General features: G+C 43.7%; 6 protein-coding genes, 1 long non-coding RNA gene and 1 pseudogene across 20 annotated transcripts in view; 3 read left to right on the top strand and 5 right to left on the bottom strand.

Annotated features, from left to right (window-relative positions):
• The first annotated feature begins 3500 nt into the window (after positions 1–3500).
• Positions 3501–48448, top strand: SENP2 (SUMO specific peptidase 2). Of its 4 annotated transcripts, none has more exons than XM_074189559.1 (17): positions 3501–3908; positions 5505–5548; positions 8745–8878; positions 9171–9237; positions 10133–10214; positions 11174–11348; positions 15795–15898; positions 21336–21430; positions 22005–22056; positions 25457–25520; positions 27051–27224; positions 29075–29206; positions 31832–32035; positions 32364–32443; positions 37956–38040; positions 38266–38361; positions 39480–48446. In XM_074189559.1, exons 1-17 carry the CDS (start codon positions 3526–3528, stop codon positions 39534–39536), a joined length of 2028 nt encoding a protein of 675 aa, XP_074045660.1. In that variant the 5' UTR covers positions 3501–3525; the 3' UTR covers positions 39537–48446. The 4 variants fall into 4 exon arrangements, with proteins under 4 accessions (XP_074045660.1, XP_074045659.1, XP_074045658.1 ...); XM_074189558.1 differs by having other exon boundaries at positions 39675–48445; XM_074189557.1 differs by having other exon boundaries at positions 38266–48447.
• On the bottom strand, positions 47950–184534 carry IGF2BP2 (insulin like growth factor 2 mRNA binding protein 2). The gene is made up of 16 exons (XM_074189561.1): positions 184265–184534; positions 183405–183465; positions 95900–95948; positions 78975–79026; positions 76755–76818; positions 66489–66752; positions 65304–65438; positions 64680–64802; positions 63693–63828; positions 62241–62366; positions 58694–58762; positions 56268–56384; positions 53184–53258; positions 52792–52923; positions 51069–51182; positions 47950–49400 (listed from the first exon to the last, which is right to left on the bottom strand). The coding sequence occupies exons 1-16, from the start codon at positions 184437–184439 to the stop codon at positions 49290–49292; spliced, it is 1803 nt and encodes a 600-aa protein (XP_074045662.1). The 5' UTR covers positions 184440–184534; the 3' UTR covers positions 47950–49289.
• Positions 184535–185037: 503 nt separating this feature from the next.
• On the top strand, positions 185038–196582 carry LOC141490187 (uncharacterized). Its single transcript, XR_012469088.1, has 5 exons — positions 185038–186977; positions 188050–188133; positions 190990–191328; positions 195108–195211; positions 195437–196582. It is a non-coding gene; the product is annotated as an uncharacterized LOC141490187 (long non-coding RNA).
• Positions 196583–214682: 18100 nt separating this feature from the next.
• Positions 214683–215286, bottom strand: LOC141489536 (RAD9, HUS1, RAD1-interacting nuclear orphan protein 1-like; annotated as a pseudogene).
• A 16805-nt stretch (positions 215287–232091) lies between these two features.
• On the bottom strand, positions 232092–255186 carry TRA2B (transformer 2 beta homolog). 3 transcript variants are annotated; one of them, XM_074189556.1, is made up of 11 exons: positions 254845–254931; positions 247372–247946; positions 241236–241345; positions 240267–240400; positions 239212–239374; positions 238036–238224; positions 237184–237299; positions 236254–236337; positions 234478–234537; positions 233467–233540; positions 232092–232861 (listed from the first exon to the last, which is right to left on the bottom strand). In XM_074189556.1, exons 3-11 carry the CDS (start codon positions 241332–241334, stop codon positions 232851–232853), a joined length of 930 nt encoding a protein of 309 aa, XP_074045657.1. In that variant the 5' UTR covers positions 241335–241345; positions 247372–247946; positions 254845–254931; the 3' UTR covers positions 232092–232850. The 3 variants fall into 3 exon arrangements, with proteins under 3 accessions (XP_074045657.1, XP_074045656.1, XP_074045655.1); XM_074189555.1 differs by lacking the exon at positions 254845–254931 and having other exon boundaries at positions 241236–254465; XM_074189554.1 differs by lacking the exons at positions 232092–232861; positions 241236–241345; positions 247372–247946 and having other exon boundaries at positions 233459–233540; positions 254845–255186.
• Positions 255187–273906: 18720 nt separating this feature from the next.
• On the top strand, positions 273907–292540 carry LOC141488996 (nmrA-like family domain-containing protein 1). Its single transcript, XM_074189553.1, has 5 exons — positions 273907–274026; positions 276489–276727; positions 282835–283084; positions 284963–285153; positions 291472–292540. Exons 1-5 carry the CDS (start codon positions 273987–273989, stop codon positions 291649–291651), a joined length of 900 nt encoding a protein of 299 aa, XP_074045654.1. The 5' UTR covers positions 273907–273986; the 3' UTR covers positions 291652–292540.
• Positions 292541–350281: 57741 nt separating this feature from the next.
• Positions 350282–412607, bottom strand: ETV5 (ETS variant transcription factor 5). Of its 2 annotated transcripts, none has more exons than XM_074189551.1 (13): positions 412523–412607; positions 409864–410009; positions 409641–409728; positions 409476–409523; positions 409325–409375; positions 384510–384639; positions 383307–383651; positions 371612–371856; positions 368780–368839; positions 360564–360632; positions 360279–360451; positions 355111–355212; positions 350282–352837 (listed from the first exon to the last, which is right to left on the bottom strand). In XM_074189551.1, the coding sequence occupies exons 2-13, from the start codon at positions 409906–409908 to the stop codon at positions 352616–352618; spliced, it is 1578 nt and encodes a 525-aa protein (XP_074045652.1). In that variant the 5' UTR covers positions 409909–410009; positions 412523–412607; the 3' UTR covers positions 350282–352615. The 2 variants fall into 2 exon arrangements, with proteins under 2 accessions (XP_074045652.1, XP_074045653.1); XM_074189552.1 differs by having other exon boundaries at positions 360279–360448.
• A 57100-nt stretch (positions 412608–469707) lies between these two features.
• The window catches only part of DGKG (diacylglycerol kinase gamma), a 281695-nt gene continuing 263815 nt past the window's right edge, over positions 469708–487587 (bottom strand). For 7 of the 8 annotated variants that reach the window (XM_074189542.1, XM_074189543.1, XM_074189550.1 and 4 more), the window contains 3 exons: positions 476619–476739; positions 474988–475048; positions 469708–471132 (listed from right to left, as the gene is read on the bottom strand). In XM_074189542.1, coding sequence (XP_074045643.1) covers positions 471034–471132; positions 474988–475048; positions 476619–476739 — 281 coding nt within the window. In that variant the 3' untranslated portion in view covers positions 469708–471033. Of the gene's footprint in view, positions 471133–474987; positions 475049–476618; positions 476740–485053; positions 486895–487587 lie in introns of those variants that run through there. The other variant, XM_074189547.1, reaches the window with a different exon arrangement.

Raw genomic sequence — 487587 nt, 5'->3', positions numbered from 1 at the left:
CCTTTCAATGGCTTTTGATAATGCTGAAGTTTCTCTTCTAGATGATGCCATAGGACTAACTCTAGGCCTTTCCTGATATTTCTTTTTCCTCAGTACTTTCAGTTTCTTCCATACTTTCTTGCTCCCACTCCCTTTTAAAATATCCTTAATATCTGCCCCATGATAACAATTACCATTACCTTCTCTGAAGTCTTCGGCTCTGGGATGTTGCCTGGAAGCTTTTTCCTCACTTGTATGACAGTTCAAAGCTTCCGTCCTTTGGAGCTTTTTCCTTGACAGCCCAAAGCCTCAGTCCTTTGATGCATGGTTCTGCTTCTCTTCCTAGAATCCAATCAGATGGCCCCAACTTGCTTATTTCTTGCCTTTGTGCCCCACGTTTGAGTGCCATATGTTAGGTGCCTGCTGGCTAAATTATAGTTTATTCCTTGCCTATTATTTTATTCAGGCGAAAACTGAAGAGCCAAGAGACAAAGATGGCAAGTTCTCCATTTCACAGAAAACAAGTGCTAAAATACCCCTCCTTGTCCCTGGTTTTCTCCGCAAACTCTTTAAGTAGCCAATCAAGCAGGTGTTTACTCCCTCGGGCTGCACTGTCATACAATGTTGCAACAGTCTCTTACATTCAAGGTTTTAAAAGTTAATGTTGAAACTTCTTTTTGCATGAAAGCAGGGAAAAAAATTAAAAAAATAAAATTGACCTGCTCATCATTTCTTACAGCACTATAGTATTTCATCACAAATGCTCTGACACATCCCTGCTGTGAAGGCTTGCTGAGCCCTTTTCAGGGCTGCTCACCATCTATCGTGTCCATCTGTCACCCATTCCACACCTCAACAAATTCCACACCTTGGCAGATAGGCTAAACCAGAGGTAAACCCAGGGGTCTCAAACCTGTCAGTAAGGTAGGGATGGGGTCTATCCCTAGTGGAATGGAAGAATGAGAACAGTTTTGTTCCAAGCTGTGTTCTGTGGAGTGCTTAAAACTTGATCAGACATCAAAGATGCCAAGGTCATCCTGGGCCATTGTCTTGCCATTGGATAGCAATGACTCTAGAAAACTGAGGATTTGTGCAGATGTGTTTTACTTAATCTAATTCATGTGCAAGTCAAGGCATTACCCCATGATGTCATTGGTCCTCTTTGAAAATGAAGGATGAACAGTGTCCCCTCCCATTTCCATTCAGTGACATTGGCAAACTTGCTCATTGAATGATATATTCTTTTCTTCCAATAATGGGAATTTTCATTCACTGTCCTCCACATTCTTCTTGAATAATTTTTTTTTTGAGAAGATAACATTTTATTGAAAGTTTGCCTGGGCAGGTTCAAGGACACTGGCATTTGAACCATTTACACAAACACACACACACACACAAATTCCTTCTAACAAAGTAAAGCAAAACCCCTCCCATTGACTTTAGGAAGGAGGGGAGAAAACTGAACTATGAAAACTGAGTCACACAAAATCCTTCCAAAAACTGAAATCTAAGAGAACACAACATTTAGAAACCAGTCTATAGGCCCAAGTGAAAATGGTTGCTGCTGGGGCAAATAAGGAAGCACACCTTTCTCCTCCTGGTTGTCTTGAAGTCCCAATTAATTTGACACAAGAAACCTTTCCTTCTCTCAATTCTAGTGTCTTCTGTTGATTATTTCCTATTTTCCCTGTATATAGCTCCTTTATAGTTGCTTGTGGATTCCATTAGGTACTGAGCTTCTTCAGGAAAGGGACTGTTTTTTTGGTTTGTATCGTCAGAGTTTGGGCTTAATGATGATTGACTAATTTAGGAACATTAGAAAGATGTGACATCATTGATAGGTGGGGACAGAGGAGTTGAGGATGACAGTTTCATACATTTCTGTGTTCTATGTGCTCAGAAGTGCTCCCTTTAATGATATGAGAATAAAATTTTTTTTAAAGAAGTGACTCACTCTAATGAGGACATAGTTCATGTAATATAAATTTGTAGCCAATCACCGGTCTGCATGGATTCCTTGGAAGATCTAGCACTAGAAATAACCCTGTTCAATGACACTCTGATATTAACCATCTAATGGCATCTAACAGGGAGATATGAGCTGAGTAAAGCTATGTCTCCATAACTGAGGGGATTCAGTGAATCCAGGATAAGGAAAGGTGGTGAGGTGCAGACCTCCAAACACCCTGTTTGCTGATGACATTATGCTGATGGTATCGGATCCCAAGAAGGCAGAATCTCTGCTAGAGATCTGTAATCCCTTGAAGGAGTCTGGCCTGATCATCCACCAACTGGATGAATGTTGTATCTGAAGGGAATCCCTCTAGGCCTTGTCTGACAGTGTCCATCCAGGCATTTCAGAGGGGCAGTGGCCTGGGCCCAAGTTGAAGAGGAGGAAGAGAGTGGGCTGGCCTGCCTTCCAGATACAGCAGAGACCCATCTTTTCAAATACGAGGGTTTTGCTGGTGTTACTCCATGGTAGAGCGCCTCGGAACAGAGGCCGCAGGGTCTGGAGAACTAAAGATAAGACTCACACAGGGGGAAACGGAGAAGTAAGGTGGGTACAAGCAGGCTGCAACAGGCAACCAAGGAGGGGCAGCAGTGAAGGCAGCTCGGGCCCTGGGGTCCGGACCCGAGTTCAAATTCGGCCTCAGACAACGACTGGCTAGCTGTGTGGCCTCGGGCATGCCACCTAACCCCCTGCCTCGCCAACACCCCAAAACACATGCAGCCAATTAGGATGGTGGCAGGGAACGAAGGGGGCCCATCACCGGGCGCCTTCACATGGGGCGGGCGGCTCCGGCCCCTGTCGGGCCCTAGCGGGGCCCCTCCCTGCCCGCCTCGGTGTCCTCATCTGGAAAACACGCATTGCGGGGCCGGGAAGCCCCCGGGGGGCTCGGCAGGGTCCCCCTCGGGGCGAGCCCCACTTCGCGGGGTCCCCTTAGCCGAGGGGGGCGTCCCGGGGGGTCGGGGGCGCCCGGCGGCCTCCTCCCCGGCGCGGCCTCACTTATGCGTCAGCTCCGTGTCCTGGGGACCCCCCCTCCCGCGGCTTCCCGAGGGCCCAGGGGCCCGGCCGGCGCCCCGCCGGGAGGGCCCGGGGTCGGGGGGTCGCCGTCCCGGGGGCGGCCGCGGCGGGGCCCGCCTCCCGGCCCCCTGGGAGGCGACGACGCATGCGCAGGCGCAGCCCGCCCCAGACGCCTCTGCGAGGGGAGCCGGGCCCCAACGGTCACGGGCCTCGCGCCCAACGGCAGCGCGCACGAGCCGTCCCGGCCCAACCGCCGCCCGCAGCCGCGGCCGCCCGGAGGCCCCGCGGCCTTCTCTCCGAAAGGAACGCTGGGGGGGTGGGGGGGCGCGGGGGGCGGAGCCGCCTGCCGTGTCCCGCGCACCCGGATTGGCGGAAGGGCTCCGGCAGCTCCGCCCCCCGAACCGGCTCGGCCCGTCCGGGGCTCGGTGGCGCTGGGGCGGGGCGGGGCGAGAGCCTCCGCGCATGCGCCGGCGGCCCCCGGGCCCGGGCGGTGAGACTCGGGGCGGGGCCCGGTGACGTCAATGACCGGCGCCCACGCCGTGGGGACGTGCATCCGGGGGGCGCCGGGGCGGCGTCACAAGTCTGCGACGTTGCCGAGGTGGGGCCGCTGGCGTCTGAGGCTGAGGCAGAGGCAGCAGCTGCGGCGAGAGCGGGAGCGGCGGCGGCGGAGCCGGCTGCGGGGCCTTCGGGGGCTGTGGAAGAGGCGGGGCCCGTGGCCGTGGCAGGGACAGCTGCGGCTGCGGTTCCGGGCTCCGGCTCGAGGCCTGTGGCGGCCTCCGCGGTTTCCGCGCCGGCCTGGTATGTACAGATGGCTGCTTAGTGTCCTCCACTCCGTCTTCCGGAGGCCGCGCGGCCCCCCAGAGCCCGCAGCCCGGCCCTTGCTCAAGCGGCGGCACTCGGACAGGTGAGCGGGGCGCCGGGGGTCTCCGCTGCCCCTCTGCCCGGCCGGGCCCTTCCCACTCGGAAACGGGGACCCGCCCGCCCAGCCCGGAGGCCTTGGGAGGCGGGGCGGGGCGGGGCGCGCCGGGCTGCTGTACCCCAGCGCCGGCCGAGCGGGCCCGAGACGTGCGGGGTGCCGCAGCGGGGGCGATGTCCGGGCCGGAGCAGCCGGGGCTACGGCGCTTGCGCAGAGAAGCAGCTACGAAGTGACCCCGGAAAGCCGGCACCCCGCCGCGGGGGAGGGGCGGGGGCGAGGCGGGCCGCGGATTTGCCCCCTTGTTGCTTCTGATACTTTGTAACGAGACGCGTCAGTCTCCGGCGGGGCCGGGCCCAGCCCAGGCCGGGCCAAGCCCAGGCCGGACCAAGCCCAGGCCCCGCCGGCTTCTCCGCCTCCAGCGCTGAGGCTGCTGACGGCCCTCGGAGGGGCTCGGACCCTCGCTCAGCCCTGTCTGGCCTGCCCACACGAGCAAATCCTCTTCTTAGAACCCCCTTTTAGTTTACACTTAGGGCGCAAAGGGGTCTCAGGGCCTGCTTCCCATCCCGTCTGTCCTGACCTTAGAATTCAGCAAAGACTCTTTGTGGCTTGTAGCATCTTTATGCCCTTGTGTGAGACCTTCTGGAGTAAGTAGCTGGCATCTGCAGCTTTAGAGCAGAGGTTCTGCTATTGAGGGCTGGTCGTGGCTGTGCTGGTGTCATTTTGTTGTAGTTTGTCGGTTGTTTGGCTGAGGTAGTTCGGTATAGTGGGTTTCCTGTGTTTGGTGCATTTAAACTTCCGAAGAGGATTCCAAGGCTTCACTTGACCACTGCCAGTGGTCTCTGAACACACACACACACACACACACACACACACACACGTTAGGATTTCTGCTCTAGAGACTCTTGCAAGATTGTGAGCTCTATCGTGACCACGAGACAGTCTTTCATAAGCTTTGTTAACCTAAAGTCATCGGACAGTGTGGGATGTTTCTTGTGTGTCCAAAGTCCCTATGTTTTTAAAGATGACATCTTAAGATTGATATGGGGAGAGTGGAAGTTTGCAGGTGCTGAACTCGCAGGGTGTTCGTGATAGCTCATTTATGTCCAGAAGCCAAAGAGAGTATTCAGATTGCCCTTCTAAAATCTCAAAAAAAAAATCTGCTGTTGAGGCTTTCATAGATACTCGAATGGGTGAGATTGTAACACAGTTTGGTAAGCACTATTCAATAAAATCTTTGGTGTATTTTAAGTACTGTGGTTTTGAGAATAAATGAGCCTTTTTCAATCTAAGTTTTTAACAATCAAAAAGCTGGTTGTTCAGTTAATTTTTTGTTGCATGTGATTATTCTCAGTGTTACTGGCATTTAAAAATAAGATCTTTAGGTGACTCAAATATCTAAATTATGATTCAGTTTCTTCTATATGAACAGAAGTGATTGTTAGTTTGTTGTTCTATCTCAGAGCGTGTTTTGGAGCCCATTTGGTAATATAGGGATGAAGAAATGATTTGGTATATTTATGCATAATGGAGCATTTCTGAATACCAGATAAGGTAATGATGTTGATTTTCTATTTTTCTCCTCAGAACACCAGCCACTGATGAAATACAAGCCAAAAGACCACGATTAGGTATCAAATATTCATTTTCATTTCTCTGTGTGTTGTCATAGTAGTAGTTGTAGTAGTTGTTCTTCTCCTAGTGGAAATAGTAATAACGGTGTCAGTAATGGATACAGTCATAGAGGAGGAGGAGGAGGAGACGGTGAAATGGAAGGGAAGAAGAAAGTAAAGAAACACGGGGAAAGCATCCACTCATGTTGTGGAGCATGTGGAGGCTCCTTTCCTCTATGTATGGGAGCACTTCAGCAGCTCTCACAAGCTGGTCCAACAGTTAGGTGCTCTTCACCAGTGGGTGGCTTGTTATTTCTTTGGCCACCGATGTCCATGAAGCCAATCTGTGTAATAGGAAGGGATGAGAGGCCCCTTTGATAAAGAGAGCACCTATATGGTGTGTGCATTTTTAGTTTGCTTTCCCCATCTCTCTGCCTCCAATAGAGCATGACACACAGAGATCTTTAAATGGAAAGTGTCAATGCATAATCTTCCCTGAGTTCAGCAGCTTGGTATAGAAATGACCTCAGAATCAAGCAGATCTGGGTTCAAATCCTGCTTCTGATCCTTGCTGGCCTACCAAGGAGCCTCAAGACATTAGACAGTTACATGATAGTTGCTGCCAGGCTTCCTTGGGAGTTTCCAAGTTATAGACCAAGTAGACCCACCTATTCACTCATCTTTAAGTGGCTTTTGGTACCTTCTGTGGTGGAGATGCCCTCACTCCCAGATTGCTCTATTTCTCATCCTGTGCAGTTCTTGGCATGGCCTTTGATAAATCCTCCCAAGAAGTCTGCCCACATCACCAGGAGAGGCATCTCAGACGCATTATTTCCAGTAAAGAATTCATTTTCCCCTCTAGACCTATCCCTCTTTCAGACTTCCCTGAGGCAGCAGCTACGCTGTTCTTTCTCTCCCTCCCCTCAGCTCTCAGACCTTGTGCAATCTGACTCCAAATTTTGTGCATCTGTTCTGCCTTTGAACTGAACACAACCACCACTGAGGTTCATGTTCCTTCTCAGTAGGATAAAGGGGAAAGGAACTGGAGAAAAGAGGAAAGAAGAGGAGATAGTAGGCAATTCACTAACAGGCCTGGAGGGAGAGGTGATTGAAGAATCTGGCAGGACCTAAGACAGGGAGGAGGAGGAGGAGGGAAGGGCAAGCCGATGGGGGAAGGATGGTCATTGGGTTCATAGAACAGTCTCCCTCATTTTTTTTGGCATTTATGGTGTTGTCATTGTATTGTTTTTCTAGTTCTGCTGACTTTTTACTGCAGTAGTTCATGTTTGTCTTTTCTGATTATTCATATTCTTTGCTGCTTAATTCACAATAACATCTCGTTACATTCACGTGCCACGATTTGTTTAGCCATGTCTCAGCCAATGGGCATCTGCTTAGTTCTTTACTATTAGGGTAAAATTACTGCTTTCAGTATTTTGGTGTATGTGAATCCTTTTGAAATCTCCATCCTTGGTCTCCTTCTGGTATTTATGATCTTTGGAACAAAAGATTTGGATATTTCATCCCCTTTTTTCTTTTCTTTTTTTTAATGTTATTTCAAATCAGCTTTCAGGGTGATCAGCTCAATCTAGAGCTTCAGCAGCAGCATGTTTTTCCACCTTTTGTCATTTTGAAGAATTTGCTGGATTGAGATGAAAGACCAGGATTATTTTGATTTGGTGATTTGAAGCTATCTTTCATATAGCTGTTAATTATTTGCAAGCCTTCTTTTGAGAACTGTTTGTTAATGTCCTTTGAACACTTAACTGTGTGTGTGTGTGTGTGTGTGTGTGTGTGTGTGTGTAATTCACCATATAACTTAGGTTTCAGATCTTTCACAGAAATATTTGGAGGAGAGTTTTTTCTCTCTATTTAAAACCTTTCCTTCTTACCCTAGCCTCATTAGTTTTATTCAAGCAAAACCTTTTCAATTTCATGTAAAGAAAATGGTCTGTTTCATAGTTTTTGATTGCCATTCTCCCTTGTTGGGTTAAGGGCTCTTCACAATACCTTAGTTGTTTATTATTATTATTATTATTATTATTATTATTACTATTTTTTGCAAGGCAAATGGGGTTAAGTGGCTTGCCCAAGGCCACACAGCTAGGTCATTATTAAGCATCTGAGACTGGATTTGAACTCGGGGGCTCTATGTCCACTGCCCCACCTAGCTGCCTCACACTCCCTTAGTTGTGAAAGGTTATGTGTTGTGATTCCCTTCTGACTTTTTTTTATGGTGTGACCTCAGATATTCAGGTTGAGTATCCATTTGGAGCTTAATGTGGTATGTTGGTCTAAACTATTTTCCTATTAAATTGCTTTGGGAAGAGATTTTTTTTTTATAAAACTCTTTGCTACTCTAAAGTTGCCCTCTTAGGCTAGATTTTATTGGGCACATGAACCATTTTCGGCATGTGTTGCCTATAAGGAGAGCAAAAGTCTAGGGGCTTTCCTCTTTACACCCTTGGGTGATGATAGCTCAGAGCCAAGTCAGGATTCATCAGGAAGATGGGATGAGAGTGAAACCAGTGCAGGCTGGGCAGCCATAGGGCCCAAGCTTCACAGGGTCTTCTTGCTCGCTTCTTACATATCCTACAGGACCCAAGCATTGCTAACTGAGTATCCAGAATTTGTTCAGTGAGGCCAGGGACCTTTGATCTGCTATTGTGTCAAAGCCCTGTTGGAGAAAGGTGCTGAGATGATGCCTAAAACAGGCTTTCACTGGGACCTTGGGGCCTCATTTTCTGTTTCTGAAGGTTGGTGAGGGAGAAGAATTGCTTGTTTCTACAGCAGTGCTTGTTTGTCCAAAGCTGCTGTCATTTGATGAAGAAAACAGGAAGAAATTTCTGGAAAAGAACCTTTTCTAGTTTATTTTCTAACATTCAACAGACCTGTGAAGGACTATCTAAAATGTGCCTCTGTGTTCTGTAAGTTAGGGTTTTGATTACAGGTCCTAGATTTAGAGTTCAGAGGGAGTCTTGTCAGAGACTGTTAAAGCTAACCTCACACCACTGCCCATTTTACAGAGGAGAAAACTGAGGCCCATGGAAGTGAAGTGACTTGTAGTGTATCAGAGGTGGGTTTTGAATCTAGACTCTTGGTCTCTGGAGTCCTAGCTTGTGTAAAAATACTTAAAAGAACTGTAGAGGACCCTTCTGAAAGAAGAATTCCTTTTGTTTTAAAATTTTTCCTTTTGTGCTCCCTGGAATTGTAGATTGCTTGATTCACCGAGTCAAGAAGAGCATCTGGGATATTACCAACTTATTTGGCACTCCGGCCCACCTCAGCCCGAGGTGTCCGGAGGCTAGTGACTGCAATGGCGCGCACACTGGAGGCTCTCCCAGAGAGGTCAGTGGGAATGAAAGTCAGATTATGTTTGTTGGTTCCTGTCAGTTGTTCTTGTCTTCGAAATTATGAAAAACAGGAAAATTTTAAGAGCTGTATAACTGGGATGATTAGTAACATTTTAATGGGAGAAACTAATATATATTCAGCATATTTTCACAATTCAGTATATTTTAAGAGTTTTTAAGATTTTAAATTTGGATATTCTTGGAGTTTTTATGCACAAGGATTTTGATTTGAAGTTGTTTTTTTTTTTTAAATGAATTGTCTGACCATATAATGGTTCTTTTTTAAGGTGTTTCCCAAACATCCGTCTTGTAGACTGACGAAATCTGGATCCTGGAGAGATGTGCTTACATCGGGTGAGAGAAATATCAGATGTTTTTTTTTATTCCCCTTAATTAGCACTTCTCTTCAGTGGAACTACTTGCTCATCACTGGCTTTGCTTGTAGTCAATTTTTTCTCAGGGCTAAGGATGGGAATGGTAGCCTCTCTCATTTGTTCCATGTCATTCTGGGGCCAGGGACCTTGAAAGCTAATGGCCTCTCCCCCAGGAGATGGGACAGTTTGGGGAGAGATGAGATGCAGGGTATAGAGGGCTGGACTTTGAACTCAAGATTATCTACTCGCCAAAGTGAAGCAAGTTTGCTGCTTCTCTTCCTTCAGCTAGTTCTTGGTCCATTCCTCTAGGCCTTTGATGAAGTCTGTGGCAGAGAACGCGGAGCTGGGTGTGTTTTAGGACCTTTGGATACCCACTTTGGACTAAACCTGTGTCAGTGACTTAGAATTGTCCTTCTTGGCTAATTGGCCGATTTTGATGACATTTAAAAGAATTCTCTAAGAATTGATTAATGTTCCAAGCATCACAAGGTGACAGCCCCAGAAAGGTGGCTTTCACAGTATCGAGTGTTCAGAATCCCCTTCTAGATGCTCTACTATAGGAGAAGAGAAACTGGAGGTCCTTAGGGACAGCTCATGATGGTCCTTTTTGCATTTATTAATTCCTATGTTTCACAGAAGCTTATTGGATGTGTCAGATTGGAGAAGAAGAACTAGTTGCTTTTGCCTCTCAGCAAGTTTGAGTTTGAACTAAGGTCTGTCATGTTTTCCTCTTTGAAGAGGTGGAGGAAAGGTGCTGGAAAAGTGCTGGGTGCCATGATTGAATTGAGCAAGCCAAAATACTTAGTTCTGCCAAATTCAAATCAGTCCAACGGAAATTCCCCCACACACACTTACTAACACACTTTTATTTGTAGGTAAAAAAACACGAAATGGAGCAAGTAAACATTCAAATAAAGTGAGTCGAGATCACCCACGCCACGTTATGCCTTCCTTTAGGTAATTGTTACTCTCTGATAATTCTGCTTTTCTGTGTATAGAAATTGACTGACTATGTAACAATACATGATGAAGATATCTTGAATTGCTTTCATTTTCTTTTTTTCTATTTCTTAATTATTGAGGATGCTTAAAGCCAGTCACTGATAAAGACTTTAAAAAAGACAACAAAAAGATCTTTACTTTCCTTGGAGTCTCAGCAGATAGATGAAAGACAAGTGCTAGGGATGAAAAGGTGAACCCTCCATTGTGGCCCCATTGCACTGTACCACCAATCCTGGAGAGTCTCAGTATGTTTCTCAGAGACAGACAGTGCTTCCAGGAAAGAGGGGCAATGGGCTGGCTCTTGGCTAACTAGAAGTTCTTTATTTAGGATCAGGTTGAATCTTTAAGTTAACTTTCTAAAAAATACACATTCTGAGTGTTGTTTTAACTGCTGACGAGGATCCCAACTGTCCTCCAAAAGTCATCTTTGTTTTAGCTAAAATAGTTGTAACAGTGTATTTAGATGAACACATTTGAGCCTTGAAAATTCTGAATCCTTCCAAGCTCTGGTCCAGTGGAATGGGTGAGGAAACACTTCATATAGGCTCTTGTACCTGGTCAGCTCCCTTGAAGGAAGTAGGAGTGCATAGCTCCAGTGGCAAAGATGTGGAGACTATGGCTTTGGAAAAAGTTGTTGCTGGTGGGGTTGGGGTGGAGGGGTGAGTGGGGCATTCAATGAGGCTGTGGCAGGACTTGGAAAACCAGGAAGGACTAGGTTGGAACCCAGCTCTGCCACACTCTATCTGTGATATGGACCTCTGCTTGTGAAAATCTACAAATCGGCATGCTGTGATGATTGTGCGAAGGGCTAGTGTCTCTCCCCAGTCTATAAATGGGGCCTGGAGGTCTTGGAGCTTTAATGCAAAGTCATCAGGTTTTTGAGTCTTGTTGATCATGTCTGTTCTATCCAATAGTTTTCCTCGTAACCAGGAAGTTTATAACAAAAGAATGAGTGGTCGTCACTATGTCAAGTCTCCCCCAGACAGTTCTCTAGCCCGGAAACAGCACTGTCAGGACCGGAACCTTACAGAGGGACCCCCTGCAGAAACCAGCAGGGCTTTGAGGAGGCCGCGCTCTTCTGTGGAAGAGGCAAGTCCCAAGGGATCATTTTGGTAAACTGTGCCTGCCTTCCTGGATGCCCGGACTCTTCTGATTGGTCGTGTTTGCATTTGACAGGGGTGCTTGTTATGTAGCCCATGTCACTTCCCTTTGACCTTTCTATGCCAAATTTCCTTCCCACTGAGGAAATCAGCTCCTGCCCTCCCCCACCCCACCTCCACCCTCCTCAACACATTCACACCTTGGAAATTGGCAGGTCCAAGTGACCAGCCTTGCCCTTAGTCTGCACTGTGGTTGCTCCTGTCCTCAAGTCTCCACTGGCCTTTCTTCTTTGGAAGTCACAGAATCACAGGATTTTAGAGCTGGGGAGGGGCCTTAGGAATCATCCAGGCTAATCCTCTCAGCTCAGGCAAGGTTCGGAGGGCAATGAATTGCATAGGCAGGAAGGAGCAGAGCTGGCATTTGAACCTAGGCCCTTCAGTTCTTCCCAGTTCTTGGGACTGCAAGCACATTCATGCTGCTTTCTCCCCATCGTGATTATTCTCCTCTCCTGACCTCATGTTCACTCACCCTGTTTTCTTAGGGACATCAGCGTCATACTTGTTCTCTTTTCCTCTCTGCTGTCCCGCCATCATCTTTAGGGGCTGCAAGATGAATATCGGGAACCCTTCTGACACTTGAACCACACAATATTCTCTATTCCCAAAAACCTCCTTAAAATACTCCATCCATTTACTTAGCGTCTCTACTTGCTGATTACTGCCTCTTGCCCATTCCCATGTTCACTTCCTTCATTCCTGCTTTTTGATCTTTCTGTCTCTTGGACTTTTCCAAGGGTTTTGCTCCATGACTTTGTACTCAAACCTTGACTCTGTGCATTCCAGCTCCACAGTAGGTCCTTTGACTTTTGCTACTTCATAGGAGCCACCTTTCTCCCAGGTTCTGAGAACCAATGGGGAAATCAAGCTGACCTCATCTCTGTAAAGTGTCATATAATAAGATTGACTTTGCTGCGCTGCAGCAATCCATTCTTTTTTTTTCCTCTTTAGGTTTTAGCAAGGCAATGGGGTTAAGTGCCTTGCCCAAGGCCACATGGCTAGGTAATTAAGTGTCTGAGGCTGGATTTGAACTCAGGTTCCTCCTGACTCCAGGGCCGGTGCTCTATCCATTGTGCCACCTAACCTCCCAGCAGTTCATTCTTTAAAGAGGAAGGAAAAAGAACTTGAATCAAGTTTATCAGCATTTTGAAAGAACTCTGGTGTTACATGCAGTAACCTCCCCTCTGAGGGGGAGCGAAAAAATGTTTGATCCTTGTTTTGAAGCATTGTGCTTGGTTGCTGCTGCTGTTCTTTCCTTGCAGATGAAGGTGGTTCTGTTTCCGTTCCCCTGGATGTATGCCATTTGCATTGACTCCTACAAGTCTTCCCAAGATTCTCTGCACTCCTCATTTCTTACACCGTGATAAATAGTTCCCATTACAGTCATGTACTACAGCTTACTTAGCTATTGAATTTTTTTTTGTCACTGACTTGTCTGGGACACAGACCTAGCAGAGGAATCTTAGGGGCTGCCCAGAAGTTCTTGTAATTTGTGTTTCTCACAGTGTGAGTGTCACACAACACTTCAGAGAGATGACTTCATCTCTCCCTTTCCCGAGAACTTATTTCCAAGTTCCTCTCTTCTATTCATCAACACTTAACAGTCTTGCCCACTCTCTGTCTTCATTTCCTTCCTGAATTCTTGCCTTCACCTCATTACTCTTGACTTTGGCTTACGTCATCATCACTTTGCTTAGCCTTGCCTTTCCTAGGACACTGTAGAGTCCCTAATTTCTAAATGCATTGATAATTCATGTCCTCTACAGCACTTGAGACTTGACCATTTCCTTTCTGGATTGCCGCCTTCTTTGACTTGTGAGAGATCACACACTTCTTGTTTTCTTCTTTACTCTACAGTTTCTTCTTTTTTGCTGGTTGTCATCCCCTTCCCACCCCTTTGTGGGGGGTGCTTCCTGAGGTTTTGCCTCTGACCTAATAATGACTCCCAGACCTCAAGTCTTTGGACCAGAATGCTCTTCTGAATCCAGCTGCCTCTGGGCTCTAGGCACCCAATGGGGATGACCCTCAACACCATCATTTCTTCAGTACTGGTGCTGATTCTGTTCCACTGGTTGGTGGGGGTAGTCCATTGCTCTTACAAAAGCTGACTGAAATTTTATGAGTTATATGGCAAGAGGAGGTTATACCCCAGGAGCTTAAGGATGTTTCCATAGTTCATTTCTGTAAAGGTAAAGAAAATGGTTTCTCCTATGACTATCATGGGGCAGAGGTCTCTGTGCTAGTTAGTCACTGCTGGCAAGATCCCTCACCAGAATAGCTTCAGAAAGGACCAAGGAATGGTCAATAGGGAGCAGAACAGAGGTCTGTGCATAACGTTACATTTGTCCTGTAATATTGTAGTCGTGACGGCTTATGGAAATTTAGGTCAAAACTTGGTCCCCCAGAAAAGTTCACTTTTGTCCCTCAATTTCACGATAGCATCTTTGCCTGGGTTCTGGATTTTCAACACGCTCCCACTTTGTTAGTCACCAATGGGTAAAGCGAGGCTGCAACCTTGTTCCCATGCTGTTTAGCCTGATGCTTTCAGCATGTGGTTGTCAAATGCCTTCAACAAGGATGGACCCGGTCTCAAGGTAAACCATCGCAGAGGGTAAATTCTTCAACTTGAAAAAGCTCCTAACCGACACCAAAGTGGAAGGAGGGTCGATGCATGGATTATCGTTTGCTGATGATTGTGCCCTCAATGCAGCCTCTGCCCCTGAGATCCAGCATATAGGGATTGATTTTGACCTAACAACACCAGGAAAACCCAGGGCCTCCATTAGCCCTCATTACACCATCCATATGTGGACCCATCGCTTACAGCAAATGGAGAAGTTTTGAGTCCTGTGTAAAAGTGAGTTTACCTTGATAGTGTATTTTTCAGGGATGTACACGTTGATAATGTGGGTGATGCACAATTGCCAGAGATCGGTCGATGTTTGAGAGGCTTTGAAAGGAAATGTGGGAGAGAAGAGGTCCCCAGGGCCGTTGTGCTGCCCTCATCGATATGTGCCATGCCAGGAAACTGAATTGCTCTCATTGAAATGGTCCTAGTAAGATTCTGAAGATTGATTACCTGGTGGGATGAGATACTGGATGCTGAGGTTCTTTCTTGAACTCAACTCTGCTGCAGAGAGCAGAGGTCTGATGGACCTGCCATGTTTTCTGAGTGCATATATGTTTGCCTCAAGGATGATTTTATGGAGAATTCACACAAGGCAAACACTCACCCAGAGGTCAGAAGTAGTGGTATAAGGACGCTGAAGAACTTTGACATTGACTGCCCTACCACGGGAGACACTGGCCCAGGATCACCCAACGTGTTGTGTTCTCATCAAAGAAGGTGCTGTGTTCTATGAGCAAGGCAGAATTCTAGTAGCTCAAAAGAAATGTGAGAAATTTAGACAATTCACCCCAAATGCTCTAGTGTTGGTCTGATCCTAGTCAGGTGCACTGTAAATTGACTCTAACATAGTGCTGTCATTTTGGTTCTCTTCAATTATGCAGAACTACCAACCTTACGTACCCTCTCCCAAATCAAGTGCATTGTATTTCTAAAATCTGGTTTCTTTTCTGCCAGCTGTATCACAGTTCTCGTTGTGTTCAACATGTTAATATTATCTCTCCTTCACCTTTTCTATTCATTTTATTTCCAAATCTTGTCAGTTCTGTCTCTGCTCTACTTCTCTCACCCGGCCCATTTTCTTTTCTTCCCATTGATGCCCATCCCCAAGGTCAGACTTCTATTAGTGCCTACTTTGATTGTCTGAATCTTCCTTGAGTATCGATCTGGTTATCTTCATTCTTCTGTTTCCTTCTGTGCACCTTCAGACTGGGGCCAAACCAGGCTTCTCTGCCTTTCTTTGTTCCTCTTGTTGTCTAAGTTGGCCTTCCTTCCCCTTCTTCATCTGTTGAATTACCAGTCTTTAGAGTTCCTGCCACTTCTGTACTCTCTCCCATTCCTCCTTCAAACCTCACAACTCTGTAGCTCTCCAGAGCACAAATCTTATGTTATTTTGATTTTAGTTCATTTGTTTGTCATCTTCCTGTTAAACTTCATATTGGCCAATCAATAGGCATTTATTAAGCATCTGTTATATGAGGAAGAAAGGACCCGAATAAAACTCCTTGCTTTTGTGCAGCTTATGGTTATGGCCATGTCTCAGGCCCTAGCCCAGTTGATTTTAAGTCTTCCTTGGTGCTAAGGAAAGGTTCATTTCCATTTAAAGCTAGAAGGAGGAGGATAGCCCTTACCTGTGGTCCAGCACCCTTGACCCAGCTGCTGCCTGGAGGGTCCTCGCCATGGATCGATTCTCTGGGTGTGGTTTGGTCATTTCTATATTGGCTTTTGTCAGTGTTTCCTTCCTTTCCCCAGGGTTTTCAGAGAGAGGAGAGAGAGAAGTATCAAAGGCTGTTGCAGCGACTTAAAGAAGGATGCCATGGAAACTGTCTCCCTCCTGTCACTGCAAACCATCACGGGTAATGACAGGCGTGGGTTGAGGGGCCTCTTGTAAAGGGTGACAGCCTCCCAGGGTTGGGTGGGGGATTGCCTGAGGAGCCACTGTGGGACTGCGGCTGCATCTAAGGGCTATGCTGATATCTCTGTTCAGGGCTCTTTGAGAGTCTGCTTCTTTGTTCGGCTCGGTGGTCAGGATTCTTTGTTCCTCCTGGACCCTGGGTTCATTTTCTGCTGTTTTGGTTCCGATGCTGTGAGTGCTGGTCAGGAAAACCTGAGCTCCAAACCTGCCTCTGACAGTTACAAAGCTTTGTGATCAGGGGCAAATCACTTAGCCTCCTTGAGACTCAAGTTTCCTTAGCAATAAAATGCAGAGAATATAACAGTGTTAGCGTCCATCTCACAAAGCTGTGCTAAGAATCAAATGGACTAACATACAGAAAGTTCTTCATAAACGTGGGCTGGTGTTCACTTCAGCATCGCCAGTGATAAAGTCTGAAAACAGTTTTGGATCAGAGGTTGGTTATGATAGAACTTGCCAAGATAATGAATAACAGACATAGGAGTTTTAGAATCTGTTAAATTTCAAAATATTTTGAGGATTTGGGTAAAATGATTTAATTTCTTTAAATTGGAGAACCTGAAATTTATTGGAGTATCCAGAGAAATCTAGTAGTTTCCCAGATTCCAGCCTTCCTTTCCCTCTGGTTTCTTTTGCTTATTTCCCCCTTCTGTTTGGGGTCAGTTAACAGGCACTCCTTGAGGACACCTAGCCCAGGCATCTATCTAGTGCCTGTTAAACCAGTCTGTACGAAGATCTGAGGGGGAGACAGTGTCTGAACCGAGCCCTGAAATAAGTGGGCTTTCTAGGAGGGATGACAGGACAAGGCTGGGGAGAAGGAATGTCCTGTGGGACCAATAGCAAGGTCAGTTAGGCTGGAAGGTAGGGCTGTGGGGGTTAATTGGAGCTCAGTACGTGAAGTGTAAGAGTAAAGTGTAGGCACATTAGCTTTGTGCTTTAGGAATATCACTTGGGGGGAGGAGCAAGGTGGAGCCTTGGAGTCAGGAGGACCCAAGTTCAAATCCAGCCTCTTTGATATTAACCATATGACCCAGGACATGTCACTTTAGCCTGATTGCCTTGCCATTTAAAAAGAAAAGGAAATATTTTGTAAGCTGAAGAGAGCATGAATTGGAGAGGCAGGGAGACCAATTAAAGGGTAGTTGCAATGGTCCAGGAGAGGTTTGGTGAGGACCTGATTTGAGTATAGAGAAGAGAATGGATATATAAGAAGGTTTAGAGAGAGCGCCACCTGACCAAGTGTGGACAGAGTGAGAGAAGGTTGTAAACTCATGTGATTGAAAGGTTGACTGAGGTCTTGGAGAAATAGGAAGCATAGGCAGAGTTTGGAGAAAAGTAGTATGGCATTCTGATTTGAACATTTGGATCAAAATGTCCATTCACAAGTTGGCAATGAGTTGTAACTTGCTGTGTGGAAATCTTGGAAAAGTGGGAGTATGGTCATTGAACCCCTGGAAGTTGGTGAGGTCTTTGAGAGAGAAAAAAAAAACTTGAGCAGAGCCTGGGGTACAACCAACATTAGATGGCAGCCTATGGCTAATAATTGTTCTACAAAGGAGACTTGAGAGATAGTAGTCACACCATGATGATAGCGTTTCAAAACCCAATGATGATCTAGGAAGAGAAGGGCCAGTGGTGTCATTCAAAAAGAATGAGGATTGGGAAAAGATCATCAGATTTGGTCATTGAAAAGGAGTGATTAATAAGTTCTTTTAAGTAATACCTTTGGAAGTCTGATTACAAGAGTTTGATTGTGAAAGGGAGAAGATAAGTGGAGAGGATGGTAGGGGCAAGGCAAGATTTTTTGAGAATGGAGAAAAGACCTAAGATTCAAGGACTAGGCTGGTAGGGAAGAAGTAAAGATTTTAAGATAAGAGAAGGGGATGGTGGGAGGCAACATGGCGGTATGACACTGAGAATTTGGATCAAGGGTATAAGTAGGAGTGCGGGGATGAGATGAGAAGTTAATAGATTATGAGACATCAAGTAAATGGAGAAGGAGGAGCTCATGGGGAATGGCCGCTTTTTCTCAAAGTATGGGACCTTGTTTTATGAGAAGCAGAAAAGTTGAGAAAGAAGATTTGGGACTGTTGTGGGGAGTGATAGAATGCTTTGAGGAGTTAAAGGACTGCCTTGCTGCAATGCGGGCCCAGTAGAGATTATAAAGTATACATTTGTGGTTGTGGTGGACCTAGTTAGTATGGCTGCTTGACTTCCTCCAGCTTTGTTCAGCCATGTATGTATGGAAAAGATTGAGTTTGGCCAGGTGGCAGAAGTGGACAGTGTTTGTTTGGAAAGGAGGAAAGTAAAGCCTTAGCAGAAGGGAATATTGGTCTGGAAGTCCTGGGGCTGAAGGGATGTGGGGGGAATATCAGTATTGGAAAGAAAGACTGGGCCTGGGACACAAAGTCTTGATAAAAGATGAAAAGGGCAGTGAGGTGGTGCAGTGGATTGGATAGAGGACAGACCCTGGAGTCAGGTGAACCTGTGTTCAAATCCTTCCTCAGACACTTAATAAATTTCCTTACTGATTGACCTTGGGCAAGTCACTTAACACCCCCCCCCCCCATTACCTTGCAAAAACAAAACAAATGGAGAAAAGAGGGGAAAGGATCCTGGGTCCTGGAGGGTAACTGCCACCAAGACCTTCATTAGATAAAGAAGCTCCAAAAGAGCAATGAGGAGGAGGGGGCCAATGTATCAGAGGGAAGTGAAGCCAGATCTGGAAAAAGGAGTCAGGAGGACATTGGGGAGTGCTAGAAGATGGATGGGAAGCTTAGAAATTAGCCACCCCAAACCTGGGGAGACCAGGGCAGAGGTAGATGACTGAGGCCCAGATTGATGGTGGGGAGGGGCAGGGATGTAGGAGTTTATAAAATCACTAGTTGAACTAGTCAATCTAAAAGGTGACCATTTGGCCATGCTGGGTGTAATAAGTTATTTTTTTAATTTAATTTAAGTTTTTAATTTTTAAGTTTTTTCCTCCAGTTACATGCAAGAGCAAGTTTCAGCATTTACTTCCAAAAACTCAAGTTCCAAATTCTTTCCTCCCTCCCACCCCACTTCCCCCATCATTGAGAAAGCCAGTTACTTGGTGTAAAAATATATTGCCATGAAAAAGATTACTACAATAATCATGTAAAAGTAAACAAAACCTCCTCTCCCCCCCCCACCCCCCCCCAAAGAAAGAGAAACCTCAAGAAAAATAAAGTAAAAGGGGGAAAAAAGAATCTTCAGTCTGTATTTAGATACCATGAGCTCTGTCTTTGGGATGGATAGCATTCTTTATCTTTATCTTTATCTTATTTTTTTTTTGCCAGGCAGTGGGGTTCAGTGGCTTGCCCAAGGCCACACAGCTAGGTCATTAATAAGTGTCTGAGGTTAGATTTGAACTCAGGTCCTCCTGACTCCAGGTCCAGTGCTCCATTCACTGCACCACCTAGCTGCCCACTGCACCACCTAACTGCCTGATAGCATTCTTTATAAGTCCATCCAAAAAATTATTTCAATATTCTTTTTCCACAGTTGCTATTGGTAGCTGTATTTTTGTCCATCGTATTCCTCCCAATCCTATCTATTCTGTTCTGTCTCCTTTCACCTTGTCCTTCCTCACAAGTCTGTGTTTTGTTTTGTTTTTTGCAAGGCAGATGGGGTTAAGTGGCTTGCCCAAGGCCACACAGCTAGGTGATTATTAACTGTCTGAGACCAGATTTGAACCCAGTTACTCCTGACTCCAGGGCCGGTGCCTTGTCCACTGCGCCACGTTAGCTGCCCCCTCAAGTCTGTTATCTGACGACTCTTTGCCACTGATTTTCCCTCTTTGCTATCACCTGTACCCCCCCCCCCCATTCCCTTTCTCCCATCCCTTTTCTCTATTCTCTAGGGTAAGATAGTTACCTATTCCCAGTAGAATATGTAATGTTATTCCCTCTCTGAGCCATTTCTGATGAGAGCAAGGCTCATTCACTTCCCCTCACATTCCCCCTCTTCCATTCCACTGCAAAAGCTTTTTCTTACCTCTGTAAAAAATTATTATTAAAGGAGACATTCATTTCCAGTCGATCTGATGATGGTTAACCATGAGAGTTGAGAGATTAATAAATATGGAAATGACACTTTTCAGCAAATAGGGAATGAGCTCTCCAGTAAATTAGGTACCAACAGGCAACTATATATTTTGGGCACCCCCTTTGCATTTTGTTATTTTGAATTCTGAGGGTTGGGGATAAGAATGTTTCCCCCAAGATTCTATTCCAGGAATTTGCAGCTTCCCTCTATGGAGTGAGCAAGTGAGAGAAAGGATATCTTGCCTTTCCTAGTGATGATAGGAAACAGCCCTTCTCTGGACCTTTTCTCTCAGTCAGCAAGAGAAAGAGAAAGTTTATAACCTTTGTTTAAGAAGTGGAGGGATGAATGTTGGAGAGTAGTTCATGCAGAAAAGCAGTGCATGGTGTGTGTGTGGGGGGGCGGGGACAGTTCAGAAATGTGTTTGGAGCAATGGATGTCTTAGTTGTGGCCTGAGAATTGACCCTGGATTTGACTCTACAGCTTCCACAAAAGGGAAAAGCTACAAAAAACAAAAAGGGGAGATTGTATACATTGATCTGCATTCAGACTCCATAGTTTTTTTCCTTTTTTTTGGTAAAAGTTTTCATCTTCAAACAATAGTTTTCAATGTTAGTTTTTTTGTGAAACAGAAGCCCATTTCATTTTTTCATATGGAGATTATACCTGTGACTTGTGTAGTCAGCAGAAGTGTTTTCTGCAGCTCCATTTTTGATGCTTCTAGAATATTTAGTAGTCTAGCCAGAAAGTTGGAGAGCTACATAGATATTTTGATAAATTTTCACCACTTGGGCTAGGTACTGTTAGGAAAAGAAGAGTAAACTTAATGAGTAATGGAGTTTGTTAAATTAAAAAAGTCTATTTAACAAGAATGCTTTTGGTACCTAAAAACACTTAACCCAAATTTCTCAACTATGTCTGTCCATAGGTAAAAATGATAGTAAGGGTATCACTGAAATTTTCTTCTAACCTACTGAGTTCTTTCTGTTAAAATTTTAAGTTTTTAAAATTTTAGGTTTTTAATAAAAGGACTTTTAAAATAATATTTATTTTTCATTATTTTCTAATGTTGACCAATATTATCCAGGTTTTAAGATTGAGAGTTTGATTTGCCCACAGTCACTCAGGGTCAAAACTAGGATTTAAAATTGGTCCTTCTCTCACCCTCCATGTGCTCTGGGCTATGTGACTTCTTTCTACGTTCCTGGGGGATTTGGTAATACCTGTTTAGAGAACTTTGCTGAGCAGGAAATGAATGAGTATCCTGGTTCCTTCTTATGTTTCTGATCTTGTGAAATTTTGCTGTTCCTAAGTTCTCAACGATGTCATGTGGAAGCAGTAAGGAATGGTGGCTGGGGGGAAGACCATCACCTCGGGATGAGAGCAGGTCAGCTTGTTCCAAAGCAATGTGAGTTCCCTTTTGTGGCCCGGTTTTACAGTCTTCTACTTAGTTCATATTAGGAGTTGACATTTTATATTTTGTAGTCTTAATTTGAAAAATTCTGTATTGTGTAGGGCAAAGAGCAATGATTTGAAATCTCCAGGTGTTTAGAGACAGTTGAGCAGGGGGAAAGGTGCCTCTTTGTTATCATTCCCCAAATAATGTAATAGTTTTTGAGATTTTCAAATTATCCATCTTTTACCAAATGGCAGCTCTGAATATATGGGATCTGTTCAGCATGAAGACCTTGGGTACAAAATAAAAGCCTTTAGTCATTAGGCACCTTGTTTTGTGAGAGAATTGATTGACATTATTTGAATTGTTGGTCTCGGCCTTTCCTGGGAACCAGTAGATTGATATTTTAGCATCCTTCTCAACAGAAAAGAGAGGGAGGAAGGGAGAGATGGGGAGAAAGGAGGAGAAAGATGTGTGTCATTTGTACATGCACCACCTGTGTGTTCACACTTGCACACTATCATGGTTATGCATGTATTTCAGTTTTGATCAAGTTTAATCTTTCTGTCATCTTTGTTTCTTGCAGACAGAGTTAATGAATCGTGGGGGCCTGTTCGTGTTATGAGAAGTGAGAAAAGGTAACTAGCTGATAGTTTCTTTTTTTTTCCCCAAGAAATGTTTTGGTAATGGTTTTATGTAAGAATGTGACTTTCTCTAGAAATCTCAGGATTTCCTTGGGTAGAAAGGGTCTCAAAAGATCTCTCTCTCTCTCTCTTTGAAATATGATTTAAAAAAATTCTATATGTAGACTTTTTGTAAATAATTTTATTTTTTTTAATTACATGTAAAGATAGTTTTCAACATTCTTTTTTAATGAGATTTTGAGTTCCAAATTTTTCTTCCTTCCCTTCCCCCATCTCAACCCCAAGACAGCAAAAAATTTGATAGAGGTTATACATGTGCAATAATGTAAACATATTTCTACATTATCACATTGTGAAAGAAGAAATGGAACAAAACAGAAACAAAATGAAAAACAAAAAAAGTGAAAATTGAATACTTTAATGCACATTCAGACTCTGTAGATTTTTTCTTTTTTTTAATAAAGTTTTTAACATTCATTTTTTGGGTAAGATTTTGAGCTCCACATTTTTCTGCCATCCCTCCCTCTTCCCAAGTGTAGCAGCTGATTTGATATAGGTTGCACATGTATGGTTATATTAAACACATATTAGGTTGTAAAAGAAGAGTCAAAACAAGGGGGGGGGGGAATCATGAAAAATAAAAAAAAAATTAAAAACGAACCTAGAATATGCTTTGGTCTACATTCAGATTCCATCGTTTTTCTCTGGATGTGGATGGCATTTTCCATTTATGGTCTCTTTGGGACACAAAACTAGTAATGCTGAAACAAAGGATATGCACAGTTTTATAGCCCTTTGCATACAGTTCCAAATTGTTTTCCAGAATGGTCAGATCTATTTGCAACTCCACCAATAGTGCATAAGTGTTCGAGTTTTCCCGCATCCCCTCCATCACTGATGTTTTCTTTTTCTGTCATAGTAGTTTGGCAATCTCGATTAAGCCATCTTGTCCTCTCTGCAGAAAGACTAAGCTCATCATTCAGTGTCATAGTTTGCTAGGAACTGGAACATATCATTTCCTTGAACTTACCTTGTCTCGACCATCTCCATTTTGAGTGCTGGGCTGTTCTGCTCTTTCCTTTGTTTGGGATTGCAGCAGGATCTCAGCATTCCCCCAGTAAAGGTATGCATTCGTCAGATCCAGCTCCTCCTTGAGGCCTTCGTCCAGATTGCCCAAGCAGGCTGTTGGTCCCATTTTGCCTGTGTGTCATCTCTTTGATCCCAGAGCAGACCACTTTCTAGTCAGGCTTTCCTGATTAGAGACTCTTTGGGGAACCTCCCATAGGAAGGCTTTGAAGGTTGCCTCTTGGTTCTTCGTTTTGTGAAGGCTTTAGCCTCTCTGTTATTTTTCCTATGAGACTGGCTACCCTCCTTTTTTCAGTCTTCTTGCTGAGATGCCACTTGTAATATTTTGGTGATTGTGACATGCTATAGTTTCCTCATATGCATGATGTCCCTGTTGCCCATTTGATCACCTGCCATTTTGGTTTTTCTGATACTTTGATGTTCCAATTTTTTTTTAAGGTTTTTTTACAAGGCAAATGGGGTTAAATGGCTTGCCCAAGGCCACACAGCTAGGGAATTATTAAGTGTCTGAGGCTAAATTTGAACTCAGGTCATCCTGACTCCGGTGCTTTATCCACTATGCCACCTAGCTGTCCCTTGATGTTCCTTTTTGTAGCACATGGCATCACGGGGAAAAGGATGCTATTCATATATGATGAATTTTATATATGGGATCATTAAAAGTGTTCTGTTAATTTTCCAAACAAATCTACCCTTGCTCTCTTCTTTGTTTTGGTCCTGGCTAATTGTGTCTCAGGACTGTTGTGAGTTATCCTTGGATTTTTCATTTGTTTATGTGGCATAATCTGGACAAAAGATATCCTTTGTCCCCTTGCCTTTTTTTCCTCTGGATTGTAACTGATCTCTAGAATGACTGAATTCCCTTGAGGAGGAGGCCCTGTAGCTGGTGTTCTAGGGCAGTCCATTCACCCACAAACCCAGGAACCTTAAGGACGATGTACTGTCAGTAGCCCAGAAAGCCTTCCTCTAGTTACACTTGGTTTGTGCTGGACTTCTCTGGCATTTTGCTAGCAAATGTTAAATTACTTCTTCTTTTGATGTTCATATTCAGAATTTTAAAGGTGCTAGGAAAAGTAAGGCAGAACATAGGGATTTTTGTTTTGTTCCTCTTTTTTGGAGGGAAATGTCCTGTTCTCTCTGGTGAGGACTAGGACCCTAAGGCAGATTCTGGCAGGTTCTCTTTGTCATCCAATCATCTAAGAACTGGTCTGGTCAAGTCTGGAGAGCCTTGTCGTCACAAGTGAGGTGCAGGGCCCCAGGGTTTCCCATCATAGTCCTATTTATTATCAGGGTTCTACCCATCCTTCTATAAGATAGCCTTGAAATCAGGGAATTGATGAACAAGACTATGCAAATCCAAGCTATTCTGAGCACCTGGGATGGTAGATTGGCAGTTGGGAGGAACTGTAGAGATTAACAACTTCCTTTTCATGGAAAGGAAACAGTCTCTCAGAGACTTCACTGTGTGCCAAAGGTCCCAAAATGGAAGGGTCACGTCACCAGACCTTTGGACTCCCAAGTGCCATGTTTGTTTTGCTGCACCAGGCTTTCATTTTTAAAAACGGTTTCTTTTTCTTTTTCACACCAAGTCATTTGCCAGTCTCCTCACTTCCCTCTTCTTGATTTGAATTTATCATGACAAAAAAAAAAACAGTCAACAAAATGGCATACTCTAGAAGGGTCTGTGACACCTGTCCCTAGGGTCTGTTGGTGCAGTGTCCAGAGAAGGGAAATGCTCCATCATTTGTTCTTTCACTGTTCATCTGTGTTCATCTGCTTTCTTGAAAGTTTTCATTTGTATTATGATAACCAATGTTATGTATTATTCTCCTTGTTCTACCTGAACAGAGGAGTGAGTGCTGGGCTTAGTCAGGAGGTCCAATCTAGACTTAAGATACTTCACTAGCTGTGTACCCTAGGCAATTCACTTAACCCTCTTTGCTTTAGTTTCCTCAGCTGTAAAATGGGGTATATGCCTAGGAGTAGGCTTGCTTGGTTAAAAGGTATAGACATGTTAGTCTTTTTAAAAAAAATATTTTCCTCCAAACTGTCATCCAAAACAATAGGATCAAAGAACAGTTTGCCCAACAGTGTATTAATATACCTATCTTTTTCTTTTTTTTGCAAGACAGTGGGGTTAAATGATTTGCCCAAGGTCACACAGCTAGATAATCAAATCTCTACTTGTTTGGCTAGAAATTCCCCTTTCATCCTTCTTCATGATTTTAATTCTTCTAAAGAGTTAAGAATTGTACAAGGTTATATTTATCAACAACTTACTTTCCTATTTCTGTTTCTCCCTTTTCAGGTATTCTAAAGCAAAAATTCCAGAACCTGAAAAGACAGTTGCAAATAGAGCAGAAAATGAAAGTGTAAGTTTGGGACTTTTATTTTAACATATTTTTGGTCTTTCATTTGAATAATGTTAACTTTTTGGATGCTGTTCAAAAAAAATCAGACAATTGATATGTGACTTTGTAAATACTTCAAAGCAGGTTCTCTGCATTCAAGGTTTACCTTTTAATTTTACCCATAATTCCCTTGTTCTCATGTTCTTTTGATCATGGAGGAGAGAAACCCCTCTCCATCTTGCTATCTTTCTTGCTTTGGTATCCTCCTCTGCTGCTTTGGTTGTCTTGAAATTCAAGGAGGCAGAAGGCTATGTCTCCCCTGTCCCTTCCCCAGTATTATTGGTATTACTGACTGGGGTTGTTTCACTTCTGAGGAAGGCGTTGAGTTGTGCAGACCACCTGAGCAGATGGGGGATGAACTCCTAGATTCTGATCTGCCTCAGGATGTTAATAGTTGGGTTTGTAAACGAAGTCCTAAGTAATAATTAGGAGGAGGGAATTCTTTGGGATCAAAGAGATCAAGAGACTTGGCAACACTAATGATTTTAGCAAAATATTTTGCAAAGGTAAGGAGGCATTAAGATGACCTTTAAGTACTGGGCCGGGGGAGGAAAAGTTCCTAAATCTGTCTTTTAAAATATATGCTCCCGGGGCAGCTAGGTGGCGCAGTGGATAAAGCACCAGCCCTGGAGTCGGGAGTACCTGGGTTCAAATCTGGTCCCAGACACTTAATAATTACCTAGCTGTGTGGCCTTGGGCAAGCCACTTAACCCCATTGCCTTGCAAAAACCTAAAAAACAAACAAACAAAAAATAAATAAATAAAATATATGCTGCTGAGGAAAGGAACCATCCAACCTCTCTGCTCCTACCTACTAGTACTCTGCAAAATGCTTTTGTTTCTTAAAAATTCACTTTCCTGGGATCAGGGGACCTTGACTCCAATTGGTCAGAATTATAACTCTAACTCTGGACACTGTCTTCAACCTTTGCCCCTAGACCTTGCTGAGGTCTCTCCTGCCTCCCCAGAGTGGACCCCTGCACACATCCTTGGGAAGTCCATTTGCGATTAGCTATTAATGATTTGATGAGTAAAACTCCACAATGCAGATAAAAGACAAATTTGTGTGGCCAAAGCTCAGTACCTTCCTGCAGTTGTCATACATCGTTTAACATTGGAATGGGAGCAGGTCATCACCCCTCTTTGAAGCTGAGGTGGCTGTGTAGGAGATGGCAGCTGAATACCCAAGAGGCCTGGTGGAAGGTGGAACTGCTGACCACTAACTTACCTGGATTCCTTGCAGTAGAAGTAGGCATTGGCATGGTTGGCAGGGGCATGTGGGCCTCATGTCCCCTTCTTCCGACCCACATAGTGATAGGCCAGCACATGAGTGGAGGAAGGCCCAAGTTACAGGATGGCTTGCTTTGGCTTCTTTTCCTGCTTCTGGGTTGCTCTATGTTTCATAGAAATCCCATGTGTTTTATGTGAACTAGAGAGCTGTAAGTCTAGCATTGAAAGTAGTAAAACTATCAAGCAATTTTCTTTTTATAGAGATCACAGCAGCCGGAACCTGATCTCTCTGAGGAAGTGTCATCCAGACTTCGCTTGGGCAATGGAAATTCCACTGTGTTCAAGCGGAGACACTCTGGACTCGAGATGAAAGAACAACAGCCCTCCAGCAAAGAGAAGGAAAAGGGCCCGGAGGAGCTCTCTGAACTCACCGAGGTACACACAGCCAGCTCAGTTGTCCTCTGCAAGTCCCTCTGGTTGGTCAGGCTTTGGGGGCAATTCTGCTTTGAATGTTTTTTGGCTGGTAAGGTAGATGAGATGTATGTATGAGAATCAGAGGGAAATCCTGGGCAGTCACTGGGACCATGGAAATTCATGAGGGTTCAGGGGAATGACACCACCACCTTATTTGTGATAGCAGCTGTTAACAGTGGGGTGAACCCCAGTGTTAGAAGCTAACTCCTGATGGTTGCCCTCTCAGTGATTTCAGTATTGAGCCATTGAGCTTTTTTGATGAGTGTAGCTCAGAGATGTATCTTATTCCAAAAACACGTTGAAATTAAAGAAATGAGCTTAATTAGAAAACAATAGGAAATTTCCCAAGGAAGATTTTTATCAGTATTGCCTTCTGTCCTTAGAAATCTGATGCCCACTTGAGTTTCTTTCCCATCATCACTTCAAACTCAAAAAGTGTGCCATGTGGGGGCATCATTGATCCCTGTTTTCCGCTCCCTGGGCTTAATCCATCCCTGATTCCTTTTGTTTCTTACTTAGAAACATCTCTCAGTTTCACTCTTCTCTATTTGCACAACCTTCTCACCTGAGCTGCTCAGCTGGGATGGTGTCTCTGTTTTCTGCCTTCTCAGTCCCTCCTGAATACAGTACTGTCAGATGGGTTTGTTTTTTCCCTGAATCATCATTTTCTTCACATATCCCAATCACTCCCCATTTTCTACTGCATTGAGGTTCGTTTCCTTTTCCACCCTTGTGGTCTGTACTCAGGGTTGCCTTGATACCTTTGCTTGTGATGATCCCTTGTCTGGAATCCCTGCTCTCCTTCATTTCCAAATCCTGCCCATCCTTCAAGGATCAACTCCATAGAGGGTTCCCCAGCCAGCCTAGCCCAGCCCTGTCTGTCCTTTGTCTGCATTCCTCAAGCACTTGGGGCTCCCAGCAATCCCCCCCCCCCCCGGCCATCTACACCTCAGTGACAGTTGAAGCTCCAACAGGCAGGGAAACATAGTCCAAGTCCCATAGGCAGACTCCCCCTCCCTCCATCTCATAAGATAGGCCATTATGTGACTGGGAGGAGGACTTGGTGCTTGAAGAGTCCCAGGTGGTCACTTTGTGGTGAGATGCCCATCTGAGCCTTGGGTACTATAAATCGGACTAGACAGCAGTGAATACTCGTAGAACTGCTTCATCATGTCATCACAGAAGGGGTAAAAGAAAAAATAGACTGGGGGAAGGATCAACTTTGAAGTTGTTGGTTATTGGGTGAGCAGCATTGACACGGAGGAGGCCCCAGCAGAGAAAGTCAGAGGTGTTCCTCCTGGGCTTTCCTCTGTGCTGTAAGTGGCCAACACAGGACCTCCATAAAGAGTTCTTTTCCCATTGGGGAAGGCAGGGAGATCATAAAGGGCACTTATACAGTACTGAGTCTTACTGAAGACAGAAAACCCCAAATCTTTGTCCCTTTCAGTTCCTAAAGGGCTTCTTGTAAAGAGTGAGTAAATATAAAAACTATTGGTTTGTCAGTAAATTAGTGGAGTTTCCTGAGGGGTAGTTGAACAGAGACTATATGCATGTATCATACTGACTTATATAGCCAGAAGCCAAATAAGTGAACAAATTTCTCATCCAATGGTAATAGTACATAATATGGCCTGGATAAAAAAAATTCAGATCTTAATTTTTTTTTCTATGTAAGTCAATAATCAATATACATATTTTATTAAAATTGTGTTCTTGACTGATAACTACAATGAATTCACCTAATTTAATGGATAATTCAGTATTATGTGGTTCTAAAATTAACATTGTAAACTATGGATTTTCTATTTCAGGATATGGAAAAAGAGATTAATAGTGCCCTAGGCTGTGGCCCCCAAGATGAAATCCTAAGCAGTGCTTTCAAATTAAGAATCACCCGTGGGGATATACAGACTTTGAAGAATTGTCACTGGCTCAATGATGAGGTCAGGTTCTTCCCCTACCCCCACCCCCACCCCCACCCCCTTTATCTATACTTGAATCATGGTTTTGAAATAAACTTTTAAAATTTTATTAAGGAAAAAAATCAACCCAAACCAGAGCATCCTCTCATTGTATCTGAATGAATATAAACACAATCCCCCCCCCACACACACACACACATGCACAGCTATCACTTTGGGATAGACCATTCAGGAAGGGTGCCTGGTGCTGGTGCAATGGTGAGTACTACAGGTGAAATGGGGGTAGGGAGCTGACTCTTCATCAGTCAACCCCCTCCTCAGCCCCAGGCTGCCTATCTTCTTTCTTCACCCAGCTGTGCTTTTCTTTTCTGGCTTCCCCTCTCCGTTCACTTGGCCTCAACTGCTAGACTACTCAGATTTTCAGGGGTCATGAAGCAATAGTGGACCCTCAGGGCCCTTGCAGACCAAGCTCTCCCTTTGTAGATGAGGACATGGTGAGGGCCAGGTGCACAATCAGTGCATCGTGCTGCCCCTTTCTAGGCTCCTTTGCTGAGTCACTGTCCTGTGTCTGTCGGCATGAGTGAGGCTGGTTCATACTTAGGAGCCCCAGGTGCTTCTCTTTGGGGTGCAATTTCTAGATGTGCAGCTCTTAACTTAGATCTTTAGCTGTAATCTCACTCCTGAATCCCAGACCTACAGAAAGGAATGATCAAGAATAACACTGGTAGTGTGCTAAGCTCTGGAGTTACTGATAGGAAAGGAAAATAGTTCCTGCTGTCAGGGAACCTCCCTTCGTTTTTTTTATTTTAAATTTATTTTTTATTAAAGATATTATTTGAGTTTTACAATTTTCCCCCCAGTCTTACTTCCCTTCCCCCCACGGAAAGCAATTGTTTCCATGTTGTACCTTGATCCAAATTGGGTGTGATGAGAGAGAAATCATATCCTTAAAGAAGAGACGAAAAGTCTAAGAGATAACAAGATCAGACAATAAGATATCTGTTTTTTTCCCCTAAATTAAAGGGAATAGTCCTTGGACTTTGTTCAAACTCCACAGCTCCTTATCTGGATACAGATGGCACTCTCCTCTGCAGACAGCCTAAAATTGTTCCCAATTGTTGCACTGATGGAATGAGTGAGTCCATCAAGGTTGATCCTCACCCCCATGTTGCTGTTAGGGTGTACAGTGTTTTTCTGGTTCTGCTCATCTCACTCAGCATCAGTTCATACAGATCCCTCCAGGCTTCCCTGAAATTCTGTCCCTTCTGGTTTGTAATAGAACCTCCCTTCTTAATGGGGGAGACCATCCTGGAAGAGGTTTCATCTGGAAGTCATGGCAAGTTCCCTATGACTTTTGGGGACAGCAGCAAAGCAGATAAGTCATCCCCATTGATGTGATCCCCATTTCTTTTCTTTTTTTTTTTTTTAATTTTTAAGACAATGGGATTAAGTGGCTTGCCCAAGATCACACAGCTAGGTAATTATTAAATGTCCGAGACCGGATTTGAACTCGGGTCCTTCTGACTCCAGGGCCAGTGCTCTATCCATTGTCCCCTAGCTGTTCTCAGTGATCCCCATTTCTGATTTCAAACTATTTCTAAGTGCCAAAGACTTTGTTGGCATCTTCTGCTTATTGCTCCCTGTGTCTCAAAGGCACAATTCTTTATCTCTGACCCTGACCCCTTTCCACACTTACCTATGTATTGAGGGAGCCAGAATTCCTTCTGTGGTGGGAAAGAGCATTTCTCCACAAAAGTCAGTGTCATCTTCAACTCTTGTCCCCTTCTTGTCCACAGCATCTTAAACCCTTTCCCACTCACACAGCCACCCCGGTCCTGGCCTGGCCACTTCTCCAAACTGCAGTGACCTCCTGGTGGTCTCCTGGCCTCCAGTCTTGTCCTTTTGAGGCGATCCAACACAGAGCTACCAGAGAAATGTGGCTGACTAGAGGTCTTTCCTTTTACTCAGTGGCCTCTAGCTATTGTCTGCCTGGTTGATCGCCTTGTTGGATCTCATACTCCCCTCACTGCTCACCCTGTTCTCTTTCCAGTTTTGTGCCCAAAGGTTCTGTGTTGTGTTGTCGTCCCCTCCCCACCCCCTGCAGCTAAGCTGACTCTTTCCTTCTACTTCAGATTTGTTTGGTTTTATTGTATCTGGCTGTGTCTCCCCCCCCCCCCCCCCCATCTATGTGGGCATCTTGGCTTCTGGCTCCTGGCTCTCTTCCCTTTCTAATCCTTCTGCCCAGCACTAGAGGCATTGACTTTATTCCAACACACTTTTTTATGTAACTTCACATTCTAGAAAATTCAGATGAGTTCAAAGAGCACAAAGGAACAAGTCATGATTTTTTCCTACTCTTGTCCTTTTCTATTATACTTTCCTCCTCCTTCCCCATTTCCCTTTCATATTTTGTCTCCCTTCTGATCTTTATTTTGTATGCATTCTGTCCCTCTTCTGTGCTATCACTTCCCTATTACCTATCATTTACTTCCATTTCTGATTGTCTTACCTTTTTGGATCCCCATTCCTAACCACCCTCCTCCCTGAGTGGGCCTTTGGGTCACCTTTGGGGGCCTTCCATGGTGGTGGGAAAGAGCATTTCTCCAGGTGAATCTTCTTCTGATCTCCCTTTTTGGTGTTTTATAGATTATCAATTTTTACATGAATCTACTGGTGGAGAGAAATAAAAAGCAAGGATTGCCAGTGCTTCATGCCTTTAGCACATTCTTCTATCCCAAACTGAGTGCCGGTGGCTACCAGGCAGTGAAAAGATGGACTAAAGGGCTGGACCTCTTTGAACAAGAGCTCGTCTTGGTGCCCATTCACCGCAGGGTGCACTGGAGCTTGGTGGTGAGTCGGGTTTATTTTTAAAATACCTAGGTCTTAGTAGACTGTGGAGAATGTGAGGTCGAAGCTGTGACTTTAGCTCCTCTGTGACCTGCAGAAGAGATCATTTTCTGTGATAAGTAAATAGGGCCAACTGTCCCTGCCAGATCCTTTGTTGAAGGCTTCAGTTTTGACTTAAGTATAAGATGTCATCCTTGTCTGTGAGTTTTCAGTATCCTGGGTCACTTTGCAGTTCTCTTCATGTCTTCAGAAGTGAATGGAGTTTTCCACTTCTGGTCCAAGTAGGACCTGGTGGTTTCTGGCTTTTGATATCCGTGTTTTTCTATTTCAGGTGATAGATGTGAGGAAAAAGACTATTAGGTACCTGGATTCTATGGGACAAAAAGGCCACCGAATCTGTAACCTGATGCTGTAAGTAAAAAACAGGCTGCCTGCCTTCTGGACCGGGTGATTGCCAGGTGGGCCATTGGGGCAAGGATGCCTGCCAACAAAGGCCTCTTCAGGCCTCACAGATAACAAATGACTGAGTATTTGGTTTCAACATCAATCTCAGAAACATTACAAAATCCTGGTTTGACTTGCATTGTGTATGAACCCTTAACCCATCATCAAAACTGAGCAGACCTGAACTAAATGTCTTTGTGATTAGAAAGTACCAAGTTCTGACTGTGGAGGAACTCCTGCCGAGGTCTGAGCCAGACGTGGTCATGCCTTTGCTTTTTGTAGCTTCTGACAAATGGCGGCATGTCACTTGGGCTTCTCACTGCTTAGGGAAGCTTTTTGTTTCTCAGACTTGAATTATTTCTTAGTTGAAACTAGGGAGGAGGAAGGCAAATTTTCCCATTCCCCCATAGTTGTGTATGGCCACCAGGGCCTGGTGGCCTTGATTTGAACAAAGGAAAGGAATGTAGTCTTTCCCATTTTTGGATGGTGCTAACTCTTCTTTGGAGCCAAAATCTACTTTGCTCCAATATCCACTTGTTTGTCCCAGGTCTGCCCTGACCAGAACAAGTTGGATCCCCTTCCTTCATCACAATCCTTCAGATGATCACTTTACTTGCCTCTGTCTGTTAGACTTAAACGCAGTTCATTTCAGCTTATGCTGATTGTAGCATCCTAGATCTGGACATGGAAGGTGCCAAGATCATCCAGGTAGTAATTATCAGGTGTGGATTTGAACCCAGGTTTCCAACTGTTGATTTGCAGTCTCTGCAACATTAGCCTGTCAGTGTCTCTTAAAATGGGGTCCTCAGAGATGCTAAATACTGTCTAGCTGGCACTTTTGGCCAGTCATAGCCCCCAGGGAGGCAAACCAGGTAAATCCACCTCAGAGAAGACCAAGAGGCCTCACTCCGGGATGTGGTCTTTCTGGGTCCTCTCCCTCCAAATCTCACAATATGCCTCTTGTTCTGGGCACTCTTCCTTGCAGAGCCCAAGATCCAGTGAAGGTTTTTGATTTCCTCATGTTAAACCTTTCAGTTAATTAACAGCCTTAATACTTTTATAAATGAAGATTAAATGTATACCAACAGTTGACTTTGTCTCTTCCAAAGAGGAGAATTTACATTTATCCCTGTGTTTGTTTTGTGCTGTCACTTCAGTCTGTCTTTTGGGATCCCAAGTCTCTTGTCCAGTGGGTAAGCTCTTCCCCCTAGTCTTGCGTCAGCCACACATCTGATAGACATCATTTATGGATTTCGAACAAGGTGTTTTTACATTTATTTTTATTAAAGATATTATTTGAGTTTTACAATTTTCCCCTCAATCTTGCTTCCCCCCCCCCCAGAAAGCACTCAGTCTTTACTTTGTTTCCATGTTGTACCTTGATCCAAATTGGATGTGATGAGAGAGAAATCATATCCTTAAAGAAGAGAAGTCTAAGAGGTAACAAGCTCAGACAATAAGATACCTGTTTTTTCCCTAAATTAAAGGGAATAGTCCTTGCACTTTGTTCAAACTCCACAGTTGTTTCTCTGGATACAGATGGTATTCTCCTTTGCAGACAGCCCAAAATTGTTCCCGATTGTTGCACTGATGGAATGAGCAAGTCCTTCAAGGCTGAACATCACTCCCATGTTGCTGTTAGGGTGTACAGTGTTTTTCTGGTTCTGCTCATCTCACTTAGCATCAGTTCATGCAAATCCCTCCAGGCTTCCCTGAAATCCTGTCCCTCCTGGTTTCTAATAGAACAATAGTGTTCCATGACATACATATACCACAGTTTGCTAAGCCGTTCCCCAATTGAAGGACATTTACTTGATTTCCAATTCTTTGCCACCACAAACAGGGCTGCTATAAATATTTTTGTACAAGTAATGTCGAACAAGGTTTTTATAAAAATGTCAGAACAGAGCTGAGGACTGGAGACCTTTGATTTGTTAATGATACTATTTAGGTCCAAATGTGTACTCAGCAAATTCTGTGTTTTCCCACTAGAGGGCTCTAACTTGACTCCAAGTTTAGCCTGAGCTTCACTTTCCTCATCTGTAAAATGGGGATATTGCCTGTAATCCATCCTTCCTTTCATAAAGCTGCTTGTGAGGCTCAAGTGAGATCATAGTGAATGGTGCATGGTTGTTGAGGTGCTCTGTCACTTACCTTAGACTGAAATCCAGACCTGTCCAGTTGGCGGCGTTGCTCTGATTGAGCAAACCAGTAATCTTGTCAGTAACCAGAGAGCTTGGACTGGCTTGGCTTGTTCTTGGCATGGTAGAGTCCTGAGGCCCTGGACTTGGGGACCTCGGATCCCAGAATGGTAGAATTAGAAAGGACCCTAGAGATCTTCTGCTCTCGCCAGAAACTCTCAGAAAAGAAATGCAGCTTACCTCAGGCCCCATCCCTGGTAGGACTGTTTGACCTGAGGATGTTTATCCGGGCTGCCCCACTGATCTTTATTTGATATGCCATCGTTCAGAGGTATCACGTCCTGGGCTAGGCCTACATTGGGCTCCCCAGGCTCCCCTGTTGTGTGGTTAACAGACTGTCCTTCATGTTAGGCTTCCTCCAGAGGTCATTTTGTATGATTTTGTCTTTGGTAGATAAATATATTGGAGTCACCCCTCTTCCCCAGCTTTCCCTTCACATATCAGTGGTCTGGAGAGGACTTTAGAGAGAATACAAGTCTAGGTCCTGTCATTCACTTGTAATATTCAATGAACATTTATTAAACATCCACGCTGCTCAGCACAGATGGAGCCTGAAATAAAAGCAATGCTCTAATATTTTCCATAAGAGATAGATAGGAGGTCATGGATTCATGACCCGTCCATCAACGGGCATTTATCAAGCTTCTGTTCTCCACCTGCCATTGGATGAAGTCACTAAGTGTGACCATAAAAAAAAAAGAATTGAAAAATGCTTTACCCTCTAACAAACTTCCCTTGAGTTGGCTTACAGATGAAGTAACTGGGGCTTAGGGAGGTTGAGGGTCAGAGGTAGGGGTCAGAAAGCTGATTTGAATCCAGCTGTTTCACATTGGCTTTTTCAGTGATTGTTGGCCTTGAGAGAGCAGTTTGGGCAAATGGCAGTATTGGATGATTCCATCTGAGTAAATGAGTTGGGGCTTATTCATTTAAGAAGTTTGCTAAACTAGATGAACCAAGGTTTCATCTGATGATTTAGTCCTCTGCCATTGGATTACCCATGGCATAAATAAGAATTGTATTGGGGTTTGAAATGTAACATTTGAGATTGGATTTTTGGAGGATCTGGGGGGGATTCTGACAGATGACTGAACAAATAGTAATTGTGGGGTCCCACTGTGAGGTAACTTATTGATGAGTAAGATGTATTTATCAGTTACATGATATTCTTTATAACTATAAAGAGGTTATATTTACAATTTAAAAAAAGTTTGCTAGCAAAAGAGCTTTTCTTAAAAGGATAAGAGAGAGGTGGGCAGCTAGGTGGAGCAGTGGATAGAGCACCAACCCTGGAGTCAGGAAGACCTGAGTTAAAATCTGGCCTCAGACACTTCATAATTGCCTAGCTGCAAGTCACTCAAACCTCATTGCCTTTTTTTTTTTTTAGGTTTTTGCAAGGCAATAGGGTTAAGTGGCTTGCCCAAGGCCACACAGCTAGGTAATTATTAAGTATCTGAGACAGGATTTGAACCCAGGTACTCCTGACTCCAGGGCCGGTGTTCTATCCACTGCACCACCTAGCTGCCCCTTAAATAAATTTTAAAAAGGATAAGAGAAGTTTGAGCTTGTTTGTAAGTAGTGAGAAAAATTTGTGAAGAGAGAAGAGACCTCCCAAAAAGGAAGGCTGGCTACTGGACCTTAGGGTGGGGCTTATTTTGGACCATTTGTCTTGAAGAGTAATGATCTTAACATGAGATTGTGGACATTCATTTTACTTGCTGTATTTGTGATAGGCCCGAGGTTTCTAGAGATGCCATTGATTGCTAGTCAGTATTTCCTCTTAGAATACCCATCTAGGTGTAGAACACAGTGTATGGTCCCTTCCTGGCTACCTTTGGCAGTGAATGGACTGTTCAAAGCCCACTTGGCTATGTAACTACAGGAATGACCTTGTAAGTCATTTCCCATCCCAGCTTCCAGATGGGTAAAATGATGGCAGTGGAGTAGCTCTTATGTGTCATATAAGATTAAAAGACTTGAACTGTCTACTCAGGGTGACCTCTGCAGCTAATGCAGAGTGCTAGAGTTGGAAGTAGAAAGATGTGGGTTCAAATCCCATTTCTGATGCTCTGGCTAACAACTTAACCCTTTGAGCCTCATCTCTGAAACTGAGAAGAACAATTCTCTGAGCACAGTTTTCATGATGCTCCCAGGTGTAAGTCACCAGCTAGCCCAAGTGCCTGTGTTTGATAGGTCCTTGAAAAATCCTTGTTGGAGTGGATCATTATATATTTTGGTTCATCTGTTCATGTGCAATATATCTCTAGCAGACTGTAAGCTCCGTGAAGATAGAAACTGTATTTTATTTCAGCTTTGTTTCTCTCCTTTTAGCTTTCATTCAGCCCCACTGGATTTTGTACACTGTAGGATTATAATGGAGCAGTGTAATTTGAACTTAATACAGTTGACTCAGATTGACATGAGATCCAAAGAAGGAAATGACATATATTTTAACTCTTTAATCTGTGTTGGAAGAAAGTGTATCCTGAGACACCAAGGGGATCCTTAAACCATAATTGTCAGTATTTTTGATTTCCCATTTTTTCAGGTCATGTCCTGATCTCTTTCCAGGCTTGAGGCGGGGGAAATGAACTATTTAAGGATGTCCTTTTTCTCCCTGCTTAATAGACTGAATTTCAGAGGGCAATAGGTATATCTTCTATAGTTGTCATCAGTATCCACAGGCTAGCAGTATTTTATCCAGAGGATCCTATTAAAAGAGGGAAGCATCTGCTGGTTTGTTTCCAGTTCTTTGCTGATCTTTCATTGGCATTGTTGCTCTTCTCAGGATTTCTCCAAGATACCTGTAAATGTGAATTACTTTAGGGTTGGCATGGTCCACATATCAGCCCGCTGGAAGTGTTAGATAAGACCATTAGTTTGAAATCAGTTCATTATCTTGACTGTCTTTATTAGCTTTCGCTCTGTGCCTTAGGTCTCTCTTCAGTCTCTTCTTCCCTCAGTGTCCTCTAGCATCTTAGCTTTAGGACAGGATAAGGACTAAGTGACAACAGCTAAGTTAGGGTTGACTTGGTTTTCCTTCTGTAACTAAATCAGTGACAGAAAAGCCATTTTTAATAGGATGTGTACTGGATCATGTTGTCTTTTTCCCTTCAGGATGTTTTGTATTGTATGAGGTTTTTCTTTCTGGTGTCACAGTTCCTTGTAGAATTCATTTTAAAAGTTTGTGATAAGGAATTGGCTTGGGAAAGATGGATTCATGCAGATGATTGGACCCAGAAGTGCTGTTGGGATTGATCAGTGTTTCTTCTTGTTTTCAGCCAATATCTCCAAGATGAAAGCAAGACCAAAAGAAACAGAGAGCTGAATCCTGCAGAATGGACTCTGGAAAGTGCGAAACCCTATGTAAGTGACCAAACTGTGCCCTAGAAGGTACCAACCTCCCCTGGTTTTCTTCTCTGTGAATTGGGGAGTTTGATCAGAAAGTAATAACCACCATCCTCTGAAAAGGGTCTCTTCTATTTCAGAATATGGAGCAGATTTAATCCTGACCTTACTACATTACAAATCCACATTAATGAAAGGGGGCTTTCTGATTTGGATAATGTTGTTTTATCCCTTTGTTTTTAGGAGATTCCTCAGCAGTCAAATGGAAGTGATTGTGGAATGTTTGCTTGTAAATATGCAGATTTTCTCTCTCAGGACAAGCCCATCACCTTTACACAGGTTTGTGAAGTCTCTGGCCATTCTCCACTAGGTTGCCATTCACTTCTCAGTTCTGTTTCCTTGTCAGTATATGTAGGTCACTGGGTCTGTCTTTCCTCAGATAATTCCTAGGCTTGGTAACTAGGAGAAAATTTTGTAGAGCCTAGATGTACACAGGAGCCACTTCTTTCCTATTGCTGTTAGTTTTTTTTGTTTGTTTGTTTTTAGGTTTTTGCAAGGCAAATGGGGTTAAGTGGCTTTCCCAAGCCCACACAGCTAGGTAATTATTAAGTGTCTTAGACTGGATTTGAACCCAGGTACTCCTGACTCAAAGGCCGGTGCTTTATCCACTACACCACCTAGCCGCCCCTGCTGTTAGTTTTTTAAAAATTTTATTAATGCTTTGTTTCTTGCATCACTATAGTATCCCATGTCTTCTTTCCTTTCCCCTAGAGCTATCCCATAGGATAAATATTATTTTTTAAAGAGGAATTTAAAAGATAGGCACATAGAGTAAGTCCCACTGATGTCTGGGAAGCGTTTTCTGCTGGGTCTGAGAATTGGACAACAGACCCAAAGTACTGCCTGAAATTCACTCTTTCTCCTTTAATTGGTTTAGAATTTAGAACCGGGAGGGACTTTAGAAACAATTTCATTCAGCTCCCTCATTTTATAGATCAGGAGACTGAGGCAGAGAAGCAAATATAGACTTGAAGGAAGGATGAGCAGAAAGAGGATGTGTTGCCTTGGGAAGTGGGGGCTTCCCCTCACTAGCCAACCACTTGTCAGGCATGAGCAGAGAGAGGACTCCAGAAGTCCAATGGTTCTCAGGCCCAGAGAGAAGTGGCTCTCCCAGAAACCCCAGTGGCAAGAGTTGGTATCTCCATTCATGTCTTGGGACACTCAGTCCAGTTCTCTCTTCCTTCCTCCATGGAGTTATGAAGCACTTTGTAGATCTGAAGGGGACCTTGGGATGGGTTGCTGACAGTTGCGGCAGAGACAGTTCACGAACTGTTGGTCTCGGTGGTCTTCAGCCAGTTAATGACATGCTGGCTGTCAGTTAAACCATATTTTGGATGAACAGGAACACTTCAACACCCCAGCTCTTCCAGATAACACAAAACTTAAATCTTCTCCAGGCCTGGGGAGTTTGTGATGGATCAACAGGTAGTACCACCTCCAGTGGAAGAGTATAGCGCTGGATGATGCCGTTGTCTTAGAATGGTCTCCAGAGTGACCTAGAGGAGCCAAGTATCTTCTCGAGGAAGTGACAGTGGTATTTCTCCCCTTGTGTAAGATCCTGTGTAAGTAGCCTCTCGGGTGATTCCTTTCAGAATCAGATGCCGCACTTCCGGAAGAGGATGGTGTGGGAAATCCTTCATCAGCAGCTGCTCTGAGAAGGCCACTCTTGTTCCTGTAGCTTCTTGAGATGTCTCCAGATGGTCCCATTTAACTTCTGCCTCATGAGTTAGGAAGCCCCAGCGTCGCTTCTGCTGCTTTGCAGGTACCAAGTTGCAAGGCCTGCATGGAGGCACCTGGAGCCTCAGCCTGGGGGGACAGAAGACTGAGCTCCCACCTATCACGCAGTGCCCTTTGGCAGAATTTTCTGCTGGGCAATCCCTAGGAAAACAAACACTCATTTAATGTGTCGTTAAAGGACATTTTGTTTCTTCAAGAATGTAGGAAATGCAGGGTTTACTCTGTGTGTGTGTGTCTATGTGTGTGTATATCTAGCTATCTATCGAGAGTGTGTTTGCGTGTGGGTGTGTGTGTATTGGTGTTCAAGAACTGGGCAGGGATGCTGCCTGCCCACTCAAATGAAACTCTATATTTACTTCTATGAATATTTATTTCTGAAAGGACTATTCATTGAGCCACTCCCTCTGGCTGGGTCCTGGGGTTCCTAACCACAGGAGAGGGGAGGGGTGGGAGGTTTTTAACTTATCCAACAATGGCTGCTACCTTGGAGCTGGAGGGAGCTCTGTTGGGGTGGACTAAAAGAGACAGGTAAACAGGCATACAGACAGCTGAGCTTTGGTTCCAGCCTCTGCCTCTGGCTTGAACCCCAGGGGCAGGCAGGGAGGTGGCTCATTCCCACTAGAGCCACCCACGATGGCAGCCGCTCCTCTCGGTCCATCCCATCCCATCCCCGAAGTCCTGCCTGCATAGTCACTCACCTTCAGAACACTGACTTGATTTTATTATGGAGACTGTTTCCCTTTTCTGAAAAGGAAGAAACTTGGCTTAGCTCCTGTAACTGGATTTGTAATTACTGTGAACCCAAGATTGTTCCTGCTGTCTTTCAGCTGAATGGGGGGCAAAGTCCCCAAGTTAGAAGAGATGGCAAGAATTGTTTATTTCAAGAGATACTATCCAAGGTAAAGCTATTTTTCTCAAAGTTTCTTTTTTTCTATAGAAAACTAAAATTAAGTTTTGTACTTATTTGGATCTTTTTTTTTCCCTGAGCTGAAATCTGTGAACGAGCCTATTCCAAGGCTAAGGTTGTTGCTGAATAATCTATTTTACATATGAAAGTTTGTATTTAACTTGTTTTTTTAAATTTAAAAGCATCCAGTTCGGCTGCTTCTACTTTCTGAAGATTTGAAGGAATATTTGTTGGTATAAGGAAAGATCAAAACCCATATTGCAGTATCTAGTGCCTGGTATGTGTCTTTCCCCTATGTAATAAAAGGTTGCCTGGCCAAGAGCCCTGGTAAATCTATGCTGAAACGGGTTTTTTTTTTTTTTTTTTTTTTTAAATTTCCAGAACAGCTTGCTTTGGTGCCTAGAGATAGAAAGGAGGTACCTAGTGTGACAATCTGGTGTCTGGTGTGAACCAGTGAGAAGGTCATTGGCCACATACTGGTGTGGCCTCTCTTTCCTGTGCCCTCCATCGTGAGTACAGGCACACGGACTTTTCTAAGAAAGGAAGAGAAGCCCAGCTGCAGTGGCCAATCGACCCTCTGGTAACTGGCGCCTTCCCAGTCCATGCACATTCTAGTTGGATCCTGCTTTCTGGATCTCCCATTTCTCTAGGCATTGATTGGGGCTGTTCCCCAGTTTAGTTGTCCTTAAGTATTGGGCCTGTGGGGTAGTTGAGTAGGTCTCAACTACTCAATCTTTTTAGCCTCATTCTAAGTTCAGAGGGGCTTTTAAAAATTCCTTTCTCCAAAATATATTTTTAAATACTATATTTTATTAATGGCATTTGTTCTATCACAGCCGTTTCTGGAAATAGCCTCCCTACCCCCTATGAACACAAAACACAAACAGCTCTAAACAAAGCCAATTCAGTGCCTGTATTTGATAGTGTGTATACCATTGTGTACCTGTATTCCCCCACCTCCACAAAAAGGGCAGGAGGTGGATCTCTTCACATGTTCTCTGGAACAGAATGGAACACAGAGTTGAGTTACAGTTGCTCAGCTTTGAACTTTGTGTATTCTTTCACTTATTGTCGTAGTGTCCGTGGTTTGGTTTCTGCTTACGTTGTGATGTATCGGTTCACATTGAATTCTTCAGCATCCACTGTTTCTAGGGGCATAATAGTATCCATCTGTTGAACTATTTGCTCCCAGTTGGCACACATTTTGTTTTCAGGTTTTGCTACTAAAAAGTATTGCTGTGAGACTTTTGTTTGGGCCTGTTTTTACTGTTCTTGCCCTACAGAGATCTCCGTGCTGGCCTCCCTGAGTCAGTGGGTATCAACAGTAGAGTGATACTATAGAATTCCATTAGTTCATGGAATTCCAAATTGTTTCCCAGAAACATTGGACCAGTTCACAGTATACCTGTCTCCCTAGAGCTCTTTGTATCATCTCCGATGTGGTTTTGTATCTCTGATAATTTCCTGCATTTGAGATGAAACTTCAAGTAGTTTTTATTTTGCATTTCTTTTATTAGTGATTTGATTAGTTTTTTCCTTAGGTTTTCCCAGCCCTTGTGGATGTTTTAATTCTTTTAATCACCTCAAGCTTCTCCAGAGTTTTATTATTGATGTCCTTCTCACACATGCAACCAGCCTCCTTTGTAACAAAGGGTTTACTGATAGACAGCATGTGCACCACTCCACACCTGTAGGCACCCCCCACTTCTGGGGGGTGGGGGGAGTGGTTCTCATTCTGGGGTCATCACGTTTACAGTGTTCCGCTTAATTTTAATGTTCTTCCCATTTATGTTGTCATAGATGAGTGAATTCTGTTCATTTTCTTCTCCATCAGCTCACAGAAACCTTTCCTTGTTTGCTTATGATACAGTGATAGTCCCTTGCATTTATGCATCACAGTTTAGCCATTGCCCAACTGATACTCTTCATTCCTGAACATCACAGAATATGCTGCTATGAGACCATTCTTTTTGTCTTTTGTCTTCCTTGGAGTAGTTGCCTAGCACTTTTTCCCCCATGTAGTTAGAAGTTGTTTTCTGTAATGGTTGGACCGGTTCTCATAGCATCTGAAGAGAGACTGTTGATAACCCCCTGAAAGATCTCTTTCTGCCATCCTAGGAGACCCTGCCTCCTGCCTCCTTCCTCCCCTTTGCTAGCTTTGGTTCCTTTCTCCAATGTGATTCTGCCTCTTTGCCTCAGAGCCCCTCTCTGTAGGGAACCAGTTAGAGATGATCACTGGTGGAGGAGAGCTTTTGTTATTGGGGTAGCAAATTCAGCCAAGCCAGAAAGCAGCTTCCCTCCCCTGTGGGTTTCTGTTGCTCTGAGTTTCAAACAACTGGCTGTCCAATGAGCTTCTGGGAAACAAACCAGCTGTCATTTGTTGACACCCACCCCCACCCTGGTTCCTCATTTAAGACCAATGAGGAAAGTAGTAATGATTTGGGGGCCCTTTGAACATCTTGCAGAATGAGAAAATGTAAATCCATTTTCTAAAACAAATTGGAAAGACCACAAAAGTATCTGGGCAATAACAGGAGTTTCTATTTTCAAACCTCTGATTTCAAATGACCTTCATTTCTCAATGCGTCTTTCCCTTCCTTGCCCCTCAGCCATCCTGTAAAGCTGGGGGGGGGGGGGGGGGAAGCTCAGAAAAATGTGTATTCTCTAGAAAGGAAGCTGGTAGGAGAGGCATGTGAGCAAGCTGGGAAAAGATGCTCTGCCTCTACCCTTTGTAAAGTTCCCACCACCCCTCCAAATTAGTTTCACACAACACTAATGTTCAGCAGCCAATCTTGACTGTTCTGCAGATGCCTTTCAAAATCTGTCATCTTTACCCTTGCCTCGGTTTTACACCTGCTCTGACCCTGGGTGACCAACCCGCCAGGCTCCTCATCTGTCAGTGTCAATCCTCATGCCTACCTCAGGGTTACCGGGAGGCTCGGATGCCCTTGTGCCACAATGAGAGCCACACCCAGCATGGAGGGGTGAAAGCCTCTCTGGTGACTCTCAGTGGTGCCCTTGCCCATTCTTTGACTAGCATGGCGGTACAGTAGAATTATGGCCAGAACTGAAGTCTGGATCTGCTTCTGCATCCCTGCTTCACTGCTTCCTCTTTCAGTGACTTTAATGAAGTTCCCTCCTGTATACAGTGGAGCAATCAGACTTGACAGCTCTCTCCCTACTCATGGTTGTAGCGGAGAGAGGGCCAGACCAGACAGGCGACTTGGACCAAATTCACAGGGCTGTTAGGAGGAAAGAAGAGCCATGCTCATGGCCTCTCCACATGTCCATCTCCAGTCTAGCTCCACCAGCTGTGAGAAATGAGTGAGCTCATCCCAACCACCTGCCCTTTGTGGCCATCCAGTAGCCTTTCCCACAGTGTGCCCCCATGCCCTCTGTTCCCTGGATTTTGCGCCCTGCAGGCCCTTCATGCAGCCAGTTTGCTGCTTTGCTTTTTCTCTTACCTTGCTGCCTTGGGAGCCTTTTCTTCCTTCCAGATTCACCTTTTAAGCTTCTTACAGAGCTCCCAGCCCCATCTCCAAGTCTTCCACTTGTTTCCTGACAGGTGTAGACCCTCCTTGCCTCCCTCCTGCACTATTTATTACTGGTGGGTCCGCTTGCCTGTCCCCACTCTAGTCTAGTCTACGTAAGTTGTGAAAGTGTCAGGTGTGCCCCTCCCTCTTGTCTTCTGGAGCCTTTGAGTGGCTTTTGGTAACCTCACTTCCTCCCACCTTTCCAGTCATCTTACACCCTATTCCCCTCCCTGCCTGGGTGGTCCATGAACAAGGCCCTCCATCTCTGGTTGGTTCTGGGCATTGTCTTTATCCCCACCCATTAGTTTCTCTGGCTTCCTTGAAGTCCCAGTGAAAGTCTCCTCTTCAGGAAGCCCTCTGTTCCAGTGCCTTCTCATGTGTTCCATATAGAACTTGTGTGTTTGCCTGTGTCTTCCCATTCTGCCACCCCCTGAATGGAAGCTTCTGGAGGACAGGGATTGTCTTTGGCTTCTTTTGGTATCCCTAGTGTTTAGCATAGGATCTGCTGCATAATAAATAGGTTTAAAAGTGGACTCCCCTGCTCCTTGGCAGCATTTTTGTTAGCTATTTACCTCCTTTCTTCTCCTTTTCCACTTAGAACAGGATTGGGCTTACCCTTACTGGGTGCAAGAGATGCATCTTCTCAGGGATTTTGACCATTCCACTGCTAAATGTTCATCTTTTTCTCTGTGCTCAGGTCTCTGCCACCCCAAGGGGAGTAAAAACCCAACCCTAACCTTTCCGGTGACCCTGTTATGTTATGTTCAGCTGTTATGTGCTCTCTTTAGAAAAGTTGTTTTCAACAGTATTTGTGGCTTCTACTTCCTCGGCACTAATTTCCCAACTTTGTTTCAGAGCCACGATAGAGCCACGATTACGTTGGGTCTCAGTCTCCACCTTCACCCCCCCCCCCATTATTTCCCCTTGCATTTGTAACTTGCCCATCCCTTTCCTGTTCTTCTCAGTTACCGAGATCAAACTGAATCCACTCAGCCTTGGGCTGGGCTGCAGATTCTCTTAGGAGTTTCACAAATTCTCTGCTATCCATATGGTTCCACTCAGCATCTCTGTCACTTCCCGGACTCCAGCCCCCTTCCCTAACCTCCTCTGTGCTCTGTGTTGTCTCTCTTGAAGCTCCCTGAGGGCAGAGACTTTCTTTCTTTTGGGAAATGCAATAATAACCAGAAAGAGGGTCCTTTTCCCCAACTTTTTGTTCATGGCACCTCTGTCTTTGAGCAAGTCTCCAAGTTTAAAACTTCAGTCATCTTTTGACTCTTTCCCCCTCTTTTCCTCTCCAATGGGGTGCTTAAATGCTCCATGCAGCCTTTCTTGCCCTCCCAGCGCTGCCACCACTCTCACCTAGACAATTGTAATCGCCTAGACAAGTCTTCCTGCTTCTAGTTTTCACTTGCCTATGCAGACTTCACACAGTTGCCAAAAGTTTTTCTATTGCACAGGTCTGATGTGATCAGACCTCTTTAAGTGCCTTTACGCTGTCTCTGGGATTAATACACAACATTCTTAGCCGGACAGTGACCATAGCCCACATTGTCTGGCTCCAATCTACCTCTCATTTTGCTTTGCCCCATCTCCCTCAAATCCCACCCCTGCTCCTGCCACCCAGACCCAGAACTATGCTGATTGGCTCCACCATAATGTTCTCCGGTCTCTCTGCCACTGGTCTCAGTCTCTGTGCTGTAGTTGGCTAACAGTATTGAAGCCATTCCCTGACAGTTTTCCCTTCTCTTTAAGACAATGTCCTCCACTGTCTTCTCTCCTCCAGTCTATGCCCTAAATTCCCCACCCCCATCCTCACCATCTAATCTTCAGTCTTTCTGCCAGCTAGTGCCCTTCTTGGAGAAACTGCTGCTCTTGGTGGCTCCACTGTTTCCTCGCCTGTCTTAAATAACCCTGCCGTCAGTAGTGATCTCTTAGTTGCCTCTTCTACAGCCTTAAATCTCCCTGGATTTTGAGGATTGGGTCTCTGTGTTCTCTTCCTTTTTGACTCCTTTATCATTTTGGCTGGCTCTTCATCCCAGCTCATGCCCACCAGTCATGGCTCTGTCCTGGGCCCTCACCCTTTCTCTAGTCTCTCCTCCAATCTCATCAGTTCCCAAGGGTGACTCCCAGCTCTGGCTGGTTGGGCATCACCACCTGCTGACACCTCGACTTCTCAACGTGTCCAAGATGCCCTTTTCTCGTCACCTTTATCCTTCATCCCCCTTGCTTGCTCTTATCCCTCCGTGTGTCTTAACAGTTGTCACCAGCCTCAGAGACCCTGATTACATCTCAGCCTAGGAGGTCTGACCAGGTCATTCCCTGCTCTCAGTGACTTCCATTCTGACTGACCCTCTGGACATGGGTCATTTTCCTTGTCCATTGGATCCAAGAGATCCTTCTGTCAGGGAACCAGAGGTTAAATGACTCCCAGCTTCAGATACTCCTCTGAGCCTGGATTTGAACTTGGTCTCCCTGACTGGAGGCTCTGCTGAGCTACCAGCTGCCTAGTTCCTCTAGGTTCAAAGGCTTCTTAGTTTTCTGTTGTTACTAAGCCTCTGCGCTCCCATTCCCCAGGACTAGTGTGGGCTAGTGGGCCAATCACATTGCTAGGATTCCTGGTGCCCTTGAGGATGAACTCAAGTACCGCCACTCCTGGAGGCCTGGGCTTTGTGTCCCCTGTTGTTTAGCTTGTTCTCCCTTAACATGTATGTCTTCCCCATCAGAATGTAAGCTCCTGGAGGGCAAGGATGATGGTTTTCTTTGTCATCACCAGCACCTCATGAGAGCCTGACCCGTGATGAGCACTTAATAAAGAAATGATTGTTGACTGATTGACTGGTTTTTCCTTTCAGCCCCACCCTGCTCATTCCCTGTGTGTCACACTGGGAGCCCGTGAGGAGGGCCCGGCCCAGCCCTCCCCCATCCCTGGCTACTCTCCTCTATTTTGGAAGTCTGCACTAGAGGGGTAGTAATATTTGGGGGGGGAATGGATGGAGAAAGGCTCATCAGCCCAGAGATGGTTATGAAGTCCAGGGAGCTGCCGAGATTCTCCCCAGGGGAAAATGAGGAAGACTGCATTTTTTTTTTTTCACGTGCCTGTTATGGTCACAGTGTTGCCACAGAAGAGCCTAGGCCCTCAGCTAGATTGTTGTTAATTGAGATCCTCCTCTCGTGTCCCAGCCTGCCATCCCTCCACATCGTCCACCTCAACCCCCCACCCCCCTCAGCCTCCCAAGGGTCTCTGGGACTCAGACACCTGGACTCCATCCTGGGATCCTCTGGGAAGTGGCTGAAAACAAACGAGATCATGACTAAGTCAGGCTCTTGTTAGCGGGATATATTTCTTTTTTTTTTTTTTTTTTGTTATTTGTGTGTGTGTGTGTTTGTGTGTGTTTTCACAGAATATTATTTGCAATAGAGGAAACTGGCATTGCAGTCTGTTGGCACATTGGCAATTTCACACAAACCCATAAGACGGCCATCCTTCGGTGCATAAACCCTAAAGGCACCTTACTCAAAACATTGCCGATCCTTTCCTTCCCTGCTTTTCCTTTTAACTTTTCCAATAAACTTTTTTAAGGCCATCAGCTCTCAGCTAGCCAAGGTCAGCAGAGAATGGTTGGCGCACACCTGGATGTCACCTCCTAGATGGTGGCTGATTTTTATTTTTTTTCCAACTTGATTTTATTAAAAAAATAAAAAAAAATGCTCCAACTCTCAGTTTACAAGGCGTACAAAATCTCTTAAAAGGGAAACATGAGATCAAGGTGCTGAGGTACAAAAACACCTGAGGTAGTTGTTTTGTTGTTGTTTTTGCAATTTCTATGACCTGGGCAACAACCTTTGGCCAACAACCTCTGGTAATTTTCTTTTGTTGGTTTTTTCCCCACTTGTTTTTGATTGGTTTGTAAGAAAGAAAAATGACTTCCCCTCACACCGATGACTTTGTCCTAAAGAAACAGATGTAAAGAAGACAAAAATCGTTCTTTTGTCCGAGTGGGATTTTTTTTTCTTGACTTTTTGAAGATTGCTGGGACAAGTACCATGGAGATGGTTTCCTTTCCTATTCTAATCCATCACCTAAATGGAAGTTGTGGTTGCTTGATTTGATTTTCTTTCCTCTGTTTTTCTGTGAGCTCTGCTTTGCCTGGGGGTGTGGAGAGAAGGAGAGAAGGAAGAGAGACTGAAGGGGGGAGGGCAAGCAAGAAAAACTAGGGCAGAGGGAGGGGAAGCGACACAATGAGAAGGCTGGATGCAAAACCAGTTTAGAACCTGTGAAGCAAACCAAGGAAAGGATATGTGAGCTTTATACAGATGAAGGGAGACAGATTCCTCTTCTCAAAGATGGTATCCCTTCGGTTGGCACACATGGGCGATCCCCAACTGCGTGGTGTGGTGCTGTTAGTACCTTCCTAAGCCCCCCTCCCCCCTCCCACTGCTTACCCCTATAAGCTGTCCCAGTGGTGGCTTCTAGGAAAGCCTTTCTCTTGCAAAGGAAATAGAAAAATTAATCATTTGTTTTTAAATTGGAGTTAGTCGAGTTATTGATGTATAACATTTCTACAGTATAGTCTTGCTGTAGGCACGCCTGGTAGCCCACGGAATGAACCTGAACCCTCGTGCATGGACAGACGTGGACCTACAGAAACCAATTTTGTTTTCCTTCCAAAATGGGCGGGGGGGAGAATTTAGCTTTGTTTTCAACACATCCACCTGTGTTAGTCCAACTTAAGGGAAAGAGTCATGGGAGTTAAGAGCATATGACTAATGGGATGTTGTCAGCAGGGAGCCTGCAGAAACCCTGGCGCCAGGTGAGCCCTGGGGCCTTCCTGGGGTGGGTGTGGGTGCATGTGTGGGTGCCCCCAACTTATCCCTGGAGCCACCTAGCAGGGGATGCAAGCTTTATCAAGGTTTCTGCAGAGTCCCGGCTCGGATGGTCTTTGGTTTGCTCCCCGCTCTTTCTCTGTCTGGTCTTGTTCTGTCCGGCATGGGAAGGCCTACATTCATCTGTGGTGGCTTCGCTGCCCAGGTCACTTGGTGCGCTGTGGCTGCGACTGCGATGAAGGCCCGGCTCCCTGAGGATGCTTCTGCTCCTGCTGCTTCACCTGCTGGACGATCTCCCTGATCTTGCGCTGGGCTGTCTGCAGCCAGGGAGAGACACAGGGAGGGGCCAGGGGTGGAGAGGAGAGGCAGACCAGAACGGTGGGCAGCAGGGGAAGAAACAAGAGATGGGATGGGGAGAGAGAGGGAGTGAAGGATAAAGGAGGTGAGAAAAGGGAGTGACAGAAGAGAAAGGGAACAAGGAAGGGAGAGGGTTAACAGAGGGGTAGTAGAGGCAGAGACGGAAGAGGTAGGTAAGAGCAAGAAACAGATTGGAGGAAATGGGGTCAAGGACAAAGGGAAGTAGGAGATGGAGGGGGAGAGAAAGAACCAGAAAGGGAGAGGGGAACAGGTGAGTCCATGTGCAGCTGGGGCCTGGACAGCACCAGGTCGGGGACAGGCAAGGCTCGGGGCAGGGGGGAGTTGACACCAGTTGGAAGAAGCCAACTCCCCAGGCTGCCAAGCCTCCTCTTTGAACCCTCTAGATAGTGCATCTGACAGGAAGGGGGGGCAACCAAGGTGGGGTTCTCCCCAAGGCAGACAGGCCAAGCAGCAGCTTGGGGGTCCCCACAGGGGTTCAGGGCTGGGGAGGCTGGAGAGCAGCAGAGTCCCTTGGGAACAGGATGGATGAATGAGGCCTGTGGTCATTTCATACTTGATTTAGGGTTGTGTTCAGGAGATGGAGAGGACCGGCAAAGGGAAGTAGTTTTCTCAGGGACCACGGGAGTCTAGATTGGGACTTGAGGGACCTTGGCAAGGCCATCCAGAATAGGTATGTAGCAGAAGCAGGAGGGAGGAAATGGGGAGTTTGGAGAGCTGAGTCCCGTCTCTGTGCAGATTGAGGCTGCCTCTGATTTGTCTGCCCAGTGGAATCTGGGAGAGCTTGGTGGGTCAGCAGCCCAGAGAGGAACTAAGCCCTAAGCTTAGAGGAAGATGGAACCGGGGTCGGGGGCAAGTACCAGGAAAGCACATGAAACCATAGAATATGTCTAGGGTGGAAGTGACTTTGGACTCCATCTTACAGATGGGGAAACCGAGGCTCAGAGATGGTAAACTTGACTGAGGTCTCACATAATCGGAGGCAGGTTCGACGACCACACATCCATTAAGCACCTACTTCAAGTAAGGAAATCCCTGAGGAGAGAAAGCCAAGGATTCCTCCTGCCCTCTGGCTGCTTTACTAGTGACGCAATCAGTGTCCTGGTTTGGGATCTGGATAGACCCTCGGAGGTCCTCCCTCCACCAGAGACAAACTGAGGTCCAAGAGGGGGTGTTGATCCCCCTCCAATTCAGGCTGTTGTGTTAAGTGGGATGGGAACTGGGGTCTCCTGACTCCACATCTAGCTGAGCTTGCTCTCGCCCTGACTTGGGGGCAGTAGTGTGGGTGCCCCCCCCCCCCCAGCTTCCACAGAAGAGGAGAGTACAGACGTTTCCAGGGAGCTTAGAACACGCATGGGCCTGAACTATTGACTAAGAGCAACTCCCCAGGGGCCCTGGAAATGACGCAAGGGGAAGCTGCCATGCCAGGGACAAAGGAAGCGCAAAACAGGTGGGAAAACCTTGACAGATCAATCAAGCCAACGGAGAGAGCGCATCCTTCAGACCATGGCCATGAGCCCACGGAATCTGGAGGCAAGAGGCTGCCACGATTCGAGCGCTCAGGGCTTGGACAGAGGGGTCAAGGAAACAAGGACACCAAACACAGGTACCTGGCTGGCAAAGAAGTGGCCAATGATCTTGACGATCACTTCTTCATTCTCATCGGGCGTCTGATCACGGGGCACGATGACTTCTGCGCTGGTTAAGTTCTGCAGTTCATTCACCTGCGGAGTTGGGAACATAAGAGAGGGAAGTACATAAAGGTTTCCTTAATGAGAAGAGACTTGGAGCTGTAGAGAAAGTGGTTGGAGTGTAGACAGATGAGGAGGTGACAGGGACTGACGGGCAAAGAGAGCCCCCCCCCCCACTGCCTCCTCCCACCCAGCCCATCCTGAGCCATGGCAGTGAAGAAGGCAGCCTGTTGGTTGTAGACCTGAACAAGCCTCTCCACTTTACAGACCAGCACCTTGAGGCTTAGAAATGAAGAGATAATCACCGGCAGGGCCAGGACTAAAATCGAGGTCTTTCCTCCAATCAGATGATTTCAAAAACGTATTTATTTAAGGCAATCGGGTTGAGTGACTTGCCCAAAGTCACACAGCTAAGTGGTTATTGTCTGAGGCTGAATTTGAATTCATGTCCTGTGACTTCAGTGCTGGTGCTGTATCCACTGTGCCCCCTAGCTACCCCAATAATACTTTTTTTAATACGGGTTTTTTTTTTTTATGTTACTTCCTTGAAGGATCTGGCTGGGTGCCAGGTGCCTAGGAGAAGAGATGGCATTCTGGGTGACAGCCCTGAGCCTGGGGGTTGGGATAGGAAGAGGGGCTCTTGCCTCTCCATCAAATTTCACTTAAGGGGTGGCTAGGTGGTGCAGTGGATAGAGCACTGGCCCTGGAGTCAGGAGTACCTGGGTTCAAATCCGGTCTCAGACACTTAATAATTACCTAGCTGTGTGGCCTTGGGCAAGTCATTTAACCCCATTGCCTTGCAAAAACCTAAAAAAAAACCCTTCACTTAGCTGCCTCTGGGAGTGGCCCAGTCTTGTGCCCATATTCAAGCTTACTGATCTGTGATTTTATGATCCCAATTCATTTCCCTTCTCTGGACCTCAACTTCCTCTTCCGTAAAGTGTAGGGACTGAACAAGAAGCCTTCCAGCGACAAAGCAACGACTTGGAGACCCCCTGAACTGCTTTTAAATAGCCATCCCTCCCACCAGTCCCATTCTGGGCTCCACCACACTTCCGCCTGGAGGCTGCTTCTTCCACTGTGGAGGACCAGAGCTACAAGATGGGCCCCGTTACCAGGATGGCAGTTAAATTTCCAGCCCCAAAGGGTTTGCAAGTTTGGGATGGAACTTGTGTGGCCAGGCTCTGACACCCTCAATGCCCCTGGGAAGAGAGCCCTCTGCTAGGGCCAATCTGGAAAAGTCAACTGAAAACACCAACATTTGTTCAGATCCCCAAGACTTGCCAACTTGGGGTCATCCCTGAGTCCTCCCCATCTCTCATCCTCAGGCAGTCCACTGATAGCATCTCATAAACACATCATCTTCTCATCTCGCCCCTGGACTATTGTCATAGCTATGAGGCAGGGGCGTCCTACCTGCCCCTCCTCCTCCAATTTATGCTGCACTGAGCTGTCAAATGCAGATCCAACCCTGTGGCCCCGCCTTGCGCAGAATTGCTGCTTGCATCTCAGCTGCCCCCAGTAGGAAATGGACCTTAACTCCCAGAGTCCCCCTGTCCCTTCTAGGGGCCACGGGCAGCTAAAGAACAGCAGACCCCAAACATGGGATTCAGGAATAGGGCCCCAGCCGAGGCAGACTCACCGTTTTGCCGCCTTTTCCAATCACTCGGCCGGCTGCCGAGGAGGGCACTCGAATGTGAGCCTTGAGTTTTACTTCTTCTTTGGGGTTGAAGAAATTCTCTTCTTTCAGTTTTCCAAAGATCCGCCCCTGGGCCTGAGAAAGGAAGGGCCAAGTTAGTCCAGCCCCTGAGCCCAGCTGGAGGGAGGAGATGGATGGTGGGGCCAGGGCAGGAGGCCAGGCAGTCTGGACAACTGCTTGGAGAGGTTTGCCCATCTCTCAGGAGCATCCTTGGCTTCTCCACCAAAATTCGGGGAGGGCAGCGTCCCCCACTAGACAAACTAGGCTCAGTCCCGACAGAGTGTATACTCTGGCCAGGCCCAGGGCTTGGATGTGGCTGGGGTCCAGGCATTGACCTTGAACTGGGCTTCGGGTGGGCCGGTGATGATGACCATCCTCTCACTGACATCTGGACCTTCCGCAGGAGCAATCTGCAGATACACATGAGGGGCAAGTGGTCAGTTGACCCAGAAGATCAAGGAAATTTCTCTCCCACTCACAAGGAGAAGAGATGTGAGCAGAGCAACTGGGGGCCCAGGAAAAGGACCCCCCCTGCATGGTGCCTTGGCACTGTCTGGAAGGTGCCAATGACTTCTGGCTATGCCACCCTCACCTAAATTACTTCTCTGGGAAATGAGACAGGCCTGTGCATTCAACTATCTTCTTTCTGACCAGAAATAACCATCAATGAAAGATTGAGTGCAAATTGGCCACATAATACCTAGCAGCATGACCTTAGACAAGTTACTTAATTCCATTGCTTTGCAAAAAAAAAATTAAGGTGGCACAGGGGATCGAGCACTGGCCCTGGAGTTCAACAATATTTACTTTTTCAATTAAAAAAAATCAAATCAAAATAAAAAAAACTCATGTTGCCATGTAATAGATTTAATATTTTTCTTTTTAAATATTCAAAAATTATCCATCTCACTTGCTTAAATACTGATAAATATAACCCACATAAACTCTTTGGATCCTCCATTTTTAAGAGTGTAAAAAGGGTTGTCCTGTAGGATCCACTCCCTGCTGCTCCTCCTCTTCCCAAGGATGAGCTACGACCTACACCCTGCCCCTTCCCCCATGTTCTTCACATCCTCCCTTGCTTGACAGATGGGGCAACCTTCTACTGAGCCAGACAAGCAGAGAAGAGCTAAGGGGGGAGGAAACTGGATTATTTTACAGGATGGAGAGAATTTCCAATTATAGTCTCCATGCCCTTCTTAGACCGTTAGCCTCCTAACCAGCCTCCCTTTCCACTGTTTCTCTCTTCTCCAATCCGCCCTCTACACGGCTGCCAAGCTGACCTTCCTAAAATGTCCCCTGATCATCACTGCCCTCCTGCCTCTGAGTCAAGGGCCCACTTCTCTGCCAGGCGTTTCCAAGCCTCTTGCCATCTGACCGAGGTCCAGCCACACTGGCCGCCCGCCTCGAGTCGACCTGGTTGAGTCCCCATCTACCATCTTACTGGAACTTTCACAATGACTGTATCAACTCTTTGGAAGGGAGAGGGCTGTCTTTTTTCCCCTGGGATTTCCAACATCTAATGTTTGGCATCAGGTCTAGGAGATATGCTGCCTGGTGTGTTTGAGATAGAAGACCCAGGTTCAAGTTCCGACACGTTCTAGCAGGCACAATTAGGAAGACCTGAGTTCATAGCCTCCCTGGGCTGGTCCCCTGCCTGCTCTCTCTCTCCTTTGCTCAGACCCCTGGAATCCCCAGCTTCCCACAAGTCTCAGCTCAAGGGCCACTCCTTTCAGGAGGCTTTTCTTTATCTCTCTTTATCTCCCTTCCTTCTTTCCTCCCTTTTCCCCCTCCCTTCCATCCTGTTTGCATACTGAATTCTCTCCCAACAGAATCTCTCTCTCCCCCTCCCTCTCCCTCCCTTGTGGCTGTCCATAGAGGGGACAAGCCAAGGCCCAATCACCACATGCTTCATTCTTTTTTTTTTTTGCAAGGCAAACGAGGTTAAGTGGCTTGCCTAAGGCCACAGGTAATTATTGTCTGAGGCCAGATTTGAACCAGGTCCTCCTGACTCCAGGATCGGTGCTTTATCCACTGCGCCACCTAGCTTCCCCATCATATGCTTCATTCTTGCTGACAAAAATGACCACTCCTGCCTGAGATCCCATTCTAGTCCTGATGCACGATTCACAGCTTCATTAGCCCAAGCTGGGAAGATGTCCCCATGCCAGCCTCAACTGGCCAGGCCACTGGGCACAGGCTCTCTCATCTAGCCATCTGCCAACCAGCTGCCAGAGACTTTCCTAGAGCCCAAGTCTGATCGCAGCAGTCCTCAAGAAATTTCGATGGCTCCCTATCTCTTTGGATCAAATTTAAACATCTTTCTGGCATTTCGAACCCACCACTTCCCATCACTTACTCCCTTTTACCCACTCTCTGGCCCACTTGGAATAGAGCTCCCCATTTTAGAAAAATGGGGCTGAGGGTCATTTTGCCCCAGGTCAGAGTTGGAACTTGGGTCTTTGGATGCCACACCCAGCTCCCTTTCTGATGCCCCCACTGGCATTACTCCTGGTTCTGCCACTAATTTTCTCAGGTTCATCTTCTCTAAGATTGGGGGGGGGAAGAAGGGGTAGATTGGGCATTGCCTTCATGCCTGGCCCCAGATGCCACCCCTGCACTGTTCAGAACATGCTCTCCCCTCTGGCATGCTTGGATCTTCCCTGCTCTGCCCTCCTCTGGAAGCGCTGGCCTTCTCCCCCCCCCCCCAGTCATGAGACACCCCCTTGTCCGAACTGCCATGCTGTACGAAGGAAGGCTGTGCATTCTGTAACACCTGAAGCTCTGTCTGTCAGGGTGTCGAAGGCGGCTGTGGGGGACATGCCAGGAGGCCAGGGGCGAGGCCAGGGGCCTGGCCAGCGGCCAAGAACCTTCCCTTTCAGCCTTATTGAGGACTGCCCGGTTTGAGGGATGAATAAGCTGGATGTGGGCAACAGTCCACCCAGACGCTCACCTCCTTGGCCTCCAAGGGGCCTCCTTTCCCAAGGAGGAGTGGGGGTCCCACTCCTCATTTAAAATGCTCATTCTTTTCAAAGGGACCTTTGTTCAAAAGGCTTTTCAGAGAGCAGAGGATTCTGGATTCTCTCCTCAGAAGGAGGGATCTTGCCCAGGCCTAGTAGCCCAGGCAGATCAGACATGCGGAGTCGAGTTGATGGCTTCACCCATCCCTCCCCCTTCCAATCCGTACTAACTTATTTGTGTGCATGTTGGGACCCTCCCCAACCTCTGGGGAACATGGATATTCCTCCTTGAAGGCAGGGAACATGTCATGGCTGAACCTGCGTTTCTGCAGCGCCAAACACAGAGGCGGCATTAAAAAGACATGGTCAAAGAATCCAGAAGCTTTCTTGAGGGCAGGGACTTTGCTTTTGCCTTGGGACTCGAATCCTAGCCCAGCATCCGGCCCACACCATACTCACCTTGATGGAGGCTCCAGCAAATCGGGCCAGTTGCTTGATGTGGTGGCCCTTCTTGCCGATGATGGCTCCCACAGCCTGGCTGGGGATGAAGAGGAACACTACTTCCTGCTCGGGCACCTGAGGGGGTGAAGAGGACAACGTCAGCTCAAAGGAAGGCTGGACATTTGGCCAGCGAGGGCTGAGGCCCCCGAGGCCCTCAGGGCCTGCACCTGCCCCAGAGACCCCCAGCTTAAAGATAAGGACCCTGATGCTCGTGGAGGTAACGTGGGACCACCCGGAGGAGATGGAGAAGCCCCAGAAAGGACTTCTGAGACCATCGAGGTCAACCACCTCTACTGATGCTTGGAGAAGTTTCGTGAAGCCCACCCTCCGGGAGGGGTGTCAGAAGGGGCCAGAGGCCGTCGTGTTTGGCCATTCCGCTCCCCTGGCCCCTTTTAGAGAAGAGGAAACCGAGGTCCAGGGAGGGGGAAATGGACTGAGGGTCACGCAGACAATTATGACGGGGAGGGGGTGGGGGGCTTTGAAGCCAGGCGCCTGACCCCACAGCCAGTGCGCTGTCCTCCAGACCATGTGCTCGTAGAATGGGACACCCCAGAGGATTAGTCTTCAGGACTAGGAGTGAACTAGAAGTCTAGAGTGCTGTTTAAGAAGCCGCCAGACCGGTCCCTGCAGAATCCGGTGGCCGCAGCGAGCCCCTGCCCTGCTCGTACCCGGGGATGCCGGCTAGGTAGCTGTCAGGAGGACGGCCGCCGTCCGGCTGAAGGAGAGAGAAGAAAGGAAGGAGGAAAGGAAAGGGGAGGAGGGGTGGGCTCCCAAGAGCAGAAGAGCTCCAGAGTGAGATGGGAAAAGGGGGAAGGGGGCTGGAATCAGTAGGCAGGCCTCCCCCGAGGGAAGGCTTGGCCAGTGTGTCCTCCTAACAGCTGAGAGAAGGGAGATCCCTGGTGAGCTCAGACCAGCCCGGAACAGTCCCTCAGCGAGATCCTGGGCTAGGGAGCAAAAGGCATCGGCAGTGAGGCAGAGATATCAAGGAGCCAGCCCCAGCTGGCCGGCCTGGTGCCGCACCACTGCAAGACACCTTGCTTAGACCTGGGATCTCGTCGTTACGGAGAAGCCCCAGACGAGGAGATTCCCACTCCCACAGAAGGTCTCGGAACCTTGCCTAGACATGACAAGAGTTTGAGTTTCCTGTCTGAGACCACACAGCCACAGCATGCCAGGGGTGAGCCTGGGTCCCGGCTCCCCATCACAGATGGCACCGGCGGAGGGCCTCAAGCCTGAGGGCTGACAGCGGCCTCTCCCCGGGCCTTGGGGATGGTCGCCGTCCACTGCCATGTGGCTTGCTTCGCACCGTGTCCCCACTGGGAAGGCGACTTGGAACACAGATGAAGTAAAGCCCAAATGTGAACTAAATGTCCAGCCATCTGTCTGACCAGGGAGCATCACCAAAAATGCGGGGGCCCCGAGGGTGCCAACCGTCTTGGAGTCAAAGCAATTAGCCTTAGAACTAGCCTCAGTTTCCTCATGCATCAGATGGGGATGAGTCGGTGTGCTTGCCAAAGAACCAAAGAAGAAAAGATCTCCAAAAAGCTTTGTAGCCCGAAAAATGCCATTTGATCGTGAGTTATTACCATCATTGTTGGTGTTAACAAAGAAAACCTCAGGGGCGGCTAGGTGGCACAGTGGATAGAGCGCTGGCATGGGAGTCACGAGGACCCCAAGTTCAAATCTGACCTCAGACACTGAATAATTGCCTAGCTGTGTGACTTTGGGCAAGTCACTTAACCTCATTGCCGGAAATAATTTTTTTTTAAAAAAAAAAACCAAAAAACAAAGAAAACCTTGCTTTTGACACTAGCTGTGTGACCCTGGGGCCTCATTTCTACCCTCGCACCTAAGACACCCTCCACACAACTGGTCCAGGAGGATGCTTCACCCTGGAGGGGCCTGGCGAGGTGCAGCTCTCTCGTTTTAGAGAGGAGGGAAAGTCATTCACCCAAGGTGACCTTGCCCCTTCAGCAAAAGAGCCAGGATTTGAATCTGAGTCCTGGGACTCCGCAGCCAGTGCTTCTTCTATGTGCTCTGTCGACTCTTATAAGGCTTAGTGAGATCTTGGGGGTCCACAGATCTGGAGCCAGAAATCCATCAAAACCCTTCATTTTACAGATGAGGAAACTCAGGCTCAGAGAGAGAGGGTGAAGTGACTTGCCCAAGATCTCCCAGCTTGTAAGCACTCTAAGCATCAGGATTTGAACCTGGGACTTCCTGGGCTGAAGCCTGGTGCTCTACCCGGCACCCCACGCCGCCTCTCAATAATAAGTGATACATAGTTCTTTGCAACATGAAAATCATTAGAAAGACCCGCGCCTCTACAGTCAGAGAAAGAAGGAAAAAGGCCGAGAGCAGCGCAGGGAGGGGGAGTCACTCACAGGGTGCTGATGTGGGAATACGCCGATCTGGGGGGCTGCATACAGGCCCGAGAGGTGTGCGGAGCGACTCTGGCGGGAGAGAACAGAACCGTTACTGGAGGTGCCTGGGAAGGGGAGCCCGCTGCAGGATGCACACCAGCCCGCGTGCGTGCCCGCTGGAGCCCTCCTCCGCCACCAGCACGCCTTCTCGCTGCCAGCCTGTCCGGAGCACGTCCTCTTGTCCTGCCGGGCGATGCCCGCCTGAAGCAGGCCGGGCCTTGGCCAGAGCATCCGCAGAGAGTATTCTGAGTACAGCAGGTGGACGGAAAAAACTGTTTGGGGGGGTGCATCATTGATAAGCCAGCGCCCACGCCCTGACAGATTTCTCTGCCCACAGCTGCCTGGAGGTCTCTGACCCTCTGCCGCTTCCCTCGCTCCCAAGTCTTCGGCCCTGTGGGTCTCAAAGCTGCTCTCCGTGATGGCGGCGCCCCCTCCCCCCCAATACTGGCCCACACTTGGCCATTTGCCAAGCTCAAACAAGAACAATTCCCATGGTCCGGAGGAAGGCCCCCTCCCCCGCCCCAGCCTCCTGATGGGCACAGGTGCCCCCAAACTGGGATAGGAGTTTCTTTTCCATTAGTTGGGGAGGGAGGTGCCCCCCTTTGCCCCCCCAATGGAAAAGAAATAAAAGCAGGTCCTTGAAAGGCTTTTACATGTACAGAAGAGAAAGAAGCACAGACGAGCAGGACAGCGTAGAAATGACACGAGGAGCCCATCACAGAGCGAGTCGTACAGAATCAGAGACATGGTTTCACATGGAACCCTCCTCTTGGTTCTGCTTGGCAGGTGGCAATGTTGCCCTTTTTGGGGTGTTTGTTAAATACAGAATTAAAAAGAAAACAAGGCCCCATTACAATATTCCCCAGGCCCCTGGGGTGGTTTGGTCAGCCTGCGATTCTGCTGTGGGACGCCCCCGGTAGGGAGGTGGCATTCTAGCCAAGGACAAGGGATCTCTGGGTCAAGTACGCAACAGAGGGCAGGACGAGGATGCCAAGGTTTGGCCTGGAGGCTCCCACAGCAGGGGAGACCGTGGGTAGGCTTCCAGCTCCCCCCCCACAATGGTTCTCAAGCAGGGTCTCCCCCCATGATGTCACTAAGGTTCCAGCGACTCCTGACCAAAGAATGGCCAACATCTACTGGCCAGACTAAGCCTCCTCCTCCCTGCCTCGGGGGGAGGGATTATCAGTTTTTCTAATTGGGGCATGATGAGGAAGGAGGGAGGATCTCTTTCCCTGGAGTCAGAGACCTTGGGCCACCAGGTCCTGCTCTCTATTTTTACTTGACCCCTGCAGGCTACAGGCTACAGTAGGAAAGAAACCTGAATTTGGGGTCCTCCTAGACTCAAGGCTCAAGTGCTCTGTGTTCACTTGACCCAGGGATGTCCCAGCCCCCCATGCCTCCCTGTGACCAAATCCAGGGCCTGGCTTTCCCAGATTATTACATATTATTTCTACAATTCAGCCGAAATCTCCTGCCCCAGGGGGCTCCTCTCAGACTGGCCCTTCAGGGCTCAGCTCAGGGGCTCCTGCTGCCCCTTCACCCCTTCCTGACATGACTCTGCCTCCTTTGTGGAGGTCCCCTTCTCTTCCCTCTGGGCAGAATGGCAGCTCCCTGAGGCTGGGGAGGTTCCATTTCTGCCCCGGCAGCTGCAGCTGCCCACCCTGAAGCGGGTGCTGAGCAGATGACTGTGAAGTGACCCAATGGCCTTCAGCCAGGCTAGCCCTGCCAACCTGACGTCCCATGGCCAGCTATGCTCGGCAGGTACCTCGTCTCCAGAGGGAGCTGGGGAGGCCTGCTGGGGCTAGCCAGGGAGTGCTACATCTGGTTAGCTGGTGCCTGTCGTGCCCAGGCACACGTGGAATGTTTCTTCCTTTCAAATTCATAGGTAAGAGACTTCAAGCTAGAAGTTCTGATATGACCCCTTTGTTTTATAAATGGAACCGGAGGCCCAAGGTCACAAGGAACCTGGCTCCTTGACCCCAAAGTCAGGGCTCTTCCCACTGTCCTGTGGGGATGTTGAGAGCATTAAGGAAGATCATCAACAAGGAATAACAAGTGCCTCCTGGGCATCAGGGAAACAGTTCAGTGAACTAGGCCCTGCTTTCAAGCTTACATTCTAAGACAGAGCAGACACAAAGAAATAGAGGAAATCCCAAACAGTTTAGCAGAGGCACCTGCAGAGAGAGGAGCAGAGAAGGACGGAAACCCAACGGGTTCGAAGAGGAGCCGTGGCCCCTTGAACCGAGGCAGGAAGTACCCAGAACCTGAGGTGGAGAAACACGCCCAATTCGCCCAATTCTAGGAAATTGCCTTCGTCCTTCACCAGTGTCAGTGGCCCAAGGCTTGACAAAGGCAGGGGCAACCTGGGCCGATGATCCCAGGGCCCCTGGGGGGACCATCGGTCTTCATCCAGCCACCCACCTGCCCGCCCATCCATCCACCCACTCCCAAGGGAAGCCTGGCACCCCACACTCTATTCCAAATATTTTTGTTTGATTAAAGCCGAGGAAGGGCAACGTCACAGATGGCAGCAGCGGCGTTCTTAGTTAATTACAGAGGAAACTCAAGGCATCAGACTAGAGTAGGTCAAACCAAGACAGAGAGGCAGTGGCGGAGGGCCCAGAGGGCCAGGCTGGAGGAAATACAAGGCAGAGCAAAGATCAGACCAAGCAGCCAGGGAGGGAATGGGGAGCAGGGAGGGCTGCCCAGGAGAGGCGGCCCGGGAGAGGCAGAGATCCAGAGAAAACAGAGGCAAACGGAGGGGAAGTGACTTGTCCAAGGGCACGCTTGTACCCTGCTAGGCCATGCAGTAGTGAGAGGGTCAGGCCTGAAGTCAGAAGACCCGAGTTCAAATCTAGCTGTGTGACCATTGGCAAGTCAATTTTTTTCCTTAAATTTATTTACTTCTGTAAACTTCTTTATTTTCTTATTTATTTCTTAAATTTTTTTAAACTTTCTTAAATTTCTTGAATTTCATTATGATATGGGGTTAAGTGACTTGCACAACGTCACACAACACCGGTCTATGGAAAAGTCATTTAACCTCAGTTTATCTGTTTCCTCAACCGCAAAACAGGAATAACAAGAAAACCTCCCTCCCAGGATTGTGAGGATCAAATGAGATCCTTTCCATAGAGTGTTTGGCATATAGCTAGTGCTATCTAAATGCTTCCTTCACCCATCTGGAATAGGAGACAGATCATTTAAGTGACTTGCCCAGGGTCACCCAGCCCCTCGTACCCAAGCCAGGAGTCCAAGCCTGGCCCTGCAGCCACAGTCTCTCCACTGCCACGCATACCAAGCCTATCCTAAGATCTATCCTAGGGAATTTTCCGAGTATCTCTTCGAGGTCTGTCCATAGGTGGGGAGAACTCCCCGGGCAGCTCGAGTTGGCTTGTTGAGTATCCTCGGGTATCCTCCGTAACGGGGCAGCCGGGTGCCCCCCACCCTAACACACACAAGCACACCCGCCCAGACAAAAGTGGGTTCTGGCCTCTGGGTCACTTACAGCAAATGGGTTGTAGGAGGCAGCGGCGGCTCCCCGGGGCCCGGCCGAGGACGGGAGCATGGACAGACCCGTTGAAAAGATGCCGAGAGCACTGAGGTTCAGTCCAGGGATCAGATTGCCTTGGTGCTGGGAGCCGGGCCGGAGCGGGAAGGAAGGAAAGAGAGGGAGACCACACAGCTCAGTGTCTGCCCTGCCACGAGGGGACGGCGCCCCCCACCCCCACCCCAGGGTCCCTGGGCTGGGGACCCAGGAAGGATGGATGAGGCTCCAGAGGGCTTTCCATCCAACCCCCTTCTTGCCTAAGGCCACCCTGGTTCTCAGGCCCCCAGATTGGATCAAATGAGATAATGTTTGTAAAGAAGGGCATACCCCAATGCTCTGCCTACAGTAGGCACTGTACAAGTGCTGATTCCCTCTTTAGTTGTGGGGGGCAGGTCAGGAAGCCAGTAATCTGACCCCCCCCAAGGGGTGGAACAAGGTTGCCAGAGCCTGCCTTCCACCTTGGGAGTCTCATTTAGTCTTTCTCTAAGGGGCTAGGAATTGACTGGGCAGACACCTCTCAGAGTCTCAAGAGGAGGGAGGGTCTCAAAGGCAGCCTGGAGGCCTGGGGCCTGGAGGGGCTGCTGAGGCCTGGAGGGGCTGCTGAGGCCTGGAGGGGCTGCTGAGGCCTGCATACTGCTGGGGGAAAGGATTTTTACAGTTGGATTTAAATAGATTTGGATGTCTTTGAAATCCTATGTATTTTGTGGAATGGATTTAAAAATATGTTGAGAAGGGAGGAAGGAAGGGAAGAGAGGGAGGGAGGAAGGGAAGGTGGGAGTGAGAGGAGGAAGGGAGAGAGAGGAAGGAAAAAGAGGAAAGAGGAGAGAGGAGAGAGAAAGGAAGGAAGGGAGGTGAGAGGAGGGAGGGAAGGGGCTTGGGACCCAGAGACTTCAGCGTACTGACTGCCCAAGGCCCAGGACCCAGAAGAGGTTAAGAAGCTGTGATTTCAGTCACCCAGATTCTTCCTGGGGATGCTGTTCCCTCAGGAGCTAACTCAAACTTGATGACGATGACATGTTTCCCTGCCCAGCTTCTCCCCATTTCTGGGACTAGGGAGCCCACGTCCATCTCTCCCTTCTTGGTCAGCCAGCCCCTCAGGATGCTGCCTCCCCCTCCCCTCGGTGGCACAGCCTTCAGTCCAGGCCACCCTCCTCCGAGGGCCCTTCTCTGGACGTCCCTCCCAAACCTCAGAGTTCAAAGCTGAATCCAGTCCTACCACAGTGGCCAGGGTGGGACCAAGGACAGAGCAGCTGGGCCCCCCTCCTTCAGGAGACCATCCATCTCTTCAAAGCGCCAGAGGCACCTTTGGCCACCATGTCTGAGCCAAGCGGCTCACCTGTCCTTGGGCCAGAGTCCCACCCTGGACCCCCTGGAGAGCTGGGGCAGGCGCGGGCCTGTGGGGGAACTTACGTTTGCGGTCAGCATGTCATTCTCATAGGCCTCGCGGAGCTTCCTCATGATCTCCACCTCTGCATGGGAGCAAGCCTCAATGGTACCCTTGACTGTGATGGTTCTCTCCGGGTTGTAAAAGGTCAAGTCCTGCAACCTGGAAGATCACGAAGGAAAGAATGACCTCAGGCTTCCCCAAGCCTCCCAGTCGAGCCCCTCCAAGGTGGGACAAAAGCCCTTGGTCGCCCCTCCCTGCCAATGGTGGCCTGGAACAAACGACACACTTCGGGCTGGCTCCCTTCTACCTCCAGCAGCAAGTGGTTCAAGTCCTCTAGATCTGGGCCTCCACCTCCCTTTCTTGCCTAATCCATATTGTCCTCTTTCATGTATTTGCAGTTGCTGCTGATGTTTCAATTGTGTCTGGCTCTTTGTGCCCTCATTGGGGGTTTTCTTGTCAAAGATACCAGGGTAGCTTTCCATTTCCTTCTCCAGCTCATTTTACAGATGAGGAAACCGAGGCAAACAGGGTGAGGTGACTTGCCCAAGGTTACAACATAATGAAGAAGTGTCTGGGGCTGGATTTGAATTCAGAAAGAGGATGACCTACTGCCCTTCTAGGTTCCTGCCCAACTGGCCTTTTCCAAAACTTGATAGGCCATCTCCCACCACCATGTCTTTGCATTAGCTATCCCCCATGCTTGGAATACCTTCTTGCCTCACCTCCACCTCTTAGACTCCTCTGCTCTCTGTGAGATTGAGCTCTGCTGTGACTCCCCTTCTCAGGGAAGGTATTTTCCCCTGATTCAACACATCACCCCCCCCCCAAATCCTTTCCCACTAGGGAGCGTTTGCTCCCTCCCTGGATGATCTCATACCCATAGATCCTAGCACCTGGAGCATCCTCCCAACAGCCCCTCCCCCACAGTACAGGGATTGGCTTATTGGGGCCTTTGGATCCCCAGGGCCCACCCCAGTAGGAGGTGCCCCAAGAGCCCTAGGGCAACTTACGGGGAGATGGTGATCTTGGTCCCCGTGTCCTGCTCAATTTTCTTTAGGTTTCGCCCTTCTTTTCCAATCAGTCTCCCGACCAAACTATTATAGGCCAGAATCTTCAGAGGAATTTCCTCCACTCTGAAAGAAACAAAGGTCCTTCAGTGCCATGACCCTGAGACAGAACAGGGTCCTCATGGAAACAGCGGGTGGGGTCTGAGGGGAACGGGGCCCTTGGACTGATTCTGTGAGATCTGTCTCTTAAAAGAGAAGTTGTCCTATGAGCTCTGGGTAAATCTGAGCTGCTGAGCCTCAGGCCCAGGGGACAGCCCTGGCTGCCAGTCCTTGAACCTCCTGGGCCCTACTTTCCTCATCTAGGAGATGAAGGGGACTGGGTTTGGGAGTCCTTTCAAGCTCTCGTCCCATGAGCCTGGCACTCTGTGTGCTCTCAAATTCTTGTACAATCAAAGGCTCCTTGTTCTAGACAGGACCTCAGAGGTCATCTAGTCCAACTCCCTCATTTTATAGATGGGGAAACTGAGGCCCAGGCAGAGTGCTTTGAAAGAGTCAGGATTTGAACCCAGATTGACATCTTAGGGCTTTACTATGACAAAGTCAAGATATTCCAGGATGCCAACTTACGACTTGGTCTCATCTGCTTCCTTCTGCATGATCTCGAGGATCATTCGACAAGCTTCACTGGCCCCCTCAGGGCTGGCATGGATGGTCACAGGCTTCTCGGAAGCCCCTGCATTCTCCTTCCTGTGGATGTCCACCCTGCAAGGGGAGAGGGAGAAAACAGATACGTGCCCCCGACCCTGTCATCAGCTGCAGCAGCAGGAGGAGGGCAGGAGGGAAGGAGGAAAAGGGACAAGGATGAATGGGGGGGATGGGGGAAGAAAGAAGGAAGTTTTCTCCTCCACCCACTTCCCACTGCTTCATCTACCTTAACTGCACTCTGCAGATGATGGTTATCTGACCTGAGGAGGGACCCTTCTCATGGTCAGTGTCCCCCCCCCCACCCCTCAATCAGGCAGAAGGCTTAAGCTCTTCTTGGGCCACCAAGTCAGGAGGGGAGGAGCCCGCAGGGAATCTTTGTTAATGAATCAATAAACGAGGGGGATCCTGGCATTTGTGGGACCACCACACTGGAAGACCCTTCAGGTAATCTGTTCCCACTTCCTCCTTTTACAAAGCAGGAAACTGAGGTTTCCAGAGGAGTGTGATGTGGTTCCAGATGAGGCACAGCTCTAAGGCAGCCCATATTCTGGTACACAGCAGTACTTTAATAGATGCTCACTGACTGACCAGAAGATTGACTTAGTAAAGTCCTCAGGAGACTTGGCAAAATCCCATAAAGAGTCAGGATTCAAACTCAGGTCCTGTCACTTCAAGTCTAGAGCTCTTTCCAAATCCAGCGCTCACATTTGGTTTCAGACAAGGAGGGAATGACTGAGGAATCCCATTGGCTCCAATGCTGTGCCTACAAAGGCTTCAGCCCCTCAGCACGAGGGTGGACTCAGAGAGCATTGAGTAAAATTAGATCTGTCAACTCAGGAGGCCAAGTTCATGGCCAGGACATCACTGGTATCTCCTCAATTCTGTCCTCCACCCAGTTTTCTGCCCTTGACTGGATGATAGAGGGAGAGCTGGGAAGCCCATCTGAGGCAGTCATTTGGCCATGGTCCATCATTTTACAGAGCCAGACCTTGAGGGCTCTTCTGGTACCATGAAACATGGACCTTCATCTACACCCTCCTCCCTCCACCCAGATGGAAAAACTAGCATGGCGTTTCCATGGAAGACCGGGGGGTCAGAGGTACTTACTTAGACTGGGTTTGCTTCGTGAGGTTCTTAATAGTCAAGCCCTCCTTTCCTATGATGGCGCCAACAAACTGGGTAGGCACCAGAATCCGCAGCGGGAAGTCCAGCTGCTTGGACTGGGCTGAGCGCCCTGGGGAATGGCCATGCTCCCTGGAAGAGTAGTCCCCCCGGCGGGATCTCGGAGGGGCAGTCCCTTCTTCATCTGGGATGTAGGAAATCCTGAAGGAGTAGTTCTCAAACTGATGACCACTGAGCTTCTCAATGGCACTGCAAGGCAGGAGATGGGACCACAAGTTATAATGGTATGCGGCTGTTCAGGGTGCCCTGGGGACCATGAGCCCAGGAAGCCCAGCCCTCACCCTGGCATCAGACCTCAGGTAGTTTTATCATTTTATTTTGTAAAAAAAAATTTTTTTTCAGTTTCTTATATACTTTTTATACATCATTCGTGTAAATTATAATTTGGGAGCACCATATCCCTTGCCCTCCCAGAGAACCAATAAGAAAAACTAGTTCACTAAAACTAATCAAGATTCTGACAAAGTCCGACATTAAATGACCCACTTCACACCCATAGCCCCCATCTCTGCAAGGAAGCAGGGAGAGGGAATGTTCCTTCTGGTATCTCTTCTTTAAAGTGGGGCAGGGGACACGTTTGGGCACTTGAAGTATGCACCGTTCAGCACACATCACTTCTTGGTTGTGTCTCATGTACATTGCTGTAGTCTCCTTGGCTGCCTGCTTCCCCTGAATCCATTCAGAGATCTCACCTACTTCTCTGCATTCATCACTTGTCTTTTTTTTATGCAACAGGGAAATCCATTAGATCTGAGCACCAATCTTTTTCTTTTTTCTTTTTTAGGTTTTTGCAAGGCAAATGGGGTTAATTGACTTGCACAAGGCCACACAGCTAGGTCATTATTAAGTGTCTGAGGCCGGGTTTGAACTCAGATACTCCTGAGTCCAGGGCTGGTGCTCTCTCCACTGTGCCCCCTAGCTGCCCCCAATCTATTTCTAATCATTATTTTGCAAGGCAATGGGATGAAGTGAGTTGCCCAAAGTCACACAACTAAACAAGTATTAAGTGTCTGAAGTCAGATTTGAACTTAGGTCCTCCTGAGTTTGGGGCTGGTGCTTTATCCACTGTGACCCCTAGCTGCCCCTCTCTAGCCATTCATGAATCACTGGGCATCTGGTCTAGTTCTATCACAAAAGGTGCTCCTGTGAATGCTTTGGCATGTGGAGACTTTCAAAAACACCAGTGCCCTTTGGTAAACTGGCTGGGGTCACCCAACCTGAAGCAGGATCTGAACTCAAGTCCAATGATCTACTGGGCCTGTTCCATTCTGGCACTTCATGGACTCAAAGCACTTAGAGGGAGGGAAAGATCCTTAGAAAGAGGTCATCTGTATAGAAACTATGAGACCCAGAAGGGCCAGAGCATCCTCCCTCCTGGACAATGTCTCTCTGGGTTCAGAGTCTATGAAACAGGGCTGACCAACATTAGCCCTCTGCTCCAGAGCCAGGGTCACTCAGCTCGTATGCCCCCATGGGCAAGGGGAAGCCAGGTCTCCATGATCCAAGCCATCACACATGGCACCCACAGGGTGATGATGCTCAACATACAGAGCTTGATCTCCAAACAAGACAAATTCTAGTCTCATAGGCTGGGGAAATTAGTCTGCCTGGGTTCTCTCTGTTGGGTCCTCAAGGAGCTTAAGTTCCATCAGTCACCTCCCTTGTGCTTGGATGACTCTGGGGACACCCAGCACGGCAAAGAACCAAACTGTCCCTGCCCTCACCAAGCCTTCAGAGTCCAAGCAAACTGGGAATATGGTGAACTAATTGTCTAGAGGAGGAAAACAATTCCACTGGATTGACTGGGGACCTCAGCATGTGGCCCATGGAGGGCTGGATTTGGTGAAAAAGGGGTTCTGGGTTGGAGTCTCGTAAGTCACTTAGTACTCCAGGCAGGCAGCTCTTTAAGCTGAGTGGCCTCACCAGAAGCCCCTCCAGAGGGGGCTGGTAAGATTCAGTTTCTTCATCTGTAGAGTGGAGATAATGATATGACAATAATATCTACTTCACCCTCAAACTCCCTTGTTTTCCCAAGGGACATCTCTAAAAGTGCATCAGAAGTTATGAAATATCCTGTGCGTAGTCCTGAGCAAACTGCTTGAAAGCCTGAGCCTCAGTTTCCCTATGAGGGGGCTGGTCTAGAAGGCTTCCAAAAGCCTGTGCTACTCAAGATCTAGGTTCCTAAAGTGATCTCCTGCAGGCCTTGGAGTCATTTGAAGCTAAGTTCTTGGGGAAAGGCACCCAACTGAGTCCCCAGGGTGTGCTCCTGTCCAGGGCCCAGCCCCTGTCCACAGGGTTAAGTCTTGTTGCCAAGCTCTGCCATGTCTGCAGGCTACAAGGCAGCACCTTGGGGGTGACCAGATCTGAATCCTTCCCCTTCACCACAGCCACTTCCAGGGTGGATTATTTTCTACCAGAGGCAAGTGAGCCAGTCTTGGAAGCACACTGACCTTGGAACAGCCTCAGAACCTCAGGGAATTCCACAGATGTCAGGGACCCAGCTCTGGACCTTGGTCACCTATGGGCTAGGAGACATCTGGGAGTGTGAACCCGCCCACATGGGTGCTGGGAACACCCCAGTAACAGGAGTGGCACCGCCCATGAGGGAGGAACAGGGGAGGAGCTCGGGGAAGGAGCTGAGGACTATAAAAGGGATGGGGCTGGGGAAGAAGAGAGCCATTTTTTGCTGCTATGTAAGCAATAAAGACCTGCTTGTTAGACTGCTACCGGGTGCTCTGTCTAGTTATTGCCCTCTGACCCCAAGGAGGGTCCGTGCGTCCGAAGACCAACGGGTCCATGACGTCCAAAGACCTGGGAAAGGTATGTATCCAGGCGAAGGCTTGGGATAGGTCCCAAATCAGTTGGCGCCCAAACAGGGACCAAGAGAATTTCTACCTGGCCTCCCTTAATAGGGGGAAGAGCTGGACAGCCTCAGATTAATTTGAAATTAATCTGGGACAAAGTTATGGGGCAGGGGCTGGGTTTCCCCCTGATTAGACCCAAAGAAAAGGCAGTTCTAACTTGTTAGTTATATAAATTAGGCAAGCGGCATCAATTTAAGCCACATATTAAACAGTGCCTCGAATTTGTAAATAAGGTGTGGGAGTTCTCCCTCATGGTTAGAACATTCAGGGATTACAAAAGAGAATTGGGCAACAGTTAGCTTCTTTTGATGAGTCACGTCCTGGAATCCTAACTGACCAGGACTTTTCCTTTTATTCTCTCATAAATACAACATTACAGGGGGTTTCTCATCCCTGTGGGAGAGAAACAATTGGCACACAAGTGGGAGAATCATTAAGAGAATCTTCTGAGGATGAGAATTGTAATTCCCCTCCTCCTCCGATTAATCCTTGGGCAGAACTTAGAGAAACTTATAAGAAACCTAATAAATATGGAGTCAGGGAAGAAGAAGGAGGAAGTAGCCATTCGGAGGGCTGAGCAAGAGCAGGGAAGGGTAGGGAGGAAGTCAGAATCAGGGTTGTGGCGCAGCAGAAATAAAGACCCAGGGCTGTGGCGAAGCAGACATTAAGAAAGGAGGAAGTGTTTATGCCACATCCACAGGCGGAGAGCGCTGAGGAAGAGGTCTCCACCTCTCTGTCCACCAGGACTCTGAACCACTGAGCCAGTTTCCCTTTGGGCTCTTCCAGGGGTCCTGCTCCAGAAAATCTTAGAGCACGCAGTCTTAAAGCAGCTGCTGAAGGAGGGGAGATTGTAGATTGGGAAGATTGGGGTATTACTCCAACTCTTTGTCCTGTTTTTGATGATGGCCAGGGTGGCAATCACCGTCATGAGCCAGTTCCCTTTAAAGTATTGAAAGAGCTCAAGGAAGCTGTTGCAAAGTATAGCCCCTCTTCGCCATATGTGAAGCTTTTATTAACTAACACCACTGCTGCATGGCCTTGGATCCCTTATGATCGGCAAGAGGTTGTGGGTGCAGTGCTCACCCTGGGACAAGCAGTCACTTTTACTGTCCTTGTAAAGCGAGAGGTAGAACAGTACATAGACGAGAGGGGTATCACCAACCCCGATGAGGCTTTTGAGATGATTACAGGGACAGGAAGATGGAAAAGACCTACAGACCAAATACATTTGCAACCTATGGTATTTGCAGCTATTCAACTTTGCCATGTCAGATCCTTTGGGAAGCTAGAAGCCCAAGGGGCAGAAAGGGAGAAACTTATTGGTCTTAAACAATGAGCCAACAAAACCCCTAAAGATTTTATCAGCAGGGTACAAGAGACAGTCATACGTATTTTAGGACACGCCACTGGTTCCAAACTATTTATTCCACAGTTGGTGAAAGAGGGTCTTCACCCTGAGTACCAACAGCTCTTGGCTGGTTTGGGCACCAATTCCTCAATAAATGATATAATTGAGCACCTCCTAGAGGCCCCCCCTAAAAGTAGAGAACACCAAGCCATGGCAATGGCGATAGCTCAGGGGATTAGTGAAGGCCTTAAACAACAAAAGGGCATTTGTTTTAATTGCAGAAAAGAAGGGCATTTTAAGGCACAGTGCCGTGCAGGTCAAAAGAGGGGCAGTAAACAGCCCACCTGCTATTCCTGTGGAAAAATTGGACATATGGCAAGGTTCTGTAGATCTAAAAAAACATTGGTTCTGGGAAACGGGAAGAGGGGCCCTCCCCATGGGGCCTCGACACACCAGAGCCTATCCGATCACAGTAGCTTCAGAGATGCCCATGGGGCCAGACCCTGAACCAAAAGGGTTGCAGGAGCACTATCAGAGAGAACTACAAAACAGAAGGATTTAGGTGAAACTATTCTAACAGTTGCCGAGCAGGGAAAGGAAGAGGATTCATTAATAATCACCCCCTGGAGTAATGCCTCTATAGAGGTGGTCCCGGCCACATTTCCCCGACTAGTAGTGGGTGCTACAGGATACTCCCCTGTACTTGTCCACACCCAACTACTGCCATCTGGTGACACTACTGTGTATCTTACCAACTCACACTGCTACCCAGTAACCCTTCCCCCTGGCCAAGCATACGTTGCAGCTATCGTTCATCCACTGTGCAGTATGTATCCCAAGGCTATCATAATCCATTATATGGATAATATTCTCATGGCTACTAAGCAATCCTCAGAGCTAGAAGAGTTAACAAAAGAAATGCTACTTTCTTTGAGTAAATATGGGCTTCAAGTAGCTCCTCATAAGATACAAGAAACTAGCCCTTATCAATACCTTGGTCATACCCTTAGTGAAGGAAGGGCATCTAAAATACCCCCAAAGGTGAATTTAGAGAAGTGTAGGACCCTTAATGATTTCCAGAAACTGATTGGTTCCATACAATGGATACATTCTATAGTTCCTATTCCTGATGATTTGATGTATCCTCTTTATGATATCCTGAAAGGAGAATTCACATTGACCTCCCCCTGATATTGGACCTCACAAGCAAAGGAGGCAATGGCACAGATCCTTTCCAGGTGTCATGAGTCCATAGTTCAATTTGATCCTGAGCAACCTATATTTGCCACCATTTTAAATCAAAGGTCACATATTGGTAGTCTCTATCAAAAGCAAGGTGTCATAGAATGGCAATATTTCCAGAGAAGTAAAAAAAGCATCCCTTGTAAATTTATGATGCTGGCAAAATTATTCCTAGCTTTGTCTAATTGTTGTCTTTGCATGTTTGGAAGATATGCTGTTTAAATATTTGTGCTTCTGAAGGTACTCTTCGTTATTTTACTGACTCTGTCCCTGAATGGGCTGCCCTACTCACTTCATGTGATGTCCTTAATCTTCCATTACCCCTGACACTGCGTGGATGGGACAGTCTTCCATTACACCCCCCCACCACGAATTATTTCCCCTACCCCTATTGATGAACCAAATGTGTTCACAGATGCCACCAAAAATAAACGAGCAGCCTTTTACGTCCCACAAAAGCAAGTATTACGAGTTTTTACCACTAAGTATACCTCAGCCCAGAAAAAAACATGCTCTTGCTTATCTTGCCAACGTGCCTGTTAATCTTATCACCGACAGTCTCTATTGTGCTACAGTCTCTATTGTGCTACAGCTCTTCGAGAACTCCCTACTGCTTTTATCAATCCTCGAGTTAGTACTATTGCTTCTTTGTTGGCAAACCTTCAAAATCTTCTCCTCTCCCGTCACTGTCCTGTGTTTGTGTTGCATGTCCGTTCCCATGTCTTTGTTGTTGGGCCCATCTACAGTGGCAATGATACGGTAGATCGAGCATTGCTATGCCCTTTACTCTCAGAAGCCCATCAGGCACATGATAAGTACCATCTCTCAACTTATTCTCTTTGTCATCTGTATGGCATCACTAAAGATCAAGCCAGGGACATAGTGAAACGATGCCTTGGCTGTGCTCCATTTCATCCCCCACCTATTGATTGTGCCATTAATCCCCAAGGAGACCATCCTAACGCTTTATGGCAGATGGATGTTACCCACTATGGGAAAACCCTTACTCATGTCTCCATAGACACTTTTTCCAATTTTGTCATGGCATCAATTCAACCTGGTGAGGCAGCCTGCCATGTTATAGCACATGTTTTGTCCTGTTTTTCCACTTGTGGAGTTCCTACAGCTATAAAAACAGATAATGGCCCTGCATATTCTTCCAAGACGTTTGCAAATTTTTGTCAAAAATTTTCCATTTTACATAGTACTGGAATTCCATACAATCCCACCATCCAGGCCATAGTTGAACATGCTAACCACACCCTTAAGACTCTCCTCATTAAACTAAAAGGGGGAGTCAGTGGTCATGGCCACTTTATATATATATACACAATTAGCACAGGATGTATACACCATGAATTTTCTTCAATTGAGAGATGATGGTACCTCCCCAGCTTTTCGCTTTTTCGCAGGAACTTCATGAACACTACACACACACACACACACACACACACACACACACACAAACAACTAGCCATTCCTCTCCCTGCCCAATAGGAAACTGAGTACTTTGGAAAAGCCCAGATGGCCAATGGCATGGCCCAGGCTCGGTAATTATAAGTGGACAAGGGTATCTTTGTATTCAACCAGATCCGAGTCCGGATGGCAAGGAGAAGGAGGAACCAGTCTGGGCACCAACCAAATGGGTCAGAAACTTTGGAAAAGAAGGAAAAGAAGATGAGGATGGAGAGGACAGCACCACCCAAAGAGAGAAAAGGGAATGAAGACCTTGACTCTTGCCCTCCTTGCCCTGAGTGCTACGCAGGATACAAGCTCTCAACAATAGATGGTACAACCTTACTGAGTCACACAGAGTGCAGGAAGACCAACAAGGCGCATGGGTTCTGGGGGCTGGTGGTGGACCTGCCAGCTCTTAAAGCTTTAGGATGGCATGACACGACACCTCCATTTAAGATAAAAGGGAATGCCACCAAGTTAGTAGGGGAAACTGAACACCGAGATACGCAGAGCGTACAGGAAACTGACATAACTAAGTACAACTTTACAGTATATGCCTCCAATCCGCCGATATGTCTTTATACAGACACCACACTCCTGGGTGATACAAGCTTGGATAAGACATGTATCAAATTAGAAAGCAAACTTTTTTCATCATACATAAGAACTAAAGAATCATATCACCCACCTAAACATAACTATGTTATCCATCCCACATTCCCTGAATTGCACCCAAGAAACATCATAGATGTACACACAGCTTGCCTCTTATCATAACAGTACAGTATACTTCTCTGCCTGCCCCAAAAGAGATGGAGATAACTGGGTTCTGGTACATGCTTGCTCTACCAGGGTTCCAACATGTGGCCCTACAATGTACGATTCCTCTGTGCACCTACGATTTTGGGATTATATCTCCTCTATGAAAAAATACAAACAAATAGCAGCTCCTGCACTAGTTGCCTTTCCCCTGGGAACTGCTCATCCACATTTGTGGCGATTGGGTCTACCATTTGCACCAATAAATGCTTCCATCCATATATTCCCCTGTAATCAAGGTACATCCTGCTCAGATTTTACATTTGCGACATGGCAAGCTATTTTTGGCAATTTCAATTCGACCTGCCATGATACTCAAGGACATACTGATAAGTTGTGTTATCGATTCGTAGCTGAACCTCGTGCACCTCTCGACTATGCTTTCCTCCTCTGTCGTACAAAAAACACATCTATTGAAAAACATGATCAACAACATGGGGGCCTTCAACCTTACTGCATTTCTTGTCCTAATGCCACACTCACTGACACTTTGACTTCTCGGCCTCATGGTCGCACCATATTTATCCTGAAACGCCAAAAATATCAACTTGTACCAGTAAAAGCTAAACAACCATGGGCACAACATCCTATAGACGAGTTGTGGAATGAACTTCGTGGGAATCTTCCTCTACTACCATTGCAAAAGCGTGAGGTGGTTGATCTTGCTTTCAATATCATAAACTTTGCTTTCTCAATTTATGAAGAATTCCAAATTCAGGATCTTTACCAGTGACAAGGACATCTGGCATCTGTATTGCAAAACTTTTTGGCCCAGAAGTCATCCATGTGGACCACCCAAAATCACATAAACTGGGCACTTCAAAAGGAAATAGATGCTTTGGACCCTGTAGTAGTTTACATCGGGGATGAGCTTGCTTGCCCTGAGTTAATAACCCAAATTCCTTGTCATTATAGATATAAACCATTACGTGTCACTCCATTACAGGTAAATATTACCAATTCTCCTCCTTTGTTGGTTCATGGCTTCAGATACGGGCTGCATTACAAGGTGCATTATTATCTCATAATGCTTCATCAGACATTCATCAGTTAGTTTTACTGCTTCAAGAACTGAGAAATATTTCAACCGATTTTTCGAATCATCAGACTTCTGCCTTTATTGTTGCTAATTATCTCAAGCATTTATAATTCTTACAATGGTTATTCAGCTGGCTAGGTCCTATTGCCATATTATTTCTTCTTTGTATTTTTGGCTACGGTTTTGATATCCCTAATGAAGACCACCTTGACCAACATCAAGGTGGATATCATGTCTCTTGTGCATTGCACCCCTCGTTCAGTGCCAATATAAATATCTACCAATCTGTGTTTTGTCTTTCCCGGTGAATGCGACTGCAGGCAGCACTTTCTCCAGGGATTGAGGCCCTTCTGCCATAACTGTCCAATGTCACTGCGAAATATGAAGAATGCACCTCACCAGTGCTTGTGCTTATGACTACATCTCTGTACTAGAATAGTTAAAATTGTATTTTATAGAGTTACTTAAGAATGCATTCAAATTTTGATGTTAATTGGCTATTTAAAAATCTTAATAAATTATACAAGAGGTTCCTCAAGACATTCTAACTGATTCTAAAAGTTATTTTCTCTTAATCTATCTTAATTGGTTCATTCAAAAACATAATATGTGTATATGTGTAATTAAACTTCTGTGTAATTAAACTTCAATGGGACATTTTCACATCTCTCTACTGGCCTGGAGGGATTAGGAAAATGTTCCTATATTTTGGGAGTTGATGCCAGCCAGGGCATCAATCTCAGCTTGGTAAATTTTACACAAAAAGGTTGTTTCTGTGTGTTTGTACCTGTGTCTGTGTGTGTCTAATTCAGATCTGAAATAATTTCATTTCTGTAGGTTATTAAGACTATGACTATTTCTACCTCGCCTCCTTTGCTACATATGTTTGTTTCTAAAGTGTGCTATTGGAGGCAAAGGCTGATCTTCATGCTCTTCTCCAGAATGCCAAAGAATGACCAAAGATGGACACTACCCCTGTCTAAACAAAAAGGGGGAATTGTCAGGGACCCAGCTCTGGACCTTGGTCACCTATCGGCTAGGAGATGCCTGGGGATCTGAACCTGCCCACATGGGTGCTGGGAATGCCCCAGTAACAGAAGTGGCTCTGCCCATGAGGGAGGAATAGGGGAGGAGCTCAGGGGAGGAGCTGAGGACTATAAAAGGGATGGGGTTGGGGAAGAAGAGAGCCAATTTTTGCTGCTATGCAAGCCATAAAGACCTGCTTGTTAGACTGCTACCGGGTGCTCTGTCCAGTTATTGCCCTCCATCCCCAAGGTGGGTCCATGCATCCGAAGACCTGGGAAAGGTATGTATCCAGGTGAAGGCTTGGGATAGGTCCCTGAGCACACAGATTTCCAATGTGCATTTCAAACATGACACCCAGAAAAAGTACAATTAAAATTGAGTTCCAAAGCACATACCCTCGAGCCTCTTCACGGGTGGCGTAGGTGACGTTGACCACGGCAGCCTCTGTGTCTGTGTTGACTATGGAGAAAACAAGAAGAACCCATAAGCTTCAATGGCAGTGGAGAGGCCACCCTCTTCCTCTCCAGGTAATGGGAAAGAGGTCTGGGCTCTAGGAGAAGCAGTGGCTTTTTTTTTTTTAAGTTTTTGCCAGGCAATGGGGCTAAGTAACTTGCCCAAGGTCACACAGTTAGGCAATTACTATGTGGTTGAGACTGGATTTGAACTCAGGTCCAGGGTTTATCAGTGCCACCTAGCTGCCCCAGAAGCAGTGACTCTTAATAAGCATTCAAGAGACCAGGTAGCTCTGGCCACCTGAGTCTGGGAGGGGGGTCACCAGCCCTCAATGGCCAGCTCATCACCCTCTGACCAAGTCCAGAACCTGAGGGGGCTCATCCCACTTTGGAATCCCTCTCAGGGCTCAGGAAGTTTCTCCTGCTTGGTCTCCTTGCACCATCCACTCAATGTTTCTGGTTTCGTTCCCCAGGGTCTGGTGCAAAGAGCCAACTCCTCCTTCCCATGTTTACAAACAGGTATGAAGGCCTGCCCAAGTCATCTCCTAAATATGCCTGGTGCCTCCCACGTCCCTCCCGGACAATGTCTGTCTGGGTTCAGATGCCCATCAATTGAGACCTGGCCAAGCAAGCTGTGGTATACTATTGTGCCATAAGAAATGACAAAGCGGGGTGGCTAGGTGGCACAGTGCATAGAACACCAGCCCTGGAGTCAGGAGTACCTGGGTTCAAATCCAACCTCAGACACTTAATAATTATCTAGCCATGTGGCCTTGGGCAAGCCACTTAACCCCATTGCCTTGCAAAATCTAAAAAAAAAAATGACAAAGGGAAGAAGCTTAGAAAAACCCAGGAAACCTCAGATGACCTGATGCAAAGTGAACTGAGTGGAATGAGAAGAAAACTGCACACAATACCAGCAAGTCACAGTGATGAGCCGCAAAAGACTTAAAACAAAGATCCAAGACAATTCCAAAGGCTTCCTGATGAAAAATGCTATGCCCTTCCAGAGAGAGAATAAACTCTGAGTACAGATTGATAGATAATTTTCTCATTTTCTTTACATTCCTTGCTTTTTTTTCAACACGGATAATATGGAAAGGTTATTGCATGTCTTCACATGTATTGATATGTTGTTTTCCCTCTCAAGGGGTTGGGGAGGCTGGGTGGGAAAGAATTGGGAGCTCAAAAATTTGGGGGAATGAATTGTTAAAAACTATTTCATCAAAAAATCTTATTGCTGCTCTTTAAAAAAAAAAGCCCCATCCCTTCCCAATATAACCCCCTGCCCAAAGAAGCCTCTCATAACAAACACAAGGAATCAACATGTTAGATGGACCCCCCCCCCCCAGCTGCCTCAATTTGATGGAAGGGGTTCCTGAGCCAGGGGCCTTGCAGCCCACCCACACTTGATCCTGGAGGTTGCCATCATGGCTCTGGACACTTGCCCCTGTGGGTAGTTAACAGGATCATCACGCATGGAACTGGGAATTTGGAAGGGAATGAGGAGGCCAGGGTTCTTAATCTGGAGTCTGGGCACCTTTTTTTCATTTTAAAAGACTGCCATGCCTATATTGGCTTCCTTTGGAATTAGTTTGTGTATTTAAAAACCCACTTCTAAGAAGGCTTTTGCAGACTGCCAAAGGGCTCCATCATCTTTCAAGGGCTTCCCTGGACAATGTGATTCACAAGAGGCTCCCTCTCAGGCAACATAATTCACAGCAGACACAAGGCAGGAATCAAACCTGAGCTGCTGGGACTTCCCGCAGGAGAAAATGTCCTCCATGAATGCAGGTTGACACTTTCTGTCTAACTAAAAAGCCATCAAGACTTTTTTGGAGCACTGGGAGGGACCTGGGGTCCAGGCCTTCCTGCCCATCATTAACCCTGGAGACAATACCCTATTGGGTCTTTCAAGATCCTTATATTAGTAGAACCCAATTCATTTGGGGGTGGGGTGAGAGCTAGAGAGTAGCTGCCCCCAACCCCACCAAGGACACACTCATCCATTAGACTTAGCTTAAGCAAAGAGACTGTTAACTCACTTTTCAGTGATTTGGGGCAACACCACCACTTCTCCCTGGTATAGACTCAGCCTAGGCAAAAAGAGTGACTGTTAAATCCCCTCTAACTCTGATGAGTGTGTGTGCCTCAGCTGATTACCTTGTTCCACATTCTCCACTGTCCCATACTGAGCCAAGAGTCCATCCAACACCTGAAAGACAAAGTCCAGAAATGTTAGGGGGAGAGCAGAGAAGGGACACAGGGCCAAAAAGGAGGGCAAGGAGCCCTGGACGGCCCCACCCCTACCCCCACCCCAGGAATCAGGGGATTAAAGGCACTTAAATCCTAATACTCCAGTGGAGCTGGGATCTTATCCATTTGAAAGTTCCCTCCAACAGTGCAGATGGCAGCCCATCCTGGGCCATTTTTTCCCTCTCCTAAATTGTGCCCCCCCCCCCCCAGGGGCCACCCACTGTCCTGATGTCCTTCTTCTAAATTAACGGCAGAAATAAGGTAATTAAATGAAAATGTTAAATCTGTTTCCAATGGAAATCAGCCAGACCTGGGCAAAGAAAGAAGCTTGACTGTCCATTTTTATTGGGCCCTAATTAAGAGGGCTCTGGGTCTGACTCTGCTCCCCAAGAACACACAAGGCTGGTTACATAGTTGGAGGACCCTCCGTAGCTGTATCCCAGAGTTCCGAGGCAAGGAGCACAACGGCTTCCATCTCCCACATCAGAAAGAAGAGTGAGGATTTCTATAGTGCTTTACCCAGATTATCACATTGGATTCTCATCTGGCAACTATTATCCTCATTTTGCAGATGAGGAAACTAAGGCAAATGGGGCCAAGTGACTTGCCAAAGGTTGGATTTGAACCCAGGTCTTCCTGCTCCAGCCCCAAACACAACGTCCTGACCATTCACATGTTCTTTTCTGCTGTTATGACAGCAAAGGGCCTACAGGGATCATTTGTCTACCCTCCTTTTAATGAACACAAAACCACAGATCTGGGAATCAGCATCTAGTTGAACTCCCATATTTTACAAATAAGGAGAGTGAAGGAGCAGAAAGGTCATAGGATCACAGAGTGAAATTTGGCAGAGGTCATTTATGAATTTTGCAGATGAGGAAACTGAGGCCCCCAGAGAAAAAATAATTTGTCCAAGGTTACCCAACAAGGTAACAAGTGGCAATAGTAGAATGTGGACCCCCCATCTACAATACCTTCAATAGAGGCTCTGATCATACCTTGGACTAGAGACTTGACACGATCAACCCCACAGGCATAGGGAGTTCCTAGAAGAGGAAATTCCCTCCACTAGTACAGGTCACTACCTCTTCTGGGGGTGCCTGGAGCCCTAAAGAGGGGAGTTATATTGATCATTCACAATGTCTAGGAGGGAGTCAGAGCCTTGAACTCAGAGTCCAAGCCATACAGTCTCAGGGATAGTGAAGGCATGTGCCCCATCTTGTTCCTGTATTGGAGGCCGATTTCCAGGTCTCCATGAAAACCCTTCAAAGAGCATGAGAAGGAGAGCCAGAGACCTCAACACTTGGGGGTTGGCCCTTCTTGATTCCTTCTGGATCAGGGCAGGGGGGATGTCACCAGCATCTGAACCTGGCAAATTTTGTACAAATATCTAATATGATTAGGACAAGAGAAATGGGGAGCAATGGTCAGAGCACAGGGCTCAGAGTGAGGAAAAGTGGGGATCAAATTCTGCCTCAGATATTTATTAGGCATGACACTTTAGAAACCCCTGGGCTTCAATTTGCTCACCTTGAAAACAAGAGGGTCAAACCCAGGGACCTCTGAGGACCTGGCTCTAGACTGATGAGCCAACAGTGAACCACAGAATTGGGGAGTGAACCACACAACCATTCCTACTGCTACTTACCTGAGCAGGAGGCAGTGAGGGCCCCCAACCCATGAGCTCCCAAGGGAGCCAGGTCTATTCTGGGACAGTGCTGCTTACAAGGAACCATTTCCTATTAGCAAGCTGATGGTGACCTACTGCAACTTCTAAGAGAAGAGACAGTCAGAGAGAGTCAGGGGAGAGATAAAAATGGAGAGAGAGTCAGAGAGAGAGGAAGAAACAGGTACACATAGAGCAGAGAAAGAGAGAGAGAGAGAGAGAGAGAGAGAGAGAGAGAGAGACAGACAGACAGACAGACAGACAAAAAAAGAGGCAAAGACAGAGAGAGACAGAGACACAGAAACACAAACCTAAGAGAAAAAGAGTCAGAGAGACAGAGAGGAGGGACAAAGAGAGATATAGACAGAGAAAGAGAGAGAAGAAAGAAGAGGAAGAGGAAGGAGGGAGAGGAAGAGGGGAGAGAGAGAGGGAGAGAGGGAGAGAGGGAGAGAGGGAGGGAGGGAGGGAGAGAGAGAGAGAGAGGGAGAGAGGGAGGGAGGGAGGGAGGGAGGGAGAGAGAGAGAGAGAGAGAGAGAGAGAGAGAGAGAGAGAGAGAGAGAACAGAAACAGAAAGATGGAAGACAGGGATTTGGGGACAGAGAAGAGGAAAGACAAAAAAGGGATGGAAAGAGTGGGCCACAGAGAGGGAGGAAGAGAGAATATAGAATAAGGGAAGAATGGGGAGTGAGAAAGAAAAAGAAGGGAAAAGAAAAGGATGGATAAAAAGAAATGGAATAGAGAAAAGTTGGGATGGAGAGAAAAAGAGAGAGAAAAAGAAGGGGGAAGAGAAAGGGATAAAGAGAAAACAAAGGATGGAGAGAGAAGAAAGGGAAAGAGTAGAAAAGGAGAAGAGAGAAAGAGACAGAGCTAGAGAGAGGGACAGAGGAGGAGGGGAGAGAAGGAAGAAGAAAGAATAGGGAAGGAGGGGGAAAAGAAGGTGAAAAGGAAGAAAGAGGAAGTGAGAGTAAGGGAAGGACAGAGAAAGAGGATGACAGAGGAAGAAAGACAGACATGAGAAGAGAAGAGGAGGGAGAGAGAGACAAAAAATAGAAAGGAGAGACATGGAAGAAGGGAAAGAGGTAAAGAAAAGGAAGGAGGAAGAGTGAGGAAAGAAACAGTGAAAGAAAGGAAATGAGGAACAGAGATGAGAGATAAATATGGAGTGAGGAAGAAAGGGTAGGAAGAAGAGAAAAAAGGTAGAGAGGGGAAGTGACAGAGGGAAAAGAAAAGTGAAAAAGAAAAATAGAGAGAATAAGGGAGAGATAAAAGAGAAAGGAGGGGGAGAGAGTGGAAAAAAGAGGAGAGGAAAAAGAAGAGGGAAAGAAAGGAAGGGAAGAAACAGACAGGGAAAGAGAGAGACAAAGGAGGGAGGAAGACAGAGAGAAGACAGAAGGGAGAGAGAGGGGAGGGAAAGAGACACAGGGAGGGAGCAAGAGTGAGGAGGGGAAAGAGAGGAAAGGAAAGAGAGGGAAGGAGCAAGGGAGAAGAGGGAAAGAAAGAGAAGAAGAGAGGGAGAGACAGAGACTCACAGAGATTGAGGGGGAGGGAGAGGACAGAGAGAATCAAAAAAGAAAGAGGAGAGGTACAAAGAGAAAAAGGAAAAAGAAATAAGGGAGGGCCAGAGAGAAAGAAATGAGAGAACAGAAAAAGGAAAAAGGAGCAAGAAGGAGAGAGCAAGGGAGGGGGAAAGAGAGGGAGAGTAGGACAAAGGGGGGAGAGAAAAGAAAGGATAGAGAGGTCATATGATGGAGGAGTGGCAGAGAAAGAGATGAGACAGTGAGAAAAGGTGAGGAGAGAGAGAGAGGAAGAAATGTAGAGAAATGAGAGGAGGAAGAGAAAAGAGGGAAGGGGAAGAGAGGGAAGGGAAGAATGGACAAAAAGAAACAGAGAAAGAGAGGATAAGGAAGAGGGATGGAGAATGAGGGAGGAAAGCATAGAAAGGATGCAATGGAAAAAGAGAGAAAGAGAGTGGAAGAAGGAGATAGGAATGAGAGGGAAGAAGGGATGAAAGGAGAAAGAAAAAGAAAGAAGGAAGTAAAAGAGAAAGATGAAAAAGCAGAGGGGAAAGAGGAGGAGGGGAGAGCAAATGAGAAGGGATAGAGACAATGACAGAAGGAGAAAGGGAGAAAGAGGAGGGAGAGGGAGAAAAAGAAGGAAGGGGAGAAGAGGGAAGGGAGAGAAAGAGAAGAGAAAGGGAGGGAAAGGGAGGAGAGAAAAGTAGGGGAAGATGGGAGAGGGAGAAAGAGGCAGGGGGAGAATAAAAGAGGAAGGAGAGAAGAGGGAGAGATGAATGGAGAGAGAGAGGCAAAGAGAGTGAGGGCAAGAAAGGAGGAGGAAGAAAGGGATGAAGACTGAGAGGCAGAGAGGAGAGAGACAGAAGGAGAAAGGAAGGGGAAGGAGGGAGGGGAAAGAAAAAAGTGGAAGAGAGGGAGATTAAGGGAGCATAAAGGAGTAAGGGCAGAGGGAAAGAGAAAAGGAGGACAGACAGAGAGGTCAGGAGAGAAAGGAAAGGGAAAGAGAGAAGAGGGAGAGAGAAAGGGAATGAAAGGAGGGAGGTAGCGCAGGGAAGGAGGAAGCAAGTGAGAGAGAAAAGGAAAAGAAGGAGGAGGGAGAGGAGAGAAGAGAGAAAATGGATAGGAAAGAGAAAGAAGGAGAAGAGAGGAAGGAATTGAGAGAGAGGGCAAAAGCATCAGATGGAGAGCAAGAAGGAGAGGGAGGGAGATTGGGGAAAGTTTGAGAGGGAGAGATAGTTGAAGAGGAGAGAGAAAGAAGAAGGAGGGTAGAGAAGGAGCAGAGATGGAGGGAAGGGAGGGGGGAAATGAAAGGAGGGAGGGGGATAAAGAGAGAGAAAAGGGAGATGGTGAAGAAAGAAGGAAAAGAAGAGGAAGGAGAGAGAAGAATGAAGGGAGACAATGAGGGACAGAAAAAAGCAGGGAGGGAGAGAGTTTGAGGGAGGAAGAGGAGGGAAATGGAGAGTCAAGAGAATGGAAGGAAAGGAGAGAGGACAGAAGATAAGGGAGAAGTAAGGAGGTAGGGAGATGAAGGCAAGACTGAGATAAGGCAATGAAGGAAGAGAAAGAGAGTGAGAGTGAGGTAGGAAGACAAGGAAAGGGAAACAGAAAACAAGGAAGAGAAAGGAGAAAAGGAGAATGGAGGAGGAGAATAAGAGGGAGAGGGACAGGAAAGGAGGTAGAGATGGAAAGAGTGGGGGAGGTAGAGTGAGAGAAGGAAGGAGGGAGAGAGAAAGAGAGGGGAGTTGGAGGCGGGGGAAAGAGAAATATAAGGATGGGAGAAAGGAGAGGGAAAGAAGTAGAGGGAGGGAGAGAGGAGAGGGAGGGGAAAAGGAGGAAGGTAGAAGAAAGTAAAGATGGGAATAGAGAGATAGGGAGGAGAGAGAAGGATGAAAGGAAAAAGAAAAAGAGGGACAGAGGGGGACTGAGAGAAACAGGGAGAGAAATGGAATAAAGGGGAAGAGAGAAAAAAGGAAAAGAGGGAAGAGAAAGAAAGGAACTGGGAGGGCAGAATAGGAGAGAGGGAAAGGGATAGAAGGGCATGGGGGGAGAGAGGAAAGCGAGAAAGAGAAGTAGGAGAGAATCAGAGGGAAGAAGGGAGGAAAAGAGAAAGACAAGGAGTACACAAGGGACAGAAAAGATGGGAGAAATGGGCAGAGGGAAAGAAAAAGAGGAGAAAGGGAAGGGAAACAGGCAGAAGAGAGAAGAAAGAGGGCAGATTCAAGAGAGGAAGAGTTGGGCGGGTAGAGAGAGGGAGGCATAGAAGAAAAGGAAAGAGAGAGGGATGAAAGGAGGTGAAGAAAGTGAGAAAGTTACAGATAGAGGGAGGGTGAAAGGGGGAGATAGAGAAGAAGGAATGGAAGGAAGGAGAAGAATAGAGAGGTAGGCCAGAAAGATGAGAGAAGAGGAAGAGGAAAAATCATTAAGTCATTAAGAAATAGAGAGAGGAAGTAAGGGGAGGGGAAAGGAGAGGAGAGAGGTTGGAAGAGACAGAGAAAGACAAAAATCGGGAGGGGGAGGGGGGAAGGAGGGAGGAGAGAGAGGAGAGGGAGAGAGAGAAAAAGGAAAGGAAAGAAGAGGAAGGAGAAAAAAGGAGAAGGGAGCGAAGAGAGGGGAAGATAGAGATAGCAAGATGGAGGGAGAGAGTAAGAGAGTACAAGAGGGAGAACAGAGAAAGAGAAGGAGAAGGAGTGGGGAGAATAAGGGAGAGAAAGAGGAAAGCCAGAGATGTGTATAGGGAGAAAGAGAAGGCGGGAGAGAGGAGAAGGAGAAGGGAAAAAAGGGGAGGGAGATGAAAGAGAAAAAGGAATGGAGAGAGAAGGAAAGGAGAAGGGAGGAGAGAGATGGAGAGAGAAAGGGAGGGAGCAGGAGACAGAGATAAGAGAAAATGGAATGGAGAAGAGGGAGAGAGAAAGCAGAAGGGGAAAGGTGATAAACTGAGGAAAGAAAAATGAGGGAGTGAGGGAGAAGGAAAAAGAAAGTGAGGGAAAGAGAAAGGAGGGGGAGAGAGATAAAGAAAGAAGAGATGAGATAAAGAGAAAGCAAGGGAGTTGGGAAAGAAAAAGAGAGATGGGGAGGAGGATAGCACAAGAGAGGAGTGAAAGACAGGGAGGGAAGGAAAGAGAGGGAGAAAGAGGAAGAGGAAGAAAATTGGTGACAGTTTGAGAAGGATGATAGAGAAATGAAGATGGAAATGAAGGGAGAGAACAGAGAGAAAGGGAGGGAAGGGAGAGAAAGAGAATTAGACTGGGAGGGAGAGCAAAAAGAAGGAAGGAGGGAGAAAGCAAAAGAATGAAGGAGGGAGGGAAAAGAAGAAGAGGGGAAAGAGTAATGGAGAGAGCAGAAAGACTGGGAAAGGAAAGACAAAGAGAGAATGGGGTAGAAAGAGGGAGAGAGGGAGAAAAAGAGAGATAGGAAAGAGGAGAAAAGAGGAGAAAAAACGAGAGGCAGTGGGTAGGGGAGAGGGAGAAAGAGGGGAAGAGGGAAAAAGGAGGGAGGAAAGGATGGAGAATAAAAGAGACAGTGAAAGAAAGAGGAAGAAAGTTTGAGAGAGAATGAGAGGGAAAGAGATGGAGGAAGAAAGGGAAAGAGAAACAAGGAAGAAGAGAGAGAGGGAGAGATGGAGGAAAGGAAGGAGAATGAGGGAGGGAGAGGAAGAGGGAAGAAAGGTGGAGAGAGAAGGATAAAGGGAGAGAAAGAGGGGAAGCAAGAAAGAGGAAGAGAGATAAGGAGGGAAGGGAAGGAAAGAGAGAATAAAGAAGAGAGAAGAAATGAGGGGTAGAGAAGGGAAGGAGAGAGTTAGAGAGATAGAAACAGGAGGAAAATGAGAGAGTGAGAGAAGGAGAAAGAGAAAAAGTGAGATGGAGTGAAGGATGAAGAGAGGGAGGAGAGAAAGAGGAAGAATAAGAGACAATGAGATGGAAAAAGGGAGAGAGGGAGGGAAGGAAAAAGGAAGGAGGGAGAGAGGGGGAGGGAGAAGAGAGATGAATGGTGGAGAAATAGAGAAGAAGAGAAATGGAGGTGCGGAGAGAAGAGTACAGGTGGGGAATGCTGGGAGTGAGTCAAAGACAGAAAGACAGGGGGTGAGAAAGAAAGAGAAGGGGAGAAGAGAAAGGGTGGGGGCAGGAGTGAGGGAGGAAGAGGAAGAAAGGGAGCTAGAAGCTGGAGAGAAGAGAGAAAAGGAAGGGGGAGGAGAGAAGGAGAAAAGAGGGAGGGAGGGGGAAGAAGGAGAGGGGGATTGAGGCAGAGTGAGGGAAAGAAGAAAAAGGAAATGAGGAAGGAAATATAGAGAGAAAAGAAGGACGGAGTGAGGGGAGAAAAAGAGAGGAAGTGAAGGAGGAAATAAGGAGTAAGGGATGGAGGGGGAGATGGGGCAGAGGGACCAAAAGGGAGAGAAGGAGTGTATGGCGGGAAGGAGGGAGGGAGAGAGGGAGAGACAGAGGCAGAGAAAGAATATCAGAGGGGAGGGAAGAAGGAGAAAAGGAGAGGGGAGCTAGAGACAGGGATGGGGAGGGAGACACAAAGATGGAGTAAGGAGGAAAGGAAAGAGGACAAAAGGGAGAGGGAGAGGGAGGGAGAGATAGTATGAGGGAGAGGGAGAAAAGGATGGAGAGAGACTGAGGAGAGGGAGAGTTAAAGGGAGGGAGTGACAGTAAGAGGAATGTATGGCTGGAGAGAGGCGGTGACAAAAGGAGAGGGAGGGAGAGAAAGAGGGAGAAAAATAGAAAGGGGCAAAACAAGGAAAGCAAGAGAGGGGGGAGAGAGAGGTAAGAGATTGAAACTGAAAGGGGAGAGAGATGAAAGATAAGAAAGAGGGAGGGAAGGAATGAGGGGGAGAAAAAAGGTAAAGTGAGAGAGGGAGAAGAGGAAGGAAAAAGAGGGAAGAATAAAAGTCAGAGAGAAGGAGGGAAAGAAGACGAGAGGGGAAGAGGGTGAAAAGGAGAGGGGAAGAAATATTGAGGGAGGGAATGCGGGAAAGAAAGGAGAAGCAGAGAGGGAGATAGAGATAGAGAGGGAGAGAGAAGATAGAGTAAGGAGATAAGTGAGGCACAGAAGAAGAGAGCAAAGGGAAAGAAGGAGAGGAGAGAGAGAAAGGGAAAGGAGAGAAGAAAGAAAAGGGAAGAGGAGTGAAGAGAATGGGAGAGATGGAGAAGAGATAGGGAGGGAGACAGAGAGGGAAAGAGAGAAGGGGAGAGGGAGAGAGCAGGAGGAAGAAAAGGGAGAGAAAGAAATTAAGTAAAGGGGGGGGAAGGGTCAGAGATAGAAACCATGCAAGAGAGGAAAGGGAAAGGGGAAAAAGAGAATCAGAGGGAGAGAGTCAGAAAGGGGAGGAAGGGAATGAGGGAGCCAGAGCAGAGAGGAAGAGAGAGGAAAGGAAGAAAATAGGAATGAGTGAGGGAGGAAGGGGAGAGACACAGAAAGGGAGAGAGAGGGGCAAAAGAGAAAGAAGAATGGAGGGAAAAGGGGGGGAGAAGAAGGAGATAGGGAAAGAAAATAAGGAGAGTCGGAAATGAAGAGGAAAGAGGAAGAAAAGGAGAGATGGGGAAGAGAAAACAGAAAATGGGTTAGCAAGAAGAGAGAAAGAGAAGCAAGGGAAGGAAAGAGAGAAATGGATAGAGAAAGAGAGGGGAAGAGGGGAGGAGAGAGACAGAGAAGAGGGCAGGAAGAAAGGGGATAGAAGAGGGGTAAGAGGGAAAGAAGGAAGGAAGGAAGGAAAGATGGAAGGAGGGGAAGAGGGGAGAGGGAGGAAGAGAGAAGAGAGGGAGATGGAGGAAAGACCAGAGAGGGGGAAAAGAGGAAAGAGGAAAAAGGGGAGTCAAAGACAGCGAGGGAAGAAGAGAAAAGGAAGGAAGAAGAGAAATGGAGATTAGAAACAGAGAAGGAGAGGGAGGAGGGAGGGGAGAGAGAGGAAAGAGGAGAGAGAAAAAGAAAATGAAGGGGGGAAAAGATGGAGATAGGAAGGAAGAAAACATAGAGAGGGAGAGGTAGAGGGAAAGAGGGAAAAAGAAGGGAGAGAGTGGGGAATGAAAAAAAGGAAGGCAAAGAGAGAATGAGATAGGAGGAAGCAGTAAGAGAGAGGAAGGGAGAAAGAGAAAGTGAGGGAAGAGAAAAATGGAAAGAGGGAAGGGAAGGAATAAGAGGGAGGGATGAATGGAGAAAGAAAAAGAGACAGAAAGGGAGGAAGTGATACAGGGAGAGGGGGGAGCAAATGGATAGAGGAAAGAGGGAGGTAGGGAGAAAGGGAGGAAGGAAAGGAAGAGAAGGGGAGAGAAAGAGCAAAAAGAGACTGAGAGGAGGAGAAACAGAGAGAGGGATGGGGAGAGATAGAGAATGAAAGAAAAGGTCAAAGAGACAGAAACATGGAAGGAGAGAAGGAAGAGAAAGAAAAAAGAGAGGGGAGGGGGAAATGGAGGGAGTGAGGAAAGGAGGAAAGAAAGAAAGATTAAGGGAAGGAAGAAGAAAGGGATGGAGGTGGGGAAGTAAGATGAGAGAGGTAAGTAGGGAAAGGGATTCAGTACTGGAGAAAGGGAGAGATGGAAGAGGAGGGAAGGAGAGATGGGGAAAGAAAAGTAGAGAAGGAGGAAAAAAGAAAGAGGGAGGGAGAAAAAGAAAAAGGAAGATAGAGAAGGAAGGAGAGAGTGAGGAAAGAAGAGAGCTAAAGAGACAAATGGGGATAGGAATGGAAGTGAGTAAAGGAAGAAGGGGAACAGAAAAAGAGAATAGAGTGAGGGAAGGTGGAAGAAAGAGAAACTGAAGGAAGAATGGACTGAAAGAGAGATGCGGAGAAACAGAGAGAGATATGTAAAAGAGTAGGGGAAGGAGAGAGAGAGGAGGGAAGGGAGAAGGGAGAGAGAGAGAGAGAGGGTGGAGAGAGAGACAGAAAAGGGAAGTAGGGAGAACAAGGGAGGGAGGGAAGAAAGAAAAAGAAAAAGGAGACAGAAGGAAGGAGTGAGAGATAGAGAAAGAGAAAAAAGCAATGTAGGGAGAGAAAAAAGCCAGAGGTAGAGAGGGGAGATGGGGAGAAAAGCTCAGGATATACTGAGGAAAAAGTATGGAAAAGACATAGAGTCAGAGAGACAAAGATGGTGATTGAGAGAAGTAAAATGGGAAAGGGAGAAGGGAGAGCCAAAGAGACAAGGAGGGAGAGAAGGAAGAGGGCTGGAGAGAAAGAGACAAAGATCCAGATAAAAGGAGACAGTGAGGGAGGGAGACAAGGGAAGAGTAGGGAGAGGAGAGAGATGGAGAGTTCAAGACAGGGAGGGAGAGAGTCAGTGAGGGAGGAAGAGAGATAAAGAGAGGGAGAAGGAAGACTGAAGAGACAAACAGGGGGAAGGAGGAAGGAGGAAGACTGGGGAGGGAAAGACAATGAGGGAGGAGGGAGAAGAACAGAAGGGAGGGAGGGAGAAAAGGAGAAAACAGAGGGAGGGGGGAAGGGAGGGAAGAAAAGAGAAAGTTGGCGGGGTAGAAGGGAAAAGAGAGAGGAAGAAAACGAGGACTAACTGGGGAAGACAGGAGGGAAAGGGGGAAAGTGGAAGGAGAAAGAAAGGGGGAGGAAGAGAGGGAAAGGAAAAGGGGGAGAAACCAAGGGGGAAGGTGAGAGAGAGAAAAAGGAGACTGAGTGTTGAAGGGAAGAAGGGGGAAAGAGAAATAGAGGAAGAGGGAGAAAGAGTGGGAAGAGAGAAAAGAGAAAGAAGAGACAGGGAAGAGAGCATGAAGAAAGAGTGGAGGGAAGGGGAGAGGAGAGAAAGGAAGATGAAGTGAGATTGAGAAAGAAAGGAGAGGGAATGGGAGAAAAGAGGAAGGGAGGGACTAGAAGGAAGACAAGAGACATGGAGAAGAGGGAGGAGAGGTGAGTGGGATAGAAAATGAGAGGGAGAAAGAAGGGGGGTGGAGAAGGAAGAGAGAAGAGAGATGGGAGATAGTTGGGGGAGAGAGAGAGACAGAGGGAAGGGAGGAGGAAGTGAGGGGAGGAAACAGAAGAGAGAAGGAGGGAAAAGAATAGGGGAAGGGGAGGGGGAAGAGAGTGAGGGTAAAACATGGGAGAAAAGGTAGAGAGAAAGAGAGAGGAAGGAGGGATTGAAATAGGGAGATAGAGAATGGAGGTCCTGATGGAGAGAAGACAGAAAGAGAAGGGAGAATGATGTGGTAGAGAGACATGGGGAGAGAAAAAGAGAGAGAAGGAAATAGATGGGGAAGAGGAAGAGAGAAAAAGGAGAGAGGAAGGGTAGAGAGAAGAGAGAGGAAAGGGAAGGAGGGAAGGAGAAAAAGAAAGAAAGGGAATGAAAGAGAGAGTGGAGGGGCAGAGAGAGGGAGGACAGAGGAAGTAGGAAGGAAGGAAAGATTCAGGGAGCACAAAAAGAGTGAGAGATAAAAGGAGAGGCAGAGGGGAAGAAAGAGAGGAGAGAAAAAAGGAAGAGGGAGGCAGGGAGAGAGACAAAGTAAGAGATAGAGGGATAAAGATAACAGAATAGGGAAGGGGAGGGGAAGAATGAGAAGGGCAGAGGGAGAGGAGACAGAATAGGGTAGAGAATGAGAGGGAGGAAGGACTAGAAGGAGAGAGGGAAAGAGAGAAACAGGAGTGGGAAGGAATCATGAGGGGAGAAATTGAGAGGAGGAGAGGGAGATAGAGATAGAGATAGATGAGAGAGAGAGAGAGAGAGAGAGAGAGAGAGAGAGAGAGAGAGAGAGAGAGAGAGAGAGAGAGGAAAGAGGAATGTAAAGAGAGGGGGGGTAGAGAGGCGATAGAGAAAAAGAATGGAGCAGGAGAAAGTGAGAAGGAAAGGGAAAGGGGAGAAGGAAAGGGAAAGGGGATGGAGACAGAGGGGAGAGAAAGAGGAGAGAGAGAGAGGAGAATGAGGGAACAAGTGAGAAGAACCAAGGGGTGATGAAGAAGGAGAGGGAAAGAAGAAAAGGAGAGATAGAGAGAGGAGTAGGGAAAGAAGAAAGAAAGAGGAGAAAGGCTTAGAAGGACAGGCAGCGAAGAAAAGGGAGAAAAGAAAGAGAGGGGATGGGAGGAGAAAAAGAGGAAAGGGAAGAAAGACAGATGTAGAGACAGAAAAACAGACAGACAGTGAGGGAGGGAGGGAAAGAGGAGATAATTAAGGAGAGGGGGGGTAGAAGGGGAAGAGATAGGAGATAGAAGGAAAGAAAGAGAGAGGGGAAAGAAGGAAAGAGGAAAAGGAAGAGAGATAGAAAAGGGAAGAGAAAGAGGAGAGAGACAGATAAGATAGGAGTAGAGAAATGGAGTGATAGTGAGGGAAGGAAGAAAGAAGATGGAGATGGGGGGGGACTTGGAGAAGCAGAGAGAGAACCCTATTGCTAGTATCATAAATAAAAAAGGGGAACTCGCCACCAATGAGGAGGAAATTAAAGTAATAATTCAGAATTATTTTGCCCAACTCTATGCCAATAAATTTGACAATCTAAGCGAAATGGATGAATATTTATAAAAATAAGTTACTCAGGTTAAGTAAAGAGGAAATTAAAAACCTAAGCAACCCTATCTCAGAAAATGAAGTGGGGGGGGAGAGCAAAGTAGGGAAGAAGAGGAAGAATAGAGGAGTCAGAGGGAGGGGATGAGAGAAGGGGAAAGGAAGAGGATGAAAAGAGAAAAAGAAATGGGGGGGTGGGGACTGGAAAGAGAGAGAAAAGGTGAAGGAGAGAGGCAGAAAGGGTCAGAGAGTTGGGGAGAGAGGGAGAGAAGGGCAAAAGAAAAAGAGATGAGGAACAAAAGTAGGGATGGAGAAACAGTGAGGGAGGATAAAGAGAGATAAAGAGGGGCAGAGAGGGAGAGAAAGAATGATGTGGGAGAGAGAAGGATGGAGGGAGAGTGATGAGAGAGGGAAAGAAAGATAAAAGGAAGGGAAAAGGAAAAGGGGAAAGGAGGGAGGGAGAGAGAGGGAGAGGAAGGGAGACAAAAAATACAGAGGAAGTGAGGGAGTGAGGAAAAAGAGCTGAGTGAAGATTAAAAGGAAAGACAGGGAAAGGGGAAAAAGAAAAGGAAGAAAGAAGGATGAAGGAAAAGAAGAGAGGGGGGAAAAGGAAGAAAAATGTAAATAGGGGAAGGGGAAAGGGAAAGAGAGAGATGGGGAGGAAGAGAGGGAAGGAAGGATAAGGGAGCAAGGGAGCAGCTGTGAGGGAGAACAAAAAAGAGAGAATGAGGGAGAGGAAGTGAGAGAGAAATGGAAGTGAAAGGGAGGGGATAGATGGAGAAAGATAGAATCAAAGAGAAGGAGGGAGAGAAGAGAGGAACAGGGGAAAGGGTCACTGAAGGAGAGAGAAAGGGAGAGATGGAAGAGGAAATGAGAAGGAAGAAGGGATGGAGAAATAGAGATAGAGGGAGAGAGAAAGAGAAAGAGGAGAGTGGGTAGAGAGGGAAGAGAATGAGAAGGGGAGAGAAAGAAGAGAGGAAGTAGAGAGGAGTGAAAAAAGGAAGGAAGTGAGAGAGGGAGAGAGCAGGAGGGTGGGAGAGCTGGAGCAAAAGGGAGGGATGGAGAAAGATAAAAAGAAAGGAGGGTTAAAGAGAAGACAAAAGAAAGAAGGGAGAGAGGAAAGAGAGCAGATGGAGGGAGGGAAGGAGAGATGAGAAAAGTATTGAAGAAAGAAGAAAGGAAAGAAGGAGAGAGATCATGGAATAAGGAAAGGGAAAGAGAGAGGGCAGAGAGTGCGTGAGAGAAAGAGAGGGAGACAGGAAGGAAGTAAATGAGAGTAAGAGGTAGAGAAAGAAGGATGGAGTAAAAGAGAGACGTAGAAAGAGTGGAGGGGAGGAGAAGAAAGAGAAGGAAGAAGGGAAAGCAGAGATGAGAAACAACAAGGGAGTGAGAAGGAGTAAGGGAGAAAGAAGATTGGGGTGGAGAGAGAGAGGGAGGAAGAGACAATGTTAGAAGGAGAAAGGAGAGAGGAAGAGAGGGAGAGGGGGAAGAGGGAGAGATGGATAGAAAGAGAGGTGGAGAGGGAGAGTAAGGGGAGAGACTGAAAAGGAAGGAAGGAGGAGAGAAGGGATGGACAAAGTGGGGAAAGAAAAAGGAAAGAAAAAGAGAATGATAGGAGGGAGTAAATGAGAGGGAGGGAGAGAGAGAGGGGAGAGGAAAGAGAAGTAGTAAGGGAGAGAGAGAGGAGAGGAGAGAAGGAGGGAGGAAGGGAGTGAGAGACAGGTAATAAAAGAGAAGGAAGGAAGGAAGAAGGAGGAAAGACTTGCACTTTATTTTTCTTCCTTAAGGATACTCTCATCACATTCAACTGAGATCAGTGTAGACCATGGAAACAATGGAAAGACTGACAGACTGCCTTCTGTGGGGGGTGGGGGGAGGGAAGCGAGATTTAGGGAAAATTGAAAAATTCAAAAAAAAAGAAGAGAGGGAAGGAAGAGAGAGGAAGGGAGAGAAGAGAAAAGGGGAGAAAGGAAGGAGGGAAATAAAGGCAGAGAGGAGAAAAGAGAGGGAGAGAGCACTAGTGAGATAGAAAATGATAGTGAAAGAGAAAAAGAAAGGGAGAAAGTAATGCATTGAAAAGGAGGGATAAATAGAGAAAGAGGCAGAAAGGGAGTGAAGGGGGAAGACACTGAGGGAGAGGGAAGGAAGGAAGGAGGGGTAATAGGGAAAGCAAGAAGGAGAGGGAGGGAGAAAATAGAGGAAGAGATGGAGGAAGAAGGGAGAGAGGGAAGAGAGATCAAGAGGAAAGGAAAGGAGAAAAATGGAGAGAGGAAAAGTGATATAGAAGGAGGAGGGAGGGTTGGAAGGGAGGGATGGTTGCAGAGAAAGAAAAGGAGGGAATGAAGGAGAGAAGAGAGATAGAAAGGAGAGGAGAGGCGAGAAGGGAAAGGAAGGAAGAAGGGGAGATGGATTGAATTAGGAAAACAGAAGGTGGGAAGAAAGGAAGGAAAGAAGTAGAGGATGTTGAAAAGTGAGAGGGAGAAAGGGGGAGAGAGACAGAGAGGGAAGGAGAAAGAAAGGAGGAAGTGAGGGAGAGAACAGAGAAGGAATGGAGAATAAGGGGAAAGGGAGGAATAGAGGAAGAGGCAGAGGGGAGAGGAATGGAGGGAGGGAGAGAGAGATGGGGAGGGAGAGAGCAGAGAAAAGAGAAAGAGAAGGGAGAGAGGGGAAAGAGAAGAAAAGGGAGAAAATGGGGAGAGGAGAGAGGGAAGATTAGAAAGGCAAAGAGGGAGGGGGAAAGGGGAAGGAGAGAAGGTAGAAGGAACAGAGAAGAGAGGGGGAAAAGAGAGGGAGAGGATAAGTGAGAGAAAGAGAAGGGAGAACTGAGAAACAAAGAGAGGGAGAGAAGAATGGGGAGAGAGAAGGGGAGAAAGAGGAGGGAAGGGGAGAAAGAAGAGGGGGAGAGGTGGGGAGAAGGAAAGGGAGAAACAGAGAGGGAGGAAGGAGAAGGGAGAGAAAAATGAGGGGGAGAGAGTCAAAGACAGAGGAAGGGGGAGATAGACCCAGAAAGAGGGAGGGGAGGAGACAGCTGGAGTGAGAGAGAGAAGAGAGCTAGAGAAGAAGACAAAGAGCCAGAGAGGAGGAGGGAGGGTGAAGGGACAGAAAGAGAAGCCAGTCTGGAGGCAAAGAGAAAGGCTGGGGTAGCTGGCTCAGGTGGAGGTTCCTAGTGGTCCACGGAGCTCATGGAGGGAAAGTGCTCAGGCTGGAGACCAGGGCAAGAGATGGAGGTTTGGGAGTCAAAACCAGAGGCTCCTACATCTTAAAGCTTCAAGAGACTTAAGAAACCAATGAGCTCCTCCCCCTTCCCCCCCCATATTTTACAGGAAAAGAAACCGAGGCGCAGGGTGTTGAAAGCTGCTTTTGGCAGGCTGACAGGGAAGCCCTGGAGGGGTGGGGCGCTCTACCCATTGGAATCTTCTCTATGGAAATGATGAACAATCCCCTAATGCCAAGCACGTTCGATGCACAAGTGGGGAGGCCCAGGGAGGGTGGAGGCCAGAGTTGTTCGGCCTCCTTCTTGAGTCAGAGCTCCCAGCAGCTTCTGGGGCCCCCAGGGGCAGAGTTCCCCTCCCTTTAAAGCCTCTCCCAGTCTAGAAAGCCTCTAAGAGGAAGAAGCTGGTGGAGCAGGGCAGTAAGAACAGCCCCAAGGGAAGCGCTCCTGCCACTAGAATCTCAGGCTTCCTAAATGCAAACTGGAGAGAGAATTTCTTCCACACTGGGCCTGTCCCATCATGGGTCACTATCAGAAATTCAATGAGAATTTTGGGGGCAGTTGTGTGGACGCCACAGATGACCCAGACTCTGTGGCCAAATACTCAGCTCAAATTTTATACCAAGGTTCTGTGAACAACCCATTAAAAAAAGAAAAAAATGCAGACGTTGACACAGATTTTCCAGATCCCCCTCTCCCCTGCTCCAGTGTGGAAGGGCTAACTGGAAGACGACAAATGACTTGGGTGGGGGGGGAGCACAGCAGTGGCATAGAATCCTTAAATGACAAAAGGATGAAAGGCATGGGGATCATGGGGCCTTTACAAGTTACCCAAGACAACCCGGTCATTTTTCCAGACAAAGAAACTGAGACCTATGGAGGTTAAATCACTTAGCCTTGGTCACAGGGTAATAAGTGGCTACCTCTAAGGCCAATACTCTCCCCGTGGAGCTCTGCTGCTTTGACTGAGGGGGTGGGGGACATGGGGGGGCATGCAAGCAGAATGGCCTTACCTCCCACTGTAGGTGAGGGGGAATGTTCCGAATCTGCAGTTTCCTGCTCCTGTAGAGAAAAAAAACCAAGACTGTAACATCATCTCTGGGCCCCCAGGAGCTTCCATGCCCCCCCCACTTTGGAGAGGGCCTGGCCCCTAGCAGTCTACTGCTCTGGTGGATGTGCTGTGGAAGCAGCTGCTTATGTCTTCCAGCTTCTTTTCTTTTCACTTAACACTTAACACCCATTTCCTTCGACCTTCTGGACCAGGAGAAGCCGGCCCACTAAGCAGCACCTCTCTGCTGACGGCTTTTCAAATATACTCTGAACTCAGCACCTCACTTTCAAAGCTGTCCTATGGGACTATGACTCCTTCAACCCTCACTTCTGTTCTTGGTTCATTTTTGTAGGGTTAGAGAAATCCTAGGTTCCCCCTTCCCCTCCCCCACTGCCCTTTCAAGAACTGAACAAGTTTCACAATTGATCCCCCCCAAAAGAAAGAGAAACAGAGTTTTGAGCATTATTCTCCCCCCCCCCCCCCAATTTACAGGTAAAGGAATGGAAGATCTGAGAGATTAATTAACCTGTCCATAGATCTAAGACGGGTACATGTGAGGCAAGATTTGAACCCAGGTCTACCTGACCCTCAAGTTCAAGTTCACCTCTTTCCAATTGTTCCCCCCCCCCCACATTAACCATCAGGCACACCCTTCCATGTGTTCACCCAATAAGTCACCGGCCCCTTGGCGTTCACTGCAAGTATCCCATTGCAAACCCATGAGACAACACAGAAGATCATTTCCTGGAAGTGAGGTCTAAAAGAAGGCCCAGCCTGGACCCACACAAGCTTCTCCTCGGCTGCCAAAGCCTGGCTGGGGACTGAAACTGCCCATCAGTTCGGTCGCCATCGCCCGCCTACCCTGGGTCAGCAGCCACACTTTCCCAAATCCACTGGGGAGGCCTCACTCCAGGAGAGATGCCTGCACTGCAGACGAGAGAGACAGAGACAGAGACAGACAGAGACAGAGAGGAGAAGAGAGACAGAAGGAGAGGTGAGAAGAGAAAGATGGCAGGAGCGAGGGAGGGGAAGAGGAAAAGAGAAGAGAAAGGAAGAGAGAATGGGAAGGAAAACGGGAGGAGAGAGATGTCAAAAGGGAGATGGATGTTTTGAGCCAAATAATAAATGAATGAATGACTTCATTACCTGGATGGAGGACAGACCCCAAATCAATTTACTTCCAGAAGTCTGACTTTTCAAAAGCAGTGATGGGTCTTATTGCCTTGATTTGGCCTTGCTTCTTTCTAAGACACCAAACTGGTTTGGAAAAGAGCAGAGCTGGTAGGAAAGTAGCTGAAGCCAAGTTTCTCTGCTTCCAGCCCCTCCAGCTGAGGGATGTGGCCGCTCAGCAGCTCCCTTCTCTCCGCTTTCTGGCGACTGGGACCCCAAGCAGTCTCTTCTCCTGCATGTATTTAAGAAACCCCAGGATGGAGCCCCCCAATCCTTCATCTCCAGAGACCACATTCTGTCCACTAACCAAAGCATGTCAGGTAGAAGAGGCATAAACAAAGCTCATTTCCCCAAACAGCACAGACCTTTTATAACAATTCCATCATCAGTTCAGAAAATGAAGGACGCAAGGAGAGAAAGAAAGAACAATGACCTTGACAGTGACAAACAAATCCTGAAAGCAAATCCCAGCTCTGCCACGGTGGTACCTTAGGCTAGTCACTTAATTTCTGTGGGACTCAGTTTACCCCTTTACAAGGTCCCTTCCAGCCCAACATCTTCTGATCCTTCAAGGTAATTACACTTGATTTCAACATGTCAGAGGATTAAAGGGTCCCCCAGATCAGGGCTGGGGGGGCCATGAAGCCCTCTGGCCCAGCCCCTCTGGAAACCACCACCACAACATCTATCTGGATGGACAATGTTTGAGTAAGGCCCAGTGTGGCCATACCATCCCCAAAACCCCAATGAGGAAAAGGAAACAGCTTGATCTTGGGGGAAGCTATTGGGGCTTTTCTGGATCTGTGGGGATGATGAGACAAAAGAAAATAAAATTCGAGTCTCTCTCAACTTCTTTTTTGCCAAAAGGAGGAGAAAACAGTGAGAGAGAAAACTCTCTGCCAAGCATAGAAATGACCCACTGTTGAGCCTGGCCCAGCCCAGAGACTCTGGGCCGAATCATGGGTAGCCCAGGGCATGTCTTGGTAAGAAACAGGATTTTTTTTGCTGTACAGAACTTCCTTGGAAGCTTTTTTGTTAAATGAATTGTATTGATGAAATAATTCATTATTAATTACAGCATGCCAATTCCATGATTCAATAAGTCTCACTTGTGATCCATCCTGGCTGTAATGATCCCGGGTCAGTCACTTCCCTTCCTCAGGGACCTGGCCAGTGTGTTCTTCTAAGGTTCTAACTTGCCAAGATGGGGCTCACCCACTGTCACCCATGAGGAAAGGAAATTTGTTCACACAGAGTTCCTTCTCCCAATGAAACAACAGATTTAGGCTCATTTCATTCCAAGCTTCTGATGAGAAGAAGCCCCATGAAGGCTGGGATAGAGGGGTGGTTTCAGAGCTAGAAAAATCCTGTCTCCAGGCTTGACCCCTCAAAGCCTGCCCAAATTGTTGCAGAGAAGACCCTGATTCTCATTAGTGAAAGGAAACTCCTCACTGGAAGTGCTCCAGACTGATGAAATCCTGGGTCCAGGTCCCTAGGCTCTTCCTCAAACTCTCCCCACAGATTTAAAGCTGACAAAGGGAGGGGGGGGTCACAGAGTCTAAGCCCCTTTGAATTTGGGCTTTCAATCTAGTGCAGAATATTCCCGGAGGCCCAGCTCCCTCCACTAATACAGGTTAGCCCCTTCTCTGTCCTGTGAATTTCTAGAGAAGTGACTCAGCCAGGGTCCCACAGCCAGCAGGAGGCAGAGGCAGGCCAGCTCTCTCTCCCAGACCCCAGGATGCTCCCTTCTCCTTTATTTTCAAGATGACCACTCTGAGTTCAGGGAGTGAGCTGGTCACTAACTGCCTAAGGTGCCCACATTCTGTGTGGCAAAGCTGGAATGTCCACTTGGATCCTAGTCCCACACTCTTTCTATCATCCCAGCCCCCCCGGGGCACTCGGGCTAGGCCCTCAGACCCCTCGCTGATCCTCTTCCTTTCCTCTTCGCTCTGGCGGGTGAGCATGGGGAACGAGGCGCCAAGCTCCGGGACTTCGTCGAATAATGTTGGCCTTGGTTGGGGAACTGTGCGGTCCAATACTCCGTCATCTATGAGCAAATGCACACACCACAGCTCCCAATCCATCGGTCAGTATTTATCAAGCAGCTACTGGATGCGGAGTCCTTGTCCGGCGCTGGGGATGCAAAGAGAAGCGTGAAGCAGCGCCTGCACCTGCCCGCGGGAAGCTTACAGTGTTAGGGAAACAGCGTTGATAGACAGAGATACAAGACACATACATAGTAGACAGGAGGGAAGTGGGGTTGGAAGGAGGCGCTAGCTGCCGGGGCCTCAGGAGATGGCAGGCGAGCTGAGTTTTGCCAGAAACCAGAAAGAGAGGAAGAGCGAGGGTACTCTGGACGCAGAGACCACTCATAGGGCAGACTCTGGGGCTACAAACGGGCCCTGCCCTCAAGGAGCTTACATTCTGGGAGGAGCGCCTGGGCCAAGTCCTAAGAGGGGAGGCAAAGCAGGCTTCAGACACAGTCTGTGCAAAGGCGTGGAGGCGGGAGATGACATCATGCATAACATGATTCACTCTGGCCCGAGAGTCACAAGGTCTAGGTTCGAGACCCATCTCAGCCCTCTACCAGCTGTGTGACCGTGGCCAAGTCACTTGCCCTTCTCCGCGGGGAAAAGGAGGGGGTTGGGCCAGATGACCTCTGGAGTTCCTGCCAGCTCTGATATTCTAGTAGGCACCAAGAACCTCAGGATCTGGCAAGTGCCCCAGGGCGCCATCCCTGCTGGCTCCCTTGGCTCCCGCCTGGCCCGGGTGCACCTCGCCAGCGAGTGTTGCCTCCGGGGGCCACCAGCTGGCGCCACTTTAAAAAAAATTGGAAATGAATTCTAAGACAGAAAATGAAAACATTTTATAAATGTAGAGCTCAGAGGGAGCATTTCTAAATGCTTATCTGCCCCAATTTAAAAACAAAATTGTCAACAAGATAATGTAGTTGGGGGAAACCAAAGGGCTTGGCAGGAATACATGTGATTAAAAGGAGCCTTGCCTCTCTTGGTTGCCGTTCTCCTGGGAGAGTTCCCTCATTGACTTTCTCCGGTAGTTGCTTCAAGGAGGTTCTAACTAGTTAATGGTCGGGTTATCTGGGTACCAATGGACCCGACTCTACCCAGTCACTCAGCCAAGAGTGGCTATTGATTTAAGGTTGGGAAATAATGTTCTGCTGAGATTTGTCCTTAAAGTTATCAGCAACGACATCATACTAGTAAGAGGACCCCCTTCCTCAACTACCATGAACCAAACAAACCACCCAGTGCTCTCTAGATGGAGGAGACCCAAAACAGACAACTGTGTAGTGTAGCACCCAACTAAATAGTCACACGTGTACCCATGGGGCTACCCAGCCTGAAAGACTATGCTGGGGCAAGGCTCAAGAGCTATCCTGGGAGTCCATTCTGAATTCTCAGCAGATTATAGGGTCTAGAGGGCCCTCACAATGCCTGCTACCCGGGCACCCAGTGGGGAAACAAATCTCTGAGCAAATGGGAGTCCCTGAGGGATTCCATCCAATGGAGCCCAATGTGTTTCCCCCAGTAGTTGGCTCCCAGGTTCCACAGTCCCTAGCCAGAAGGGCATTTCATTAACTCAGAGGTGGAAGCATTTATCTATGCCCTTAATTAATTTTGAAATCCACCTCCTTCTGGACATAATAGGAGGTTGGAGGTACCACCCCAAGTGAGGACATGGACTGCTCAGGTGAACCTCTTGGCATCATCAAGGATATCTAAGGTCAATTCCTTACCCAAACCTTTCTTAAAATTCACAGAGACCAAGAGGCACAGGGATGATTAAGAGCAACACAACAAAACACAACAAAACACAACAATACAACACAACACATCTTTGTGGGGATGCAAAACAAAGGTATTAGAAAAGCTGGGATGACCAAGTCACTCCCTAAAGCTGCAGAACTCTGGGAAAATCCAAGTTTCTATGTGGAGGGAACTCATTCCCAGGATATAGGGATCATTTTGGACCAAGAACTGATTTCCTGTTGCCACTTTTATCCAGGTAGCACCATAATGTTAAAAAAAAAGGGGGGGGGGAGGGACTACAACTCAAGCAACAAAAAGACTTTAATCCCCCCCCAAATTAAGGGGCCACTGAGGCCAACTAGTCTAGTTCCCTCTTTTTTTAAAATAGGGAAACTGAGTTCCAGAGAACTTATTAAATGCTTGGGCCAAGGTCACACAAGTAATAAGGCTCAGAGGAGGGATTCGAACCCAGATACTCTTACTCCAAATCTCTTAACAAGAGGTACCAACTCAAGAGAGAAGGTTTCCAACACCATCTGCCCAGATGGCATAAGAAACATCTTCATACTGTAGCAATTTACAGGTCATTGTCTAAGGGAACTGCTGTTTAGGAAAAGTTGGTCTGTTTCACCACCCATAAGTCCCTTCCAGCTCTAGCCTTCTAAGAGCTTTTCTCAACACTCCCAGATAATCAAGAAAGTTGAGAAAGAGCTCAAATAAGCCCCAAAACAGTGAAGAATCATGCCCAAGACCATCAGCTGACCCAACCGAAGCCTCTGGGGAGATATAAAAATAACTGTCCACATCTGAATTCCCCCACTAGAAGTCGTTTACTGATCTCTCAACTTCCTTCCTTTGGTGACATTACCACCAAAGCATTATGGGCAAGGGGGAGAGAAGCCACAGAGACAGACAGAAGCAAAAACAGATAGGCATAGAGCAACAGAGAAAGAAATTAAATCCCTTGGCAAATTTCTCTACCTGGAGAAATAAATGGTCAGCAGGATTATCTAGGCAGACAACCCTCCATGGAGGCCTGTTGTCCTTCATTTCTAATCTCTGGGCCCTTTAAACCTACCAACAAATTTAAAATATCCCCTCTCTTCATATTAAAATTAATGGTCAAGCCAATATTGGGCAGACAATCAGAGACAATCATCAACAATCAGCAAGAGGAGAAAAAACAAACCAAACCAAACCAATCATTAGAAGCTCAGCAGAGAGACTTGTCCAAAAACTTAGCCATACATTATTAACAGAGTACAAAGCAATACAAGAAATTTCCACAGCTGTGAGTTTGTGTTTTTTTTTTTCCATACATTTCAAAACATACATAGAAAATGAAGTCCTTCAAAACTGTCACTGGCAGAGGCTAAACAGAGTATGCTAACAGCAGTGGTCTCTTCTATGAACAGATAACAAATCACAATACAACAAGAGGATATGGCACAGAAGATAAAGGGGGACCTGAGTTGAAGTCCCCACCCAACTACACACAGATCATATGACCCTGGACCAAGCATTTCATCTCCCCTCAGCCCCTAGACAACTCTCAGCAACAGTCAGGTTCAAAGCAGGTGTCCCTCTACATTAGCATAGCAAGTTTCCTCCTTGGGAATTGCCTTTATCCATAAAATCACAAGACCCATCCAAAAAATGACAATGCAGTAAGAGCTGACAGGCAGGTTTTTCAAGTTTACAAAGCACTTTACAAACAGTTCATTTCGTCCTCACAACACCCCTGTGAGGTAGGTGCTGTTGTGACTATCCCCATTTTACAGATGAGGAAAACTGAGGCTCAGAGAGGTTAAGTGACTTGCCCAGAGTTACAGAGCTCATAAGTGGCCAGAGGTGGGATTTGAACCCAGGTCCTCCTGATTCCAAGTCCAGTACTCTTCTCCTTAGGCAGTCAGGTAAAACCATGTTACCAGGAGCAGTCGGTTTTCTGGCGAGCTCAGCTGGCATCAAACAATGGATGTAACATTGTTACAGCTGGGAGGGCGGATGGAATTAGGGGGAGTTGGCTTAGGTTATCTTGATGAGACTACTGTTCAAGCACCGGGCAACATGGCAGAGGTAGTGAGGGTGGTGGGCGGTGTTGCCACCGCCAGCCAGAAAGACTTGGGTCCAAATCCTGCCTCGGCCACGTACCTGCCGTGTGACCCTGGACAAGTCACTTGACCTCTCGGTGCCCTGACTGTGTGACCCTGGACAAGTCACTTGACCTCTCAGTGCCCCAGCAGCTCTCCTAAGCCTGGTGGATGCAGAGCAGGGTGGCGATCTGCATTGGTAGAGGGAGTTTCCTTATTGGGAGTTCCCTATCCCAAAGAAATCACAGGAACAGTCCAAAAAGAAAATCCCCAGCACCCAGCACAGGACCTGGCGCATGGGCGGCGCTTACCTCGGTACGCTGGTCGCGCCGGCATCTCCTTCATCATAGAGCAGCTTCTTTCATCTGAAAAGGAAGAGAAGCCCACCTCCCCAAGAATGGGCTCATTCCTGAGTAGAAAAGGCTTTGAAACCCACAGACGCAAGAGAGATTTTAGGTCGTACGGTACAGATATCCCTTGGCATGTTGAGCTCACTACCAGCCATTGACTAAGAGCCCCCCATTTACAAGACTGAGCAGCTGTCTCCTCCCCACACCCCCCACACCCAGCCCAGACCCCTCCCTTGATTCTGGACAGGTAGGGCATCAGCACTGCCTACCTGTGGCCAAGGGAGCATCTGAGCTGCCCTAAGCCCCAAATAGACCAGAAAGATCAAGAGATTCACATCCCTGAGCTTCGGAGGGGTGCAACATGGCTCCTGGAAAGGTTCTTGGCAGGAGAAACACCACTCTAAGGGCCCCTGAAGCAGCAGTAGAGTTGAAGAGGCTGCTGGCTTCCCCGTGGGCTCAACCACTTCAAAGCCAAGGGAGTGATCATCTGACAAGAAGGCGGCATCAATACTTTGAATTGTAAGCAGTAAGTGACAAAAGCATAGCCAAAGGAAAAAGTCTTTTATGAATGAGAAATAACTTTTTTTAAGTCACTAGAGAAAAACAATCATCAGTGAGTTCCAAAGAGCCCAGAAACAAATCCTAATGTTGCCATTTTTTAAACCATTTTTTAAACTTAGGACAAATCACTTGACATCCCTAGGTTTCTATTTCCTCAACTGTAAAACGAAAAGGTAGGATTATAAGACTGCTAAGTTGCCTTCTTACTCTCAATATATGATTCTAAATCAATTTTTTTCCTTTTTCACATTAATATCAATGTAGGAAAAAACTCTCTATTTCCAATGAATTACAGAGTTACCAAAAAAAAGAGGCAAGAGACAGTCCTCACCCTCAAAGGAGCTTACAATCTAATGAAGGAGACAACACAGAAACATAAATATATAGATTTAGATATATAGATATACAAAGCAAGCTCTCTACAAGATAAATAGAAAATCATGAACAAAGAGAAAGCACCAGAGTGAAGAGAGCTGGTTCCAGTAAAAGAGGAAATTTGAAATGGGATTTAGGAAGCCAGCAGGTGTCAGCAGATTGAGCATAAGAGAAGAGCATCCTGGTCGGGGTAACTTAAGTGACAGTGCTGGCATTGGAACTCAGATCCTGCAACTTCCAACTCATTGCTCTTTCCACAATGTCCAGGATTACTGGTCCCATTTTATTGCTGCAGAGGTGAAAAGTTTGCCCAAGGTTCCAGGACTAGGAAGGGGAGAAGCCAGGATCAAATTTCATGTGTCTGGACTCCCAGTCCCACCCTGGGTTTATTTAGAAATGGCACAATTACTGTTTGTGGGCAAATCAAACCACTTTGGTGCTTAAAAACCCCCCACTAAGGGTTAAACATTGACCAAAATCTTGGGCCCAGGGCCCTGTGTTCCTAGGAAGTACCAAGGTCACTTCCAATTGGGCCTGCACCTTCACCAAGCTGGGCTTCACCATTAGGAATCGAAGGCCCCAACACCCACAGGACACCTCAGGAGAAGCACTGAGGGTCAGAGGGTGCCAGGCTCAGGCAGCGTTCCCCGCCCGCCCTCTCGCTGGCTTGCTGACCCACTCGCTCGCTCGTTGGCTCGCGGCCCATCGGTAGAAGCTCCTCACCAGGAAGGTCCAGGAAAACTGAGAAAGCCCTTCCTCACCACACCAAGTGAGGAGGCCCAGGAGCATCAACGCTGAGCGGAGTATACAGCACCTGGCACATAGTAAGCGCTTAATAAATCAATCAATAAACACTTATTAAGTGTCTACTACGTGCCAGCCACTGTGCTAAGAGCTGAGGATATAAAAGACAGGCCCTGCCCTCAGCAAGCTTACAATCTAACAAAGAGACAACAGGCAACAAACAGATATGTACAAAGCGAGTCAGATACAGGAAAGTAGCCAAGAAGTCCGTGGAAGAGGCCAGTCGGGCTAGGAGGAGGCCAGCAAGGTTCCTGTGGAGAAAGAGCTTTAGTTGGAAGGGCAAGGAAAGCAGGGAAGGCAGCAGGCGGAGCAGAGGAGGGAGACCAGGGAGGGCAGGCAGATGGAGCAGTGGGGTGATATGCCAGGGAAACCACTCTGATGGCTTAAGGGAGTTCATTGCTATTTTATTTTTTCTTACCATGTGAATGGGGATGAAAGATGGATTGGGGGGGATGCTGGAAGAAGCAATGCCTGCACCCTACAGACTTGGGGCAGTGGTAGAGGGACAAGGGGGAGTACTGGGAAGGTGTTGCAGAGGTGAAGTCAGCAGATATTGGAGGGGGGGGGGAGAGATATACTTAAGGGAGCTAAGATGAACCTGAGGGATTGGGAGGAGGGTAGTGCCCTCTACAGTAATAAGGAAGGTAGGAGAAAGGGTTAGGGAGAAAGAGAATGATTCTGTTTTAAACATGCTGATTTGGAGATGTGAGTCTGGAAGTTAGCCAATTAGGTGGGGCAGAACAATCAGCACAGAAATCCTAGTGACTTATCCCCACTGAATTAAGAAACTGAGGCTCCTGCCAAATTGCCTTACTTCAGCCAGGGTTTCATGGCTATCCTCAGTTTCCCCTTCTGTTAAATGGGTACCAAATGGGCTGGATGAGCTTTGAGTTCTGATTCAGTGCTGGTTTTGTTCTAGAATAATCTGATTAAGTGATTCAGAGGCAAGGTTTGAAATCAGAAAAATGGAGGGATTTTCCCATTGTGGCACAGTACTAAGTGGGGAAGAAAGCCTATTGCAACATCAGACAGCTTGGTTAAAATAACTTCTACAATAGAGAACAAGTTGCAAGGAAAGAATAAAGGAAATATGAAAGAGAAACTGGGAAAACCCCAAACTCCAAGATGCCAAGCCCAAGTTAGGGAGTTTGCTCTTTTGCCACAAGAGGGTGCACATGTCCCAAAAAATATGGCAGAAGCATAGAAAATTAGCCAAGTGCGAACTGCTCCTCACAGTGGATTCCTATCACTGGGGCAGAAGGGAGCTCAGAGTTCATCGAGTCCAGGTCCATTACTTTAGAGGTAAGGAAAATGAGGCACCCAGGGGGAGTCAGATCTATTTTTTTTTAGACCCAGAGCTGGAAGGGTTAGCTGAGATCATCTTTTCCAACCCTTTCATTTTGTCTCGAGGTCCAATGGAACAGGAATGATTTGCCCAACATCACCCAGGTAAAAAGTGACACAAGCAGGATTTGAAACCAGGTGCTGTGCCCTCTAAGCCAACATTCATTCCCCTGTGCCACATTTCCTTCCCCAAGAGGACATTCAGATCCAAAACTGAACAGGACTAAAAAGGTCATTGTCTTCCAGGTGAGGAAACTGAGGCACAAGAAGACTAAAGGAATTTATGTGGTGTGGTACTTTCCGTACCGTAATGAATTAGAATCCTGTTTTAGACACTAGCTAGCTATGTGACTTTGAGCAAGTCCTTTAATCTCTCTGGGCCTCAAAGTGAAGGCATTGCAATAGGTGCTCTTGAAGGTCCTTTCCAGCTCTAGATCTACAAACCCATGAGTAACCTGACTGAGGTCACGCAATCCCCTGATGCTTCTCCATTTCCCGAGTGGGTTCATCTCTGCCTCATTAACTCCTGCATGGCAATATTCATTCTCTTCTCAGTTCTCCATTCGCTGACTCTCTACCTGGTCCCACATTTACCTATGTACCTCTAGGAGCTTCCTTTACCTTTCCACTTCCCAATTCCCCAGAAATGAAGAATGAAGCACGGGCCTATGGCCTATGACAATTCTGAATTCCCACACTCAGCATGTCACTTTATACACAAAAGATACTTAAGAAACTTTTCTGAACAAATAAACTCTCTTGGGCTCCAACCAACCAATCCCTCAAAAAGCATTAAAAATATATATTGGTATTTTGGGGTTTTTGTTATCTTCATATAACCCTCTCCCCTTCCTTTACACACACAAAACAAAAATTTTAAGGGGGGGGAGTTCAACAAAGCTGAACAACAAGTTAACTAAGGCTGATAGTATCTCTCTCTCTCTCTCTCTCTCTCTCTCTCTCTCTCTCTCTCTCTTTTTAGTTTTTGCAAGGCAATGGGGTTAAGTGGCTTGCCCAAGGCCACATAGCTAGGTAATTATTAAGTGTCCAAGGCCGGATTTGAACCCGGGTACTCTTGACTCCAAGGCCAGTGCTTTATCCACTACACACCTAGCCGCCCCGATAGTATCTCTTATCCATTATTTAAAGAAAGTCTAGTCATTACGATCACACTGAATTGTTTCCTTTTGGGGAAGAAGGGACTTTTCGAATTTACTCAGTAGGACTATCGTGTCTTTGGTTTGTCTGGGTCTTCACATGTATTTTCCCCAATTCTTCCAGCATTAAAGAATGTCGTCACATTGGTACATGCAATATTTAGCCCCTTCCAAATCAATGGCTACCTACTGTATTTCCAGTCTTTAAATGAGCTACCTTTAGAGTACATTTGACTCAGAGGGGGGAAATCACAGGCCCCTGAAATATGGCAGGGCTAAGCTTCTGCATATTATTCCCTTTCTCTGTCAACCTTACCCCCAAAATTCCAACTTGTCCATGCCTAGATATACTCACTTCTCATCCTCACTTACTGGAATCCCATTTTCTTCAAGACTCAGGACAACCCCCCCCCCTACTGTTGCCAGACAATGTGCTAGGGATTGGAGGCCCCTCTCCTAGCCAGTGTTTGCCTGACAAATTACCTTGAATTCACCCTGTCTATGATACTCTGTGTCCAAGTCACTTCTAAAAAAATATCAAGTTTTTGAAGAAGGCTGGTTTTTTCTTGGGATGCCCAACACTCTTTTTCATTTTTTTTTACCAAACTTATGATTTCTCTGGCATATGGGACACCCAAGACCGATCCCCTCTGCTACCTATCACATACAATTTAATAACCGATCAATCACTCAACACTTACTGCGCACAAGCTCAGGTGCATCGGCAACACTCCCTCCTCTCAAGGAACTGACATTCGAAGTCAGGAGATAATCAAAGTCTTAGAAAGTTTTCTGGGCATCCTGAGGTATCCCAGGGCCCCACAGTGAGCATGGGTCAGAGGCAAGAATCATACTCTGCTTGCCTGGGCTTAGTTCCATGTTGGCTCACCTTTCCAAAGTCACAAAAATGCTTGTTGAGTTACTGATGGATCAAAGCTCAGGTCAGGTCCTCTTGGAGGGTATGAAGAACAAATGCCATACCTGGTCCCATAAGCAACTTTTCTGGGATGCAGCTAGGTGGCTGTCCCCAGATTCTAGGCTTCATAATGAAGCTATTCATGTATTTAGAGCAAGCCTCCAATACTTTCCAGAAATCAACAGATCAAGCATACGAGCTATGGATGGTTCCTAGAAAATGTGTGGCTAGGACTTTGAAGTTTCCTTGTATTCCTAAAAAAATATTCCAAAAGACTCCTCACAGGGATCTGAGGTTGACAGTAACAAACACATTTGTTCAGTTGCATCATCTCCCTTGACCATATGTGCACCAAACCAGGGTTCACCAACTAGTAATCATCGCTCAACCATTTGGAGGAGACCATCCAGTGGGGGTCACCACAGCAAAAGCAAAACAAGTCAAGGGCAGCATTCTTGGAAACTACAGAGCAGGGCAGATTTTTCTATAAGAAGAAAGTTCTATTTAGGGCTTGTTCCTGGCAAGAATTTGGCATCAAATAAAGAGAATGAGTAATAATTAGTCATTAGAGCCAAGATACAGAAATTACAAGCCTCTGGGATAAGTTAAAGTAGATAATTCATGTTCCAAAACCTGGGAAATGGACACAAGTGGGCTGTTCACAATTATCTCTCAAGAAGCACTTATTTTGTGGTAGGTCTCCAAAGAATGGAAGCTCCTGAGGGTAGACAGTTTGTCAAGATATCTCCAGGGAGGGCAACTAGGTGGCATAGTAGATAGGGCACTGACCCTGGAGTCAGGAGTACCTGAGTTCAAATCTGGCCTCAGACACTTATTAATTACCTAGCTGTGTGGCCTTGGGCAAGCCACTTAACCCCACTGTCTTGCAAAAAAATTAAAAAAAAAATATCTCCAGGGGTTAACAGTGTCTGGCCCATAGGAAGCACTTCAAGATACTCATTGACTTGACTAGGCCTGACCCACCATCTTCAGTGGGGCACAGCGAACTGACCATGGGACTCTTGGAGCCAGCTAAACCTGGGTTTGAGTCTCACCCCCTAGCACCAGCTAGGTATGTGACTCTGCTTATGTCACTTATAGCTCACCAGGAAAATGAGGAGTTTGGGCTCAGTGACCTCCAAGGTCTCATCTAGCTCTAAATCAATGACCCTATGATGAAATCATAGTAGAACATGCTTGCACTAGTGCAAAAGTGTTTAATACAACCCTTGCTGATTTTAATACAGCCCTTGCTGATTAATCACCTGTCAAAGGACCGATTTCAGAACTGCATTGGCTAAGCATGAAGCTGGAAATGATGGATACTACAGTTGCTATTCAGAAATGGAGTTAAGCCAGGGAACAAACTGGAAGCAGAGATTTACATTAGTTATTCAGAGATAAGCTAATCTGGCTGATATGTTGCACTCAGTCTAGTATGAAACCGGTTTAGCAATGGAAGTATCTGTTCAAAACCAAAGTTATATTCATTAAAACGTCTTTATGAATAGTTCCTGGTGGGGGGGGGGGTCACCATGTGGCAGATGTGAGGTACTATACTGAGTGACTGTTCCACATGCTGTGCCTTACAATCAAAACATCTTATCTTCTTCCTTAGTTGAAATACTCATCCTCAGACCTCACTAGCCCTGAGACCCTGGGCAAGTCACTTCACCCTGCATGCCTCAATTTTCTCATCTGTAAAATGAGCTAGAGAAGGAAATGACAAATCATTCCTGTATCTTTGCCAAGAAAATCCCAAGTGGATCACAGAGAACTGGACATTACTAAAAATGACTGACCAGCAACATCTTCCTCTGCCCCATAAAACATCCGGGTTTTTTTTGCCAGTAGAGTGCCTCGTTTTTGTCCACGTACCCCCAATTCCTAGAACATTGCCTGGCAACAGCAAACAATGTTTGCTGAAGGGCAATGGATTCGAAAACTCGGATCTTCCCAGGCCCTCTCCCTAACCCAAACAGATGACTTTGCTTTCTAGAACCTTCTCTTTCACTAAAGATCTGAGTCAAAACTACTAACTTACACAGAAAATGACAACTGCTAAAGAATGGATAAGGAAACTCACTGCCTAGCAACAAAATGACCATTTCTAACTGCATTCTGAAGCCAAAGTTTAATTTTAATTTCCCCCTGCATGTGGCCAAAAGTCTGCCCCCAAAGACTCCATAATATGATTAATTGAGGTGTTCTTTTGTATTCTGGAATTCCAATCCCAGATTCCATAACTGGGAGTGGATCAATCAGAGCCAGGAATCAGGGAGGTTTATCAGCCCAACTAGGGAGTCTGATGCAGGGAAACCATTTGAAAAGGATTATTTTCAAATGCCTGTCACAGACTGTAGGAGGTCAAAGCACAAGGGGGTTGTCTTCAGGTAATCTTTCTAGATGAAATGGACTTCCAAAGTATGAACAGCAAGTTTGGAGGTGTGGGAAGGGGGCTGGGATCCAATAGGACTGCCACTTAACCATCTCTGTAACTTTGATCAAGTCCCCTCAATTCAGCTCCTGAATTTCTTCTTCTTTAAAATGAGTTAGCATGGTAAAGTGAGGAAAGGGGTGGGCTTGGAAGTCAAGAGGACAAAGGTTGCCTGTTGCTTACTACCTATGTGACCCTGGGCAAATCCATTCACCTCTCCCACTCTCAGTTTCCCTATCTGTAAGATAATGGGTTGGATCCATTGGCTAGTTCTCAGGTCCCTTCCAACTCTTAAAGTGATTCTATCACTACTTCCCTGGGTATCAACAGTAACATAGATGAGACCATATGGCTTCTGAGGTCCCCTCTGGGCTGATTTAGTGAGAAAGACATGATTTCCATCAATGAGAATTTTCTTTTCAAAACTACCTCAAAACCGTATTGCACATGAGATGTCAGGCCATAAACCGTTTCACTAAAATTTCATCATCTAGGTCAGGGTTTTTTTTTGGGGGGGGGGGGAGATTCATCACATTTTCACTTTTATTTGGCAACTATCTTCAAAAAGAATTTTGGAAAATATCTTGGGTCAGGTTGTCCCCTGAAGCTGGAATATTCCCTTAGAATCAACAGCATCCTCCAAGATCAAACTCCATATCTTAAATGAAGTCCTTCCTCAACTTTCCAGCTATTAGGGACCTAACAAATTACTCTGAAATATTCAGACTCTTTAGAGCTAGGGCTGTATTTTTGTCTTTGAGTCCCCCACAATTAGTATAGAGCTTAGCACAGAGTAGGAGATACTTACTGAGTTAAGTGAACAAATACAGATTGTTTCTTTATCTGTGTATATGTGTTTGGTTTTTCTGTGGGAATGGAGTTAAGTGACTTGCCCAAGGTCATACAGCTAGTAAGTATCAAATGTCTGAAGTAAATTATAACTCAGGGCTTCCTGACTCCAGGACCAGAACATTGTTGCTGTTTACAATGGTGAGCATGACCTCAGTCCAACAGGCAAGAGCAAGAATGGCTAAGGAATCCCCTCACTCACAGGAACCATACTGGATGGTATACTTGGTTTTTTTTTATTGCCACAGATAATCTGCCCATTCCTCTGATGCAGCCTGGCTAGACAGACCAACCTTGGGTGGACTCTATGACCAGCCTGCCATCGTGGAGGCTCTGATTTCTGCTAAGTCACTGAAGCTCTCTGGGCCTCAGTATCCTCATTTAAAGTAAAAGTAAAAGGATCTTCTGAGGTAGCAGCTCTCCCAACTCTAGATCTAGGATCTTCTTGTCATTCCCTGCCCCCCCACTCCTGGGTCTAAATCTAGCAAGTCACTGAAGTCTTGAATCTGCTTCCTTGTGTCTCAAAGAAAGGTTCTGAAAGGGTCTAGTTCTGTGATCTGAGCCAGGGCTTTGACTTCTAAATTGCCTCTGCTATAAACGCCTCCTTCATCTATCACAAGTTTGTGCTGGTCCAAGCGGGAGCTCATCCACAGGACACACGTGCAGAAGCATGTTCCATAGGAAGAATGGTCAAGGAGCCCCATCCCGGGCAGCATCGTACATGCTGGCCAGTGCCCTCTGCCTTTTGCCGACATCACTGAGAATCAGGATTATTTGGGATACAGATCTGGCAAAGAGATGAGGACAGAAAATGCCAATGTCCCTGGTTAAAAATATGCAGCAGGGATTTCAAAACCTCAACTGGCCTCCTGATTCACCACCACCGGGGGGTGGTGACGCCCCTGTGGGCACATCTGCCAGAGGATATCTAGCCCTTGCCAAGCCATTACGCAATGCCCTGAAAAGCACTTGGTCACTTTCTGCTTCATTTTAAATCACACAGATCACACCCTTCAGCACATTTGTCTTCTGACCTTCAGTTCTTTAGAAGGTAAATAGAAATTTCTCAGAGAGTGAAGGTCAGGAGAATGGGAAACTTCATGTGGAAAGGGAGCTGACACTTGGGGGGCTGTCATGCTTAATGGCCTTCTGCCAAGTCAAGTGGGCTCTGAGGCCACTGGGGTGGGGATGAGGGGCCTGGGAGGTAGGAGAAGATACTCTGAAGACAGAGTCGGGGCCTAAAGTTGGGCTGAACCCAGGTTTGCTAGCATCTTCCCCAGGGCCCCACCCATTACGACTCATAGAATTCAGCCACAGGGAGGTTCAGTGCTCTGGTTTAGGAAAAAGAAATTTGGGGATCCCTGTTGATTTTTTCAAAAGTCAGTACACTAGTTAGGTTTCCTTTCAACTGTAAACTAGGCAAAAAATGGGGGAAAAAACTCCAATTTTCTAAAAAAGTGGTTTTGCCTCTATCAGATGTCTTGATTAGGATCTCATAGATGCTCATGGAGTGAGAAAGTGGCTTCAGGGGTCATCAGGACACAGGAACTTTAGGACAGGGATTATTTTTTTCTCTTGAAGTCAGCTAAGTGGCCACCTAAGTCTCCTCTCCACTTTCTGTAACCTATTCATAGTTTCCCACTGCTTCAGCAGCCTATCATCCCTGCATTGGATGGGTTCCAGTTTGCCCATGTCTTCTGCCAGAGGAGGAGTGTCCAGGCAGTCTAATTAGACTGGACAGTGCTGGCTTGGGAGTCAGGATGACCTGGGTTTAAAACCCCATCACCCTCATCTACTGGCTGGCTGATTCTAAACAAGTCGCTCATCTCTTGGGGCCCCAGAGAACTTTCCAAGTCTGAATTACAGCATCATGCAGCCAATCTACATGAGTAGAGGGAGTATTCTCATTGGAGAGATCTCAACACTAATAAAATCCCAAGTCTCAACATTAAAAAAAAAAACTTAAAAATGAATTAAGCCTAGGATGGTTTTCACTCTCTTCCCTGCCACCTAACTGAACTTAGAAACTGTTAAAACTTTGAAGTACTGGGGCAGCTAGGTGGAGCAGTGGATAGAGCACCGTCCCTGAAGTCAGGAGTACCTGAGTTCAAATGCAGCCTCAGTCACGTAATAATTACCTAGCTGTGTGGCCTTGACAAACCCCTTAACCCTAGCAAAACAAAAAACTTTGAAGTACCAAGGGTCAAGCTATGAGATGGGTGATAAGGAGAATGACGAGGATAGCCATTCTATGCTTGTTAAAGTTTACAAAACCTTGTCCATATCTTAACTCATTCAAACCTCACAAAAATGCGGAGGAAGGTGCCATAATTCTTCAAATTAAAAAAACAACAACACAAAAACCTGAGATATAGAGAGCTTAAATGACTTACTCAGTCCCCCAGCTGCTAAACATGTGAGGCTGAACCGAACTTAGCTCTTCCTAACTATGCTCCAAAATGTACCATTTACCAAAAATGATCATCCTGCGGGATGCCTTCATCTTAAATCATATACCTTCTGCTCTTCCTAAAATTCCCCCCAAAGCCTCCATCCCATGAGGATTTCCAGCCAAATTCTTCATTTCCCATAATCTAGGCTCCTTAGGTATCCCTTAGGTTTTTCCTGAGACCCCTCCCCTATTTCTCAGCTTCTTTTCGAATTACTATCCACTTAGTAAGGTCCAGAGCCATGGGGAGCTCCTTGCACCTTCATATCTCTTCCTGATTTGTTGAGGAGAAGGGTCCAAGTGGGCAAACAAGCTATCCAAGATCAAACCAGGCAGTAAGAAACTGAGTTCTCCCTTTGACAGCTTCTCTCTCACTGTCCCCCCAATTACTCTTGAATTTTTGCTTAATTTTGTTTTGGCTTAATTGAATTACATAAAATAGTCCACTGGTGTTCTGATTAGTACTGAAGTCAATCTAAAAATTAATTTTGGAATTCATTTGTGCATAAGGGATTAGTGTTTAATAAATCCACTGACCGAACATTGGCAGAGGAATACTTTCCAGCTATTCTTTTTCCCATTCATTTCTGTCCAGTTAATTTAAATCTCTGTGTTATGTTGAGTTAATACCCTGGGGTTATTGAAAATGGTATTATCAGTTTTATTTGCTGCTAAGGTGTAGAAATAGCTTAGTAGGAAGGAATGTGGATTATTTTTGAAGGATTTATTTATGATTTTTTTTCAAAGTCACATTAACTAGCTTTTGCTCATAATCCCTTTAACAAAAGTATAATACTTTTATTGACATATATATTTAGTAGGAATGGATTAGCTAGGCATGGTTCCCTCACAATGAGCTTGGGAAGTGGGGTTTTTTCCCAAATGAAATATGAGGTTTCACCTTTGATCCCTTAAAATCTCATTAGGCTTCATTCTACAGAAAGCAAAAGCAAAAACTTGCCATTTACCCCCATCTCACATTCAATTCAATTCAAAACAGAACTATTCACTCTACCCTAGCATGTTGTTACTTTTAGGACATTTTAAAAGTTCTTTAATTTTCCGATTTTGATGCTTTATTGATACATCTACCATTTCTAAGAGCATGGCTAATAGAAGGGGTGATAGTTGATACCCCTATTTACATCTGTTTGTTTTTGCAAGGCAATGGGGTTAAGTGACTTGCCCAAAGCCACACAGCTAGGTCATTATTAAGTGTCTAAGGCAGGATTTGAACTCAGGGACTCTTGACTCCAGGGACGGTGCTCCAATCCACTGTGCCACCTAGCTACCCCTTAACATCTGTTTTTAATGGGAATGTTTCTAATAGTTCTCTAATTTACATGACATTAATGTTTTGTTTCATAAAGATATTTACTACTGTATTATAGGAAAAATTTCGATGGTCTGTTGCAAATCCATTGATATAATTTTTAAAATCAATTTGATATTGAAATGGTTGATGTGTATTATTTTTCTTATATTAAAAAAAATTCTTGCTTTCCAAGTACAAATCTAAGATAACATGGAATCTATAGCCACATACCACTTACCAGTGTTTTTGCACTGACATACTACTAAATTTCTCCCTCAAAAAAGCTTGGATGAGTTTTGTATTTAACGACGTGCCAATTGTTTCCATTACCCATTCTCCCCAGTAGAATGTAGGCTACTGAGTGCTGTTCATCGTTAGCTCTTTAATCCTAGCTAGGAGTCACAACTACATATAACACTTATCTTTATTCAAGGCCCCCAGAGTCTTAGTGCACTTCAATCTCCTTTGCTGGATCCTCCTCCAGATCACACCTCTAACCACGGGCATTCTTCAGGGTTCTATCCTGGACCCTCTTTCTCATTGTTTCTTACTTCACTAAGTGATCTCATTAGCTCCTCTGGATAACTACCATCTCTATACTAAAGATTCTCAAATCTACCTCTCCTGCCTCAACCTCTCTACTTTCCTCCAATCCCGCATCTCCAACTGGCTTTCAGATATCTCAAACAGGATGTCCAGTAGCCAGCTTAAGCAAAACATGTCTAAAACAGAACTCATTACCATCTCCCCCCTAAACACTGCTCTCCTGCCTTTCCTATGACTGTAGAAGACAACACCATCCTCCTGGTCTCTTGGGCTGTCAACCCAGGAATCAACCTGGATTCCTCATCTCTCCCACAACTGCCCTCCATGTCCAATATAGCGCCAAGGCCTTTTTACTTCTGCAGAATCTCTGGACCATGTCCCCTTCTCTCTGACCCTGCTACACCCCTGGGACATGACCTCATGTACCCTCATGACCTCATCCCTGGACTACTGCAATAGAGGCTGCTGCAGCTGACTGTCTCAAGTCTCTCCCCACTCCAAGTTATCCTCCGTTTAATCGCCAAAGAGATTTTCCTTATTTGCAGGTCCAACCACGTAACTCCTTCACTCTACAACCTCCAGGGGCTCCCTAATGCTTCCAGGAACAGAACATAGACATAGAACTGTCCTTGTCTTCAAGGAGGGAGCCTAAATATGTTCTAATGAACCGAATGAAAGACATGAGGGGGAAAAAAGGCCAACTCCATCTGCTGTTCCCTCCTCTCAATTTCCCCCCATCCAAGGTGATCAATCCTGCCAACTTGGGCCAAGGGCAACTTCGGAATGTGATGCCCTGCCCTGCACAGTGACCACACCCTAGGCTGACAAATAAAACAATCCATTCCTACCTCTCTCTGCTGTCAGTCTAGAACCTGATTTCTGGCACAGATATGTATTACAAAGAGTAGAGAAGGGAACAGAGAGAAGTTAAGGCATAAGACGGCAAGGGACAGGGTTAGCTGGGAGGATCCCCAAATATATGTCCAAAAATCCACCCTGTGCCCACAGAGAGTCACATCTGCTTCTCCCTTTCCTCTTCCCACAAGGGTAACAAGTGAGTGGGAAAATGCTCCCAAATGAGATGGGCTAAACATTCAGGAAGAATGCTGGGAAGACACTCAAAAATAAACAAATAAAAAGAATTTGAGCCTCTAGCAGCTGACCACAACTGTTTTCAACTCAGCCTACTTTGGCTATGATTTCTCAACAGGTGAAACCGTTACCAGCCCACATGAAGCTTAGAAATGCCTGGGAGGGTGGAGAAAGGAGGTGGCAATGCCCTCTGGTGCTAGAGCTCCTAGCTGCTGCAAGATTCTACTTAGCAAAATCATTTCCTACAGCTTGTTTATCTTTTCCTGTGACTCGATGACTTAATTTTCTCATCTTAGCTTCCATTCTTCTTTCAAGACTTGGCTTCAATCCCACATTCTACAGGAGGCCTTCCCTGATCCCCCCACACACAAACACACACAGACATGCATTACTCATCCCTTCCCCATGAAGATTCCCTTCTACTTTTCATCCCATAAGTTTCATCCCCTATTTGTGTGGTCTCCTCTGATTAATTAATAGCTATTATTTATTGAGAACTTTAAGGTTTGTATTCAAATATAAGTTCCTTAAAAGTTATTCTTTCTTTGCCTTTTTCTAGCAAAGAGCCATATCCAATTCATGGGTCTGAAAAGATAAGGCCCCAATAAAAGCAAGTCACCACTTTGGGATCCTTTATTCCTTCTCCATCCAAGCCACACCTCTCTTAATGGGGCATCTTTACCAGAAGTTTTGTTACTAGAGGCTGGCATAAAATAGGAGAATGGGTATCTACTCTGCAATTTAGCACTAAAAGGTTCAGTGACTCACCAGGGTCACACAGTCAGCACGTGTTTAGGGTATGCACCACACTATACAACACTGCCTTTCATTAAAAGCACAAGGTTTCATGAAAACCATTCTTTTGTTGGTTTTGGTTTCAGATTTACCAAATACCCCAAGGGGGTCCAGGGAAGCTTCTCTGCTATAACCCCAGGGCCCCCAAGCTGCTACCACCTGCAGGAGAACCAGCCAGAGGAAGGAAGGAAAGGGATGAATTAGTCTGTGTGGGAGGGGGTGGGGGGAGAGAGAAAAATCCTAATGGAGGTCCCATTAGGTATATAATTTCTATCTGGGAAGCATTAACCAAATAACCTAGGGTGGGAGGGCAGGGAGGAGCCAGAGAAAACTGGTGAGAACAATCTGCCACCATGCTACAGTAACTCAGCCAACAACATTTCCCCATAACCAAGGACTGTCCGTTTTTTCTGAATGGGGGGGGGGGGGATACTCCTGGACATTTGGGTTCAGCTGAATTAGTCAATTATTATTAGCAAACTGTTACCAGGGTCAGCCTCAACCAATGGAAGAATGGAGACTGGACAGGGAACGCAGCTAAGTATGGGGGGAAGGAGGGAGAGGAGCAGAGGGGAGACACCTCAGGGATGTCAGTCCCACAAGGCTGTCAGAACAAGAAGAATAACAAGCAACAGCCAACAAGAAAAAGCATTAGAAACTAGGAGGTTCTTAAATGGACTATTTCAGTTAATAGCCATTTCTCAAAGGGGTTGATCAGAGGAATCACAGACTCAGTGGGCCTAAAGTATCTCAAGCAAGTAAAACTATCTTGAATGAAATCTGAGTCAGCCCAGGCTGCAGGAGGTGACGCCACCCTGGAAATCCCTCAGACTCAAGCCCTTCCCCTCTCCTTCCTTCTGAGGGGCTAAACTGGCTGGACATTTGACTGGGGGGTGGCTCAGCTTTAGTCCCATTCCTAAAAGAAGCATCTTCTCCACCATTACCGGAGTACTGGGATCCTCAGGAAATACACAACTCTTGAACCCTTAGTCTGAATTTACAGCCAGGAACAAACCAAGCTGTTATAATGGTCATTGTCCAAAACTCTGAATCTGGGGACTTTCCCTGGCCAAGGAAAGCTCCCTTCCCTCCCATAGGAATCCTTTGCTCCTGACAATCATTCAGCTGAACCACCAGAGCAGAATGCTTCATTTCATTACCAAGAGCCTGACCCCTCAGTCACTGCAACCACAATACGCTCCCATCTATAGATCTGCCACAGTGAGGGTCAATTTAGAACAAGCCACTTTCCCCCACATCATTCCCAGTTCTTTTTATCTTAGGTTGCTCTTTTTGCCTCTATCTGGGTTTGATGGTCCCTAAGGTTGCTTCCATCTCTGTGCCCATAAGCCAAGCAAAACCCATCCCAAGCTCAAGACTGATGAGAATTCCATCCCATCCCTTTCCGAGACCCCACCCAGAGTGTCTTCTGCTTAAAGAGCAAGAACAACTTCAATTACCTCTCTCCAAAACAATCAGATATCAAGCCTCCTTGAGGAAAAATACTTTTCTGAATAAGGGGAAAAGGCCAAGACCATCCTCACCAGCCAAGCCCAGGCCAACCTAGTACAAAACTGATCTTTTATATGACAGTGCATAAAAAAGAACAGGAGGAAGAAATGGAAAGGCTCACAGATCTTTTACAAATGAAAAAATGAGCACCCCAGAGGGAAATGAATTTTCTCCAGGTCACTGAAAGGAGTAGAGCCAGGTTCTCAACTCCAAATCACCATGCAAAGCACCATCAATCACAAACTGCACTAGAATCAAAGACCTTCACAAGGTCTTCAAAATTTATGCTATGCTTCCGAGCCTTAAACACTCTTCCAAGTTAGTCTTTAGGCAGTCATGGCCTTTCCCAAGAGTAAAAATCGAGCCAGTCCTGAAAGCCTGCCCAGACTGAGCATGCAAGGACTATGCTTATGCTGTCCCCTTACACCCACTGCCTTCCACAGCCAAGACTAAATGGCTGGGCCCCAGGTGAATCTGAAAATCACCCTAGTGCCTATGGGTTGATTGTCCCCTCTCTTTTGGAGAACTGATCATTAGGAAAGAAACTCCAAATTCCTTCTTTCTGAGTTTTATCACTCCTTTTCTTTTTGCAAGGCAATGGGGGGGGGGGGTTAAGTGACTTGCCCAAGGTCACATAGCTAGGTAATTACTAAGTGTCTGAGGCAGGATTTGAATTCAGATCCTCCTGACTCCAGAGCTGGTGCTCTATCCACTGAGCCACCAAGCTGCCCCTCTATGAGTCAAAAAGGAATCCAATGATCATGAAGTATAACCTTTCCTCCTCTAAGTAGAAACCCTTTTGACCATATCCCTGGTAAGCCTTCTGCCTCTACTTAAATAATTTTAGTGAAAGGAAACTCCTAGCTCAAAAGGATCCCTCCCCTTCCACTCCTAGCTCTAATTGCTAAGACTTCCTTTCTGTTGAGGTGAAGTCTGTATTCTAGTGAGTTCCAGCAGTCACCTGCTACCACAGCTCCCCTATGACGCCATTCCTGATTTCCTACCAGCCATCCCCAGTCAGTAAACTCCCCCCCTCAGATCTCAGCGAGAACTCTCTTCCCATTTTCTGATACACTTATAATCTTTGTAATACAACGTATCACAGATGCATTGATACCTTACCCCAAAGTAACTCCCCAGCTTGGTCCTGAAAGCCCTTCTCCCAGGCTTCTCTTTATATCTGAGCCTAGACTACGCCTTGGATGCACTCCCTCCTTAGGATTCCTAGTCTCCTGCAGAGTTCAGCTCAAGCACCATCACCTGTATACAGTCTTTCCTGATCCTCCCAGACTATAATGTCACCAAATAACCTTGCACACTTCCCTTTCTCCAAATAATTCAGTAAGGTGGGTCTACCGTCCAAGGAGTCAGGGGAGTAGCTATTGAGTTCCAAATCAACTATACTAAATTCACTATGTGATTCAGGGTGGTCTCAGTTTCCTCATTTGGAAAATCAGAGAATTGAACTGAGTCCCTCCCAGCCCTGAAACTTTGTGACTCTATGATGCCATTCAAAGATCAGGTGGAGAGCAGGGGCAGGGGCAGGGCCAGACCAGCTGCCACTCATAAAGAGACCATATTCCCAGAGACAAACTACAGGAAACCTCAAGGAGGCTCTAGTGGTTGTCTGTTCACATGAAACAGCCCCAGCTGAACAGACTAAACACAAGGACTTACCATCCACTGATATAGCAAACTGTTGTCTGGGAGGGAGGGTCTAAACAACCAAGATTATCATGTATACAGAAACAGAGCACTAAATTTGTACCTCAGTCTAGAAAACAAGTCTTACCATTAATTTTTTTAATATAAACCAAAGAAATAAATTTCATTCCCCGGGTGATGATACAGAAATCCCTGAATTCCCTCATCTGGACCACATGACTAAGTCTGAAATCAGCACCAAAGACAGTAAAGGACAAAGAGTCCAAGGTCTGGTGTCTGAGGCCCCAGGTTCAAATCCAGGCTCTGTTGTATTACTACTACCTGTGTATGACTTTGGGGGAAGTCACTTCTTTTCTCTGGATTTCAGAGACCACTGAGTTCAATCCCCTCATTTTACAGTTGAGGAAACTGAGACCCAGGGAAATGGAAGTGGATTGCCCAAGAGGACACAGGGAGTGGCTGAGCCAAGATTTGAGCCCAGGTTCTCTGGTTCAAGATCTGGCTCCTCACCATACCTGGATTGCTTTTGTGTTGTTCAGAACACACTGCAGAAAGAGCCTGCAGCTGCCCACTAGTGCCTGCAATTGCAGATACAGGAGTGGAAAGATGAGGCTCCTATGCTGCGGCCTCCTTATACCCACCATGCATCATTCACCTAACAATTAAACCACCTGCCTTTTGTGGATGGTAACCTGGAGCCACAGATCACCTTGGGAATGATGGTGCTCCAGGGAGGTAGTCTGGGGGTCCAGGACAGCCCAGGAGTCTAAAAAGCAAGATTTTTATGGCTTCCTAAATAGCAGCAGCCTGCTCTCTTCCCTTATTCAATTCTGAGTCAAACTCATTTGCCTTCTCTTTGGCAACAGGAAAAAAATACCTTATAGAGGAAAACCTTTAAACCCTAAAGCCAAGCCTCCACAAGGCAGGAATTCTGAGTATCTGCATTTTTCAACATTCAGTACCAAATCTGAAGGGTATCTTTACCATGAGACATGATTTCAGTGCAGTTCAGAGAGGTGGACAATAATCAATCAACAAGCATTTGGAAGCCTCCTGCTAGGCACCAGACAAAGTCGGAAAGGAAACCATCAACGGCGCGGAAATTTGATTACCAGTGACAGCAGTAAAAATATAAACACAAACAATGTAATGGCAGAGGAGGAGAGGTCAGGAAAAATCTCAACTAGAAAGTGGAGTTTAAGATCAGAGTATCCAGGAGGTAAAGGAGGGAAGGGTGTCATTTCATACCATACTAAGCAAAGGGGACATATAAAGATATGTAAAAGACAGATCTTGGCCTCAAGGTTACAGCCTAGGTATGGAGATGGGAGATGCATGTTAGAGGTGAGGAAACAGCGAGTCAGTTTGCCTGGACTAATCAGGGCCATAGGTCTGACCCAGATGAAACCTATGAATGGCCTACAGCTCTGCATGAGAAGATCTCATTCAGAAGAAACAAGACAGGTGGAAAGGGGGGGGTGAGGTGTTTTAAGATAGACTCATAGAAGGAAATCTAAGAAGTATGAAAGAAAGCATTTGGGTGGAGATCAATGGAGGGCAAATTAGAAGTCCTTTTGTCCATGGAGTCTACTACAGACCACCTAGGAAAAAGGGACTATGGAAGAGGAGTCTGGGAAACAACAGATGCCTAGAACAGAGACATGATAAAGTAGTAATGAGGGACTTCAATTATCCAGAAAAAAAAATTTGTTCAAAGGGCAGAGAACACTCTGAGGTAAGGGTAAACAATGAATGGAAGAAAAGGGGGAGATGGGAAGAAAGAAGTGAGGGGGACAAAGGAGGAAGAAAAAAGGGAAAGGGGAGGGAATGGGGGAGGGGAAGGGGAAGGAAGAGGGGAGAGGAAAAAAGGAGGTAGAAAAAGGAAAAGAGAAGAAAGGGAAAGAAAGGGGGATAAAGGAGAGAAGGAGAGGGGTAAGAAGGAAAAGGGAGAGAGTAAAAGGAGAAGAGGGAGGAATAGAAGGTGGGCGAGAGAAGTAGAGAAGTAGGGAGAGGAAGGGAGGGAGAGACAAAAGAGGAAGGAGGGGGAATGAAGTGAAGAGAGGGAGGAGTAATGGGGAGAAAGGAGAGAGAGAGAAGAGTTGGATAACAAAGATGCAGGAGAGATATGAAGAATGAGAGATGAAGAATGAGGGGAAAAAAGAAAGAGAGAGGAAAGGGAGAAAGGGAAGGAAGGGAGGGAAGGGGAGTGGAAGAGAAAGAAAGGAAGAGAAGATAGAGGAAGAGAAGATAGGGGAACAGAGATGGAAACAGGAGAAGAGAAGGAAGGGGAATGGAGGGAGAGAAGGAAAGAGGGGGCAGGGAGGGGAAGAAGAAAAAGAGAAAAAGAGAAGAAAGAGGAGAAGAGTAAATAGAGTGGGAGAGGGAGAATGAAGGGGGGAGAGAGAAAGAAGGGAGAAAAGAAGGGGAGAGGGAGGAGAGAGGAGAGAAAGGGAGAAGAAAGAGAGGAAGACAAGTAAAGAAGAGAGAGAAGAATACATAGGGAGGAAGAGAGGAGAGAGAGGGGAGAAGTAGAGAGGAGGGGAAGAGGTAGGGAGAGGATAGAGAACAGAAAGAGGGGAACAAAGAGAGGCAGAAAGAGAAAGAGGAGGAGAGAGAGAGGGAGGGAGACAAGAAGAAAAAGAGAACAAAGAGGCAAACGAGGTAAAAGAAGGAGAGAGGAAAGAAGAGGGACAGAGGGGATAGAGGAGGAGGGAGAGACAAGGAGGCAGAAAGAAAGAAAAGAGGAGAGAGAATAACAAAACAAAAGAGAGGGGAGAGGAAAGAGGAGGGAGAGGGGATGGGGAGAAAGGAAAGAAGCAAGAGGAGAGAGAAAAGGGGGAGAGAAAGATGGAGGAGAGGGAGGGAGAAAGAAGTAGTGAGAGAAGAAGGGAGAAGAGAGAAAAGAGAGAGGGAATGAAGAGAGATGACAGGGTTGAAAGGGGAGGGGAAGGGAGGAGGAAGAGAGGGGAAGAAGGAGGGAGACAGGGAGAGAGAAAGGAGGAAAGAGAGGAAAGGAACAAGAGACAGGGGAGAGAAAAGGGGGAGGGAGGGGTTTGATGAATTGAGAGAGAAGAAAATGAGAAGAGATGCAAGGGGTGGAGAGGAGGGAAAGAGAAAAGGTGGACAAAGACAGTAGGAGAAAGAAAGGAAAGAGAAGAGAGGATGAGAAAGGGGAGTGGGAGGAAGATGAGATGAAAGGGGGAGGAAAAAGGAAGAACAAGAGGGAGGAAAGAAAAACAGTGGGAGGAGGGATAAAGAGTAGAGAGGAGAGCTGGGATGGAAAGAGGGGAGGGGAAGAGAGGGAGAGGAAAGAAAGGTAGACAGAAAAGAGAGAGACAAAAGAGGGGGTGATAAAGGGGAAGAGAGGAGGAAGAGAAGGAAGCAGAGGGAGGGGAAAAGAAAAGGGGAAGAGAAGAAAAAGTAAAGGAAAAGAAAAAGGAGAGAGAGAGGGAGAGAGAGAGGGAGAGAAAGAAGAACAGGGATGGAGAGCATAGAGATGGAGAAAAAGGGGGACAGGAGAGGAAGAGCAAAGAAAAAGGAGATGAAGAGAAGGAGGGTAGAAAGTGATAGCAGGAGGGAGGAGAGAGGTGAGAGAGAGGAGAGAGGGAGAGAAAAGGGGAGGGGAGGCAGAGGAAGGAAGGGGGAAAGGAAGCAGAGTGGAGAGAGTAGAGGAGGTAGAAAGAGGAAGGAGAGAAGGGACAGAGGAAGGGGAAAGGGGGGGGAGAGAGAGAGAGAGAGAGAGAGAGAGAGAGAGAGAGAGAGAGAGAGAAAGAATGAGAGGAGGAGGAAGAAGGGAAAGGGAGAGAAAAGAGAAAAGCAAAGGGGAGAAAGGGAAGAGAATAAAGAAAGGAGGAGAGAAGGGGAAGGGGAGAGAGAAAGGAGGAAAGAAGGGGAAGGGGAGAGAGAAAGGGGAGGGGGAGAGAGAAAGGGGAGGAGGAGAGAGAAAGGGGAGGAGGGGGAGAGAGAAAGGGGAGGGGGAGAGAGAAAGGGGAGGGGGAGAGAGAAAGGGGAGGAGGAGAGAGAAAGGGGAGGGAAGAGACAAAGGGGAGGGAGAGAGACAAAGGGGAGGGGAAAGACAAAGGGGAGGGGAGAGACAAAGGGGAGGGGAGAGACAAAGGGGAGGGGAGAGACAAAGGGGAGGGGAAGAGAAGGGAGAGAAGAAAGAAAGGGGAGAAGGAGAAGGAAGGGAGAGAGGAGATGAGAGAGAGAAAGGAAAGAAGAAGAGGGAAAGAGGAGGGGGAGATGGCAGAGTGAGGGGGAGAGAGAACAGAGAAGAAAAGACTAGAGGAGAGAAGAGAGGGAAAAGGGTAAAGAGTGGGGAAGAGGGAGAAGAAAAAAGGTGACAGGGTAAAAGGAGAGGGAGGTAGAAAAAAGGAAAGAGTAGAGGGAGGGGAGAAAGAAAAAGAAAGAGATAAAAGAGAGGGGGAGAAGGGAGAGAGGGACAGAAAGAGATGAGAGAAGATAGGGGAGTAGGGATGGTGGGGGGAAGGAAGGAGAAAAAAGAAGAGAAGAGGGAGATGAAAGAGAGGGGGAGAGAAGGAGAAAATTGAAAGGGAGGGGAAGGGGGTAAAGAGAGAGAAGAGAGAAGTGAGTGCCAGGAAGGAGGGGGAGAAGATAAGAGAAACAGGAATGGAGAGATGGAGGGGGGGCAAGGGAGGGAGAGAGAGAAAAAAAGAGGAGAGATGAAAAAGAGGGTGGAAGACAGGGAAGAGAAGAGGGAGGAAAAGGGAAAATGGGAAGGGGTGGAGGAAGGAATAGAGAGTTGAGAAAGGGTAGAGGGGGAGGGGAAGAGAACATGAGGGTGATAGGAAGAGAATAAAAAGGAAAGGAGGAGAGAGGGATAGGACAGGAAGGGGAAAGGGGGAAGAGGAAAAGGGGAAAAAGGGGTAGAAAGAAAAGGGGAGAGAGGGGAAGGGAGGGGGAGGGGGGAGGGGAAGAGATAAAAGAGAGGGAGTAGGGGGTGGGGAGAGGAAACACAGTGGGGCAGGAATAGGAAGAAGGAGCAAAGAAGAAAAAGAGAGAGAAGAGAAGAGGGAAAGGAGAATAAGGAGGCAGAGGTGGATAGGAAGAGGAGGGGATAGGAAAGAGGCTGAAGGAAAGGGAGAGAGTAGAGAAGGTGGAAAAGAGAAACAAAAGGGACAGGGGAAAGAAGGGGAGAGAGAGAGAGAGAGAGAGAGAGAGAGAGAGAGAGAGAGAGAGAGAGAGAAGAGGGGTAAGGAGGAGAAAAGAAAGCAAAGAGGAAGAGAGGGGAAAAGGAGGGAAGAAGGGGAAGAGAAGGAAGAGGGGAGAGGAGGGAAAGGGAGGAGAGAAAAGAGAGGAAAGAAGGGGGAAAGAAGGGAGGAGGGGGAAAAGGAGGGAGGGAGAAAAAAGGAGAAGAAAAAAGGGATAGAGAGAGAAAAACAGAGAGTAATATAGGAAAAGAAAAGAAAGAGGTAGCGAAGGGGAGAAGGAAAAAGGAAAGTGATAAAAAAAAACAGGGAGTGGAGAGGAAGAGAAGTCAGGAGTCAGGAGGATCTGAGTTCAAATCCAAACTCAGACACTTAATAATCACTCAGCTGTGTGACTTTAGGCAAGTCATTTAACACCATTGCCTTGCAAAAACTAAAGAGGGGGGGGGAGGGAAGGGGAAGAGAGAAAATTGGGAAAGGGGGAGAAAGGAGAGAGGGAGAGAGAAAAAGGCAAAGATGAAAGAGAGAGAGAGGAGTGGAGTGGATGGGGAGAAAGAACATCAGGGAGCAGTAATGGAGAAAGGGGAGAAGGAATAGGGAGAGAAAGGAAGAAGAAAAAGAGGAGAGAGGAGATGAAAGAGAAGGAGAGAAGGAGGGGAGAGGGAGGAAGGAGGAGAGAATAAGGAAGGAGGAAAGGAAGGGAGAAAAAGGAAACAGGTGGAAGGGAAGAAGGGTAGGAAAAAAGGCTGAAAGAGGAAGAAAGAAGAGAGAAAAGGAGAGAAGGGACTGAGGAAAATGGGAAGGGGTAGGAAGATAGGCAGGATGGCAGATGAGGAAGGGGAGAAGGGAGAGAAAAGAAAATAGTCAAAGCAAAGAGGAAAGGGGGGAGAGAAGGGAGGAAAGAAAGAAGGAGTAGAAAGAAGGAGGGGAAGGAAAAGGGGAGGGGAAGAGAAAAAGAAGGAAGGGGAGAGAGGAAAGAAAGAAGGAAGGAGAGAGGAGAGGGGGGAGGTGGCATAGTGAGGGGGAGAGACAACAGAAGAAAAGACTAGAGGAGAGAAAGGGAAGAAGAGAGGAAAAGAGATGGGAAGAGTGGGTAGAAAAAGAAGAAAAGGGGACAGAGAAGGGGAAAGGGAGGAGGAGGTAGGAAAAAAGCAAAGAGGGAGAGAGGGGAGAGGGAAAAAAGGAAACAAAAGAGAAAGGGAGGGAGAGATGAGAAAAGATGGAAATAGGAAGGGAGAGGGGAGAGAAGGGGCAAGAGGGAGGAAGAGAGAAAGGGGTAAAAAGAGGAGGGACGGGGAGTTAAGAAAGAAGATGGAAGAGAAGCAGAAATGGAGAAATGGGAGAAGAAAGGGGAAATGAAGAGAGAGAAAGAAGAAAAAGAGAAAAGAGAGAGGGGGACAGAGGGAGGGGGAAGGAGGGAGAGAGGGTACAGAGGGAGGGGGAAAGGAGGGAGAGAGGGAGGGAGGGGAAAAGGAGAGAGAGAGAAGAGAAGGAGAAGAAAGGGGGGAGGAAGAAAGAAAAGGGAAAAGGTAGAGGAAGGGATAGAGAGTGAGAGGATAGAGAGAGGTACGAAAGAGGGGAGATGGGGAGAAAGAAAGGGGAGAGGGAGGAAGCGGGAAAGAAAAAAAAGAGGAGGAAAAGAAGGGGAAAGAGGAAATGGAGGGTGTAAAGGGAGAGAGGAGGAGAGATGAAGAGAGGTGTGGGAAAAGAGGGAAAGCGGGGAGAGAGGGAGAGAAGGATAAGAAAAGGGGAATGGAGGACAGAAGGTAAGAAAGAAAAGGAGAGAGGGAGGGGAAGAGAGGGAGGGGAAGAGAGGGAGGGGAAGGGAGGGAGGGGAAGGGAGGGAGGGGGAGAGAAGGAGAGAGAGAGAGAGAGAAAAGGGAGGGAGGAGGGGATGGGGAGAGAGACCATAGGGGAGCAGGAAGAGAGAGAGGAGGCAAGATGGAGGGAGAGAAAAAAAAGAAAAGATGAAAGAAAAGGGGAGAGAAGGGGAGGGGAGGGAGAAAAAGGAAATAGAGGTGGAGAGAAGAGGGAGTGAGAAAGAGGTTGAAAAAGATAGAGAAAGAAGAGGCAGAAGGGGGGAAGGAGAGAAGGGATTGAAGAAGAGGAAAGGGGGTAGGATGACAGGAAGGATGGGAAAGAAGGAGGAAGGGAAGAAGAGAGAGAAAAGATAATAGACAGTAAAGTGGAGAGAGGGAAAAGAATAAAGAAAGGGGAGGGGAGGGAGAGAGAGGGAAGAAAGAGGGGGGTAGAAGGAGTCAAAGAAAAGAGGGAGGGGACGAGAAAGGGCAGAAGGAAGAGGGAGAGGGAGAGGGAGAGGGAGAGGGAGTGTGGCAGGATGAGGGGGAGAACAGAGAGGAAAAGACCAGAGGAAAGAAAAGAGATGGGGAAAAAAGAGAAGAGAAGAAAAGGGGACAGAGGAGGGAAATGGAAAGGGAGGTAGGAAAAAGGAAAGAGGGAGAGGGAGGAAGGGGAGAGGGAAAAAAGGAAACAAAAAAAAGGGGGAGAGAGGGGGACAGAAAGAGGTGAGAAGATGGGGAGTAGGATGGAGAGAGACAACCGAGCAGAGAGAGGAAAAAGGAGAAGAGGGAAATGAACGGGGGGGAGAAAAGGGGAAGAGGGAGAGAGAGGGGATAAAGGGAGAGGAGGGAGTGAGGAGAGAAGATATGGAATGAAGAGTTGGGAGAAGGAAGGGGGTAAAGGAGAGAGACAAAAGAGAAGAGAGACGAAAGTGAGAGGAGAGAGACAAAAGAGAAGAGAGATGAAAGGGAGGGGAGAGAGAAAAAAGAGAAGGGGAAAGAGAAAATGGAGGGTAGAGAGGAAGAGAGGAGAGATGGAGAGAGGGGGAGGACAGGAAGGGGAAAGAGGAGAGGGGAAGAGAGAAAAGGAAAAGGGAGAGGAAAGGGGAATGGGGAGAGAGCAGTAGAAAGAAAAGGAGAGAGGGAGGGAGAAGAAGGGAGGGAGAGAGGGAAAGAGACAAAAGAGGGAGGAGGAGATCACGAGAGAGATTATGGGGAGCAGGAATTGAGGGGAAGGGAAGGAAGAGGGAGAGAAAAGAAGAGAAGAAATGAAAGAGAGGGAGATGAGAAGGGGAGGGGAGGGAGAAAAAGGAAACAGGTTCAGAGGAAGTGGAAGGGGAGGAGAGGAGGGACTGAGAAAGAGGGGAAGGAATAGAAAGGGGAAGACGGGAGACATAAGGAGGGAGAGAGGGAAAGGAGAGAAAAGAGAATAAAGCAAAGGAGAGGGGGAAAGAGGAGGAAGGAGGGGAGAGGGAAGGGGGAAGAAAAGGAAAGGTACAAAGAAGGAAAGTGAAAGAGGGAGAGAAGATTGGGGAAGATGGCAGAGGGAGGGGGAGAAAGAAAAGACTGGAGGAGAGATTAAGGGGAAGGGGCAAAGAGGGAGGAGAAAAGGAGGAAAAAAGGGGACAGGGAAAAAGGAAAGAGGTAAAAAGAGGAAGGGAAGAAGAAAAAGGCAAAGAGATGAACGGAAGGGGAGAAGGGGAATGGGAAGAGATGAGAGAAGATAGGGGAGCAGGGATGGAGAGAGGGGACAAGGAGGGGAGGGGGAAGAGGGAGGCAGAAAGGTAGCAAAGAGAGAGAAGAGAGGGGGAGGGACAGGGGGGATAGAAGAGAGAAGAGAGGGGAGAGAAGCAGAGATGGCGAGATGGAAGAAGAAAGGGGGCAAAAGAGGTACAGAAGAAAGAGAAGAGAGATAAAGGAGAGGGAAGAGGAAGGGAGGGAGGGAGGGGAAAAGGGAAGAGAGGGAGGAGGAGTGAAAAAAGAAAAAGGAAGGGGGGAGAGGGAAGGGAAAGAAGGGAGAGAGGAGTGAAGGGGAGAGAGAAAAAAGAAGAGGAAGGAAGAGGAGAGAGAAAAGTAGGAAAGGAATAGGGAAGAAAGAGAAAAGGAGAATGGGGAGGGGTAGAAAGAAAAGGAAAGAGGAAAGAAAAGACAAAAAAGAGGGAGGAGGGGATGGGAAGAGAGAGCATAGTGGAGCAGGAAAGGAGAGGGAAGGAGAAGGAAGAGGGAGAGGAGGGAGGAGGGGTAAGAGGAAAGATGAGAAGAAGAAAGAAAAAGAAACAGAGGTAAAAAGGAAGGAGGTGGGAAGAGGCTGAAAGAGGGAGAGAGAGAAGAAGAGGTGGAAGGTGGAAGGTGGAAGGAGAGAAGGGACAGAGGAGAGGGAAAGGGATGGGAGGCAAGGGGACAGAAAAGAGAACAGACAAAGCCAAGGGGAGAGAGGGAAAAGAATAAAAAGGAGGGAGGAGAGAGAAGGGGAAGGAAGATGGGGGGGAGTGGGAGGCGAGAGAGAAGGGAGGAAAGAAAAGAGGGGATGGAAGGAGGAGAAGAAAAGGGGGAGGAGGAGAGAAGGAAGAGGGGAAGATGGGTAGAGAGAACATTGGGAGAGAAGATGAGAAGCAGGAATGAAGAGATGGGGAAAGGAAGGGGGCAAGGGAGAGAGAAGAAAAAGAAGAGATGAAAATGAGGGGAGAGAGGGAAGAAAAGGGGAAAAGAAGGAGGAGGGAGGAGAATGAAAAAGGAAGGGGTAGAGGGAGGGATAGAGATGAGAGAAGGTGGAGAGATGTGGGAAAGAAGAGAGGGGAGAAAGAAAGGGGAGAGGAAGTGGGAGAATAAATTGAAGGTGGGGGAAGAGGAGGGGAGAAAGAAAATGTAGAGTGGAGAGAAAGAAAAGAGAGGAGAGGGGAAGAACAGGAAGGGGAAGGGGAAGAAGAGAGAAAAGAGGAAAAGGAGAGAGAGGAAGGAAAGAAGAAAAAGAAAGGGGGACTGAGGGAAGGGTTGGGGAAAAATAGGAAGGGAGGGGGGAGGGAAAGAGACAAAAAGAGGATGGAGGGGATAGGGAAAAAGAACAGAGGGGAGCAGGAAAGGAGAAGAAAGAGGGAAGAGGAAACAGGAAAGATGAAAGAGAAGGAGGAGATAAGGGTGAGAGACTGAGGGAGGGAGAGAAAGGGAGTAAAAGAGAGGGAGAAGGGACAGAGGAGAGAAGACAGAGGAGCAAGGATGAAGATGAGAGAAGGAAGAGTGCAGGGGAGCAAAAGCAAAGAGAAGGGGAAGATAGGGGAAAATGGAGTGGGGAGCAAGAAAGAGGAGAAGGGAAGGAAAGGAGGATGGAGGGAGAGGGAGAGAGGTGAAAGAAAATGGAGAGAGGTGGGGGAAAAGGGGGAGAGAAGGGAGGAGAAGAGGAAGAAATGGAATACAGAAAAGATGAGGGGGAGGAGGAGGGCTGAAGAGGAAGAAAAAGAAAGAAGAGAGAGGAGGGGAGGGAAAGGAAAGGGAAAGAGGAGGAAAGAAAGAAGGATGGAAAAGAAGGAGGGGGAGAGAGGGAGAGACTAGAGAAGAAACGGAGGAGAAAGAGGGAGAAAGGAAGGTTAGTAGAAGGTGGCAAGATGGGGAGGGAAAGGGAACAGAGGGAAGTTAAGGGTTGGAGAGGAAGAGAAAGGAGTGGGGAAGGAGAAAGAAGGGAGGAGAGAGGGAAGGGGAGGTCGAAGATGGGGAGAAAGGAGAGGGAGCAGGTTTAGAGAGAGGAGGCGAAGGAAGGGGAGGGGGAAGAGGGGGGAAGAGGAGAAAGGGGAAAGAGAAAAGAAAGGGGGAGAGGGAGAGAGAAGATAAAAGGAAAGAGCAAGAAGAAGAAAGGGAAATGGAAGAGAGAAGACAATGGAGCAGGGATGGAGAGAGGGGAGGGGAAGGAAGGAGGGAAGAGAGGGAGATGGAGGAGAAAGAGGAGAGAGATGGGGGAAGGGGGAGAGATGAGGCAATGGTGGGACCTGAGAGATCACACTGACTCCATCTTGTGACTCATTTCTGGATCTCTCTCAGTTCCCTTTCTCTTCAATTATGCATCTAGTTCATTTCTAATTTGTGATTAAATTATGAAAATTGTGAGAAAACTTGATTGCACTGTTCGACCCTAAGTAGCCCTGTGTGGCTGGGCAGCTGGCCCACCTCTCCCTGCTCCCTAGGTTTTGTTGACCAGAAATCCAGTCAGATCCAATGACTGATACATGGTGGGTGGAAGAGAGGGCAAGAGAGGGAAGAGGAGGGTAGAGGGAAGGCAGAAAGAGGGGAGACAGGAGGGGAGAGAGGGGGTAAGAGGAGGAAGGAGGAGTCGGGAGGGAGGGGAGGGACAGGATGGGGTGGAGAGTGAGAAGAGCAGGAAGGGGAAGAAGAAAGAAGGGGAAGGGGAGAGGGAGAGTGAGGAAAGAGAGAAAAAGGGGGGCAGAGAAAAGGGGTGATGATGAAAAGAGTGAGAGCATCTCAAGAGAGGGAGGAGAGAAAGAGAGGGGTGAAGGAGGAGAAAAGTATGAGGGGGAGGGGAAAAGAGTATGGGAGAGGGAAAGAGGGGGATGGTAAAAGAAGAGAAAAGGAGAAAGGGAGGGCAAGAAGGGAGATATGGGGTGCATAGGGAGAATAGGGAAAGAGAAAAAGAAAGAAAGGGAGGGGGAAAGAGCGAAAGGAGAGGGGAGAGAGAAGGGGAGAAGGGTTGGGGAGAGGGAGAAAATGAGGAAAGAGGAGGAAGAGGGGGGAGAAGAGGAGAGAGGATAACAGAGTAGTAGGGAGAGAAAGAGAGAGGAAAAAGAAGAAAGAGAGAAGACAAAAGGAGAGGCAAAGGGGGAGGAGAAGGGAGAGAGGGAAGGAAAAGAAAGAGGGGAAGGGGAGGAAGAGAAAAGAGAGGGAGAAGAGAAGGGGAGAGAAAAAGAGGGGGCAGAAGTAGGGAAGGAATAAAGGGAAGGGAGAGGGAAAAAGCAGGAAAAGAGAGGATAGGAGAGAGGAGAAAGAAAAGGAAGAGGGGAAGAGGGGAGAAAGGGGAATGTCCTAAGCTCTCTGTGTATAGGGAATATTTTGAATTTCAAGACCTGATTATATGAACTCTGCTATCTTCACAACACCCAAGGCAGTTAACTCTTGGGTGCTTACTAAACCAAACTATATTTCAATATTCCCTCCCCAAGATATTTTTCTATTTTGGTAACAGGGGTTAAGTGACTTGCCCAAGGTCACAAAGCTAGTAAGTATCAAGGGTCTACAGTCAAATTTGAACTCAGATCTTCCTAACTCCAATCCACTGCACCACCTAGATGCCCCCCCAATACTTCTTGATTTTGAAATTTCCTAAATATAGCTCATCCTAATTTGTAGAAGGCTGAGGGGCAAAGCAGGGAACACAAGTTCCAACCCCAAAGCAACAGTCATTGTGCCTTCTGGATCTGACCAACCAGAAATAAGATTTATTCCTTGAAAAATATTGTTTTGAAATTAACTTTCAATTAGAGAAGGGGGGGTAGACCCTAAGGGTCCAGACCCATGCATCCACTATAAGATTTATAAATTTTATTTTTCTTTTTAAAATTCTGATGCAAGGGATGGGTCTCTGGGATGTATTAGGATGTACTGGTGATCTAGAACCCAAATCCTCCAATAAGATGGATTTCTAAGTGTGCACTTTGTTGTACATTGGGTTTTTTTAAGCATTTGATCCTAGCATAGTGAGTCCAGTGTTCTTTCCTATCTCTGAAACTCTCTTCCTAGGCAGTTAGCTAAATGGACCTCATTTTCCTCATTTATCAAATGAGGAGCTTTGGTCTGAGGTTCCAGTTTTCAATTAGGATCATCTATGAGCCTACAAATGACAGATCCCAAGTATTCGGCCTTTTCCAAGCTCCTGACTGCCTGGGAAAGCTGAGAACAGGGCTGAAGCCCCGAGCAGCTTTGACTTACCAAATCAGAGCAGGACTAAATGGTCTCTACCATCAAGGGTTGCTTTTTTTTGTTTTAAGGGCTAGAGAGCCTAGAGTGTGTTTCTAAGTTGAAGGAAGGGAGTCAAGGGAAAGGGAAAGACTGAAGATGCATGGGAGGGGAGATGACTACTAGAAGGAATGTTAGGAGGAGCAGGGCTATGGAGGCAAGGCTAGATTCAGACTGAGAGGAAAGATATTCAGCTTACCTATGGCCAACAGAGGAACAAGCAATGGAAATATAAACACAAAAGTAGGGTCAACTGCTGCCCATCAGGAGTTGACGTTTTAATGGGGGGAGGGATAAATGTTCTAGTCTAAGAAAGTTCAACCAGTGTGACCTTTCCAGAAGCAATGGTAGTCTTTGGTAAGATGGCAGTGTGGGGGGATGACAAGATGTCTGGGCTGGATGCTAAGATGGCTGGAACATAAGTCACAGCCATGATACAATGGGCCACTTACCAATCTACGGAGCTCTGCCTGGGGGGGGGGGGCGGGGCGCCTAGGTGGTCTTTTGAGATGGGATGGGAGAGGATGGAAGAAGATGAGGTCAAGAGCTGAGGATGAGATGACATCATCCTTCTGAGGCTCGTGTTTCATATTATAACCTTATGATATGTGAGTTTGTGGGAGCATATTTAGGTGTTAAATGAGAAAAGGAGAGGTTTGAAGCAGTCACCACTGAGACTAAGACAGGGAGGAGAGAGGGTTAACCCAGGATTGCCTGAACCCATCAAGGATCCTTTCCAAGTTACATCTCAGAGCATTCTAGTGGGGGGACCTCAATGAGAGGATCACCCAAGTCCCCTGCTCCAGTTGGGTTGCCTGCCCAGGCAAGGGCTTTGTAAAGAAGACAACACCTATTGTCTGCACTGACTTCTTCCTTGGTGGTTCTTACTCTCAGTCTCATCCCTTTCAGATATCTATTTACCTTCCTACTTTTTTAAAGAACTCGTGTCCACCATAGGAATGGCACCTTTTTTTTTTCTTTTTTTGTTTTTTTCAAGGCATTGAAGTTAAGTGACTTGCCCAGGGTCACACAGCTAAGTTAGTATTAAGCAACTGACTCCAGGGCTGGTGCATTATCCACTGTGTCACCTAACTGCCCCAAATGGCACCCTCTTAAAGGCCTCTATCTGGCAGGAGAACAGGGATCCTGAGATGGTTGTTAGGAAGCTCTTCCCCATAGCTACAAAGAGCTAATGAGATTAATCCAAGAGAGCCTCAGATAAGAAGTATTAACCGGGTCTCTTAAGACCTGGCACTGCTTGGTAGGTACAATTGAGGCCAGGGAGAAGAGAAATTACCCCAAAGTTTGGGACAGTGATTTCAAGCTCTTCCTCAGTCTAAAGCAAAGGTTCCTCCCATTTTTCTGGGTTCTGGAACCCTCTAGCAGGCAGGCTGGTAAAGCCTGGGGGACTCCTCAGAACCAGGTTTTGAAAAACCTCACTGTGGGCAGTACCATGACCCAGGCATCTTGTTGCCAGGTGGTATAACATTTGAGACAACATCCAAAGGTCTAGGCTTCATGTAAGAGAAGGGTTTTTTTTTTTTTAGGAATTTTTTTCAAAGGATTCAGAGCCTTAGAAGTCAACTGCTTCAATCTCTCCATTTCACAGATAAAGAATCGAGGCTCAGAAGAGGCAACTTACCTAGTCACATGGCTTATAAGTGACTGAGCCAAGATTTGAACCCAGGTTCATACAATGTCTGTGGTGTACTATGGAAAGCTGAGCTCTGACCCGGATAGCCATTCACAGAAAAGGCCAGGAAAGAGAGCAACTGTGGCCCCCAAATGGAAATTATAAGAAAAGACTGATGGAAGCTTTAGAAGCTTTGGGAGCAGGAGACCTCTGGCAATGAAGAGATTCTTTTTTTTTTAATTGTTTGCAAGGCAATAGGGTTAAGTGACTTGCTCAAGGTCTCAGAGCTAAGTATTAAGTATCTGAGGCTGGATTTGAACTCAGGTCCTCCTGACTTCAGGGCTGGTGCTCTATCCACAGAGTCACCTAGCTACAGGATTTTGAGCTGGAAGGGCTTCAGAGGTCAGAGGTCAGCCTTATGTGTTTGTGTTTGTTCTGTTTTGAGATAAGGAACCTGAGTGGACTTACCCAAGGTCACACGAAGAAGGAGTACATAGCAGAGCCCGGGGTTCAGCCCAACTCCTCCATCACCCAACGAAGGCAGAGCTCTGTCCTCCACTGCACAGGGTCTCTTTGCTGAAGTGGGAGCAGTACCATGTGACCTTCTAGAGTTCCCCCCTCCCCCATGTCTATGTATTAGGTCAAATTCAATCCCAGATACTCAGAACCAGAGGGGAGGAACAAAAGCTATTCAGGTTCCTGTTTGAAAGGATTAGGCTTGTTCTAATTGGTGGAGTAGAGAAATTAGGGTTAGGGTTTAAAGTGGGTTAGAGTCAAGAGCCTTCTTTTATTCAGTCAATATGCATTTCATCAAAGCCTGCCAGGTATCAGAATTGGAGGGACAGAAGCCTGAAATTTTACTGGCTCTGCCCCTGAGGTGCTTCCATATCTCTGAGGATACAAGGAAATACAAAAATGGGACCTGAATTCAAATCTCCCACTTAACTACTCTAGGTGTGACCCTGGAGATGTCACTTAACCCAACTCATCTTTAAAGTGAGAGGATTGGGCTTGATGGTCCCTGAGGTCCCTTTCTGTTTTGTATCTACAATCCTAAGAAATAAATGGAAAATAAACCCCAAATCAGCTGGGGAATAGTAATGGCACTAAGATCTGGGGCTCCTGAGCTGGCCCTGGGGTGGGGGAGAGCAATCTAGGCTCTCCCTGAGATGAGAACAGCAAGCAAGGCAATTTGGCTGGGATAGAAAGGAACCTGAAGGGGAAGTTGAGTTCTGTGGGGCTCAACCTGAAGCATTTTAAATGCCAGTTACTGCTGGAAGATGCAGAGGGATAATAAGCTTCATGTAAGGAAAGATTTTTTTTTTGGAATTTTTTAATGAGGAATTTTGAGCTGCCTGGGATGTTAGAAGAAATCATGAGACTCAATTCTCCATTTCACAGATGAATAACTGAGGCCCAGAAAAAGTAACTTACCTAAGTCACACAGTTTATAAGTGACTGAGCCAAGATTTGAACCCAGGACCTTGGCAAGCTTGCCTTATGGAAGGTCTTGCTTCATGGCCAAAAACAGATATATCTGAAATTCTGAAATCCTGTGAACTTGCTGAGAGTTCCTACATATGGCCATGGAATCCAATTTTGTCCTGTGTCTACCCCGGCTGGGTGGCTACCACTCATGGGGCCTGGGGGACACTGTCTAGTTGAGAAAATATGGTCTTAACACTGGGAAATTAAAGGCAAGATCTTAAATGAAGATCTCATAGAGGCCCCAGAGTGAGTAGTACTAAAGGAATGTTCCATTTTGGCACCTGTATAGAACAGACGACAAAAAAAAAAAAAAAAAAAGAAATTCTAAGCTGGGGGGGGGTTGGGGTGTTCTGATGCATCACTTTCAGTCCCCAGTAATGAACTAAGGATTATCCTTTGTGGATGAGGTATCCATGGATGCTCCTGTTCTCATAAAGAAGGGGAGCCATCGGGCAGCACCCTGGGAGCAGTTGGCCACCAGGGGCACCCCTCAATCTTAATGCATCGGCATTAGAAAATCTTCCAAAGTGGTGGAGGGGCCAGGCCACCTAAGACGGCCTTGTTATCTTTTGCAGAACATTTGGCTCTTCCCCTCCTTGTAGCCTTTATTCAGAGGCATGACGAAAGCAGGAGATGTAGGTGTTTGGAAAATATAGCCACTGATTAAATTTGTCTAATTCCAAAAAAAAAGGCAGCTAGGGTAGTGTGGTGCAGTGAGAAGAGCCCCTGGCGTTGCAGCCAGAGGACTTGAGTTCAAATCCTAACTTGGCTACTTACTATCTGTGTGACCTGGGGGCAAATCCCCAATCTCCTTGGAGAAGCAGAAGGAATTGGGCCTCAGCTTCCTCTTCTGTAAAATGCAGAAGGTGGATTGGCGGTGGGCTTCGAGGTCAATCCTAGCTTGAAAAGAAGAATCCTAGGTGAGGCGGGTGAGCTTGCGCAACTCGGTCCTTTTCCCGCTGTCCCCGCCCCTGGCTCCACCCCCTCCCTCTTAGCTCCTCCCTCCCCTCCCCCTCCCCCTCTTCCCTCCTCCCCCTCCCATCAGGGAAGCAGTCCCCATGCCCGCTGGGTGCGGACCCTTCCCAGGCGGATCTCCACCTTGCGGGCAGGGGGCTCTACTGCCCTTCTCAGCGCCCATGATGGGAAGGGACGGGAGGGACGGGAGGGGGCGGGCCCCCCCATCAGGTCCTAGGGAGGACTTCAACGTTTGTTGATTGATTCCCTGATTGGTACCCGAGTCACGTAGGCTGGCTGCAGCTTTCCCTCCTCCTTGCAGATAGCACAGGGTTAAGGAGGCGCCCCCCCCAGGTTGGCAGAGCTGGCAGGGGCTGGCTGGCAGAGCCCAGCCGGGGGGAGGGGCTTGCTCAAGGTCGTCCTGTCAGTCAAAGACAGCAGCCAGGCTACACCCAGGGGTCTGCGCCTCCATTTTTTCCCAGCGCATCCCTCTCTATTGTCCAGCCTCCCTAGCGCTGGGGGGGGGAGCATTTTTTTTGGGGGGGAGCCCCTAGAGGGTCAGCAAAAGAAAGGAGGAATCTCATCCCCCCACCTGGCACCTTGAGGAAGACCCCCTCCTCTTTCCAAATCCCCCAACCACACCCTTCCCCCTAGCAACCGTATCCAACAACATCCTCCCTCCTCTGCGCAGACAGCACTCCCCCCACTCCGCCTCCGCAGTCTCCCTCCCTCCCCCCCAAAATGCGCCTCTTTTCCTCTCACGCATCCATTTCTCTCCCTCGCCCCTCAAACAAAATCCATCTCCCCAATAAAGCCCCCTTTTTCCTCTTACGAATTTCTCGCCCTTCCTCGCCCCCCATGACGTACCTGCCTCCAAAAACCCCATCTCCCCCCAAAATGCGTCTCCAGCTCCTTCTCCCGCATCCGTCTCCGTGCCCAGCCCTCCCGCGACCTGTCTGTCTCCCCCGAGAAGAAAAGGCGCCTCTCTCCCCATTTTCCCCCTCACGACATCCCCCCTCAAAACTACCTTTCACGGACACCCCCTTCCTGCCCCCTAACCTCTGCGCCCCGTCTCCTTCTCTGCCCCTCGTCTCTGGCAGGACCCCATCTGCCCCGCCACGGACAGCCGCCCCCCCACGGGGCACCCCCTCTGTCTCACCCACAGCGCGACCCCAGCACTGGGCACGGCACGGGCAGGCGCCCGGGGTCCGGCGGCGGCGGCGGCGGGGCTGGGCACGCGTGTCCGCGGGGTCCGCGGCGGTGCGGGGTCCGCGGTTCTCCCTCAGCGCGGGGTCCGCGGTCCTCCGTCAGCGCGGGGTCCTCAGCGCTGATCCGCCCGGCTCGGGTCCGCCCGGCTCGGGTCCGCCCGGCTCGGGTCCGCCCGGCTCGGAGCGCGGAGCGCCCGGACGAGCTGCTGCTCCTGCGCTGGCGGCTGCCGCAGTGGCCGGGCTGCGGCTCGGGAGGCTCCGGGAGCCCGCCCGGCCCCGCCCCCGGCCCCGCCCCCGCCGCGCCGCGCCCCGCCCCCTGCGGCAGCCGCCGGGCCTGGAACAGCGGCGGGGGGCGGGGCCTGGGCCGGGGGCGGGGCCGGGGGCGGGGCCTCCGCTGCAGCAGCCGCAGCCGCCCCGCCGCAGCCTCCTCTGCCGCAGCCCCCCGCCCCCGCCGCGCCGCAGCCCCCCGCCCCCCGCCGCGCCCCCTCCCCGCTCCTGCGGACCGCCCCCGCCCCTCGGCGCCGGCGGGGGGCTGCGGAGGAGGGGGCGCCCCGGCTTTACAAAGGAGGGAGCCTAGACCCCCCCCCGGGTCCCCCCACGCCCCCCCATCTCCGGGGGCCGCAGGGGCCCGGGGGCTCGAGACCCCCGCGGATGGAGGAGCTGGGGAGGGGGAGGGGAGCGCCCACGCCGGCCCCTCCCCCGGAGTTGCGGGGAGACGGAACATTCTGGAAGCGGCTCGAGTTTGCCGCAGCAGCAGCCGCAGTTGACGTCACCGGCCTCTGCTCCCCATGAAGTCACTCCAAGGGGCCCCCACCGAACCTTCCAGAAACCGGGGTGCCAAAAGCGGAGGGGGCCGCCCCCCCGGGGAGAGGGGGGACCCGGGGAGCCAACAAAGCCCTTACTGAGTGCCTAGTGGGGGGGGAGACCTCGTCCCAGATTTGGGGGGCGCCTTATCCCGGGGGAGAGCGACCTCTGTTCTTGGGGTCGGGGAGAGGGGTCCACGGAAAAGCCAGCGCAGACCCCCCCCACCAAATAACGGAGCCTGGGATTTGAGGAAGGGGCTTAACGATGGGGGAGGGGCGGGAGCTGGGCTGCCAGAGCCGCAGTGCGGGCCCGGGCTGGGTGGGGCGCTGCCGCAGAGCTCAAGGCTGGCAAGTCCTCTGCCCCTTCCCCCAGCTGGCACTGACTCGGGGCGGAAGGGAGGGAAAGCTCCTGGAGATAGCCCAGAGACCACCACAAGCCCCCCAAGGGATGAGCCAGGATCAAGTGGGGGTCTCCCCTGCGGCCAAGCCCAGAGCACTAGCCACTGCCCCTCATTTCATCCGGAGGCAGCACAGCCATCCGAGGCCCTACCACCCCGATTTCTAGAAGGACGGGGGGGGGGGCGATTTGGGATGAATTCATTCCTTGTCGCCATTATTCACCATTATTCGCCATTATTTGCTATGGCTCAGTTGTTTTTCCAAGGTGTCTGCCTCTGTCTGCCCCCTTGGGGGGGGGGTTGGCAAAGATACTGGACTGGTTCGCCCCTTCCCTCTCCAGTTCGTTTTACAGAGGGGAGCACTGAGGCTGAAGGGGTTCAGTGACCCGTCCGGGGGCACGATTCCCATTTTATAGATAAAGAAGGGGAGAGCCGAGGTGAAGTGACGCAGCATGGGTCACACCCCAGTAGGTGGCAAAGCAGACCTTGGACCCCTGCCTTTCTGCCTCGGAGCACCTCATTTAGCTACCTTTTTTAATTGGTCAATGTTCCCTGCCCGGCTGTCGGGGGACATGAACAGAAACCCATCTTTTGTTACTGCAGACCTCTTCCCCATCCCTGCAGCAGTCTGAGTGACTAGGGAGGGGATTTCCATCCAATTCTGAATCCGTTAGTGTGGTACCCTCACCTGCCAGGAGGGGGCTGCCCCCCATGACCCAAGGGATGTGGCCCGGGAGCATGGCAGCCTACTCCAACAGGGAGGAGATGGCAAAGGTCACTGGGAGCTCTAGTCTGGGAAGGATCCTAGTGGGGTGATGGTCTCTAATAGGGATGGGGCCCCCTCCTTCATCTGTCAGATGCTGATGGGTGGGGGCCCCACCTCAGTGGGGTTTGAAGGGGAGGGGCGACGTGTGCTAGACATATTGAGAGGTTTAATGGGAAAGAACAAGAGAAGGTTTGGACAGGAGAGTGGGCGGCTCAGCAGACCTTGCTGAAGGATTTCAGTGTGCCATACTGGGGCATACCGTGGGCCAAGTACCAGCATACAAAGGCCAAAACAAACAAACAAAGTTCAAAGCTCAGAACTCATCCAAAGGGTTATCCAGAGCTCCAAAGCAAAGATCCCAGTCTGAGGGTCAGGATGAAGGGCATGGGAAGGAATGCCACACTGGGAGCAAGGGCAAGCCCCAATGTGGTAGCTGCCTATCATTACGCCAGTGGACCTCTCTGCCACCCCAGTACCCAGGAAGGCCAAACCAGTCCCTAAAGGAATAACCCTCCCAGATCATCCTCAAGGACAGAGACATAATTTTTGACTTTGTATGTTCACCATGTGACATATATAGGCACAGCCTTGGTGAGCAGAGCTCTGGGCTTGGCTGCCACAATTTGGGAAGAGCCCAAAGTAGAACAGATTCCCCCCACATGTATGTCATACACAGCATGTCATACATGTAATCATTGTGTGTTACATGCAGTCTTACATATATGATATGCAATATAGTTCTATACTACATGTGAGGCCTTATAGTTGTGTTATATTATAACACATCATATCATCTTCTATTTCCTTCTCCAAAAATTTCCAGCAACTTCCATTTTTGCTTCAATTGCAGAGAAGCTGGTGGCAGCTAGGTGGCACAGTGGATAGATAGGAAAGTCGGGCCTGGAGTTAGGAAGAATCCTCTACTTGAGTTAAAATCTGGTCTCAGACATTAAGTCACCACATCCCCCTTTGCCTTAATTTCTTCATCTGTCAAATAAGCCAGAAAAGGAAATGGCAAAGCATTCCAACATCTTTGCCAAATAATCCCCAAACGAGGCCACAAAGCCTCAAACACAACTGAGATGACTCAGCAATAACAAAACTTAATTATGTTAAATGCAACGTAGTGTGTTGTAAAAGGTTGTATAAGCTGCATGTAAAATAAAATGTTATATTACGTTTTATCATATCAACATATCCTATTAGAAACCATCTGCTATTTCCTTACTCAAACATTTCTAGCAACTTCCATTTTTGCTCCAATCATAGAGAGGTCAGGGGTTAACAAGAGATAGCCATAAAGGTTAAGACTTTTTCCTAAGGCGGGTCTTGGAACAGCTATGAATGAAATCCTAATTTTTGCTGCAATAAACTCCTTAGGGCAGCTAGGTGGTACAGTGGATAGAGCACCGGCCCTGGAGTCCGGAGGACCTGAGTTCAAATGTGGTCTCAGACACTTAACAATTACCTAGCTGTGTGGCCTTGGGCAAGCCACTTAACCCCATTGCCTTGCAAAAAATAAAATAAAATAAACTTAAAGTCAAAGAGGAAGATGCCATTATTTGGTCCCTAGGAGTACAGTGAGCTCATTATTGTAAACAAATGTTTATACCAGATGTCTACACCAGAATCTTGACGAACAGAGAGTCTGAAGTAAGCAAATGAGACCTCTTTAATTAACCAACCCATGCCAGGGATTCTCTAAGGCTGACATAGTGAAAAGGCAGCTAGCAGGTCACTAAGATAAACCATCAGGAGTGTTTTGATTGGAGAAAGTGTGAAGATTTGCAAATGCCCCCCCCCCCCCCAAAGGGTTTTTGACTCCAAGGATAAGTTGGTAACAGAAAAGTGGGAGGGGCAGCTAGATCAAATGTGGCCTCAGACACTTAATAATTATCTAACTATGTGGCCTTGGGCAAGTCACTTCACCCCATTGTCTTGCCGAAAAGAAAAAAAGCATGGGAAAGGGATGTTAGGCCTCTTTTTAAAAAATGCCTTAAAATATTTTTTCCTGTTCAACAGGCGTACCTGTTTTACTTCAGGGGGAATGGGAAAGGGTTGGGTGGCATCTCATCCCAGGCAAGGTATTCACCTCATAGTTCAGACCCCAAAACTAAGACTCCGCTGCCACATGGGGAGACCTTGTTACAATGTTTGGCTTAGGTTTCTGGGAAATAAATGTTTCTTCCAAAAGTTGAAGGTATAAACCCAAAGTTACAAGGTGACTACAGATATCTTATTGATACAAATACAGCTCTCAGGTACTCAAGCCCATGACTAAGACCAAGACCTCGATGACTTCCCTTTAAACCCTCTTTACAGCTGGCAGACACTGTTATAACTAGTTATCACTAGACGGCAGAAACCATACAGTGAAGACAGACATGATAAAGGAGAGAATTTCTCTTAGACGTTCACCAAATAAGAAGCAACATTATTGCTCCCAGGGAATAATGCAAGGTCAGCAGGACTGTGAGCTACCCTCTAATTGCTTCTTTGGACAGAGGTTATCTCTGAGTGAAAGACCATTCATCAGAGACTCTGCCTGGCACTGAATGCCATCCTTTGGTGGCTCCATGATCTCATGGCCTCTTGCAGGGACCTATCCATGCTAGATGGCACAGTGGATGGAGAATTGGCCTTGGAATCAGAAGGATGGGAGTTTGAATTCAGTCTCTGATTCTTACTAGCTATGTCACCTTGGGCAAGTTACTTAACCCTGATTGTCTCCCATCCAGGGCCATCTCCAGTCATCCTGATTCAAATCTGGTCACAGATGGCTCTGGAGGAGAAAGTGAGGCTGGTGACAGCACAGCATCCCCCCTCATTCAAATCTAATTCACATGGTTGTGATAGCATCACCACCCTGATGTCATGATCTTCTTCCAGAACAAAGGACAAAACATTATCATTAATATTGTTACATTAAAATTAGAAAGATGGGTAACAAAATTAATTTATAAGAACCAAGGGATCAGACCTCAATGGAATGACAAAAAGTAGGACCAATCCAGAGCATTAGCCAGACTCTGAATGTACTGTAAAGAAGTAACCATGAGGGGCGGCTAGGTGGTATAGTGGATAAAGAACTGGCCTTGGAGTCAGGAGTGCCTGGGTTCAAATCCGGTCTCAGACACTTAATAATAATTACCTTGCTGTGTGGCCTTGGGCAAGCCACTTAACCATATTTGCCTTGCAAAAAAAAAAAAAAAACAACCTAAAAAAAAAAAAAAGAAGTAACCATGACTGAAAACAGAAGACAAGATTGGAGGAACAGAGGAGATCAGCAGAAAACAAAAGCTGATCCTGTGCTGCAAAATTCCAAAATAGATCCCACTAAAGGAGGCAGCCGCCTCACCACCTCTGTTTTGTTTTATATTAAATAATAAGAATGGCTCAAAAAACTAGAAATCAGCTTGGCAAAAATAAGATTTGGACCAAAATCTTATACCATCTGCCAAAAAAATAAAGTTCAAAATCGGTGAGTTGAATATAATGTCACACTAGTAAAAAAAAATAAGAGAATGAGCTCGGAAGCCTTTTACAATACTCAGGGGAAGTTTTTAACTAAATAGGAGCTAAAGAGACAGAAGACTCCTATGTAATATTCGAAAGCTTATTCCTGACTAAAGGTGGAACCAGAAAACTGGTGGCTGAGGAAAAGACAGGTCTTTATCACTTTTTTCAATCTGATGTCCAAAATCTTTCGAGATTAACAGAAATGTACAATACAAAGAGCTATTCCCCACAAGATATGTGGAGAATAAATTGCCATATGATCAAATAAATCCAAACAACTCTAAAAATTTCATCTCACACCCAGAAAATTGGTCAAGAGGACAGAAAAAAAAAGAAATAATCAATGCTGGCTAGGTTGTATAAAGATAAATACAATAACATACCATGGGGGGGGGGGTGAATTGGTCTGGATATAAAGCTAGAATTAGGTAAAAAAAAAAAAAAAGAAAAAAGTCATTGACTTGATGGTTTCTCTTGGCCCAGTGATCCCACTAGTGAACATATATAATCCAAGGAAGTCAAAGATTTAGTCTTATAGTTACATAAACATTCATTGCACCACTGTTTGGGGTAGCGAAAAGTGGAAACTTAGAGAGTATCACTGGTGAATGACAAATGAAAGGATATTGCGCCATGAGAGAAAAACGAATAAGAAGAATGAAGAAACCTGGAAAGAAGTGCATGACCTCATGTAAAACAAACAGAGCCAAGAGATGCAACATTGAAAGAATTCTAAGGACAGAAGTCGGAAGTGAGTGACTGAAAGCCCTGTGTCCTTGCAGACAAAAAACTCAAAGCAAAGAAGCGGGGGGCAACTGGGACGGAACAGCTTTTACATTGTCAGATCACTGGATCAAGCTCTGATCTCTGTTTAATTGGTTTTTGTCATAAAGGAGGGTTCTTTATCACAACAGAAGGAGCTGTTGAGATAAGCATGAAGTTAAAAACAAAAAGGAATCAATAATTCTTATTTTGCTTAAGAAAAAGTCAGGAAAACTGGGTTCCATTCAGGCCTGAGTCTTTTAACAGCCTGTTAACTTCCAGGTAAATCAATTAACCACAAAGGCCCTGGGTTTCTTTTTCTGTAAAATAAGGAGACCAGGCTAGAAGGTCTATAATTCTTATGAGAGGGACTCTTTTTCCTGTCTCTGTAGTTCCAGGGTCCTGAACATAATTGATAGTTAATTAGAGCTTTTTTGAATTAAATTGATATTTAATCTATATACCAGCCAATAATGATAAAAATAATAGCTTTTATGTCATAGTTTGAAAAGTGCTTTTCAGGTACCTCTAGGTGGCAGCAGATAGCAAGCTGGGCCTGGATTCAGGAAGACCTGAGTTCAAATATGACCTTGAATATTTATTAGCAGTGAGACCTTGGGCAAGTCACTTCACCCAGTTTGCCTCAGTTTCCTCATCTGTAAAACAAACCAGAGAAGGAAATGGCAAACCACTCCAGTATCTCTGCCACTAAGAGATAGTCTTGAAACAACACAACATCAAAGCACTTTATAAATATCTCATTTTATTCTCACTACAATCCTGAGAGGCTTGGCACCATTACGATGTCCATTTTACAGATGAGAAACTGAGGTAAAGGGCGGTTAAGTGACTTGCACATGGTCACATAGCTAGTCAGCATCTGAGAATGGAGTCGAACTCAGGTCTTACTGATCCCAGGCCATTGCTCTATCCACTGTGGTGCCCCACTGCCTCCAATAAATGAAAAGTGGAATGGCTGAAGGGGGACTGGGCAGCAGGGTCCCCCTCCTTAAAGGTTGTCAAGCAGAGATGAGGTCTATCCTCAAGTCCCTGATAGCTGGGATTCTTGACTAGGAAAGTGCTAGAACATATAGCTTTTGTGGTCCTTCCAACTCCATCTTCTGATTCCATGGGGGGCGGGGGAGTATCTCATCCCTGCACCTGATACCTGAATTACTAATTTTCCTTCGTCTTCCCAGAACAAAGAACATCAGCAATAAATAGCCAGCTTATCAGAGGGCGGCCTGATGAAATGGTCAGAGAGCTGGCACCCAAGCCAAGAACACCTGGCTCAAGTCTAGTCCATGCTATGGCTAAATTGCATTGCTGAGCGGGTCTCTTCAATCTATGGCCAGAGAAGGGGCTGGCCTGCATTGGTGGAGGCAAATTTTTCAGCTGGGTTCCTATCACTGAGAGCAGATTTAACCTTCTTGGGTCCAACCCTGGCCCCCCTCACTCTACTCCAGCTCCCATTTCAATGGTGCTAAACTACAGGGAGAAATCAGGGAGGAGAGAAGCCTTAAGTCAAGCTAGGCCAAAGTATATGTATGTACTCTTGCTAGTTGTTTTCAGACATATTCAACCCTCCAGGAGCCCGTTTGGGGTTTTCTTGGCAAAGATACTTGAGTGATTTGCCATTTCCTTCTCCAACTCATTTTACAGATGAGAAAACTGAGGCAAACAGGGTGAAGTGACTTGCCCAGGATCACATGGCTAGGGAAGGTCTGAGATTGAATTTGAACTCTTGAAATGAGTCTTCCTGACTTCTAGCCTGGGGCTCTCTGCACTATGGCACCACCTAGTTGCCCTAAGTACGTCCATGGTCCTGGGCAAAGTCTCCATATTGCATTGTCTCCTAGAGGTTTGAGCCACCTGATCACTCCAAAGACATCTCCTTCATAGACCTTCAGAGACCATCTAGTCCCTACTTGAAAGAAGAGGGATCTGAGAGATCAAAGACCTCAAAATCCCAGAGGTTAAGGGTCAGACTTAGGAGAGGATTCCAGGCCTTCCAGGCCCAGAGTCACTCTTTTAGACCTCACCATCTCCTGGGAGGGCAGACTTCTAGCCACTTGTATTAACAGCAGAAGATCCAACAAAATGGCACCAGACCGCCCAGCTGGCCTGCACTAGTCTTCTCTATGGGATTTTAGGACCAGTCTGGGGGGGGGGGGGGTTGGATGATCAAAGACTTCAGGAAATCTCAAACCTACTAGTGCCCCATGGCAAACAAACTCAAAAGGCACCCGGAGAAAGGGAGGAACCCAAGTTTTTAAAAGCACTTAACAAATTCAACATGGAAGTTTCAATGCAGCTCTACTCAGTGGTGTCTCCATTTGAAATGCTGTCTGTGTATTTAAAAAAACAATACTTCAAGAAAACTCATTTTCTTTTTAACATATTATTACTAGCCCGCCTCTCCGTCCCTCTACCTGCTTCACTCTGTTGCCCCTCAAAAAAGACTAGATTGAAGGGCAAATAATCCCCAAGATTAAGGACTCCATTTGGGGAGTTTGAGAGACAAAGGACAAAAACATTTTAATAAGAGATACTGAGGCACCTCAGCAAGCTATGCTAGAGGCAGCTAGAAGATACAATGGGTGAAGCCATTGGCTTTGGAGTCAGGAAGAACTGAGTTCAAATTATTTACTAGTTGGGTGACACTGGGTGAGTCACTTCAACTCGTCATGCCTCAGTTTCCTCATTTGTCAAATGGGGATAAAATAACAGCCAGGAAATGTTGTGAGGATCAAATGCAAAGTATCTGATACAGAGTAGGTGCTATATAAATAGAAACCATTATTAATGGGGTTTTTTGTCCTTCATTTTTTTTTTAGGTTTTTTTGCAAGGCAAATGGGGTTAAGTAGCTTGCCCAAGGCCATACAGCTAGGTCATTGTTAAGTGTCTGAGACCGGATTTGAACCCAGGTACTCCTGACTCTAGGGCCAGTGCTTTATCCACTGTGCCACCTAGCTGCCCCTGTTCTTCATTTTCATGCCATGCCAAGCACATGAACAGGATTTGAGTAAGGGGTGGTGCTAAGTCCCCAAGTCTCACTTTCTCCTCCAGAGCCATCTGGGTCCTGTGGCCAGATATGAATCAAGACAACTGGGGATGACCCTGGATGCAAGGCAGTCAGAGTTAAATGCTTTGCCTAAGGTCACACAGCTTCTGAGGTTGGATTCAAACTTCTGACCTCCTGACTCCAAGGCTACTGCCCTATTCAGTGTGCCACCTACCTGCCCAGGAACTGTTATTATTATTAACTTATGGGCTAAGTTCCATGTAAATGGAACTATTATCCTTATTTCCTGGGCACATTTTCACGTCTTTAGTTCAGTGAGTGTGCTCCACTCTTCCTATCTCCAGGACCGACCACTTGTGTAGACATGACAAAGAGCATCGTTGGTACAGAATATTTCAGGTAAAAATCACATCATCGCTGGGTGATGCCAGGTTGGTTTCCAAAGGGCTCCTCCAGCTCGATTTGGGTATTCTGGATCAAGCTGCTGCAAAATGGGTACATTCTATCCACTGTGAAGAGTAAAAGCAAGTAGTCAGTGGAGAGGATTGCAAAGTCCAAATCTCTTGGTTTTAGTTCAATTCCCAGCTTTTTCTCTGAATCATTGACAATTAAGAAAGCCAATTAAAACAATTTGGAGGTGGGCAGGCGTATGACTGCATCATCAGGGAAGTGATGATTTGGTCCAAGTCATTCTGGAAAGGAATTTGGAACTCTACCTCCCAAAGTCACCAAATTGTCTACATTTCAACCAATGAAAGGAAGAGATTCATAAGAACAAAAATATTCAGAGCATCATCACTTTTTCTTCTAGGAAAGTACTAGAAACAAAGAGAGTGGGGGCCCTACATCGGGGCTGGCTGAACCAATTAGAGGTATATGATTGGAATGGAAAATGACTGCACTGTAAGAAATCCCGAGAGGAACAAACTTCGAGAATCCTGACAAGATTTCTATGAACTGGTGCCGAAGGAAGAGAGCAGAAGCAGGAGAACCACTGACACCATCCCTGTACTTCCAAATACCTGCAGAGAAAGGGTGATGAGGCAGGCTGCCCACCTCCTGCCCCAGGTGATCATGTCCTCTACAGAATGAGTTCCATTTGCAGACAGGACCAACCATGAGGATTTTTTTGGCTCACCTCTGCTTATTTGTTCCAAGGGAGTTGTTTTAAGGGGGAGTGGAGGGAAGAGGGTAGAGGGAAGGAGAGGAAGGCCAGGAATAATGATGTGAAAAAAAGAATGAAGAGGTTTTTCAATAAAGCATTTTTTAAAAATACATTTCAAATGGAGTCCCAGATGAGTAAGGCAATGTTGAATTTGTTGTGTATTTTTAAAAAGATCAAGTTGTAGTCAACAAGGGATTCAAATTTCCCATATGATTCTTTTTCTGCCCTATGTGTATGGAAATGTTCATGTCTGTGGATGCTTGTCTCGTCCATGTGATGAAGTTATATCTTTTAAAAATTCCAGAGTGGAAAGAGCCCTCTCCCCCACCTTCTCTGCAGAGGTGGGGGCCTGGGTGTGTGAAACAGAACATATACGAAGTTTGATTTTTTTTTGATATGTTGTTAAGTTTTCCTAAAGTTTTCTTTTTAATCAATATGAAAGCTGGGCTCTCTGCAAGAAGACAGAACGATCCTGTGGGAAGCAGAATTGATATAAAAACAAAAACATAGGTAAAGCAACATCAATAACAATGCTCCTGAGCAGGGGCAAAATGAACCAGAATCACCTACGCCCATGCTCAAGTGGACAGAGGATTTGCCAGCATTTTCCAGTCCAGTTAAAAAAGACCATAGTTCTAAGAGATCTATTCTAATTTGATTTCTAATTTGGACTCTGCCTCATTTTGTAGGGTTAGATTTGGGGGGGGGGGGGGAAGGAGTTACTAGTCAAGTGAAATCTCTTCACAGTTTTGTCCTTATAAGGCAAATGGTTCTACCTACTGCCTGGATTCAGTTTCTTAAGGCCCACAGATACAGCCTGGGGGGCCTGCCTCCAAACAGCTGCCAACATACCCTGTCAATACTGGTTGGGCTTTCCTTGGGGAGGTCCCAAGGTTCACAGGGGGCCCTGATCATGGAGCCCTAAGCCAGAGGAGACTTTAGAGATCATCAAAGTCAGTCCTACTCCTTTCCTCTGACAGAAAATGAGGCTCACTGAGGATCAAGTCAAATCTGTAAAATGGGGATAATAATGTCTCTAGGAGAAATATAGAGAGGTGATAATTGGAAAGCGCTTAGCATGAGACCTGGCCCATAGTAAGTGCTGCCATTATTAGTACAGTGGCTCACCTGAAATCACACACTAGTAAGGAGCTGAGATAGGATTTGTACCCAGGACCACTGGCTCTCAATCCAACACTCTTTCCAGTACAGCAGACTATTGGGCCAGGAGTCAAATCAAGCTTCAACCACACAAGTGAGCAAGTCACTTGACTTCTGCCTGCCTCAGTTTCCTCTATGCTAGAGAGATCTGTAAGTGGCTTTGCCAACCATAAAGTTCCACAGAAATGCCAGCTAAAAACAGTCAGTTAACACTGTGTCTCCAGTGCCCAGGCCAAAGGGTCCCAAGTCCAAGAGGTCCTTGGTGTCTCTCCCTGCCTGACAGCTGCAGGAGGTTGGAAGGGCAGCCCTGCCAAGCTGCTCCAGGAGCCCCAGAAACCAAGTGGGCTCTCCTCAGTGTTAGGGAACCTTTCTGGGGAGAGCTCCAGCTGCTCCCCAGGAGAGGGCCCTGACCACGACTGGGAGCGTGACTGACAGTTTGTCAGCCATGAACTGTCCTTGAAAACTCAGCTGGTGGCATTCCAGAGAGGAAGAACTTCAAGCTCAGATGAGAAGTTCTGTGTTGTGTGACCCTAGGCAAGTCCTTTCCCTTTTCTCATCTATAAAAGGAGGGGGTCAGGCCAGATGGTCTCCCCTCCTCTAGTATCTGATATCACTCATACACCTGACCTCTCTTTCTCTTGCAATCTGAGATCCACTGCATGAAAGGGTTAAACCCATCTCTTGAGGCCTGAGCACAGTTTCCAGCCACAAGCCACCACCTCAGTCCACACCTGGCCCTGACCACCTAGACTCTGGGAACAAAAGAAACTCTTGGAATCACCCGCTTGCCTCCTCCCCATATTCTGCCACATCAGACACCCATTTTTCAGGGTTCCCCCAATTTCTAAGGGGTCCATTAATTATAAGAAAGATAGAGCACTTATATGTGTGGGCTTTCTCTGTCTCTGTGCCTTTTTCCAATTCTGCATCAAGTACAATGCCAGTCACTATTGATACAGAACCAAAAATGGGATCTCCCTGTAGATTCAGGCAAAATAATGTGCAGTTGTATGTCCCTAGGTGAGTTATTTAACATCTCTAAATCTCAGTTTCTTCATCTGTAAAATGAGGGGGTTGGTTGCTCCTGACCTCTGAGGTCTTTCCTCCTCTACAAACTCTGATCTTGCATAGGAGGTGTTCACTAGCGAGAGGGAATGGGACACTTTCTCAAATCGAGGAAGCCTTGATTTTTGGCTTAGCTGTGTGACCACCCTAAGCTATTCTCTGAGACTTCCAGAGAGCATAGAGGGCTTAGCAGAGGGCAATGGTAGGGTTAGAGCAGAGCCTTAAAGGGTTCAAGCCAGAAGGAGAACAGCCCAGACCCAAGGACCATTGGTGCAAAGCCTTTGACTGCATCATCACAAAGCCTAAAACTGGAGGATTGAAATACAATCAAAATAAACTCCTGGACTAGCCACTAGCATGTCTGAATATGAGACAGAAATGCAAAGTTTCAACATGTAGCAATAGCACGGTACATGTATGATTCATATGATACATGTATGATTCACATGTTGACAGTCAGCACTTTCAGATTCACAAAACTCTTAGAACCATTATCTTCTGTGAGCCCCACAACAAGCCAGGGAAGGAGGTGTTAATACTGTTCCCAAGGTCACATGGATACTAAGCATCTGATGACCTGAATTCAGGTCTTCCATGTCACCTCTAATATCAGAGCAGATGTGATAATTAACGTAGTTATTTCAATGAACTAATGCAAGAATAATAAACCCAAGCTGGGGGGTCCTGAAGGCAGTTCCTGGCCCCACTGAATGATAGTTACCAACAACAGTCCCACTTCACAGTCCCCTTCACACTATTCCTCAGCTGATTCAACATAAAAGTATAATATGGCCCCAGGCTGGGAAGGGAACCAAGACATGATTTTTGTCGCTAACTCAAGTTGATGCCAAACTCAATCTTTTTGTTCTCTCTAACCAGGACAAAAGGCACTCCTCCCCACCCCCCCGGAAAGGGAGCAAGGCCAAGGGAAAACAATACTGCTGCCGTTTGATTCCATTTGACAGAAATTGGACCCAAGAGAGTTTCTCTGCAGGGACTGGTCAGCTCACTATGCCGCACCCCAACTGCATGTTCTCCCAGCTCACTCCTGGACCAGTCTGCCAAAGCTTAGCATCCTTCGGGAACTCGGACATACTCTGGCCTAAGAGTCAAAACAAAGACCAAACAACACCACTATCACCACTCCCCAAAGACCCTGGCCTCAGAGACCTTGCACTCACATTGAGAAGGACCCCTCTAAAGCTTCGGCTCATGGGTACAGATGCCTTCCTGTTTATTAGAAGTCTTCAGGAGACAACATCCCAACTGTCCCCTCAAGTGTGGAGGGACAGTGGCTCCACATAGGTCTGGGGAGGCCTCATGGCTCCCATTAGTCCACACAGTGCTGAAGAGGCTGCCCACATTAGAACTACTTTCTGGAGACCCACCAGGGGCCTGAAGATTATCAGGATCCTCTACCATAAGTTTTTTGGGGGGTTTTTAGGTTTTTGCAAGGCAAATGGGGTTAAGTGGGTTGGCCAAGACCACACAGCTAGGCAATTATTAAGTGTTTGAGACCGGATTTGAACCCAGGTACTCCTGACTCCAGGGCCGGTGCTCTATCCACTGGACCACCTAGCCGCCCTGACCATAGGTTTTCAAAGCCTCTACTGTGTGTAGTACAAAGAGCGTAATTAGAGCCTAAGGTTCGAGGTTCAAATCCTTGGCCCTGCTTCCCTGGGCTCTCTGAGCTTCAGAATCTTCCTTTGGAACAAGCTGCTGTTGGGATTACATCTGGGTTCTTCACCTGCATCCCGTGAACTTTAAAAAAAACAACTTCTTTTGGGAATTCTTCTCCCTAACCCTGTCCTTTGCAATCTGGTTCATTTTCTTTTAAGCATCTCAAGACAGTTGGTAGGCGGTGGAAGGGATCAGGGCCCAGAAAAGGTCAGGAGCCCCTGGTCCTGGGGGATCCCAAAGGTCCTTTACGTGTGGACATCAAGGATGGAAGGTTGCAATCTGCTTCATTCTCTCTGACTGAGGCAAGAATGGAAGGAGAGTCCAAGGAAAGAAGCAGTTTGTCCCCCTCCCATCTTAAAACCTGGGAAATTAGGGAACAAGAGCATAGTAGAAGGAACCTTAATAGAAACCCAGAACCCAGATAAGTCAATTAAGGATCTAGTTTGGCTCTCCTAGAAACTTAGAAACTCTTAGCAAGTTAATTATTTTCTTGTTAAAGTTAACATATAGTTTTTAAATGTAAAAATGTTCAGTTTCCTAGCTACTCCTCTCCTGCTCTTTGTTTATTAAAGTGTTAGCGTTGGCTAATGATTGCTGAAGTCATGAGGAAAAAAAAAAAAGAAAAAAATCTTTAAGGAAACTCCATGTTCTAAGCTCCCAAGCACTTTGCATCCAGGGCCCCATAATCCCCTCAACCCTGCATCCAGGCTTGGCAACCTTAGGGTCATCTTCTCCATTCTTCAAACCAACCCCACTGGCCCACCTGGTGCCAAGCCCTCCCCTCAACTCTGCATCCAGGCTTGGCAACCTTAGGGTCATCTTCTCCATTCTTCAAACCAACCCCACTGGCCCACGTGGTGCCAAGCCTAATTTGTCTCCTCTGCACACAGGTCCTCATTACAAGAACCAGCTGGTTGGTCTTTTTGACTCAGTTCTACTCTCCTCAATCCAATCCATTCTCCAGTCAGCTAGAGGGCTCTTCCTAAAACACAACTCCGACCTTATCACTCTCCTACTCCATAAACTTCAATGGTTCCTTATTACATTATGGATCAAATATAAAAGTCCTTCATCCCTTGACCCCTTTCATACCCATATTTATTCTGCATGTGGCTTCCAGTGCCCCATAACCCTCTATCACCAACTCAGAACATTTTCATTGGTTCTCTTCTCAGGTCTCAGGTCATTTGCTCCTTATCTCCAAATCCTGGCTTCCCTAGCTTCAACACAGGCTAAGTTTTACCCCCCATTTCCAGACAGCCTCTCCTTCTCTGCTGATCCTCACATTAACACATAAATGTGTGTTGATCTTTCAAACAACATGGTAAATCTGGTACTACAGGTTCTAACACCTCCATTCTGAAGATGAGGATGGAGGTAAAGGGACTGGCCTTGGAGCTGGTCACTAAGTGCTGGGAGGCAGCACTTGAATACAGCTCTCTACCTACTCCACTAGTCTGTACAAAGCCCACAAGTCCCATCCTACAGTTTCCTTAAGTGATGACTTCTTCAGGAAAGCTCCCACGAAGCAATCCAGATGCTTTCCATTTTGCCCAAGCCCTGCTCAAAGGAACAAGAATTTGGAAGTTCTGGGTAATGGGTGATCAGTTAAAAATGAAAACATAAACAAAAATCTCCTGCACGTCTGGAAGGAGCCTGAGAGAACTTCTCGGGTTGGTGTTAGACCCTCCTTAAAGTAAAAGTCTACCCGTTTGGTTATGGGGCAAGGATTTTCCCAAGTGATTCACCTAATGAGAATGTTCCGATTAGGGAAGACACTCACTTCCTCACTGTGGGCCTGCATCCATCACTGCAATGCTGAATGGAGCCCCCAAGGACAATGGGTTGGGGCCTGGGCATTGAGGGAGGTTATTCGGAAAGAAAAGGAAAAAAGAAAAGAAAACAGAGTCACAGAAACCTCCTTGAAAAACCCGAGGGGAGGCTTGCAGGGATGGCAGAAGAACAAGCACAGTACAGCTCCCAGAGGCCTTTGCTCTTTTGCTCACATATTTAAAAAAGAAAAGAAAACTCTACAGAAGAGAAATTCATCACTTTGTCTGTTCAGTCACAAAGATGGAAATGCCTATTTACTTGGTGATAAATTCAGAATAAAAAGAAATGATTTTTTAAAAAGATTATTTTGCCCAGTTGGATAAAAGAATTTTGAAAACACAAACAACTAATAACAGCTCAGATTTTGATAGTGCTTTACATATATCATCTTATTTGATCCTCTCTTCAACTGTGAGAGGCAAGGGCTATTATTTTCTCTATTTGACAGATGAGGAAACTGAGGCAGATAGAAGCTGACTTGTTACGGATCCCCCAGTTGGAAAGTAGCTTAGGTCACATTGGAACTTGGGTCTTCCTGACTCCAGATCTAATGTTCTGTCCTGTACCATCCAGGGCAAGACTAGAGGCAGGGATGTTAGGTAGGGGCTATTACTATTGTCCAGGTAAGAGGTCACAGGCTCTGGTCCAAAGGGCTCATTTCAGAAATGAAAAAAAAGGAGGGCCAGAGAGATTAAGTGACTTATTTGCCCAGGTCACTTGGCCAGAATCTGGTAGACATCCCCCCTCACCCTCTTCCAGCAGGTGATACAAGGGTCTTAAAAGGCACAGGGATGCTGAATGTCCACTAATAAACTTGAATGGGGGGATGCTGGAAAATCCCCCCCCCCAGGGAATTCAGGGAAGCCTGAAAGGATTTGCATGAACAGATGCTGAACAAGATGAGCACAACCAGGAGAACATTGTCCACCCTAACAGCAACATGGGGGTGATGGCCAACCTTGATGGACTTGCTCATTCCGTCAGTGCAATAATCAGGGACAATTTGGGGCTGTCTGTAATGGAGAAAGAACTGTGGAGTTTGAACAAAGACCAAAGACTATTATCTTTAATTTTTAAAAATTCATTATCTTTTTATGTAATTTTGCTATTTCTTATACTTTATTTTTCTTTCTTAAGGATATGATTTCTCTTATCACATTCAACTGAGATCAACATATACCATGGAAACAATGAAAGATGAACAGACTGCCTGGGGGGGAGGGAAGCAAGATTTGGGGAAAATTTGTAAAATTCAAAATAAATAAAATCTTTCATTAAAAAAAGAAAAAAATACCCCCCCTTCCCCAGGAATGGCATTGGGGCCATTCAGATGGGGCTACCAGGCCACCTGAGTTCCTGGAAGCTTCCAGACTTCCAAAGAATGATTAGAGGTTGTTTTCCAATTTCTGACGGCCTTCCTTGGGCTTAAGGTGGGAAGTTCCCAACATCCTGCTCAGGGATGGACCCTACCTCTCAGGTTTGTTATAGCAAAAAATGAGATCCGTAAAGTGGTTAGCACACAGTAGGTTCTTAACAAACACTTCCTTCTTCATAATCAAAATGATAGTCATCCTTTTAAGAGGTTGCTTTCCAATGGGTGACTTAAAAGAAGAGTACAAAAAGAATCACAACATTGGAAAAAATCTGCAATGTTCTGGCCCCTCAGACCTCTCATAGGTTCAAAGGAATTGGGTGGGGGGAGTCTGCTCCTATCTCTTCTAGGGGGCCTGGCCTGTTCTTAGGAATTTGGCAGCTTCACTTTCGCTTCTTTTCCTGTGACTGCTCCTTTTACTTTGTTACAGTCATTGTATGTGTTGTTTTCTTGGCATGGCTTACATTACCCAGCATGCCTCATCTTTGACATATCTGGGTATATAAATATTTAAGTATGTGTTGTCTCCCCCCAAAGAGGAGAAGCTCGCTGAGAGGGCTGCCTTGATTTCTATTTGTTTACGACAGCATGTAGCAGTGTTTTGGATAGGATAAGCCTTAATAAAGGTTCCTCCCTCCCTCCCTCCCACTCAAGTTGAGTAGTGGAACCAACAGACCTTTGGCCAGCACGTAGCAGACACCCCTGGCTTTCTGACTAGGAGGGAGATCAGCTCTTTTCCCCCTCCCCCAAGACTGCCTCCCAACCCCCCCCACCTGATTCTCAATTTACCTATTTCTGTGCTATCCCCCAAAAAAAGTTTTTAATTAAAAAAAAAGTTTGTGAAGCAGAGATCTGAAGGGGAATGCTCCAACCATAAGAATAAGCTCTTCGGGGGTGGTGGGGGTGGTGGAGTCTCTCTTTTGCTATCTGCTATCTAAGCAGGCCAAACAGGAAAGACTTGGAACTCCCAGTGTGAGAAATTCCCTCTACTGAACCAGGGAGGAAGTACTTCCCAGAAGTACTTAGTGTGTCAGTGTCAGAGATGGGATCTGAACCCAAGTCTTCCTTACTCCAAGCCTATCATTTTATCCAGTACATCATTTGGTCCATTCACTGAAGCTCTTGGGGGCAGGAAAAGCACCTCTTTCTACAATTAAAGGGTCCTCAGCCATGCAGGAAAGCACCCTCCAAACTAAAGTGGGGCTCGTGGGGGGGGGGGAACGGTACAAGAAAGGTAAAGAATCTTTGCTCTAAATGGAGACTCCACTCCCCCTCAAGTGTTGATGTTCTCTCTCTCTTTCCAATAAAACTTGCCATTTGCTTCCTAAATCTATGATTTCGCTCTACTTCTGTGCGTGTGGTTTGGCCCCCAGTTCCTTGAGGGCAGTCCCTGTCCTTCTTGTCCCCTCTCACCCACGCAATGATGTCCAGAGCCAAGTTGGTCTGTTAAGCACTGAATCTGCTCCCAAAACTCCGATGACAAGCGTCCCCCTAACAGCTGGCACTCTGTCCACAGATGTCCGGAACCACGGACAGTTCTCCTAAGACCTGATGCAAGGAAATGGTCTCGAAGGAGGTTTCAACCCAACTTACTGCTCACTTCCTAAAAGCCACTGGCCAATGGAGGTCTGGCCACCCAGGCCTGGGAGCCCAATGGGCAGCATGCTCAGATCATGGCAAGTACAGCCCTGAGACCCAAACAAACACTCCCTGGCTCAGCTTCCAAAAAACACTTCACTGGCCTGAAGTCATCAAACCTCCCGGCGTGCTCCCGTGGGTCCCAGCGCCAACACACAACTGACAGGTCTGTGAGAGTCTGGCCAAACCCTCCCCTGGAACAAACCCATTCTCCCCTTCTCCCCACTCCATTAAAATTTCCCCCTCTTGAGGAAGCCTTCCCCCAACACTCTTAAGTCCAGTGCCTTCCCTCATTTATTTCCTATTTAGCTTGTCTGGAGCTTTTGTATAGACTGTGAAGGGTTGTTAGGGGGCATCATGGAGCACAGAGCACTGGGTTTGGAATCTGGAAGACTCATTTTCACGAGTTCAAATCCAGTCTCAGACACCTATAAGCTGTGTGACCCCGGGCAAATCATTTTACTCTGTTTACCACAGTTTCCTCATCTGTAAAGTGAGTTGGAGAAAGGAATAACATTATCTTTGCTAAGAAAACCCCAAATGGGGTCCAGAAGAGTCAGACACAACCAACTGGACTGAAATGACTGGACAAAAGGATTGTGAGGTCCTCAAGGGCCGAGACTTACTTGTCTTTTGCCTTTCTTAGAGGTCCCTGGGTGACATGATCTCTAGAATGTGCATTTAACAGTTGACCCTGGAGTCAGGAAAAGGTGAGTTCAAATTCAGCCTCAGAGATTTACTAGCTGTGTAACATTTAACCTCAGTCTGCTTCAGTTTCTTCATCTCTAAAATAGGAATCACAACAACCCCTATGTTAGAGGAGAGTAAGGCTCAAATGAGATAATCTTTGTACAATGCTGTCATAGTGACAGGTCAACAGTATGTGTCTGTTCATACACTCCCACACATACACATTATGCATGTGTACATTCATACATATATTTATATGTATTTTCCCCATATGTCATGGCCAACCACAGCACTGTGGGGGTGGGGGTGGGGACAGGATGTCTCCCAGTGACAAAGAAAGATTTTCAACAGAAATATCAGTATCTGAAGAGCTGGTTTTCTGGCCCATCAGCCAGCAGGCCCAAATCACTTTCCACAGGTATCCCAACAACATGGGTTCTTTGCATTTATTTCCATGCAGTTTCATATTACATTCAAGCCAATGGTTCTGACTCATCAGAATCTCTGATGGAGGTAAGGGTTGTTATCCTCCCTTTACAAATGAGGAACAAGGTAGACAGATTTTGAATCTGTCATCCAGTGTAAAAGTAATCTTAATCATTATTATAAGAAAGATGTTAACAAAATTCTATTGAGGGAGAGGTAAAACTGAATGAGGGAACATTGGATCTTATGTTCATATGATTCTCCAATCCCCTGGTCAATTATGACCTCCCTCAGTTCTGCCCCCACCCACACCCAACCACTCAATAAAGCATTTTGTTTACAACCCTCTTAGAAGGCAGTAAAGTCCCTACCTATGTTTTGGTTTCTGTTTTTACTTTTTAAGTAAAAATCTTTTACTAGGATTTTTGTTAAGACCTATTTATTAGCTCTTGCGATCACTTTCAACACCTCTAGATGATGCTGTAGGATTAGAAATGGGCTTAGGTTGGAGGAGCCAGAAAGAATTTTCCAAGTTACTGTAAAAGATTTTTCTTATCTCAGAATGTATCCCAACAGACTAGCCTAGCCAGATATCCAAATAGAGAATAAACCAATAACTAAAAATGGTCTGGAAAAAGAATAAAGGTGGGGCAGCTAGGTGGCACAGTGGACAGAGAGCACTGGTTCTGGAGTCAGGAGTACCTGAGTTCAAATCCAGCCTCAGACACTTAATAATTACCTAGCAAATACCTAGCTGTGTGGCCTTGGGCAAGCTACTTAACCCCATGGCCTTGCCAAAACCTAAAAAAAAAAAAAAAAAAAAAAAGAATAAAGGAATCAGTAACAACATCACTAGTGAAGGAGGTCCCAGACGCCATTGGCCATTGAGTCTAACTGGGACCTGACCCACAAACTGTCATCCAACTTCTGCCTGAAGATCTCAGAAAGAAGCAGCCCATTCAGCCCTGGGGTAGGCCTAATTGTGAAGATGTTTTTATTTTGTTCTAGGACGGGAGAACTTGGCAACACCACATTATTTCTGCAATTTTCCTACAATTCCATTATGAATTACCAAAGATGTATATATCTATTCGTAAACTTTCTTCCCAGCCACCATTTTCTTTCCAAATGGCTGAATGACTAATCTAATTTAAGGTTTATCTTTTACAGACTTTGACAATGGTCAAAATTTGGTCAAAATCTGTCACCAGCTTCTACAGTGCTCATGGAATACATCAAAAAAGCTTCAAAAATGAAATCTGGCCCAGTTGGGAGATTTCTACTCTCCAAACAAGGGGAAAGACAAGTCACCAAGCATCTTTGCTATGGTGTGCCAATGTCTATGCTATGTGACCATCTCCAAGCTCAGTAATCCACTATTTGTTCAGCCAAAGGGAAAATGTCCAACATTCTTCTGAAGGAATGGTTAAGGTTGACTCTCCAACCATACAGGGAAGAGGAGTTCATTAGACTGCAAGCTCCTTGAGGAGCAGGGATTGTCTTTGGCCTCTTTTTGCATCCCCAGGGTTTAAGGCACTGGTACTCCCAGGAGGAGCTTAATGAATGTTTATTGATAGATTCCTCTGCCAGTCTTTCATTGGCTCCTCCATTCCCTCCCCACCCCCACCCCCATTCCCTCTAAAAACCACTTTCTATTTGTTTTGTACACAGCATCATTTGCCTTTTGGTGTTCATCTCATTTTCCCCCAGTAGAGGTTCAGTAAGTCAACAAGAGGGGAGGGAGCAAGTATTTATTAAGGGCCTTCTCTGTTAGGTCCCTTGAACTTTACAAATAGCACTTCATTTGATTCTCCCAACAACCCTGTGAGGGAGGTACTCCTGTTCTCTCCATTTTACAAATGAGGAAACTGAAGTCAACAGAGATTACCACAACAAAACTTGCAATGAGGGGTCTGTTATTCCCATTTTGTGGAATGAGGAAACTGAGGCAGACAGGGCTATCACCACAAACCTTGGAGTTAAGTGTTGTTATCCTCCCTTTACAAATGAGGAATAAGGTAGACAGGGATTATCACAACAAACTTTAGCGGTAGGGGCTGTTATCCCTACTTTACAAATGAGGAAACTGAGGCAGATAGACATTATCTCAACAACCCTGTTGTTATTACTGTTGTCGTTATTGCTATCATTTACAGTGGAGTAACTAAACTAAAGCAAAACAATCGGACATTCAGGTTAGACCATAGAGCGTATGGGCTTCATCAGGAAGACTCATCTTTGTGAATTCAAATCCTGCCTCAGACACGCACTAGCTGTGTGACCCTGGGTAAGTCACTTCACCCTGTTTGCCTCTGTTTCTCATCTGTAAAATGAGTTGGAGAAAGAAATGGCAAATGACTAGTTGGGCTAGAGTCTCCAGAATCTCTGCCAAGAAGGGAGTTGGACACAACTGAAATGACTGAACAACAATAAAAAAGCCAAGCAAGGTTAAGTAATCTCCCGGGCTCATACACCATCACCAAATGTCTAAAGTCAATTCTGAACTCAGGTCTTCCTGACTCCAGGGTCAGGACTCTGTCCAATGCACCACCTAACAAGGGAAGTCTTATCTCGTCCCTGTCTTGAGCACTGGGCAAGACAGGTACCTGCCCTCCAAAAGCTTACCTCTACTAGAATAGCACCAGGGTTGGTACAGCCAAGACCCACCCAGCTGTGGCCTCACAACTCAAGGGGGTTTTGTTGTTCCTGTTGCTCTTTGTATAATCCTAAGCATTAATCAGTCGCAGCTCCTCAGGCTGATGGTTATGATCAGTCCAGTCCGAGACGCAAGACTGGAATCAGAGAGATGGACTAGTCAGGGTCAGGCCTTGAGATAACTTTACAAACTGGATCTCTGTTTCATAGCTCCACATCATTATTATTTTCAGTTGGACTTCTCAAAGAGAGAAGTTTTAAGTCAACAAAGGAGGCCAGGCCCTAAAATCAAAGAAGCTGGATTTAAATCTTGCCTTGGACATTTCCCATTTGTATGACCTTAAAGAAATTACTCCTCTCTCTGGGTCTCAGTTTCCCCAGGTGCATAAAGCATGAGGCTGAATTAGATCCTTTCCTAAATCAAGAGTTATAACTCTACTAGGGAAGGGGAGGCACCAGGGAGGAAAAGAAAGAATGTTTTGTTATGTTTTTGATATCAGGGCAGACTTATTCAAATGTCAGGTCTGCTTAATAGCAAGTTTCCGGGTTTTGAAAGGATGAATGTCTACCATATATATCTGTTGTCTCTGTTACAAAAAGTTGGCACCCCGAAGAAGAGAAAATGCACCTCATCTCCCTTCTTTGCAGAAGTGAGGCACTATGGGTGGGGAGCTAAATGTCATATTGGTTTGAATTTTACTAAACTATCATTTCCCCCTTTATTTCCCCTTTGTTGTTACAAAGCATAATTCTCTGGGCAATGCTTTGGAAATGTGATATAAAAATAATATCAATAATTTTTTAAAAATTTTATTTAAGGCAATGAGGTTAAGTGACTTGTCCAAGGTCACATAGCTAAGCAATTATTAAGTGTCTGAGGCCAGGTTTGAACTCAGGTCCTCCTGACTCTAGGGTCAATGCTCCATTCACTGCATCACCAAGCTGCCCCCTATCTATAATTTTTATCAACAATGTATTTCTACCATAATTTGCATTCATGAGGTGCTTTGAAGCTGACCCAAAGCTTCACTTTTCATCTTCATGTTGCTGTTTTCCTTCTTTATGTGAAGAAGCTGAGTCCAAAAGAGGCATTTGTCCAGGCTGGCTCACAAGCTACCCTGGAACATTGGGAACTTTCCTCAGGAGCCACTTCCCTGTGTGCTGTTGCCTCCTGGGGGGGCGGAGATGGATGGATGCATGGGTGGGTGGACAGCTGGGCACAGCTCGCCCTCCCTAAGCCATCTAAGTAACTGAACAAGTTGGATCAGAGGCACTCCAACTTCCCAGTCTATTCCTTGCCCCAGCCTCGTTGTGCCTCCCTAAGGAAAGGACCCATTCATCATTTCTTCTGTGGCCCCTGTTACTCCTTACTGATTCCTGCCCCAAGCTCTGGCCCTGAATAATGGCTAAGGGCTAGCCTGGTAATTCAAAAACTGACAAGGCCCTAAAAAGAGGTCCCCTCCGGGCCCCCCAAACTTTTCATTATTCACACTTATTCTTGGAAGCACAAGGGACTCAGAATCCAAAGGACACCATGGGGGCTTTCATTTTCTCATATGAAAACTGAGTAGATGAAATGTTCACAGGAAACTCTGGTGTCATCAAACTGTTGGGTTTCCCAGGCTTCCCCTGGGCCAACCTTCCCATTGTGTGAATTCTCCACCATGGTCTTTCTAGGGGAAGTCCAACAAGCAGAAGTGTTCTGCTTCCTCAAAAGAAAACCCATCTTGACCTTCCAATGTTCTTGTCTTCCTTGCAAAAGAAAGGGTTTAAAGTTGTCTAGGCTGTGTTTGACTGTGTTCCCTCAGTTGTTGTGGCAGGTTCCCTTGAGCAGGTCATGAATGTAGCACCAAGCCAGGGTGGGGAACCTTTTATCTGCCAAGGGTCATTTAGATATCTATAAGCTCTTTTGTGGGTCAAACAAAATTATCAACTTAAAACTTAGCTTGCTACTTTTGGTCAAACATTTAATTGATTCACCCCATAAAGCTCCTAGATTTATTGAATTCCAAGTCCAACTTGCGGTTGCCTCGGCAGCACCAGACCAATGCTTTCGAGGGCCTTATGTGGCCTCTTGGCTGGTCCTTACTACTGGGCCCTGCACTAAGCCACTTCTTCTCACTAAAATTCAGTCTGTGTGAATATTCTGAAAATGAGGGCAATATCAATTTTTAGTGCTCAGATTTGCCAAGATATGCCTCCCCACTCCAAATTAAGTCAATCTGTTCTAGCAGATAATTAAATCAATATTAATTAGCAACAATAAACAACAAATTGGAGAAGAGCTTGGAAGGATACAGGAAAAGATACCAAGTTAATGATAGGCCTCTCTCCCAGAGGTGCCACTCCAGGGACTGTTCCTCTGGGAGAACGACAATTCATCTGTGTGAAAACATCGTCAGAAGCACTGGGTGGAAAAACAGAAAGTTGAAAACAAAGAATGTAGCCATTAATTTAGGGTATGACTGATCAGTGTTCTAGGAATGGAATCGAATACTGATGTATCATAAGGAATGAGGAATTTGGACAAACTTGGGAAGGAAATTACTTTGTAAACAGGCATCTAGGTGGTGTAATGAGTGGATAGAACACAGGACCTGGAGTCGGGAAGACCTGAGTTCAAATCCTACCTCAGACACTTACTAGTTGTGTCACCCTGTACAAGTCACATAGCCCTATTTGTGTCAGTCTCCTCATCTGTAAAATGAACTGGAGAAAGAAAGTAGAATGGCAAACCACTCCACTATCTTGTCAATAAAACCCCAAAAGGGGTCACAAAGAGTCAGACAGAAACAAATCTGTGAACATGTCCATCATGCACACACATACACACACCAGTCAAAACATAAACTCCCTTGTGGGTACAGGGCCTGGTTTATTTCTGACTTTGCCTTTGATTCCCCAGAGCCCAGACACAGGGTAGGTGCTTACTAACTTGTCTGTTGAATCCAATCAAAGCCTTTACAAACAGAGAGTCAAGAAAACAGAGCCAAAGGAACAAATCACACGAGGCCTGGGAGTCTCCGTGAAGACAACGTGGTGAGGTCAAATGATAGCGGTCAGTCAATGGTGCCCAGTGGCCTTTGGCCTTCCTTCCATGTGGAGGCAGGCTGAGTGAATTTGCTCCATTTCCTAATAATGACTGAATAACGCAAATTTAAAAATAATTTTCATAGGTTACTTGAGGAAATAACTTGTAAAAGGGAGTTTCTTTGATTATTTGGGGGGGGGCATCTGTTATGTCAAAACAGAAATTTTCAACAAATTGAAAAAATAATAAAAATAAATGATGATGATGGTTGTCCTTCTTTCTCAAGGAGGACAATGACATCAGGAAGGTGATGCCATGATGTGCATGGGAATTAGATTTGAGTGAGATGGGGCTGTGCTCAGTCACCAGCCTTACTATCTCCTGCAGAGCTGTCTGGCTCCAGTAGTCAGATAGAAATCAGAAAGACTGGAGGTGGCTCTGGTATGTGGCCATCAGGGGCAAGTGGCTTGCTCAAGGTCACACAGCTAGTAAGTGTCTGAGGTTGGATTTGAACTCAAATCCTCCTGACTTCACGGCCAGCCCTCTTATCTACTACATCTTCTAGCTGCAATAAAAATAAAACAAAGAGATGTCTTCTTTTCTTTTTTTTCTTTTTTAGGTTTTTTTGCAAGGCAATGGGGTTAAGTGGCTTGTCCAAGGCCACACAGCTAGCTAATTATTAAGTGTCTGAGGCCGGATTTGAACTCAGGGACTCCTGACTCCAGGGCTGGTGCTCTATCCACTGAGCCACCTAGCTGCCCTGAGATGTCTTCTTTTGATTGATAAGACTTAAGGAGAGAAAGTATTGCCATTTTCCCAATACTTTGTTTATAAAGTATTTTCCATCATTTGCTTGGGTCCCTTGTGAGATTAACACAACAGATAGGGTTATCCCCCTTTAACATATGGGGAAACATTGGGTCAAATAGTTAAATGACTCTTTTAGAGTCTCACAGACAGTAAGAATAGAGGTAGATTCAAACCCAGACCTCTCCTCCCTTCAGTTCTAGCCATCTTCCACCCCATCATGCTCAGTTTCATTATAAGAACCAGCCTTTCTTCCCTACCTATGTCTGGTTTGCCACAGCCAAATTCAAACCACTGCCCTCAGACTACAGGATATATCAACTATTTGAGGGCAGTTATAAGTTACTAATGTTTAAATAGAAAAAAACCCCATAAATAGGAGCCATAAACATGTGAGCTCCTTAATCTTTCTTCCAAAGGAGAGGGATTTTTTTCTTTAAAAATTATCTGTGACTCAGTTTCCTCATCTGCAAAATGAGAAGGCTGGTCGAGATAACCTCTAAGGTTCTTTATTTATGAAGTGATGAGGTTTACACTCAAGCAGTAAATATTTAAGAAAGCTCTACCATGTACAAGTCCTAGGGCCACACAAGTGAAAGGTTGAAAGGTGGGGTCAGAAAGCCCAAGGTTTAAGGAAGACAGCAATGGCAGCAAATGGAATGTAAAGTTGTTTATTTTTATTTCATTTATCTAAGGCAATGGGGCTAAGTGGCTTGCCCAAGGTCACACAGCTAGGTAATTATTAAGTATCTGAGGTCAGATTTGAACTCAGGTCCTCCTAAGCCACTGCACCACCTCTCTGTCCCCTAAAGCTGTTTATTGAAGGAAGGAGTAGAACACAGGGTCAGAACAGACTGAAGCGGTGGTTGTTGGGGAGCACACTTTTTTAGAGTAGGAGGGATTGGGAGTCATTTGGGGTCTCCACAGAGGATGCTAGGAGGTCTCCCTGGAGATTGAGAATTGTGTGAAGTTGCTCTGGAGGTTAGGATTCATTTTCTCAGGAAACGAGACTCCACCGGACAAGAGTGAAACTGGGTCTGGATCGAATTAAAAAGCCAATGAGAAGGAACCATCTCTGCCTCCGAGGAGGTGCCACGATGGGACAAGGCTTTGGGGTGTGGGGAGGGAGGGGAGAGGCCAGCAGAGGGCGCTCTCAGGCCAATCCGTTTCCTTTGAAATGACTGGAATTCAATTTCCCTCCAGATGCAGGGAAGGTGTAGACTAGGTCCTTCCATCACCCAAGTCACACGTCCTTGACTTTGGCTTTTTAAAACTATTTTGCTGTCTAGATTCCCAAAGCATTGGTTTCCTTTGTAATCTTCTGTACTTTATACATTCCAAAACAAAACTGTGGGAAGGGTGACTTGGGGTTTTCCAGACTATCCGAAGGGCCCACTGCCCTCAAAAGGTGAACTTTTGGCCAAAATCGACCTCTGCTGCCCCCAGACAGCCCATGATCTGGGTATGACCAAAGATCACACTGAGGGAGGGCATTGCCATAGGGAGGGAAAAAACCAGTCTAGCTGCATCTATCCAAGTTCAATGACTCAAGCACCCACCCACCCATGCATCCGTCCATTCCCTGCCCCCCCCCAGGAGGCAACAGCACACAGGGAAATGGCTCCTGAGGAAAGTTCCCAATGTTCCAGAGTGGGATATTCCTGGGTCTACTGTCCAGCCAAGAGCCCACCTCCTCTGACCCTTGACCCAAACCCAGACAGAGCCTCTGGTGTCCACTGCACATTCCAGAGGGGGCCTCTCTAGAAAATCCATACATTCCAAGCCATTGAGCAAGCTCACACAGGCCTCCCCAGCTTCAGGATGGGGCGGTCTCCCAGGGCAGAAGAGGGCCTCCCTCAAATCCCTCATTCCCCTGGGGCTGCCCAAAGAGAAAAGCTGGGGGATGATGGGGGTTAGGAGGGAGGGTAAGCAGCCAGGGAGGAGAGGAAGAAGAACAGGAAGGAAGAGGCAGCAGCTGAACATGGGCGCACAGGCCACAGGCTCCCCGGAGTTTTAGAAATCAGAGACATGTGGTACCTTCTTGCAATCAGGTTTTTTTTTTTAATATGTCAGCCCCACCTGTGGATTCCTGGTCTGTCTGTTGCGGCTCTGATCCATGAGGTCGGGGTACACTGACACACTGAAGCTGAGTTCAATGTCAGAGGAAAGGGGGACACTTTGACACAAAGGTCAATAGAACATGGGTGTCCCCTCCTCCCAAACTACCCCAGAGATGTAGCTGTTTCTGGACCTATACCCCAAGTACCTAACACAATGATTGGTGGAAAGTAGATGCTTAATAAATGCAAATCGGTTAATTCTTCCATCAGACTAGTGTCAATAAGTCTGGAGCCATGAGAAGTTAGGTGACTTGTCCAGCCTCACTCTCAAGGCCAGCATTCTCCAAATGGGAAGCCAGGATTTTCAGACTTTTAGGTCTCTCTGCTGTTATTCCTATTACTATCATTATTAGAAAAATGCCCTCAAGTAACTAAACCAACAGGCATATAGAGCTTTATATCACGCCCCCCTCTTTTTTTTGGTTTTTGCAAGGCAATAGAGTTAAGTAACTTTCTGAATTTGAACTCAGAGCCTCCTGACTCCAAGGCTGGTGCTCTGTCCACTGTGCCACCTAGCTGCCCCTCACCCTTATCTTAAAAAAAAGGTCCCTTAATCCCATGGACTCTTTTGTGGGCCTTCTCTTGGACATGGATAAAAGTCTTGGTCTTGAAGGCCCTTCCAGCTCTCCACCCAGGAACCCAAAAGTTCTGGGAGTCATCTCTTACTGACAGCAACACAACCTGGAAAAGCACAATACACACCTATTGGTCATTTCTAGGACTGCACATGGTGCATTTCAACCTTGGATTGGGGAAGCCTTGAGACACCTTCTCAGGATGGCAGTTAGTTGCCTAAATTCTTCCACATGGTCTCCAGATTAAGAAGACCCAAGCTGTCTGCTGTTTGACTCCGTGACTCCCCCCAGTCTGGCAGAAGCCCTGGCCACCTCTGAGGGAAGCCCAGAATGAACTAGGGCTAAAACAGCCCGAGGGCAAAATGACCCAGGATGAATCTTTTGGTAAACAAACTTGAAAACTCTGCAGAAATAGGTCTGCTCTGGAGGGAAGAAGGAGCAGTTTTGTTTGCTTGTCTTAGGGCCCCCAGCCCAGCCCCTGCCCCCCCGGCAGGCACTGCTGGTGGATGTTTGTAGGGCAGAGTTAGAATAATAACAATAACCATCTCAGCTCCCATTTCTATGGCACTTTTCATACCCGATCCCCACCCCCCTTAATGCCTTTCCTCTGTTGATTATCCTCGGTTTATCCAGGATGTAGTTTGTACAGAGCTGGGGCATGTTGTCTCCCTGAGACCTTGCATATCCCTAGTGAGGCCTAGAGCCTGGCCCAGCGCAGATGCTTAATAAAGGTTTGCTGACGAGTCTGAAATGGGGGGGGGGGGGCTAGGTTTTGCTGTACTTCTTCAACTTGGTTTTTTGAGACCTTTTCATAGCTGGATTTCAATATTCTTAGATTCTCTTGTAATTTTAGATTTTATTCCAGGCATTTTAAAAACATGAATCTGATGAGGGCTCCCTCAACCTCACCAGGTTGGTGCCACCCAAGGGCTCCAGGACAGCGACAAGGTGAGGAAGTCCCATCGGAAAACCTGGAACCAGGCCCCAGCCTCATATGGGGGGGGGTGCTCTCTGCTTGTGGGTATTTCAGGCAGAGACTGCGTTAAAACATCCCTTCTTTTGCTCATTCCCCCTTGCTCCTCTCTCTCCCTCTCCCTCTCCCTCTCCCTCTCTCTCTCCCTCTCCCTCACTCCCAAAAGATGGAGACATACATTTCATATTGAACTGACCTTTCCATTTATTTAGAATTTTTATGGATCTACACCTTTTTCCCTGTCTTCATTTCCTAGCCTAGACCTCATCTCTTTCCCTCCCCCCAAAACATGCCTTGAAAAGAGAGGGAAGGGTCTCAGCAGCAGGGCCACTGAGACTGACAACTCTACGGCGTCCCCCATTCACAGCACCCCACCTCTGTCTTCACCATAGAGGAGGTGACTTCAGCCATCGGCTCTTCTTCCAGGCCAAACATGGACACTGACTTTTAATAAGCAAACAGAAACACTGGCAACCACTTTGGAAGTGCTCTGAGGGGGCCTCTCCCCATCCCTGCCCAATTCCTTCTGGTGGTGTGGAGAGAAGCCCTGGGTTCTTTGCCAGGAGAACACAAGTTTCAGCAGGCCCTCTACCAAGCCAGAACAACTGCAAGTGCAGGTGCCCCCCCCCCAAGAGCCTTTTCTTGATCTGTTATCAAGACCAACTGAAGTCTGGGAGGCTCACCACCAGACTGGTCACCTGGGGCTGAATATGAGTACCTCCAGCTCCCAAGCAAGGAAAGTACCTGGCCACCCACAAGTTAGATGAGGGAGACAGAACAAAACGAGGGAAGGGGTGAAACAAGGGACTAGGGGCCAGACCCAATCAAGTCTGGCAGAGACAAATACAAACAAAAAAGAACAAGATCTCTTCCCTCAGGTGGCTTCATTTCTAAAGAGGCAAGACAAAACAGCAAAGGTGATCAGTGATAATTACCAAAGTAGGCTGGCTCTGCAGGATCTGGATTCAGATTCCATCAGTGACCCCTATTACTTTGTGACCTTAGTTAAGTCCTATCTATTTCCCCCTCTGAAAAATGAGAGGGTTGGCCTGGAAGGCCCAATGAGGTACCTTTCAGTTGTGGATGATTATCTGGATGAGGCCCTCCCCTCTCTGGGACTCAGTTTCTATAAAATGAAGAACTTGGACCAGCAACAGCTCTCAAGCCCGGAATCAATGATAACTTGAAACATCTTAAAGTTTCCTTCATTGAAAAATGCTGCTGGTACATCAGAGAAATTCCTTCTAAAACTTGGCTCTTCTTGGTGGATGTTTATCAAGTTCTCTCTGGAGGCATCCATGATGGGGTAGAGGTCACCAGGGGATGGCCAAGCTGTGGCAACTGTGACCTTCCTTTCCAAGGCCCAATCTAGCGAGGTCTACAGCCTCAACATGATGAGCATCCCCTTAGGGTTTGCCACCAAGAGATAAACCAGTTACAAAAACCCATGTGAGTTCCCATCTCTGGCAGTGTACCAGTGAAACCTCTTTGGCTGTTGGGGAAGCAACAAAAGATGGAGACTGACATTTGAAGTTGTTGTTAATTAGGAGGTCTACTTTGATCTCCTAATCACATCTTTACAGTAACTGAGCTACCATCTCTCCTCTCTGGGTGTGTGTGACGGTGGATGTGAGTATGTGTCTTCCCCACCAAGATCAATTTGTCTCTCTGACCCAGATTGTGTTCACACTGTATTACTCTTCCATCTTATTTACCCGTTTGAGACATAGTTACAGGCCTTGAACTGAATTTCCCGATAACTACAAGTTGGTCTGTCTCTTCCCTTTGGCCTGGGGGCCTTCCAAGTTAGGGAGGAGGAGGAGGAGGAGAAACATTTCTCTGAGGGGTTTCTTCCCAGTCATTTTTATTCCCCACCCTCTCCCAAAAAAAGAGCCAGTTCGAATAAAAATTCCAAGAAACTCCAGAACATTGACAGTTTCACGTGATCCGCATGGGAGGAAACCCAAACTGAAAGAGGTAGAATGGGGCTTGCATTCAATGTTGGCAAAATCCCCATTATTCTATGCATTTATTTCAAACACTGGATGTTTCTTGCTACAGCAGATAGAGCAGACTCTTTCTAACTGGCAGACCCTGGGCAAGACAGTTCCCATCGGTCTGCCTCAATTTCCCCATCTGTAAAATGAGGGGAATTAACAGCACCTATCTTCCAGAGTTGTTGCAAAGCCCAAACAAGATAATATTTATACAGAGCTTTACAAACTTTAAAATACTTTAGAAATGAGAGCTAGCATGAGTCCATTTTGTCTTCTTCCTTTTTTTTAATGTATTCAGGCTACATCAGGAAATGAGAGGGATGTAAATATGAATTGTTTTTTAAAAGGTGGTCATCCAACACTATCCATGTCCAGATAAAAAAACCACCCAAACCAAAAAACCACAGAATCTGAATGAACCCTAATGTTCACTTTTTAAAAATTTCTTTTGTTTTTGTTTTCCCTTCCTATCCCACGGTTTTCTCTCTTTCCCCTTAGTTCTAATTCCTCATATACAAAATGACTAGAATGTAAACATGCTAAACACAAATGTACATGTAAAATGTTCACTAGACTACTTGCCGCTGAGGGGAGGGGAGGGGAAGGGGGGGAAAAATTGTGTAACTTAGAAATATGCAAGTGGATGAATGTTGAAAAACTTTCATAACATGGAATTGGAAAAATAAAATAAAATATCAATCAAAAATAAATAAATAAGGTTGTCAACCAGCCTTAAGGTCTGGGCCAAAGCCATGGAATTTCAGCTTATAAACAAATGATTTGTGTGCTTTCAATAAAAAAAAACTTTATCTTTTTAAGATCTTACTGTCAGGAGTTTGTTGCTTATTGAAAATCTATTGGTTAGGGCAGCTAGGTGGCGCAGTGGATAGAGAGTCAGAAGGACCTGAGTTCAAATCTAAACTCAGTCACTTAATAATTACCTAGTTATGTGATCTTGGGCAAGTCATTTAACCCCATTGCCTTATAAAAACAACAACAAAGAAAGAAAATCTATTGGTGAGGGAGAACGAATACTTGGTCAAGTGGAGAGAGGACTAGCTTTGAGGTCAAGAAAGTCTGGCTTCAAGTCCTGCCTGTGTGGCCAAGAAGGGCCTTTTGCCATTTTACATCTCACTGTGCGGAAACACTTCTCTCAAGACTATACGTGACAGAGGAGCTCCTGACTGGCAACAGTGGTGGAGGCTCCAGCTGGGGAGCCCCCCACACCTGTGAAACTACAAGCCTGGAATCGAAAGAGGTAACTGAATTATGCAAAAATATTAAATGAATTAGTAGACTGGGATCAGCTTTAACTGAGAATGGAAAAGATGACGCATGATCAGTGCCCATAGCCTCCTTTGGGGCAGGTAAAAGACCAAGTTCTATTCAAGAGAAAAGGCAGAAAAGAGAGATGTTGGTCATCAGTGTCAGAAAGAGTTCCTCAACCTTTCACAAGGGGAGCCCTGAGCCCAACACCCCACGCAGACAACAGTTGTTGCAGGAGAAAACACACAGAATTTCCACAACTTATGAACGTACTTCATGGGTCAGTGGGGGGAAGAGTTGAGATCTTAAGACTGGAGATTTTTTTCATCCAATGCTTTCATTTTACAGATGGGGAAACTGAGACCCAGAGAGAAGTCAGGTGACTTGCAGGAATCGGCTGAAGCTGAGATGCCAACACAGATCCTTTGCCTCCAGAGCCCTCACTTTTACATTCCAGGAAAATTTATCTTTTAAGAACAAAAGTGGGTTCATTCAGGTTGAGACCAGAACAGAGTAGCTGAAAGCTTTGCATTTTATAAACAAATCAAACCAAAATGGGCAAGGGTGTCTAAAAACAGGGCCAAGGCATCCAACTGCCCTCCCTGCGTCAGGCAACCTGTGGCCCCCTGGCTTCTCTCTCTCCCTCTTTCACCAAAGGGCTGACATTACTTTGTATTTCCTTTGTATATTTTGTATTTCAGAGGAACCTAGTAGCAGGATAGAAAGTGCCCCCCCCCATCTGGATACAAAGTAGCTAAGTGAGCCTAGGCCAGTCTTCTAACCTGCAGCCTCGAGCCGGACCCCAGCTGCAGAGGGCTGGGCCCAGGCCATGAGAGAAGAGTTACCCCCCTGAAATCAGATGCTTTTCTTTATCAGCCTGCTCTTGTTTTCCTCTTTCCTCCCCCTCTCTGTGTCATCTCCAGCCTCATCAGTCCCAAGGTCCCAAGGCCCCAACTACTGTGGATCCTGAGGCTGACCCTGAACTTTCTCCTGTTCCCCCAGTTCCAAAGGCCTGGGAGCTGCCCCAGCTGTCCCCACCTGAGTGTCTCATCTACAGTTGGAATTCCTCACTCTTCTTATCCTTGGGGTATGACCTTCATTCTCGAAGAAGGGAGGTAATGCCATGACAAGCCCAGGAATTGGATATGAATGGGGGGGGGGGGGCTGTGCTAAGTCCCCTGCCTCCCTTTCTCTCCTGGACCATCTGCATCCAGTGGCCAGATAGGAACAGATAGGAACCAGGACAATTGGAGATGGTCCTGGATGTGAGGCAGTCAGGGTGAAGTGACTTGCCCAAGGTCACACAGCTAGTGAGTAAGAGGCAAGGGGCTGAGGCAGAATTTGAATTCTCAACCTCGTGATTCCCTGGCGCAGTGGACAGTGGGTGGAACACTTTTGTCATAGTGAGGATGATAATAGCAAGAACTAGCAAATAGCACTCAGAATTTCCCCCAAATGAAGATGGGGGCCTCTATGAATTTCTATTCCAAAAGACTCCCAAGGGCTCATTTTCCAGGGCTGTCTGGGGGGGGGGCAGCTGAATCTCAGCCAAATATAGACAGCCCTCTAAGGCCACCTCACCAAACAAGTGGCAGCTTCCTCCTACCTGCTTGGGGGGGGGGGGGAACCAGGCTTTTTCAGGTTCAAGAACATAAATGTCTGAAAGCTTTTCTGCCCTTAGTGACAATTAGAGGTGAGGCTTTTGGGATTCATGCATTGTGTCTGTCCTCTGATTAGTCATTTGGCAAGCAGTTTCTATTTATGGGCATTTCCCTCTCATCCAAAGGTGCCCACGTGGATATTTACAAATACCTAATTATAATTTATATTATCATTTAAGTATTAATAGCAATCATATTATTTATTTATATTTAATCAGATTATTAGTTTATGATGTAATATATCCATCGTGTGCGCTCTGGCTGTCATCTTAACTGAGGTTTATTTTAGGGGTAGGGCTTATATTATGACTGGAAAAAAAAGTCATGCTAAGGCTTATTTGGGTATTATCAAAACAGTCCAGAGAGATGGATGTGCTATCATGTTGCCATTTTACAGATGAGGAAACTGAGGTGGATAAAGAGTCACTTGGCTAGGGGTGGACAGCTGATAAGTGCCTAAGGCGGGATCTGACTTCAGGCCTTCCAGATTTCATATCCTGGGCTCTCTGCACACAGGGGGCCAGTGCCTTCCTAGCCCACTCCTTCTCAGTCTCTGCCCAAGCATTATCCTTCAGTGAGGCTCCTACCACATCTGTAACCCTGGGACCATAAAGAAGTCCTTGAAGGGCAGCTAGGTGGTGCAGTGGATAAAGCACCGGCCCTGGAGTCAGGAGGACCTGGGTTCAAATCCGGTGTCAGACACTTAATAATTACCTAGCTGTGTGGCCTTGGGCAAGCCACTTAACCCCATTTGCCTTGCAAAAAAAAACCCCTAAAAAAAAAAGAAGTCCTTGAAATAAAGTCAGCCTGCTTCATTGCTCCCAATGTCTTGGGGGGGGGGGGGAGGGACTGCTTCATGGATCAGTCCAGAACCCAAATTCTAATTCTACTGCTAGCTCCAACCTCTGGTCATATCTGTCCCCCAAGGCTTTAGAAAGAGCTCAGGATTTAGAGTGAGAGGGGTTCAAATCCCAGCTCTGCCACTTAGGACCCATGTGATCGTGGCAAGTCCCTTCCCCTAGCTAGGCCTCAGTTTCCTCATCTGTAAAAAAGGAGAGGGTTGGGCTCAATGGCTCTGAGGTCAGTATGGGTCAGCATAATGATAAGAGGTAGCAATAGTTCACATTTATATGTGCCTCTAAACTTTGCCAAGTCTTTACAAACATTATTATTCCCATAATAATCCTGGAAGGTTGGTTGCTATCAATATCCCCATTTGCAGAAAACAAAGAGGTGAAGAGACTTTGTTGAGGGTCACACAGTTAGTATCTGAGGCTGAATTTGAACCCAAGTTCTTCCTGATTCCAGGCCCAGGGTTCTATCCACTGAGCTACCTAACAGCCTTTCATACCTACATGAATTAGGGGTGGCTAGGTGGAGCACTGGATAGAACACGGGCCCTGGGATCAGGAGGACCTGGGTTCAAATCCGGTCTCAGACACTTAATAATGACCTAGCTGTGTGGCCTTGGGCCAGCCACTTAACCCCATTTGCCTTGCAAAAACCTAAAAAAAAAAACCCCATACCTACACGAATTTGCTCAGGTTATAATCTGTGCCTCATAAATGATCTTCATCTCCCCCCCACTCCCCACCCCCACTCCCCACCCCCGCTCACCTCCGCAATATCTTACCAATCTTTAAAGCTCAGCTCAAATGTGAGCCTTCCAAAAAGTCTCCCCTGAGCCCTCTAGGTTAGTCAGACAGAAGAGGAGAACTAAGAAGACACCAAACCAACCCCCTCATTTGGCACACAGAAACTGAGGCCCAGAAAGGCCAAAGGACCAGCCCAAGGTCACAGAACCCTGAAGTGTCTGAGGCAGGATTTGAACCCAGCTCTCTCTGACTGCAAGTCCAGGATCCCACCTGCTATATAGCATGACAGCCCTGTTCCTTCAGCCCTCCCATGCCATTCTGATTTGGACAGGTCTCATTATAGACCCATGATGCACCTTCCATTGTCTCAGACTGCAGGGAGCCATGAAAAGAGGTTAACATCTTATTAAATCTGAGCCAAGGGAACAGGCTGGGGAAGCCCAAGGAGGCTGAGCAGCTGAGTGGCCTGGGGAGGGGAGCCACCCCTCTCCATCTCAATCCAGCATATCATTTCAATGACCATGACCAAAACCCCAACAAGGTCCTGGTCCAGGGATGATACTCAGCCTCCCCCTCAGAGGCCACAGCCTTAGAAATTTTTTTAAATGGAACAAAGACATTTTCCCTTCTTACTTTGTGGAGAGAGCAGCCTCGAGTTTTACTATCAAAACAGGAAAAGTAAAACCTTCAAAATCTCATTGATGGCAGACTGCAATTTGGCTGCTCCAGAGAGAACACGTAGAGTTCTTGCTCTAATGTGGAAACGACCAGTTTAGAAGTACAGAGTCAAATTAGAAAGTAAGAGATTTGTATCCACCCTCTCCCCCTAAAAAGTTTTAATGATCCCAGAATCTCTAGAGTATGAAGGGCCTTTGAGATTAGCTCAGTCAGTCTGGTGCTTACTTGGAGGTGACTTCATCACACTCTCTGCAAGTATTCCTCCAGATTCCAAATGGCCACCTTCATGGATGAGAAACTCACTACCTGTGGGAGCAGCTCCTTTCACTTTGGGGGATAGGGGGCAGAGGAAGTTGTTTCCCTGTAATGGACCAAAAATTCTCTCTCTCAGCCCAACTATTACTGCTCTGCTGCTGTCTCCAGGGAACATCTCTCCTATTGACAGAGTCCTTCAAAAAGCTGGAGGCTATTCTTAAGACACCCCCCTAAGTCTTTTCTGCTCCAAATGACATGACAACATAGAGCCAGCTCTGATCAATCTTGATTGCCCTTCTCTAGAAAGGCTCCTGTTTGACAAGATCATCCTTCCTAAACTCTGGAGGCCAGAACTGACCATGACGCTCTGGATAGGCTCTGCCAGGGGCCCAAGGCAACAGGATCCAATGACCTCCCTCATCTGCTGAATTTAGCCACACAATGCCTGGGGATTCTCGACTGTTCTAAGTCACACTGGTGGGTCAAGACCCTCTGTCTCCTTTCTATATGAATTGTTCTACAGATGGCCTTCTCTACAGGCGCCTTCTCTGAGCTACACTCAGAGGAACTGATTTTTTTTTTGGACCCAAATGGAAAAGTTTGTTTGTATAAAACTATAGCATGGTTCAGAGAAAAGAAGATTTCCTGGACCTGGGTTCAAATCGTGTCTTTGTCACTTGCTACATATGTGACCCATGGCTGAGTTACTTCAATTCTCCAGTCTCTTCATCTGTAAAATGAGAGTGGATCAGAGGACCCGGAAGGTCCCCTTCCACCTCTAAATGGGTGATCTGTTGACATTTCATCTTGTCAGATCTAGCCTCTCATTCTCACCTGGATCCTGACTTTATTGTCCAACAGGTTTGACATTGCCTAGCTCTGTGCATCTGCAAACTCAACAGTTATGCCTTCATTTCATCATAAAAGGGGGGGCACTCTTCTATGAACCCACAGGGAATGCTACAGAATAGGGAGCTGGCTTAGACAAGTCCACCAGTGTTCTTCAGATCTGCTTTTCTTCACTCTTTTTTTTTTAAGGTTATTGCAAGGCAAATGGAGTTAAGTGGCTTCCCCAAGGCCACACAGCTAGGCAAGCCTTAAGTGTCAGATTTGAACCCAGGTCCTCCTGACTCCAGGGCCAGTGCTCTATCCACTGCACCACCTAATCGCCCCAGATCTGCTTTTCTTAAGCCTTCCTCTGTTGAGCAACCAAAAAAAGCCTCCATCTAGGTTACTTATTTTTTAATTGGAGATATGAGATATTATTTTCAAAGTTCAGACCTCAACTTCAATCATAATAAGATCTGAGTGATTCATGATACTCCATTATTCTGGATCACTCAGGATGCATCTGTAAAGGACAACAGCAAATGACCCTTTCTAAGATCCAATTTCTGAATGGAAATCGAATTCAAAAACTCAAACAATGTGGTTTTTACAAAACTGACTTTTTTAATAATTAAGATCTCCTAAATTTCTCCAATCCTGTTTCAAAATAATCACTTAGAAAGCCATGTGTCTGGTGTATTTCTAATGATCATTTATGTTTTGTTCTATAGACAAGCACAGTGCCTGGCAGAGTCTTATGTGGAATGAATAGTTAAAGAAAAAAAAAATAGGGAAGATAGAAAAAAAAATCTGTCTTGGATGGCTCTTTTGCTAGCCCTCATTTATTCAAAGACTGAAGGACCTGAAGGCTTAATCAAACCAATCACTAAGAATTTGGCCAAGCACCAACACAGTGCACCAGACCCTGCCCTCAAGGAGCTTCTAATTTTCTACCAATACCAATCAATTTATGCTACTCTAAAATCTGAGTTCTGAGTCCCAATCTGATCTTCATTGGGTGAAGCCTCGGGAAGTTGGCCATTTTGCAGCTTACTACTTTCTCTGCCTATCCTGAAATAATCACGACTTCCTACTCAGTTGAGCCCCTCAACTTAGCTTTTTTTTTTTTTTTTAAATACTTTGATCTCCCCCCTCAAGTGACTGCCAAAAACCTAAATCCGAGAAATGCCATTCTGGGCTCTAGCAATGTCCTCTCCCACCCTTGGCTAGTGGCTCATCTCCTTGGGAAAGACATGTCTGCACAGTTGGAGCCATGAGTCCATGTCTCATGGCAAATATTTAGAAATTTACAAAACAAAATCTATTTAAGATGCACCAATAGGCTCCTTTTCAAAACCCTCCTGCTCACGATTGCTCAGTTAATGGGTGGATATTTTCAGGGCTAGGGTTAATGTAGTCCCAGCTTTCCATTTCAAAGTTCAGTGGACATTCTGTGAGTAAAACACAGTGGCTTACCAAAAAAAACCTGAGTGCCGTTCTCATTTGGGGATGGCCTCGGCTTCCAAAGCATCTGGAGTTTGATGTTTAAAAATTATTTCAACATATTCCCTCAACTTCGGAAATCAAACGGAAATTCATAAAAAAAGGTTCTGTGGACGTTTTCATGGTAAATAGTCAGAATAAGTTTGATTCTGCAATGGCAACAGAACAAGTCCGGATCTTTCCCCCTTTTCAGCATGGTCCTCTGAACTGAACCAAATCAAAAAAAGATCCCCCCCCACCATGGACCTTTGGGCTCCTCCTCCAGAACCAACCACTGCAAGGAGGTCCTAGGGAGTCACCATTTCAAAAGAATAGAATTCTAGCTAATCCTGGCAGGTGGAGAAATTTAGAAGTGCCCCGAAGCTAGCACTTTCCCAGACGGAATGGGCCTGGGGGAAATGGGGAAGGCAGGAAAAAACCCCTTCAGAAGTGGATTGCAAGAACCTGCTTCTTTCTAGGAGAAAGCTGTTTGTTTAGGACAATTCTTTTCTTTGTCTTCCAGTAAATCCCATAACAGATCACCCGAGAAGGCCGTTTTCTTTTTTCTTTTCCCAATCCACTGATATTGCAAAGTCCCATTTTCAGGGGCCACAAATAAGCAGATCTTTTCTTTTTTGAGTTTGGAATACTTTGAAAGCAATTTCCAGAGCTGACAAAGCCATTTCCGAATTCCCTACTGCAGGAAGTCGAGGCAGAGGAGCCTCCTCTTTCGAGCTGCGCTAAGGCCAGACTCCAATGCAAACACCCCAGGGCCCCAGATCATATAGCCCTGGCTTGGAAGATGGAGACAATCCCATCAGCCCCCTCCCTGGGGAGTTGACAATTCCTCATTCTAGAATGCCAGGAAAAGAGGGGCCCAGCTCAAGGAACCCAGGAGGTTTTCTCTGCTCTGCAAAAAAGGTTTGGAGAAACAAACAAACTAAAAAACTAAAAAGGTTTGGGGAGTTTTGTTTGTTTGTTTGGGGGCAGGGCTGGGGGGGGGGGTCTTTTTGGTATCTCATTCCACCATACACAATGTAGTACATACAAGAAAAACACAATTGGGACACTGTTTGCTTTAACATTCCTATAGGAGACCAAGGCCATTTGCATGGGAGAGAACACAATTACTGGTTTTGAAAAAATCATGAAAGACAAATTCATGGCTTTTTCCTCCAACACCTCCCAGGAGTCACATCCTCCCTCCCCCCGTTGGGACATGTCTGTCCCTGACTCCTAGGGGGAGGGAATGTGGAAGGAAACATTGGCTCCTCCTGCCCCCCTGACAATGGTTACAGAGACACTCTAACCAGAATATCTTCTCGAAAACCCATTAGAACACCAGATTTGAACAAAACTATTAGGCAAAGTGAAACTTGGAGTAGAAGGAGGCCCAGCCCCAAAGGAGCTTATCAGCCCTCTCCCTTTCGGGTACCTTTGATCTACACATGCCCCATGGCAAAAACGGAGCCAACCAAATACTGGGTGGGGGGGAGGAGAAGACTCAAAGGTTGTTTTATTTTGGTTTCAACTCGGTCTGCCACCCAGGGCAGACAACAAAGGAAAGGGATGCTTGTTTCTCCATTATTTTGATAGAGTTAGAGTTCTATATGAAATGATGGGGGGGGGGATGCAAAGTAATGACAACAACGAAACTCTGAGAAAATACAAAACTATGACAACAGAAACACAAATAGCTGTTCATTTATTGAATCTAAAATTTCCAATTCCCCCAGGGATTTTCTGTTGAGATGGATAGATAGATAGGTGGACAGATAGACAGATAATAAGCACATACACAAACATAGGGTGGGTGGGTGCTGGGGAGGGGGGGAATAAGTCAACCACAGTCTCAACAGCAGGACACAAAGAAGAGGCACAATTTAAATTTGAGAAACTAAAGAAAGAGAACGAGAAAGATTAAGAAGGGGCTATCTCACTGGCTGAATGATTAAAAAAAAATCAAACCCTCCATGTCCCACCATGCCCTGGTGTCGTAGGCCAGCAACAAGAAGGCTAACTTTGTCCACGATCAACTCAACTGTCACACGCACATACGCAATTTTTAAAAAGTCCATAAAATAAATCCGAATAGAATGGATTCAACATCAGAAAAACTGTGTTCTAACTTGCTCATATTTCATAGAGATCCAGAAAGGACGATCACCATCCCTCCCACCCCCAGAAAAGAAAGGCAAGCTTGAAAGTTGCCTCCTCAGGCATCCAAGGCCACTAGTGTTTGGGAGAAGGTCCAAGAGCCCAGCTCCCACCCAAGAACATATCCACATCTGGGCAGCCACCAACCACTCCCACCCCCCAAATCCTCCCTCCCCAACTAATCATGAAGTCTAAAGGAAATTCAAATCAACTAATAAAAAAAAAAAACTCCAGGAAAACCACCAGGCTCCACGAGGCTTATGCATTCAAATGGTATGTTCAAAAGTGAATCACACCCAGAGCTTAGTCCCATAGCCCACATCCACAAAGAAATTCAGTCCAAGTCGAGAGCTATGGAAAACTTTTCTGCATATACCATGACCTGGGCCATGGCCAGAGCGGCTGGCCCCTGGGTCACCTGATGGAATGCTTGCCTTCAAGGCCACTGCTCCAAAAACAACACGTCTATGTGTTGGGCGGTGGGATGGGGGACATGACACAAGAGACAAAAGTAAGTCTAGAACACAAACAAAAGGGCTATTTTAGGGTAAGGCCGTATATCCTTTGGACAAATTGGTTTTAGTTTCATTGACTATCTAACAACCACCCCGCATTCCAAATTAAAAATGCAACCGACCTTTGTTTTTAACTTTGGCTAATTAAAAACACACTGTTAAGAGCCATGAAGCCATTAATATCTAATCTTCTAAAAAAAAGTGGATGGGGGTGGGGAGGGAGATCCCTCCACCTTGGGGGTGTCGATTTTGAGTTTTCTGCAGCCCCACCTTAGAGGGTAAAGATCCTGGATCTCCCCAACCCTGACCAAACCAGCCTTCACTTCTTGGGAGGGCCCAGAAGCCAGAAAGACTACAGGAGTGTGTCTATGGCAAACCAATCACTTGCCTAAAGGCCGCTTCAAGCCTCAGCGCCTAGTAGGCAGGCAAAGAGCTTTTTCTACTCTTTTTTTTGGGGGGGGGGCACTTGCCATTCTTACACTAAATTCATTACAAATCATTACCTTTTCCCTTTCACCAGTCTTTGGGTGCTTTGTTGGTTTTTTAATATAGTCACTGCCAGTCAACGGGCAGCGCTGGCTTAAAAAGCAACCTCTCCAAAAGGGGAGGGGAGGAGGGCCCCTCAGCAGCCCAGCTGTCCGATTTGGTTCTGAGTCTCTCTAGGCAAAATCAAGAAAGTTCCTCCCCTCAAGGTACCATGGCTGCCAGGGGGAAAGCTCCCGGATGCACCTTTTGTCCAGGTGGGGACCCCGAGTCCCCGGAAGGTTTAGGTGCCAGGTCCTGAGAAGGAAGAGGAGGGAGGGCTACAGCAAGGGACGAGCCCGACTTGCCCTGGCCTCTCTCTCCCCCCTCTCCACTGACTTCACAAGGCCATTTCCTTGAGGCCGGGGCTGGGCCACTGCAGCCCTGGGCCGCCCCCTCGACACACACCTGGTGAAGGCCGCGGACGGCCCGGGCGCTCCTGTGAGCTGGGCCCCCGCCTCCAAAGCCTGCCGAGGCTCACAAGCAGGCCTCCGCCTCACCCCGGGGCGCCCCCGAGGTGAAGCTTCTCTTCCTCTCCCCAGCACTTGGCCCCCCCCGGCCCCCCGAGCTCCCCAGGCCGCCGCTCAGGGGGCAGGCCCAGCCCCCGAAGTCCACACCAACAGCCCGAGCGCCGCCCGCTTTACCTCAGCTTTTTGGGGACGGAATAATCCACTTCCATGACCTTCCCGTGTAATTCCACTTTACCTTGAAGGGAGAAGGAAAACGACTGTCAGAGCGCGGCTCGGGGCGCCCTCGGATCCGGGGGGGCGGCCCGGGCCCGGGGGGGGCGGAGGGACCCGCGAGCGAACTTCTACATTGCGTCTCGGAAGCCGCCAAATTGGAAGGCTGAGCTCCCGGGAGGGCCGCCAGGGCCGGGCTGGGGCGGCCATGCTGGCCTGGGGGCCGGGGGGGGGGGCTGGGGAAGGGCTTGGGGGGCCCCGCCGGGCTTCTCCCCTCTTGGGCGGGTTCGGAGTGGGGGGGGTGGGGGGGGTGGCCGGGCGCCCCGGGGGAGGGGGGGGGGAGCGCGTCCCGGGGTCCGAGCGCGGGGGGCAGCCCGGGGGAGGGGGCGCCCGGCCGGGTCGGAGTGCCGGCGGGGCCGGGCCCACGGGGGGGAAGCGCCCGCGGGGCCCCACGCGTGCCCGGGGGGGCGGCCCGAGGCGGGAGCGCCCCGGCGGGGCCGCGGAAAGCCGGCGGCGGGAGCCCCCTCTTCGCGCGCCTTAGCTCGGCGCCCCCGCCGAGTTCCGAGCGCGCACCTCGTAAAAAGGTGCTCCGAGGGGCGCGGGAGGCGGGGGGCCCGTCGCCGGGACGCCCCGGGCCCGAGGCGCTCCTCAATAAAATCGGAGAAAAAAATCCGGAAAAAATCCGAGCGCCCAGGGAGCGCGGCGGCGGCGGCGGCGGGGGCGGGGGCGGGGGCGCCCGGGGGCCCCGGGGGGCGGGGGCCGGGGGCGCCCCGTCGGGGGGCCGTCGGGGGGCGCCCCGCGGGCGGGGCCGGGGGGCCGCTCACCCGACAGCGTCTCGATGGCGCGGATGGCCCAGTTCTGGTCCGGGCAGTCGACGAAGGCGTAGCCGGCCTTGAGCAGCACCGGGCCGCAGAGGCGCAGCTGGCGCGCCCCGAAGAGCTGGCGCAGCTCGGCCGCCGTGGCCGCGCGGCTCAGGTTGCCGATGTACAGCTTGCTCATGCTGCGCCCCCGGCCCGAGGGCTCCCACGGGCGGCGGCGGCGGCGGCGGCGGCGCGGGGACAAAGCGCTCCCCTCCCCGCGGGGCGGCCGGACGGGGGCGGGGAGGGGCGGCCGCGGGGGAGGGGCCGGGGGCGGGGGCCGGGCGCGCCCGGGGCCCGCGGGGCCGGGGGAGGGCGCCGGGGAGGGGCGGCCCCGGGGGGCGCGTGGGGCCCGGCCCGAGGGCGCCCACGTGCTGGCGGGCCGCGCGGGGGTGCGGGGTGCCGCGGGCCGCCGCGTGTTGACGTCCGGGGGGGCCCCAGGGGCGGGGGCGTGGCGGCGGGGGGCGTGGCCCTCGGGGGCTCGTGGGGGGGCCGTGGGGCGGGCGCGCCCCCTCCTCCCCCGCCCGTCCCGAGCGCAGCCTCCGAGTCGGGCCGCGCGGAGCGGCCGCCGGGCCGGGCCGGGCCGGGCCGGGCCGGGCCCCCTCTCCCTCCCTCGGGCTCCCCTCCGCGGGCCGGGCTCGCCCCTGGCTGGCCGCTGGGGGGCCGCCGCTCCGTCCCGGGCCCCGCGCGCCCCGCCAGCAGCCGGCGCCTCGGCCGAGGAGCGCGCGGGGGGGCGCCGACGGCGCGGGGCGCCCCGGGAAGCCCCCAAAGCTCGGCCACCCACCCCCCTCGAGGAAGGGATAGACGGGCCGGGAAGGACGCAGGAGCGCCGTGGGGCAAAGCCGTCCTGGCTCCGGCCGGAAAGGAACGCGGTGGCGCTTGGGGAGCCGCCCGGGTCCCCGCTGGGACTCGCGCCCCGAGGCAGGTGTTCTCCATCGGGAGCTTCACACTCGCCCCGTGGCTTTCCCCGCCGTCCTGGCCACGGGAATTGCGCACACTTACTAAAGCCGTTCTCCTGCGAAGGACTGAGGCCATTCCCGGCTGGGCGTCTCGGCCCCTCTCTGCTCTGGAATCTTCCATCCCCAGGTCCCTGTTCTGGGAACCCCTCTCCTCTCCTACAGAATTCTTTAGCTCGGACCTTGGAACCCGTGCGCCACCCCGGTTCTGACCTTGTGCTTCCAGCAGCTCTCTCAGCCGCCAGTGCCTTCCTTCGGGGTCCCGCCCCTGTCGGCTTTAGGGTCCTTTCCAGCCCACGTCCGAATGCTCAGCTCTGACACTGGAGTCAGTCATTTCCAGCTCCCGCAGTCTGGTTCAAGCTTTCTAGAACCTTCTCTACTTCGCCTGAAAGAGAGCCCGGTGGACTTCAGGAGCAAGATCCAAGCGTGCTTTTTGTTTGTTTATAAAATTAAACTGCTTAAAAATTAATTTCTCCCTTTTTTATTTTCTTCCACGCCCCTCCTCCCCACCAAGCAAAACAAAGCACCCCCCAAAACTTCTTACAAACATGTATAGACAGTCAAGGAAGACAAATTGCCACATTAGAGCCACAGCCCCTCCCCCCAAATTTCTCAGTCTAGACTGAGTCCATTAATTCTATCTGTAAGCAGATCTCATCTCCAGACCAAATTAATTTTAATTGCTCTTTAGGTTAATCGGAGTTGCTAAGTTCTGGAAAGTTAATTACTGAGAAGGAGTTTTTGAGGGAGGAAAAGAAGATCCCTTGCCGGGCAGCCAGGTAAAGGAAAGTCACTCAAATGTAAGAAAGGAACCCATCCACTAGTGGAAGCAGAGTTGCCGGGGAGGGGAGCTCAAGCTCAAGCTTGGGAAGACGCCGTTTCAGGTGAGAGTGGGCAGAAGTCATGAAAAGCTGAATCTGAACGGGTTGAGGGCAGGATCCAGACAGAAAAGGGAAAGGATTCTTGCAGTTGAATACAGAAGTCACCTTGGAGGCTGTAGGTCCTTCCTGTTGGTTGGTGGTCAGTGGCTGACCCAAGCCCATAGCGATGAGAATGAAAACGCAATAGAAGAAAAATGATCCAGGATCTCTTGTATTGCCAACACTGGGTTCATTTGCCTTGGAGATGTCTGGCAGGAGAAAAGAAGAGCTCCAAATGAAGATTAGAACCCTTCCAAATCAAAGGACTTGACTTGGTTTTGTGGAAAGACTAACCTACGGGAGAATCCCATGACCGAGGGCTTCCATCTTGAGGACCCATCTGGTCCTCAGCCCTCAAATGCAAAAATCGAGGAGTTGGACTGTATCTCATGACCTCAGACCTCATCCACTTCTGTCTTTGACCATAAAGCTGGAGGGCAAAGGTCAATGAAGGAACCTTGGGATTGGGCATTAAAGGATGGAAAGTCCACCCCCCAGTGGAGAGGGAGGGTAGTGCAGATATAGGGAATTGGACTCCAGCATGCCCCTGGGTAGAGTGCTTGCTGTCCTTGGAGTCAAGAAGACATATTTTCCAGCCTCAGACATTTACTGACTGTGTGATCTTGGGTAAGTCATTTAACTCTCTCTGCTTCAGTTTCCTGATTTATAAAATAAGCTGAAGAAGAAAATGGCAAACCACTCCAGTACCTCAGTACCTTTGCCAAGAGAACCCTAAAAGGGGTTGTCACATCGACTAAGAAATGAGTGATCGACAGCCCAGGGATTGGAAGGAAGTGAAATAAGGTGAGTGTGGAAGGGAGGGTGATGTAGAAGGTTTTTTTTTAAATGGAAATGAGACTTCAAGAAAGATTATCCTGGGAGAGGTGAAGAAAGGAGACAGGAAGACCTACAAAGGGGCTATCAGGACTAATCTCAGTAAGTATCTGGCACATAGTAGGAGCTTAATAAATGACCACAGGCCAATTACTGAACCTTTTTTTCACAGCTTGCAAATGAGACTAACAGGAAGAACTTGCTCCAGCATGGGGTGGGCAGTCCATAGGGAACACACATTGTACGTGTTTTTCTGACTTCTTAAAAAACATATCTTTTTTTGATACATTTTTTCCATCTCTTAGAGATATTCATTGTCATAAGCAATGACTTTCAGGGAGGGATAGGATTACTTGGGATAATTGTGGTAAAAAACAGAAAATAATAATAAAACTGAATTTTAAAATATAATCAGAGGGCAGCTAGGTGGCACAGTAGATAGAGCACTGGCCCTGGAGTCAGGAGGACCTGAGTTCATATATGACCTAGACACTTAATAATTACTTATCTGTGTGACCTTGGCCAAGTCACTTAACCTCATTGTCTTGCCAAAATCAAAATATGTTTGTGTGTGTGTGTGTATAAAATTGGGAAATAACAAAATAAAAATACAACAAAATATTTTTTCAAAATTCCTGGAGGAGGACAGCTAGGTGGCATAGTGGATAAAGCACCAGCCCTGGAGTCAGGAGTACCTGGGTTCAAATCCGGTTTCAGACACTTAATAATTACCTAGCTGTGTGGCCTTGGGCAAGCCACTTAACTCCATTTGCCTAAAACCTAAAAAAAAAAAAAAGAAAAAAAATTCCTGGAGGACCTACCTTATAAGGTTGCACTGAGGAAGCAAATGAAGTAAGGTATGTAAATGCTATGTTAATCTGCCAGCACCCCATAAAATGCCAGTTATTATGATTTTTTCAAGCATGACCCCCCCATTTTTAAAGTCTGTGTTGTCCTTCCCTCGAAGCCTAAAGGTCTGTTCCTTCTGGTTCTATCATCTATGTTCTCATTCTTTTTGTTTTGATTTTCTTTTGCATTAAAGAAGAGGAGGGAAAGGAAGAAACCAAGGAATTAGGGAGGAAGATGCCATGGAGATGGAAAATGCAGATGGAAGGTGATTCATCAGGTACTACCTGGCTGTTGTCTTTATCATTGTTGTCTTCATTTGTCATTCTTTCCTTCCTTCTTGTAGAGGACCATGAGCTTAGGGAGGTGATATTGTGACATGCAAATGAATTGGATTAATAAACTGGCTGGGTGGGTGGGGCATTGTGTCAACGAAGTGGCCTCAATGAAATCAATGACCCAAAGACATTTCAAGTTAAATCTATAGATGATTTTAAAAAAAGTCTAAAAACCTTGCACAATTAAATATCTAAAGGATTTTTCCAAAGGAAAGTTAGGAAAGTCAAGAAGTTGTGGTGACAAGCAAAATGAATATTTAAACTATTCAAAATGTCAGAAATAGAGCACAATATTAATGACCCTTGAAGGCTATAATAGCCCTTGAAGATCTATGAAGCCCTTTATATAGATGATTTTAACTGATCCTCAATCCTGTGATATAAATGCCATTATTAGCTAGCCTCATTTGGTAGACAAGGGAAATGGGGTTCAGAAAAAGCGATTTGCCCAAGATCATCGAGTTAACATGTTCCTGAAGAGACATTTAAACCCAAGTCTTTGTGATTACAATCCCAGCATTCCCATCCGTGGTAGCATGATACATCTTTGTGCTCCCTGAGGAGCATTTTGCCCCCCTCCAGATAGCACAAGGAATAGCATTTTGGAGCTTGAAGTTAAGAAAACCTATGTTTAAATCTTGCCTCAGATACTGTGTGACCTCTGGACAAGTCATTTACCCTCTCAGCCTCAATTTCCTCTTCTGTGAAATGGGAATCATAAATAGTCTATCAACTGTCCAGCACCATATAAAAACTAAGTAATATTATTTGCAACAGCAGATCATAGTATGACAGTTGACATCTACTTAGCACTCTAGAGTTTAAGTAACTCAACTCTCATTTTATAGGTGAGGAAACTGAGCCCCAACATGTTTAAGACCTGCCCAAGATCAATCACAGGCAATCTTAGAGCAGGTCTTCTGATTCCAGCACCAATCAATACTCTGCTCACTGAACCATATGACCTTCTTTAAATTTAAGTCTCCACCTTGGAGGTAGATACTCTCAGTATTTTTTCCATTTTACAGATGAGGAGACTGATGAGCAGAAAATTCAAATAACTTGCCAAGTAAACTATGAAAGAAAGAGTTTAAACCCAGATATTTCTGATTTCAAGTCCAGAGTGTTGTTCAGAATACCATGCTACATTTCCATATCATAAGGCTCCTTCTTCATACTGTCTCTTTAGGGTAGGTACTGGACATACAAGAAACCTTCCTGGGGGGGGGGGGTGGCTAGGTGGCGCAGAGGATAAAGCACTAGCCCTGGACTCAGGAGTACCTGGGTTCAAATCTGGTCTCAGACACTTAATAATTATCTAGCTGTGTGGCCTTGGACAAGCCACTTAACCCCATTTGCCTTACAAAAACCTAAAAAAAAAGAAACCTTCCTTGGTTCCCCTTTAATGCTAATGACTTCCTTTTGAGGTTATCCCCAACTTATCTGGTATATATCATATTTGGACCTCGTGGTTTGCAAATCATCTCTCCCCGTTAGACCTCAAGCTCTTTGAGGGCAGGAAATGTCTTTTGCCTCTTTTTCATATCTTTTAATATAGTACTTAGCATATATTAGGTGCTTAATAAATGTTTATTGACTGAAAAATTACAGGTAAAGAAATTGAATCTGAGGGAGGCAACAAAACTTGGCTTGGATCTATCCCTCAGCTAAGGAGGCTCAGAGGCAGCCCTGAACCCCAGGTCTAACTCCATATTCTTCCTTCTGTAGGTCAGGGTTCCTTGGAAGCCCAAGTCAATGCAGGCCAAGCCCAGTTCTCTTTTTCTACTCTCCACAACCCACCAGCAGCAACCTTTCAGGGTTTTCCTTTCTTTTGGGGAAATCAGTCCCTAGGAAATCATGCTTAAATGGGCAAAAAAGACATTGTACAGAGGATGTAATCAAAGCTAATAAAAACAAAACTAGAAGGCCTAAATGCTCAGTGATTGGATGAAGGCTATGAATGGGAGACACAGATTGGGGGTCAGGAAGACCTGAGTTCAAAATCTGTTTCAAATATTTCCTATCTGTGTCCTAGGACTATTCACTGGATATCTTTGAACCTTGACCTGCAAAACCAATAAAAATAATACCTTTAGCACTTACCTTGCTATAAGGCTCAAATAAACCACTGAATTATCAAGGTCTATGCAAACTCTACAGACTGTGATAAATGTCAGTTATTATGGTTGTTTTGATCATGCTAATAGATAATGTTAAACCATGTCTGAGCTAGGTAGCTCAATGGATAGAGCACTGAGCCTGGAGTCAGGAAGACTTGAGTTCAAATGTGGCCTTAGATACTTACTAGCTATGTGACCTTGAGTAAATCACTTAACCTCAGTTTCCTTAGGAGGCAACTAGGTGGCTCAGTAGATAGAGGACTGAGCCTAGAGTCAGGAAGACCTGAAGTCAAATGTAGTCTTAGGTACTTCCTGGACCTATATTTGCCTTAATCCACTGGAAAAGGAAATGGCAAACTCCTCCACTATCTTTGAATGGAGGCAGCTAGGTGGCATAACTGGGGCAGCTAGGTGGTGCAATGGATAGGGCATTAGTCCTGGAATCAGGAGGACCTGATTTCAAATCTCACCTCAGACACTTAATAATTACCACTGCCTTGCAAAATAAGTAAGTAAATAAATAAAGCACTAGACATAAAAAAACACCATAATCAGTATGGTCCATGGTATGGGGAACAACCAAAACCAGTGACGGCTTGTGCCACCCATCACACCTTGAGGGAATTGCATTGATTTTACTTTGTCATTTTCAATTAACAATGTTTCCTCTGTGCAAAGCTCTGAGGATACAAAGAGAAACAAAAACAGCTCTTCCTCTCGAGGACCTCACATTCGAATAGGGGAACAACATGGAAACAATTGTATAAAAGCCAGAGGGATACAGGATTCATTGCTATGTCTCAGAGGGAAGGCACCAAAGTGAAAGAAGACTGGAGAACGTTTCTTGCAGAAAGTGGAACTTTAGCTTGAAGGATGACAAGGAAAGCCAAGCCTCGAAGATTAGGAGGGATCTCAGCATGGACCAACCATGAAAACCACCTGCGGGATGAAGGAGCAGCCAAGAAGCCGGTATACCTGAGGATACAGAAGGAGGCAAGGCATAAGAAGACTGCAAAGGTAGGAAGGGGGGGGGGGTCAGAGTATGAAGGATTTTGGACATCAAGCCAAAAAACGAGATTCTAGAGAGCATAGGGAGCCACGAGGGTTTCTGGAATGAGGGATGGTGGTAGGAAAGGTGAGATGGTAGGATATAATCTTGAGGAAAATCAGCTTGACAGGTCTTTGAGGATGATGGGGGGGGAGAAAGCTTAAGGCTAGGAGATCACGCAGCAGTTATTAACAATAGTCCAGGCATGAGTTGATGAGGGAGGGATTTAACAGATTGGTGGCAGTGTCAAAGGGGAAGAAGGGAGTATATACAAAGCTCAACTCTTTCAAGTGGAAATAGCCACACGCATTATAATGGAATATTATCGTGCCCTAAGAAATGACAAAACGGACAATTTCAGATGCATGTGATCTGATGCCAGACTCAAACAAGATAACCTATGTAAAGCACTGAGAAAAACTTAAAACTTCATATAAATGCTAGATAATATTATCATCTATTTTTATTATTGGAACAAAGCAGAGATGGGCAAACAAATTATCCAATGATAACATTATGGAGAAAAATAACCTGGAAAGATTTTAAAACTCTGTTCAATGCAGTGATAAAATGGGAGTCCAAAAGAATGGGATGAACCATGGCACTCACCTCCAGTCAGACAGAGGAGGGGGGACTTAACATGCAGGAAGAGGCATCAATGTTCAGACTAACATGGGAATCTGTTTTCCTGGACTCCATAGATATATATTAAGAGAATTGCTTGATGGGGAGGAAGGTGATTAAATTTTGCTTTTGGGGGGGAATGCATTAGTGAAGGGACTGGTAAAATTTTAAAATAACTGGTATTTGAAAAAGAAAACAATTTTAAAAGGAAATTAAAAACAAATCCTTTCTTGTCCCCCACCCTAACTAAGCCCAAGGAAGACCTGGCCAGATTTTGTTTTGGTTTTTTAAATTGATAGTTTATTTTATTTTTCCAGTTACATGTTAGGAAAGTTTTTCAACACACATCCATATTCATTTGCATATTTTAAAGTTACATAATTTCTTTAAACGCTCCCATCCTACCCCCCTCCCCTCAGCAATGAAAACTCAGGTGAATATTATACAAACACATTTGTGTTAAACATATTTACAGATTAGTCATTTTTGGTATGAGGAATTAGGATTAAGGGGAAAGAAAGAAAACCATGAGACAGGAAATACTTAAGAGAAATTTTTATTTTGTTTTGTTTTGATTTTTCTGATTTTGATTTTTTTCCCTCTGAATGGGGCTAGCACTGGCTGTAGCCATTCTGATAGGGTTGTCCTAGCTCACTGAACAGCTGAGAGGAGCTGCTCCCATCAATGATGAGCATCTCACAATATTGTGATTAAAATGTACAAATGTTCTCTTGGTTTTGCTCCCTTTGCTCAGGATCAGATCCTGCAATTCCTTTCATGCTTCTCTGGAGCCTGACCATTTATGGTTTCTTATTGAAAAACAATATTTCATACCATTCATATTCCATAACTTGTTCAACCATTTCCCGCTGTATGGGCATCCCCTCAATTTCCAATCCTTTGCTGCTACAAAAAAGAGTTCCTATGAATATTTTGGAACATGTGGAACTTTTCCCATTTTTTATGATTTTTTTCTAGATATAGGTCTAGTATGGGAAGTGCTGGGTCAAAGGGTATGATCAGTTTTATTCTGGCCAAGTTTCAAAGTGAAGCACTCAAGAAGAGACTTTGGAAGCAGCCTGGTTCAGTGGTCCAATGTTTCTGATGCTAATCCAGTCTTGAGAAACAAGGAACCAATCAAAAGTTGTTGGTTTTGCGTGGCCTTTAACAACAGGCCAAAAGATTCTTGCCCTTTTTGGGGGTCTTCCCCCCCCAGACAGGGACGGGTGAAGTCCTTGGACCCATTCTCAGAATGCTATTTTTAAACACATAAAATAAAACACCGGCTTAGCAAGGAGATTAAATATATTGAAATTTCATGATCAAAATATTATTGCTGTTGCTGTTGTACAATAACAACAACCAAAACATTATAAAAATCAGTTCACAGATGGCAAATTGGGAACCATCACAATATGGAGGTCAGAGACTGTGTCCAGCTCCCGGGGGAATTCTGGCTAAGCCCTCTCTCCTCTGAAATATTTGCTTTTCTCAGCAAAGAAGCTGGGATGCTTATGGCACATTTGTCCACGTCCTCAGTTCTGAATAGTCCCTGATGATCTGAGAGAGCCCAAGCATTATTTTTTCAAGTGTGTCCTACGGAGCCTTTCATGAAAGCTTCTCAATAAAGTCCCCACGGTATAGCAATACAGAGTGCTATACAGAGTCCCAGGAGTGTGTTGAACACTGTTCTTCGATAATCCCCAAATTAACTCTTTTGCAAAGGGCTAGACTTATTGGAGCTGGTGAGTGTGGAGATTCCAATCATCCCCAAATACAAAGCTATAAGAGGAATTCAACAAGCACGCAACATTTTACAAAATTCTCAAGTTTCTGGATCCCTTGGTGTTATAAAGAGCTTGTTCCAACCCAAAATAATTAGGAAAAGAACAAAAAAATAAAATGAACAAGTAACAAATATTGGGAGAGGGAAGGTAAGAAAAAACTGCATCTAAAAAAATAAAGGAAGGGAAGGAAGGAAGGAAAGAAGGAAGGAAAATAGAAAAAAAAGTCCATCTCAAATATAAAGTCTAGTCTAGTCCTAAATAATATCCCAGAGTATATGAAACTGCTAACAGGAAGAGAGAATTGGGACAGCCTGGAAGTTACCCCTTCAAGTTATGACCTTGCAGGTTACAAATCAAACTGTTCAGGGGGAATATTCAATTTTCAACCATGGAGACCAAAGGACTAATGAGGCTCCTGTGTTATACATATGCTTTAGAACCCATGTTCTATAGCAAGAAGCCAATGGTTTGTCTTCACTCAATGTAGTTTGCCCCAAACCAATAGCTCAGGGAATAACTCTTATCACTGCCATTACAAGGGATAATGATAACAAAAATCATAATAACAATAATAGTATCTGTCTCACATGAGGCTCAAATGAGATAATGTTATGTGTAGAGCTTGCAATCTTAAAGCATTGTGCATCAATAATTATTAAAAAGTTGGAATCCCCTGCAAGGGTTCAGCAAAATATGTTCAAAAAAACATGGGACTTCTTTGGGGAAACATCTTCCTACAGCAGCCTTTTCCTATCCAATTGTTTGGTTTTTTTTCCTCTAAGACTATCTTCCATTATTATTATTTAATTATTTTGTATTTACTGATTTGTGTCTCCATTAGAATGTAAGTTCCTTTAGGGTAGGAATTCTTTTGATGTATTTGTTTTTTTTTGTTTTAACTTTTTCTGGCATATATAGACACTTAAATGCTATTCATTCATTCATTCATTCATTCATCCATCCATCTTCCAGTTGATTTTTTACCTTCAGTATCTCTTTGTTTAATATTTTATGGAATCACTAATCAGACATGTTAAATACTGTTTCTTCATTTGTGAATGGGATAATAGAGAACCCCCACCTTTACCTCCCCCCCCCCCAAATTACCTTACAAAATACTGGCTTCAAAGGAGAAAAAAATTCTAGGGAAAAAACCAACAACATAGTAAGTCAATCTATGACTGATGTTGAAACCATTTTCTTACCATCTCCTTGTATTAAACTTGATCCCTCCATCTTTTGTCCTTATCATACTGATACCAGGGTGTGGCTCTCTAAGGGCCAAAGGGATGTCTCCTATATCGTAAGGGGATTTCCTGGCTCTTGTTTTTCTTTAGGTAATGGATCATAATCATACACATTTTTTTAACTGAAAAACAATTTTTCAAGAATCAGTGAAGCTAATATCAAAGAGAGACATGTTTGTGCGTCCTCAAATAAGGTAAGTGGTAAAAAAAGGAACATTGTAGAAATTACTTAGAAGAAGTTGATGGGGTTGCATGGGAATCATCTTTAAAAGTGATCAAAATCTTTTGGGAAAAATGAAGCAGAATGTTAGCAATAATTGTCATTGGTGATCTCAAAACTTAAGAAGCCAGGAGATGGAAACTGTCCCTTGAGAGTAATTTCTGGAATTCATATTGGTTTCTTTTCCCTGGAAACATAGGTGTGGTCAATGGTGAGCATAGATACATTTCCATTCTAAACCCCCCATGAGGAGAAGCTATACCAGGATAAGGGAAATATAAGCTTTCCTGCAGTTGGATGCTGAGGATGAGCAAAATACAACAGGAAGTCATCAGTTAAATTTTGGGTGAGCTGAATGAGAACAATTTTGCTTAATAAAACATGATTTTTTTGAAATACGAAACTGTGATTCCTGAGAAAATGGTGGATGATAGACAAAATTAGAAATCCCTATTTTATTAAAAGTAATATCCCAAAGTAATATAATTTAATATTAAAAGTAATATTAAAAGCACTTTCATATACTTCTCCCCCTCTTACCAAATAATTAATAAACATTTATTAAGCACCTTCTGTGTGCTAGGAAATGGTTTAAAAAATGCTGGTGCCAAGAACTACCATTGAGCATTTCTTACATCAATGAATGGAAAAAAAAAAGATGGGGAAAAATGCCAATCATCAGAACTCACCATATCTGAGAGTGCATATAATGTTCCATACTCTCCCACCTCTGAAAAGAAAGGTGAGAGGTACATTTTCTCAATTTGGAAGCTGTATTCACATATTTTTATTGGTATGATGGGGGAAAACCACCATCTTTTGAGAGGGCTGCCTTGAAATGTAAACATTTGTGTATCTGTCTTTTTTTTAAAAAATGCTTGATAAATTTTGTTTCAGTTCACTACATGAAGTACCCACCCCCCCCACTCCCCCCACAAACTCCCAATTAAACTTCCCAGATGTACATGCTGAAAACAGTTAAGTAAAATGACATTTGGATAATTTCAATTGAGAGTACATGCAGAATCTTAAATTCTTTTCATGCTGGATGTCTATACTCGGCAAGAAGGAGATGGGGAAGGGAGGGGCGGAGAGTGGATACACTTCATAATCAGAACCACTTTTGTCCAATGTTTTTGATCTGATTTTTGTTGTAATCTAAAATTCTTTCCATTTACATAATTGTAGTAGTTGTATGTATTTTTTAGGATCTCTTCTTTCCTTCTCTGCATCCATTTTCCCTTGAAAAAAAATTAACTCAAATAAAAAATGAACGAGATGAAGTCACAGTAGAAGACATTAAAAAAAAGATCACCACCTGTCCCATGCAATTATATGTCAGAAAACTGATAATAGGATGACATATCTTTTTAAAAGGGAGATTAAAAATAGATTTTTAATTGATGTCAGAATGCCAGTCATTTCTGTGGATTTATTTTGTATCCTCTATTGTATTATTTGTATCTATACTAATTGTTTCAATTTTTTGATTGATTCTCTAGGGTTTTCTAAATAAATTATCATATTATTGAAAAATTGACATTATTTTGGCTTTTTCTTTGCCATTGCTTAATTTAATAATTTATTTTTCTCACTTTACTATTTTAGTTTCACTTGAAGTATATCAAATACACTTCTAGTTTAATGTCAATTAGAAGTTAGGCATAAAACAGTGTGCACTCATTCCAAATAATGCTATATCTTGATTTTTAAAGTAATGCTTTTAATCATTTGCTATGTTGTGGTCTTAAATGCATGCTTTTAATCATATAATAAGAAGAAGTATTTTCCTATGTTTTTATGTTTAGTATTATTTTTTTAAGTTTTTTTGCAAGGCAAATGGGGTTAAGTGGCTTGCCCAAGGCCACACAGCTAAGTAATTATTAAGTGTCTGAGACCGTATGTTTAGTATTATTAAAAAAAAACATGTTAATTGCACAAAACTTGGGTGGGAGTGGAGTTAAAAGCAAAATATTTTATTTAAGGTTTTTTCTATATCTTTTGATATAGTGTTATTATAACATCATAGAATAAACTCAGGTATATAGAGGTTAAGGTTAACTGACCTGTTCTGGGGGGCACACAACTAGTGGCTGGGTCAGAATTTGAACTGAGGACTAATCTAATACCTTTATCCACTTTTCCAAGATGTCTTTTCCATATTAATTTAATTTATTATACTAATTATTTTCCTCATGTTGAATGATTCCTGCATGCCTGGAAAGAATCTGGTGACAAAATTACAATACTTTTTGATGCTTTTGTGATCTTTTACCAGCGTTAAATTTTATTATTTAGGCATTAATGTCCACTATTGATTTTAGTCTTGGCTTTATCCTTCCTAGGTTTCAGAATCAATTTTTCTCAAACAAAGTTTTTGGTTCTTTCACTATTTTTTGAAAGTTTACATTAAAAAAATTCATTCTGCATATGTTTAATAGAAGTCACTTATAAATCAAATCAGACCTGGACTTTGCTCCTCATTTTCTCACCCCGCCTTCCCAAAGTTTCTTTATGCTTTTAAAAATTGTTTTCCTCTAAGTATGGATAATTGAGCTTATCCATGTTTTTGGACATTCAAGCATTTCATTCACACTTTTGGTTTCATTCTCTTATTATATAATTTTGAAGTTTCTGATAATTTTTTATTTCCTCTATATTTATTATGAATAGCTTCCATTTTTGATTTTGCTAACTTACTTTTGCTTTATCTTTTTAAAAGAATCAGTTTTTATAATAACTTGTCAAATTTGTTAGTTTTTAAAAAGAAAAACAGTTGTTTTGTTTAATTCATTTTGAAATTTTTAATTCTTGCCTTTAATTTTCGAATTTTCATTTATTATTGTTATGGGACCATTAGTTTGTTGTTTATATTACATGCTGTTTAATATTATTCTCATTTCCTTTCTCGACTTTCTCCTTTCTGGGTCTGAGAAGCAGGATCATATTTTTCTCATAGAAAGTTTCTTTTGCTTTGTTTTACTGTTTTATGTAAACTTTTGTTTATATACATAGGGAATTACATGTTTAATTTATCAATCCTCTTTTGTTTCCTTTAGTTTAATGTAAACATTTAGGGTTATTATTTGTTCTCTAGTCTGGTTTAGCTATATCCGAAACATTTTAACATGCTTTCTCATTGTTCTTTTTAAAATTTATATAAATCTTTTGTATGATTTATTTGGGGCTTGACCCCTTCATTATTTAGGTTTTTATTTAGATTTATTATTTAGATTTTTATCTCTTTTTCATATTTTTTATTGAATGCGCTTTTCATTACTGAAGTGATCAGTAAATGAAATATCTAATGTATGCCTTTCTTCATAAGCTTTTAGCCCAAATATGTGATAATTTTTTATGAATTACATGACCCTCAAAATGGACACATTCTTTATTGTTCTCACTCAGAATTGTTCATAGATGTCAGATCCAGTTTTCCATATTTTATTCAAGCTTCTAATTTCCTTTTTGCTTATTTTTCAGTTCTATTTGTCAAATTCTAAATGAGAAAAATCTCAAATTATGGGAAAGAAAAACTTAGTATCTCCTTTGATTCAAATGTTCCAGAAAATAATTTGGAATTATGAAAGAAAATTAACAAATTTAAAATTAAAGAAGGAAAATACTAAAATTACTAAATTGATCATACCATTTGACCCAGAGATCTTACTACTCATCCTAAGCCTTCCCAAGGAGATTATGAAAAGCAACCAAAAACCAAACAAGCAAACCAATACATGTTCACCAATATTCATAGCAGCATTGTTGGTGATAAAATCTGGAAACAAAATGTATGCCTATTGATTGGAGAATAGATGAACAAATTGTGATATGTAAAGAAATGCCATGTGCAGTAAAGAATTAGGAGTATGAAAAGTCAGAGAACTAAGACCTACATGAAGTGACACATTAAAACAGAGATGAAAAAAATAGGTAAACAATCACTGTAATAAGCAGACCACTGGTTCAGGGCAGTGTTTAGCATGAATACCATTTCTGCTGAAATGAATGGTTGCATTTCTTTCCATCCTATATTCCTAACCTGACAGGTTTTCTTCAGGGAATATCTTTTTCAGAAAACTTTTTTTTCTGGAAAAAACTGTAAAAGAATTTTGGCAGCAACATGGGGGTGATGGCCAACCTTGATGGACTTGCTCATTCCATCAGTGCAACAATCAGGGACAGTTTGGGGCTCCCTGCAATAGAAAATACTATCTGTATCCAGAGAGAGAACTGTGGAGTTTGAACAAAGACCAAGGACTATTCCCTTTAATTTAGGGGAAAAAACCTGCTATCTTATTGTCTGATCTGGCTATCTCTTATACTTTATGTTTCTTCGTTAAGGATTTGATTTCTCTCTCATCACATTCAGTTTGGATCAAGGTATACCATGGAAACAATGTAAAGACTGGCAAATTGCCTTCTGTGCAGGGTGGGGGGAGGGAAGTAAGATTAGGGGAAAAATTGTAAAACTCAAAATAAATAAAATCTTTTTAAAAAAAGGAAAATAAAATAAAATATATTACAATAAAATTTTAAAGATATTTTGGGGAAATATTTGTTTTGTCAAAATGAAATGCATTTGTTAATTTTAAAAAATGGAAGGATATCCACAACTTAAGAAAATTAATCAAATTAATTTAGTATCTTATTATGTGAATATCTACATTTCAGTTGGTTTTTCCTTTAAGAACATCCTTCTGTATCTTCCTTAATGCTGTTTCCTTTTACTCTATTCAAAAATCATATTTGCAGTGACTGCTTCTTTAGACTTAACTGATGTACAATTCATATTATTTCAGCCCTTCATTTTTAAGTTTCAATTTGAATGGAAATTTCTATCTCTAGTTCTGGTTTTTTTTTTGTCATTCTTTTTTCATTATTAAACACCTAATAAATTTGGAAAACTGTGCTAGGAATTAATCTAGATACAGTGGAAAGGACTCATAGGATCTAATGTCAAATACTGGCTCAGCCACTTTTTAACTCTTTGACAAACACTTATCTCTCCAGGCATCAGTTTCTTCATTTGTAATGCTGGGGGACTGAACGAAGTCCATTCCAGCCCTGGATTCATTATGCTATTAGCAAGGCACTACTCTGAAGGACTGTTTTCTAGGAAAGAAATGCAGCCAGTCAGTAAACCTTTATTAAGTGCTTGCTTTTTATGAGGTGCTAAATGCTGAGGATACAAAGAAAGGCAAATGGCAATCCCTGATCTCAAGGAGTTCATAGTCTAATGGGGGGAGACATCATGCAAACAACCAAATCTAAACAAAATTAATTGTTAGGTGTTCCTTCCTAATCTATTCTATAATTTTATTCTTTTTCATTGGCAAATTCAGCCCATTGCTATTCAAGGCTATAAGGGTTCAGTTTGGTTTTTCCTCCATTTGTTACTGCTATGTTCATTTTTGACCCGGTTCAACCTGGGATTTCATCCATCCTTTGCAATGATCTTTCCAGGTAAGGAGATTCTATCTACAAATATGTATCTTTATCTGTCCTGTACCTTATATATGTCTGTGCAATGGGAAGTTAAATGACTTGCCTGGCATTGGAGGCAGGATTTGGACCTAGAGTGTCCTCCTACTGAAGCTGGTCCTCAGTTCTACTGCTCTTTCTATCACTTTACTAGCTTCCCTTGTATATCCGTACAAGATACTGTACTGTTTAATTTTTTTTTTAAATAGACCAGTCTCATTTCCTGTATTTATATCTAGCCACTCCCGCCACCACCCAAACCAATCACAAACAAAACTTATCTTACTTTGTAACAGTCCTAGTTTAATCATACCACAGTGCCCCCGTCTTGTCCACATCAAGATTCTACTTTTACTAATATAACTTTTAAAACTTTTTGTTTTTATTGTTCACATTTCCCTGTATATACAAGATATAAGTGTTTTAGGAATGACAGTCTCTTCTTTCAGTTATGTTGCCTAATTTTAAGAAATACTATTTCTCTTCTATTTCCCCACCCCATCTGATCCCTTCCTTTCAGTGCCCCAGATGACAAGGTCCTTTCTGTTCTCTTTCCAAGGAGTTCTTAGCTCAAGCTTCTAGCCTTTGTCTTTTCAATGACTCTTAGACCAATTATGAGTTAAAAACTATAATACTTTTTCCTTTCAACACATGAATTTTGAATCATCCTTTACTCTTTCTTTGCTTTTCCCAGGGACTAGTCCAGTGTCAAGCACATATTAGGAACTTAATATTTAATTGGTTGATGTTCAATGTGTTGAGAAAAGTGAAGGTGTTGTTTTACAGCCTTGTTTTTCCTTCTGAAAATTTTTTGCCCCTTTTACCCTATTATAGTCACTGTTTACTTTGGGACCTCATTTTTGTTTTATAAGCTTTTCCCTACAGGGATTCTTTTTCTCCCATTCCATTTACTCCTTCCTTGTGGTCCTTTTATTTACTGAATTAGTTATTGCTTTGAGGTGAAGTCAAAAGTCAGGTTTAGCCACAATCATTCACTTTTCCATTTTATTGGAAATCAATACAGACATGCCTTATTACCCTAACTGAACAGCTGGCTTCTTACAGACAGGAACCTGGGCTTATTTCCTTTTGTAGAAAACACAGAATAATGTTTTAGATGTAATAGGATCTCAATAAATATTTTTGTGGAATGAATGAATATTTCAATTAGCCCTTTCTTCCTTACCTGACAATGACATCAGAAACATTTTTGCCCAGGAAAAGAAAAAAAAATGGACATGACATGTCCACAAGTCAAATCAAGTCAACAAGTGCCTACTATATGGCAGGCACCTTGCAAGTCCTAGGAAATGAAAGGCAAAAGATAGGACATACTCTCAAGAATCTCTTAGTCTAGGTGCAATAGCAGGAAATGATTATAGTAATCTGTTTGATAAACCCAAAGAGTCCAGCTATTGGAATTAAAAACTCTCTCCAATAAAAAACTGTTGGGGGGAAAATTGGAAGTTAGTATGGCAGAAACTTGGATTAGACCAACACCTCACACCCTATACCAAGATAAGATCCAAATGGATATAGGATTTAGACATAAAAAAATATTATAAGCAAATTAGAAGATCAATGACTAGTTTACCTGTCAGATCTATGGAAAGGGAAGCAGTTTATGACTAAGAGTTGGAGAACATTACTAAAAACAAACTGGATGATTTCAATTACATTAAATTAAAAAGCTTTTGCACAGACAGAACCACTGCAACCAAGATCAAAAGAAATGTAGTAAACTGGGAAACAATCTTTACAACTAATGTTACTGACCAAGGACTCATTTCTAAAATATGCAGAGAACTGACTCATATTTTTAAAAACAAGCAATTCCCCAATTGACAAATGGTCAAAGGCCATGCAAAGGCAATTTACAGATGTGGAGATCAAAGCAATCCATAGTCATGTGAAAAAATTGCTCTAAATCATTACTTATTAAAGAAATGCAAATTAAAGCTTCTCTGAGGTACCACCTCACACCTCTCAGACTAGCCAATATGACCAGAAAGAATAATAATCATTGTTGGAAGGGTTGTGGGAAATCTGGGACACTATTACTTTGGTGTTGCTGTGAACTCATCCAGCCTTTCTGGAGAGCAATGTGCAACCAAAATGTGCATACCTTTTAAACCAGCAATACCACTACTGGGTCTATACCCTGAAGAGATCATGAAAAAGGGTAAAAACATCACTTGCACAAAAATATTCATAGCAGCCCTGTTTATGGTAGCAAAAAATTGGAAATCAAGTAAATGTCCTTTATTTGGGAAATGGCTTAACAAACTGTGGTATATGCATGTCATGGAACACTATTCTTCTATTAGAAACCAGGAGGGACGGGATTTCAGGGAAGCCTGGAGGGATTTGTATGAAGTGATGCTGAGTGAGATGAGGAGAACCAGAAAAACACTGTAAACCCTAACAGCAACATGGGGGTGATGATCAACCTTGATGGACTTGCTCATTCCATCAGTGCAACAACCAGGGACAATTTGGGGCTGTCTGCAATGGAGAATACCATCTGTATCCAAAGAAAGAACTGTGGAGTTTGATCAAAGACCAAAGACTATTACCTTTAATTTAGAAAACAAAACCTGATATCTTGTTGTCTAATCTTGCTATCTCTTATACTTTATGTTTCTTCCTTAAGGATATGATTTCTTTCTCATCATATTCAATTTGGATCAATGTATACCATGGAAACAATGTAAAGACTGGCAAATTGCCTTCTATGGGAGGTGCAGGGGAGGGAAGTAAGATTAGAGGGAAAAATTGTAAAACTCAAAATAAATAAAATCTTTAAGCAAAAAAAAGGAAAAAAAGAATCTCTTAGTCTAATGGGGAAGATGACACAAAAACAATTATGTACAAACAGGGTATATGCAGGATAAATTTGAAACAATCTCAGAGGTAAGGCACTATTATTAGTGAAAATTAGGGAAAGGCTTCTTTTTTAAATCTAAAGAGTATTTTTTTCCCAATTACATGTAAGAATAATTTCAAGAAAGTTGTAAGTAAATTTATATAGAGAAATAAAAAGTCAAGAATTTCCAGGGATTCAATGGGAAAAAAGTACAAAAGAAAGTGGTTTAGCCCTACCAGATCTAAAATTATATTATAAAGCATCAGACATCAAAACTGTCTGGTATTGGCTAAGAAATAGAGTGGTGGACCAGTGGAACAGACTAGGTGCAATAGCAGGAAACGATTATAGTAATCTGCTGTTTGATAAAACCAAAGAGTCCAGCTATTGGAATAAAAACTCTCTCGTTGATTAAAACTGTGGGGAAAATTGGAAGTTAGTATGGCAGAAACTTGGATTAGACCAACACCTCACACCCTATACCAAGATAAGATTCAAATGGATACAGGATTTAGACATAAAAAAAAAATATTATAAGCAAACTAGAAGATCAAGGACTAGTTTACCTGTCAGATCTATGGAAAGGAAAACAGTCTATAACTGAGGAAGAGATGGAGACCATCCCTAAAAACAAACTAGATGATTTCAATTACATCAAATTAAAAAGCTTTTGCACAGACAAAGCCACTGTAACCAAGATCAAAAGAAATGTTGTAAACTGGGAAGCAATCTTTACAACTATTATTTCTGACCGAGGACTCACATCTAAAATATACAGAGAAGTGAGTCAAATTTTCAAAAAAACAAGCCATTCCCCAATTGACAAATGGTCAAAGCATATGCAAAGGCAATTTACAGATGAGGAGATCAAAGCCACCCATGGTCATATGAAAAATTACTCTAAATCATTACTTATTAGAGAAATGCAAATTAAAGCATCTCTGAGATACCGTCTCACACCTCTCAGACTGACCAATATGACCAGAAAGGATAATAATTAATGTTGGAAGGGATGTGGGAATTCTGGGACACTAATACATTGTTGGTAGAGCTGTGAACTCATCCAACCTTTCTGGAGAGCAATTTGCAACCAAAATGTGCATACTGTTTGAACCAGCAATACCACTACTGGGTCTATACCCTGAAGAGATCATGAAAAAGGGTAAAAACATCACCCTGTTTATGGTGGCAAAGAATTGGAAACTAAGTGAATGTCCTTCAACTGGGGAATGGCTTAACAAACTGTGGTATATGTATGTCATGGAACACTACTGTTCTATTAGAAACCAGGAGGGATGGGAATTTAGAGAAGTCTGGAAGGATTTGCATGAACTAATGCTGAGAGAGATGAGCAGAACCAGAAAAACATTGTATACCCTAACAGCAACATGGGGGTGATGATCAAACTTGATGGACTTGCTCATTCCATCAGTGCAACAATAAGGCACAATTTTGGGGTATCTGCGATGGAGAATACCATCTATATCCAGAGAAAGGATTGTGGAGTTTGAACAAAGACCAAAGACTATTACCTTCAATTTAGGAAAGAAAAAACCATTACCTTATTATGTAATTTTGCTATCTCTTATACTTTATTTCTCTTCCTTAAGGATATAATTTCTCTCTCATCACATTCAACTGAGATCAATGTATAACATGGAAACAATGTAAAGACTAACAGACTGCCTTCTGTGAGGGATGGGGGAGGAAAGTGAGATTGGGGGGAAATTGTAAAATTCAAAATAAATAAAATCTTTCTAAAAAAAGAATAGTTTTAATTTTTTTTTGGTTTTTATAACATTCTTTTCTGTAAAATTTTCTCCCTCAGAAAGGCTAACAATTAAATATGAGTCATACATGCATAATCATGTTATACATATTTCTGTATTAGTCATGTTGTGAAAAAAGAATCAGAACAAAAGGGGAAAGCCACGAGAAAGAATAAACAAAAGAAAAATTTTTAAAATGAAAATTTTATGCTTCAATCTGCAGACAGACTCTATAGTTCTTTCCCTGGACACTGATGACATTTTTAATCACAAGAATCATCTTTAAAAAAAAAAGGAATTGTCTTTGATCACTGTATTGGTGAGAAGAGTTAAGTCTATTATAGTTGATCCTTATACAATGTTGCTGTTCTAATGAATAGTATTCTCCAGGTTCTGCTCACTTCACTCAGCATTAGTTCATGTAAGTCTTTCCAGGTTTTTCTAATCCACATTCTTTTATTTTTATAACATTTTAAATTTCAAAATTTTTTCCTCCCCCCCACTCCCTAAGAAGACAGGCAATCTAATATAGATTATACATGTGCAATCATGTTAAATATATTTCCACGTTAGTCATGTTGTAAAAGAACAGAACAAAAGGGGAAAAAAACATGGGTAAAAAAACAAAGAATGAAAATAGTCCGCCTTAATCTACATTCAGATTCTGTCAATTCTTTCTCTGAATGTGAATAGCATTTTCTATCATGAGTCTTTTGGAATAGTCTTAGATCATTTTATAGATGAGAAGAGCTAGATCTATCATTGTTGACTATGTTGAATGTTACTGTTTACTGCAGTGTTCTGGTTCTGCTCACTTCAATCAGCATCAGATCATGTAAGTCTTTCTGGGTTTTTCTGAAATCCCTCCTGCTCATCATTTCTTTTAAAAAAAATAAAAGAAAGATTTTATTTATTTTGAGTTTTACAAATTTTCCCTTAATTTTGCTTCCTCCCCCCCCCAGAAGGCAGTCTGTTAGTCTTTACATTGTTTCCATGGTATACATTGATCTAAATCAAATGTGATGAGAGAGAAATCATATCCTTAAGGAAGAAACATAAAGTATAAGAGACAGCAAGATCAGACAATAAGATATCTTTTTTTTTCTAAAATAAAGGTAATAGTCCTTGGTCTTTGTTCAAACTCCACAGTTCTTTCTCTGGATACAGATGGTATTCTCCATTGCAGATAGCCCCAAATTGTCCCTGATTATCTGCTCATCATTTCTTAAAACATAATAGTTCAAGGAAAAGCTTCCTTGGGACTTGAAGGAAATCAGAGAATACAGGTAGCAGAGACAAGGAGGGGAGAAATTTTAGACATGGATGAAAGTTGGTGAAAATAAATTATTGGGAGATTGTCATATTGGAAGAACAGTGAGGAGGCCAGTGTCACAGAATTATAGAGTTTAATGAGGAGAGAAAGAGTAGTAAGGTATGTTAAGTTTAGAAAGATAGGAAGTGGCCAGAACATAAAGGGATTTAAAAGCCAGAAGATTTTATATTTGATCCTAAAGAGCCACTGGAGATTCCTGGATATGCCTGTGCTTTAGGAAGATCACTTTAATAGCTCGGAGAGTATAGACTGGAGTATGGAAGGAATTAAGGCAGAGACTAACCAAAGAGCTATTTCTTTTTTTCTTCTTTTGGTTTTTGCATGGCAATGGGATTAAGTGAGTTGCCCAAGATCACATAACTAAGTATTAAATATCTGATGTAGGATTTGAACTCAGGTCCTCCTGACTCCAGGGCTGCACCACCTAGCTGCCCCCCAAAGAGCTATTTCAACAGTTCAAGCAAGGGATGGTGGGGGATTGTACCAGAGTGGCAGACAGTGTCAGAGGACAGAAAGAGATTGAATAGAGTGAAGGATATGATGGGGTCTGATAGGCTGAGACAGTATATAGGGTTACAATTAAGGGGCCCACTCAGATCCCCAACTGTCATGCTGACAATCTCTGTCTAACCCATTAGTCTAACTCCAACTCCATGCCTAACCCCATCAGAACTAAATCTTATTTGTCTTTGTAGGAACCATAGAATAGGATCCCATATGCAATGGGATCTCAATATATGGTTATTAAATTATTGATTGTTAGTAAATTTAAATTTGAATCTTTTCCTTTTATCCTCTCTCCAATAATGACAATTAAAACATATTTCCCTAGGTAAAGGAGACTGACTGTATATTCCAGTAATATGTAGCCACAGTTGAGACCTCAAATTTTTTTTAATGCTGTGCTGGTGTATTTTGTGTGTGTGTGGGGGGGGGGTGTATTTATCACATCAGTTTTTAGAGAGGCAGGACACTGATATCCCTGGAACTGTGAACTGATGGTAAATTCTTCAACTTGAAAAGGCTATAAGCCAGAACCAAAGTAAAGGGAGGGTTGGCGCCTGATCTTCTATTTGCAGATAATTGTGCCTCAATGCAACCACTGAAGCTGAGATGCAATAAACTATGGATCGTTTGTCTGCTGTTTGGGCTCATTTTGGTCTAACAATGAACACCAAGAAAACCCAGGTTCTCCATCGGTCAGCATCACACTATCCAGATGGGGAACCATCAGTTACAGCAAATGGAGAAGTTTCGAGTACTGTGGACAAGTTCACTTCCCTTGGCAGTGTCCTTTCCAAGAGGGTACACAATGAGGTTGACACTTGCACTGCCAGAGCTAACTCAGTATTTAGGAGGCTCTGAAAGAAAGTGTAGGAGAGAAGAGGTATTAGACTACTACTAAACTGAAACTCTACAGAGTTGATCTCATTGCGGGATGCCTGGGAAACCTGGATAATCTACCAATGCTACATCAAGAAACTGAATGACTTCCATTTAAATAGTCTTAGGAAGATTCTGGAGATCATCTGGCAGAAGATACAAGACACTGAGGTCCTTTCTTGGGCTAAACTGCCTAGCATTCCAACATTACTACAGAGAGAGCAACCATGATGGGCTGGCCACATTGTTAAAATGCTAAACATACACTTGGAGAACCCACACAGGGCAAGTGCTCACAAGAGGAGCCAAAGAAGTGATCCTAAGAGAACCTTGAAGGTCTCTAGAACTTTAGAATTGATTGTACATCAATGGGAGACACTAGCACAGGATCACCCAGCATGGCATGCCCTCATCCATGAGGGGGCTGCACTCTATGAGCCAGGCTGAATTGATGCAGTTCAAAGGAAACATGACATGTATAAGTTTAGAGTACCCACCCCAAGTATTCACATGGACTATCTGTGCTCAACCTGTGGTATCGATCTGATCAGCTACAGTCTGACACACCATCATGTATCTCAAATATAGTGTTGACATTTTGGTCTTCTTTGATAACTAAGGGCAAGTATCAACCACCAACATTCCTGGAACTATGGACTAGCCAACATTTCCTGGGAATACTCATCAACATGGATAATAAAGAATTGAATGGTTCAGAATAGAAAGAATGAGTGACCTCAAAGTCCTTCAGAGAAATTGCATCTCTCACTCTCAGCATTTTCTAGAAGTGGAAGAAGTTGGATAAAGACATTACATTCAATTTGCTGACTACATTAAATGATAGATCTGGAAACAATGGCTTTTCTTCAAAGGATCAAAGATTTAGAACAGAAGATATTTGAGAGAGACCATCATCTCACTCCCTCATCTTACAGATAAGGAAACAGGACCAAAGTAACTCGGTGACTTTCTCAGGACAAGGTTTGAACTCTATCTTGTAAATCCAATCCAATCCTCTTTCCTCTTAGACCCTATTTGTCCAGGAAGCATTTTTCTCAATCCATTTTTATTCACTTAGTGTTTATTAAGTGCCTACTATGTTCCAGACCCTTTGGTAAGGATACAAAGACAAAATGAAACATAGAAACTTCAATTTTTAAATACAGAATAGCTCCAAGGCAATACCAGGAGGAGGTGAGGTATTCTCATATGGAAAAAGGGGAAAGGGGGGAAGGAGTGAGGGAGAGGGAAAGAAGGAGAGCAAGAGATGTCCTGACAGAATTCTCTCCAGGGGGGGGGAAGAGAATTCTCTGGGAGGAAGGCACATTTGAAAGGGATTTAGGGGTTTTAAGAAGTAGGGATGAGGGGCAGCTAGGTGGCACAGTGGATAGAGCACCGGCCCTGGAGTCAGGAGGACCTGGGTTCAAATCTGGCCTCAGACACTTAATAATGACCTAACTGTGTGGCCTTGAGCAAGCCACTTAACCCCATTTTCCTTGCAAAAAAAAAAAGAAGTAGGGATGAGGAGAGAGAGCATTCTAGACATGAGAGCCCAGGCAAAGACATGGTGACTGGAGTTAGAGTATTAAAATTATGAATCTAGCTAATTGGAATATAGAATTCTTGAGGGAGAATACTGTAAAATCATTCCAGAAAGTGAAAATCACTCTAAAAAGTATCAAATGGTAAAATACTTGGAATGTCAAGCAGAGGAGAACTTTTATCTTAGCAACAACTGGAAGTCACTGAAGTTTCTCAGGCAAAGAAGGATAGGGTCAGATGGATACACAAAGGTCTCCTTTGGCAGTCACTGCAGAGAGAATGGTTAGAGGTGAGGAGAGGTGTCTGGTGTGGGATTGTTGCTGTGGGAGTAGAGAGAGGGCCTGGGGGGTAGAAACAAGACTTGGCAAAAGATTGACTGGAATTTAGGTGTGAAGAGTAGAGAAGAACCCCAGCTTGTGAAGCTGTGCCAGGGGAAGAATGGGAATGCCCTCCATAGAAACTAGGAAGTTAGGAGGAAGGGGGACATTAAGGTAGAGCTTCTTAACATTTTGTGGTGTAATTGAGCCCTTGGGTATCAGGCTGGCAAGCCTTAGAAGCCCTTTTCAGAAACAGGCTATTAAATGCATAAAAATAAAATACCTAGGATCATTTACAAAGGAAAGTATTTTGAATTATAATTATCAAAATATTTTTTAAACTTTCTGGATCCCAAATTAATTAATTAAAACATTAATATTGACTTCCCCAACTTAAATTCATCTGCCAGAAATAATTTAATTTAATTTTTTTTGCAAGGCAATGGGGTTAAGTGGCTTGCCCAAGGCCACAACAGCGAGGTCATTATTAAGTGTCTGAGACAGGATTTGAACCCAGGTCCTCCTGACTCCAGGGCCAGTGCTCTATCCACTGCACCACCTAGCCGCCCCTAATTTAATATAAAATCTAACAGTCAAGCATTCCTTTCTTGGAGAGAAAAGAGGAGAGACAAAAGGAGAAGATGAAAGGGAAAGGGGGGAGGAGTGAGGGAGAGGAAAAGAAGGAGGGCAAGAGATGTCCTGACAATTCTCCATGCCCTCTGATATGACTCTATGTCTTAAGACAATGTTAGACAACATTTATAGTAGTATTGAACATGGAAAAGATATGTTAAAAATAAAGTTAATAATTAGGTTAATAGGGGCAGCTAGGTGGCCCTGGAGTCAGGAGGACCTGGGTTCAAATCCTGTCTCAGACACTTAATAATGACCTAGCTGTTGTGGCCTTGGGCAAGACATTTAACCCCATTGCCTTAAATAAAAAAAAAAATTAGGTTAAAAATTGAGAATATTTGAGTAACCAAATTATTATTCCATTCTTCTGGGTTCATTCAACCCCTTTTTCCCCAATAAGGGGGAACATATTTTAATCCTTTCTCAGTGGAGGAAGGGTAGGTTCTAGCACTAAACATTTCAAGTGGGTGGGGAGGTGATGGACTAAACTGGGAATTAAACCAGAGCTAAATTTCAGTATAACCCTTAATTCATTATCTTAAGAAAAGACTTTTTGGGACATACTTGAACTAATATATAGAGAAATGAGTAGAAACAGGAGAATGTTGTACCTGGTAATAGCAATAGTGTATGATGATCATCTTGGAATGACTCAGTAATGTAATGATCCAAGGCAATCCTAAAGAACTCATGATGAAAAATGTTCTATGCCTACAGAGAAAGAACTGATGCCATCTGAATACAGACTAAAGCATATTAGTTTCCCTTTTGCACTTCCTTCATTTGTTGGTTCCTTCCTTCTTTTTGTTGTCTGAGTCTTCATGTACATAATGACTAATATGGAAATGTTTTACATGATTTCACATGTATAACCTATATCACATTGTTTGCCATCTCAGGAAGGGGGAAGGAGGAAGGAAGAATAGATAGAACTTGGAATTCCAACCAAAAAAAATGAAAGTTAAATATTGTTTTTCCATGTAATTGGGTGGGGGTATAAAATATATTTTTTTTTTTAAAAAGCATTTTTTCCTAGACTGATGATCCCTAGCTTCCCAAGGGAAACTCTTTGAAACAGAAATAGCCTTTCTTTATATTAGAATTGGCCGCTAGGTGGCGCAGTTGCTTGGCCATGGAGTCAGACTTTAAAAGACTTTTTTCCTCAAAGTAAACTTAGGAAGACATTACTAACTTTGTGACCCTGGGCAAGTTGCTTAACTCTGTTTGCCTCAGTTTCTTGAAGCTGGAGAAGGAAGTGGCAAATCACTGCAGTTATCTTTGCCAAGGAGAGAATACCACCAATATTAGAATTCCTTAATATTTCAAGAGCAATTGAAAAAAATGTAAATGCTTCTACAATTACTTTAGGGGAAAAGATCATAAGTTTTGTATGAACTTGTTAAATCTGAGGCAACAACTGGATCTTTATTTTTTTCCTTTTTGCAAGGCAATGGGGTGAAGTGACTTGCCCAAGGCCACAGCTAGGTCATTATTGTCTGAGGTCAAATTTGAACCCAGGTCCTCCTGACTCCAGGGCCGGTGCTCTATCTACTGCGCCACCTAGCTGCTCAACAGTGGGATCTTTAGGGAGAGCCTCCTGTAACCGGTTGGAGATAGCTTTGGGACTGGGGTTCAGGAGGAAAACAGGCTTGGAGATGTAAATCCTGTCTCTCTTTTGATGTTTGCCATATCTGGCTGTTTACTGTCTAAAGGAATTAATTTTAAAAGTCTCTGTAGGTGATGCACTATTTAATCCTTCTCAAGTTTATAATGCTGACAAAATACCAAATTTTCATTGTTTTCAACATCCTCTCTCTCCTTCTCTACCATTATTATATTAGGTATAAATAATAAATTACCAAAGTGAACATTTTTTTTTTATTTTTGGAGAATGAATCTTCCTATCTTGCCTAAGTTGTAAGTTCAGCTGACTAATCCTAGTGCTGATTGCCAAGGAAGTTTTGACCTGGTGAATTTGCTCCTTTTCAAACAGCCTCCCTTTCTTCTTCATAAACTGAGGTTGGGTTTGATGGTACCTCAGGTCCTTCCAACTCTATAATAATATGAACCTCCCTGGACCTCAAATTGGTTTTAAATATTTAAAATGATGGGATTGGATGACTTCTGGGATCCCTAGCTACTGTAGGTCTGTAACCCCAAGATTCTTTTCTCATGATCTCACTAGGAACAAGAAGAGTAGACATCGAACAAGTCCATCAATTGTGGTTTTCATTAGAACTAGGTAATAAGTAAGAATGAGTTAAATGGTGTCTAGCCTTTGAGTCCATGACTGACTTCCTGGACATCTGATCCAGGAAGTTCAATGGTCTCAGAAGCCAAGGTCTGATAAATTACCAAATTCCTCAAAGCAACCCTCTTTATGGTACCAAGGAATTGAACATGAAGTGGGCACTCCATCATTTGGGGCATGCCAGGAAAAACTGTGGACAATGTGTATACTGGAATATTCTGGTACAATTATAAGTGGCAACTATGAAACATTGAAAGAAACATGGGAAGTTTTGTAGGAACCAATTCAGAGGAAGTGAGCAGATCCAGGGAACAATAAATGCCATCACTACAACGTTAACAAAAAGATCATGAAAAGGAAAACATGTTCAGAATCATGGAAAAACCAATGTAAGGGACTAGCAATAGAAAGTCAAATATATCTCCCCCCTTGTATCAGAGAAGTAGGTGGGGGATTCCTGGGGCAGAGTATAGTATACATTGTTACATACTTTTTTTTTTGCTTAATTGTTTATTCTTGTTGCAAGAAACAGTTCAGTCTGAAGTGACTGTAATGGAAAGACAGAAAAGGAAGTGAAACAATGTATTTTAAAAATTGGGGGGTGTCTAGGTGTGCAGTGGATAGAGCACTGGCCCCGGAGTCAGGAGTACCCGAGTTCAAATCCAGCCTCAGACACTTAATAATTACCTGGCCATGTGGCCTTGGGCAAGCCACTTAACCCCATTGCCTTGCAAAAACCTAAAAACTAAAAACTAACTAAATAAATAATAATAAAATTGGACAACTATTAGAATACCCCCCAAAAAAATCCTTTAGAGTAAATGGCACAAGGTTTAAAGTTTTATAATGGACTTTTTCTCCCCTCTTGGAATAGGACTAAGGCAGGAGAACAAAAATTAATGACCCAGACAACAAGAGAAGCCTATTTCCTCCCATGCTTCTAGTTTATTAGAAACATGGTTTCTGGTCCAGAACTTTGTTTCAGTTTATTTCTTCAATTCCTCAATGGATCCACGATATCAACAGCATGGGTGACCCCTCCAATAGGATAGAGCAGAATGCTTCCATACCTCTTCATTTAGTTTTCTCATTATTGCAGGTGCTTTGCCCCCCAAAAATATAAATTTGAATTGCTCAAACCTCACAGGATAGCTTGGAATTTACAGGCTAGATTTCTTTCTCAAGGACCATGCCTTAAACCCAAATCCTACCTCGAAACTTTGCTAACTGTGTGAACATGAGCAAATCACTAACCCTCTTTCTGAGTCTCCAGAAAATGGAATCCTCGTAAGACCCATTTTATGAGGGCAGTTGGCTACTTTAGAAGCCTTTAGGCGCTATCTAGATATCAGCTGTTATTAACTCAATGCATACCTTAATTTTCTGATTATTGCTTTCCCATAGAAGTCATTTTTTGAGCTTTCTGCATTTATTTGTAAACATTTTTAATATTTTCTAAAAGTTATCTTCCCACCCTCAAATGCATTATTTATAATTTGTTGAAAATATTGTATGACCATTTTCCCTCTAACTGCTATGAATTACCATTAAGCTGTTTAATAGCAGGAAGAAAACTATAAAAACAATGGTCTGTGTATGCTATGCCACCAACTGGCAATACCAAAAACCATATTAGGGAACTTTAGCTTTCGTTCACATAATGATTCTGGGGCTTATGACTCCCTATTAAATCACCAGGGAGGACTACAGGGGTCCTAAATGATACTTGAGTCTGTTGATTTGATCTCTTTGAGGGCCAGAAATGGGATTTCACAGCACTATAAAAACCATCCATGGAACAATGTCAATTTCTACTCTTCCAGAGCTGAGTTATTGGTAAAAAGAGACCAGTGTTTCCAGCCTCCACTCATGTCTTCACAAGAAATGTGTTTCTGTTTCATTTCCCCTTCTTCCTGAGCAAGTAAGAACTTGATGTCATCATCTCCAAATTATCTTCTGCCCATCTTTCTCCTCTGGTGCATCAGTTATCAGTACAGGTCCAGAAGCTAGACTCTCAGAAGGCTCCACAAGAGGGAACAGCATCTTCTCCCTTGCTGCCTATGGTCTGTGGGAATATACCCACTGTCCCTCACAGGGGATTTTCCTGAGGTCTGGATATCAGGTGGGATAAATATGGAACCTAAATTTTGAAGGTCAGAAGAGGACAATTCCCACAGTTTTTGAGGACTAAATACAGGGATCAAGAGTCTGTTCTTTGGATACTGGATAGAAAACTCCATAATTGAGAAATTGTTCATAACAGTCTCATGGGAAGAAGACAGTCTCAAAGGACCGAGGTGGATATCTAATCTTGGTTACTTTTTGACTTTTGCCAGATTCCAAAGATTATTAGGTGCCTGCTGTTGTTTCTGGTAGACTGAGACTGCCTTCTGTATTCTGGAGATAGACTGGGTGAGGGTAATTCCTCCAAGGAAGCATCCAGAATAAAAACTTGGGAAGAGCTTGGACATCATCTCTTTGCCAAAGTCTTTTTACATCACCTTAATGTCCAAATATATTTCTATTTCTTGAAAAAAGAGCAAGAAAAAATAATTTTGTTTTATTATAGCTATTTTTTTGTGGTAAAGCCATGGCTTGCCCAAGGCCACACAGCTAGATAATTATTTTAAAAATAATTTTTTTTTGGAAAGAGGAAAGATGGGGACAGCTAGGTGGCACAGGGGATAGAGCACAAGCCCTGGAGTAAGGAGTACCAGCCTCAGACACTTAATAATTACCTAGTTGTATGACCTTCGGCAAGTCACAACCCCATTGCCTTACAAAAACTTTTTAAAAAAGGGGAAGGATAGTGGTTCAATAAAACTAGGCAACACTTGAAATGAGATTGATAGGGTATGCATATCACTAGCTTTCCCCTAGCAAAGAAAGGAATGGAATGACCATGTATTTCTTCTGCTCTCTCCTAGAGACAACCTTGGTCATTATAATAACATAGTTTTAGTAATGTTTTATTTTATTTTTCCCATTTATGTTATTGTAGTTATTGTATATGTTATTTTCCTGGTTCTGCCTACTTCACCCATCATTCAGACAAGTTTTCCCAAACTTCTTTGAGTCCTTCAAGGGTTATTTCTTATGGTACAGTCATGTCCCATTATATTTTTGCATGTGTAACCAGTATGGGATGCCCCAGATATCATCTATGTGTTCTTAGATGTCTAGCTGCTTCTCTAAATTATAATCTAGATTCATTGTTTTGATTTTGAAAAAAATAATTAATATCCATTAGGTTGATATCCCCTTCAGTTTCAGATTTATCCCCCCCCCCTTTGCCAACAAAGAATAAAAAAGAAGAGCAAGTGCTGCTCAATGAAATCTGCCAATGCCTCAGTGTTTTTTGGTTGATATTTGGTCTTCAATGCTTTAAGAAATGTGTTGAAGTTTAATTTGAGGATTTTCCTTAAAATAATGCCACCCCCTTTAAAAACTATATTAACTTTGTTCTTAAATATGATTTCTTGTTTGTCTTACAAAAGCAAAAAGTCCCAAACCTCTTTAAGTCATTTTTAAATTATCAAGTTGTTTAAATAGGGACAATTACATCTTTGTTTTTGTATTCCCAGTGGATCATACAGTGCCTGGTCCATGGTAGATGTTTAATAAATGCTTGATGATGGATTGAAGACCCACAAATGCTCTGTAACTTACAGGTTTTAAGAGCTCAGTGAAATCTTTTTTTTTAATGTAACTAGTTTAATATAATTGCCCTCCTTTGTAATCCTGCGCATATGCATTTAAAGATATGATTCTGATGGCTTCCACAGAGGTCAGGACACAGGAAAAAAAGGTTAAGAATCCCTGCCCTCAGGGGCAGCTAGGTGGCATAGTAGATAGAGCACCAATCCTGGAGTCAGGAGGACCGGAGTTCAAATCTGACCTCAGACATGTAATACTTAGCTATGTGACCTTGGACAAGTCACTTAACCCCACTGCCTTGCAAAAAACAAAAAGAAAAAAAGAAAAAATAATCTCTTCCTTAAATTCTTGGGATTAAGTCATTTGTCCAGAGACACCCAACCAGGGTGTGTCAGAGGGAAGATTTGAAATCAGGTCTTTTCTGCCTCTGAGGTAAGCTTCCCATCTACAGTGCTACCCTATTTCTATGCTTCAGTTGCCTGAGCTGTAAAGTGGAACACTGATTAAATATCATTAACATTTATATACCACTTATTGTACAACAAGCATTATGCTAACTGCTTTACGATCTTACTTGATTTTTTATATAAAAAAAAACAAAACCTGATGCTAGGTGCTATTTCCCCAGATTCTGATGACAGATTCAAGTATTCTCTCACAGTATCCTCTACATTGTAAAAACTCTCAGCATCATGCCTCTTTTTTTCCCGTTTCATTTCATTTTATTTCCAATTATATGCAAAGATAGTTTTCAACATTCATTCATTTGTAAGCTTTTGAGTTCTACATTTTCTCCCACCCTTCCTTCCCTCCTCCCTCCCCATGATGGCGAACAATCTGATAGAGGTTAGACATGTACAATCATGTTTAACTTATTTTCATATTAGTCATGTGGTGAAAGAGAAATAGAATTAAGGGGGGGGGAATCATAAGAAAAGAAAAACATAAAATAAGTTTAAAAAGTAAACAGAGGATGCTTTGCTCTGCATTCAGAATCCATAGTCCCCCCCCCCCCATGTAGATAACAGTTTCCATAATAGGTCTTAGGATTGTCCTTGATCACTGAACTGCTGAAAGAAGTTGTACATGCTTCTTTTATGTGGGAAATTTTTTTTCATTCTATCTCTCCATTTCCCTTTCTCCCCATGTGGTTCTTCCTTCTCCGTCTTCTTCTTCCTCTTCCCCTTTTTCTCCTCCTCCTCCTCCTCCTCCTCCTCTTCCTCCTCCTCCTCCTTCTTCTTCCTTTTCTTTTTGGAGCTACAGCTTCAAAATTTGGCTTGAGGTGTTACTTCTAGATGTCTATACCCCATTGAGTATGCTGTTTCCTCTCCAATCCACCTCTGATGAGAGTGAAGGTTCCCTCATTCTGCCCTTCCATATCATTGCAATAGCTCATTGTAATAAAAAATCTTATTATATGAAATATCTTAGCCTATTCAACCTCTCCTTTCTCTTACTCCCATTACATTTCCCTTTTTGCCATTGACTCCATTTTTACAATATATTATATCTTCAAATTCAACTCTCTCCTGTGCTTCATCTATAAAAGCTCCTTCTACCTGTTCTATTAAATGAGAAGTTTCTTATGAGTATTATCAATATCATTTTTCTATGCAGGAATACATGTAGTTCATCATCATTAAGTCCCTCATATTTTCCCCTTCTTCTCCACTCTCTATGCTTCATCTGAGTCCAATTTGAATATTAAACTTTCTGTTCAGTTCTTGCCATTTTAACAGGAACATTTGAAATTCCCCTGGTTCATTGAAAGTCCATCTTTTTTCCCTGGAAAAGGATATGCAGTTTTTCTGGGTAGTTGATTCTCAGTTGCATTCTAAGCTCTTTTGCCTTCTGGAATATTATATTCCAAGCTCCATGAGCCTTTAACATAGTTGCTGCTAAGTCCTGTTAGATCCTGACTGCAGCTCCATGATATCTGAATTGTGTCCTTCTGGCTGCTTGTAATATTTTCTCTTTGACTTGGGAGTTCTGGGACTTGGCTACAATATTCCTGGGGGGTGTTTTTTGGATCTATTTCTGGGGGAGATCAGTGGATTCTCTCAGCTTCTATTTTGCCCTCAGCTTCTAGAATATCTGGGCAATTTTCCTGTAGGAATTCTTTAAAAATGAGGTCAAGGCTCTTTTTCTAATCATGACTTTCAGATATCCCAATAATTTTTAAAATTTCTTTCCTGAATCTGTTTTCCAGATCAGTTGCTTTTTCAATGAGATGTTTCACATTTTCTTCTAATTTTTCATTCTTTTGGTTTTGAAGTATTGTGTCTTGACTTCTTGTAAAGGCAGCCACTTCCTTTAGTTCCTTTCTATATCTGAAGGATTTGTTTTACTCAGAGAGTTTTCTTATCTCTTTTTCCATCTAGCCAATCCTGCTTTTTAAAGCATTCTTCTTCTCAATAACTTTTTGAACTGCTTTATCCATTTGAGCTATGTTGGTTTTTGCCATGTTATTTTCTTCAGCATTCTTTTGGATCTCCTTGACTAAGCTGCTGACTTCTTTTTCATGTTTTTCCTGCATCTCTCATTTCTTTTCCCAATTTTTCCTTCTATCTCCCTTACTTGATTTTCAATATCTTTTTTGAGCTCTGTCATAGCCTGTTGGGAGCCAGGGTCTCTAAGCTGTTTGACACAGTCACGGGAAGAAGACTCAAGGCAGTCACACTGCTTGATGGAATAACATTTCCTTCTTCAACATATATATATATATATATATATATATATATATATACATATATATGTATATATATATATGGATTCCATGTATACCCATATTTATAGGTCTATTATTGATTGCAAAATTTACTCATTCTAATAGTGGAATGACTATAAAGGAAGGATTTCAGAGAAATTCCTTTAATAAAACAGATTGTGAACTCTGTCCAAATTTAACAGGACTGCCTCTCCCTGAGACATACAAAAGGCTTCAACATTATGAAATCTTTGGAAGATACAGCACTGGGAGCTCCAGGGAGATGTCAGAATATATACAGGGAAATCAGATACAAGATGGGTCAGATAGAATTCCAGGGAAATTAACAGTTTTGCCCCCCTTATCATACAGATGAATATATGATAAAGATGGTGAGAGAATAGTTAGTATAGGTAACCAATATGTGAACTCTAACAGCCTTAGTTTATTGGGAAAGGATAAAAAGTCATAGAAACTGTAGCGTCTACCAACAAGGGCTGAAAGGAAAATTGGTTATTGAAGGAGTCAATGGACGGGTAGACAAACATAACTACCCTCACTATAGGTTGTCAAGGGAGCATATCGAAAAACATTACATATGCAGTAAAAACATAGAAGCATTCCATTAAACAAATTATATCAAAGATTATTATAAGGAAAGTACTGTTTAATTAATAACTTTACTATGCAGCAACAAACTAGGCAACAGGCAGGTTGAGGTCATCATGGTCTGAGCAGGGACAAGAAAATTAATTACATGATTGATAATCACACTTGTAACCACTACATGATCAAACTTGTAACCATATGAACTATATGATTAATGATGAAAATTGTACACTTCTGTAACCTAGGAAATGATTCTAGTTTGCTTGTTTCATATGATTCTGAGACTATAAAAATAAATCTAAGCAGCTGACAGTCAGTCAACCTGCTCCTGCCTATACTCACTTGTTGACTCAATTCATTTCGCTGACTCTATCCCTCCTGTCAGGTTCCAAGGACCCTGCATAGGCTGGACCCCCACAATAGCCTGAGCCCAATTTTTGTTTTTCTTGGAGTCTTTAGATGCAGGAGCTTCTACTTCCTCATCTTCAGATTGAGTATTTTGATCCTTCTTAGGATCATAGACAATGTATTTCTCAATGGTGTTCCTCTTTTTCCCCCCTCTGTTTACTCATTTCTACAGCCTGTGCTTGGTTTGGGGGGTGCTTCCTGAGCTTTTGAGTATTATTGGGACACCCCCCCCCCAGGATCTCAGTGTGTGAAGTTCTGACTTCCCTCCTGGTCTGTGAATGACCACAAGCTGCCACAGGGCTGAGGTGGGGGGGGGGCTGCTGCTCTATGGGGGTCCTAGACTGCAATTAGGATCTGAATGTGGTCAGAGCCCAAGAATCCTGTTCCAGGTACAGAGGACAGATCTTGGAAGTCTCTCTCCACTCCCCTACCTTCCATGGGCTGAGCACTCAAGGCTCAGTTGCCTGCTTACCAGCTCCACCTGCTTCCAATTCCTGGATCTGGGCTGCCACAGCCATGCTGCTAGCTGAGTGCCCTGAGAGCTGGGCTTAGTGAGCTTGCTCCAGCAGAGGTCCCCCCACTGATCTTCCAAGTTGTGCCTGGTGCTCCCCAGGGTGTAGGTCAGGAAAATGCCCCCCCCCCCCCCCCCCCCCCGTCATGAGCCAGGGCTCCCAGGAGTCCTGGGGCTGCCTCCGGGAGGTTGAAGTTCCTTCACTATGGCAGGCCATCCCTCTAACTCTGTGAAGCCAAGCCTTTCCATTGTCTTCCAGGTTACCTTGGGCTGGAGAATTGCCTCATTGGATCCCTCTGTGAGTTCTGTCTCTTGAAAATTTAGTTAGAGCCCTTATTTTATAAATCTTGAAATGTTATAGAGAGAGAACACCTAAGAGAGGCTCTTTTCCTGTCACCATCTTGGCTCTGCTCCCCCCCCAATTTAAAAATATATTCTATTTCTTGTTTGATCATAAATTTCTTCCCTTTCCATAGATCTGTGTATTTCTTGATCTATTCATTGGTCTATAGTATTAACATTCAACTTTTAAAAAAAATTTTGAATTCCAAAATTTCTCCCTTCTTCCCTCACTTCCCCCTTCCTTAAGATCATAAGCAATTTGATATAGGTTATAGATGTGCAATTATGCAGAACATATTCCCACATTAGTCATTTTCGGAAAGAAAACAAACCAAAAGAAAAAAAATACATAAAAAAGTGAAAATTATGTGCTTCCTTCTGCATCCAGACTTCTTTAGTTCTTCCTTTGGGGGGGGTAGCATTCTCTATTAGGGGTCCTTTGGAATTTCAATGACATTTATTTTAAATAAATTTGGGGAGGTGAAGGAACATTTGGAGAAGGGCATTGGGGAAACAGAAGAAGCTAGTATCCAAGGCACAAGTCAAGATACATAGCTCATAAGGACATCTCTGTTTATATTAAATAACCTTGAAGGTGAACTAGCATGGTTCGAGATCTGGGATTTCATCAGTGTGTGGTCCCCTCCACAGGTACAGATCACCATTCCCTCAGTTACCTGGAATCTTAGAACTCTTAAGGGACTTGGCTAGGATAGCAGAAACAAGATGTGTCAGAAACAGGACTCCATCTTCTGTGCCTCACCCTCCTTCCCCCCAAGGCACAGTGTGTGTGGGTGTGGGGCCCTCAGTCTTTTCTGTCTGAAGATATTTTGATGAATATTGATATCTTTGCTTGTAGACAGTAACTAAAGTGTCTTCAGTAAAGAAGGCCTCTTCTGTGTGTGAGGAGCCAAACAAGGCCGGAAGGGGGGAGGGGAGAGGAGGAGGAGGAGAAGGAGAGTTACAATGTGGCCCCCACCCCCACCCACATGCTTTGAATAGTGTACACACACACACACACACACACACACACACACACATACTCACATGCACACAGATACACATGCACATGCACACAGACATAGCCACACACAAACACACACATATAAACACAGATATGCACATGCACACACTCTCACAACACATATACATTCACACATGCACCCCCCACTCTTTCAAACCTACCTTCAGAAACAGATACCCTTACACACACACACACACACACACACACGCTCACATACAGACACCCCCACTCTTACAAACCCACCTTCACATATGGACATCCTTATACATACATGTTCACATGCATACTCATGCTTTCACACACATGCATATGTTCACACATGCACACCCTTATGGCACAAGTACACATGGTTACTCCTCATGCACACAAGTACACACAATGCATTCACACATGTGTACCTTTACAAGCCCAACACACACACATACCCTACACACTCACCCATGCACACATGTCTACACTGAAACACACAAGCCTCTACATACGCATTCCACTCTCACATGCACACTCATACACATTTTCACACACTCACCCAGGCTCACACATTCACACACCCACTGTGCTAATATTATATTCATTAAAGTTTAAGAAAACCAAAGCTTGTGTTACAGTCAAAAATGTCTGCAATCTTCCAAGGTCCTTCTGCTAACTAGGAAGGAAGGAAGGAAGGAAGGAAGGAAGGAAGGAAGGAAGGAAGGAAGGAAGGAAGGAATTAGGGAACAGTCTGTGTTTCTAAGACATTTCTGGAAAGGAGACAGGATATGGAAATAGGCTGAGAAAGGTCATTTTCTAACAAGGAATTTTATATGGGACCCCTAAATATTCTCTTTTCAAAAAAACATGGAAGTAGGATTTTGAAGATGGAGGCATAAGTCCCCTCATGGAGTCCCTTTGCCTAAATTAGCCCATCTCTTCGATAACCAGTCTGATCTCCTCTTCCCCCCAAGTCCCCACAACAGGAAAGGAATATGAGTAACAGAGAAATGACAATACAAATAAGGAGGAAGATGGGAATAATAATGATTAGGTCAATTAGTCAATCAACAAACCTTTATTAAATGTCAATTTGTGCCAGATACAGAAAATCAAAGATAAAACTGAAATGGTAAAGTTGGGATTTATATAATGCTTTGGGCTATTAGGTGGTGCTGCAGTGGATAGAGCTCCAAGTGTGGAGTCAGGAAGATCTGAGTTCCAGTCCAGTCCCAGATACTTCCTAGCTGTGTGACTCTGGACAAGTCACTTTACCTTGTTTGTCTCAGTTTCTTCATCTATAAAATCAGCTAAAGAAGAAAATGGCAAACTGCTCCCATATCTGACTGAAATGACTCAGCAACATAGATCTCATTTGTTTCCTACAACAAGCCTCAGAGGTAGATGCTCTTATCTTGTCTCTTTGGAGAAACTGAGGCTGAAAGGTGAAGTGACTTGGCCAGATACATAGCCAGTAATTATCTGAAGTCAGATTTGAACTTTGGTCTTCCAGACCCAAGGCCCAGGGCTCACTTCACTGCTTTTGAAATGTTAGACAGCTTATGGAGCACTCAAAGGTCTTATTTAATAATGGTGATGAATAGCTAGGCAATTTAAATTTAATGATTAAATCTAAAGAAGAAAAAAGAAAGGTGAAAGAGGAGGAGAAAAAAGAAGAAAAAGGGAGGCAGGAGAAGGGGAGGAAAAGCAAATCTCATTAAAAAATAATAAAAACCAAAAGTAACAACAAAAAAGGAACATGGAGACAAAAAAGAACATTTTTTGATACTATCTTGTTAATAATAATCTTAACCACCTCCTTTCCCCAAACTATTATACATAATAGTGGCCACAAAAAAAAAATTTAATATGGTTAAAGAGAAAGTTCTCCCTACCACTCCCTTTGGTTATCTGTCCCAACTCCATTCTCACAGGTTTACAATTTGGGTCCCATGGGGCCACTACTTTCAGGTTCAAAGGTGTATCCTGTGGGGATACCCTTCCCAAACTTAAAGCTCCCTTGCCCTCTTGGTGTGTTGGCTATGAACAATTAGCCAAAAGACATGATAAATTTAGTTCTTAGCAAAAATACTTAGAAACATAGTATGAACAATAGACACAGACTCTGATTTATGTAAAAAAATATTTCTTAACAATGAGAGCTCTTCCCAATAGAAGGGTTGACATTGGCAGTCAAGAAGTCTTTGAACAGAGTGGGATGACCACTCACCAGGAATGTTAAAGAGAAGTTTTGATTTGGGAGTGTAAGCTCGCCTTTGGCTACTCCCCCAGTTTGTGCTCCCATTTATAGGTTGGCTGGTTACTGCATTAGCTTCAGGGTTAACCACGTGAGGCTGTACTTAGATACCATAAGCTCATAATTCCTCACTTGGCATGCTTTAACCACCAGTCAGGAGACACATTTAGCACTTAGAAAAAAGTATCTACTATGATAGAATAATTGTTTAAAGTTAATACAAGACATTTCTTCCTTAAAACTGGAGGGAGGGTACTCTCCCATAAAACTATGTAATCCATGATAAGAATGTGTTGAGATTTGGAGACAATGATACACTTACAATCCTGGATACTCTCTTCTCTGCTTCCAAGAGTCCTGCTTTCTCTCTCCGTGACTGTCTCTGTTTCTATGTCTGTTTCCATGTCTGGAGTTTGTGTCTTGGCTCCTTCAATTGTGCCAGTAATTCTCTCTAATGAATGAATCCTCACACTACTAGATGCATTAACCAGTGGGGTTAACCCCACCCTAGATAGCTCTCAATTTTGACCTATTTAACTTCATCCAGGGCTTATCTGTTTAAAGCCTCTTGGAGCATGGCTAATTTGTTTGCTCAGCCATTCCTTAATCTTTTTGTCTCAAGCAGAAAGATGTTCATACCTCATAAATGGATCTTAGGGTGTCAGCACCTTGTTAACACATTCAGATTTCTTCCCCTATGACTTTATCAACTGAGCTGAGAATGCAAGGGAATCATTTTTTCTCCTTTCTTTTTGTACATATTAGATTCAGTGACTTCCTTCTAAATGTAAAATTCTATGATTTTATAATAAATACTTTACTGAGACTCCTCAAAAAATTCACTTAGTGATAACAAAAAAGGCCAAAGTTTTTGTTACACTCTCAAGCCAAAACACAATTCAAAATAAATTAGAAAGAGCAGCTAACTGGAGAGAGCACTGGCCCTGGAGTCCAGAGTATCTTGAGTTTAAATGTGGCCACAGGCACTTACTAGTTATATGACCCTGGGAAAGTCACTTAACCTCAAATGACTCTCCATCCAAAATAAAAAGAACCACATCAGTTAGAAAATATAATTAAAAGTGACTACTCCTGGACGGCTAGGTGGTGCAGTGGATAGAGCACAGGCCCTGGAGTCAGGAGGACCTGAGTTCAAATCCAACCTCAGACCCTTAATAATGACCTAGCTGTGTGGCCTTGGGCAAGCCACTTAACCCCATTGCCTTGCAAAAACCTAAAAAAAAAAAAGTGACTATTCCCATGAAAATTTTATTACCTTCCTCCATAAGACAGAGGGGCCTAAGTCAGAGAGATGTGAGTTCAAATCAGTCCTTTGATGGGCATTTATCAAAGTTGAACAATTCACAATGTTGTTAATGTATACAATGTTCTCTCCGTTCTGCTCCCCTGCTCAGCATCATGCTTCTCTAGAGTCCAACCATTCATGGTTTCTTCTTTTTTTATAATTTTTTTTTTTATTTAAGGCAGTGGGGTTAAATGATATACCCAAGGTCACACAGCTAGGCAATTATTAAGGATCTGAGGTTAGATTTGAACTCAGGTCCTCCTTACTCCAGGGCTGTATGCTATCCACTGTGCCACCTAGTTGCCCCCATTCATGGTTTCTTATAGAACAAGAGTATTCCATAACATTCATATACTATAACTTGTTCAGCCATTCCCCAATCAATGGGCTTCCACTCAATTTCCAATTCTTTGCCACTACAAAAATAGCTACTAAGAATATTTTGGAACTTGTGGAATTTTTTCCATTTTTTATGATTTCTTCTGGATATAGATCTAGTATTGGTATTACTGGGTCAAAGGGTAGATCAGTTTTATTGCTCTTTGGGCATCGTTCCATATTGCTATCCAGAATGGTTAGATTACTTCGCATCTGTTTTCTTTCACAACATGACTAATTTGCACCATCTCACATTTATAGTCTATATCAAATTGGTTGCTTTCTCAATGGGGGTGGTGGTGGGGAGGGAAGGGAAAGAATTTAGACTCAAAGTTTTAAAAATGAATGTTAAAAATTGTTCTTTCATATAATTGGGGAAAAATAAAATAATTTTTTTTTGCAAGGCAATGGGGTTAAGGGGCTTGCCCAAGGTCACACAGCTAGGTAATTATTAAGTGTCTGAGGCTGGATTTGAACTCAGGTCCTCCTGATTCCAAGGCTGGTGCTCTATCCACACTTTTTAAAAAGATAATGAGAAAATGAATACTACAATGAGACCTGGGTTATATTCCAATGATGGTCATGGTGAACATGACTTTAGTATTATAGCTTACTGACTAAAGGAAGGACCTTTGTTTCCTTAGACCTGTAAAGACAATGAGCAGGAATGCTCCTATTAGCTCAAACTTAGAATTTTTTTCTTTTTTTTTAATCCTATGTAAAAAGTTTTATTTAATAGATACTTTGTGATTATAATGTATTAAGTCCTATACAGGATAGTAAACATCACTAAAGAAATGTGTATTAACACACTTTAGGGTATCCCAAAAGTGTCTTTTTTTTCTTTTGCAAGTGAACTTTAATTTATTATTACTATTATTATAATAATTTTGTTATAGGAGCAAACATAATCCCCTCCCAAGAAGATGAGAAACCTCGAGAATAGTGAGAGGGAGAGAAAAAAATATACTTCAGTCTGTGTTCAGATTCCAATGGCTCTGTCTCTGAGCTGAGTTGCCCTCTTTATCATAAGTCCAGCAGAGAAGCTGCTTCAATATTTTTCCCACAGTTGCTATTACTAGCTGTATTTCCCTCCACTCTATTCCTCCCCCACTCTCATTTATTCTCTCCTTTTATCCTGTCCCTGTCCAAAAGTGTGTTGTATGGGATTACCCTGTCCCACACAATTTTCTCTTGTGTCTTCTATTCCCCACTTCCCTCCCCCCCATTCCCCCTTATCCCATCCCTTTCTTCTCATTTTTCTCTAGGATAAGATAAATTTCCTCACTCTATTAAGTGTGTATGTTATTTCCTTTCTGAGCCATTTCTGATGAGAATGAAGGCTCACTCATTCCCCCTTGCCTTCCCCCTTTCCACTCCATTGAAAAAGCTTTTTCTTGACTCATGTGAAATCCACCCATCCATTCATCCACCCATCCACCCATCTGATCTTTGTGTTGCCAGTTGTGATTTCTAAGGCTATATTTGTGTTGATTGTATGCTAAGTGAAAATTCTTGAGGGAGGACTTTTCTATGTTCATGTTTAGCACAATGTCTGGTGTATATAGCAGGGACTATCAATGTTTATTGATTGAGCAACTGACTTCAGGTCTTGATGTTCTTAACTCTTCTCAGGGATCAGTTTAGACCATGTTTTGACTGCCCAGTCGAACCCATTTCTCTACCAATCTCAGGTCATGAATTAAATGTAAAAGATCTAGTCATTTATCTATTTATTAATGTGGAGTATGAGCTCATTTGGGTATAACCATTTTCAGACTTTTGAAAGTTGTGACTGAGAAATTATAAGCCACATAATTTCAGAACCTGGGATAATTATATAAGGGCTCCTGGAGGGTCATTTTTGACAGAAAATTAGATTTTTTTTGAGCTTCCATGAGCAGGTGGAAATGAATCAATTCAACTACCGAGGCTCCATAGTCAGGATTATGCAGGATCTGGCAGCATCTACATTAAGGGCTCATAGGGATTGAAATATGATATTCTGGAAGGCAAAAGTTGTTGGTTTTATCATCATTAAAAATAAAGAGACCCTGATTCAAAGCTTTAGAAGTCAAGGAGGAGGGAGATGATCAGGTGAAGGTAGAAGAAAGGAGGAAAGGAGCAGCTGGGGAAGGAAAGTAAGGGAAGACAGTCGCTGACGGGACCTGGGTCAAAGCTTGGTGGCTGAGGTGGAGAAATGGAAGAGGAACTGCAGAAATTGAACTGAAGGAAAGTGGAATCGCGAGATGTTTGAGAACCATCAGGGCTTAGTGATTCCTAGCACTAAGACTGCACATACTTTGGTTTTTTTTTTTTTTTTGCAAGGCAAATGGGGTTAAGTGGCTTGCCCAAGGCCACACAGCTAGGTCATTATTAAGTGTCTGAGACCAGATTTGAACTCAAATCCTCCTGACTCCAAGGCCGGTGCTTTATCCACTGTGCCACCTAGCTGCCCCTTGCACATACTCTTTGATCCAGCAAGACCACTACTGGGTCTATATGCCAGAGACCATAAAAGGGGGGGGGGGGGAAAGACTCATAAAAAATATTTACAGCAGCTCTTTTTGGTTAGCAAAGAATTAGAAATTGAGGGGATAAATTAGAAATTGGGGAATGAACAAGTTGCATGTGAATGTTATGGAACATTATGGTTCTATAAGAAATACTGGGAAGATCCGACCTCAGACACTTACTAATGACCTGGCCTTGAGCAAGGTACCTAATCCCATTTACCTCGCAAAAACCTAAAAACTAAAAATAAGATAAATACTGGGAAGACTTACATGAACTGATGCTGAGGGAAGTGAGCAGAACCAGAACACCGAACGCACCAATATTATGTGCTGATCAACTAGGATAATGAGCTCTTAATTACCAATAAAATGATCTAAGACAATTCCGTAAGACTCACGATGGATAATTCCGCTCACATCCAGAGAATTATGGAATCTGAATGCGGATCAAGTAGATGATTTTTCACCTTTTAAAATGTTTATTCTTTCTTGTGGTTTTCCATTTAGTTTTATTCTTCTTTCACAGCACAAAGTGGAAATATGTATATCATTTTATGTACGGACACATTGCATGTATAACCTGACCTAGGGAGTGGGGAAGGGAGTAAGGAGGGAAGAGGGTGTGAGGGGAAATTTTTCATAAAAATGAATGTTGAAAACTATCTTTATGTGTAATTGGGACATCAAAAGTAACCCAAGTTTCTAGATGGATTGTGATGTCTTGATCAGTCCTGTCTTTGCCTTACTATTCACTTTCCAGTTGTGTCACTCTCTCCAGGACTCCATTTGTGGTTTTCTTGGCAAGGATACTGGGGTGTTTTGTCATTTCCTCAGTGCCATGAGGAACTCGGGCAAAACAGGATAAAATGACTAGCCCAGCACTTTATTCACTGGGCCACCTAGCTGCCTTCTATCAATTAGCTAAAGTTTCATTTAAGAGGTGTTGTTTGTCCTTTGTTCTCAGAAGAGAACCAGGACATCAGGAAGGTGATGCTGTGACAAGCACATGAATTGGATCTGAGTGGGAGGGGGGCTGTGCTAATTCCCTTCTCCAGAACCAGCTGGGGCTAGTGGTAGAGGTGAGTTAGGCCGATTGGAGATGGCCCTCTGACTTGCCCAGTCACACAGCTACTAAGATGAACGAATGGCAGGTACAGCAGTGGAGGCTCAGGATAATTGGCAGTATTTGTCCCGCACTGGGTTACACTGAAATGGAATCAGCTGTCCCTCTGGGGCACTATCTTGATGTTCAGGTGGGGAGGCCTGGCAAGCCCTTGCCATCCAATCAGTCCCAGGCCAAGGACCAAAATTAAGAGTGGGAAATACGGTGCAGCCCCCTTTCCATGGTACATACTTCTGTGAGATGATCTCTATAGGACAGGTGTCCTTTACAATTGTTTTATCAAATACAATAAGATACCCAGATCATATTCATCCAGATTGGAAGGGACAAATTGTGCTCCCTTTTCCAAGCCAGACTTTTGAATGTCAGTGTAAGGACTCACTTGACCCGTGTGGATCAACACTTGTTGTGAACTTTGGTCTTGAGAGCTCCTCGAGAGGGGTAGGTAGTCTGTTTCTTGTTGGCTACCCCCATTGGAATCTAAGATATCCTTGGAGGCCTAGAGCATCATAACCTGGGAATTATGGGAAAATAAAAAAAAACCTGGCAGTATGCGACCCTGAACCAGAATCCAACAAGCTAGATCTGCATAGGAGGGGGCAAACCAGCTATTGGGACTTGAGCCAATCAGAAGAAACCTCAGTGGCCAGATTTCAACTCAATGAAACATCAAGCCTCAATGGGCCCAAGGACAGCTCTCATTGAGGCCATCCAAGTTAGTTTAAAGCTCTCAACCATTGTTTTCTAACTCCACTCCTGGTGGAAGCCAGCCTTTTCGTAGCCTTGGGAGGGCTCTTCGTTGTGGCTTCCCTCAGTCACCTCTCCCTGCTTGCCTTTTAAAGTCATTTGGATTCATCCCCTTCCTCAAGATGCCCAAGAGGCTTCCATTTTTTTTTTGGCTCCTTGTGCACACTCCACCCCACCCCCCACCTTTCACATCTCTTGGATTAGTTCACACCCTTCAGTTATTACCCTAGCTTCTTTTAGGGGACACCATAGCCTTCAACTGGAGATCACCCGGAAGGAGGGACAGAAATGCTAATCATTTTCTTACTCCACCTTCTACAGGTTTAATCACCCAAACACCCTAGGTCCAATCTTCATATTTAGGATTGGAAAGTGGGACAAGTCCCAGTACCTCCAGCTATTGTTTAAAGTGATGACCTAGGATCATAGCTTTAGAGATCAAGTCCAATTTCTTAAAAGGAGTAAAGTGAAGGCATTGGAAACCTGGGGTCATGTCAGATTTGGTGGGAGGGGGCACCAAACTCCTCACTTCTCTTCCTCTGTGGATTTCAAACACCCTCCCCCAGTAATGCTTTGTTTTCTCCATAATCACAGTCCCCAAAATTTGCCCCTTTTCTTCCCAGATCCATCCTCAGTTTACCTATCTAGCCCTGCCCTGTATGCTGGGTCAGCTTAGTTGCTTGCCTTAGAACAGTTAACTATCCTCTAAATCTGTAAACATTTGGACTAGCAGTTTAAAATCATTGGGCAGTCTGGTCCCAGACAAACTTGGATACTTGTGGACTTGCACTAGTCCACCAGCCACTTCCATTCCCAAAGCAGCCCCAGAATCCTTGGGAAGGGACTACTATGTTTATAACATCCTGGGAGATGACATCTTTCTCATTTAAAAAATGTTGCTAGGCTATCTTTGACCTGGACAGTTTCAATACCACTCTTTTCAGCCCTCCTAATCTTCTAGGGAGTAAACAATCTTTTCTTCAACTAATTTCTTTTACTCTCAAGTTTTTATTTCTACCAGCCAAAGTGCACATTAGATCAAATGTAGACTTGAGAATAGGAAAAGAGGCTAAATGTTTTATTCCTCTGCCTGGGACATGCAAATAGTTACTATCCACTCTGCCTTGAAATATAATTATCAAAGTCAAGTTACTGCTGCCAGATGCTCCATTAAAAAAACCCACAAAAACAATTTTTGAGAAAGACCCACATTTAGAGAAGTTTAAACAGATTACACATTAGATCCTGGGAGCTCATATGGAATTCTTTCTATAGCATTCTGAAAGATTCACAGTATCATCCCAACTCTTAATTCTTGCTAAAACAGACCCTTTCCACCCACCCACCCCCACTCCCTGGAACATAGACTGGTGTAAGAAAGCAAAGAATCTTTTAGATCAGGGACTTGTGTCTGGGTCTGTGAACTTGAAATGCAACAAGTAAGCATTTTTTTCTCTTTTAAACATCATATAGTATATTATATTCTTTTAGGCAAACTGAAATGTCACCAACTTTTTCTCTTTTTAATTAACAGTTTATTTAAACACAGTTCTCAAAACAGTCGAGTGAATCAGGCCTCCTTTGGTAAGCAAAAGGATCTCAAAATAGTTTTTTTGCAATTTAACAGGCAAAGTCTTCAGTTCACTCATCAACCTGCTGAAGTGTTCCTTTCTGCCCTCTTTTATGAAGCACCCATTTTTCTTTGTAATCTAAAGTCAGAAAATGAAGATTACCATTTGTGGTGGAATCAAGGTCCCTTCACTCAATCAATGACTGGAAGCCCAGCCTCACCACTTCCAAGACAGTTTGGTGAGGAAGGCGGCCCTTCCTTGAGGCCTCAAACTCTATCTAGTGGCCTCACCTGATGTGCACAGATACATAAAGGCTTGACAAACAACATTCAGACAAAGCAGGAAGCAGTTGCTGGATAGAAATACCTTTAGTTCTAATACTAGTAATACAGAGTTACACAGTATCATAATCGTAACACTCAGTTGTAGATATATTAAGTATGGTGCTCTCTAAATGGCAAGGGTGAAGGGCATCTGACTTATTTTCCACAGACTCATTTTCCTAAGCATTGATGTGGTGAAAAGAAAAGTAGAAATCAAACTGTTTATTGTTGGTTTACCATTTGGAGGCATTTTACATAAATGTCAAATCTTCAGGTTACCCTGGATTCAGTAGAAAAACCTTTTAAATGAAGTTTTTGTACAATAGAAACTTCTCAGCAGTCAAAATTTAGACTGTAAAAAAATACATGCAAAACATACTTCTCTGAAAACACTTAACTTTGAACAAAGCACCAAACTACACAAATGCAGAATGAAAACAGCATTTCAACTCCACCAAAAGTAGTCTTCATAAAAGGTGTAAAAGTCACCTATTCACTAGGCACTGTTCACTTTTAAACAGGAGACAATAAAAAAATATTGTCGACAAAACAAAATCCCATTTCAGAAATCCACCATCTTCATGCTTTAATAGCGACCTGCCCCAAACACACACATACACAAAAAGGAAAGAAAAGTAAAAAATATTAATTATTTATCTTATTAAAAATAAATCTCAATCTAGAAACCCAGACCCCTCTCCTGATAGTTATGAGTGACACCCTATAACTTGGTAAATTAGTCAGTTTATATCAGATTTTCAAAAAATTACATCACATCTGAGATTATACTAACTTTTCAGAGATAGTCCAGGAAAGACAAATATTTTCAATAACTGTCACCTGCCCCATGAAGGGCCTGGTACAAACCCCTGCCATCTCCCCAACAATCACGTAACATCTTAAAGACAGAAATTGTATGTTCCTGTGCTGAAAAACAATAGATATTTATCAATTATCAAGTCACGAGGTTTGGGATATAATGGTACCTGGAAAGAACACTTGATACTCCAGCACTTGCTAGGATGGGGAGAAATATTAAAATTGGCAAGAGGTAAATAACAAAACCCTTTCTGATTTGGAAAGGACAAATCATCACCCTATGTGTATGGGGGGATCCCCTAAGCTAAAACATCCCGAGACTCGTGTGCAAGGCCCACCAGTCTTTCTTTGGTACTCAAGTAAATCAAATATTCTTTACTTACGAGGTGAATAAGACCGAGATCGAGACCGAGACCTGTAACCCCCACGACTATAATATGGGGATGGTGATCGCCTCCTGGAAACAAATAAGAAATGATTCAATCCTCAACACAAAACAATGTTGCCTAAATGAGCTTGTTTGTGGGTATGCTGCTTATGTGGGCAATGGCAGCTTATGAAAACAATCCAACTATGGAGTGCTTCCAGTAACCTGAATTAGCTCTCATGAATCCTGGGACTCAGTTTTCAGAGCAATGTGGCCCCCACCCCTTGGGGATATACAATTACTTACCAGAAGGGCTCACTGTATTGTCTTTAAGCACAGTCCCAATGGTAATAAAAAGTTTGGTCTAAACCTCAAATAAGCAAGCTGGAGGACCCTGGCAAGCAGCACTGACACCCTCATTTCATTAACTCAGCAGCACATTCAATTCTCCAAACAAAATTAAGGTCCAAGGGTGGTGTGGAGAACCATCTTACCCCTTTTCCTCTTTTCCCAAAGCAAAGTTTTTGGCCTAATAAGAGGTGTATTTATATGGGAAGTGGGGGTGTGGCACAGTGACTTAGAGTAACTGGAAGAATCACACCCTGCTTGAATTTCAAAGATTGTGTTTATATAATGTGTGTAGGGCAAGTGGAGATCAAGGCTCTGAATCATTAGGCTCTAAACAAAAACAAAAACTAGTCAAACTTTTAAGGTAAACTTTGAGGTTGCCCTGGAGTGCCACTTTTTCTAGTCAATTAGCAAGCACCTTGTGATTTCACACAGAATTTTAAAAAACTTTTTCAACATCTAGTTAACTCCTTGGCAAAGGCTGAAAAATGTCTGATAACCCTAATATGACATGTTTTTTTCTTCATTCAGCCTCGATACATATTCTTGCAATGCATTTTCTGGCTTATAATTTGGTGAGATCAACATTGCATGGAGAACCCCTTGGTCTGACCAAGCTTGGCGTGAACCCTGTTTTAATTCAGACCTTTCCCAACACTAAAGACCTCGCCTAGCATACCTGTAAATCTGATCCCTGTCTTGGGCAGCTCTCCACCCTCCTCCTCCTCCACCTCCTCCTCTGTGAAGACACAAGCAAAAGACTTTTTTGCAGTTTTGATTTATTGCATTATAGGAGTATTAGATGACATTAAACAACACAGTACCAGAATCACAGCAGCGGACCTCAGTGGCCATCTAGTTCAACCAGGAGCCAACCAAGCACCTCATCTACCATCACTGGTTACACCAGCCTGGGGTGGACCTCCCCGGCACCCCACTCCCTCCACTTTAGGGAAGGCCTCATTGTTTCAGGAATTCCTCAATGGGCTTCCGCAACCACCCACTGCTCCTAGACCAGGGCCAACAGGACAGTCTAATAACTTTTCCACATGACAAGCCCTCTAAAAATACTGGAAGATAGCAATCATACCACTACTCCTAAGTCATATCTTTTCCATACTAGTTATGGCAAGGCATAAATTAAAGAAGCTGATCCATCTTGCAAAATAATTACAAATGCTGAAAAGCAAAAGAGGGCTCCTTGGTGGCTACAAGTATAATCCCTTACATTCCCAAACTAAATCATATTAAACTCTAACAATGCTCTCTGCAGATATTCAACAATGTCTTAAGTTGTTTATATGAATTGCTATACATACATCCCTAACCAAGCCTCAAGTCAAGATTTGTCAATGATATTAATGGCAACATTTGGAAGATTCAGCCAGCTTCAGAAGCTCCAAACTTTGCATGTATAAAATAAGAGCCGTGTGTGTATGCATAAACGCACCCCAAACTACCTAATCTTGACAATATGGGGCTCTTGGATTCTTCAAGGCTAAAGTCAGGACCAGTTCACCCCATTCCCCTGTTCAATCTGTCTTTTCCCCAACTCAATCCCTGTTTTCCAATCTTTTGTCTTCAAAGAATTCTTTCCACCTGGACTCTTCCAAGATCCCCACTTAAGGAAGGTTCCTTAATCATACTGAACAAACGTATTTATTACAAGATAGGATAGCCCTCCCAAAGATCCCCTTCAGTGAAAGGCACACTAGAAAGAATACTGTAGTCTTAGAGGCCATTTTGTGGCTACCCTTCCTTCAATATTGGGGTTCTTTAGTCAATCAGAATCACTCTGGTCCTAGAGGACAGGCAGGCTTAGGGATACTCGACATCGGATCAGACTAGTGTATGGTCCATGCTGTTTCAAGGGTGTCTGCCCTATTCTACTGGCTAATGGACTTAAAATAGTTCCAACATTCAACCTGCATATCTGTATATTCTGGTTGAGAATACTTTAAAATTATTGTTCCTTGGCAGAGTTCAATTTTTCTGGCATTTAAACAGATTTAAACAACTGTGCCACAACAGATGGACTTATTCATTATGTGATCACATAACAGGAAATCCAAATTCCTGTGCCAAATGGTTAATCAATGGATGGATATGCTGCCTTGAAAACTAGAAGAAATCTTTGTGGTTCTAGATTTCTTAAAACAGAATAGAACTTATCTAATAATGGCAGCACAGTTTAACCTGAGTGCAAGCAAATTAAATGATTACAAAATTCTGAAAGCTCCTGGAACATGGAAAAAGTCCAGTTAAGATTAAAAATACTATTTATTATGCCCCAAAACTGTTTATCACAAAATTATTTTGCTAGAAAAGTTTTTAAAATGAGCAAGACAAGTCTGCCCAAGAATCATTATACATAAATTACAAAATCCAGAAGCTGCAACTTCCCTGGTTACCACAGACTTGGAATAGCCTAAATAACCTGAACAAGACTTCTTACCTGTAGGATCTACTGTAATAGTCACGATCATCATAGCCTCTATCGTAGCCTCGATCATAGTAATCACGACGGCGGGAACTACCACTATATACAGAAAACAAAGTTAAGTATGTTCTCTTCAGACTCTCGGTTTATCACTTGGTTCAGTTGTTTTCAGTTCTGCCTGACTGAAATTAGTGATTTGACCTCAAACCTAGCCAATTTTAAAGTCAGTGCTTATCCATAATGTTTTAGTCCAACTTGCTAAAAATCTAACCACTGCCATCTCAGCTTAAGTTTCCCTAGAACTTCATTCCAAATGATTTTTATTTCCTAAATGGATTGTATTTAAATAACTTCTACCTTGGTTGGAATATAGGCCATGAAGAAAAAAAATCTAAAAAACCCCCAAACCCAACAAAATATCCTGAATAAAAAGCAGAATCTATAACCTATAATAAAGACATTATAACCTAAACTTCAACTCATAATAACTATTCTTCAGCTTTTAACTACAGATTTAAAAAATAAACATTTTAGGAGTGCTATGGGACCCCTTGGAACCTGGGCTGCCCAGTCCTACCCTTAATCCCTCCTGATTCCAAGCGAGAGCCAGGGAGGCACTTAATAGGGAAGAGGTACATGATCAACATGACTCATTTCATTTCTCACTAAAAAGAGGAATCCAATTAAGATGCCATTTTCCTGGAAGACATCCTTTGGCCATCTAAGCACAGACCAAAATATAGATAAAAATTTGGCATATTAAAGGAGAGCCTCTAGACTAATTTCTAACAACCTGAGAACAAGAGCAGGAGATACATTAGAAGGCTTTAGATTTAGATGTGGTGGTTGTTGCTTCACACACTGACAGGTCCTAGTGGTAGCACACAAGAATTCATTTTTCCTTCCCCAGTAAAATTTCTGGATAGTATGCCAGGAATCACTTACTAAGTAGGTCTCCCCATGTAGATTCCAGGGGTTGGGGTGTGGGGTCTTTTTGTTATGGAAAAATCCACTCGGATCCTGCGGCCATCCAGCTCCATTCCATTGGCGCGCTCTTTAGCCTTCAAACACAAATAAGGGAACTGACTTGTTAGAAGAAGGGAATCTGAACCCAGGTTCTGTCATCCCAAGCAGCATCCTGACTCAAGCCTGAAGATCAAAGAGACTACATGTAGAGAACGACTTTTAAAGGCAAAGCACTAGTGAAATATGAGCAATTAGGATTCTTTCTTTGTTTTTGATCTGGACCTGTGATTTCAGCAAAGTAGGCAAGCCTCAGTGTGGAAAACTATCCAAAAAAGCCAATGCAATAGAATTGTTCAAGGAGTATCTTCAAAATTAGACTGACTTTACCAAAGCTCTTGATACGGTTAAAAAAATTAAGCTGGCCCTTTAAATACAATCCCCAAATTGTCCTGAAGCCCAGACTTTTTTTTAAAGAATCTGATTGTTATGGTTAGCTTTAGGTACTTTTTAATATTTGCTGCATTAGATTTCTCACATGCAGTTATAGGCAACTTGTGACTGACAAATGGGGTTGTTTTACCAAATTATACTGAGCTTGTCTCAAAATGTTACAGATCAAAGATGGTCTGTAAAAGCCAACTTCCTAAGCTTTCTTTCTCATTCCTTGATCAAATTTTGGTTTAATTTTTTAGACAGTTTTATTTTTGAAACTGTGATTAGTTTCAGCAATTCCCAATTATTGTCAACACTCCCCAATCCAGGAAAGTCCTACTGTGACCAGGAAGCAGCCAAAGATCTCCCACCCCATTCTAGGTACATGTTTCCACTTACTTCCTTGGCATCATCCACATTCTCAAAGTACACAAAGGCAAACCCCCGGGAGCGTCGGGACTGCTGGTCATACACAATGGATACATCTGCAATCGGGCCGTATTTGGAAAATACTTCTCTGAGATCCCTCTCTGTGGTGTACAGACTCAATCCAAACACGCCAAGACAACAGTTGGGATCAGGATTGGCCTGTAATTAAAAATAAAAGGACTTTTAAAAACCAGTCTTGAAAAGATTCAATTACTAAGATCAGAATAGTTCTTAAAATACTTAGGTGGTTCAAGATTATACAATTAAGATGGAGATGCTTATGATCTCAAAGGACAAGAACTATCAAAATGTAGCATTTCTATCTATTTCATATTCCAAACTAGCTTGCTACTTTAGTGATCACAAAATTAGTCAACCCTCCCATGCAGTAAAATTAGCATGCACTGATTATTTTTTGCTTTTGCAAGGTATTGGGGTTAAGTAACTTGCTCAAGGTCACAGGCAAATCAAGTGCCTGAGGGCACATTTCAACTTGGGTCCTCCTGACTCCAGGGCTGGTGGCTCTATCCACTATGCCACCTTAGCACACTGAACACTGAGGCTTTACCAAGGTATACTTATATGTCCAATATTTACTGAGCAATCCAAAAAATTGCAATCTGATCATATCCTAAACTAAAACAATTAGAAAAGTGGTTCTGAATGATTTCTCTCTCATCACATTCAATGTATACCATGGAAACAACATAAAGACTAACAGACTGCCTTCTGTTGGGGGAGTAGGGAAGCCAGATTAGAGGGGAAATTTTAAAATACAAAATAAATAACATCTTTCTTTAAAAACCAGTTCATAAGGGGCAGCTAGGTGGCACAGTGGATACAGACCTGGAGTCAGGAGTACCTCAGTTCTAATCTGGCCTTAGACACTTAATAATTACCTAGCTGTGTGGCCTTGGGCAAGCCACTTAACCACAATGCCTTGCAAAAAAACCTTAAAACCAGTTCATAATTCTCCAAACATGCAATACTTTCTACTTTTGCTGCTAATTCATTATTCTATAGATCAATGTCAAATAACTGCTTATAAATACAAATTAGTGGGGGAAAATAATCCACTAAGAACAGGTGCTGAATCTGATTTAAGCAGACTAAACCTGAACAATGGAACTGAGGAATTTTACTCACTCTATTCCCCACGTGACGCCTGCGGGTAGACATCGGAGAATGACTGTGGCTATGCCGTCTTCGGTAATCTCGACTGTATGACCTGCTCCGGGATCGTCTGTGGGAGCGGGAGCGAGAACGTGATCGAGTATAATGCCTTCGAGAACTTCTTCTGGATCTCGATCTACAGGACAAAGTATTCACGGTTATGATTATTCAGATCCATGTCCACACTTGACATCTCCTTGCCCCACCAATGAGGCCCTGTTGGTCTTTGTGGAGGTAGAGTAGGAAAAGACAGAAGAATTTAAAAAGTTCACAAAAGTAAAACAGACGGATCATTGAGAGTAGTAACCCTAGGAAGGATAGTCAGGAGGCACTTTTAATGAACGTCTTGTAGCCATGGCCTGGTGAAGTATTAACAGAACACTGAGGAAGTAGTGCAAACACAGGAGAAATCAAAAATGGTAGGTAAGATTAGCAGTGCACCATCAAAAAATATTGGGAGACCTTAAGGGATCAGTAGAGTCAAATGATAGTGAGGCAAAAGTAGTCACCAGTAGCTAGTGAATAGTTTTGGTAGTTTAGGAGGGAAGAGCAGATTCCAAGGGAGTGAGAAAACAAACACTGAATGATACATGACAGCAGAAGAAAGGAAAGCTTAGAGGCTCCTGAATCAGTCCCCCCCCCCATTTTAGGAAGAGGAGACTGAGGCTCAGAGGGACTTGATTTAGGTTACAGGTAGTAACAGGTTACTTGATTTAGGCAGCTGAGACCAAAGAAACAGAAGAGATGACTGACTAGGCTCAGGAAGGAACATGGCTGCTTAGAGGAAAGGAGAACAAACTCAAAAAGTTTTTTCACTAGTGATACAGAAGCTGAGGCAAAAAATTGTAGGATCCAAAGAGCAAGGTTATGCTTGAAAGCCATTGTGGAGAAAGCCAGTTTTTTGAAGTGTTTAGTACCCAATGAAATTTTAAAAGCACAAAAATCATCATTTTCTTTCTCTCATAAGACTCAACAGTCTACCCCAGTTCCCATTCTAAAAAACCCTTCTAAACATAGCATTCACTTACCGAGATTCAGACCTGGACCTCGACTTGGATCTGGAGCGTCGGGAATCCTCCTTGGAACGTGACCGTGCTGGAGTGTGTCTTGCAGATTTTCCAGATCCATGGGCACTTCCACTTCTGGAAGCGGAACGGGATTCCTAAGTGCAGATTTGTCAAGTTTAATTTGTGTTCTTTTTCGGCCTTCACAATCTAAACAACCTGCGTGAAACAGTGTGGCAGACTGCTGACCCCCTTGCCCTTCCAAAGAGGTTACACAAACACCTGTTCAGTGGATAACTAGAGATTGTTTTGAAGTCATCTAAATAACGTTAATGTTTTCCATCTAGGGGTGAGTATATTATCCCATCAACCCCGTTCTGTTTCACCTGGTTGCAACTGTGACCAGAGCTTATCTAAACCTTCCACTGGAAGGGGTACTGAATGGGTGGAGGGAAAAGAATTGAAGCAAGAGAGTAATATGCAAAATCAAATGATTAAAAAAAAAAAAGAAAAGAAAGAAAGGAAAAAAGTATTTTGGGCAGAGTTCTCCAGATAGGGGCTAGTTTGAATATAGGAAAGGGAAGGAGGACTTGTATGCCCCATAAACTCTGCGATTCAAAACAATCTGTGGATAGAGTAGTTTGGGTAAGAAAATCTCACAGATAATCTAGGAAACTTTCAATTTTTTTGCTCTCCTGTACTTCTAAGAGAAAACTGTGAGAAACTCCAACCACTTCTAAGAAACTAAAGGGAACAATACAACCTGATCCACCTCCCTCAGTGGCAGACTGTAATGGCTCCAAGAGAGAAGCCCATTCTGAGTTGGTCAGGGTTGGCTATATAGTCCTGGCCTACAAATGGTGACATAAGGATCCAAATGAATGAGATAAATAACGGGCACATCTGTTACCAAAGGCAGCAGACAACCCAAAGGCACTGTAGATGGAATTTTAATTTGAGAGGAAATGCTAACAGCCTAAAGAAACAACAAACCCCTCTGCCATCATGGAGATGACCAAGGAAGAAGAGAAACAGGAGTGCAGTCATGGCCAGATGAAGTTGTGGCTGATGAACGGGAATAAGCCAGCCCATCCAATCAGAACCTGGAGTGGAGCAAAAAGACAAAGATGAAATGAAGGACCAATGGATTCTATAACCAACTAGGAAAAAGCAGTTTAATGAGTCACAGTATCAACGAGCAAGACTAACAGTTCAGTGAAGGAGATCTACTTGCTAAAATCAAGCTCTAAGAGTGATTCCTAATAGGGTGAGAGACCAGAGGAAGCTAAGGGGGGGGGGGGGGGGGGGGGGAAGAAGAAGAAGAAGAGAAATCTAGTACACTAATATCTTCTATGGTGTCAAGAGTTTTTCCTACCAAAGCTGGAAGAAATTTAGGAATCATGGTTCACTACCCACTGAAAAAGCAAGAAAATTCAAGAAGTGAATCCAGATCATAAAAGCAGGAAGCAGTAGATTCAAATCTAGGTTTTCTACCTTCCAATCTAGTCTATTCTCAAGGAGGGAAGAGATGCTTAGTTGGCATTTTGACAGTAAAGAAACCTGACTCGAGTCTTATAACAAGGGCAAAACATAGCAGGAACTTTAGATGCTATAAGGCACAATAGAAGCATCACAGAACAGCCTTCTCTAACAATGCTGGGAGAGAAACCTTGACTACTCCTAGTCATTTTGGGATTCCCAGAAGTAGAAGATATTTTAAGAAGTTAAAAGATGTGAGGGCACAACTGAAAAGAGGAACAACTTTATGAACTTTAGACTAAAGCTCTAGAGTTTGTTTGTTTCCTACCCTATGGGAGGCTAAAATTTATATAACAAAAAGTAGAACCTGAGATATGGAAGATTTTCCCTAAAAGCAATGTAGACTTTCATTTATGTTTTCAAAATGCTTTCCTCACAATTATGGTGCAGATCTAAATATTATTAATTCCATTTTACAGATATATGCTTTTGAGTTTTGCCCACGGTCACACCAAGAATCTATGACATAGCCTTTAAAAAGTCATGTTTGGTACATGTTTGATAATAATATCAAGTTAACAGAAAATTATAGAACTATTCAACTCCTATTTTGCTTTCAATTTTTTTTTTTAAGGAAAATGGACCTTCATTTTGGAAATGTTGACCAGAAGGGAAAAGTTCAACCACCACCCACACTATCAAAAGTCCACCTGAAATGTGTTCAACCACCACCCACACTATCAAAAGTCCACCTGAAATGTGCCATGGCTGCCTTTCTTCCTACACAGAGCTAGAAGGGAGGACCTTGGAGATAACTGATTAATTTGAATCCCTGGGTTTCATCTCCTTTTTGGTGTTTTCTAAACTCCTTTGGTGATCAGTCTGGTGAATCCTATAGGGTGTGGATTCATAAAATACATAGGATTAAAAAGGAAGCCAATTAAAATACAATTGTTGCACAAACAACTACAAATTCGCAGTCTCTCTCTTAGCTCAACCTCAGTGTTTCATAAGAACAAAACCAAGAGACTTGTTTCTTAAAATTGATCAAAATGATCCCTAGTAAAACTTAGAATGTAATCAGAACTCTTAAGAGATTCCAATTATGTCCTTGCTCCCCAGAGCCATTTTTAGTTTGAGAAATGAGGGTATAGACTGAATGACATTTCTAAATAGCATTCCATGGGGCTAGTTGAACCAAACTCATTTTCCTTTTTGGCTAGATATGGCTATGGATAAAGAGTATTTGATTTTGGCAAGGTTTCTGGAAACAAAACAAAACAAAACCCAAAACTCAAACCAAAACACCACAACTCTTGTGGCACTACAAATACAGGCAGAGGAAAGGAAGCTGTAGTTGAATAATTACAGCAAAAAAAAAAAAAAAAACACACAAAAAAAGCCAAACCCCTCAAACGAAAAAAAAAAAAAAACCCCAAACCCCCACACCTAATGGGGTGGTGGTTGTTGTTACCTAGATTGCTCAAAGTGTGTGTAAACTTGAAATGGGAAGAAATTATACATTTTTCACTTGCTGCTAAGTTAAACTCAACACTTCATTTAAAACTATAATTCTTAGAGAATTCTATAGGCTTCACCAGATTGTCAAAGATACCCCAATCCTATGGAGCCAACATTCAGAAGTTAGTCTATTGACTTTTATCTTTGGCCCTGTTAAATATTTCTATCAATTCCTTGGATAGACATAAACAGACCTGGGGCCCCATTGTAGGCTATGCTGAACCACTGAATCCCACCTGAAGCTCTCTTTTGGTGTACTATTGTAAGAGATGATAACCAAGCAAGTTAGGGAAGGCCTTTGCCTTTTGCAAAATTTCTTGCCACAGCAGGAGTCAATTGATAAGTACTGATTGACCTGGTATATATAACCTGGAAAGATATTTCAAAGAGACCTAAGAGTACCAAAGGCAAAATTAGGGCTGGAAGAGTTGTCCAAAAAAAAAAAAGGGGTAAGGCAATGACATAGTCACTAACTAAGTTATCTTTGAGAGATGCTATAAAGAAGTTTTTTAAATTGGATATGAAGGTGAATTCAACATTTTGTCAGTGTTAAAAGAGGATTGATTTTCTCACTGGAGTCATTTTATGAGACAAGAGTCTGCCAAGTAAGACAGAAGAAGCTTTAAGGGAATCAAAATATTCTGTCAGGTCAATTTATTTTCTACAGGGCCAAGAGAAATTTTTTTCTGGGGGGATGGGTGCATAAAGAGAGATTCAGGGTTGGAATTAGAAGCAAAAAGAAAGTTAAGTGACCATCTATGGAAATGTCTAGGTTAAGTTTCCCATTAAGTCACCTGCTCCCTCCAAAAAGAAACTGTCCCTGAGTGAGGAGTAAGCAAAGCCTGCCATAGGCAGACTATTGCAGCCTTGAAAGAAAATTGAACCTGAGATTATTTGGGGGGGGGGGGGGGGGGGAGAAGAAGACTAGTGTTTAAAGAATTGGTATTTGAAAGAAGTTTATTGTGCCAAAGGAAGTCATTAGAAAGCTAAACAGAATGATGGAACTGGATAGTTCCTGCTAGTTTCCTATTTGTTGCCTTTTATACCGGAGAGGAAATAGGAACCTGGATACTGAAATAAAGTGCCAGTGATCTCTCTATTAAGGATGGAAGCTATACAGAAGTAGATAATCAGAGACCAAAAAGTTTACATCACAGGTTTGGACTTTGGGGCAACAAATTATGATGTAAACTCCTCTCCACTAACATTTGAGAATAAATGATCCAACTGAGGAGATAAGGAGAAAGAGAAGAAGTTTCTGATATAGACTCAACATATGATGTGAAGAAGTGCTGTTAAGTCACCCAGCATTTTCAGAGTCTCAAAGATGCCGATATGAATGATTTATCTGACAAAAACCATTGAGATTAAACATCGGATGCAAGGCAAGAAATTTAACAAGGGAAGAATGGAAAGAGGCATAGATTTCCTTACTGGAAAAATCTAACAGGTTGGGATGTACTTGGTCAGCTGTAAACCTACTTACTCAAAATAAAAAAGGGGCAAGGGGAAAAAAAGGGCAAGAATGAAGAGAAAGATTTTGATCAAGTCATACTAAGCAACAAAACAGCAGAGGTCTTAATGAAGCATTTTAAACTCAGAGTTTCCTCGTGATAATGAGTCTAATTTCTGTTTGGGTAAAAGGGTACCCAGTGGTACATTCTCCTAAGGGAGCTATTAATACCAAGAGGCATTCTCAAAATTAAACATGAGTAGAAAGTTTATGATGTCTTTGCTCAGAAGAAACAAAAAGGCATGGAATGTTAAAGTGATAGGCTTCAGGGACACCAAGAAAAGACAATGTTACGTCTCCCTCTAAGTGAAAAAGTTCTTGGAATAGTTTCTAATTAATGGAAAAATGAGAACCAAGATACATAATTATGTTCTAGCTAAGGTCACACAGAAGTGTCCTGGGAAAAACTGCATGTTGTCATTTTAAAACCCTAGAGGGAAAAATATTAGTACCATTCCACCCCCAAGGAGGGGTAAAGTACAAGGAATATGAAAACTGATACAAGGTTTAAATTCTAAGCCTAGCAAGCTTGGCCAGAGAGCCTGACTCCAACACCTAGAGACAGGAATATACTTCTACTAAAAATACCATTTGAAATAGCTTTTTTCCTGGGGAAATCAGGAACAACCCCGGCCAAGTTCACAATAAGGATGCCAGGCACCACACTGCCCCTGCCAAATCCACATAAGCCAATGCTAAATAAGTGGCAAAATTCTAGAAACAAAAATATCCCCAGTACAAGAGATGTTGGATGGGATAACTACTCCCAGCTTCCAGCAACCCCTGGACTTTTTCTATTAGTTCTGTAATTAATGATGATCGATTAGACTGTGTGGATTATAGATGAATCCCCATGACTAAGTCAGAAACATAGCTAATGAACTAGGTGGCTCTTTTCAAGTTGTTGCCTAATGTCACATAATGGAGGCCTGGCCCGGACTAAGTCCCAGTGGCTAGGACCCCAATTTTTCAATATCCACACAGAGGCCTGTACAAACATTCTCCAACCTCTTAAGTACTAAGCAAATTTACTGAATGGAATGAGAGGATTGGTGATGATGCATATGGCTAACAATCATTTTAAAACTAGATAGAGACATTTTGGGGACATGTTAATGTATAGTCTACTTTAGAAGGTACAGATCACAGAACAAGCTAAGAGTCACACAGCAAAGAGAAGAAAATAGCACCAATCCGGGAGAAAGGCCACACAGATGATTATTAGTCCCCTAAACAAAATGTGTGTTCTTGGGACAGTATTCTATTACTGTACATTACCTCCTTTGCTTCATCCTAAAGAGATCTAACTAAAAATAAACCATATAAAAGATAGTCAAGGACTCCTGAATGACAGATCTTTGAGCAACTGAAATCCTAGCTTTCATGGAGTAGCCTTAATGGTCCCAGATTATGAGAATTTACATCGTCAAAATAGATATGAACTAGATTGATTATCAGGGCCTGTGTGAGTGTGTACACATAATGCATACATACATATATATATATATAGATATATATACATACATAAATTTAAAAAAAATTACAGGGAGAAGCCCTCCAATGCTTTACTACTCAAGATTTATGACCCCTAAGAAGAAAATATCCCAAAAGCAATCTCTGACACTAGGTCAGAGAGAATGCTTGGGGAACAAGTGCCTGGCCGGAGTCCTAATGTCCAGGGAGATTTTTATTTTATTCAGAATTAATAAATGGCTCTACAATACCAAAAATTTCAACCCCCTAGGCAATCTGTCATGCAGTGAAATGTTAAGAGCTGATTCAATTTTTTTTTGGTGGGGGCAAAGGAAGGGAAAGTAAAAGTTAAAATGGACAGCTACCCAAATTTTTCTTAAAGAAAATGATTCCCTTCCCAAAAGGCTAGGAAAGCACCTGTTGGGTAAGCACCCAAATAAAGTTATATAGTGGCTACAACCTCCAATGGAGACATGTTAACCTAAGTTTTAACCTTCTGATAAATGCAAACCACATTTGAAAATAAAAAACAGGGTTTTCAGGCAGAGTTCCCCAGATGGTCTGGAGTAAAGTGGAGGAACAAGGAAGGTCTGGGGAAGTCATAGGCTGCACCAGCTAAACAGTCTGTGACTGGATCCTGGATCCTAGATCAGATCAGACACCTATCCTCAATCAAAACCAAATGAGTTTGGACACTGAGGATGTATTAATGCCTCAGGACTAAATTCCTCTCTACTTGTGTATCTCCAATCCCTTCCTCACTCAGGGTTGATTAGAGAATTTAAGGAGATTAAATTTGGTTGCTCAGGTGTGGTGACTATAAACAGGAGTCAGTCTTAAAAGAAATTTTCAAGAGAACTGCATGACATTCAGAAATCAGGTCTATAAAGGGTGATGCTATTATTGTTTGGTTGATAAGATAAAAGTAATTTGGAAAGACAAGAAAGTAATGAGACCAAAATACTGATGCAAAGAAATATAACAGATCATAAGGAGCAAAAGGGTGCTTTTTCTTTTCTTAAGTTTATGAAAATTTTGGTGGTTTTTCCTACAACTCAACTTTGGCTAAAACTAAAAAGAAAAATAAGCTCCACACATAGTTTGGCTTTAAAAGTGCCCGCGTGTGGTGGTAGCAGCAATTACCTTCCCCACTCCTGAAGTCCCAGAGCTCGGTTCTTCATAGGTCTGGGGGAAGGAAATTGTGGGGTCAATGGCAGAAGGGGGAAAACAAAACCCCTTCTTGATCTGGGTATTCCTCCAGGAGCAGTACCAGAGCTCACACCTCCATCACTGGTCAGGGCAGTTGGCATTAAAGTTGCCCAATCAAAAATGCTCCCCCTGGTGGAGGCAGGCTAGGCCCTGCTCAGCCTCTCCCTGGGCCGCAGACCACGCATGCACGCTTAGCAAAATATACACAGGGACACAGAAACAGACTAGTGAGTACTTAGCGTAGTGCTTTCTCATTCCAGATTACTTCTTAGCTTAACTTCACTTTTATTTCTTTTCTTCATTCTTCCGTTTCAAATTCTGACTTCTTTCATCTTCCCCACTTCACACAAACTGCTCAATATTCTATAAGTGGGACTTCTGGTCTGATAATTAGCATGCATTCTTTTTTTTTTCAAATTTCAGCTTCACTTATTCCTGAGCTTCAAATAATTCTCATTTATAAAACTTGTCAAATGACGACTTCCGCATTTTCCTTCTTCAACATTAACCTTAATAGAAAAAGAACAGGATGAAGAATATTTTAAAACTCCAGGATAAAATCTAGTGCCAAAACTGAAACTAGAAAAAAAAGCCTTTTTTTTGGTTTGGACTTTTAAGACTAGAATATGCAGTTCAAAAAACTGAAACATCAGGTTTTCAGCTGCTTCTATAATTGTCCACTCTCAGTCTGTACTGCTTAAATAGTTACTTATCCCTGTATTGAACATTAAGTACACAACTGAACATTTGCTGTTCATTAACATTTAAAACCCTATTAAGTTGACCATGTGTGAAATTTATTTAGATATCAATAAAGAAAATGCTCAGATGTCAAAAGGCCATATTAAGCAGTCTCTAGTCAAAGTGACATTCTGAAAACAAAAATGCAGGAACAAAAAGTCTAATTCATTTGTACATTTGACAACCATTCAGGGCTTAAGTAGTTCACATTTCTTGTGATCTGAACTATTTAACTCATTTAAAATTCATGCATTTTTGCACTACATATTTAAGGATTTCAGTTAGAGGAATCAAATTATATCACTGCATCTAAAAAATTGGGATATTACTGTTGAACCACCTCTGAAAAGTTCTATTTTTAATTTTGTTAACTAACTTCTTCATTAAAAAAAAATCTTTCCCCAAGACAAAAATATTAAATGGTCTGATCAATAGAACTGATAGTAATTACAGCACTTAAAAATAGCCAAGGGCTGGGGGGGGGGGGGGTAGGGATGGGGGAAGAGAAGAGAATTTAAAGATTGTTTTACATTTACCATCTATGCGAACAGCCATAAAGTGCAAAGCAAAACTGAATCAAACAATAGTTAGTATTTCAAAAAATTCATTCCAAAGATTAAAACAACAAACCCTCCCCCAATGAACAGTTTCAAGAAACCTAATCAGTCAATTCCCCGTATGCATCTAAGATATTTTTATAAGGCACCAATATGCAAGAGTGAACATTACTCAAACTAAATTGGCAACCATGGGGAAAAATGTTATTTCTCAGATTTAGGTGAATCAATTATGACTTACTATAAATAGCATCACCAAATGATGCCAACATCATGAAAACAATACGTCAGCACTGAGTTAAAAGACTTATTAGAAAGCTCTTATTAATGTTCCAAGTCACCTAAGTTTATCTGAAAAAAGATTTTCTACACTATTTTCAGAAAAAAAAAACTATTTTTGCGCCAAGGCAAAGAAAATCATACCATCTTATTTCAAAATTTCTTCAACTCAAGTTTAGTTGTAGTCTAGGATAACTTAAAATGCATTTTATTTATGGGACAGCTTCAACTATTTTAGAGGAGTGAGCTGACAGAAGACTGGGGAAGATGGAGAATTTTATTTGCAGAATCCCAACTGGAATTATGGAATCAGAAGATCCAAGTGTGTTTCCTCTCTGGCACATGACAGAGTTGGCACAGAAGTGGTTTTTTTTAAAGATTGGAAATGCCAAATCTTCACCCATCTCTAACTACAGGACTGATACCTGTTCAAACTATGGTACCTCAAACCTTAGCGTTTATGGTCTCTTATCAATTGCTTAAAAATTCAGTTCCACACAACCAAGTTGATTGTAGGCTCATAGTCTAGTCTGTTCACTGTTTTATTTGCTTAATGACTATAAGAAACACATCTAGCAAGATCAGTAGTTAAATCCATGCCATTAATTTATTTTAAAAGAATAATTTGTTGCCACCCATGACTTTTTTTTTCAACCCACTGGCATGCTCAAGTCCACAAAGTTAAATATTCATTAGTAAATTAAAACTGATTTTCGAGTGGGTAAAGAAGGAAAAATGAATGGCTATACTAAAGTCAAGTTAACCTAAAATTGAAATCTTTAAACAATCAATTCTCTGTAAATGGCATTAATATTCTTGTGGAGGTTCCCACACAGAAGCCAAGACCCTAAAAAACTAAGCTCTCTCTTCCACTCAAGTCCTTCTGTACGTCCCATTGTGCATGGCAGTCCTGGTGGCTACTTTAGCAGAGCAATAGCTCTGACAAGGTCCTACCCAAGCTGGAAAGGTTCCTGATGATGGGAAGAGTTTAACTAGACTTGCCACCAATTGATCAATTGTTGGGCCATAGGAACTCTTTAAAGATCCTTTGCTCAATAGTTGAATGCTTTCAATTAGTCAATGGAGGGAGCACCCCCTTCAACTATATTCCCAGATCCTTAGAAATATGGAAGTAAATAAACACTGAGCCAACAAACTAAACCAATGGTCACAAGCAGAGATGCTGTTTTGGTGACCCTGCTTACCAACCCCCCCCATTAGATTGGCACAGTACAACAAACTTTAAATATATATTCTTAAAGCATTCAACATTTCCCACAAAGAGCAACCACCCCTTACATAAATCTACTAGAGAATTAATGCCAAAATTACGGGAACCTTGCACTACAGATACACTGAAGCTAAATTGCTAAAGTTGAAATCATCTGAAAATGCTATACATATATATATATATATATATACACATATATATATTCTGAATTTAAAATAACATGAGGAACCAAATTTGCCACAGTAAAGAGGTTAATCAAAGAATTTCATTTGAAAACTGCAAAGACCAAACTATGACAAAATAAATGCCAAACCCACATTAAGATCATCTATAAACAGAGCAAATAAAAATTTCCTAAATACCACAATTTTGACACCAAAATAAAAGGGTAAGCATCAAAGTTTTCATGGAAAAAGTCTATTCTCTTCATTCAGCAATATCCTAACTCAAACTGAGAAACTCTGGTCTCTCCCTCTCTGTTCAGATGGGCAAGTGAGACATGTGAGGAGTAGGCACCCCAGGTGAGTGCCACAAACCACACCCACTCTAAGATCTTCCCTTCCATCTTGGACAAAGACAGCAGATGGTTACTTACCTCATCTTTTGTCATTTCCCCTTATTTCAGTTAAACTGTCAGACTTCATTTCCAGACTGAGCGACCAGAAGAATTATCACTGGTTGTCCAGGTTCTTTATGGAGGTTTGTTTTAAAAAAGAAATTCAACCAGGAAGCTTCTTCAACACTACAGTACTTATAATTATTTAATAATCTAACCTGATTATTATCCAGAAAAATACAACACCATTTCCTATCTGGCTGACATTAAAAAAAAAATCTTTAAATACAACATCCTTAAAAACAGGAGTGAAGTGCTAGGCTTTGAGACTAGATACTGCTGGAACTAGAGAAGTGTTAGTGTGGGAAAAGAAGCTACAAGCAAGATACAAGTTTAACATTAATTAAGCCTGGAGAGAAGAGAATAGTGAAATGTAATTGAAGGGTTATTATAATAGGATAACTTCTTCATTAGGAATAAAGCAAGAAAAAAATGAGCATTCAATTTTCCTCCTACATTTGATTCACCATAAGAAAGAATCACAAGGCTAGAAATCCTGATGAAGGCTTTAGTTTCATCTGATTTACATGCCAAGTCTCCTCCTGGAAGTTTGAGGCAGAGAAAAGGAGAGGAGCTGTGGCCTTAGCTGCCTAAACTGTTGGACTTTATCCACATTGACCCTCTGCTGCCAAGTATTCCTGGGTAACTCGCATTTCCCATAGTTTCTGGATTCTTTAGGTTTCATATTTATCTGCAGCTACAGCTACATACTTATCTGCAAGTACAGAAACTAGAGTGGTAATCAATTGAGCAATGCTAAGAAGGTAAGCAGTGACCCAATCTGTATCTTTATTCCAATTTTCTTATTTCCCAACTTTCTATTATATAGCTTAACATAGGCACTTCTTTTCTCTCTAGAAATCTTGCTAAGCTTTTCAGTGTCAGAGCCAAACTGTAGTTTGACTGATTCAGCTCCTAAAAAGTGAATCCAAACTTACATGCCTTGTCAAGTTCAATAAAGAAAAGCAACACTAAGTAAAGAATAATAGTGGGTCAGTAATATGAGCTATTAAAGGAGGGGGAAATTTTAGGAAGATATCAATAAGCAAAAGGTTTTAATAAAAGGACCACAAACCATTCAATTAACAGAGATCTAAAAAAACAAAGCAACTATCCCCCAAACTGACTAATCTGACTCACCAAAAATATTCAGAGAATATTCAAGAGAAAGAATTTAATGAAGAAATAATGAGAAACAAAAGCTTTTTTCCCTTCCTCCAAGGAAGAAACATTTTAAAGTACATGCACAACCAGCTTAATATTGTTAACTGAAGGTTTAAAAGTGAAGGTTTAAAAGGCAGAGGCTCATCCATAATAGTGGACATTTCACTAGCTTCAGCATAGTAAAAGTGTGTACCTGTCCTAAGTTGCAGCAAGATTTGCTCATTAGACATAAATTATATTGTTTGGGGCCACCTGAGAAGCAATGTTCCATCCTAAACCATGATATGAATATACTGCATGGGAGGATTCTATGGGAGTGAGGTTAGAAGTGGTAGGTCCTGCCCTTCCTTTACATCCTTCAAGACCCCAATTTTACACTTTTCTCTTATTAGACAGGTAGCATCAAATTCAATCACTTTTCTGCAGTCTGCACTTACAGAGCTTCCTTTGGGAATCCAAAGCCCTAGGCCAATCTATTTGTGTTTAACACTCTCCACCCATTTCTGGGTTTGCCAAATTCACAGGAAGACTGAATGAGGAGAGTGGGGTAGAACTAAAACTTCAGCTATCTAGAGGGGAAAAGCACTCTTTTTTGGGGAGTGGAGAAGTATTAAGTGTTCACAGGCTAGATTTGAACTCAGGTCTGCCTGACTCCAGGGCTGGTGCTCTATCCACTGTGCCACCTAGCTGACCCAAGAAAGCTCTCTCAATGTCTTTACAGATCCTTGGGATTGATTATAGACTCAAATTAGAGCTGCTCAAGAGACAGATCTTTCTTAAGGTGTTTCCTAGTCTAAACTAGTCCCATTTTCCAGTTGAATACACAGACTCAAAAGGGAGAATTCTATTCCACTTCAGACTCCAGCAAAGAACTTAATTTCACACTAGAAGGGACAGAATTTAAGAGCCAAAAGGCATCGAGTGATACAGTGCGCTTTTATCCTTAAGAACACAGGATGAAAATTTCCTTAAGAAAAATAATATGAAAATGCAATGCTTCAATTGTCATGACCAGTCTTTTTAGTGTAAGCACACACTATGTGATTACCTGTATTTAAATTCTATTAAATTCACTTTGCTTAGATTTCTGTGTGTAGTTTTCTACTCACCAGGCCTTTGTTAACATAAAAAGGTATTTGCAAGTCTTATGTGTGTGAAGGTTAACTTCACACAAATCATATGTGAAGCAAAAAGAAATCTTGGCCCTGGAGCAGGAGTACCTGAGTTAAAATCCGAACTCAGACACTTCATAATTACCTAGTGTGGCCTGGGGCAAGTCACTTAACCCCACTTGCTCACTCAATTCAACTAAAACCCTTTTTTTCCCCTGAGCAATTTTTTTTTAAGTAGGATTAATTTAAAGGTCACTAGTGTACGGGTTGAGTTCTATTAACCTCAAAGATGACTGCCACATTTCACTATGGTATAATCAAGGGAAAAAGACAATGGGTTTGGAGCCAGAAGACCTCAAGTCAAACTAACACTCATTGTCTCAGTTTCTCTTATTTATAAAATGTGGAGGTTTGACTACAATGACTCTTAAGGTCTCTTCCAAGAGCTTGGGATTTAAAAAAAAAATTTTTGGGGGGGGTATATATTTGCATACAGGGTCTGGTAATATACTAACTGCAAGTTGAGGGAGCAGCTTAGGTGGCACAGTGGATAGTGCACCAAGCCTGGAGTCAGGAGGACCAGAGAGTTCAAATTCAACCTCACTTAATGATTGCCTAGCTGTGTGACTTGGGCAAATCACTTAACCCCAATGCCTTACATAAAATCTTAAAAATTCAAGCTGATTGAAATTAAGGTCCCAGGATTCACAATCAGCCTAAAATAATCAGTTCTTTCAAACAATAAACTCACCATTCAGTGCGATTATGCCAATTAGGGAATTATATTTAAACCATACCCCAAATGAAAAGGCTAAGAGCATTAAAAACAATGTTTGCCTTTGAAAATTACCTTTTAAAACCCTAACTCCCAAAGGTCTATTATTTTAACTAAAAATCTCGAAAGAAATCAAAGTAAGGTTACTCTACCCATGCAATGGGTCTGGGTTACTGTCTAAAGTCTAAACAATCTCCCACCCAGGCTGGGAAGCTTTAGACTAAAACTTTCCCAAACACGGTGTACATAGTTTTAATATCTTTGCTTGCAAAGTGCGTGGGGGGGGACACGATTCTAAATATTAACAATCCGTGCCCCTGAAATGGTCTACTCTGGAGGTGGCTGCCTTGGTGTCTCAGGGCGCTTGCCCTTGCTACGGTGGCACTCCGGGCGGGCTGTGGCCTTCCACTACCCGCCGAGCTCCTCCGAACAAGGGGGCAGAAAGGGGTCACAGCCCCGATGGCGAGGGGCCGAGGGCCGTGTTCAGAAGCAGTTCTGCTCCGATTCGGGCTCGGAGAGGGAGAAGTTTCCACAAAGTCCGTCACGGGGCGTCCGAGTCCACGGAGGGGGCGCCCGCCCCGCCGGGCACACAAAGCCGGGCGAAGCCCCCGGGAGCGCCCAGTCTAGGCCGCCCTCGCGCCCTCCCGCCGCGGCCCGCACATCCGGGGCCTCGCTCGGCCCCTCTTCCGGGATCGGTCCTCCGCCAGCCCCCCCCCCCCCAGCCCGGCCGCCATTTTGTGCCCTTGGCGGCGACGGCGGCGGCGGAGACGGCGGCGGTGGCGGCGGCGCGGGGCCCAAGATGGCTGCGGGCAGACGGCAGGCAACGCCCCCCCCCGCGGCGGCCCCGGCCCCGGCCCGCGCCCGCCGCCATCTTTAACGGCCTCCCCCAACGGCTGCGCCCGCCCGCCCTCCCTCCCGCCGCCTCCACCTACCCGTTCGCCGTAGTTCTGCTCCCCGCTGTCGCTCATGCTGCCGCCGGGCCGCCTCGCTGGCCTGTCGCCGCCGCCGGATCCGCCGCCTGCTCCGCCGCCCGCGCCCGCCGCCGCCTGCTCCGCCGCCGCCCGACTCCCGCCACCGCCTCCGCCTCCCGTCTGCTGGGTCGGAAGTGACGGAGCCTTTTCTACGCCGCCGGACGCGGCCGTGGCCCCGCCCCCGGCGCTGCGCCGCCGGCCGGACGTGACGTCAGGCCCCGCCCCCGCCGCTTCCCGCCAGAGCGCGCGCCTTTGTCGTTGGCGGAATGGGGAGCCGGCCGGCGCCATGTTGCCGGGGCCCGCCGCCCTGCCCCCACCCCGGCGTGTCCCCACCCCGGCGGGCCGCCGCGAGACGAGCCTCACACGCGCAATAACGACCTGCGTGGCCGTGGCCGAGTCACGTCACCCTCCCCAAACCGAAGCCAAAGAGCCCACAGAGGGCAAGAGGCCAGGAAGAGCCCCCGGCCCCGCCCCGCCCATGCCCCCCACTGCATTTCCCTGAAAGAGGGGAGACTTTGGGGCGTCCCGGGGGGCCCATAGCATCAACCCGAGTGCCGGATTGTAAGTGTGAAAGAACGTTTTGCCGCGCAAGGCCATCCTGCCGGAAGCCTCCTCTTTGCTCAGGTTTAGCTTTCTCCCTCAACTCGTGCTTCGGCATAAAACGTTTCTCTAGAAATTCTAGTATTTCAGCGTGGCGGTCAACGCGTGTGGAGACCTGCAGCACCCCAAAGGGGGAGACAGGGTCCTGGCGGGGCCGCCCTTCTGCCTCCCCTGCAGTCGGGGGGACGGAAGCCTCCCCCGCCGTGTGACCTTGGCCGAGTCACAGCCTCGATCCCGGGCATCCAGAGCCCGCCCCAGCTGTCCCAACCCGCATCTGCACCCAGACGGCTCCGGAGGAGAGAGTGGGGCTGGCGACTTGGCACAGCGACCCCCCCAAACCCAGGTCGTTTGCTTGGCACGGCATCACCTCCCTCATGTCCTCCTCCCTGGCTCTTTGAAGATCTTGCTAATGTCCCTTCCCACCCTTGGCCCCCCGGCACCCAAACCTCCCTCCTCCGGGGAGCCTGTATTTGATGTGTCAGCCCCTCCCTGCTTCACCCTGGGAGAGTTCTAAAGAAAATCTTGGACTTGGGCTCTTTTCTGATCAAGAAGCTTCTGTGTGTTGGTGGAGCTGTGAACTCATCCAACCCTTCTGGAGAGCTATTTGGAACTGTGCCCAAAGGGCAACAAAAATGTGCATCCCCTTTGACCCAGCCATACCACTACTGGGACTATACCCTGAAGAGATGAGGAAAAAGGGTAAAAACATCACTTGTACAAAAATATTCATAGCAGCCCTCTTTGTGGTGGCAAAGAATTGGAAATCAAGTAAATGTCCTTCAACTGGGGAATGGCTTAGCAAACTGTGGTCTATGTATGTCATGGAACACTATTGTTCTATTAGAAACCAGGAGGGACAGAATTTCAGGAAAGCCTGGAGGGATTTGCATGAACTGATGCTGAGTGAGATGAGCAGAACCAGAAAAACACTGTACACCCTAACAGCAACATGGGGGTGATGGTCAACCTTGAAGGACCCGTTCATTCCATCAGTGCAACAATCGGGAACAATTTTGGGCCGTCTGCAAAGGAGAGTGCCATCTGTATCCAGATAAGGAGCTGTGGAGTTTGAACAAAGTGCAAGGACTATTCCCTTTAATTTAGAAAAAAACAGATAACTTATTGTCTGATCTTGTTCTCTTCTTTAAGGATATGATTTCTCTCTCATCACACCCAATTTGGATCAATGTACAACATGGAAACAAAGTAAAGACTGACAGAGTGCTTTCTTTGTGGGGAGGGAAGCAAGATTGGGGGGGGAATTGTAAAACTCAAATAATATCTTTAATAAATATAAATTTAAAGGAAAAAAAAGCTTCTGTGCTTCTCTTTAGCCATCAGAACATGAAGGCAACCCCCAACAAGGCTGTGGCCTCTCTTTCTTGGCTGATGGCCCAACATTCCGCTTTATCTGTTCTCTGAGATCCCTCCTCTGGAACTGCCAGCTCCCTCAAGGTCTAGCATCTCCCAGTTCCCACAGTCTTAGCATATCTCCTGTAAGCCATCATTTTGCAGATAACTGTATTCACTTATCTGGGAACAAGTTGTCCCCTCACTCCCCAATAGGAATGTAAACTCGGAGAGCAGGGATTGTCTTTTGTCTCCAGAGCTAACAGTTCCCTGCCACATCTTAGGTAGCCTCTTAATAAATGGTTAGCTGTTGATTCTTGAAAATTAGTGAAACCAATATAAAGTCAGTTGAGATGACCAGGCAAAGGAAATAAGAGCAGAGTGTGGGAGGAAGCATTCTAAAGGAACAAGGAACCCAAGCTCCCCAGTTACTGAGCCAGCACGAGGCTAATGTTCTCATGTAACCTCTAGGAACTTGCTTGGACTAGATGGACTTGGCAGTTCTGCCCCACCCACCTTGTAGTGTAGATATAGATCTATTGGGGGGCTCAGCAGAGTCTCTTGTAACTGTAAACTCTGAGACCCTTCCCCCCAGAGTGTGGGCAGTGTAAGCAGGTTGGCATTAGGAAATCAACTTGCTGCATAATAATTCAATATTTCTTTATCGTACTATTATGTACCTGAAGGCTGGATTGTCAAATTGTGACTTAAGTGGACTGGATCTGATCTCAAGGAGTCACCCTGAATGTTGACTTTGAGAAAATGTTTTAACTATACCTCATAGCTCTGCCTCCACAAAGGTGGTTTGACAAGGTTCTTTCTGGTACCCATACAAGTGCTCAAGGACAAATTCTATTTTTGTGCCCAGAAAAGGCACAAAAACTCCTAGATGAACGTATAAGACACAGAAAGGGATTCCAGTCAATATACAATGGGTTCAGTTCTTTTCCATGAGATTCCTAAAGTCCTCAGTAACATTTTGGGTTTGTGCCCCCCAAAAGGAGAACACATTATGGCTGAATGACCTATTTATGGGACCTGTACTGTCCAACTAAAAGCAAAAGGGAATATCTAATGGGGCATTTACTGCCCAATGCATTAGCTTTAGTCCAATACTGATTTCCTAACTGCAGGGTAAGGGGAAGTTCTGGAGATGGGGAAAGAAAAATCTTTTCAAGAAAAAATTTCAAAATGCATAAAACACATATGGGGGGGGGTCTAATCTATTATATAGACTTAAGCTCCCTAAGAAATAAAGAATAAACTTAGAGAAATAGTGCTTCTGGTTGGACTCTGCTAATACAATAAAATAACAGTACTTAATTTGTAGATCTAATGCTGTACTGATCAGCCTACCAAAAAGATATTTTTACAGAGTCAGATAAAATAATAACAAAAATCATTTTAAAAATAAAAGAGCAACATTTTTATTAAGCACCAACTATGGGGAGGCACAGTGATGGAATCTGGGAATGCAAGGACAAAGAATGAAACAATATTCTCAAGGACCTTAGCAGCGGAGTAAACAAGAACAAAAATATATAAAGCACATAAAATGCATAAATACAAGTATATGCAACAAAGTAAATACAAGGTCTTTGATTGGGAGGGCATTAGCTGTTGGGAGAGAAGAGAGGTCTTCAGGCAGAAGACTCCTCCAAAGAGCCATCCCTTATACAATTTTGAAGAAGAAAACCAGATCAATATATATTGAATATATTGAATCAATATTGAAACAATACTGAAGTAAAATTTACAATAAATTGACAAAGGAGCTAAGGAACCATCAGACAGATGGGGAGAGAAGCAGAGAGAATTGTCATTGAAACCCAGAGAATATCCCTAAGAAGGACCTTCCTCCATCCCACCCTTCAATCAATGCAGTCCTTTGTCCTCAAGAAGCTTCTATTTTTCTAGCTTAATTTAGTAAAAGATTCAAGTTAGTCCAGTTTTCTTGGCTTTATAGAAAGGGAAACCGAGGTTCAAAGTCACTCAGTAATCATCAAAGTTTTGGAACATCATTCTGACTTCTAAAAATCAGTGTTTTTTCCACTGTACCACACTTTAGGTCAAGTCATGCTATGTCTTTTGAGTCAAAAGGGCAGTTCAGGTTTCTCCATTAGTTAAATATTTACCAGAGATGTGGAAGATCATCCAGTCTTTAGTTCTGCTTGCTTATCTTTGCAGGTTTTCAAGAAAAAATAAAAATAAAAAAGGTTCCTTTCAAGGCTCTTTGGTCCAAGACTGCAAGTATTTGTGATCTCATGTTCAGATACTGGACTACCAAATTCTTGGTGGTGGTTCTCCAGAAGTAGGTAGATGGAGTCACTTTAAATATTTTATTGAACATGTATTCATTATTGGCCCTTCCTCCTGGGGAAAATATTCCCCAATTCACCAACTACAACAAAAATGAAAAAGCTTTCATCATAAACATGGATAGATAACAAAAACAAATCCCTACCTTGGTCAAGCCTGAAAATGTGTGTGTCCCTATGCATTTTAATCCTATCACTTCTCTGACACATAGTTCATCACTGCATTGAACAGTTTTCTAAAGTCTTTCAAAGTTCTTTTTCTCTTCTATTGTGTAATTGGGATAAGTGAATTTAGTTCTGCTTACCTCATCAATCCAGTGAGGTCTTCCTAGCTTCTGCCATCATTTTTTTTAAAGGTATGAAATGAGATCTTTATTAGAGAAATTTGATACAAAGATTTCCCTCTAGTTAATCATTTTTTCTTCTCTAGTTGCGTTTTTTTTTGGAAATTAAGAAAAATTATGCAATCAGAATTCTTTCTACTCTTTCTTCTGTGATCCTCTCTATCCTTTTTTTGGTCTTGTTCTCTTCTGCTATCCATGGATGTGTGAGATAATTTCTTCCTTGATTTTTTTTTAAATTTCTATTTTATTTTTCCAGTTACACATTTTGAAAGTTTTTCAACCTTCATCTACACGATAAGTTACACAATTTTCTTTCACTTTCCCTTCCCATCCCCTTTCCCTCAGATGTGAATGGCCTAGTGAACATTGTACATTTGTGTTTAACACGTTTACATATTAGTCATTTTCTGTAGGAGGAATTAAGATGAAGGGAAAAGAAACAAAACCAAGAAATAGAAAGATACAACATAAGAGAAAATTTTAAAAAATGAACATAGTGTTCATTAAGCTTCTGTTGTTTGTTTCTGTTTGTTTTGTTTTTGTTTTTCTTCATCTACATGTGAGTGGAGTTATTTACAGGTCTCTCTGGGTTGTCCCGGCTCTCTGAACTTCTGAAAGCATCCTCCTTCCTCTTCATCCAAGTTGGTCAACTCACAATATTGTTGTCTTTGTGCACAATGTTCTCTGGGTTCGGCTCCCTTTGCTCAGCGTCAGTTGCTGTGCTTCTGTAGAGTTTTCCCATTCGTAGCTTCTTACCATAACCTGTTCAGCCATTCCTCAACTGTTGGACATCCCCTCAATTTTCAATTCTTTGCCACTATAAAAAGTGCTGCTGCGAATACTTTGGAACATGTGGAACTTTTTTCCATTTTTCATGATTTCTTCTGGATATAGGCCTATTATTGGTATTGCTAGGTCAAAGAGTGTGATCAGTTTTATTCTTCTTTTTTCATAGTTGCATCTTGCTCTCCAGAATGGTTGGATTAGTTCACAACTCCACTAGCAATGTATTACTGTCCCAATTCTCTCACAACCTTTCCACCATTGATTGCTTTCCCTTTTTGTCATCTTAGCCAATCTGATAGGTGTGAGGTAATATCTTATAGTTTTAATTTGCATTTCTCTAATCAATGATCATTTGGAGCATTTTTTTCATTTGATTATATATAGCTTTAATTTCTTCATTTGAAAACTGCTTGTTCATATCCTTTGGCCATTTATCAATAGGGGAATGACTTGTAACCTTATACATTTGAATCAATTCTCTATATATTTTAGAAATGAGACCTTTATTAGAACTCTTAGCTGTAAAAATTGTTTCCTAGCTTTCTGTTTTCCTTCTAGTCTTGGTAGTATTGGTTTTATTAGTGCCAAACCTTTTTTTAATGTCATATAGTCAAAATCATTCATTTTGTAATTTATAATATTCTCTATTTCTTGTTTGGTCATAAATTTCTCCTCTTTCCAGAGATCTGACAGAGTATTTCTTGATCTGTGAATTAGCCTATGGTATCATCTTTTCTGTCTAAATTCTGTATCCATTTTGACCTTATTTTAGTGTAGGGTGTGAGGTGTGGGTCTATGCCTAGGTTTTGCCATCTATTTTCCAGTTTTTCCCAACAATTTTTGTTGAATAGTGAGTTTTTATCCCAGAAGCTAATGTTTTTGGGTTTGTCAAACAATATATTACTAGAGTCACTTACTAGTCTTTCTTTTGTACTTGTTCTAATCCACTATTAATAATAATCCATTATTCTGTTTCTTAACCAGTACCAGGAAGTTTTGATGACTGCAGCTTTATAGTCTAGATTTAGATCTGTGTTAGGCCACCTTTACATTTTTTTTTACCAGTTCCCTTGATATTCTTCATCTTTTGTTGCTCCAGATGAATTTTTGTTATGATTTTTTCTAGGGCAGTAAAATAGTTATTTGGTGGTTTGATATGGTACTAAATAAGCAATTTAATTTGTGTAGAATTATCATTTTTATTCTATTAGCTTGGCTTAACCATAAGTAATGGACATTTTTCCAATTGTTTAGATCTGCCTTTATTTGTATGAAAAGTGTTTTGTCATTGTATTCATACATTCCGGGGTTTGCCTTGGAAAGTAGATTCCTATGTATTTTATGTTGTCTGCAGTTACTTTGCTGAAGCATAATATATTTTGCTCCAGCCTTTTACCTTTATCCTGTGCATATCTCTGCTTCAAATGTGTTACTTGTAAACAACATATTGTAGGATTTTGGTTTTTAATCAATTTTTCTATCTCCTTCCATTTTATGGGAGAGTTCATGCCATTCATATTTTCAGTCAAGATTCTAATTCTGTACCCCCCCCCCGTATCTTTCTCCATTTGTACTTTTCTCTTTCCTTTCCTCTTATTCTCCTCACTAGTTTTCCTCTCCTTCCCCTTTAACTTTTCTTTTAAATTTTAACTTTAAGTTTACTTTCATTTATATTTCGCCTTCCCTTTTCTTTTCTTTCCCTTCCCTCCTCCCCCACCCCCCACTTCCCAGTAGGGTAGGATAATTTTTAAACTTAATTGGGAATGTATATTATTCCCTCTGTGGGCCAAATTTATTGAGTAGGATTTACTTAGAGTTCACACCCTAAAATATTCACCTGGTGTTAGACACTAATGCCTAACTTTCTCCTAGTATAGTCATTTTTATTATTTTAACACTGTCTTACATTCCCTTCTCAAAATATATTCCTTTTATATGATCTGAGAACTCTTCTTAAAGGTTGATTACTTGGCATTGCCTCTTAGTCTCTTAGTCACTAAGTACTCTACCCTTGTCTGTCTCATTAGAAATAATCTTGAGAGTCAAGAATCACATCAAATTATAATCACTTTATACTTTACCCCCTTTTCAACTACACTCCATGGACATACAATGGTCATGAACCAAAGCATCATGCAAAGCCAAATCATTTCATGAACCATTTATATACTCCCTCCCCCAAGCATGTTCCCTCTAATTTTTGCCAAAGTAGCAAACAAAGCATAATCTTTTGATAATATTGTTTTCACGGCCAGTCTCTCTAAGTATATTCCATTTCTATAGGACTCCAACCCTAACCCTACAGCCCTCTGCAACCAAAGTATTGGATACACTTTGTTCCACTTTTCCTTTAGCATCCCAACCATGGTATGGATTAAGATAAAATCATTTCCTAATCTCTTTATATCCAACCCTTCAAAGTGGGTTCTCACCCTCTGTTCCTATGGTACTACAAACTTTTAAGTGTCTAGTAAAGTCACTTCTGATTTAATTAAATGTAACTTTTAAGTATTCTAGGTGCTAAGTACTTAATACAATCAATTCTAATTTATTTATTTATTTAGGATTTTTGCAAGGCAAATGGAGTTAAGTGGTTTGCCCAAGGCCACACAACTAGGTAATTACTAAGTGTCTCAGGTTGGATTTGAACTCAGGTCCTCCTGACTCCAGGGCGGGTGCTCTATCCACTGCACCACCTAGCTGCTCCATGGTTTTTACTTTTAAAGGAGTTAATTTAGTCAGTGTTTCAAAATTTTCCTGTATGGCTCTCATTTCTTTTTTCCATTTTTCTTCTTCTTCTTTTCTTTGATTTTTAAATTTTTTTAAGCTCTTATATGAGGTTTTGAATTTTGAGTCCAGCTCATAGACTCCTTTGAAACTTTCAGTGTAGATAATTTCTCTCTGCTTTCTTCTTCTGAGATGGCATTTTCCTCATCTCTATCAGCATAGTAGCTTTCTATGATTAGTGCTCTTTTAGTTTAGTTTTTTTTCTTTTTTGCTCATTTTGATTGGTAAACTCTGCTTCTGGGGTATAGGGAGTATAGTCCTGAGCTTTCTGAGCTGGGACTGGTCTCTGATCTCTAGCTTATTGCTGATCAAGATGTTGCCCCTGCAGCACTGGCATTGCCCATGCAGATGTTTGTTTTCTCCTTTATGTCCAGGCTCTGCCTATTCTGTGGTGTGTTACCAACCCCTTCTGTCTTTTGCCTCAGTGTTCCCAGGGTTCAGACTTTGTCTGGGGTTGGAACCCTCCCTACTGCCTTGCTATCTAGTTGCCGGATCTGGGTTGCACTGAGGCTAAAAGCTTCCTCCTGGCTTTCCAGCTCTCTTGCCTTGTTGGGCTTTATTTCCCTTTACCCCCCAAAGAGACAGACCTTTACTGAAGAACCTCCATGATGTCTACAGATGAAAACAATTTTCGATCTTTTTTTTTTTGAATGGGATCTTTAGCTTTAATATCTGGGTAGAGGCTTCATTTAATGTTGTGTAGGAAAAAGCTCTGGGAGCATGCTAGCTTCATGTTGCCATCTTGACTCTGCCCCAGACACCTCCAGCAACAGTTTTAAGAACAACTTTCCTGCCATTATTTCTTATGGTGCAATAATATTCTATTATATTCATATATGATCAATTGTTTTAACTCTTCTCCAATAGGAGGTTAGTCCTTTAGTTTCCAATTTTTGACTACAACGAAAAGAACTGAGATTTATTATCCATGCATCCATCTAGCCATAGATCCATCCATTTGTCCATTCGAATAGCTATCTATCTATCTATCTATCTATCTATCTATCTATCTATCTATCTATCTATCACCTATTTAACTATTTAACTATCCATTTATCTCTGTGTTTATAGGTATACTGTACATATGAATTCATTCCTTTTTCTTTTGTTCTTTAGGGTATAGGCCTAATAATGGATTAGTTGGGTCAAACGGGTAACTTTGGGGCATAATTCCAAATGGCTTAACCAGTTTACAGAACCAGCCAAGGTAAATCATTGTTCCTGTGGTTTCAGAACCCTGCTAACACTTGTTATTTTTTAGTCACTTTGAAAGGAACTTCCAGATAAGGGTAGTTCCCAGAGCCCTACTAACATTTGTCATTTTTTTTATCACCTTGAAAGGAACTTTCAGATAATGGAGAGAAACATTCTGTCTTCAAAAATGTGGGTCTGGCAGTATAGGGCTGTAACAGTCAAAGAGATAGAATTATCTTACTTCAACAAAATATCATAGGAACATATTATTGTTTACTTGTTTCAGTTGTATCTGACTCTACATGACCCTATTTGGGGTTTTCTTGGCAAAAATACTAGAGTGGTTTGTCATTTCCTTCTCCAGCTTATTTTACAAATGAGGAACTGAGGCAAACTATTAAGTGATTTGTTTAAGGTCACATAGAACATGTCTGAAGTCAGATTTGGACTCAAGATGATGAGTCTTCCTGACTCCTGGCCTGGTACTTTATACACAATTGTGCCACTTAGCTGCCCAGTAGGAATGTGTCAAACCAATGAAGTTGGCCACCACCAAGTCTTTACCCAATCCCTTCTGATTGTTGGTCTGGAGTCAGTCTTCAAGTATTAGGGTGAATTCAGTAACTAGTCTTAGGTGCCCCTTTTGTACACAGTTCAATGGAGCCTTGTTGTGGGTATCAGCTCTTCTTGAGCTTTTATAGGTAGTCTGTGGACCAAAAAGAAAGCCAACCTCTTTCCTTGGTGATGGAGGAGGATGCTAACTTTTTTTTTTTTATAAAAACTGTAAATGCCTTTACCCATTGGCTAATGGAAGCAGGAAAGCTTATAAACCATGAGGGATCAATTTGACATATGACAGACCTAGACCCATGAGAACCTAAACCTTAAAGAACACTCTCTCCTGGAGCCAGAAGAACCTTGAGTTCAAATCTTCTGTCTGCCACTAATTTTTGGCTAAGTCAGTTAAACTTGGAGCTTCAGTTTCCTCAGGTTTAAAATTACTTTTGGTTACAACCTTAAAAGAATTGGAGGAGATGTCATCTTTCTCTGAGCTCAAGTCCCCCAGTTATATTGGTGGGTTGGGACTCCAAAGGATAGTTTACTATTACTTCCCTCTGTATTCTAGGCATAATAGTGACCTCCTAGATGCAAGACTGCATCTGTATGGAGGTCAGGACAGAAACAGTCCAAGTCAGATGGCCTACACATCTGTCTCAAAGAAAGTGGAATTATGGTTGTGGTCCCTGCAGTTCACTTACTTGGTCCTTCTGCCAGGGGAGCCTGGGTGACAGGTAGGGTCACTAGATTGTCTGGCATAAAGGCAGGACATTTTTTTATTAAACATTTTTCTTATTCTTATCAATATCTTTTGTTTTTATATCACCCTTGTTTCCAAATATATCCCTTCTAAGTCATCCCTTGTAACAAAAATTTTTTTTAAAAAAGGGAGGAAAAAGCCGTTCAGCAACAAATAAACAAAAAATAACCCAATACACTGACATTGTCTGATAGTGAATGATATTCTTCATAGATAGATCTTTGCCTCTGCAGGGAAAAGAAAGATTCACATTTTCTCAGATCTTCTCCAGAGTCAATCTTGCTCATTCTAATTGCAGTATTCAGTCATTGTGGTCATTGTATTGATTGTTTTCCTGGTTCCATTTACTCTGCATCCGTTCATGTAAATTATCCCAATTTTCTCTGAATTTTTTGGTTTGTTTCTTACAATGCAGTAATAGTTTATTTCATTTATGTACCAGTGCATTTAGCTAAATCCCCAAATGATGGGCATTTACTTTGTTTCTAATTCTTTTCTACCACAAAAAGTAATGCTAGAAAAGTTGTTTTGATTTGCATTACTTTTTATTATTAGTGATTTGGAATAATTATTCAGAGTTCCTAATAGTTTGTAGTTCTTCTTGTGACGATGGATTATGCATATCTTTTGTGATCAGTTATCCATTGGAGAATGGTTTTTTTCTTAAAAATTTGTATATTCTTAGAGATATTTAATGCAATTTTCCCTTCTTATTCTATCTACATTGATTTTTATTTATAACATCTTCAATTTCATATATTCAAAAATGATCTATTTTATCTTTTGCGATCTAGTTCATTCCTTGTTTGGCTAGAAATTCTCCCTGTAATCTTTGCTTTGAAAGATAATTGAGCTCATTCTCTTCTACTGTTTTTATATCACCTTAATTTTCACATTTCATATTTTTTTTGGCATAGCCATGGGAATAAGTGACTTGCCCAAGATCACCCAGTTAAGTAAGTTTTAAATGTTTGAGGCTGAATTTGAACTCAGGTCCTTCTGACTCCAGACTGGTGCTATATCTACTCTTCCACCTATCTGCCCTTTCACATTCATTTTAAATTTGTTGTGATATATAGTATAAATTCTTGGGCCAAACCTGATTTTTGCTCAACTTCTTTTAGTTTTTTTTAGCACTATTGAAAGGAGGGCCATACCCCAAACAATGTATGCTTTTCAATAATTTCTAATTCTTGCTTATTTAGGTTTTATCATTGATTAATCTTTTTTTTAAAAAGTCAATACTAGTTTTGATAATTACAATATAATATAAAATTTGAGGCCTGGGTATACTATTTCTTAGTTCCTAGTTTTTTCATTATTTCCCTTGAAATTGGTTTTTACGTCACCCTTTTGGGTACCAGACTATTGTGTAGTTACTAGTTTGTTCTTGTGTTTTTCATTATCCCCCTTGAAATTCTAGACCTTTTGCTCCTTCAGATGAATTGCATCATCATCATCATCATCATCATCATCATCATCATTATCATGATTATTATCATTTTGATCTGGCTTCATAAAGTGGGACCAACAGTTTTGTTAAGGATCTGGCCTGTATTAAGAGGAGTATAACAAAGCCTTTTTCTATTTTTGTTTAGGCCTATAGTTGCTATTCTTCCTAGCTCTGTTATCACCTGACCTTACCTTTCAATATTTGGAAATTTTGAAGTTCCTTGATCCTAAATCCAGGGTTGAGTTAATGGATAATAAATACCTAAGAATTTCTTAATCAACAGTGGATTCGTGATCATAGGATTATACATTTCATCCAATCCACTAAATTTATAGATGAGGAAAAAGGGGGAATTGGATTTGATGAAGTCACAAGGTAATCAATATTAGACCTGGGATTCAAACCTAGATCTTCTGACTCTAAAATCCTTTTCACTCTGTTGTCACCAACCTCATTCTTGAGCCTTTTGTACTTCTCAAATGAAATAGGTGAATTGAGGGTTATTTGATTGAAATGGACATTAATTCATTTAAATTTATTTAAGTCATCTGTGGATGCTCAGAGACCAAGAGCACCACCATGTGGGAACTACGTACACTACAATTCCGCAGTCCATCAAGGAAATTGATGGACAAATGAATCTTCTCTCCAGGTGTTCATAGATACTTGCACCTGATGTGTGAAGGATAGGGCTTTGAGGGAAGGAAACGTCCCAACCACAGCTCAAGTCTTGATCAAGATGCTCTGCTATTGGCTATGTTCACTTGTCTGTCATGACTGAATCTAATGAAAGACAAACTTTTGTAGATTTATAGCAGCAATCTAAGAACTGGAAGAGATCTTAGACATTGTCTTGTTCTCTCACTATAGAGTTGAGTAAGTTTAGGATCACACAGGGAGTTTTCATTGGTGGTCATGCAAGCAACTGGTCATTTGGCAGTTGCCTATCTTGTATCACCCATGGTTGTTTGGGTTCTATCAAGGAAATAAATAGGGGTTTTCTGAGCCTCAGTCCCTCACCAACCCTGAGAAGTTGAATTGAATGACTTTTAGTGTCCCTTCTAGTTTGAAATCCATAGTCTTTTGGGATTTGTGGGGTCACACAGGGAATATGTCTTGCGGGGGTCTTTTAGGTTCTCATGCTAGCTGCTCTTGGGAAGCTAATTCTGAATAAACTCATTGAGCTTCAGCTGGAAGGGATTTTTCACATTATCACATCCAATCTCCTCTTGTCACAAGTAGGGAAATTGAAGTTGTCAATCCTGAATCAAAATCTATTGACTCAGACTGCAATGACACAGTTCTATCCACAGATAACGTGAAGTCTTGGCAGTGTTTAGTAGAGGTCTTAACCTGAGGTTTGTGAACTTGTTTGTTTTAATTTTGTGATCATTTCATTTTCATAGAATTAGCTTCCTTTGTAACCCTATATATTTTATTTTATGCATTTAAAAGTGACATTCTGGAAAAGACTCCAAATGTTTCTCCAAGTGCCAGAGAGGTTCATGACACAAAAAAAGATCAACAGTCTTCAGTTGTCTGGAGTTAGGATGGATAGATAGTTTCAGAGAGGGAGCTTCTTTCATGAGTTTCCCCTGATTTTTAGCATTATGGATGATGTTCTATTTACCTCCATGCAAACAGGTCTATTAGGGATTCAAATAAATGTCCATTTTTGGGTTGATCTCTCAGGAAGGCATGCGGTATCTATACAAAACTTTCTAGGCACCAGCCTTTCTAACTGCTATCTGTCTTGTTGCCATGGTACTCTAGGCAGATACTATCTCTGGGAAGGGGATCTACTCCTCATTTACCTTCTCTGCACATCAATACAACAAATGTTGTTCCTTGGAGCACCTTAGTAGTGGTTCTTTTGATAGTGATAGGAGATTAGCATCTGCTTCTTTTTTTTTTTTTTAGGTTTTTGCAAGGCAAATGGGGTTAAGTGGCTTGCCCAAGGCCACACAGCTAGGTCATTATTAAGTGTCTGAGACCGGATTTGAACCCAGTTACTCCTGACTCCAGGGCCGGTGCTTTATCCACCATGCCACCTAGTGGCCCCTAGTATCTGCTTCTTACAAAGGACAGAATATCTTCTTTCCCATCCTATGGAATCAGTATTTTCAGGTTTCCTGAACTTTTACAGATTTGGGGGATCAACTAGCCTTCATTTCCAAAATGAAGAGGAAAATAAATGATCTGGGACCAGGGGTCAAAGTGATCTCTTAAGTTCTTGTCAAGGAAGAAGACAAAGGAGGATATAGCCATCAGACAAGATTACAGAATTTACACTCTGCAACTAGTGACCCTGGACATCCGTTTCTTCCTCTTTCAAATGAGAGAGATAGACAAGATGACCTCTGAAGTACCTGTCAGCAACAGATTTATGATCCTCTAACTCATTCTGTGGGTAGAACCCCAAATCACCTAGGGATGGGAAAAAGGGGTGAAAGGGGTGAATAAACATTAGGCACCTACGATGTGTCAAACATTGTACTAATACAAAATGAAAGGAAAGACATTCCCTGCCCTCAAGGAATTCACAATTTCATGTGGGTGACAATAATACAACAACAGAAAAGCCAGGTATAAAGGAGCTATTTATGGAATAAATAGGCAGTAAATAAAAGAAGGAAAGTACTAGAATGTTGTGATTATAGTGACTAGAATCATTTATTGGTCTCTCAATGCATCTTTCCACAGGGACAGTAAAATCGAGAGAAATTAAAGCAAACTGAGAAAGTAATAATGGTACTTTGTTGGGACTTCAGAAAGAGATGACCTGTGACATGAATTGCTCAAGCAAACTTATCAGCAGACATTTCTTGATTATCTCCTATTTACCAGATCCTTTGTTAGGCACTGGACACTGGGAAAGGAAACAAAGATAGAATTGAAACAATTTCTACCTTCAAGGAATTTACATTCTACCCATGAAAACAATCCGAACACATATAAACATGCACAAAATATCTAAAAAGAAAATTCAAGGGATGTACATGCTGAGAATTTCAAGGTATGGCAAGCATAGTCCTTGCCCTCAAGAAGTTTTCAATGCAATGTGAGAGAAAACATATGCATTATTATGTATCTATAAGATACATAGAGAGTTGATGGGAAGATGGAAATAAAACTTTATTAAGCACCTATTCTGAGCCAGACTGGGCTAAGCACTTTACAAATGTTGTTGCATTTGATTTTCACAACAATCCTTTGAGAGAGGCACTATCCTTATTTCCATTTTACGGATGAGGAAACTTGATTTGCTCAGTTAGCCAGTATCTGAGGCCAAATTTGAACCCAGACCTTCCTGACTTCTCTAATATGTCACTTAGCTGACTGTGATGGTTATATGGAAATATAGCCTTAGAGGGGAAGGTATCAGCTGGGGTGGACCCCTCTGGAAGCCAAGGAAGAGAGTTGCACAGGATAGGCTGGCATGGATGGTTTGCAATTTGCTGGAAAAAATTCCCTGAACTTCCAGTATCATTTGGATATTTTTAGAGTAATTACAGAGGAGAATGGAAAAGTCAATGGAAATGTGACTTTTGTTTTTCATCGCCTTACTTTTCTTTCTCCCTTCCCCCTCTGAAATTATTGCTTAGCATAGTGCCTGCCATGCAGTAGAGTATGTGCTTAATAAATATTTGTTGCTTGCTTGATATTGAAAAGAAAGTTAATCAAAGAGAATATATTTTTTTTTGCAAGGCAAGGTGGTTAAAAGGCTTGGCCAAAGTCACACAGTTAGGAATTTAAGTGTCTGAGGTCAGATTGAACTCCAGGCTCTACCCACTGTACCACCTACCTGTCCTGGTAATATGTTAAACAAAATCAATGTCATAAGTCATTTTCAGTACCCATAGTCACCCACCTCTGCAAAAAAGGAAGTGATCAATATGCTTATACCTCTTCTTTGGATCAAGCTTGGTCATTATCATTAACCAGCATTATGTTTTGATTCTTTTGTTCTTTCCATTTATGTTGTAGTCATTTTGTGTATTATTTTCTTGGTTCTGCTCACTTCACTTTGCATCAATTCATATAACTCTTTCATTGTTCCTCTATATTCTCTTATATAATATATATATATATATATATAATATATATATTCTCTTATGTATAATTCTTAGAAGTCAGTAAAAGGTCATTTTGTAATCTCCCAAAGTCTCAGACAGAGGTTCTGATTTGGTATGAAGCATAACTGCTCAGGTATAGGGGAAAGAAAGAGATGAATGGAACCATTTGGTGGTAAATCATCTGGGAGTGAGAAACCAAGACTTTGGATTCCTGGGGAAGCTCTTTATGTGGAGAATTGGGGTGTGGGATCGGATTAAGAACCAAAGACTGTACTCCTGGGAGGGGAAAAGTTGGGAAGCTTCAGATACCAAGACAATCTGGCACTGACTGTTTCATTCTGAAAGGATTGTAATTCTCAAAACTGAGAGCCATTTTCTGGGACAAAGTGAGGGAAACTCAATGAGCTGTGATTAGGTGAAGAGGACCTCAAAAGCAATGAGAAAGACCTAAAGGTTATATACCTTGAAGGAAGAGCCATGATGGGAAGCATTTGCAAAAAGTGATGAGGAGAACATGAGGCCCCTACCAGGGAGAGTGTCAGAAAATGGCAGTTGGGTGACTTGGTTGGCAAAAGCAAAAGTAAAACACCCCGGGAACTGGAGCAGAGAAGAAACTGGCAGAGCCAGAAATGGAAAGTTGGATCACTGACAAGCTGGAGTCCATCAGCAAAGCAATGAGGCAAGGAGCCAAAGTGGAAGAGAGGTTAAAGAAAAAGGAACCACAGGGAACAGCAAGCAGAGGAAGTTTATCAAGGGTCAAGGAAGAATAGTCTTAGTGTAGAGTAGGAAACTCCAATTATGTGGGCAGGTCTATCCAGGATAGAACTCAAAGTTCTAGGGACTACTCAGATTTGGGGGAGGTTCATCAGTTATAAAGGGTCATGTGACTCTTTAGCAAACCTGAATTATTTCCCCTTCTTGGGAGGTACCACCTGGTCAGCATTGTAAGTCTAAAGAACTGTACAAGTTCTTTAGAGGCATCAAGGGCTCACTGGGAAGAGAAGGAGGGTTTCTTGACTCTTTAGGGAACCCCAGATTATTATTTCTCCTACCTGTAGCATCTTCAATTAAGTTTTGGGGTTGTATGATTAAAGGGATAGGTAGAGGTAGACACCCAATGGAAAAGGAAAGTGGTCTTGGTCTTTTATAGGGTTTGGACTCAAAGAAATGAAATCCCTTCCAACTCTCAAATTTTTCATTTCTCTGAACCTGATTAGATCTCATTACTGAACCATTGCTGAACAGTTACTGATAATAATAGTTGCATTTTAAGAGTAGTACGTAAAGATTTGGGAAATACTTTATAAACATGACCTCATTCCTTCCTTGCAACTTGTAAATGTGGTGGATGCACTAAGATCTCCATTAATTTATGAAGACTGAAGGCCAGAGAGGTTGAATGGCTTGGACAGAGTCACCTAGATGGTATCAAAGGTGGGATGGATAGATATCTAGATCTTAGTGACTTCCATTCTAGCATTCTTTCCACTACTCTATGAAATTTCTTAATTAAATCCAAAGGATTCTTTCAAGAAGCGCTCAATGCTATTTTTTTTGTTGTTGTTGTTGTAGGAACCTTAAATGGGACCTTCCAGAGCAGCATGGTTGCTTCTGGAACAGGAAGACCTGGTCCTAATGAGTTCTACCTCTGGACCCTTGGGCTACCCAGGCCCCAGTTTTCACATCAGTAAATTGAGAGGTTTGTACTAGATGATCCCTGGTCAACCTTCCACTCCAGATCTGGGGTCTTTGGAGTATATTACCACCACAGAGATTAAATGACTGGTCCAGAGTCACACAGAAAGGAAGTAGCTGAACTGGGATTTACAGCCAATGCTTTGATTCTGCTGGATACTGAAGCACAACATAGCAATTGTATCATGGTGACTATTGGTTCAACAAATTCTAGAAACTCTAATATTCCCCAGGTTTTCCCAACACATACTCATTCTTTTTTTTCTTTTATTTTAGATTTCAGGTGTTAATGGAATTTTTACTGAGCCTGTCTTTAATCTGAGAATGATGAAACAGGGCAGACCAGAGACACAGTGCTAGTAATCAAGTAGTGGTTTAAACAATTTCATTGTGAGAGATGCAAGAACTCTCTTGAAAACTCCAAGAATTCCCTGCTTTGCTTCAGTGAAGGCAGAGATTACATCCATAAATCACAAACGGGAGGGGAGGGGGAAGGTGGATCACAGGACAATCATTTCTAAGGCTTGAACAAGAGTTCAGGACAATACAGGTGTTCTCAAGTCTGATGGGAAGAGTTTGGGGGCACTTTGCTGGGGGTGTAGGAGATGTATATGTCTGGGTCTCTGTGTGTATGTGGAGTGCGGTTCAGGAAATACAAAGGGTGTGCTTCTTGATTAATTAAAAAACAACAAAACAATGACATTTACACAGTACTTGAAGTATCATGAAACACATTTTTTAGTGAGTTAAATATAGCTGGGCAAAATATATCTGTGCCCTCCAGATTTGGGGACCCTAACAAAAAGCCCCAATCACCTGGCCTTAGTTATATCTACAAATATCCTCATGCTTACAGGAGAGGAAACTGAGACCCATGAGATTAATTGACTTGCCTGGTATCATACAGATAAATATCAGTGGTGGGGTTCAAACCCAGGTCTCTCCTGATTCTCGTTCAACCTTTCCATTATTAATCATTTGAAAAACTGCAATATCATGGTGAGATAGCAAATACACTTAATCTCTACTACTTTGCTTTGTTTAAGAACAGGGCAAGACAAGGTGGGGCAATTTGAAGATTTGACTTGCACTGACTTGAAAGGAAACGCTCTCCAGTTTGGTGCAGAACCTGGATAAGAGGACCTCACAGATTATTCTTCCATTGATTCTAAGCCCAGGAACATGGCAAGCAAGAAAGTCATCGTTGTGTTCGGGGCAACAGGTAAAAAGAATTCCTTTTTCCAATGGGAGGATGGTTGGTTGAAGATTTTGTTCATGGTTTTGACTGTCCACACTTTCCTCTATTATGGCAGGCTTCAGCTGTCTATTACAGAACAACCATAGGAGCATGGAATGTCAAAGAACAGAGGCAGATGAGGCACAGGAGGCATAGGAACTAGGTTTAAATCTCTCCTCTGCTACTTAATACCTGTATGACCTTGGACAAGATTCAACCCCTACATGTCATGTCCCTGTTCAACCTTGGACAAGAGTTTAAATCTTTTTGGTCCTCAGTTTCCTCATCTATCAAGGAAGGGGGTTTAGACTTAATGATCTTTAAATTCTCTTTCAGTTTTCAATCTGTGGTCCTTCTGGGGACCTTAAAAAGAATCCCTTTGAGATCTTTATGTTGGCAATCAGAAGGAGAATTTGATTTAATTTGATTTCAGGAAATGTTCTTCAAAAGAGTTCTCTGTTTTACTTCTTCCCCCCTTTGCTTATTATTTTTTTGGAGTGATGCTTGGCTTGTTTAAACCTTTGCTTTATTTAACAAGGTATGCTCTGTTTTTTTTTAACTGGAAGAAGAATAAGAAAATGCATCTGTTGAAGTTTGTGGTGAATGGGAAGAGTTAGGAAATGTATTCTGCTGACAAGAAGCTACAAGAAACAGTGTGGAGTAGAGGGTTGAGTACTGGGTTCAGAATCAGAAAGATCTGGGTTGAAATCTCACCTTAGATATTAATTATTATTATCAAATAATAATTGCTAATTAATTATTTGGAAAGTTACAACATCTCCAAGTCTGTTTTCTCATCTATAAAACAGAAATGATGATGGTAGCACCTTCCTCAAGAGATTGGTCGTAGATTTAGAATAGAAAGGGAACTTAGCATTTGTCTTACAGTTGAGGAAACTACGGTAAAGAAAGACCAAATGACATGCCCAGGGTCACCCAGGTCAGTTCAGACATGGGTCTTCTTGATGATGGACCCAGCTGGATGGAGTCCATAAATGATAAGCCCAGTGAACTTGATTTTCATTCCTGGTGAAATTCTTGAATCTGGTTATAAGGAACTGGTCTGTGAGCATTTGGCAAAGGAAACAGTGATCCCTAAGAGCCAGCAATGCTGCTTCTGTGAGTCCAGGAAGATGGCAAGAAGCCTCTGCTCTGGCTGGCAAAACTCTTGGATTTTAGACAGGGAAGCAGTGTCCAGGGTGTCAGAACTGCACGAGAAAAGAGAAGACTAGGAGGGGCCCTTTCACCAAGTCACAACTTCAACAATTCAGTTTTTTGGATGCTTTAGATTGATTCTGTTGGGTGGCCAAGCTTTTAATTTTCCAGTCTCCAATTTAAGTTCAACCCCAGCTTCCCACCTCCCAGGTGTCCTACCTCATCAACTAACTAACACCTTATGGCTTAACTCAGCAGGATATAATAGCATTACTAGCTTCATTCTGAAGCAAAAGAGATTGTTAAATTTTCAGTGTCAATGATCAGACCTCAGTGGAAAAGGTATGAACAAGGAAGATTAATCTGCAAGTGTGGGGCGTACCCACTCCCTGCCCCACCCTACATAGCCTGTAGCCAGCACACTCCTATATTGTTCCATAAATATTCCTGGACTTTGCCAGGAGAGTTGTAGAAGGTCAACTAAATGACACAGTGGGTAGAGTGCTGGATCCAATTTCAGAAACTTGCTAGCTGTGTGACCTTGGGCAAGTCACAGGGCTCTCTCCAATTGTCCTGATTCCTATCTGGCCACTGGATCCAGATGGCTCTGGAGGAGAAAGTGAGGCTGGGGACTTACTTAGCACAGCAGCCCCTCACTCAAATCCAATTCATGTGCTTGTCATGGAATCACTTTGCTCTGATGTCATGGTCTTTGAGAACGAAGGACAAACATTATTATTAGAAGATCCAGGGGATGAAGTCATTACTAGCTGGGATTAGTTACAGCTAATAATAGGCATAAGAATAACTAGCATTTGTCTAATACTTTGCATCTATGATCTCATTTGAGCCTCTTGACCCCTGGGAACTTTTCCCTGTAGGAAGACTAGAGCAGAATGGGGAGGAGGAGGGACCTACAAAGGAGCTATGGACCAAATACAGATTATTTCTGTTACATATTGTTGGTTCTTTCCTAGCAATCTTTTCTGCTGAGGGAGTCTTAAGATCATAATGCTCCAATCCATCCCTCAGTGGTGTCTGTATTATTAGTTCCATCTTATAGATAAGGAAATGGAGGACCAGAAAAGTGGAATAATTGAACACAACTAGTAATTATTGGTACAAACACATTAATCCAAGGATTCCTGACCTTAAACCAAGGGTTCTGAGACCATTTCTTTCTAATCTTTCCTATATAGATAAACATACGCTCATACATGTATACACATTTGTTCCTTTATTTATTTATCAAGGTACTTATTACTTTTAAAATTTATTTTCTTCCTCCTCAGGTTCTCAAGGTGGTTCTGTTGCCAGGGCCCTTTTGGAGGGCAAAGACTTTTTTGTAAGAGCACTGACTCGGGATGTGACCAGACCTGCTGCCCTGGCCCTCCGAGACCTGGGAGCTGAGGTGGTGAAGTGTGACCTGAATGACCAAGAGGCTGTGAAGGAAGTGTTAAAAGGAGCCTATGGTGCCTTCCTAGTGACCAACTTCTGGGATACCTTTAGCAAAGAGAAGGAAGTGCAGCAGGTAGGGAACTAGAAGGGGTTCTAGAGTTTGGGCAGCTCCTGTTGGGTGCTGAAGAGTAGATGGTTTTGTATCCCCAGTAGGAGCACAGTTAACTAGTAAATTCTCAGGACTTCATTGTCTAGTGCCCAAATTTGATGGTTCTCATCCTAATCAGTACAAAGAAATGTTGATGATGCAGGGTCCCCCCATCCAGTTGAGCATAATTCTCCCCCATAGAGTATATATGTGCACTGGCACATTTTTAAACTTTTTAACTCCTGATTGGTTCCAAATGACTGGGACTGTTCCCAAAATTGTTGACTGACTGGAACACGAAGATGGTCTTTGTAAGACCTTTTCTTTTGTACCAATCTGTAAGTGAGAGTGATGGAAAGATTCCTCTTGTCCCTTTTACCTTTTTCCTTGGATTGCAGACAGTGAGGGATTTTTCTTCCCTACCCTGCCAGGAACATTGATGGGGACTTTCAGTCTAATCACATGTTTGGAAACCATATATGCTTAGTGTAACCCAAGAGGAAAATGTTTACAAATAGATTTCAGATGGTACATGGTGGAAGCAGCCATGTACCTGCTTGCTTGACCTGAGAAGGGAGCTAGCTCATTCTTTTTTTTTTTTTTTAGTTTTTTTTGTTTTTGCAAGGCAATGGGGTGAAGTGACTTGCCTAGGTAATTATTAAGTGTCTGAGATGGGATTTGAACTCAGGCACTCTTGACTCCAGGGCCGGTACTCTATCCACTGAGCCACCTAGCCGCCCTTGAGCTAGTACATTCTTGAACAACCCAATATCCTGTGTAGAAGAAGAGAGATTGGGGCAGCTAGGTGGTGTAGTGGATAAAGCACCAGCCCTGGAGTCAGGAGTACCTGGGTTCAAATCCGGTCTCAGACACTTAATAATTACCTAGCTGTGTGGCCTTGGGCAAGCCACTTCACCCCATTTGCCTTGCAAAAACCTAAAAAAAAAATCTCCAAAAAAAAAGGAGAGGAGAGATTTCAAATTTTCTAGGCATCATTGCTCCAGAATTTAGCCTTCCACCCAGGGAGGGAAGATTTTTTGGCACTACCAGCCACGAGTCTTGCCTCTTGGGTGAGCCCAAGTTTAAATGTTGAGAGGACTGATTTTTTCAAGAAGGGAAGATAATTCCTGGGCAACTTTGCCTTTGGGAAAAAAGAAGAATCAGTTTATCCAGGAGATCTCTGTGGCTGGAGGATCAATGAAGAAGGCTCATGATTTGGAGAAACAAGAGAAACCATCCTATTATATATATTATATATTATTATCACCCTCCTCCTCATTATATATATTGCAAGTCCAGGGGGAGGGGGGAATTGCCCTGTAGAAGGTCCAAAAAGTATTTCCCTTTTAGTTCATTCTTGAAGTGTGTGGCAGCACAAGATTCATCTGTGTGTGTGTGTGTGTGTGTGTGTGTGTGTGTGTGTGTGTGTGTGTGTGTGTGTGTGTCACTTGGAGTTAGATAAAGGCTTGATGTGAATTTATTACCTTGCATTCTCATGTGGGAAACATTGATGCTATTATCTACATTTAGGAAAAGTTGGATCCTAGCTATGTCTAAGTAATATTTAAGTTTCTTGGAGCAAACTCCAGGTAGAGGCATAAGAAATAAGAAATAAGAAAAAAAATGCCCAGGTCAGGCCCTCAGCCTGGTGTATAAACCTGGAGAGCTTTAGGGGACCCTGGGCCAAGAATTAGATGAATGATTAGAAACATCCCATAGATTTTTTAAACATGGGCATGTGAGATTTTGTTTTGCTTGACTATTCATATTTGTTTATATATATTTTTCCTCTTTAATGAAATGGGTGGGAGGGAGAGAAAATAACTGTTGATTAAAAATTTTAAAAGGTTTTAAAACTTAAAAGAAAAAAAAAGAAAAATCCCATTGGAACTTGCTAGACTCTTCCCTGGATTCAGCACCTCTCTAAATTTTCTATCATTTGTGTTTACTGGAAGAGAGAAAGCTACCAAAGGTGTAGTCAGTTTCTATTTATCTACAGTCTGGAAGTGCAAGTTTAGGCTTGAGTGAAGGGATCCGAAAATGGAATAATATCTCATTAATACATAGCAGGGGTGGGGGGGGTGGGGGGAGGGAATGATATTTTTATTTTCATTAGCCTCTAGCTGAAATGTAGCATACATATCCTTCCATTATTTTAAACAAGATTCTGAGAAGGGACACCTAGGCTTCACTAGCCTTTCCAAGGGGGCTGAGGACACACAAAAAGAGAACATCTGCTCTAGAGTCATTGATCTGGCAATCTTAGTTATATTGAATAGTTTTTTATTTCATGTTTTAGAAAGATTTTATTTATTTTGAGTTTTACAATTTTTCTCCTATTCTTGCTTCCCTCCCTCACCCCCCCACAGCATTCTGTTCGTCTTTACATTGTTTCCATGGTATTATATTGAATAGTTTTAAAATAGCTTTTAAGTAGCTGATGGTCATCCTGGCCTAGTGGATGGAGAGCCAGCCTTGATGCTAGGAAGATCTTGACCTCTCAGTGCTCCAGGAAACTGCCTAAGTTGATAAATCGCAGAGGAAGTTGCAATGTGTTGCAATGCAACTTGCCTGAGTTGAGGGCATTCCCTGTTATCTATGTCTTCACAAGTTTGGTCCCTATTTTTAATATAAGAAGTAAATAAAGGGAATTTGAGGGATCCAGACAATCAAGTCTGTGCATTTACTCAAAGAAAAATTTTGCTCAAAGGCTACAGACTAGAAAGTGTGATCCCCTCTGAAGACAAGGAGTTGCCTTAGAAGCCCTAGAAAAAGAAGAGCATCTAGGATCCTGGGCTGCGATGTTCTAGATCAGGAAGGGACCTCAAAAGCCATCAAGTCCACCCTCCACACTTTACAATCAAAGAAACTGAGGCCTACGGAAATGAAGTTACTTGCCCAAGGTGAAATACGGTGCAAACATCACCCTGAGAATTCGCAGTCGAGTGATCTTAGTCATTTAATTTCTCAGATTCAGTTTCTCATCTGTAAAATGGAGCTAATAATCCCCATATTTGAGCTGGAAGGAACCTTGGAAGTGGTTTAGTCCAGTCTGTATCTTAACAAGAATTTCATTGATTCTTCACTTCATATTTGCCCCAAAGTCTCATGTGGTAATACATTAGGGCCTGAGAGGAAGTTAGCCCCTCACATTTTACAGATAAGGAAACTGAAGGAGAGAGAAGTCTACTCCCAGGCAGACATGACTGAGTGAGAATTTGAATAGTGTAATAATGAGAGTGATAGTTAGCATTTCTATTTATGTTAAGGCTTCCAAAATCCTCCTTGTATTATCTCATTTAATCCTTACAACAATCCTACCAGGTAGAGTAGGAGCTAACTAGTTAGTATTACTCTCCCCATTTTACAAATAAGTAAACAGTCTGAGAAAAGTCAGATCGACTTGCCCAGAAATACATCATTAGGGATTGAAGCAAGTTTTGAACTTGGGTCTTTCTGATTCCAAGTCAGGCACTCTACTCACTTTGCCATTATATATTCTGGTACTATGTAGAATTTTTAGTCCATGAGATCTTACCAGTCCTTTAGTCCATGAGATCTTAGCACTCCTTTCTCTAAATCCTATGAAATCCTCTCTCTTCAAATCTGGGTTGTATGACAAACGATGCTTTTCTCCATCTCCATCACAACTTCTTAGAGTATTTCCTTCTCTCCAAGGTTCCCATCATGCTCACCCTAACAACCAGTTCCTTCTTATGAATAAATGTCAGAGGCTCACAGGGTGGTGGTTGTAGTAAGGAAACTGGTAAGCCTTAATGGACAAGTTGCAGGAATCAGGTTGATTTCATCAGTATCAAGATGGTCCAGATGAGGAAAACTTCCTGGACCACTTCAGGTTGGCAGCTTCTCTGCCACTTATAGTGTGTAAGAGTTCCTTAGGACACTCAGAGGTTAAAGTGATGAAAATCAAGGATTTGTAACCTGGATATATCAGAAGTGGGACTCAAACTCAGGTCTTCCTGGTTCCAAGGAGAGTTGGGTTGACACTTAAAAACCTACAGTGCTATAGAAAAATGGATTATTTTGTAACTGATGCTGTCATATATCCATCAGACCATTTTCTTTTTTTTCCAATTGATATATTACTTTTTTTCCAATTACATTCTATGAGGGTTTTCAATATTCATCTACAATGCATATATATATTTATCAATTACATCATTTCCTTCCACCCTCTTCCCACCCCATTCTCCTCAGTGGTGAACAGTCTGGTATACTATACATACACATTTGTGTTTAACATGTTTAGAGATTAGTCATTTTCTGTATGAGGAATTAAGAGTAAGGGAAAAGAAAGAAGGAAATAGGAAGGAAAAAAGAAGAGAAATTTTTAAAAAGCGAACTTCATTCAGATTCTGGAAGCTTTTTGTTTTGTTTTATTTTGTTTTTCTTCTTGTGGATATAGATAACATTGTCCATAACATGTCTCCTAGGGTTGTCCTAGCTCTCCGAATTGCTGAGAGCATATGCATCCATCAACTTGTTGCTAATGTGTACAATGTTCTCTTGGTTCTGCTTCCTTTGCTCAGCATCAGTTCTGGTAATTCTTTCCATGCTTCTTTAGACTCTGATCATTCATGGTTTCTTTCTTTCTTTCTTTCTTTCTTTCTTTCTTTCTTTCTTTCTTTCTTTCTTTCTTTCTTTCTTTCTTTCTTTCTTTTTTTAGGTTTTTTGCAAGGCAAACAGGGTTAAGTGGCTTGCCCAAGGCCACACAGCTAGGTAATTATTAAATGTCTGAGGCCGGATTTGAACTCAGGTACTCCTGACTCCAGGGGCTGTGCTTTATCCACTGTGTCACCTAGCCACTCCTCATTCATGGTTTCTTATAGAACAATAGTACTCCATAACATTCATATACCATTACATGTTCAATCATTCCCTAATTGACAGGTATCCCCTCACTACAAAAAGAGTTGCTAAAAATATTTTGGAACATGTAGGATTTTTCCCATTTTCTTTTATGATTTCTTCTGGATATAGACCTAGAATTGGTATTGCTGGTCAGACCATTTTCATTAACACATATTAAATCTTTGTCCCCTTCTCTCCCTCCTCTATTTCCTTTAGCAAGCTCCTCTGGTAGAGGACAGTCCCTAGGTCTCTGAATTACTAAAGTGAAAGCTCTTTCAAGGCTGGGACTAAGTCTTACAATTCCTTATTTCCTTTTATTCCCTGTCTTATGATTCTTTATTTCATTTTATTCCTTGTTTTATGATTCTTTATTCCCACCCAACCTAGAACTCTTCTCTAGGTGACAAATTGAGAGGTCTCAATTAGTTTGAATAATGAATTGAAAAGTAATTGCAAGTATCCAAATTTATAGTATCCAACAAACTCAGAAAATCTACTCCAAATGTTCACGTGGTCTATTTGTGCCTGACCTGTGATAAAACATTCCAATCTGGTATTGATCTGATCAGCTTCAATTGGATATACTCAATTTGACTCTAACATAATGATGTCATTTTGGTTTGTTCTGAGAATGATGGACATCAACCAACCAATCTGAAGCTATACTTATGCAAACCATAGTCATTGGTTCCAATCAGATGGAATTAAGTGAGACAAATTCGAATAATGCACTTCATTGTCAATTTGTTGACTTGAACTTTTTCTTAGGTTTTCAATTTTCTGCTCTGTCATCTTTTTCTGTTGTGTTTCTTATGGCACCTTTGAGATAGGGTTTGGACTTCCCATTTCATCAGCTCAGAGAATAGCTTGGAAGAGAAACTTGCTCCACCAAGGAAGATCACTACCTGCTCTCAAGTTTCTAGTCTTCTGGGGATAGCTGCCTGGGCCAGTGAGAAGTGAATGCCTGCCCAGGGCCCTCCAGTCAGGATGTCTTTGAGGGAACTTGAACTGTTTCTAAGGCCAACTAACTCCAATTCCTATATCATTGGTGGTTTTATTAAGTTTTTACCATTACCCTCTCTTATTTGATGGGATTTCATGAGGATGATAATAATTTTCAGGGAATAGATGTAAAAGCAATGACTTTTAAAAAATGAAAAAAGAAATTAAAATAAAAGCAATTTTATGTTTATTTATTTATTTTTATTTTTCATGCACAGGGGAAGCTAGTAGCTGATGCCAGTAAACAGCTGGGCTTGAAGCATGTAGTATACAGTGGCCTGGAGAATGTCAAAAAGTTGACCAATGGGAAACTGGAGGTGCTACACTTTGATGGGAAGGGTGAAGTGGAAGAATACTTCTGGAATCTTGGGATTCCCATGACCAGCATCAGGATAGCTGCGTACTTTGAAAACTTTCTAAACATGTGGAAGCCGGTGAAGGCATCTGATGGCGACTACTACAACTTAAGTAAGTTAGAAAATGACTGCGGGGAATTAGCAGGGATTGAGAGTATGCATTCATCCATTCATTTGTTCATATATTCATTCACTCTTCATTTAAATATTTACTGAGAGGCAATGTGATTGTTAGTAGATAAAGGTTTGGATTTGGACTCAGAAAGACTTGCTTTCCAATTCTGCCTAGGACACTTGCTAGCTATGTGACCTTGAGCAAATCTCATCACTTGTTTCAACCTCAGTTTCTTCATCTATAAAATAGGGAGGAGTTGAACTATATATTCCCTGGGTCTCTTGTAGATGCCTTCTGGTCTGTGATCCCATGCAATGCCTTGTTGGAGTGAGGGAGGGAAATGCAAAGATGAATAAGCCACATGAGGATGCAATATTGGATAGTTAAAAGAACTCTGGATTTGGGGAATCAAATTCTGCCTCTGGGGCTTATTACTTATGTGACCTTAGCAGGTCACTGAACCTCCTGAACCTTGGTTTCTTCATCTGTAAAATGAGGGAACTGGCCTCCAAAGTCTCTGAGGTGCTTTCCAAGCTCTAGAGCTGTGATTGTCTAGTTCCCTGTGCCTCTATTTATTCTTCTGTAAAATGAGAGGGGTTGTTCTTTGAGATCCCTTTCAGGTCTAGATCTGGGATCCTGAGATTGATGACCAGCATCTGGTCTCAGCCTGAGAACAATCAAAGCAAAAGGGAGTCAGAACAGGTCACTTTGTTTACGAAATATTTTTGAATGAATGATCAAATGAATGACCTACTACAGTTTCTTGGACAACCCAAAGTTTCACCCAGACTGTGGAGATTCCAAAGCAGTCTCTGATCAACCAATCAATAAGACCTTTTTAAGTGAACGCTATATCAATCGACTTATAATTGCTAATCTACAAATATATTGAGCTGAAAATAATAAACTGGCATCTGTAAAGCCCCTTGTATTAGTTAGGCCACTGTTTAAAGTCCTGTGGCCACAAAGACAAAAATGTTCTAACAATCACTGCTCTTTCGTGGTTGATGTTCTAATGGAAGAGACAACATAAACAACAGACTGGAGCCACAAATGTGGAAGTGATGCAGGGATCTGAAAGAGTCTCACTCAAGATTATGTAATGAGTTTCCCATCTCTGATGTCAAAGGTGGGGCAGGGTGGGGGGCACCAAGGAGCAAAGCTGTGAGAAAGATTCTCATCATGGGAGTTTCAAAGAAAGGAATGGTTGGTGGGGGGAACTCGAGTCTCATTTTACATAGAAGGAAATTAAGGTCCAAGAACTTAATGCTAAAAGGACTTGTCCAAGGTCATACAAAAGTTAAATGTCAGAGGCAGAGTTGAATCGTGTTTCTCTGTACCTAGGGGCAGTATTCTCTCCCCTTTACCACACTGCCTTCTGGAGGCCAGCTCTAGAGTAAAGCAGTCTGTGGCCAAAGAGGTTGGAGCCAGAAAAGTTTGAGGTTTCTCCAGGGACCTTTGAATGGGCTCTCCCTCCCCCATGCCAGAATGCATTCCTTTCTTCCCTCTGTCTCTAAGACTTTCTGGTTGGGTTTAAAGCCTAGCTCAGGGACCACTTCCTCCGGTTCTCCCCAGATGCTTGTGAGCTTTGCATTTATTTTGTGCTTATGTTGTCTTTCCCAATAGAGGACAAGGTCTGCAGGCAGAAACTACCAGGCTTTTGTCCATGCAGCCTCAGGGTCTAACACAGCACCTGGCCCAGAAGAGTGATTACAAAAGCCTAGTAATGGACTGTGGTCTCCCTGTCTGTGACTTTTAGCCATTTATTGCAATTGCAGCCAACTCGGGCTGCATTTGAATTGCAATGGATTCTGGGAGGAACTTGTTGTGTGTGTGGGGATCTATTGTAGCTGACTGTTCTGCACTGTTGGCCAGTGTTGCCCATGAAGGACATTCCCATGGATGGCATCTCTGTTGCTGACATTGGACCAGTGGTCGCTAGCATCTTCCGGACCCCAGAGGAGTTCCTGGGCAAGGCGGTGGGTCTTAGTGCTGAAGCCCTGACGGTTCAGCAGTATGCAGACATCCTCTCTAAGACCCTGGGGAAAGTGGTTAAAGACTCCAAGGTAAGCCTTGGTGGAGCAGAAACAACTGGGAAGGAAATTCTGGGAAAATCCTTTGGGTAGAGACAAGCTAGTCATTGTCAGTTGGTGGTTGATCCTGGGATTTCATAGGTTATAGGGAAGAAACCTTGCACTTCAAAAAATTACTAATTGCTAACATTTATATCACAATTTAAGATTCACCAAGTGTTTTTACATTTATGATTTCATTTCAACCTGACAATGACCTTGTGAGTCAGATGTTAATATAGTCCTCATTTTATAGATGAGGAAAATGAAGGAGGTTGAGTAACTTGACCCACCCTTCATAACCCCATCCACCTCTCATCTTTTCAGTCTTCTTATGCCTTCTAACCTTTGATCAACCTCATGGGCATTTTGGCTGTTACAGCTCAGCTCCAGCCATTTTCTCTGGCTACTAGATTTCTTGTCATCTCCACCTACCAGCCTCTTTTAAGGCTCATCTAAAGTCCATCTTCTGTAGGAAGCCTGCCCCAACTCCTCTTACTTCTGCTGCTTTCTCTCTCTGATTTACTTCTTAATTTATCCTACACATAGCTTGTATTTATTGGTTTGCTCATGGTCTCCCCTACTGGTTTGGGAGTTTTACCCATTCTTTATATTTTCAGAGCTTAGACTAGCTCCTGGCACCAGTGGGCATCCAATCACATCTTTTTAATTTTTTTTTAGATTTTTCAAGGCATTGGGGTTAAGTGGCTTGCTCAAGGCCACATGGCTAGGTAATTATTAAGTGTCTGAGGTCAGATTTGAACCCAGGTACTCCTGACTCCAAGGCTCTATTCACTGCGCCACCTAGCCTCCCTAATTTATTCAATCTTACCTTCGCTCATAATTCCTTCCTTTACCCACTCCATTCATTCATGTATCCATTGGTCCCTGCTTTTATGCATGCATTCATTCATTCCAGCCCTGGGTGGCAGCATCTAAATAGGAGCTGGAATGTTTGGAAAGGGTAGCCCATTTTGCCTAGAGTATAGAAAGGGAGAAGTGCACTATAAACTTGGATTAAGTTTAGGGGCCCTGGGGGAAGTTTCAGTATTTGGACTACATCATGAGCAGAAGGGACTTATGGGAAAAAACCGTGTTGTTGAGAAAGATTGAAAGCAAAAAAAAAGGGGATGAAAGAGGATGAGATAGATGGTGTCATGGAAACAATGAGCATGAGTTTGAACAGACTTTAGGAGATCCTGGAGTATAGAAGGGCCTGGGGACTGTGGTCCCATGGGGTCATGAAAAGTTGGCTAGGACTGAAGGACAGAATAACAAGATAGCAACTGAGGCTTTTTGAGTGAAAGGTTAAAATTGTCAGATTACTTGTAGCTTTGAGCGTCTCCCAGGTTGTAATTACCTGATGCAGGCCTTTGGGAAGACATGGTTTGTGGGACTGGATTTCATCATCTACAAATCCCTTCCATTTCTATGATCTTATAAGGAACCTAAAGGCTGAATTGTCAGTGTCTGTTTTAAATAATGAATAGAATATTAATTTTAAAAGACTTGGGAGACTGGATCTGACCACATGGTGGCACCCCAACCTCGGCAGTGACTCAGCTTCTGATCTGCCATTTAATGCTCCTTATGATGTGTGGGCTATTCTACTGGCCTAGAAATGGCGTGGAAAGATATGACTCCTTTTAGCTTTTCTGCTGAACCCTTCCAGAAGGTTAGTCTTGACACAGCAGACCTAAGAGCAGGTCAGGAAAAGTGAGGCAAGAAATTTAGCTCTTACAAAACCATTAGTAAATGCATGGTGGTTTTCTCCAAATTGCAGATGAAGGAATTAAAGAATAGAGAAGACCAGTGGTCACAGAGATAGCTAATGGAAAGGAAACATGACACAGTAGTGAGAATAAAGATTTTGGAGTCATAGCCCCCGAGTTCAAATCTCTCTTCTGCCTCTTAACTCTCTGTGAGATCTGGGGAAAGGACCTTTGGGGCCTCAGTTTGTAAAATATAAAATGAGGGGGTTGGACTAGATGGCAACTGGGTGGCACAGTGGATAGAATACAGGGTCTGGAGTCAGGAAGACTCATCTTTCTAAGTTCAAATCTGGTCTCAGACATTTACCCCAGGCAAATCATTTAACCCTGTTCGCCTCAGTTTCTTCATAAAATGAGCTGAAGAAGAAAATGGCAAACTACTTTAGTAACTCTGCCAAGAAAAGCCAAATGGGGTCATGGAGAGCTGGAACATGACTAGATAACAAAAATAAAGATCTCTTCCAGTTCTGGGTTTATGACATGTGAACCATCTCTGGGGCTCAGTTTCCCTTTTTCTAAAACGAGGGGGTTGAAGTAAGTCTCTAAAGACCCTGAGAGCTCAAGCTTGCAAATTCCAATATTCTGTGTTATTTAACTTTCTGGGTCATAAAATAGGGAAGGGGGAGGTTAGACATAGATATGAGGTTTCTTGCATCTCCAGATCTGGGATCCTAAGTATTAGGGTGAAATTCAAACCCAGGTCTCCTGCTGCCAAAGGAAGATTCTTTCCTCTTCAAGGCACAAACCTATAAAGAGAAGCTTACATTTTGAGGGGAAATTTGGATGTTTAACTCCTTGACTAGCTCCAGGGCTTGACCCAGACTGCCAAAACCAAGGCTATCATCTAATTTTTGGCTTCCCATGACCCTGTTCTCCCTTTCATCCTCCAGGGTTCTCCAACAGCCTGTCTTTAACCCACAGCTCTCCTTTCTTACCCTGCCCAGCTCTCTTTTTCCTGAAGGCTCAATTTCCTATCATCTTTTCTCTTTAGTCTTTATATAGTATCTTCCCTAATGTTCTTTCCCTTGTCCTGGGTACCCCCAAACCACTCAGACAATTGATTAATTTGGTTGTGATCTGGAAAGGAGACCCATGGAAGCAGTATTTTATCATTAATTAGCCCTTGTAGCCATTACATACTCAGATTTTTCTGGACAGGCAAATCAATGTCATTTGAACCCTTTGCCATTTTTTTTTTTGCATTACAGAACAATTATTTGCTTTAAGGATTCATAGGAGTGTAACTATAGTTCTCAAAAGGAATCTCAAAGACCATCTAGTTCAACCCCCTAGTTTCACAGATGGGAAACTGAAGCCTTTGAAGGAGAAAAGACTTGAATCATGGATGTAGAGCTGGAAGAGTCCTTAGAGTCTATATAGTCATTTTACAGAAGAGAAAACTGAGGCCCATGGTATTTAAGCCTGAGGCTACAGGAGGTGTCAAAGGAAAGAACAGAGCCTTCCTAGCCCTCAGTTTCCAAATTTGCAAAATGGGGGAGGGTTATTAGATGACCTCTAAGCTTCCTTCTGACTTTAGCTCTAGGCTCCTAAACGGAATCAACAAGCAATAGAAGACATTGGATTAGGACACTAGGGTGACCCCCGAAAGAACAGTTCACATGATATGGTAAAATCAGAGGCCAGATTACAAGTGGGTGGTGAGGAAGTGGAGGAATCTTGTGAGGCAACTTTTGCCAGAAGTTTATCAGTAAGGACAGGAGCTGGAAGAGGTAGAGAAAGGTAGAGGATTGGAGAGCATGTCTGAGCATATTGGCAGCTTGCTGGAAAGGAGCCTGGAGAGAGAGAGAGAGAGAGAGAGAGAGAGAGAGAGAGAGAGAGAGAGAGAAACTGAAGATGGGTGAGGAAGGAGAGGAATGTATTCTAGGAAAGATTCTAGAGGAAGCAGGAGGGAGGAGGAAGAGGGGGCCGAGGCAGAAAGAGCAGCTCTATAGAGGAGTAGCTACTATCTGTTCCTGCTTCTCATTATATATTATCCCTGTAATCTCTTTGAGGGTAGGGATTGTCTTGTTGGCTTGTTATTGTATCCTTAGTTATGCCTATAACTACATATGTTAAGTGTTTTCTGTCTCTATGTTCCCTTCTCTCTCTCTTCTTTCCTCCTTTCTCTCTCTCTCTCTCTTTCTCTCTCTCTCATTTCCTCCTCTCTGTCTCCATTTTTCTCTTTCTTTTTTTAATTTTTATTTATTTTTTTTTCATTTTTCTCTTTCTATGCATTCATTCTTGTAAATAGTATTTTATTTTTTTTCCAGTAACATCTAAAGATGGTTTTCATCATTCATTTTTATGAGATTTTGGGTTCTAATTTTTTCTCCCTCTGTTTCCCCTCCCCAAGATGGCAATAAATCTGACATAGGTCATACATGTGCAATCATGTTAAATATACTCTTCTTTCAGTTTCCATCTTTCTCTTTCCTTTCTGCCTCTCTCTTTCTCTCTCTCTCTTTCTCTCCTTCCCTTCTTTCTCTCTCCAACTCTCTTCTTCCATTTTCTCTTTGTCTCTGTCTCTTCTTCTTCTTCTTACATTTCTCTTTGTCTCTGCTGGTCTGCCTCTCATCTATCTCTCTAATTTATTTCCATGACTAGAGAGAAAGAGTCTGACCCTGCTGAGAAGAGAGCTAGGGGACAGATTCCAGGGAAAAAGAACAGAGTCACCATAGGCACAAGCAATCATTAATCCAGAACTGGGAAGACCCTTGAAGGTCATTGAATCCAATCTCCTCATTTTAAAGATGGGGAAATTGAGGCCCACAGAGATGACATGATTTGTTCAAAGTCACATAGTTAGTACTATCAGAGGCAGAATTGGTTCAAATGTGGGTTCTCAGACTCCAGGACCAATGCCAAGATGTCAGATGTAGAGTTTGACTGGGTCATGGGGAAGCAAGAGGAGATGAGACTCAGAAAGATGGTGGAGGCCTTTGAATTCTGGGTAAAGGACTTTAAGCTTTACTCAGCGGAAAATAAGAGGCCATTGAAGGGTTTTGATTAGAATAATGACATAGTTAGATCTATGTCTGAAATCAGACCAAAGAGTGAATTGCAAGAAGAGAGGAAGGGCAAGAGCCAGATGAATGGACCTAGGGAATTCTACCAAAGCAGTGGGACTAGAGAAGGGTCATATAACAGGAACACTGTGGAGGGACTACCAAGAGTGCTTGTTACTAGTACTACGTGAACATGGAGGGAGCATTGGAAAAGATAATAAGGTCTTGAAAATGTGAATTTGGATGAAGGAATGGTAGCTCCCTAGATAGAAAAGAAAATTTAAAAAAAGGCTAAGGTTTAATAAGACATGTAATGGGGTCAATCTTCAACCTGTGGAGTTTAAGCACTGGTGGGAAATCTAAGAGGTGATGATTGTGTATGTGGGGTGGGGGTGGAAAGATTGGAGGTGGAAGTAAAGATGAAAGCAGAGCTAAGGAGAGGGCAGGGCTGGAAAGACAGATCTGTGTCTTCTGGGGATAGCTGCTAGATGATGAGACTGGAAATAGAGAGAGTGGAGAAAAGACCCCAGAGTCTTCAAGGGGAGGTCAGATGACTATTTTTCCGGTTGTCTATGGAGGGAATTCTTGTCTTGGGGAGGAGTTGGGTCAGATGCCCCTCTGAGGTCCCCTTCCAAAGCTGAGATTCAAGTGAGAATTTGACTTTACAACAATCCTGTGGGTGAATCTTTAATTGATACACTATTTGGAACTTGGCCAATAACATTTCTTTCTAAAATTTTATTTTTATAAAAAATATGTTTTCTCTGATCCAGCCTTTCTGGAGAGCAATTTGGAATTCTGCTTAAAGGGCAATAAAACTGTGCCTACCCTTTGATCTAGCAATACTACTATAACATCTATATCCCAAAGAGATCACAAAAAAGCATACAAAACTTATTTGTACAAAAATGGTCGTAGGGGCTCTTTTTGTGGTGGCAAAGAACTGGAAATTGAGGAGATGCCCATTCATTGGGATAAGGCTGAGCAAACTGTGGTAAATGAATGTGATGGAACACTACTGGTCTATAAGAAATCATGAGGGACAGGACTTAGAAAAGCTTGGAAAGACTTACTTAACCTGATGTTGAGTGAAATGAGCAGAACCAGAAAAATATTATATACACCAACAATAAAATTGGGTGATGACCAAGTATAATGGATTTGATCATTTCACCAGTACAGTAATCAAAGACTATTCTAAGACTTCTGATGGAAAATGCCATCCATATCCAGAGAAGAAACTATAGAGTTTAAATGCAGACCAAAGTTTACTATCTTTCATTTTTTTTTCAAATTTTATTTAAGGCAATGGGGTTAAGTGACTTGCCCAAGGCCACACAGGTAGGTCATTATTAAGTGTCTGAGGCTGGATTTGAACTCAGGTCCTCCTGACTCCAGGGCTGGTGCTCTATCCATTACACCACCTATGTGCCCTATATATAGCTTATTTTTTAAAAAATGTGTATCCTAAATTTCACATGATAGTAGGGCAATAACATTTTCTGCTTTGTGCTCTTCTCTTTTTTCCTTGAAAGATCACTCCAGAAGCTTTTGAGAAGCTGGGATTCCCTGGAGCCAAGGAAATGGCAGACATGATGCGTTTCTATCACATGAAGCCGGACAGAGATGTGAAGCTCACACACAAGCTCAACCCTAAGGTCAAGAGTTTCTCCCAGTTTATCTTGGAGAACAAAGAGGCCTTCAAGGACTTATAGGAAGCATTCAAGCTCCTTGGTCTGGCCAGTGTTTGACAACTTCCTCCATGAAAGTCAAGTCATTTGTGTGGTGGTATGGCCCTGTTGTAACAGAATTACATTTTCAAGGAGGAGATCTGGGTTCAAATCTTGGCTGTGCCACTTACAACTTCTGTGGCCTTAGGTAGTTACTTGACCTCTATGGGCCTCAGTTTCTGTAAAATGAGGGGATGGACTAAATGGTCCTTTCCAGCTCCAAATTACTTGATCCTCTTATGAGCAAAAAAGGTGAACTGACTCAAACCAATCCAGTGGAAAGTGATTTGTTTACATTATGAAAAGATAGGTGCAGCTGGGTAGCAAAGTGGATAGAGCACCACCCTGGAGTCAGGAGAACCTGAGTTCCAATTTGTCCTCAAACACTTAATAATTATCTAGCTGTGAACATTGGACAAGTCACTTAACCCCATTGCCTTACCAAAAAATAAAAACCCAAATAAAATAAAAATACATTAAGGAAAGATTCCTGGAAGCCTTCTCATCAATGGCGAGCATTATCATAATATACATTTATTTACACAATTCACCCAGGAGCAGCCAGGCATGAGAGATGGATAAAGGGCTATAACATCAGGGGATCGTTGATTTAGATCTGGAAAGGGTCTTAGCAGCCTGAGGCTCAGAGATGTGGAGTGACTGGTCCAAGGTCATACAGATAATAAATAGTAGAGCTGGGACTTGAACCCAGGTGTGATTCCTAATCAGGCACATACCACTATGCCATGCCAGGAGGACTAAGGTTCAAATCCTGCCCCTGAGATCATAATTGACTTCACCTTTTTTGAGCATCAATTGCTCCTATGTAAAATGGGAATAAACAGATTTGAATGAAGTTCATGTCTGTAGAGTTCTTTACAAACATTAAAGAGCATATTATCTGTTATTCTTCCTCATCCTCCCCCTCCTTTTCTTCTCCTCTTCCCCTTCCTTTCTCCTCCCTCCTTCTCCTTGCTCCACACTCCTTTTCCCTCCTCCTCCCTTCTCCTTCTCCCTCTCCCCTCTTCTCCTCTTCCTCTCCCTCCTCCTCTTTCTCTTCCTCCCCTCCTCCTCAGCCAGGGCTCCTGATAGCTTCTGCCTCACCTTTCAGCTGCAGCATGGTTTAGCCTTGAAGATCATCTGATCTTAATTTTGAGAAAGGTAAACCAGGCCATGTTGGCAAAAAGGCCGCCACATCCTTCCCACCAGGACTCTGACCTGCCAGAAAAGGTCTGCTAATCGATCAATTTGCCCCTCCATCCATTCATTGAACAACTGTTCCACAAGCCTGGTAGGTACTTATTAAAGGCTTTTCCATTCATTTATTAAATACCCACCCTGTCCTGGATCCTTGGGAAAGACACTGGAGAGATGTTTCTCTAACATTATGGGCAAAGTCTCCCTAATCCTGCAATTCTTTCTTTCCCACTTGTGATATTATGAAGTATAAACCCATGGAAGGGTAATTTTCAAGGATGCTCCTCTATTTCCTGATATTCTGATCTCAGGAGTACTGGCTTGAGAGTCAGGAGACCTCATTCTTACAGGCTGTCTGATGGCTGGGCGTGTCAACTCTCTTTTTTGAGCCTCAGTTTCCCCATCTATTAAATGGAAATAATATTGTCACCAGAACATGGTTGCTATGAGCATCATACTTGAAAAATGAATGTGAAAGGGTTTTCTTTGGCTTTGGGTCCCCAGGGCTTAGCAGGTTGTTAGGCATATATAGTCAGTATGTCTTCCTGGGCTGTCCCTGAATCTTCACTGCTCCCCATTTAGGGACTCATTTGTGTCCCCCCACTGACTCTCACCCCATTTTTTCTACCTTCTCCCTCAGCAGGGTGAGAGGTATCCCCAGCTCCATTCCCCTGGTCTACCTGGCTTTGGGGCTCACCTGCCAGTCTCCCTCTCCAGTTGCACCTGGCTCTCTGCTCTAGCTCTCTGCTGCTCTCTTTTGTCAATGGTAGGATCCAGCATGTCCCAACTTGACTTGCCCTTCCCCCAATGACAAGGCAAGGAATGAAAGAACCAGAAGCCATCTGGAAAGTGAATGCTAGTATCAGAATGTGAATCCTGAGACCCCTCCCCCCCAAAGGGGAAAAGCAGAAAGTACTCTCCCTCTCCCATACACAGCCAATGGCCAAATGACCCACTATTGCCCTATGGTCCTCCTGAATGCAGGGCTATCAGAACCCTAGACATCTCTCCAGGCCCTTTGGATTGACCCAGGGGGATTTCTGGGGGTAATTACCCCAGGATGACCGTTTTTGCAGTTTTTCCTTAGAGACCTGAAAAGTGTCTTGAGCCTGGGACCAAATCAGGAAGGAGTGTTCTTCTCCACCATGACAGGCTCTCTCAGATTCCTGGAGAGGCTCCCAGGTCTAGAGCTGAAGGGACCTCAAAACCCTTGGCTCCAGCTCAGTGATTTTACACAGGAGGAAACTGAGGTCTCAGGGGATTTTACACAGGAGATAGGTTAAATGACTTTGGATTACAGAGTCACAAAATGAGTGGGAAGTGACCTCAGAGGTCTGAATTTGAATCCTGCCCTACCAGTTGTGCTACTCTGGGGAAGTCACTCATTTCCCCATTAGTAAAATGGAGATAAAACTGTAATAATAGCACTTATCTCTCAGGGCTGTTGAGGGGATCAAATAAGTCATATATGTAAAGTACATTGTAAATCCAGTGAGATATATATTTATATTTACACCCTCAGAAAAAATCCAGAAAGGCTAACTTATTATGTTATGTTATGCTATAGTAGGTTATGCCATGTCATCTCATGTCACGTTATGGTGTGTTGTATTGTGCTATGTTGTATGTTATATTATTCTATGCTGTCATATGTCATATCATATTATATTTTATTTCTGAGATCCAGGGAAGTTGAGGCAAGGGATCATAGTTCCAGGCTAGAAGAGACCTCCTAAATCCTCCCTGTCAGCTCCTTCATTTTACACTTGAGGAAACTGAGACTTTGACAGCTCATAAAATTATCAATCTGGAGCTGGAAAAGAAAGGAGACCATCTCGTATAATTCCCTAATTTTACAGATGCAGAAACTGAAGCTCAGGGAGGTCATCAAATCATAGCTCTAGAGCTGCAAGGGGCTTTTGAGATGATCTAAGTCAGTTCTTTCATCTTATAGAAAGGCAACTGAGGCTGACAGAAGTGAAATGACTTGCCCAGGGTTCCATCTCTGGAAGAAAGCAAATTTTGAATCCTGGTATTTTGCATGTACTGAGACCAATAACACCATGTTCTAGTCTCCTGTTTTGTGCCTCCAGCCTCTTCAGGTCAGGGATCAGAGCTGCATTGGTAATGGATTGATAATAACTTCTGCATATCAGCTCTGTCTACTAAGGGGGATATTCCATAAAATAGCAAGTATTAAAACTGGAAGGGAAACTGAGATCATCTGTTGCAGCCGCCTCATTTGACCCCTTCCTCATCTTTATCATGTATATTTATCCACTGCTCAAACACTTACAAAGGGATTTCTGCAACTTTGTGACATAGCCAGAGCAAACAGATCAAGTAACTCACCTGTGGTCCCCAGTGTGTTGTGAGCCCAGGCCTAGTTCCTCCAAGTCTGGTACTCTGCAATATTATACTAGCCTTTCCCATGGGGCAACATAGACCCCAAGACCCCAAGATAGGGTTATATAGGAGTCATTGTAACACCTGGAAAATTCATCGTTACATTTTCAAAGTGAGCATTTACACCTCAGAAACTGGCAGATACTAGATTTGATTTGTTGTTTTATTGATTGTCTAGAACTTAGGTGATGGAAAAAGAGATGAATAATTCAGATTAATCTTTTTTATTGTTTTTACAAGGCAATGGGATTCAGTGACTTGCCCAAGGTCACACAGCTAGGTCATTATTAAGTGTCTGAGGCTAGATTTGAACTCAGGTCCTCCTGACTCCAAGGCCGGTGCTCTATCCACTGCACCACCTAGCTGCCCAGATTAATCTTAAAAGTGTGTTATGTATGCATTTTTTTTTTCTGGAGAGTCTGTTGTTAAACATTTACCAGTATTCCTCTAGGTGAGCAGCAGAGACCCTAGGACTCAGGTCTCCCTGCTACCAGTTACGTGATCCTATGTTGCCTTTGACATAATTTGTGACAGAGACACATGGAGTAAACAAGACCCTGTCCTTGGGATGGGGAGCTCTGGTTAAAGAAACTACCCTACCAGAACTTTGCCAGCCATTTAGAGAGCTGCCTGAGGCAATGAGAAGTTGAATGACTTGCCCAAGGTCACATCTAAAAATGTACCAGGTCTTTCTGAATCCTCAGCCAGCTCTTTCCCTTTCCCATGTTGTCTTTCAGTTCCACTATTATTATTATTATTTTGTTTTTGCAAGGCAATAGGGTTAAGTGACTTGTCCAAGGGTAATTATTAAGTGTCTGAGGTCACATTGGAACTCAGATTCCCCCTGACTCTATACACTGTGCCACCTAGCTGCCCCTCCACTATTATTTTTAACATAAATTTTTATTCATATCTCCTACATTTCCCAAAGCTTCCCTCCTAGAGAGCCTCCATGAGATCTTAGGAATCTGTCATTTATAAATAATGAAGAAGAAAAAAGAGGAAAAAGAAAAAAGATTCAGTAAAATTAACAAATATATTGAAAAAATTGATGCCATATGTTTTGCATTAATAGTTTATCATCTCTGCAAAGAAGCCTTTGGGTGGGGAAGCTTTCATATCTCTCCTGAAAGTCTCATTATTTTTTATGGATCCTTCACTTCTTTTGGCTTCAGCCCCAGATAGAAACCTGGGAAACACATCCTACTAGATAGCCTAGTGCTTCCCTACTTGCAAGAAAGTACTCTGATCAGAGAGTTTAAAAAAAAAAACCCAATACAAAACCCAACCCTTTTTCTTATTATGGGTGGATTTTAGCTGTTATCACTTGCTGTCTGTTTGAAGTATTCTTGATATTATAAAATTGCAGCCATAACATTCTGGGAAGAATCCCTCTCTGGAGGATAAATGAGTCATCAAAGAGAAGTGGGTGAGTCTGATAACCCCAACTGGGAAAGAGCTCAGGGTCAGTCAGTCATTTCATTATCTCAGCTCCAGGAGTGAGCTCCCTTGATTGCACCTCCCTCTCTCTGCCCTCCCCCCGTCCAGAGGAAACTCAGAAAGGGGTAAGGGTTTGGAAACAGAAGGATGTAGTCCCTCCTCAGACATGAGAAGGGGGTCAAGCAGAATATCTATAGGATCCTTCCACTGAGGCTACAAGACTTGCAGAGAGATTCTGCACAGTTCTCATTTGGATCATGCCATTAGTTTTACAAAGTTACCTGCCTCAAAATAGAGGGTACAAACTGCACCATCCTCTTTTAGAGATGTAGCCAATGTCGAGGCTAGATTTGAACTCAGGTTCTCCCTATCTACTCTGCCATCTAACTGTCCCTCTCTTTCCAATTAGTTTCCTTGCCTACAGTTTACCAAACTGTCCTCTAGTGAGTCAACGATCATTTGTAAAGCAGTTCCTATGTGCCAGAAACTGTGATTTCCTGGAAATAAAAGGACGGGCAAAAGGCAGCATCTCTTGTCCAGGAGCTCAGAGTCTAGTGGGGAGACGACATGCCAACAACTGTCCCAACAAGCTGTCATGGGATACTCTGGGGGTCAAATAAGCCGGAAGCAATGAAGATTAAGGACTAGAAAAAATTTCTTTTGTCTTTTCGGTTTGACTCCCCCCTTTATATTAATATTTTATGTATTTTCCAATGATATACAGTAGTAGTTTCTACCCATCATTTTTTGTAAGGTTTTGAATCCTACAGTTTTTTCCCCACCCTCCCTTTCCTCCACCCACCACAGAAGGCAGTCTGATAATCTTTACATGGTTTCCATGCTGTGCATTGATCCAAATTGAATGTGTTGACAGAGAAGTCATATTCTTGAGGAGAAAATAAAATATTAGAGACAGAAAAATTTCGTAGTACATAAGACAACTTTTAAAAAAAAACCAATTGAAGGTCTTTGGTCTTTGTTTAAACTCCACAGCTCTTTCTCTGGGTACAGATGGTATCCTCTGACACAGGTACCCTAAAATTGTCCCTGATTATTGCACTAATGGAATGAGCAAGTCCATTAAGGTTGATCATCACCCCCATAAAGGTTTCTTTTAGAAGATGAGACTTTAGTTTCCTGGAACTTGAAGGGAGACAGGGAAGCTGGGGGCAGAGATGAGGAGGAAGAGAATTAAAGGACAATGAGTGAGTGAGAAGTTAGGAGATGGAGTATCATTATTCCTAAAGCATGAGTTGGACCATATTGGAACTCTGCTCAAGAAGTTTCAGTGGCTCCCAATTGCCCTGAGGGAAAAAATACAGATTCTTCAGTTAATCATTTAAAGACCTTCACAATCTGGATCCAAATTATATTTCTGGATGGATTTCACCTGATTTTTCTTTGCATAGTCAGCTGATGTGGTTTCCTTGCTCTTCCTCCACCATATTTCATATCCTAATTCTTTGCCTATAGTGTTTTCCATGCCTAGAATCTGCTCCCTTCTCACTTCTGCCCCCTCAAAGGACAGCTCTAATTCCACCTCCTACTGTCCAAAATCTCTTCCAAATGCCCCTAAGGATTATGATTTCTCTGAGCCCTCCTCCATTACTCTATGCAAATTTTAATATATAAAACAATATTTTTACGTATATATATATATACATATATATATATATATACACACACACACACACACAGTTTCTCCTTTGTAGCATGTAAGCCTCTTGAGGGCAAGAATTTGTTTTGTATTTGTCTTTGTAACCACAGAGCCTTGATAAAAACTTATGGAATTAGAATTCAGAGCCCTTTTGGTATTCTGGGTTTTTCAAATAATTGCAAATGCCTATTTAACCTTATTCTTTTCTCTTTTTTTTTGCAAGGCAGTGTGAATAAGTGACTTGCCCAAGGTCACACAGCTAAATAATTTACTAAGTATCTGGGGTTGGATTTGAACTGAGGTCCTCCTGACTCCAGGATCAGTGTTCTATTCACTGTACCACCTAGCTGTCCCTTAACCTTATTTTAGAATAATAACTCTTCCCTCTCTCCTATTATATTGTCATGACAAAAAAAGGATTAAATAGGCTCCACTCAGGACATGCTACATATTAAGAATAATCACAATAGTTAAGTATTTATCCTGCACCTTAAGGTTTGTCAAGCACTCTACAAATATTGTGTCATTGGATCCTCACAACAAATCTGGAAGGGAGTGCTGTTATCCCCATATGACACATGAGGAAACTAAGGCCAACAGGATAAGTGAGTTGGCTAGGGTCATACAGTTAGTAAGTTTATGAAGCTGGTTTTGAATTAGGGTCTCCTTGGCTTCAGCTCCAGGTTTAGTGGGTACCTTACTGTAGGATTAAAAAAAAATGATGATATATCTAGGAGTCATTAGAGTTTATTGGAAGGGGAAGGAGAGGATAACAAGATTAAATCTGTGCTTTAGGAAAATCACTTTGGTTACTGAATGGAATATGGATTGGAGAGGAGAGAGGCTTGTTGCAGACAGACCCACTAATATTGCAATAATCCAAGCATGAGGTGAAGATGGACTGCACAAGGGTTGGGACAGTGTCAGAGGAGAGAAGGGGGGAGCTTTCAAGAGAAGTTTCAAAGGTGAAACCAATAAACCTTGGACACAGACTGGACAATGGGTTCTATGTAAACATGATGAGTCTAGATGCCTACTGAATATCGAGGTTGGAATTTTTGAAATATAGTTGAATATATGAGATTGGAGGTCAGTTGAAAGGTAGATTTGAGAATCTGGATAATAGAACTATTTCTGAAAGGGAATTTTGAGGTTATTTGATTCAAATTCTTATTTTACAGAAGAGAAAACTGAGGCCCAGAGAAGCAAATGCCTTGCCCTAGATCACTTAGGTAGCAAATACCAGAGGCAAGATTTCAAAATGGCATCAATATTTAATTATTTTTCATTCACCTTTACTATACTATACACAATACTTACACTTGGGTTATTTGAGGGAAGGAAGAGGAGGAGGGTGTTTGGGGCTAAATAGGAAAGTGCCATCCTTATCTAGAGTTGAGATAATAAAGAATAACATAGAGGGTGACCCTCTTACAGCTGTGTTGGCAAGCCAGGCCAAGCCAAATCAAGTTTAGTTGTGTCTTGAATGCATTCCAAATAAGGCAAAATCATTGTGTGCTGCAAACTCACTGGTATCTACTATGTCTCTCTATTTTGTTTTGTTTTACTTTGTCTTTGGTCACCAGTAAATCTCTTTTCCAAGACCCCCCCCCCCCAAGTCTTGTTTGGTCCACCTAAGGGAAGTGACTTAGTCTCCATGATTAACCCAAGAAAGCTGGGAGATCAGACTTTCTCCTGGAAATTAGGAGTCTGAAGTAGGCACAAGGACACGGTCCATTTGTTTGGAATCTGACCAAGAAGTCTTCCAACTAAAAAAAAGTGGAAGGGAAAGAAGTGGGAAAAACTGCCAACAAATCTGTTACCATGGAGAGGAGCAGGTACAATGTAGAAAGAATAGCAACAGACAAGAAGAAACTGGGCCTATTTAGCCTGGAGAAGAGAAGACTTATGGGTATTCTGAGAGAGCTGTCCTCAAATATTTGAGGAGCTGTCATGGAAGGAAGTGATTAGACTTGTTACACTTGGCCTCAGAACTGGGAGCAATGGAGGGAAGTGGTTGGAAGGGCAAGTTTTAGCCTGATGAAAGGAAGCTCTTTGCAACAATTTATTAAAACTATTCCAAAGCAAAATAGGCTGCCTCGGGAGGTAGTGTGTTCCAGTAAGCAGGGTATGCAGCAACAAGTTTGGGCTGTTGTTGAGGGAATTCTTATTCAGGAAGATTGAGCTGCTGTAGCTGTCAACGAGGGATGTGTGTCCTTCTTCGATCAACCACAGACTGAATGTGCTCCGCAGGCAGGACCTGTCCTAGGTCCTGGTGGTGATACACCGATGAGTCAGCGCATCTAGTGCTAGTCCTGGAAGGGTCAGCTAATATCTATGCATGGACGTAGAGAAAATAAGCACAATGGTTGTTAGATGAAAATGAAGCATGCTTCCTGCCTCCCAAAAGAGGGCTAGGTGACAAAAGAGGCTAAGAAGTATGTAAGGTGGGATTTGAAGTCAGGGTTTCCTATTGCCAGGTCCAATACCCTATTTCCACACCGTGCTGCCTGCATAGATAAGACATTACATAACATATCCAAATTTTTTGGAGTGTGAAGGGGCCATAGAAAGGTGACAAGAGGTTAGAGAATCTTGAGAGTTACAAAACTTGCAAGACTTGCTGGAATGATTGGGGCTACGACTCTTTATCTGTCCCAAAGGAAGTAATGGGTTCCACCTCTTTGGATGACCAGAGGTTGGATAGCCACTTTTTTTTTTTTTTTTTTAGCATTTTTGTAAGGCAAATGGGGTTAAGTGGCTTGCCCAAGGCCACACAGCCAGGTAATTTTTAAGTGACTGAGCCTGGCTTTGAAGTCAGGTCCTCCTGACTCAGGGCCGGTGCTCTATCCACTGCGCCACCTAGCCGCCCCTATAATACGAAGTTTTAGTTGCTCAGGACTGCCTGTAATTTACTTCCTTGCCTCAGTCTCTCTGCTCTAAGTAAGGATTTTCCACTATCTCAGTGGAAACAGAGACAGAAAGTTGGACTTGGAATCATGAGAATTTGAGTTCAAATTGAATCTCCAGAGATTTAGTAGCTGTGTGACCTTGGGAAAGTCACTGAACTTCTGTTTCTCAATCATCTCATCAGTGGTCTCTAAAAATCCTTTAAGCTATGATCTTATCACTTTGAGGACCTGTTGATGCCAAACTTGGTGCAGTTTTTCATTTTACAAATGCTTCCTTCCCAATTGTCTCACTTTCCTCTGCTCCAGGCAAGAATTTCCTTTTTCCTGTACAGAATTTTGGCAAATCCATAAGGTTTAACTTAAGAAGAACATAATAGTTCGTTTTCTCTTTATCTCCCCCTCCTCCATACTCCAGGTATGTTTGGTCCCTATGGCCTGCAGTCTATTAACAGACTTAATCACACCCTGGATGGAGTTTTAATATTCCCTGTGGTGCTCCCTACTGTCCTCTTGTTCAGGAACATCTCTGGTCTCTCCAATTAGTGCTTTGGCTTGAACTCTGTAAATCACTTTTTAAAAAGCTCCTTCCTTCCACCTCCCCCCCCCCCCAACCTCTTTTTTGTTTTTGTTCAAACAAACAATGGATTTTGTAACAAAAGAGAAAATGAGATGCAGGTGAAAGTTTATTTTTAACACTAGGACCAAACTGGTATTTAAAATGAAAATCAGAGTGCCTGTAAAGCATTGGTCCAGACTAGTCTCACTTGGGCTCCTTCCAAAAGCAGACAGAATTTGATTTGGAGGGAAGACTTCAAAGCCTTCCTGTCTTGAGGGATTTAACTCTTCCTTTTGGCAGGAAACAAGTTCTGACATTGCTGGTTGGAGGTGGGGTCCCATGGGTCAGGTTGATGGAGTAGCGGAATTGGGAAGTAGGGAAAAGCTGATCTCCTGGTGACTCAGCTCACTATCCAAACTTAACCTTAGGTTAGACTGTTTCACTTTTTATTCCAGCAGAATCTCATCTAGCTAAGAAAGTACTGAAGGAATAATTATAATAATTATTATTATTATATATAAACCATCAATAGATGGTTAGCTTTGGGGGCAGGGAGAGGTGGTACTATGGACAGAGCACTGGACATGGAGTCAGATCCAGATTGAAATCCTGATTTAGCTTTTTGCTAGCTGTGTGACCCCCTAACCCTCTACCTTCCTCAGTTTCTTCATTTGTCAGATGGATGTGATAACAATATGGTAGCAACCCAACTTCACATAGTTATGAGGATCAAGAAAAAGATAGGTGAAATGCTTTGGAAACCTTAAAACACTGGCTATTGTTTTTCTTGGGCTTCCTTTGAACTTTTCCATTGGCTCTTGGACCATTTGTGCCTAATCTGAAGTAAGCTTCCAAACCGAGATTGGTCTGATCAGACTCAGTCAGATAAACTAACTGGACCCCAATGTAGTGATATCCTTTCGGTCCTCTCTGAGAATGAAGGACAGCAACTGTCCTACAACTCATGAAACACAATCAAGGGGGTCGCGGTGAGGTTTCTTCCTTTCCACCATCCTTTTCCCTACATCACTGATGAAACAAGAAGACACAGCATTGGTTCACTACCCAGCTCCATGCAACAGGCAGCAGGGAGTCAAGGTGATCACAAAATGGGCTAACATTTGTTCATGTGAACCTGCAAGAGGCTCCCAGAGTCCAGTAACCTTGACTGAGGCAAACCAGAGAGAACAAGGAAGGGAGCAGAAATATTTCAAGACCATAGAGCAGCTAGCAAGAAAGGAACTTCACAGTCATCTAATCCAGCTCCCTCATTTTACAGATGAGAAAACTGAGGCCCAGAATGAAGTGGAGTGCCTTGCTCAATAGGATAAGACAAGTATTAATCATAAATAGGATTCATATTCTGGATTACTGATTCCCCCAGTGCTCTTTCAGCTGATCCATGATGTCCAGGGTATACTCCCCTTGTGATTAAGACTAGTTATCGTCAAGCCATTTAATGCTAAGAAGAATCAGAACAAAAGGGGAAAAAAAACCACATGAAAGAAAAAACAAAGAACAAATTTTAAAAAGTGAAAATAGTCTGCTTTGGTCTGCCTTTAGATTCCATAGTTCATTCTCTGAATGTAGATGGCATTTTCCATCACAAGTCTTTTAGAACCGTTTTGTGTCACTGTATTGCTGAGAAGAGCTAAGTCTATTTTAGTTGATCATCACACAATGCTGCTGTTACTGTGCACAGTGTTATCCTGGTTCTGCTCACTCACTCAGCATCAGTTCATGTAAGTCTTTCCAGGTTTTTCTGAAATATGCCTTCTCATGATTTCTTTTTTTAAAAATAAATTTATTTATTTATTTTTAAATTTTACAATTTTTGCCCCAAATTTTGCTTCCCTCCCCCCAGCCCCACAGAAGGCAGGCTGTTGGTCTTGACATTGGTTCCATGATATACATTGATCTAAGTTGAATGTGATGAGACACAAATCCTATCTTTAAGAGAAAAATGTATAATATAAGATAGCAAGATTACATAATAAGATAATGCTTTTTTTAAAATTAAAGGCAATAGTTTTTAATCTTTGTTCAAACTCCACATTTCTTTCTCTGGATACAGATGATATTCTCCATTGCAGACAACCCCAAATTGTCCCTGACTGCTGCACTGATAGAATGAGCGAGTCCATCAAGGTTGATCATTACCCCCATGTTGCTGTTAGGGTGTACAATGCTGCTCATGATTCCTTTTTTTTTTTAGGTTTGTTGCAAGGCAAAGAGGTTAAGTGGCTTGCCCGAGGCCACACAACTAGGTAATTATTAAGTGTCTGAGGCCAGATTTGAACTCAGGTACTCCTGACTCCCAGGCGGTGCTGAATCCACTGCACTATCTAGCAGCCCTTCCTCATGATTTCTTATAGAACAATAGTACTCCATCACATTCATATACCGTAACTTGTTCAGTCATTCCCCAATTATTGGGCATCCCCTCAGTTTCCAATTCTTTGCCACCACAAAAAAGAGCTACTGTAAATATTTTTGCATATGTACATCTTTTCTCTCCTTTTTTATGATCTGTTTAGGATACGGACCTAGTAGTGGTATTTCCCAATCAAAAGGTATGTGCAATTTTATAACTCTTTGGGCATAGTTTTGAACTGTCCTTTAGAATGGTTGGATCAGTTCACAACTCCAGGATGGTGCTCTTTTGACTGTAAGTGAGACAATGATCATTAAGTAATTTGCTCAGTGTCACATTGCAGGAAGTGGCAGAGGTTGGATTTGAACTCAGACCCTCCTGGTTCCAAGTTCCATGGTCTTTCCACTAGGCCACATTTAACTCTGCACAGGAGTTGGTAGGATGCCACTGTCCTAGACTTTCTTCAGGGATACATATAACATAAGGAAATGCATAGGCATGGAAATTTATTTACATTAACTGAGTTACTCAGAACCACATTGTTCTGCCTCTCAGAGATCTAACCCATTGTTTCCCTTCTATTAATAGTTAATTCTGCAGTATTAGAGTCAAGAAAGAATCAGTGGACCAGAAGTTGCAAGCCTTGCTTTTGTACAACAGCTAGGTAGATTCCCCTACCCAGAATCAGAGAGAGAGAGACAGAGAGAGAGAGAGAGAGAGAGAGACAGACAGACACAAGACAGACAGACAGACAGACAGAGAGAGACAGACAGACAGACAGACAGACAGAGAGAGACAGAGACAGAGAGACAGAAAGAGAGAGACAGACAGACAGAGGGGGGGCGGGGAGTGAGAGGAAAGAGACAGACAGAGAGAAGAGGAAGAGAAGTACAGAGGGAGAGGGAGAAAGGTTCATTCCTTTATCAAGGTTATCTGAAACAGCTGCTGCCTTTCTGTTCTCCAGATTAATTGCCCTGCATTTTGGACTATGGTTTCACTGCTTGGGTTTGAGAATAGGAAATGGTTTGGCAAAAATAAAGATGAAAAGAAAAAAAAAGGCTTTGCTTTGCCTTCAGTTAACTTTAAGCTAACCTCCTTTTGGGGTTAACCTAACTTCCTTTTCTGTTTTGGTTCTTCAGTTCTTAGAAAGTGAGATTTTGCTGAATTCTGAAAAACTGTGGTAACAGGGCTGAATTTCAGTCTAAGAGCTTCCTTATATGATCATTTCAATCTTTTAACTTTTCATTATAGTCAGAAGAGCAAAAGTAAGGGACCATGAAGAAATTGGACTAAATGTGTTGGAAAGAAGGGGGTAAAATAGTAGTATAGAGGGGTCAATTGACCCCATCAAACTTATATTTTGGGGCGGCTAGGTGGCACAGTGGATAAAGCACCGGCCTTGCAGTCAAGAGTACCTGGGTTCAAATCCGGCCTTGGACACTTAATAATGACCTAGCTGTGTGGCCTTGGGCAAACCACTTAACCCCATTTACCTTGCAAAAACCTAAAAAAAACCCCCTTACATATTAATTATCTTAATCAGGGCAGCTAGGTGGCACAGTGGATAGAGCACCAGCCCTGAGTCAGGAGTACCTGAGTTCAAATCCAGCCTCAGACACTTAATAATTACCCAGCTGTGTGACCTTAGATAAGCCACATGGGTTAAAATGGGGTTAACCCCATTTGCCTTGCAAAATCCTATAAAAAAATTATCTTAATCAGGGGAGAATACCTTTAGTCAATCATCTAGAATAAGTCCTAAACCAAGTGTGAAAAATCCCTAATCAATTTGAAAGGAATGAAATAGATGGTAGGCTCTGAAGATAGATAGTTCTTGATAAGTCAAGCACTGGTCATGGAAAATTGTAAACAAGCATCCCTCCTATGCATCCTTATACCTCTCATCCTCCTGGCTGCCTTCATGTGCCCCTTCTTTCTTTCTAGCTCTTCCTTGCCAAGGCTTGGCTTTTCCTATATGACTGTCTCTGCTTTTTCTTGAGTTTTGCCCCATCAATGATTCCTTTTCCACTTTATTCTAATAAAATTCACTTTGATCCCTTTGTCCCCTAAACCATCTTCTCTATCTCCTTCCCTTCACCATCAAGAATAGGTTAACCAAAAAAAAAAAACAAAAAAACCAGGGGAGGGCTAGGTAGTGCAGTGGATAGAACACTGGCCTTGGAGTCAGGAGGACCTGAGTTCAAATTCGACACTTAATAATTACCCAGCTGTGTGGCTTTGGGCAAGCCACTTAAGCCCATTTGCCTTGCAAAAAAAAAAACCCTAAAAAAATAACTAAAAGAAAAATGAAAGACTATGAAAATATGCAAATAGGATGGAAAACTAAAATATATAAGGTATACTGTTAAACACTTATAGAGATGATTCTCAGATTATAGTGGATGAATGGTCCAAAGAATATGAATAAGTAATATTGAAGAGAAGAGAAAGAAATGGTTAACAGTCACTTAAAGCTTAATCTCAATATTAAAAAGATGCAAAGTAAAGGTTATGCCTATCTCACACCCATCAAATTGGCAAAAAATAATTAAGACCATTGAAACAAATCTGGTGGGACTATTGCTAACAATAAATTAGTCTTTTTTTGGAGAACAATCTGGCAATATAGAGTAAAAATTATAAGAATAATCGTACCCTGAGCAATACCACTATTGGGAATATGCCCTATTAAGAGTTTTCAAAATGAAAAAAGGGCTATGAGGAGAAAGTTCAGAGGAGAACCACCAGAATAAGGAAAAACTTTGCATGTATACCAAAGGAAGATCAAATGAAAGAAGTATAATGTTAGACTGGAGAAGAGAAGACTGCCGGTTGCATTGGGAGACAAAATAGCTATCTGCAGATACCTGAACTGCCATATGAAAGAAGGGAGGGGAAGAATGGGTAATGATGGACAGAAATGACAAAAAGGCTAATTTTGGCTCGATGTCAGCTCAAGCTTCCTCACAATCAGAGCTGTCTCTCAATGCAATGACCTGTCAGTAGGTATCGGATTCCCTTTCACTGGAGGTATTTCAGTAGAGGCAGGATGGGCACTGATCAGATATATCGAAGTGGGGTTTCTTGACCTGAATTGGCTCTGACAGCTACTGAAATCCCTTCCAACCCAGATACTCATTCATTCTCTTCCAAGAACGGTAATGTAGGACTGTTTGTAATCTCCAATAAACCAGCGGGGGAAGCAATCTCACTGTCCAACAATAGAGGAATGGTTAAAAATAATGCCATGACCTATTAAGGTAATGGGATACTATAATGCAATGAAAGTTAGTAAGCAATTAAGGAAAGGAAAAATATGAAGAAATCTGGAGAGATCTTTAGGGAATTATGCAAGATGAAAGAAAAGCACGATGAGAATGGAATACATGTCATGACCAGAGGAAAAAATGAATGGCATGAAGAATCCTGATGGAGTTGGAGTTGCTGAACATTTAGGATTGTTTGTTTCCCACATTGTCCCATATTTATTTGCCCTCTCCACTGATCAGACAAGATTGATGTTAAAGAGAGGAGCTAGGAGGCAAAGAACTGAAAATTTCCGGGATTCCCATCCGTTGGGAAATGTAGTATGTGGTCATGATGGAATATTACTGTGCTATAAGAAATTATGAGTTTATCTAAAGACCTGTATGAAGTGAGGAAATAACAGAAATGAGAACGTTACATACAATAATATTGTATTAAGAACAACTTTGAGTAACTAAGTCATTTTGAGTATTATGAATACTCAAATCAACCACAAAGGACCTTTGAAGGAACCTCAGGAAAAGAATTGATTTAGAAGTTTGTATTCTAGGATTTTAATACACACACACACACACACATACACACATACATCAAAATCAAAGAGTCAAAGTGGTAGAGGTAAATTGAATTTGATGTCAAGAGAAAACTTTCTAACATATTTATATCTAAAGGCAGCCATCTCTAGTATGGAGTGAGGAGGGAGGAAAAATTTTATAAAAAGTACACAGCAGAGAATAAAAAACAATTTAGAAGGAAGCATAGAAAGCAGAATAGCTTTGAAAATGATGCATAGTACTTCTATTTAGAGAAAGTGAAAGTATGAAATGTAAATTCATTTTCTCGTTGGTTTTTTTTTTTGCAAGGTCATGGGGTTAAGTGGCTTGCCCAGGGCCACACAACTAGGTAATTATTAAGTGTCTGAGGCTGGATTTGAACTCAGGTACTTCTGACTCCAGGGCTGGTGCTCTATCCACTGGGCCACCTAGTTGCTCCATGTAAATTCATTTTTAAAAGTGAATCCTCTAAGTTGTGCTGTGTACATGAAAATGTTCTTTCTTTTTTGTTTTTATGTATCTATGTTTAAATGAATATATAAAGTTTTTTAATTAAAAAAATGAGTGTAAGTACAATGGTCAAAGACTAGAATGGAGGGTGACTAGGTGGCACAGTGGATAGAGCACGGGCCCTGGACTCAGGAGGACCTGAGTTCAAACCCAACCTCAGACACTTAATAACGACCTAGCTGTGTGGCCCTGGGCAAGCTACTTAACCCCATTGCCTTGCAAAAAAAAATCCAAAAAACAAACCTAAAATAAAAAAATAAAAATAAAATAAACAAAGACTAGAGTGGATCAAAGAGAATGGAGCCAAATGGATCAATACAATATAACAAACATTTATTAAACCCCTACTATGTGTCAGAATAAGAAAAGGCAGTGTCTGCCCTCCAGGAACTTACAATCTAATGGAGCAAGGCAACACACAAAAGGGAACTGAATGGAAGGTGGGGGCTAGGTGGGAAGGTACTCAACAGGAGAAGTCAAATCCAAGCCTTATAGCTTGGTGAGAAAGGAAAAGTTGTGAGACTAGGATAAATCTAGATTTAACAGCCATGGGTGTAGCATGAAATAAGATTCTGGGAGGGTTGAAGATGTTCCAAAAGTCTAGGCAACTTATACCCAAGGTTGGAGGACTCTGGTGAGGCAGGCTGGGCAAACTCACATTCTTTCAGGCCAGGGGTAAAAAAATGACTCTGCCAGGCCACACTTCCTCCTAGTCCTTCCCAGAAAAGCACAGAAAGTATAGGTTATTGGAGTCCTATGACAGGACACTGGGCAAATAGTCCCTATCCTTTGGGATGGCCCCACTTCCTTAATGTCCTTCTGGAAAAGGCTGCATTCTTGGTCCTAGAGGGGAGAACCAAAAGCAAAGAGTCAAAGTGGTAGAGGTAAATTGAATTTGATGTCAAAAGAAAACTTTCTAACAAAATGAGTTGTTCTGACAGAAAGTAGGCTGCATGGGAAGGCAGGGGCAGTTCTCTTTCTTTGGAGGTCTCTTTGGAAAAAGGTTGGAGGGAAGAGGGAACAGAAGTTCTACTGGAGCCATGAGTTGGGCCAGATGACTGCTGAGGTCTCTGAATTTCCAAGTTCTGGGATTTTATGATTTCTGAATCACAAAAGAAAATTCTTTAGGGGGAATTCTTCCACTCCATTTTAGGGACTCAACCATTCTCCAAGGCTGCTTGGAATAGGAGCTTATAGTTATAAGCAAAAAAACCCCCTCAAAACCCCCAAAGTCCCTTATCCCTAAATAACTAGCTTTCCAATGGAGGGGAGGCCCTTTTTCAAGCAGAGCTGGTGGAATTATCTGTCTAGTCCTTCTGGACAGCTAGGAGGCACAGTGGATAGTGCATTGGAGTCAGGAGGACAGGGGTTTGAATCCAGTCTCAGATCCTTGCCACACAGCTGTGTGACCTTAACCTGACTGCCTCACATCCAGGCCCATCTCCAGTTACCCTGATTCCTATCTGACCACTGACCCAGATGGCTCTGGAGGAGAAAGTGAGGCTGGTGACTTAGCACAAACCCCCTCACTGAAATCCAATCATATGCTTGTCAGGGATGTCATGGTCTTCTTTGGGACTGAAGGACAAACACCACCTAGACTACCATCCAAGGCCCCTTCTAGCTGAAAAGTTCTAGGATTCTGTGAGGATTTTCTAGGTAGAATCACCATAGAGGTTGGTTGAGGAAGACATTGATTTAGTGCCTGCTGTGTTCAAGTCATCATGCTAAGGGCTGGGGACACAATAAAGACAAAACTGTTCCCGGGCCCCCGCAGCACAGTCTGATGCCTCTGTTGTGCAGGTGGGGAGGGGGAGGAAAAATTATGATAACTGACTAGAAAACAGGTTCACATCCTTGGGACCAGCCAGCTTGGGGTGAGCTCCTTAGGGTAGGGCTGCTTGGCTTTTTATCTTTATTCTCCATCCTCATATCTAGCACAGTGTCTTACACAGAGTAGGTGCTTTAAAAATAAAAATGCTCTAATTTGAAATGAACCCTATCCCTGATGGGAAGTTCTCTTTAGTTGGGTCTTCCTCGCCACCCCTGACCCCACCTGTTCCACACTCAGTCTTTATCACCTCTATCTGGATTATTTTGACACTCTCTTGGATGATCTCCCTGCCCCATTTCTCTCTTTTCTCTACTCTATCTTCTGGATATTCTGCCAGAGGGATTGTCCTAAATGCAGCTCTGATCCTGCCACTCGATTATTCAATAAATCCCAAAGATTCCCTATTATGGTTAGGAGAGAATGAGGCTGGTGATTTTGCACAGCTCTATGTCATTTAAATCCAATTCACTTGCAAGTCATGGCATCACCTTTCTGATAATATGGCCCTCTTGGAGAATAAAGGACCACCAACAACATCGGCATCAACATCAACAACCACCTCCATCACCACAACAAGATGTATTAAATAAACTTCTCTTTGGCATTTAAAGTCTTTCCCAAGCTGTCTTTTCAGGCTTCTTACAGAATATGCCTCTGCATTCTTTCTTCCTGTGTGATGCTCAATTTCCCATCTCTGTGTCTTTGCTACCCCTCTGGGAGACCTCTTCAGTATAATGCCTGGGGCTTATGGGATCCAATGTATAAAAGGAAGCTTTAGCAACAGGCAGGCATTCTGCTATAGAGATGAATTTTGATCTGTAAATACACTTTCCTCAGACTTAGTCTCTAACATACCTTTTTTCTCCTGTTAGAGGATTTGTCCCTTGGGCAAAGGAATGATCTCCATTTGATGGAAGATGAAGTAGAATCATAGGGCGACAAGACATAAAAGGGGGGGGGATCTGCCAGTCATTGGCGGTTGAGGAAAGCCTGGTGAAGCTCAGTTTATGGAACACCACAAGATGGCTAGAGATTGACTAGGACAGAGAGTAACAAATAAAGACCTCAATCAAAGGAGCTAGAGGGATTATGTACAAGAGAAGGAAGAACAACCTTTTGCTGGAGCCCTTCTCTGGGCAGTTCTAAAGGAGATTTATTAAATGCAGGTTACCTGGGAGGAAGGAGAAGTGAGGTGGCACTATGGTGTATAAAACACTGGGCCTGAGTTCAAATATGACTTCAGACACTTACTAGCTGTGTGCCCTTGGGCAAGTCATGTTGCCTCCATTTCCTTAGCCATAAATTATCTAGAGAAGGAAATGGCAAACCATTCCAGTATCTTTGTCAAGGAAGTCTCCACAGAGAGTCAGACACAACTGCAATGACTGAATAACACCAGGGAAGATGCTGTTTCCTATGGGCTCTGACAGAGTTCTACTCATTTCTATTAAACCCTACATTAACTTGTTCACATTTTGAGGCTCGTGTGACTGTAAGGAGACTTAGTGAGCATACCCTGAAGTGGGATCATTGTTAGATACTGAAACTTTTAGGCTAATTAGAGTGGAGGCAAATAGCCGGAGAAGTAAGAAGTCCCTTAAAATGAACTCAGGCTATTTTGATCAAAAAGGATGTGTGTGTGTGTGTGTGTGTGTGTGTGTGTGTGTGTGTGTGTGAGAGAGAGAGAGAGAGAGACAGAGAGACAGAGAGACAGAGAGACAGAGAGACAGAGAGAGACAGAGAAAGGGTCAGAAGGAAAGAGTAAGAAGAGAGTTAACTCCGGAAGAAGGAATATTTTAACTCAAATTTGAGGTTGTCAATCTTCCCATTAGATCACTGTGAAGAAACCACTTGTAACAGCCTCTACAGGAGCTGTAGCAGCAGGGAGTCAGGTTTGGGTGTGGGGAAATGTGAGATGTGAACCATCCACAGGCACAACCCAGGAAACATCAGATGCTGGGTTGATTGTGGGCTCTTTAAAGTAGGATTTCAACAGCGTAAGCCTCTGGTGCTATCTCAACTAATTGATATCATTCTTTGCCATCAGAAGGAAGAGCAGGGCAAATATGACGAAAAAGGGAGAGGGTGGCTCCCACACAGGTGTGCTGATATGGTCAGGGTGGGTCTTGGAAGTCCTCAGCTCCAGCCCTTCTGTCTAAGCTGTTTATAGCTCATTGTAGTAGTCCTCAACAACTGCAGTGAGTGTGTGTGTGTGTGTGTGTCACAGCAGACAGATAGAGACAATAACAGAGAGAAAGGGGTCAGGAGAACCACTTGGCCCATCTGGCTATGTCTTGAAGTAAGCAGCTTGGGAGTCCAGCTAGGTGGCTTAGTGGATAGATCACTGGCCCTGGAATCAGGAGGATGAAAGTTTGAATCCAGCCTCAGATACTTGACACTAGCTATGTGACACTTAAACCCTGATTGCCTTGCATCCAGGGTCATCTCCAGTTGCCCTGATTCCCATCTGGTACTGGACCCAGATGGCTCAGGAAGAGAAAGTGAGGCTGGTGACTTAGTACAATTCTTCCCCCATCCCACTCTAATCCAATTGACGTGCTTTGTTGGGCCTTCATCTCCCGTGACATCATGGTCCTCTTCAAGAATGAAGGGCAGGGAGGCTAGGTGGTGCAGTGGATAGAGCACCAGTCCTGGAGTCAGGAGGACCTAAGTTCAAATCTGGCCTCAGACACTTAATAATGACCTAGCTGTGTGGCCTTGGGCAAGCCACTTAACTCCATTTGCCTTGCAAAAACCTTAAAAAAAAGAATGAAGGGCAAACATCATCATTATTATCATTATCAATCAACCAACAAATGTCAGTGAAGCATCTGGGCTTAGTTGTTGTTCAGTTGTTTCAGTCCTGCATACTTTCCATTATTTGGGGTTTTCTTATCAAGATCCTGGAGTGGTTTTGCCATTTTCTTCTCAAGCTCATTTTATAGATGAGGAAACCAAGGCAAGCAAAGTGAAGTGACTTGCCCAGAGTCACACAACTAGGAAGAGCCTGAGACTAAATTTGAACTCAGGAAGATGAGTCTTCCTAATTCCAGGGAACCTGTCTGTGCCATTGTCCTTAGAACTGGGGAATAAAAAGATAAAAAATACAAAAGACCCTGTCTTGAAGGGCCTTATATTTCCTAGGGAGCTACCACATCCATCTGGGAGTGGTGGCCAGGGAAAGAAGCTTTGGACTGAACAATCACAGGGATGGTGTTTGGAACCGTAGGGTAATAGATTGCCAAGCCCTTTCCAGGAACAAAGATAATATTGATTTCATTATTGTTTCCTTAAAAATGGGAGAAGTCAAGGAGGAGAGAGTAGGGGTGAAATAGCTGGGGAGATAGCAAGATTCTCAAACTAGTCCTTTTGTCTTTGTTTCTACAAGTCTGTAAAAGCCAAAGCGCTATAATAAATGTCAGTAAGGTCAGTGGGAAAAAATAGAAAAGAAAATACAAGAATGAGCAGAACTGTGACTTCAGGCAGTTGAGGTTAAAGAAAGTACCAATTTGTGCTGAAGTGATATATATATATATACATATATATATATATATATATACTTATAGATATATGTATACACATGAATTCAAATATAGCATTTGAATCACCATTTAAAGAATATATTTCTTTAAATTTTGCTTCAAATGCTATTCCCTCTTAAAGTCAGCACATATAAGTAGGAAAAAGTAGGAAAACTCATACTTGGTCAGTGGTTGTGCTATCATTAAAATGAAGTGTTGTGGTTTAAAGAGAAAGTATACTTGGCTAAATCATTTGCTTTTTATTGGGCAAAGTCTTAGCTTCTGGTCTGGGCACTTAAGGACAAGCAGACCTCAGAAGAAACCATGGCCCAGGCCATATATTGCTTTATGGCCTTTGGAAGCAGGAAGTAATGGTGTAGATTCTGAAAGAGTCTGTAAAACCGCCGCAACACTCATTCTGAACAGTGCAGGTGTTCTGCAGGGGCAGCCAGCCTATACACTGTAGTAACAAACAGCTGACGATTATGTTGAGTTTCACCATATGGATAGCACTTCAGAGACATTATCTCATCTTAGCCCAGTAACAATCCTTGTTTCGTTTTAAGTTGCCTTATAGGAGATCCAGTTCAAAATATCCAATTGGCCATTGGGAGATATGACTCTGAAGGTTAGGGGAGAAGTTAGGGCTAGAGAAACAGATCTGAGAATTATCTGCATAGAGTAGAGGTAGGGACTATGTGAATTATTATTCCTATTGCACAGATGAGGAAACTGAGGCCTGGAGGGGCAGGGACTTCCTTAGTCACACAGTTGCTTCAACCCAGATTTTCATGATTCCCAGACCAACATAACATGACTTCCATGCCAAACTTCCTCTCAACATCCCATGACACGATCCAGTCCAGAAATAAAAGAATCAATAATTGTTCTCAGCTCATGGGATCCTGGATCTAGAACTATAAAGGTATCTAGAGGTCATCTTGGAGTTCAAACTCCTCATGTTCAAACCCCTCATTTCACAGATGAGGAAACTGAGGCCTGGAGAAGTGAAATGATCTGTCCAAGGTCAAGCCACTGTTGGTAAGTTTTTGAGGCAGGATTTAAACTCATGTCTTCTTCTGACTTCCATTCTAGCTGGGGTTCTTGTTAATTGGTAGTGGACACTCCCTTACTGCCCGTCTCTGGCTTTCCCGAGCACCTACTGATTGGTGTTGCTTTTCTTATTTCGTGTCTCCTTCCTCTTTACGTTCTCTCAATTTTTCCTCTATAACCACTGAAGGATTCTCCCCCATGCATTTCCTCTCTCTCTTTCTCTTTCAGCTGACTCAGTCCTGTGGCCACAAACCCTAATTCTCAGTCCACACCCCTTTCTTCACCACTCCCAGGTCTGGCTGTAACCGCTCCTGGACCAGATGCCAGCCCTGAGGTTACTCATGTCCTGATGCTCTTAAATAGACCTGAGGAATAGCAAGTACCTGCTTCCTCTGGTGGACCTCCTCCTTCCCTGTATCCTGACCGCTGATCCTGCTCCCCTGCTCTCTCTGAACCTCTTGTGTGTACACACACACACACACACACACACACACACACACACACAGCTTCTTTTTCTGTCCCCCCCCACCCCCAGAGCCTCCTCAGCTCTTCCACAAACCCTCCATGCTAAGGTGGAGAAGGCAGACTTAAGAGCACTTCTTACCTATTTTCCAAATCTCTCAGAAGTCATTTTTCTAAGACACTGCACCACATTCTCATTTAACACAACACAGGTGGGAAACAATCATCAGTTTAATTGCTGACTCCAACAGAGAAATTCAGTGACTGGGTTTATATTCCTTTCTCAAGAAACATCAGGGGAAAAAAAAGCAACATCAGTGGTTGATTCTGCCTCTTGGAATTTCTGACCTAAACCAAATGAAGTCAACAAACATTTATTGAGTGCCTTCTGTATGCTAGGTTAAGGAGCTAAAGAATACAAAGAAAGGCATGAAATAGTTCCTGCCCTCATGGACTCATATTCCAGGGGAGACCACATGCAAACAACTATATCAAAACAATATGTACAGAAGATAAGTTGGGGGTGATCTCAGAAGGAAGGCACTAAAAGTAAGGGAACCTGCAGAACATGGGATTTTAGCTGAGACTTGAAGGAGGCCAAGAGGTGGAGGTGAGAGGAAAGAGAACTCTAGGCCTAAGGACAGTGGTAGTATCTGAGGAGAGAAGGGGGTACATAAATGAAGTATTAAAAAAGTAAAACTGACAGGATCTGACAATGGATTGGATATTGGGCACAGGAGAGAGAGTAAGGGGTCAAGACAGGTACCTGGGTGGACTGCTGAGGGAGCTCTTGACAATAACTCCACAAGGAGGGGAGGATTTGGGGAAAAGATCATTCAGTTCAGTTTCAGTTGCTTTATAGGAGATTTACTTCGAAATGTCCAATAGCAGTTGGAGATACAGTCCTGTAGTCTGGGAGAGAGATTAGCCCAAGAATATAAAAGATGGCACAGTTTCTATTTCTTCCCCTTCTTTTTGCCATGGCTGCTTTTCCCCGGCAGTGGGCACATGCTGCCTGCATGAGTTTGAGCTCAGATCTCAGCACCCTGGCTACCTCTTCTGCTCTGTGTTTCTTTCCCTGAGCATAGGTGACTAAATAATGCCTTGGCAGCAGTATCATGAGTCCAGGAGGGCAGGATCTTCTAGTTCTCTTCGGTAAAATTAACCAAGAGTAAGAGAACTTTTCTGTAAGAAACCTAATGGAAGGGTAAGCTCAAGACCTCACCTGAGAATCATCAGCATATTTAACTAGATGGGAGTTGATGAGATCACTAAGTGATGAAGAGAAAAGAGGACCCAGGATAGACCCTTGGAGGATGCCCATGATTCCAAGAAACAATTCGTAAAAAATTCAACAAAGAATCATAGGAGAAGCAGTTAGACAGGTTGGAGAGTCAGCCAGAGCAAGATTCAAGACGAAGGGAGTGATTAAGGACCAAAGGCTGCAGAAGAGGTCAAGAGGGATGGGATGGTGAAAAGAGCACAAAAATATGTCTGTATATTTTTGCTAGTTAGGAGAAGGGTCTACCCAGAGGTATCCAGTCACCCCTAAGCTAGCCATCTAGCTTATTTGGTGACTAGTAGGGTGACAACATTCTGCTTTTGTTTTGTTCAGTCATTGAGTTGTATCCAATTCTTCATGGCCCCCTGGACCATAGTACTCCAGGCCCTTCTATCCATTATCTTTTGTAGTGTGTCCAGGGTCATGTTGATTGTTTCCATGACACTCTCTATCCATCTCATGCTCTGCTGCCTCCTCTTTTTGCCTTCCATGTTTCCTCACTTCAGGGACTTTACTGATGAAATCCATTTTCTCATTATGTGACCAAAGTATTTAAGCTTCAACTTCAGTGTTTGACCTTCTTGTGAAGAGTTCCCATTTATTTCTTTAAGCATTGACTTATTTGATCTCCTTGCTATCCAAGGGATTCTCAAAAGTCCAGCCGCATGGTTTAAGAGCATCCACTTTGCAACACTTCATTTTCCTTACACAGCCATACATTTGCTACTGGAAAAACCATAGCTTTGAATAAATGGACCTTTGTCAGCAAGGTGATGTCTCTGGTTTTTAGTATGCTGTCCAGATTTGTCATAGTTTCCCTTCCAATGCGCAAGTGTCTTTTAACTTCATGGCTGCAGCCATCGTTTGCAGTGATCTTTGAGTCCAAGAATACAAAAAATAACACAGTTTCCATTTCTTTCCCCTCTAGTTGCTAGGTAGTGATGAGACCAGTTGCCAAGATCTTAGTGTATTGGGTGTTAAGCTTCATATTCATCTTTTACAACCTCCCCCAATCTGTTCTTGGGACCTGAGTAGAAATGAACTGAGTCTCCCGGGACACATGCGGTAAGCCCCATCAACTTTGGCTCAGTGCTGAAGTCCATTGGGTTGAGGTAGTTATTTCTTAGCTCTCATGAAAGCAGAAGCAGGAAGGGAAAGCATCAAAAGAAGCTACTGAGCCCCAGACTGCACAAGTGAGAAATGGGGAGGGGGTGCTTCTAACTCATGATGGTTATGATGGCTGGCTCTCAGCTGGCAGTGGGCACATATGTGAGTTTGAGCTCAGATCTCAGCTCCCTGGCTGCCCCTTCTGCTCTGTGTTTCTTTCCCTGAGCATAGGTGACTAAATAATGCCTTGGCAGCAGTATCATGAGTCCAGGAGGGCAGGATCTTCTAGTTCTCTTCGGTAAAACTAACCAATAGTAGGAGGACTTTTCTGCCAAATGCCTAATAGGAGGGTAAGCTCAAGATCTTATTTGGTACACTAGAGGATAATTGACCTTAAGAGAGTTTTTCGGGCCAATGCAGAGTTCAGGTGAAGGAGAAATTCTGTTGCCGAGTCCAAAACAATGTTTCCTGTTTTAATAGATTAGTTATTATCCTAATATATTTTAGAGATGATTCAAGTAAATTTAATAAAAATAGATTGAGGTACAGACACTTAGTTTATTAGCAGTGGTGCCATGACTGTCAACAGAGTGGACGAACTCCAGTTAGCTTGCTCATTCAGTTGACTTGGTTGACTTAGCCAAAGTCTATTCAGCGATTAAAGCTAAAATGCAGAAGAGAAGTAGTATACAGCCAAGGTTAGTGAATTTATTCACAACATTCTTTTAAAGCTAGTTGTGTCCTCTTTATGACTGACCTGAAAGTAAATCATTTGTTCCTCTCCTGACGAAAGTAAGACAGTTCTTAGATTGTGGACTTTTTTGGTAGGTAACTTGGTGGATAGGGTGCTGGGCCTGCAGTCAGGAAGACCTGAGATCATATCTGACTTCAGACATTTAATAGCTATGTGACCCTGGGCAAATCACTTAAACCTTTTTGCCTCAGTTTCCTCATCTGTGAAATGAGTTGAAGAAGGAAATGGCAAACCATTCCAGTATTTATGCCAAGAAAAACCTCAAATGGGTTCAGGAAGAGTTGGGTATGACTGAAAGTGACTACAGTGAAGAAATCAAATAGTTTTGATTCTTTGAAAAATGCAGATTTGGAAAGAAAGGAAGGAAGGAAGGGAGGAAAAAGGAAGGAAGGAAGGAAGGAAGGAAGGAAGTGGGTCAGCATAGGTTGTTGTTGGACCAAGACATCAGGGATGTGATATTATGACATACAAGTGAGCTGGAGTTAAATGAGGGAAGGCAGTGCAAAGTCATCAGCCTCACTTTCTCCTCTGGAACCTTGTAGGTCCAGTGACCAGATATGAATTAGGGTGACTGGAGATGTTCATGGATGCAAGGCAATTAGGATTCAATGACTTGCCCAAGGTCACACTGAGTCTAGTGGCCAGATAAGAATCCAGTTGGCTGGGGGCCTGGGGTCATTTTAAGTTAAAATCTTTAATGGGTCTCAGTTGGACTTAGCCAAAGTCCATTCAGTGATTAAGGCTAAAATGCAGAAGAGAAGTAGGTAGACAGCCAAGGTAAGTGAACTTGTTCACAACATTCAAAATTAGCCTGCAGACATGGGTGTAGTCTGCACTGGTCTTAATTAAATCAACTTGAATCTAAATTAAATTGAATTAGTGGTGGGGTGAGGTTATAAAGGTAGAAAATATAGGGTTGGATATTCAATTTAGAAGAGGATTGAGACCTAAGTGGAGGTAATTAGAAGACAAAAAAGCTTAGTCTGTAGGGCAGTTTCTCCTATGTAGAGGGTGAAGTCCCTGAGAAAGGGTTTAAACTCATCAAGATTGGGAGAGTATATTAAAAACAGAATTAAAATCAGTTTTCAGTTTCTCAGAAAGCAGTTGTGGAGTTGTTTCATGTTTTCAGTTTTTATCGAAGCAAACTTATAAAGAATGTTCATTCAATGTTTTAAGCATTTGTATGTGGGAAAGAAATAACTGTCCTGTCCATGAGACGCATTGGACGTTGAGAGCCTTTTTCCTGCCTTTTGGGGGAGGGCCTAGGCATGATCCAACCCTAAGCTAAGTGATTTTCACTGTGGCTAAAAACCTCTGGTAAAAAGTCTGACCTCTTTTTAGAGATCAGGTTTCCCTGGAACTGATCCTGGTCCATGAGATCCCAGGACTAGGACTTCATAATGGGGGAGGGAGGGAGAGAGAGAGAGAGAGAGAGAGAGAGAGAGAGAGAGAGAGCCCTAGGTCCCTAGATTCAGGCCCCTGGGGGAGCAAAAATCCGTTATTGAACCAATAATACACAGACACATTGGAATTATTTATGATGATAATGATATTTGCTCTTCATTCTGGAAGATGACCATGACATTAAGGGAGCTGATGCCATCGCAAGCACTTGAATTGGATTTGAGTGCAGGGATGCTGAAACAAGTCACTAGCCTCACTTTCTCCTCCGGAGTCATCTGGGTCCAGTGATCAGATATGAATCAGTACAACTGGAGATGACTCTGGATGCCAGGCAATCAGGCTTAAGTGACTTGCCCAAGGTCACACAGTTAGTTGGTGTCAGTTGTTTGAGGCCAGATTTGAACTCTGGTCCTTTTGACTCCAAGACTGGTGCTCTATGCACGGTACCACCTAACTTCCCTTTAGCTGAAAATGACTGAACAAATGAATGATTACTCAGGTAGTCAGGGGCAAAAAGGGAGTTCAGTACCACTGTTCACAGGCTCCTAGATCCAGATCTGGATTCCAGATGGAGCCATCTGGTTCAATTCCTTCATTTTTACAGATGAAGAAAGTGAGGTCAAGTGTAAGAGATAGTGTTTGAATCTGGGTCTTTTAGCTTTAGAAAACAGAGCTATTTCTATGATGCACTCTGTAATCTTCAAGCAGCTAGAATTCTTCAAAGAAGAAAATGAGAGTTAAGATGTTTTCAACATTTGAATATTCAGTTTTGGATTCTTCCTAATGAAGTGTATATAATAAACACAGATCTATGGTATAGCAAAATGGGACAACAAGAAAAAAAAAACCAAATGGATGGATGGTCCTTATACCTTATTTTTAAATCTTCTATCAAGCAATGAGTCAGATGCAATTAGGCCAGATGATTCAGAAGGCAACTGTAGATGAAACTGGAAATAAGATACACATTGAGTGGAAATTACAGATAGACCATTTTCGACTTGATGTCAGGAGACATTTCCTAACAACGAATGCTGTCCAAGAAGGGAATGATTTTCTTGGGCTGGGCTGGGGTACCTTCCCCGAAGATCTTGGAGCAGAGGACAACATCTGTTGGGTATGTGATGCTGTGGCTACTCATCCGAGTTATTGGTTGGACTCTTGAGATCCTGTGATTCATTGAAACAGAGGTACCACTGAACAGTTCTGCTCAAGTTCCCAAGGGTGATGCATCCTTACCGACAACCTCAGAAACAACCACTGAGTCTGGCCCCAAATGCCTCAGTTCCTGCTGAGCTATAGGAAGAAGTGAAAAGAAGAGCAGCAATTAACTTTCACCCTATGTATCCAGAAGGAAAAAAAAAATGTGTGATGGACAGGTTCCTCAAGTTTAAAGGTGCCTAGGAATAACTTTTCATTAGATCTCAAAGAGAGAAAAGATTACAAGATTTTAGACTTTTAAAAGACAGTCGACTATACATATAGCCTATTTTATATCTATTTAAAAACAATCTCCTTAAAGTATTTCTGGAAATGGTCTATGTATGTATTAAGGGTAGCCTTGATGAAAATATGACAAGTGAACAAGTAGACTTTTAGAGACATTCTGTAGAACAGATCATATCTTCCTGGTCACACATGTGACTGAAGAGTATAAAGAGTACGAGATTATACTGGTTTATTTATTTTTTGACTTCGAAGAGGAAAAAAATACCTTGGCAGAGATAATATAGCCGCAAAAGCTTTATTCCAATAATACTTGTATATTTCAATAACCATACAAAATTTCTTGGTAGATATGACTTTGTTAGAGAATGCCATGTCCTATAATACTCTGATCATTATTATCAAAATAGGAGATATATGTTCACCAAAAGTATTCATCATTCTTTTGGGAAATGTTTTGCACAAAGTTCAAAAGGACATTGGTGTCCATGGATGGGGAAGTTCTGCAGATGCTTCTACTTGTGAAGAACACTGTATTGTTTGCATTCAATCACAGGACACTATTGTCTCTGTGTGTGTGTGTGTGTGTGTGTGTGTGTGTGTGTGTGTGTGTGTTATAAATATATATTCCTTTTTTTCACATATACTTCTTTTTTTTTTTTTTTAGATTTTTCAGGGCAATGGGGTTAAGTGGCTTGCCCAAGGCCATACGGCTAGGTAATAAGTGTCTGAGGTCGGATTTGAACCCAGGTACTCCTGACTCCTGGGCCAGTGCTTTATCCACTGCGCCACCTAGCCGCCCCTAAATTTTTTTTTAGGTTTTTTGCAAGGCAAATGGGGTTAAGTGGCGTGCCCAAGGCCACACAGCTAGATAATTATCAAGTGTCTGAGACCAGATTTGAACCCAGGTACTCCTGACTCCTGGGCCAGTGCTTTATCCACTACGCCACCTAGCTGCCCCCCACATATACTTCTTAATGGTTTCCATGGTCACTCAAAATAGATCAGCTTAACCATCCATATAGGGAAAACCAAGAGAATGAAAAATATATATTGTCCAAATGAGAGTATGCATTTGGAAAGCACAATTCATTGAGTTAGTTTATTGGTACATCTATCTTGGATAGACATAGCAGATCAATAATTATGTAGGCCTGGCATTGAACAGGGCAGTTGGGTGGTGTAGTGGATAGAGTGCTGGATCTGAAGTCAGGAAGACTCATTCTCTTGAGTTCAAATCTAGTATCAGACACTTACTATCTATGTGACTCTGGGCAAGTCACTTCACCCAGTTGGCCTCAGTTTACTCTCTGTAAGATAAACTGGAGAAAGAAATGGTAATATACTTCAGTATCTTTGCCAAGAAAACCTCAAATGAGATCATGAAGAATCAGACGTGATTTGAAAAGAAAAAAACCACAGCAACAGAATTGAACAAGAGGACAGTAGGGTGGATAGAATTAAAAAAATACAAATTTTAAATTAAAAAAAATATTTCAAGCTGCTCCCTGGTGTTAAAGCACATTCATTTAATATCAGCATTTCTCCATTGGTGCTCTATGGTGGTGATTCATGAATTATCAGGATCTCCGAGGAATCAAAATTATTCTAGGTATCCCCAAGACCAATGCTATGGTAGGTGAGAAGAATTTTCAGCTTGAATTCTACAATGACTTGCATAATACTTGTGGCCAATGCTTCTTGGTGAGCAGAAGACATCTCTGTATTCTCTATATCTTTATATGACAAAGAGGAAGAAGTACAGATCCAAGTAGTCCCAGGTTTACTATAAAGGGAAATGACAGAGATAACATTTTATTCAGTAGCTGAACTTTTAAAAGGGAAGAGGTGGTGCCTTGCCCCTCTGTCACATTTTCTCTCTCCCTCTGTCTCAATCTTTGTCTCTCTCCTTCCCCCTTTCTCTGTCTCTTGTCAGGTCTGTGTTTTAATCTGACCAGCTGCAACACCAGAAGATGCTGAGAAGGCATCAGACTGCATGTCTTAGGCTTCCTAAGACCATCACATGAAGGCCAAGATCAACAAATTCTGGTGAATGGCCAAGAGTTCAAGTGACAATTGCTAGCAGATTCCTTAGACAGTGGGAGCTAGTGATGGTGAGGTAGTTTCCTCTTTCTACTTGTGATTTAAAGACCAAGTAGTAATGGGCAAAAAAAGGGTTTGGGGGGCAGCTGGGTGGCGCAGTGGATGGAGCACCAGCCCTGGAGTCAGGAGGACCTGAGTTCAAATCCAGCCTCAGACAAATAATAATTACCTAGCTGTGTGATCTTGGATAAGTCACTTAACCCCATTGCCTTGCAAAAACCCAAAACAAACAAAGGACAAAAAAGGCCTTTGAATGTGTCTATAAAAGGATATAAGGGTAGGAGGAGTTGAAACCCAGACATTACCGGGAGTGGCTATTGACAGCCCACAAAGATATGTTGTAGTTCCCTTTTCCTTCCCTGATCCACATCAATCGCTGACTAAAATCCTTAAGGATTCCTCTCCTAAAGTCTTCAATTTACATAAACAAATCTGCATGATCCATATCCAGGCATTTGTTCTTTGTTGACATCATGGAGATGTCTCCCATGGAGAGAAGCCAACAACACGAACTCAGCCACAAGCCCCACACTCGGCTAATCCAAGATGCTCCTTCAGAATCACAGGCTACTTTGGGAAGGACCTCATTCTAAGGCTTAAAAGAGTAACAAGAGTCTCAGCTGAGACCCTTCTGTCTTGGCTGCATTTTATCCCCAAACCATCTGTTCTCACAGAAAGTCAGATCCTGGTCCCCACAGGGGCTGGTGGGACTGAGCTGTATATACACCTGCTTTATTGTTGGCTCCAGGAGAGATTTTGACACTCCAAGGGCCCAGAAAATTATGTTACTGAGGAAGAAAGGTTTCTAGACTGATAGAGAAGCTCACTTTGGGGGCTGTTTCGTAATGTAGAAGATTTATGATTTTCAAGTAGACAACAGATCATAAATGTTATTATAATTAGGCACAAATAAAGTCAAAGTTTCCACTGAAGCCCTGGCTGGGAAAGTTACATTTCACTAGCAGCATGTTCACAATAGTTCACCCAATTTTTGTATTTCCTTATACAAATTTCCTTTGTATTTCCTTTCTCCTTTCCTAATGGGAGAAAAAATCAAAATTCTTCTGGAATTTAAGGTCCTTTACCATCTGGCTCCAATTACTGGTGGTACATTACAATTACTGGTGGTACATTAGGTGATACTCCTAATTCCTTATCCCCTCCATCAATATGGACCTCTATGGCCCTACCCTGAAGATCTAGGGACTCAAAAAATGAAAAAAAGAGTAGAAACATGTGTGTGTGTGTGTGTGTGTGTGTGAATCAGGTAAAGAATAGCTATTTATTTCTGTCACACAAAAGAAATGCTAAATATCTAAAAAGATTCCCAAGTCTATACAAATAAAAACTTAAACAGTCAGCAGCTGCTGGGTGGCACCATAATGTAGAGAGCACCAGATTTAGAGTCAGGAAGACTCTTCTTCCCGAGTTCCAATCTGACCTCAAAGACTTCCTAGTTGAGTGACCCTAGCCAAGTCACTGCATTCTATTTGCCTCAGTTTCCTCATCTGTCAAATAAGTTGAAGAAGGAAATGGCAAACTGCTCCAGTATCTTTGTCGAGAAAATCCCAACAAGGGACTAAACTGACTGAACAACAAAACAGTTAACATTTATAACTACTGTTAGACTTTTCATATGGGTTATGATAGACATTACAACCTGAAATAGTGAGCAGGGTGGATTGCTGGAGAGGCATTTCCCATTTCACCTCAGCCCTGCATTGTCCAAACTCCTCCCTGTCTGCTGGCAGGCCTGGTCAGGGTATGGTCATGCTCTACAAGGAGAACTGATGCAGATGCTGAGATAGTCTCTGGAAGCATTATTGGAGACTGAGGACTCGGAATATCTTGGCCAACTGAACTCACTAGGCTTCCTGTCTGGCTAGGAATACCTATCTCAGGATCATTGTTTAATCAGTCACCTGTACTCAGGAAAGAAGCAAAACAGAAAAAAGAAAGGCCCAAATCCAGGCTCAGAGACAGAGAGAGACAGGTTGCCAAGGTAGGACATGGGCTTTTGTTGTTATGTGCTCTAAAGTTACCATGATATTTAGGTGGGAAAAGGAGATCCATCGTCTTGCCCACTCCAGGGAGAGGTTCAAGAAGACAAGGGGCGGGGCAGAGAGAGAAGACAGAGGCAGAGAGATAGACAGGAGAAGAAGAAAGGGAGAAAGGAGGAGAAGGAGGTAGAGAGATAGAGATAGATACAAAGACAGACAGACAAGACAGGGAGGGACACAGGGAGAGAGGAGGAGAAGGGAAAGAGACAGACACAGAGAGAAGATAGAGTAGGAGAGGGAGAAAGGGAGAGAGGAGGAGAAGGAGAAAGAAAGAGAGACAGACGTGCAGACAGGAGAGACAGAAAGGGAGAGAGGAGAAGGAGGAAGAGAGAGACAGAGATGAAGACAAAGAGAGACAAAGAAAAACACAAAGAGACCAAGACAGAGAAGGAAGACAGAGGGGAAGAAAGAGAAAGAAGAGGAGAAGGAGGGAGGGAGGGAGGGAGGGAGGGAGAGAGAGAGAGAGAGAGAGAGAGAGAGAGAGAGAGAGAGAGAGAGAGAGAGAGAGAGAGAGAGAGATAGTGACAGAGACATAGAGAGAAGGCAAACAGGAGAGAGAGAAAGGGAGAGAGGAGGAGGAGGAAGAGAGAAACAGAGACAGAGACTGAGCTGCTATACCTTCTGAATGTGAAGAATCATGGGATTGAGAGAGGAGAATCTGGATGAGAACAAGGACTAGAACAATAGATTTTTTCTTTTTAATATTTTGAGCAATATTTCATATCATCTCCTACTTTCCATTCCAAACCCATCCAGTCCCACTGCTTGAAGAGAGACAGAGATAGAGACAGAGATGCTCTATTTTTTTTAAGTTCCACTGAATTAGCAGTTCTTCTTACATATCTTCAAGTGAAAGGCCTCAGTTGCGGTCCACACATTTCCTCGAGGTTGCCAGGGCAACTTAGAGCTCACTTTGAGGGGTCTGCTGGCCACTTAACTATGTGAAAGTTGTATCTTATACTCAACCCAGGTAAGTTCCTTGAGGACAGGACCTGTTGCACTTTGTATCCCTAGTGTCTGACCCAGAAAAGCCATCTGCTAAGTGCTGAGTATTTACTCTATGATATATCATTGTGAGGTCCCAAAGTTGAAGTTTCAATGAAGGAATTCTTAATTTCTGGAATTCATGGTTCAAAATGTTAGTGACTATAGACTAATATAATTTTACTTATGAAACTGTAAAAATCTGTGAGGGAAGTAATTCTTTTTTAGCTTTTTACTCAGTTCGGATGAGGCAGACCAGAACTGCATCATGACAAATTCAGAATGAGTGGGATTCAAATGAGTCAGATTGTATTATAATTCACCATTTTGGAAACAAAAATGGCCTGAGAAGGTTTGCCTGAAAAAAATCCAGAAGAAAAACACTGTTTTGCCAGCTCAGAAAAATCTCACTTTCTTGGGCAGAACTGGAAAAGCAGAGATGGTTCCAGTTTTCAGAATCAATGATTCCCAGAAATTATATTTTGAGAGCAGCTCTCCAGCCCCATCACAGCCTAGAGGCTGCAAGCTTTGTCTACTTAGTCATCATTTAATAGAGAGTTTTTCTTCAGCACTGCTTTATCTCTATCGGGAGTGAGAGGCCCTTGATAAGAGGAAATAGGATTGTGAGACACTGAGAAAAAAGACAGTCATAATTCTCTCAAGGAGGCAGAGAAGGTATGGAAGAGATGAACTCTGAATGGAGGTAGAGATCTAGGTTTCTCTTCTCCTTCCATTGCTCTTAACAGAAATTTCCTGGTTGCCATACAGAGCACAGGGAGATTGTGATCAGTGAGATTTGGGACTTTCTACTTGACGTGTAGAGAACAGAGACCCTTGGTAGTTGCCAAATTACTCATCTTAAAGTAGAAGGTTTTCAACCTTGACCTACACCTCATCCACTTGGTGAAAATGATCCACATCTATCTGTAGTCCTGGATCATCTTGTGGGTGGACAGTGACTTGGGGATTGGGGTTACTGGACTATGATAGCCACAAGCTATCCTGGTCAGAGTCTTCCTGTACAGGGTTGGGATCAGTAGAGGATGTACCATAGACAACTAGTAATGCTCAGATCTCAGAGATCTGATCAGAAATGGAAAGCTCCTGAAAATTCCATTGATTGTTAATGAGATGGCAGGGAAGGCAATTCTTTCCCCCTATGTTTCCCTTGCTTTCCCTTTTATATGGTTCCTGAATCCAAGAGAAGTCCCAGACACTCAACTCTTTTCTTCATCTCTAATATGACCTATAGAGTGTATGAGGTGTTCCAGAAGGACTGGCACCTTTGCTATGAGGGTTTGCTGAGTTGTTTCCAGGGCTACTCATCTACCTTTGATTCTCACCAGTATCTCCCAAAGGTCATAGCATACACAACCTAGTAAATCATCTCAGCAGATGGGCTAACCTGGGTTGAAGCTGATGGGTCTCAAACCCATTGATGAGTTAGGGGATTGTCTACCTCAAGCAAATGAAGACTTTCCCAATGGAATTGGTTAGATGAGAACAATTTATTCCCACAACCATGAAGGTGGTTGAAACAGGCAATGTAGAGCATTTAGAGGTTGGTCAGACATTGAAGATGCCGAGATCCCAGGCCATTTCTAGTCATCTTGACTTTTGTCCTGTCATTGGACTTTGGAAGAGTGAGACTGATGATTTTGTATAATTCTGCCTCACAACTCCAATTCACTGACAAAACAAAACATCACCCATGATGTCATTGGTCTTGTTTTGAACAAACAACAACCCGACCTTTAGAAATAGGTAGTTTAGACAGTTTCCCAGTACCACAAAGATATTGGAAAGTACGTGGGATGAGTTTCAGGAGATGGTTGGGGTGGACTCTATTTTCCCTTTCATTTTCACTATAGTTAATAAACTATGTCTCATTGTATTGAGCTGCTATACCTTCTGAATGTGAAGAATCATGGGATTGAGAGAGGAGGATCTGGATGAGAACAAGGACTAGAACAATAGATTTTTTTTCTTTTTAATATTTTGAGCAATATTTCATATCATCTCCTACTTTACATTCCAAACCCATCCAGTCCCACTGCTTGAAACCATTTGTCTTGGTTGTGGTGGGTTAGCTACCAAATTGGCAGGCTGAGAGCACTCTTTGGCAACCATTGAGAATACTAAGTAGCCTTTTGGGAAGTTTTCCTGTGCTTCTTCCAGGGAGGAAGTGAGGTAGCTCCTGGGTTGGCATTTGGAAGCGAGGTTCATTTGCCTGATGACTCAGATACCATTTGCACACAGTGACCTGGGTCATCCACAAATATTGGTTGAGAAAATTTTCATTGTCAGATAAACAGGAAAAGGCAGTGTGAAAAATGAAACAGAATCTTCCTGCTGCAATATTCAAAGACCAGAGGAGTGACATTCATTCATTCATTCATCTCTCACCCAATGGGCATCTCTTAAAAAATCATGTGCAAACATGGTCGATATGGAAATGTTTTGTCTGACTACACATGGTTAATCTATATTAAATTACTTGCCTCCTCTAGGAAGGGACAGAGGAGGGAAGCAGAGAATTTGGTACTTAAAAAATTTAAAAAAATGTTGAAAAACATTTTTTACATGTAAGTGAGAAAAAAAATTAAGTGCAAGACTTTGGGTAGGTATGGAGGAAGATACAAAGTTAAATGAGGCAGTATATTTTTCTTCCAGTTCTCAGAATCTATGATCTGTCCTCATGTAACTTACCATTTAGATATGGGGGTGACATGGATAGCAAGCAATAGGGACTATATATACACTCCACCGCAAGCACAGCTATATATGTTCCAAGCCAAAAGTGAGGACCCAGTAACTGACAAAAGTTTTTTTTTTCTGATTTGTGAAATTACTTTTGTGAATTTTTTGCTTGGATCTCGGAAAGATCTATAATTTTGCCAGCACTGAGAACTTCTGGTGTGAGAACTCCCTTTACCCACACAGACAGCAACCCAATTTGAACAGCTAGGTCCAAATGAATGACCTGAGATACACAAAAACTAAATGATTGGTCATAGTCACAGAGTTTAGTTTCAAAGGTAGGATTTGAACCCAGGGATTAATGACTCTATCCCTTATACCAGACTGCCTATAAAAAGATTTCCAAAAGTTATATCCCAATTAATTACTCATTTAATAGATCTTTTCTTTCAATTTTTTTTTAAATTTTTAAATCTTTTTAATCAAAAAAGTATAATTACAGGAAAAGAAACGCCCTTTATCAAAAAAAAGTATCTATTAGTGAATCCAATACTTGAGTTGTCATCTTTATTCATGGTTGAAGTCAATGATGGTCTGTTCCACTCTTGTTTGAATAACAGTGCTTCCTTGCTCAATAATTGATTATTCTTTGTAAGTTTTTAAAATGTCTCCTGGCAAGTCTCTGAGTAATCCATTTGTATTGTCAAGAGCAATTTTACAGTTTCTGCAACTCTCAATGATTTTTTCTGATACCTGAAATCAGCCAAGTGATTGCCTTGGTCAGAGAGTTCATACTGGGCAATGAGAAGATGAATGGGACCCTTTTCCTTGCTTTTCAGTAGAATGCAAATTCCCTGAGGGCAGGGACTGTTTCATTTTATCACTGAGCCCTCCAGTGTCTTGCACAAAGGAGACAGAAAATATATTTGTTGAACTGAAATAAATTTGGAGTAATTGTCCTTCCCTGACGAGCACCTTTAAATGCATTCACATCTGCACATACTTTCATCTCATTTGACTTTTAAATTCTCAGATCTTAGGATACATTTCTAAGAATCCATAAATCATTGTGTGAATACTCAGTTTGGGGAACAGTGACTGGAGAAATCATCTATCCCCTTCCACTCCAGAAGAGAAGTGGTGGACTACAGATGCTGAGAAAAACATGTGGGGTCAGACACAGTTGCTTCATTGTATATACAGTTTTTTAAAATTTTTCTTATATAGAGGTGGGGGGTGTGTGGGGGGTGTATGTGAGGAAGTGAATATGATATAAAGGAAAAATTAAAGATATCAACAAAGTAAGAGAGTTTTAAAAATAGGAAAAGCACTTTTGGAAAGGGCCCAGAGTCACAGAATTTGAGAGTAGGAAGGGACTTCCATGACTCATATATGAAAGAAACTGGCACTCTAATATACTGCAACAAATTGTCATCCAGTTTCTGCTGGAAGGTTCCATGGCAGGGGAGCCAAGCACCTCCTAGGGCGATTCATGTCACTTTGACATCAAGCCTAAATCTACCTCTTGGTGACTTCCTCTTTGGACCCATATGGAACAAGTGTAACTCCTCTTTCACATAATGTTCTTCAAATAATTCAACCTTTCCATTCAAGGTCATTTCCAACTTGGCTGAATATGAAGTATTTGATAGAAACCATCAAAGATTTGTCTTCCAAATGTCTAGGTCAGGGCTTTTTTTTTTTTGCAAGGCAATGGAGTTAAATGACTTGCCCAAGGTCACAGCCAGGTAATTATTAAATATCTGAGGTTGGATTTGAACCCATGTCCTCCTGACTCCACGGCCAGTGCTCTTTCTACTGCCCCTTAAATCAAGAGTTCTTAACCTTGTTTGTGTTTTGGTGTCCTTTGACAACTGTTTGCTGAAGACTGTGGATCCTCTATCAGAATCATGTTTTTTAAATGTATAAAATACAAGGAAACTCAATTATATTGAACTAAAGATGCAATTTTCCCCTTATCCAAGTTCACAAATCCCTGGAAATCTAACTACAGACTCCTCCAAGTTTATGGATCCTAAGTTAAGAACCTGATGTAAATCATCTTCATGTCTCACCCTCTTCTTTCCTTTCTCTGGTGCTGCTAGCACTTATATATCCTACCTCTCCTTTGTGAAAAGAGCATCATGGAAAGCAGTGGAGACACTGTGTGAGACCCAGGGCCAGGATCCTTTGAAAAAGTTTTTCTTTGCCTAAGGGGGACATTTTTAGCGGATAAGATAGACACATTGTTGGTATTTTTTTTTTCCAGAATGGGTGTCAGTGTCACGATTCTTAGATTGAGACATGAAGGCTTCTCTGGGTCCCACACTTTGGCAAAATCACAAAAATAGGAATATTTACAGTGCCAGTTGACATGTCAAATAGTTCATCAGATGAGTTATGAATATAACTGTTGCAAATGTGGACCACAAATGTTGCAACTATTTGACCTTTTTCCAGAAAAAAAGTTCTTAGAAGCCGAACACTTTGTCCCTCTGATGTTTTTGCCAGTTTTCTTGAAGGCTCTGTGACTCAATGGGAAAAGGCTTGAGTCTGGGATCAAAAGACTGGCTCGGCCATTTAGAACTTGGACAAATCACTTCCCATCCCTAGTGCCTTATCTGAAAATGAGGAGATTGGATGAGATAGATTTGAAAGTTCCTTCTTAGAATAGAGAAATAATAATTATTTCATCGTCCATTTGTCTTAAAGGATGTTAAGTTTAAGTTCATTTACATTTACTCTACTTTGACTCTTGATGTTTCTTGGATCCCTTTGGCAGGCTGCTGAAGTCTGTGACCTTTTTCCAGAATCATTTTTTTTGACGTTTTATGATCAGGATGAGCCAGAAAGACTAGAGGAAAATGTCTGCATATAGCTCTCTACTCCTTTTTTTTTTTTAATAATTAAAGATTTTATTTGAGTTTGGAGTTTTACAATTTTTCCCCCAATCTTACTTCCCTCCCCCCCGAAAGCAATCTGTCAGTCTTTGTTTCCATGTTGTACCTTGATCCAAATTGGGTGTGATGAGAGAGAAATCACATCCTTAAGGAAGAAACAAAAAGTATAAGAGAAAACAGGATCAGACAATAAGATATCTGTTTTTTTCCCCCCTAAATTAAAGGGAATAGTCCTTGAAATCCAGAATCATTTTTAAACACTTAAAGGAAACACTGAATTTCACTTGGAAGTTAATGAGAATAAAGATATAACTTTTTCCTAGCCAAAGTCACTGATCTCCTGAAATCTATTCATGAACCCCTTAGTGGAGAGTGGGGTATCTGTGGACCCCAGGTTAAGATCTCTACTCTGGTCCTTTCATGAAATGTCTTATTAAGATCAGAATACTCTTCTGATCCTTGGGGTGGCTAGGTAGCACTGTGGATAGAGCATGGGCCCTGGAATCAGGAGTACCTGAGTTCAAATCCCGCTTCAGACACTTAATAATTCCCTAGCTGTGTGGCCTTGGGCAAGCCACTTAACCCCATTGCCTAAACTAAAACTAAAAAAATAAAATAAAATAAAAATCTTCTGATCCTTGTGGCATGAAGATTCTGTCAACAGTGAGGAAACCAAGACCCAGAGAGAGTCAATGAGTTGACTGAGGTCACCCAATATATAAGAGATAGAGCCAGGATTGGAATCCAAGGTCTGGCTCCAACAACAGCATTCTTTCCAAGCGTCATATTGCCTCTCCATAAAAATAACTCAAATTTCTATAGTGACTTACTAAGAATAGCTTTCATGTCTTCAGTGCCTAGGAACTCCATCTATGACTCCAAGTTGCTAAGGCAGTATCATCCTGCCTGGTTAGAGGAGTTTCCTATCTTTGTGAACCCAAAAGTTCAGTCCCTATCTGTATATTTCTATGGCAAAATGCTTAGCACATAGTAGGTGCTTAATAAATACAGGCCTGGAAAAGATGAAGCAGAAGTAGCATTATCCTTACTTTAGAGCAAGGAAACTGAGGTACAGAGAGGTTCAGTGACTTGCCCATGATAGTACAGATAGAATTCCAAGCAGATCTCCTGATTAATCCCCAGAACCCAGTGGAAAAGCAAAATTCGCCTGAAATATAATGAGCAGATTGTAAGAAATCAAAAGCAAACTCTATTATATTTATGAATTCTTCTTTACTAGAAAAATATATAGAGAAAATCCATCCAAAATGCAATCCTAAGAACCCAGAACGGTTCTTATCAAGGAGATAAGCTCAAATGGATAGCCAGACCTTAAGGGAAGCAAAAGAAGATTTTAATTCAGATAAACAATCTCAGAAGGGATGATAAAATTTATGAAAATGGAAATGAACAAAGAAGGACATGATTGAATCAGCAAAAACAAACCAGAAGTCATGTAGATCTACAGACAGTATGGATCAAACTAAAGAACAGACCCAGACTATGCAGGAATTGAAAAGATGCACAGGACCAAGGAGAGGCAATCCAGGGAAACATGACTGACTCAGATGCCATATTTATCAGATCACATCTTAGAATTACTGTTGGGCCTCAGGGCAAGGAAATGAAAAGGAGGGGAATGTAACACTTCAAGAAATTATTCAAGGTGGTTTTCCAGAATGACCGAGAACAAACCACACTCTACAAATAATGGCTTCCTAGGTTTCTGAGGAGAAATCCACATTCAAGACTGCCAAGTTCATGAGCATCCCATTTCAAAATGTAGCAGATTAAGTAGGTAAATCCTTGAAGCCACAGGAAAGGAGGGGGAAAATTCCCTTTCAAAATGTACCAATCAGATTGTTCAGTTGAAGCCAAAGAAACAAAGATGTTGGACTAGAATGCAGGCAAGCCTAAAGGACGTGAGCTTTAGTCATAAATAAATTCCGCGGTCAACCCAAGAATTCTGTCTGAAGGCATAGGATGGTCATTTCAAAGCCAATGAGCTTTCAGAGAATTTGAAGATAAAAATCCTCCTCCAAAAAACAGAGGAGCTGACAGAAAAGTACTGAAAATGGTGGGTATTTAAAGTTTTTTAGTTGTCACAGCTGAGCGAACAAAGTAAAGATCTACAGACCTCTAAATGAGATGTCAATAGAAATATTTTCCTGTAATAATGGTTAAATCAACACAATATGGTTTTGTAGCTTTTTTTGGGGGGGGCAACCTTTGAAGGATGTGTGGGATTGGGCCTGTCCCAGCTCTTTCCAGGGGGCTATATGTGCTTGCATCCCTAGCAATCAAGGTTTCCTTGTAAGTTCATTGGTCTCTCTGTGACAGGAGCCAGGAATTTAGCCTATATCAAATTGAATTGAAGACTAAGCCAGGAAGAGTTGCCTCCTATGAGAAAAAAGGAGCTTGAGTTTCTACCCATTTTAAAGATGATCTCTGACAAGAATCACAGAAGATGAGTTGAGATGACTGAATTACGTGTCGGTACTTTTGGAGGGAATAGACAAATTGATCACAGAACCATTGGAGTGTTGGCTGCTCTCATGAGAAATAGGTTGAGATGAGCTTTAGTTGACCCTATGAGGATGCAATGAGTCACTGGATATTATTTATGCTATATAATATTGTGATGTAGCTACTGAAAAAAGTGATGCAATGCTTCATTGAAAAGCATTTTGCTTATTCCTCCATTTTCATTATGGCTCAAAGACTCTTTAGATTCCAATTATTGCTTGGCTTGGCCTTGTGGTTTTTTCATAAACCCCCTTGCCTCTGATTTCCATAAAAATGATTTTAATGACTATATATTATCCTCCCTGGATTATTTCTCCTACTTACTACTCACTCCTTGGATGGATTCTTAGCAGCTGGCTGAAACCTTCTGTTCTAGGAGAAACCCTCTGGGACTACATTCTTAACCCTAGAGTTTATGGTATTCTTCCCATCAATGATTAACCATTAGACTCAGTTACTTTTTTGCAAAGACATTACTAAGAGAGCATAATAAATAGTTCCTATAAAACATTGCCTTCCATAAACCTAGAGCGTGCTTGCCCACAAATATGCACTATATCTATTGGAAGAGTGGGCTCAAATTTAGAGAATGGAGTGATGCAAAAGCAACTCACAACACCTGGGACTCAAAGATCTTTCTCTCTACAGAGAGTCCTTATACCTCCTCCCATAGGTACAGTTTCTCTGCCAGGTCTACTCTTATTCATAATCTTGACTCTCTTCTCTGCTTCCAGAGGTCAAGATCCATGTCTTCTGTATTGTGTCTGTCTTTACTCCTCGAAGAATACATCTTTTACAGTTCCAATAGTCCACGTTAAAGAAAGCAAGGGGAAATATGTCTAGTTTTATGAAGTAGCCCATGGCTTTTTGTTAAATTGCTAAATTATCTTGGGTAGTTGTATACAATTTTCCACTGACTTGATGGGCCCTTTTTTACATTGGACATATTTTGTATTCATTTTTGGATATCCATGTTCGTGGCAGCTAGGTGGCAGTGGATAAAGTGCCTGTCATGGAGTCAGGAAATCTGAATTCAAATCCAGCCTCAGATACTCGTTAGTTTTCTTATATGTAAAATGAGCCAAAGAAATGGCAAATTATTCCAGTATCTTCCCCAAGAAAACTCTAACTGGAGTCATTAAGAGTTGAACACAATTGAAAAATGGCTTAACAACAACAACAAATGTACACGTTATCTCCCCAATGGAATGTAAGTCCCTTTAGGGTAGGAACTCTTTTATTTTTACCTTTATATTACCTGTTCCTATGCCTGGATCATAGTAGATACTAAATAAACGTGGGTTAATTGATTGGTATTGTTTCCTCAACAGGGATTTTTTACATGCATGAAATCATATTTTTCCCTTGCCCCAAATTTCTCTCAATCCTTTTAATGTGAAGTCACCTTTTTCAGATATCAATACAATTCCAGATTTTCTTAGGCATATTAGAGCATGATAGAATTTATCCCACCTTATAATATCGTCTATGCATATCCTTTGGCATCAGATATATTTTCTATTGGCAACATATTTTACTTTATTTTAGGTTTTCACAAGGCAAATGAGGTTAAGTGACTTGCCCAAGGCCACACAGCTAGGTCATTATTAAGTGTCTGAGGCCGGATTTGAACTCAGGTACTCCTGACTCCAGGGCCGGTGCTTTATCCACTGCTCCACCTAGCCACCCCTGGCAACATATTTTAAATAATTATTCGATCCTTTTTCTTTTTCACAGAAAATTTTGTCCATTTGCATTCAAATTAATAATTATTTAATTTGAATTAATCCTTTGCTACTGTTAATTTATTTACTTTGTCCAAAATGAATAAAGCTTTTTTATTATAGTAATCCTGATCCATCACCAAATTGATCAAAAGCATCATAAAAAATTCTCATATTTCATTTTACTTTCACAGTTTTACCAAAACCCAATTTCTTTTGTTAAAGTTAGAATTTTCCCTCCCTTTTTCTTTAAAATTGATGTCTTTTACTTATTTACTTCTTTTCATTATTTTTAGCTTCATAGTCATCTCTTCTCTCTCTTTTTTTTTTTTGCAAGGCAATGGGGTTAAGTGGGTTGCCCAACACCACACAGCTAGGTCATTATGAAGTGTCTGAGGCCAGATTTGAACTCAGGTCCTCCTGACTCCAGGGCCGGTGCTCTATTCACAGTGCCACCTCGCCACCCCGTCATTTCTTCTTAAAAATAGCTCGGTAGTCCCATTCATTAATTAATCTCAACAATACAACTTTGCTGTGTTTTTCTTTTCCTGATACTATATGGAGCAAGCATTTAGTTAATTATAATTATAAAATGGCCAATGTTCAAAGTACTTGGTTTAGGGTGTGTCTCAGGTCTTTTCCAAGAGTTCTTTTATTTGTTCTCTTAAACTTATAAACTATTCAAATCTTTATTATTTACTTCTACTATTTCTCTAAGTCATAGAGCTATTCTGAGGCTGCAATTTTTTTTCTTCAGGATTTACTCAAAGTCATCTCAGCTTTGCATACTCATTTTTCTTTTTTTTAATGAATGTTATTTTTTCCAATTACCTTTTTGTATTGGATGGAATGGAATGGATAGAATGAAAACTATATTCCCAATTACATGTAAAGATAGTTTTCAACATTTATTTTTTTTTGTTAAATTTTTTCTACCTCCCTCTCCCAATGTTAGTGATGCATTGTATGTACAATCATGTTTAACATATTTTCATATTAAATAATATGGCAAAAACTAGGTATAGACTCACATCTCACACCCTACACCAAAATAAGGTCAAAATAGGTACAGTATTTGGACATAAAGGATAATACCATAGACCAATTAAGAGAACAAGAAATACTCTGTTAGGTTCATGGAAAGGGGAAAAACTTATGACCAACAAGAAATAGAGTACATTATTCATTGCAAAGTGGATATTTTGACTATATTAAATTTAAAAAGTTTTTGCACTAATAAAACCAATGCAATTAAGATTAGAAGGAAAATAGAAATCTGGGAAATAATTTTCATAAATTGTGTTGCTGATAAAGGACTTATTTTTAAAATATATGGAAAACCAAATCAAATTCATAAGATTACAAGTCATTCCTAATTGATAAATCGTCAGAGTATATGAACAGGCAATTTTCAGATGATGAAATTAAATCTATATATAGTCATTTGAAAAATATTCCAAATCATTATTGATGAGAGAAATGCAAATGAAAATAACTATGAGGTACTACCTCACACCTAACAGATTGATTAAGATGATAAAAAGGAAACATGAATAATGTTGGAGAGGGTATGGGAAAATAGGGACATTAATGCATTGTGGTGGAGCTCTGAACTGACCCAGCCATTCTGAAACTATGCCCAAAGAATAATAAAACTGATCATACCCTTTGACCCAGCAATACCAATACTAGGTCTATATCCAAAAGAAATCCTAAAAAAGTGGCAAAGGATTAGAAATTGAAGGGATGCCCATCAATTGGGGAATGGCATATGAATGTTATGGAATACTATTGTTCTGTAAGAAATCACAAGTGATTAGACTTTAGAGAAGCATGGAAAGAATTACATGAACTGATGCTGGTCAGTGAAGGGAGCAGAACCAAGAGAACATTGAGAGATGATCAGTTATGATGGATGCCACTCCTCTCAGCAGTTCAAAGACCAAGGACATCCCTAAGAGACCGGCTATGGCCAATGCCATCCACATTCTGAGAAAAACCACAGAATCTGAATGAGTACTTTGTTAACTTTTAAAAAACTTCTCTTATGTTTTTCCTTCCTTTCTCATGATTTTTTTCCTTTCCCCTTAGTTCTAATTCCTCTTTCACAAAATGACTAATATGTAAATATGTTAAATACAAATGTATGTGTACAATTTTTACCAGACTGTTTGCTACCATGGGGAGTGGGGAGGGAAGGGAAGGTGGTAGAACAATGTGGATCTCATAAATTTCCAAATGGATGAATGCTGAAAAACTGCCATTGCATGTAACTGGAAAAATAAAATAATATTTCAATCAAAAAACATTTCCATATTAGTCATGTTGTGAAAGAAGAATCAGAACTAAAGGGTAAAAAAGCCATGTGGAAGGAAAAAAAGACACCATAAAACAAATTTTAAAAGGTGAAAATAGTATGCTTTGGTCTGCATTCAGACTCCTTTGTTTTTTCTCTGGATGTAGAAGGCATTTTTTATCATCAGTCTCTTAGAATTGTCCTTGATCTCTTAACTGCTGCGAAGAGCTAAGTCCATCATAGTAGATCATCATGCAATATTGCAGTTAATGTGTCTGATTACACATTAATCTTTGTCATATCTTCTGGTTCTTAGCCTCATTTCCTATAAGTCTCTCCAGGCTTTCCTGAAGTCTGGTTCCTCATGATTTCTTTCTTTTTTAAATTTTTAAAATTTTTAACTTTTTTTTGCAAGGCAAATGGGGTTAAGTGACTTGCCCAAGGCCACACAGCTAGGTAATTATTAAGTGTCTGAGGCTGGATTTGAACTCAGGGACTCCTGACTCCAGGGTTGGTGCTCTATCCACTGCACCACCTAGCTGTCCCAATTCATGATTTCTTACAAAAAAATAATACTCCATCACATTCATATACCATCATTTATTGAACCATTCCCCAATTAATGAACATCCCCTCAATTTCCAATCCTTAGACTCTACAATAAGAGCTGCTATAAGTATTTTTATTCAGTGGGTCTTTCCCCTCTTTTTTATTGTCTCTTTGGAATACAGTTTACCATGCTTATTTTTTTTTAAATTCTTAATGTTTCTCAAAAGCCAAACCAGATTCATTTCTAAACTCTGATCTATAGATCCTATTTCAGCTTCTTCTGATATTCCTCATTCTTGAGCAGTTACCTTTCTTCCTAGCTTCTCTGTTCCTCTATCAGACATTATCATTCTTGTACTTAATCAGGCTCATGATCCTAGATTTATTCTGGCTTCTTCCTTTGACACTGAACTGTGAAATTTTGTGAATTTTTCCACATCATTTAAAAATTATTTTTAATTTTTTAAAATTTAAGGTAATGGGTTAAGTGACTTGCCCAAGGTCACACAGCTAGGCAATTATTTTTTTTAGTTTTTTTTTGCAAGGCAAATGTAGTTCAGTGGCTTGCCCAAGGCCACACAACTAGGTAATTATTAAGTGTCTGAGGTCATATTTGAACTCAGGTCCTCCTGACTCCAGGGCCAGTGCTCTATCTACTGTGCCACCTAGCTGCCCAGCTAGGCAATTATTAAGTGTCTGAGGACAGATTTGAACTCCAGGGCCAGTGCTCTATCCACTGCACCACCCAGCTGCCCCATTTTTCCACCCTCATATCCTTCAATCTTCCACCTTCTCTCTATTCTCACAGCAATCACCCTATAAGAGTCTCTGATTAGTGTCTAGGAGATAAGCTCCCTGAGGGACCTGAGGGCAGGGGCTGTTTTGATTTTTTGTCTTTTTACCTCCAGGGCTAATATAGTTCCTGAAACCCAGAAGGAGCTTAATTGCTTGAGATGAATTGAATCTGGATTGGTATTATTTTTGGAGATTATATCATTCTTCCTGGAGATTTGCAGGGTTTTTTCTTTTCTTTTTTTTTTAAATCATTTTCAAGTTTGATGACAAAGCTAGATGGTGAGTGGGACAGAGTACTGGATCTGAAGTCAAATTCAATCTCAGACATTTGCTGTCTGTGTGACCTTGAGCAAGTCATTTAACCTACCTGCTTTAGTTTGGTCAACTCTAAAATGGGAATCAAAGCTCCTATTTTTCTGGATTGTTGTGAGAATTGAATGAGCTGTTTGTAAAGCATTTAGTATGATGCCCAATATGTAGCTTATTAAATGCTAGCTCTCTTTTCCCTAAATTTTGATCCTTTCCCTGTTCATGGCCTTTGAACTTTCCCTACTGTCACATCTCTCTTGTTTTTGAAATGTCTTTGTTTTGGTTTGTTTTTGTTTTTGCAAGGCAATGGGATTGAGTTGCCCAAGGTCACACAGATAAGTATTAAATGTCTGAGGCTGGATTTGAACTCAGGTCCTCTTAACTCCAGGGCTGTGCTTTCTCCACTGCACCACCTAGCTACCCCTGAAATATCTTTTTTTTTAAAACTTAATTTAATTTTTGTTACATTCTAAGCTCCCTTCCTCCCCAGTCTGCAAAAAAGAAGGGATGGTGAGGTTGGTAACTTGGCACAGCATCCCCTTCACTGAAATTCAATTCAAGTGTCTGTTAAGGTATCACCTCCCTGATGTCATAGTCTTCTTCCAGAATGAAGGACAAACAGAGTAAGTGTGTATTTATGTATATATATGTCTATATCTATCTATATCTATATGTCTATATCTATCTATATCTATATGTCTATATCTGTAAAACTATACTAGGTGTATTTATATTTAATCAATTCTTTCTCTGGTGGTAGATAGCTTCTTCCTTCATAGGTCCTTTGCAGTTGATTTGAATATTTTTAATGCTCAAAATAACTTAGCTGTTCACAGTTATTCTTTGAACAATATTGCTGTTACCATGTACAATGTTCTCTTGGTTCTGCTCATTTCACCCTTCATTATTTTATGTGTCTTTCCATGTTTTTCTAAAGTCAACTAATTTACCATTTCTTTTAACATAGTAGTATTTTATCACAATCATATTCCGCAACTTTTTTACCCATTCCTCAACTGATGGGCCTCCCCTCAATTTTCAGTTCTTTGCTACCAAAAACAGAACTACTGTAAATATTTTAGAACATATAGTTTCTTTTCCTTTCTCTGATCACTTTAGGAAACAGACCAACTAATGATGTTGCTGGGTCAAAGGGAATATCAGAGTTTTTATAGCATTTTGGGCATAGTTTTAGATTACTTTCCAAAATGGTTGGATCAGTTCACAGTTCTGTCAACAATGTATCACTAGAAACTGTGTTAACCTATTCTATTCACCATTCTTGCAATTTTCTAAACCAAAATATGGCAGCTTATCACTCCCCCTGTACATTTGTCTCCCTTCAATAGATACTAATGCTGATGCTAATATTTTTCCTTCATTCTGGAAGAAGACCATGACATCAGGGAGGTGATGCCATGCCAAGTATGTGAATTGGATTTGGGGGGGTGGCACTAGTGTTAAGGCCTCATTCTGTCCTCCAGTGCTGTCTGGGTCCAATAATCAGACACGAAGCAGGACGACTGGAGATAGTCCTAGATTCAAGGCAATCAGGGTTAAGTAATTTGCCCGAGGTCACATAGCTAGTAGGTGTCTGAGGCTGGATTTGAACTCAGGTCCTCTATTCTCTGCACTACTTAGCTGCCCTCCTAACAAAAAGTGACAGCATGGATACTTAGAAAGTTGGAGGTCTTGGGTTTGAGTCTAACCTAACCCATCCTTCATAGACCCTTGGCATTTCATTTAACCTCCTAGTGCTCTAGGTAGTTCTCTAAAATTACAAAACTGTCAAGCTGCAATGTTCAAGGGACTAAATAGAATGACTTTTTCACCTGATACATTGGCCACTGCCATGGAGAAGTCCTCTCCAGTGTTTATATGGAAAATGAATTCCTAATAGCTAATGAATGAGAAAGTGTTCTGGATGTTGCTCCATTTGGGTGATGGTGCCAAATGGCCACTAGGTTGTGCAGTGGATAGTGGGGTAGGTAAAAAAGATGGTTGAGAGACAAAGGTTCAAGCCTCTGAGCATATTTATTTGTTAAGCAACACAAGTCAATTATATAACAAATCAGACTAGAATCCTTCATTTTGGCACAGGATCTCAAATGGGGGGAAGATTTTTATGCATTAAAAGCAATTATTCAACTAAGACAAATTAATTAAAGGAAAACAATTAACCAGGATACAAAATTATATAATCTCATTGCTAAACTGGGAGGGGGGAAGAGTTTTCAGGTATAATTCTCTGAAATAAGGAACAGAGATGTCCCACTCCCCACAAGTATGTAAACAATCAAAGGAACATAGAAACAATAATATTGACCAGTATGGGACCAGTTTTCAGATAAGAAATGTGGGATACTTGTGATGCATAACTGAGGAAATTCCTTGCATCAATCTTTGGATCTGATTGAATTTCTAGTCAGCATAACTTAGGTCTTTAGTTAAGGGTCTCTAAGCAACGGGTAGAGGTAGTCCAGCTTCCCAATCATACAGGGCTAGGTTCAACAATTCAATAAAGTTTTCTCATAATTCCCACAATTGAACACATTTTTGCCACAAGAAAGAAATTGAATTAGACCCCTAATAGAATAGAAAGGGAACTGAGCTAGCTTTCAGAATTGAGTCATAAGAAGGAGTCAATGTGGTGAACTCAATTCCCACAATTCCCCTTTTAATTTATGGGGGAGGGGCCAGCCCACTCCCTACCATGAATCCTTTATCTATAAGCCAAATCTGTAAGATTTTTCATATATATATATATATATATATATATATATATATATATTCATAATCAGAATTACTTAAGTCAGGCAACAAATCAAACTACTTAGAGGGCTCACAATGGACTAATTTTGAGAAAGGAGATTTACATGTCACCAAGGTAACCAAGAATACTCATCAAACATAAACACCATGAAACAAAAGGCCTAAGTAATACAATGATGGTCATCAATATTAAATAACATCAAATCTCCTTGTATCCTAGTAACCCACCCCCAACATCCATTTAATCATCACATTTTGTCTTGAGTCCCAGATGTTCCATATATTCATGTTGTCCCCGGAGAGATCTTCTCTGGGATATTCTAGAATAGGCCTTATTCTCAGGATAGCTCTGAAGGGGGCTCTGTTTCACTAGTTCCATATCACTTATAGAGATTACTAGATAAATCTACTAAAATCTGCCAGTAACAAGACTTAAGACAATTTGATACAACCTCTTACAACCTTTCACCCACAATAATAGAATTCTGACCTTAGAATCTCAAGACCAGAGTATAAATCTAGCCTCTGGTTCTTAGTAGCTCTATGAACCTGGGCAAATCAATTAACCTTTATCTGTCTGTTTCCTTATCTATAAAAGGGACAACTTATCTTCTCAGCCTTTCTTCATTGGGTACTTCTTTCCTAAGGATATTGTAAATAAGATCGTATTTATCAAGAATTTTGCAAAGCGAAGTGCCACAGAAATACTAATAATTATTACTATTAAACATGAGAATGCTATGGGACCTTCTTAAGGAAATACACTCAAAAGAGACTGGTTTAATAGTCCATGAAGGAAAAAACAAATGCATGAGAATGCCCACTATTCGGATTATGCATGCCCTTTAATGAAAAAAGCATTTATTAAGTGCCTACTGAATGTCAGATATTATGTGAGATGCTTTACAAAAATTATCTCATTTGATCCTCACAACAACCCCGGGAGGGAGGTTCTAGTATTATCCTCATTTTATAGTTAAGGAGAGTGAGGCATACAAAGGTTAGGTGACTAATGTCTGGAGCTAGATTTGAACTCAGGTCTTCCTGACTCCAAGCCCACTATTCTATCCACTGGAATATTCTATCCTTGGAGATGGGGAAAGCCTATCTGCAGGGCACTGTAAAGTCCCCCATTACCTGAAAACACTTATTCTAAGCAGAGTGAGCGTATTTGAATGAGAGTAGAATGACATGATCAGATACTGTCATAGTTCCAACCCTAATTGATCCTGATTAGCAATCTGGTGGTATTATTCCCATGACCAGTTGGGTAGTTTCTGGGAAACTTTGGGTGCCTGGGGAAGTAGGGTTGCAAGAACTGAATGGAACAATTCAATCATTATACTGATGATTAGACCAGGTTAGTTATTCCATTGTTGCTAAGGTGTCTCCAAGTAACATCATAATGATGTTAGGCCCAGTATTAGTGGAGGATTGTAATACCTTGCTGATATGGGAGGGGAAACAGTATCCACAAAGCCAAGGATTCCTACAGCATCCAGACATTAGCAGAAGTTCCATTTTCTATCAAATCAGACCAAAGCATGAAACAATTCTTGAAAAGACAGTGAGAAGGATGTCATTGTATAGCACTCCCCTCACTAGAATAGACACAATGTGCAGATCATGTCATCATGTGTATGAAGACATAGTCCTCTGACAACTACCTTGGAATGAATGACAACAGAGATCAGGAAAGTATTGTCATAAGTTAGTAATAATTAACAGACAATTTCTATTTTGATTCCTAAAATCATACCCCAAAGCACCTTATAAAACAAGTTTACTAGGCTGGTAGATCAGAGGAATGCCTGATCTACTCCTGACTTTTGGCAGCAAAGATATCTCAGGGAGATGTCTTCAGGGACAAGATGGAGATAGGAGATTGATGCCAGGTTAGGTAGGTGGATTCCCATCTGCTGGATTACTTGATCTAAGCTGCCAGTTGGGATTGTTAACTTGGAGGGAAGTCTCAGGATAAGGGTCACAGGACTCTCCTTATTTCTATACCATTCAATATTTTTTATGCATGATTAGGATGAAGGCAAAGATAACATTCTTATCATATTTGCAGTTGATATGAAGCCAAGAAGAAAAAAAATGTATAAATCTTATGGCAGAATTGGAATCCAAAAAGATCTCAAGAAATTTGAATGATGGCTCAAATGCAACAAAATTTCATAGAGATAAATGCAAAAATTCTATGTGTAGAGTAAAAATCAATTGCATTTAAGTAAGCAGAAGAGATTTAACTTGAAAAGACTAGCACATGTTAATGGGCTGTAAGATCCATATGAGTCAATAGTATAACTGGGAAGTCAAAAAAGTTCATATGCTATGAGAAATGTTGTTCATCCTTTATCGTGAAGAGCACCAAAGACACTAGGAGTGATGTCATGACTTGTAGGTGAATTGAATTTAAGTGAGGCAGAATTGCACAAAATCTCATTCTTTTCTCCAGTTATTGAAGTCCAGTGACAAGACAAAAATCAAGACCAACTGGGGATGACCCAGGAAGCAATGGATAACCTTGACATTTTTTTTAGGTTTTTGCAGGGCAAATGGAGTTAAGTGGCTTGCCCAAGGCTACACAGCTAGGATATTATTGTTTGAGGTCAGATTTGAACTCAGGTCCTCCTGACTCCAGGGCCGGTGCTCTATCCACTGTGCCACCTAGCCGCCTAACCTTGACATTTTTGATATTTACAGTGACTGCTCCAACTGCCTTCATGGCCATTGAAACAAACTGCTCTCATCTGCCCACTCTATTGGGGAAAGTCTCCACGTGTTTGAGGTAGACACTTCCCTAATTCACAAACAGAATTGAGACTTGTCACTTACTCTCTACCTGGTTTAGCCCATCTTGAGGTCCTTGTGTATGCTATAGCTTCTTGGAGCAACAGGTGAGAGTTGAGGGCCCAGTAAACACCAAAAGTGGATGAATAGCTCTTGGAAAGAGTTCAGCAAGCCCTCATACCAAAGGTGCTAGTTCTCTTGGAACACAGCACACAAACAGGGAAACACTGTAAGCAAAAAATAAAGGTGTTTTTTTTTTTTTAAGTATTGGGCAGTCCTATGAGAAAGGCATTATTTACACAGGTCAAAGTAGAAATATCTCAAAAAGACTTGAAGTGGAAGGGCATGTGGAAAGAAAAACAGCTGAGAAATTTCATCAGAGCAATTAGAGGCAATTCCCAAAGAACAATTAGGTTTTATTCCATGCCAAGCCCAGATTATTCTCAACAGTGTATTTTCCAGGACTCTTTTTTTCCAGTCCTGTTTTAAATGATTCATCATTTCCCTTGAAAAGTTTCATTTGACAAGTCTTACTCGGTACAACTGATTAAGATAAACCGTCTCCCAATTGCCTTTATCTTCATGGCTGCCTAAGATCCTATACTACCTCACCTGAGTCTGTTACAGATCCTCCAAGGAGATGGTATGGATCTTTGGGTATTAGGTGGAACATATCTTTGGAAGGTTTTTTTTCAGCTGAATTGTTTCCATTGACAAGAAGGGATGACTTGAATTAAACAAGGCTTTTAGCCAGCAAAGACCTCCCCTCTCCCCGAGTAGGCTATGACCTCTCTGAGGGTAGAGACTATTTAATGTTTATCTTGGTATCTTCAACACTTAGCCCAGTGACTTCCAGAGGGTAGGTGTGGAATGTTTGTTGAATTAATTGAACAGCTGTTAAACTCAGCCATATAGCCAAAGGACTTGATTCCCTTTTCTTCTCTAGCTATGGTAATGACTTTCCTTCTGCCAGTTCTGCTTGGGAGCTTAATTCAAATGTTTATGCATGCCAGCAATACACCAGACAATCCAATCAAATAAGCATTTATTATGTGCAAGGCACTGTTCATACAAAGACAAAACAACAACAAAAGTTCCTATCCTGTGCTTACAATCCTCTGGTAGGAGCAGATACTGCACAGGAAAACAGAATCATTTGAGTGGGGAGTAAACTTTAAGGACAAAATTCCCATTGGAAATGGCACAGGAACTGAGCCTTGAATGAAGGGAGGGAGGGCACAGGAGACTGGCTATGAAAAACAGAGACAGGAGGTCGAGTACCTCCTGGGAAATAGTGAAACACAAGTAAGCCAATTTGGCTGGTACACAGAGGGTATGAAGAGCAGTGATGTGCAATGAGACTGGAAGATAGGCCAGATTATGAAGCATTTAAACAAGGGACAGAGAATGAAAATGACCATTTTTGTGTTGGTTCTGCCAAGCTCTCTTATTGTGACTGACCTGGGGAAAGGTCAGAATTCATTTGTGTAATTGAAAAAGATGCATTGCATTGTCTTCCTCTAGATTCTAAACACCCAATTTCTCCGTGCCAATAGACCCCACAAATATTGAAATAATCAACCTTGGATTCTGTGAGTTTGGAGGCAATTCATTTTCTTCCTTTTTGTTTCAAGTGCTCCTTGCAAAGTCCTTAAAAGCCCTAACGCAAGCATTGTTGGCCATATTAAATTTCTGCTGCTGCCTATGATCAGTTATTCTTCTATATGAGAACCATTTTGATTTTCTTTCTGCCAGTTAGTAGGGCATAATTCCTGTGTCATTCTGTCACTTCCTCATTTCGATATTAAAAAACTGAATATTATTATACCCCAGTTGGCTCATGGAGAAGAGGCAGTCAGGTATAAGATGATGGTCTCCAGAGTGGGGACCCTGCCTGTGGTAAAACTCAAGATTAACCAGAGAATGGGAAGATGGATTGCATAACATCAACTCTGGAGCCACTCCCTGGGTTTATTTCCAATATACTTACCTATACTACTTCATTATACCTCAAAAGCCCCCCATTCCACCCCCCCTGCCTCCCTCTTCTCAGTGAGTTGATCTCTCAGGACAATTATAGCCCAACCCTAACTTAGTTACCACGGTAGCAACTTTGCAAGTACCACTGGGGAAAAAAAATCTGCTTCGTTCCTCCCCTCCTATCAAGGAAAAAAGTTTTAAATAGATTTGGGTACATGATCAAAAAGGTTTGGAGACCTATGGTGTAGCTAGTTTAGACTTGAATTTCAGTCCTATTTTAGACAATACTGCTTTGCCTGTATGACCCTGGACAAGTCATTCAACTTTAGTGTTTTAAGCAGCTCTCTAAGACTAAATTGAAGAAAAATACTGGTCTGCATTGATGGGAGCTTGCTCATCTAGGAATTCCCTAGATCAGTGAAATCACAGGTCAGAGCATATCCCTAGGCTCATGAAAGGAGAAACCAATTAGGACTCCACAGCACATTCTCTGTATTGTCCTTGTCATAGTTCAAAACCTTAAAAGGGAGGCAATATGTTGGGAGACATCATTAGATTAAACCTTGATACAGAAAATGCGCTGTAGCATCAGCCCTTGAATAATGAAAGTAGTTGGACAAACCTTATCATGTGCAGAGCCAAGAAAACCAAGTGCTGGCAATGGCCAGCCAATCTCCCCAGCTCCCTCTTCCCTTCCCTTCATTAAATGAAGCCATTAGATTTATCTGACAAGGACACACATTCATTCCCCAAGGAGCCTTTATTCTAGAGGCCCATCCGCCAGCTCCAGGTTCCTATGGTCACACACTTTCTCACATTGCTCTCTAAGTCCGTCAGATAGCTGGGAGGTACACAACAGCCCTCTCTTCTGTGCCATAGAGAAGGTCATGGTGTTGTTTCCACTGTAACAAGAGCTCTGAAAGCCCAAATTCATTTAAAACCATGAGGCCAGGATAAGGAGTAGGCACCGAAAGGGAAAAACATCCCAGACAAGTCCCTCAGTCTCTGGAGGTCTAGGTCTTTTGGAAACAGTGGAAAAGGACAGGTTGATGTTGAGGCAAAGAATTTCTTTTACATGGTTAGGGAAAATAAAAAGGCCCCATAAACTTTTGGGATAGGTTAGAAAGAACCAATTGTTCAAAAAAAAAATGGAAACAGAACTTTTTAAAAATTATTTTTGCAAGGCAATGAGGTTAAGTGACTTGCTCAGGGTCACACAGCTAGGTAATTAAGTGGCTGAGGCTGAATTTGAACTCAGGTCTTCCTGACTCCAGGGCCAAAGCTCTATCCACTGTGCAACCTAGCTGCTCCTACAGAAACTTTTGAAAGGGTAATAAGAAAATACAATCATCATGGTGGTCCTTTCTCCACTGGGTCTCACATAGACCTTATCATGCCTATTTTTGGTTATTTGCTTGCATCCCTTATTGGGAAATTCCACAAAGGTGGGTATCGGTGTGCCTTCTCTGGAGAGGGTATGGTGGAGAGCACTGAAGGTTGGGCTTTGGGTCTTGCTAATTAGTTACATTAGAATGGGCAAATCTGGGACTCTTCTAGGCCTTGGCTTCTTCCTCTACCACAAAAATACGTTCTCATGCTTAAAATACATAGCAAGTTGAGTTGTCCTCATTTTGTCCATCATGGAGGCCTAGAACTAGAAAGTGAAGAGACCACCCTGAGGATCACCACGGGGAGGGATTAAGGAGCCCAGGTCCAGAGTTCTAAGGGACTTAGTCATTCAGTCCAATTGTCTAGCATGAGAGATAAGAAAAAAGGCCAATGGTATTAGAAATGACTTGCCTAGGGTCACAGAGCCTATGAGTTGCAGAGCTGGGATTTAAACCCAGGGACTCATCACAAATTCCATGCCCTTTCCATTGGATCATGCTGCTTCCCAAAGGAAGATCCTAAAACTCATTTTCAACATGTCCCCAAGTCCCACAGCTGGTAAACATCCAGATCTGAGCTTGAACTCCCACCTCCAGGGCCAGTGATCTGGCTGCTATGGACATTCTAGAAATGATTGACTCAGCTGCAGGACTGCTTTTCTCTGGCTGGGATTGTGGAATGGGGCAAGGCTCAGCTGGATCTAGGCTCTTCTCTAATGCTTTGGAGACAAGGAGAAAACAGTCTCTACACAGTCCTTGTGGCCTCACCGATAACCAAGTCCATTCCTAAAGCAAGCATGAAGAGGAAGGGGCCCCAATTGACCAGTATCCAAATGGGCACGACCTGTTTGACTCCTTCCAAGATTCCCTCTGACCACGCCCCTGGTGAAGAACCGGAACGGTCACAAATGGTTCTAGGTAGGAAAACAGCTTTCCTTTGCTCATGGAAGCCGATGTTGGGGAAAAAAGAAAGAGGCGGCTTTGGAAGAGGGCGAACTGAAAGCAAACATCTTTATTGTACACAGTACAGAATGTAATGCAGCTTGGCAGGATGCAAATGGCCCTGCTCAGGGGAAAGGCTTCCAAACCAACTCCCAGATTAAACCTTTCTGCCCTGGGGACTCTCTCCACTCTGGAAAAGAAGCTAAAGCCGTCCAGGAGGTCAGTGAGTCTGGTTCCCGGGGAGGCCACACTGATGCCACCATCCTATGCATTGGGACAGACAGTACGGGGAAGGAGTGCTCAGGCTACAAAGAATTAGCGTCACTGACTAAAAGAGAAGAAACCCAACCAAACAAATCAGAAACCAATGAAAGTAAAAAGAAAGGAAGAAAAATCCTATACAGCATTTACAACAAAAAAAATTTAGCCAGCTTTTCTTAGGGGGAGAATAAAATATGCATATACGTATAGAATATGTGTAGGTTAGAGAGCTATAATTACACTGTCTGGAACAGTTATCTTGATTACAGTATGTTGCTAATTAGGCCAAGGTCACAGGTTCCATTTATATGGGCTAATTAGCTTTACCCAGAGAAACTCTCTGTTCCATCGCCACAGACTACACCCTTATCCCAGCTGATGACCCATCTCCCAATGTGCTCTTAGAGATAAGGGGGACTATTTGAAACAGTGTGGCTGGCCAAGGTGGCTCATCGCTCACCAACAGAGCACATTTTATTGATAGTGGGTCAAAATCGTCACCTTCACCAAGTCTGTGGTCTGTTCACTTTAATTATCTTAGATGGCTGGGGAAGCTGAGACTTACACCTCAGGTAGATGACGGCAGGGGAGCACCGCCTAATAACCGAGATCTGCCCTAAACAGGTTGCAATGTCTTCTGAGCCTTGAATGATTGTGGACATACTTACAAAGGTAAAAAAAAAAATCGATGAATGGACCAGAACAATAGAAGAGGGAAACATGTCAGGGAATGGTTCTATTTTACCTGTAGGCATCACACATATGTCTCAAACCCCATGAATCCTATATGCAGGGTTGATAGACCAAGGGTAAGGAAGAAGGATGAAATGGAAGTCATCAGCTAGATCCATAGAAATAACCTCAAAGGCTCCCACACTGTGACCAGGTTTCAAATGGACATGAAATGCATTATGTACATAGACTTTCCAGAGAGAGTATGTCAGTGAGTATGGGTAACTATACAAAGAAGAGCTAGGAAGAGTATCCATGCTGCCCTGAAAGCTTCCAAAATATACATCACAGGTGCAAATGTTCCATTATCTATTGGGCGCAGAAAGCAGATGGCAGACGGCAGACGGGCTTCAGGCCTGGCTCTGATGGGAGTCCTGAGCAAAGCCCTTTATAAGCTGCAGCATCTTGGGAAGGTCAGCACAGCCCTGTCTGAGGAGAGCGGTGCCGAGCTTCTGAGAGAGGAACTACAAAAACTACAAAAAACCAGTTTTTAGAAACTGCTTTGCCAAAACAGCCCCCCCTCCCCAATCCCAAATTCCAAATCAAAAGCAAAACCAAATACTGTTAAGAGGGTTAATCACCCTTCTTCTAAGAGTAAAGCCATCCCCGACAGAGCCTCGTGATCGGGAAGAGGACAAAGGCAGCTTGTTCCACTGGTGACAGGAGAAGCAAGAGGCTCCTCGGGAGAGGAGGGGGCTTCAGGGCCACGGAGCGGGTAACTCTGTCCTGATTTGGCCTCCTCTTTCTTAGCCAACAGAAAACAGCTTGAGTCTCTATTTCAGATTGAAGTCTTGTCACTTAGAAATCCAGGGCTGTGGAGTTCCTCTTCTCTGTGATTTGAGCCTCCCTTCTCAACTGAGTCCGGCTAGTTTTCGGTCAGTGGAGAATTTCTTTTTCAACTCACTGTTTGTGCAAATTAGAGCTACTTGAATGGAACATGAAGGTGTCTATGAACCTTTATCAATGCAAAGTGATTGTCATGACAACTTTCTCCGGACACAGTCTCAAGGCCATAAGGGCCATCTGTCCCCAGTGTTTTACTTTGCATCCACCATCCAGTGTGAGGTGGTTGGCATGAACTCAAACTCCATTGACATCTTCTCCCCCACCCCCGACTTCTTTAGGGTGGCAGCTGAGGTTCCTGCCACACTTGGTGGCTCCCTTCCTGCTCTTACTTCCTTGGCTAGGATCCTCCTTTCAAGGGTGCCAATCCAGGCCGAGGCCCATCAGAATAATCAGGGGCAAGCTTTGGGAATGGCGGAAAAAACCCCCCAAACAACCAATAATTAATAATAATAATAACAATAACAATAACAATAATCAAAGAAAAATCACTGCCTTCATTTGCCTGAATGGGAACTGCTAAATCTGGCGCTGGAGCTGCCAACTCAGCCACTTAATAAGCAAAGCCTTCTGCATAGGGGAGGCTGGGGCAGCGATCCATGTCGAGGAGGTAAGCGGGGTTGTCCTCGAAGTGGGTCAGGGGTAAGGTCTCCTCCTCATTCAGGGGACAGTCGGACTCAGCCTTCAGGAAGGGACGTTGATTGTCTGGAAAGGCCATGGAAAAGAGAGCGTCTGGATCGCAGACAAATTTGTAGACGTACCGCTCGCCAGCCACCTGATGGGAAAAACACGTATCACTTGTCTGTAGCCTGAGCAGCATGAAGGAAAATGAGGGTGCATATGTCTCTGCAGCATTTACACTGCCCCCACCATATCTTGCCTTCTGCTCTTTGTTGACATCTCTCCCTATCCTTCAGCCTTTTAATAAAAAGACCATTTCTTTCTCCTTTCATTGTTTGCTTTTGCTCACCCACTGGCAGATGGTTTAAAACTTGCTTTGTCTCACTGTTCACTAAAGAACGTGTCAGTATAAAACCTTATAAAGAATGAGTTTTGCTTCAACTGATGCCAGTCATCCTTCTAGAATGAAGGGGACTCAGGGGCAAGATAAAGACACCTGACCATTTTACAACTGTCTTCAAATGCAGGCTCCATTTAATGGGCTTAAGATTTTGAAATGTTATGGATCCCCAGGTCAAAGTAACTAAGATATATTCTAAAGCAGGAGAGAAATGATTTTGTTTTCAATGGATAGTCTGCATTCCCCTGGCTATTACTTCCCTCCACTAAAGCTAGATAATTGAGAAATGATTTCTGAATAACATAGTAGCATCCCAAACTCTTGCTTATGAAGGTTGGATAGAGAGTAAGTCAAATCTTTGAGGTTCACCCCTCCATTCTTTCCTTAGCATCTCTAAAGGGTGGGGTAGACTTTTGACATCCTGGAAGCTCAAGAGAAGATGAGGCGTAACAGATGGGAGGCTAAAACCATAAAACCAACAATTTCTATTATCTACAGACTTTAGTTAGCCTCACCTATCATGGAGGAAGGAAAGCTGGCTCCATCCAGTTGTAACTTTCCAGTTTTATTCCAGCATACATTTACTTTACGGGCTGGCTCTAAGAAAATCTCCAACTGGGGAAATACAGCTCTGCTTTAAGAGCCCCAATTTAAGTCATTTGTGTATTACAGTGGCTGGACAGAAAGCAAATTCTGGTCATTTCCAAAGTTCCTAATTCAAAGTGAAGAGCCACAGTCCCTTGGTCTACAGGATGACAGGTTGGATCTGTGAATGAGGCCAGCACTCTCTGAGTCACAAGCAACCTTACAAAACCAAAGCTGGGGGGCATCTTTTGCGATGGATCTCCTAAGACACTGACTCTGTTAGCAAAGAGTTAAAGGAATGAGGGCAACATACTAATGATCTGCCCTGAAATTATAGTATTTCCACTTTTACTTATCACTTCTAATATAACTGGTTCTATCTGATGGGTACAGCAATCCCTGGCTCTCATTTACCTTTTAAAAATTCCTATTTACTCCTGGGCCACATGACATGCAACAGCCACTAACAAATTGATTTCATTATCAGACACCAAATGCTTGCTATGAAGATGTTGGTTCATAGATGAGAAGAGCTTCTGTCTATTTACCCAAGTTAATGGGTCTCCTAAAGGTCACAGCCTGGCTAGCCCCAAGAACAGAGGCCTCCCTCTTCTTAGAGTTTACCCTCTACTTCTTGGTGGAAGGTTTGTTTCTGTCACACCAGCCAGGGTTGATGATGTGTCTCAAGAGGAGCTCTCAAAAAGGACTAGGGATTTCATTGGGTTGCCCAACTTTCTGGTGAGAAAACCCCTTGTACCAATGTGGGTGGGCACCTTCTAGATAATGTAATAGTCTCAGGTAGTTGTTGGGGTCAACAGCCTGCTTTGTGCAAGAGGTGGGACTGTGACCCCAGAGGCATGGCTTAGTAGGAAGCGCATTAGTTCTGAGGACCAAAGACATGCACACCATAGGGGATCACCAAGGCTCTTGGAGCTGCTTGGAGCTCTACATCAATTCGACCTACCCAAAGCACTGTAATACAAAACACCAGGCATTGTAAGTGTCCGCCTCCAAGGAGCAGCACAGTAATTAGAAGGGTCAGGCATTTTTGGTCATCCTAATCTGCTACTGAGCCTATTCTGGGTATCTAAATTCTGACTGTCACGTGTTCCATTCAGGGAACTTCCAAATCTTTTCTGTTCTGAGCTCTTTCGGTTGGCATGTGCTTCCCTTGTAGAAATCTGGCCATGGTGGGGAAAGTATGGCCAAGCAGGTACTGCCACATCATAGAAATCACCTCAATTCTAGTCTCCAGGACTCCAGTGAGAGATTCTGGATTTTCCAGGAAATCAAGCACTTCTTGGTTTATTCTTCATCACTTAGCCAAGCAATCTCATTTTAGAAAAGTCATTTTTCCAATGACTTTCTTTTCCTTTAGAGTCCTTTCTTTTCCTCCCATGATTCTCTGGGGTGCCAGGGTCTGAGAGCTCCCCAGGGCCTACCTTCTGCATGATGCCCTTTTCGTAATAATAGCGCAGAGAACGGCTAAGCTTGTCATAGTTCATCGCTGGTCGGTTCTTTTGGATGCCCCATCGTCGAGCAACCTGAAGAGAGAAAAAAGCCGAGTGTGGCAAGTTCAGGCCTGAACCTTTCTGAAGCAGGCCTGGCTGCTTGCAGCTTTGGAGGGTGAGCCGCCTTCCTGACTTTCCCAAAAGGTTCAGTCTCTGTGGCCTAAATGTTGAGCTACGTCATGACTAACCCCAAGAGGGACCTTGAGGGAAAATGAGTGCGAGCCCTTTAAGACTGTAGCGGGTTCAACTAATGTCTCAGCGGAAGCTGACATGCTTCTGTTTTTTTCATGTATGAATTATTGACCGGAGTCCAGAGCCCATTAGCATGTTGCTGTTAAGTGCTGTGGTTTCTGTAGCAGTCAATAAGGAATAATTAGAATGGTCATCCCTGAAACATTAGAAACACACTAGTGAGTTGCTAATGGGCTAAGAGAACAAAAGTTCAATTCTAATAAGATTGGAGAGGGGCTGGGAGACGTTTACTTATTGCAGCTCCCATAGTGAAGGGGAATCAGATGGTTTGAGTCTGCGGCCGTCCAAGCCTATGCTCCCAGGGGACTTTCAGAATGGGCCCGAAAGCTTGGAGAACCATTATCCATCTAATGAAAAATTAACAGGACTTCCCAAACAGTGCTGAAGTGCATTAAATCCCCCCCAGTCCACCTGAGGCACAATGATGGAGAGATGTAATCTGAAGCCTGAGCAGACAAACTGAACCAAATAGGCAGGAAGCCTCTCCAACAGCCTTAATGGATGAGTGGGCCAAGCCATTTTTAAATCTCATATGCGTACTGAGATACATGGATAGATACCAAAACCCCACAAACACTCAGCAGTTTAGCTTCTTCTTAAAAGGATCCCCCATTAGAGTGATGGAGGAAAAAACAGAGTTCCTCTAGGGGGGCCAGTCAGGAATTTTCACTTTTTAGGGCAAGTTTTGGAAACATTTTTTGTACAAAATAATTGATCAGCTGCAAATCTTTGTGCTTTTAAAAACTCAATATTAAACATGTGGTAGCAAGTAGGGAGAGAACCAGGTCCTTATGCTCTATGGGGTACCTATCCTGTGGATAGCACTAAGGGCTCAAACAAACCCAACTCTGCTCTCAAGGAGCTTGCATTCTACTGGGCAGTGAAGATGGCATCTGGCTCAGGCGTTATCAACAGTTCCTCCATTTTTATTCAATATATGAAAATGAATTGTAAAAGCACATCAGAAATAATCCAATGGCTAAGGGAAAAATGTACATATAAATCCATTTGGTGCTCATATCTCCAACATATTTGAAAAAGAAACTATTTCAAGGTTCAAATTCAACAATTTTTGAGAAATGTTGGCTTCCATTGTTGAATTTGAGCTTTGAAATAGTTTCTTTTTCAATTATGCCAAGGCATGGGCACCAAATGGATTTATATGTACATAAAGGCACTGTCCAAGGTGCTGGGGCACTAGAGATTTAAATGTTATTAAATCAGGACACACATAAGTGATTTCATTTTAGGTGAAGAAAACATTAGCGTAATTTTGGCCCTAATTACTTGCTATATCCCATGTTGTTCCATTCAGGTATGAATCCAACATAAAGGTCAATAGTCAGAGAGTTTGAGAAAATTAGAAAAAAAATTGAATGCTACAAAATGAAAACAGAAGTCTGTCTCTTTCCCCATGATAATGTATAGTGTGGCTGACATGCTTGATCATACTGGAGCGTAACTGCTAACCCAGCCCCCAGGACGTATGCTGAAGGGAAGCCCGAACACATCCTGCTCTAGGGCTGGCATCCCAAGCGCAGAGCTGTGGGAGAACTCCTGGGAGCACGTGCCTTGCTCTCAGGCTGATCTGGTAGCCATAGTGACGAGTCCTCCACCGGCACCCACCTGTGCCTGGCTAAGCCCACTCAAGAGCTCCTTGTTCCTTGCCATGCCTGGCAGCCCAGCACCTCCTACACAATGGGCCTTAGGTGCTCTGGGGGAATTGGCGGTACAGACTTTGTAGTCAGAGGCCCAGGCTTGGCTCTCAAGGGTCACCTATGACTATCTGGGTGACTTTGAGCATCAATGACTTCTTCTGTAAAACAAAAGGGTTGGGGCTGGATGACCCCAGAAGTTTTTTCCTACATCCTACATCTTCCTAAGTGCTACAAATGTGACCCAAGTGAGATGGATTGTTCAGGATCTACAGGGTCAGAACAAGGGACCAGGTCCTCTTTATGATGACATAAAGACCAGTTTTTTCCAAGGAAGTCTCTTTTTAAGCATTCTGGCTGCATTCACTCAAGAAAGAGGGATGGATGTGAGATGAGGCTCAGGAAAGCACAGATCTGAGCCCCAGACAAGACCAATTCACTGAGTGACCTTAGGGCAAGTCATTGAACTGAGGTTTCCTCATCATTAAGATGACAAGCTGGACAAGGTGATCACCAAGGTCCTCTCCAGCTCTACACTCTGTGAATCAAATCAGTGATCTACCACATGTTCTTCCAACCCTTTTCCCCCACCCCCAAATATTCATTAATGCAGATTCACAGCTAAAATGGATCCAGATTAAAGTAGAGTCTGTCATAATTGAGAGGGTGCTAAGCTGGATGACTATCAAAAGACATTTGATTAGGGGGACTGCCAAAATGCAGTTTTAAAACCACCATTTCCCTGCACAGTGTAATGGATATTGTGGCTAATTACCCAGCGTGCACCACTCAGCTCCACAGCTGCCTACAATTACGTCCCAAACGGCTTTTTCCTCGGTTTCACCCTTCAAACTACTAGGAGATATCATCTCCCTACACTGAGTCCAAGGTGCTACTTTTAAAACTCCGTTTTGTCCTGGAACTGTGAAGGGTAGGACCCCCAAACCCAGGGACATTGGAGTTTATAAAGGAACGTTCAAGAGAACTTCATAAGAGGATTTATAAAGAGCATGTTCAACCAGAAGTCATTAGTGGAACCAAATCTGGACATGGATGAATGGGAAAAGGACACGAAGAGTCTTGAAGAGGGGGCTGGAGGAATTAATTTAAGGAGACTTAAGGGTCCAGCACCAGGGCCTGTATAGAGGCACTTAAGACCCCAGGAATAATGTGGCCCCTTCTTCAGGTCACCCAGAGAGGCCATTCCCTCCCTTACGTCCTGGTCATGTGGCATGGTGAGGTCTCTAGAGGACAGTCTGTTTCTTTATGAAGTTAGAAGACTGGGCTCATCTTTTGGCATCATGCCTTTGCTCACCATCTCCTTTCCTGGGCAGAGGACTGGTGGCCTGGCAGCCCAGCAGATTCCATCATCAGTGGGACCAAGGCTTGAAGCCCACTCCCCTGGGTTCTCCCCTAGTGCTGCACAGTCTACTAGGGCCGGAGACTGTTGCAAAAAAAGCTTCTGTTTGTGAAATGGCATAACCTAGAAGGGCCATCCACAAGACAACGTGGACACAAAGCAAGGATGGCTCACTCAGACACAGTCAGGGCTGAGGGAGGTATCTGTGAGCAGTCACCCACCCTCAGCTTTCTCTCTCTTCATCAGAACTCTAATGCATCTTATGTAAGATAACCATTGTATTTGAATCATCCCTCTGCTCTGGAGCTGGGTTGGGTCTTGATGGAAACAGAATGACTCATTCTCTCTCTCTCTCATGATAACAGAAGTTAGGATAACCAGGGAAATTTTCTTTTGAGCCTCAACTTTCTGGGGAAGCTCTCCATGTAGGACCTAACCAGAATTCTTAATGACTTCATTCCTTAAGAAACCACTTTCTAAATGTTGACAGTTAAGGACTGAAGAAGGTCCAAACCAACACCTTGGCCCACAAAATGTGCCCAATTGGGCATCACTCTGTCATCTTGGCCTCATTTCCTTTCTTGGTAACTTACTATCTGGCTCTAGACTCTTTCTGAAGATTCCACCTTCTGTTTCCTCCCTTCCCAGCCACTTTCTGGCTGCTAAGGTCTTTGCGTCAGCATACCTTCCCTTGGAATGGCCTCCTCCCTTCTCTGATAGCGAAGTCCATTCTTTAAAGCCCAATTCATGCCATATCTTACATGAAGCCTTTCCTGAATCCCAAAATAAAAGAGGTTCCCCTTGAATCTCATTAATGAACTTGGGTCATCCTGTGTGGGAGTCTTCCTTACCCTTAAGACTCCTTAGCTTGTTCTGAGTTCCATGAAGTCAGAGATAATAATTAAATGAAATTTCCTAACTCTCCAAGTGTCTAACCTCACAGCAGGTTCTCAGTATTTACCAAGATTAATTAACGTGCCAGATTTTCCAAGGTACTAAAATTGTGTTCTTTCTATTATTCTTGCCTAATCTAGTGATTGGTCATTTTACAGTTCAGGCCACAGAGCCCCCAAAGACAGCAGAGCATCCTTCCATTTCTTCAACCCAATAGACTGGCTTTTTTCTTCTCTTCTACCAAAACTTTCCTACATTTCAGAATATCTGGAAGACAAAAATTGGCCTTTCTGGATGATGCCAGATCCAAAGCTCAGTCTGATTTCTTGATTCACGCAGCACTAAGGAAAGGGGAGCAGAGCTGCAAGCCCTTTCCTTCTTCATTAAGAGCTAGGAGACTATTTTGGGGGTAAGAGGAAATGGGAGTGGTTCCACGTGGAGGTCTTTTTGGCTAGAGTTTGAGTCAACAGGGGAAAAGAATTTATTATTTACAATGGAGGTTATTGCTATCTGCAAACCCTACTGAAGCCACAAACCATCCCAAGGTTTAGGCTAACAGTTTTGTCATTCATTGCCTCTCTAGGCCAGGCTTGCTCCCAACCAGCTGGGCAGAGTTCAGAGTGAGCTTAGTTGAAAAGGGTGCCACATCCCATTATTACAGCCTCAGCAATGGGGGCCCCCAGGGAAGAGAAATGCACCAAAACCCCAGAAAAGGAATCTCAACCAGAAGAGCAGGGCTTTTGGTAGAGAAACCAATGCTCCCCAAGAACTCTGTAGCCAAGTGCTCTATTGCCCTCACAAGAATGTCTCTGAAAAGGGGGTCAAGACCTGAGTCCAATTGGGAAAGGGCAGCAAGGATTAGCAGGGATCCCAAGGAAGAAAAAGAGGAAGCCAGAAATAAACTCAACAACCAGTCTTCTGGTTGGTTAAACTCGTACCTCTTCTGGTTCAATCAGCTTGAACTCCATGCCTCTGCCTGTCCAGGCAATGAAGTGGGCATTGGCTGGGTCATCAAGGAGAGTGACCAGGAATTGCCATAGTTGGAGGGAACCTCGTCTCTGGTAAGGGGGCCCTTCACGATACATGGTGGGCTCCTGTTTGACTTTGCCTGCTTGAACAAAGAGATTCATGTGACTGCAACTCCAAGGTGGTCAGGCAACTTGGAGGACGATTCATTCACTTGTTTAGCCTCCCTCCTGCCCTCCTTTTCCTTATCGACTTACCCTCCAGTCTTTCGGGTACAACACATGTATCATCAAAGTATAATCGAGGATCCTTGTCACATGAAAAACCTGGTTGGAAGATTCAGAGAAAAAGGAAATGAAAGGAGAACATCTGGTTTTTAAAGATCTCTTCTTATTTCTCTATTAATGTCTTAGTTCTGAAGGCTAAAATAAGGTGCTATGATCTCCTGATATGGTACTGCTACATCTAGGCCCAGATAGAGTTTGAGGGTTTATGTTCTGAGAGAGATGATAGAGTCCCAGTCCCCAGATGTTATCAGCTCTTGCTCTCAGACTGATAGGGCTTGTGGGGAGGTAGATAAGAGCTAACCACACATTTCCTCACACCTTGCTTAGAAATTCAGCAGGGATAAAGTGCGACTGCCACCCCAAAACCTCCGACTCGGCTATGATCTGAAGAGGTCTGCTTGGAGTTAACTAGTGCACACCCAGTACCCTGCCAACCTTTCTTATAATTTTCCAGCCTGTGTCACAAATCTCACGTTTTGGGGGATCATCAAGCAAAATGTTTTGCCATGGCACCCCAAAATGAGGATCGAGAAAAGATCTGGGCAAGAAAGAAGCAAATATGCATGAGACTGGGGACTTTGGAGACACCTAGATGTATAGCTATAGCTAGGAACAGGAAGACCAGACAGGAGAAATGATTTACCCAGGGTCATATATCTCTCTAAAGAAATAGATAAAGGGGGCAGCTAGGTGTCACAGAGGATAAAACAGTGGCTCTGGAGTCATGAGGACCTGAGTTCAAATGTGATCTAAGACATTTACTTACTAGCTGTGTGACCCTGGGCAAGTCACTTAACCCTGAATGCTTCTAAAAAGGAGAAAAAAATAGAATGAAAAGATTTTCCAAGAAAAGTGGAAAAATATGGGGCGGGGGGAGAAAGGAGAGGCTCAGGAGGAAGATCTTAATTCCAGAGCCTTGAAATTCTCTTTAGGATCATTATGGAGCATCCTAACCTAATCCTAGCATTTCCAGGTGAGATGAAAGACAAAGGATAGCCCATTTCCTAAGGGTGAGAAACCCCAAGTGTGGAAACTCTCTTCTCTGATAAAGGTTGTGACTTCCTATATTTTGAAAAAGCAAGGCTGGATGACCTTCAGAAGGCAACAGAGAAGAGACTTGATCACATTTTCACACAGCTGCTAGTGTCAGATGAAGAGTATGAACACTGTAGACGCTTCTGGCTCCAGGCCTAACTTAACTCCATCTCCTCTAACAGGATCAGCAACTGAAAGAATCCTTCAAGGAAAACCATGGCATCCACCTCCTTGTGGCCAATCTCTGCCTATTTGAATGGGGTAGCACCACCCCTGGGGAACTAAGATCAGAAGTGATGGTGGGGACTAGGGAGATAGTGGCAGTCAATACCCTCTCAAAAAAAGAGTGCAAGTCATTGAAGCATCTTAATTTTTTTTAAAAGACAAAAAAGATAATGTTGATTATGATAAATATTGAAAAAATTACAGATGAAATAAAATTAGAATTAGTGGTACAAAATTCAACTAGGAAGAAGGAAACATTGAAACTTCTTTTTAAAAAAAAGGCAAAAGAACAGAAGGAAATCTAAAAGAAGGTCAGAGAAGCCGGAGAGCTTGAATTTGTTATCTAACAAAAGGGAAAGCCAGCTGTCCACAAAAGACTTGTAGTTTTATGTACAATCCTTTTTTTTCTCTTCTGTGCATAGAGTAATGTCCATCCTTTGCGTTTCAGAATAAAAATTAAAAATTAATTGAAAAACGTAATAAATACAGTCAAGTCTAAAGACACTAATAGAGGTATTTTTCTAAGTGTGAGGGGATTAATGTTAGGTAACAAAGGAATAACTAATTCTCTAAGCCTGCAAGATGAAAGAAAATGGCTTTAAAAACAACTACCAAAGTTACACACTCATATAAACACACACCTATACATATTTACACGCTTCTGTACTGAACAGAAACAGTAAGTACTGAATTACAGAATCAGAGTCTATCTCATACCTGGGGGGAAATAAAAATCCCCATTACAGATCTCCAGTGGAGACCTCAGGCATGCCATTATTCTCTTTTTTGGTTCTATCTTTTCCTGATATTAAGCCTTAAAAGTTTGCCTCTTTACAAGTTTTACCCAGTGTTCTTGGTTTTTCCCCTCTAGGGACAAAGAGAACAGGTCTCTGTAATTTTCCACACCACAGTGGGGGGGGGGGGGATTTTTAATAATCTTTTATGGGGCGGCTAGGTAGAGTAGTGCACCGGCCCTGGAGTCAAGAGTACACCTGAGTCCTAATCTGGCCTCAGACACTTAATTACCTAGCTGTGTGGCCTTGGGCAAGCCACTTAACCCCATTGCCTCGAAAAACAAAAAACAACAACCTAAAAATAACCTTTTAGTCACTCTTTTCATTCTCAGTTGCTTCAAAGTGGCCTAGACTCAAGGACTTTGATCATCCTGAACAGGTCCTCTGCTACCATCCAGGCCTAACTTAACTCCATCTCCTCTGACAGGATCAGTGGCTAAAAAGAATCAGTGACCACTTCTGTGGGAACCCATTGCATCCACCTCTTTGTGGCAGTAACTTTTCTAAACTGATGTTCCAGGTGTGTTCTACCTTGGACCTCTCTCGCACCTGTTCATTCCTGGCAGCCCATGTTCCTCTCTATTGGCATTTGTCTACTGAAAAAGACCACTGAAGCCTCAAACTATTCCCTCTGACCATGATGCCACTATTTTTTGACTCTGAGATTGGCTAATCTCTCTTGAATTTCATCTTCTTAGATGCAGCCAATCATCTAAGACTCTAAAGATTTTTTCTGGATCTTAACTATAAGATACAATATTTGCTCCCCATTCTAGCATTGGGTTGTCTGCAAAGGTGCCGAGTGGGCCATATAGATCTTAATCAAAAGTATCAGTAAGAATGTTCAACAGCCAGGCCTGTACTGCTCTTTTCTAAGCTGCCATCCAACCATCAATGACTATTCTCTCAGCCATCTCTAGGTCCCTCTAATTATGTTATCTCTTAGCTAAGTCTCTCCATTTTTAGATGCTTTGCTAAAACCTACATCCTTATCATTGCCCAGGACCACCAATTTGGTAACTTTTCAAAAAAGGAAACAAGATCTGTTCTGACCTGACTCTTGATAAGCCCAGGCTGGAGTTTTGGGATCATTGCATCCTTTTTGGAATGTTCACTAATCATTCCTTTAATAACTTATTGCAGAATTTTCCCATGAACCAATGTCAACCCTATAGTAAGACTCATCTTTCTCTTCTTTTTCTGAAAACTGGGACCTTTGCCAGCACTTCTGCTTTCCATATTCTTTCAACCATGAAAGACAATGGTTTGACATGCGGCAGCTCATTCAGCCCCCAAGGATGCAATTCATCTGGATCAAGTGACCCAAATTTACCAGAGGCAGCCAGGAGTTGCTAGTAGAGAGGCTGCCATCTACACTGTTGGGTAACCTCCTCACCATGGAGTACTCGGGGCCAACAAAACCAGCGCTCCTGCCTCACTCACCATCCCTCTGTCCCTATTTGCTTTTTATCTTATCCTTTCCAGGCCAACAATCCTTCTTCTTGGGTAAGAAAACACAAACAGCCAAAAGTGGGCAGCTCAGCCCTTTCTCCATTGTTGGTGATGGGCCCACACACCCTCCTCTGGTCTTCTCTCCGTTCTCTATAGTCCTAACCCCCAAAACCCTTCCTCTTGTGCCAAAACAAGCTTCGTTCTGCTCTCTGCCCTTGCTTCCATTTGCTACAGGGCCAGGGTCCAGGGTTGAGATTGCACTGACAATGGGTGCTCCCTGGAGAGGAAGTTCCACCCACCAACCCAAGAACGCTTCTCTCCGTGGAGTGCTCCAGAGAGTCTGGAGCCAGGAAGGTTAGGTAACCTTTCCCTGGGACACATATCCAGGCTGGCTCCCAGGAGGGACTTGAGATCAAGTGTTTGGGCTGCCTATCTCCAGGACACACGAGCCTTCTTTTTGGTCCAACTGGTTGTTGAGTTCTCTGGATTCCTATCAGCCTCTTCAGACAACTTTCCTGTTTATTCCCCAATGGAGTTGTTTCCTTTGGGTTATCCCTTGTGATCTGACTTTTCCTCTGAACTCTGTGGTCCCTCAGCCTAGGATGCAGGTTAGACCACATGAAGCTTTTCATTCCTACTTTTATCATGAGATAGCGCCTTATCCCTTTCCCCACAAAGTTCCCTCCCTTTGTTTCATTTCCTCTAGATCATCCAAAAGAGCACCCAAGATGGGACACAGTGCTGGGAGGCTAGAACCTGTTAACCACATTCAGGAAATTATTAACTTCTACTTAGATAACTCTCAACTTCTTAATTGCTCCCTCATACCCAAGCTCCAATGGGGTACCCCACTGCCCCGTTTCTCTTCTCCATCATGGGGAATTTCTCCAATGCTCAGCAACATTCAAAGTGTCCCCTAAATAAATCTTCAGTTCTTAATCCACCAATTCACCACCTTTTATAGTCTGGGTCTAACCTACTCATTTGTCTTATGGCACACCTGTAGACTCATCATTGTTCTTCTAAATTTCAGTCAATCTCAACCCTGCAGTTTCATTTTCTGCTCCTCTATCAAAATCCAACCTGCCCCCGCTTTGAGAGTCCAGATCCAAAACCACCTTCTCCCCGACACCTTCCCTGATGGTCTCAGCTGAAGGGATGGTCTACTTATCTGAGCTCCTATAATGCGTCCTTTTTGAGCTTTTCATACCTTGTCTTTTACTATGGCTATTTGGATTTTTTCCTTGATCTTCATTAGATTATGAGCTTCCTGAAGTCAAGGATCCATCTGGTGCATCTTTAAATCCTTAATAGGCAGTACCCAGTGGGTACGACACCCTCACTGAATTAATGTTAAATGCACAAAAGCAATCATACAATTTAGTTTTCTAGGCTTAAAGAATATGGAGGAATTGCATCAGAGATACAAGCTAGATAACAGAGCGGATAGAGGCCTGAGTGTGGAGTTAGAAATACTTGAATTCAAATCCAGCCTCAGCCCCTTACTACTTGTGTGACCCTGGGCAAATCATTTGACCCTCCCTGCCTCAGTTTCCTCATCTGTAAAACGAGCCAGAGATGGAAACAGTAAATCATCCCAGTATCTCTGCCCCATGGAGTTCCAAAGAGTAGGACGTGACTGAACAACAGCAACAAATCAGAGCTATATAGTATATAGTGGAATGGGAACTGAAGTTGAGTAAGGAAGGGTCTGGGTTGTTTAACCATGCGAAATCACAAGTGCCCCGAGCTTTGGTTTCCTTATCTATGAAACGGGGCAAGACCTCCAGAATTTCGAGGAGAAATGTGAAGATTAAATGACATCACACACACACACACACACACACAGAAAATGTCTCCAAAGTCACTAAGCTACTGAAGCTAAAGACTGCACCAACACTTTAAGGAGATCCTATATATCTACTGATTTCTCTCTCTCTCTATTTAGATATAGCTAGCGAGAGAGCGATCTATCTATATCCATATCTAGATCTGTGTGTGTGTGTGTGTGTGTGTGTGTGATACTTTAAGGAGGTCCTGTATAGATGGATATAAAATGCTTGGAAAGCCTTCAAGTGTTATAGAAATGCCAGTTATTTGGTCTTCTTTTTGTAGTCTAAGGCCACAGGTAGAATGCCAAATTACATATTCTCTCAAAATCTGTTCCTCTCCACTAATTTTATGTTTCAGTTCTGAAAACACATACTCAGAATCGAAGTTGGAGAGTCCAATGCCATATTTCAAAGTGTACAGGCCTGCTTAAATTAGCAGGTTATTTTTAGGGTCTTTTTTTCTTTCTCTAAGCCTAAAATACACACAGTAATAGAAAGGAAAAAAGGGAGTCTAAATGAAAGGCTAGGTACGGCTTCCTGAAGCCCTCTGCTGCAGTCCTGCCTGGCCAGGTGGTTTCTCTGGCTCTTTCTGAACATCTGGCAGTTGCCGGGAGTTTGGGTGAAAATGTCAGTTAAATCTGCGTTAGCCATGGCACCGGTTGTAGACAGGAAGGAGGTATTTGTTAGAGGGAGGAGGTGGGGAAGTGAAATATTCATGAGAAGCATTAAAGGGTTCAGGGTGGCTGCTACAGGAGGGAAAGGTATATTGTTGAGATCAATCAAAGAGGCCATGGCTGATATTTATTTCTCTAACTGCTTCTATGGGCATCATCCAAGGATGGGAAAACCGTCATGGACTAATCCAAGGTGGCTGATTATAGACTGGCCTCTAAGAGCACATCTAACTTCTGAAGTCTGTCTGGGGGGGGTGGGGGTGGGAAGAGAAAGGAAAGAACCACCAGTCTGAGCTGTGTAACAGCCCAATGCCTCTCCAAAAACATCATCTTTAGGTACCTGCTCTTTCCCTAAATGGGAATATGAAATATCCCTATATGAAATATTTCCCACCCTCTTTTTCTGCCCTTTGGTTATATACTGCCAACACCAGCTGATGGAACTTGGAAGTGAGCCAGGGGGCCAGGGGCAGCTCTTCCTTGTCAATGACTGGACACACTCTCAGAATGTCCCAGGTGCCCAATAGGACCATGTCTGGAGTTAGTGTGAAGAATGATAGTGTTCTGAACTAATGACTCCCATAAAACCCAATCCTACGTAGGAATCCCTAGGATCTTTCACTCAAATTTTTCCAATTCTATGGAAAGGGGGTTTGTGTGAAAAGATACAACTGGTGTGACCCTACTTTAAAGACTCTCCTGAAACAGAGCTGGTTTTCTATTCAGGAAAGGGGAGCCTAAGATGCCTAATCCACAGGCGGAGTTTATGCCAACGTAGCTGTTGCCCACCTCCTGCCTCAGTGCAGAGGAGACCCTCAAGCTGACAGGCGATACCAGTGATATCTAAGCTAGAAAGGCCTCCCTAGCAACGGCCTATTGCTGCTCCTACAGTCTGAGCGCTGTCCAACTCTCCAGATCAAGTCCTGGGTCAATATTTTATTTTGGCTCATAGCAGTCCATGAAGGCAACTTACAAGGAGAGGTGCAGAAGGGCCAAGGTCCTCATTAGAGAGGGGAGAGCCCACACTGATGAAATTTTGGACCTGTCAAGGCTTAAAGCATGTGACCAACTGATAGCAGGTTGGCAGCACAATCTTCATATATGAATGACAAGACATTCTGTTCTCTCTCTGTTGTTGTACCTTGTGTTCTACATGACTCTCCCTTCACTAAGACAAGTTATAAATGGTTTGCTCTTCACCACGTGGCCCCCTTCAGGGTGACAGCTACTTATCAAGGCAATGATAAATGCAATTAATTTTTGTTATCCTGAGTCCTGCCTGCTCTCAGATAAAGCTAAGACAGGATCATAATTCAAAAACTTTATCCCCCCAAGCCTTCCTTTCTCTGCATAAAACTATTTACAGCAACATCATCCAATTCTTTTTTAATTCTACTGAAAAAGATTTCATCTTCACCTTCTCCTAATGTCTTAAGTCCTCTGATGCCTAATAATGGCTTCTGAAGCTGCGTCACAGTGGAGCTCAAGTCAGAGCCAGAAGGTCTCTGCATACAACAATGATGCATTTTATTTCAACTTAAGACAAACGTATTAGGAACCTACTATGATGATGGCAACACAAAGACAAAAATGAAGAGTCCTAGCCCCCAGGGAGTTGACATTCTAAAGCCCAATGTGTTCACTATTCAAGGATCAGCCTGCTTGGGAGAAGTTTGTCCACCAACAGTTGACTACCATGTGAAGAGGGTTTTCCAAACTCCCCAGGCTTTTATCAACTAATGAGTGCAGTGAGATTTGGTCTTTGAAGGACCGGGCTGAAAGCCATTCTTTGGACAACAGAGGGAAATTTCTAGTATTATGAAAGAAGATGAACAACTATGGCATCAATGACCTCCCCAAGGTATGGTGTTCAAACAAAGCTTCAGAAATCTCCTCAGTGCTTCCTATGGCTCAACTGACCTGTGCACCCATTATGGGCTTATTAATTAAATTATTTTATGAGTTCTCTAGCTTCTGAAATCCTTTGCAATGCTTGCTTAGTGTTTCTTCTTTTATGATAGATGTTATTTCCCATCTACTAAGGAGGGAGTATTCTTGCTCTTGTGGGAGCATGGACCAGATTATCTCTAAAGTTCTCTTCCACAGTTGAGTCTGTGGCAGGAAAATTAGCTTTTGGCATGCAGGACCCCAAGCCTAAAACATTAACTGCTTACCATCATGGCTGTTGGAGAAATAGCCTCCTCTCATGTAGGATGACTGGCAATTAGGCACTTCTGAAAGCAAAACACAACATGGGGTCAGTGTGTGGTAGAATAGAAAGTGAAGTGCAGTAGAACAGAAATGTTCGGGAGACAACTGAATACTATGGGGGGGGACATAGCAGGGAACCGATCCCTTAAATCACAACGATAGCCCCTTCCAGTCCCATAATGGAAGCCAAGCCAACTTGATTCCAAGGAAACAACATGGGCCATGTTCGAGGATGGTAAACCTTGGCAGATGGGAGGAGGGGCAGGGGGAAAAATCTAAGGTCTTATGATGCTGAAGAGAGGAAATCTGGACATTGGGGAAAATCCTAGGCAAACAGAAGGTTAAGCTGAGGGTCCTGTAAGTGCCAGCAGCCCACTCTGAAGGGGGGGAGCATATTCATTACTCTCTGTGAAATCTGTGACAACGTATTAATGTTTTTCATTTTTAAAATGTCTAATAGTAAGAAAAAGAAGCAAGCTTCACTCCTCATAGGCTGCTGGGGTTGGGTGGGGAGGGACAGAAGCCTGAGAAGCTTCCCCATCTGCTTCATTTGATTACCCAAGTTCACATTCAGAGGTCAAAGTATTTTTAGACTTAAAGGGATTAGGGGATTTAAAGCAGGTCTAAAGCTAACAGTCCTGGGCGATTTGTAGGGTTTGACAAGGATATTTCAACCATGTTCTAAGAGTACGAAAGGGAACCAAGAGCACACTCAAGCACCATCTTCCTTGGAGAGCTCCTGACCACACTGCCCATCAGTAACAAAGAAAGATAAACCTGGGCAGGTTGTAGATCCAAACTCCTACTTCCCCACTCTCTAGGCCACCCCAATCCGCCACAGATTTGAGGAACTTGGATATGTCAACTTGCATATCTCACTTTAAACTGAAAATCCACTGAGAAACAAGACCAGCTGAAAAAAGATCTGTTTCCCAGGTCCCTGGGGGAGCTGCTCTGAGTGTGAGAACTTGGTCATGTGAGCTCCAAGAAGAGAAGGCTGAAGGGAAATGTCATGGAAATCCAATAGTGACAAACCTTCCAGCCTAAGGTTTGTGTTTTCTGGCCTGAAGCAGCCTGCACTCCGATGGCTGACCTTTCACTCCTCCATCCTCTTTAGCAGGTGCCTGCTGTGGGCTAAACTTGATCTTGGGGAAGATGTGACAGAATGTTCTAGTCTCCTTTGTAAAAGCAATAAATAAAGTTCTTTCAGGGAGAAGCCACGCCACTCTGCCGTGGGCAGCCTGGGGACCCAAAGAGGCCGCAGCTTCTGCCACAACCCCCATCACATGGTTTGGGACCAAAACAGAATGGAGCCCTCAGTTATCTGGGCTACACAGAAGGAGAAAGGTGAGGAAAGAGCCACTAATTGGTCAAATTCCCATTGCCTTCTTCCCTCAAGGCCTCACTTGCCAAAGTGGGTCATTTGGGTTCATTTTTTTAAACGTGGGCTGGGTTCTACAATGCTCATTCAAGCAGAAGGTTTAATGAGCCTTTCTCTACCTCAAGCCCAATCTTTCGACTGCTTCCCAGGCCACATTTCTGAGACTTCTGTCTGAAGAACTCTGGGAGATGACTCTAGGATTTGTTACCAGTTAAGAGGCATCACGATAGATTCAACAGAGACACTGAAAAACAACCATCAATGTATGTTTTTCCAGGCAAAGCTAGGATACAGGCAGCTCTGAATTACAGATTCCTCTTAGAAAACCTCTCATTATAAAAAGGAGAGTGATACATTGAATACCGAATCTCTCTTTTGTAAAGCTATTTTGAGACCCTCAAGAGTTTGGCAGATTCCAACAGACGGCCACAAACTGGGAACAAGTCTACGAGCAATGATGAAATGGACCTTATTTCACTGCTCCGAGGTCTAATCAATTTTGGAAACAGCATCCTAAAAATCAGATTCTAAATGAGCTTTTCTTTGGGAACACAGTCTGTCACCATGGCATCCTGGAGGAAGGTCCCCGAGGGGCCTGCTGGAGGCCCCACTGGGATGATTCCGAGTCGCTTCTTTCCTTTCCCTTGCCTGCCTGTCTATCATCAAAACAAACCGGGGATATTGGGGGGGGGGGTGGGAGGAAGAGGAGGAAAGAATAACCCGAATTTGAAGCAGTCACAGCCGTAATCTCAGGATCTGCACCTGGACTTGGCCAAGGTGCAGGGAGAGCCACTAACAAGAGAAGAGGCTTGACTCAGACTTGCTCTTTGGAATGTACAGGCTCTAACATTTCCTGCAATGTTTTGCGATCTCAATTAGAATATTTCTTCCTTTATGATAGACCCTGTGTCTCTTGCCTCCCTTCCCATCTACTAAGGAAGCTGAAAGGAGGGAGAAACTCTTGCTATTGGGGGAGCATGGACCAGGCCATCATTAAAAGTTCTCTTCCCATGAGAAGCAGTGGCAAAAGCCTGCTCCACTGTCTCCTTTGGCTATGGAAGCTAAGTCTCTTGGTTCACCTACTAGATTATAAACCCCCTGAAGATAAATAGATCTTGTCTTCCTCTGTCTCCTCAATAAGATACAATCAGGGGACAGTTAGGTGATGCAGTGGAGTCAGGAGTACATGAGTTCAAATTCAGCCTCAGATACTTAATAATTATCTAGCTGTGTGACCTTGGGCAAGTCACTTAACCCCAATGTCTTGTAAAAAACAAAAAACAAAAAGTCAGGGCATCACTCTTGGGTACCATCTGTCCCCTTTGAACAGGAAGGTTCATCACCACACCAAGCCTTAGTATACTGTCTTGCAACCAGATGGTTACTATTCCTGGAATGATGGACTAATACAAACCTGAATCAATGCAGTAATCCCTGGGCTCTTGCTTGATGCCCATTGGAGACTGGTACCCATGTGTCGGCACACCAGGTATCCCTGGAACACCATGCTCATAGAGAGGGTCAGGATACTCTTGTTTGAATCCCTGAGGTGGTGGGGGAGCTGCAGGGACAATAGGCTCTGACATCTGTCGGTGATAGCCTGGACGGTTGTCACCAGGAGGAAAGGGGTGGCAGGGCTCAGACATCTGTCTCTGAAACCTGGAGGAAGAATAGTCACGTTACTCAAGTTGAGATGTAATAACAGGATATGATGCATGGAGTATGGAAAGAAAGACTTCAATCCCTAAGCCCCCCCCTAGCTTTTGCTCCAATACAAGGAAACAGACAAGAATGGGGTGTTTGCTTTGGGGGCACAATCTCTATTCTTTTCAAACATGATGATATGGTGCCTAATTTTCAACCTCTTATACCTAAAGAGAGATAAAAGATCTCTTGACAGCACAGGGGTCACCTCTCAACTTTCCACAATGTGGCCCTGACCTGCTGCTCTGCAATAGCCAGATATATATGACTTCACTTTTGCAAACTGAACGAACACATACATTCATTCTCACTCCCTCCCAGCAAGGGCTAAGTATGTAAAACCCAGAATCTCATAAAATAAGAGAAAATAAAACAGCGTCAACCTACTGTGTGCAAAGCATTGTGATGTGTTCAGTCCTTAGAGGAAAATGGGTGTGAATATGTTCAGAGTAGAGAGAAGTTGGGGGACACAGCAAGTTGGAGAATATAAAGCAATTTACTTTGGGAAAAGGTTTAGGAAAAAACAAAGAGAGTCCCCAGAAATTCTGACACAAGTTTTAGAAGGAAGGCTGCTGAGCAAAGTGAATTAAATCAATCCAAGGCAGCAGGTGGTACAAGTTGCATGGGCACTAACTAGGCGTTGACTTAGGAATACCCAAGTTCAAATCTGACCTCAGATTCTTACTAGTTGTGTGACCCTGGGCAAGGCACTTAATCTGATTGCCTCAGTTTCTTTAATGGCAAAAGGAGAATAATAGCCTTAGTTTTCAGAGGTATTCTAAAAAACAGATGAGATAATATTTGGGAATAAGAAAACCAGGCTTCATTGCTTGGCATATCAGAGTTAGTATACAAAAGAGTTTTATTCCCCGCCCTTTTCCTGGTGCTCTGATCTGCTCAATATTTTTTTTTCAATAGAGAAATTGGCTTTTGACAAATGACCCAAAGCAGGGAGGATTTGCTAAAGAATATGACAGGTTTGGTAAAACAATGCACTGAAGGGAACCAGCTAATGTCTAATAGGGACAAAATGGAAACTCTATACTAGTGTTTAGATGGGGAGAAAGCCTGTCTAGACTAGTTGAGACCCAACATTTTCTTCTCATCTTTTTTAAGACAAAACATCATTTAAAAATGTAAAAGCCAATGTGAGGCTATTTGGTCTGGCACAAGTTTGCCAACCCCTGGTCTAGACAATTTTTCACACAAAAAAAAGTCCTGTAGGTTGGCACTGACTGAAATAAGTAATGGGATACAAATAAAAGGCTTGAGGGGCTCCCATTTTATAGGGGAGAGTTTCAGCTGCAAGTCACACAGGGGTCCCCAGCTCCTCAAAGGCAGCAGATGGGGATGCCATATAGCATCATCTCCTCCGATAAGAACAACTCAGTTTCTAAGGCTGACCCACTTGACGATGCCAAGGCCTCCCCTTTCTGGGTCTTCAGTTACTATGGTTGCAGCCTCTGCAGGAACCAACCCCAGGCTACATCTCCACAGGGGCTGCTCCCCACAGGATGTCAGCTGAGGAGAGCGGGCCGGAAGCCTGGCTATTCCCAAGGCCTTGGCTTGAGGGTGCTGGATCGGAGGGAAGAGGCCAGTCAAGGTCCTGGTAGGGGCTTAACTTGGCTGGGCCAAGCTGTCCAGGTGCCTCACTGCTTTAGCTATACTGGTACTTGGCTTATGTGGAAAAGTTGGAAACTGCGAAGTATAAATTCTAGAATGAGAGAGGTCGGTCCTACCCACGTCCCCCTGTCAGAGGTGGAGAGAGAGATCAAGAGTTGTGAACCAGGGGCGGCTAGGTGGCGCAGTGGATAGAGCATCGGCCCTGGAGTCAGGAGCGCCTGAGTTCAAATCCGGCCTCAGACACTTAATAATGACCTAGCTGTGTGGCCTTGGGCAAGCCACTTAACCCCATTGCCTTGCAAAAAAAAACTAAAAAAAAAAGTTTTGAACCTAAGGTTTAGGAACTTTTAAAAAATATTTTGAGAATTGCATTTCAACATTTCAGTCCAGGCTTTCCTCTGTGGTCCTATGAATTCCAGCATTTGAAAGAATGATTCTGAGAAGGGGTGGGTCCTGAGGCTTCACCAGCCTGCTGGCAAAGGGGCACATGACCCAGAAAAGGTGACGAATCCCTGCTCCAGAGGATGGCAACAAGGAGAGGGCGGGGACGTGAAACCCTGACATACAAGGTGTTGGCTGAGAGCAGAAAGCCAGTCCAGGGGATGAGGAAGGCTTGGTCTACTTGGTTCCAGACAGCAGAACGAGAAGCAAGGATGCAAAGTCACAATACAGGGAATAGTCTACAAACAGAAAACTCATAAATAATAATAATAATAATAATAATAATAGTAATAGTTAACATTTGTAAGGCAATTGTTATAAGCTAAGTGCTAATGTAACCTCATTTTACAGTTGAGGAAACCAAGGCAACCAGCAGTAATCTGCCTGGGTCACAGCTAGGATCTGAGTCTTTCAGGCTCTATGGCACCACCTCAAGATCTAGAACTTGAAGGAACTTCAGAGACCACCTAGTGCAACCCCTCATTTTTACCGATGAGGAAACTGAGGTCCAGGGAAATTAAATAACTTGTACCAGGTCCCACAGGTAATAAGCTGTAGAGGCACCTCTGATACTGGTTACAGTCTGCTCTCTATCATACTGCCTTCCCATCACAACTATCCAAAATACAATGGGCTCACCCATCCCAGGAGCCTGTGGGCTGCGTGGCTCCTGGGAGGTATTCTCACCATTATTTCCTTTACTTGTCAAATAGGGCTAAGATTAGGGTCAATCTAGTGCTTTGCAAACTCTGAAGCACAGAAGGATGTGGGATTGTCTCCTGATATAGAGGGAAGGAAATCCTTCATATTTGGCCAAATGATCCTTCCAATTTCCAGATACTATCATTTTATTTTTTTTAAATGCATTTTTCAGATGAGGCTGCAGGACAGAAAGGTTTGTTGAGACCTAAACCCACATTTACCAAATAGTTGTCACCACCAAGAGTATCATTTTAGAATACGGACAATGGTGGCAACCTGTGCCCAACAGTCCCCATTGCTGGGGACTAGACCATCGTCCTCTGGGAAAAGCATCAAATTCACTCCAATGCAGTTAGTCCCAAGAGGGGAGGCGACTGGTGTGTATGGGATTAAAGATGGACCAGCCCTCTCGACAGGGGTTTCCATTTATGGCAGTCTCAGAGAGACTCTCTCTGTCTCTCTTTCCTCTCCCTCCCTCCCTCTCTGGGATTGGAGGGACTTTCATCTGAAAGCTGAGCTTCACATGTCTCACACTGACAGTGTTCCCAGCCTCAGCAAAACTAGAAGGGAATGGGGAAGGACAGAAAAGGAGGCGCTCCTGCCACTCTGGAGGGGACGGCCGGGCCTCCTCTCTCGCTCCCTCCCGCCCTCCAAACACCTTGAAAGGCAGTTTCTCTCCATCAACCACTCTTGATGGCACCAAGATGGCCCGGGTCCCTGTGGTTTGTAACCAGAGTCCCTGCAGCTGACAGGCCCGGATTACTCGACTTCCGCTCTGGGTCCACCTCTCCTTCCAGGATGAAACCCTAGAGCCGGGCTGCTTCGGCCGCTTCAGGAAAAGGCACTTTCAGATGGCCCCCAGCCAGACTTGAAGATGCCTCTCAACAACTACACTAGTTCTGAAGCTTGGCTCCTTTAGGGTGAAGGGGTGGAGAGAAAGGTAAAGGGTGGGCTGCCAAGGGTGAGGGAGAACACGGACCACCACTACGTGCAGGCGCAGGTTCGACACCAACTGTCTTTGTGCGAACGAGAGAATTGACTTGGTTCTCCTTTGAGATTGGCAGACTGTACCCTAACCTAGGTCTGAACTCTCCCCCTCCCCACAATCCTGGGAAGGACCTCGAAGGGTTCCTGGAGGCGACACGAGGACAACAATGACGCCTCGTTTACTCCTTTCCCAACTCCAAGACTTGAGTTTTAATGAAGGCCCTTCCTCCAGTCCACACCCCTGGCAGATCCCTTGACACGATGAGAACCTTCAACTGCGGAGCGAGCCCAACTGCAGCAAGTTAGTCGAAGGCTCCTTCGGTGCCCGTTTATTTAAGGAACCAGTTATTTGTTTGTCAGATTTCTATGGTGCCTCCCCTCCAAAGAGCTCACCCACGCTACCAACATTTGGTTTACATTATGAAAGCCGCCAGATGCTTTTTCTGCATTTCCTTTACTTTTATGGCTGCCAATACACCCAGTCAACACACTGCTTATGGCAAAAAGGAGAGAAGCATGTATTAGACCCAAGGAACAAAGGTCCAGAGGCTAGCAGCAAGATAATCATTAAATCCACCAAGGAACCAATACCATCTAACGCTTTCATTAAGATCACAAAGGAAGGGGCAGGAAAAAAAAAAAGGTGTGCCAAACTCAGAAGCCTGGCAAACACAAGGAAATGGAAGGAAAAGAAGGTGTATAATTACTTTACAGATTGCAATAAGACAAAGGAGGAATTAAAAGGCTGAGTTTGTGATGAGTAGACTACAATCATCATAAAAAACACCCCAGAAGAGAGAAGATGTTCTGGTGAATGATGGACACCATCTAAGACTTCCTATTACTGTTTATTCTTCTGCCATACGACTTAGAGATAAGCCATTAAAAAAAAAAGCCTCAGGCCTGAACTCCAGAAGTCTCTTATGCACAGCCTGCCAACCCCGCCTAGCTTCAATTTTGCCTTTCCATAAAATATTAAAAGGTCTGTAGAGATAACATCCTCCTAAGGCTTAAGAAATGTTTAATCGATTTCTCTAGCTCAAACACGGGAGCAGCAAGGTGAGCAAGGGTGGAGATGTGTTGGCGTGATATTTCAAGGCTTGGATATACAATGTACCTATTGATAAAGTAGAACAGCGGCAGGAAATATCAGGGTTTATTTAAGTTTATTTAAAAACCTTGAAAATTTCAGGGAGGCAAATTTAAGCCTCTGAAATAGAAGCCGATTCAACATTTCAAGGCCTTGATACAAAATATTAGCAGCCTTCTGCAGAGTAAATAAAATCTTTTGAATTTCACCAATTTAAATCAGATACGGAAAAAAAGATTTTGCAAAAAAGGTTCGAAAATATATTGAAGCTCAGACATTAACATGGGATGAATTCCTTAATATGCTGCATTTAAGATAGTATTTCTGCAGGGCTTTTTTATTTGTTGTTCTATAGATAAGTCACCAAGGGTCCTGAAACAAATGAAGAGTCCAGTTTTATGGAGTTCCCTATGATTTCTCTAAAGATTACTTAACTTTTATTTTTTGCTGACTCCCTAGCCATTATTTTTTATATCCTCCATTAAAGTGGATGAACTTGGGTGATACGATTACCCAATAATATGTTCAAAGAGCAGACACATCAAATGGGCTTCTACAGAAAGAAGGTTTGGAATCGTGGTCTCTGATAATAGTTGAAAAGGAACTGGGACAGAAAAAAGAAAGCATAGGTAGAGACATGAATCCAGTTCTGAAGGTCTTTCATGTGGAAGGAGGCTCAGACCTGCTCGATCAGCAATAATCACCAAAACTATCTGGTACTAGCTAAGAAATAGAGGGTGGATTGGAGGAACAGATTCTGTACGTAAGACACACTAGCTAGACTAGTATTTGATAGTATTTGATAAACCTGAAGACTCCAGTCTTAAGAACTCACTCTGTGGCAAAAACTGCTGAGAAAACTGGAAAATAACATCTTATACCATATACCAAAATAAGGTCAAAATGGTTATGTGATTCAGACATAAAGGGCAATGCCTTATAAACACGTTAGAAAAGCAAGGAGCAGTTTACCTGGCAGATCTATGGTGAAGGGAAGAATTCCAGACCAAACAAGAGATAAAGAGCACCATAAAATGTAAAATAGCTAATTTTGATTATATTTGCAAAGCATAAAGATAGGGAAATAATTTGTATAGCAAGTGTCTAATAAAGGTCTCATTTCTCAAACATATAGAGAACTGAGTAAAATTGATAATACAAACCATTCCCCAATTGATAAATGGTCAAAGGATATGCACAGGCAGTTCTCAGGTGAAGAAATCAAAGCCATCTAAAGGCATATGAAGTAGTGCTCTAAATCTCTTTTGACTAGAAAAATGCAAACTAAAACATCTGAGGTACCACCTCACACCTATCAGATAGGATAATATGACAGAAAAAGAAAATGATAAATGCTGAATAGGATGTAGAAAAATTAGGACACTAATGCACTGTTGGTGGAGTTATGAACTGATCCAACCATTCTGGAGAACAATTTGGAACTATGCCCAAAGGGCAACCAGACTGTACATACCCTTTGATCCAGCAGCAGATCTCAGGAGAGAGATAGACTTTTAACATATCCATCATCTATCTTTTAAAAATGCTTTCATTAATCAAAGTCCTATCACAAGTTCACAAGAGCAACAAATGAACATTCCCTTTGTGAATTGTTTTTGAATTGCTATTGTCCCATGAGAGGGGTGACGTTAAATTTCAAGGCATCAGCTCCAAACTGGCACTGGACGAAGGTACAATGTCTTGGAAGTTGAATTCTGCCCTTATGAAAAGATGCAGACATTCACAGAAAGACATTTAATAGACATTCACATATGCATTGGACAAGGACACTAGAAGTTTTGATTGATGTACTGGGCAAGAAAAAGGGGAAGAATCATTTTTTTTGACTTACAAAGGGAAATTCTGCCATCAAATTTGATTTAATATTATTCATATTTTCATTAAAAATCATTCATGAAGAATGGTTTTTTTCCCCATGAGAAAAAAAACTTCAAGGGAATGGATCAGAGTTCTAATGAGCTGTAGAGTATGTAATAGGGGCCAAACACAGAAAGCAATGATAGAACTGGAGAGACTGCCACAGAATTTAATTTGTCAGAGATAGATCATAACTCTTGTATAGATGGGACCCAGTGCCTGGCAGGTTCTTAAGAAATGTTTAGAAAACTTTAAAATCAGGGCAGCTAAGGTGGAGCAGTGAATAGAACACTGGCCTGGGAGTCAGGAGTACCTGAGTTCAAATCCAGTCTTCAGACTCTTAATTACCTAGCTGTGTGACCTTGGGCAAGTCACTTAACCCCATTGCCTTAAATAAATAAAACAAAAAAAAGGAAAAAAAGAGAGAAAACTTTAAAATCAAGAAGCATTTCTCTAGTTCCTACTTTGAGAGAGAACCTCAAAATCTTTTACTACAGGGGTCAGAAATAAATGAAGACAACCTTGTTAAGCAGAAAATTTAACATGATGCTAAAATGGAAATTTCAAGTGAATTTAGGCAGAAATGTTAAGCATCAGGAATACAAATTCAAAGAATGAAAGAATCCCTACTTAGAAGGAACTTCTGTTCTCACATCAAAGACATGTCTGTATCCAAGTAGAATAAAAAGGCAAATGACTACAAAGTAGTCTAGGGAAGGAGGGCTGGAGTATTGGAAGGAATCAGGAAAGGCTTCACATAAAGGTGAAGTGACCTGTGTCTTGAAGGAAAGGGGGAATGAGATTGGGGGAAGAAGAGAGGCATTCCAGGCAGTGACAGGACCTGGCCATGGGAGATGGATGTTGTAAATGAAGAAAAGACAAGGTGGGTTTGGCAGAATCCCAGAGTACAAAAAGAGAAGCAATGTATAATGACAATGGAAAAATAGAGCAAGGTTTAAACATTAGACAGAGAGAAGAATGGAAGGAGTGGCACAGAGATGATTGAGTTTCTAATGTGCTTGGGAAAATGAGAGGGAATAGGATATAGACTTGTATACAGAAAGATCAGCTTTGGCAAGGTGAAGGATCCCTTCTTTTTTCAGAGACTGGGAGAAAGGAAGAAAGAGTATTAGATGATGTCCAACACTGCTGAGAAGAGAAGAGGGAGCTCCGGGTGAATGGTCTCAACTCTGAGTAATGTCCTCAACTGGGAAATGGTGTGTGTGTGTGTGTGTGTGTGTGTGTGTGTGTGTGTGTGTGTGTGTGTGTCTTGGAAAGAAGATAGGGAATTAATTAGGGAAGAATAAAAGCAGTGCCTTGCTTCAGTGAGGGCTCAACTGAAGTTGGCAGTACATGGATTTATATCATAATGCATAATTTATATTATAATATATGTGTGTATATATGTATACATATATATGTACATATATACACACACACATTTATAATGGTATAATGTATAATGACTTTCTCCAACTCTATTCAATAGTGAGTAGAAGTGGAGGAGGGAATAATTCAGGGCTGAAATCGTTCCAGGAATGGGCAGCAATAGGACAAGCAAGACAATGGATTCAAGAGTAGAGGGAAGTATAGAATTGAATTCGCTAGAATAGAGGCGGGGCATTCAGAACAAGGGCAATGAATGGCTTAAGAAAGAGAACATGAAAATAAGCAACACTATCCAGTAACCTTTGATCCTAATTCCTAGCTTCCAAGGGACAGTTTGAGGTCCCTTCCAGAATCACTCTGCCCCATTTTCTTTGCCAATCTGTGCCTCATGATCAAGCTCTTCCTTCTCTCTAAGATTTAAAAGACTGAAAAATAATTGTGGGGAGCAGAATAAAGGTGCCAGGGCAAGCAGATCTAAAATAAATGCAAGGAGCAAGGGAAATTCAAATAACTGGGTGAGACAGTCCACAAAAGTGAATTTTCTAGATCCCTGAAACTTACCCCTCCTAAGTGCTAATTGTGTGTGTGTGTGTGTGTGTGTGTGTGTGTGTGTGTGTGTGTGTGAGAGAGAGAGAGAGAGAGAGAGAGAGAGAGAGAGAGAGAGAGAGAGAGAGAGAGAGATTTAGGAGGAAGGGAGAGGATTTTAAATATTTGGAATGGCATCTTCAGGGCCTAGGCACAATGCGCCTTGCAAGCTGTAAGCAATTAACAAGTATTTGTTGAACTGTTTATGAATAAAACAGTTGGGTTTGATATTCTTCTGGCAGGCAGGGGGACTTTCCTCTCTTTGGAGGTGTCACAGTATCCCAGAAGTTTTGAGTAAGATTTACTTTGGATTAAGCTTTCACCAATTTGAAGTCTAATATGAAAAGAAAAAAAAAATCTGTTATGAGATCAGGTCAGGGAGTATGTAAGAAACAAGAGTGAGACTTAGACCAATGGAGAGCAGGAGGCTGGGGGATACCCGAGGGAAGCAGTCAGGGCCTGGCGATGAGTCTGTTAGGGGAGACAATGAACAGACCCATTTGGCCAGAGAAGAGGGCTTGTGTTGCAAAGTAGAGAAAGATGCGATAGCAGCATTTCTCAGCATGGCAGGTAGTCAATTATAGCTTTAACCCCTGGCAGTAAGGAAGAGACTGTGGAGGACTTGAGTTCTCAACTAAAGCATCTGACATGACTCCGTAGGCAGCGGGACCAATGGAAGGCTGCTGAGAAGGTGACATGGCATGGGCAAAGTGGTGTTTTAGGAAGATTTGCGCAGCAGTTGGGTGCAGACCAACCAAGCCATCGAGAGAACAGCAAGGTTGAGAACTGGGGGATGGAGATGGGGGAGGAAGAAGGAGAGCCAGAGGGCAGTGAGCAGTAACTGGAGGAGGGAAGAAGAGAAGCAGGACAGTGTCAAATTCCGGATGCCAAGAGAGAAGAGAATTTGAAATACGACGGGAGAGTCAGCAATGTCAAACCAAAGAGAGGGGGACTAAGAGGCCCTGGACTCTGAGGGCCACATCCAGAACCAGACTGTAAGGTGTCGAGAATGAATGGGGGAGGGATCCCTCGGTGTGCACCTCATCTCAGAGACCACTTTAGAAGGCCCAGAAGGGTCATGGAGGTAGTATGGGGCAGAGTCAGAGTTTGACTGGAGGGCCTCCTAGATTACCACTCATATCAGATATCTCAACCTTGGAGGAAACCTTGAGTAGCCTCCAGGTGGGGTTGGTCATACATCAGGAAGCATTCTTCCAGCTCCCCAAATCCAATGGGGAAAACAGGACCAATCAGTACATCAACAATAGGCCAACTTAAGAAAGGGAAAAAACAAATCAGACTGGGCCAGGAGACCCTTTTGTTACGGACGACCTTGGCAAACTCACTGGCCAGTCTCCATTTGGGTTACCAAAAGTGGTATTTTACCCAAGTCATTATTTCCAAATGAAAAGGCAGATAATCTAAAATGATTGGTATTATCGATTTAGAGAGAGGGGACCATACTGCCTAAAGCAAATACCCTGAATTTTCTCAGCTCTTCCTTCCTATGGGGGGGGGGACACAACTAGGTTGGAGTTAGTCCAGTCCGAAGATCCAATGCCAACCTAAAGGGGCAGTGAGGGGAACAGCTGTCTGTAGCTTCCTCTGGCACTTGCTTCTGAAGGGGCTGGAAAACAGCAATCTTGCCTAAATTTGAGCAAATCTAAAATAGATGATCTCTGGACACTCAGGCCTCCTCCCCCTTGGGCATCCTGTCTCTTCTCATCTCATGCTTCTCAAATCTACTCATCCTATCCCGCTGGGGTAAGATTTTCCTGCTGACTTGGGTTATTTCCTTACTGAGCATCCTCCTGGTACTTCTTGCTGTCTGTATGTATCCCTTTCCTTTAGGAATGTCAGTTCTATAAATGAATGCTAGAGAAAGGAAATGTGGAATACATGAATACAGGTGCACTGTAAGTAAAATTACTCAAGCATACCTAATCATTTTAATGGCAGGTGGTCTTTGGTGACTCCAAAGTCAACAGCCATCATGGCAGCTGTCTCCTGTCGTTCATTTTATAAGAACAGTGTCTTGGATTTTTACAAAGCCCAATATTAACATTTGAATGAGGGAATGAAAGAACATTTATTTCTAAGTGCTGGGGAGAGGGTTACAAAGATAAACCACTGGAACAGACCGTGCTCTCCACCAGGTTTCCATTTTCCTTGGGGAAGACAACACGAAGGGGAGCTTCGGCACATACACACACACATGGAGATGGTTGGGCAGTGAGGGAGTGGCAGAGCCCAGGCTCCCAGAATCTCCAAGTTTTCACAACAAGTAGTAGGCAACTAACCTGGGTGGTTTCTTAGCCATTTTCAAAACCAGACAGGGGTCTGTTCCAGGCCCCTGGACCCTATGGAAGGCTCTACTTTCCCAAAGCATGAAGTTGGGGTTATACTTCCAGATGGAATTTGACAAAGAAGACATGGTGTCCAATTCTTCTTTCTTGGATAAGTAAGTGTACAAATCTCACCCCATCCCAACTTGGACCCCAATCCTTCTGGTCTCTGATGCTCCAATTCCCAGTTTCATCATCCTTTTCTGAGATTCCCATTGGACGTGCCCTCATGGTTCTCTTGCAGTAATACATACAGAAGTGCCCTATCACTGGCTAAATGGCAGCTTTCCCTTACCTGTGCTTCCCGAGCAAGCCACAGGAACAGATGGGCTAAAGGGCAGGAGTGCAGACTCCCTGGAACCTACCTTGGTTCCGATGGATACTGGTTTTCAGGCATCATCTTTGGCATCGGCATGGGTTGATGTGGTGGCCGAGGGATGGCAAAGGTTTGCTGCTGTTGTCTGGGTTCATGAAGGGAGTGGGGTGCAGGGACAGAATTTGGGGTGGGAACAGGGACAGGGGTAGGGACAGGGGCTGGGGCAGGGGCTGGTGCTGGGCCTACACCTTGCCCAGGGCCTGCTGTGGGAGCATGGCCTGAAGCCTGCACAGAAGCAGGAGGGGGTAGTAAGGAATTCTGGTGGGCTGGTGACAAGGGAGTGGTGGGAGGGGTTAATGGCTTGAACCCAGAGGGGGGCTTCCTATCGTAGGCACTGTAAATAGAAGAAACAAGGAAAAGGACCATCATGCCCAAGTAGGCCACTAGCATGGCCCCCCTGCCCCTTCCAAGGCTTGTTTGCATCTCATTGTTGTCAGGAAGTGAGAGCATTAACACAGTGAAATTGCTGGCAGCCCCAAGGGAATGTTTGTACCTTGGAAAAGTGGCTGCGTCACCGACTTAACACTTGGAGTGATTTTCTCAAAGATAATTTTAGCCCCTGCTTCCGGTTTTTTCTTTTAAATAATCATTAGTTTTTTGGGGGGGAGGATGGGAAACCACAAATATAGTACCCATAATGTCCTTTTAACATATTATACATCACGTGCTGTATTGGGTTATAATAACTGCCATTAACCAGGCTGTCTACCCAAGAGTTTATTTCTGCTAGAACATTACTAGAAATAACCCAACTTCTCTCCTCCCATTTCCTCCCCCCTTTGCCAGGCAGATCTACATTTACTGTATCTGAAGCAAAGAATGATTTCATGTAACCCCCTATTCCCAAAGGCCTGGATATTCCTTAAGTAAAGGGCACAGCGGCGAGGCCTTATTCATCTACTCCTATTTCTAGATTGCATCTTGGGTGTTTAAAGTTCACATTAACATAGGACAGACCAAAAGAACTCTAATAGTGGAAGGGGGAGGGGACCGGGAGAGGAGAAAGGGACCCAAGAACTGGAGGGTAGTTGGTCTGTGGCTTGGAAGGGGATGGTTTCTCATACTCCTCCAACAATTTTTCCTTAGAATAACAATGGCCCCAAGAATGACAGTCCCAATGGGCCCGACCATGGAAGACACTCCACACATCCCATGCTCCCTTGGGACCTCTCAGCCCAGCCCATCTACTTACCAATAGTTGTAGAGGCACTTCTCTCCATAGTTAGCACCAAGGCCTTGCTCGTGGCTACAGGAGGACAGCTCAGCAGATGGGCTGTGTAGCTCACGTTTGATCTTGGCTGGAGGCGGGGCATGAAACACCACTGAAAGCAGAAAAAAATGAGGGGGAGAGAGAGAGAAGGGAACCAATTAACAGGAAATCCCCATTTCCTCCGTCAAACCTTCACTGAGCCAGCACCCTCAGAACCAGCCCACCAGTCAAACCGGGTGACACAAAGTCAAACACCACCCATGAGAACTTTCCATTTTAAACTGATTAAAAGGAGTTTAAAGATGGAATCAGCACCCGACCCTTTTAATTAACCAAGTCTACAATCCACATTTCCTGTTCTAGAGGCTTATTTCTGAAAAGGCTCGACTCAAACCCCACCTTCCACAGGAGACCTTTCCTAGGTCCTATCCATGCCCCCCTTTCCTCTGAGATGATTTCCAGTTGAGATCTCTATGACTTGTTTGCACACAACTGCTCCAATAGCATCTCTTCTTTTCAACTCTGAACTCCTTGTGTTTTAATACATGCTTGCTTTTTGAAACTTTGAATCATATTTGTGGGGGTTCCTCATTGTCTTACCCAAATTGGTGGCAGATTTGCAGAATCCGAAAAGCTTTAAAAGACAGGTCACAAAAAACCGAAAAAATGCACTCTGAAGTTCACCCATCTTGCTATCAGCTCTCGTTTAATGTCATGATTTTTATAATATTTTCTGATGTTCCTGAGGTTACTAGGAGAGTTTATGCACTACTGGAAGAACTTTTAAAGTAAAAGACAAGAAATGTTTGGATAAACCTAAGCATTTATCTGATTTTTCTGTTGTCATTTCAGTCACCTACAATTGGGATTCTTCTGAGATCTCAGTGTCCCAAGAGCAGAAGTCCACACCAATGATCACCAGGAGAACGAGATTCCTGGCAGCAAGGGGTGGTCCAGAATGGCTAAAAAAGACCTTTTCAACATGGTCCTTTCCCCAAGCACTTCTCCACTAAATTCTGGTCACAGATGGAGGACCTGTCCAAGGTACCGGTACTGATGGAGTAACTCAAGAATTTACCTATCCAATCAATGGCACCTCACAAGCCTTGGCCACAGTCTTCACCCGCTCAACCATTTGGCTGCAATATGCACAACTGGTCCAAATGCTTCAGAAAGGACATGGATCTCATCCAGGAAGTGTGGTAGTATTCCAGGATAGCTCCCTATCTGTTAGGCTATACAAGGTAAATGGGGGGGGGCACAGCTGTGAGTCAAAAGAAACAAGGGATTAGCAAAAGTGAACGTAAGGAGAGAATGAATTCCAGACCCAGAATGACAACCAGGGAAAAGATCAGAAGATGGGAGAGAGGATGAAGTGGGTGAGGAAAGCAGGAAGGTCAGTGTTGGCTCAATCATATGGAAAAGGAAAGGAAGCAGTGATGCTGTAATAGGGAAAGATAGATTGGGGCAAAGCTGTGAGGGCCTTCAAGCTAATATCCGATCCTAGGAGGGCCTGGAGTTTATTGAATAGGGAGGACCAATGAGGTAGAACCCATGACTTGCTAAAGCGATCCCTTCCATTTTGAGAGAGCTCCAATCAAGTATTGTGTATTATCCATATTTCAACCTTAAATCTGCCTTCTCAAGTCCCACACACCGCTCCCAATTTTGAACAAGTCCCTTTTCCAAGAACTAGTATTTCAAATAGTTGAAGGTAGCTGTGTTGTTCTATCCTTCCTAAATCTTCTCTATGTCCTTCAACTGACCACCAGACAAGATAAGCTCCAAGACCTTGGTGACCTTAGTACACTTCCTCTGGACACTCCTCAGTTTATTGATATCCTGCCTAAAATGTGGCATCCAGAACCGAGTGCGACACTCTGGTCTGACTAAAGGAGATAGAAGAAGCGCTATGCATCCATATCCTATTCTTGGACTTTGTGCATCTTCTAATGCCATCTAAGACTGCAACGTTTTCTTGGCTGCCAATTAAGCAGAGCTATTCAATCTTTACTTGGTTTGTTTTCTCTGCCAAGGAGAATGATCTCTACACTAGAAATGAGAGGAAAAAACATGAGTCCTTGGGTTCTGAGAGCTAAGACAAGTAAGATTAATAAGAAAGGACCTCCATGCCCTTGATGGATTCAAATCCTGTGGCCGAAACAATTACTTCCAGCACTGAACTAGAGATAGGACTGCTGAACCACTGTCAATCATATGTGAAAAACCACAGGAAAGGGGAGGCACCACAAGACCAGAGAAAAATAAATGTGGTCCCAATTTTCTAAAAAGGTAAGAGGGCAGAATCTGCAAACCATAAGCCAGTGAGCTTAACTTGGATTTTTTGGAAAATTCTGACTTAGATATCAAAAAGATGAATCTTTAGCAAGGGAAGAGGTGATGACAAAGAGCCAGCCAGCCTGGTTGTAGGAAGAACAGGTCATGCCAGACTTAACCTTATTTCTTTTTTTTGACAGGGTTATTAAACTTGTAAATGAGGAAATACAGTTCACATAGTATTACCCATATTTCTTTTTTAAATTTATTTTTATTAAAGATGCTATTTGAGTTTTACAATTCCCCCCATCTTACTTCCCTCTCCCCACACCCCCATGGAAAGCAATCAGTCAGTCTTTACTTTGTTTCCATATTACCCATATTTTTTTTTTTTTTAGGTTTTTGCAAGACAAATGGAGTTAAGTGGCTTGCCCAAGGCCACACAGCTAGGTAATTATTAAGTCTCAGACCAGATTTGAACCCAGGTACTCCTGACTCCAAGGCTGGTGCTTTATCCACTATGCTACCCTAGCCACCCCTTACCCATATTTCTAAAAAGAATTTGATGAAGTATCTTGTATTATCTTTTGATGAAGATGGCTGGATGTGGACTGATCAATACAGCTACATGGGGACACCTGGTCATCTTCAGGGTTGAATGACAGGCCTCAACATGTAGTTGTTAATTCATTCTGTGTCACTATGGCAGGGCAAACTCCAGTGGAGAGGCCCAATGATCCGTACTTGAGTCTATGTTACTAAACATTTTTCTCAGTGGCTGGGATAAAGGCCTAGATGGCAAGCTCATTTTTATAGGACACAAAGCTAGTAGCACTGGCTAATATACTGGATGAGAGAGTCAGGATCCTAAAAAAGATTTTCAGAGTTGGAGCATTGGGTGACTCTAATAAAATGAAATTCCACAGCATTAACTATATGGTCTTATACTGGGTTTAAAAAAGAAATCAACCCCACACATACAGGATGGGGGAAGCATGTGTTTATCCAAAAAAGAGCTGGGAATCTTAGTGCGCCCTAAGTTCAGATTGAGTCAGCAGTCCAACATGGTGGCCAAAAAGCTCACTGGACTTGAAGCTATATTTCAAGGCACAATGTCTCCCTCTGTCCTCTGTTATGGTCAGCTCTGGACAACTCTGCTCAATTCAAGTTTATGGGGACAAAGCTGCAGAATAGTCAGAGAAAAGCAACAAGGATGGTGGATAAAGATCAGGTGAAGGAGCTGGGCTGTTGAACCAGGAAAGAGAAGGCTCTGGGAAGATTTCACAACTGCCTTTAGATATGAGGAAGACCATGGAAGACACAGGAGACAGATGTAGGTTTGAATTCAGGAAAACCTTCCCACTCATCAGAACCGTCCAGAGGCAGCAGGTTTTTTCTTCCTGGAGGCCTTCACGCTGAGGCTGGATGTCCTGATCACTTCTTAGGGACACTATGAGGGAATTCCTTGGGGGAATTTGCATTACTTGCTGCCTCCTGGAGTCCCTTCCAATGCTCAAATTCTGTTATCCCATCATGGAATTCAACTGGCTAATGAAGTTGGCTGCATTGAATCTACAATGCTCCCAAGCTTCTTGAAGAGTCCATCATTTTCACACCAAAATGCCCCTAATAATTCTCCCTGACTATAGATCATAAAGAAGCAACTCTAAAAACTCAATCTCTTAGTGATCTTATTGAACACATCAGATCTTTTCAAGTGCTGTCTAGCCAATTTAGCATCTACACAGCCGACCCTTTGTGGGAGGAAAACCTGCAAGGCAGATTTTAGCCCAACAAAAGTCAAATATTTTGTAATCAACACTCAGCTTGCTCTTACATTCTTTAGACCATTCATGTGTGTGACTATTAAGAGGTGAGCTGTTATAGGAAATCATCCGCAAAGGTTTCCGGGTTCCCTTTCCCATATTCGTATCTGAGATGTTATTGAAATATATAGATATACACACTCTACTCGCAAGACTTGAATAGAAGAAAACGTTGGCATTTAGATGAGTGGTTGTTGATGTCCCTTCTCTCACCACCTCTTCAGGGCTTTTCTACTCCCTTACAAGTGAAAAGATCTTTGATATATGAATCAAGTGCCTCTACAATGATGGTCACATATATTTTTACATGATCATAGAATTGGAAGATTACCCCAGAGCCTTTCTTATCCCATTCCCTCATATTCACAGATGAGCAAACTGAGACCAGAAAGATGATGTTGGCTGTCCCAAGACCAACAGACAGGAAGTATAAGAGACAGAATCTGAACTGGAGTTCTCACAGATTCTGCAAGTCCAGCAACCCTTCCCAAATTCTCTTTCTTACATGTTATTTCCATGCACCTGGATTCTACAAACTTTTATGAGGTGCTAGCAAGTGGCAACACTGTGTTGGGCAAAGGGAACAGCTCCTGTCCTCAAGGATCTTATATTTTGGGGTAGTTAGGTGAAACAGTGGATAGAGCACAGGCTCTGGAGTCAGGAAGACCTGAGTTCAAATCTGACCTCAGACACTTAATAATTGCCTAGCCATGTGACCTTGGGCAAGTCATTTAACTCCATTGCCTTCAATAATTTTTTTTTTTAAAAAGGATCTTATATTTTGTTAGGAGCTGGAACATATACCCAGCTAAGGAAATATAAAATCATTTGAGTGGGGAGAAAACATTCATTTCTGATTGGGAGAATCAGGAAAGGCTCTGGTATTTGATATAATCTTGAAGGAAGCTAAGGATCCTAAGAGAAGAGGGATGATTTCGGGCTTTGGGAGAGACCAGGCAAAAGCATAAGAACACAAGTTACTTAAGTGTTAAGAGTTCAATTATGGTGAGAGGGTGATCTGCCATTAATGATGATGATATCATGTTGCTGTTATTTAATTATTTCATAATCCCATTTGGGGTTTTCTTGGCAGATACTGGAGTGGCTTGTCATTTCTTCTCCAGTTCATGTGATAGATGAGGAAACTGAGGTAAAGATAGAGAAGTGACTTGCCCAGGGTCACACTGCTAGTGTCTCAGACCACATTTGAACTCAGGGCTTTCTGACTCCAGGTCATGATACAAATGTTGACACTTCTGTTCCCTTTCACATCTATCTGTTATCTTCCATCTCTTTTCACCTATAGGTTCTTCTGGCTCAGTTATTATCATGACAAACTTTTTGGAGACTCATTTCCCCCTGTGCTGCTTTTCAATGTTTAATGAGACAATATTTCTGTAATTTCCCACCATCCTTCTCTGTAGGTTTTTAATAAGCAAGCGTATTATAAACCAATTCTCTGGCAAGCCAATACTCTTGTTACCCACCAAAATTTCCTTCCCCCAAATCACTGCTTACTTCCAAAAGAGTTTCAGAGATTTATTTAATTCTCCATCACAGTGATTAGTAGAACTAGTCAGGGGAAAATTCTAGTTACACAATCTGTCTCTCAACTAGACTTCAGAGACGTTATGTAAAACTCTCAAATCAGAAGAATTCTGTGGCAAAGTCCTGAAAGTCTCCCTTGGCTTTTAAATGGTAACATCTGTTTGGCATCCCCAGATTCAGTTGACTATAGGATCACAGATTTAGAGCTGGAATGGACCTCAACCTTTGGCCTAAACCCTTTATTTTGAAGATGAGAATTCCAAGGCTCAGATATTAAGTGTTTTTCATAACTCTAAAATATCTAAGTTACAGCCTTCAAAAGTTATTCCAGGTGAGCACTCCATTACTGTACAAAGTAATAAAGTTCGCACACTAACAGGAAATTCAACCTTCCACCAGAGATTGCTACCCAAGTCTATTCACGGTAACTGCTAAGCAAACAATTTTTAGTCTAGTGCCCCTATGGACAAGGTCTTCTACTGGGTACTGAATGGGACCTGCTTCCCATCTTCTAGGAGTTTGCAATCTAGCAAGGGAGAGAAGGCAAATTTACAAATAATCCTAATATATATTACAATGTAGAATGAGGCATAAAATAAAAGGTTAGTACAGAGTATTTTATTTATCTAAAAGATCTGCAGAGTTCCAAGGAATCAAGACACTGGATAATACTCCCTTACCCATAAAAGTACATTTAAAAATAATTTAAGTAAAAAGGAAAACAAAGTTGTTGCTTGAATGTCTTTACTATATGAGAAATTAAACATTTAATGCAAATCAATACTTCCATCCAACAAATGTCTGCAAAGTTCAAAATATCATTTCCTCTGGCAGGAGTGGGAAAGAGAAGAGAAATATTATGATGTAAGGCAAAAATGTCCTTGAATTGTGTTTGCTTTCTCTTTTCTTCCTTCTCTCCTATTTCTCTTCTTTCTCCATCTTTCCTTCCTCTATCAGTCTGTTCATTTTTCAAAACTGAAAAGCAGGATGGCTATAGGGGCCAGCCTTGGAGTTAATCAAGAAGCCCTAAGTTCAAATGCTCCCTCTATACCTCCTGGCTATATGACTCTGAGTAAGTCATTTAAATCGCTTGGTGTCCCCAGACAAGTCATAGATCTGCACAAATAGAAGACGTTTCTATACCAGGAAATTTGCTCACTCAGAAAATAAAGATTTGAGACCAAAAAAAACCCAAATTCCACTAAAGAAGTCTGAGGAGAGTCATTTCTATATAGTCACAACTCCTAAAGCAAAGCTTGAGAAGTAAGATTTCTTTGCAGAGAAGTAAGATTTCTTTGCAGAGTCATGACCTATCGGTGATGGGAGGTCTCAGATATCCAGATATTTGTGGGAGTGCTCTACTTTCTCTTGCAAAACCTAAGCCGCCAGCTACCAACTGAACTTACTTTGATGATAATTTCATTTTTCAAACGCAGGAAAAACAACAAAGGGAAAGTATATTCTAGAGCTGTTGGATTAGTCACCATAGGGATCTTTGGGAAGAGATAACCATTGCCATCTTAGAATTGGCTATAGAGAAGAAAAGGCCAGCAGAGCCTCATAGCTGTCTAAAAGAAATGGAGATGGAAACAGAGAACTCACCAACCTACTTAAATTTCAAACAAACAAAGAAGGGATGGACACCATAGGAGGCAACTGGGGAAGGTGGCTTATTCTTGAAGAGGACCATGACATCAGGGAGGGGATGCCATGACTTACAAGTGAATTGGACTTAAAGAGAGGGGGTGCTGTGCAAAGTCACAAATCTTGCTTTCCTCTGGAGCCATCTGGGTCCAGTGACGAGAGAGAGATTAGGGCAACTGGAGTTGCCTCCTAGCTGGGGAAATTTAGAACAGCAAACAACAATCCTACTAAGCCAGAAATGGCAACTTGAAGATTGGCCTGAGAAAGTCAAGTTAAGGATCCCACAACAGACAGTCAGGGTCCCAAAGGGCATCCAATCCAGTCTTTGTCTTACAGAGGAGAAACTGGGTCCAAGGAAGTTAAGTGATTTGCCTAAGGTCACAGAGGAAAGTGTCAGAGGTGAGATTTGAACCCAGGTTCTCTAACTCCAGTCATCCCTACTTCCCCAGGATACTGAAGCAACTTTTTTTTTTTTTAAAACTGACTTCTATCTGAAAGGCTATTATGACTCACAGACATTTAGCTGTAAAAATATTGTTTAAAAGATGGGCCCTAATTTCAGGGAGAAGCTTGGAGTCATTACAAGCCCTGCAGTCTCCCCCAGTTAATCAAGCCCACTCTCCTTCTGTCCCATAATGGGCTCAGTCACACTCCACGTGAAGAGTTTGCTCAGCTTCTAGGCTGTGGCCCAATCAATTAATCAACCGACAAGCACTTACTAAGTATCAATGTACCAGATGCTTTGCCACATGTCAGTGATATGAAGAGAGGAAGAAGGAAGAAAAATGTAAAGAAGAGAATGAAGGAACAAAGAAAAAAGAAAAGAGAAGAATGGTTTACCCTCAGGGAGCTTACACTGGACAGGAGGCAACACACAGAAAACGGAAACGACATCAAGGTAGTTTTTTGTGGGGAGTCCCTACTCCGCTGGGGAGATCAGGGCAGAGCTCATGGTGGAGCTATGAGGAACTCTAAACACAATCGAGAGATCCCAAGAGGTAGAGAAGAGAAGGGCATTCGTGTCAAGCAAGGTGGATAGCCACCAAGCAGGGGAAAAGTCTACGTGTGAATGGGATGCCAGTAGCTGGATTCAAATCTTTGCCAAGGGGGAGTAATCAAGGCTGGAGCCCGGGTATGAAACAACAAATAGAGCCATCTCTATTTGATTCAAGAGGTGACTGTGAGCAAGTGGAATGACTTGCTTAGGCCACCTGGGCTAAGTGAGGGAAGGCTGAATGGGAAGGGACACGAAGCAGGTCCAACAAGGAGGCTCTTGGAATAACTTGCAGGGCAATCCTGTGCCAGTGTTTCCCATGTCTCAAAATCAATTCCTAAGTTTTCCTGGGAGACCTTGAGAGTGATCTTGTACCACTCTGTCTGACCTGGGTGAGCTCACAGAGATAAGAAGCGGAAAAAGAGGAGAGATATAGCACTTCTTAGTCTGGATAAATAGACATTTTCTCTCCAACTTGCTTTTTTTGTGGGCAGGTCATAACTTTTATCTTTTTTATTATTCTATCTACAAAGATATTGTAGGCCAGTGGGGGGGGAGGGGAGGAAGAGTCCATTATTCAAGAAAAAAGAACTTTCCTGGTGATATGATGGAGTCGCTTGGTTCTTGTCAAGCTTCCTAAAATCCCCCCTTCTTTTTGACTAGTTTGCACAGTGGAGGCAGGACCACTTGCTGTCTTGGGATCCCTTTCTAAATAGTACTTGGGAAAAGGAAGTAAGCATGTCCACCTGAGAAAACAACCTAGTCATTTGGTTTTTCTGAGACTCAGTTTTCCTTTTAGCGAAATGGGGATAATTTTTGCTCTTTCTACCTCATGGTTTATTGGTGAGACCACACTGTCTTAAGTCTCAACATGTAATGTAAAAGGGTAGTTTCTAAACATGTTCTTAGCTTGTAGAAGGTTTCCAGTTGGCAGAAACCATGTGTCAGTGGTAAACAGCTCATCAAGCCTTTGAAATGTGGTCACCACACACTAGGCCGCCTTAGGAAGCAAATGAAGATGCAGGGTCTGCTTGGGGCAGAATTACACAGCCAGAAGTTTTCTCCCTCTCTTCCTCTGCAGGCCCTCATAAGCATTCAATAGATGGGCTCCAAAGGAGGTGGCTTGGCTCCACACAAGTGGGCAGCTGCCTTAAAACAGCGGCCAACACCCCTCAAGGATATAAGTTTTACAAATTTTATCTAAAGGCAGGGTCTCACCCCATGAGGAGTGAGGATTGGATAGGTTTACGTAGATGACCTCCAGTCAGAAAAAGTCTCATCCTTGGAAATGGCTGTTATTCGATAATCTCAGATCAAAAACACATCACAGGGAGCTAGATCATCAGGATCAGTGCCCACAGTGCCCTCAATGCTTGCAAAGCACCATGGACAGCAAGGGGGGAAGGGGCTGCTTGACCTGGGGTATCAAGGGGCTTGGAAGGAGGTTGTGGCAATCCAAAGCTAGCAGGGGTGATGGGATGTCTTTCGAATTTCCAAACAAAACATCATAGGGCATGCACAAACTTGTTTGGATGGTTAACAGTGACTCTGCCTGGCAACGGTTTCCAAAAATAAAGCTTTGAAATTTTACCAAATTTAGTTAGGGAGCATAAGTTCTAAAAACAGAACTGGTGCAGGTTTGGGGAATATGTCGCTTTTTTGAATTCCTGCTCTAACTAGACTCTTCCAAATGTGAATTTTTAAAACAATATTGGGAATATCATGAAGAATCGTCAAATCATTAGAGAACATTGTGTTGACATTTTCAACTTTTAAAAACTTGCCACTAAATTTCAATAGCTTCCCCCAGATGTTTCACTTCTCAAATATCTAATCTTCACAGCAGTCGGCAACAACTCCTGCCCCATGCTGCAAGGCCATCTTGTGAAAAATCCTGCACTAGAGGACGGCAAGACAACTGGCCAACAGTTAACTAGGTTCCAGGGATATTATCTGAAATGTCTGCATTCAATTTTAAAAATACACTTTAAAACAGCCAATAAGGAAGGAATGCTGTCTAAGCTCCCAGTTACACTTTTAATGACTTCCTATCTAGGAAGCCATGTGGTTTTTCTAGGGATCAATGTCTTGGGGTTGATGTCCCAGACCAGCAGATGGGTTAAAATACTCCCAAAACAAGGTTCAGTATATAAACAAGGGGAACAATACGAGTTGAATGACTTCAGCGCCCTTCTACTCCATCCCCTCTACAATCTTACAGATTTCAAAGATATTTCTGAACACAAAACCCGAGTCTAAGTTAGAAAAATAAATGAATGCTAACAGGAATAAAAGGATTAATTTTTTACCCCACTGAACTAATTTGACTTGGTTGGCTTCATTTAACTGCACATTCCCACCATTGTTATAGTAGCTTAGACTTAGGTTGTATCTTTCCTCCAATTATGTTAAGGGATCGTCCCAGCTGAGATTCTTTTGTTCTCAAACACCACTGGGATGACAGCTTTTGGGGTGACTCCAATCGTTACTCCTCCAGTGGGGGCCGATGCAAGAGGTGACTAGGATTACTGTGATTTGGGATGACACTTAAGAGAGAAAGAGGCTCAGGGTGTTTCAAGGGTTTTCTTAAGAGATTTGGGGGAGGTACAGAATTTCACTAGGCCCTGGTTAAGGATAATGGCAGTTGGGCAGCTAGGTGGCACAGCAAAAAGAGCACCACCCTGGAGTCAGGAGGACCTGAGTTCAAATCCGGCCTCAGACACTTAATAATCATTACCTAGCTGTGTGGCCTTGGGCAAGCCACTTAACCCCATTGTCTTGCAAAAAAAAAAAAAGGATAATGGCAGTGAAAGAGGGTGATGTGATAGAGGTCATGATAGACAACAGGACTTGAGGGAGGGGAGAAAAGAGTATGAAAAGATCATGGGGAGGCTGGATCTGGGGTCCTGAGCCTAGCAAGATAGTGGTCCCTAAAGTCATAAAGCCAGTTCCTAAGTGAGGACTAGAAACAGTCATTCTTGAGCTCCAAGATAGAAGGTCTGATGCAGAACAGAGGTCAGACTGAATTGGTGGAGAGCTGCTCCTCACTGGGAGTTCCCTACACCAAAGCAATCACAGATTAGGACAAAGGGTCTGTCTGTTCACCATGCTCCCAGTTTAGCAAGGTGCCAGGTGGGGTGGGGTTGAAGAGAGAAGCAGAGACTCCCATGAAATTCAGAATCAGAACCAAGGTCACAGTCCCTCCCTAAAGGATTTCTATCTAATGGGCATCTGATGCACATACTCAGACATTTAATGAATACATTTGTCTCCCTGTTCCCTCACCTCCTAAAATGGCTCCTCCTGGGGTCTTGCCATTCCTAGGAGCAGAGAATTAGAGCTAGGGGGCTTCAAAGTTTCCGATTTAAACCTAAGAAGAAAAGAGTTCTGATTGGGCCTCACTCTTTAACCACGTATTCTGCTCACCTTTTCTGGGCATGCTTTCCTTACAACCAAGTCACAGGCCAAGCTATTGTTTCTTCTGCTCAAAGACACTAATTCACATTTCATTAATCACAGCCCAGCTATATAAGGAGCTTTGTGTGCCCCGACAGCCCTGGGGGGCAGGCAAAGTCAGGCAGATCTAAACTAAGCACAGAAAAGCATCCAGCCTACCCTGAAGCCCTGGAGAAAGGCTACCAGGTAAAGGCCAGCTTTGGCTTCGTCTCCAGAGCTTAGCATACAGCAGGTAATTAATAAATGCTGAGTGTGTATTATAAATGTGGAATTCTACAGGAACTATTGACATATATTATGGCCATGGAAGTTTAAGACTTTTGGGTCCTTCTGCATCTGACAAGAGTTAGTTTAGTCTCTTTTCTGTTGTGTTCAACTCTATAACCCCATTTGGGGTTTTCGTGGCAGAGGTACTGGAGTGGTTTACCATTTCCTTTTCCAGTTCTTTTTAGATGACAATGAGGCAAATAGGGTTAAGTGACTGGACCAGGATCACACAGCTAAGTATCTGAGGCCGGATCTGAACTCGGGTCTTTCTGTCAACAGCCCAGCAAGCTATCCATTGTTGCCTATAATTTATGGATATCTATGTGTGTGGTGGATGTACACACTTCTATAGAGACAGTAGAATGTTCGAGAGAAGAAACAAAGTCAGATTGAGTTTTCCGTGTCTACATATAGGAAAAAAAATTGCATTTAAAATTTTCTTTTGAAAAAGAAATGTAACACTCAAGTCCTCCGGAAAATTGTCTTTTTCAATATACTACTTTTGTGACCTTGGGAAAAGGCTTCTCTGTCCCCGGGTCCAACAGGATCGAGACTGACGCTTGTAAAGCTTTCCCAAGCTAAAAAATGCCAGGCTAAAAAGTGTTTATGTAAGCTCAAGTCACTCTCTGTCCTTTTGGGGATGGAAAAATAGCAGCATCTTCTGCCTCATCTGATCGCTAAGGTTACCTCCTGAGGTTTCAGTCCACAACACCCAAGAACAATATAGCCAGGCTGGCTTGTTTTTCTAATGAGGAAGGAAATAAATATATTCTTGCTTAAGACCAATTTAACATGGGAGACATTTTTCAGAAAATAGAAAGCCTAATTTGGTCACGTTCCTTGGGACGCAAAAACAGATGGACAGGGTCTTTCTAGAGGGGAGCAGCATGACTCATTGACCTTGGGACAATTTCCTATTGTGGGTTTTATCCACCCAACGCTGCACCGTTAAAAGATCTTTACCGAACGTCCAGGCTAGGTATTTCCCAATATCAATGGCTCTAGAGGTCCTACAGTTTTACAGATGAAGAAACTGAGGCTCAGAACAAAAAAGGATTTGAGAGAATTAGAAGCCGGGTCAAACCTGACTTTGACCCACAGCACCCCCCGCTGGGAGTCACGGCTATGAGGAAAATGTCTGGTGTGTATCCCAGGGAGGCAGCAGATGCTGGGCCCTCTGGTGACTACTGCATCTCTAGAATACCTGAAGTTCTGAACACAGCCTCTAGCATGCCCATCTCTACTGGGGCTATGCTGGTTTATTTTGCTTTGACAGTGACAGAGGCTGGACCGGTTCCAGTGTTCCCTGTGATTTCTTTTTTGGAAATTGAAGCCTTACACTCGGCCTTGGGTAAGGGTTTGAGCAATGACAGATTCCATAAGATGTGGAAAGGTCACTGTTTGGTGGGTGGATCATAGATTTAGATCTGGGATCTCAGACCCCACCTAGACTGGGGCACTGATTTTTGCAGATGAGGAACAAAGGCCCGGAAAGGTCAAGTCCTGGCCAAGGTCGTCCCCAGTCCAGACCCTCTGCCACTGCAGCCTACGGGGCACTCTGGATGGAGTGAATGCAAACATTCGAGAAGGCTGGCTTTAAGACTTATGCCCAAGGGTTTTGCTCAGTGGATCAAACTGTTGGGCCTGAATTGGAATCAAACAAAAAATGAAGGGAAACCACAGACATCCAAGGTTAGGTGGTGTGGACGGTAGGTGGCGGTGCCCAAGAGGGGCCCGGGAGGCAGGTCTGGAGAGGAGGAGAAGCAGAGGGCAATGCCAGGAGAATTCACTGACTGGCAGGAGAAGGAGAAGTTCAAAGGGACACCTCGTCGTTCAATGCCTAATGAGAGAATGTGAAGTGGCATCGCCACGGAGATGCAGAAAGTCTCTCTGGAATGGAGGTGGAGTTGAGCAGCTCCCCTCGGAAGGGGGGGAAGGCCTGGCTGTGCAACGGCAGCAGGGAAGCCAGAAGAGTCCAATTCTGGAGTCTCTCCAGCTCCAATCACAAGCAGACTTCTCTCCAACAGTCCCCGTGTTGTTCAAGTGGGTTGTTTTTCCATGAGCTGCACAATGGGGTCTGGTTATTCATTGAAAAAGTCTGCAAGTGGGCACCGCCCTCCATTCACAACCAATTTGGAATGCTCCCCTCCCGGGGGAGGGGAGCGCAGGGGAAGGGGGGCCTCCCCACTGCAGTCCAAGAAATGGGAAATGACACTTCAAGATCCTAACAGAGCCCAGCTGTCTGCAAAGCAAAGCTCCCACTGCAGGCAGCGTTTTAGGAAGGAACTCACACTGCAGGGATGGCTCGCTCTGCTCCCTAGGACGCAGCCCGGCCCCAGACTTGCTGAAAACAAGAAGGATTGGCCAAGGCAGCTCTGGGGGAGCTCCGGAAGGGCCTCCTGGCAAAAGGAAGAGGCCTGAAGAAAAACTAACTTGGGCAGCTCCCAGCAGAAACACTCTGCAGCGCTCTGGTCCCTCTGCCCAAGGCCAGTCGAGCCGGAGGCCTGCTGGGTCCACAACACTGTCCCCCCCACCCCAGTCCTCTGACTCCCTGGGGTTGCAGTGGGGTCCATTCAAAGACCCTACAGGCCCAGACTCGCAGCAGTTGCCGCTTACTGGATATTACCAGGTCATTCACTATATAATGATGAGGCCTGCCCTCTTTCAAGGATCCATCCAAAGAATTTCAACAATAGCATCTCTTCGAACTTCAAAAATTAAGATCAAGAGTGTTCTGACTATGGCCCCCAATCTGGGGCTGCAGAAGGGATGGCCAGGGATGGCCAACTCTGACATGGCCATTAGAGTTCAAGACAAACAATTGCTCTGGTTTCTAAGACAATATGCCAAAGCCAGAATGCTTCCTATGGTGAGGGCAGGTGGCCAGCACCACTAGTGCTGACCGAGTTAGTGCCATCCTGCCCCCCAAATCCACCTCTTACGTTCCTACCCTAGCATCTCTCTGGGTCAGTCTGGCGTCTCTGACCAAACCTCTCGAGTCAACAGTCCCCAGATGACCTCAGGATCTAGACCAAGGTTTGATGGCTGGCAGGTCACAGGGGATCCTTGCCCTCTATCTCCAGGTCCGCCACTTGCTGCCTTCCAGATCTCCTCCTGTCTGCCTGCAGCCTTCTTCCCTCCGTGTTTGGGATCCTCCCTCAAAGTCTTTATTTCAGCCTCTCTTCTCCTTAACCAAACTATTCATTTATTGTAGTTTACATCTTCCATGGTAAGGCAATAGTTCCTTCCTGAAAGGTATAGCCCTGGCTGGTCTGCATACACCAACATAGCTGCCTCCTCCACATGTGTATCTGTAATTATGGCTACAGGGTGAACTACAGAAATACACATGGCCACGTGTCACCGTACACATTTTAATTAAGTTGACTCAGCCTGTTGCTTCAGTAAGACACTGACCTTTGGAGAGGTTTGGTGCCCACCAGGACACGTTCACGGCATTGTACTGAAAATGCCAGTCTCAGGCCAGCCACCAGGACCCTGGCAGTGAACTTAAAGAGTGCACAAAATGAAATGCTCCAAATGCAACCGAATCTGGTCCTGGAATCAGCATAACTGGCACCCAACCACAAGATGGGAGCTGCAAACATGACAAGACTCTGCTCTCCCCGGATGCCAAATGGAAAAGCATTCGTGCCAGGGCACAGATGGGGACTCTTAACTGCCTCAAGGGCACACTGCCTGCGTGAAAGGACGCTGTGCTTTCAGCTTCTCAACCTGAGTCTTCTTCAATTAAAACAGAAAAAAAACATTGAGTGAATGGTCTCCCTTTGGAAGAGCTAACAAGAAACAACCCACAACTTATTACAGGGACTGGCATCAAGAAAATGATAAGGGGCAATGAAAAGGGCAAGCTCTGGCAACTGGCAGAGATTCCTGAAGGCTAGATCTTAGGACCCATCTCCTCTATTTCTGTCCTCATGAGCAGGGGAGAAAGGTAAACTCTCCTGGAACTTTTAGTTCCTGCCTGACAGACCAGAATGCCCACTTCTCCTTCCCCAGGTCCATTCCCCTAATCCAGGGAGGTGTGGAAGAAGTCCATTGGGTTCAAGTAAAGGAATAAGAACAAAGATGGTTCTGAGCAGAATTCTTGCACTTTCCTTGATTTTTACTAAGATGAAAGAGAATTTTGCTAAACAGCTGGCTCATTTAGGGAAGGAAGAACCTTGACCTTAGAAATCGGGAACTAAAAATTCACCAGACTAACAAAAATGAGAAAGCAAAGAATGGTTGGCCAACAATAATGGCAGTAGCAAGACCCTCAGATAGATGATGTTCAGTAAAAAAAGGCCATCATCTTTGCTTCTGGCTCCACGGTCTTCTTTCCCCTTCTTCTCTGCCTTCAACGCAACTCATCATATGACAAAATATTCATTTTTTTGAAAATGAATCAAGAGGACCATGTCTGGTAGTCTAATTGAAATGATCAATGAACATTTTCCTTGGGACATCTTTCCTAATCCTTTAGTAGCAAAGGCCCTGAGGGTGGTCCCTTCACATACAACAAAAAGCAAGTCTAGCTTGTAGTTCCTTTGTAACAAGATCAAATTCAAAATGATTAGAATTCTTAGAGGAAAAGGCATTGTATCATGGTACAAATCTCAAATGCTACTACAGAACTAATCAGCTGGTAAAAAAAATAAATTGAGATTCAAATCGGGTTAAAAAATCCTGCTTTACATTTCAGAATTCACACCACAGTGATGGAACAAATCTGTTCTGTTTCTTTCATGCTTGATTTGCTGAACAACACATTTAGGCCTAGTCAACTAGTCTGCCTACAGTCTGGTTATTTGTAATTTTGGTCATTTCCGGTAGCTCTCTGAAATATAGATCTGGGAAAAATAGGTTACCTGGATTTAAAACTGTGCTCCAAATTAAATGCCATAAACAACTCCATTATTAAAACCAATAACTCAATGTTCAGATGGCACTCGAAGACTTGTAATGCAGAATTCTCATAACACCCTGTGAAGGAGGCCATCCAAGTCTTATGGACCCTATTTTACAGCTGAGAAATTTAAGGCTGAGTTTCAGTAACTTTCTCAGAACCACAAAAGTTCCTGAGTTTTCTGATTATCTTATTATTAGATAATTATTAGTAGATTCTACCTCTTACAGCAAGTAACCAATTCATCTTTCTTTTGAGAAACTCAGGATTCAGTTAAGACCTTACATACCATCCAATGACTTGCTTTCTTTTTGTTTTTGCAAGGCAATGGGGTTAATGACTTGCCCAAGGCCACACAGCTAGGTCATTATTAAGTGTCTGAAGCCAAATTCGAACTCAGGTCCTCCTGACTCCAGGGCCAGTGCTCTATCTACTGCACCACCTAGCTGCCCCCAACATCCAGTGGCTTTTTATTTAGTTTTTTTTTGCAAGACAGTGGGGTTAAGTGACTTGCCCAAGGCCACATGGCTAGGTCATTATTAAGTGTTTGAGGCCAGATTTAAACTCAGGTTCTCCTGACTCCAGGGCCAGTGCTCTATCCACTGGGCCACCTAGTCGCCCCCAACATCCAATGACTTTTTAAAAGACCAAGAAGAATAATTATGATAATGCTAATAATTTTAAAGGCCTCATTAAAAAGAGCAGCTCTTTTTTGAACACTCAAACCCAGCAAGTCTCTTAAGCATCAGAGGGATTGATTGGATTGATTAGATTAAGAAATAATTCCCATTCATCTCTCAGAGTTTTGAGGCTTACAAAACACTTTCTGCACAACCATCCCATGAGACAAGTAACACTATACTATCCCTCTGATTTTACAGATGAGGAAACAGAGGGGTGGTTTGACTTGCCCCAAGCTACACAACAAGGATCAGAGCCAAGGTCTAAACCCCAGGTCCTAAAATTCAAATCTAGCTAGCCCCCCTCCCCTTATTTTAGACAGTGAAAGTCATCTCAATCTCTATTTCACTCAAAAGAAATGTGCAGGAACCTACAGATCTGGGAGCTACCCTAAGCTTCTGTGCTCTGTGGTTTTATGAATAGTAATAATGAATCGAAATAAAAGTGATTTTTCTTTAAAAATGACTCTCCATGGCTGTTTGAAAAATTTTGAAACATGGAGAAGTGATCGTATTTCACATTTACGCAGTATTACGGTTTTTACACAGTTCTTTCTTCCAACATCTCTGGGTTGTGAACATAGCCATTACCGGAATTTTTGCAGATGGAGAAAACTGAGGCTCACTGATCATACAGCTGGTGAGCTAGCATCAAACCCAGGTATCCCCACATCCCCAGATTTCCTTCCCTGATCCTTTGCTGTGGGGCATAGGCCAGATGACCCTGGGCTTTGAAGGATGTTGGTAGAACACACTCTGGCAGGGTCTATAGAGCTAGAAAGGCTCCAGGTGGAGGTCCATCTTGGGTTGGGAATTTAGGAGCCACCCAAGTGGAGAGGAACTCATCCCAAGAAAAGAGCCACAGCAGTAACGAAACTGTTGTGTTGACACATGGAAGGGCTGCCATCTGACTCAGTAGAGGGAATACCCATACCTAGGAAATCATGGGTATTTTGATGTATTCCATTTATTAGACAAAATTTCCTTATTCTCTAAGTGTAAAAATGTTAGATGTAAAAAGAAATTAAATAATTTCCGTAAGATTTCAGAATAAGCCAAGTTTAGAACCATTATCAAGATTTATGCCTCTTTAGTCTTACAATGCATTCTAGTCTAGGAGCTTCATATAGGTCTGTAATCAGGTACATAGAGCAACGAAGAGAACCATGGGTATCTGCACAGGCTATCTAGATCCTGTTCTCTGGCAGTCTGCAACCTAATTTTTAAAAAATTTATTTAAGGCAATGGAGTTAAGTGACTTGTCCAAGGCCACACAGCTAGGTCATTATTAAGTGTCTGAAGCCAGATTTGAACTTAGGTCCTCCTGATTCCAGGGCTGGTGCTCTTATCTACTACACTACCTGGCTGCCCCTGAACTTTAGAAAAAACAAAACAAAACATTTCCTTATCTTTCTCTGCTTAAGGTTCTTATTTCAGAGAAGAAAAGAATTTCCGAGTTGGAGAGGACATTGGAGGTCACTTAGCTCTACAATTCTTTTCTCAAAGAGAATTTCTCACATCCATAGAACCTATGAAAAGTATGGCAGTGGGTACAGCACCAATCCCTTCCAGATTTGTACAATGATGAGATTGATTTAAAAGGACTTTTCCATCGATCACACCACAATTCTATGAGAAGACCCTCAGAGACCAGGGCCTGAATGACAAGTTAATGATATTCAACAGAAATCACTTAAGTGGGGGTGGCTAGGTGGCACAGTGGACAGAGCACCAGCCCTGGAGTCAGGAGGACCTGGGTTCAAATCCGGTCTCAGACACTTAATAATGACCTAGCTGTGCGGCCTTGGGCAAGCCACCAAACCCCATTTGCCTTGCAAAAACATAAAAAAAAAATCTATAGGAAATATTAACACCGAGCTGGACCACAAATTTCTAGTTTAACAGTAGAACTAGATTTCTTGGATTTAGGTGGGAAAGTGCCAGGGGTAACACAGAAGGGGGTTTTTAGAGGTATTTATAAGAATTAAAGTTGGATTTATTTAAGCCACAGTTAAGCAGATTATGGAGAAGTATCCTATCAAGAGGCAGGGAAAAAGGCATAAAGACACATTTATCCTAACTAGTTATTATTGGAGAATGAAGATTTCTCATGTTTCCATAATAGAATGTTTCCTCATTGGTTAATTTTCTCCCTGTTTTTTGTGAGTTAATAAATGCATCGGGGTCCACAGGAAATTTAGTTGTTAGCAATGACAGGTCACAGATAAACAGTTAAAAATTCCCATCTTTCTGTAATTGCAGCCCTGATGATCCTGGGGTGAGACTTAATTGACACTATAAAATATAGCACTTATGACCAACCGCAGGCAGGTTTCATTAAACTTGAATGAGCCCCTCCCTCACCTCCAGCCAAAATCACATGATATTCCAGAAGCTGACTCCAGAGGATCAAGGAGGAGAGTGTTCAGGCTTTCAGAGAAAAGCCAGCCCCTGGGCTAGAAGCTGAGTCGGCCAGGCTAGGGTGTTTCTGTGCTGCTGCTAATGTGAACTGTAATCAAAGTCGATATGGAAAGATAATAAAGAATCCAGAGGACCACTGGGTAATTTTGAACTGCTGGTAAATAGATAGCCCTCAGTTGCCCTGCCCCAAAAAGCCCAATTCTGAGGAATGAGCTAGAGAAGGGCGCATTATAGGCGAACATTTTCATGTTTATTCGTGGCAAAATTCTAGAATAGATTATTTGTCTACATGTCTATATGACTTACCCAGAGTCATTAATGATAAGGCCCATTTCCTTTTTGAAGAGAGCTTGTCAATTGACCAGAGACCTATAGTGAGCAAAGCTACCCAGTTTTGGGGAAAGCACCATATGATTAAGGTGGCCAAAACAGAGAAATGTGAGCTAGGGACTAGGTCAGTGAGCAGATTGCTGAAAGACCAAACTCCTGAAATGATCATTTAGGGCTCAACTCAGGGACTTGGTCATCCAGAGTCAACCTAGCATCCTAGGATGGTTTCCAAAAAATCTCAGCTACAGTGACCGCCTTAACTGTTTATTCTCAGCCATTCCAGTCCATCTCCTCCCTCTGAGCCTTTGCCTAGGCTGCTTCCCATGCCCCAAATTCTTTCTTTCCTTACCTCTTGGGACCCATGGCTCTTAAGTCTCAGTTCAAATATCACACACACAAAGATGCCTTTCAATATTTTTCTAGTGTTCCCCCTCTCTCTGGGAAAGAATTTTACAAAGCACCTTCCAGATGTCACTGGGCTAAATCCTAGGTGTGCAAATAAGAAAAAGATAGCCCCTATCCCCTAGGAGCTTCTGGTCTGACGAGGAAGGCGATAATAATATTTATTGACTAATGACTTTTAATTTTGCATATAGTTTGCATTTACCTCTCTGAGTCTGTATTGGTCTCTTCTACCCCTGGAAGGGAGGGGTTGGTTCATCTTTTTTCCTTTGTATCCTCAGTGTAGCCATAGTAGACACATAATAAATGGGCTAAAACAATCTGAAACTGAATATTCTTACAGAGAGGGGAGTCGAGTGGGAAACCATAGAGAGTTCTGTCCTTCAGTCTCTCCTGTTCCCAGCCACCCTGGATCTAACTGAAAGAAGATGGTGTGCTTATCAAATCTAGAGAAGATGGAAAGGACAGCTAATATGTTGGATTTGGGGAGCTGAGAGCATCTCAGTAGGCCAGAATGATGGGCCAAATATAATGAAAGGAAGTAGGGATTAATCCACAGTTTTATATACTTAGATTCAAAATATCAGTTGTACAAATAGAATATGGGAGAGATATCACAAGAAATATGTTCATTTCAAAAAAGATCTGTGGGATTCTGCAGACTGCAATACAAATTTAGAACCTAAATAGGGATTCTTTTCTTTTTTTTTAGGTTTTTGCAAGGCAAATGGGGTTAAGTGGCTTGCCCAAGGCCACACAGCTAGGTAATTATTTAGTGTTTGAGACTGGATTTGAACCCAGGTACTCCTGACTCCAGGGCTGGTGCTTTATCCACTGCGCCACCTAGCCACCCCTAAATAGGGATTCTTAAACTGAGGTCTATAAATTTGATTTTTTTAAAAAAAATTCTGATTTCAATACAATAGTTTTCCTTGGTAATCCTATGTATTTTACTTTATCCATTCTAAAACATGAGATTTCACCAGACTACTTCAAGAGGTCCGTGACCCAAAAAGATTAAGAACCCCTGATCGGGGGGGGGGGGGGAGGTCCCAGTACCACTGCCCAGGTCAGATCCCATCTCTAGCACTGTGTCTAAATGAACACACTGTCAGGCTGGAGTACAAATGGGATGGTGAGGAGACCAGGCCAAATAAGGAACAGAAACTGGGGCATGAAGACAAGATTTGGGGCTGGGATGTAGACACAGACCCCATCACTGTCCTCCCTGATTCTCTCTAGCCCCAGAGAACCCCACTTGGGACCAATGACTGAAAATGATAGGGAAATCCATTTTTAGTGTAGCAAAAGAATAAATACTTGGTCATTAGTGGATGGACTACAAATGGATGGACTGCTCGAGTTTCCAACCAGAGGAGACCACGGAAAAGAGGCTAAAGTGATCACTTCTGGAGAAGGTTAAAAGCAGATTTATGTTTTAGAGGGGTCAGGTCAACCTTAAAGGCTTCCTTCAGCTCTATGATTTTATTAAAAGGGTTATCTAAGGCCCAACCATAAGCATCATCCTCAATAAACTCAGAGACTATTCTATTAAAAACTAAAGAGAAAATCAGACAATTCGAAATCCACATAAAATACTTAATTTATGACAAAGTTGTCAGCAAAGCTCCTGCATTTTAACTAAGTTGTCTAAATGATCAAAATCTACTTTTCTAAAGAATCAAAACCAATCGACTTCATTGTAATGTTGTTTGTTTACTTAAATCTGATTCCCCGTGACCCCGGGTGATGCTTTCTCGGCAAAGATCCTCAAGCGGCCAGCTATTTCCTTCTCCAGCTCATTTTACAGATGAAGAAACTGAGGCCAATAGGGCAAAGTGACTCACCCAGGGTCACACAACTAATGAGTGTCTGAAGTCAGATTTGAACTCAAGGAGATGTATCTTGACTCCAGGTTAGGAACTCGGACCGCTGCAGTGCCACCTAGCTTCCTTTCACTGTCATATAAACTCATCAACATTTCTCAAATAAAATTGGAGGTGTGCTAGTAACTATCTGAAAACCTATTTCCTTATGCTCCCAAATATGAAGTGAATTCAAAGCCAGTCCTCTCACTTCTCCCAATAACTCTTTAGGTTAAACAGAAACACAGTGTCAGGAAGGCATTTCAAAGAACTTCTGCCAAAAATAAAATAAAATAAAATAAAGCCGCCTCCCACACAGTCGGCAGTTTGGAAGGGCTGGGCCACATCGCCAACACAGAACAAAGTTGGACTACAAATCCCCTGCCTTTCATCTTGAAGAAAACAGAAAATTGGAGTTGTCTTTAGCCATTCCGTGGCAAACTTCCCAATCAAAGAGCAATAATTAACACGTAGTTATTTTAATAGAGCAAGCTGTGACCAGGCTGAGGAAGCCATTCACCTATGGGCTCACTTTGCTTCCTTTTCAAGTTTTGTGGCAAGGTGCCTTGGAGATGAGGCCTGTTATTAAAGGAGGCTGCACTGGTCCCTCTGTTCTAACAATTAGTGGTTCAGACTATCCCTCCTGAGGGCAAGCTCCAGAGGCTGCCTCTGGGTGAGAAGTGTGTAGACACACGCGCCCACACACACTCACACGCATACACATACACTCACACGCATACACACAGACACTCTCACTCTCTCTCCCTCATTCAGAAATGATCCCAAACTGTGAACAGCTTGAACAGTTTCCTGGATGCAAAGAGAGACATGGTACCCCTGCCTGGCTCAGGTGTTTGCTATCATCCACAATGACTAAGAGCCATGATTTTCTCCATGATGCAACTCTCTCGAGGGGCACCATTTTCTTCCATTTTCTCTTTGCCGAGCTCACTTGCTGGTGACTAATGCTCTCTGAAGCAGCTCTGCCCTGCTCAGATTTCATCAGCAAGCCCTGTCCTTGACGGCCTCTTGGCCCATAAAAGCTCCCAAACCTGTTGAGGGAAGCACTGCAAGATGATGGCCAAACGACCCATCTCATTGTGGACCCCAGGAGCCGCTTTGTGTTTGCCCCATTACATTTTATTGCCCCTGAAGCAATGAGCAATTACTGTTCATTTTAAGGGGAAAAAACTGCCTGCAAATGAGAAAATTGGAATCCCCTGGATTTGACAGAGCGAGGGCAGCCGGGTTGGAAGCAAATGACCTATCAATGTTCGGTCAAGCATCACGGCACTCATCCTTCTTTAATTTCAAAGGAGAAACAAGACCTGGTGGACTTTATAATCACAAAATGAAACACTGATTACCTGTGATCCATCATTAACCAGAAATTGGGGGGGTAGGGAAAGAGCAGACAATTGTCAGAGAAAGTCATGCCTAGAAAATGAACTCGGAGCAGAGATTCAATAACCCCCCAAACTGGCAGCTGATGTCCTTGAACCCGAACCTGTAGGTCTCAATCTACATTACCGGCTACCAGAAATCAAAAGAGGTTCACCAAGGCCTGGAGGCCCATACTACAAGATCCTCCAATGATTACAGCGCCTGTCTCCAGAGTATTCATCTTAGAAATCGCTTCAATATGATTACCTTTAAGTAAAACTCCTTTGAAATTCTGTTGCAGGAACTCTGCCAGGATCACAAACCTTCACTTCCCTAGTGGTGAATCTCACTCAACTGAGCTGGCTAAGTTGATCCTCAGACAACACATCTGGAATGGATCCCTGGATCCATCCTCAGAGCCCTCCTTCCTTCCCAAGCCCGGAGAGCCTGAACCGGTCTGGAGCAGCCTTCGGGAATGCATTTGGCCGCCACATTACGATGCAGCATCGGCGTACGTCTAGGGTGGTAGTTTCGGTTAGCAACAAAACCATAAGTGTTGTCTGTGTTACGCAAAAAGAAAAATCAACCTTCCCCTTCCCCAAACATTCCGTTGTTTTGCTTTTTTTTGACTAGAGATTCTGGCAGGAGCTGAACTAAGTGCTATGAAAATCCATCCAAAATGAATGGTGCTTTGTCAACAGTGAAGGACTATACAAAGGTCAGAAAGGATTATTTTTTTTATCACAGAGAGTTCAGATGAGATCAAGGAACAGTAATAGCTAGAAAGGTGCTTACGGTTATCAGACTGGAAATCTGGGACAAACTGTTCATCATCAGGAACTTGTGCTGGGGGGGGAGAAAAAAGACATTTTAGGACTTTTCATTTTCTATGAAAATGTGCAGTCAAATATTCTGCATGCAAAAACTGGACAGCTGAGAAACTTGCCTTCAGCTAGCCAGGCCTCCTGGAGTTGGCTGAGATCCTGAAACAGCTCTGGAAGTGAAAGAAACAATAAAACAAAAGAAGAAGTTACAAGCTACTTGGGAAAAGGAGAAGTCTCTATGCTGTTTGATTTCAAGGATGCCATGATAACAGGCCAGGCCGCTCTACCTTCTGAATCATGAGCCAGATCTGTGTCCAAAAACTTTCTCTTTCTGTCAATCACAGGCCTTGCTCGATAGTCCTCGGGGTGAGACTTCTGAAAGAAGCAAGGTTACCCATTACAGACATAGCTTAAACATAAGGCTTCCGAGAGAGGTGGCACCATTAACTACACAGGGAGAAGGTTCCCCTTTGAAAGACTCCAAACAAACAAAAGGCCACATCAACTTACCCCTGGGACCATAAAAGGGACTTGCTGATCATAAAAACCATCCATTGTGCTTCTAATGTCTTTACTATCCCTCTGAAAGGTTTCAGCATCGAGTAATTCCTGGGTAAAGGGGGTTTGGTTGTTTTGTGGGTCTCGAAGATTTCACACTGAGAAAGAAGGGGAAAAATAGACTTTAATAAAGGGTTGGAAGCCACGGTTTCCTTCAGCTCTCAAAGAGAACATTCTCTTTCTTTAGTGACTCTCAAAGGTCACTCACAGTCACTAACTGCTGGGTTTGATTAAAAACCTCGAACATACAACATTTAACAGACAAATTCATTTTTTCCTTGGCTGATTTTAATCAAGAGGTGTGCGCTCCCCTTTCACTAAACAGGAATGGGGCGGAGAGGGGGAAGGCATAAGCATCCACGTTTCCAAAGAATTCATGGAAGGTCATCGTGAAATGGTAGCGAGGGTGTTTCGAGTGGTTATTTATAGGCAAGTAGCATCTTGACTGAGGCCAGTGAAGGAAGCAGAGAACTCCAACCTCAAGTATCCAGGGGTTGCCAAATTGAAAAGCAAATACCAAACACCCTCTCAAATGAGCATTTACCAGGAACAGTTTTTGCACCTCATTTTTCAACAACACAACGGTCTCACTTCAAGGCACTGACTTTTTGCCTTAAAAATCTACTCCAAGCCATGAGTAAGGGCGGGGGGGGGGGGGGCACACCTTTGTGATAGAAACTGCAGAGACTAGTTCAAAGAAAACTAAGCCATGATGCCACAGGAGAAACTTCTAAGGGCTTTCTTACACTTCAAAAGGTTTAGGAGTTGACAGATTTACAGAAGTAAATTGTTTATTAAGCAGGATTCTACTTCTGGTTAAGGCTCCCCCCCCAAAAAAGGGCATTCCAAAAATAAGATGGAAACTCTTTTAGAAGGAAGGTGAGGGTCAGATAGCTATCATGGTGGGGGGAAAAATAATTTTCAGAGGATGCTCTCTTTCCAGTGCATTATGGCTCATTTTTCCACACTGAAGATAGCAAAAAGTAACCAAGAAGGGGAAAGAATCTTGCTTTATTCACCCAACTATTACAAGCTCCTCGCTCCCTAAGTAAGGAAGACTGTTCCTAGTGAGTTAAAATAATCATCTTTCCAGGAGGTGAGAACCGCCGAGGAAACGTTCCTAAGTAAGGAGATCCCCCAGCCTTCCGCACTGCCCTCTCTGACTACTGGCAATCCAAGCCCAAGCGGCTATTAATATACAACAAGCCCGAGAGGAAGGACAGGAGGGAGGGGAAGGACAAAGCACAATACGCATTTCAGAACTTTGGCAAGGAAAAAAGAAAAAAGCCTCTTTCCGAAGCGGGGAAAAACTTGGAGGTTCTCCTCTCCCCTTCTCCAAAGTCTCCAAGTGCTCCAGCGAACACAAAAGCACGGGGGACATTGCTTTCCCACTTTCCATAATCTGTCAGCCTATGGTTCCAGAGTGTGAGAGCATGTGCGTGAGGGAGTGCGTGTCCCAGTGTGAGTGTGTGAGGGTCTGTGTGTGTGTGTGTCTGTGTGTCTGAGTGTGAGTATGAGTGAGTGCATGTGAGTGAGGGTCTGTGTGAGTGCGTGTGTCTGAGTGTGAGAGTGTGTGAGTATGAATGTGCATGTGTATGAGTGGGTGCGTGTGAGTGTGTGTGTGTGTGAATGTGAGTCTGTGTGAGTGTGAGTGAGTGCATGTGCAGGAGTGAGTGTGTGAGTGAGTGAGTGCATGTGCAGGAGTGAGTGCGTGTGAGAGTGTGGGTCTGAGTGTGAGTCTGTGTGAATGTGAGTGTGTGAGTGAGTGCAAGTGCATGAGTGAGTGTGTCTGTGTGTGTGTGTGAGCGTGTGAGTGTGTGGGGGCCAAGAGCGGGGGATATTTTTAGGCTTCTCATGAAATCCAGCGCAGGAGCGTCCCCGAGAAGCCCCAGAACCCCCTCCAGATCCGGGGCATCTCTCCCAGGCAGAACTTCCCGAGAATAAACTCCTTTTCCCCTTCTGGTGGCCGCGAACGGCTCGGAGCCTGGGCCGGCGGTGGGCTCTGGGCTCCCCTCCCCCCGCCGCGGCCGCCCGGCTTTTATGAATGGCAGCGCCCGCGGCGGCGGCAGGTAGAGGCTGTAACCGGATCCGCGCGCGGGGCCCCATTCACAAAACGAGCCCAGGCTCCCCATTCAGGAAAACTCCTCCGACGCGCCCCGCCCCCCACCGATCCCCCCGCGGCCGGAGGCGCGGCCCCTCCCCCTCCCGCTCACACTCGCTCACACTCACGGGGGGGGGGCGCGCTCCATTCATAAAGTCACCCACATTCAGACAAACTTGCGGCCGCGGCCGGGCCCCCTCCCACACCTCACCTGGCCCGGGCCGGGGTCCCCGCGCCCCCTGAGCTCGCGGCTGCGCCGAGGCCCCTCGGGCCCCGCGGGGCGCCCCGCGCTGGCCTCTCCCACAGTCCCGCGCCCCCCCCCCCCCGGCCCCGTCCAGCCCCGGCCGCAGCCCCCCGCGGCTCACCTGGCCCCAGCCGCGCTGCCCCCCGGGCCCAGCCCCGGCCTCGGCCCCTCCGCAGCCCCGTTACGGCCCCGGGCCCCGCGGGCCCCGCCCTCCCGGAGGCGCGGCCCCGCCCCCGCCCGCACCTGGGCGCGTGCCCGGGCCTCACCTGCGCGCGCCCCCGCCGCCGCGCGCTCCGGCCAGGGGCTCCGAGCCCGCCTCGGCCCCCGGCCCCGGCCCGGCCCGGCGCTGTCCCGAAGGCCGCCCCGCCGCCGCTCTCGGGCCGCCTCGCCGCCTGGCTCCCTCGGGCTCCGCAGCCGCCAGCCCAGCGAGCGCAGCAGCCGCCCCCGAACTGGCTGGGCCTCCGCAGCCCCCCGCCGAGCCCAGCCCGGCCCCCCGCCTCCCGCCCGTCCGCCTCTCCCATTGGCCCGCCGGCCCGCCGGCGCCCGCCCGTCAAGGCTTGTTTACCCCTCCGGCGGGCCAACGGCGCGGGCCCGGCCCGCCAGCCCCGCCGCCGATTGGCCCGGCCCCGCGCTGCGACCCGCCCCCTCAGCGGGGGAGAGGGGCCGCTTTCCATAATTTATGCACCGAGGGCCCGGGCCAATCAGCGCGCTCCGGTTTACATAATGTGGTTCGGACGTTTTTCATTCATAAAAAAACGCGACCTGAGGGAGAAGCTTCGCTGAGTCAGTGAAGCCTTTAAAGGGGCCGCGCCGAGGAAAAGAAGGGGGGGGGGACTCTAACGCAGATGGGCGGCCGAGAGCCCCGAGTCCGGGGGGGGGGGACTCTGTAAGACCCTCGATTTCAGCCGGGCCCCGGGCCGGAGAGGCAGCCCCGGGAGGGGCCCCCGGAATGAGCCCCCCGCATTGTCACCCAGGGGGGAGCCGAGCTTCTGCAGGGGTACACGACTTGTCCTGGGTCTCCCACCGAACCCCAGTCTGTAATCAATGAAGAGAGCAACCCCCCCCATACGCCCCCCCCCACGCCTCCTCTCCCAAGACCCCAAGGTCCCTCCTGGCCTCTCTCCGCTTCTTGGCGGGGTGGGGGTGGAGAGGAGCCTTTCCTATTCCCCCCCCCCCAGAGCAGGGGGGCAGGGAAGGGGGCCAGGGCTGCTCCCCGCTTCCTTTGCAGCCTGGCTTTCGTTCCCAGCTGCAGCAAACGGTGCAGAGTGATCGGAGAATGGCAGAAAGATGGAAGAATCCATCCTTACGGCCAAAAAAGAACGGGCTCGGGGCCCATTGAGAAAAGCCCGGGGAGGAGACTCCCCCACCCCGTCGCTGTCTCCCCTTAGCAGACGACTTCACAGACAGAGTGGAAGTCCTAGCCCCCCGGGAATTCGGACAGGGCTGGAAGTGAGAGCAGAGTGGGGAGTGGGGGGCCCACAGCCCTGCCTCCCACTGTTTCGATCCCCTTTTACCCGAAGCAAGCCCAAGGGAGGGAAACGGAGGGCAGAGGCCCAGCGTCAGGACCTCAGAAGTTTTATCCTCTAATGCTCCATTTCCCAGATAGCCTGGGGGGGGGGGGCGAACCCGTGGACTGGTTTCCATTCCCACCTGCAGCTTAGCTCCAGTGCGACCTTGGCTAAGTCACTTCCTCGCCTGCACCTTAGTTTGCTCCTAGGGGTCGGGCGGGGAGGGGGCGATGACGTGATGCTGAGGCCCACCGGCAGCTCGGGGGGCTTTTACTCTGACCCTAGAACCTCTGCTGGAGTCACCCCAGCAAGTCAGCCAAGCATGAATCCCTTGGAAACCAGGCTCACTAGTCAGCATTCGGGCCTCGCCGGGCTGTTTGTTTTCAACTGAAGAAGGGTGAGATGCTGCCCTTTGGGACTCGGTCCTGTACAGCTGGGGAAGGGCGGAAGGCCACCGGGGGCTGCCAAACAAATGGGCATTAAGTGCAGCGGCGGCGAGTCTTAACGCGATGTTCCTTCCAACAAGTAAACAAATCGTCCTGTTTCCCCTCCCCCAGGCCCCTCCCCAAGGGTGGGAGCCCACACAATGGTGCAGAGTAAGACTGTGTGCTATCTTCCGGCAAGAGGAGCCAACAGCCGGAGAGGGATGCTGGGGGGAGCGCTGGCTGAGATAAAGCTAGCCAGCACCCTTGGGAGAAGGAAAAGGTGAGATGGGGAAGCAAAGACGAGAGGAGCCCATACCGCTGCATCCTCAGGCTTTCCCTTCCCTGCCCATATCCGTGCCCCTTAGCATCCCTGATGCCCCCCGCCATGAGATTTTGTCCTGATTCTCCCTGCCTCGGGGTCCAGCCTTCTCCTACCCCTGCCCCTAAATTACCTTGTACGTTACTACATATGAAGTCATTTAGGACCATTTAGGACCTCCTAAAGGAGATTCAGAAGCACTCCAAGCACCGATAATAAAATGAGGAAACTGAGACCCAAAGGATTAGTGACTTGTCCAAAATTGCACACCAGAGTAGGGATTTGAACTCAGGTCCAGTGACTCCAGACACTATGAGTTTCCCTTTCATTAGGGAGCTTACATGGCATCCATCCACCAAGAATTCCAAGCTCGGATTGGTCTGATCAGCCACAGTTGGACACTGGAATTTGTCTCAAATACAGTGATATCATTTTGTTCTCCAATAATGAGGAACAAGAATCAACGAACCAGTCTGTTGTTTCTTCTGTTAGAATGTACTCTTTTTTTTTTTTTTTTTTTAGATTTTTCAAGGCAATGGGGTTCAGTGGCTTGCCCAAGGCCACACAGCTAGGTCATTATTAAGTGTCTGAGGTCGGATTTGAACTCAGGTCCTCCTGACTCCAGGGCCAGTGCTCTATCCACTGCACCACCTGGTTGCCCCTAGAATGTACTCTGCTTGAAGAGTTGATATTCTCAGCTCTTTCTCCATTTGGATTCCTGGAGGCACAATGGAAGAGCTGGGTTCAACTCCAGTCTCAGAAGCTTTCTTAGCTGTGTGATGTTGGGACAGTTACTTAACTTCTTTTCGCCCCTGGAGAAGGAAATAGCAAACTACTCAACAAAGAATCATAGTCCATTGGACTGACTTGAGCCACAACAAAAATTCTCAGCCCCCTGCCTGACACAGTAGCTGGAAGAGGATAGAAGCTTAGTGCCTACAATTAGAGATTCTATTCAAGTCAAATTTCAATCCTGCCTCCGAGTGGGCAAATCATTTAACCTCTGGAGATGACAACACCTATCTCCCAGGGTGTGTGTGTGTGTGTGTGTGTGTGTGTGTGTGTGTGTGGCAAATGTGAGATTATGGTTGTAAAACATTTTATAAACCATAAATCACTACATTTTTATATATAATTATTAATATAACTATTATTATTTTTATAATAAATATTTGATTCTCTCTCTCTCTTTTTTAATCCAGCCCCATTCATTCTGGCACTCATTGCTTTATCTCTCAAGTGTCTTAGCTTCCACCCAATCTCAGAGACTCTAGAAGCAATAAAGAAACAAAAAATTCCCACATTACATGGGCTGTGTAGGAGCCCATCTACACCATACAGGTAGGATCCACGATCTTAATGATGCAGGGAAGGTCCTGTTGGAACCATGAGGCCCTGTGTGAACTTGGGAACTGCTAGGGAGTTGTCTAAGCCACACAGAGATTAAATGATTTACCCATGGTATGAGAGGTGAAATTTGAACCCATCACTCTAGGTCAAACAAAAACAAAGTCAAAGTTGCCCCATTTTACATCTCTTGACATCTTTTCCCTGAAGCTCTTGTTCTCCCAGTTCATAAGACCTCATTAGAGTGACATGAAATGATAGTTTCACCATTCTCCCCCCCCCCCCCCCACAAGTCTCCCTCTGGGTTAATGTCTAGCCATTGCCCAGTGTCCATTGGGGATGTCCTGATTGAAGAAATAACTTTTACTTTACCAAAGCCTCGGTTTCCCTCAGTGTCAAATGAAGCAGCCACATAGGACCTCTATCTTCTCATTCTGACATTTTACCCTCTTGAGTACTCCCAGATTTGAGTCTGCTTTTCATCTCTTCTGGGGTGCCATTCTAAGTTCTAACATCTTGCATTCTATCTCCCTAGTAGGCTGGAAATAGTTTTCTATTTTGTTCTGTTAGGCAAATGTTGACGATAGCAGCATAGTGTAAGAGCTGTCTATTGGATACTCCATTGGACCTATGACTTATCAACCTCATGTTCTGGTTATTGGGAGGGAGGTGATTTCATCAGGTGACTCCCAGTGAGGAAACTCCCTCTCCCAATTATTATTATTATTATATGGCTTTATTATTTTGAAGAATTTCTGTCTAGATTTGCTCCTGACATTTGAGGATATAAGGTCTCTTTGAGTCATGAGAGTCTGTGATCTAAGGACCCTGTAAGCTCTGACATGCTGTGTTCTGAAGTCCCCCCCCCTCCAGTTACCGTTCGGTAGCCAGTGTGCTTAGGACACTATTATGGCCCTTCTTGCAAGCAGAGGATTGGTTTAGAGAACTGGATGGGACCTGGAGATCATTTAGCCCAAACCTCTTATTTTATAAATGAGGAAATCGAGACCCAGAGAGGTTAAGTGACTTGCCAAAGGTCCTACTGGTCATTCAGGTCCTTGGATGTTAAATCTAATATTGATGGGATCCTAATGTCTTGGGATTAAAGACCTAAATCTATAACAATACTTAGAGACTGTCTATCACTCCAACCCTCTCATTGTACAGATGAGGAAACTGAGGCACATCGATCGAGGTAGCTGTTCCAAGTTGCCTCTTTCAAACAGGCAAATCTTCACTATTCAACTCCTCCTTGTGATTCCTGCCCTCTCTTCCCAAATGGCTCCCAGTGACCTCTCTTTCCTCCCAATAAATGCCTTTACTTCCAGAAGATGAAGAATGAGTTCCTTTTTAAGTATTTCCTTGCCAGGCACACACTGAGCCTGAGCTCTGAAGGATATTATATAAATAAGAGATTTCTTTTGCCTTAAAAAAATGTGTGTATCACCTACTAAGAAGTTTGGAAGAGGAAACAGTAACTTCTATGTGGAACGCCATGTTCTTGCAAAGCTATAAATGTAATTTCTCTTATGTATAAGATCAGTATCGTGGGAGGTTAATGTTTAAAGCTCTCAACTCTGTATCTCATCCTATCAGAAATATTGAAATGACAGAGAAGCCTGGGAATAAACACGGGGGCATCTCTGAATGAGTGTGCGTGTGTGTGTGTGTGTGTGTGTGTGTGTGTATGTCTGTGCATGTGTGTGTATGTTTGTGCATATGTGTGGGTGTACATGTGTGTGTATGTCTGTGGGGGGTGGGGGTATCTTGTGTCTGTGTGTCTGTGTTTGTGTGTGTGTGTGTGTGTGTATGTGATTATTGTAGAATTTGGCCCAAGAATCATACAAGATTCTGCTTGTCTGAATAACCATCAGAGCTTGCATCAGTCTGGGGGGTCTGGGATATGTTGAAGCACATCTTTTTTTACGGCCATGGGTGCCAAGCCTGGAAGTTGATTCCCCCATCGGGCTATTTCTTGTACTCTCCCCCCCCCCAATTAATTTGTTTATATTTTTGTATTGGATTTTTATGTAGCATTGTTTTCCCTCAAGTAGAATATAAGCTTCCTCAGGGCCAGAGCGATTTTGATTTGGTGCCCTGAAATCATCTGAGCCTAGGTGCTGGAAACGCTTGCTGAATTAAATTCAATTGATTTCTATGTAATTCTCAGAGGAATCCCAAAATGCAGGTACCTGGCAGAGGGACAATATAGTGCAGAGGTTAGAGGGAGGCAGCATGGAACAAGGGGACAGATTTGGAGCCAGAAGATCTGAATCTGAAGTCCCCAAACACCACTTGCGAACTGTGTCCCCTTGGGCAAGTCACTTAAATCGCTCTGGGTCTGCTTTGCTCGCTGTAAAGTGAGGCGGTTGAGCATGATGACACCAAAGGTCATTTTCAGCTCCAGACTTGGAATTGGATGATCCCAGGACCTCTTCAGCTCTATCGGGGTCGGCCCTCATCCAGTGATGGGGAACTTTAAGTATTCATTGTGCACAAGAGTGTGTGAGCCGTGAAAGAGATGAAAATTGGCAAAGAACAATTTTTTGAAATTGAGATAATCTGTCTTTGTGTCCCTCCCTCGCTCTTTGTCTCTCTATCTCTGTCTTTCTGTCTCTGTATCTCTTTCTCTCCATACCTTTTAGAGTCAAAAATACCTGGGTTTGAATTCTGCCTATTTTACTTAATTTTTTTGTGACCTCTTCACCGTAAGACCTTAGTTTCCTTTCCTATAAAACTGTGGGGACTAATTTATTTCTAACATCCCTTTGAACATTAACTCTGTTAAATACAACCAAGATAAAATTAATCATCTTGGAACCATCACAAGCTCCACGTCCAAACTCTCCATCTCTCCTTCCTGTACTCTATAGAGGGGATGGATAAATGCAAAGGGTGGATGGAGAAGAGCAGAGTGGATGTAAATGAAAAAATATACATATATACATATATGAATAGATAGACAGAGAGATAGAAACACAAACATGCATAATACAGATGCTTTTATTTTTTTCCAGGCCTATTGTGGATCTGGGAACCAGGATGCCTAGTTTGTTAGAACTGTGAATAAAACAAGAGTAAATGAGTTCTGAGTGGGGACTTGAGGGATTTTCCTATGAGTAAAATCCCTGGATTTTGTGACATCTTCTATGGTGGCTCTGAGGTTATTGTCTGGTTCTGGGCCATGTTCAGAAGAGAAGAAATGAACATGATGGCGCGTTCCATCATTGTGTTCAATAAGGAAACAAAGACAATAATAATGTTTGTTCTCCGTTTTCAAAGATTACCGTGTCAGGGAGGTGACGGCGCAACCAGCACATGAATTATATTTGAGTGAGGGGGGGCTGTATCAAGCCCCCACCTCACTTTCTCCCCCAGAGCCACCTGGGTCCAGTGGCCAGATAAGAATCAGGATGACCGGAGATGGCCCTGGATGCAAGGCAATCAGGGTGAAGTGACTTGCCCAAGGTCACATAGCTAGTAAGAGCCAAGTGTCTAAGGCTGGATTCAAAGTCCTGTTTTCCAGAATCCAAGGCCAGTGTTCTATCCACTGTACCACCTAGCAGCCCTGTTAAATATGATGGAGTAGCAGAAAAAAGCAGATTCAGCTTCAGGAGATCTCGTTTTGAGGTCCAGCTCTGGCTCTTCTTTGGTTGAGTGATCCTGAGCAAGTAACTTCCCTTTTCACCTTCCTCATCCAGGAAATGAAGGGACTTGACTAACATCTCCATGAGTCCTTCCAGTTTTATCATTCTCAGATTCTGTGGTGCCTTGAGCAAGCCACCTCTATGGATCTTGATTTCCTCATCTGTGGAGAGGCAACTGAATAGTATAGGTGATTAAATACCAGGCCTGGGGTCCAGGGGACCTGAGTTCATCCAGCTTATTTGACTCAGTTTCCTCTTCTGTCACTTGAACTGGAGAAGGATATGGCAAATCACTCCAACATCTTTGTCAAGACCACATGAGATCACAAGGTTTTGGACAGTACTGAAATGACCAAACAAAAAGAAGGAGGTTGAACCAAATGATCTCCACGGCCCATTAAATGGATCCGTGAAAGACAGTGTGGTCCACTGGTACTCTGAAATTGAGGTCCAAATGCCAACTCTGATTTTCATTACCCATATGACCTTGGGCAATCATGATCTTATGAGTCCATCTCAGACTACAAGAAACCTGGAACCCCAGCATAGATGAGAACTGAGAGGTTAAAATACTGGTTCTCTATCACGGACAGCCTAAAGGAGACAGCTGGAGCTGATGGTGCGGGGGCTGGTTCTGTGGGCTGGGGCCGTGAAAGGCTGGCCTTCTCTTCAAGCCAATTGAGCCTTGGAGTGGGTAGTGTTTATGGACAAAGGAGAGAAGAGCCATGGCTAGCCAGACCCTGTAATATTCACATCCTAAGTGGCTTCATTTTCTTGGCTTCAAACAAAGTATAAACCTTTTGCTTCAGGCTCCAAGTCAGACCATCCTTTCAACACTCTTTATCCCCTCACCCACCACTGCTGGAAGCTAAACAACCACAGCTACACTCAAAATTAGCCCTGCCCTCCGCCCACATGTTCTCAGAACACTTGGTTCTAGTATAAAGACTGCACAGCAAAATGACCCCCAGGCCAGAGAGGGTAGCAGCCTAGAAGTGACCAAGGAAAGGGGCTGGGTTTGCCTGTTGTTGATAGATGAAAACACTGAGGGTCAGAGTGGCAGAGTGACACAGAACCAAGTAGCAATAGTGGGATTCAAACCTGGGTTTTCTGATTCCAGGGTCATCAGTTAGGCCCTTTTCCAGAGGAAGTTGGTGAAAATTTGGTGCAAGAAGCAGCATGGTACTTCCTCTGTGGTGATAGGACCTGGATTTACATCCATTTCTGATCTTATTAATAACCAAGGTGACCTTGGATGGGTCACTTCCCTCTCTGGGCCTCAGTTAGCCTATCTGGACTAGATAGCCTCTAGGTACCTTTCAGCCCAAGATCTCAGATCCCATGATGCTATGGTCAGGTTCTAAACCACAGCAGTGAAACAGTGAGATGAGCACAGGGCTCATTAGCTGTGAAAGTGATGCCACCCATCTAGGGGTATAGCACTTTTTTAGTGTTGTGGACTCCATTTCAGTTTGGTTAAACGTATAGACCCCCTCTTGAAGCAATGTTTTTAAAAGCATCAAATTAAATGTACAGAATTACAATGATAACCAATTATATTGAAACACAGTTATCAAAATATTTAGAAAGTTCATGGTCCCCAGGTTAAGAGCCCACAGTTTAAAGTTTCATGCTCTTTAATGTGCCCACTCTGTACTTTCTGTAGGTCCCAGTTTGTTGTCCCCTGCCCCCAATAAAGTGCTTTGAAAGAGTTTAACTCCTTTCCTGTAGAGAGAGACAAAGAGAGAGACAGATAGACAGACAGAGACAAAGAGAATCATGGGATAGAGTCCTGGGGATCATCATAATGCTTGACCTTCATTTTCAAAGAAGACCACAACACCAGGCCAGTGATACCATGACAAGCATGCATTTGAGTGGGGGGGGGGCGGCAGGGCTGGACTAAGTCCCCAGCCTCACTTTCTCCTCCAGAGCCATCTGGGTCCAGTGGCCAGACAGGGGATCAGGATGATCCAGCCTGGAGATGGTCCTGGATGCCAGGCAATCAGGGTTAAATGATTTGCCAAAGGTCACACAGCGAGTAAGTGACAAGTGTCTGAGGCTGGATTTGAACTCCCATTCTCCTGGCCAGTGCTCAATCCACTATGCCACCTAGGGAACCTCTTTCCCTGGCTGGTGTTAAATCATTAATAATGAATAATTCTTCGGGTCTAGCCTTAACTACCTGCATCTCTCACTCTTATTATACACAAGAAACATATAAGAGATTTTGTCAAATGTTGGGTAGAAATCTGATGCTATTATGTCTATCCTTCTGCCTCACCAGGCTGGTTACAGTTAAAAATGGAAAGGAATTCTAGCTGGTATAAACTGTTCTTGATGAAGTTGTGCTGACCTTTCTTTTCTCAATGCTCACAAACAATTTCTCCCTTCTTCACCATTTTTTGAACATCAAGACAATATGTAAGGTGACAGTATCACAGATTTCTTTTAGATTATAGATTAGAGCTAGAAAGGACCTTATGGGTTATCATGTCCAATCTCCTCATTTTACAGATGAAGAAACTGAGGCAGAAAGGTTTAAGTGACTTGCCTAGGTTTACCCATATATGTCTGAGACAGAACTTGAACACAGGCCTAACTAACTTGACTTGACTAACTTTAACTTGTCTTGACTAACTCCAGAGCTCTCTCTAGTCACTATACTAGTTGGAGTCAGGAAGACCTGAGTTTCAAATGTGGTCTTGGGCAAGTCACTTAACCCTGTTTGCCTCATTTTCCTCTTTTGTCACATGAACCAGAGAAGAAAATGACAAACCATTCCAGTATCTTTTTCAAGGAAACTCCTAATGGGGTCATGAAGAGTGGACACAACTGAAAGAAATGCTTGAATAACAGCATGTTTTGTTGTCTTTGAAGAGACCACTTAGAAAGACTCAGCCATCAGCTGGTTCTTTCTGTACCCTGGGAGATTCAGATCTGTTAACCTGAACTCATTATGAGCAACTATGTACCCACTGCATATCTCCTCACTGATCTTTAGTTTCTACTCCCCCGGAGCAGAAGCTACTTTTGTCCTCTCTTTTCTTATCCCAAGAACACTTTCCTGGGTGCAGAAAGCAAGGAAAGAGAGATGGCTTAGGGTTGCTTCCCCATTGTTGTCGGGTGTCATTGCCTCATCCATTCCAAGTACTCATTCTCTCCCTACTTTTTTTTTGCCCCAGTACAGCTCGAAAACAGACCCTCTTTTGTTTTTCTGTCCTTACAGTTTCTAGACATTCTCAGGCTACTTTGATCTACAGGGCTTCCTGGGGTCAGGGCAGCACCATCTTTAAAAAAATATGTAACTCCCAAGGAAAGCTACTGTAGCATTTTTATTTGTTGTTGGTTGATGAGCCAGAACCCAGTTTACACAAACTCTTTTCATTTTATACATAGAACCATAAAACCCTAGATCTAAAAGGAACCTTGGAGACCATCTAGCTCAATACTCTTATTTTGCAAATGAAGAAAATGGAGCAGGGGGCTGCCCCACATCAAGATGAAACTAGAAACCAGGCGTCCAGACCCCCCAGTCCTGCATTTGTCTGTGCCAGTGAGGATATGGGAATGTATAATCAAAATTGTTTCCTGCATGGGACAAGGTTTCCCCTAATCATCTTCTGGTTCTTGTCTTCTCTCATCCTCCTCCTCCTCCCTCTTCCCTAAGCCTGACAACACAACAGAATTACTGCTCCCATGTTGGTATCGTGGGATTGTAGATTCAAAGGTCAGCTGCTTCAGTTCTTTCAATTTTACAGATGAAAAAATTGGGGCTTAAGAGAGATGGGTGGTCAGCATCAGGTGCAGAATATAATTTCAGACCCTTTAATTCTAGGTGGTGAAGTGGATAGAGTGCCAGAGGATTAATTTTCCTGCCTCAGACACTTATTAGCTGAGTCACCTTAGACAAGTCATTTAATCCTGTTTGCCTCAGTTTCCTCACCTGTCAAAATGATCTGGAAAAGAAAATGGCAAACCACTCCAGTATCTGCCCAGAAAACCCCAAATGGGGTAATGAAGTCAGATATTAACAGAACCGACCCTTTCAGCGGACTGCTGTTAGGAGTCCCGTTTCTCAAGGCTTATGGACTTTCGGGTCTGAGGGACACCTGGAGGTGTGGATGGGTGGGTAACTGTACATCCAGCGACTTCAGTCAGGAATTCTGCTCATGGTCAGGAAAGATTAGATGAGAAGGATTTGTTTTCTGAGTGATCCTTGTGGAATCTTTTCCTGCCTGCATGTGAGTCTTAACCCCAACCTCTGCTTGGCCTGGGCAATCTTCACAGGCCCGTCTGCTTTAATCATCTCTACCATCTCTCTCTGATCCTGTTGATTCTTGTTCCATAACTAGACTACCCTAGCTTTTATTTTGATTTTCCCCCTCTTGCATCTTCATTGTAAGTCTGGAAGAAGTCCCTCACTGCCTCCTCTGACATCATTGGCCTGCTTACTAAAGATTTAAGGGACCAAATATGGGCTTTCTATCCTTCCTGCTCTTAGATGAAACCCAGTGCCAAGGCAAATAAGCCCTCATTAGGAGATCCTAGCCATGAATGCATGGATAGCCATGACTTACCTCTCTTGTAACTGCTTCATCCTCTCCAGCCCACTCAGTTGTATTTAGAATGTCCAGTAACCTCACACACCTTGCAAGTTTAAATGGTAATGGAACCATGCCTATGTTTATAGCCTTCCTCATTGCTGATGTTCTTTCCTTATCTTGAGACAATCAACTATCACCAGCACCTCTGGTTTCCAAATGGTTTCCAAGCTTTCTTGTGTGTTTTGGAGCCCAACACCACCTTCGTTCTGAACCCTGGGGGCCTTAGGAGGAAACTTAGGAATCTGAATGCCCTGAAGGTTCAGTGGGGACAAATGATGATGGTGATGGTGACGATGATGACGATGAAGGTGGTGGTGATGATGCTGATGCTGATGGTGGTGGTGGTAGTGATGTTGATGATGATGTGTTTGAAGATGAGAATCTGACATTTCTGTGTTCTCAGGTACTTCCCAGCTCTGATAGTCATGACCTAAAGCCCTATCACGTTCTGTGCTCTCTGTTCTAGGTCTCTCCCAGCTCTGACATATTTGGATAATAATAATAATAATAATAAACATATCCTAGGTCGCTGGCACTCCAATGTACAATTCAGTGGCAAAGATGGGATTGGAACTTCTCCAGAAAGAGAGTAGAATAAAAAAACCAAATCCATGAAAAAGAATGAGCATTTCTACTTAACAAAAACCAAAACCAGGAGGAAATAATAGATAGAAAAAACCTCATTCAAAATAGCTACAACAGGAATGAATGGGACATTTTGAATATTGCCATGGTCCTCACCTTGGAATGATATTTGACTGAATAAGTGAGATGGACTCCATAGTGACTAATTGATTCTAAGTCCAACATCAAATAGAAGAGGGAGGGAGGATGGGTCTTTATATCTTCATGGTGCCCTTTTTAAAGATGATTCTGGGTAATTGGATGATTGGACAGTGGATAAGAGTATCAGTCTTGGAGTCAGGAGGACCTAAGTTTAAATTTGGCCTAAGACACTTGACTCTTACTGGCTATATGACCTTGGACAAGTCCCTTAATCTTGATTGCTTCACAACCAGGGCCATTTCCAACTCGTCCTGATTCCTATCTGGCCACTGGACTCAGATGACTCTGGAAGAGAAAGTGAGACTGATGACTTAGGTCAGCCCGCCCTCCCTCCACTCAAATTCACTTCACGGTCTTGACATGCATGGCCTCATCTCTCTGAAGTCGTAGTCTTCTTCGAGAATGAAGGCAGAACAACAACTAAAGACGATTACAAATGGAATATTCTAATGCAGACTTTTGAACTCTTGAAACTCAAGTCCAGGGGAGACACGGATCAGGGTCTCTGGGTTAGAACAATTGCTGGTTAGATTGGGTGTCTTGGTGTGACTCAATAGAAAGCCCCCTGATTTTAGAGGTTGGGCAAGGTGGTCTTGCCTAGCACCAGGGCTGACCTCTCTGAATGACCCCCTTTTCTCTAGGCCTAGCCCAGATTGAATGGCTTGGCTCCACAGAAATCCCAAACAACCAGTTCTTTCCTAATGAACCCCCAACAATCCTTCCAGCTCCAGCAGATGAGACCCGAGCTCCCTGTTACTTCCCAATGGGACCTGTTTTTGGTCTGGCATTCATGATCCTCCTCCTTCCCCCTGTACCAGGGCAATCGGTCCAGTCAATCAAGATTTATTAAGCAGCCACTGAGGGTCAGACACTGTACCAAGCACTCAACCTTTGCTGCCCAATCTCATATTACTTTCCTCCCTTCCATGTACTCTGTGTTCCAGGCGAGGTAGGCGGCATTCTGTCCCCAACCTACAGGCAGAATTTTTATGCTTCTTTCTTCAGTGTGTTTCCTCATGCCTGACATGCCTTCTTTTTTCCATCTTTTCCATCTGAATAACTTCCTATCCTTTAAGGCTCAAGATAAAAACTCCCTCCTCCTTGGAAACCTTCCCTGATTCTCACCCTTGCCCTTCCACCATTTTGTAAAGATTATCCCTTTCGGTCTTCACAAAGTTCTTTCTTTTGCAACTCAATGCAATCATCACACCATATTGTGTGTTCTCCTCATTAGAGTAGGGTTTTCACCCTTCATCTAATTCATGGTCAGCTTCCTCATGGTAGGGACTGAGCCTCCCCCCTCAATAATTAGTTCCTGTCCCCCCCATCTGTATCTATTTATTTGTAAACATATTCTGTTTCCTCATCCTATTATAAGTTACAGATGGGGCAGCTAGATTGTACAGTGGATAAAGTACTGGCCTTGGAGTCAGGAGGACAGGAGTTTGAATCCACACTCAGACACCATGTGTCCTTGGGCAAGTCACTTAGCACTGATTGCCTCACATCCAGGATCATCTCTAGTCATCCTGATCTAATCTGGCCCCTGAATCTAGATGGTTTTGGAGGAGAAAGAATCCAGGTTATGTACTTGTCATGGCATCACCTCCCTGATGTCATGGTCTTCTTTGAGAATGAAGGACAAGGGGTGGCTAGGTGGCATAGTGGATAAAGCACCAGCCCTGGAGTCAGGAGTACCTGGGTTCAAATCCAGTCTCAGACCCTTAGTAATTACCTAGCTGTGTGGCCTTGGGCAAGCCACTTAACCTGGTTTGCCTTGCTAAAAAAAAAAACCCTAAAAAAAAAGAGAATGAAGAACAAACATCATCGTCATCATCATTATCCTAAGTTTCATGTAAATTCCCACTGCCTTCAGAGATTCTATAAGTCATAAAGGGCCAATAATACACCAGTCAATGAAGTCCTCATATGAGAAATGCCCCAGACCAATGAAATCACTTGGTCTTGCTCCCCCCACCATCCCAAACCATTTCAGGTTTTGAAGGCAATGCTGAGAATTAAAAACACACAAAAAAAGGGATAGTTTCTATTTTTATGGAGTTCACACTGAATATAAAACTGATTAGTTCCTCTCTGCCCCCCCCATCTTTTCTTTTAATTCTTTATTATAAGGGATTGCTCTCTCAGAGGAAGAAAAGGTAAGGATGCTTGGAGAAACACAGGTGATATAAAACAAAAATATCAAAAAATGTATTTTAAAAATGTTTATTGATTTCCTAAACTTTATATCTTTCACAGCTTCAGGTAGAGTGCTCTGTACACAGTGGGGATTTTCAATAAATAAACATATATTTAGCCAATAGGGTTGTTGAAATGTTTTTTAAAAAAACAAACATAGTTATTAATCTGGGTAGAAAGGACTTCTCAAAAAGGCCAGTTTCTTTGCTTTTTTTTTTTTTAATCGAGGAGGAAACGGAGACTTAGATAGGTGACTGACTCAGGATCACACAGCTAGTAAGGGTCCAAGTATTTCACAGGGCTCCCTTTCTCCAGAATCACCACACCAGGCATTTTGCTTAAGTTTACTATATCATTATTTCTTTTTTAAATAAATATGTGGAAGGTGTACTTTATTCTTTTTGGTGGGAAGGCAATCATGGTTGTTCAGGGTCACACAGTTATTAAGTGTCTGAGGCTGGATCATGATCATTATTTCTTTTTTTCATTTTTTAAAATAAATTTGTGGAAGATGGACTTTATTCTTTTTTGTGAGAAGGCAATTGGAGTTAAGTGACCTGCCCAAGGTCACAAAACTAGTAAGTATCTGAGGTCGGTTCATGATCATTATTTCAAAGGGAAAAGGAATAGAAGACCGGGATTGCTCTTTAGCCCCCATGAGTCACGATGGTGTTGGGAGGGGGGAGCTTTTTCCCCCTTCTCTTGGCTCCCACAAAATAAGTTTTTCCCAATGTTATGATCTTTCTTGCTTCTCTAATCCTTTCCCCCTTTCCAAGCCCCAAGGCATAGGGTTTTTCCCCCTGTTTTTGGCACTTATTTTTTCAGGTCTAAAAACACTGGATCACCAGAAAATAGCCAGCAGATACGAAGGAGACCTGCCTGTTCGACCCAGGGTAAGATGGCCCTATTCTCCATTGTTGTTAAGCCAGAGATGGGAGGAACCAGTCAGTGAGAGGGAACCTCCTCTCCAGCCTGTGGGGAGAAAGGTAGGGGATGTTTTCTTCTACCTGTGGCCCAGGCTGGCTTCCAGAATAAATAGAAACGCCATTCAAAAGCAGAAGTGCACACAAGAACAGCCAGGAGGGTCAGTGGATCACACTCCCCAGAAACACAAGGGACCCAGGAAATGAATTTTGCTTTCACTGGGCTGGGCATGTGCAATATTTGGGTTCCGTGTTTATTTGTTAACAACAGAGAGGCTTGTCTGCTAGGGGCCAGCAGTTGCTCTTTGGAATAAAGTGTTATTGGCTTTAATGAGGGTTTCACTGTATATGATAACTGAGCAAAGTTCAGGGGTTCCCTGGAGAGAATTGTGCGCCCCCTTTCCCTCTCCTCCCCCCCCAGTTCGATTCACCACGTGCTGATGTAAGAACAGATCCTTCCTCTCCCCTCCCCCTTTGCTTCCAGATTTATTCAAGCACAATGGAACTAGAGATTGTCCTGGACCAGTGGGCACCACCTTTGCGCGTGATAGACCTGATTTTCCTGAGTGGAGAGAAGATGGATTCTGCCTTTAAACTCCCAGAGCTTTGGGGTGGTTTTTCTCCTGTCTCAGGCCTCCTGGCTTGGGATCTGAGAGAGCTTTAAAAAAAACCAAACTTGGAGGGGAGTTGCAGTCCATGCCCAACTCAGCGGCAGGAGATGCCAGCTGGCATAGGCCTCTGGGCATCATTTCCTGCTATGCACAGTGGGGACCAGTTTAAGGACTCCAGGCCCCATGGAGGAGGATGGTTCCTATAAAAGGAAAGGTGCTATGGGAATGGAGGGAGGAAATATCATAAAAACTACCCACTCTTTCTGATAAAGTCTGAGTTTATTGTCAAGCCTGAGACGGGAGGAACCAGTGACTGGGCACCTCCTGTCCATGGCATCCCAAGGGAGCATGGGGGCCTAGCTCTAGAGTTGGAGGACATCTTGTTCAATGCCCTCATTTTGAAGATGAGTAAACTGAGGCCCACAGAGGTGGTGACCTAACTGAGGTCACAAACGTTATAAGCGGCAGAGCTTTGATTTGAACTCAGAGCCCCCTGCTCCAAATCCACCATGCTGCCCCCTGGACTATATCGTCCTCAAATATTTGAAGATCTGCCACGAGAGACTGGGGGGGGGGGATGTGCTTTAATTCCACAGAGACTTAGGGCTAAATTTCATTTATTTGCCATGTGACTGGGGAGATCTTTTTAGCTCAGTTTCCTCATCTGTTGAATGAGAACAATAATGGCACTTACCTCAAAGGGTTTGGCAGCTAGCTACATGTTGAAGTCTATAGAGGGCCTGAAGGTAGGAGGACCCGAGTTCAAATCCAGAATCAAGTACTTACTAGCTGTGAGACCCTGGGGAAGTCACTTAACTCTGCTTACCTCTGTTTCCTCATCTGACAAATGAACAATAATGGCACCTCCCTCAGTCTCAGTCCAGTCTCAGGCACTTACTAGCTGCGTGGCCCTGGCCAAGCCTCAGCAGTGGAAGGCGCTAGAGAAGGAAATGGTCAGCATCCCGGCCAAGAAAGGCCCACATGGAGTCTTGAACTGTGGGACAGCAGGGAACAAAAAAATGAGAGTGTAAAGTCCTTGAAGGCAGGCAGGAGTGTGTGTATGTGTGTGTGTGTGTGTGTGTGTGTGTGTGTGTGTGTGTGTGTGTATTATATGTGTGTGTGTGTGCATGTGTGGGTGTGGGTGTGCTCCCCACCCCCTTTCTTTGTATCCCCGGCTTGAGCACAGGCTCTGGCAAATAGTAGACGCTTACTAAATGCAGGTTGACTTGCTTGATTAAAAAAGCCCTGGTTCCAACGAGCTGTGCGCCCCCCTTTAAACCCCCCCCCCAAGGAAAAGCAGCTGATGAAGGGGGGGCGACTTTCTTTTTTTTGGAAAAGCGTGGATGGGAAGCTCACGGGGGGACGCGGAGGGCTTTAGGCACAGCGAGGTCGCCCCCCCGGAGCCGGGCCGGAGGCCCCCCCGCCCCCCGCAGGCCAATCGGAAACATTGTATCCTCCTGGTATCCTCCGGCGGCTCCGCGGGAAGGTTCGTCCCTCGCAGGACTCGGAGGCCGGAAACGAGCGAGATAAAGGCTCCTCGGCCCGGGCCCGCGGCTGCACCCCCAGACGGAGCCCTCCCGGGCCCACCCCACCCCCACCCCACCCCGGATTAAGCAGTAGAAGCGAACCAGTTGGCAGGCTGGGGTAAGGCAGCTGTCTTTCCAGCGCCGGCCAGGATGCCCGCCTGCTCCCCAGCCCCCCCCGGGACCCCCCCAGCTGGTACTGGACCCCCAGAATCCAGGAAGGCTCAGAAAGGGGTTCGGGAAAGGACGAGGCCGGGACTCTCCGCAGGCTGAAGCAGGAGCCCTGGCTGGGGCCTTGAGCGCAGGCATTTTAAAAATGTATTCTTCAGACAGTTTGGAAGGAAAACTGAAAAAAGAAACCAACACAATTTTCTGGAGGGCAGCGTCTTCCTCAGCCTCCAGGCCAGGGCCATGCCAGACGCTCCCTGAGCCTATTTGGGGTTTCCTTGGCAAATACTTTAGTGGTTTCTATTTTCTTCTCCAGCTTTTTCTTAATAGATGGGGAAACCGAGGCGAGTAGGATGAAATGACTTGCCCAAGGTCCCTCAGTTGGCAAGTGTCTGAGTCTGGATTTGAATTTGGGTCACTAAATAAATGTTTGGTCTGGGAGAAGAGCTGAAAGTCCCTCTTTCCTCTCTCTCTCTCTCTCTCTCTCTCTCTCTCTCTCTCTCTCTTCTCTCTCTGTCTCTCTCTCCTCTCCTCTCTCTCTCTCCCTCTCTCTCCTCTCTCTCCTCTCTCTCTCCTCTCTCTCTTCTCTCTCCTCTCTCTCTTTCTCTCTGTCTTCTCTCTCTCTCCTCTCTCTCTCCCTCTCTCGCCTCTCTCTCTCTCTCTCTTCTCTCTCTCTCTCTTCTCTCTCTGTCTCTCCCCCCTCTGTCTCTCTCCTCTCTCTTCTCTCTCTCTGTCTCTCTCTCCTCTCTCTCTCTCTTCTCTCTCCTCTCTCTCTTCTCTCTCCTCTTTCTCCTCTCTCTCTTCTCTCTCTGTCTCTCCCCTCTCTCTTCTCTCTCTCTTCTCTTCTCTTCTCTTCTCTTCTCTTCTCTTCTCTTCTCTTCTCTTCTCTTCTCTTCTCTTCTCTTCTCTTCTTTCTCTCTCTCTCTCTCTCTCTCTCTCTCTCTCTCTCTATATATATATATATATATATATATATATATATAATGTTGCCTACACTGCCACCAACAACTGATGTGTGGCTAAATGCCAACCCCCTTTCCTTTTCTTCACCTTCTGACTTGTCTGGCTCCCCAGAGATCAGCCCCAGGAGCCCAACTTCGGTAAGAAGCCCTTCCTGGCCTCCCTCAACACCAGCGCTGCCCCTCTGTTGGTTATTTCGAATTTGCCCTCTCTCTTCTTTGTACCTGTTCTTTGAGCTCCTTTTTGAAAGTAGAGACTCTAGCTTCTTTTTCTTCTTGCACACAGTAGGTTCTTAAATACTTGCTGCCTTTCCTCTTTTTTCTTTATCTTTTGTCACAAGACAGGAGTTAAATAAATAAATAAATAGATTAAGTTTTGAATTATGATGACCAGCTGTGTGGGCAAGTCATTTAGCCCTGCTTGCCTTATGAGTTTTTGTTCATTTTTATTAATATAGACTTTTTACCAATTACATGCAAAGACCATCTCCAACATTCATTTTTTGTAAGATTTTGTAGGGTTTTCCACCTCCCTCCCCTGTTATGCACAATCATGTCAAACAGATTCCCATATTGAAGGGCAGCTAGGTGGAGAGAGCAAAGACCCTGGAGTCTGTAGGAAGAGAGTTCAAATGCAGCCTCAGACACTTGACTCTTCCTAGCTGTGTGACCTTGGGCAAGTCACTGCACCCTGATTGCCTCCCATGCAGGGCTATCTCCAGTCTCTTGATCCACATCTGGCCACGAGACCCAGATGACTAAGAAAATGAGGCTGGTGACTTAGCACAATCTCTCCCCACCCCAAATCCAATGCACTTGCTTGTCACGGTATCACTTCCCTGATGGTGTGGGTTTCTTCGAAAATGAAGGACAAACATTATGATTCCCATATTAGCCATGCTAATGAAGAATCAGAACTAAAGGGAAAACCAGGAGAAAGGGAAAAAAATAAGTGAGAAGAGTATGTTTTGATCTGTATTCAGACTATAGCTCTTTCTCTGGATGTGGATTTCCACCACAAGCCAATAAATGAATTTATTAATATAGTAATTCGTATTCATATAGTAAAAATACTATATTAATAAAATAAAAACAAACTAATAATGTAAGCAAGATTAATAATTAAAGCCTCCTAATGAGGCTATTTGCTAGACCAGCCCAGACAAAGTGAGATAGTTCCAGACTTCAAGGAGCTTACATTCTTTTTTTTTTTTGGTTGTTTTTTTTTGCAAGGCAATGGGGTTAAGTGACTTGCCCAAGGTCACACAGCTAGGCAATTCTTAAGTGTCTGAGATCGTATTTGAACTCAGGTTCTCCTGACTTCAGGGTCAAGGTTCTATCCATTCTACCACCTGGCTGCTCCTGGAGCTTACATTCTAAAGGAGGAACCAAGAAGCCTGGTGGCCAGAGAACCAAAGATGAATTGATTATTGTAGCCCTTTAAAAAAAATTATTTCTTTAAGGCATTGGGGTTAAGTGACTTGCCCAAGGTCGTGACAGCTAAGTAATTAAGTGTGTGGGGCCTCATTTGAACTGGGGTCTTCCGGACTGCAGGGTTGGTGCTCTATCCACTGTGCCACCTGGCTGCCTCCTAATTACTGTATCTTTTCCAGTAGTGTGGGTGGTAGCTGACCACAGAGGTTCCTGGGTGGATGATTTGTGAAACAGGATTGGTGAGGGGCTTGATATGGGGGGGTTAGCTGAGATTTCATTTCATTCTAACTTAACTGGACAGCTCACCCCAGACTATGTTCCATGGCTGAGGAGGGGAGGAAGCAAGTATGTATTTGAAAATGAAAGGGACGAACTATAACAATGACATTAAAAAAAAAAAGTCTTGTTGAATGACTACAGGACTTACAGGACTGAGGAAGAGGGTTTGATACCACAAAATACACTGCTAATGAATGAATGAACAAATCAATGAGTGGGTGAGGTAGGTTGAATTAAACCTCTGAGACGTCTTGACCATTGTGGCTAGGAACAAATCATTTCATTTCCCTGAGCCTGGCTTCCCTCATCTGCAAAATGGGTCTGAGATCTCTAGTCTACTCTTCAGGCTATGAGATGATGTAGGAAACTCTGGAGATGATATCGTCTGTAGTTTTTACATGTACAAGTTGGAACAGGAAGGAAGGCCCCTGGGAGGTCACCTTGTTTTAGAGGACCCGAAGAGCATGCCCCAGGTCATTCCTTCCCTAAAACACTTTCCCCTTAGGCTTTCACACCCAATTTGGGTGTTAGAATTTAGGGGTTGGGTGTTAATTTTCTCAGTTGCCTTTTTTCCCCAAAGGAAAGTAAGCTCCCTGAGGGCTGGAGACTTTCTCTGCTTCTATTTGAATTTCTAATAGTTAGAAGGGAGCTTGATCCACAGCCTGGAGCAGTTGTTTACTTAGTGTTTAAGTGGGAGCCTTAGCCTCAGCCTGCAGGAAAAACTCAGGAAGACGCCCTAGTACACCCCCTTCTTTTTTACGTCTTTTTTTACAAGAGGCTGCTGGGAAGATGAAGTTTGCAAGAGACACAGCCTGCTCTTGCGCACAGGGTGCTGGCCTTAGCAAGAGGAAGATGAGTTCGAATCCAGCCGTAGACACTTAAGAAATGAAAGAATTTAATTCGAATATCAGTCCAGGACAGATGGGGATCATAGATTTAGAACTGGAAACATCCTTGGCGGTTATCGAGTCCAACTCCCTCATTTTACAGATGAGGAAACTGAGGCAAAGAGAGATTTCAAAAGAAGACAGAAGGGATCTCTAAAATGCCCTCATTTCACAGATGAAGAAACTGAGACTCTAAGTAGAATCAGCAAATTACATCTGGAAGGGTCCTTGGACACCCTTATTTTATAGATAAATTAGTAAACAGCAGGTGTATTTTAAATGCTGGAAAAGCAAAAACAGGACCCATCCTCGAGGTACTTGAGTTTTAGAAGGAGAAATAGTATTCAAACGATACTGCTTGTATGAAATACATAGAGGATGAATTGGGGGCCATCCAGAAAGGTAAGGAGTAAGATTGGGGGTGGGGAGTGCGACATGGGAAAGGCCTGGGATTTGAGATGAGGTGGAAACGGGACAGCGACTTGCCCAAGGTCATTCACTTAATGACCACAAAGGGAGAATTTGAACCCATTCTCTGACTCCCAGGCTAACCTGTCTGTCCACTGGACACAGATGGCTCCAGAGGAGAAAGTGAGGCACAGCCCTCCCCTCATTTAAATCCAATTCACTTGCACATCTTGGCATCACCTCCCTGAGGTCCTGGGCCTCTTCCAGAATGAAGGACAAACCACCACAACGATCCTCTTTCCATGGCACAGGGAGACCTTCCAGGCAGCTCAAAAGAAGACTGTCCTCCAGAAAGGAAAGGGTTATGTTCCCTGGCCTTCTGGCAAACACTTTGTTTGCTTTCTACTTTGAACTGCCTTCAGAGGAATGAGGACCCGGCTGGCTGAAGAAAAGAAGGCAGAATGTATCTTTGCTCCAGATTAGAACATATTAGTATTCTGTTTGCTCAAAGAACAAATATTTCTCCAGGAACAAAACCCAAGCTGCAGGAGCGGGTGGCATCAGCATCTGAGGTCACCAGGCCAAATTTCTCCCCTCCTCCAGACCAGACCAGCGGCGACCTTTAAAGCAGTCCCCATCCTGGGGCAATTAATCCCTGGAGAGTTTGTGGGTTGATTAGCAAACTTCTGGACTGAACGTCCTCACCTGGAGTTAAGGGGTGGAGTCCAGGAAACCACATTCTCCAAAGGACACAGGGCAAGGCTTTAGATATGGTTCTGATAACTCTGATGAATTAGAGAGGCAACTCAGAATGATCCCATATGAGGAAGGGGCTGAAAATATCCATATGACCTTCCTTAAAACTCTGGGGGCCCCAGTTTCCTCATCTGTGAAAGGAGATTGAACTAGATGGATGAGACTGAGACCACCTCTCTGAGTCTCAGTTTTCCCACCTGTAGAATGAAGGAGTTGGACTGGATGTCTCTTCCAATTCTAAATCTATGTATGGTGCCTAGGATCTTTGAACAAGGTATTTATTCTCCTTAGATCTTCATTTCCTCAATTGTAAAATGGGGAGGTGGAGGAAGGGAAGTGAACCAGAAGGCCTCTGAGGTCTTTTCTAGTTCAGGATCAATGGCCTCTATGATCTTTGACCATTCACATCAATTCTCTGATTTCAGTTTCCCCATCTTTAAAATAAGGGAATTGGATGGCCTTAGTTCATCTCAAAAGTCACCCAAATGGTCTCTGAGGCCCCTTTCAGTTTTAGATCTGGTATACTGAAAAGAGGATGATGATGACAAGGCTTATTATACACTTTGCACACCAGGCTGGTGTGAAGCTCTAATGATGTATTTCAAGTGCTAAAATTTCATAATTTTAGGGGCCATCTCCATGCAGGGAGACACCTGAAGCTCAGCCTCCTTTCTTTCTTTCTTTCTTTCTTTCTTTCTTTCTTTCTTTCTTTCTTTCTTTCTTTCTTTCTTTCTTAAAGATTTTATTTGAGTTTTACAATTTTCCCCTAGTCTTACTTCCCTCCCCCAACCCCCCACAGAAGGCAGTTTGCTAGTGTTTACATCATTCCCATAGAATGAATTGATCTAAGCTGAATGTGATGAGAGAGAAATCATATCCCTAAGGAAGAATCATTAAGTATAAGAGATAGCAGAATTACAGAATAAGATAACAGTTTTTTTCCCCTAAAATGAAGGTAATAGTCTTTGGTCTTTGTTCAAAGTCCAGAATTCTTTCTCTGGATCCAGATGGTATTCTCCATCGCAGACAGCCCCAAATTGTGCAGGATTGTTGGAATGATCAGCCTCCTTTCTCCTTATTGGCTCCCACCCTTGTGACCCTGAGCTCTGACTTAGGTAATCCTGGTCTCAGGACCAATATACCACTTTATGACCCTCTCCATGCCACGGTGCCTCATATCCTATTTGAGCTTCTTCCTCCCAAGCATTTTAGTTCTATGTCATTTCTTCTTAGAATGTAAGTTTCTTGAAGACAGGGATGATCTTGATTGCTAGTTGAATTAGATGACCAGCCAGGTCCCTTCCTGCTCTCTGTTATCCTGAGATCCTGGGATAGGGCAGGAGATAAGACTCAGGAAACTAAGAATGGGGATGATTTCTGGTGATTTTTCATATTTGAGCATTGTTCTGTGATGTATTTTACAACTCCTCAGAAATAGGTCTAAGTCTCAAAGGTATAAATTTCAATGATGCGACTTTTTGCTCAATATTTAAAAAAAAATACTTTCCTAAAAATCATAGGTGGGAAGCAACATGTTACAGTGTCCCCCAAGGTTCTGTTCTTGTCCTCTTCTTCTGTACAAAGGATTCTTAACCTTTTTGAACATGCAAAAAATAAAACAAAATTGCTATTACTGTATATAGTGTTCTCTTGGTTCTGCTCACTTTGCTCTTCCTAATTTTGGGCAAGTCTTTCCATGTTTTTCTAAGATCATTGAGCCCATCAATTCTATAGCACAGTAGCAATCCATCTCAACCATACCCTATAACTAGTTCAGTCATTGCCCAACTGATGGCAAGTCATTTTCCCCATGAGAAATACACAAATTGGGGCGGCTAGGTGGCACAGTGGATAGAGCACCGGCCCTGGAATCAGGAGTACCTGAGTTCAAATACAACCTCACTTATAATTGCCTAGCTGTGTGACCTTGAGCAAGCCACTTAGCCCCATTGCCTTGAAAAAACTTAAAAAAAAGAAAAAAAAGAACTGATAAATAGCAGTACATAGAGAATATTTTTACATACACACGCAAATACACGGATATACATTTACTTGGATCGAATGATAGCTATCTCTAGGGTAGAGAGGGGTAGGGAGGAAAAGAAGGGAAAAAAGAAATTTACACAATCACTGTTGTTTATTTGGAGGGAATGGCAAGTTGTACACAGATTTGCAGTTTCATGTACACTTTCCTTTTTTATTGAACTGAGTTCTGGAAGTGCTGTTCCCTGAATTGAAAATTTAAAAAATAGACATATATTCAATACTTATATGCAATGCTTTGTGTTTTGTGCTGGTTATAATAAAAAGATAATTAAAGAAACAATTAAGAGTATATGAACTAAAATAGATATAAATCCCAAACCATTGAAATGTGGTTATCAAATAGTGAAAAAGAAAACAAAACCAAGCACCAATTTTATGGAGGCTGGTTAAGAATACCTGCTTTAGGGGCAAACTAGGTGGTCCAGTGGCTAGAACACTGACCCCTGGAGTCAGGAGAACCTGAGTTCAAATCCAAGCTCACTTATAATTGCCTAGCTGTGTGACCTTGAGCAAGTCACTTAACCTCATTGACTAAAAGAAAAAAAAAGAATTCCTGCTTTAAACTATCTCTTTCAGCAGTCTCATCAGCTTTCATGGGTTCAGTTATTATTTCGATGCAGATGACTCCCCAAACTATGCATCTAGCTCCAATCTCTTCATTTGAGCTTCATTTGCAATTGCTTATTGGACATTTCAAACTAGATATTCTGGAGACATCTTAAAATCAACAAGTTTAAATTACAATTAATTATATTTTCCTCTAAACTCTCCCCCTGTTCCTTGGAAGAAAAGCAATGGCAAATCTGGAGAGCATACTAAAAAGCTGAAACATCACCTTTGTGACAAAGACCTGTTTTGTCAAAGCTATGGTTTTTCCCTCTCAGCAATGTAAGGCTGGGAGAACTGGCCTCTAAGGAAAGCTGAGTACCATAGAATTAATGATTTCAAATTATGATTCCAGAGAAGACTTTTGAGAGTCCCTTGGACACACAGAGATACAATCAGACAACATTTAAAGAAATTAATTCAAACTATTCACTCAAAAGTCAAATACTGAAGCTGAAACTAAAATTCTGGATATATATATAGTGAGAAGGCAGGACTCATTGGAAAAGCCCCTACTATTTGGAAAGATTCAAGGCAAAAGTAAGAGGTTCAGATGGATAGTGTCATGGGAACCCCATGAACTTGGACAGACTTTGATAATGGAGGACAGAAGGGTCTGAAGTGCTAGGGCCCATGAGGTCGTGAAAAGTCAGATACAACTGAACTGAGCAACAACAGAAACTCCCCTATTTCTTCCAAACTTCCCTATTTCTTGGAAAACACCACTTTTCGTCCAGTTTATAACCTGACTCCTCATCTTCCTTTACCCCATATGGGTATCAGTTACCCAAATCTTGCCAGTTTTGCACCTCTAGTGTCCACCCCCCCCCCCCCCATTCACACAGCTACTACTCAGTTCAGGGCTAATCCCCTCTCACCTAGACTGTTGCAACCATGGTCTCCCAGTTTCAAGTCTTTCTTACTTCAATCCATCCTACACGTGCAGTCAAAAGGGATTTTCCTTAAGTGAAAATCTGACCAAGTAATTCTTTCTACTCATCTAACTTTAGTGGCTTTCTATTGTTTCTAGGATAAAATGCAAAGCCCTCTATTGAGTTCTCCAAGCCTTTTACAGCCAGTCTCACTGGCCATCACTCTCCGTGCCACCCCCTGTAAAATGAGTGTTGGGCTTCTAGCCTGGTCTCTAAGGTGGCTTAATTTTGCATTCGAATCTCTGGCCCTGTGAGTGCTGTTAAAAACTGAACCGACTACCTTGTGAGGTCAGAGGATAGAAGGGGTGTGCTACGGCTTACCCATCCCGGCCCCCCCCCCCTTTTTTTTTGGCAGTAAAAGAGAGCTTTATGATCAGACTAGCCCCTCTTTTTAGAAATGAAGCTTAGAAAGTTTTCAGTGACTTTGCCAATGCTACACAAGCAGTAGGCAGGTAGAGTGAGCTTCCTGATATTGGAAGGATAATGCTATGGAAAAGTTCTGGACGATGTCTAAGAACCCTTCTGACTCCAAGCCTGGCACCTTCTGCCTTAGTCTCTGTACATCCTCCTTATGGGCTTCTGGGAGGCTCAGTGGTTTGTGGATTGTCAGAGGATCAGACCCCCTAGAAGTCCCTACCTGAGAGTGCAGGCCTCCAAGGCAGAGGCCATGGCCTTTAGACCGTGGGGCTGGGCCCAGGTAGCCCATCAGGAACTCTCAAGTGGCAGGCCTCTAAGCTGCTGCACCTGAAGAGTGGCTCTGTTAGCATTTTAAGGTAATCATCTTCTAGAGTAAATTTACACTGGGGCCCCCAAGCCAAAATATCCGAAAGGCTTTCCTTATCCGTTCTTAGGAGCTGTATAAACAAAGCTCGGGTCTCCTCTGAATGGTCTGGACTACCTGGGCTCTGGCAGTGTTTGCACCCATAGAGTTAGACAAAGGCGACTGGCAGCTGCAAGGCTGAGCTCCCTGGTTCTGGGCCCTCCCTTGGCTCTCTCCAGAAATTTCCACTCCCAGAACTGATTAGGACCCTGGAATAATTAAATCTCAGCCAGTTTCATATGGGAAGTAGGTTAGCCCCGATTTTAGCCCCTTCCCTATTCCCTTATGTATAGAGGGCCTTGGCCCTGCAGAGAACCATTTCACTGGGCCCTGGAACTTGGTGATAATACTCAGCAAACATCCGTGGTTGACTGTGCAGAAGTGACTCCATCTCTGCCACTGAGACTTCACCGGTGGTTCCTTTTGTCTTTCCGCTTCCAATCCTTGCAGAGGTTTGGGGTGAGGGTGGGGTGTGGGTAAGGGGAGTCACCACTGGAATTCCAAGACTTGTCAGGGCCAGTCTTGGAGGAAATGGCAAAGCTCACTTGGCCCTGGGTACCCCTGCTCTGCCCTGGTCTTCCTCCTGTCTATCACATTTTTCATTTTCAGGGATAGTTTTTTTAATTGCTAGATCCTAAGTAGACATGGCTGATTGGTGTTCCCTAGTCCAAGGGTCCTCACATCCCCTGTAGAATCACAGGCTGGTAACGGATCAACTCCTTCACATCCTGCGTTTCTCATAAATGAGGAAACTGAGACGTGGAACCTGAGAGGGGAAATGACTTGGAAAGTGGTGGTAGGGCTTGGGACTACTGTCCAGGGGAATGAAGTCGGAAGTCTATACTCTCATCTGTGTGACCTTGGGCTGGAAATGCCCCACTGGGTCAACTCCTTCATTATCTTGGGTCTTTGGGTCTTCTTGACCCTATACAATGTCTGGCACATAGTAGGCACTTCCTGAAAAATGCTTCGGTATTCAGGAGTTGCCTGGGGGCCCTGGGAGGTTAAGGGATTCTATCTCTGTCTCTCTCTGTCTTTGTCTCTATCTCTGTTTCTATCCTCTCTGTCTCTGTTTCTCTCTCTCTCTCTCTCTCTCTCTCTCTCTCTCTGTCTCTGTCTCTGTCTCTCTCTGTCTGTCTCTGTCTCTCTTTGTCCTCTGTCTCTGACTCTCTCTGTCTCTGTCTCTCTGTCTCTGTCTCTATCTGTCTCTATGTTTCTGTCTCTCGTCTCTCTGTCTCTCTCTGTCTCTCTCTCGTCTGTCTGTCTGTCTGTCTCTTTCTCTCTCTTCCCTCCCCCTCATCTCCCCTCTTCCTCCTCTCCCCCTTTCACTGTTTTTGTCTCAGAGTTTCTTTTTGGTCTTTCCTTCCTTCCTATCTCCTTGCCACCTCCCTCTGCCTTGGTTCTGACCCTTTGTTGCTACTTTTGTGGTTTTCAAAGACAACAAAATCCTAATAACTGGGCCTCATTTGGGAGAAAATGGGGCACCGTAGAGTTGGAGTAATTAGAACATTTTTCTAAAAAGAAAAAAACCATTTTATTACTTTTGAAAACATGCAGTTACTTCCGAGTGGGGAAGGAAGAAGGGGGCAATTGTAGCGGCTTACAAAGAGATAAGAATAATTTGTAATTAGCACAGTCCGTTTTTGCAATGCTAATGCAGCTGTTCAAGGGCTTTGGTCCTGGAGCAGGCCAGAGTTCCCTTCTTCACACTTACTTCTTAGGCTTTTGAGGGTCCTGGAGCAAATCCCCAGGGCCAAGTTTCCAGGGCTTTGTGAATCTGCTGACAACAACTTCCCAGCCAGTCTCTTGGCTTTTCTGCCCCTTAAGGACAAACTCAGGGAGGACAGGTAGGGAAGAGACCTCTTAACCAGTAACAGAATGGTTGGGTGCTTTGTGGACATGGCCCTGGAGTCCCCACCTCAAACCTTTCGGTCACCCCAGCCTCTTCTCTTGAAGCTGAACTCCTCAGGATCCAGACTTCTAACCTTGAGATTAAGGAAACCTCCATAATCAGTGACTTAGATTCCTCTCTTCCTGGGTTCTAGGCTCAGAGATAGAATAAGCATTTATTAAGTGCCTGTTGCATGTACCAGTCTCGAAGTGAACTGGAGCTGCCAAGTCTAATCCTTTGATGTTCCAGAGAATGAAAGGGAAGCTTGGTTTCTCGTCCAGGGTCACCCAGCCATGGAAGCAATGGAAGTGGGCTTTGAATCCCTCCCTTTCCAGGGTTCCAGGCTGCTCCCTCAACTTGGGGCTCTTGCTCAGGGGTGACAGCTGATCATCTCAGCTTTTTCTTTTTGTGTGGTTCTCCCTTGATCTCCCACTTTTTGGTATGTTGCTTCCCCACGTGCTGTGCCCTCTTTTTGAGCCCATAGTGTGTTGTGGACCTGAGTTCTTACTGCCAACTCCCCAGATTTCATCACAGGACCTCAGCTGCCTTTACTGGGGTCCCATGTAGTTGAGCCTTTCTGGAAAGACCACAAAGATGAGAGGGTCATAGATTTAGAAGTGGAAGGGACCTCCATGGCTATCCAGTCTAAGATCTTATTTTTACAGAATGGGAAGCTGAGACCCAGAGAGGAAGTGTCTGGCTCATGGTCACATACCTACTAAACACTGTAGTTGGATTTGAATCCAGGTCTTCTTGACTCCAAAGCCTGTGCTTTAGACACTACTCTATTGCTCTAAGGGGGGGCCTTAGTTCTTATCCATGCTTTCAAAGGATCAGCAAGGGGCAGGGAATGAAGGTTCCACAGATCAGTTGCCATGCTTTCCATTCCCTGGTGACCTCCAGAATTTACAGAGAAACAGTACACTGGGGACAGGACATATCCCAGGCCCCTATGGTCCACATGCCCAACCAAGGCAAGGGAAACGGGAGAAAAGGGAAGGGGAGGGAAAAGGCTGGGTCTGGATCCCAAGACAGTTCCTGGAGGGCAATAGAGTCTCAGCACCTCAGAGTTCGATGTCTTCTCACAGGTCCTGCTCCTGGAATCTCCTCTGCAGTGAGCTGGACAAGAGGCCGCTAGTGGGGGACACCCTGCCTCCTCCCCAGACTGCTCCACTCCAGGGCACCTCATGGGGAGGAGGTCTGTCCTTGCATCAAACCCAGGACCAGTGCAGGGAAGAATTGTGTAATCTTGGTACACCCGGGCTTTTCTCTGTGGCTATCACACAGTGGGCACTTTATAAATGGTTGTTGAATGGAATCCAGCTAAAAGCTAGGGGGCAGCTAGGGGATGGAGTGGACAGAACATCGACCCTGGAGTCAGCAGAACCTGAGTTCAAATTCAGTCTCAGACACTCACTAACTTCAATTCTCCCTTCCTGTCCCCCTACCCCCCCCCCCCCAAAGAAAACACTAAAACCGGTCCTCTTCGACTTTGACTCATTACTCTTAGCTCTGTCCTCTCTGCAAGCAGGCCAAGTTTAAGGTCTCTTCCATAGTCCAGCCTTTTAAGTCCTGAACTTGAAGACATCACATCGCCCCGAGCCTTCTCTTCTCCAGGTTGTTATTTAACCATGTCTGACTCTTCATGACTCCCCTGGACCTCACTATGCCAATCCTTCTGTCCTCCACTATCTTCTGGAGTCTCTCCAAGCTCATTGCTTCCATGATACTATAACCATGTTAGGCTCTGCCATCCTCTTTTCCTTTTGCCTTCAATATTTCCCAACATCTGGGTCTTTTCCAATGAGTCCCAAGGGAGGAAAATAAAGTTGAGAGAGGGGACACGATTTGGTCAAAATTGCCAAGACAAGAGCCACCTTCCAGGTTTTCCCCTTGCCTCCATGGGGGGTCAGCCCTGGCTCCCTTCCAGGGCAGCCTAATGGACTCAGCCAGGCTGCCGGGAGAAGGAGAGGAAGGCATCACTCATTTCAGGAGAGCAGAGAATGCAGTTTAATCAATTCCTCCTCTTACTAAGATGACTTCTTGGAAATTATATTTGTATTGACTTGGCACTTTCTCTGAGATGCCTACACTGCATTCAGTGTAGATGAGAACATGTCTGTTTGGGATGGGTGGCTACTATGGGGTGGGGGCTGGGAAAAGGCCTGCTACCTGGGGTGATCTCTACTCTACAGAAAAGTCCTTTGCAATAGAGGCTGAAGGTCAGACTCTTGTGAGCAGCCTCAGAAAACAGAACCCAATGGTACAGGTATCTTGCCACTCCATCCAAGCAGCCCTTTCCTTTAGCTCATTAACTAGACTGAGAAGAGATCTCAGAGACCATGAATCCTGTCATTTCAGAGACGAGGAAACTGAGATTTAGGGAGATTAAATGATCTGTCAAAGGTGACTCAGATAATGTCTGAGGAAGGATTCAAACTCATTTCATCATGACTTCACAAGTCCAGTGTTCTCTCCTCTACACCAAGATGCTGACCACTCAGGTCTCTACTAGCTCTGAATCGATGTTTCTAAAATTTTAATTTGGGATCTTAAAGGGAAATTTGGGAATTGGGAATTTGGGGCCCAATCCACTCCCGATACTTACGAAATGGCCTTGGACAAATGATAACCTCCATGTGTCTCAGTTTCTGCATTCACAAAGACAAAATAGAACCAAATGATTTTGGAGATTTCTTCCCACTTTTTGAGGACCAAGATGGAGAAAATTCTTTACTAGGCATTTAAAGTTTGGAGGCATTAGATAAGGACACAAGACCTTTGGGGATATTCCTTGGTCTTCTGCTTATACATCTGAAAGTCTGAAAATTGGAAGGAAAGCAAAATGGCAAGTAAATTACAGTGAGGATAATGAAGGAAAAGAAAGTTCAAGGAAGCAGACAGGAGGGGCTGAATGGACTCTAGTAAATGAGAAGGAAAAGATTAGGAGAGAGAAACAGATTACAGAATTACAGAATTTTAGACCTAATTTAACAGTCTAATTTTTATAGATGAGGAAACTGAGGCCTGGGGAAGGTGGGGGGGGGACTTTTATTCAGGATCTCATAGTTAATAGCAGAACTGAAACCTGAAACCAGGTGTCCTGACTCCCAGGGGGGAGAGTCTTTCCATTTCTTCTTCTCTGATGAGTGCTCTTGTTTGTTCTTTGTTCTCGAAGAGGACCATGACCTCAGGGAAGTGATGCCATGACATGCATGATTTGGATTTGAGTGAGGGGGGGCTGTGCTAAGTCACTGGCCTCACTTTCTCCTCCAGAGCCATCTGGGTCCCGTGGCCAGATATGGATCAGGACTACTGGAGATGGCCCCGGATGCAGTGGGAGACCTTGGCCTTTTTTGAGCCAAGGTCTTTAACTGAAAGGAAATGTAAAGAAGTGGGGGCAGGGAATTAGTTTTCCCCCTACTCATGCTGGGACCCTAGATATTAGAAGGAAAAGAGGAGAATAATGTACCCAGCGGGGGCAGAGGCGAATATCATTTCCCCTAAGGACAGTGATTCATTCTGTTACAGTGAAAGACTGGGTGACATTAGATGACTGTTTCCTGCCCTGCTAGATGGATGTATAGGAAGATTGTGAAGGATCTTAAAAGGAATCAGGGATTTTTGTGGTGTAGGTTATCTGAATAGATTGATCTGTGACTACTATCTTTTTACTGAACTCACTTTTGCCTTCTCCCTAAGAGAAAATAAGCCTTTTGAGCATGACTTTTACACTTTCAGTTTTAAAAAAGTTTTTGCAAGGCAATGGAGTTAAGTGGCTTGCTAGGTAATTATTAAGTATCTGAGGTCGGATTTGAACTCAGGTCCTCCTGACTCCAGGGCTGGTGCTCTACCCACTGCGCCACCTAGCCACCCCTACACGTTCATTTTTTGCCTCCCTTGTAGGAACTTCATAAATGCTGGTTAATTGAAAGGATCTTATTCTAGAGCTGGAGGGAATACTAGAGATTATTTACTCTAACCCCCCATTTTATACATAAGGAGCCGACATCATCAGAGGGGAAATGACTTGCTCACTGTCCTATGACTGGTAAGTCTCAATAGCACACCTAGAGGTTTGGGGGAACTCCTACTTTACTTATGGATAGGATTTGAACTCAGATCCTTTGATACTAGATGCAGTATTCTTTCCTTATGATTTTCAGAGAGAGCATTGGATTGCAAATCCTAGGATATGGATTCAAATCCTACTTTGACCACGTGCAAGAAACTCAAACTCATCAGACCTTATACTTGCTTCCTTTGTGAAATGAAGGGGGTGGACCTGAAGGTCTCTGTGATTCCCTCCTGCTTTGGTTTCTGTGATTCTCCTGATTTTAAGAGGCATCCTTTGGCTACGAATTATGAAATTTAGGAGAGAGATGAAGCATAGGAAGGATGTAGGGGAAGGTTCATTATCTCTTCTTTCAAAGCATCAGAGAAGAGACTTGGACACCTGCTCCAGGTGGCATCCCAGAGAGCTAGGCAGAGAATGACAGGAAGTGTCTTAACTTGAAAGGGGATTTTCTTCCCTAGCTGGGCCAGACTTGGTCTTTTTCTTATAGTCAGAGAAGGACAGCCTTGCAAACCATTTTTCCTTGTTGCCCTATGTCTTCCTTCTCTTTCAGAGTCAGCATTAGGGGGTTGTGTAGCTAAGTACACAGTAAGCTGTGTTTTGGGGAAGGCTGACTATGGGATGGTGGGGTCAGAGGAGCTGGATCCATATCCATATTGCGGACAAGTTGCTTCTCCTTGGCCTCAGTTTCCTTAGCTGTAAAATGTGGAGTTTGCACTAGCTGACCTAGGAGGCTCCTTTCATCTTTGAATCTATGATCCTGAGTCACTTCCTCTGTGTGGTTCAGTTTCCTTATTTATAAAATGCTGAGGTTTGTTGATCTCCAAGGTTCCTTCCAGCTCTGGGGACGTGGCTCACTGATCTCTTCCACTTTAGTCTTTTCAGTTTCTCCCCTTCAGGTTTTCTGAAACCTCTTTCCCAAAATTCGTCTCCTCCCCTCCAAAACAGGAGTCTGGGAAAACGTCTGGAGCGCTCTCTGAGCACATTGGGAGACAGGATCATTTCCCTGCAGGCACCTACCTTTTTAGGCATCTGCCAAATCTCTATAAATGTTATTTACCAAGAGGAAGGACAGCTCATTCAGAGGGTGATGCTGGCTGGAGTTGAAGTGGTTTCAGCTCCCCCTACTAAGCTGCTCCTGGGGAAGATGGGAATCCCTACTTAGCTTATTTTTTTCCTGTTTACCCCCAGGTTCCCCCTCCCCTCAATCACTGCCCCCCCGGATACTATCCACTGGGGCTGCTTTCCACACTGACACCCCTATCATCTTAGAGTCCTAGAACTCGATCTTGGAAGAGGTCTAGAGGCCATCTGCTCCCACCTCCTGATGGTGCAAATGAAGAAACTGAGGCCAGAGAGGTGAGATAAGAGTAGTAGTCAGAGTTAGAGGCGAAGAGATGCCTTCACTGGGGTCAGTGATGACCCTGGGACTTCACACTGCATTTCCCACCTTCTTAGTAGATGCTTTCAAGCCTGTGGCTCTAAAAGAGGAACCTGCCTTGAAGCAAAGGCCCCCCATGGAGAAGAGAAGAGGGAAGGGGGAGGAACTCAGACACAATGGTCTCTAAAGTCCCTTTCCTCCCCTCACAACTCAGCAGGATAACCCTGGGTTTGTATCTCCATTTGGACCCTGGTTGTGAACTCCTGGGCCCATCTGGGCTTCATCTCCCTCACCTGCAAAATGATGGATTAGACGTTCTCTAAAGTTCCTTACATCTTGAAGTCTGATCTTGTGATGTTCAGGTCTCTAAGAAACATGAGAAAATACTCATTTTCCTCTTCTTGTCCTCCTGGTCATATGAGAAGGGCCAATGGAGAGAACCGAGGGGCATCGCAGACTGGCTTTGCACTAAAGATAAATAGCTTTGATTTTCTTTGCAAGACAGATCAATGTTCCCTAGGCAAGGTGTAGGAGAGTTCTCCCACATGACATGGCTGGCCATTCATCTCTCCATGGAGAAGCTGCCAGCTCTTCTTATATAAGCCCCAGGGAGCCAACACTTGGGATTGTGTGCAGATTCTGAAAGTCTTGGCCCAGGGTGAGTTTGTAGGAGTGAGCCTGGAAATGACTGGCTTTGTATCCACACCGGGCTGGTCAGAGAACACATCTTCCTACCTCAGGCTGATGAAAGCCATTGTCATCCACTTGTCAGCCAACAACAGTTTCATTCCCCTGGTGTCTTTTGCTACAGGTTCCCAGTGCCAAAGAGGAAGAAGGAAATGGTTTGTCTTGCTAAGGCCCCAAAAGGAGGTGGGGGAAGGGGAAGCTGGGTGGGGAAGGGGGGAAGGGAGAGGCCATCCTCAGCTCTTGGGGACTAGGAAGGTTTGCCTCCCACCAAATGAGAAATGAGTCGTCCCTACCCAAGCATCATTGAGGTGCTCAATTAGGGAGGATTGAAGATGAGCAAAGGGGTATGAAGCCAGTAGGCTTTTCAGGTGTTGGATCAATGATGAGAATGGAGATGAGAAAAGAACAAGAGATACCTGGATATTGGACTTCTTTAGAAGATTTTCTCACTTTGAGCTCAATCCCATCATTTTACAGCTGAAGAAACTGAGGCACAGGGAAATTAGATGATTCCCTCAAAGTCAGTAAACATCACAGGTGGGATGGTGGCCCCATATTGCGCAGAGCACTCACTGGAGTCAGGAAGAACTGAGTTCAAATCCGACCTCAGACACTTACAAGCTGTGCAACCCAGGGCGAGTCACTTCACCCTATTTACCTCAGTTTCCTCATCTGTAAAATAAGCTGAAGAAAGAAAAGGCAAATCACTCCCGGATCTTTTCCAAGAAAACCCCAAATGGGGTCACAAAGAGTCAGACACAGCCAAAAAACAACTGAACAAAAACAAACATCAAGGTTATCACACAGCTAGGTGGTGTGGTGGTTGATAGCCTGAGCCTGGAGTCAGAAAGTGCTGAGTTCAAATACCATCTCTGGCACTATCTAGCAATGTGACCCTGGGCGAGTCACTTAGCCTTTGTTGGCCTCAGTCCCCTCATCTGTAAAGTGGGGATAACAATAGCTCTTACCTCCCAGGCTTGAGAGTCCAAGCTGCTGAGCCTTTCACAGTGACTGGAGTCTAGATGGTGCAGCAGAGGGAAGACGCCAGGGCCCGGAAACCTGAAGGATGCACCCATAGGATAGAGGGAAAGTTCTGTGCCTTCCATCTCATTGATAGCATTCAATGACTCCTAGCTCATCCATGTCTTCTTCCTACCTTGTTTCCCTGGATGGCATCTGAGTGTCTGGGGTCTGGGAAGGGGAGAGAGGAAAGGGTGGAAGAAGGCTATTCCTCTCTGCTGGTGACTTTCCTGGACTGACTTCTGGGTTCCCCCATCTTGAGAGGGGAACATGGTTAGATAGTATCATGGAAGCAATGAGCTTGGAGAGACTCCAGAAGATAGTGGAGGACAGAAGGATTGGCATAGTGAGGTCCAGGGGAGTCATGAAGAGTCAGACATGGTTAAATAACAACAACCTGGAGAGTTTGGCTAAGAATTTGCTCAATTTGGTCAAAGGCATTTGAACAGATCACGACTTGGCTGATGAGACATAGTTTGGAATAGTGGATGGAGGTGACTTGGGTCCAGCTAAAGCCCTGATACTACTAGCTGTGACCTCAACATTTGAGCTGAGTCTTAGTTTTGTCATCTATGAAATGGGGAGGATAATATAATGTATAGACTGCTCCTAAAACTGCCCTCAGACTTCTGGGACATGCTATCTGTAAAGGGTTTTGTAAACCTCAATTCATTCATGATGCACACCCCTATTTCATGGGGATATTTTTGAGGAAACTATAAGAATGGGATTAAAAAGTGGGATAGTCCCAGAAGAAAGGGCTCTTTATTTAGAAAAAATTTTTAAAAGACCTTCTTTTAGGATCCCCCTAAAGAGAGAACAGGGAAACAGGTAGTTTGCCCTCCAGTTGGCAGTAAGAACCCCAGAGAACAGAGAAGCTCAGTTTCAGTAAGTATGGTGGGTGAGGATAATGTGCCAGTGACCCACAGGGATCTTGCCATGTTTGTGTTGTTTCTTGTGCCAAGGAACAGTTCTCGAGGCCTCCCCAGGCTCATTCACATGACTCTTTGGCACTTATTGATGGATGAGGCACAGAATGAAGGTTGTTCTCCTTGCTAGAGGAGGTCAAAGGACTTGAAGGAAGCTTTTCTTTTTTCCCCCCTTTCCCCCCATGAAGCCATTTTGATTAAAATAACAAATATTTCAAGAGGAATCTGACTAGTAAGAAAATTCCTTCAAGAAACACAAACCATTAACTCCTCAAGAATGCTTAAGCAATAGGAAGTTTTCATTTTTTTAAATTAAAATATTTTAAATGAACCAGCTTTTCTTTTTCTCTCTTTCCCATATTCCTATACACAGAGAAAGAAAAAAAGGAACTAAAACCCTTATAATAAATATGCATAGTTGAGCAAAACAAGTTCCCATATTGGCCTTTTCTAAAAATGTTTGTGTCATTTAACATTTTGAGTTGGTCACCTTCCTCTTAGGAATCATCAGTGGAATCTTAGAATCATCAATGATTCTCTGGAATCATGATTGATCACTGCACTGATTAGAATCAGTCTTAAAGAGTTTTTCATTTTTTGCAGTATTGATATTGCACAAATTACCCTCTTGATTCTTCTTACTTTACTCTGCATCAGTTCATATAACTTTTCTCAGGTTTCTTTTCATCATTTCCTATGGCATGATAGTAATCCATTACACTTGCCTACAATAATTCCATTCCTCAATTCACCCCCTTAGTTTCTTTACTATTACAAAAGACATTTTTATATATTAATATTTTCTTTCTTGATCCCTTTAAGAGTACATGCTTAGGGGTGGCTAGGTGGCACAGTGGATAGAGCACCAACCCTGGAGTCAGGAGTACCTTTCAAATCCGACCTCAGACACTTAATAATTACCTAGCTGTGTGGCCTTGGGCATGTCACTTAACCCCATTTGCCTTGCAAAAACCTTTAAAAAAAAAGAAGAGTATATGCTTAGTTGTGATTCAAAGAGAAGGATCTGTGATAATGAACATAGTTCCAAATCACTTTCCAAAATAGCCAGATAAATTCACAACTCCACCAACAATGCATGGGTGTGCCAGCATTAGTTTTCTCCAAAGCTCCTCTAACATTTCTCATTTTTTGGGTCTGCTTTCCCAGTCTGATGAATGTGAGGTAGAACCTCAGAGTTGCTTTGTTTTACATTAATCTAATTATTAATGACATGGCTTGGATAACTTGTAGCTCTTGTGCAGAAAACTGCCTATTAATATTCTTTGACTGTCTACCAAATGAAGAATGACTCATTCTTTTTTATTTTTTATTTAGTTATGTGTTTTTTTTATTTTGAGTTTTACAGTTTTTTCCCCAATCTTGCTTCCCTCCTCCCACCCCCCACAGAAGGCAATTCCAGTCTCTACATCGATTCCATGGTATACATTGATCCAAATTGAATGTGATGAGAGAGAAATCACATCCTTAAGGACGAAACACAAAGTATAAGAGATAGCAAGATCAGACAATAAGATACCAGTTTTTTTCCCCCTAAATTAAAGGGAATAGTCCTTGGTCTTTGTTCAAACTCCACAATTCTTTCTCTGGATACAAATGGTATTCTCCATCACAGACAGCCCCAAATTGTCCCTGGTTGTTGCACTGATGGAATGAGCAAGTCCATCAAGATTGATCATCACCCCCCATGTTGCTTTTAGGGTGTACAGTGTTTTTCTGGTTCTGCTTGTTTCACTCAGCATCAGTTCATGCAAATCCCTCCAGGCTTCCCTAAATTCTCATCCCTCCTGGTTTCTAATAGAACAATAGTGTTCCATGAGTTGTTAAGCCATTCCCCAATTGAAGGACATTTATTTGATTTCCAATTCTTTGCCACCACAAACAGGGCTGCTATAAATATTTTTGTACAAGTGATGTTTTTACTCTTTTTCATCATCTCTTAGGCTATAGACCCAGTAGTGGTATTGCTAGATCAAAGGGCATGCACATTTTTGTTCCCCTTTGGGCATGATTCCAAAATACTCTCCAGAAAGGTTGGATGAGTTCACAGCTCCACCAACAATGTTTTAGTGTCCCAGATTTCCCACATCCCTTCCAACATTGATTGTTGTCCTTTTATTGTCATATTGGCCAGTCTGAGAGGTGTGAAGTGGGACCTCAGAGAAGCTTTAATTTGAATTTCTCTAATGAGTAATGATTTAGAGCAATTTTTCATATGACTATGGATCACTTTGATTTCCTCATCTGTAAAATGCCTTTGCATATCCTTTGACCATTTGTCAATTGGGGAATGGCTTGTTTATTTTTAAAAATTTAACTCATTTCTCTGTATATTTTAGAAATCAGAAATCAGAAACATTAGTTGTAAAGATTGTTTCCCAGTTTGCTACATTTCTTTTGATCTTGGTTACAGTGGTTTTGTCTGTGCAAAAGCTTTTTATTTTAATGTAAATCATCCAGTTTGTTTTTAGTGATGTTCTCCATCTCTTCCTTGGTCATACACTGCTTCCCTTTCCATAGATCTGACAGGTAAACTACTCCTTGATCTTCTAGTTTGCTTATGGTACTGTTTTTATCTCTAAATCCTGTGTCCATTTGGATCTTATCTTGGTATAGGGTGTGAGGTGTTGGTCTAATCGAAGTTTCTTCCATACTAATTTCCAGTTTATGACTCTTATTCTTATAAATTTAAATCAGTTCCCTTTCTTATTTTCTGACTCCTAAGGAAGAATGAAGAGTTTTGTTTTTAGGTTTTTGCAAGACAAATAGGGTTAAGTGACTTGCCCAAGGCCACACAGCTAGGTCATTATTAAGTGTCTGAGGTCAGATTTGAACTCAGGTCCTCCTGACTCCAGGGCTGGTGCTCTACCCACTGCACCACCTAGCCGCCCCTGTGAAGAGTTTTCTTGAGAAAGGTGAAGAAATTCAAGAAGCAGCTAGGTGTCATATGTATAGAGCACTTGGCCTGGAGTCAGGAAGATTTGAGTTCAAATCCAGTTTCACACACTTATACTAGATGCGTGATCCTGGGCAAGTCACTTAATCCTGTTTGTCTTTATTCAGCAAACTCCTCTAGTCTCTTTGCCAAGGCAAGCCATGGACAGCATGGTTCATGGGGTCATGGAGCGTTGGACACGCAGAATGACTAACAATAACTTCAAAAGGATAAAAATAACTGAGGAGGCAGACAGTGGGAGAACGGGATCCAGAGAGCGGACAGAAGTAAATCCCTCTACCCAGCAGAACTCTGTGAGAGACTAGATCTTCCAATCAAGGATAAAACTGGACATTCTCCATCTCCTGTCTGTATACACTCCGGAGATCACGAAACTAAAAAGAGGCTGATGTTTCTTCTAAAAACTGTGAACAAAATACAGAAAAAGGAACCTGTTATCAAGGTGATAAGCTTAGGAACTCCAACAGAGTGAACGGCAGAGAGAGTTTGCTGCCCTCCTCCTTCCAAAGTGCAGGGGAAGGGACCAGAGTATTCTAGATTTAGAACTAGAAGGATGTTAGAAGACATCTAAGAAATGGTTATGCATCCTCCCTTCCAGATCTCTCCGCCTCCCCCCCCAACTATCTGGTAACTCATAGGAAGATGACCGTTGGTCCCCAAGTCCAGGAAAACAGTAGCCAAGGGGACTCACAGGTCATGTCTGTATACATACTCTCAGAGTGTATGTAATTTTATTAATAGAGTTATTAATGCAAGGAGATATATTTGACCTCCTGGGGATCACTGGAAAATGGTGGGATGTGATTCATCACTAGAATATGGCAATGGGAGGAGATGCCATATTCAAAAGGGATGGATTAGCTAAGAGAGTTTGCTGGATTACAGGACCAGAGGTGAGCTAAGAGGGACTTCAGAGGCCATCTATTCCTACTTCTTTATTTTGCAGATGAGCAAATGGAACCCTAAGAAGATCAAGTGATTTGCTCATGGTCACACAGATAATAAACAGCAGAGAGATGGTCAGAACCCAGGTAATAGGATGGCATTTTATATCCAACCTCAGGCTCTTACTAGCTGTGTGACCCTGGGTGAGTTACTTGACCTTTGTCTCAGTTTCTTCATATAGAAAATAGAGGGTAATAATAGGATAATAGGGTTGTCGTGAGATAAATATTTGAAAAGAACTTAGCAGCATGTCTGGCATAGTGTTATTTCTTATTAGTATTTTTATGGAGTTATATTCTGATGAATATAAATGAATGAAAATACTAAAAATGAACAAAGATCAAGGAAAAATATTTATTAAATGCTAACTTCTGGGTTGAGCACCTGGTTAAATACTGAAATTATAAATACAAAAGCTAGTACAATCCTTACTCTCAATGAGCTTACATTCGAATATGGGAAGACAACACCTACAGCCTAATCGTAGCCAGGGTGAATTATATTGGTTTGGAAAGTAAGAGGAATTGTGAGTGGAGCCTTTGTGGAATGAATTGCCCACCCTACACAGTAGTAGTGGGAGTATTGATTTGATTTTGGTTCTAGAGCTGGAGACTGGAGGGAATGGTAAAAGGTTGTGTGGATGGAAACAGGGTAGCTGGAAAGAAAATGGCAACCTAGGTATGGTGGGTCATGGGACACACTCATCAGTTAAGAACTTGAGCAGGTGTATTTATTTATTAAGTAGTTTTCCGGGGGAAAATGTACTCATGAAATATTTTATTTTGGCAAGGCAATGGTGTTAATTGACTGGCCCAAGGCCTCACACATAGGTAGTTATTAAGTGTCTGACACGGTATTTGAACTCAGGTCCTCCTGACTCCAGGGCTGGTGCTCTATCCACTGCTCCACCTAGCCACCCCCTCATGAAATATTTTTTTAAGTTTAATCTGAATGATTAACATTTCATCCATCACTTTCTTAACTCCAGAGTGGCAATGAACAAAGTAATCAGTCGAATCTTGATTTGTAGTATTCAACAATTGATCTAAGGAGATGGTTTGAGTTGACTCCAGCACACTCCTGAATGGGGGAACCAGGAAATCTGGAGCTGAAAAACTTAAGTCCTCTAGGACATGACTTCTGGTCTCAGTGGCAAGGTGGTTGGTGAGAATCCAGACAGGGAGTAAAGTGAAGAAACCCAGGGAGGGAGAACACTTCATTGAGGATCAAAAGGGAGAAAATTAGAAACAATATTGGAATAGGAGCAAATAACTTAGAATAGATGGCTGCTGATGTTCATTCCTCCTTGGAAACTGTGAGGCTACTATACATAATCCACCCAGAAAAAAGAAATGGGTAAAAACGTCCAAGAAGAAATCATAAATCCAATGTGTAGGGCACGGTAAAGATGGCAGACTGTGTGGACATCTATTTATGACAATTTTGTCTTTCAGAAGTTAGAAGAACCCTATCGAGCTTTCCATTTTCTTTCCAGCCACCCTGTTTCCATCTACACAACGTTTTACCACTCCCTCCAACCTCCAACTCTAGAGTGAGCCACACTCACTGATTTCAAATTGCCAACTTTGACAGACTCTATCCCAGAGCACGGAAAGGACTTTTGGGTACGATTTCTGAGTCATAGGAGTGACTTTTGAAAAACTGAAAAACAGGAAAAATGCCACTGAGTGATTCCAGTTTTTGAAAAGAGGAAGCAGATAAATTCTAGAAATTTTTAAGTTAGAAAGACTGACTCCAATTTCTGGAAAGAATTTGAAAGCATACTCTTATGTACAGTTTATCTATGAATACTTAGAATAAAGAAGTAGTGATCATTGTGAGCCAACATGGGTTCATTAGGTCATCATGCAACTCTAGCTTCTACAGACAATGTGAACAGGATGGTGGGTTGGGAGGATACCACTGAAATGCTGTATCTGGATATTAGTAAAGTTTCTGACAATCATTCAGTTGTATCAATTGTGTCTGACTCTTTGTGACCCTATTTAAGTTTTTCTTGGTAAAGATATTGGAAGGTTTGCCATTTCCTTCTCTAATTAATTTTACAGATGAGGAAACTGAGGCAAACAGGATGAAGCTACTTTCCCTGTATCACATATCTAGGAGGTGTTTGAGGCCAGATTTGAACTCAGGAAGATGAGTCTCCCTGACTCCAGGGCTGGAATTCTATCTATTTGGTCAGTCATTTATTATATTCTTATGAACAAGCTGCAAGACCCAGACTGGAAGAAGTAACTGACTCATAAGAGAGATTCATGAATTGATGTCATCTGAGAATAAGGTCTTTTGTGGAGTGCCAAAGGTCTCTTTTGGGGATTATATTCATCAGAATATAACTCCATGAAAATACTCTGAGTTTTTTTAAAATTTTGTTTCTATTTAAGGCAATGAGGTTAAGTGACTTGCCCAAGGTCACCCAGCTAGGCAATTACTGTCTGGGGTTGGATTTGAACTCAGGCCCTACAGGGCTGGTCTCTATACTGCACCACCTAGTTGCCTCCTCATGTGGGGATTTCCTCTTGGAAGCTTTTTTTTTTTTATCAATGTCTTGGACTGAACACTTTTCAAAGTGATGAATAGCATAAAATTGGGAGATTTTGCCAATTCAGTGAATGTGTGAGTAAGTATCCACAAAGATACCATTAGTATGGAATAATACATAGAGCTGAATAAGAAGAAATTTAATAGGGACACATTTGAAATTTAATTTAAGTTCGTCTGGGCTCAAATAATTGAATGACCAGCTTGTACTTCAACACTAAGTGAACATGGCAACTGAAAATGAATGCTGTTTTAAGGTTCATGAAGAGAGGGTATTATGTCCCAAATGGGCAAGGTGAGATTTCTGTAGTGTTCTGCATTGTTCTGCATTGTTCAGTCTATATTCGGAGAAGTGAAGGAAGGCCATTGACAAAGTAGACTGTACACCCAGAAGAGGGAAACCAGATTGATGAGTTCTTTTTAAAGAACTGGGGATTTGGGGTTTTGACAAGAGAAGATTTGGGGGGGGTCTTGGTGGGAATACAATAGTTGTCTTCAAGCATTTTCAGAGTTATGATTAGACTCGTTTTTCTTGGCACGAGAAGTCAGAAGCTAGAGCAATGGGGAGGAGTAGAAAAAGGGCACATTTTGACTTGAAGTAAGGAAAAACTTCCTAATAATGACATCTATCCAAAAGTAGACTTGAGTGCCTTAGGGGTAGGTAATGAGTTTCCCATTGCCTATGATTTTCAAGCAGGGTTTGAATGACCATTTGTTGAAGCATTAATTCCAGTTCAACTGCAAGTTAGATGAAATGTTCTCCGAGGTTTCTTTGAATCTGAAGCCCCGGGATTCTAATTCATGACATGTATAACAGGCCCATTGTTTCTAGTTTCTGTGAATGACTGCTTTTCTTGAAAATGAAACTCATTTCATTAAGTTTTTTTTTAAATCTAAGATTGCTCCATAGTGCTCTTCCATCTGGGTGATAAAACATCTGGAGAGGAGTCATCTTGCAAATATTAAATGTAGCAAGGGTGATAGAACTGAATTTGGTGACAGAGCACTTGGGCTTTAAATCTTGCCTCTTGGGCTTCGATTGACTACTTTATAAAATAAAGCAATTGGATTTCCATTTCTCAGTCTAGTATCCTAGGCTGTCTCTGGACCTCAGTTTCCAAATCTGTAAAATGAGAGAGTTGGATTAATGGTTTCTATGTTCTCTTTCAGCTATAGAGATCTGGGCTGGTGAATTCCTCTGGAGAGCTTTGCACACTGTAGGCTCTTCATCCATGTCAGGTAAATGAATGGTGGGATGCATACCTTCTTATCAGGCCTTGGGGTAGAGGACTTGGATAGCCCTACTTTGACCTGGCTTTGGAATTCAGGTGTAATTCATCTTCTCACCTATCTATGATTTCCTGAGACTTTAGAAGACTTTCTCGCAGAAAAGCCAGGTCTAATGGAGTCCTTGGCTTTATCTCTTTTCTCATTAGTATTTACAACACTTCCCAATTTAGTTACTCCTGAGAATATAATTAATGTGTTGTTTACTTCCTCTAGTAGGCCACTAAAGAATAGTGTTAAAGGCAGCCTGGGATCACCTTAGAAGTCTGGAACATCCCATCAGACCCTTCTTCAGAAGGGACCCCAAAAGACCTTTTGTGTGGTGACGAGGGTCCTGTTTTTGTTTGAAAGTCAGAAACATGGCTCTACTCCTTTCTATCTGTGAGACCACAGGTCACTCCATCCATTCAGGCTTCTGCTTTTTCTCCATCTGTAAAATGGAGGAGTTGGCTTAGGTCACCTTTGTGGTCCCTTCCAGTTCCAAGTCTGTGGCCCAGAGGAAAGAGGACTTATTCAGGAGTCAAAGGATGTGGCTTCACAAATCCCACTTTTGATCATTAGTGGTTGAGTGGCCACTGAGTCTCAGTTTACTTCTCTAGAATGTGGGGACATTGTACTCTGAGTTTTTTTTTTTAAATTCTGTTTCTAGGGGGCAGCTAGGTGGTGCAGTGGATAAAGCACTGGCCCTGGAGTCAGGAGTACCTGGGTTCAAATCCGGTCTCAGACACTGAATAATTACCTAGCTGTGTGGCCTTGGGCAAGCCACTTAACCCCATTTGCCTTACAAAAAAAAACCCTAAAAAAAATTCTGTTTCTATTTAAAGCAATGGGGTAAAGTGACTTGCCCAAGGTCACTCATCCAGGCAGTTATTATCTGAGATTGGATTTGAACTCAGGTCCTACAGGGCTGGTGCTCTACACTGTGCCACCTAGTTGTTTCCTCTGAGTTCTTTTCTAGCCTTAGATCTCGGATTCTGCCTGGTCTTGTGTCTGCAAGGTGGTATAGTCCAGGCAGCTGCCTGTAGTTTATCTAGATGTCAGAGCTTGTGTCCACCATGCTTTTTAGACTATTCTCCGAGTCACATTTATAAAGTACAACTCTCTCGTGACCCAACTATTTAAAAAAATACAACAGACCAAAATAACTTCCCCAAGATGCTCCAATCTCAGGTATTGCAATGAATCTGGGTTAATTTCAGTGAGATTAAAAGAATAAAGGAAGCTAAATTCTTTAGATGCTGGTTTAGCCAAGGCAATAAATGTAACCTTATGTAGTTTAATAACAAGCATGTGTCTATATGAATCTATATTAATATATATATATATACAGATCTGTCTATGTGTGTGCATTTGTCTCTGTGAATATCAGTATTGACTTTATAGCTCAAAGAGACCTTAGAAGCCATTTATTTCAACCCATTTATTTCTTTTACAGATAAGGAAATAGAGGTCCAGAAGGTTAAATGATTTGTTCAAGATCATTCTGATAGGAAATGGGAGAAACTGGATCCTGAAACTAGGTCTTGGGATGCTGGATCTGACTGTCATTCCACTGCACTGCCATCTGAAGAATCAAGGAGAATTTTCAAGCATCCATTGGATTCACTGATAACTCCCAAGGCTTGTGACTTTGTGAGTTTCTATGGCCTTTTTATTCTTATACCTTTGCTATCTAAACTCACTGGGACCACAAGCCCTATCCAGAACCTCATCGAGAAGGAACTCATTTTAATTTTGCCGATTGATTACCATCCATTTTTTCCCTTCCTTTTCCTAAACAACTGCCATTCCTTCAAGAGCTCTCTTTGTTGGGTCTCTTGGCATAAGGTGTAACCTTTGTCCTGAAGCATATCTGACAATTCCCAGAAATGGGTGGCTTAATTCATCATTAATTCATACCGCACAGACACATTGCATGAAAAACTAAAGCTTTCTTTTCTTCAGTCTAAAGAGGAAACAGATAGCTATTTTGATTGTTCTGCTGTCCTTAACTTTTGGTTAAAATCCCATTTCTGGAAAGCAGTCTAAGATTAGCTTTTGGGTTCTGGAGGGAGCTTTCTTTTCACTTAATTAGAATTCAACTTTTCTTGGTTGCTCTCCCTTATTCTCCCCACCCTGGTCCAAACAATTATAAAAGGGTACCTCTGTTCTCCTTTCTTTCCCTAGATAACCATAACTCCATGCCATCATTTGCCTACCCACCCTTAGGCATCTTGTCGCATCTACAGCGGTCTTTTACTAGGATTTTGAAAATTACGTTAGGATAAGACAATCTCATTAGGCTTTCCCTCCTTTTCTCCCCCATTTTGACTGTTCATTCTTTGGACATAGGCTATTGAACATCCCCCACTTCTGTTCCAGCTCTCTCTCTCGGAGTCAGTGCTGCAGCCCAGGACACAGCCCAGCTGGTCTTTAGGGAGGCCTGTGGGGTGAAGGGGAGCAGGAGGTCTGTGGCTCTCGGATCATCAGCTCTGTTCTTTGTCCTTAGAATTCCCCTACTCCCTAAACAAAGTATGCTCTGTTTCCCTCCTTCCATCTCTACCCCATCTCCAGGGTGTAGGGTGCCATGCTAAACGTAGATGGGGGAGGAGAGACCATGGTATAGAAGAAAGAATGCTTCTTTGGGTGTCAGAGGATCTGACTTCAAATCCTACCTGGATGTCCTTGCTTCCTCACTTGTCGAATGAGATGGTTGGCTACATAGATCCTGTGCTTCTAAATTTATGAATCTAAGTCAATTAACATTCCTGGGCCTCAGTTTCCTCATCTGTAAAATGGGGAGTAGTACACTGGATGGCTTTCAGCATCCTTTCAAGCTTTGGAGCTATGGTCCTAAGGGGGCCTCAGCTTACTCATTTGTCAGAATGAGGAAGGGGTTGGACTAGATGATCTCTGGGGTCTCTTTTAACCCATGACCTCTGATCCTGTGATCCCTGAAACTTCAGTTAACTGTGTCACTGGAGCCTGGACTTTTCTTTCTTCCTCTCCATGGCAGAGGTCTTCAACTGAGGCTTTTCTGAGGCTCCTGAATCCCCTTTTTCATTTATAGGCAGTGACTGGCCTCCCCTTCCTTGCTCAGTTGAATTTAAAAGAAGACAGAAAGATCACTACATCTTTTCATCTGCTAGACCTCAACCTTATTCCCCTGCTTTCCCATCATGCCTCATCCTGCCTCCTGGGGCTCCCTTTTATTCCTTGGCACCCCCAGGCGATCATTAAGGCGCAGATCCTGGGTATCACTGCCCTCCTTGAATTTCCTACTTTTCTCCCTCATGGAGCCGTCCTCTAAGTGACCTAGAAGGCCCTTTGATGATTCATATTTAGCTGTATCTATCACCCAACAGATGTCTGGGAAGTTAAAGGCTGCTACATCCTGTGGTTTCAGGTTCCTGGGTAGTTGGTTAGAAATCTTTCATTCGCCCTCCCCTCTTTCAGAGACGAAGAGAAATGATCCCCCCGCTAGCCTTGGATGCCATCTTCCTTCTCAAGTTGCATTTCCCTGATTCTATAAATTATTTTGCGATATTTATAGCAGCCTTCCATGTTTTCTCTTCAATACTCCCTCTCTGGTATTCCCGTGAATCTCCCAGTTTGGGTGGTTCCACTGCCCTTGTTACATTGGTGCTTTTTAGACCCCCAAGAGTCTACCTGACATGAGTTTATCTGCTAGTGTCTCATCATAATCTAGCCCAGTAGAACATGGAGGTTGGCCTGCCTTGGACCCCAGCAAAGGGAGTGTACCTCCTGGAAATGCCAGGAGCCCGCTATCCTGACCTTACTTGAGACATAACCTTTTCCATGACCTTGGGCAAATTATTTTCCATATTTGTGTTTCAGTTTCATCTATAAAATGAGAGGGGTTGGATTAAATAAGACTCAATCCTCTGATTTATCAGATAGCTCCTGGTGGATGTTCAGCATTGGATGATGAGACTGAAGAGCCCAGGTGCTCTTCCAGGGCCCCAGAAGGGGGTGGTTGGTCGGTCTTCACCATCAGTACCCAACACTCCATTTTGTTCTGTGGCCTCTCTTGGCTCTTTGTGCTGCTGGTTCCCCCCCAGACTCCTCTCAGTTCTCTGGGTTCTCTCTTGCTCTCCCCATTGCATTGCTTTCCTGCCATACGAAAGGCAGCTTGCCATTCGGTTCTCTGGGACACAGATGGTCCAGCCCACGCTCATCACTAATTAAGATCACATGTGGCCCCTTCCTTGTTGGAGGTTCCCTTTCAGGGGCTGCGCTTCCAAGTATGGTCTGGAGAGCCCTGTCAAGTCTTGACATTCATAGGATGGAGACATGAGGGGATACAGTTGGGGAGACCCTGGGGCAGGTGCCAGAGGTCAGGGGGCTTTTAGTGATGTTGGAGAAAGACTGCTGAATTAAGGTCAGGGAACTTGAGTGCAAATGCTAGCTCTTTTACTTATTGATCTCGTGAGAATCATTTAAACTCTTTGGAGCTAAGTTTCCTCCTCTGCGGATTAGATGGTCTCTGATTTCTTTTTACTGTAGCTATATGACCCTATAAATCATCTTTATATTCCTCAGTTTCCTCATCTGCAACATTAGTGGTTGGATTAGGTGGCCTCTGAGACCCCTTTCTGCTATAGATAGATGGCCTTATAAATGATCTTTATTTCCCTCAGTTTCCTTATCTATAAAACAAGTAGGTTGGATTTGGTGGCCTCTGAGATACTTTTGGGCAGCTTTGTGACACTCAGTCTTGGAGTCAAGAACACTCATCTCCATGAGTTCAAATTCAGCCTCAGATACTTCCTAGCTATCACTTTATCCTATTTGCCTCAATTTCCTCATCTGCAAAATGAGCTAGAGAAGGAAATGGCAAATCACTCTAGTTTCTTTACCAAGAAAATCCCAAATGGAGTCATGGAGAGTCAGACAGGAATAAAAAAAACCCAACAAGCAAGAGGCACCTTTTGGCTCTAAATCTATGGTCCTTGAACAAGTTATCTGATACCTCATCTCTCTAGGGTTTTGTTTTCTCTATAAAATGAAAGAGTTGTAGATCCCTTCGAAATCTAGGTTCCTATCAAGTCCCTGGTCCTTTAACAAAATAGAATCTAGGTTCCTTCCAGAACTTTGGAAGGAATGGTTCAAACTTTGAATTCTCAGTGCCTTACCTACAGTAAATACTTCATGTTTGTTGATTGGTTAAATGCAGTGGACATAGGAATCTTAAAGAATGGTATATAACAGGGTCCTATATAACACTGCTACTTTCTATCAGAGGTGGTGGTTTTAAATATGATCCAGAACTGTGGGGTTCTTTGCTAAGGAAAACAAAGAGATGTTTTGATGGAACAACAATATTGAGGCAGAAAAAGTTGAGAGTGGAACAAAATGACTAGACTTAGGAGGAGTGGAGGTAAAATCAGAACTTTTCCTGAAATTCTCCCTGGAGTGGGAAATTGAAAAGTGTTGTAGGGGCAGGTTATGGCTTATACATTCTCCCAGGACATGTGTCTCATTTCCTCTTTGAGAAGGTCAGGAGCGTACGAATGGTGGCAGGTGGCCTAGGCTGTCCATTGGCCTTCCCCATATTCTCACCAGGACTGTTGACTGGAACCTTGCCTTCTCAAATGTCTTTTGAAAGTGGAATTGGTTCATCATTAGCTGATCAGCTGAAAATAAACGTTGCATAGAGTCTCTGAGCAAGGAGGACATCAGAGACTATCTAGACCAATACATCATACAATGAGAATCCCCTCCACAACATGCCTGACTAGTGACCATCCAACCTTTGCTTGAAGCCTTCAATCAAGAGTGAATCCAAGGCTTCCTTAGGCCACTCATTCCTCTTTAGGACAGCTCTAAAGGTTAGGAAGTTTTTTTTCCCTGGCGTCAGGCCTAATGGGTTTCATTATAATTTCCATTTATATCTTCTGTTTCTGCCCTTTAGGGCTAGGCAGAAAAGGCTAATCTCCTTTTCATATAACTGGCCTTCACTTAGTTGAAGATTGTGCTCTTCCCTCCCTCCCCCCATCCCCCAGAAAGCCTTCTCTTTTCCAAATTAATCATTTCTGGCTCTTTCAACTGATCCCATTGCACAGTCTCAGGGCCTTCCATTATTCCACTTGCCTTCTTCTGGACATTCTTCGGTTTAACCATGTCCTTCCCCGACTTTGGAGGCTGAGGGTGAGCATTCCAGGTGTGGTCTGAGCAGGGAAAAGGACACAGGAAGCCTCACCATTCACTGTGTCTTGGCTGGAAAGCATCTCTTTATGTGACAAACAGTGTGAAAGGTCCAAAGAGTTACTGTCTGAGTCAAGGGATATCAATGATTTCTTTGTATTTCATCTATAGGAGGAACATGAAGGGGTTTCCTGTGTGTGTGTTTGTGTGTGTTTGTTGTGAACACCTCATTTTTAGATATCTGTTTCTTTATAAATGTATGCCATTTGTAAATTTTGTCTAGGCCCCAGGTAATATGAAATTCCCTCTTTCCCTTCCTTCTTTCTAATTTCTTCATCTAATTTTTTCAGAGGAGCAGTTAGGTGGGGTAGTGGATAGAGCTACTTGAGTTCAAATCCAGCCTCCGACACTTCTTAGTTATGTGTTCCTGGACAAGTCACTTTCCTGTTTGTCTCAGTTTCCTCATCTACAAAGTGAGCTGAAGAAGGAAATGGCAAACTACTCCAGTATCTTTACCAAGAAAATCACAGATGGGGTCATGAAGAGTCAGACATGACTGAAACAACAAAAACAAAGTTTTATGATTCTGGGAAAATCGCAGAGTAACAATAACAGAATTGCTTAGAAATTGATGCTTCCAAAAGATTTTCTTTTCTTTTTAAAGCCTATGGTATGCATTTTGGACTTGAGCATAAGTGGGATGGGATGGGTTCTGGATTAGGGGACAGGTAAGAGGGACTCAAGTTCAGTGCTCTGTTACAGCATATCACTTCTTCATGTTGACCCTCTGATTCCACCTCTGAGATGACCCTCTGTGTGACGGCACTAAGTTCATAGGAAGTTGAAGGAACCTTAAAATTCCTATACCATCCACCCCAGTTTTCAGATAAAGAAACCGAGACCTAGAGAGGTGAATAAAGATAGAAGCATTGAATAAACTCTTACTTTGGGGGTACAAATATAATGACAAGGCAGTTCTTGCCCTTGAAGAGTTCACAATTTAATGGGGAAGAACATGACAGGATACAGGTTTAAAATCATCCTTTCTTCAGGAGGCTCCTGGCCTTATCTTACATAGATGTATATATGCTTTGGGTTAAGTGGCTTGCCCAAGGCCACACAGCTAGGTCATTATTAAGTGTCTGAGACCAGATTTGAACCCAGGTACTCCCGACTCCAAGGCCAGTGCTTTATCCACTACGCCATCTAGCCACGCCTGACACCATACTCTTAACATATCCCTGACCTGTTGTAGGTACTTTAATCTATGTGGCTCGATTGTTGATTGAGTGATGTCAGCGGGGATTTGACTTTTCCTTTCCAGGAATGGTGTACCTAAAGCAAGCCATGGAAAGGAGGGAAGGCCGGACAAGCAATTAGTGGTACTACTGGAATTTGAACCCAGTCAGCTTTTCACTAGATCAACCTGCTACCAAAAGTGCCTTGATATCTTTTGTCTTGGTCTTAGTTTCTTTGGTTGTATTTTCTGTTGGTTCCAATTGCCCTTGCCAAGACCATTTGGGGCCGGGAGGCAGTGGAAAACCCAATCCTTGCTAGCTAATGGCCACTTCACTCCTAGCCAGTGGGCTCCCATTTACTTCTAGTCGAATGGGTTGGCATGCATGGTCAGTGAAGTCAGGAGAGATATGACCTCTGTGCAAGCCACATACAACTGGTTGAGAGAAGAGAATTGGGAGACTTTGAAGAATTATCTTTTTTTGGTTGGTCCTGCCCTCTCTCACTTGTGTGCTGAAGGCATTGCTTATTTGGATGGGAAAGCAGCTAAGAGGGGAGGGGACAAGAGAGTCAGGTGATAGGGGAGGTTCTGGCAATCGATGAGGTCCACCAGGAGAGGCTACATTTTAAGACTCTCTGGCAAAGGGACTTCCGTGTTCTAATCTGTCATTGAATATGTGAGATCAGTGGGTCTATATTTGTCATTATTACTTCAAATGACATTCCATTTACATAATATATACACCATATTAAATATTCTGCATGTTACATAATACACACATATTATATAAGGTTGGGCTGGCGAGAGGCTCCTGCTTGCTGCCAAGTGTTTCCTAACTTATTCGACAATTTTAATGTATCTTTTCCATCTGCGGAAAGAACTCTCTGGAGAGAAGCTAGTGATTCTTCAGCCTCCATTGTCTCTGAGGGCTCCCAAGGACAACAAAACCGTCTTGGGAGGCAGTCCCTACCTGGACACAAGGACCACCTTTCAGAGCACATCAGTTTCATTCTTAGCACCACGAAGAGAGGAAGGCAAGCTTGTGTGCATGTGGATATGTATATAATTTTTGTTTTTAATTTTCAAAGCTGAATTCACTATGACCACAGAATTTTTTTAAAGTTGATAATAGAGGAAGGCAGGTGCTGCAGAAGTTGGTATCCTGTCTATCTGGGGAGGATTTGTGGAATGAATCTCAAGAGGCATGGTGTGATAGAAAGCACAAGGGATGCCAAGTCATCTATCTATTGATACAACCTTCTATCTAATTATCTATCTTTCTATCCAACCATCCACATGGCTATCATCTATTTACTCATTTTTTAATCTATGATAATACTGTAAATCTATCTACCCAGTTATCTATCATCCATTCCTCCCTCCCTCCAGCTATTCATTTTTATCTATAATACTGTAATTCACTATCTGACCAGTCATCCATCTTGTCATCTAGTCAACCAGTAATCCAGTTATCTATCCATCCATCCATCCATCCATCCATCCATCCATCCGTCCATCTATTCATCTGTCCATTTATCCCTTTTTTGATCTATGTTAAATAAAGATATTTGATGTCTCCAATAGTCTGTTTCCAGATCAGCCTCTCATTTATGGGACTCTGAAAATTAAGTTTACTTCATGACAATAAATTGTCTGTAGGCCAGAGATTTGGGAGCAAGGCTGGAACATACAAAAACTTAGGCAAGAGGAAAAGGACCTCTCAGGATCAAAGTCCCCCTTGATTTCAGCACACCAATGATCAGGGAACCAACCTTTACTTAGCTGCAGGTTTATCATTTCAACCTGGATCTCTGACCAGCTACAAATATATTACAATTGCCTTAGGAAGTAATGGGGTGCTCATTGCTGTAAATCTCCAAGTAGAAACTGACTGACCATTCATCAGGAAAGTCAGATTGAGGATCCTTCTTTAACTATGGATTACACAGTCTTTTAGGTCCCCTCTTGCTCTGGGATGTTATGATTCAAATCCCATACTCAACCATACTACTGGGTTGGATGTAAAAGACCTAGATGGAAAGGATATGTTTTAGCTCAAGGCTTATTACAGATGTATTTCATAGTCATTACATCCACAATCTCTCTTAAATTCAGGCTTGACTTTTGTCCAAAGTCTGGCTTTTCTTTTTCTAATTTCAGCTTCTTATGGATTGTTATGGTAGGTAGGTGGGAAGACTAGAGGAGGAGACACTAGGCAGGGTAGCCCTCTCATGGGCTGACATACTCTATCAGAATCTAAGTTTCTTGAAGGCAGAGACCCTTTAGATTTTTCTGTTTATATCTCCAACTCTTAACATAGTGGTTGCACACAGGAAACATTTAATATGCTTTCCATTCATTCGTTCAATCATATATTATTCATTCCCTGGAAAAACTCTGAACAGGGCAAACTCATCCTTGACTGAAGCTTTGTTCTAATTTTGAATTTGAGGAAAAATTTTTGGACTCAGCTATGGGCCAATGAGTTGTGATGAAACATCTCAAGTCTTGCCCTGTAGCATTTGAACACTGGAAGTTTGAAGATGCCCCTGAATGAAGCTTCTTGTCCTCTTCTTGTCTCTCTAAGACAGGGGTTTATAATCTTTTTTTTTAAATGTCCCTTTGGCAGTGGGATCCCTTCTCTGAGTAATGATTTTAAATGCATAAAATATATATAGGACTAAAAAGAAAACAAATTATATTGAAAAAGTTATACATTTTTAAGTTCATGGACCCTCAAGTCAAGAATTCCTGCTTTAAGAGGGCCAACAGTGGTTTCTATAAGGAGAATAAATGGGGGAGTTAATTGATTTTCTTATACTATAGCTCTGCATCAAAACAGATCCCCTCCGATTGTGAACTGAATAGCATTTTTATCTTAAACTGCAATTGGGATCCAGATCCTTCTTAAAACCAGTCTCAATGATTAACCAGTTTGGTTGGTATATGTTCTCCCACCTGAAGTTGATACAGATCCATAATGGTGACTCAAATGAATCCTGTTCAAACTTCAGGATTCTTTTCTTTATTAAATACCCTTACTGAAGAATAGAGGGTGGGTGGGTGGGGAAATTGGAGACCAGAGATCTGTTGCAGGAAATGGTTTCTCTGCTTTGCAAGAGAGGGAGAAGATATACCAGCTCTGGAGTCACTCTGCATGGGGGCCCTGTGTGAACTCACAGACTTAGGACACAGCAGTCAAAAGGGTAAAATCCAGTATCATTAAGAAGCATTGATTTCCTTAAAAATCTGGTGGTTGTATTTCAAGAAAATCACCCTAATCTATTGGAATCAAAATGTAAAGTTAAAAAATAGAGTGAATACACTGATCACCACCTGAAAGAAACTCCAAACTGAAAATACTCTGGAATATCATAGCCAAAATGTAGAGCCTCCAAGTCAGAGAATGCAACAGACTGTCAGAAAGATTTAAGAAGATTTAAGAACCCAGTTATGATGACAGAAGACTATGATACAACTACATTATTGGAGAGAAAATCTTGGCATTTCTTATCTGAAGAGGCAAAAACTAAAGGCTTAAAAATAAAAACAGGAACAATAATCTGCACAACTGAGTAAGGTCTTATAAAGATGGGAAGGAAATAAATGATTTTTAATAGACTTTCAAGCCTTCTTGATGAAAAGACAATAGCTGCACAGAAACTTTGAAATGCAAAAATAAGAGCTAAGATAAACTTAGAAAGGTAAATACAGTTGAGAAATTTGAAGGGAGTTAAATGAGGAAATGATCACATTCTAATAAAAGAGGGAAATGTCTCTTCAGAATTTCTACTATCTGTAAAGGTCACAGAGGGAGTTAAGTAATATGCAAACACAAGAGCCCAACATATTTTTGTTCTGTTCTGTTTTGGGGACTATAAGGGAGAAAAGAAAAAAGGACTAAAGAGGAATATACTGAGAAACAAGTGAGAAAGAAGGGGGAGGAATGAACTATTTCCTTAACTGGAGTGCTTGAGATAAAAAAGTTTCAAACATGAAGGAAAGGGAACATGAGGGGATCAAGAATCTGTGAACCTCAATTATATCTGGATCAATAAAACGTTGCCTATAGACACGTACACACAGCATTTGGAGGGGAAATACATGAAACTCAACAAGGAAAGAGAGAAAAGGAGAGAATAGTGAAGGGGGGGTTAAAAGGGAGAACAAAGCTGAAGAGGGAACAGTCAAGAGCAAAACAAACTTCAGCTCCTATAATGTTTCTGTGATCTTTTATATCTAAGTCACATTTCCATTTGGAGCTTATTGTAGTACATTGTGTGAGATGCTGCTTTAAATAAATCTAGTTTCTACCAAGGGAAAAAAAAGATCCTTGCCCTCCCTTCTCACTCCCAGCATGTCCATCTGAAAAGGATGTAAACCATAGCCCATGGGTCTCTAGCTCAAGAGGGATTACTTTTTATGGCCCCAATCCTTGTGATCACTAGAGGGAAGTATGCAGTGGCAGAATTTTTGGCTGGGGGGAGGGGAAAAGGGAGGAAAGGGGGAGGGCATTCAATTGCTTATTGAACGCAAACCCATCAAAAGAACCCAACTTGGAATTTTTAATCTTAAACTGAGTACCACAAACCATGCCCTGGAAAAACTGATGTGAAAGATGTCCTTATTGGGAGGATGGAGGGAAGACAAGTGCCTCCCTAGGGGGAGAAACTCATCCTAGCATCTAGAACCAAGATGTTCTCAGTAGCCTCTAATGTGGGCTCCCTGGACCAAAGCTCTGTTGTTCTGCCTTAGTTATAGAATCATAAGTCTAGAGAGACTTTAGAGACCATTCTGTCCAATTGTCTCATGTGCTGAGGAGGAAACTGAGATCGAGGGAGGGGGATTTTTCTAGCTCTGACTCAAATGAGAGAGGCAGGATTCAAACTCAGTTCCTCTGACGCTATCCACACTAATGCAACTACTATTTCATCTCTCTGCCTCTTTCTCTGTCTCTCCTCCTTCCCTCTGTTTCTCTTTTTCTTTCTCTTTCCCTCTCTCTGTCTCTTTTTTTCTGTCTTTCTCCCATTTCTTTTCTCTTTCTTTTCCCTCTCTATCTCGTTTTGTCTTTCTCCCCTCCATCTCTTTCTCCCCTCTGTCTCTTTTTCTATTTATCTTTCTCTCTGTCTCTCCTCTCTCCATCTCTCACTTCCTCTTTCTGTTCTGTCTCTTTTTCTCCTCTCTTTTTCTATTTATCTTTTCTTTCTTCCTCTCTCCCCCTTCCTCTGACTCTTTTCTCTTTGTGTCTATCTTTACATCTGTCTCTCTCTTTCCCCACCTCACCTCTCTCTCTCTCTCTCTCTCTCTCTCTCTCTCTCACACACACACACACACACACACTCCTTTTCATTATATTGGCCTTTCTCAATCAGTTTAAGTCAATATTAAATAAATATATAAATTAAAGCTCTCCCAAAGGGAGAGGAATGCATATGTGTGTGTGTGTCTTTGTGAGTGAGCAAGTTGTGTGTTGGTGTGCATCCTGCATCCTTCTTTCTCCCTCTTCATCTGTGTTCCCTACCTCTCTCCTTCTCTCTACCTCCCCTTTTGCCTTGCTCCTTTTGTCTCCCTCTCTTTCTTCATCTCTCCCTCCATGTCCCCCGTCTCTCTGTCCCCACCAGGCCCTGGATCTCCAACAGGAAGCCTGGTTTGTCTCGAAGAAGAGAGAAGGCCATGGCTGGAAGTTTTTCACATGCTGTTATTACACTGAATGCCAAAATAAAGCCCCAGGTTTTTCTGTCTTCCCACCCAGGTACTCAGTGAACTAAGAAAATAAAGGCCCCCATCGGTGGTGTGTTGGGCTGCCTCCCCACACATCCTGCCTGGGGGAAAGAAGCTTGGCAGGGGCTTACGATGACAGCCTTCTCAGAACAGAGCTGGGCTCCCCAGCCTCTGACCCCCATTGCTGCCTTCTTAGAGAACTTCGGGGGGGGGCCATGTGGGGGCTCAAATGACAACTAGGAGACGAACATGTGCTTGCTGGTCTTTGCCAGGACTCGTGTTCTGAGGTCCCTAGGGCCCTAGGGCCATTTTGTATTGGCACAGGTGAAGCTTGGCCAGCATCTCTGGCCTGGGTGGGTGGCAGGGGTGATGTTTCTCTGGTCTGCCAGCTTTGTCTGTTGGCTCTGTGGGGGCCCTGAGAGTGGAGGGGGGCCAGGAAGGTAGATCTTGCACTGGTCTCTAAAGATGCCACTTGGGGTCTAGCAATAGGTGGGGGGCTGGAGGACGAGGGCTCCCTCTGAGTCCTGCATCATCCAAGAAGCTTGGCATTCATTCAGCAGTCCTGGTGTTTCCACCCCAAGTTTGGAAGCAGACAGAGCTCAATGAGATGGAAGCTTCTATCCTGTTGAATCTCTTTGTCTTCAGTTCTTGAGGGTGATGGGTGTGGGTATGAGTGCTTGTGGACTTCAAGTAGTCCTCATCCATCTCCAGGCTGACTTGTAGTACTCCTTTCACAAGTCCCTGGCAAATGACTTTTTGAGGAAGAGGAAGTTGGATTTTGGAGGTGGCCCCAGCAGCACGGGTATTTGGTTTTTGTGGGTGATTTTAGCCTAAAAGGAAAAAATTGAGGAAGTGAATAAACAGTATATATGCATGGGTCCTATGGTAATGAAAGACCAATGAGGAGGTGTGTGGGGGAGGGGGAGGGGGGAGAAGGGATTAGCTGGTTTATCCCCATGAAGAGACAGTGTGGTATAATATATAAGGTTAGGCATGGAATCAGAAAGGCCTGGGTTCAGATTTTGCCCTTGACCCATCCATAAATAGTGGCTCAATCATTTGACCACCCTGGACCCCAGTTTCATAGGACCCTAGGATCAGTTGGATAGCACCTTTGAGGTCACTGAGTTCTAATCCTTCATTTTATAGATGAAGAAACTGAGGCCCAGAAAGGGGAAATAACCTACCTTGAGAATGAGTGGCAGAGTCAGAATTCAAACTCATACCCCAAGTTTGGCACTTTTTCCTCATCTGCTAAATGGGGGGGGGAGGGGGTGTGATTGACTGATTGACTCTTATAGTTTCTTCTAGCTCTGAATCTATAACCACATGCTTCTTCATTTTACAAAAGAGTAAACTCCAGGGGGTAAGTGAATTGCCCAAGGTCACACATGTCAAAATGGGACAGTTGGAATTTGAGCCTAAGTCCCTCTGACTCCAGAACTCCTGTTCTCCTTTTCTCATTGTCCCATGCACCTGCTGTATGAAGTCTCTCTTGCAGAATGAAGTTACCCTTAACCGACTTTAGAACAAGGTACTTGGCTTGGAGTGGGGACAGACTTGGCAGTGCTGATGGTGATGGACAGAAACAAAGGAGGCAGGAGCTTGGAACAGATGGAAATCTGCTTGCACCTGTCCCATGTCCTTGCTATTCATAGCCTCAGAGATTGTTGGAGTTGGGAGGGGTGGCTAGATCAAACCCACCCACCCACTTCACAGATGGGGAAGGAGCTCAGGGGGATGAGCAAATGACTCGCCCAAGGACACACAGGTAGCAAGTAGAAACACTAGGATGAGCACCCAGGATGCATTGACAGGCCCAGTATGTGATCTCTGACACCAGATTCTTGATAAATGAACCTGGTTGAGCAGAAGTTTGAAGGATGTGCCAAGGTTTGGTGGGAGCCTCAATTTCACCTTGACCTAGAGCAAAATGGGACCAAAGCCCCTACAATCAATCATGGGTAATTCATTTATTTCTGTGGAGATCCATTGGGCTGGAAAGGGTCTCAATGTCCAGTTGCCTCATGGTGAAGAAACTGAGGTCCCAAGGATTACAATGACTTGAGCCCAAGGTCTCATATAGGATCAGAGAATCTAAACTGAGAAGGGACCTCTGAGGCCATCTAGACCTCGCTCCATCCTTATTTTTACAAATGAAGAAACTGAGGCTGACAGTGGTGATGTTGCTTGGCTGAAGGAACACAAGAAGTGACAAAGATTGGAACCCATGCTTTTGTACTCCAGACTGAGGGCTCTTCTCGTCACTCGCCCTAATTAAGTCTCAGCAAAAAAGATGGAGGAGTGAACTGGCTCTGTTGGGGTGGAGTCAGGAGGAATCTTCTGGAGGGGAGAGATTTGAGATAGTTCTAGAGAAGGAAAAAGGAAATAACTGGTAGGAAAAAGGGAAAGCCCCGCCCCCCCAGCTAGAGCAGGGCAGAATCCTAGATATAGGAACAAACAATTTCAGTGTTGAGGCCAAGATGAGAGAGGTGAAGGGGGCAGCATAGGGAGATAGAGGACTTGGAAGGCCAGGGAGATGATCTGTTCAATGACCAATGACAATTCCGGTGGACTCAAAGCAAAATGTGCTGATTAATTTAGAATACAGATCGAGGTCACACACATGTATGTGTACATGCACACACACAGTACATGCACACACATGCACATGCATACACATGCACTTATATGTACATACAAGTATGGGTACATGTATGTGCATATGCACATGTATGCATGCGTGTGTGCGTGCATGCACATGTATCTCTATCTCTATCTCTCTCTATCTCTCCCTGTCTCTCTCTCTCCCTCTGTCTCTCTCTCTCTCTCTATCTACATCTATATCATCTATATCTATGTCTATATCTATATACACATGTGAATACATCTGTACAAAGTGCACCTACACTCAAGTGAATATATATGTGTATAGAAACATATAATACAGGTTTATTGCACATGCACACACAGACATAGACACAGACACACAGCCGACACAGACACACACATACATATACATATTTGCTCATTCAGTAGTATCCGACTCTTTACGACCCTAAGGACTTGCCCTTAGTGTCCTTCTTGGCAAAGACACTGGAGTAGTTTGCCATTTCCTTCTCCACTATGCCCCCATTTTTCATCTGAGGAACTGAGGCAAATAGGAATTAAGCACATTGCCCAAGATCACTGCTAGTAAGAGTCTGAGGCCATATTTGAACTCAAGCCAGACCAGTGCTCTAATCACTGGACCACCTAGTTGCCCGTGTGTCTGGGCAGGTGATATGGAATATGCATGCACACAAACATATATGGTTAATGTGGGAATTAGTTTCGCTTGGCTATAGAGATTTAGGACAGGTTTTGTTTTTCTTGCTACCTCAATAGGCAGGAGAGGGGGGGAGGTGGGAAGGAGACAACTCAGAGCTTAAAATTGAATTCAAAACAAGAGGAAAGGAGAGAAAAATCATTCATGTGAAAAGAAAGCCAAGATGGGGACAGTGCTGTCGTCCTCTCCCCAGGTCAGATTCCACCTGGAATATTCTTCCCATTTTGAATGGTAGTTTGAGACAATGGCAAATTGGTGTCTATGGGGAAGAGCGTAATTGAGTGGTGAAGGGATGGGAGGCGGCCAGACCTGTATTGATGGAGGGAGTTAGGAATGTCAGGTCTGCAGAAGAAAAGGTTTGACAGGAACACAGTCTTTACCTTTTTGAAGTGCTGTCACATAGCAGAGGGGTTTGATGGCATCTATGTGGCCCCTAAAATACCTTTAAGATTCATTTGATGAATCTTCCACTGGTGGTGGGTCATGAAGGAACAAATAACTCTGGCAGACTCTTAAGAACTTTTTGTAGGGCAGCTAAATGGCACAGTGGATAGAGCACCAGCCCTAGAGTCAGGAGGACCTGAGTTCAAATCCAGCCTTGGAAACATAATAATTACCTAGCTGTGTGATCTTGGGCAAGTCACTTAATCCCATTGCCTTGCAAAAAACCAAACCAAAAGAAAAACCCCAACAAACTTTTTTGTAGATTGATGAAATCATTGGTCGATTGAAAGAACAAATGATGTTCTTTCAGGGATGAAGATTTCTCTGCCTCACTTATTCTAGGTAGATTCAGAAGATAAAAATTAGGATTAACTGGTTGAGGGTGAGAGGGAGGCAGTTTTTCACTCAGTATGGAAGCTTCAACATGTCCAACTCTTCTTCTAGGTGGCGCTTAAGCAGCTCAGTGGGCCTCAGGAAGAACTGAGTTCAAATCCAGACCCAGCTGCTTCCTAGCTGTGTGACCCTGGGCAAGTCATTTAACCTTGATTGCCTCAAAAAATAAAAAGAAACTACAGTGTTACGTTTAGTAAGTTGGTGCATATATAACCTATATAAGATTGCTTATTATCTTGGGGAGGCAGGAGGGGAAGGAGGGAAGGAGAAAATTTTACAAAAAGGAATACTGAAGATTGTCCAAGAAAAGATTCCCATGTTGTGGGATTTGCTGGACTGTGGGATCTCTGATGTTTCTTTTGACTCTAAGCTTTGCTTATTTGATAATTTCATTCTAAACCCGTCCTGCTAATCTTGCTAAGTCCTGCTCCGAGACTGATTTTTTTCCTCAACAAGCCAATGGTCACCGAGGACAAGGGGACCGCTCCTCTGACCAATGTCAAAGGTGGGCTCCACTCACCGTGCAGGGTGCCTGCATCCAGGGCTCCCCATCCACTTGCATGGGCAACATCTTGGTTGTCCTAGAAATCAGGAAAACACCAACAATAAAAGAGAAGACCAGAGAGTTTTTGGAGTGGGGTTATAATGGGGTTAGGTGTGGGAAATGCAATAAAGGTCTATCCTTGACTGTCTAGAGATAGTTGGGTCATTCACAGGAACTGTGGCAAAGACAGAGCAGAGAGATCAGAACCTGGAATCAAGTCCACCTGTGTGGCCTTAGGTATATTATCTAACTACTCTGAGCCTCAGTTTTCTCCTCTGTAAGGTGAGAAGGTTTGCCTTGGAAATCTTTTCCAGTTCTAGATCTGGGGTTCTCAGTATCCCTGGGCTTACAGCTCTTTGTCAGTGATTCTCTGAGTCCATGACAGCCCCCAAAGGTCACCTGGAGGAAGGTAGGGTGCTATTCTTGATGGGACCTTCAAGGAGCTTACCTTGAAGGGGATAGGATGGAAAATGAATTTTTGGTTCAACTCAGGAGTCTTGCCAAATACTACTGCTCCTTCAATTAGGCAAGGTGAGGGGGCCTTGGTGCTATGATGAGTGATAGGTTAGATCATGGCAGTGAGGTAATATCTCTGGCTTGTATAAGATGCATCCTGGCTCAGATTTCACTTGATCCTGCCTGTTCTGAGATTTGTCAATCTAGGAGTTTTCCTGAATGACTTCCCAATTGCAGAAAAGGATGCCACAGTTTACAAATTTACTAACTTAAGAACAATAGGGCTCAACATGGGGCTCAGGTCCCCCAAGGAGTCCTGAGACCCTTTCGAGGGTCCTTGAGTCCAAAACCATTTTTGCATAATATTAAGATTTTTAATTTCTACCAGGATAAATATCAATAGTAATATTCACATAAACAAAAACTCTTGGGAGATTCTCAATAATTTTTTTAGAGCATAAAAGGGTCCTGAGACTCCCAAATTTGAACTGGATATGGATGGAAGAGGATCATCTGGGAGTAGACTGAGGCTATTGGAAAAATAAGGGCAGAATCGGGATGCTGGTAAAGAGTAAAGCCTTCTCCTGGATATGAGTATGCAGAAGGAAGGAGGGGGATGCTTTTTCAACCACCTTAATCAGTGACAGCCCTAGGGACTTGTCTTTGGTGAGTTTGAGACAGAGAAAGAAAGACAGAGAGAAGGGCAGAATCAGACTGAGAAGGAGAGGAAGAGGGAGGGAGAGATGAGAGAAAGATAGAGAAAAATATATATATGTAGAGAGGGGAAAGGAGACACACACACACACACACACACACAGAGAGAGAGAGAGAGAGAGAGAGAGAGAGAGAGAGAGAGAGAGAGAGAGAGAGAGAGAGAGATTGAGATTGAGATTCTTCTTTGGTGGTTTAGATACTATGCCAGTAAGAATTAATGGTGGTTGATTGTGTGACTATTCCTCCCTTGTTTCCTTGTTTTCATTTATTCCTCAAACATTTATTGAACAATTACGAACACAATACCTGCCCTCATGCAGCTTACTTTTTATGGATATTAACTAAAATAAATAGAACCAAACACCTTATTCTCCTCCACCTTCCCAAGATCAGCATCTTTTGTAGAATTTACTCTACAGAGCAATGGGGCCAAATACCTGATGGTAATAGAGGCACACTGAGCCAGCCTTGTCCCAGCATTCTTCAGCCCAGTGTAGATTTGCCCCATCTCCATGGCTCCTTCCAGTCCCACCACTTCTAGGAGACGATCGCCAAAATCTATGGAACATGGAAATGTCAAAATATCAATTCAATGATTCAACAATGATTTATTAAATGTCAACTTTGCTCCAGGCAATACCTTTGGCATAGGAGACACCAGGGAAAAAATTTAAGTGTTCCTTTCTTTAAAGAGCTTAGATTCTATTGGTTCTTTCATGATGGCACCAGCCATCATGGCAGGTATTGGAACTAGAAAGAGGAAACGAAACAGTTCCTGCCCATAGGGAGCTTACATTCTACTTAGTGGAAAAAAAACCACAGTTAAGTAAATACTATTATATACTATGTAAACCCAAAATAACGCATTTTTTGAGGGGTGGTAGAGTGGGGGATGTTAACAATTGGGTGGTGGAGAAAGACTTTGTTTAGGAGACAGCTGAACAGAGTTTTGACTGGAGCTAGGGATTCAAAGAAATGGAGTTGAGGAGACAGTGGTCTAGGAAATGTGTGAAGGCATAGAGAGATATAACGACAATGCACAACAGGTATAGGCCTGTCAGACTGCCTGTTCCAAGGGATCTTGTCCCAGTATTGCCAACCAGAGTCCATCGAAACCTCTTCCAGCAGAAATTTTTAGCTTTTAAATCAATAGATCAACCCACAAACCAGCACACAGTGCTATATTCTATTTAGAGAAATGCAGAATACTTACTATGTGCTAGAGATATATTCAGAAAAGTCAATATACATTTTTTTAATGAAAGGTTTCTAGGGGGATGGGACTAGTAACTGGGCAGTAGGTTAGAATGTAAACTCCTTGAGGGCAGGGGCCATCTTATGTTTGTCTTTGAATCTCTAGTTCCTAACATAGAGTTCTGACACTGAGGTCCTTTCTTGAGCTAAACCGCCTGACATTCCAACATTACTACAGAGAGGGCAACTCTGATGGGCTGGACAAGTTGTTAGAATGCTCAATGTACCTCTGCCAAAAAAAAAATATTTTATGGAGAACCCACACAGGGCAAGTGCTCCCAAGGGGGTCAGAAGAAGCGATACCAACATACCCTGAAGGTCTCATTGAAGAACTTTAGAACTGATTGTACAGCATGGGACCCTGGCACAGGACCACCCAGCATGGCATGCCCTCATCAGTGAGGGGCTGCGTTCTATGAGGAAGGCAGAATGGAAATTTCAAAGGAAATGTGACTTTAAGTTTAGAGGACCCACCCCATGTGTTCGCATGGACTATTTGTGCCCAATCTGTGGTAGAGCATTCGGAGCTCCTATTGGTCTGATCAGCTATAGCTGGACACATTGTCATTTGTCTCAAACATAGTGATGCCATTTTGGTCTTCTTTGATCATGAAGGACAAGAACCAACCAACCAATCAACCAACCAAACAACTTCTTCAGGAACTCTGAGCCTGAAGCAAGAGAAGAAAAATTCCTTAAAAGTTTCTATGCTATGCATGCTGTTATATACTTTTCCCCAGGGGAATCAGAGAGACCTTCCTGGAGGAAGTAGCATTGGAATTGTATTTTAAAGGTTGATAGGAATCTAATAGGAGAAGATGAGGAGAGAGGACAATTAGCTTCAGAGAAAAGGGTAAGGAAAGGCACTGGGAATGGTAGCTCAGGGAATATTTGGGGTACGTTGTCCATCACTGTTATACACTGACATGTGGGACTGGATAAGAGGTTGTACCTCAGGAAGGACTAATGGAAATGGCTGGATGTTTCTGAAAGCAGAAACAAACTGACAATGTGACAAAAGCCCTTTCCTTTTTGGGTGGTCCATCTCCCTCATGATTGACCCCAGAACTCCAACACCTATTGTACCTGGGCCAACTAAGGAAGATCCATGACAAGTGAGAGGGTACAATGGAGAGTCCCCTTGGGGCCATCAGTTTCCTTTCTAATGGTAGATTTATGGAGGCCACAGTAGTTAGTGACTACCAAGGAAGGGGAAGCAAATTAAAGTTTGATTAACCTAACAAATACTATGTTTGCTCTTTTTTTACTGATTAAAAAGCAAACAATACTTCCTTGCTAGCTACACCAATTATATATATATATATATGTATATATATATATATACACACACACTAATATATACTATATATATACTAATATATACTATATATACTAATATATATACTAATTTAATATTTATTTATTATCATTTTGTACAATGTTTTTTATACATTAATAAAATATTTTGTGATGGATTTATCATAAAGAATGTGATCCACCCGCGACAGAGTTGTTGGTGTTGGAACACAGACTCAAGCACATTTTTTATTATTATTATTATTATTTGGGGGGGTGCAGGGCAAATGGGGCTGGATGGCCTGCCTGGGGCCTCATAGCAGGGGGATCATTGGGTGTCTGAGGTCGGATTTGGACCTGGGTGCTCCTGGCTCCAGGGCCAGTGCTCTGTCCGCCACCCAGCTGCCCCTACTATTATTAATATTTTATTTTATTTTATGTCTTTTTTTTCTTTTTTTGGTTTTTGCAGGGCAGTGGGGTTGGGGTGGCTTGCATGTCACACGGCTGGGTGATTGTTGGGTGTATGGGGCCGGATGTGGGCTCTGGTGCTCCTGGCTCCAGGGCTGGTGCTCTGTCCATTGCACCACTTGGCCATACCTACAATTATTACTATTATTTTTTTAATTTCAATTTTCATTTTTTTCTCTTCCCTTTACTTTATCGCTCAAGTGAGTCTCTATTTTTTTTTGGGGGGGGAGGTATTTTGTTTACTCTTAAACAAGAGTTCTTAATAAAGATAGTTAATGAAGATAGCTTGAAAAAATTATTATGCTGACCACAGACACACCACCATTGGCACAGTCTATGATTGATCAGTTAATGCTTGCAGAGCATTTTTCGGCGACAAATTTAGCTGGTCTCTGCTAGGATAACTAAGCAGCTTTCTTCCACTTCTTTTCATTTTCTTCCCAATTCTTCTGCCCTCTCTCCTCCCACCCCCAGTGGCATGAGAAAACTCCCATCATTATAAGAAATCATGAAAGGAGAAAAGCTTGTTTAGTAGAAAGCCTCTGGCTCTCTGAAAACTCTCTGAGCCAGTGAACAATGGATGTCTAAATCTCCAGTAATTTAATTAGTTCCTCTTTGAACAAAACTGAACAAAGAGATTTGAATCAGCATTTGGAGGAATTTATTGGGGCATTCAGGTACTACCTTAATATTCAAGGATATTGCACAGTGAAGAGAGAAAGGGAAGAAGGCGTGAGAGGAAAGGAGGAGGAGAAAGGAGAAGAGAGAAGAGAGAGAAAAGAAAAAAAAGGAAGAAGGAAAAGCATAAGAAGAAAGGAGTTGAGAAGGATGGAGAGAATAGGGTAGAGAGGGGAGGGAAGGAGGAGAAGAGAGAGGGAAAAGAGAGGTCAAGGAAGAGAAGAGAATTCAAGTCAACAACCATTACACTCAGTGCCTCCTTCAAAGTGCCAGACAAGAGCTGAGGATCCAAAAGCAGAAAGAGTTCCTGCCCTCAAGTAGTTTACACTCTAAGTGTCTGTCGTTGTGTGTATGTGTGTGTGTGTGTGTGTGTGTGTGTGTGTGTGTGTGTGTGAAGATAATGAGTTTGTTGTTATTCTGCTCCTTTGTTCTCTAAGACCATGAGATCAACTAAATGATATTTTGACATGCACATGATTTGGGATCAAAGTGAGAGGATGGTTTAATTTGGGACACATTAATGTTCAAGATGTTATGGAACATTCAATTTGAGATGGATGAGAGGCATTTGAAGATGTGAGACTGGAGATCAAGAGAGCTTAGGACTGGCTAAGTAGATCTGAGAATCCTCAGCATAGTGATGCTAATTGAATCCATGGGAGCAGATGAGGTCACCAAGGGAAGAGAGAGGAAGAAGAGGACCCAGGACAGAGCCTTGGGGGACACCCAAAGTTAGCAAGTGGAAATAATTAAGGAGAAATAACCCCATCTCTTGTTTGGGACTCCTTTTGTAAAGGTTTTTCTCCCTTGGCCTTTCAGCAAGGAGGGAGAGATTTATTCCCCTGACCCCAGAGGCAACAATCACAATAAAAATGACTTGTCTAAAAAGTACATGGAAATGATGATCTGTCTGCTTGTCTAGTTTAGCCTAAGGTGGGACCTCAGATCCCTCACTGCCCTCTTCTGCCTGTTTCCTATCCTATATGACCAAGAATCCGGAGAAATGGGTGGGGAGGAAATCTTGTAGGTCAAGAATTCCAGACACCTATTGACCACAGGAAGTGTTAGGATGACTCCTGCCACTGCCAGGAAGATCCTACTGTTGTAGGAAAATGAAGCCCAAATGGGCAGGGGCAATGTATAGGTAAGTGCAGATAGAAAACATCTGTTCAACTCACCTACCAAATTGTCTTTGTCTTCCTTGGGCACAGAATGAGTTTAACGGGCTAATGAGATGTTTTAGGTCTCTTTCTGTCCATGTGTGACTGAGATATTTTTGGAAGTATATGCAGTAGAAGAAATAAATATTTCAGTCCTTTATTTCTTTTTAGATTTTTCAAGGCAATGGGGTTAATTGGCTTGCCCAAGGCCACACGGCTACGTAATTATTAAGTGTCTGAGGTCAGATTTGAACCCAGGTACTCCTGACTCCAAGGCCAGTGCTCTATTCACTGTGCCACCTAGCTGCCCCTATTTAGTCCTGTTTTTCCTAGAAAGGATTAGATTACTCATTTTGAGAGAGAGAGACAGAGATAGACACATATGGATAGATAGATAGATAGGTAGATAGATAGATAGATAAATAGAGAGAGAGAGAGCGAGACAGAGAAACAGCTTTTGAAGCCAAACATGCTCACCCTCTCATGAGTAAATCTAAATTTGGGTTATATTTAGAATTCAGAATGGAGTCCCTTGTAAGAAGAGGCTTCCTGGCTGTGAGGGATACAAGAATCCTCTTTATACCATACCCTACAGGTCGTTATCTGGTCTCTACTTAAAAAGGATCACCTCTAGCCAGAGAAAGCCCACAACTTCTTAAAGCTGTCCATTCTACTTTTGGATCACTCCAGTGGTTGGGAAGGTTTTTCATACATTAAACCTAAATTTTTCTCTTTCTACTTTCTACCCTTTCCTTGAGTGGAAGCCTATAGGTTACAATCTCTCAAAGAAAGATAGGTTTGAGCTGGAAAAGACCTTAGAAGTCAGCTGCCCCGACTCCCTCCTTCTATAGATGAGAAAACTGAAGTGGAAAGAAACTCAATCACTTGCCCAAGGTTGTACGGGTGGCATAGAAGAATCTGAACCCACGTTTTTGGTCTTTAGACCCAGGGTCATTCCCATTGTACCCATTGTCCCCATTGTCTCTGTGAGTGGGCATGGCAAAGTTTCTTTTAGCATCTATGTGCCAGTCCCCCGCTAACCCTTCTCTGGGATGGTGGTTGGGGGCCAGGACATTCTCTGGCCTGGCTCCTATTGATAACCTCATAAGGCGGAGACACAGAACAGAATGCTTCGTCTCCTGGGATCCTCTTCTAGCTTAGCTGCTAATGACTCGGTATGCGGTTTGGCAGCTTGCGCCATCTCCCTGTTGTATTTATTACCTAGCTATATATTGATGAGAATCTGGAGTTTCCATCTTAGTAAAACACTACGAGTCACTGGCACCCACATCACAGGGTGGTGGGCGAAACATCGACAGTAATGAACAAGATGGCATATGGAAGATGAAATCATAGGATCATAGACTTGGAAATACATTGGCTCCTTTCTTTCTCCTGTTTGCTCCAGAACAGTGATACCACTGACGGGCAGTGATAGGAGGATGGAGGGAGAGGAGGAGGAAAAAGGGGGAGGAGAAGGAGGAGCAGAGATTACATGGGTGGCAGTTTGCATCAGGTGCCTCTAAATAATCAAGTGGTATTGATATTCAGAGTCCCTCTAAGTCAAACCTAAACCAACTGTCACCCTTTCCCCCAACTTTCCTGCCAATGTTTTTTCTCTTTTTTCCATTTCCTGGCTAGGAATTGACCCCCTCCCCCCACCTCCATCTCTTTTATGAAGGAACCCAGAATTCCTTTTCCACTCTGACCCTCTGTCAATAGTCAGAAGAAATTGGTTCAAAGAGGTTGAAGCATTTGACTCAATGGTACTGTGTAGTCAGAAATGTAAAGATAGTCTGTGCCCCCAAAGTGCTTACAGTCTAATGGGGGAAACAGTAAATACATTTGTAAGTATAAACCATAAGAGGAAAGAGAAAAAAAATTTAAAAATACCACGTAAATATAGGTGAGGTTGGGTTTAGAAAGGACAGGTGGTTAGGGTAGGAAGCTTTAAAAATGGAGGTGAGGAGGGAGAACATTCTAGACAAGAGGGATACCAGTGCTAACACATGGAATATAGAGATGAAAGATGGAGGGTGGGGTCTTGCAAGAAGAATTAAGTTCTTAGAAGGGAGTAGTGTATAAAAAGACCAGAAAGGTAGGAAGGCAGCTGGCTGTGATAAGTCACAGCCTTGGTTTCCTTCTTCACTCTAGGTCAGGTCTTTGTTCCTTCTCCCCTGGCCTCTTCCAAAGACTTTCTCACTGCTCTTTCCACTTCTAGCCAAGCTGCAGACCCCTTGCCAAATTCATCTTGTTAATGGATTGTGGACTGGTGGTGTGACCCACTTAGCTTTCCAATGTTCCAGGAATCTTTCCAAACTCCAGACTGCAAAGCAGTTGCTGATCTGTAGGAGTGCAGGGAATTTCCTTACTGGGAGTTACCTTCACTGATGAAATGACAGGTCCAGTTTTTTTTTTAAAAAGGACAGTTCAAATGATATCACTCCCTTCTCAAAAGTCATTTAATGGTCCTCTATTGCCTGTTGTATACAGTCTAGATGCCTTAGCCTGGAATTCTAGGCCCCCCCACAATTATACCTTGATGTACCTCCTCTAATTCTCTATGGCTCACCATTCTGTGCTCCATCCCAGTGGAACTCCTTGCCTTTCCTCAAATATTATCCACCTATTTTCACTCCTGCCTTTTGTTCCTTGAGAAAGTTGGCCCACATGGGTTCTAAGGTTCCAGCTTTAACTCTGCCATTCTGGACACATGGATTTACCCTTTCATTTCCTCTTAGTTCCACTTGTTGAAGTCCAACACATCTGCCAAGGCTCAGCCCACACACCACCTCCTCCATGAAGCCTTTCATGATTGCCACTAACCCAATGTGGATTCATTCATGTTACCAGAGAGATGACAAATGCTCTCAATTCTATGCATTGGACTTGCATGGTTCAATTGTGAGTAGATTCCTCTCTAATTATCTGAATATGGCTTGGATTTGGACCTACCTATACCTTGGTTTTGACTTATTTCAGTCCTCTCCTAGGACTGATTCAAATCAGTCAACCTTCCAGGCCCCAGCTGCTAATGAACATTAAAACATAAAGCAATATATTATGATAGGTAAAGAACAGAAATGAGACTTGTGTTTGAGTCCCAGTTAGCAAAGGAATAAGGTCATCTCTTTTTCTTATATGCTTATGTATGGAGATAGACACATACATATATACATTTAAGGAAGGGAGATGGTCTGAGTCTATTAGATAAATATCTATTTATGCATGCAAATACATCTCTTTATATGGACTTTATTATGTCCTATTTCTCTTATTTGTTGTTATTCAGTCATGTCCCACTCTGCACAACCCCATTTTAGGCTTTTCTTGGCAAAGCTACTAGAACAGTTTGCCATTTCCTTCTCCAACTCATTTTGCAGTTGAGGAAACTGAGGCAAACAGAGTGAAGTGACTTTCCCAGAGATACATAGTAAAGATCTGAGGCTGGTTTTGAATTCTTGACAATGAGTCTTCTTGTGTCCAGACCTGGTACTCCATCCATTGGACACTTAATTGTTCATATTTCTTTTTACTTGTTTTTAATTTTTAATTTTTGCAAGGCAATGAGGTTAATGTGGGCTTGCCCAAGCCCACACAGCTAGTCAATTATTAAGTGTCTGAGGCTGGATTTGAACTCAGCTCCTCCTGACTCCAGGGCCGGTGGTCTTTCTACTGCACACCTAGATGCCCTTCATTCCAGTTTTAAGTGGGAATTCTTATAATTTGATGGATTGGGATGGAGAATGGGTGGGAGTAGGGGGTCCGATGCAGGTTGGTATGTAAACGAATGAAAAGCATTATTTAGAGCATTTACTGTGTGCAAAGGCCCTATGATGTGCATCATAGATTTATTTATTTATTTTAAAGGTTTTTGTAAGGCAATGGGGTTAAGTGACTTGCCCAAGGCCACACAGCTAGGTAATTGTTAACTGTCTGAGGTCACATTTGAACTCAGATCCTCTTGACTCCAGGGCTGATGCTCTATCCACTGAGCCACCTAGCTTCCCCTAACATTTCTAACAGTGGATTTAAGTGCTTCTAGTAGTATCTGGAGGGGAAGATGAAGGGTTGATGGGCAGAACTAATTACTTCCTTTTGGCTGACACCATCCTCATGTGGGTGGCACCTTGGGTCTCCAAGTCCTTCATATAGATGTGGTTTTGCTATAGTCATAATCCTCCACTCCCAGAGAGAACAGTTTCTTCCAAATATTCTTGGAAAGGAGGAGGAACTGAAGGTGCCTGAAGCTAACCTCAGTCCTTTCCCCACAGAGGCTGCCATAGACTCAGTTGTATCTAGGTGCTTTTTGTTCTAGGCTCATTTGGCCTTTCTCTGATTTTAAGATGTTATAAAACACAAATCAACAAAATCTCTTTTTGGGGGGTAGCTCCCAACACCCACCCAATACTGAGATTGTTCCGAGCAGTCATAAATCTCTGTGTATCTCAATCTCTCCTTCTTTCTATCCACCTCTGTTTCTGTTTTCTGGGGGCCTTGCCATCCATATGTCTTATATTTTTGGAGGACATACATAAGCTAGTATTTTGATAAACAGTCATGCTGTCATTTAGAAACTGGTTTCTTTGGAAACAAAAAGCAAACAAATTCTTCAAGAGAAATGATTGGTGAAGCTGACCAGACAGAGATGGAAGGAAAGAGACAAAGAGACAGACAGAAAGAAAGATGATAAAGAATCAGAGTTAGAGAGAAAGTGAGGAGAAGAATGAGACAAGAGAAAAGGGGAAAGAGAAAACGAGCTGGCGAGAGACAGAGACAGAAGGAGATAGAGAAACAGAGACAGAGAAAGAGAGGAAAGAAAAGAGACAAGAGAATGGGGAAGGGAGAAAGGCAGAGAGATGGAGAAAGACAGAGACAAACAGATATAGAGACAGAAAGACAGAGACAAAAAGAAAGAGAGGAGAGGAAAGAGACAAGAGGAAGGGGAAAGAGAGAAAGAGAGATGGAGCTAGAGAGACAGACAGAAAGATAGAGATAAAGAAACAGACAAAGAGAGGAGAGAAAAGAGTCAAGAGTAAGGGGAAAGAGACAGAAACAGAGACAGAGAGAGGGAGAGAGGGAAAAAGGGGGGAAGGATGAGGCTTTGTCTCCAGAGGAACAATGAGTGCACCTGTCAGAATCAGTCATTTGCAAGATCCTCCCAGCCTCTGGTAGCACCATCTTGGTGGTGGAGTCACCATGTCCTTTTCTCTCCCATCTGAGGTCACGGCTGATGCTGTCTGGTCTAGCAGTTCCCGCAGGCCAGGAACCCCAAACTCTTCTGCTGCCTCACAGTCCCCTGATGTAGCTGAGGCAGCCCTGAGCTCTTCCTTCCCCACCCTGACAGCTGTGCTGTGTGGAGGCCTTGGTACCTTGCCCTCAGTGGGCTTGTTGACTTCTTGCCCCTCTTGGGGTTTCTGCTGTCCCTTCTCCTTCAGGATGAAGGGGAAAGAGACTGTCCTTTCTGACCTAGGAAGAGACCTTTTAGTCCTTGAGTCCATGTCTGATAAGGTTCAGTGGGAAATGTTTAGCCTGGAGAAGAAAAGACTGGCGGTTGGATGGAGGTGCATGTTGGTTATCTTGCAGCATTTGGAAGGCTGCCATGTGAAGGAAGGCCCGCATTTATTTTATTGGTCTCAGAACACAGACTAGAGAGCTAGATGAAAGTGGAAAAGGGGGAGATTTAGGCTTGGGGTCAGCCCATCTTAAGGGAAGGGGACTGCCTGCAGAGGGCATGACTTGTCTTCCTTGAGGTCTTTGGTTTGACTACCACTGGTAAAGGAGGTAGTAGAGGGGTTCTTCGTTCAAGAATGGGCTGGATTTGATGGTTGCTCAGATGCCTTCCCGCCTGGAGAGTCTGAAATAAAATACTCAAGTGACTCCTGTTCCAGGAGAAGCAGAAAGCCTAGCTCTCATGTCTTGGAAGTCTCCTCCCCCCCTTCCCCCAACATGGGGGTGGAGGTGGGAGCAGCAGGAGAGCTGGCAGCGTCATCTGCCCCCTCCGCTCTTCCCCCAGCTCTACCTATTGTGCTGGGGCGGAGCATTCTGTTTAAGACTGTGCTTCATGAAACACAGTTCTGTGTGTTGGGGTTGGCTGCTGTGCTGCTGTGCTGCTGTATATGAATGGGGGGAGCTCCCGGGAAATGGATCTGGAGTGAGTACAGGACACCATCCTGCATGGACACCCAGGTTTCTGTGAAAGGGCACAGAACAGGGCCCAGCTGAGGCCTTGAGGAAGTTGGAGAGAGCTATCCTTCTAAGGGAAGACCCTAGCCAAAGTTACAGAACCTCAAAACAATCCAATAAGTTCAACTTCTTGATTTAACAGTTAAGGAAATTGAGGCTCAGACCAGTGGATTTGTCCAAGGTCACCCTGGTAGTTAAATGGCAAGTTCAGAATTTGAATCCAGACCCTCTGACTTCAACTCCAGTAAGCTTTCTGCAGGGCCATACCAGTTGGTGGTGCAGATAGAGCACTGGCCTTAGAGTCAGGAGGATGGGAGTTCAAATCTGACCTCTGACACTTGAAGCTTATATCCAGGACCATCTC

The sequence above is a fragment of the Macrotis lagotis genome, chromosome 5, assembly GCF_037893015.1.
Source record: "Macrotis lagotis isolate mMagLag1 chromosome 5, bilby.v1.9.chrom.fasta, whole genome shotgun sequence".
NCBI classification, from domain to species: domain Eukaryota; kingdom Metazoa; phylum Chordata; class Mammalia; order Peramelemorphia; family Peramelidae; genus Macrotis; species Macrotis lagotis.
This window is presented reverse-complemented; position numbering and strand designations above follow the sequence as displayed.

Coding starts and splice junctions, on each gene's coding strand:
- SENP2 (XM_074189557.1), top strand. CDS start 3,526: ATGACCGGCGCCCACGCCGTGGGGACGTGCATCCGGGGGGCGCCGGGG. Junction 25,521..27,050: donor ATAGAGCAGAAAATGAAAGT/GTAAGTTTGGGA, acceptor TTCTTTTTATAG/AGATCACAGCAGCCGGAACC. Junction 27,225..29,074: donor AGCTCTCTGAACTCACCGAG/GTACACACAGCC, acceptor TTTCTATTTCAG/GATATGGAAAAAGAGATTAA.
- TRA2B (XM_074189554.1), bottom strand. CDS start 255,171: ATGGCGCCGGCCGGCTCCCCATTCCGCCAACGACAAAGGCGCGCGCTC. Junction 237,300..238,035: donor ATGTGGATGATGCCAAGGAA/GTAAGTGGAAAC, acceptor TTGTGTTTGAAG/GCTAAAGAGCGCGCCAATGG. Junction 234,538..236,253: donor TATTACAGTAGATCCTACAG/GTAAGAAGTCTT, acceptor GTGTCTTCACAG/AGGAGGAGGTGGAGGAGGAG.
- IGF2BP2 (XM_074189561.1), bottom strand. CDS start 184,439: ATGAGCAAGCTGTACATCGGCAACCTGAGCCGCGCGGCCACGGCGGCC. Junction 183,466..184,264: donor CGCCATCGAGACGCTGTCGG/GTGAGCGGCCCC, acceptor TCTCCCTTCAAG/GTAAAGTGGAATTACACGGG. Junction 63,829..64,679: donor ACCAAGATCACCATCTCCCC/GTAAGTTGCCCT, acceptor GTGATCTTCCAG/GTTGCAGGACTTGACCTTTT.
- ETV5 (XM_074189551.1), bottom strand. CDS start 409,908: ATGGATGGTTTTTATGATCAGCAAGTCCCTTTTATGGTCCCAGGG. Junction 409,524..409,640: donor TCTGGCTCATGATTCAGAAG/GTAGAGCGGCCT, acceptor TTTCACTTCCAG/AGCTGTTTCAGGATCTCAGC. Junction 355,213..360,278: donor AGCTGATTGAACCAGAAGAG/GTACGAGTTTAA, acceptor TTCTCTCTTCAG/GTTGCTCGACGATGGGGCAT.
- LOC141488996 (XM_074189553.1), top strand. CDS start 273,987: ATGGCAAGCAAGAAAGTCATCGTTGTGTTCGGGGCAACAG. Junction 276,728..282,834: donor AAGAGAAGGAAGTGCAGCAG/GTAGGGAACTAG, acceptor TTTCATGCACAG/GGGAAGCTAGTAGCTGATGC. Junction 283,085..284,962: donor TGGCGACTACTACAACTTAA/GTAAGTTAGAAA, acceptor ACTGTTGGCCAG/TGTTGCCCATGAAGGACATT.